The sequence below is a fragment of the Dendropsophus ebraccatus genome, chromosome 1, assembly GCF_027789765.1.
Source record: "Dendropsophus ebraccatus isolate aDenEbr1 chromosome 1, aDenEbr1.pat, whole genome shotgun sequence".
In the NCBI taxonomy this organism is placed as follows: Eukaryota; Metazoa; Chordata; class Amphibia; order Anura; family Hylidae; genus Dendropsophus; species Dendropsophus ebraccatus.
Genome location: NC_091454.1, coordinates 49,131,834 through 49,708,549, shown reverse-complemented (window position 1 = coordinate 49,708,549; position 576,716 = coordinate 49,131,834). Strand labels below are relative to the sequence as shown.

The following is a 576,716-nucleotide window of genomic DNA, read 5'->3' as shown; positions in this document are numbered from 1 at the left end:
CTAGACCTGAAAGTTACCTGAGAGGATCGCACTGCTGCAATCCACCTCTTTTCTCCTCAGTTCTGGAAACCGACATCCGCAGGGTTAAGGCCCCTCCCCAGGCCATATCACAGTGCCGTACTGACTGATTCTTTACTTGCCAGCTGTACAGGATTGCGATTTGGCCTGGGGGAGGGGCCTCAACCCTGCGGGTGCCGGTTTACAGTACTGAGGAGAAGAGAGGTGGATTGCAGGCGTGCGATCCACTCAGGTTTCTCTTAGTTGAGGCACCGCTGGCAGGGATAAGGCCCCTCCCAGAAGCCACAGCTTGACGCCGTGTAGATACGGTGATGGAACGCAGCGTGCACCTCCAGCACAATGACTGGAGGAGGGGGCCCTATCAATTACTGTCACCTGACTGGGTAAGAGGCCCAGTCAGATGACAGCACTTTTGCCAGCGGCGCACTCACTGACTGTCCCTCACTTCAAGGGCACGAGTCAGTGTGCATACAAGGTGCTGGGCTGGGGGCCCACCGGAGGATCCTCCGGTCCTCCAGCGGCCCAGTCCGACACTGGTTGGGTAAGGTAGTGGAAAGCTAACATCTCTGGCAGTGAACATTGAAAGGGTTGTCTGGGTAGGAATATAGTGCTGGAGGCAGCATGAAAAAAGACTTATCACCTACCTGGGACCCTTCTGGTCTCCACTTGCCACTTTTGGGACTGACTCACCTTACCAGTTCCAGCCCACTCCACCAGTCACTGACTATGACAGGACACATCTGCAGTAAGTCATTAACTGAAGGAGCGTCATTGTTAAAATGACTTGATCCCAGAAGTAAGAAGAGGAATAACAAATTGGGGATCAGAAGATGTTTCACAGGGAGCTTCGGGGAACCCAGTTAGGTTTATATGTATTTTTTATTTTCATGGCACTCTTACAAAATAACATTTATTTTGCTACCTGGATAACCACTAGCAGCTTCTCTCTGCCCCACCACCCTTGAATGATAGATCTCTCCCTATATCCAAACAGAAACAGAGCAACCAATCAAGGCTGGTAAGGACTGTAGAAGCAATTATGGCGTTTCCAGATGACTCATAGTTCAGGCAGCATGAAATAGATGTGAGTTTACCTTAAACTATGCAAAATATGTTGTTACTCAGGAAAAATAAAATGAAGTGACTATACCAACATATAACATGCATGCACAGGGACTCTGCAATGTCTGAAACCTGGGTTTTCCAGGCCTTTACAAAATCTGCAGTTTGCTTGGATATTTATTAACCCTTCAACTCTCAAGCCTTTTCTGTGCCAATGGATAAGTAGCCCTAAAACAGTGCCTATTTTTAGATTCCATGACTATAGTATTATATGATGACCTTATGGATGTCACCACGTTGATCAGTTGTACAAGATTGTACAAAAAAGTATTAAATTAGGAGGATCAAGAAAGACATAGCTAAAGTGTATTCACTAAAGCTATGTCCAGCTATGTTTCATATTCTCAGGCGTCTACAGCATTAGGCTAAGGTAGTGTTAGTGGCGGCACATTAAGGTGGTAAAGGGGAAGAATGAGGAAGGCCAAATAGCTGACTGTCCTATAACTCATTTCAATAAGGTTCCTGGAAAAAACTATAGTCTGAAATTTCTACTAACTGGGCCTTGGTGTTAAAACAAATAATGTCCGTCCAATAAAAACGGCCGTCATTTTAACGGTGTGTGAACATAGCCCAAGACTGCAGTTTTTATGAGCTGTGGCTTTCTCTCAAGGAACAAAGAAGCAAAAATAAAATATGGAAATTAAAGAAGGTGAAAGAAAACTGATAGATATTTCAGGCCTAGAATGATAGTAGCCAGAGACAGCGTACTTACTCTTTCCTTTAAAATTGGTCTCCTTACATTTATAAACTGTATATGTTACATATGAAGTATCAACTCATGAACTTCCTGGTATTTATTTGGACCTTTTGGAGTTTCCTTTCCTTAAGATAAGAAACACAGCAATTTAGGTTCAAATAAAGTTAATATTTTATAACCAACTGGCCAGTCAAAGTTCAAAGACTTCCTGGTTAGTTACTAAAATATATGTGCAGTAATACAGATTTGTCTTTTAAGGCTCTTTGTTCTTTAATTGGAAGTGGGTTTTTATCAAGTCTACAGTAGCAACAAATATATTTTTGTCTTGCCATGTTGTATTCCTGTAATTTACATGTGAGTTGTCTGCCTAAAGGAGTACTCCAGCGAGTTGTTTTTTTAAATCAACTGGTGTCAAAAGGTTACTGCAGGACATACAGTATAGCAGCAGAAAAGTACTGGATAACTTGAGATTTTTAAATAAAAATAAATTACAAATCTATATAACTTTTTGACACCAGTTGATTTTAAAGAAAATACATTTTGCCGGAGTGCCCCTTTCATCTTGAGTAATGTGCCATGAAAAATGCTTAAAACTCAAACAGTGTATTGCTTCATTTTACCATTTGTTTAGTGTATATTACACTAAGATTCACCTTACAGTACTTAAAGCGTAACTGTCATATTTTTTTTTATTGCAGAAATCAGTAGTAAAAGCGATTTTAAGAAACTCTGTAATAGGTTTTATTAGCCAAAAAAGCATCTTTTTGTACTCAAGAAGCAATCTCCCAGCCTCCCCCCCGACTTCTTATCTGTGCATTATCAGGCAAACACGTCTTCATTACAGAGAAGCCAGTGAAGACAGGTTCTGCTCTCTCCATTCTATCCTTATGGAGAGGGGAGGGGCCGAGGGAGAAGAGGGAGCAGGAAGAGGTGACATGAAGGTCAGCTGTTTGTACACTGTCTGGGCACCTAAACCGCAGGATTCTGGGGTCAGAAAGGTCAGTGCTTATCTATGAACTTACTGAGAGAAGATTGCAGGGTGTTGTGCTTGCAAGACTGCTCCGTGCTCAGTCACTCCTAACAGCCCCTCCCCTCTCCATAGCCACATAATGGACACAGAAATCCTGCTTCTTCTGCAGTGAGGGGGGAGGCTGGGAGATTGCTTTTTCAGTCCAGAAGGAAACTCTTGGTTTATAAAACCTATTACAAAGTTTCTTAAAATCGCTTGTACTGTTTATATTTAATGTTTTAAAAAAAATTACCCTGAAATGACAGTTACGCTCTAATTTAGTAGAAAGTGAAGAATATCTTACACCATATAATAATAATAATAATTATCGTTATTATTATTATTATTATTATTATTCTAAAAAAGCAATACAGCAGGATGCTCAGTGCATTTATTATTGGTGGTTATAGCCTTACTTTTAAGTTGCTGGTTATACTATACTATATTCCCATGCCTCATCAATATTATTCAGGAGCAGAAATAAATTATAAAGTGTCAACATTTCCTTAATCTATACTATACCACCTGGAATGTAATAATTATCAGTACTCACGCAGGGCATAATCCATGCTGTACATTACCTTTATTCTGACCAGATGCCAAAACACTATTTAGGGGTTAGCAGGATAATACATGTTATGCTCATGACATAGAATTTACGTAATTTTAATTGTAATAGAGTAACCTATAATACATATTGAATATAAAATGACATCACAACCTTATGCACTGCAAAGATATTTTTTATTTTCAAAGAAACCTCTTTATTATTTAGCAATATTAACAGAAGGCATTCCTAAATATTTGCAACTGTTATTAATGGAAGAACAGATTTGAAAGGGCATTTCTAAGCTCACACAATGATGACATATCTCTCAGACCTCTTTACCTCCCATTACTGTATTCTCCAGACGCAGAGCAGGGTACGGCAGCCTAGCCCCATTCAAATGAGTGGGTCAGCTACAGTTCCCTCCACAGCCAGGTAGCTAGGAGGGCTGGTGTACAGGGGAAAACACAGAAGGCCATGTAGCCCTACACTAGTAATTTACCATCACTTTATGAGGAGGGAAACCCCCTTTGAGGCTTTATTCAAACACTTAAAATGACGGCTAGATATTAGAATTGAGCCAGTGCTTGACTTGAGTAACGAGCCCTATTGAAGTCAATGGGGGATTCAAGCATTTTACCAGGTGCCCCTTACTCGACAGGGTAGGCAGAAGCGATCTCCCCCACTAGACACCAGGGATGGGGCTGTAACGTTAGTTAGATGCAGCTGTCAGCTTTGACAGCTGCATCTAACTAGCTAATTATCTGGGTGTGGTGATCAGCCGCGGCAGCTAATGCGTGCGGTCCCTGGCTGTACATAACATATCAGCACACTGCAGAGAGTTACAGCGCCGTGAGCCCCCTCTGCACCTCCTTAACAGCGGCATGAAGAGTATACTCGGCATGTGCCATTAAGATTAAAGGGTTAAAGGGATACTCTGGCCAGGACCTCTTTTTCTGCAATGCCCAGGGAGGGGGTGGGTGAAAAAAATTACATCCACTTATCTCCCAGGCTCCAGTAATGTCACTTGCATTTTGCCACTCTGGTCCCTCAGTGTTTGGCTGCTTCCTGGTCTGAGATGGGACTTGAGATATGATGTGTCAGACCCAGCAGCCAAGGCTGCTACAGGGCATTGCAGAAAAAGGGGTCCTGGCTGGAATACCTTTTTAAGTAGAAGTACATGTGTGGGAAGCAAGGGATCAAGCAGTAGCAAAGTCCAGTACACAAGCCAGGGAGCAAATACTCTAGAGTAAAGTCTTCCACTGGACTTTTTCAACAGAGGCTGGTGCTGAATTCTGCATGAACGGATATTACAGTGATCATATGACCCCCACAGAGCCCTGATCTCAACATCTTTGAGTCTGTATGGGAAGGATATGAGCAGTCTACAGCTACATGCAGTGTCCCAGAACAGAGTTTCTCCTCTTGTTATTTTCCCAAAAGTGTATATTTATATCTGAGTCAGTCAGTATTTTATTGTCCTTGTTCTGGAAACTATGGTCCACTGCAAACTGTGTATATTATGTCACTTCATGTTATTTCATTTATTCCTTGTATATTTTCAGCTGTCAGTGCCTAATGGTGTGATGATGCAATGGCTTGATGTCACGTGACTGCCCCTGCTGCCATGGTAACTCCAATAGCCGTCGAGCTTTGCCTGGGGATACCATGTGACTTCCTGTCCTACATGAGTCCTGTCTTCTACCTTCAAGGGGACAGGTTGTGTGTGTGAGTCCTGTCTTCTACCTTCAAGAGGACAGGGTGTGTGTGTGTCCTATCTCCACTGTCAGGAGAGAGGCACGTCTGCTCTGCTGCTTCAGCGTTACCACAGATGTTCCGGTCTAGTCAGGACCTGGTTTCCTATCCTCAAGTCCTTCAAGATCCTCATCTCCACTAAAGATCTGGGTGCCGTCTTCATACACTACTCTCATCATCTCTCTCATCATCAATAGCAAGTATTCGTCTCAACTCAATTCCGCCCAGTATCATAACTCTAGTACTACTACTCTCATCATTCAGTTTCCTTATTCCAAGTAACACTACCATCACAGCCTATTGCAGCATCACCCATTACTCTGCCTTATCCAAGTCTGCCTTATTCCCGGTTGCATCCAGAGAGACTGTTGCTACTAGTTATCACCGTTTCAATAAATACACAACTATCGTTGTTTCTGAACCCTGGCATTGGTTTAATTATTGGTGCCTTGACTAGGGGCAACGAAGAATTGCTCAGCCTCTGTATGGTCAGGTCCCCGCTGGTTAGCTGCTACCCCTCGTGCCAAAACCGTGACCTAACATTAGGCAAGCGGCTACCCGGGTTCCTACCCAGTACTACCACCTATTACTACCCTCAGTGGAGTGGCCCAGTGCATACACATCAGTGCTTAGTTCCCCAAAATTTTTGGAACAACCTCCCTGCCAAGTCCCCTAAAAACAGTGTACGAATGTACCTAGAAGAACTGATGATCATGTGAAGGTAAAGGGTGATCACACCAAATACTTTCTGATTTAGTTTCCTCTTCTGTTCGTTCACTTTGGAGTCTGTCAATCGATAAGATTAAACCATTAACACTTTTATTTTTGAAGGAATTCTTTCCATACCTGCCTAAAATGTTTGCACAATATTGTGTATATGTAGTCAAAGCAACATTAGTCGAGTAAAAAGATTATTAGGATAGTAGACTTTACAGCCCAACTCTGATCATAGAGACAAGGACATCTATCTTGGTTACCAGACAACAACACAGCTTGTTTACATCCTCTGGTACAGTCCCAAAATACTTGAAGCATAAAGTTCATTGATAAGCTTTTCTGTTCTATTCACTATACAGAATTAACATTCACATTTGGCTACACATGGTTCAATAGTGTTTCAACCAGCTGGGGATCAAGTTAGTAACTACTATACGAGTAAAAAAGGTACCTACCATTCCAAAACCACGATAGGATACCTTTTAAAGCTTTCGCTTTAAAAGCAGTCCACTTCTAAAGCGAATGATGTAAGGACCTGCAGTTAGCTCCATGGACTGCATTGTGATACACTTACAATGCAGCCTATTGAGCTATACAACGCTCGCTTTAGAAGCAGATTGCAGAGCAGCGTTTAGAATGGTAGGTACCTTTTAACGACTGATATACATTTTATTAAGGCTCTTTGCAGGGAAGAATACACTTCTATAAAGTTGTTATTCGACACTAAATTGAGCTGTATATTACAAAGTTTATGGTCAGCACTGCTCATAGATCGCTCAGGTAAATATCACAGGTGGTCAATTACTTAGAGATGCCCAGATGCATAAAGTACACTCAAAGAGGAGTTTAAAGTGTCTCCGTCATTATAACTTTCAAAATCTAATTCAACAGAAGATGTGAAATAAAGCAAGTTTGCCATATACAGTCACTATTGTTTTGTTATTATGCTGTAAAACAAAGCTGAACTTACCAGAAATCCAGGTCCAGTCTCCTGAATGCAGGTTTTTAGTCTTGTGCTGGTTAAAAAAAAAGACTAAACACATTAGCAGTACACAGTGTCACAGCTCAATGTGCCCATCTCATGACTGCCTTCTCGTGAGCATGTGACCGTGGGAAATATATGACTTCCTATATTTAGACTCTTTGGGGGAAAAAAAAGAGTCAAAACACAGTAAGTGCGTGTTTTCTATGATGACAAAAAAAAATCTATGTAAATTGCAAACTTGTTTAATATCACATCTACTGTTGATTTAGGTTTTAAAAGTTATAACGACAGTGACACTTTAATCATCGGATCCTAATTTTGTCTAATGCAAAAAATACTTTTTGCATAAAATGAAATAAACCACTTTGATAATATCTGGTTTGGAACATATTTCTATGGAACGCTATTTCAGGTCAAAAGGTTGCGGTACAGTCCCTGGTAAGCTCCAAGGATTAAACACTGCTTTCAGTGTGCTCTCTCCGGGATCCACTGGCTTTGGACCCTGGTGATAATAAAAACTACGGCTGCTCTGCTAAGGTGAGCAAACCCATCGTTCTCTCCTTTCCCTTTATTTAGAAGGTTTTACCCAATGGTGCCTTGTATATTCTTTTAGTTTATATTGTAAATACATAAAGTATACTAGTGTTTATAATCCACATGTAAGCATGTGCAGCAGTCACACAGTAGTCTGTTTTTTTATTTTGCAAAAAATATAATTTTTTGCCGACCACCATTTTGAGATGAAAATACGGCCATATTTTGATAATTGCAGTTGTAAATAATGATCATGCACGGTATTCATGGCCATATTTTAACCTCATAACGGCCTTGCAAAAATACGGCTGACATAAACCGTATTGTGAACATAGCCTAAGGCTAAGCTTTCTGTGTTTTCAATCCACTCCTTGTTTTGGTTGAAAAATACTGACCAAAATAATGAGCAAAAATACTGTGTGGGAACATAGCCTAAATACTGAATTTTGTAAACAGGAACCAGGGTAGCACAAAACTTTTTTTTCTTCATTTGAGATTCCTTTGCAATTTTACTTTAAAAGGTAGACACAAGGTCACTGACTTAGCTCACAGCCTGAACGCTAAATAAGAATCATGAATCATCTTGGCTAATTCCACATGTTACCGTTCCCATTAAACACTGACGCTCTCTAGGGAGCTGAAGTGCATTTTACAAACACTTGGAGGAAATTACTAGTTAAATAACAGACACAACATTCCAATGGTTTCCTTTTGATTCCCAATTTGGAAAACCATAAATTTCCATAACTAACTGTTCCTATGCACTCTTTATTTTTGTCTTCTAGGTAACACCCTTTATGAAAGTTGATTGCTAGGTTTATAAAGTTCTTGTTTATATGGAGTGTGTTGTGTGTGTTTTATTTTTGGAACATTCTTTAGAAGATCCTTCAAAATAAAAACGTAACTTTAGACTGGAAAATGACTTTTATATGGTACATCATATGTAAATAAATAGAAGGGTCAAAACACAGGAAACATTATTTATATTTCTGAACACATACTGTCCTATGATTAGAGCCATAAATAATATCACTAGTATAGATAACTTAGATGGATACAAAAGAGTTCTTGGAAGGAACAGATTGTTCAGTAAATGCCCTGTGAACCAATTTACACTTGAAAAGAAACCGCATGGTCTATCTTCTATGCCCTTATATTATTTCCCTTTTATTTTTATAATAAGATATATAAAGTCGTGCTTAAACGTTTGTGAACCCTTCAGAAATTTCTGCATAAATAAACCTACATCCGATTTTCACAAAAATAAATTTAACTTGCCTCCAGCAGGCTGGGGCTATAGAACTAATGGATCAATGCAGTCTGTAGGTACTGCACTGATCTTTATGAGCAATGAAGGCAATGAGCGAGTTTATGAACGATAATCATTCCGTGAAATAGGGGTATAAGCTGTTAAGGCATTTCCTGCATGAACAAAATGTCAAAGGAACAAGAAAGAAGCAGAAAGCAGAGGGGACTTTTACCAAAACAACAGCAGTGGAGGCAAGTATTGGCAGTTAAGTATGGCTTCCTTTATTTTTTCACTGTGCCAATAAAAAAAAAATAATACATATATATGCAGGGGGAAGCTGCGCAGAAGGGATGTATATTTACATTCCTGGTGTGGAAGGGTTTTAATGTGTGCAGGGATGCATCAGTGCCAGGAGCAATGAGCCAGGCATAATGACAGACAGCAGCGAGCATGTTGCTGCCTGCTATTAATTCTTCAAATGCTGCAATCTATAGCAATCATGGTGTTTAAAGATATCAGTGACAAGAAAGAGGTATGGTACCTGTCACTGACTGATCAGAAACCCTGTAGTGTGACTGTGGAGGCCCCGATCAGTTTCCCTGACAGATGGAAGAATACAACTGCTTCAGGCAGACTTTACATACTGAGCATTGATCTCACTGATCAATGCCATGCAACAGCATAGCATTGACCTGCATAAGTAATCTAATGATTAATAGAAGGAAAGAAAACAGGGTGGGTCAGCTCACCTAGCTCCTGGGAAAGTTCTTAGTAATTGCTGAGAAGAGGGAGGGAGCACGGATCCCGAAGGCAGCCGAACGTGGGTTCACACAAGGAAATAGGTACGATAGTAGTTCTCATCCAGCACTCCAAAACATGTAGAGAGTATTGAGTTAAAACATAACTTTTAATATTTCATAAAACTTCTTAAAACCAACACGTTTTGCGCACCAGCGCTTAATCATGGTCACATAAAGAAAATGCATACAGAGACCTTCTTAAAAGCTTATCACAGCCAATCCTGGCCCTGCACGTCACCATGCAAATGTGTGGGCTGATTAATGAATCTACACGTGGGTAACATTCAAAGTCCATTGACTACAAAAAATACTTGTGTTTCTGTACATGATTGCACAACAACACAAACACAAATGAATAAATCATTAAGAACGGGATTGTTCATAGAAGATATTTTTAATCTAATGATTGTAAAAAAATAGTTAACAAACCCCCTCCCCCAATAAAAGTTAGAGTCACCCCCTTTTTATAGTTTACAAATAATAATAATAATAATAATAATAATAACAACATATTTGGTATCATGGCATGCAAATTATCCGATCTATGAAAAATGGAACAAAAAAGATTGCTGATTATTTTTATTATATATTAGAAAAAAATAAAATAAAAGTGACTTGAAATTATTCAGCCCGATAGGTGAAAAAATAAAAGTGTTATGGTTCCTAGAAGGCTTCAATGAGACCAGGACATACGTGACCAATGACGGGGTTAGGGTAAGGGGTTAATAGCAATGCTGGAATAAAAAAAAATGTTATGGCAAATATTTTTAATTTTGTTTCTTATAGTTAAACATAATAATAAATAAAGGCCTCTTTTTTTATCAAGATGAACACTTACGCTTATTAACTTGGTCTCTCACCTTTAAACTCCCTCTAGTTAGCCTATATGCTTTTTACATATTTAGGCTATGTTGACACACAGTATTTTTGCTCAGAATTTGGAACCAAAACCAGTAGTGGATTGAAAAAACAAAAAGGCTATGTTCACACACTGTTGACAAAGAGACTAAGCAGACAAAGAGGCCCAATTTGTTTTCTATGTAATTTTTTAAGTCTGGTCATTAGATTCTCATTGGGCTCATCTTGGCAAAGCTGGCACAGAAGGAAACCCACTGTAGCATTGTGTAAACGTTGAAGTAATCCCTTTAAATAACTTTGAAATTATTTTTGTTAAAAGGAAATACCAAAAAGTGTACTATGGCACCACTTTAACAATCACTTATGGCAGAAATAGAAGCACTTTTGGACATTGATATACATTTACTAGTTTTGTTATCAATGTTGATGGGAATGAGCATGAGTGGGTTATTCATTTTTGGTCTCAAGGTTGCAGGTTTGGATGGTGTTAACATATGGCTGCCAAATCACAGTTTAAAATGGGAAGTGAAACCATGATACATGTTTGCTCTTAAAATAGTGTGTAGGCAGGAAAGGGTGGAGGAAACACTGCTTGATGTGTTTTCCTGATCAGCCAAAGACCGACAAAAACTTTAGCTGATGGGGCAATGACCCTTGGAAGAGAAGGACTTGGTGCAGATTAGGAAACTATTACAAAACGATTTTCAAAGTTCCATTGCATGACACAGCTTCCTTCGTATTAAAAGTTCATTTGTTAGGGGTTCTATTTGTGATTTATTTGTTTTTTAATGTCCGAGGAATTGTGAACTATTTATACTCTGAATATGTACTGTATGTAATGGGTGTTGGATGTGGCTTCTGCATGGAAAGGGTTGTTAGTAAACTTAAATACAAAAATAGTTTTTTTTAAAAAACCCAGAAACTATTTTTGCAAGTTGCATGTCCCTGCCCGCCAGGGAGTGGACACTGCCATGCATCCCCGCCCCCCCGACTCTTGCCCGCTCCTCCTCTCTGACCTGACATGTCGGCGCTCGCTTGCTCTCCGCATTTCCGTGTGTAATAGGGGCTTAAGTCTAATCAGAGAAATCATCCATCATTCATAGGTAGTGGCAATCTAGGGAGTTTTATTTACATTGCTAAATGCCCCTAAATACTTTGAAACATGTTGCCCCTTATGGGCAGACCTTTTCATGCGCCCATTATGAAGCAGAACTTATAGTTTCAGCACCTGCTTAAAAACTTTGAATCCCAACATGTAGTCATTTCCCCTGTGCATAAATATCCCCAACCTTGCTTCTGTATCTTCACAATGAGCCAAGATCAATCACCTCAAGAGTTATTCTGAATCTTTTTAATAACTAAGCCAGCCTCTTGCAGCAATATGATGGGTGATGTGTCCACAAAGCTGGGAGGAGTCACGTGCGGCTGTTCCAATACATCACATCATAGGGAAACACTACACCGGTTCTGAAGCCCATGTAACCATGTAGTAAAGCAGAGAATCCTTGTAGCTTTGAGGACTCAACTTCATCAGTGAGAGTTTTCATTGTAAGCTATAAAATTAATGTGTATTATTTTTTGGCCTCTCAATAACCCCATTAATATTAAGACCTGTGGTCAAGCCAAGGTTGCAAGGATTAGGTGTTTTCTTCAGCAAGGATGGCTGGCACACCCACATTACTGCCCATATTACCAATGGGAAATAAACTGCAACTACTTTCTCATGGGATATTATGCAGTTACATACTGTAAGCTATTTTAATTTCTTTTTCTATCCATCTCTTTCTACATCTTTTGACGCTATATATATATATATATATATATATATATATATATATATATATAGAATGGGAATTTTTCCTACATAACACACAGGTCTTGAAATCAGATTATAAAGGACAGAAAGTACTTGACAGCCAAACCTTCCTGTCACTAACAAATATAAAGTGCTCAAGTACTAATTACATACAGTAAACTAAATGTTAACTGGTATAATTTGAAGGGATTTCCCCTATAAACATTTGGTTTTCATACCAGTAACTATTTTTCAAAGATTGTTTTGTTAGGAAAAAAATCATTTGTTGGGTTAAAGGGTTGTCTGAGAATAGCAAATGTTGCAAAATCATTAAGCATATGTATTTGTCTAATTTTCTAAAATAGTCTCCACTAAAGCTCATTTGCTAATCAGTTACATCAAGGACATTGCAGAGAGGAACGGGAGTCAAAACTCGAACATAACACGTAAAACAATCATCGGTTCAATCCATGGTTTGAAACGGAGAATTATTGAGATGATCAGACCAATAACATATTATTTACTGTTAGGTTTGTGCCTTGTCAGGCTATCTCTCTTTCTCTCACATTATATATATATATATATATATATATATCTGTGTATGCTTTCTGTTGTCTAGAATTATTAAGGACAATTGGGAAGTGTTGGTGTGGTTGTTAGCAGAGAATGAATGAATTTCTGTTCCGTATGAAGGACACAACACAGCACATCCAATATTTTACTATACATAACACACAGAAATGTAAAATATAGACTTTTGTTATCTCATATTTGATCACTTTTTCACATACATAAAGCAATTTTACAAGAAGTTAAAATTTGGCAAAACTTCAGACTCTTTACAGATCAAACAGAAGATCACTTGAAACTCTAAACTCTAAATCAAACAGAGAAAAGACACAAATGTGTGATATGGTATTCCACACATGCCTGCAATACTTCATTCTAAATAAATAATGTTTGTTCATTTCATAAAACATTTACTGTTGCTATGGGATTACATCAGAGTACAACAATCCCAGCTTCAGCCAATGGTAGTCATCTCTAGGTCGATGAGCAAATATTACTAAATTTGGGCGCTGCATAAGATGAAGAAATATTTTAATTGCTTCTTTTATTTCGATACTTGGTTTAATAGTATATACAAAAATGTAATACTTATCTAAGTTGGCACAGAGCAAATGTTTTATGAATTTAGAGCCAACTATCTTTGATACGTTTTAAATGATGGTGAACAGTATCTTCTTGCTATTTGTAAAATGTTCAAAACAGGTCAAACCTACACACCGAAATCAATAAAACGATTGATAAACAAGAAAGGAATGTATTGGCTTCTATCCAGTTGTGGTCAACATTATTGGCACCCTGAATATAAAATACACCATCTAAAATATTTTAAGAAAATATTTAAAAAGTCGGGACACAACTAGTCACACTGGGAAAGAAAAGAAAGATATTAGCATACCAGAAATGCTAATATCCATGCTATTATCACCAAGCAGTAAAGGGTACAAGACTATCTCCAAGACTTTGGTATCCCTCCAGCCTTAATGGTTAAAAACTAATATTTCCGAAATGTGGAAAGAAACTGATGTTTTAACCTGTGCAATATGTCACACTTTTTTGTTTAATTTTTTTCTCATTTACTTAACTTCATTATGGAAGAGGATGGGGCACAGGAGGGGTATTATCACTACTTGAGGGGCGTAGAAAAGATTACCACTGTTTGGTGGGCACAGAAAGAAAGAATTAGTAATATTAGGGGGGAAAAGAGGGAGAATATTGCTACTTGGGGGCATAAGGGAGGGAGATTATTGCTACTTGGGGCTCAGGAAGAAATTACTACTACTGGGGGTACAGGAGAAGGAAAAATTGCTATTTGAAGGCAAAGAAGGAGGGATTATTATACTTCGGTGGCAAAGAAGTGGGCATTTTAATAGTGTGGGCACAAAGAAAGGATCTTATTAAGTGTCACGACAAAAAGAGATGTATTTACAGAGTATGTAGCCCAAAATGGTGTGGGTCTTTATTAGGGGGCACTATTCCCATTTGGCACCCTATGGATGGGGAATTTGTATAGCAATGAGGAAGGTGCTGAAAAAGTGCTGAGCCTGAAATGTTTAACAATTCATGGTTAACAGAAGTCTTCATGATGACCTGGACCGTAGGGAGAAGAAAAGAGAAAGTGAATGACTCTGATGAGAGAAGCCATCACCTGTGAGTCACTGGATGTGACAGAACTGTAATCCCAATACAGCCACTAAGTGGAGGCAATGTCAGAGCACTGAGGGGTATTTTTTTTACTTTATGTAGACCCTGATGGATGCTTTTCTTCTTAAGCATTGGTAGACACATCCTCAGCCCAGTAAAGTATGTTGTACTGTATATAGATTGCCCTGCCTACTCTGGTGCTGGTAAAGGACACCAGCTGGCTACTGATCCCCACTCATAGGACAAGCTAGACGAGATGTTCAGCACAGCAGACTTTGCTGAACAAAGAATGTTGCTGCTAGTGGGTCCCAGTCTCATTGAGGGAGAGTGCAACATAGTTTGCACTTTTTTCACTCAATATTTATAGCTTGCATGTCAGTAAAAAGTACACCATGTTTATCATATTGTTGCACAATGCATAATGACTTTCCGTCCCGGTCACGGAATGGCCGGTCTCATACGCAGTCTGAACATAGCCATAGGCCATGATCACACTACGTAAGTTCCGTAATATTCACGTCCGTTGTTGCCGATTTGCAACAACGGCCATGATAACTACGGAACTTATGCAGATGCCGTACGCAGATTTATGTAGAGGCGCACTGCCTCTACATAAATCCTGAGTGCACAGAGGGAAACCTACGCCAGCTCAGAGCTGGCCTAGGTTTCCTTATCATTGTTCAGTGCACAAAATCATCAATTCAGCGGACTTAGAGTTCCATAAGGGCAAATATCGTAATCATAATCATTAATAACGGTCGTTGTTTTGCAATGACAGACGTTATTTGCCCCTATTTTTTACTTAGTGGAAACATAGCCTTACTGTACATCTTTACAGATTGCAGTCTTCTGGTATTATACAGATTCACGCTTACAATAATAAAGTAGAGACTAATGTGATTTTTGTTAAAAGGAACTTCAAATGTTATTTGCTCTAAGGCTTGCTCTTGTGGTATCTAAGGTTAGTGCGCCATCTAGAGACAAGAATATACTTTACAATTGTATGATGTGCACAGGACAATAATTCCTGCTTTTTAAAAAAAATTATTTTACCATTTTTTACCACTTTCTTTTTACTATTTTTCTCCCTAGCTCATTTAATTTAATAAATGTGTCCCATTGTGTTTACATGCTCTACGCGTGAAAGTTCATGTACAGAATCTTTCCTCTGACGCTTTTCAGCTTTGTGTCATCAAACAAGTGACACTTGATACGATGCTTGTATAGTTTGGCGGTGTTTAGTTACTATTAACATTTATTATAACCAGGGGGTTTACTTTAATTAAAACTGCAAGATCTGAATGCTGGGATTATCAAAATAGATACATTAACTAGGATTACAGAAGTACTATCCAGGATGTCATATATGTTCCATGGAGTGATATATCTCAAAACAATTGTATAAGCAAAGGTCAGGAAAGACATTCTAAGAGCAATAAACAATGACATAGCTTAGTTTACACATAGGAATAGGGTTACATAATGTTGAAAGGCCATGTGAGAATTGGGAAACAATGTTTAAAAAATGTTTATTGTCAGGGCTCACTACTTAGGGTCCTGTGACAATTTCTCAGGGGGTGCAAACGAATGCTGTTCAGCAAGATCCTGGAAACTGACCGCACAGATATGTATAGTAGTCTATACACACCATGCTGCTTGTGATACGGCATCCTGTCTTCCAGCTGTATCTTTATGCCCTGTCCCCTCCGACACTAAAATAGTATTAAGGGAACTAATATTGCATGGGCTACAGAAGGGGCATTATTACCATTCTATGCACTATGCAAGAAGAGCTTGTACATAGGTGGGTAGGAGATGCTATAAAGAGTGAACTATAGATATGGCATGGGGGGGCAAGTTAGGTGAACAGCCTGAGGCCCATGGTACACTTAATTCACCACTGGCGTCCACGTCACTGTCATACGTATCAGCCACAATGCTGGATGCTTCCTGCCATAGAGGAGCCAGCATACTAGGCTGTAGCCCAGCCTTCCTCATAGGATGGGGGCACATTGAGGCAGGGTTCACACAGGGTAAGACACTGGCCCTTCTGTGACTCGGCCGTGTCACAGAACGGCTGGTGTCAGTGAAGATCATCCCGTCCCAATTCAACATTACACACAATGGAGAGTGTGGTTGGAGCCACACTTTCCATTGTGTGAACTGATAGTTCTGTGCAGCTATTCAATGAATAGCGGTTGCACAAAACTGACATGTCAGTTTATCTTCCAGTCGCTCCCAGATCCCAGACAGAGTGTATACTTGATTTCAGCGTAATGCATATTTTGAATTAATCACGGCCATTTTTGCAAATCGCAACAACAGCCTTGATTAATTCAAAATATAAGTTGTGTGAAGTGCCAAGAATGCCACATGCTGCTCTGACAGTGCCAGAAATGGTACACACTGCTCTGAAAGTGCCACAAATGCCTCTCTGACAGTGCCAGGAACAACACACACACACTTCAATAAATATCAAGGTTGGCCTGTTACTTTGTCCAGTTTTTTTATTTTGGCCCACTGTGTATTTGAGTTTGACACCCTTGCCTTACACCAAAAAAGTAAGATATTGCTGAAGGTGCACTAAAGGTACAGAATGATTAAAATTTGCAGAGTGCGCTTTATCTCTGTTTTTAAAATAATGGGTATATTTCAATGTCGCAGATTACTGCAGCTCCTCTACCATTTACTTCAATGTGTTGTGTGGACACCACAGCTCTCCTGAACTGCTGACCAGCTGGGTGCTGAGTGTTGGCACCCTGATAATCAGTGATTGATCATTTCAGCACGGAAAACCTATTTAAGGCTATGTTCACGCTGCGTAAACTTACGGTCGTAATTTTCACGGCCGTGGATTTGCGTTCGCACATACGGTCGTATGTCCGATCGCACTTCCGACCGTAAGTGCTAGCCGTGAACATACAGCCGTTGTTTAATGTGGCTTCCTAGCATGATTTCAAGCGGGCTGACACAGGTCGTTTACTTTAAATATAGAGCCCAGCCCAAGAAACCACTCAAAATATATTTTAAATCAAAATCATTTTATATCAAAATCAAGTTTACTTTGGCAGATAACAGATGTACGTTCGCGTCCGCATTGAAACTCCGTAGGTGCAGCATTTCCGGCCGCAAATAATGGTCTTGTTCATTTTTCACGGGGCCATATAAAATCCGACCGTAAGTTCGTACGTAGTGTGCACTTCCCGCCCGTAGTTCCATTGCATTACATTCATATCAGTGAACCTCAAACTTACGTTAGTATTTTTCCGGTCGTAAATACGACCGTAAGTTTACGCAGTGTGAACATAGCCTAAGGGTGCCTACACACATACTGAGTTCCGGAGTGGAATCCGCTGCGATAGTAGGTGCTGTCAATTTCTATGGTCAGTTGTAGAAAAAATTGAAAGAGAATTCACACAGAAATTGATCTACAGGACAGTTTTCAAATCAGCAATACATCAAATTATGCTAGGGGTGTACTGTGGATTTATTGCAGATTTTCCACAATAAGGCTATGTTCCCACACCCAAAGATAGAGTGTAGTCAGCATTTTCATCTAGTTAAAAGCCAACTTTTTTTGGAAATTCATGGAGTGGACAAAGTGAGTAGAAGACACTAGGTGGACACAACCTACATGTTCAGGTAGTGTTCAGCGAACCTGTCAAAATGTTTGTTTTCTGCAACATTAGATGAACCTGAACGCTCTGCATTGGATTCCCTGTGGCTGCAGAAGTTGGATGCCACCCTACGGCTGCCAGTAAAACATGGATACACTCTGTGCCTGTATCCATGTTTTCCATGACTCTTTAGGGCCGCATCCAACTAATGCAGCTGTAAGGAATCAAACGCAGAGCGTTCAGGTTCATCTACTGTTGCCAAAAACAAACATTTAGACAGGTTCACACAACTATGTATAGTTTTGCTCAACTCAGGCGATGTATACCTAACAAACATACAGACTCTGCCTCTCTGGTAGCCATAGGACTAAATCATATAAGCAGGAAAAACAACCAAAACTATGTAGCAGCTGCTTTATATAGGAGAATATTTTAGTAATGAAGGATTACATCAGTCTTACAATATAGATCATATGGAGAAACGGTATTTCACACTAAGATCCATTATGTTTCTGTGCTCAACAGACTTCTGTTTTAGTTTTAGCCCCTCGTGTGTCTCAATACTGTGGAAGTGGAAATTGGACAGGTCCCCAGCAAGTACACTAGAGAAGTGCTGAGACATATTAGAGGCATTTACAACAAATGACTCTCTAAAGTCTTAAAGGTGGCCTTGCATGCATTGTTTAATCTTTTGACTCATACATCCTATATAAGATACATGACAGGCTCCACAGCAGGCTTCATGCACAAACCTTGTGGTTTATAACATATACTTGCAGTTCACTAGTTTTCACTTCTAAAGAATTGAAACATTCCCACTAGAGTTGAGCTAACCGGGTTCGGGTTCGAGTCGATCCGAATCTGAACGTTCGGCATTTGATTAGCGGGGGCTGCTGAAGTTGGAAAAAGCTGTAAGGTTGTCTGGAAAACATGGATACAGCCAATGACTATATCTATGATTTCCACATAGCCTTAGGGCTTTATCCAACTTCAGAAGCCACCGCTAATCAAATGCCGAAAGTTCGGGTTCGGATGGACTCGAGCATGCTCCAGGTTAGCTCATCTTTAATTCCCACTATTGTGAATCTGCACACTTATGAAAGCGTCTCTGAGTTAGCCACGTGCTCCCTCTGCTGGTTTCACTGGGGGATAACAGGCTAAACAGCATGGGGAAAAAATGTTTTCTATCAGATAACTTTTTGATTAAAATTTCGTTGCAGGTACAAAAGTAAAAGTTGCACAAAAGTTTTATTGATGTTTTTGTCTTATTTGCAAGTAAACTGTATCAAAGAAATAAACAGAAACAACAAAGGACTACTGTATGTTCAAAAAACATTGAAATGATGTCCATTTCTATTGGATGGCCGGTATTTATTTCAAATAAAAACTGTCATACAATGGCCGTAATTATACAAATAATGTCCGTTTATAAAATAAACAACAGTTGTTATTCACCGTTAAATAATAGCCGTCCAATAAAAACTGCCTTCATTTCAATAGTGTGTGGACATAGCCTAAAAAAACAACAGCAATGGTCTGGGTCATTTCTTACATTTCACAGGTTTCAATACTTCAGAGGTTAAAGTCTGTAATAATAGAAGATACTGTCATTAAGAAGGACACCAACAATGCAATGCACTGACTACCACACAAATTACACCAGTTTTTCTTTTTTATTTTTTTACACAGGTTATATTCTCACAAAGGCAAATCCGTTGTGACAGCTGTTATTAATAATGATGATCATTAATAACGACCCTTATGTTTACATTGTGGGAACATAACCACAGATAGATAAATCTGATTGATGAAAGAGAGGAACACGTTTTAGCTACATGAGCTGTAGTGGAAAGCCTTTAGATTGGCGGTAAAATAACTGCAAGGTCTGAATCCTGTTATAAAACAGGTACATACTTTTATTATGTTTCTGTCTCTATTGGTCTCATTTAGGTAGGAAATAGAACACAGGCACTGCAGGGTGACTGTTATCTTGATCATCCCTCTGATTAGAACCATATGTATAAATGTAATAGTTCTTTTAAAGAGGAAGTCCCACCAAAATGACAAATGGCAGGTGGGGAGAAAATAATAAGGACGTGAACTCACCCCACCTTGTGCCTCTGTTGAGCTACTCCCGAGGCCGACTGTTGGCTGTCATCTTCTGCTACAAATCGGGTACGTCCAGCTGCAACATCACGGGCCGGCTGAGCGATTACCCGCTCAGCCAGTCAGTGACTGGGGTGTGTCCTCCCTCAGTAACTAATTGGCTGAACGGGCAATCACTCAGCCAGGGACATGATGTTACAGAAGAGCGAAAAGCGCTGCAGGACACCGGCTGGTGTGAACGGCACTCGGGAGGGGCCCTACAGGGGCACAAGGAGGGGTAATATTACTTCTTATTTTCCTGCACCCCCCTCCCTCCCCCAATTTGTTATAACTCCAACGGACCTTCCTGAACAGACTTGTAACTTGTAAAAGACCAGTGGATGTGTGTAAGCAAGGTAAAAATGACATGTTTTAGACTCTGAAACAGAACAAGTAAAGTTATTCTCTTTCATGGATATAACCTAAAGTTGTTGCAAATCTTACTGTTTTATCTGTTTCATGGGAGACCACAAATCGGGAAAAACCTGTGTTCCCTCCCCATCAAAACTGAACAATGGAATCATCAGAAGCATTTAAGGAGTGCTTAATCTCTTACAAACATACAAACATATTGACATTGAGACTATGTTCCCACTACCTAATAACAATGCAGTCAATAAGACAGTGATGCTTTATATTATAGTCCCACTATAGTCCCGCTTTGATATACAGAACCATTCTTGGGCTATGTACCCACTACGCCGGAATTAATGATCATTAACATTAATTCCAGCTCTGCTTTTACAACGACCGTTGTTTGTGCTCATCTGTATGTACTGGGAACATAGCCCAAGAATGGGTCTGTATATGAAAGTGGTTATAGGGAATATAATATTAAGCATCACTGTCTTATTGATTGCAGTGGTGAGAGAGCGCAGCCCACCTGCCTGCCAATCAAATCTGACTCTGTGGCTATGTTCACTCATAGTATTTCTGGCAGCATTTGGTCAGTAGTGGTCAGAATTGGATCCAAAAGGCAAGGGAAGTACAAGTCCTCCCTTTTTATTTTTCGTCCCATTTGAATCTACTTCTGGCTTTGTCACAAAAACTGCAATGGCAGTTTTCAAAAAACTGCCGTGTGAGTGAAACTAGCTTAAGAACTGCCCTTTCATAATTGGTCCCTGATATATTTTCAGGAGAGGTCCCAACATATGAGGTGTGCGTCTCTAGAGGCACAAGTGGGGTGCAACATAGGGCCCACCTATAGAAGAATTGCAATTCTCACTTTGCACCATCTGATTTGCATCTGAGTTCGGGAAAACACCTAGGGGTGTGGGGTCAAAATCTTCACTATACTCCTAAATAAATACATGAATTTCTTGAAATTACAAAATGGGGTCCCACTGAGGTTCCCACTGTTTTGGTACTACAGGTGGTATAGCACCCTAAAACCATTACGGCAAAATCCATGCAATATGGCATTCCTCCCCTACTTGGCTCTCCTATATGCCCAAACAGCAGTTTCTGGTCACATGTGGGCAGGGCCGGCTCCAGGTTTTTGTGGGCCCTTGGATGCCAGAGCCTTGGTGGGCCCCTTTGAGGAGCAAATCATGAAGATACAGGCGAGGAAAGATTTGCGGCTGCTGAATATCTTTCTCCTCCTGTATCTCCTGATCTCTGCGGGTGTCACATTGCAGCAGCTATATACAGGAGAAAACTAGAAGCTGCAGCATGTCCACGTTGTATATATCACAGACAGGAGCTGCATACAGGAGAACTAGAAGCACCAGCATGTCCATGTTAAATTCACATAGCAGGAGCTGTATACTGGAGAACTAGAGGCTCTTGTTCTCCTGTATACAGCTCCTGCAGGGATATATATAACACATGGACATGCTGAGACCTTTTAGTTCTCCTGTATACAGCTCCTGCAGTGAGAGATATCTATCTATCTATCTACCTATCTATCACTGCAGGAGCTGTATACAGGAGAACTAGAAGTATCAGCATGTCCATGTGTTATATATATCACTGCAGGAGCTGTATACAGGAGAACTAGAGCCTCTAGTTCTAATGTATACAGCTCCTGCAATGTGTATTTAACATGGACATGCTGGGTCTTCTAGTTCTCCTGTATACAGCTCATGCAGTGATATATATAACACATGGGCATGCTGAGACCTCAAGTCTAGAGGTCTCAGCATGTTCTTGTTATATATATATCACTGCAGGAGCTGTACACAGAAAACAACTAGAAGCCCAGTAAATACAGAACACTATTAGTTTCCAGAGCCTACCTGCCCTCCATCAGGTGTCCAATCACATGACCAGAGACAACATGAAAGGTCCTTCATCCCCCATATGTGCAGCAGATACTCAGCAGCTGTAGGGAAGTTTTCTAGAGAGAAACATTTGCCTGGGACTCCAGTATGTACCAACGCCCCCTAGCTGTAATATGCGGGCCTCTAAGGGCTCAGTCTCCTCTATTACTACAGAAAAAAAAAAGTGTAGCATAAGACGGGACTGGGCCCCTAGAGGCGCTATGGGCCCTGGCACTTGCTCTAGTCAGCAAGGTGCTGACGCCGTCCCTGCATGTGGGGAACAGCCAAAATCAGGATTACTGCTGTAATTTTAAGGTAAAAGTACATATTATTAGAGAACATGTAAATGTTTGTTTTTACGGCACACTAAAATACAATCAACAAAAGGCCTAAAGTGGAATTGCTAAAAAGTCTATAAACACATGATTTATACTTTTTTTTTTTAAAGAGTGGACTATGTCAGTGACCATTACAAATATGGCTATGGAATATACCATACTCCCAGTATAGGTTTGCTAGAAATTGGTCTGATGATGAAACTTTTAAGAAGCCACATTTTTGCCATCTTATTTCTTTAGAAGAATGATATACTTCACACATGTTGAAGAACGCTTCAAGTCAAGTTTTCAAGGCTCATTTAGGAGCCAGACATCAATGACACTAGAGAGACAGTTTTCTTTCTGCTTAATGAGAGCATATGTGCACATTGTTTTCACTTGCAGCATTGCCTATAAAACTCCATACTGTCAGCTGGATCTCCTTAGAGGGGACCAATGGTCTTAGAGATGCATCAAAGGCTCCTCAACTAGCCAACCTGTACTCTGGTGAGGACCAAGTAACAGCTGTATAACAATTACTTATATCCTGAGACATGGGTTGACGTATGGGGTAACTATCTATAGGTGACACTATAGAGAAAGCATTTCCTTCCAGAAAACAACTAACTTACATATCATGTTTCAGAAAGTACTGTACTTAATATGTACGTTTTTTCAACAGCTTGTTAACATTATCTTTAGGCATTCTCTTGCCCCTTACTTTTACCTGTAGAGTAGTGGGTACCTAATACTGGCCAGATGCTGATATACAGTTTGGTGAGTGCAGTACTTTTTCAACAACCAAAAGGGAATGGAGCCCTTGCTTCTCCTTTCACTCTTATTTAGCTGCTAGGAAAGCATATTCTTCCTGTTCTAGCTTATACTAAGGAACAGCTGACTTGGACTACAAGCCAAATACTAAAAGCAGAAACTAGCGGGGTAAACAGCCAGCTATACCATAGGATTCCTTGATTTATAATAGATTTAGACGCTGCTAATCACTTTTTTTTACTGGGCTTACGGCACGTATTCACATATTCACGTATAGGGCTATGATAGCCTGCATAACCCAACTCCTGATTGGTGCTTACATTAAGGGGGGGGGGTTGTGTTGGAATTATGAGGGTATATTTAATCTGTTGTAGCTGTTATCTGGTGGGGCTACCTAGGGGCAGACCACTGCCACATCTGACTTGTCATACGTGACCATTAGCTAACCCTCCTAAATCTCACTGATAGAACTAGGAAACCCATCATTGAAAAAAATCTGGAAAATATAGTGGATGCATGGAGGGCTACTGTAAGGGTGGCTCAGGATATACAATATATATATATATATATATATATATATATATATATATATATCTACAGTGTTCCTCTTTTTCAGGACAGGAGCTCTGTAGAATGGTCAGTGTGGGGATCATATTGAGGGATAGTGTGTTTAACTGAACCCGGTTCCTCTATGGATCTCTCTTTGGATGGTCAGACCTGAGGTACAGTACAATGTCACACTAAATCCTAGTTGGCCACCATCATATTCTACACCTAATAAGTAAGTAGGTGATCGGAGCCCAGTTTTGTAGTACACAATAGGATGCGATCCCTTCCTTGTACGGCTATTGCACAGAAATGTAATAAGCTCCCGTATAACCCGCAGATTTGAAAACAGGGCCACTAAGTATGCAAGCAAACAGTGTGTATAAATTAACAAGCTCACAATTCTTCCAAAAGCAGAGTCAGTAGTATGCTTTAGTTAAGCCACTTGGTAATATACACAATTTTGACAAGGTTTGAATTCTCAGCAACTTGGCAGAACAGAGTCCAACTTTAACACATGACTTCGTCCGTGGTGTTACTTTGGTTTTGGAAAAAGAATAGTGCATACATTTTAAAATATGACAGATTTATACTTGAAATAAGATGTTTCACAGAAAGCCTGGGAGAGGTGGACTCCTATCCTTGGAGAGAACGTCTCTAACATTAGCCAGATGAAAATTACTGAGATGCTTAGCGCTACGTGGTTGTATTGATCTTTCTGACAGCAAAGTATAAACAAGCAAATCATTTAACCATTCAATTTTCCATGTAAGTTATTCCTTGATATGTGGCCATATGTGGCTTCACCTAAAATAATTTTACTGGATAAGGAATATGTTTATGCCTACAATTATTTCCTGAAAACACCAAAGATGTAATGATTTCCTTTACATATGATAGTGTGTCCAGTAATAGGAGTAAATTAGAGGCAGGCAGGCTTAGCACACTGTGGCATAGCACTAGCTAGGCCCTGCCCCACTTTTCTGTGTTCTTGCTCTCTGCTGCCAGTGATGGAATTTCCCCCACAAAAGGCAGGGTCAGCATGTTGCAGGAAAGTGAGACAACTAATGGTCAAGTTCTTCTTTTTTTTTTTTTTTTTAGGTAAATCAAATCCTGTAGGATCCTGTAGCAAAACCTCAGAGAATAAAGCAGCCAGGAAGACATTATAGAGCCGTATTGGAATCCAGCACTTTCTGTAAAAAAAGGCTTAGTCTGTCTCAAGCCTTGTTTATCTCTGCACTTCATCTCTTACTGACTTATCCCCCTGTCCCTATAGACTTCTATGGACAGTATGATATCAATAAAGATGAAAACCATTCCTCACTCTGGTGAAGACAAATTTCTCTTTATGATGACTAGCTACTAAGTTGGAGGGTGGAGTGTTGAGGAGAGGAGCTTTGGAAGTTGAGAAGGAAGCAATTTTATCTAGTAAGATATATAACAGAGGTTCTGAAGTTCAATTGGAGTTTGCAGGTTTGGTATAGTTGCTCCAAATGTGGGGAAGAACTATGCTGAGAGTGTATTGTAATAGCTTGCTAAACAATTGATTTTTCTGTTTTCTGTGATGTGAAATCACACTGCAAAGAATTATAACATTGGAGAAAGTCAAATTAAACTTTTCTATGTCAGTATTTTTTTTAATTTGTTAAATTATTTCAAAGGTGTCAATGGTGCTTTAGCTTGTTTATACAGCATATTTGCAGATGTGGTCCAATAATTGTGATGCAATTTATAAATATACTATATAAAAAATACACAGTTTTAAAACATGAACTAATCAAAATTGACATGAGTTTTCTTGCATGTAGATAATTCAATATCTTAGCAAAACAGGAAGTTGCAAATTGTGTGTATGTAGAGGGAACTTGCTAGTTATTTACATCCCAGACTTTAGACAGCATCAGCACTGTATGAAAGGATGACACTTAACAGATCCCTCCTGGCAGCTCACAGACCCCTCCCTATGCAACTCTATGTGTATACTGCTGCTGTTAAAAAAACAACTTGTGAACACAGCCTGAAGACTTCATGAAACACTTGCTGGTGATCATAAATCAAATCACTTTCTCCTCATGGCAGTATATTTTTGAAAATTAAAAAAAAAACAAAAAAACATGTTGAATGACATACATTAAAACTCTGTATAATGTGAACTGATACCAACCCACTCATGAATCCCCTCTGGCTGGACTTCAACAGCCTTATTAAATTGGTCTAATTAGCTTAACTGCAATGATGGGATCCAAGCAAAGCCAGAGACTTCATGGGAAATATAGGCAGCATTATAAAATCATTTCAGTGTGAAAGTATTATTCAGTTTGGCTAAAAACCCATGGTTATACCAGGGAAGCCCCAGGCATACACAATTTCTACATTATTCTCTATTGATTATATTCATATTTAAAGTTTCACTGTCGTTAAAAAATTTTTGCAGAAATCAATAGTACAGGCGATTTAAAGAAACTTTGTGATTGGGTTTATAAGCAGAAAAATGCTTTTTTTTTATAAATTCAAGTCTTTATTAAAGAGTTTTCAGAGTACAGAAAAACAGATTTCATAATATAAAGCAAACTAAAGGTACACAGAGCAGGAGTAGACTATAGAATGTAGATAGCCGGGCACAGCAAGCTGTACCACCGGCTAATATGTGGTAGAGCCTTAGGAGAGTTTAAGCTACCAATACCCGCAAAGGCGTAAGCTAAATGCTATCTAAAGTGATTGAACAACTAACCGAAAAATAAATAAGGCATTTGGCAACATCCTGCCATAGTGCAACAATCACTTTGAAAATGCTCAGTTTATCGGCATAAAGAGACAAAAAGAGGAGACAAGAAGAGGGGGAGGGGAGGAAGGGGAGAGAGGACAGGGGGGAAACGAGGAAAAAAGATACAGACAGAACTGAGGAAAGGAACTGGAAATATGTATAGGAGCCACACCTGCACAATCCGTAGCAATCAGAGACCAAAAAGTCCGGACGCCCCGGAACCTCGCACTCTACGTTCCGAGGAGGGAAAGAAAAAAAAAAGGGGGGGGGAATCTGGCTATTCAGCTATGAAAGGCTAACTGTCCTATAACGGGGCGATGCAAGGAAGTCCAGCCAAGCAAACCATGTAGAAGTATAGGAGGAGGCCTCTTTCGGAGTTACCGCCAGAAGGTCCTCCATGCGCTGAATGTGGGAAACTTCCTTGAACCATTCCTCCAGGGAAGGGACATCCGAGGATCTCCAATGCCTGGGGATTACAGTCTTAGCTGCTTGCAACAAGTGTCGGTTGAGGGACCTTTTGTACTTCTGCTGCGCCATAAGGAACATAAATAGCAAGACAGATTCAGGGGTGTTGGGGATGAGAGCGCCCGTTATCTCAGAGATGAGGGCCACTACTGTCCTCCAGAATGGCTGGAGGTGGGTTCAGCCCCACCAAATGTGTACCATGGTTCAGAAAAATGCATTTTTATCATGAAAAAGCAGTTTGAAGCTCTCCCCCCTGTCTTCATTGTTCTCTATAAAGAGGGGAGGGGTGTAGGCAGATGACAGGACAACAAATAGTTAGTTTACAGCTACATCACTGGGCTATGTCCTCTGACATCAGCACTGACCTCTCTGACCTCTGAATACATTTACCAAATGAAGACAATATAAAGTAGATATACTGTATTGTAATAATCTCAGAATTGCTTGGATAAGTAAAAGCATCCCACATAATGAGACACATGTCAAATATGAAAATATTGGATGTGTCAGAAAGGTCAAAATGAGTAAGGGCTTACGCCTAGTCAATGTCCCTGTGATCACAATTACTATATATGCGCCAAATCTAATTTCATATTTGTTCAATATATTTATCTATATCATCGATAAATACGTACTTAGCCTCTACTTTTACAATGACTGTTTTGGGAAAGATACTTTGGGAGATAAACTTTCCATGTCCTTCTTTCCAACCCTAAAGCAATGGTAAAAACAATCACAGTGTAAACATCAAAAGCATTCCTTCAGCTGGTATTCTTTGTTTCTTGTAAAAAGGTCTGACCTCAAGTATTTGTAGTGAGATGATTTCCATAGGAGGGAATTTTAGCATTCAAGAGCCACATGTTTTGTCCAGAGAAAAGGAAGAAGTGGAACCTTGATTTATGCCGTACATGTTGGGTCTTTTATATTGTTCCTGTATTATACTAAAAACATTATGTTAAATTACATTCAGCTTTAAGCTTGCACTTCTCATTTTACACAAGTGAAGTACAAAGTAATGGTATTATGACTAACCACATCAAAGTACAAGCCAGGGTTCAGCCTTCTGAAGTGTTTAGGGTCCTAAGCGCGTTATTGCTTTTTGAAAAGTTAAAACTCATTCAATGAGACCCTGTGATCTTTATTATTGAGATGTGATAAACTGTTGGCTCCTATTTATTTTATACTGGGGCAACCTACACACATGCTGTCCAATGCTATTATATTAAAACAAGATATAATAAATAAGGCTATGTTCACACTGCGTAAAAGTACGATGGCAACAACGGCCATACTTTGTACGGGTGAACACGTTGTTGCAACGGCTGTGATTAATTAAACAAATACGTTGTGTGAACATAGTCTAAAACAAATTGTTGGAATTGTTCTTCTATGGGGTTATATATATCTAACGATTGCATTTCAAATGATTGAAGTAGTCAAAAGGTCATATAGAGGAGGTTGAGGAGGTTATTGGGACAAGTTTTTGCTGAGAAAAGAAGCAGATTGGACATTCAGACTGGAAGCGGTTCAACCAAGCCAACTAAATGACTTTATAACGTACAGTAACCTCCTATGGGTATTATTGTCTAGCGATTAGCTAAAGCAAAGGCACGTTGTTAACAGTATATTAAATATCCACCTGGGCTGTAAGGCCTATAGTTTATTAGAAGTAAGCAGCATCTTAACATGCCAAAATAGGGGTTAAACCTTGGTTTGTGATCCACCAATATAGTATCTTGATATAGCAGAATAGGGGGTTAAACCTTCATTTCTGAGCAATTTAAACAGTCATGATTGTGGATGAGAATAAGGAAGAAGGGAGGTGGTTCTTATTGCAGAGATAATAGAGCAAGTTGGGGTCTCTTCATACACGGAATTTATTGCCGGCAGGCCGCAGAAAAAGAACGGGGGTCAATGAGATTGGGGCTTCTTTGCAGTGTCTTTACACTGCACAAAAATTGCGTGGTTGGGCTGCATGAACGATCCATCTATAGTTTGTGCAGCCATTGAAACTGACAGCATGGATATACATATATATATATATATATATATACATATATATATATATATATATATATATATATATATATATATATATATATATGCTGTCAGCTTGCCAAACACACAGCAGTGATCTGGCATCCTCTTCTCCAGCTCTCTTTCCAGCCACTGTTTTCAGGCCTCGCCTGCTTTGGCTGAAAATCATTTTGGAGGAAGCAGGGCTTGAATACAGCGGCTTGATGGGAGGCAGCAACACACTATGTAAGAATGCAACTGCTGTGTGACCTGCAAACTGACAACAGGGATATATGTATATCTGTGCTGTCATGTTGCCTTTATCATTATCGGCCTCACATATCCTCTAATGAGGGTAGTATTCACTAGGGAGGTGTGCCAGTTACATACCTGGCCGGACGGGCAGCAAAGAGAGACGTAAGTGGGGAAGGTATGGTTTACTGCATTAAACGCTGTGAATACAAGATTAGGATATGGCCGGCATCAGAGCCATGTAGGCAGACACAGGATTTCATGTGCAGGTCATCCAGAGCTGCTGTTAACTATACATTATAGATGGTATGTGGAAACCTAATGTATAATGCACTAAAGTAGAGACATATACATGTGAAAGAGTGAATAGTGGTGTATATCACAATGTTTAGGCGCTGGAATCTCAAGGAGTCTGGCATTATATTTAAGGGAGAACAAAATTCTTAGGGAGAACAATGAATTCTTAGTCATATCATAAGTAATACGTATCTTTGAATACTATTTCCTTAAGATTAACCCCACTTTTGGTATCTGAAGTCAGCAACTGCATTGCTATACATAATGTAAATACATGTTTGTCATTGTAAGTTTTTTTTATTTTGTCCTGAGCACTTAGTGGAGTGGAGTCGAGGCACGGTCAGCATCTGGGCATCGGTGTACCCCCAACATCCCTTACATCTCCTCTTTGTGCTGTCTGTGGTTGTTTTTGTTCGTATTTGGTTATAGAGATTGTCTGACCTAAGACTTTTCTTAACTGCATAAATACAGGTTATATTTTAGTTGTAGCTATCCATAGTCTTACTGTGGTCCCTAACCCTATACTGTACAGGAAACGTGATATGACCACAGGGACCTATCAGTGGACTGTGGACCCCTAATTAGTCCTTTGTTGTAATTTCCTGGGTATAAGTGTATAAACCCCTATTTATAAAAAAAAATCACATTTTCATTTAAGTCTTTCTATACAAAATCTGTATGAAATTGTGAAGGCTTCTACCTAGGGACATGATTGCAGGGTGATTATCTTTACTGAGAAAGTTGTGTAATTCATAATTCCATTTATATAATCACCGCATATATTAAATATTGCCTGAAATGTTACCCTAAAACAATAACATGATCCGTGATGTATAATCCCTGTTCACCCTCTTTCGTCAGTGCTGTTCGTATTCTAACACTCGCCTTGCGTTTATTTCATTTCACAGTCGTGGGAAAGTTTATAACATTGGACGTCACATCATTTAAAAAACTGCATTTCACAAAGTATAACCACATTTCCAGAAAATGTTCTGTGTTATCCTGGCTGTTTGTTGTTAGCAAGCATATGTTTCTTGACACAGCCTTCAAATAGTAAAAACAAATTGCTTAAACTTCCTTTAATTTAGAACAGATTTCCAAGATGCATTCTGTTTATTTGTAAAGATAATTGAAGATCTGAAATGGTAGACGCCTCGCTCTGTAAGGATATCTTCACATCCGTATATACAAGAATAGTCCCTGACATGTCCATAGGCCACCATGAACCTGGAGTGTCCTTTTTGGTGTCCACTGGGCTGTTAAGTATTGGAATACCTTTTTTTTTCACTGTATATGACAAGGGACCTATAACTTTTAGATAATAATGCTTTTATTTGTATTGCGCCAACTCATTCGGCAACACTTTACACAGTATTTGCCAATTTTGGTCCCTGTGCCCATTAGGGCTCACAATGCAGAAGGACAGAGTAAAAAAACATGCAGTATATGTATTTTACACATTCAGGCTATGTTCACACTAAGTTGACTTCCGCCATGCTGCATTTAGGGCGTTCCTGCAGCTGATACCTCTGTATTGGCTGCAGGGACATTCTTTTTTCACTATTTACGATGGTGCCCGCAAATCAATTAGCCCTTCACTTCAATGTAATGTGTGGCCACTGCTGCACATTACATTGTGTGAACAGCTGTTATTTCCAGACACTGTTCTGTGAACAGTGTCCGGAAATAATAGGCAGGTACATTATTTTAAAGCCTGTTCTAATGATATGTGAACACAGCGGGTGGCATTGCATTGACCTGCAGTAAAGAAGGGATGCTGATTCCATTACAGTCAGCGTCCGTTCTTTACTGCAAAATTATGTTGTGTTAACATAGCCATAGGCTCCGTTTACAGTACTGTGGGGGAGATTTATCAAAGGGTGTAAAATTTAGACTGGTGCAAACTGCCCACAGCAACCAATCACAGCTCAGCTTTAGGCAGTGCTGAAAGGAAAGAGGAACTGTGATTGGTTGCTGTGGGCAGTTTGCACCAGTCTAAATTTTACACCCTTTGATAAATCTCCCCCTGTATGTACAAATGATTGTCGTCCTACATAATAACTGCTGTCATTGTGCATTATTTTATTAATAACTAATGTTATTTGCATAATGACAGCTGTCATTATGAAAGACTGCCGTCATTTTTACTAGGGATGAGCGAACTTTTGAAAAGTTTGGTTCGGTTCGATCCGGCGAACTTTCGAATAGTGAAATATTCGAATATTCGATATACGTACGCATATCTCCTAATATTCGAATATTTTATCAAATATTCGATCCCATTAAAGTCTATGGGAACAAGTATTCAATTATTGAAAAACATCTATTGGACCACTTGGAGGTCACCAAGTCCACAATGACACCTCAGGAAATGATGCCAACACCACTGGAATGCAACTGGGAAAGCAGGGGAAGCATCTGACACCCCAAAATCGTTGGTAATAAAGTCACAAGTCGATGTTATACAGGTGAATTACCTGGTTATTAGAGATGAGTGAATAGTGAAATATTAGATTTGATTGGATTAGATTCAAATAGCTCCCGATATTCGACTATTCGAACGAATATCAAATCCCATTATAGTCTATGGGAGAAAAATCCTTGGGACCTGGAAATCAAGATTCGACGAATTGGAGGTCACCAAGTGCATAATAAAACCTCAGGAAATTATGCCAACACCTCTGGATGCATATGGGACAGAAGGGGAAGCATGCATGGATGCCTCTGAGGCTGCCTAATCGCACCATTACGCCAAATTCTGGGCAACAGCATGGCAGTGATCACACAGTGAACCATTAAAACAGAGGTAGCATATAAACCATTACAAAATTGGTGACAGCAAGCAAGGTTACTGTGTGTTTCCATTCAGTGACAGCAAACAAGGCTACTGGGTGTTTCCATTCATTGACAGTAAACAAGAGTACTGGGTGTTTCCATTCATTGCAGCAAACAAGGACACTGGATGTTTCCATTCATTGACAGCAAACAAGGTTACTGGGTGTTTCCATTCAAATATGTAGTAGCAAATCTACAAGGGGTAGTGCAAGCACTCTGCTGACCAAGTGCTTTGTGCTGCTGATATGTGCTAGACTGCTCGATCTAAAAAAAAAAGAGTAGTACATGTGTTCATCCAGTGCTACGTGCTGCTACGTCATACATAAATACACAGGGTGGTACAAGCAGGCTGTTGCGCTACCATAAGGCACTCTGTTTACCAAGTGCTACCTGCTACATAATAGAGCCGCCCAGCTTTAACTATAAAATATTCATACACCCTTTAATAACCAGGTAATTCACCTGTATAACATTGACTTGTGACTTTATTACCGGCGATTTTGGGGTGTCAGATGCTTACCCTGCTGTCCCAGTTGCATTCCAGTGGTGTTGGCATCATTTCCTGAGGTGTCATTGTGGACTTGGAGACCTCAAAGTGGTCGAATAGATGTTTTACAATAATCGAATACTTGTTCCCATAGACTTTAATGGGATCAAATATTCGATCAAATATTCAAATTTTAGGAGATATGCGTACGAATATCGAATATTCCAGATTCGTTACGAACTTTCTCAAAGTTCGGTTCGGTGACGAACCGAACTTTTTGCGAAGTTCGTAACGAATCTGGTTCGTTATGGTTCGGTTCGCTCATCCCTAATTTTTACTTAGTGTGAGCCTAGCCATAGAGTGGGATTTTTTTTTCCTTGCACTAGAGTTATTTAGTATATTAAGAGATCCTCTCAACTCAAAACAAGATTGTACAGAGTCTATCAGATGTGCTAAACATTAAAGGGGTTATTCGGCGAAAATCTTTTTCTTTCAAAAATGTCAAGTCTTCCCATACTTATCAGCTGCTGTATGTCCTGCAGGAAGTGGTGAATTCTTTTCAGTGCTCTCTGCTGACATCTCTGTTCGAGACAGGAACTGTCCAGAGCAGCAGTAAATCCCCATAGAAAACCTCTCCTGCTCTGGACAGTTCCTGTCTCGGACAGAGATGTCATCAGAGAGAACTGTGTCAGACTGAAAAGAATACAGTCATGGCCAAAAGTTTTGAGAATGATACAATTGATACAGTTTTTAAAATGGCAATTTGCATCTACTCCAGAATGTTATAAAGAGTGATCAGCTTAACAGCAATTACTTGCAAAGTCGATATTTGCCTAGGAAATGAATTTTATCCCCCAAAACACATTTCAATATCATTGCAGCCCTGCCTTAAAAGGACCAGCTAACATCATTTTAGTGATTGCTACTTTAACACAGGTGTGGGTGTTGATGAGGACAGGGCTAGAGATCAATCTGTCATGATTAAGTAAGAATGACACCACTGGACACTTTAAAAGGAGGCTGGTGCTTGGCATCATTGTTTCTCTTCTGTTAACCATGGTTATCTCTAAAGAAACACGTGCAGTCAACATTGCACTGCACAAAAATGGCCTAACAGGGAAGAGTATCGCAGCTAGAAAGATTGCATCTCAGTCAACAATCTATCGCATCATCAAGAACTTCAAGGAGAGAGGTTCCATTGTTGCCAAAACGGCTCCAGGGTGCCCAAGAAAGACCAGCAAGCGCCAGGACCATCTCTTCAGGCTGGGTTCACACTACGTATATTTCAGTCAGTACTGTGGTCCTCATATTGCAACCAAAACCAGGAGTGGATTGAAAACACAGAAAGGATCTGTTCACACAATGTTGAAATTGAGTGGATGGCCGCCATTTAATGGCAAATATTTGCTATTTTAAAACAACGGCTGTTATATTGAAATAATGGCAGTTATTTACTGTTATATGGCGGCCATCCACTCAATTTCAACATTGTGTGAACAGAGCCTTTCTGTGTTTTTAATCCACTCCTGGTTTTGGTTGCTATGAGGACCACAATACTGACTAAAATATACGCAGTGTGAACCAAGCCTCAAAGTGTTTTAGCTGCGGGATCGGGCTACCAGAACTGCAGAGCTTGCTCAGGAATGACATGTCAGTTTTCTGCAGCCGCAATTCAATGAATTGTGGCCGTAGGAAAAACTGTTAGTTTACACAATGAAGCAAGCGGCTCCGGCCGCTTGCTTCATTGTGTGCTGTGGAAGGTTCTGATGCGGGCGCGCGCTGTTGCGCCCGCATCAGTACACTGAGGCCAGGAAGATCACCCGGCTGGTACTTAAGTACGGAACGGCAGTCTCATTCATAGTGTGAACATAGCCTAATGGTGCGATTAAGCAGCCTCAGAGGCATCCATGCATGTTGCCCCTGCTGTTTCCTGTCCATTTCCATGGTGTTTCCATCATTTTCTGAGGTTGACAGGTTTTCACACGACCTTCCCTCTGCCGAACTTGGGTCCCCTGCAAAAATGCTTGAGTTTTCCGTTGACTTCAGTGGGGTTCAATACTCGAAATGAGCACCCGAGTATTGGGAACTATTCGTCTCGAGTAACGAGCACCCGAGCATTTTAGCACTCGCTCATCACTAACTATTATGTAATTTATGTCTATCTGTTAACGTCTGTAATGAGGCTCACAACAATGTGCCTATTTCCAGCTTACGCACACATTTCTATGGCCATTTTATATAAAGCTGAATAAGCATGTGTCTGGTGTGTGGAAGGAAAGCAGAAATCTCAGAAAAAATGTGTGCAAATATGGGAAGTACATACAAACTCCTTGTTCAGATGCAAACCCAAGGCTACATTGGCGCAAAACAACAAAGCAATGTTAACCCCCAACACTATTCCACTCATCTCAATCTCTTATCGGCAGGGTTTTACCACCCCTTTTTATCAGTTGTTTGGGGGAGCCACTGGATTGGCATCCATACCCAGTGTTGTGTATGGGTGCTGCTATAGATGCTCCCTTAAGAACCTGATCTTGTGGTTTGGCCAAACCTGGACAACCCCTTTAAAGTGTCACTGTTGTTATAACATTTTCAAAATCTAAAATCTAGATGTGAAATAAAGCAAGTTTGCAATATACATTCTTTTTTTTATCATGCTGTAAAACAAAGCTGTACTTACCAGAAATCTAGGTCCAATTTTCTGAAGACAGATATTCTGACTTGTGCTGGTTCAAAAAGGAGTCTAAACACAGGGATTCCAGCCAGTACAGAGAGTCCCAGCTGAATGTGTCCATCAGTCACATGACTGCCTTCTGTCTGTGAGCGCTCAAATTGACTGGGAAACACAAAACTTCCTGTTTTCTAAAGTTCCGTGTTCTCCATGTTAACAAAAAAAATAAAATAAGGAAAGTAAATTGCAAACTTGCTTTATATCAAATCTCCTTTTGGTTTAGGTTTTGAAAGTTATAACGAAAGGTACACTTTAAGTTTATTGATACATGCTTATAAGACTGTATTCAGGAACATAATATTCACATATGACGAGTCCCTACTTTGCTCATGTGACTATTTACACATTTATCATGCAAAACACAGCACTTTTCGTGTTTAGACTCTTTTTTTTTCAAGAGTCTAAACAAAGGAAGTCCCTTGTTTGCCAGGTCATCTGCGCTCACAGAGAAGGCAGTCCTTTGATTGATGGACACATTGAGCTATGACTCTCTGTACTGGCTGGGCCTTTATGTGTTAAGTCTCTTTTTTTCAACCAGCACAAGACTAAAATGCTTTATGAGACTGAACCTGGATTTCTGGTAAGTATAGCTTGGTTTACAGCATGATAAAAAAATTAATGTATAATGCAAACTCCATCGTGTACAGACACATCTAATGATTGCTGCTTGTCTCAAGTAACACAAGCTAGTGAATTTCTCCCACAAGGTCTATGTGCTATCAGACTCCAATGAAAAAAAGGATTCAGTCTAAGTACCTATAATAAGATATTCTCCCATAGGGTTTTTTTCTGTGGTAAATACCTCCATAATATGTTGCTGCATGAAAACACAAGTCATGGCAAGGACTTCATAGTAAACTGTGTGTTGTCCCACACTGTCCAAACATAGGGCTTTACAGCTATACAGCTCTGTTGATCTAAATTATTTATTTTTCATCATTGTAACTGTATGTTATTCCTAACACATTATATCAAGGGAACGGAACATTTTTGGCAGCAGACAGTTAACATGATACTTGTCAACAAATAAACTGTGGAAGTTTATCTTTCAATGTAATATAACTGAGACGCTGCAATATTTAGGATAGATGCTTAAAACTGATGTGTAAGTACAGAGCTCTGTTGCATTATTAAAATCACAGTCAATTGTGCTCCGTATGCGGTATTCAAACAGAAGGAGTCGAGTGTAATGAAAATACATAAAGAAAAAACATTTACTGTAGTAGGAAAGTCAGGAATAATATATAATATCTTAGGCTAAGATCACATAACAAATTGCAAATTGAAAATATACATTGCATTGAAGTCTATGGAATCATGTCCAGAGTGTATACACTCTATATACACTCCGACCAGGATTCTTTGTGGCCGCACAAAAAACTGATATGTGAGTTTTGTGCTGCCGGCACCAAACTGACTGTGCAGACAATGTAAAGTGCGGTTCTGGCCGCACTCTCAATTGTGTGCTATGGGTAATTGGAATGCGGGCACACCGGAATGCGCCCACATCCCAATTCAAAAGAAATGAAGTTCATCCAGCTGGTACTGCAGTACCGACCATGATGAACTCCACTGACACCGGCCGGTGTCTTACATTGTGTAAACCTGGCCAAAAATTTTAAAAATCCAGCGTTTTCTGTCACCACAAAGTCTGCACCACACCGGCTGCTTTTCTCTTCTTTCTGCTCACTCATTCCCCTCGACCCCTCCCCCTCCATAGACTATACCGGGTAGTGCAAACCATTCACTTTGCTTCTCTGTGATGTAAACAGCTTTTTTTTTTTTTTGTACAGATACAGATAAGAAGTGAGGGGGAGAGGTAGAAGGAAGTTCTTTTGCCTAATAAAACCTATTACACAATATATTATATTTGCTTGTACTATTGATTTTTAAAAAAAAAATGTTTTAAATGACAGTTACACTTTAACATATGTAGACATATTAATATTGGATTATCATTCATATTTATTTACATTGAATAAGTCGTTAGCCGGAAACCCACAAAAGAATAAGTATTTGTGAATGTATGTAAATCTGTAAGCTCCTTACCAGGTAAATAGCTGCAGATCCTGGTAGATAGGCGCTAGAAGGACATAACTGACAGGACCTTAGTGCTCCGCAGTTTGTAAACTTGTAAACTATAATCGTCCTTTTCTTTATCTGCAGAAGTGTCATTTCTTGTAGGGACTAAGTCACATAAATCTCAAGTATTTTAAAGGGAACCTTTCAGCATTTTTTTTCCCAAAGTGTTGTAGCCTGTTTAATACCCATTCTTTAGAGAATAATAATATTTGCGTGTCTGAGTAAGGCTGGGCTCACACAACGTTTTTGCAATCCGTTTTTTTCATCCGTCTTTTGCAAAAAACAGATGAAAAATAAATTGAAAAAACGGATGTATGTGTGTGCATCCGTTTTTCCATTGAATTCCATTATAAAAAAAGGATCAAAACAGATCAATTTTTTAACGGACACAAAAAGGTCGACTACATTTTTGTGTATGTAAAAAAAACGAATCCTTTTTTTTTTATAATGAAATTCAATGGAAATACGGATCAAAATGGATGCACACACATGCATCCATTTTTTCCATTCGTTTTTAATCCGAAAAACATTAGTTTTTCATCCATGATGAAAAAAAAATGGATTGCAAAAGCGTAGTGTAAATAGTAAACTTTGCTGCATGTAAATGAAGTTAACCAAAAGGCAGTGGGTGGTCAGCACTCGAATTCCATCCCTTCCATGTATCAAGTAGGGTTTACCCTGGCTGTATGCTGCTCTAGGAGCACGTGAGAGTTGACCCTGGACCCAAGGGTGACTGGAGGAGGGGATGAACACAAACGATTCTCTCCAGCTCGCTAAAATTCCTATTCTTTTTAAACCATTAAAAAGCTGACGCGTTTCGGGCTTGCTTGCCCTTAATCATGGCTCTGCTCTGTTGTGTCATATAAGGCTCTACAGACAAAAGGCCGTCACCTATGTCAGGGTGGAGAAGCAATCACTCGCTGTTCCCCACAGTGCTAAGCATAGTAGCAGCGTGTATGCGGCGTGGGCAGAATTGGAATTCTAGCGAGCTGGAGAGAATCCTTTATGTAAATGAAGTACCTGGAGTCTCTGGGGCATTATAAGGCAGCTTTGGCTCAAGGAGTCATCAGTCTGCATTCATCTTTCCCCCTGCTGCAGGCCTGATGAGTAAAGAAGCACTCTGCTTTTTTATTGGCTCCCCCCCCCCATATACTTTCTCGGAATGAACGCTCTTAGGGTATGTTCATATCTCGTTTTCAGCCGCACGTCGGGCTACACGGCAGAAATCAGTGAAAAAAGGATGCTGCCGTGCAGCCCGACGTGCGGCCGACGGCCACATGACGGCCACATTGACTTTAATGAGCAGGACGGAGTCATTATATGACTGTAATCTGCTCATTTGCGGGACGTACGCGGCTTTTGTGCAGGACTCAAAAGAGTGGTCGACTACGCTTTTGAGTTCTGCACAGAAGCCGTGTACGTCCCGCAAATGAGCAGAACTCAGTCACATATTGACTTCGTCCTGCTCATTAAAGTCAATGTGGCCATCATGTGGCCGTCGGCCGCACGTCGGGCTGCAGGGCCGGATCCTTTTTTCACTGATTTCTGCCGTGTAGCCCGACGTGCGGCTAAAAACGAGATATGAATTACATGGTGCCAGGGATATTCCACTGCACCTAAACTGTTCAAATCCCGTTTATGGCTTCTTCTCTGGCTGTCCTGAACCTAAAGAGGCCTGAAGTCAGTGAGAGTGCTCAGTGAAAGTCAGTGAAAGCGGTTCTTTAAAAGCCCAGAAGAGTCAAAGGAGACAGAAGAGACATGACGTAGGTGTCAACAGGATCTGAACAGCATCTGAGAATCGGAATAACGCAGCGCTGTGGGAAAGCAATCATCTTGGTTGAGTAAATGGGCGAGTCTGCGAGGAATTGTGTGGAGGTTTTTAGGCTGACTTTAGACTTCAGTTAATAATCTATTTAGACATTTGTATTTATTATAATCACAAACAATAGTAACAATGGCAACACCAACAATGGGTGCTACAATAACTACATAGCATCTTTTATACCAAGATTACTCAGGAATTATTTAATAAATTATTAAACGACAAGAGAATTTCTCCTGGAGCTTAACATGATCTGTAAGTGGATAGGAATGTTGCCAACTGGTATCCAAATCATTGTGTTGTATCAAATTTATATCCCCCCATAAATCTAGATTTATCTCTCAGCCATTATCCTATGAGGTAGGAGCTTCACTAGAGGCTTTCAAAGACTTGATTTTGAAATCCTTTTCTGAACCAAGAAATATAACAGAGATTTTTTGAGAGATGTTTCCCATTAAAAACTTGTGTTTATCATTTCCATGAGAAAGCGAAAGACTTCTTGGACTCATTACACTATTAGAACATGACCAGAGGGGAAGAGAAAACCAGGTCTCTTGAGAGAAGTGCTTGCTAAAGCAAACAGTGCGTGTGGTCATCAAAGGATAAACAGTGATTTTATTGTCATAGTATAAGGAGTATAAGGAGTGCTGGAAACCATAAGTTACAATTGCATCTGCAGCTGGGAAGTTTATTCTACATAATATAGGCTGATGATATGGTATTGGAAGATATTGCTCAACTGGGACTTTTGCGGAATGATGAATACTTAGATGCATTATATACTGATCAGCCGTAACATAAAAACATCATTTTTAGGCTTTCTTTGTGCTACTAAAACTGCTATAATCCCTTTGAGGAAACTAAAGGCTAAATTAACACCTTGAACTCTCTGTCATGTTCTTTAAACTATTCTTGAAGATTTTTTGCAGGTGTTAGGTTGCTTTATTCTGTGACCCCATGTTTAGGTAAGTGGTACTAAGTATTCCCAACAGAAAATTGTCCATGGCAATGTAATGTATTGGTATCTGCAGGTAAGTTGCACACATACACCCAGCCATTCACATGATGTAAATCAGACCAACCCTTCTTCCTACACTGCTTTGTTGCTCAATTCTGATGTTTACATGCCGATTGTAGGTTATTTTAGCAATGGACAAGGCTCTGCGTAGGTACTGTGGCTACACAGCAAATTAATGGAGTATTTCAGAAACCTTAAAATGGCTGTTTTACAGTTCAAAAGATTTGCTCAAAATACTGTATGAGCACATGATCTGATATTTACAATGACTACTATGCACTACTGACCTCATCATCTACCTTCAATACCCAACAGGTCCAATACTCTCCTCTTGGGTTGATGCTCATCAGCTTACGAGGAGTTAAAGGGGTACTCCAGCGTGGGGGCTATTTTGGGTTCTGGCCGGGGAGGAGGTGGCTGAGAGAAAATCCCGCTGCTGGATCCGGGGAGGGGAGAGGACGTCTTTTCTCTCAGCCACCTCCTCCCCGGCCAGATCCCAAAATAGCCCCCATGCTGGACCCCTTTAGTGAATAGCATGTAGGGTAAAGTTGGCTGCCCCGAGGCCTGTGGTCTGGTCTGTTTGGTTCAGTTCTGAGGCATAGCAGACTGAATTTGGTAGTGTGGTAGGCAGGATGGGCTAGTCAAAGGGGCCTTAAGGAAAGGCATAAATTGGTGTGCCACCTTCACTGTGTAAAGCCAGCGCGGTCCCTAAGTTATTATGGAGACATTACTGACAATCAACCGTTTCATTAATACAGTTTTATCTAATACAAGGTTATTCTGTAGATTTACTTTCAGGGACTATACACATTAATTTTGAAAAACAAGCTCTGCATTATGGGGGATCAGCTATGTGTTTTCTGGCAAGTTCTGGAGACCTTCCACGTGAATAGGACACACCTGGCTGCACTATACCTGACACCCCCAAAGGTTAAAAAAGTCCAGGAGACAGGGAACTAAAGAAAATTGTGCCAGCTTTACTAATGCAGAGGCTTGGAGGTTACACCTTCTGTCTTCATAGCGGCATGAACACTTTCACCAGTAAAACATTGCAGTGGCAGGAGTATGCTAACCTCCATACTGCTTGTTTAGAACTAGTTAACTCACTGGTTGCTGGTCTTGCGATCCTCTACAACGCTATGCTAAACTATCCATATCCACTGGATAAACCCACCTAGACTAGCCTAGCTGAACTAAGGAATTTAGCAAAATGTCCTATTCCTAGAGATGCCTAGGCCTTTGCTTCGGGAAATAATGGCATAATGTGCATAAGTGCGATGATATACTATGAAATATATGTTACCTAAGAATAGCATGGCATATAATAAAAACACCATTAAGGCATTATCAGGGATTGGGTCCGGTTCGCATGTTACCATAACCACAAGTGTGGTGCGTATAGAGTAATACCACATATGTACAGAATTGTTTAACATTTTATATAGATTATAGTTATATTAAATTGCGAAATGAAGTTCACAGGTAAACATACTTTTTAATGATGCTATTGATCATATAAAGTGATATCAGAGCAAGGTTAGCTTGAAGTTTATTTTATGAGAACCTAGCAGAACTTCAAGGTGCCTCCTTTTAACCTCTTACCCATATATTGATTTTTGGTGACAGTGTTTTTGTGTTTTCCTCCCTGCCCTCTAATAACCTTAACTTGTCTGTCAATTGACAGGTTGTCTGACGCCTTATCATTTGTAGAACAAGTTGTACGTTTGAAGAGCACCCTTTAATTTATCATATATTAATTGAGAATCAAAAAAATATATATATTTGTGGTAGGAGAAAAACACGCAGTTCTTCCATTTTGGGTGGATTTCATAGTTTTATCTTGTGTTTTCTCTGCTGTAAAAATGACATGTTAAAGGAGTTAAAGGACAACTCCGGCCCCAAAACTATTTTTTAATATGTTATTACTTATGGAAAGTTAGGCAAATTTCTAATGTACATTAATTATGGGAAATGCACATATAGGGCTATTTCCCTTAATTTAGTAGATCAGGGACACTTCAGATTCTCTAACAAAAAAGTGACGTCACGAACCGGGGGTGTAATTACAATGGAGTGTCCAGCAGGGAAGCACTATATATAGAAGTCAATGAGTACCATTGACTTATATTTATAGTGCGCCCCTGCTGGACACTCCATTGGAATTACAATGGATGTGTATGTAAATGTAAGTGTCCTTGCTTCCCAAAGTATTCCATAAATGTAATTAATCAGTACATTTGGATATCCATCACAGTAAGCCCGCCGAACCGCCGCCGCTCTGGACTACACTGAACTACTACTCCCATCACCTGCTCATAGCATGAGCAGGTAATGGGAGGTGTAGTAGCCTGGTTATCGCCATGAGATCGCCGCTGCCGCCGCCACTGATGCTGCTGGGCGCCGCTCATCACTGTGCAGCCATCATCCCCCTCCGCTCCCCCCTCCTGCTTCTTCCGGGATCCGGCAACTTTACACTATCTGATGGCTGACTCCCCGCCCGGCCGCCTCTCTCCTATCACACATACCTGCTCCCAAAGCTTCCTGGTGTCCCCGGCCGGGCGGGGAGTCAGCCATCAGATAGTGTAAAGTTGCCGGATCCCGGAAGAAGCAGGAGGGGGGAGCGGAGGGGGATGATGGCTGCACAGTGATGAGTGGCGCCCGGCAGCATCAGCGGCGGCGATCTCATTGCGATAACCAAGCTACTACACATCCCATCACCTGCTCATGCTATGAGCAGGTGATGGGAGTAGTAGTTCAGTGTAGTCCAGAGCGGCGGCAGCGGCGGGTGGCTGCAGTTCAGCGGGCTTACTGTGATGGATATCCAAATGTACTGATTAATTACAATAATGGAATACTTTGGGGAGCAAGGACACTTGCTCCCCAAAGTGTTCCATAAAAGTATTCAATAAAAAACATACTGTATATTACATTTACATACACATCCATTGTAATTCCAATGGAGTGTCCAGCAGGGGCGCACTATATATAGAAGTCAATGGTACTCATTGACTTCTATATATAGTGTGCCCCTGCTGGAAACTCCATTGTAATTACACCCCTGGTTCGTGACGTCACTTATTTTTAGAGAATCTGAAGTCTCCCTAATCTACTAAATTAGGCCCTATATGTGCATTTCCCATAATTAATGTACATTAGAAATGTGTCTAACTTTCCGTAAGTAATAACATATTAAAAAATAGTTTTGGCCGGACTTCTCCTTTAAAGTCTGGTCAGGGAGGATGAAAAAAATAATGTACACTTACCTGGCTGGCTTCAGCGCTGGTGACTGCAGTCTGCCGCTATGGTCTCCAGTTCTTAGCTGCTTCCTGATGTAGAAACAGGACCTGGGACATGACGTATGAGGCCACCATTCAGTGGCAGAGGCAAGATACTGCTATAGCTGCTGACTGACTGAGCAGACCTGAAAAGTCAAGCACCAAGTGCTGTCTCTACACCAGGAAGCACATAGGGACTGGGGACTAGAAATGAGCGGATTTCCCGAAGTATGAACCTGAACTATCGGCATCTGACTCCCGCTGTCTGCTGGCTCCGTGCAGCGGGTGGATACAGCCTAAGGAAAGCCTAGAAAACTGGGATACAGCCTATGCCAATGGCTGTATCCCAGTTTTCTAGGCGTTCCTTAGGCTGTATCCACGCGCTGCACGGAGGGAACAGACAGCGGGAGTCAGATGCCGATAGTTCAGGTTCTTACGAACCCGAACTTTGGGAAATCCGCTCATCTCTACTGGGGAGCAGAGTGGCGGGTGGCTGACGACCAGTACTGGAGTCGGGAGGTAAGTGCACGTTAAACTCCCCGGCAAGTTTGAAAAAAATGTCCCTGCTGGGACTTCTGCTTTAATTGTTTGTTCTCTTCAACTGTTTTTATATGACAGGAGATTTGTACAAAAGATTGCTTCTCAAATGTCTCACCTCCACTAATTCACACAGACATTGTGGGAGAGATTTATGAAAGGGTTTAAATATACACCTGGTGTAAACTGCCAACCAATCACAGCTCCTCTTATATTTTACCAGAGTTAAAAGCTGAGCTGTGATTGGTTACTGTCGGCAGTTTACAACAGGTGTATATTCACACCCTTTCATAAATCTCTCCCTATATGACTAGTATCTAAGTTCTATTTTATTGACTGTGTTGTTAAACTGCAACTTTGGACGGTGATTTGACTGTGTCAGTAACAATCTGTAGTCTATTTTATTCATACATCTCAGGAGAATAAGGAGGAAGAGGGGAAGGCTCAGCTCTGATTTTAGAGCAGGATTTCTAAGTGAAAAGCAAAATATATTGTGACAGGATTCATAGCAAAGACAGTGAGGGTCCTGCTTACTTGGCCGACATACAGTGATTGGTAGCTTTCTCTGTATATTATATGTGACAGGTTCACATTAACCATTATTAGTCATTTTGGGGCGATAAAGGTCTTGTCATCAGCAGTCAATTTGTTGGCGCCATCCTCCTCCTATCTTTTTCTCCTTGCATTGCCCTTTCCTCTCTCTTTTAGCATTTCTAGCCATGGAGTTGGGAACCAGAATTTGTACAGTACAGAAGAAGAACAGATGAAATTTTCCTCAGTGCTGCTACACAAGGACTCCAAGCTCATGCAGAGAATAATTCAGGGGGTTGGATACTTTATACTAAAATGACTCACTGTATTGCAACAGCAAATTTATGTCGCTCACGTATATGTCCATCTGGGAATGTACTCTCTAACGTGATCTGCTTCTTATTTATGATACATGAGTTAGTATTCTTAGTATCATAGTATTCATAGTATATAGTAATATTATCTTCATCAAAATTCTTTTATTTCCAAAGAGCACTAGTCAGATACAAAAGATAACAGCTCACAAAGATAGAAGCCTCACTTTCCAAAACACCCAGAGATGCCACTCCGCTGTGGACATTTCAGAGAAACACACCTCTTTCCTCATGCGCATGTTGTTCCTCAGAATCTTGAGTACTATCTCATGTATGGAACATTAAGAAGCAGATCAAGTCAGAGAGTACATTCCCAGATTTCTTTGAATATGGATTAGAGACTGAACACAGTGGAGTTCAGTAAATGGGTGTGCCGTTGTTGCTCTAGTTGGCCTCAGGAGCACTGGTTATATACCAGGGGCTGCTGATAAGACTTTGGCTTTGTGTTCTTTTTTTTCTTTCTATGGTAACAAAGGTTACATCACATGAAAGCCTTATGTGTCTCATATATGTTTTCCAAATTTGGTGTATGTAGCTTATGGCAACAGTGATCTAAGTATAAAGAAAAAGAGGGAAGGTGCCTAAAACGTAACTTTTAATTATGATGATTAATAAACACCACAAATTGTGTACCCATCACCTAGTTACAAATTTAACATAGTTGGTTGAATAGTCGCATATCCGGAGTGCGGACTCAACCAAAAATAGATATAAATATAAATATTTATTTATATCTATTTTTGGTTGAGTCCGCACTCCGGATATGCGACTATTCAACCAACTATGTTAAATTTGTAACTAGGTGATGGGTACACAATTTGTGGTGTTTATTAATCATCATAATTAAAAGTTACGTTTTAGGCACCTTCCCTCTTTTTCTTTATACATTTAATGCAGGGACATTGACTAAGGGACAGACACCCGACTTGTTAAGAAGCTTGAACAGTGATCTAAGCACACAGGAAAACAAAATGGCGGAGCCTAAGGCGATATTCACAGCAAATGAGGAATGATACATTTCTTGTTTCTGCAAGGAAAGTCCACAAAGCATATTCATGGTTTTATTGCAGACATTGGGGGATCAGTGCCCTTTATATTCTACAGTTAAGAGCTGGGTTGCCAAATTTAAAACAAGCTGCTTCAGCACCAATGATGAGTAACGTCCTGGACGACCGAGAGTAGTTGTTGTTCCGGAGATCGCCTCATACTGAAGAATCTGCAAATTTCAGCTAAAGGAATAGCAGACATCATGGGGATTTCTCGTGATTGTGTTTGTATCATTATCCATGAACATTTGAACATGAAGAAGCTATCTGCAAAGTGGGTCCCCAAATGTTTGACAACAGATCAGAAAAGCATGTGAGTGAAAACTTCTCGGTCCATTTTTCAATGTTTCCGGACAGATAAAAACTTCCTGGATCAACTGGTCACTATGGATGAGACCTGGATTTATTTGTATGTCCCTGAAACCAAGGAGCAGTCAGAAGAGAGGAGGATTAGTGGTTCTCCTGGTCCAAAGAAGTTCAGGGTGCAAAAATCAGTCACTAAGGTGATGGTGTCTGTGTTCTGGGATAAGGAGGGTATGCTGCTAGTGGACTAGCTTCAAAATGGTTCCACCATCAATGCAAGGTATTACCTTGAACTTTTGGACCAACTGAAGGCAGCTCTGAAGGCCAAACAGAGTGGCAAACTCTCCAAATCTTGTTCCTGCAAAACAACACCTCACACTCACACTGCATAAGCAACAATGGCAAAACTGGTGGAGCCAGGCTTCCAGCTGGTTGACCATCCACCTTATTCACCACATCTAGCTTCCTTCGACTATCGTCTGTTTCCAAACCTCAAGAGACACCTCAAGGGAACCAAATTTCACACCATTTTTGATGTCATGGTTGCTACAGATGACTAGTTTGAAGCACAACCGAAATCCTTCTTTTTGCAAGGCTCACAGAACTTGGAATACTGATGTAAGAAGTGTGATGACATCAGTGGAGAATATGCGAAATAAATGTAAAGTTTCATCCTTCTATCTCGTTTCTTTCTGGGTAAAGCCAAAGACTTATCAGCACCCCCTCATATATTGTTCTTTGACTCACATATATGTGCTCTGTACTGCAGATAGAAGCCGCCATGCCTCCTTTGCTGTGCTGTCCTTCCCAATGATATGGCCCTGCATGGAGGAGCATGACATGGACCTTGTTTAGCTTCCTCCACAGGCATATATAGGCACAGGGGTGGACACCGAGGGCTCCTTCATTCATGGCCATATCATTGACAGGATTGCCATTCACAGGGTTGGACTGATGGCACCATTTAAGGATAGTAACATCTTATTTTTTGGTTGGCTACGGGTCCTCTTAAATGCAGTTTTCCTACTTCTGGCAATGAGCTAACTGTGTAGCAAAATATGTTACCTGGGGTGATGCATTGTAAAGGTGATGAAAACCAATAAAAAACGCTGTTTGTGATACAAATGTATAGTGCTGACCTAAAGGTGCATTGATCTAAAATCAGTCTGCTGTGGTACACTGTGGTACTTTACAGTGTAAAGAATGTCCATGTAATGGGTCACAAAACCCAGGTGTTCCTTATGTAAATAAATGGAAAATTCCTATTGGTTTAAACTAATTTATCTTTCTCTCTCTGCAGGAGGAGCTGAGCAGACTGATATACAGTATAACTTGTCATTTATTAATTTAATTCCCTGCTCAGTCTGGACATAGGCATCCAGTGGGCAGCCCTATTAGTGATTGGCAGCCTTCTCTCTTTGAGTTGACATATAAAGAGAGGTGTTAACCACTGAGTACAGTTTCCTAGTGGACGTCTGCTTAATCTTTTCCCACAAAACCTTTATTAAACTGCTCAGCTACTGCTGCTCTATAACCAGCTGCCTACAGATCAGCCTACAGGTTAAATATGGCATGTTCACTTTAAGACTTTTAAATATGCCATTTTATGTATCCAGATTCTTTCACTCCGTCAGTAAAGTTTACAAATTAATGACTAAGGTGACTTGTCAGCCGGTAAAGGTAGGACTTTAACGAAAAAACTGTTTAAAATCACATAGCTAATCCTAGATATAAATCAATCATTGTGTTTAATACTGTAGATTGTAAGACTTATAACTCAATCGTGCAATGCTACAGAAATTGGTCGAAATTGTTGAAAATGTTAAAATTTGGCAAACTGAATATGCACATATTTCCTGAAGGATTAATCTATAGGGGAAGCCCTGCCTGGCTGATAGAGAGGAGATATATATTCTATAATGGTGATTGAGGAGTAACACTATAATGGTAATTGAGGGACATCCGTCAGTACTGGCCATATGCACATAAGACATGTGAGCAGGAGTTGCCTAACAGAAAAGCATCACTTTCCTAATCAGTTACCTTACCAACAGTTGTGGTAGACTTCTCCATAGAAGGTGTGACTAGGTGGCTAGGAAGCATTACATCATTTTGCCAATCCCTACAACCAAGAATGGATTACGTGTACAAATAGCCCTAGAACTATCAGGACATTGCTTTGGTTACAGTAGTGACACATGTATGAGGTGCCGCAGACTGATGTCTGTGTCATTATTTTTGGTGATATTGCTGAAGTAAACAATTTACCAAATTACTCTTCTTATTTTACACTTTCTGCCTAGTTTATTCTAATTGAAACATATCTGAAGTTCTGGACTAGTCAGGTCGGAATCAGCAGCAGTAGCCCAGCCTTTTTATATAACATATATCAGTTTACACAATATAGCATAGAGAGTAAGAAATAAGATCTCAAACTGCTGTCAAAACACTGAATGCTGTACACAATATTAGATGTACCCAGTTAGCATCACTTATTCTGTAAGGATAGACACAGGCATGCATTACTCTTATCATTCAGCCTAACCTGATAACCTTCTTTCTCTTGCACTCTTCCAGAACACATCCCAAGCTTTGTTAGTGGAATCCTTGATGTGTTCACTGAAGGATCTTTTCAGACGAGACTTCCCTGGGTATGCCATGATGTGTGCTGTAAAATCCAAAATCACTTTATCCCATTAAAATCCAGGCAGAACACTAATCCTTATAGCATTAAGCAGTGGTGTATAGGATAATGCAGGCTGAACCTTTTCCAGTGATCTGCTAGCCTTGTTCACACCCCTCTCTGTGTCTCTCTCACTGAAAACCTCCCTCTAAACTGTTTGGGGTCAGGCCAGGCTGGAAAGGAAATAGCAGCCCACTAGGGTCCCCCCTGCCTTGCAGCCCAGCACAGCTCTGCATCTCAGCTGACAGACATTCTAAACATATTCCAATCGGATCTGTAAATAAAAGTGTTAGGCAATCTGACAAAATAATGATGATATGGCACGCAGCAGCGGCCTGAAACTTCTGCTTTGTCAGTTTAAGCAGAAGAAAACAGAACAAAAATGAACTTCTTTTTTTTTTGTTTTTTATGCCATTAGTGCAGAATCAACTTTTAACTTTGCGGCTGTCTTCTGTCTAGAGGGCAATGCTCTAGATACCCTGAATTAGCAAGAGTCCATCATATATGTTTTCTATTATACACTTTCCCATATACTAATGTAAACATGCTTCAGTGCGGACATAAGCATGGGGTTGGATTCTTTATATGATTAGGGCGGCCACAAGTACAACTGATAAATCATGTACATAGAAATCACAAGCAATTTGTCAATAGTTAACCACTTCTTGTTGCAGCTATTTTTTTTTCCATCCCCAAATTTCGTGAGCTGTAGCTTTGTTATTTTTAATTTGACATAGCCATATGTGTGTTTGGGGGTATTTTTGTTTTTATTTATTTATGTCAGAAAAAAATGCATGTTTAGGTTATGTTACCGCAATTCCTTTTTTGGCCTGCCAGATCTGCATAATACAACCATATTTTGGCACCAAAATGATGGCCATCCAAAGACGTTGTAAAAGGAACGCCAATAGGAGACTCTATTTTGTTTAATGTGATAAATATACCTAGTATGCCTTTGCATGAAAAAGATAATATTTATTGCAAAAAAAAGATAATTTTTTTTATCATGAGACAGGAGTGAAGATCTAAGACCAATGTATATACAAATATTTGTCTATTATTAGAATATCAAAAAGATTAATTCAATTAAAAATACATAACGGGGGCTGGAGCTAATACAAATCCCCATTAAAGCGTTTCGCGAGACCCTCGATAAAGCAACACGCGAAACACGCGTCGGGTGAATGGTGAGGTGGACTCGTATACTAAGGACATGTATGGGTAACATTTATTATCTTTGGATGGTGTTTTCTTTCTTTGTACTCACTGTGAGGTTTATTTATTGTATGTAATACCAGCCCAGTGCCCAGTATATATGTATATATAGGCTCTCCATTAACTGTTATGTATTTTCTGATATAGCATTTTATGTACAGGAACCTAGTCAATCCACCGTTTTAATGGGGATTTGTATTAGCTCCAGCCCTCCTGTTATGTATTTTTAATTGAATTAATCTTTTTGATATTCTAATAAAAGACAAATATTTGTATATACATTGGTCTTGCATTCGTATTCTTTATTGGTTTTTATGTTTGACAGTTTGGGTGCGCATAGACCGCACTATTTGAGCCTTATAGAGGAGTGAAGATGTGAAGCAAATTCGCAGCAATTTGTTACCAAATTCGCTAAACATGGCGGCTGCATGTTAGCTTACAGTGTTGTCACTGGGAAGGAGAAAAGGATTATCCATAATCCCTTGCCCCCATCTAATCACCTGCAAGCCCCTCTGTGATGTCAGCACCCCCCCTCCCCCTTTATATAGGGTGAGCTACTTCCTGGAAGTGGGTAGTCGACTGTATATGAAGTGGAGAGTAGGTTGCAGCAGGCAGTTAGGAGAAATACAGAGATAGGGACAGAGAGGAGAGGATAGGCGGTTGGATTGTGGATTGATTGATTGTGGGTGGTTTTCTGTGGGAGCTGTGAGGCCAGTGTCCAGTATACAAAGATATTGGGTTCTGGTAGTGCATTATAGCAAGTAGCTGTGTGTACATTATACCAAGTCACTGGGTGTGGATAACAAGTGACTGGGTGCAGGTTGTGCATTAAAGCAAGTTGCTGGGTGTACATTATACCAAGTCACTGGCTGGGTGTGCATAACAAGAGACTGGGTGCTGGTTGTGCATTATTCCAAGTCACTGGGTGGTGTTAAGACATTTTGCATTCCAATAAAAAAATTTTTGGTTCAATTTAAAAATAAACAAAAGTTGTCCAAGCGTGCCAAAAAATCTGGCCCTTCTCAGGGTACAGTCAGCGACAAACTTGGCACAAAAAGTGGGAGTGTGCCTTTATATTGGTCTCATGTTACAGGTTGGCAAGCCCGATCACACACAAGCACAAGGAAGCTGGGCAGTGTATTCTATTTTATAGTTTTACACAGCAGTCATATAATTGCACCATTAGAATGAGTTTTTTTGGGAGTGACCAAAGCGAGGGTGGGAAGGTCACTCTCATACTCCTTCAGGGGTATCCTCCTTCTCTGTTCCTTTAAGCTGGAGACAGCTTAAACACCCCCTTGCACTTTGTTGAATCAATAACCTGATGTTGATACATATGCATGTCTTGGACAAAGCCTGAGGGCCAGATTCGGCAAGGTTTATGAACACATTATTTCTGTTATTTATTTATTTTAAATATAGTACAATGAGATTATCTTCTACAACTTAAGGTTGTTGGAAAATTTGACACTCTTTTATTTAATGGAATCAGTGTAAATCCTTCTTGAATCTTGGCTTCTCTCTATTCCATACTCCTCCATCAGATAGAACATGCTTTTGTGGGTGGCCAATTCCGGTCTATTTAAGTGTATCCCAATTGTCTAGGTGTTCATTTCCATTTTTTTGGTAGTTGGATGGCCCATTGAGCTCAACTGTCAGATTACAGTAACTTTACTTGACATGTTTAAAAAAAAATAGGTTCTATGGGGGAGATTTATCAAACACGATGTAAAGTGAAACTGGCTCAGTTGCCCTTAGCAACCAATCAGATTCCACCTTTCATTTTCCAAAGAGTCTGTGAGGACTGAAAGGTGGAATCTGATTGGTTGCTAGGGGCAACTGAGCCAGTTTCACATTACACCATGTTTGATAAATCTCCCCCTATGTGTCTATTCATTGGAGGCTTTTTTTTCTTTTCTCATATATAATTTTTTTTTAAAAGGTAAGTCCTGCTACATTCTGCTGCTGCCACCTCCCTGAGGTTGTTCTAGGTCCCTCAGGGTCGAAGTCCAAGTGCTGTCACTGCCAACTCCTGGTGTCTGTACTAAGCCCCACAGGGTTGAAAAGAGTCATAGTGCTGCCCCTGTCACCTCCTGGTGTCTGTTCTAGGCCCCTAAGGGTTCGAAGAGAGTCAGAGTGGTGCCGCTGCCACCACCTGATGTCTGTCCTAGACCCCTCAAGGTCGAAAACAGTCAGAGTGCTGACCCTTCCACCTCCTGGTATCTTTACTAGGCCCCTTAGGGTTGAAGAAAGTCAGAGTCCTGCCACTGCCACATCCCAGTGTCTGTCCTAGGCCCCTCAGGGTCGAAGAGAGTCCGAGTGCTGCTGCTGCTACCCACAGGGTCAAAAAAAGTTCTAGGCCCCTCAGGGTTCAAGACAGTCAGAGTGGTGCCGCTGCCACCACCTGGTGTCTGTCCTAGACCCCTCAAGGTCGACAACAGTCAGAGTGCTGCCCCTGCCACCTCCTGGTGTCTTTTCTAGGCCCCTCAGGGTTGAAGAGAGTCAAAGTGTTGCCACTTCCACCTCCCAGTGTCTGTCCTAGGCCCTTCAGGGTCGAAGAGAGTCAGAGTCCTGCCGCTGCTTCTCGGACTGAGACATGACCCCTAATAGGGCTGCCGCTTTAGAATGTCTACTGCTGTCCTGGGATAAAGTGTCATTTAATGTCGCTGATCCACCAGCATCCAATGATGTCCATGGAGAAAAGGCATAAAAGTATACAACGCTGATCAACCAACGTCCATTGCTGTCCAAGGAAAAAACTTAATTTGATACCACCGGGTTACCAATGTCCACTGCTGTCCTAAAAGAAAATTGATATTACGCTACTGATCCACCACAGCTGCATATGGCAGAAACGGAATGATTTACTGGCTGATTAACATTTTTTTTTATTGTAATTTTCCAATTTTTGACACACATCTGTTGCAAAAATTGTTACTCTGTAATAGTCCCACTATATTAGCTACCATAGTTTGGCTGTTTTAATAAGATTCATTATTATTATTGATATTATTATTATTATTATTATTATTATTATTATTATTATTATATTGCTGTGCTAGACTACCTGAACCTCCTGTATAAGTCTCATCTGGGCATAATGTAATACATGTGTGAGATGAGAATATTGTCCTGGAATTTTTTTTACTCAACTACATCAAATAAATCTTTATTCTTCAAGGTGAGGGAGTCCTTGAAAAAATACCCACTTGTAAGAAAACTTCAAAGCAGGGGGTGAAAAGAAAATATAAATGAGGTCAAAATAACTTAAGGATGTAACATTTTTCTGCTGTAGAATATGTGCAGCTGGGACTTGGTAGCCATTTCTTTTTTTTTTTTTTTTTTTTTTTTCTGTTTTAGATTTTGGCTGTTTTAGTGAAAGCGTAAATACATGTAAACATATTTGCACTTTGTGTATTTGTCTACTTGTATGTTGCATTAGTTGCATTTTCCTCTCTGAAAAGACAATTATAAGATTTCATTTTGTTTGCCAGTTACAATAACTAAAAAAGCTTAAATTTTAAGCTACATAAAAAACATGGTATTTTTTTTACATGTTTTCTTCAATTCTGTTAGAAGCTCAGCAGCCAGGAACAATGGTTTTCTACTCACACATGGCTTTTGTTACTAAGTACATTAACGTACTAAAGTTCCTTGGGCTCACAATCAGAAATTATTGTTATGACCTCCCTTCTATTTATAAACGTCTTGTTACACAGGGCGATTATTTGCCCAATCAGGTAGAATTGGGCAGCTATCGCCCCGTGCGTTCCTGTGTTTTCTATGGAGAGGGGTAAGCTGCAGCGAGAGTGCTCTTGCTGCAGATTTCTCTCTCTGAACAAAGGGGTCAGTCATTATTTTACATCACGGCCAACTCCTATCACCACCGACATCATCTAACAGTGGTTGTTCTTAAACGTCAACATAAGTCTCAGGTGTTTGGGGACCTTTACTATACTTCCACATTCTTCTGCACCTCAGTCCGGATCATATAGTTGCAAATAAAACCACACTTACCTTAAAGTGACACTGTCACCACCTTTGTGCATTCTGACATCTCTACACTGGTGTAAAAGGTAAATTTTACGTTTTTCATACCTTATTTCATATCATACGTCATGGTGCTTGTTCAGGTAAAAAGTTTCCTTTTATGAACTGCAGATTGCATTAAGTGGGCGTGGCCTCGCGGCATTAGCGCCACTTAGCGGGGCCAACTGTGGCATTGTGGACGGGGCTAAGTGGTGCTAATGCCGCGAGGCCCCGCCCACTTAACACAATCTACACATGATAAAAGAAGACTTTTTACTTAAACAAGCACCTTGACGTATGATATAAAATAAGGTATGAAAAACGCTAAATTTACCCTTTACACCTGTGTAGAGATGTCAGAATGCACAAAGGGGGGGGGACTGTGTCACTTTAAGGGTACGTTCACACCTACCGAATCCGCAGAGGATTTGACAGTCCAGTACTGTGAATTTGAATGGGTCCCATACACGCAGCGGATCCGCTGCGTGTATGAGACCCAGCCCCTTGAACCCCCACGCCGCCGGCCGAAAGCCTGCCTGCCCGCCCGCAGCCCTGGCCCCTCGTCCACCCGCCCGCACCGCCTGCCGCCCCGAGCATACATTACCAGCTCGGTGCCGTGTGAAGCTCCCGGCTCCCTTCACTCCTCTTCAGCCAATCAGTGCGCGGCAGCCTTGATTGTGTAAAGAGGAGTGAGGGGAGCCGGGAGCCTGAATCAAGCCACGGCACCGAGCTGGTAATGTATGCTCGGGGCGGCAGACGGTGCGGGCTGACGGGGGGCCGGGGCTGCGGGCGGGCAGGCTTTTGGCCGGTGGTGCAGGGGTTAAAGGGGGCCGGGCACATACACGCAGCGGATCCGCTGTGTGTATGGGACCCATTCAAATTCACAGTACTAGATCCGCAGCGGAACTTCAGCATCAAACCGGTAGGTGTGAACATACCCTTAAGCAAGTTACAATACCAGTTCCAAACTACATGCGCACAATCCACAATGCTAGATAAGGAAGGTGGTACAGATCTAAAAGACTGATGAACCTCTGCTTTCACGTGCACCATATGGCCAACACAATGTGGACAACAGACCATCAAACCTATATGAGCATGTTAGACATGCCTTTTACAAAACCATAGATAATAATATAGAGTTTAGACCCATTTTTCAACTAAGCCTACACTCTTCTGGGAAAGCTTTCCGGAAGGTTGGAATATCTGCAACCATACAGCAAAAAGACATTTGTGAGGTCAGGCACAGATACTGCACAACATGGTTTGGTTTACCATTTACCGTGACCATGGACCTTGCTTTGAAAGTATTCAACTTTTATACTAGGCACTATGGCCCATATTTATCAATCTGCCTGAATCCAAAACCGTGCCCATATCAACCATCTCATTGCCAAGGTTACCAACCACCACTTTCCGATCTGTAAGCGGTGGCTAGGCTGTGACGTCACTTAGGTGGTCAGGACCTCGGGAGCTGGTAAGTATGCTTTCCTACCATTCCATGTCTCCCTCTGAGATCACACACATCTCCAGCGCTTGTTGATTGTCCCTGAGAGACACAGTGATGCAGAACTGATTCAGTTCAGCATCGCTGCATCCTGTTCTCTCTTCCCTTGCTAAACCATGAAGTGGAGTGGGACAAGTTTGTGCCAAGCTGAATCAGCATGGTGAGAATATCAATTTAAGATAAACTGAGTTTGTTGTTTGCTGTGGGTAAGTCCATGACCTATATGTTCCAGGATGTCATCCCTTTGAGGTCCTTTGAGGAACTTGTAGATGGGTTCCATTCGTGTCTTTTTAAAAAAAAAATAATATATTTTATAAATCCGTACCGTTTTTTATGCTTTGCACTCTGATTACATTTGTACCTGGAGCTAAACCGTTAACTTTCCCACCCACACACAGGAACCCTTTTAGAGAGGTAGGGCCATCTTAAGCTTCTGTATTCCACAATTGGGAGATATACTGCCAGAGAGTCTGATGAACCTCTTATCCAATGCTGAGCTCTAAAAGCACCTACTTTAAGAAGGAAGAAGTGGACAAAATAATTTGCTCGGTAAAGATTATGCCTTATTCATCTACGACCAGAAGTCTAACTTTTAGCTTCTGGGCCCCAGTGCAGAATCTGTAACAGAGCCCAATGTCTACCATGTGTCAATTATAAAACTAGTATCTTTTATGGGACAGGGTTGCCTACAGGCCCCACATAGTTATGCCCCTGGCCACCATGGTGTTTGTCCTTCTGTTCTGCACTTCACCATGACTGGCAATTCAAAATACCAATAGGTCACTAACTAGATAGGGGGTGCTACAGGAGAACTAGGGAACCAGAACCTCTATCATCTGCTCAGTTCCTTTGTCACTGTGCAAGCCCACAGAGCATGGGAGGACCCTGGAGAAGACCATGTGCCAGTGTGACAACTGACAAATGCCCAATCACATACAGTAACATCTATGGATGGATAGAAATGGCTATGTCATCCCTCCACCCAGAATACATTTTAGCCTTTCATGGTAGATTTTCAACAAAAGAAAAGTGATTTATTAATGTCTATGTGCAATCTATTGCATTAAGTAAATCATGGCCTCCTCTTCTCATGTTCGTCTGGTTGTTTATACTTATTACATCTGTTAGTTTGCCATAGGGGCCATTACCCTTACAGATATCTCTGCGACAGGAAATTGCTAGAAACACTTTTACTTATACAATTACATCAACCCATAAAAGAGGATCACACATATGAAAAGGTCTACATAGCTGCAGGTTACTCTAAAGCATTGGGCAGAGCTATTCGTATTTTTCAAACACCACATAATTACGCAAGGCTAATAGATGTTGCAGGTTGAGTAATGGCAGCTGGAAACATTAATTGTATTCACATAAATGGGATTGGTTCATTTAAGTCATTTAGATCAAGTGGTCCTAGCACTTCATACTTTACTGTATTATTGGAGTATCAACTCTTTCTATGCCTCATACTTTACTTATTCTCTAAACCTCACAAACATTGGTCTTATAGTTTGACTGATTTAAAAAATCACATATACTACTCATGTTGTACTACATGTAAACTAATTAAAACAATCGAAAGGGAATATTAAATGAGAGGTGAACATTGGCTGCGGTGATGTTTGACGGCTAGAGGACAACATGTCACATTGGAGCAGTTCACTGCCAAAATAAACCAGGGGACAACAAGACATGCGTCTAAAACAGTTCAGTCAACCCTACTGTGTATGGGGCTCCAAAGCAGACAGATGGTTAATGGACCTCTACTTACAGTGTTGCACCAGAAAAAAAGGCTTAACTTTCCGGGGCAGTATTGAAATTGGACCTCTGCTGAATTAGCATGTGTGGTGACTGCTCTGCCGGTCAGCAGATGAAACAGCGTGACTCCACAGTGTAGTGGTTGGCCGAGGTATAGCCCAGCCCGGTGGTATTTTCTTGTGACGCCAGTGCCAGTTGGGCACACAGGTATGCTGGCACACCTGCTTTTATTTTGAGTGGGCTGGCGGGGTGTTTAGGGGTCTTTTGGGCAATTATCACGGTGGTCCAGAGTGGAGTAGTGACTCACCCGGACTATTGGCACTGCCACCCACAGAAAGGGGAGATAACCCAAGCAAAGTGTAATTATTGTGTCGGTGCTTGGTGAAGAACCACAGAGTCCCGTTAAAATAAATATACTCTTGTTTACTGTGAAGATACTTGATACAGAAGAGTACAGAATACTTTTGTCTTGATAAGTTACTTTTACACTTGAAACAGGAACAGATCTGTACTAAGAGTGAAGAGGATGATATGGCCGTGCTGGCTGGGTTGCGTGCTGAGGTATAGAAGAGGTTTAGAGGAGTAAAGAGGAGGATGTCGAGAGAGTCCCAACCCAAGTAGTACTGTGGAGGAACTTTAGAGGTAGAATAAGTAGAATACTTGAAAGGAGAGAGAATACTTGTGCCCGTGTTTTGACTCCTTGGTCTTTGCACCACCTATCGCCCACCAGTGTCAAGTGACCCGTCCTAGAGGGTGAAACAAGCCCCAGACCTTGTTATCTGGGGTGAGCAGAGTGATCAGAGTTCTCTGATTACATCTGCGCTGCAAGATAGAGTGCTTAGGCTTCTAGCAACTTTACACGTTTATGTACAGACTTTTGTGAAGGGTGTAACCAATAGCAACACCCATGGTGGGACACCAAACATCAGGCGAAACAAATAAACACTCCGCAACGATTGTGGTATGGTCTGGGGAATGTTTTCTGCTTTTCTCCGGGCCCATTTATCCATGTAGAAGATACTCTCAACTGATGCTAATGAATCCATCCATTGGGATACATTGGAGTCAGTATGGCTCCAGGTGTCTCCAAACCCAATTAGCTACTGTCAGTGCTGCACAGGGGAATGTTAGCTGGTGGTCATAATAATGTGACTTAACTGTGTATCTAGAAATATACTATCATCTAATGATAAAGCCTTTAAATCTATTTATCTACTAACACCTGGTTTTAATGATTCTAGTTGCATCAGTAAATTGAAATAATAATAATAACCAGTAAATTTCCTAATACCTAACTTCCTTCTATATTATTACTGATATCGTAAAATGAAACAGAAAACCCCTGGTTTAAAGTACATTGAGCTTTATTTATGTGGTTTCCAGGTTGTAACTATAAACATGGATCCTGAATATAATCATCTGCACAGTTTTAGGACCTTGGTTATAATACATAATGTTAGACATGTGTGCACATACTGTACAGGCTCTTCAGATGACATTTGCCATGAAGTACATATCTACCACTAGGAATCACGTACATGATTCAAAGAATCAATGTTAATAAAAAATAAATAAAAGTCTCTTCTAAGCAGTTACAGACCATCTCACCAGGCCTATTGTACATGGATTTATTGCATGATGCAAACTACAGCCTGTATAAAGAAACATGGACAAGAAGTCAGCATACTCGGCTCTAATGTTAGAGGTTATCTCCCCGTTTTAATCTTATTGTTAAAACCACTGTGTTTTGATCCTTAATCATGGCTCTGAGAGGATATTGCTGCCTAGAAGAACAATTGTTAGAGTTCGTTCCCTGTGTGTGAATTCGGCTAGCAGAATCAGCCCTATCCTCCTGACTAATGATGAGCAAGTACTAAAATGCTCGGGTGCTTGTTACTCGAGACGAGTATTTCCTGATACTCGAGTGCCCGTTTCGAGTAACAAACCCCATTGAAGTCAATGGGAGACTCGAGTATTTTTGCAGGAGACTCAAGTTCGGTAGAGGGAAGGTCGTGTGAAAACCTGTCAACCTCAGAAATTGAGGGAAACACAACGGAAATGGACAGGAAACAGCAGGGGCAGAATGTATGCATGCCTCTGAGGCTGCCTAATGCCACCATTATGCCTAATTCTGTGCAACAGCCTGGTTAAAACAGAGGGACAGCAATGCATTTTGGAACCTGTAGTACTGAGTACATCTGCTCAACCAGGAAATACAGAAACACAAAACAGAGCAAAAAACCACAAAGCAAATGGATTTTTGGTAGTTTCAAAACTGGGATAGATAGGTAATAAATAATGCTATATGCTTCTGCAGAAGTTTCATTTTTTCTTGCCTCAATCCGGAGTTCCCCTTTAAGAAAAAAAAAAAAAAAAAGAAAATATTAAATTAAGAAAAAAGTACAATATATCTATACATGGTGTCTTAGTAAGGGGTGGTGTGGTACATACATCCTTCTAAACTATCAAAGTGGTAAAAGTGAACTCAAACTGTGCAATCAAACAACAACAACCAATAAAAAGTGAGATAAGTGCAGAACTTTAAACTTTTAGGCTATGTTCACACTACGTAAGAGACCGGCCGTTCTGTGACCCGGCTGGGTCACGGAATGGCCAGTCTCTGGCTGGATCATCTCGGACGGTACTTAAGTACCGACCAGATGATCTTTCCGGCCGCAGAGCTCTGATGCGGGCGCATCAGTGCGCGCCCCCATCAGAGCTTCCCATAGCGCTTCCGGAGCCGCTCGCTTCACTGTGTGAACTGACAGGGTTTTCTGCGGCCGGAATTCACTGAATTCCGCCCGCAGAAAACTGACATGTCAGTTATTTGCGGCCCCGTATGGGATCCCGGACGGAGCGTGTACGATGTGTATACGTTCCGGCCGGGATCCCATTGAAACTAAGGCATTGTTCCACCGCCATCGGCAACAACAGCCGTACATTTACGTAGTGTAAACATAGCCTTACAATGTGAACTATGAACTGAAAACAGTCACCCAACAATAGTGACATCCCATTCCCTAGTTGACTAATGTGACAATTCTAAGTGCTAACTGGTTAAAGTGCTAACAAACAAGCATGAGCACAGCTAGATAGATTTCTCTTTCATACTGTGCAAACTTACAATATGTATATATCCCAACAAATTAAACTGAAGGGTAACCATCATTTCCAAATTTCTGACATGTCACCAAACTTGTTAGGGTCCAAGTGCTGACCCTAACCCTACTTGCTTAAAGGAAGGGGCAGAGGGCCCTCAGCAGAGTGCGGCATCTGTTCCTTCCTGATCATCACTTCCCGGATAGACAAACAGAAACAAAAAGGTTACGACCTGACCACCTCTGCTCGATTTTGGCAACTGTTGGGGGTAAGGAGGCTGACATGTCAATATGAAAGTTAAAGTCATGTCAATCATTCTATGAAGTGATAGTTACCCTCCCCTTTAAGGCACAAGCAGCATTAACAAACTATTAACTGTGGTGGTGTGTATCCTAAACGTCATTATTGTCAACTCCATTTCCTCACTCTCCTCCTCACTTTGAGTTACATCCATGACAACAACCTCACTGTCTGACAACCGGGTCTCATCGTCATCATCAGACACCTCTTCCAACCCCGCTTGCAAGTCCCCACTCTCATCACCCACTGACTGCGTGAGCTGCATAGTTTGGGCATGAGGACAGATCGACTGCTCCGGTTGCTCTAAGTCAGAGAAGGGTCCAGAAAAAAGTTCCTGGGAGCATGGTGGTGGATCTGAATCCCAGGTTGTGGGAAGAAGGAGGATGAGCTAATGGCTGGACCTAGATACACGCTGTCATAGCCCCTTACAATGAGCAGTGAAGTTTTATAAAGATGCACTACAAATCCCAGCAATACAGTGTAGTACCCACTAGTTTAGGGGGGCTGTACGGTATTATCTGGTACTGGCTGGACCTAGATACACTCTGAGATACCCCCGTCCAATGAGCAGTGAAGTTTTATAAAGGTGTACTACAAATCCCAGCAATACAGTGTAGTACCCACTAGTTTAGGGGGGGGGGGCTGTACGGTACTATCTGGTACTGGCTGGACCTAGATACACGCTGTGATACCCCCTTACAATGAGCAGTGAAATTTTATAAAGGTGAACTACAAATCCCAGCAATACAGTGTAGTACCCACTAGTTTAGGGGGGGCTGTACGGTACTATCTGGTACAGGCTGGACCTAGATACACGCTGTGATACCCCCGTCCAATGAGCAGTGAAGTTTTATAAAGGTGTACTACAAATCCCAGCAATCCAATGTAGTACAGCAGGACCACCAGCCCCAAAATCAAAAAAGTGCACTGAGCACTTCTTAGGGGTCTGTATGCAACACCTAATGTCCCCTTTCTGCACACAGTGTGCTCGTGAAATTGTGGTAGCAGCACTGCAAGTCCCAGCCAGCAGTCTGTAGTAATACTATTAAAAAACGATTTGAAGCCCTGAAAAGGTCTCTTTGTTTGTATTGCTAATATTCCCTGCCTAGTGGAACACTAAATCCTACACTGACACTCTCCCTGACCAGCAGCAGCTCTGTCCCTGATCTCTCACAGCATGCGTCTGAAGCGAGCACTGCCGGCTGCACGTTTTATATGGCAGGGTCATCTGATCTGGCCAACCAATCGCTGCTATCAACATATATGGGTCCCACGTGATCGCAGGATGTACCAAAGAGTATCCTGCATGTTTATTGGGTGAGAAATTGCGCCCAAACTTTCTCGAGTATCGCAAGATGCTTGTCCGAGTAACGAGTACCCTAATACTCGGTCGAGGACCAAGCATGCTTGCTCATCACTACTCCTGACCTGATTCACACACTTCATACTGTGCTGCCAGGGAGCCGGCACCTGGCTTCATGTTTCTCCTGACTCCTCTCTGGTGCTCGTGGGGTTAAGCCTTCGGTGTTTCATTCTCCTGAGGCTTACTCCTGTCTGAGTACAGGGGAGGTCTCCCTGGCTGCTATTGGTGTCTCATGCTGCTGTCAGACTCCTTGCTCCTATTAGAGGCTGGGGCGGGAGCTCTGGTAGCATTTAAGCTGGTGATTTACACCTTGTAGTTGCCAGTGTATGTTTGGTCTCCAGCTACATCAGTGTATCTTATTGTTCTGCTTGGTATTTGACTCTTGGACTTCGACTTGCCTCATCCTCTGTACTGCGTAACCTCTTGTGCTTGACCTTGGACCGGACTCTTTTAACCCTTTGCTTGCTGATTTGGATTTTGACGTGACCTCCTGTTGCTGACTCGGACTGCCTGACCTGTTTGTTTATTGTGTGTCTGTGTGTTCTGCCTTCCGCCCTGTGTCCCCAGTTAGGCTAGGGACTGTCGTCCAGTTGCTGCCCTAGGGGTTAGCCTAGCGGGGCAAATAGGCAGGGACAGGGGTTGCGGGTTGAGAGAAGGGACTGCCATCTTCCCGGACCCCAGGACTCCCTGACAACAATAAGGGAAAACATGTTAGGCCCCAATGTGTCAAAACTTGGACCAAATATGACCATCCATTAGTATAGGGCTCATGCGGCAGCCTGTAACGTGATGTTTGTATGCTCATCTATCTCACTAACGTCTCATTAACATTTCTTTTGTCAAGTGCTTGAGGCTCAAGCCACGCCCAAAGTACAGGGCTTGCACAGAAGTCTGGTACACAGCCCTGCCATGTGACAGCTGTGCAAAATAAGAGCCGTGGAGCGATGTGCTTCTCATATGACAGCTGTGTCTGTACAGTAGCATGGAGCTTTATGATGCAGGGAGTTAAGACAATTCAGTCAGTGCTATACAGTCCACTTATGGACGATAAATATGGAACATGGAAATGCAGTCTTAGAGTATGTTTGCACAGGGTGGATATATGATACTTTCCATATTTAGGCTATGTTCACAAAACGTATTTTTTTGTATTCCTACGGCCGTTGATGTAAATACGAGAAAATACGTTGGCTGGGTGTCTATGCGATCCAAGCCGGAGCGTATACACATAGTATGCGCTCCGGACGGGACCACAAGCAGCGCTGCAAACAACTGACATGTCAGTTTTCTGCGGCCACTATTCAGTGAATCGTGGCTGTAGAAAACCATGTCAGTGCACACTATGAAGCGAGCGGCTTCATAGCGTGCAGTGGGGAGTTTTGATTCAAGCGCACAGCAATACGCCCGCATCAGAACTCTGCGGCCCGAAAGAACATCTTTTCAGAGACCGGACGCTCTATGACGGAACGGCCGGTCTCTTATGCCATGTGAACATGGCCTTAGGGTTTAAATACCCCAACCAGAATTCAACATTGATAGGATATATATGACTAAAGGGGAATATCATAAATATGATATCATATTTACTGATCTTTATTCTACATTTACTTAAGTTATAATGCAGCAAAGTTTGAGGGATGACATCACTGACATCAGTCCCTCTGAGGCTCAGTATCTGATTTCTCAACATCACATAAACACACAAGGGCCAAATAACCTAGCACTGTGGCTTTTGGAGTGTTTGAGGAAACCAGAGTGCCCGGAGAAAACAAAAGCAAACACTTAGAGGATATAAACTTAATGCAGATGTTGTACTTGGTTGTTCTTCAGTCAAGGAGACCATTGCTAAAAGCTAACAATGTGACATATGGCCTCTAGGACTTGATGCAGATTTTGGTGCAAATTAAAAAGGTAACTTTAATTGACGACCAACCTTTTCGCACTTTAAAAAAAAGTCTATAAAACAAACAAACAAAAAAACATAATTGGCATTGCAGCGTGTGGAACACAAACTATTAAATTATAATGTTAATGATTCTTCATGGTACAGATAAAAACTACAGATTATCACACAAAAATGATCCCCCTAGAGCCCCATAAAGGAGAAGTAAAGAAGTTACAGTCAGAAAAATTTTTCATTTCATTTAAAAGTTTGAAAACATTTTTTCAGCTGTTTTTGGGGTGTTTTTTTCAGCTGTTTTACAACCCAAGACAGCCCAAAATGATGTATATGAATGTTCCTCAAGGTGTAGGGGTCAGTTGAACGGGAACACCATTTTTTTTCATAAATTTTTTAGGGGGAATTACAGGGAAACAGCACAATACGGAGTCCTAAGGAATGATGCTTCAGAATAATTTCTAAAATAAAAAAAAAAGAATAGACGTTAGTTTACAGGGTAAAATACTTTTATTATTATGAATTATTTTATGTTGGATTCAAAGATTTACTAAAAACAGACCTTAGAAAAGAGTGAACAGATCCTTTAGGCTATGCTCACACTACGTAAGAGACCGGACGTTCCGTGACCCCGGCCGGGTCACGGAACAGCCGGTCTGTGCCCGGATCATCGCTGCCGATACTTAAGTATCGGCCGGATGATCCGTCCGGCCCCAGAGCTCTGATGCGGGCACATCAGCACACGCCCGCATCAGAGCTTCCTATAGGCCACAGTGAAGCATGCAGCCGGAGCCGCTTGCTTCACTGTGGGAACTGACAGGTCTTTCTGCGGCCGGAATTCACTGAATTCCGGACGCAGAAAACTGACATGTCAGTTTTTTCCGGCGCCGCATGGGATCCCGGCTGGAGCGCATACGATGTGTGTACGCTCTGGCCGGGATCCCATTGCACATAAGGCTATGTTCAACTCCTCAAAACTACAGCCGTAGTTCTGCGGCGAGAACTACGGCCGTAGTTTTACGCAGTGTGAACATTGCCTTAAAGTTATGAATCCTGCCTGTGACTGCACCTGGTCATTGCTGTGTTCTCTTCTATAATAGTTATGTATCCTGCCTGTGACTACATCCAGTCATTGCTGTCTTTTATTCTAAAATAGCTAGGCATCCTGTCTGTGACTAGTCCCCATCACTGCTGTGTTCTCTTTTATATTGCCATATTTTGTGGCGTATAAGACAAATTTTTTAACCCCAAAAAATCTGCCCAGAAGTCGGGGGTCGTCTTGTACGCTGGAAATGGTCAGAGAGCTTCAGGAGAGTGGAAGAAGCTTTGTAGACTTCCTGCGTCTCTGCCATTCTCCCGGCAGCCAGGTGTCTCCGAGCTTCTCCGACGCGAAGCTCTTTCTAGTCAGTGCTGTGTTCTCTTATCCTGCTGGTGACTGCAACTGGTTTGTGCTGTGTTCTCTCTATAGTTGTTATGTATTTAGCCTGTGGCTGCAGCGGTCAGTGCTTTGTTCTCTGGGTGACTGTTCTCTGTGTATTGCCTGTGCACACTTATGCTACTATGTTATGACTATATAACAGAATTACTGTTTTTATTTTGTGTTTTTACATTGATAGCATATACTTGTCCCTGACTGTATAATCAATGTTTTTCTTACAGTGCTAATTATTTAACCCTTTCAGTATCAGGCTAATTTTGGCCTTAAAGCGACTCTGTACCCACAATCTGACCCCCCCCCCCCAAACCACTTGTATCTTTGGATAGCTGCTTTTAATCCAAGATCTGTCCTGGGGTCCGTTTGGCAGGTGATGCAGTTATTGCCCTAAAACAACTTTTAAACTTGCAGCCCCGTGCCCAACTTTGCCCTAACTTTGCACCACCCCTCGTCCCTCCTGCCCACCTTCTTCATCATTAGGAATGCCACTGGAACATTTTCTCCTGTCTGAACATTGCACAGGTGCCTTAACGATCCAGCCCTTTTGCCAAGCTGACACAGGTGGGGAATAGGAGACAATCTGCCTGGAGCATTCCTAATGAAGAGGAGGGCGGGGAGGAGGGACAGAGAGGTTGTGCCAGCCTAATGCATACACAATCTAGGCCACGCCCGTTGGACACAGAGCTGCAAGTTTAAAAGTTGTTTTTTAGGACAATAACTGCATCACCTGCCGAATGGACCCCAGGACAGATATTGGATTAAAAGCAGCTATCCAAAGGTACAAGCAGTTTGCAGGGGTCAGATTGTGGGTACAGAGTTGCTTTAAGGACTGGCTCTGGCATTTTTCAAATCTGACCTTTCTCATTTTATGTGGTTATAGGTATGTGATTTAATTCAACAGAAAAAAAATTAAAAAATGTCAGCACCTTTATGCTGTTGCACTTTCAGTTTTTTGTCTGTGATTTAACTCATCCATTTAATTCTAACCATTGTTTTTAGAGCAGGGTGGTAGTTGGTAAACCAGAAAGTGAGCTGTCAAGGGCTTATCAGGAGAAGGTGAGTTTTCAAAATGAATTTATTTGCAAAAATACTTAAAGTGAATGTACCACCAGGCCCAGGCTGAAGTACTGGAGGCGGTCCAACCCACCCTTAGTGGGAGGAAACCCCCAGCCCCCTATGATAGGGTTCCATTGATTCTAATGGAGTCATGTCATGGAGGGGCTGGGGTTTCTTCCCACTGGGGGTGGGTCGGCCCCCTCCAGTGGTTCAGCCTGGGCCTGGTGGTACAGTCACTTTAACTTGACATATCCTACAAGTATAATTTTATTGGTTAAAACAGGAATACCAATTTAGGACCAGCATATGAAACACTGGTCTTATTAAATTATGGTTATCTGTTTCTAAATCTTGGACCACAAACCAATGCCAGACCAATATGGTATTTGGGATTACTAAATTAATCTGGCTTCTGGCACACTTTATAATTGAGTTGGTTAATACTATCTTACACAAGTCATAAGTACCCTGTGGAACTCACTCTTTTTAACAATTATTTTCTCTAAATTTATATTAAAATCTGTTTTTCATTATATTTTACTGCTAAAATTGCTGTTCTGAAGCAATCCTGTCTCTGTCAATTAGGCTGGAGACACAGTTTGCCCAGTCTGCAGACTGTAGCTACAAAAACAGCATTTTGTTTACAATTATAAACAAGTGAGTTGGCATCCAATGCTTTATACGTCAATGTTGTCTGGGAAAAGTCTGTTGCTTTTTTAGTTATTTAACTTTTTAAGTTATGCAACTTGTAGCAGATTTGAAGTCTGTAAAAGCAAAAATTATGAGGTCTTCTAATAGATGTCCTTTCTTTACAGCTCAATTGATGGTCATTACAATTTAGTAAATTAATTCTAATACGAGCTATTAATTTACTAGGTACACTAGCTTACAAAGACCGTCAGATGAGTACCTTTGGAAGGCTGGTGCCACCTCCCCTACGACTTCTTTCTGTGCAAAGCCAGCCTGTTTAGCTCCTTTTCTCTGATGTCATGCAGTCTCTAGGTGTCAGTTAAGGGCAGGGCAGGGAGGTGGGATCTTGCTATGTGACTACTGTTATGATTAGCCATACTGCCTAGTGCAGTGCTTCTCAAACTTTTTCTACTGGAGCCTCACCCAACAAACCAAGGCAATGCCTGGGCCTCACCAGACTGACCAAGAGGGTGTCTGGGCCTTAATATCTGTGGTGAAAGTTCATTTAAAAGCTGAAAGTAATTCTAGGACTACATTTCACTTATCTCTTAAGCTTTATATACTAATAGAGCAAGTACAAAATAAATTACTAATGTTGCTAAAATGGACTGTGCAGATCATAGTTACTTTTGTGAAATCTGGCTCCACAGCTGGGCCTCACCAACACAGTTTGAGAAGCACCGGCCTAGTGTATTGCCCTTTGCCCACTTGTAGTTTTTGTCTACATACTTTCAGCAATTGCTAATCTCTTTATTAACCCTACGTTCGTGATTGCGGGTGGCCCAATGATGACCATTTTCTGGTTTTGTGGTCTGTCAAAAAAAAAGTTTGTGTGCAGGAGGCTTTACTGTTTTTCCTGCTTTTGGCATTTTGTCTGGCAGTTTTGTCATTTTAGTGCAAATTACTATAGAAGTTTTATCCCTTGCATTTTTTTCCCAGTAAAAGTCATGTGATTCTATATAATATGATTCCAGTTTTTTTATTTAGTTTCTATTACAGAATTGGGGGAAAAACACTAGAAAAAAAGCCAATATGCATATAGAGAAGATGTCTTTTCTGGACTTTTTATGCCCCTATAGAAGTCTAGGGGGAAAAACATCAATGTGTTTGTGGAAAATGCAGAACACAGAGTTTGCTGCAATTTAACTGCAAACTCAAACTCAAGACTGCAGATGCAACTGAAAAAATAACAGCAAAAAACATCAGTATTGCAAATTGTTTTTCCCCATTGACATTAACATCTGTGCACAATTTTGTCCTCAACACATTCTGGCATACCACCTTGATAAACTCTTCCCTGTATATTTAGTTTTTTTTTTTTTTTTTTAATCAGATTGTTTTTATTAACAGTATTTTACACACACAAAAAGCGTGCCTTTTTTTGTTAAACATACAAACAAAACAGACCCCCCCATCATCCCCCCACCCATCTTAAAGTACCAACCCCCCTCCCCCCCCCTCCCCTGAACCAACTTCCCTATCACAAAGTGATAAGAATAATTGTATGAAGGCAACAACATTGGTCAGGCTATACAAAGAAAAACTATCATCATAAAAATGAGATCATAAAGTGCAACTCTCCGCAGTGTCATCCATTAAAGAACAATAAGGCACAGTATCATGTTCAAAGACCTGGGTATGAGCCTCCCTAACTTGAGCCCAGCAGTCCAGTCAAGGCACCCACCATCAGGAGAACCCAGTCATCTACCGTATAGTACCTCTTCTACCTCCCCTTGTCCCATCACGGCGAACAGTTGACGCAGCCTGGTCTGACAATGATAAGAGAGCTTCCATTGGGTTGCGTCTAAGATTTCTAGACGGTATACCAGGTGCATCGAGCCAGGGGCCCCATATACTTTAAAATTTCTTGGATGCCTTTCTTTTCTGATACACCCCTTTTTCCAAATGTATAACCTCATTAAGTCTGGCTACGAGTTCCGTGATGGTGGGCGCACTCGCCTGTATCCAGTGACGGGCAATTAATTTACGTGCCTGGTATAGAATTCTGCATATAGCTAACTCAATACCAGTAGGCTCATCTTCCTCAGGTATCAGACCCAGTATACATTTTAGGGGTTCCACTGGCACAGCAACTGCATACACCCTTCGTATGAGGGCTATAACCTCCCTCCAATAACCCTCCAGCTCAGTGCAACTCCACATCAGATGGATAATATGTGCGTCAGCTAAGCCACACCTAGGGCAATTGGAATCAGCACGCACACCAATTCTATGCAGAAACTTGGGTGTCCTATACACTCGGTGTAGTAAGAACAATTGAGAGGATCTGTGTGTCTCTGATACAGCCAATTTGGGAGTTAGGGCAAGTATATTTGTCCATTGTTCGTCAGTTATTGGGCCTATGTCTACTTCCCATTGTTCCTTAACCACCAGGGGTCGTCGTAAGAGGTAGGCCTCTAACAGCTCCTGATATATTAGAGATATCAGACCTGTTGAGTCTGACGCAGTGAGAACTGTGTCTAATATTGGCGGTGTGGATATGGTGACTGGAGTCCCACCAAACTGTGCCTCCAAGGCATGTCGTAGTTGCAAGTACCTGTAGAAGGCAGAGTGTGGTAGATCATAGTCGACCTGGAGCTGGGCATATGTTTTTAGGGTTCCCTCACTATACAGTTGTGAAAGTGTATGCACCCCTTTTGTATCCCAGAAGGTAAACCCATCTAGAGTACACAGATGAGGAAAATCTGCATTATGCCACAGTGGGGTATATTTAGTATAAGACGTACAGCTTAAGAAAGATTGAGCCTGCGACCAGAACTTTTTAAGCATAGGCAACAGGACAGGCACATCCGGCGGCCTTGTTTGGTATATTTAGTTTTTAGAACGGTTTGTTTAAATAAAATGTATTCAAAAACAAAAAGGACAAAAGGACAAAAATGTTGCAATTCCCTGTGGAAAGTAAACATCTGCTATTTACTGTATGTGCAATAAAGTCTTTCTTGGGTTTTATGTTTCAGAATGAAGAACAACCTTCTCATCATCTCAGGACAGATGAAGACAGTGAATTCCAGAATAAAACAAATCAGATTAAGTTCTGGAAATAGTATTGTGATAGAGCCCACATGAAGTGATTGAAGCCCACACATAGATATTTGAATAACTTTCTTAGTGGTCTTATCTTTCCACTCCATGTCTTTTATTTTATTCATGGGAACGTGGAATAGGCAGCTTTTACAGCTTTTGGCTGGGTTCACACTACGTACAGTATATTTCAGTCAGTATTGTGGTCCTCATATTGCAATCAAAACCAGGAGTGGATTAAAAACCCAGAAAGGATCTGTTCACACAATGTTGAAATTGAGTGGATGGCTGCCATATAACAGTAAATAACTGCCATTATTTCAATACAACAGACGTTGTTTAAAAATAACAGCAAATATTTGCCATTAAATGGCGGCCATCCACTCAATTTCAACATTGTGGAAACAGATCCTTTCTGTGTTTTTAATCCACTCCTGGTTTTGGTTGCAATATGAGGACCACAATACTGACTGAAATATATGTAGTGTGAACCTAGCCTGAAAGTGTTCTACTCTGCAAAGTGGCTTTCTTGGAAGGACTTTAAAAAGCCCTTTGTGGGTAGGCTCCTTTTCTGTGATTAGTGATCCGGCTGCTGGCCTGTGCTCTGTGGTTCTGTGCTTTGCTCATGTACACCAACTCTCCTGCCTCTATCTTCCACTCCACAGAGCTGTCAGTGTGATAGGTTACTGTAGATGAGGTAGTTGCAGGGGAACCAGTAAGCACAGTGTGCTTGCTCTGGCCAGGAAATGAGTAGAGATGATCGAACAGGGCCAAGGTTGAGGTTCGTACAAACCCAAACCATTGGCATTTGACTCCAGCTGCCTTTCTGTTCCGTTGGGAAGGTGGAGACAGCCGAGTACCACCTGGAAAACAGAAATGATTTGGGTTCGTACGAACCTGAACCTCGGCCCTTTTTGATCATCTCTAGAAATGAGTCATCAGGCCACTGCTGATAACATGGATCAGGAATCTAGACAACCAGCTGTCAACACATTTCATAATGTGCTACTTGAAAGGTTGGTCCATAAAATGAGGATGCTGGAACTAGGGGAAATATATGTAAATGGTTAGGTGATTGGCTGAGTGATACGGAACAGAGGATGGTGATTGATGGAACAGACTAAGCTTGGGTTACAGTTACTAGTGGTGTACTGCAGGACTCAGTATTGGGTCTACTTCTTTTTAATATGTTTATTAATGACGTTGTGGAGGGGTTACAGAGTAGAATCTCCATTTTTGCAGATGACACTACATTGGGTAAGGTAATCACCGCAGAGGAGGATAATATAATATTACAGAGGGACTTGGGGAAGCTGGAGGCTTGGCAGAGAAATGGCAAATAAAGTTTAATGTGGATAAATGCAAGGGTAATGCACGTGGGCTGTAGTAATAATAAGTACAATTGTGTGCTAAATAATAAAACACAGTAAAACTGCTTCTGAAAAAGACCTAGGGGTATTGGTGGACAGTAAACTCAACTTTAGAGACCAGCGCCAGGCAGCGGCTGCCAAGGCTAATAAAATAATGAGATGCATCAAAAGAAGCTTCGATGTTAAAGATGAGAACATCACACACATCAAAGGGCCTAGCAGGGAGCCAGAGCTATAAAAAAGGTAATGCGAACCATTTGCAAAGTTTCTTACCTTAAAGAGTCACTGTTGTATTTTTTTTTTTTTTGCAGAAATCAATAGTCCAGGCGATTTTAAGAAACTTTGTAATTGGGTTTATTAGCCAAATCTGCCATTATCTGCATGTAAAAAGCCTTTTCCCAGGTCCCCCCCTCCTTCCTCTTTTTCATCCACTCTGAAAAATCTGAAAATTGTGACTTGTTGCAGGAGACGTACCCTGTCTGTTCTAGGGAGAGGGGAGGGGGGAGGAGGAAGGAGGGAGTTAGCCGGCAGCAGAAAGCAGATAACAGAGGATTACAGGCACGGAGCTGGGTGACAGCTGTAATCCGAGCTCAGACAGGTCACTGGTGACTGTCCCAGGAGATAACGGATGAGGTATTTGTAGATTAACTCTTTGTTGTCCTGTTTTGGTCTTTTCTTTAGTTCTCTCCATAGGAGAACAATGAAGACAGGGAGGAGAGCTTCAAACTGCTTTTTCATGATAAAAATGCATTTTTCGGATAATAAACCCAATTACAAAGTTTTTTAAAATCGCCTGGACTATTGATTTCTGCAAAAAAAAAAATTCACGACAGTGACACTTTAAAGATGAACGATAGGAGATGGGAATACCCCTTTAAGCATTATAACATCATGGCCTTGTTTGGGTTTGAAAATCTAATGAACGTTTTTGTTAATATTTGTATTATGTTTCATAAATTTTAAAGAAACTCTTTAATGAAAAGTCACATATTCATGTGTTTATTTTCTTCATATTTCAGATTTTTTTTCAACATGTTAATGGGTTCTACATTAACCTAAGAATGCAGAATTACTAAATATGGAAAATACTATTTGTTTTTATGCAAAAGGCTACAGCTGCAGTAACCACATTTCTTACAAGGATGTTAGCAGATAAAAATAAACCAATAAGCTATGAAAAGATAACAAAGTAAGTACAAATGAAAAGAAAATATCATAAAACAGACAAAGTAGTCCTAATTTACATTGAAGTGTGATTTACAGTCCTCATGGGTTAGGCTGTGAGCCAGATCAGAACTAGTGGAAATCCCACCTGCCTCAGTGTGCCATAGCTTGTCTATGAAAGAGCTCAGGCACCTCCGCTGCCACCGTTCTCCGCTCAAAGAATTGACAATTCCTCGAGCGGAGAGTGGCGGCAGAGGAGGCACATGAGCTCTCCCATAGACAGGCTATGGCACACTGAGGCAGGCGGGTATCTTTGGGGAAAGTTCCGCCAGGGAATTCTGCCTGATTTACTCAGTGTGAACATACCCAAATACTGTAAGATGCTATAAGTGAATGTGTGGAAGACACGTAGGGCTGCCAAATAGAGTATTTATATCTGTGTTTAACTTTAATCTCTTCATAGATCACAATTCTATTGACAGGCTGTAACTATTTGGACCAATAAGTCTATGACAAATCTACTCCATTCGAAATCTATTTCCATTATTTTCATAATGATCCCATAGCTGATGTCCTCTATGTCTGCCCCGTCTCCGCTGTCCCCTGTCACTGTCCCCTGTCACTGTCATAATCTTGTGACAGCGGCAGGGGAGAGAGGGAAATGGGCAGAGCGCACGGCCTCGCACCCACCGCGCGTCCTGCCTTCCCTCCTGTCCCTCACCGGCCTTCGTAGCTAGAAACTCTGTAGAGGGAGAATTGTCTCTCCGGAGCCCTATAGAAACTGCGGTCTTGCTGACCGCAGTATCCAGGGCCGGCCTTAGGGTAAATGGCGCCTTGTGCGAAACCCTTTTTCGGCGCCCCCCCCCCCCCCCACACACACACACACACCTTTAAGGTAACATGAAGCTCCTTCAGCCTCCAAGCCCTCCAGACAACACCCATCACCTGGGCCCCCCGCCATACACACAACTACCCCCGCCAAACACACAACTACCCTACCCCCCCCCAGCCATACATGCAACTACCCCTCCACCATTCACACATCTACCCCGCCAGCCATACACACAACAACAAACCCCCCGGCCATTCACACAACTACCCCCCAACCATACACACAGCTACAACCCCCAGCCCTCCACACAACTACCACACCCAGCCCCCTAAACAACTACCACACCCAGCCCCCCACACATACATACACACATAGCACAGCACAGATAGACAGACACACACACACACACACACACACACAGCACACATACATATGCACAGCACATGCAGACCCACACATAAGCCTCCACACCAAGGGTCTATTCATACAAGGGCAGATACATTAAAGTGACTGTACCACCAGGCCCAGGCTGAAGCACTGGAGGCGGGCCGACCCACCCCTAGTGGGAGGAAACCCTAGCCCCTTTATGATAGGGTTCCATTGATTCTAATGGAGTCACATCATGGAGGGGCTGGAGTTTCTTCCCAGTAAGGGTGGGTCGGCCCGCCTCCAGTGCTTCAGCCTGGGCCTGGTGGTACAGCCCAATTGGGCTGATATGGTTCCCAGAAGCACTGTATAAAGCTCCTGCAGCATCCATGGCATGTACCGGCCGTGGCTGCTGCAGAAGCTTTATACCAGACACATGACAGAGCTATACCAGAAGCTTTATACACACACACAGACAGACACATGACAGAGCTATACCAGAAGCTTTATACACACACACAGACAGACAGACAGACACATGACAGAGCTATACCAGAAGCTTTATACACACACACAGACAGACACATGACAGAGCTATACCAGAAGCTTTATACACACACACAGACAGACAGACAGACAGACAGACACATGACAGAGCTATATACACACACACACGACAGAGATAGGCACATCACACGGGCAGACACATGACAGAGCTATGTGTACACACACACACACACACACACACACGACAGAGATAGGCACATCACACAGACAAACACATGACAGAGCTATGTACACACTAGTTATGTCACAATACCAGAATTTTATTTCAAAATTCGATACCAGTTTAATACTTAATAAAGTTTTTTTGGGAGGGAATGCTAAAAAATACAAATGTAATGACCCGTGCCCAGACTGCGGATATGATGCTGGGCTGTTTGTGCACAAGACTGTATGCTGGGAGTTGTTGTGGTGTCAGGAGGCTGCTGCTGGACAACTCCAACTCCCAGCATACCTCCTTGTGCACAACAAATCCCAGCATACCTGTTGGGAGTTGTGCACAAGGAGGTATGCTGGGAGTTGCATGTGTGCAGCAGACCCCTGCCCCCCCTAAGTCCTGGCTCCTCATCACACACTATGGCAGCCTTCAGTGTATACAGGGCTCCTCATCACACACTATGGCAGCCTCCAGTGTTTACAGGGCTTCTCATCACACACTATGGCAGCCTCCAGTGTATACAGGGCTCCTCATCACACACTATGGCAGCCTTCAGTGTATACAGGGCTCCTCATCACACACTATGGCAGCCTCCAGTGTATACAGGGCTCCTCTTCACACACTATGGCAGCCTCCTCAGTGTATACAGGGCTCCTCATCACACACTATGGCAGCCTCCTCAGTGTATACAGGGCTCCTCATCACACACTATGGCAGCCTCCAGTGTATACAGGGCTCCTCATCACACACTATGGCAGCCTCCAGTGTATACAGGGCTCCTCATCACACACTATGGCAGCCTCCAGTGTATACAGGGCTCCTCATCACACACTATGGCAGCCTCCTCAGTGTATACAGGGCTCCTCATCACACACTATGGCAGCCTCCAGTGTATACAGGGCTCCTCATCACACACTATGGCAGCCTCCTCAGTGTATACAGGGCTCCTCATCACACACTATGGCAGCCTCCAGTGTATACAGGGCTCCTCATCACACACTATGGCAGCCTCCAGTGTATACAGGGCTCCTCATCACACACTATGGCAGCCTCCAGTGTATACAGGGCTCCTCATCACACACTATGGCAGCCTCCAGTGTATACAGGGCTCCTCATCACACACTATGGCAGCCTCCAGTGTATACAGGGCTCCTCATCACACACTATGGCAGCCTCCTCAGTGTATACAGGGCTCCTCATCACACACTATGGCAGCCTCCTCAGTGTATACAGGGCTCCTCATCACACACTATGGCAGCCTCCAGTGTATACAGGGCTCCTCATCACACACTATGACAGCCTCCAGTGTATACAGGGCTCCTCATCACACACTATGGCAGCCTCCAGTGTATACAGGGCTCCTCATCACACACTATGGCAGCCTCCAGTGTATACAGGGCTCCTCATCACACACTATGGCAGCCTCGAGTGTATACAGAGCTCCTCATCACACACTATGGCAGCCTCCAGTGTATACAGGGCCCCTCATCACACATCATGGCAGCCTCCAGTGTATACAGGGCTCCTCATCACACATCATGGCAGCCTCTAGTGTATAGTGCCTGTCACTGTTATGACGCTGCCCTGCAGCAGGCACAGGGGAAGGAGCTATGGGGAGAGTGTAACCCCGGCCATGGGGTTATCAGTCTTTCAATAACACAGCAGGCCATTTCAGGCCATCCCCTGCAGCCTGTGGAGAGCGGTACCGCAGACATGCCTGTGTGTGGTGTGTACAGGTGCAGTCATTCTTTATGTACAGGAAGCACAGCGCTCACCTTTCCCCCCCAGCTAAGAGCAGCATTCCCGGGTTACAGCCCTTCTCCTCTCCTCAGTGCTGATGATTGTGTTCTGTACCAGCGGCACCACAGCTCTCACCTGCCTGTTCCCGGGAGGGCCGTGTCTCCTGCAGCACTTCCTGTGTGTCTGCCCTCCCCCGTGCAGCTGCTGTCTCTCCCACCTGTCTCGCCCCGGCAGACAGGCAGCACATCTAACTTCCATTTCTAAGTTAGATGTGCAGTGCAGCACTCTGTCTGCCAGAGCGCCCCCTAGCTGGCCGGGAGTGAGGCGCCCTGTGCAAGCGCACAGGTCGCACACCCCAAAGGCCGGCCCTGGCAGTATCTATAGGGCTAACTCTCAGCACCGGAGTTCTGGCAGGTCCCCGGCTATCAGTAGGATAGGAGCTATGCCTGTGTCATCCTCTGCAGTAAATTAACGTCGCTGCAGCACCAGGCATAGGCTGCAGTGACTTGGGAATTTCGAATACTTACCTACCGGGAAATTCCTGTTCCTGGCGTCTGAAGGCAGTACACGATGGGTTAAGTCTAGGCTCCCTAGAACAAGGCAGAAGAGACATGCAAAGCAGTAACCAATAAGAATTGGTCACACCATATATAAGGCAGGAAGGACCACCCACAGTCAGAGTTCATATGCAGCAAAACATATTTTAATAGGGAGGGTGTGTTGTGCTGCCTTCGGACACCAGGAACAGGAATTTCCTGGTAGGTAAGTATTAGAAATTCCCAAGTTCCTGGGTCCTACGGCAGCACACAATGGGAATATGTAGCAGTGAAAATTAAAGGGGGGGGGGGGGGTACAAAACCAATACTCAGTACTCCAGCACCTTTCTGCCCAGGGCTGCTTCGCCAGTGACATCCAACCTGTAGTAGGTTGTGAACGTTGATGTACTTGACCACGCAGCTGCCCTGCAGATCTCATGAAGTGGTACATTCGCAGCTTCAGCCCATGAGGATGACATGGTATTGTTTGAATGGGTTCTGATTCCTGCCGGAGCTTGATGGTCCTGAAGTGAGTAGGCCAATGTAATGGCATTACGAATCCAGTTGGAGATAATTCGTTTAGAAGCATTGAAGCCTTCCATCTTGCCATTTTTTTGTTACTTAAACGATATTTTATTAGTGGCTTATGTAATATTTGAACATACATATTGAAAATTCATTACATATTCAAAAAGAAAGTTGCTCACAGGCAACAAAGGATTGTATATTTACAATATCATACAGATACAATGAGCCTTTGTAATAACCTTAAAAGATATATTATCATATACAATACAACGTAGTCTTACCAAAAACATAAGTAGAAAAACAGTAATTTATAATATCACCTTAAAACATGGTATAGATGTCAGATATTCAAATATGCTACCAATAGAATGGAGAGAATTGTCTTTAACAGAGAAAGGGAAAAGCTTAAGATATTTGGAGTGCTCCCAGAGTTCCCTTTTGGGCGGCCATGCAATACCAATCAGTGTCCTTAAATTGATTAATGACAGAGTCTCTCTCTTCTATAGTAAAATCATGAATTAGAAATTGTGTCCATTTGGACATAAATGTTTTTGTTGATTTTTCTTTGGTGCGCAATACATCCAAAAGTTCCCAATGAAAGATCTCCTTCAGAGCGGAGATTACCTCAGAAATGTCTGGTAGAGTATCCAGTATCCAGTGTCTTAATAAACATTTCAGGGAAACTAATAGAGTTAAATGAATTCCTTTAGAAGTAAGTAATTTAGGAGAGGGAGTAGTAGAGTCTATATCAATAAAATGAAAAAGATAACTAAGAGGGAGAAGTGGTATGGCATGGCCCCAAGTGGACAAAAGATAGAGCCGCACAGAGTCCCAAAATTCCTGCACTCGCGTTCAGGCCCAGGCACAATGAAACAAGTCTGCTTTAGGAAGTGAACATTTCGGGCAACTGTTTATCTGAGAAGTGTGGGAGTTGGAAAAAGGAACATTAAAGGCATATATAGCCTTGTGTATAAAGCGGAAATGTATTTCACGTAGAACCACATTGGGAGTGGCAGAATGCACTAGTTGAGATCCTCTCAATATTTGTTGGGTCAGATCCTTTGAAAAAATTTTGGGAAAAAAACATGTCTAGATAAATTCTTTTGAGAGCGTGATCTAAGTTCTCCATATGTATGTGATAAAGAATTATGAACCGGTGGTGTTGGGAATAGATTATCAAATTCTATATCACTTTCTGCTTCTGCTATGTCTCGCACTCTGGAAGTAAGAAATTCAATTATAGAATCGTATTGAGGTAAATTAAATGAAGACAATTTAAATCGTGTTCTGACGATATCCCATGATAAGAAAGTGTTGGAATTAGTATCCAGCACATCCCCAACAGAAGAAACATGTGCACTCTGCCACTCTGAGTAATCTAATTTGTCTGAGTCAGGTGGGTAAAGTGGTGAATGCCACAGAGGAAATCTTTTCGATAGGCAAAAGGGTAAACCATATAATTTTCGTATCGCCTTCCATGTGGCAATGGTGTCCTTAAAGATAACACTTCTCTTTATTTCTGGGGGTAGTTCTGGTAATTTAGCATGTAGCAGGGTGGGTAAAGGCCAAGGTGCTGCTAAAGCTTTCTCAATTAAAATATTGGAGAAATATGACATGTCCATAATCCAATCTTTAGCATGGCGAAAGAGAGCGGCTAAATTATATAATCTAATATCTGGGCATTGAGCGCCACCTTTAGAAGTAGGGAGACAGAGAGTGGAATAGGCAATACGAGGTCTCTTTGATTGCCAAATTATTTTTAGTGAAATATGATTGGAGTAGGGAAACGTCAGAATGTTTGAGTAAAAGGGGTATTGTTTGCATTGGATATAACAGTTTTCCAAAACATATCATTTTGATTAAGTGGGTACGTCCTAGAATTGACAATGGTAGAGATTCCCATCTCTGGAGATCTTGTTTTATTCTCTTAATTATAGGGCGATAGTTCAGGGAATATAGTGAGGAGGGAGTTCTGCCAATCTGGATTCCAAGATAAGTAATATAGGATTTAGCGATGGAGACCCCCGCAGGACCCGAAGTAGACCTCTTATGTGGAGTTAGGTAAAGAAGTTGACTTTTATGTATATTGATTATATACCCAGAGAAGGAACCAAAAAATTTTAAGGCATCTAATACTGCCGGAACATGTAGATCTGGGTTATCTAAATATATTAAAGTATCATCAGCAAAGCATGTAACTTTGATGATTTGGGAACCAACCCGTATGCCTGAGAAAAAGTCAGAAGAAATAAGATATCTAGCAAGAGGCTCCATCGCCAAATTGAACAATAGAGGGGATAGGGGGCAACCCTGTCTGGTACCTTTTTGTAAGGGAAAGCTATCTGAAAGGAAACCCGGGGTATGAATTCTAGCTTTCGGAGATGTGTATATTGTGGAAATAAAATCTTTGAATTGACCTGTGATACCAAATTTTGTTAAGGTCATGTCCAGCCACTCCCAGCTGATATTATCAAAAGCCTTTTCGGCGTCAATTGCCAACAGACCTGGAGAGTGGCTGGAACGACCCCCAGATTGGACACCAGACTGGGCCATCTTGCCATTTTAGTGAATGAACAGATTCTCCGCAAACCTAAAAGAGCTTACTCTATTGAGGTATTCTAGAACAGATCTTCTTACAACCAGAGGGTTGCCTGTGGCGTCTGATGAGGGGAGACTTGAAAGCACGATCTCCTGATTTAGAGCTGATTGGGTAGCCATTTTGGGTAGGAACCCTGGCATAGTCTTCAGAAATAAAGAGTCTCCCAGGTCTCTGAGATAAGGTTCTCTGCACGAGAGGGCTGCAATTCACTAACTCTTCGAGCTGAGGCCATGGCTACCAGAAAAGCAGTTTTCCATGATGGATGATGTAGTTCTGCCCAGGCTATTGGCTCGAATGGTGCCTTCTTGAAGGCTTTTAGCACCAGATGTAAATCCCAGGCTGAAGCGGGAGAGCCTACTGGGGGTCTCAAGTTCCTTGCTCCCTTAAGGAATCTGGTGATAAGGGGATTCCCCGAGAATTTCCCGGACAAGAGTTAATAGCTGCAAACTGAACACGGATAGTGCTAAACTTCAGACCCTGGTTCAGACCTTTCTGGAGGAAATTCAATACACTGGAAATTGAGCAATCCGTAGAGGAAGCTTTGAAAGTCTTCCAGACTCCGGCGTACTTCAGTCTAGTGCTTCACCTCCTGGCATTCAACAGCGTATTCTGGACGTCCTCCGAGAAGTTTTGATTGTCTAGATCATTCAGTTCATCCTCCAAGCTGTGAGCTTGAGACATTCCAGGTTCTGATGTAGAAAACCTTTTTGAGAGAGGAGATCTGGAAGTAAGGGAAGACTCCATACCCTGCCCTCGGCAAGGGTGTTCGCCAGCGAGAACCATGGCCTGCGTGGCCAATAGGGTAGGATGAGGATACACTTTGCTCGTTCTGTCTTCACCTTGGAGAGAATTTTGGGAATCAGGGCTAGAGGAGGGAAGGCGTAGACGAAATTCCCTTTCCATGGAGTTGCCGGACCGTCCACAAATGTCGGGTGATGAGATGGATCTCTTGAGCAGAACCTGGGGAGCTTGGCGTTTTGCTGAGACGCAAAGGCGTCTAGGTCCGGGACTCCAAACCTCTGAGTCACTAGATGAAAGACCTCTGGTGACAGAGACCACTCGCCCGGAAGTAGTGTATGTCTGCTGAGGAAATCTGCCGTATGATTCAGGGTTCCCTTGAGATGGACTGCTGACACCTGAACCACGTTCCGTTCTGCCCAGTGAAAGATTGACTGGCTCTCTTCCAGGAGAGATGGGCACCTCGTGCCCCCCTGCTTGTTTAGGTAAAATACAGCAGAAAGATTGTCTGATTGTGTCAGTACACTTTGATTCTTCAGACTGGACTGGAAATGAAAGAGGGCTAACTTAATTGCCCGTAGCTCCCTCCTGTTTGAAGACATCAACCTCTCCTGGGAAGACCATTTTCTTTGAATCCAGGAGTTCTGGACATGAGCTCCCCATCCAAACCGTGAGGCATCTGTAGTCAGGATGATTCTCTCCTGTGGAATTAGGGACACACCTCAAGACAGATGAAGGGGCTTGAGCAACCATTGAAGATCTTCCTGAGTTCCTTTCGAGATCCTCATGTAATTCTCCAAGGAGCGATGATCCCTGTTCCAAGCTGTCAGCACATCTCTTTGCAATTGACGAATATGTGCCCTGGCCCACGGAACTGCGTCCAGGGTTGATGACAAGGTACCCAGTACCCGCATGGCCACATGTAGTGTTCTTCAGCAGGAGAGAAATATGTTTCTTCAGTCTCTGAATCCGATCCTGCGACAGATACAACCTCATTTGTTGAGTGTGGATAGTGAAACCCAGGAAGGTCAAAGACTGAGTAGGAGTCAGATGAGACTTGCCAAAATTCACCAGGAAACCGTGTTGCTGAAGCAGATGGATCAATTCTGCAACTTGGTGGGACAGTTGGCATGCTGAACTGGCGATGAGTAGCCAGTCGTCCAAATAGGGTACAATGCGGACTCCCTTGATCCTCAGAATCGCTGCTAGAACTATGCAGACCTTTGTAAATACTCTGGGAGCTGATGAGAGCCCGAAGGGGAGACAGTAGAACTTTAGATGGTAAATCCTTCCTTCCCAGAGTAAAGCTACTCGAAGAAATCTCCAATGCGCTTAAGCTATCGGAATATGGAGATAAGCATCTGTAAGATCCAGTAATGCTAGAAAGTCCCCTTTGCCCAGAAGCAGTATCACTGATCTGATATTGTCCATTTTGAAAGGAATCCTTTTCATGAACTTGTTCAGATGAAACAGGTCTATGAACAATCTGTACTTCCCGTTGGACTTGGGAACAGTGAATATTCTTGAGTAGAAAACCCCTGCTCCTCTGGGGGTTGGGAACAGGCTCTAGTGCATTCTTGGAGATGAATTCCCTGACTAGAGGAAGTAGTTGAGGATCCGAGACTTGGTTGAGGAAGTAATGGTCTGGAGGCGCTGTTCTTAGTTCCAGAAAATAGCAGTTTTCGATAAGAGACAGTACCCACTTGTCTGTTGTAGACTCTGTCCAGGTTGGTAAGAAATGCCCAAGTCTCCCGCCTACTCATGAGCCTGGTAAATTGGCGTCATTATTGCGAATCTTTTTTCGCCGGGGTTTTCTTGGATGATGAGGCTGAGCCCGATTGTCTTGGCCTGAAGTTTTTGAACCTATTTGTTCTATAGTCCCTGCGTCCCTTTGGAGGAGACCTAGCCTGTCTCCTAGGCTTGAAAGCTGGCTTCTTGGGGAAGGGAAACGTAGTACCTTTTTCCTCGTGTAAATCTTTCAAAATATCCCTAAGCTGGGGGCCAAAGAGGGATTCCGGCTGGAACGGCAAAGATCAGAAATGCTGTTTTGATGATAAATCCCCTGGCCATTGTTCCAGCCAAAGATATCTCCTGGTGGAGTTGAACGAGGTTAAGATTTTTGAAGCCAAAGCCAGAGAATCCACAGGTGCGTCACAGAGATATTCCGCAGCGGCCTTCATAGTAGGTAATTTCTCCAGAATTTCCTTACGTGATACTGTACCTGAGAAGAGAAATCCTTAGTGATGGCACTAAGCCAAACACATAGAGCCCGTGCCACCGGAACTGTGGCCAAGGCGACCTTGGATATCGCTGCAGCAGCAGAATAGGACTTCTTAGCAAGGCCATCTGCCTTCCTATCCCGCCGGTCAGGGCCGGCCTTAAGGTAATCGGCGCCCTGTGCAAAACTTTTTTCGGCGCCCCCCCCCCCCCACGGGGTCTGCTGAGACCCCCTCAAGGTGTTATAAAGCTCCTACTCCTCCAGACAATATCCAGCACCCATCACCCGACCCTCCCAAATATTACCGCCACACCACAACCACTACCATCACTATCATATTGTTACTGACCAAATCAGTATACTAAATCCAATAAAACACAGTACCAGATTACAAGTAACAAATATTACCACCGCATACTGACTAATACCACCGCATACTGACTAATACCACTGCATACTGACTAATACCACCACATACTAACTAACACCACCACATACTGACTAACACCGCAGCTGCTATTGACTAACACCACCATTGATACTGAATAACACCACCACATACTGACTAACACCACCACTGATACTGAACAACACCACCACATACTGACTAAGACCACCGCCACTACTGAATAAAATCCTCTGTACACAGATCACTATAGAGGTAGAGCCAGCCCTACACAGGTTCTATACACCATATACATTACACTGAAGTTATATCCAGTGACTAGCAGGGGACGTCTTCTCTGATCGGAGTTCTTCCCTTTTCATCTTCTTCTCCATCTGCCCTGGACCATCATGAGAACTTCTCCGAGCCACAAATCCACAGAATCTGCCAGACAGACATATTAGACTCCTCACTCTGGCATCATCCTCATCTCTATACTAACTGCACATCTGTATTGGCCCCTTTACATTCTCATTTAGTGGGTAGGCTGACTATGTGACCCCCTTATAGTATATGCCCCCCCCTGTGTAGCCTCCTTACAGATGGCCCCTTGTTTAGACTTTCCTATATAGGGCCCTATGTTGATCTCCTTAAGAACCACCCTTTGTGTAGTCCCCCTATTGTATATGGCCCCCCTCTCTGTAGCCCTCCCTTATAAATGGCCCCCTCTTTGTAGTCTCCCTCACAGATGTTGTCCCCTCTGCCCCTCTTACAGATGGCCCCCCTGTGTTGTCCCCTCTGCCCCTTTTACAGATTCCCCCCATGTTGTCCCCTCTGCCCCTCCCCTTATAGATGGCCCCTGTATTGTCACCCTTATAGATGGCCCCCCTGTGTTTTCCATCCCCCTTAAAGATGCCTTCCTTATGTTGTATCTTCCTATAGATTGCCCCCTTATAGATCGCCCCCCCCTTGTTGTCGTCCTTATAGATAGCCCCCTTATGTTGTCCCCCCTTATAGATTGCCCCCTTATGTTGTCTCCCCCCTTACAGATTGCCCCCTTATGTTGTCTCCCCCCTTACATATTGCCCCGTATGTTGTCTCCCCCCTTATAGATGCCTTCCCTATTGATTGCCCCCTTATGTTGTCTCCCCCACTTACAGATGCCTCCCTTATAGATTGCACCCTTGTTGTCTCCCCCCTATAGATTGCCCGTTGTTGTATCCCCCCTAATAGATGCCCCCCTATAGAATGCCCCTTTGTTGTCTCCCCCCTTATAGATGCCCCCCTATAGATTGCCCCCTTGTTGTCTCACACCTTATAGATGCCTCCCCTATTGATTGCCCCCTTATGTTGTCTACCCCCTTACAGATTTCCCTTGTTGTCTCCCCCTTATAGATGCCCCCTTATTGTTTCCCCCCTATAGATTGCCCCCTTCTCTACCCTCTTATAAATTCCCCCTATATATTGCCCCCTTGTCTCCCCCCCCTTATAGATGCCTCCCCTATAGATTGCCCCCTTGTTGTGTACCCCCTTATAGATTGGCCCCTTGTTGTCTCCCCCTATAGATTGCCCCCTTGTTGTGTACCCCCTTATAGATTTCCCCCTTGTTGTCTCCCCCTATAGATTGCCCCTTGTCTCCCCCTATAGATTGCTCCCTTATAGATGCCCCCCTTATAGATTGCCCCCTTGTTGTTTTCCCCTTTATAGATGCCCCCCTATTGATTGTCCCCTTATGTTGTCTCCCCCCTTTTAGCACTTTGTGCAAATTAAAAAACACACACACACACACACACAACTCACCTATTCCTTGTTCCCCTGCCGCGGCTCTTGTCTATGCATCGTCGCCCTGGCCGATGCATGCTCTCTGGGCAAGTCACCGGCACCGCACACACCAGTGACTTCAGCGCGCACTGGGGCCGGTACTTCCTCCCTGTGCCGGAAGTACAAGGCCGACGGCTGACGCAGAGGTCACTCATGCGTGCTCTGCTGGGGAATTCCCAGGGAGCGCACATCAGCCAGGGGCGTAGTGTCCTATCAATCTTGTGACCGCAGCCAGCTAGGGAAGCGCTTGGGCAGAAAGACAGCTGCACAGCTGTCTCTCTGCCTCAGCACCCCCGCCAGCTAGACAAGAGTGATGCGCCCCGTGGCAAGCGCACAGGTCGCACACCCCAAAGGCCGGCCCTGCCGCCGGTCCTTGAGCAGGGAAGCTTCTTCCTGTGGAAAGATAGATTTTTTGGACAATTTTGCCACTGCTAAGTCCAATTTAGGAAGAGCCTCCCAAGTTGAGGTATGTGCCTCCTGCAATTTGTACACAGATTTAAATCTAGAGCCGACATCGAGACGTTTGTCTGGCTTTCCTCAGTCTTTTTGCATCCAGGATTCTAATGAGGGATGGGATGGAAAAGTTTTATCATCATTTTTAGGGAAATAATACAGATCATCTTTAGGTGCTTTATCCCGAACAGATTTATCAGACTCTAAGGTCCCTTTGACTGCTTTTAAGAGTCTTGAGAGGAGTGAGCAGGCAACTTATTTGCTTTAGATAGTCTCCTGCGCTTAGCTCCTGGTCCCCCATCACCAAACATATTAGACAGTTCATCCCTGATAATATCACAAATAGATTCTGCTAGGGAGACATTGGATGTTTGTACTGCAGAACTACACAGTGTGCAAGTGTCAGATGTGTGCTCCTCCGGGAGAGGCTGCTGGCAAGATACACATAATCTATGCTTAGATTTGCTTGTATTATTTTTAGCAGGAGAATCCATGTTGGATCTAAAATATAAAATAACATCCCTTGGAACCCAAAAACTCTTGGCTTAGCTAAGGCCCAATAGATACAACAAAAATGAAATGGCGTTAAGTTTAGCTGAGGTAGTAGAGACAAAAATAATTGTTACCATTCTCTTTAAGGCACTTATGTTCTCCTATAGGCCATAAATACAAAAATTCAATTCCGTAACCTAGATACAGGTATCATGTTCATCCAAATCATGTTTGTCATTCTACAGTACAGGGCATAAACAATGCCATCAATCTTACCCAGTTCACACAATGTGTCACAGATTGTGCTAGTTCTTGTGGGAACATTTGCATAAATGGGCACTGCCACTTTAAAAACTTTGGAGATATCCTATCTTTTTCTTCTATCTGTAGGAAATGATCTCCACTGTAAGTCTATGGACTTAAATATATGTAAGTATATCAACATATAACACTGAAGGATCAAAAGGGGAGTACTTGAGCTGCTTCTTATAGAGAGTCTTTGTACTAACCAACAAAGAAAGCTGTGCCTTGTGCAGTGTCCCAGAGATAGGTCCACTGTCCTTTTTTTAGCAGGTATAGGTCAATACCCTGTATATGTGTTTGCACTGAAATAGGTAACTGTAGTATGCAACTCCCGCCACTTGGTGTCACTGCTCCACAATACTTCTCAGGTTCAGCTGAAGGTAAAAGCTCTATAATGGGTTAACTGTTTATGATTGATTCTGTGCTTTGGCCAATCATATCAATTTGTAAGTGATCCAAGATCCAATTTTTGTTGAGTGGGGATGTAAGTGAAGAAGTAGTTTCAGTTTTCAGTATGTCTGTAGTCTGTAGCCCGGCGGCAATTCTGCCTAGTCTGAGGAGGAGAGAGTGTAGACTATCCAGAGAGTAAGTTATTTAGAGATTCCAGAACTAGCCATGGCTGGTGACAATACCTTAAGGGGAGTGAAAGAGATAGAGACAACTTATCCACACAGTGGGACTGTCAGAGAAGGAAAGGAGGATTTGTCTACAATCAAGTCATGTCTAACAGCAGCTAGCTAAGTGCAGAGCCAAGACTCCTCTGCAAGTCACTAGTATTCCTAGAGGGTCTCCCCGATAACTATCAAACCCAAGTTTGGGGCCTGCATTCCCTGATCATGTGTCACTCCGTGCCCACAAGATAGCCAAGACAGACGTTCATCCCTGTGGAAGCAGGTACTGTTCTATCACCACCCCCAAAGTGGTTAGAGTCCCTCTTGTTGAGAGCTTTGGGGTCTGGATAAACCGCTTCCCTTAAGTTACCACCCTACACCAACTCAAGTTACCCTTACCACTTACTGTACACCTAACAGCGTTTAGCTTCACCCTATGTAAATTACCTATTCAAACACACTACAGATCAACCTCGTACAAAGGGATCTTGGAGAACAAGTTGCTTAACTGCTCGTTTGTTCACACTACTGTGTAAGAACCGTATAATTTGTACAACCTATACCTAGTCCCATTATTGGATTCATGAGTGCACAAAATGTCAGGAATAGGTCTGGATAGCATCTGGGAAAGCTGTCTGTTGTCCTTTTTATTATGTCTCAACAATGTCAGGGACCAGGACTACTGCTATATTGCTGTAAAACGGCACTAAAGATAGCTTAGAAGCCATGACTGCCACAGAGCTCAATTTTTCATGTTTCCTATACTGTGAGCTGCATACAAACTCCCTGTACTTTATTATTTAATGTGGAGAAAATCACTTTGAGTGAATGTGTGACCAATGCAAAAGTAAAGAATGGTCTCAGACTTTGAGAAACATCAAGGCCACACAGGAAGAATCATTTCTAAGTGTAATGTTAAAATGGTCACTGGAAAAGCAAAACATGAATATCCTGTGGCTCTGTGTGATTCATCTGTGCATGACTAAACAGTGTAGGCTTGCAGCTGTAGTCCCTTGATGCTTACAGTCTCAAGAAAATAAATGCCATTTTTACTGATTTAGAAATGAAACAGTTGGTATACCATATGCAACCACGTTTTATGGATCAATGTGCTTAACAGTCGAAAGTCAAATGAAAACAAATTACAACCTCTAAAACCTGCAGAGAATCATTGCAAATTCAGTTAAGGGTGCCTTCACACCTACCGGATCCACAGCAGATCTCACTTCTGCGGATTTGAAGCGAGAACAGCTGTGGATCCGGTATCAATTCACCCCTATGATAGCACATATTTGCAGCGGGATTGACATCCCGCTGTGAATATGTGCTTTAACCCCGCAGCCCCGCCATCGCATCCCCCATTCCCGGCGGCGGCACATTCCCCCCATTCCGGCCACATCTCCCATCAGCCCATCTCCGGCCCGCCGCGAGCATACAGTACCTGCTCGGCAGCGCGGCTGCAGTGAGGCTCCCGGCTCCGGTCCCGCTCAGCTGATCTGAGGGGCTGGGGGTGGGCTGATTGGGGGAAATGCGCCGGGGATGCGACGGCGGGGCTGCGGGCACCAGGGATGTCAATCCCGCTGCGAATATGTGCTATCATAGGGGTGAATTGATACCGGATCCGCATCGGTTCTCGCTTCGAATCAGCAGAAGTGAGATTCGCTGTGGATTCGGTAGGTGTGAAGGCACCCTATAGCTAATTTTTTTTTTTTTTTTTTTAATTTAGAACGGATCTAAGGAAGGGTTCACACAGTGTTTTTTGTTCTTTTTTTAAATCTTTTCTTAGTCTTCGTTTTTTGCGAACGATCAACGACGATTTGAGAACATGTTTAAAGATCAAAATGAATGATTTCTCGCTTGTCGTTTGACCGTTCGCTGCGTTTACACGTACGATTATCGTGCAAATTCGATTGTTATCATGCAAATTCGTACGATAATCGTTACGTGTAAATGCAGCATTAATTATTCACAATCAGTTCTTTAAAGGAAAACTAGAAGCAGGTGCAGGTTTGTGCATATGGAACTGCTGATAGTTAACGATAGCCGCTTACCTCTTCTTACCTCTCCTTACTTGTAAGTCCAACAGTTTTCAAGTGCAAGTAAGTGCATGGCAGGAGGAGGAATGCAGACCACACAACATCGAGCAACTGTATTGTAGCAGCTGTGCCCACCAAAAAAACGAGAAGTATACCAGCAGCAGGCCACTGCTAATAAAGCAACCCATTCTTTCACAAATCTAATGACAGACTGCATTGGTAGCTGCTTGATTCTATACACCTACGGCAATGAAACTGAATAGAACCTTTATTCAGTGATTAGGAAGTGTGTACCGTATAGTGTATGTTATCAAGAGATAACAAGCCTCTCTAAGGGGTGGCCTAGGAAACACAATATAATGCTGATTGCTGGTTTAGGCTGCATTCACACGTCCGTAGATTTGGTGGACCTATGGTACGGTGAACGCCTGTAATGGATTGTTTCCCCTGTAATCATGTCATTACAGTGCCGCAGCAATTCAAAGACTTTCCCCGCTGCCGGCATGATATTGATACATCATGCCAGGTAGGAGAACAAACAAAGCTTTGGATTTATTGTTCTCCCCTTTAATGTTAATGTATTCTTTCTGTGTTCTTAATACTTATGTTTTTAATTTTCTGTAATAAAATAAAAGCAATTTAATAAAGGCTGTGACCATTCATCTTTGAATGACAAAATGAAAATAGTTGGTGTCTGTGTTTTTTATAGTTGAGTGGGTGATAAGGTAGCCAATGTTTTATCTTTGCAGTGTTGTGTAACAATAATCGGGTACTTTCTATTGACTCAGTGTAAATATCATTCCGTAACGTGAAAAAAAGGCTAGTTTTATCACTAAGGATAGGTGTTTGGGACCTGATTTAGGGGCAGTACTGTCAGATTGCCTTTATTGGGAGGCAGTTACTCGATGGGCTATAAGTGCAAGTGCATTCAGTTAAAGAAGTTTTCCTTGGTAACAGCTGGCTGCAGTCTCTACACTCAGGGCCGCTTTAACCTGGGTGCATATGGTGCACGTGCACCAGGCCCCCTGGTTCAGATCACGTGACAGGGGCCCCCCGGCTGAGTCGCCGCAAATTTTTACCCACCAACCACCTAATTAGCTGCCCGCGGCCTCTAGTGATCTCTCTGAACTTTACCACCTCCCCACCGGAAGCCCTGGGACGCGTGACTGCGTGTGTCGGCACCCAGCACCTGATTGGATGCAAAGCGCCTGCTCGTATGTACAGCCTGCCCCCAGTTACCGCCGCGGCGCACGCATCCAATGAACAGGTGCCGGATGATGTCACTGCGTGCGTCGCGGCCAGCCGCAGCGGCGCCCAGCTCCCGCCCAGCCTCTCTCCTGCCTCCAGATGATCTTGACATCTTCTTCAGCTTGGCCTCCTAGACCCGCATGACCTGGACTGCTGCATACAGACGGCTGAGTGAGCGGTGTCCGTTACGTTGACAGCTGATGATCTCCCCCAGAGGGCTCCCCAGTGACATGTGTGACAGGTACCGGCCCAACTCCCCGGGCTCCCTCCTCACTGCTCCCGCGCTGCTGTAGGCATTGGCATAGTGGGCACTGCGCAGTCTTCCCCTGGTCATGTGTCTGTCCTCATTTACTGCACTGTTGCCACAACCTGTAGTGCCTGGTGGTGGTGGGGTGGTAAGGTGAGGCAGTGTGTGTGGGTGTGGGTGGGGGGTTCAGGGGGTAGTGTGTGTGTGTATGTGTAAGGAGGGAGTGTCAGGTGGGGTAGTGTGGGGGGGGTCAGGTGGGGTAGTGTGTGTGCGCATGTGGGAGGGGGCTCAGTTGGGGTAGTGTGTGTGTGGGGTTCAGGTGGGGTAGTGTGTAAGGGGGGTCAGGTTGGGTAGTGTGTGTGTAGGGGGGTGTCAGGTGGGGTAGTGTGTGTGTGGGGGGGTCGTGTCAGGTGGGGTATTGTGTAAGGGGGGTGTCAGGTGGGGTAGTGTGTGTGGGGGGGTCAGGTGGGGTAGGGTGTGTGTGTGGGGGGTCAGGTCTGGTAGTGTGTGTGTGTGTGTGGGGGGGGGGAGCAGGTGGGGTAGTTTGTGCGTGGGGGGTGTCAGCTTAATTCCAGACAGATGGGGGAACTTTATTACTATGGTGGGTACAGCAGGCACATTGTTACTATATAGAGGGCACAGCGGGGGCTGCTATTGCTATATGGGCTTACAGAAGGGGGCATTATTACTATATGGAGGGCACAGCAGGGGACATTATATTTATATGAAGGTACAGCAAGAGGCATTATTACTATATGGGGGCACAGCTGGGGCATTATTACTATATGGGGTACGACGGGATCCGACATACAGGGGGCAACCCACTTACCTACTCAATTAAATGCCCATGACCAAACAGTGGCGTTTCTACTGTATAGGAGCCTATAGGAGTGGAAAAAGAAAAGAAGTTGCTAGGAATGTGTCTGGCAGGTTATGAAGAAATAAATTGTAGCTGGAAGAAATCATCATGGTGGTCCGGGCCGGATGGAAAGGAAAAGGGAAAGAGAACATCTCAGATCAAAGAAGACGTCACCTGTGAGTCACTGAATGAGGTTTTTGCATTTTTTATAATGTTTTCTGGTTAGAGTTCCCCAGAGGCCACTGACACACTAACTTACAGACTACTAGGAGGAGGACTGGGGGGACACTGACACACTAACTTACAGACTACTAGGAGGAGGACTGGGGGACCCAGGAGCTTACAGACTAGGAGGACTGGGGGACATAGGAGCTTACAGACTAGGAGGAGGACTGGGGGGACATAGGAGCTTACAGACTAGGAGGAGGACTGGGGGACACAGGAGCTCACAGACTAGGAGGACTGGGGGACATAGGAGCTTACAGACTAGGAGGACGACTGGGGGGACATAGGAGCTTACAGACTAGGAGGAGGACTGGGGGACACAGGAGCTAGTCTGTAAGCTCCTTTGTCCCCCAGTCCACCTCCTAGTCTGTAAGCTCCTGTGTCCCCCAGTCCTCCTAGTCTGTAAGCTCCTGTGTCCCCAGTCCTCCTCCTAGTCTGTAAGCTCCTGTGTCCCCCAGTCCACCTCCTAGTCTGTAAGCTCCTGTGTCCCCCCAGTCCTCCTCCTAGTCTGTAAGCTCCTGGGTCCCCCCCAGCCCTCCTAGTCTGTAAGCTCCTGGGTTCCCCCCAGCCCTCCTAGTCTGTAAGCTCCTGTGTCCCCCCCAGTCCTCCTGCTAGTCTGTAAGCTCTTGTGTCCCCCCAGTCCTCCTCCTCCTACAGAATAGGAGGAGGACTGGGGGGACACAAGAGCTTACACACCCATACTCCCGGGGGGTTTCCCTATTAGTTCACCAATCCCTACAGTGGGAACCTGTCATAGTTAGAAACTGTTCCAGTGGTGATATTAGGTCTGTACGTGCCCCTACTAGCTTTTCTCGCCATTATTCATAAAGATTTAGGGGTTATGCTGTAATGCCTAAGACTCTCTGCATGGATGTGCCTTCATCATTAAAATGTGACTAGCTTGGAATGTCCTACATGCCCTGACGTTCTCATACCGACTTTCTTCCCTATCTTGATGACTTGTTGTTGTTTCTGTTATGCTTATAACTTGCGTCTTGAAGTATATGATTCTGTGTAATGTTTTATTTTGTACATGTCTATTTGTAAGAAATAAAACACATTCTCAATAAAATGAGTTAAAAAAAAAAGAAAGATTTAGGGGTATTGTACCTGACATAGGAATGTCCCCTGACCATACTCCCTTTTTAGAACTTGTGATAAAACCTGATGCACTGAGTATAATGCACTGAGTATATCACCGGTGATAATACCTGATAAATATAATTCCGTTAACCTTTATAAGGAAAGGGGGCCCACTCTTGAGGTCTGTGCACTGGGCCCACCAGTGTATTAAAACGGCCCTGTCTACACTGCACTGTTTTTTTTAAAACTTTTGTTTTCCAACTTTCAGTTTTTCTTTACCAACTTGCCTTCATGATGAAACTTCCACTAAAGTCAGTGCTTCTTGTATGAATCTGCATACAATTAGAATCTAGTGGCAGTTGCTGGTTGAGAGAGGCATAATGTAAAGGGGTTCATTGGATAGTAATGGTTTTTCGCTTTTTTTTTTTTTTTTTTATTTAATACATGGCTTTAATAAAGTTATAATATTTGGTAATACCACTTCATTAATTTTTCTAACGACTCAGCAAATTTCCATGCTTGTGTTTTCGTTTTCTCTTTGTTACCTTTAACCCCTTAAGGACAGAGCCTGAAATGGCCTTAATGACAGAGACAAATTTTATGAATATGACCAGTGTCACTTTAGTCATTAGCGAAATCCAAAAGGCAAAAAAGGATATAATGTCCTCGCGCAGACCATAAGTATAATTTCAGGTTTTATTGGTACATAAAAATCCCCAGGTAACGCGTTTCGAGAGCCCTATGCTCTCTTTATCAAACCTCCAGGATGCTTCAGATAAGGCACAAAAACATGGTCTATATATACCTCCACATGTATACACATGGCCCGCCCACATACTTAAAACGGAAGTCAGGCTAGAATCGGTAACAAAATAGTACCTTTCAAACAGTCCTCGAATCATATGACATCTCTCAAAATCCATAAATACATAGATGAACGTGCAGGAGTGTAATGTAAACTTCATATAATCATCATTATCTCACCGCATCATCATGTGTTGTCCCGCGGCGTCCTTCCGAGTTGCCGCATGGAAACAGGACCTTCGCACATGCGCACTCCGATCACGCTCCCGGGCAACCGGAGACGCCACAGGTCCTACATGCATCAATCGTGAGAGGAGGGGAGGGGAGGTATAGATAACCCCTCCTATCTCTCAGGGCAAATGGGGAAGTGGGAATGCCTACCTATCGGCTGCCAATACAGGTAAAATATTATTTAAGAACTAGCATTATTACAGTATAGGTATAGGTATAGGAGGTATATATAGACCATGTTTTTGTGCCTTATCTGAAGCATCCTGGAGGTTTGATAAAGAGAGCATAGGGCTCTCGAAACGCGTTACCTGGGGATTTTTATGTACCAATAAAACCTGAAATTATACTTATGGTCTGCGCGAGGACATTATATCCTTTTTTGCCTTTTGGATTTTGCTTATGTTAACGCACACCTCGAGTCTGCGGGTGAGAGTCCTCAGCAGCGACCATCTTTTCCCAGTCTCCTTAACACGCTGTATAGTAGTTGTGGCTCATCACAACTACATCAGGTGAGCCTAAACCTGTGTGTTTGCTATTAGGCCTATCGCCACTTTTTTGTATGGTGTCACGCTATGAGGCGCTCTGCCTTGTGCTTTTTTTCTATCCATACTTTAGTCATTAATAACTTCGGGATGCTTTTACCTATCCGGCTGATTCTGAGATTGTTTTCTCGTGACATATTGTACTTTACATTTCTGGTAAATTGGAGTTGATACTCATAACAAATCTTTATGGAAAAAAACCAAATAATGTGAAAAAATGTGAAAAAATGCATTTTTCCAACTTTGAAACTTTTTTGCGTATACAGAAAGTGGTTATACCACATAAATTATATATTAAATAGCATTAGCAACATGTCTACTTTATGTTGGCGGCATTTATTAAACGATCTTTCATTTTTTTTAGACGATAGGAAGCTTAAAACATTAGCAGCAAATTTCCAAATTTTCAGTAAAATTTCAAAATCAGATATTTTTAGGGACCTGTTCAGGTTTAAAGTGTATTTGAGGGGCCTGTATGTTAGAAAGCCCCACAAAGCACCTTATTTCAGAAACTGCACCCCCCAAACTCTGCAAAAGCACATCCAGAAAGTGTTTTAACCCTTTAGGGGAGTCACAGAAATAAAAGCTAAGTGTGTAAGGAATTTGAAAATTTAAATTTTCTGTGCAGAGATTTTATAATTATAAACCTATTACCAGAGAAATGCACCCCAATAATTATTGCCCCGTTTCTGCAGTTTATAGAAATACCCCATATGTGGCCCTATTGCGCTATTTGACGCAACCACAAGCCTCAGATATAAGGGAGCGCCTAGTGAATTTCAACGCCTCCGTTATATTTGGTCATTTTTGACTGTACCACTTCAGGTTGGCAGAGGCTCTGGGGTGTCAAAACCTAAAAAACACCCCTAAAGGGACACCATTTAGAAAACTACACCCCTCAAGGAATGTAACAAGGGGTGCGGTGAGCATCTGCACCCCACAGGTGCTTCACAGATTTTCCGAACAATATGGCGTGAAAAAAGAAAAATTTATTTTTTACACTAAAACGTTGTTCTAGCCTTCAATTTTTCATTTTCTTAAAGGGATAAGAGGCAAAAAAAGACAAAAAATGTGTAGCGCAGTTTCTCCCGAGTACAGAAATACCCCACATGTGGCGATAGAGTGCCAAGGGGGCGCAGGACGAGCCTCCAAAGGGAAGGAGCGCCAATTGGCTTTTGGAAGCTGAATTTCACTGAAAAGGATTTCAAGGGCCATGTCGCATTTACAGAGCCCTCGTGCTGCCAAGACACTGGAAACCCCCCACAAGTGATTCCATTCTGGAAACTACACCCCTCAAGTAATCTAACAAGGGGTGCAGTGAGCATATGGACCCCACTGGTGACGGGCACAAATGTGGAACAATGTGACGTGAAAGGGAAAAATTTCATTTTTTCACTTTCATGGCACAAATGTGCCCGTCATCAAGGGGTCCATATCCTCACTGCACCCCTTTTTAGATTCCCTGAGGGCTGCAGTTTCAAGAATGGGGTCACTTGTGGGGGGTTTCCAGTGTTTTGGCAGCACGAGGGCTCTGTAAATGCGACATGGCGTTCATCATCCATTCTAGCCAAATCCAACCTCCAAAATCCAAATGGCGCTCCTTCCCTTCGGAGGCTTGCCCTGCGCCCACATGGCGCTTTATGTCCACATGTGGGGTATTTACGGACTCGGGGGAAATTGCTCTACACATATTGTGTGTTTTTTTCTCTTTTAACCGCTTGTGAAAATGATAAATTCAAGGCTAAACCAACATTATAGTGTAAAAAATGTAATATTTCATTTTCACGCCACATTGTTCCACATTTGTGTCCGTCACCAGTGGGGTCCATATGCTCACTACACCCCTTGTTACATTCCTTGAGGGGTGCAGTTTCCATAATGGGGTCACTTGTGGGGGGTTTCAACTGTCTTGGCAACACAGGGGCCTTTTGAATGCAACATGGCCCCTCGAAATCCATTCCATCCAAATCCAGCCTTCAAAAACCAAATGGCGCTCCGTCCCTTCGGAGGCTTACCCTGCACCCGCATGGCGCTTTATGTCCACATGTGGGGTATTTCCGTACTCAGGGGAAATTGCTCTACACATTAAATGTTTTTTTTTATCTTTTAACCCCTTGTGAAAATGAAAAAACATGACAAGATTAATGATTTAGAGTAAAAATTTTACAAAAATTACACTAAATGTTGGTCTAGCCTTGATTTTTTTCCATTTCCACAAGGGGTTAAAAAAGAAAATGAACGCAAAACGTGTAGGGTAGTGTCCCCTGAGTACGAAAATACCCCACATGTGGGCATAATGTGCCATATGGGCACAGGGCAAGTCACCAAAGGGACAGAGCGCCATTTAGAGGCTGGAATGGAGGATGGAGGCCATGTCGCAATTACAAAGCTCCTGTGCTGCCAGGACAGTAGAAACCCCCGACAAGTGACCCCATTCTGGAAACTACACCCCATAAGGAATCTAACAAGGGGTGCAGTGAGCATATGGACCCCACTGGTGACGGGCACTTACGTAGAACATGTGCCGAGAAAATAAAAAATAAAATTTTTTTCATTTTCACGTCCCAAATGTGGCCGTCACCAGGGGGCCATATCCCCGCTGCCCCCCTTCTTAGATTCCTTATGGGGTGTAGTTTCCAGAATGGGGTCACTTGTGGGGGGTTTCTACTGTCCTGGCCGCACAGAGGCTTTGTAATTGCATCATGGCCTCCTCTAATGGGAATGGCGGCCATACCTACTTAGCTGGGGAAAAGGGACAATTCTAATTTATTTGGGGGTATTAGGCCAATTATTAGTTTATAAGGTTGGAAATGACAGGTGTCCATAAAATTCAACCTGTGTTGATCCAGAGGAAGGCAAAAAAAAACCCTCGTAAGGCAGACGACAGTAGCCTCATCACAGGGAAAAATTCCTTCCCGACTCCATATTGGCGATCAGAATAATCCCCGGATCAACGTGACCCCTGAAATAGGAATAAGGGACAGAATTTAGATAATGTAGAACCCCGATGACGTGTGGTGCGCCTTGGAGCGATCCAGTATGCAGAGGCCGGGGGGATCAGGACAGGTGTCACACTGGAAAATGGCGTCCTTCCTGATCCCCCTGTTACCCCACACTCTGCACTTCTTCTGGGGTCTCCCTTTCTCCAGTGTGGGGGACGTCACCTGGAAAATGTTGTCCTGGTGCGATACGGGGTCCTTCATATCCAGAAGCGCTGGGTCCGCTCCATGGCTGCTAAATATTAGGGCGCTATTACTACTTCTGATATGTTCGGATCGTGCCGCAAGCTACAGGGCAGCGCGGGACTGGAAGAGGGGGGTGCTGGTATAAAAGTTATCCCCGTACAGGTGGTAACCTTTATCCAGCAGTGGGAAGATCAGTTCCCGGACGATCTTCCCACTAACTCCGAGGATGGGGGGGGCATCTGGGGCTGGATTCGGGTGTCCCTTCCTACATACACTCTAAGGGTACATGCACACTGCGGAATCGCGACAGATAACCCTTCGTGCATTCCGCAGCTGGCACCCACCGGCGGACTGATGCAGGCGCATGTCTCCACACGTGTCATAGACTCCATTCTATGCACGGACGGATTCCGCTCTCCGTCCAACGTGTTCATTCTTTGGATGGACGACGGATTCCGCCCGTGCATAGAATGGAGTCTATGACACGGATGGAGACGCGCGCCCGCATCAGTCCGCCGGCGGGTGCCAGCTGGGAATGCACAAAGGGTTATCCTTCGCCATTCCGCAGTGTGCACGTACCCTAAGTCTGTAAGTGTACCCTGAGGTACTCTCACAGAGTGTGTAGAATTTCACACCATACCGTCATCTCTTATTGGGACGGTACTGGCGGAAAAGACGTGTCTGGGGGGCAGCGTACGCTACGCTACCCCCCAGACACGTCACTGGATGATGAGGATGATGAGGATGAATGGAGGAAAGAAGGATCCCCCATTCATCCTCACTGGCTGTTTCGGTGTCGGAGACAATAAGGTATGCGTCTGACGCCGAAAACACTCTGGGGGCCATCTTTATACGGGGACTAGTATATGGGGTATGTAGTGGTGTAGTGTCAAACTTTATTCAATGTAGTGTGGTGTAATGTAGTGTTTTTTACGTGTTTTTTTACAGTAAGTATAAAAAAAAAACCTACGCCAACAAAGGAGTTGCTGATAAATGCCGCACTTATGTGCGGCACTTATTAGCAGACTGTGGCAGTAGAATATAGAAAAAAAACACCCTACGCCAAAAAGGAGGAGTTGCTGATTAGCAGCGCACTTTCGTGCGATGCTGATCAACACTCAGCGGCGATAGGGTGCGGAAAATAGAAAAAAAAAAATTTGAAAAAAAAAAAAAAAATTCTACATTCTGAACATCCCTGTAGCTGCTGATAAGTGTATTACACATATCAGCCGCTAGAGGGCAGCAGAGCGCAAAATACGGAAAGAGCCGACGCTGGAGCCGAAAATAGCCGAGAGAAGCCGAACGTGACGTCACGGAAGAAGCCGAAGACCCGAACGAAGACGAGGATGCCGCGAACCCGGAAGACGCCGATCAGGAGCCCGGGACAGGTGAGTAATGTACAAATACCTGCTCTGGACCCCTCGGCTACCTAGCTGAGGGGTCCAGGGCAGGTATTTACTATTTTGTGGGACTCTGATCGCCGTGCCACCGGCCCGATCGCCGTGAACGGCCAGCCGGCCGTTCACGGCGATCGGGCCGGTGGCACGGCGATCACCATTACTTTTTACAGTAATGGCGGTCGGTGCCGTCCTCGGACAGCACCGACCGCCATTTTTTTCCGGGTCATCGGGTCGCCGATGACCCGGAAAGGTTCCGATCGCCGCTATTGGCTGATCTGAATTGATCAGCCTATAGCGGCGATCGTAAGCACGGGGGGTGTTAAACCACCCCCCGTGCCGAGAAGCTATGATGGCCTGCTATGATTTATAGCAGGCCGTCTTCCCCGACCGCTGTGTGTGAACACGCAGCGATCGGGGAAACATCGGGCGTAAATTTACGCCCTGATGCGCCAAGTACCAGGGCGCGAGGGCGTAAGTTTACGCCCGATGTCGTTAAGGGGTTAAAAAACCTTTGAAATGTTTGTGTATTCCGCATGTGGCGATACCAAATATGTTTATTTTTTTCTTCTACATTTTTTATTTAAAATATAGGAAAAGGGGGGTGATTTAGACTTTTATTACTGGATGTATTTATCCTAGGGGTCTTCTATGAGCAATACTTTGATTGCTTACAGTGGGGGAAAAAAGTATTTAGTCAGTCACCAATAGTGCAAGTTCTCCCACTTAAAAAGATGAGAGGCGTCTGTAATTTACATCATAGGTAGACCTCAACTATGAGAGACAAAATAAGAAAACAAATCCTGAAAATCACATTGTCTGATATTGTAAGAATTTATTTGCAAATTATGGTGGAAAATAAGTATTTGATCACCTACAAACAATCAAGATTTCTGGCTCTCACAGACGTGTAACTTCTTCTTTAAGAGTCTCCTCTTTCCTCCACTCATTACCTGTAGTAATGACACCTGTTTAAACTTGTTATCAGTATAAAAAGACACCTGTGCACACCCTCAAACAGTCAGACTCCAAACTCCACTATGGTAAAGACCAAAGAGCTGTCAAAGGAAACCAGAAACAAAATTGTAGCCCCGCACCAGGCTGGGAAGACTGAATCTGCACTAGGCAACCAGCTTGGAGTGAAGAAATCAACTGTGGGAGCAATAATTAGAAAATGGAAGACATACAAGACCACTGATAATCTCCCTCGATCTGGGGCTCCACGCAAAATCTCACCCCGTGGGGTCAAAACGATCACAAGAACGGTGAGCAAAAATCCCAGAACCACGCGGGGGGACCTAGTGAATGAACTGCAGATAGCTGGGACCAATGTAACAAAGCCTACCATCAGTAACACACTACGCCGCCAGGGACTCAGATCCTGCAGTGCCAGACGTGTCCCACTGCTTAAGCCAGTACATGTCCGGGCCCGTCTGAAGTTTGCTAGAGAGCATTTGGATGATCCAGAAGAGTATTGGGAGAATGTCCTATGGTCTGATGAAACCAAAGTGGTACTGATTGGTAGAAACACAACTTTTCGTGTTTGGAGGAAAAAGAATACTGGAGTTGCATCCATCAAACACCATATCTACTGTAAAGCATGGGGGTGGAAACATCATGCCTTGGGGCTGTATCTCTGCAAAGGGGCCAGGACAACTGATCCGGGTACATGAAAGAATGAATGGGGCCATGTATTGTGAGATTTTGAGTGCAAACCTCCTTCCATCAGCAAGGGCATTGAAGATGAAACGTGGCTGGGTCTTTCAACATAACAATGATCCAAAGCACACCGCCAGGGCAACGAAGGAGTGGCTTCGTAAGAAGCATTTCAAGGTCCTGGAGTGGCCTAGCAGTCTCCAGATCTCAATCCTATAGAAAACCTTTGGAGGGAGTTGAAAGTCCGTGTTGCCAAGCGACAGCCCAAAACATCAGTGCTCTAGTGGAGATCTGCATGGAGGAATGGGCCAATATACCAACAACAGTGTGTGCCAACCTTGTGAAAACTTACAGAAAACATTTGACCTCTGTCATTGCCAACAAAGGATATACAACAAAGTGTTGAGATGAAATTTTGTTACTGACCAAATACTTATTTTCCGCCATAATTTGCAAATAAATTCTTACAAAATCAGATGTGATTTTCTGGATTTGTTTTCTCATTTTGTCTCCCATAGTTGAGGTCTACATATGGTGTCAATTACAGGCCTTTATCATCTTTTTAAGTGGTGAACTTGCACTATTGGTGACTGACTAAATACTTTTTTCCCCACTGTATATCTAGGTATTGCATTGATGCATTAACTCGGCATTCTAGTGCTTCAGCCTGCTGGAGCCAGACTAAATCAAACGCTGAGTCAGGCAATAGAGGTCTCAGGCTGCAGTGACAATGGAGACAATGGCGAGCCGAACCAATGGGCCACTAATGAGGTACGTAAAGGCTGTTTAAATGCCACTGTCAGTTTGGAGGTATCTAAATGGTTAAATAGACGGCAAGGGCGATTGTTCTGTGCTGGCTTTGGTGCAAACTAGAAAGGAGAGAGACGGGGGCGCCTTCTGGTGTAGTAAGTGTCAATAAATAATGGACATTCACCTAGTATAGTCGTGCTAGATTATAGGCACAATTTTATAGAGCGCATATGGACACCTCCTCCACCGCAGCATACCATGGACTCTCAGAAGAAGACTGGAGTGAACAAAGTAGAACAAATATCCCAGCAGAGAACATCTGGGACCAGGACCCTCTTGTATGGATTTAGCACAGGTGTAAAGGTGTCATAAGTAATAGTTGTCTCACAACGGGCTGATAACCATATAAAAAGGGCTTTAGCCCCAAAAACAGGACTTGACTCCAGTTATCCAAAATAAATGTTTATTACAGCAATGCGTTTCAGCGCTATATTACAGGAAGGCACTAATAACTTTGGAGTTAAGTCCCATAATCGGGGCTGTAGCCTGTCTCATATGGTTATGGGCCCATTGTGAGACGACTATTATCTACAACACCTTTACACCTGCGCTAAGTCCATACAAGAGGGTCATAGTCCCAGATGGTCTCTGCGGGGATATTCATTCTACAATGTACAGAATAGCAGTAGCGGATTATAATCGGTCTGTTTTGGGTGGTAGCCCGGGGCCCTGAGCTCCGGGGCGGCCCATGGGCACCCAAAAATACTTTCAGTGGTGTACTGTGTCCTGGCTATAGTTCTACCATGATTAACAAATATTACTGCTTTTTTACCACAATTTTGCACAAATCAGGACATCATAACAATCTCTTTCCTGTACTATAAACACCATGCTAGTGCTGCCATAGTTACAGTGGGGTGGGGGGTCCAGGGTTGGTGAACAGCCTAGGGCCTATGGTAAAGTTACTCCGCCCCTGCAGAATAGCCAATGCGGCAAGATTTTAGCCCCCCCAAAAAAATATTGAACATAGTTTCATTCACTACAAAGCCAGAAAAATGCTGCCATTATCCAAGCCTTTTTTTTCTGCAAAAAATAAAAAATTTGAAATGTGTGAAGGAGCCCTAGGTTAGTGAAAGCCCAGCTATGATCAGTGTTGGCAGGTAGGCTTAATAGTAGTCTAAACTGCAAAGAAAAGAGCCTGATCAGTGGTTAAGGCTTCTGTGTCATGTCTAGAAATAATTTATTTACAGTGCAATGCGGTGTGCTCATATTAGGTGGCTTATATCAGATTTGTCATCAGCAGCATTTTCAAGCTCTGTCTTGCATCACCCAGAGATTTCACGGCTTTGCAGAGTCATTAGTATGAAAAAATATTTAAAGTACTGCCTCATGTTACCCGAGTACTTTTCTTCTAATCACTATATAAGGATGAAAACCTACATGGACTGGAGGCTGAACATACAGTAATTACATTTTGAAAAGAACTACTTTTTTAAAACAGTAATTAATGATGTAATGAATGATGAAATTAATACATAACAGAATGAGAGTTCAATGGACTCATTTCCAAAAAGTGGACGTGGTAATTTTATCGTGGGGCCTAATATACATATGTCATCTGCTCTCAGTATTATGGGTTCTAATTCCAACAGGAGCAAAAAAAAAACTAACTGGTTGAACTTGATAGACATACACTATATTGATAAAAAAAAATACGAAGTTTACTCCTAATTATTAAAGCAGAAATTCAGCAGATTTTTTTTCTTTCAAATCAACTGGTGCCAGAAAGTTCCAGAGATTTGTAATTTACTTTTAATACAAAAAAAAAAAAAAATCTCACATTTTCCAGTACTGTATGTCCTAAAAGAAGTGGTGTATTTTTTACAGTCTGACACAGTGCTCTCTGCTGCCACCTCTGTCCATATCAGGAACTGTCCAGAGCAGTAGCAAATACCCATAGAAAACCTCTCCTGCAACCAAACACATACCTATGGAGAAGTAGCCCATTTCTTATGTCTCATACACAATACAGCGAAGAAATAGCATCTAACCTCAGAGAATTCTTTATGTTTAACCAAGTAGTAGATAGTGACCCACATATAGTCTGGAATGCCCATAAGGCATATATCAGAGGCCATTTTATTAAATTAGGCTCCATGGTCAAAAAAGCTAGGGATAAACAGATCACTGATATAATAGCCACAATTAACCTGTTAGAGTCACAAAATAAACAATCCCCAAATGCCACTCAGGCGAACAAGTTAAGAGAATCACGTCTGCAGTTACGCAATCTCCTATTATCTTATTATGAATTTTTTTTCTTAAAGTGAAAGCTTCCTATTATGCGCAGGATAATAAATCCGGCAAACTATTAGCTGCCCGGATTAAATCGAGGCAACTAAAATCTAAACTGCCATTTGTGCATCACCACCAGACAGGAGCCAAATTATATGCACCTAATGATATAGCTAACGCTTTCCAGGCGTTTTATTCCAACCTATATAACCTCAGAGATAATACACCTAATATTCCCTCTCTAAAAGAGGATATTTAATCTTTCTTAGCTACACTTAATTTACCCAAACTCTCTGCAGAACAACTAAGCAGCCTCAATGCAGAAATTACAGTACCAGAGTTGTTGTCATTGATCAGGTCCATGCAGTCAGGTAAAGCCCCGGGCCCAGATGGCTTTGCAAGTGAATACTATAAGGTTTTGGTTTGATTTTAGCCTCTCCCATCCGAGATTTTTGCCAACATGCCATCACTAAGGGTAATTTCCCACAAGAAAACTTGCAAGCACACATAGTGACAATCCCGAAACCAGGGAAGGCCCCTACCCATCCTCAGAATTTCAGGCCCATATCATTATTGAATAATGATATCAAGCTATTTGCCAGATTAATAGCACAGCGACTAGCTCCACTGCTACCTAGCCTGATAAGCGATGATTGCGACGTTTTGTCCCAGGCCGTCAGGCATCTGACAATACACGTAGGCTGCTGAACATCTTGCACATAGTGAAGCAGAGGGGTACCCCCGTCTTGGTGTTGGCGCTTGATGCCGAGAAGGCATTCGACCGACTTCGCTGGTCCTTTGCCTTCTCGGTACTCGAAAGGATGGGATTTGCTGGCAACATAATATCTGCCATAGCAGCATTATACTCTAATCCTTCGGCAAAAGTGTTTGTAAATGGAGCTTTGTCACAAGATCTCATAATAACTAATGGAAGCAGGCAGGGGTGCCCACTGTCTCCTTTAATCTTTATACTTACTATGGAGCCTTTGGCCCAAGCCATACGCAGCAGCGGAGATATTACAGGGGTTATGATCGGTGATAAGGAGCATACTATAACTCTTTATGCAGATGATGTCATACTGACACTATCAAATCCAACTGGGTCTTTGCCAGCGGTTATGGACCTCATCAATAAATATGGTATTCTATCATACTATCACCTCAATACATCTAAAACTCAGGCACTACAACTTAATTTACCCCAGAAGGTATATACTAACATAAAAGAGACATTTTCCTTTGACTGGAAAGCAGAGGGAATAGATTATTTAGGAATCACACTGACAGCCCCACATGATAAGCTATACGCAGCTAACTATGAACCTTTGTTGAAAAAGGTGACTGAAGAAGCCCAGATACTGTCTAAATACGATATTTCCTGGATTGGTAGGGTGGCCTCCTGTGAAATGTTTCTATTGTCCCGATTCCTATATGTGTTTCATACTGTCCCAATAGCTCTACCTGCCCACTTTTTTACTAAGGCCCAAAAAATTATTAATTCCTTTGTTTGGGCAAATAAGAGATCAAGAGTTGCCACAAAAATTTTGTTCAAACATAGAGGAGTTGGAGGGCTGGGTGTCCCCGAATTAAAAAGTTACTATATTGCCTCTATGGTAGCGGGAATTAGAAAGTGGTGGCAAGCAGACTCGCCCGCTCCGTGGATACAAATAGAATCTAATGAAGTAGCCCCACTTAGCCTTAAAGGACAACTCCCGCGGGACCCCCCCCCCCAAAAAAAAAAACACAGACACACACAGACACCATACTCACCATCCCTCCGGTGATGATCGCCACTCCATTCGCCCGCCTCACCGTCACCGCCGTCCGCCGTCCAGCGATGTCTCTGTCTTCCGGGTCCTGGGGATGGAAAAGGCTGCCAGTGCGCTTGCGCACCGGCAGCCTTTTCATTGGCTGGAGCGCATCACATGGCTTCCAGCAACCTCAGCCAATCAGGGCTGAGCAAGCTGGAAGCCATGTGATGCGCTCCAGCCAATGAAAAGGCTGCTGGTGCGCATGTGCACCAGCAGCCTTTTCCGTCCCATTCACTCTCTATGAAGACGCCGAGGAGGAAGAAGACCCGGACCGCCCCCCGGCTCTGACGTCGTCGTCACCAGATGCCGCCCGGGAGAAGAGGACCGTGACGATCGTAATAGGTAATGTATATATTCTTTAACTTCCGGGCGGGGGGGGTCGGGGGTCCGAAAGTGGGGGAAGGGGGCCAGACCGGGTATTTAATCACATTACAAAGTTATATAACTTTGTAATGTGTGTTAAATAAGCTAAAAAATTTTTTTGTGGGAGTTGTCCTTTAACCATGTTATGTTCCTCCCTTTCTGGAAGGGACTACGCTTTGCCTGTTCTAACCCTTTAGTCCTAGCATCTCTCCAAGCTTGGAAACAGTACCACATTTCCTCAGACTCCAACGCTGAACTCCACCCCTCTGTAACCCCTCTGTCATTTATTAAAGCAAATGTGCCAAATCTTTCACTTTCCGAATGGAAAGTGTGCTAAGGGTCTAACCACCACAGCACAATTCTATGAGGCTGATCTTCTCCGCCCTTATCAAAGTCTGCAGGATGAATTTAATATACCAAAAGAAGACTTCTACAAATTTTTACAAGTAAGACATTTTTTGCAAAAGCTGAGACCTTCAGGAATAAGGGCGGAGAAATCTGTATTTTTATTCTTATTTTCTAACAAAAAAGGCCTGCGTGCTATATATGAGCAACTAAATAACCTGACGTCCTTTACAAAAATGTCGCCCTTGTGTATTTGGGAGCGGGAGCTGGGCCGGCAATTTAGTGACAAAGATTGGCAAGCAGCCTTCTCTGTTATACATAAAACCTTCACATGTAGCACCCATATAGAATCTGCTATAAAACCATCTTGCAATGGTACTACACACCCACAAAACTGGCTCATATCTACCCCGGAACATCAGACAAATGCTGGAGGAATTGTGGCGACCGGGGCACGCTCTTCCATCTACTTTGGCAGTGCCCTGTAGTGAAACCGTATTGGAACTCATGTATTACAATCATTAATAGAGTACTACAGGTGCAGCTGCCCCTGGGGCCCCACATGATCCTTCTTTTCTTGGATACCCACTCTATTCCTCCCACAATCAGACCATTAGCTTGTCTACTATTCATACATGCAAAAATAATGTTAGCCAGATACTGGAAAACTTGTAACCTCCCTACGGAAAATGAGTATATAACAGCTGTAAACTCATCTTTCCCATTTTGAAAAGGTTTTAGCATATGGCGCTGGCTCAGCTCAACCTATTCTACGCAAATGGGGTTTATGGATGGAATCATCATCCTGTACACACACAATAAGCAGCTCACATATGGGCTTTGAGGAAATGTACATTATATTATAATATATTATTTTTCTCTCTTTACCTTGTATATTATCTTTACTGACAAACCAGTATACTTTACACCAATTTTCTCAGGAGGTGCTACACCTTATGTCATTCTACCATGCTGAATGTATGTTACCACAATTTTATATCTATATAATATACCGAATGTTATTCCTGTTGTTTCTAAACGTTAACTATACTGTTGGCACTAAAATCAGTGCTTATAGATTTTCTCTTTTGTAATTTGTTCTTAAAAAACCTAATAAAAACATTGAACCAGAAAACCTCTCCTGCTCTCCAGAATGGAAAGAATGCCCCTTCCTGTAGGGAATACAGCCGCTAATAAGTACTGAAAGACTTGAGATTTTTTAATAAAAGTAATCTAAAAATCTCTGGCACTTTCTGACACCAGCTAATTTAAAGACATTTTTTGGGAGGTGAACTACCCCTTTAGGGTCAGGTGTTTCGGCCACAAGCACAGAGCCATGCCATCACCATAGACAACCATTTGTAGCATAATGGTTCACACAGATGTTCACACATAAATACAGCTGTAAAATAAAGGCTCTATTTGATTGGGACCATCAAAACAATAGACATGCTTATTATTTACCATCTGCTTTTGCAAAATACGCCCATTTTTTTCACCTGTTCACACATTTTACTTACTTATTTTGACTCACGTGCAATTTAGGTTCAAAACTGCTGACACTGATAGATAACTGTTAGAACAAGAAGACGTGTACACATCAGTCTGGGCCTCTATAACATAGAAAACGGCTTTTTATTCTCCAGTGTAAAGTATCAAGCATGCTGGGAGATGTAGTCCTGTATATTACCCCACACATCCTGCTGGAAGATGTAGTCCTGTATATTACCACACACCATGCTGGGAGATGTAGTCCTGCATCTTACCACACAGCATGTTGGGAGATGTAGTCCTGTATGTTACCACACACCATGCTGGGAGATGTAGTCCTGTATATTACCACACAGCATGCTGGGAGATGTAGTCCTGCATCTTACCACACAGCATGCTGGGAGATGTAGTCCTGCATCTTACCACACACCATGCTGGGAGATGTAGTCCTGCATCTTACCACACAGCATGCTGGTAGATGTAGTCCTGTATATTACCACACGTCATGCTGGGAGATATAGTCCTGTATATTACCACACACCATGCTGGGAGATGTAGTCCTGTATATTACCACACACCATGCTGGGAGATGTAGTCCTGTATATTACCACACAGCATGCTGGGAGATGTAGTCCTGTATATTACCACATAACATGCTGGGAGGTGTAGTCCTGTATATTACCACACATCATGCTGGGTGATGTAGTCCTGTATATTACCACACACCATGCTGGAAGATGTAGTCCTGTATATTACCACACACCATGCTGGGAGATGTAGTCCTGTATATTACCACACACCATGCTGGGAGATGTAGTCCTGTATATTACCACACAGCATGCTGGGAGATGTAGTCCTGTATATTACGACATAACATGCTGGGAGGTGTAGTCCTGTATATTACCACACATCATGCTGGGTGATGTAGTCCTGTATATTACCACACACCATGCTGGAAGATGTAGTCCTGTATATTACCACACACCATGCTGGGAGATGTAGTCCTGTATATTACCACACACCATGCTGGGAGATGTAGTCCTGTAAATTACACAGGCAAATTATTTAAAAAGTTTCATAAATGTTTTATTTTTCAAAAATGTGTACTTCTTGTTATAGGAAAATAGACATAGGGGGGGATTTATTATAGACTAGAAGTTTATATGTCACAACACATTAGAGTAAGGTGTCTCAAGGGTGTAAGTGTGTAAAAACGATAATGTGGAACATGATAAACACCGTACACCACCTCTCTTACACTGTACCCATCAGCTCTGCTCCCCCAAAGATGGACACTCTGCAGTACACACCGTTATTGTGTGAGGTGAGGAGGAAAAGGGAACTACAGTGGTACCTCGGTTCTCAAACTTAATTGGTTCCGGAAGGCAGTTTGAGAACCAAGCAGTTTGAAAACCGAGCAGTGTCTTCTCATAGGAAATAATGTAAATGTGATTAATTGGTTCCAGCAGCCACCAATAATTACCTACAATACTCATTTATTACACTGATAAGTGCTCAGTATAATCACTACAGTACAGTACAGAACAGCACTATACTGTACAGGACATTAAACATAAGAAATGTTCATCAGAACCAGCAATTATAATACAGTAGTCACCAACTCCTCACCCATCCTTTACTGTATAGCGTCCCCCCCATCCAAGCACTGTAATGTATGGGAGATGGTGGTGCACTGCCTGTACTACTACTGCACTGTATATGCACTCCAGCAGTCTTATACAGCACTGTACTGTATGTGGAGCCTTACCATTGCTTAACTCGCCAGTTACAACCCACCATCCACGGTCGCAAAAACGTTCAAAAACGTTCGAAAACCGAGCAAAGTTCAAATTCCAAACACTACTTCTTGGTAAATTTTCGTTCGAATACCAAGCAGTTTGAGTTCCAAAGCGTTCGAAAACCGAGGTATTACTGTATAACGAATGTGGAAGGCACACAGGAGCGCCCCCTGCTGGTCACTCTCCTTCTCTTCTCTCTCCCACTGGCTATAGGAGTATACTCTGCCCAGACAAAAACACCCGGTGGGCAGAGGTCTCGGTAGATTTATCACACAGTGTCCTTGTTTGCACATAGTAACCAATCACCGCTCAGCTTTCACATATTATTTGCTCTGGTAAAGTGAAAGGGGAGCTCTGATTGGTTGCTATGGGCTACTAAGGGAAATTTATTGTGCAGTCACAATACGGATTCGGTGCAGAGGTTTCTCTGGGAACCTTAACTTTCCCTCCTGCTATGTCATTGAACAGGAGGCCTCACGCGCCTCCACTCTCCACTCAAAGAATTGACACGAGAGAGCAGAGGCGCACAAGCCCTCCCATTCAAAGACATAGCAGGAGGGATACTATAAGGGCCCTTTCACACTACGGATTCGGCGCGCAGATTCCACCGGGAACCTTTGCCCACAGTCTATGCGCCTTTGCCCACAGTCTATTCCATAGTGTGAAAGGGCCCTTAAAGTAAGAGACCCATAGCAACCAATCACAGCCCAGCTTTTAACATATTATTTGCCCTGGTAAAGTAAAAGGGAAGCTCCATAGTTGCCAACATTTGAATTTTTTTTCCAGGGACACTTTAGCATTAAGAAGGGATGTGGCTTATTGTGGCTGTGGTCTTGGTGGGGTGTGGCCTATCATGGGTGTGGGTTAAAAATTTTCCAGTTAGAATTTACAGTCAGAACAACACAAAAGGAGCATTATACACCCCAGTTTTAGGTCCCCAGTATATTATACCCCCCATTATTAGGTCCCCAGTATATTACACACCCCAGAGCAGGCTGAGACTCAGAAATAGAACTCTACTGACTGACTGTACATACTGGTAGTTTGTACCCATATGATGCAGCTGCACCCCATATTATCATACTACTACCCCCTTCATCCTACTGTTCCTCCATCATCATACTACTACTACCCCCTTCATCCTCCTGCCGCTCCATCAACATACTATTACCTCTTTCATCCTCCTGCCCTTCCATCATCATACTACTACCCCTCTAATCCTCCTTCCCCCTCTATCATCATACTACTACCCACTTCCTCCTCTTGCCCTTCCATCATCATACTACTTCCCCCTTCATCCTCCTCCTGTCCCTTAATCATTATACCAGTACCCCCTTCAGCATCCTCTTGTCCCTTCATCTGTATTTAAAACAAAAAAAAGCTATACTTACCTCACCAGTATGGTTCCTCTAGTCCCCCAGGGACTCCTCTTCCTGCTCTACATGAGTGACATCACTTGCGCTGGAAGGGGGTGGGGGCGTGTCGGGGGTGGAGCTTTTTTTTGCCATTTTCTTTAGTATTCCTTTAGCTTTAGGGCCCGTTCACACCGTGGAAAACAGGCGGAAATTCCAAGCGGAATCCCCGCCATGGTCTTCGCCTGCCTCAGTGTCTCAATGTTATGTATAGGGTGCCGGGTACAGAGCGTCAGAAAGCGGCTAAGGTCCTTCAGTGTGTTCTCTAATGTTACTGAATTGTCTTCTGGTTGTGGTTTTGCCCTTATTTGTGTAAAATCACTGTAAAAAGCAGTGGATTTTTTTGAAAATCATGGCAAAACTGTAGCCAGGAGACAATACACCAGTGAAAGTATGATTCTGTTTGGGGGGCCATGGGCCCCCAAGGAGCTCAGGCCCCCGAGCTGCTGCCCAAAACGGACCTATTATATCCGCTACTGGTTGTTTCTAATGGAAGTATTTTAACTTGAAAAATCTTCTCTGTATTACAAACTACTTAATATCTACTTATCTCTCTCTCTCTCTCTCTCTCTCTCTCTCTCTATATATATATATATATATATAGAATATATATATATATAGATATATATATATATATAGAAAACATCCATTTTGCTATCTGGAAATTTTATGTGGAAACTTCATTTTCTTATCCGCACAGATACCTATTGCAGGCCACTAGAGGGAGACAACCAGTTACAAATTTAATTTTAGGCTTGGAGACATCTGCAACAATTTTAGTTACTTTTTATAATGTAATGTAATGCATTGAAATTAAAATAGGAAGCATTCTGTAATGTTACAAAGAACAGGTTACAATTAGTGATGAGCAACAGTAAAATGTTTGAGTTCGAGTCAAACCTCGAACAGTAGTGGTGTTCGGTTCAATGTTCGACTTGAACTGGAACCCCATTAAAGTCAATGGGAGATGTTCGAGTTATTTTTCATACCTAGACAGGTGAGGAGAAGCTGGAATTACCATCCAGAAGAATAAGCTGCAAACATGGAACAACTTAGTGAAGAAAATTTGGCTCTAAGAATGACAGAAAAAAAAATTAAGAGGGTAAAATATTTCATTCCTTTCAATGGATAACTGGGTAGCAGAGTTGAGAGAGTGACATAGCAGAGTTGGGGTAGCAGAGTTGAGGCAGCAGTGACATAGCACAGTTGAGGTAGTAAGGTATTTACATAGCAGAGTCAAGGTAGAAAGTTAGTGATGTAGCAGAGATGACGTAGCAGAGTTGAGTCGGCAGTGATGTAGCACAGTTGAGCACCAACTTACATCCACCAATTGGATCAACCTTACAGCCTTGGTGCAGGAATAAGGACTCTTGTTGCTAATAAAAGCACCACTTTATTGCACACTCCGATAAAATGTACAGTAGAAAAGAGCAACGCATTTCAGCAACGATCTGGCGTCTTTATCAAGCACATAAAAACTTCTGCTGTTTTCCACATCCTTATATACATCCATTAAAAGGTTGTAGATAAAAACTGGCATAAGATCACAATCAAAATCCGGCATGGATCAAACACTATTCATAAAATTGCTAAAAATCAACAAACATACTCAAAGTTCTTATATTACAGCTGGTCAGACCTTCCCAAGTACTGTATCACAACAAGAGCTCCCCCGTGCTCAAATGGATATTCCCATAGTAGCTTTGTTTGCTGTCACTGAATGAAAAACCCCTGTGAATGGGAACACCCAGTAACCTTGCTTGCTGTCACTGAACGGAAACATCCAGTAACCTTGTTTGCTGTCAATGAATGGAAACACCCATTTTTTTAATCCGCATGCTATTCTGCCCTATTATTTCTGTTCAGTGACAGCAAACAAGGTTATTGGGTGTTTGCATTCAGTGACAACAAACTAGGTTACTGGGTGTTTCAATTCATTGACAGCAAACAAGAGTACTGGGTGTTTCCACTCATTGACAGCAAACAAGGTCACGGGGTGTTTCCATTCAGTGACAGCATGCAAGTTTACTGGGTGTTTCCATTCAGTAACAGCAAACAAGGCTACTGGGTGTCTTTAATCTGTGACAGCAAACAAGGTTACTGGGTGTTTCCACTCAGTGACAGCAAACAAGGACACTGGATGTTTCCATTTATTGACAGAAAACAAGGCTTCTGGATGTTTCCATTCATTGACAGCAAACAAGAGTACTGGGTGTTTCCATTCAGTGACAGCAAACAAGGTTACTGGGTGTTTCCACTCAGTGACAGCAAACAAGGTCACTGGGTGTTTCCACTCAGTGACAGCAAACAGGGCTACTGGGTGTTTTCAGTCAGTGACATCAAACAAGGTTACTGGGTGTTCCTATTCACAGGGTGTTTGCATTCAGTGACAGCAAACTAGGTTACTGGGTGTTGCATTCAGTGACAGTAAACAAGGTCGCTGGGTGTTTCCACTCAGTGACAGCAAACAAGGTCACTGGGTGTTTCCACTCAGTGACAGCAAACAAGGACACTGGGTGTTTCCATTTATTGACAGCAAACAAGGCTACTAGGTGTTTCCATTCATTGACAGCAAACAAGGCTACTGAGTGTTTCCATTCATTGACAGCAAGCAAGGTTACTTTGTGTTTCCATTCAGTGACAGCAAACAGGGTTACTGGGTGTTTTCAATTAGTGACAGCAAACAAGGTTACTATGGGAATATCCATTTGAGCCATGGGGGAGCTCTTGTTGTGATACAAGAACCTTGAGTATATTTGTTGATTTTTAGCAATATTATTAATAATGTTTGATCCATGTCGGATTTTGATTGTGATCTTATGCCAGTTTTTAGCTACAACCTTTTAATGGATGTATATAAGGATGTGGAAGATGTGGATGTGGTATGAGCTTGATAAAGACGCCAGATTGGTGTTAAAACGCGTCGCCCTTTTCTACTGTACATTTTATCGGAGTGTGCAATAAAGTGGTGCTTTTAATAGCAACAAAAGTCCCTATTCCTGCGCCAAGGCTGTAAGGTTGATCCAATTGGTGGATGTAAGTTGGTGTACTTTAGGCAATCGCACAGTAACGGATGACCATTGCGGGATCACAAGCCGGGCTGCGGTACTTCTGCTCAATACAAATGCTTTATAGAGTTGTGCCTAGTTCAGCACAACCTAACCAGGTTAGTTTCCATTTAATGAATGTCACCTGTTGCTTGACCCACTAAAGATACTACAGTATAGTGCACCTCTGTTATTTGCATGTTTGTCTATCTGTAGCACAGTTGAGGTAGTAAGATAGTGATGTAGCAGAATTGAGTCAGCAGTGATGTAGCAGAGTTGAGGCAACAGTGACGCCAGTTGTAGGTCACTCAGCTTTCCTAGCATGTTGTATAGTAGTCAGTATAATGGAGGTCACCCAGCATTCCAAGCATCATGTATAGTAGTCAGTATAATGGAGGTCACCCAGCTTTCCTAGCATCTTGTATAGTATTCAGTATAACAGAGGTCTCTCAGCTTTCCCAGCATCTTGTATAATGGAGGTCACCCAGCTTTCCCAACATCTTGTATAATGGACTTCACCCAGCTTTCCTAGCATCTTGTATAGTAGTCAGTATAATTGAGGTCACCCAGCTTTCCTAGCATCTTGTAGTCAGTATAATGGTGGCCACCCAGCTTTCCCAGCATCTTGTATAGTAGGCAGTATAATGGCGATTACCCAGCTTTCCTAGCATCTTGTATAGTAGTCAGTATAATGTCAGTCACCCAGCTTTCCAGCATCTTGTAGTGAGTAAAATGGAGGTCACCCAGCTTTCCTAGCATCTTGTATAGTAGGCAATATAATGGAGGTCACCCAGCTTTCCTAGCATCTTGTATAATGGAGGTCACCATATAAAAAATATATATTTTTAATATCGCTTGTGACTAAAAAGTTATCAACACAGAAAGTTATAACAAATCAGGGAACACTGCCTGTCATGCACAGCTATTTGATGTGTTTAATGTGTTGTCCATAATGCTAAACAGAGAGCTGAAGATGAACACATGTTCCTGTGTTCATAACTTTTGAACCATATATCACCAGATATTGCAAATCTGATGGCAGCAATGAATCCCTGACAATGCCGATTGTCTGTGATATGACCACCTTTCCATTAGAAAAACTTGCCCTTGATCCAATATGGTAGCTTTTAAGATGGCAGCCAAGTTCCAGAAATAGTCTAAAAGATAAGCCCCTTCACCAATTACTTGCTGGGGTATTCAACTGTCATCCTCCCTTTTGTTTATGAAATAAGGGGTCTTTTGACTCCCCCTTGTACGATAATAAAAATGCTCAGCTGAGGATTAAGCATTAAAAAAACTGCTAAGGCTGTACTACACAGAGATTTATCTGACAGATTTTTGAAGCCAAAGCCAGGAATGGATTTGAAAAGAGGAGAAATCGCAGTCTTTCCTTTCTGACCTGTTCTCTGTTTATAGTTTGTTCCTGGCTTTGGCTTCTAAGATTTGTCAGATACATTTTTGGGTCATTACAGACATGATGAGGCGATACCAAATGTATAATTTTTATTTTAATGTTTTATGTAACTGTTTATTTCATATGGAGAATACAATGTAATTTTTATTTTTTATTTTTTTTTGGGGGGGGGGGGGTAATGTACACTAGTGTACATTAACCAATGATCTTGTGATCACTGTTCCACTGTAGTTGTGTATTGTATATGTCAGCATTATGTTGACAGGCCATCTACACAGCCATGCCTCCAGAAGGGCCCCAGGGTAGCCATGGAGACGATCGAAAGCTGGGACTCCGACACTGGACTTTCAATTGGTAAATATAGCAGGCTTACACCACTAGATCTGACAGCTGCATGTAACGACGAGTTACAGCAGGAGATCCCCTCGACGCAGGAACGTAACACCCACTTATTCTGATCCCATCGGCTTTCTACAGCGGGATCAGAAGACGACCCTGGTCATTAAAGGATTTAATATGTTAAAAGACCAAGAACAGCCTTGCAAAAACATGATTGAAAAAAAAAATGTTTAAAAATACAATTTGCGCACAAAATGGCACCTATAAAAATAAGTGTAAAACAGAAAAATATTAGTGGTGGTTAAAATAGGATAATGCAAAAACATTATCTTCAAAAAGCTAAAAGTAGTTTTGGCTCTAGTTTTTAAACTAATGGTGTTGTCTAGGCTTAAAAAAACACTGTTTTTACAAGAAAGAAGCTGTATTTTCTCTAATCCTCGATAACCCCTTTAACCCCTAGACGACCCAGGACGTAGAGCTACGTCATGAAAGTCTGTCACCAGACGACCCTGGACGTAACTCTACGTCCTGGGTGTTTCTCCCGCTATGAAGCGCGCTTCACAGCAGGTGGGGGAGCGGCTGCAATCAGCAGCCGGGACCTCACCAGTAATGACACGCTGCAGCGATCGCGCTGCCGCATGTCATTAACCCCTTAAACGCCACAATCGTGACGCGGCCACGGCATTTAAGTGTGAGTGACAGGGGGAGTCCCCTGTCACTTACCGATCAGGACCCCCGATCGTTAAAACGGACCGCCGGAGGTCTCTCACCTGCCTCCGCGCGGTCCGATCGGCAACCTGCTACACTAAGCCTGCACAGGCAGGCTCAGTGAGCAGATCGCCGATAACACTGATCAATGCTATGCCTATGGCATAGCAATGGTCAGTGTAGAAATCACACTAGTGTATGTACAAGTCCCCCAAAGGGACTTCAAATGTGTAAAAAAAAAAAAAAGTTAAAATCACCAACACACTACCCCAAAACCCCTCCCCCAATAAAAGTTGAAATCACCCCCCTTTCCCATTATATAAATAAAACATATAAAAATAAATAAACATATAATATACCGTAGCGTGCGTAATTGTCCGATCTATTAAAATATAACAAGCGTCAAGACGAAAAGAGGGAAAAAAGTGCGCGGATTACCCATTATATATATATATAAAAAAATTCATAAAAAGTGATCAAAAAGTCCGATCTTCACAAATATGGTATTAATAAAAACTAGAGATCATGGCGGAAAAAATGACACCCCATAGGTGAAAAAATAAAACCGTTATAAGCGTCACAATAGGGCAATTATATTATTAACTAATTGCCCAAAAAAAAAGGATTTCATAAAAAAAAAAATATATATATATATATATATATATATATATATATAAAACATTAGAGAATCTGTGTAACCTGCATATGGTTGTGTTCGGACTGACCTATAGAATAATGGTATCATGTCGCTTTTACCATATAGTGCATTACGTAGACACAGGAACCCCCCAAATGTTACCATATTGCATTCTTTTTTACGATTTCACCAATTTATATCTTCATAAATAATATATTTGGAATTCCATCATACATGTTATGGTAAAATGAAAGACGCCATTACAAAGTACAACTATTCTTGTAACAAATAAACCATTACATGGCCTTGTAGATAGAAAACTGAAAGTGCTGGAGCTCTTAGAAGGGGAGGAGGGAAAAACGAAAGCGCAATGATCAAAATTTGCACTGTCCACTGGGTCATTTTGGGCCTGGTCCTCAAAGGGTTAAGGGTACACACACACGACTGATCCGCAGCAAGATTTGCTGCAGATCCCTGCCCTGTACATGGCCTAGACGTCCCGCTTAGCTAATCAGTGTGCTGTGTCGGGGCAGCACACTGACTGGCTGAGCAGGACATCTGGCCGGGAACCCACGAAGCAAGCCGGATCGCGGAGCATGTAATGTACAAGCTTCGTCTGGTGGGGGGTAAACGGAGCAGTCTCCTGACATACTCGCAGTGGGATGTCAACCCCGCTGCGACTATTTCTGCCCATATATATTACAGGGCAGAGAGCTGCAGGGGATCTTGCTGTGAATTTGCATTGAGAAATCCGCTAAGGATGCGTAGTGTGTTTTTGTACCCTAAGAGAAATAATCTATAAATGACAAACAGTGGCAAGATCCCCATTTACCTAAATAATTAGGACATGCAGGCTGTCACTTCTTATTCAGACTAATATTTGAAGTATACTGTATATTTATATTGTATATGGCGTAAGAAGATAAGGAAAAGAAAACAACAAGAATAAAAAAGTATTTATTTTTTGAAGGCAACTTAAAGGCAACATAAGATAATAATGGAATAAAACAATCACTCATGCAAACAGTTTTTATTATTGTATACAGGCTTGATCAATATAAACCTATAGGTTAGCCCTGAAATTAAATAAATCTTCTCTGTACATTCAGTAAACTTGTATCGTAACTGAAATAAATTAGAAAATGTACATTATCAGTATTACACATTTATTTCGCTATAGTATACCATATTTTTTGCATGTAAAATCCTGTCCCACATTACCAAGTCTTCACAACATGGTCAGATTCCCAACAGTAATAAAACAAGCGCAGAACATTTTACACTAAAGAACAAAGCAGCAGGTTAAGTCCATACAAACAGATTCCATTTCCTCTGTCTAGTGTTAACACACAAAAAAGGCAAAAATTATACCAGAACACGTTGTATTAGATAAACAAAATACGCAAATGGAATGATTGCTGCAAAAAGGAAGAATAAACACACAGCAATGGAGTTCTGCAGAGCACTGACTAGTAGAAACCGATCTAAAACCCGATCTAAAATTGTCAACTGAACATTTCTAAACTTCGCAAAGGCGTTAAACAGAAAAAAAAATGACATTTGTAAGAAACAGACAATTGAGGCTCCAAACAGACTAAAATATTATATTTAAAATAAAAGTCTGTCCTTTTTTCTGTGAACTAGAAACCCTGTTGCTCAAATTTAAAGGCTTGGAAAACCATAGTTGCTTTCTTCCAGAAACAGCACCATTCCTGTTCTCAGGTGAAGTGAAGCTGAATTGTAACCTGTAAGACCTGAGAGGTGCTATTCCTGCAAGAAAGTAGCTCTCCTGGTTAAGCCCTTTAAAGCAAATGTACCATCAGGTACATCAGTTTAAGTTTTTCACATCAACAGACCGATGCAGGGATGCCAATGCCGCTTTTTTTTTAATCGTGTCTCGTTTCCTGCACACGCCCCCCAGTGGGACGAAACCCCCTCCAGTCTGTGATGCGGCTCCATTCATTCTGATAGAGCCATGGACCATGGCACCGGTATCCCAGCACAAGTCTAATCATGTAAAAAGCTTAAGGAATGTACCTGATGGTACATTTGCTTTAATGTCTGGTATGGCAGGTGGTCAGAATGAGTGACAGGGACTTCAATACAGTACACACGGACCATGGACTGAAATGGCTAAGCCCCTGGTATGGAGGTGAACAGAGTAATATTTTAGGAAATAACATAACCGAATATTCTGCAGTGAGAAAGGGAAAGACCCCCATATTTTTTTTCTTGTTTTGATAACGTCTGCAAATGTTTGTGAACGTTATTTGTGGATATTGTTTATTAAAAGATGGCCCCTCTGTTGTGTGAACATAGCCCAGACAGAACAGAAAACTGTAACAGTACCATGTTACAGCTGCTCATAAAAGTCTATGGCCAGGGTAGTGGCTTTAGCTAGACCCCAGTGCTTTATTTAGTTTATACTGCTCTATAATGTAATCTCAACCACTGTTGAGGCTTTGCTATACAGAAATAGGAGAATAGGATCTCCTCTTCCGTGTGAAGCTTGCAAAGGGGGAAAATTAAGAAAATGCTACACAGAAGTTATATAATGGCCAGAATAAGTGATACCCCATGTTGGAAGATTAAAGACAGTTTAAAAAAGATGTATTGGACCACAACAACAAAATCAGTTGATCCACAAGGTAGAGTAGGGAAAGGCTTCTGAAAAATGATACGTTTGTAGATGCGGGAAAGTTATCCTGTACTCTTTGTAACCATTCACATAAGTGGCCTCATTTATTTCCAGTTATATGGGTGTAAGACCTGAACGCACCAAAGATCAAGACGACTGATCAGAGTTTGGCTGGCTTGAACCAGAAGGAGTTCCAGTCTTGCATCTGTATTTTAGCAGTCTCAGTGCTGCCATGGGCCATATGGGCATTACTTGCTATAACCACCCCCCACAAGGACACCATCAGTGCCTCAACAACATTAAATATTTTCAAGTATTTTACTTGCTAATTTTAAATCGCATATACAAAAAACCGCTGACATTTTAAAGAGCTGAATCTCTGTAAAAAGGTCCTTAGTGCTTATTACTAAAAACTTAGAAAGTCTGATCTTCATAAAAAATGCATGACATAGACAGAACATTACATTTATCACACAAACGTATTTACAAAAAGGCAACTAGAAACTTGCAAAAAAAAAAAAAGAAAAGAGCTTGTGGGAATGAGAATGTAAGCAGTTTCCTCCTGTCGCTGTTACGCATCTTCAAAGGTGTCCAAACTTAGAAGACAAACCACAATGCAATGCTGCTGCAGCACAATGGACACTAAAGGCTTCTAACAGATCCCTCTGACTTACAATGTGGTCCACTTTAATCTGCAAGGTTGTTGCTATTTTGACAGGAAATATAGCACCTCCTAAAAGAGCCCCAATACCCATGTGAATCTAGCATAATAGAGTGCAGAACCAAATAGCCATAATAAACATAGATACGAGGATTTGTTATTGATTCAGTCAGCCTTCATTTGATATACTTGAAAAGTCTAACTAATAGGAAACCTCCAAAAACAACACAAAAACAATTCAAATACATATTTAGTCACTATACATGTTAAGATGGGCATTGAGCCCCAGCACCTGACTTGTCTACCGAGAGATGCAGCCATTGGTATTACTACAATGCAACGTAAAACAAAAAAAAGGAGCATATGGCCAGAGATGTAGATATGCAAGTACCTGTTTATGTCTATGGACCCTACGCACGCGGCGATACCAAACATGTTTGATTAATTATTTATAACATGGGAAAAGGGGGGTGATTCTGACTTTTATTAGGGGAGGGGACTTTTTATTGATAACACTTTTTTTTTTTTTTTTTACACTTATACTAGAAGCCCCCCCTGGGGTACTTCTAGTATAAGTGCACTGATCTCTCATACAGATCTTTGCTGCATAGATATTCAGCATAGATCGATAATATAGGCACTTTGATTGCTTCCGGCTGCTACAGCCGGAGGCAATCGAGTGCCGAGCCGGGATCAGCGCCATTACGGCGCTGATCCCGGACCGAAGAGGATGTGTGGATCGCTCCTCCTACGTCCAGGGTCGCCTAAGGGTTAACTGTAGAGAAAACCATGATTAACCGAAACAAAATATATAATTGCAACATGAACCATTTTATAAATTCTTTGATGAAACTGAAATATTCCTTTACATGGCCATCTGTATACTTTTATAATTTGGTTGTCTGAAATAATGGCACTATGAAAATTGCAAGTGAACCTGTCAGGTGATTTATGCGGCCCTATCTCAGAGCAGGATATGGCAGAATAGAAGAAACTGGTCCTATTACATAGAACAACTTCAGGACGAACAGGCAGATTCATGTGACTCCCCCTACATCAGGGAAGGGGAACCTTCGGCCCTCCAGCTATTATAAAACTACAATTCCCATCATGCCTGGACAGTCAAAGCTAAAGCTTTAGCTGTCCAGGCATGATGGGAATTGTAGTTCTGCAACAGCTGGAGGGCCCAAGTTTGACACTCCTGAACTATAGAATGCAAGATTGCCACGGTTATATACTTGGCCGCCTCTGTAAATGAACTTGTACAGCGCATTTACAGAAATGGGAGAATCTGTATATACATGTGAAAGACAACGAGAGCAGTCACATGGAAAAATTGCATCATTGCCACGATACTGCATCCTACAGATGCCAAGACTAACGCTATAACCCTCTATTGTTTACAAAGCTTATACATGGAAAGTGGGGTGAGACTTGGTGAGGCACCAATATAAAGTATGGCTATGGGGACGACTGCTTATTTATGGGCCACAACAAACAGTTTAGGACTAGAGATGAGCGAACCGGGTTCGGGTTCGAGTCGCTCCGAACCCGAACGTTCGGTATTTGATTAGCTGCTGGACTTGGATAAAGCTCTAAGGTTGTCTGGAAAACATGGATACAGCCAATGACTATATCCATGTTTTCCACATAGCCTTAGGGTTTTATCCAAGTTCAGCAGCCACCGCTGATCAAATGCCGAACAATCGGGTTCGGATCGACTGAGCATGCTCGAGGTTCGCTCATCTCTATTTAGGACCCTTTAGAAATTATAAGTGGTCAACCCCTTTTAAGCTGTTAAGCCCCGATACCAGTCGCAGAAATTCCAAAGTTTTACATGGTGCTTATACCCTTCCACCTATATAATGGAGAATCTAAAAAAACAGAAAGGAAAATCACTGAACAACATGTGATTTACAACCTGTACCAACATTGCAATATACTTAGAACACCTTCATACCATACTAAAGCTGGGCAATAACAAGTCCCGCCATAGGTAGTAAAGGATATAGGCGTCTAGAACGAATACAGACGTAACTTGTTAAAAAATGAGGACAGAAAACATACATAAGCGCTAATATACACAACGTAAAACACAAGTGCAATGGAAAAAGACTTTGGAACATTACATGGATGTTATGCTTTGTACACGTCACTGTGTAACCTTTAATACGGGTACCATACCAAACTTTCACACATTTGACAGCACTGTTACTTGGAAACAGACAAGGAAAAACACACACATTACAAATACAGCATGTATATCTGCCTTTAGGACACAGTGCACTTAAAATGCCTTTAGGCAACGGTTTTGGAATACAAGAAACGATTGCCCAAAAAGCGTAATCACAGCCTATGCTTCCCCCCCTCCCGCCTTTATATGTCTGGGTATTAGTTTTGAAACGTATTAAGGGTGCCTTCACACACACACCGGATCCGCAGCAGATTTGATGCTGTGTTCAGTTATTTAGATTAAATCTGCTGCAGATCCACAGCAGAAAATCTGCAGCGATACAGTGTTTGTGAAGCTACCCTTAAACAGGATGCCTGACATTAAAATTTTTTTCCCTTTAAGGGCTCAGATTGTGTTGAAAAAAATCTATATATATCACCTGCCCATTTCCCCACTGGCGCATCAGCTTCCTGGTTCATATGTGAACACACAGAATTGACTGGCTAAGAGACAGCAATCTGTTTTGCAGAGAGAACCAGGGAGTACTATTCAGTGAGGATCGGGCATCAATGGAACAGGAGAAGACCATTATCTCCCCTTCCTTCTTCCTTTTTTCCCCCACAGCTAGACTGAGCCCATATAAAATAATTTTTGGGTGCCAGACAAGCCCTTTAACACATGAGCCACAACACCCAGTCTTTCATTTTGTTTTTTACAAGTGCCACAAAAAAAATGTTAAGTGCAAACATTTATGGTCTTCATCTTATCACTGCTTTGGCACAAAGCTAGACCTGTTCCAAAGTTTCTATGGGACAGAGGGGAAAATGCAGTTTCATGAATACAGCACAACCTACTTTTCAGTCCATCAATAAAACACGGCATGGATTTCTTCAATGTAATATGGCAGAATAAGCATCCTGAAAACTGTAAGAGAGGATGTTTTCTGCTTGTAGAATCGGAAATATTTAACATTTTTACAAATGTTTATATGTTTCACATAATGCCCCTTCAGTTTTTGGTTGCACCCAGCCTGCGATCCCCAATAAGAAGCTATTCATGCAGCAGCTGCTGACACATGCAGGAGCATCCACAAATATTGGCACCAAATTTTCCATACCTTGTAAAGAACGTAAATGTCTTACTATACTGATGCTAAAACAGTATCCATATATATTCACATACGTAGAGTGGGACAGTTGCTTATTGGTACAAGTTCCAGTTTACATGCACAAAAATATCTTTGGATTCACAGTAAATTTGTTAGCAGCAATGGTTTGTGCCAGTTCTAATGATCTATTCATAATGCACTGCTAGTGAAAATGTTACCAATATATGGCACACATCCAGTCAAGTACAGTACCTTGGAACTTACATGACAGCTACGGCATTAGACGATGCCCACAATTCTGAGAAATGGGAACTGGTTCTTTTAACAGCAATTGCTGGAAGACAAGCACTAGGTGAAGGCATTATTCAGTGCAGTAGAAGATGGAAGGTTGTCAAGTAAAGGATGTTAGATGGTAAAAAAAAAAAAGTGTAACTTTCTTAAGATTTTTACTGTTTGGTGAACTATTGGGCAATTTCTAATGGGTGCTACCAATTAATAAACTGTTGGGAATGTTTAATCTACAACCTCCGGATATGTAATGCCCCCCCACTCATACAGTTTCAGCATGCTGTTATATTCCTACCACCATTCTTTTAAAGGAGAGCGGTCATTAAAAAAAAAAATTGATTGGTCAGGGGCCTCTGCGTTGAGATGCTAGAACTAGTGGGGAGAAGCGATCACCAAGCAAGTTCTTTCTCTACTCTATCCTCATGGCTGAAGAGAGACTTCCATAGTAAGTCTATGGGCCCATCTCCTATAGCTAAGAGGAAGTACAGTGTTCAACTGCGCACTTCTGTCCACTGGTTCTAGTGATCAGTGAGAAACAGAGATGAGCAAACTTACAGTAAATTGTGAAAAACTCAGAAACCAGGACCAATCAAAACTTTTGACACAGCTCAAGTCTTTTTTGAATGACAGGTACACTTCTATACGTAGTCAAATGAGGAGAGGTAAAGTGTGCAACCTCTAACTCTGAGCATATCATAAGGCAACAGGTAACACAGAAGAACATTTTAAATTTACACCAAATCCATGATCCACAGTCCAGTGTAGTGGAACATGACATGTCATTAAGTGTACAATTACCCACTGCTGAACATGCCCACAGTTTAAACATCAGCAAAAACACTGAATAAAAAACACTTCAACAAAGATTTGCCATGTAGTTGCCGCCTGATGAGACTATGAGGCAAACAGCACTTGTAATACTGGCTGTAAATCAAAGGGTTTATCCAGGATTAGAAAAACATGGCTGCTTTCTTCCAAAAACAGCATCATTCTTAGTTTGTATGAGGTATTGCAGCTGGTTCCACCAAAGTAAATGGAGCTGAGCTGTAATACCACACACAACCTGAGGGCAAGAGTGGTGTATTTTTCTTGTTTTGAAGAAAGCAGCTATGTTTTTTCTAATCCTAAGAACCCCCTTTAAAGGAATGGACAGATCTAAGGACAATTTAAGCATCCACTAATATACAGGTAAATGCAGCAATGGCTCTCTGAATGTATCAAGAACAGACTAAGTTTTGAAGCAGTGTTGGCTACCACGATGTTGGTCAACATTATTAAGGCAAAACAACTCCATTGCAAATATACATGGACTTGTTTGACTTGGTAGAAAACGAAGAGCTTTATATTTACAAAAATAAAAACTACATACAATCAGAAAAAAAAACTAAAGGAAAAAAGCTGCATTTTGAGTACACAATGCTGCCCCTTACACTGGAAAACTCAGAGATGAGGAATGACCGCATGAACATGTGCGTTGTGCTAGAGTAAGAACAGTAAATGCCTCTGATGCAAAAAAAAAAATAAAAATAAAACTAAATGGCATCCATAATACGGGCCAAATGTAATGTCAGATGCAGAACAAACTGTTTGGATAGACCAAATGGCTGCCAGTAACTTATAGAGTTTATGCAGTACAATATGTGCTCTTTTTAATCCCCTTGCTTACATAATACTGGCTCTATATACAGGGTGGTTTACTGCTGCAAGGGCCATATGTGCAACATCCCTAGCACGAGGGTCCTCAACAAGATCATGGCTTCCAAATTGGTCTAAATATTCACATATTTACTAACAAAAGAAAGATCGATATTGTCAAAATTTTCTTCAGTTATGCCCACTCTTTAAACTGTATACAACTTTCCAGCGAACCGATTCCAGGATAAAAAATTACAGGAGAACTCAGGAGAAATTCAGCAAACCTAGAAGGGCACCAACTGCACCAAAATAGCCCTGGAAGAAACAAAGAGAAAAATAATTTAGTGGCTGTAAATAAGGGAAGGCCTTCAAAGTATAACTTTTGCAATGACAGAAACAGAGACTTCTGTGTACTCCCTTTAAACTTTATAGAGTCCTAAGGCCCTCTGCGATCGTAAGTTAGTTGAAGTGAGTGTCCTGGCCTGGCCGTATGATCAGAAAGATTATAGAAGCCATACTCCATAAGCTTATAATACAGCCCATCCTCTTGGATTGGGAAGCCATTCAGCCATGGAGTGAAATGCACAGCTATAAGCTTCACAAAGCTATAACTTTCAATTGCACACTAACATTTTAAAGGGGTTTCTAATGAAATACAATGAGATTCCCACCTGCTGTAATATAATAAATAAATTTACTTTCATAACAACTAAGAGCTATTACCACAAAGAAAAGTTGTTTATTTGTCTTATAGGTAATATTGGATGTTTGGTTTAATAAGGAATGAAAGTGTACACATCACTGTACTGTAAAATGTGACTATATACCTCAGCAACACATAATCCAATATCGGGATTAACATACATATACTTTTTCAAAGGCTTGTTTTTTTTACTTGGGCACATACCTCGTGTTCCAGAAAGAGCGCTTTAAGTTGACCATTCGACCAATAATCCAATGCATACGCCAGCAATTTCATTGAAAGGGTATTTACCCGGAGAAAATTACCAACAAAGATAACTCTGTTTATTTTCTAAAACAAAAAGTGAAAAAATAATGTATCATTTCCTATATAGTTCTTAAATAAAAAGTAACCAAGAGTTCCTAAAAGATAAGAAGCCAGCATACCACAACTTTTAGGGGCAACTTCCATTGGTAAAAAGTGAGAATGCTAACGCTACGGTCACCACACAATGTACGAACCTGTCTGCTCTAAATATGCAGGCATGTGATGAATGGAAGTGCCAGGTCTCAGACCCCCACTGATCTGTGGGACTGAACTACTGATGTACTACTAGATATATTAGGTGGACATTCTAAGAGGGAGTCAAAAGAAAACCAACTACTTGGGGCACTATAACAACAATAATACAATAGGAAAATGTAAAGACAAGAGCATTTTCCAATAGCTGTGTCTGTGGGTTCTGTTATAGGGGCTGTATTATGTTTATTGGGTCAGTAAAAGCCTTTTTGGCTTCATCTGCAACACACCTTTATTATCTCACATCCTGCTTCTCTTTAGTATTAAACACTTCCTGTTTGGCTTGTTGTATTCTCTTACAGCCTTCATAGCCCTGTACAATGCTGCTTGATACATATGCCACAAGGCAGCACTATAAAGAAGCCGAAGGATGGAAGCAATAGACAAACTAAATAGTTCAAAGAGATGGCAAAAACATTGTGGATGTCTGCTTGGGGTTCTACATGTAAAACCACACCAGCAGTCAATAATACAATTCAGGCTGGGTACACACTGTGTTTTTTTTTTTAAATAAAAAAATTAAAAAGATCAAAACGCATCTGTTTTTTTTTTTTTTTATGCACACACAAACTTGGTTATCCACATTTCTGTGTTCGCTAAAAAACACAAAACGATTGCATTTTGATCCTTTTTTTTTTATAAAAAAATAGTCAAATGGAAAAACGGATCAAAACAGATGCACAGAAATGCATCTGTTTTTCTATCTTTTTTTTTTTTTTTTTAGCCTTACATAAAACTATACTGCAGTCAACAGAACATTAAAGCGACTCTGTACCCACAATCTGACCCCCCCCCCCCCCCAAACCACTTGCACCTTCAGATAGCTGCTTTTAATCCAAGATCTTTCCTGAGGTCCGTTCGGCAGGTAATGCAGGTTTTGTCCTAAAAAACAACTTTTAAACTTGCAGCCCCGTGCCCAACATCCGGGGCTTAGATTGTGTATGCATTAGGCTGGCAAAACCTCTCTGTCCCTCCTCCCCGCCCTCCTCATCATTAGGAATGCTCCAGGTAGATTGTCTCCTATTAATCAGCTGTGTGAATACTGAACATTGTAAGGCTGGATTGTAAGGGAACCTGTGCAATGTTCAGACAGAAAAAAATTTCCAGTGGCATTCCTAATGATGAAGAGGGTGGGGAGGAGGGATGGAGGGGTGGTACAAAGTTAGGGCACAGATATTTTAGGCCAAGGCCGTTGGGCAAGTTTAAATGTTGTTTTTTATGACAATAACTGCATCACCTGCCAAACGGAGCAGCTATCCGAAGGTACAAGCGGTTTAGAAGGGTCAAATTATGGGCACAGAGTCGCTTTAAAAGGAGCATCCAGATATTATTTTTTATATAGGTCAATGTGTGGGTTGTCTTATACAGCCTACATTTCCCATGATGCCTCTGCTTTGCAGAGGGGGTACAGTCTTGAACACAATATACAGGATCATATGAGAGGCACCTTTAGCTTATCTCCTGGCTATCTCGTTTGCACACAGAAGAGACAGACAATGTGACTTAGGGGAGCTGTATAACTCTGCAGCTAATCATAACATGGACTAACCTATTTCACTGTATGCCTGCTCCCTTAAAGCTAGGAAGAAAATTACATCTTCAGAAGCACTCTGTTCAAGGAGGGACATACAGACGAACAGACTGGGTATCTCATGACTAAGGGATCAAGGTGTATGGATGCAACTTGGCTAGAATGAAATACAGGAAATACTGGTAATATGTGGGCAATGGTATTCACTGTATAATATATGGGTAAATCTGGAATACTTCTTAGGGTGCCTTCACACGTACCGTATCGCTGCGAGTTTCTCGCACATAAATCCATAGTGATACTGATAGCTATCAAGCCAATGTATATGTATTCTCACTGCGTGTTTGGTGCGATTTTTAAATGCGAGTTTTGATTTTCATATGATCTTCACAGGCAAGTTCAACACCACAAAAAACGCAGCTACTTTCATGCGAGTTTGATGCAAGTTTTATGCGAGAAATAAGCAGCGATATGGTACGTGTGAAGGCACCCTTTAAGAGAAAACAGAGCCACCTGTAGCAGGGCTCCAGATGGCGACCAAAATGGTCGCCAATGCGACTGATATTTTGCAAATGGCGCCCAGATTTATTAATCTGGGCGCCATTTGCGACTGGCCCCGGCGGCGGCGCGCTGTCTCTTTAAGATGCGCGGCTGATGCGCGGCTGCCGGGGGTGTCCCATCCTATCCCCGGCAGCGCGGCGCATCAGTGAGCTGCCTGGGGCCCTGACTTCCGGCACAGGAAGCGCGCGTCAGAGACGCTTCCTGTGTCAGAAGTCACAGCCCCGGCGTACAGGGAGCTCACTGACGCGCCGCACTGCCGGGGATAGGACGGGACACCCCCGGCAGCCGCGCATCAGCCGGGGACAGCGTCCGAAGAAGAAGAGGATCGCCGGGGGATCGGGTTGTCAGGTGAGTTTGTGTGTTTGTTTTTTTTAAATATTGCTTAGCATAGAGGAAAGGGGGGGGGGCATCTATAATGGGGGGAGAAGAGAGTGCCATCTATAATGGGGGGAAGAGAAGGGGGGGCATCTATAATGGGGGGAGAAGAGGGGCCATCTATAATGGGGGGAGAAGAGGGGCCATCTTCAAGGGGGGGAGAGGGGGCTAGCTATAAGGGGAGGGGGTATCTATAAGGGGGGGAGAAGAGGGCATCTATAATGGGGGGGAGGAGGGGGCATCTATAATGGGGGGGGAGGAGGGGGCATCTATAATGGGGGGAGGAGGGGGCATCTATAATGGGGGTAGAGGGGGTCATCTATAAGGGGAGGGGGTATCTATAAGGGGGGAGAAGAGGGGGCATCTATAATGGGGGGGGAGGAGGGGGCATCTATAATGGGGGGGGAGGAGGGGGCATCTATAATGGGGGTAGAGGGGGTCATCTATAAGGGGAGGGGGCCATCTATAAGTGTAGGGCAAACTGGCTGCAGACACTGGGAGATATATGCACAATTATTATTATCAGGGCCCCTCAGGTGTCTGTATTGTAGGGGGTCACTTGCATTAGTCACTAGGTGAGAGATATATCTATCTATATACACATCTTGTGGGGGGTCACTATGGCTGCAGTCATAAGTCTAGCTCAGTATGTATAGACTGTTGCAAGCTTTTAAAGGGAACCTGTCACCCCCGGTGCCGGGGTGACAGGCTCCCAACCCCCCGTTAGAACCCCCTATACTCACCTCATCGCGCCGGGTCCCGCTTCTGGAGATGGTCGGGTCACGGAGATCTCAGCCGCTGCAGTCCGGCGCGCACACTGAGAGATGAGTCCAACACTCATAGAGAATGACGGAGCGCTGGACTCTCCCGTCATTCTCTATGAGCGTTGGACTCATCTCTCAGCGCACGCCGGGCTGCAGCGGCTGAGATCTCCGTCACCCGACCATCTTCAGAAGCGGGACCCGGCGCGATGAGGTGAGTATAGGGGGGTTGGGAGCCTGTCACCCCGTCACCGGGGGTGACAGGTTCCCTTTAAGTTCAAGTTCAGAAGAGTAAGCCTCATTAAAAGGCTAGCCAAGTGAAGCTGAAGTACTGAGTCAGACTGGATATGGTTGTCAAGTTGCAAGTTTCCATGTTGAACATTTTCAAACTAAGAAAAGAAAGGATCTAAAGGAGGAGGATGCTGCCGTGGCCTCTGCACACAGTAAGTCCCATGTAACATAACATTAATTTTACATGGTTTAAAATGTTGGCGACCAAATATTATATTTGGCGCCTAAATTTTTCATGTTAGGAGCCAATGGCTCCTAGGTAAATTTTTTAGTCTGGAGCCCTGTGTAGTCAGTAATTGCCCACAGCTGTGAGTAAAATGGAATTCTACTATGTAAAATCCCCCCCCCCCCAATAGCTTATAGCTGTCAGGCATACCATTTGGATGCTGTGATGGTAGTCTGCTGCAAAACAGCATGTTAAAATTAATGATCCCATGTCCTGGTATGTAGAAGTGGGGGTGGTGACACAAAAGCAGCAGAATGAATGCACCTTCCGTCCTCCTCCCAGCCACTAAGGCTTCATTACCACCTTGACTCTCCAGGAATATACTGGACCCACTAGAGAGTCAGTGAGCTTCAATCTGTGGCTCTCTAGCTACTTTGACACTACAACTCCCACCTTGCCCACTATATGAGTGTTTAATACCAATCTTACCTCATTGACAGCACACATCCGGGCTATTGAGCCAATATTATTGGTAATGGTCACCAATGTAGCACGAGCCAGATCTTCTTTACTTACAGATTCTCGTTTATCTTTGTAAATCATGTTTCCAAAACTGAGAAGAATGAAGCAAACATTTTCAGGTAACTTGCCATAAGGGAATAACCAAGTTGGCGTATATAACACTGTATTATACTACTTTTAAGCATAAGAAATTTAAATGTATATTAAAATGGTTTTCCAGCAGCTGAAAGTTATCTACAAAATGTAAGATAGGGCATAACTAGTTCATCGGTAGAGGTGTGAGCGCTAGTCATTATGGTGCAATCTATGTTTAGAATGTGTCAAACAGATATATAATAATCAAAGGATCACGGATCATCCGGGCAGCCCATAGCATATAGCAGCGGTCTGCTGCTGCCACTCCTATTCCACAGAGCAGCGGCAACAAATCGCTGCTATATGGATTGTTCTTCAACAACGTTGAAAGACAAACGACTGCAATGATCAGCCGATATCGTTCATGACGGCTGATTGCTGCCTTCTATTACACAGAACGATTAACGGACGATAATCGTTCTGTGTAATAGGGCCTTAAGAACAATGGATTGATGGCAGGGCTGGACCTATTTCTATCATACTCTAGGCAAGTTTTTCTTGAAGTATAAATTTTAACCACAGTTATTAGAAAATAAGAATATTAGATAAAAAGGCTATTACTTTACCTTGATGCTACTGCCCATCCAGGAAGCCCAAATCTTTCGTAGTCTCCTCCATATATGTCCCTTACTAATTTATCAGCATTAGTACTGTCACCGGTGGCTGCCATTTCCAGAGCTTCTTCAAAGCTTTCACATCCTGTCAGTAAACTGCAGAGACCAAGGAAAGTGCCTCCACCTAGGCTAAATGAGTAGAGTTGGCACATTACTAACAGCCAGCGTATACCATTCTGACTACCCCAAAGATTCAACTAACACTGTGGCTCATAGCAGTGCCGACACAAACATAACCCATTTGCACTGGTTTCCACTACCTGGAAGCAGCCAAGAGAATAGACTTGTATTTCTTGTAATTTGATAACTAAAGCTAGTTTAAGGCCATAGCCAATAAACAGTGCTCAGATGATTTTGACAACAGGACCTTGCTTCATACCAGGATGAGGTATTTTTGTCTGATAAGATATATTACAATGTTTCTTATATTCACTAGTACTATGAAGAGTTTGTTGAATGTACTATGATCTATGCAGAGTTTGTTGAAAGGACAGTGGCTGCTTAGAGGGGTTGGCCACTTTATAGTAAAATTGTTCAGTGTACAGTATTAGTGTATAAGTGTACTCACTGACAGCAGCTGCCTGTGTACCACATAGGGCTAAGATCAGGCTCCCCTCCTTCAAGCTATGCTGCCCTGCTTTATGTTAAATCTGCCCATAAGATGGCCGACATGGAGGAGCATGTGACCATGCCCCGCCTCCAGTGTCCTCCTCAGGCATATACAGGCTTAGTGGTGGACACTGGGGGGTGGGGCATGGTCACATGCTTCTACATGTCAGCCATCTTATAGACCAAAACACCACAGATCAGGACAGCACAGCCTGGAGGAGGGGAGTCTGATATTAGCTCTATGAGGTACACAGGGAGCTGCTGTCCATATATACAGTGAGTACACTTACTAATACTGTACACTTAATTTTACTATAAAGTAGCCAACACCTTTGAGATTTATTGTCACTTTTATAAGCACAAGAATCAAAGTGCATTACCTTGTACCACACACTCTTTTATAGCTGTCCTTGGAATGGACTGCGAGAATGCTGACTCCAGAACCAATGTTCACCACCAGTAAAGGATAAGGGTCATCGAGATTAAATGGAATTTTCTGGCACTGTTCTGGGTGTGAAGCATTCTCAAAATAATAGCACTCAGCCTGGCCATTAAAACTGACTGAGTCTATGTACAACAAGCCTTTAACAAGGGAATCCAGTTCATCCACCTTGTGCAGTTCTAGGTTACCAATCTGTTTAGAAGAAACAAAAATATGCACATATAAGGTTCTTATTTCCTATATCTAAAGAGTATTCTCACTTGTGTAAGAATACATAAAGAATTAAAAATGCTAATTGTTTTATAGAGTACAAGACCAAAAGTGTACAAATACCATCCTAACATGGCAAAGGCCGGTGCCAGTGCCCAATAGTTTAGTACCTACCGTCCTAAACTCTTCTTCAAATTTATAAGCACCACCGCCTGTTGCGCACAGGACAGTATGTAGTGTTGAAAAATTCTTATCTCTTGCCATGTGAATAAATGTTGGCAGATCTTGTGTGGGGAATCGGATGAAGTGCAGGTTTCCTTTTCTGCCAAAGAGGGTCAGGTTTTTCAGCTCCAAGTGGACATCTCGAATGCCTGTAGAACCATAGGCTACATTGGAAGTCAGATATTTACGGATGCTCTTTAGGCTCTCAACTTCTTCTTGCTCCTCCTCTGCTGTTATATCAATTGGCTCAAAATAAGCCAGTTTTACTAAGGTACCACCAATGTCCATACCAAACCAAGGGAATGCTGATGAAAAAGAATATACACATTAATAACATCATATGTTTTTCCGTATTCATGCTGCATGAGACAATGTAATTTTAACTAGTCACAAAGGGGCTTTATTAGAGGGATTAACAATATAAAGTAGATTTTGTGGGCCAGTTAGACAACTCCAGGAGGCGCCAATAACAGACCAAATTTTAGAGTGAGTTCACATGTTCAGGTTTTAAGTTGCAATTTCTGAATCTAAAGAACCTGAAGTGGATCCGAGATTACGTAAATTTTTCTCCCTTATAATACTCTTTTTGAATTCACTCCTGGCTTTGGTGCCAAACACGTGCCTGTGTGATTTCACCCTTATGGCTATAATAGACAACAACCCAAACTAGATGCCAGTATCTAAATTCTCAGCACACTCTCAGGCCACTTTCAGAGGCGTATTTAGGTCAGTATTTGCATCAGCATTTGTAAGCCAAAGCCAGGACTTGATTCAAAACACAGAAACAAAACTCTTTCCATTCTAGTTTTCCTCTATTTTCGATCCCTAGTTCTTGCTCACAAACACGGATATAAAATACTGACCTAAATACCGCCCTGTGACTTCATCCCAGCCACCCGACCCCTAGGACTTCCTCACTTTGTGTAAACGATCAAAGTAAACAATTCTTTATGCCGGGTATTTACTGGATAATACTGAGCTTAACCTAACTATTGCATGTTATTTATTACGCTACCAACCAGATAATCTCATAAGAAACAGGAGCGCTGCATAAGCGACATTCCTCTGCTGGAAAGAATTTCTCTTCATATGGATGAAGCGACAGGAGACATTAGACACATCCATGTAAATAACAGTGTATGAAATATGGAGCACTATGGAAATCAGGTCACATAAAGACTGAGTCCTGTGATGTGGTCAGAGCTTCTATAGTCGCACATGGAATGGAAAGACTATCACACTTCTGAATAGACTTATCCATTACCTGTCCAAGTACTGTCTGTCATACGTGTATATCACTATATGATGTTTCTATGTTTGATAAAGCTTAATAGCAACAGTATTGTTTAAATTAAAACATTTTTTGTACTGATCACTTTTCACTCCAGGAGTGTCCGCTTTATTATAACAGACAGGATTACAGTTAAAGGTGACAGCAGTACATAGATGATACAATAGGTGATATTCACAGCTCAGCCTCCATCTCCCTATGACCTATGAGAGCATGCCCTGAAACCTGCCCGTTTATGTCAATGGGCCAACTCCTGTCTATTGTTGCTTATGTCCATGAGGCTTCCAGTGAAGCATAATAATGCCCCCATAAATATGTACAAAAAAAAAAATGAAATAAAAAAATTAAAAAAATCAGTAAAACCAGATTAGAAGCAAGGAGTGTGTTACAATATCTGGGTCCAAATGATAAAAAAAAATCTAGGCAATTCATTCCTCTTAGTAGTTGGGTGATGTAGTGTTTTGGGTGGAAAACCAGCCTTAAGAGCCATTACTGGTCACTAGTGGTGAGGGGCTGAGTGTTACATAGATGGAATTCCAGTGGTCTTCAGGCAAGTGCAGGGAACATGATAATAATAAAACGTTTACTAAGTAATACCATATTAGCATGGAGCATTACATGTCACAGAAGATCACTATTCTTCTGCTACAGAGGAAACAATTGTGGCTTAAGAAATTCTTAATCCGAGTCATCCTACACCACATGGGTATTACAGATGGTCACCCACTCCAACAGAAAGATTAGTAACAGATATACAGCAACACAAGGATCCATTATGACACTTCTCTCAAGGACCTTGTGACTTATAAATTTCCCTAAATTGTGTAACAGAGCAGCTTTCCAAAAGCAGCTATGGCTGGAAAACCACCCTGTATAGCCGCCTAACTACAGATATTTGAAGCAGGATACATTTATGGACAGATGTCATTCGGCTAGAAACTGGCTGCATTGTAAATATGCGGACAGAAACAGAAAAAGACATAGTTGTGTGTGATGTAAGGGTGTGTTTATACAGACAGATTTATATGGCAGATTTTTTTAAGCCAGAGCCAGAAACAGACTATGAACAGGTCAAAAAGGAAAGACTGAGATTTCTCCTCTCCTCAAATACTTTCCTGGCTTTGGCTTCAAAAATCTGATAAATCTCTGTGTAAACGCACCATTAGTGTATACATATACCTATCTATCAGAGCCGGTGGAGAAGGGGCACTGGGACCACCCCAAAGACACGGAGCCTCATGACTTCCCTGAAATATCATACACTATTGTAAAAAGGGAGCTGGTATCTTTCTTATATGCTCTGTTATTTGCATTGGCAGCATAAAAACAGGTTCTGTATACAGAAGCCAGCAGCCCCCGCTAAAGAACCCACTGAGATGTTAACTAGAGATGGGCGGACCGTTAGCCGCCAAACCCCAATGCTCTGCATTTGATTACCAATGGCTGAAAAAGTTGGATGCAGCCTGGAAAACATGGATACAGCCATAAGCGCTGAATGTAACATTTTGGAACAGCAAAAAAAAAAAAAGAGAAAAACAAATGCAGTATTGCATAACAAAATATTTCTACCAGACATTGACAAGGTGCTGATCCGACAAGTGGCTGTGAACAGCCTGGGCAATGTCCAAAGATGATAACATGCATTGCAACCCACATGCCAAGAACATGATCAGCACTGTCTGAGTGGGCGTTCTCAAAGTACAGTCACCCTGGAGATGTTTTAGTGATACCAGAAATATCCCCTAAAATGTGCAATGGTTACAGGGTGTACCTGTCGACATACAAACTTTTGACATGCCACAGAAACATGCAAAAAGTTTTTATTGGTTCTGTTCAGACCTGTACCCATTGTGAGAACGAGTCGGGAGAGGAGCTTGCTGCATCGTGTCCCCTCTTGGCACTCTGTGTCAGTCTGGCTCCATTGACTTGCATTAGGAGCTCGACCTGTCACATGACACAGAGCTGGGAGTGGACTGTACTTAGTGTGATCTTCTCCCAGCTTGTTCTCACAATAGGTAAGCATCTGAACAGGACCAATCAAAACGTTTGAGACACCAAAAGTTTTTTTTATTACGACAGATACGTTTTAACCCTTTAAGGACATGGCCCATTTTCGTTTTTACGTTTTCGGTTTTTCCTCCTTGTGTTTAAAAGGTCATAGCACTTGCATTTTTCCACCTAGAAACCCACATGACCCCTTATTTTTTGCGTCAATAATTGTACTTTGCAATTACAGGCTTAATTTTTGCATAAAGTACACTGCGAAACCAGAAAAAAATTCAAAGTGTGGTGAAATTGAAAAAAAAAACGCATTTCTTTTATTTGGGGGAAATGTGGTTTTACGCCATTCGCCCTGGGGTAAAACTGACTTGTTATGCATGTTCCTCAAGTCGTTACGATTAAAACGATATTTAACATGTATAACTTATATTGTATCTGATGGCCTGTAAAAAATTCAAACCGTTGTTAACCAATATACGTTCCTTAAAATCGCTCCATTCCCAGGCTTATAGCGCTTTTATCCTTTGGTCTATGGGGCTGTGCGAGGTGTCATTTTTTGCGCCATGATGTGATCTTTCTATCGGTACCTTGATTGCGCATATACGACTTTTTGATCGCTTTAGATTACATTTTTTCTGGATTTGATGCGACCAAAAATGCGCAATTTTGCACTTTGGGATTTTTTTGCGCTGACGCCGTTTACCGTACGAGATCAGGAATGTGATTAATTAATAGTTCGGGCGATTACGCACGCGGCGATAGCAAACATGTTTATTTATTTATTTATTTGTTTACTTTTATTTAAAACCTGGGAAAAGGGGGGTGATTCAGACTTTTATTAGGGGAGGGGGCTTTTTACTATTAACAACACTTTTTTTTTTTTTTTTTTACACATATACTAGAAGTCCCCCATGGGGGCTTCTAGTATATACACTGTGATCTCTCATTGAGATCTCTGCAGCATAGATATGCTGCAGAGATCCATGAGATCGGCACTCGTTTGCTTTCGGCTGCTGCAGCCGAAAACAAACGAGTGCCGAGCCGAGGACGGCGCCATCTTGGACGTGTCCCCGGCCGGCATCAGTAACGGAGATCGCTCCTCCCGGACAAAGTCCCGGAGGAGCGATCTCCCCCACTAGACACCAGGGAAACGTTGCCTCCGGTAATCGGAGGCAGCTGTCAACTTTGACAGCTGCCTCCGATTATCTAATTAGCAGGCACGGCGATCCGACCGTGCCCGCTAATAGCAGCGGTCCCGGGCTACTCGCGGCACCCGGGATCGCGGCACTTCAAAGCGGGGCCGCCGCGCGGCCCCGCTTTGAAGTGCAAGTGAGGACATATGACGTAGGGGTACGTCATATGTCCTTAAGAGGTTAAAATGTGCAAAAGTTCTATGTACCTAAAAGGACTTGTGTAATTAACAAAACTAGGTACATGCTGATGCATTATGTGGAAATAATGTAGAAGTCCAGAAAGTGAGTTTTTTTCCCCAAGTGCCAGGGAGGTGGGAGGATGAAAAAAAATAAGACATGCACTTACCTCCCTGGCTCTGGCACTGGTGGCCACATATCACCGTTTTGGTCCCCAGCCACCTTCGGGTTAGAGAGGGGAAACGTTACATGCCTAGTCCCCTCTCTAACAAGGAAGCTGCTGGGGACCTGAGCAGCGGTATGCGGCCACCAGTGCCAGGGAGGTAAGCGCATGTCTTATTTTTTCAGTTTTTGTGAAAGAAAAAAAAAAAAACTCTCTCTCTGGACTTCTCCTTAACATAACTAAAATGTAGAAGCATCTCTGAACCTGTTTTGTATGAGAGATATGGACTAACTAAATCCCATGTGACTGCATTGTTCCGATAAACTGCTGCCCTTGGTTACAACCCACTAAGGTGGGCCAGGCTCTGTACAACTGCAACCTACACAAAGTACTGGCAGTAGTCTGCAAGCAAGGGGGGTGGGTTGGAAAGGTGTCTGCACTGTTGCATGGCAACAGCAGGGTCAGGGTTCAGAAAGGAAACCAGGAAGTGAACAAATCCATGGAGGGAGAAAAGAGTAGTGATTTAAGTTACTGCACTAAAACACATTTGTACATCTTTATATGTATGTACGTAGGCGGTGCACATCTGATTTTACCAACTTTGCTTCATGACATCCCTTTAAAAAGAGACAATGGATGCCCATAGACTGCAGGTGACCCTACTGTATCGGGGCGAGGTGGTGATATGGGGAAGACTAAGGGATAAGTCACACTCTATGTGACCAAGAATTCAGCCATACTTGTCACTACTAGGGTAATGGACTGGGGAAAGAGGAGACAATGATGCTTAGTCACAGACCCTTGTGATGGCCTCAGTGGTCACATGGTATAGTAGCTGGCACCATGGTCATGTGACCGATGACTGTCAGAGATCACTGAGGCTTCTCTGGATATTATAACATGTGTAGCTATTACTGGGCAGCTCCTTTATAGTAGATCTCAGGTGACCTACATAGAAGAATACTGACCACACTGCAGGTTCCTCCACTGCTCCCTATTAAGTAATGACGTCACCCGGTGACATCACTGCTGCAGTCACATGACATGTTATTACACAGCATATGCATGGGGAAGTTTCTTCTATCAGCAGGGCAGGCACAGCGCCCTCTTGCGGCAGGCACAAAGCACTTACACGGCTTTTTCGCATCCTTGATCTTCATGTCTGTAGGCGGAATGGTCTCCTCCCTGCGGATACAAGAAGCACAGTGACAGTCAGCAGGACACCACATCCACACATCCGGCTGTCCGCAGCGGCTCCGGCTCTACCTGCTCCCCTGCCCGTTGGTGCCGCCTCCTCCTCCTCCTCTCACCACCGCTATTCACACACAGGCCCCGCCTTCTAGCTCCAGTCATGCAAACATTCACAACATCCGGGCAATGGCCCGCCCGGACGTGGGACGTCACTGCACGCTAGCGCAGGGTTCGCCGGGAATTGTAGTTTTCCGCTCCCTTCGCTTAACTGCTGCGAAGACAGCGAACTACAAATCCCTAGGAGCACAGCGCCGTGGCTCTTACCTGCTCTGGCTATGTGTGGTTATGGTAACTGGAGCGGAGCTGCGGCTGTGAGGTGACACTTGAGCTAATGGCGTCTCCTTCCTGCGAGCCGGAGGGAGCGGCTGCCCGGGCGGTACAGGGAAGTTCTGGCAGTCATATCCGCGCTGTACGCAGCTGGTGGAGGGGGAGAGCGGCTCACGCCAGGCGGCCTGCAGCCAATAGGGGGAGGCCGAGAGGCGGCGACCAATGAGGAGCGGAGCGGCCGTGGGATGATGCTCGCTGACGCGCCTATTGTGTGGGGAGGAGGGGGCGGCCATGGCGGCTGTGGTGTCCTGAGCCCTCACTCCGTACTGTACGCTGCCTCTCACTCGTTATTAAAATGGTGTCTGGCTGTAGGTGACCGCTTACACAGCGCGATAGTCACACAGGCCGCAGTATAGATGGCGGACAGTATATCCGAATCCTGACAGCCCAGGTGACCACAGTGTGAACACAGTTCTAGGGACACGGTGCTGTACTCTGGCGCCTCCTAGTGTTCTTCTTGGACAATGGCAGGTCAGATCCAGGAGCAGCCTGACAATGGGCATGTGTCATAGGAGCTTAGCAAGTAGTGCGCCACCTTTTGAGCTTGGTGTGTCAGTATTCGGCGAAAAACGAGTATAACTGGAATGGTGTCTCACTTCGAGAAAAAGTGACACAAATTAACAAAAATACTTAATTGTAATAACTGTACTTAATATACCAAAAAATAATTATTGTGTGAAGTAAACTAAAACCACACACACACTACCCACCTGACCCCCATCCCTCCCCATACACTACCCCACCTGACCCCCATCCCTCCCCATATACTACCCCATCTGACCCCCATCCCTCCCCATACACTACCCTACCTAACCCCCATCCCTCCCCATACACTACCCCACCTGACCCCCATCCCTCCCCATACACTACCCCACCTGACCCCCATCCCTCCCCATACATTACCCTACCTGACGCTTCCACAAACACTACCCAAACCCGATCCCCCACACTACCTTACCTGACCCCCCTCCCCACACACACCACCCCACCTGACCTCCTTACCCACATACACACTTCACAACCTGACCCCATCCCTTCCACACACACACACACACACACACACACACACTACCCCACCCCCATCCCTCCCCACACACACTTACAATACTGCTGCGGTCAAGGATGAGGGCTGTGGCACCAGGAGACTACGCTGGAGGTGGGGCTGGAAACAGGAGCAAGACAGGGCTGGAGAGTGGCACCGCTACGACCGGCCGTATGCAGCTATTGTGCCGGGTGGCGTCACCGTAGCTGCGTCCGGGCAGTACGTGGGGTGGGGAATATGTGGGGGCGGGCCGCAATGTAAGGACGCTGGAGCTTTTCTGTATTGAACTTTTCTGTATTATGCATGGTGGCTGCGTGTCAGCAACTATGGCTACGCGTGTCAATGGTTCGCCATCAGCGCTATAGGAAGTCACACCTGTGGGCCTGTAAGACTGGTCTTAATTGCAGATTCATGTCAATTCTTTGGGCGGATTGTGGGGGAGGCGTCCTATTGGATGAATGGGACAGGTGGAACTGCAAGCGGAGTCCCCATTGTGGACTTATTCCATAGTGTGAGCGGACCCTAACACTTGTCTGTGCCTTCTTTCTGCTCTAAAATTGCTTCATTTTATTGATGGACAGTGTCACCTAGGTGGAGGCTTCATGGCAGTTGGGCCATCTCTCCTATATAGACAGTGGCACCTAGGCCGGGCTTCATGGCAGTTGGGCCCCCTCTCCTATATAGACAGTGGCAGTTGGGCCCCCTCTCCTAAATAGACAGTGGCACCTAGGCCGGGCTTCATGGCAGTTGGGCCCCCTCTCCTATATAGACAGTGGCAGTTGGGCCCCCTCTCCTAAATAGACAGTGGCACCTAGGCCGGGCTTCATGGCAGTTGGGCCCCGTCTCCTATATGGACAGTGGCAGTCAGGCTTTATCTCCCAGGTGGGTAGAGGGCCTAACTGCCATGAAGCCTTCGCCTAGGTGACACTGCTCACTGATAAAATGAAGCAATCTTAGAGCAGAAAGAAGACACAGACAAGTTTTATACAGGTATATATTGAATGTGCAGCATCTAAGCTTGTGGATGGTGTTGAGAACCACACACAGAGTAAGGGAGGGTGGCAATCACTTTGAAGGCAGCATTAACTAGTTACAGAAATTCCGAACAGATCAGTGTATTATTTAATTTTGTTTACCCGTTCTCTTGATGTGCAGGAGAATAGGATTCTTGCCACACAGCTTGAATAGATAACTGCCAATCAGCTGCTGGTGGACGGAGTTCTCTGCTGCTCATGAATATGCAGGACTACTGGGCTCATGCATATAATGGAGAGGACTTCTTATTGTGCGTGTTATTCAGGAGGAGATCTCCCAATCAGCTGCACAGAACAATGTAAGTGATATATCATTCTGTCCAGCTTCTCTGTCACTAGTTTATGCTACCCTGAGATGGGACACCATAATGCTACTGACAATGTCACTTCATAAGTCATATAGTCACTTTATAAGTCCCGTAACACCTATGGGGCCACAGCTATTAATGGGTCCTTAGTATGTTAGCATTTTCAGTGCACCAATATGCCTGTCCCTCATGCATGTCTCCGGAGAAAAGCATATGCTGTTTTTATATTTTGTGTTTTGCTATTGTGATATTAGACAAAACAGAAGCAAAACAATAATAAAAACACTGTGAATACACAAAGTTTTGTCTGCTGTTCTTTTTATTTGTGTGGATGACATTTTGGGGATCTTTTAAAGTATGGTATTACGTGCTATATGGCACTATGTGTGTACAGCTCACTACTGTCAGCACTGTATGGCACTATGTAGGGCTAGGCGGTATACCGTGAAAATACTGATACCGTCACTGGCGTCAGTTAACCGACCTCAACTTTGCCAGGACGGTATCTGCGGTATTTTCACTTTTCTCCCCGTCTGAGCCCTGAGCTGTACAGGTTTAAGGAGGTCTCCTATGTGCTGTGTGTGCAGGGACGCCCAGACAGCACATAGGAGACTGGCACTGTGTGTCTGAGCGCCCCTGCCACCCCCTAACCCCCGCCCGGCGTGTCAGAGCGGCCCGGTCGTCTCAGCCTGTCCCAGCGCCCACCCGGCACAGCGGAGCGCCCGCCCTTCTCAGCACAACCTCCCGGCGTGTCAGAGCGCCCCGCATCGCCCGGCACGGCACTGCGCCCCTGCCTGTCTCAGCCTGTTCTAGCGGCCTGCACCTGCCTCTGTCATCCACCCAGCACAGCGGAGCCGCCACCCGCCCGTCCCAGCGCCACCCCCCACTTGCCCGGTGTGAGAGCGGCACAACAGTCACTGCTGGCACGAATATCACGGCAGTCAGTAAAACAGTCAGCAACCCATGTGAAAAACAGCCACGTTTCTGACCACAACGGCTGTGGTCAGAAATATGGCTGTTTTTCACATGGATTGTGAATAAATCTACACGTTTTTCCTTACAGTTGGACTAGATAGATAGATGGATAGATAGGAGATAGATAGAGATAGATAGATTGATGGAGAGATAGGAGATCTATAGATAGAAAGATAGATAGAAAGATAGGAGATAAATAGAGAGAGAGAGATAGGAGATAGACAGACAGGAAATAGAGAGGGATAGATAGATGGATAGAGAGAGATAGGGGATAGATAGACAGATAGAGAGATGATATATAGATATCTTCACGGCGTGTCAGAGCGCAGTGCAATCTACAGCCCCCCCCCCCCTTATAATGTGCCACTCATTATGTCCCCATAATAGTGCCTTTTTACTGTCACCTATACATAACATACTATATACCCATCGTATATACTGTATGTCTCTGTACTGTCACCTGTATATACTATATACCCATCATATATACTCTAGGTCCCTATAGTACATAGCTATATACCTGTATATACACGTCTTGTAGTGTACACATAGCTGTATACCTGTATATACACGTCCTGTAGTGTGTACATAGTTTGGGTTGCTGCTCATTGAGTTACTGTACTTTTTTAACTTTATTGAAACAAAATATCCCCAGTTTGGCATGCCCAAGTGGGTGTGGCTTGTAAAAAGGGGTGTGGCTTACAAAGGGTGTGTGTCATAGTTATCATCCAATTATCGTTACCGCAGCTACTTATGCGATAAACCGCGATATTGATTTAGGCCAATATCGCCCAGCCCTAGCACTATGTATGGCACTAGGTGCCCCCTTAACCTCTGTGGCAGATCTCAGGAGAGCGAGTAAAGGCTATATCACATTGCCTGATTTTCTGAAGAAGCAAGCACCTACCTGTCAGCTCAGCGCTCGTTTCCTTCTTGTTTCCCACCTGTTGCACATTGCTATTACACGCACTGATGGTGCGTTTACACAGAGAGATTTATCTGACAGATCTTTGAAGCCAAAGTCAGGAACAGACTGAACAGAGAACAGATCATAAAGGAAAGACTGAGATTTCTCCTCTTAAATCCATTTCTTTTTTTGGCTTCAAAAATCTGTCAGATAAATCTCTCTGTGTAAACGCACCAAAACAGCGATCGGTGAGCAGCAGCAGGGGCCGCCCAAATAATCCTTTGATCGTTCAGGTGGCCCGTTGAAGTTAGCGGCGGTCTGCTGCCACCGCTCCTGTCTCTCAGACCACGGTGCTGCAGACTGTGTCTTTCAACATGTTTAAAGACTACGAACAGCCGACATTGTGCATGTTGGCTGATCATTGCCTTTTTAACATGTGCTATTACATTGAACGATTATTAACTTTACTTGGCGGATTAGTGACCGTTCAGGCCAATAATCATTCTGTGTAATAGTGTCTTTATCGGAACCGACCTCTGACAAGGCTATATTATCACTCCATCATTCTCTCATATCTGGTCTGCTACAACACTGTGTATAGTTTTTAATGTCCTGCACATCCAATGGTAGTTGGTGCCTAGTAATTTGGGGTTCCTCAACCCCAACTTACAGAATCCAATAAATCATGGCACTCAGGAAACAATGTGAATATTAAAGGATATTTATTCCAGACAGTAATTAGACATACTCCAACCAGACATGGAAGATAATGTCAGAAGATCATTGAGAATATATGCAATGGCTACGGATGGCGATATTTTGGTCGAACCTCGAGCTTTATCAAGCCTGTGTAGCTCTTATACAGTAGCTTGGTAGAGGCAAGGCGGTATTACCAGATGCCACCTTACCTTTACCAACTATCAGAGCTAGGCTATGTGCACACTGAGGAAAAGGCGAGGAATTAGGTGAGGAATTTCAGCTTGAAATTCCTCCCGTAAAATATGTACAGAGCAAAGTCCCATTGTGTTCAATGGGTTTTCTGCTCTGTTGTTCAAACTGCAGAATTTCTCAGCAGAATTTTCTGCTGCAGATGTGCTAGAGCAGTGATTTTCAACCTTTTTTGAGCCGCGGCACACTTTTTATACTTAAAAAATCCCGGGGCACACCACCAACCAAAATGGCACAAAATGACACTAAAACAGTACATATTATTCATATAGTTAATAATATAGATTCTAAATGTATTTATACTCACTCAGTGTGAAACCTGGACCTGTTTTCTTCTCCCCCCCTGTGCTTCTCTCCACCATACTTCTCCCCCCTACTTCTCTCCTGTGCTTCTCTCCACCATACTTCTCCCCCCTGCTTTTCTCCTGTGCTTTTCTCTACCATACTTCTCCCCCCTGCTTCTCTCCTGTGCTTCTCTCCACCATACCTTTCCCCTGCTTCTCTCCAGTGCTTCTCTCCACCATACTTCTCCCCCCTGCTTCTCTCCTTTGCTTCTCTCCACCATACTTCTCCCCCCTGCTTCTCTCCTGTGCTTCTCTCCCCCCTGCTTCTCTCCTGTGCTTCTCTCCACCATACTTCTCTCCCCCCTGCTTCTCTCCACCAAACTTCTCTCCCCCCTGCTTCTCTCTGCTGTTTCTCTCCTCCCTGCTTCTCTCCCCTGTTTCTCCCCCATCCCCAGGTTTCTCTCCCCCATTGTTTTCTCCTGTTTCACAGGAGCACCATAGTTTGGGGAACTTTCCCCACGGCACACCCGACCATGTGTCGCGGCACACTAATGTGCCACGGCACACTGGTTGAAAATCACTGTGCTAGAGGAATCCTATAAAAGTCAATGGGGGGCTTAAATTCTGCTTGAATTCTGCCTGAAAACTTTCTGCTTCAATTCCTCGAGAATTGCTCAGTGGGCACATACCCCTACACAGACTTCATAAAGGTTGATGCGTCAATTTTAGGTTGTCATGCTGTTGGATGTGTCTGTTTTTTCTTTGTATCAAATTCATTAATGTGGTGCATGCCCTTAGTATATTCACACAGTGTTTTACAGGAAAAAACTAAAATTCAACCATCCAGTCACATTATAGTAGAAAACCCATCAAAAGATGAGGGTTTGCTTAATAAATCTGTTGGTTGTGGCGCATTTTAAAGGACACACTCTCAACGCCACCACTTGGCGGGTTTTCGGACAAAAATGATGGATTTGTCAGGGTTTTGGAAAGACTGTGTGTTAGTAAATGTGTCGGAACACTAAACCAACAGGGAAAATAGACAAAAACCTGAACATTTGCTGGTGGGAACATGTTAGTAAATCAGCACATTGTGTGTTTATATCCATGGAGACCCAAACTTCTGGATTAGGGGCCAGTTCGCACGGTGCAAAAGGGAATTTTTTTTTGCAATAGCCGGGGAGAGGGTGGATGAAGGCAACCACATCCACTTTCCTGGTTTCAGCGCTGCTCCATTTTGTGGTGTTCCCAGACTCTTCCTTGTCTGTGACATAGCTTGAGACGTGACGTTTCCAGCCCACATGGCCATTCAGCGGCACAGGCAAGATCCCACTACAGACGCTAAATGACGGAGCGTGCTGGAAACTTCATGTTTTAAGCCATGTCACACCAGGAAACTGCGGGGCACCGCAGACTGGAGCAGCGCCATGCGAGACCCGCAGCTGAAACCAGGGAGGTAAGTGGACGTCATTGCCTTCATCCACCCCCTCCCCTCCGGCCATAGTGAAAAAAGCCCTCCCACCCAGAGTATCCCTTTAAGGTAGCTTCACACATACTGAATTCGCAGCGGATAGTGGTACTGTGATCTTCAATTAGGTTACATACCCGCAGCAGAATTTTCATTCCGCTGCGAGTATGTAATAGAGCCGGCTGCAGGTATGTAACCCTATTGAAAATCACAGTACCAGGATAAGCAGCGGATTTTGCTAAAAACTTGCAGTGTGAAATCCGCTGTGAATCTGGTACGTGTAAAGCAACCCTTAAAGGGGTTGTCCGGCGATAAAAAATTATTCACAGAATAACACACATTACAAAGTTATACAACTTTGTAATGTATGTTATGTCTGTGAATGGCCCCCTTCCCCGTGTCCCACCACCCCCACCCGTGTACCCGGAAGTGTGGTGCGCTATACATTACCTGTCACGTGCCGACCACGGTCTCCGATCCTCAGCAGTGACGTCTTCTTCGGGAGGCCAGCGGATCTTCCCGAGTGCCGGCCGTCCTCTGCAGCGTCATCCGAAGCTCAGCCGCGATTGGCTGAGCATAACTGTGCTCAGCCAATCGCGGCTGAGCAGCTGATGACATCGCCGCGTCATCAGCCGCTCAGCCGCGATTGGCTGAGCTCAGTTATGCTCAGCCAATCGCGGCTGAGCTTCGGATGACGCTGCAGAGGGCGGCCGGCACTCGGGAAGATCCGCTGGCCTCCCGAAGAAGACGTCACTGCTGACGATCGGAGACCGTGGACGACACGAGATGCGGTGAGTATAATGCACCACACTTCCGGGTCTAGCGTGGGTGGGGGGAAACACGGGGAAGGGGGCCATTCACAGACATAACATACATTACAAAGTTGTATAACTTTGTAATGTGTGTTATTCTGTGAATAATTTTTTATCGCCGGACAACCCCTTTAAGCATTATTTATACAAACGCAGATAACTGTTTTACCTTAGGGTACTATTACACGGAACGATAATCGGCCGAATTGGCCCGATTCGGCCGATTATCGCTCCGTGTAATAAATGCAACGATCAGCCGATGACAACGATCATCGGCTGATCGTTGATATAGGTTAGACCCTATTTTTGTCGGGCGCCAACCGCGCACCGCTGCGTGTAATAGCGGTGCGTGGCCAGCGACTAACGATATACATTACCCATCCATGTTCCAGGGCTGCTCCTGCCGTCCGCTTCTTCCGGGGTCCCGCGCGCGCTCTAGCTTCACAGCTACCTGTCAGCTGATAGGCCACTCAGCCAATCACAGGCCGCGGCGGTCCCGGCCTCTGATTGGCTGAGCGGCCTACCAGCTGACAGGCCGCTGTGAAGCTAGAGACCGGGAGAAGCGGACAGCAGGAGCAGCCCTGGAACGTGGATGAGTAATGTATGCCAGTTTAGCAAGGGCCTGCAAGGACATTGGTAACAATGTCCTTGCAGCTCTTGTCAAACGATTATCGGGCCGTGTAATAGGCCCAGTAAACCAGCAACGATCTAGCAGATCGCTGCTCGTTTACAGGTATTATCGGGCCCTGCTCGGCCCGTGTAATACCACCCTTAGAGTCCATTTACACAGAAAGATTATCTGACAGATTATCTGCCAAAGATTTGAAGCCAAAACCGAGAACGGATTTGAAAAGAGGAGAAATCTCAGTCTTTCCTTTATGACCTGATCTCTGTTTATAGTCTGTTCCTGGCTTTGGCTTCAAATCTTTGGCAGATAATCTGTCTGTGTAAATGCACCCTTAGCGGTCCACCAACAAGGTTTCTCTCATTTAAATTTATGTCATTTTAAAGTTGTTACAGCTATCCTTCACTCTCTTCTGCAAAGCCACCCTGCAGCTGACATAAGCAAGGAAGAAATAAATGGCTCCATCAATTCAAGATCTACTTAGTATGCCTCATAACTGCTTTAAAGGGGTTATCCATCGAATTTTTTTCTTCTTTCAAATCAACTGGTGTCAGAAAGTTATATACATTTGTAATTTACTTCTATTTAAACATCTCAAGCCTTCCCATACTTATCAGCTACTAAATATCGTACAGGAAGTGTTGTTTTATTTACAAACACAGTGCTCTCTGCAGAAATTTTTTTTGCTGGACAACCCCTGTGACTCCTCTACGTCCCTCCTCATCATTAGGAATGCCCCTGGGCAGGAATTCTCCTAGTCATCACGTCTGAACACTTCACATGTGCTTGATCATAAGGCCCCTGTGCAGTGTTCAGACGTGATGAATAGGTAAATACCTGCCTGGGGCATTCCTAATGCCTATCATTGCCTTTCTGTAAAGCCACCCTGCGGGTGACATCAGAAGGAGGAAGTGAAGGGCTGCGGAGATTCTTGCCTGATTCGAGTATACAGTCCGCACTATTTTTTATGTACTCACTTAGTCATATTCTAGTAGGTTTTAAGTAAATCTCTGGAGGTATGTGTTAACTAAAGCGACAAACATATACAGTGGTGCCTTGAAATACGAGCATAATTAGTTCTGGGACTGTGCTTGTAATCCAAATCCACTCTTCAACCAAAGCAAAACTTCCCATAAGAAATCATAGAAATGCAGACAATTGGTTCCACACCCCAAAAATCTTGATTTTTTATTCTGAACTTACATGTTAAACAAAGATTTAGGAACAGCTGAATATGTTATATATATAACTTATATATAAGTTACTGTACAGTATAGCAATCAGCATGTGGAGTATAATGTATAGTAACTGCATAAGGGTGGATTCACATTGAGGAATTCTCACGGATAAACTCAGCGGAATTCTGCCGGCTGTACGCACTCACGGACGCGCACCTTTCCGCCGGCTCCATAGACACCATTCTATAGGCCGGTTGATTCCGCATTCCACCGAAAGAACTGACATGTCAATTCTTTCGGCAGAATGCGGAATCAGCCGGCCCATAGAATGGTGTCTATGGAGCCAGTGGAAAGGCACGCGTCCGTGAGTGCGTACAGCTGGTGGAATTCCGCTGAGTTTATCCACGAGAATTTCTCAATGTGAACCCACCCTTAAATCTGAAAAACAGCAGCAGTTTGTAGCTACAGGATGGAACTGCAGAAGACTGCAGGGAGTATGAAGGAATAAGCAGGACATATGTGGGCACAGTAGAGCAACAGATATTCTCTGTCTGGGGAGAGAGGGATTACAGCTATGAAGAGATTACCTCCACAGTCTTGTCCCCTGATGCAAGCCCCAGCCTGAAGTGTATCTGCTATGATTTGGAAGGTGAGGGAGACTTCCTGGGTTAGAGTACAGTGCTGTAGACGCCGCTATGCAGACCATGCCCCTCCCCCACTCGCCCTCCCACCCAGTACAAGGAGCTCTTAAACCAAAGCAATGCTCTTAAACCAAGTCACAATTTTGAAAAACTGTGATATCTTAAACCAAAACGCTCTTAATCCAAGTTACTCTTAAACCAAGGTACCACTGTAGTTACATAGTAACATGTAACTAAAGCAACATACATCACATGACTGTGTGGATTACAACTATTTATGGTGGGGTTTTTGTAAGCAAAAGTCATCAATTCAAATTCAGTAATGCCAAAAAAGCAAAAATTAAGACAACAATAAAAACTCTTTTGCTCAAAAGAGTGGTTTATATCTGGAAAAAGATCCAAACATAGTCACTACCTGACTAAGGGCCCTATTACACCAACAGATATCTGACAGCTTTTTGCAGCCAAAGCCGGGAACAGACTATAAACAGAGAACAGGTCATAAAGGAAAGACTGAGATTTCTCCTCATTTCAAATGTATGGATTTAATGCATGTCCATTTATAAAGTTGGTGCACCTGTTTTTTTTACATATGCAGATCTGTTACCCCCTATTTGCCTAATGAGCTGGCGGTTCTGCTGAATAGGCATTGATAAAGGCATCTGTTGCTTGTGTCTGTGTTTTTATTTTCATAAAACACTTTTGTTTGGACTGTAAAAAAAAGTCAAGAAGGCGGGGCCTAGTGTTCCCTGGGGCCTAGCACTGCTACAGTTGTACACAGTCACTGTTCTGTTTGGGATGTTTGATAATCAGCAACGCATATTAACACGGTGAGGTGGAACAGTGCTTGGCAAATCAAGGCCCCTTTTCCGTGATACTATTCACTGCCTGGATAAAGGTGTTGTTTTTGTACGTAAGTATACAGACACAGTAAACAAAGGTATGCTCTGATGGCTTGTATTAATATCTATCCATCGTAGTCACCAGCTCTGTAGGTGGTCGGGGTGTGTGTGACAGATTTGTTTTAAATATAGTCCTTGTGGTGTATAGAAATGAAGTGTGTTGAGTGTGGTATATTATTATTCTTTATAGCACAAATGTCTTAATAAATGTGTCATCGTGAATAGTTAATGTAGGCCTTTGCTTTTGTAGTTTTGCTCAGTAGATAAATGTCATAGAGGTTGGTCAGGTTACACTAAGGCCACATCTGTAGTTCTGCCTGTATAGGCGGAACCGCAACTATGGACGAACTATGGATGTGCACCCACAACCATCTGCAACCTGTCCACGGTTGCACAGACCCCTTCATTAACAATAGGCACTCTGCATATATGGGCCACAATATGGCTTGCCCATTTTCGTTTTGGGGCAGATCACAGCCTTAACGCACCTCTGTAACATTTACAAATGTGTGTATGGGACCATAGCAATGAATGGGTCTGCATTCTGTCTGCATTTGAGGGTCGGCAAACGTGGACACATAATACATGTATGTGTGAAAGACACCTAAGTAGTGAGTACCTGTGTTCCGTGTACCACTCCACACAGGGTTACAATACGTATAAAATTTTATTTCTTAAGTTTAGAAACTCAGCCCACAGCTTTGAAAACACAATATGGCCTTTTTAATTGTTAAATTTTGATTTATAAATCACAAATTTTTTTTATCAATAATGTCCAAACTTCTGCTTTTTTTTTTTACCAAAATATTTGCATTGACAGGAAACATTGAGCACACTTGTATAAATAAATGTTTCATTTTTACGTTGCTAACATCTACAGGATGACATGTATCACTGGATACAAATCTGTCTTTGTAACAAATAAATTCACAGTTAAGAAAATACTCTTTCAGAAAAAAATATCCAGGGGCACATTGTTAAAAACCAAACTTTATAAATTTACCCATTAGTTTTTTTTTGTTAGGCTATGATTTATTAATTATTTTTTGTAGTATTAAAAAAATAGCAGTAGAAATAACTCACTATATGATACATATATCCAAGTGGTGCGATATTTTATATAATAAAGAATGAAAATAGTCACTTTCCATAATAAAAATAAGTTCTATTTTTGTTTATTTTACAATATAGTTAATATTCTTATCTTCTTGAGCGTCACTCTGAAGGTACAGTTCTTTTAGAAATTGCAGCATTACACTTGCGGGATTCTTTACTTTGTCATTCTTTCTTTGGGTTTTTGGAGATCATATTATAAGCAATTTGAGCAGCCGCATTCCATGTGTCTTTCCAGTTCTTCTACAAAAGATGTGTCATCTGTGCAATGAAAGACATATTTCCGTTTCCTGCTCCTTATTGGCACACAGCATTGGCCGCTGCTGCACTTCCCATTGCATTCTACACGCGGTACTTTTTGAGTTGTTGTGCAGGTGGCATAACCTTGATGTTTCCGAACAATCTCACGGACAATCTCTCCTTGGCAGTGGTTCTCTAAAAAAAAATCGTGTTAGTTTTAAAATTAAACATTTACATGAAACAGTAATGTTTCACTTTTTAAAGAGGTACTATGTCCCTTTACATTTTTTATATACTGCTGCCCTTATATAGAACTTAGTAAAGATTTACTCCTATACACGGTTTGTTACTGCGGCATATCTGGGTCCCCCGCTAAGCACTCCTGACACCAATTCCAAAAAGGACTCATCTCAGCAATGAAGCGGGAAAGCGCGGTGGCCAGTGATTGGCTAAATGAGATGTCACTGCCAAAAGACTGTCTGTCTTGGAAGTGGCAGCAGAAGCATTTAGCGGGGTGCCCAAAGATCCCACAGGAGGACACCAGGGGGGGCATGGATAAGTGTGAAAAGGCTCTTTAGTTTCTATATTAGTGCATCAATACATAAAAAAGTTTTAAGGGCCGGAGCACCCCTTTATTCACTCCTTATTTTCTATACTGTATTCCCTATGAATTGGCTGGTTTCCTATGTTTAAGGACAGGACCAGGAAGTGTGCAACGGATTTATGTGTAGGAGCAGCAGCCACTGGGGAACCCACCACTCTTCATGAATATTGATAAGGGGCTCTGCAGATGGTGCGCTGAGGACTGTATTCCCGCCCCTAGTTACTGACCACCACTATGGCCCAGATTTATCAAAACATGTTTATCTATAACGACACAATGGTGCAGCAGATTAGAATGAAAAGAATATCTGTGTAATCTGCATCACATTACCTACAGGTACATAACAGCAGGTTCATATGTATGAACCTGCTGTTGGTTTTTCTTTAAGTTGACTATGTAAGTTTAACTATGTTAATTAAGATGGAAATATCCTTTTAAAAAGACTGCAGCTGCTGGTACGCTGTCCTCTAGTTATGTGGATGGTAGACGGAATTTCCAGAAGCACCGTAGACTACATTATAAATGTATTACAATGGAGTCTATGGCATTTCTGTCCCCCGCTCGCATCAGAAGAGGACAAAGTACCTGCCACAGTCTCTAAGTGACTTTAAATAAATTAGGCAAAGGTCCCCTTATCTGTTTTCATACTCCATATATTTATAGCTCACCTCTGTCACAATGCTCTCCAGTAAAGTTGGGATCACATTCACAGTATGGCTGCCCACTATCGGAGAATCTGCACTGTCCATGATGACACTTAAGGTTCCGGCAGGTGATGGACGACTCATTTTTCTTGTCACAGTACAGGCCAGTGTAGCCTTCTGTACACATGCATATGTAACCATTTTCAGTGCCAACACAAGATCCATGCACACACCTGAAACCCAACAAAGATTATCTTTAAGGATCATTGGTATTTGTATCATGTAAACATTAAAATGAAGAATGCCCAAATATCACTGTTAGTATATGTATATATATAAGCAAACTGTAAGGAGATCATTGGATGCTGGTAGAATGACACTTCTGGGAGCAAAACCGAAAACCTTTATATTCTCTTGTACACTTTTGGTGGTTTCTGTCACTTTCAATGGAACACAGACATAATGGATACAGTCTCTAGTAAAGGTATACAGCTTGTTGGTTTCTCTCACACATAGTGATCACAGTCTGTTAAACAGCAGAACAATTTCTTGTAAAGTTACTTAAAGTTCGGCGTTGGACATTTTTTTCAAAGGAGCCGGGGAGGAGGTGGCTGAACATAACAACATGTACCTCCAAAACTCCAGTGCAGGGGTCCACTGGCCACTTCCTGGTCTGAGTGGGGACCCGGGTCATGACGTGTAAGCCCTGCTCAGCCAGTCAGCAGCCGCAACATGGTCCCGCCTTGGCCACTGACTGGCTGAATGGGGCTGAGACATCAAAACCCAGGTCCCTGATCAGACCAGTGGACCCCTGCACTGGAGCTGGGGAGGAGGTGGCTGAACATAACAACATGCACCTATCTCCTCATGTCCGGCGCGCTCTTTTGAAAAAAAACGACAAACTTCCCCTATAAAGCCTTACACCAGGTTGCACACAAGGTTGGCTGATGGCTTTTTTCTAAACTTCTTGTGTCACTACAAGTCTTAAGGAGTCTACCCACTACCTAAGAATATTACACTTAGGCATTGTATATATAGTGCGCTGGTGCCTTCATAGGTGTCTCTGACAGCTAAGTTACCACCTATTTCCAGGGTCACCTTGACCACCGCAGTTGCTTGCCTGTAGTGGAAACTCCAATAAAAGTTTCAGATACACAGAATGTGCTCCCCTACTACAATGTTCAAATCCACAGTTCCCGTATAAGTACCATTTTCACTTTACAGTTACTTGCCATTCACATAACCGTAAAGTAGGATTACTACAGACTAAGCTTCCATATTAGCCTCTCATTAGTGTGACCACTTGTAAAACACAGTCCCTTCTTCCATTGCTTAAAGCACATGCCCTATCAGTCTCCTTGTCACAATGTAGGTCTGCATAGAATGGCTAGTCCTTTTACTATCTTGTAGCTTGAATGATGCCTCAAACAATAAATGTCCATTGGCTCCCATGCGATAGACACACCAGCTCTCTGTGGCTTTCCTACAATCTCCAAGTGACTGTCTCTAAGGTCCTCAGGGACCTATCTCATACTCCAGCATACACTGTCCCCACACAGCAAGTCTATAAGCTCCACTCCCTCAAACTCCCTCCCTTCTCTCTCTTGTAGCCCACTGATGTGCTTCTTGGTAACTGTCTAGGCCCAGACCTCTATCCAGTCTTGCAGAAGTCTTAGTGAGAATACTGCCCGGGTAAGCACACAGTGCCTGGGGTGCCAAGATCACAGGGTAATATGGATGCACTTAAACTTAAAGTCATCACAGTGCAGTGCTTCTAGCACCAGGTAATGGTGCTTTCTGATTGGCACCTCTCCTCCTGCAAGATTTTAGTAAGGAAACACTAGTCTTTTGCCAGAACCCTGGCACATTTCTAGTGCACAATGTCTGTAAGGGGCAGAACTGGTAATCCCATCAACACAAAGCTCTGGCAACATCAAAACAAAGGTGCTATGCAGCACGGCAAGGAGCGGGGCAAGATAAATAAATATAACTACCGTACTTCTGATCTATAGTGGCATCCGCTGATGGGAATTCACATACATATATAGGTATCTTTCTATATTTTTCTTAGCCTAGAACATCATTTTAAATGTAATTTGTCAGTGAAGTCGTCTTCCCCAGAACAGAGGAAATGAATGGCTTACTATGGTTTGGTCAATTCCAGCGCAGTGGGAGTAGCCTTGCCTCATAGAGGGTAGACCATTTCAAAGTTTAACTGTCATTACAGAAAATTTTGACATGTCATAGTTTCTTTTTAACTTTCTTTTTATCTTAGACTTACTTGTTGTTCTCACACAGGTTTCCAACTTCTTGATCACACAAGGGTCCAGTCCATCCTGGATTGCATTCACATATAACACTATCTTTTTCCATCGGGTGACAGGAGCCATGTTTACATATATTGCATGACTTGCATCCAGGGAACACCCCAATCGACACCGGAGACAGGTCTCTAAAGTCTTGTAGTTCATTGTTAATTCGTACATCATGTATACATCCATTAAAACCATTGGGGATGCGGTCAGTCCTTTGACGTACAGATGATATTCCTGAAGTGGGTGGAATTCCTGTAGGAAGATAAATCACAAATTTTTTTTTATTAAAAAAAAAAAAAAAGAAAATTCTAACATTCATGATAAAAATTTGGCTTGTTGACAGAACTATTAAAGATAGTATTACAAGTTAATCTTGCAGATTAGCAAAATTACTTCATTAATAAAAAAGGAAACATCTTTTACAAAAAAATGAGCAGATTCAATGAATGAAAAAAAAAATAATTCAAGAGAATTGGGCTGTCTCCATATCCCGCACAATGACTGACCAAAAGCGCTACTGTCCAAGGAAAAACAGTTTAAGGACTAAAAGCAAAGGAAGCCCGATGGAACAAGAGTGTGAGCAAAGCCTTCTCGATACTGTACATTCGTTCATCTAAATATAACCTAGAAACAAAATTCTTAGTGATTCTGCACAGCAAGAAGTACCCTACCTCCAAGATAAAGGGGGGTGTTCAGGTTCAGGGAAGGCTGCTTCTGGAGTTTGCCAAGGCTTTTAGGAGCTCCTTTGTCAACCACAAGGTTTAGAGTTTGATTCAGTATCACAAGTTCTACAGTATGAAATAGGCCATCGTTGACAGTTTCCACACTGAAAGCAAAGTACAAGATCATTAGATTTTGCATAATGTAAAAATGCAAACCATCTGCTAGGAAATACTATTCTTCTTGGAATCATTGCCATTCATATTTTTTAATGATACCTTAATAAATGAAAATTAAAAGTTATTGTCAACACTTTTTCCCCAGAAGAATTGAGCAGCAGTGCAAATGCTTGAATGTGGCTTTATTTATTCTCTATAAGTAACTTTACAAGGATAGCAGAGTATGGCTCCAAGTTAAAGAAGTCCAGCACAAATTTTTATTAAAGTATTGTATTGCCTCCCAAAAGTTATACAAATCACCAATATACACTTATTAGGGGAAATGCTTATAAAGTGATTTTTTTCCCTGCACTTACTACTGCATCAAAGCTTCACTTCCTGGATAACATGGTGATGTCACGACCCGACTCCCAGGGCTGTGGCTGCTGGAGAGGATGATGGCAGGGGGATGCTCAGTGTCCCTCCAGTGCCCTGTGTCCCTCAATGTCCCCCTTCCATCATCCTCTCTAGCAGCCACAGCCCGCACAGCTCTGGGAGTCGGGTCGTGGCATCACCATGTTATCCAGGAAGTGACATCACCATGTTATCCAGGAAGTGAAGCCTTGATGCAGTAGTAAGTGCAGGTAAAAAAGCACTTTATAAGCATTTCCCGTAATAATTGTATAATGGTGATTTGTATAACTTTTGGGGGGCACTACAATACTCACAATAAAAAAAAATTCACCTGACTTCTTGTTTAAATTCGGAAGGTGCAAAGAAAGTGACTAGAAAGGCACACAATATGTTCACCCATGGGGTAAGGGACCTTCATTTTGAGTCATCAGTAGGGTCTCAGTTACTGCATTAGGCTAGATCCCCACCGTGTGGAAATGACGACCGTATTTCATAACAACGGCTGTCATTGTGCAAATAATGTCTATATTTTTGAAATATCGGACATTATTTGCGCAATGATGGACGTTGTAATGAAAGACGGCTGTCATTTTTACATAGTTCGAACCTAGCCGTACAGTTAATAGGGACTGATTAATTTACTGCTTGTAGTCGTTTTTTATATACAGATGTGGAATTCTGAACTATTCCACTAGGTGGTGCTGCTGGTTTAGTAAATATCTATTAGGTTTCCTTTACCATTACAACTTTCCAGTAGTACTGTAACTACTTGATATACAATGCAGCTATAAGTATCCTGCCACTTAAATAGGTACCTGAAATGTTTACATTTTCCCCATACATCTTCTTCTTAATATCACCATAGGAGGCCCATTTCCTGCTGGCTAATGTCCCTTACCAGTCAATAATCATCTGAACTCTCATTTTTGGTAAGACAACATTTAGGCCTCTTGGGCGCATTGTTTTAGGAGGTTTTTTTTGTGTGTGTGTGAAAAAGCCTCAAAAAACAACAGTGATTTTTTTAATGTAGGTTATGCTGCACTTTTTCAGGATAGTGTGTTTTGTATTTCCATAAAAAAAATTTCGGAAGCATTTTTTCTATTAATTAGATGATTTAAGGATTTCTTGTAAAGAGACAGCACAGAACTATGGATTCTGATGCAAATATTTTTTCTGTGTTTGGTTTGTACGTCAGGATCATTTCGGCATACACCCAAAATGTAAAGTAAAAAGGAATGTGACCAGCCCCTTAAACACAGTCTGTTAGCACATTGTGTCTGATTTGTGAAATATAAACTGTCCAAATTGCCTGAGTAATGATCTGAACGCATACCTTAGATAGTATCAGTAAAAACTGGGCACATGATGTCATGTCTCCTACTGACTTTCTCGCTCTAAACTAACTATACTAGGGTGATAAACCAAGCTTCCAAACCCCCTACCTGACTAGCACAGGAAAAATTTCACTGAACAGTTTTATTTCCCCTGCAATATGCTTTGTTTCTGGAATATGTGTTTGGTTGGAGCTAAAATCATTAAATGTAGTTAATAGCTTTCATTAGGAGTAATTACTGTTGGCTCGGTTAGAAGAAACATTACACAGTTGGATTTGTGTTGTTAGAATCAATATTTCCGCAAATAAGTATATGTCCATTAACATGATAGGCTGTCAGAAAGTCTTCTAAAGCAGAACTTATCAGGAAAATTAACTTTTTTTTCAATAGAAAAAAAAGGTGGAAATTGATTCTGTGTACTGTAAGGAGACCAGAAATATATGAGAGTGCTAATTTTTTACTTAAGAACATTACTAGTATTGGCATTCTCCAAGCAGAGTGAAAGCCATAAAGAACAACTGCAGCGTGGGGTCAAACGGAATGAAACTGGGACTGGAAAGAACTGGAATTGGAGTCTTCAGCACTTAGGGGTTGTCCCTGATACAAACCTGTACAGATCTCCACTCTGTCCTGGCACCCCTTAGTCTCAGCTGAGCAGTGCTTTCATTTCAAATTGACCAGCAGGAAGTGCCTGCACAGCCAATCAAAAACTTTGTTCAGTTTCTCTTCTACAGCCTTTTTGTCTTCCCTGACCGGGTGTTTCCTGATCACTGTGATGTCTATCAGAGAACTGCTGTAACAAGTCTGTTTCTTACCTTTATCTCTCCTCTGCAGAACAAGCTTTTCAGCTCATTAATGACCAATGGTCATAAATCAGCTGAGAAGTTCATTCAAGAATAAGGGCTGGAAACTGACCATGTTAAGATAGCTTCTCTGATAAACAGCTTGATTTCTGTTATCATACATATGCAACAAGATCAGTCATGCTACTGTAGTGCAGACATTAAAAAATTAGGACATTAATACTATTATAAAATATGGTTATAGAGGAGCCATCTGTACCTATTTGCTGTGACTAATAGGTACAGCGTGTGATTATGACATGACATGAGTATTCTGGCCGGGTATGTTATTGCTGGGGGTCCTCCTGTTGTTGTGCAAAGCTGTATACGATGCAGGGGCTGGCTGGCAAATTTTAGCCTGGGGGGCAAGTACACAGCACTGGCCCATGAGTAGCAGGCTGGCAGCCCATCCTTTAAGGACCACCCTGGCCCTTACCTATAACATCTTCAGTCCTTCCAGTCATTTGTGACCAAATATCCTACTGTACAGAAGTTAATTTCCTGTATAAGTCTGTGGGTCGGCTGGAAAGCTGGGTGACCTCCATCATACTGAGTATAAGATGCTGTGAAAGCTGGGTGACCTCCATCATACAGAGTATAAGATGGTGGGAAAGCTGGCTGACCTCCATGATACTGAGTATAAGATGCTGTGAAAGCTGGGTGACCTCCATTATACTGAGTATAGGATGGTGGGAAAGCTGTGTGACCTCCATCACACTGACTACGAGATACTGGGAAAGCTGTGTGACCTCCATCATACTTAGTATTATGGGGGTCACCAGCTTTTCCACCATTTTATACTGTGTACAAGATGCTGGAAAGCTGGGTGACCTCCATTATACTGAGTATAAGATGGTGGGAAAGCTGGGTGACCTCCATCATACTGAGTATAAGATGGTGGGAAAGCTGGGTGACCTCCATTATACTGAGTATAGGATGGTGGGAAAGCTGGGTGACCTCCATTATACTGACTACAAATACAAGATGCTGGGAAAGCGGGGGTTTCTGTATTTTTACAATAGTTTATACCACTCTATGTACTCCTGTATATATGTCTCCTCTATGTACTCCAGTATATATGTATACTCTATGTACTCCAGTATATATGTATATGTATCCTTTATGTACTACTGTATATATGTCTCCTATTGTATATATGTATCCTCTATGTAGCAGGGACACATTTCTGGAATAAGCGAGGGGGTGGGGGGGATAGCAGGACACATGGTGCCTCCATCTAGGTAGAGTGTAGTAGTGGAGGTATGGTGGTTAAGGGGTGTAGTAGTACAGGTAAAGATGACGGGTGAGGTAGCACAGGTATAAATATGGGGTGTATTAGTAATACAGATGAGGGGGATTAGTAGTAGTAGTACAGGTAAAGATGAGGGGTATGGCAATACAGGTATAGATGAGAAGTATGGCAGTACAGGTATAAATGAGGGGTGTATTAGTAGTACAGATGAGAGGGATTAGTAGTACAGGTAAAGATGAGGGGTGTAGTAGTAATAAAGGTATACATGAGAGGTGACTGGGGCAGACTGGGGGAAACTGGGACAGCTGGGGGTAACTGGGAGAGCTGGGGATGTACGGGGCAAACTGGGGGTGACTGAGGGGGACTGGGGCAAACTGGGGTTGACTGAAGGGGGACTGGGACAGTTGGAGTTGACTGAAGGAAGACTGGGGGTGACTGGGGCAGCTGGGGGTGACTAAGGGGGACTGGGGAAGCTAGGGGTAACTGAGGGGGGACTGGGGGTGACTGAGGGGGACTGGGGCAGCTGGGGGTGACTGAGGGGGACTGGGGCAGCAGTAGAGTGTAGTAGGTATGGTGGTTAAGGGGTGTAGTTATACAGGTGAAGATGAGGGGTGAGGTAGTACAGGTATAGATATGGGGTGTATTAGTAGTACAGATGAGGGGGATTAGTAGAAGTAGTACAGGTAAAGATGAGGGGTTTGGTAGTACAGGTATAAATGAGGGGTTTATTAGTAGTACAGATGAGGGGGATTAGTAGTACAGGTATAGATGAGGGGTGTAGTAGTACAGGTAAAAATGAGGGGTGTAGTAGTAATACAGGTATAGATGGGGTGACTGGGGTGTACGGGGCAAACTGGGGATGACTAAGGGGGACTTGGGCAAACGGGTTGACTGAAGGGGGACTTGGGCAAACTGGGGGTTGACTGAAGGGGGACTGGGACAGTTGGAGTTGACTAAAGGACTGGGGCAGACTGGGGGTGACTGAAGGGGACTGGGGCAGCTGGGGGTGACTGAGGGGAACTGGGGAAGATAGGGGTAACTGAGGGGGACTGGGGGTGACTCAGAGGGGCTGGGGATGACTGAGGAAGACTGGGGCAGCTGGGGGTGACTGAGAGGGACTGGGGCAACTGGGGGTGACTGAGGAGGACTGGGGAAGCTGTGGGTGACCGAGGGGGACTGGGGGTGACTCTAGGGGGACTGGGGCAGCTGGGGATGACTGAGGGGGTCTGGGGCAGCTGGGGGTGATGGAGGGGGACTGGGGCAGCTGGGGGTGATTGGGGCAGGAGTGCACATAGCCCTCCTCCTCCTCCTCTCATCCCAGCACACAGGTTCCCCTCCCGCCCACACATGCAGGTCCCCGGTCTCTGGCGGAGGCTGCAGGGACTGTAGTGGTGATAGCGTCACTGCCATTACTGGAGCTGTACAGCGGGATCGGGAGTTCAGATCCCGCTGTACAGCTCCAGGACCCGAAGCGACGCTATCACCACTACAGTCCCTGCAGCCTCCTCCAGAGACCGGGGACCTGCATGTGTGGCCAGGAGGGGAACTGGACGTGATATGTATAGCTGGGGCAGGTCAGTCGCGGCTCTATTAGGTGGACTTCCCGACCACCCTGCACCTCACCTCCGGCCCGACACTCCACTCACCGCCGCCCGCCATGCACCTCACCTCTGCGCCTTCCAATTGACTTGCACCTCCAGCCCAGCCGCCAACCCGTCACTCTACGCTGCTCCGCTTGCAATGATTTTTTGTGAAAATTGAATTTACGATTTTAATCTAAATCGATTCTAACCTTCTGGACGAATTAATTTAATTAATCGCCCAGCCCTAACTCCTCTGTATGTCTCCTCCTGTATATATGTATCCTCTATGTACCCCTGTATTTATGTCTCCTCCTGTATATATGTATCCTCTATATACTCCTCTGTATGTCTCCTCCTATATATATGTATCCTCCTGTGTAGGCCTCCTGTATATATGTATCCTCTATATACTCCTCTGCATGTCTCCTCCGTATGTCTCCTCCTGTATATATGTATCCTCTATGTACTACTGTATATGTGTCTTCTCCTGTATATATGTATCCACTATGTACTGCTGTGTATGTCTCCTCCTGTATTTGCCTCCTCTATGTACTGCTGTGTATGTCTCCTCCTGTATATATGTCTCCTCTATGTACTCCTGTATATATGTATCCTCTATGTACCCCTGTATATATGTCTCCTCCTGTATATATGTATCCTTCATATACTCCTGTGTATGTCTCCTCCTGTATATATGTATCCTCTATATACTCCTCTATATGTCTCCTCCTGTATATATGTATCCTCCTGAGTAGGTCTCCTGTATATATGTATCCTATATGTCAGGGGTAGGGAACCTTAGCTCTTCAGCTGTTGCAAAACTACAACTCCCATCATGCATGGACAGCCTATGGCTGCCCAGGTATTATGGGAGTTGTAGTTTTGCAACAGCTGGAGGTCCTTGGTTCCCAATCCCTGCTCTATGTCCTGCTGTGTAGATCTCCTCCTGTACAGGTACCTTGCTTCCTGCTGACATCTTCCATCTTCTCTGTCTTCAGGCTCTTCTAGCCCAGACGCAGGAGAACCAGCTGGGAGGAGAGAGCGGCCTCTAGTGGCCGGAAGATACTGCATACAGCAGTTTGCTTTTTACCATAAGCCTCATAGGCTTAGGCCCCGTTCCCACTGAGCAAAACTAGCGGAATTGTCCGCTGCGGAATGCCGTTAGCCTCCCGCTCATATTGGGCGTCTATGGGAGGTGCGCGCTCCTGCCCTGTCCGCGCTGAAGAATGAACATGTTCATTCTTCAGCGCGGACAGAGCAGGAGCGCGCACCTCCCATAGACTCCTATTATGAGCGGGAGGCTAACGGCATTCCGCGGTGGGCAATTCCGCCGCGGAATTCCGCTAGTTTTGCTCAGTGGGAATGGGGCCTTATAGTTAAAAGCATAATGGCCATACATGGGGCGGGGCTTACCTCATGGGGGGTGGGGCTTCAGCGGCCGCTTCCAGCGCAGACCGTCTCCACAGGTAAATAACACTGAAAAGGGCCGGGGCTGTAAGCAGGAGAGGACTCCAACCAGCTGTCAGCAGCCATGCGGCCCTGACAGCTGGGGGAAGACCGGCACGGAGGGCATATGCCCCCCCGGCCCAGCCCGCCCCTGATACGATGTGTAAATCACAACCAGCTTCTTCTACACGGCACTGATCTCATAGAGATTAGGAGAGGCCTATACAGCTATGAATGGCTGAACAGAACAGTTCTGGATGCCTCCTATGTAATCCAAAGATATATATGTATATATATATATATATATATATATATATATATATATATATATATATTTATTTATTTTTTTATTTATTTTCCTTTAATCCACTCTAGTGACAATGATAGTTTAGAATGTAAAAATTGGGATGTTATAATTGCCATATATTTTCTGTCCATGCCATACTAACTTCTCATTTATGATCCTTATTTTATTCAACAAAGAACATTGTAGAAAATGGTACTTAATGGCATTTAATATTTGCACATGATGTTGCTATTGCTATGTAATTATTATTTTCCTCTGTATTTAGACACTCGCTAATCCTTCCCTTTTTACACCTATTAAAGATTTGTGTGACTTTTTTTTTAAAAGCCAAAGAATTACTTAGCGGTTTTCCAAATCTCAGCAAATTGTATAGTGCAAAGGTAGCTGGCTAGCCATAAATCTTATTTTAATGAGATGTCACTTCAGATGGAGACCTCCCCCTTGATCAATATGAAGGGCAGAGAAATCATTAGCACTGTGTGGCTTTAGGAAGCAGATCTATAATGCCATATGATGAGGACAATGTCTGCTGTCACACCGGTATTGTTTAATCAACATTTTCTGAGCAACAGAGACTATGGTACTTGGCTCAGCTCCTCATTGTCTCCCCAGGCTAACTCCGATAATTAAATGGATGTAAGAGGCTAATGTTATTCGGACAACACCTCAAAGAAAGACTTCAGTAAGGACTTCTAATACTGAAAGCAACATTGTACCAGTTATGAAAAAAACAATTATACTGATCTTGAAAAATTACAGCATAGCCATTAAAACAAGATATAAACCACAAAAGAAAACAGACAGAGAGTTTTTGGCCATAGCTCTTGAAACAATAGACATGTGAAGAAAAAAATTCTCACTGTGTAACTAACCCAGGAGTCTTAAGGGGTAATATTTCTCTTAGGATAGTGAGTCAAAAAGTCCCCCATAGGTGTAAGGTGTATGGGGCCAGAACAAAAACTGATAGATATTGTTGGTGGCGACAGGGGTCAGCCACCAAATCACAGAAAATCACAGCCAACCCCTTTGTTCAGAGAGAAATAAGCCGGAGTGAGAGTGCTTTCCCCTCCCCTCTCCATAAAGAACACAGGAACGCTCAGCCACGCAATGTCGTGTATATTTAATAACTGGAGTTGTTCTTTCGCACAGCTGATCCTTGTGGGGAGATTGATGTGATATCTGTATTTGTAATCATGAATAAATCTGAATGATTAAGTTCTGTGTTAAGTGTAACTTAATGGGTGGTGGTTGTATGATATAAATAACTTACTTAATGTGACATTAAGCAGAAAAGTCATCAAATCACTGCTTGCTTTGGCATAACATTCTGTAATTTTGCATCATTAGTTACTTTGCGCTACATTTCATCCTAATTAGTTTTTATCGACTCATCTCATGGTCACAACTGGATAAACGATTTGCATGTAACCTGAAATGATCCACATGGAAGTCCTAGCTTCCAGCACTCTGCACTATGATTATTGGTTATTTGGTCTGCTTGCATCCTTTCCCTTCTCAGAAATATAGAGAACTACACTCCAAAACAAACACAGCAAAGGGATCATTTCAACCCATGAAAATCAACTATGACAGCTTAAATAGAAAGACTCATGCAGCTTAATCTATAACGACAAGATAACTGACTAATATAATCACAACTTGTATGAACACATATCCTATTACATATTAGCCTTAATAAAATATGACTAAGCAATAACATATTATTACAGAGGGACATATAAGTGGCATGGAATACTCATGGAATACTCATTCATTTCCTTTAGGACCATTGTAAAAATGACTGATAATGCTCTCATTATTATCCCTGCTGCCGGGCATGGGGGGCTGCACTTCTACAGGGGGATCCGTTTCGTGATTCTTCTCCGGTCTTAGAGGTGTGGGGGATTGCGGCACGGATCATGTGAATGAGGCCTAACTTTATATTGATGTAAAGCACTACTCATTTTTTGTTAAGTAGTCAACTGGGCGGTCCTACTCAGTAATTGACAGCTCTCTCTACATGTATATGTATACACACCTGTCAACTGCTAAGTAGGCTCGCCCACATGGCTGCTTAGTAGAGAATAAGCAGAGGATTTCATGAACCATTTACCTGTTCTTCTGAAACTTTTCTCATAAAACCTTATCAGTATGTACAGCTTATCCTAATATAACATGATGCCTTCACACTGGACTGCATTTTTACCGTAGGTACCTTATGAAGAAGACCTCTGGTAAGTCCAAAAATTACCTTTCAACCTTAGGTTTTCAAATGGTGTTTCTACCTTTTTGCAACCCACACTTTTTTGCTCTGGTTCCTGAGATATAGGGATTGAACAATTTGGTTGACCCTCTGTAGATTTCACTGACTATTCAGATAGGTGGGAACCTTATGCAAAAAGGGGAGTAAATGTTGAGCTTGGGGGGGGGGGGGATTATGTGGTTGACGGGACATGGATCATGTCTTAATCACATCCCATAAAACAGTTACGCCCCTTTTTGTTTTTGCCCATCTGACTATTCTTTGAAAAGTACTTTGTCATAGGATTTTACTGTCTCGCACAAGACTCTCTCAAGACCCTTCACTGGGCCAGAATAACACTTTCCACTGGCAGCAAGCATTGTCCTACACATTCATAGCCACAATAAGTCAAATGACTGTTCACTGGTGATTGGAAAATTATGGTGTGAAAATATTGGTGCAGATGATAAAACATTTAGTGGACAAACCACTTTCACTGTGTACATTTCTTTCTAGATTATATATTTGGTGGCACATTTATCAATGTGTTTGCCAGTAGCAGGCTGCCAAAAGTCATAAAATTGTAAAGTTTAGCCAAAATCTATGCCAGCATTCAGCTGTTGTCGATTTCCAAGGCTGTTGCATGAACCACCTTGGATGAGCCTGGATTTATGTAGAGCCATGGACCTCTACATTAATAAGACATGAACGTGTACTGGTGGGGGTTACATAAGATGCCGATCTTAGAAAATCCCCCCTCTGTGCCATTGTTTTCTATTTGCCTACAAACTATACTGCAGAAAAGGCATTATATTATTGACTCCCTGAATGTTTTGTTGAGTAGTAGAGACCTTAGCTTCCCAATCTTACCTGTAGACTGTAGTCGGCGGAGAGCTGTAGGTGTCATAGATTAACCGAACATGCCCTTGGTACAGTTCCAAAGCTAAGGGATCATTATCACCTTTGTATAGTAAAATGCCATTGTCTTTACTTGTAGCAACCTGCAGAGACAGTAAAAGACATTGATATGCTTATATAAGTCATACAGAATGAACGTGCCTACAGATTATCCTACAACAATCTCAAGATTGCTGGAAAGCCCAACAACTCTATACTGTAAAGTCATACCATTTTACTATAATTTCATTTGATGCATTGAGAGCAGTGTTGGCAAGCACAATACATAGACATGTCTAAGATGTCGCTGGAGCTTGCTTGTTTATTCACATCCGGAATATAAAACTAGAAATCAGAGTACGTTTCTAAGCTGCGGAAGGAGCGCACAATGAAATTGTTAAAATCCTTGGGACACACTATGGGGTGATGAAAGATGAAGTGGGAAATATGGCAACTGGAAAACTGAGTGTAAACAGAGAATGTACTCCAAAGTACATCCACATGTCTAACACCAGTTAACCAAACATGTTTTAGCCAGAAGTGCACAGACGACACACATTCTCATTGTGGGTACAGGCTTTTGTGATGTCTGTCTTGTAACCTCCACTGCCTGTTTCATATTGCACAGCCGGCAGCCAAGCTTAAAGTGACAAGCCCGGAACGAAGAATGAGCTGTTTGTGATTATGTGTTTTGGCTCCTCGCTGTGGATCAGCCTCTCAATATAGTGCCGCTCGTGACTCTATATACATGAGAATTAACAGTCCTTTCCAGTTTAGGTTTATTGAGCAGATAATACAGATATATTTAGAATGGTAACCCCATATAAGTACCAATTCCTTGTAGGTGTGACTTTCTGAATCATTACGTTTATTGACAGATATACTCCATGAAAACAGTGTATAAGTTACCTCAATAAAGGATTGTTTAATGTATTAATTTAGCAAACTTGCCTCCGTCTCCTAATATGTTTCTTTTTTCCTCTGTTTGTTCACAGCTCATTGTCAGTGGTCTAGCTAGTGTATATATAGCTATAGTGTATATATTTATATATTATATCTCTATAAATCTGTGCTCTATCTATCTCATCTGACAGTGTCTTTTTGAGCAGTGGTTGGTAAGCTAGACCAAGAGTTGTCGATGATTGAAGGAAAAATTCAGTCATATGAAGAGAAGGAGGCAAGTTTCCTAAGGCTACGTGGTAAGTACCCCCTCTTTCTCCCAGTCTATCTGGGAGCATAGAGTTTTCAGACCTGTTCACATTGGTGTTGGTTGGTGGGCATTGCCTCTGCTTGCTGTGTCTGCGGGGTGGTGCGGCCCTGGCCCTGGGGGCTTGGTCCTGCAACATTGGGGTTGCGCTGTGGGCACTGGCTTTGCAGTGGTGGTGGTTGCCGACCAACACTGTGCCATTGTTAGAGTAGGAACTCATGTATATCAGAAGACCCGCACATGGTACATGAGGCAATATTGTTTGATCAAATGACATACTAACTTCTGATGTTGGTTTTAGTGTAGCTGAGAAGCTTTAGGGTTAGATGTGCAGCCATTTTCATGTTCTCCAGACTTGTGCATTAGCTAAGGCTATGTTCATATTTTGTATTCTTTTTAGTGTTAATTGTGTGACTTTGCTGCTATTGTGCAATCACTGTAAAATAGCACTATTTTTGCTGCAGTTTTATTAACATAGCCTTGATAAATATATTTGTAAAACAAGCCCAGTGGGTTTACCTATATAAGCTGAGATGAGAATTTTCCCTGGAATTCTCCTTTAAAGGGGTTATCCAGTGCTACAAAAACATGGCCACTTTGTTTCAGAGACAGCAACACTCTTGTGTCCAGTTTGGGTGGAGTTTTATAATTCAGCTCCATTGAAGTGAATGGAGCCTAATTGCAAACCACACCTGAACTGGAGACAAGAGCAGTGCTGTCTCTAAAACAAGGTGGCCATGTTTTCAAAGGAGAATTCCAGGGAAAATGAAAATTTTCCAGCAGCCCGAGGGGAACATAATAAACAAGCGCTACTTACCTCTCCCTGAAGAACTGCATCACAGGCTCCTGGACTCCTGGCGGAACTCATTTTTTTCTGATGTTGTCACGACTTGGGGGAAAATACCCGATCCACTTGATGGATTGCTCGCTCGGTGACTGCAGCGGTGTCCCACCCCAATCACTGTCTGGCTGAGAGGGCAATCCATCAGCCGATGTCCATCATGATGTCTCTTGAGAAGGAGATCCAGGAGCCCGGAGAAAGTACTGGAGCAGTTAGTTGTTTATTATGTTCCTTCCTGCCTGCTGGAAATTTTTCATTTTCCCCAGACTTAATTAAAAATATTAGGAAACCAGGACTTAACCTTTAGGCGTACACCAAACACAGCTGTAAGCAATACTGTATGCTAGGTTTTTCTTATGTTGATCATTTATGGCATTCTTGAAAAAGGCTTATTACAAAGGCATCAAATTCTTTAAGATTTTATGCTATTTGAAGTACTTTTAATTGATACTGTCAAGGGAAATACAGTTCATAAGGTAATACCGTGGCAGAGCTAAATGGATCTTGTATGAACACTGACTCGTCAGGGGAATAATTAGTTGGGATCTTAAAATGTTTTTAGAGAACTGATGGCTGTATACTACAAAGGAAGGGGCATACAGGTTGAGAACGAATACTGAGAAGCATTGATTAACGGGTACTTTGACTTGTGTAAAATCTTATAAAGTATAACCTTTTTCAGGAAAAGCATCTGCTGTCACATAGACCCCGCTATTGTAGCGGCCTGTCAGAAATTGGCGAGATGATGTGCCCTATCTGTTCTTTAGTAAACTCAAAGAAACAGGAAGCATGATAATATCTTTCTTTAGAGACGGGAGTCACAGTACAGAGGCTGTACTTGCATGTTGCTTTGCATGTTTCAATATAGACACAGCAGGCCTACTGATCTGCACACTGCCACTAGCCCAAGGGCATATTCAGCTTTGTGCCTTTACCCCACACACATTCCAGAATTGTAATTCCACATAGAGCAAAGCTGCTTCTGTCCACTACCAAAAAGAAAAGCTGAATAAGAGTATAGCTTTGTCATCAATAAACCAACTGTGAACAACCATTATGCATTGTGCATTTGTTATTTACTGATGACTTATGATTGCAATACTATTTATGCCGCTTGAGTGAATGCCCCTTTGTAAACCATTTGGGTACACTGGCTGGATCAGGGGCAAAGGTCTGCATATGACCAGGTTATCTTCACACGTTTGTCGGGTCTTTAATTTCGTTATTTGGCCACTTTATAGTAAAATTGTTTTGTGTGTAGAATAAGTGTATTCACATTACTTACTGATAGCTGTGTGCCCCATACAGCTAAAATCAGATTTCCCTTCTCCAGGCTGTACTGCCCTGCTCTGTGGTGTTTCTGTCCATAAGATGGTCGACATTGAGGAACATGTGACCATGCCCTGCCCCCAGTGTCCTCCGTAGGCATATACAGGCGGGGTATGGACACATGCTCCTTCATGTCGGCCATCCTATGGACAGACTAACCACAGAGCAGGGCAGCACAGCCTGGAGGAGGGGAGTCTATTATTAGCTCTGTGAGGTACACAGGAAGCTGCTGTCAGTAAATGCAGTGAGTACACTTACTTAGGCTGGGTTCACACTACGTATATTTCAGTCAGTATTGTGGTCCTCATATTGCAACCAAAACCAGGAATAGATTTAAAACACAGAAAGGATCTGTTCACACAATGTTGAAATTGAGTGGATGGCCGCCATTTAATGGCAAATATTTGCTGTTATATTAAAACAACAGGTGTTATATTGAAATAATGGCAGTTATTTACTGTTATATGGCGGCCATCCACTCAATTTCACTATTGTGTGAACAGATCCTTTCTGTGTTTTCAATCCACTCCTGGTTTTGGTTGCAATATGAGGACCACAATACTGACTGAAATATACGTAGTGTGAACATAGCCTAATACTGTACAATGACCTATTTTACTATAAAGTGGCCAACCCCTTTAAACTAGACATTAAAGAGACGTCAAATTACAAATGTTATTTCTCTAAAGGCCGTATTACGCGTAGCGATTATTGTGTAAAGATTTGTTATAATGATTGATAGTGAAAACTAGTGAATAGTGAATTTAGGTCATTACATTCACAGATTGCTGTTACTATAATTTTTGCGTCGTTGTGCACAGCACATCACCCTGCAATCTTCTCTCAGTAAGTTCATAGATAAGCACTGACCTTTCTGACTCCTAAATCCGGTGTTTTAGGTGCCCAGACAGTCTACAAACAGCTGACCTTCATGTCTCTTCTTCCTGCTCCCTCATCTCCCTCGGCCCCTCCCCCCTCCATAGGGATATAGTGGAGATATCAGAACACGTCTTCACTTTACTTCTCTGTAGTGAAGAAGGCTTATCCTGATAATGCACAGATAAGAAGTGAGGGGAGGAGGTTGGGAGATTGCTTTTTGAGTACAGAAAGAGGCTTTTTTGCCTAATAAAACCTATTATAGAGTTTCTTAAAATCACCTATAATACTGTTTTCTGCAACCCAAAAAAATGTGTGTGAACATGACCTTATTCTGTAAAAGTCTGTTAAAACATTCCAGATCCAGTTAATACTATGTTAAAATACATTTGTCTCAATATCCATATAAATCTGTCACTTACCTGCAGAGATATGTTTGCTTGAGGGCGTATTTTGGAACCAGTCAGTTCTACATAGGAGTCCTTGCCAACAAAGTTGACAGTAATGAGCTTTTCACATCTTTGACCTGCAAAACCAGCTAGGCAGCGACAGACTGGTTCCTGCTCTACCACAATGCACTGGGCTCCATTCTGACATTCATAATCATCACAAGGGCTTGTCTGGAGTAGAACCATGGGAGGGGAAATTTCACAGAAGAGGCCACTATATAAAAAAAATAAAATATTTAATATTTTAATACCATTTTACAATGTAGAAGATATTCCAATTAAACACATTAGACATTAATAGGGATCCCTGCAATTGACTCTTCTCACATGACAATCAAACATGATATAAGTTAGAATGAAAGCTGGGCCCATACAGTTCTCAATACTGAACAAGTCTTAGTCCCTTGTTTTATGTATAAATGCCAGCGATGCAGTTCCTTGCCATAAGAATAAATGTCAGTAACACCGGATTCACAAAAAATACAATATTACTATACATTAAAAATTACTGTATGTTGTAAGCAAGTTTGTCCAAGTCCAAGTCTGGAATTCTGTAATGATATAACAGAACACTGTCTGTCCACTCAGACATTAGAAGAATTATCTTTTGTGGTACTTTTAATAGTACCACCATCTTAGTGACCACCCAGCTCCAGCCATTTAGTCTGCTAGTGACATCTGTAAGCAATTCCTTCAAGGCTTGGTAAATTATTTATTAATAGGTTTACCCTATAGTAAATAGAAGTCACTGGCCGCATTACTGGTTACACTCATCCTATTTCCCATATTCAATTTCGGCTATAGGGCCAACTTTGGCGACCCACATCAATCAGACTAAATATTCATCTGACTTGAGCTTCAGAGTCTCAGCTTTGTTCTGGTTGAGGAGTCATCGTAGGTGTCATTTATTCAGTTCTCTACAGGGGTCTTTACAACTTTTTAAATTCCTTATTATATAGTCTACCATGTGCCACATATTCACAAATCACATCATATTCTACTTTTCATCTTGTATCATAATTTGGCAAATTATGACCATATTATTAGACTGTAACTGTAATATAAAGTCATTGCAGTGATTTTTGTCACATCTTTAGTATCAACTTCAGAATTTTTCTATTGATTTCAAGTTTAATAATCAAACCATCTCCCACAGAGAAAATCACTCAAAGGAGCAACAAATAGTCCTAGAATGTGGGGATAAAATAGCAGGACTCCCGAGATGCTCAGCAGCTCACAGTATGCAATTCACAGTAGGTGCTCTAAAACATTTGGAAAAGATATAAACCTGCAATAAGAATCAGTCGTCATCCCTGTAGCACCAGCCAGCAATCCAATTTACAAAATATCAACCTACAATATCCCAAAGGTAACCCACAATAATTCACAACATGATATTTAAATGTATCAAAAAAACTTTTTTAAAGTCAAAAGCACAGTTAACCCAAAAAACAAACCACCTATGAACCCAAGTAAGAACAGTGTATGTGGCCATGACTGTAACTAATATAATAGTAAACTATTACTAATACAATGAAATCATGCTCACAGTAACTCATATAACAATAATGCTAAGTTAATAAAAAAGAAAAAAATTAAAACATGAAACAAGCGATTGATAGGTTAGGATTTTTGCTGGTAAATGTACAATAAAGCTATGTTTAGGCAATGCGAAACAACGGCCATTGTTTGACACAGACGTTGTTTGCAGTGTCAACATGGTCATCCGTCTGATACTGCATTATCAGCTGGATGAACATTATTTTAAAATCATTATAATCCATACGCCCTATGGGCACACTACAGCCGCAAGACAGCCACACGCTGTGTAAACTGTCAATTCTTTTTGGACGATGTTTGAAAACGGCCAGAAATAATTGACAGGTAAATTATTTGTGTGAACGTCTGTTGTTTCAGTGGAATTCAATGATGTCCTTTTTTAAAAGACAAGAATAGCCGTTGCTTTAATCGGCAACAACGGCCGAATAAAAAACCCTTATGTTTTATTGACACTTGTGTATCAATTTTCAACTGCAAATGTGGTTGCAAAATTCTAAACTTAAATGGCAAAAGTTGGAAGCATCCTGTATTATCAGTTGGACACAGAGAGGTAAGAAAAGTGTTAAATAATTAAATAGATCCTTCAGGCAAATGTAGCTTAAAAGTTATTTCAAGTACCAATTGCACTGGGTCTCACTATAGATGCAGTATATGCAGTATATTTATATGGGACAAGTCTACATTTGTTTGATGAGGATGAGTCACATGCAGGCTCGGACTGGGCCACCGGGGGGCCGGGGAAACCCCCGGTGGGCCCCGAGCTGGAGTGGGCCCCCCCGGGGGCCGCGCCTCCCTTTTTAACTGGAAGCGATCGCAACAATCGCTTCCAGTTAAATGTAAGGAAGTGTTCTGATTGACAAAGCGGGAAGCCGTAGGCTTCCCGCCCTGTCAATCACTCTTGTGACCGCAAACAGAGATTTGCTTGCGATCACAAGAGTGTCGCAAGCTTCGTTGCGAAGTGCCGCCAGCGCCATCACTGACCTCAGTGTGCGCCGCGGCGGCTAGGACTTCCGGGTCATGGAGCGAATACCGGAAGTCCCAGCCACCGCGGCGCACACTGAGGTCAGTGATGGCGCTGGCGGCACTTCGCAACGGAGCTGCTCACCTGTCAGGAGAAGAGAGAAGAGGAGGCCGGCGTCCGACGGGGGAGCGTGTGGTTAGGTGAGTAGTCTTGTGTTTTGTTTTTTTTATCAGAGGGGGTAAGATAAGGGGGGGGGGCTGTATACAGGGGGAGGACAACATAGGGGGGGTATATACAGGGGGAGGACAACATAAGGGGGGCTATATACAGGGGAGGACAACATAAGGGGGGCTGTATACAGGGAGGACAACATAAGGGGCTATATACAGGGGGAGGACAACAGAAGGGGGGCTATATACAGGGGAGGACAACATAAGGGGGGCTATATACAGGGGGAGGACAACATAAGGGGGTATATACAGGGGGAGGACAACAGAAGGGGGGCTATATACAGGGGGGGGGGACAACAGAAGGGGGGCTATATACAGGGGAGGACAACATAAGGGGGGCTTTATACAGGGGGGGACAACATAAGGGGGGCTATATACAGGGGAGGACAACATAAGGGGGCTTTATACAGGGGGGGACAACATAAGGGGGGCTTTATACAGGGGGGACAACATAAGGGGGGCTTTATACAGGGGGGGACAACATAAGGTGGGCTGTATACAGGGGGAGGACAACATAAGGTGGGCTGTATACAGGGGGAGGACAACATAAGGGGGGCTGTATACAGGTGAGGACAACATAAGGGGGGCTGTATACAGGGTGGAGGACAACATAAGGGGCTGTATACAGGGGAGGACAACATAAGGGGGGCTGTATACAGGGGGAGGACAACATAAGGGGGGCTATATACAGGGGAGGACAACATAAGGGGGGCTGTATACAGGGTGGAGGACAACATAAGGGGCTGTATACAGGGGAGGACAACATAAGGGGGGCTGTATACAGGGGGAGGACAACATAAGGGGGGCTGTATACAGGGGAGGACAACATAAGGGGGGCTGTATACAGGGTGGAGGACAACATAAGGGGCTGTATACAGGGGAGGACAACATAAGGGGGGCTGTATACAGGGGGAGGACAACATAGGGGGGCTATATACAGGGGGAGGACAACATTAGGGGGGCTGTATACAGGGTGGAGGACAACATAAGGGGCTGTATACAGGGGAGGACAACATAAGGGGGCTGTATACAGGGGGAGAACAACATAAGGGGGGCTGTATACAGGGTGGAGGACAACATAAGGGGCTGTATACAGGGGAGGACAACATAAGGGGGGCTGTATACAGGGGAGGACAACATAAGGGGGGCTGTATACAGGGGAGGACAACATAAGGGGGGCTGTATACAGGGTGGAGGACAACATAAGGGGGGCTGTATACAGGGGAGGACAACATAAGGGGGGCTGTATACAGGTGGAGGACAACATAGGGGGGCTATATACAGGGGGAGGACAACATAAGGGGGGCTATATACTGGGGGAGGACAACATAAGGGGGGCTGTATACAGGGGAGGACAACATAAGGGGGTATATACAGGGAAGGAAAACATAAGGGGGGCTGTATACAGGGGGAGGAGGACAACATAAGGGGGGCTATATACAGGGGGAGGACAACATAAGGGGGGCTGTATACAGGGGAGGACAACATAAGGGGGGCTATATACAGGGGGAGGACAACATTAGGGGGGGCTGTATACAGGGGGAGGACAACATAAGGGGGGCTATATACAGGGGGAGGACAACAGAAGGGGGTCTGTATACAGGGGGAGGACAACAGAAGGGGGGCTATATACAGGGGGAGGACAACATAAGGGGGGCTATATACAGGGGGAGGACAACATAAGGGGGTCTGTATACAGGGGGAGGACAACATAAGGGGGGGGCTGTATACAGGGGGAGGACAACAGAAGGGGGTCTGTATACAGGGGGAGGACAACATAAGGGGGGTATATACAGGGGAAGGACAACATAAGGGGGCTATATACAGGGGAAGGAAAACATAAGGGGCTATATACAGGAAAGGACAATATAAGGGGGGCTGTATACAGGAAAGGACAACATAAGGGGGGCTATATACAGGGGAAGGACAACATAAGGGGCTATATACAGGGGAAGGAAAACATAAGGGGCTATATGGGGCAAGGACAACCTAAGGGGGCTATACGGGGGAATAGACAACATAAGGAGCTATATGGGGGGTAGGGATGGCCAACATAAGGGGGCTATCTATATGGGGGGATGGATAACACAAGCGGGCCATTTATAAGGGGGATAACACAGGGAGCCATCTATAAGGGACACTGGTTGGGGGCAATTTATAAGGAGGACAACACTGAGGAGGCATCTATAAAGGGCACTACACAGAGGGGGACAACAATGGGGGGCATCTATAAGGTTAACTATACTGGGTGTGGTGTGTATACAATAGGCTATAGGGGGCATCTACTTTAGTGGACTACACAGAGGGGTCATCTATAAAGGGCACTACACAGAGGGGGACAACAATGTATAAGGGTAACTATACTGGGTGCGGTGTGTATACAATAGGGCATGCACAGAGAGGGGCATCTACTTTAGTGGACTACACAGAGGGGGCTATATACTATAGGGCAGGAATAGGGAACCTTGGCTCTCCAGCTGTTGCAAAACTACAGCTTTAGCTGTGGCTGTCCAGGCATGATGGGAGTTGTAGTTTTGCAACAGCTGGAGAAGTTCCCTACCCCTGATATAGGGAATGCACAGAGGTTGTCATCTACTGTAATGGGATTACACAGAGGGGGATCTCTACTATAGTAGAGGCACACAGGGCCATCTATATGGAGAACTGAACAAGGGGCCATCTACAAGGTGTGTACACTATATATATATATATATATATATATATATATATATATATACACACACACACATACACACGCTACAAATAGTCAGGGCTAATCACTGAGAGAAGGTGTAAAGGGGCCAGTACAGATGTGCAGTGTGTAGAGAGATGAGGATGGTGACAGAGTGAGGAGCCTAATATATTTCTCTGGCAGATTCTGTGGATTCGTGGCTCGGAGAAGTTCTCATAAGGGCCCTGGACAGATGGAGAAGAAGATGAAAAGGGAAGAACTCCGATCAGAGAAGACGCCCCCTGTGAGTCACTAAATCTATGTGCACTGTAACGTATATAGTGTAGAGCTGGGGCCACCTCTATATGACTGTATGAGGGGATATTGATCTTTTGTTCAGAGGATTTTATTCAGTAGCAGCGGTGGTGTTAGTCAGTATTTGGTGGTGTTAGTCAGTATGTGGGGGTATTATTTGTTACTTGTAATCTGGTGCGGTGTTCATTGGTCTTAGTATACCAGATTTGGTCAGTAACAATATGGTAGCAATGGTTGTGGTGTTGCGGTAATATTTCCCCCTTGTATACTGGTAATATTGGTCTCAGTATACAGGATTTGGTCAGTAACAGTATAGCGGTAATATGTATGGTGATACTATTTCCCTCCTGTATACTGGTTTATTGGTAATATCGGTCTTGATAGACAGGATTTGGTCAGTTACTATATAGCGGTAATATGTGTGGGGATATTTGCTCTTTGTATACTGGTGTTATTGGTAGCTGTATGACTTGTATCTAAGTATACAGCGTTATCATACAAAAAAATTGTCTTATAGCCGAATTACACCGGCCAATAATTGGTAACAAGCGCTCCTAGGAAGTCTATTCAGCCGATGATCGGCCCATGTAAAAGTGCCAGAGATCTGCTGACATGCAAGCAAATATCCCATAGTCGACTGATTTGATCTTTTGTGCGGCTAAGATCATTGCTGTCGGCTGCACATCACCTGCCCTGCTGATTAGCAATCATTTGCAGCCCTATGCTGCCCCATATCACGCCGTGTTAATGGACCCTTATTAATGTTACCATAGATAAGTGCGGTGGCAGAAGGGTGGGCCCCAAGAATGATTTCCCCTGGTGGGCCAAGGCACTCCAGTCCGACACTGGTCACATGTCTGCTGTATATCTGTGTAGTATTATTACCTGAAGCCTTGTGGGCACACACAGGTGTATCCTCCAACATCATCCACACACTGAGCTCCATGCTGGCATTTATGGTTAATGCAGTCATCTTCATTTATATCACAATACTGCCCTACAAAGCCAGGGGAACATTCGCACCTGAAAATATAAGAATAAAACATTAAATACGTCAGAAAACATTCACTACACTACAGTAAATAGGTGAAAACAGCAATGAAGCCAAAGAACCAAATAATTGTGATATTTCTTTATCTCTAAAGTAGGTCTGATGTATAACGAAATCTAGCTGTGATTCCTGTTTGTTCAGCTAAGGCTGGTTATACACCCAAGACTCTGATTAGCAAAGAAAGTCTCTGCGGATTGTTCAGACAAATAAATCTCAATGATCAGGACAAAACCATTCCAGACTAAACCTGCAGATCACTGTTGGTTTTTCAAAGAAAATCGGACAGTGAGCATGCGCAGAGTTGGGCATAATCAGTCAGATCACAGGCTGAGACAGGACAGTGTTGTGGCCAGTGATTGGCTGAGCAGCCTGTGCCACTTCAGAGATGGGTTTGGATGTGTCAGTGCAGTTAATCATGCTAAACACTGGCTTATTCAGCTACAGCCAAAAAATAAATCCAGCACAGCAGATCATATTTTGGACAGAGGGAAGTCTGCCATTGGCCACTGCAAATGATTGTTCATGCATGCCTTATAGATGATGGTTTGTGGAAATGGAAAAAAAATTGCCATTAAATGGCGAGCATGGGCTAGCTTCTCCTAATCACCAGGGCTTCTACACTCACCAGCTCAGCTCTGAATATACAATTTTATTTCAGACTTTAAATTAGCCTAATAAGACTGAAACAGTCTTATTACAGTTCCTAAAACAGACTCTGTCAGCAGGTTCAGGCTGTCCTATCTCAAGGTAGCATAAACGAGAGACAGAGAAGCTGAACAGAATGATATATCACTTACATTGTTCTGTGCAGCTGATCCAGACATATCCTCTTGAATAACATGGACAGTAAGTCGTCCTCTCCATTATGTGCATGAACCCAGTAGTTCTTAATATTGGTGAGAAGCAGAAAACTCCGCCCACCAGCAACTGATTGCCAGTTATCTATCCATGCTGTGTATAGGCAGTCACCCCTCAATCAGCAGCTGGAGGGCGGGGAGTGGGGGTGGCAAGAATCCAATTCTCCTGCCTATTAGGAGAATGGCTAATAAAATGGTGTAAGTAATACACCAATCTGTTCAGCATTGCTGTCACTAGGTTATGCTGCCCTCATTTAAGGCGGCATAAACCTAGTGACAGATTCCCTTTAATGTTTTCTAAGTGATAACCCTCACACATGATAGTCTTTTCTATAACTGCATAGCTATCTCCTTGACTCATATTAGGTCGCTGACTGGGTTCATCTATCAGCCGGTATGATTACAGTTAACATGATCTATGTAAAGTAGCACCATATTTGCCGAATGGCTCTATATTAGTACTATGTATTTTTGTTCTATAAATCACCAGACTTTATACATTTTTTAGAAAAGCAGCACAATGTTTCTATCCGCTTCATGGGAGAATTACACATCATGCTGAACTAATAAGAGTTTGGTGGCACACTCTGGAACGCACCATTTGGCAGAAGTGAGTATTCTCTGAAGAGCACTTGAGTTACAGGTAGCAAATAATGCTAAATGAGGTGAAAGCCGATTAGTCTGCTGCAGCCAAAACCCACAGATGTCAGTGAGGCTTTTTATATAAGAGAATACACATCTATAATATAATTTGTTTAAGATGATTTAAGTGGAAATAAGTATTTTTATTCAGACAGTTTTTGTACATTAGCTTTTTAAGGAATATATATATTACATTAGGTACAGTATGATGACCTCCTATGTGGCTTTGGAAAACATTGGTTACTTGTGTCAGCGGTAATTTCTAAAAACATCCCATGTGCACATTACAATGCACTCTTTGACCAGGATACCCCGCAGCTGGCAAAGTGGCACTGTCTTTAGAAAAAACTTTTGACATTTCAGAGAAACATTAAAAAAACAAAAAACAGTCAGCACTCCAATACCATTGTTCACACTATACAGGTTTCACGCTGCTGTGGCTAATATTGAATAAAAAAAAAGAACCTGCAAGTGTTAGGGCTAACTGTATATACTTCCATCATCGTAAACACAATAAAAAACTGCTCTAAAGACTTTCATTATGAGGCCATCTTATCACGTGACACGGAGCTGGGAGAGAACCGCGCTGAGCACAGACGGCTCGTTGTCATGATTGGCCAGGCTCTGAACACTCAGACCTAAACTGATCAAAACTACTGACATGTCTCTCTCAATGAAGTAATCCATCAGCTTTTAGAAGTGTAAATCCTCTGTAAAGTGTACCTATCAAGCAACATACACAAAAGCAATGTTTCAAACCCAGCAGGGTCTATGTCGAGTCTTTCTACTTGAGAATGTTGCTTTCCTGTATGTTGCTTGATAAATAAACTTCACTGAAGATTTATATTACTGGATGCTGTTGGATTACTTCATTGTTATATCTCGTGGTCCCTAATCAGGATTGGAGGCCCTCTGGCATGTATCCACCTTTTATCTTGAAAGGTGCATTGGACTATTTACTGGTGCTGTTGGACCTTCATCCTATGGCTCTCTGACATATCAAAAGATGTGACAGTGCCTCTTTAAAGGGTTTTTCTAATTATGAAACCAATTTTCAACAGTTCAATAAATGAACATTGGTGAATTACAGTTATTTTACTACCTTTCTGTGGTCTTTCATGCTTTCCTTCTGCTACTTTCTACGGTTGTCTTAACTGCCCCACTTCCTGTCTAATGCACACCTTGTAACAGACAGCCTTTTCCTACTGTAAAGTCTAGCTGTAAATTCAACCAACTCTAACTCCCTCTCAGTACATAAGACGCTCCTGTGGCTGTAGTGGTCAGGCTTATAGTCAAGAGGGCATAGTAGAAGAACAATAAATGTGGCTGAATTCTAAACTAGAGTGTACAGCAGGAACATGAAGTCTGTTAAAGGATGTACACTAGACAGGAAATAAGGCAATCAAGACAGTTTGCATAAAAGCAAAGGGAAAGCATGAAAACCCACAGAAAGGTAGTAACTTTACCAATAAATGTTTATTAATAGAGATGAGCGAACTTCAAGCATGCTCGAGTCCATCTGAACCCGAGCGTTCGGCATTTGATTAGCGATGGCTGCTGAAGTTGGATAAAGCCCTCAGGCTATGTGGATAACATGGATATAGTCATTGGCTGTATCCATGTTTTCCAGACAACCTTAGAGCTTTATCCAACTTCAGCAGCCACCGCTAATCAAATGCCGGACGTTTGGGTTCGGATGGACTCGAGCACGCTCCAGGTTCGCTCATCTCTATTTATTAAACATTTTTAAGACACTTCAAAATGGATTTCATCACTGGAAAATCCTTTAGGGCCAAGACCAATATCTGGTGGATTACAATGAAACAGCACAGCAACATGAGGGTTATTTATTATATATTCCTAGTTTTGATAATATTTTTGGATGAGATATAGTGTGCGATATAGTTTAAGCTAATAAAGTCTACAAAGCCTCTATACTGGAAAGAATTCTTCATGATATTAGGTAGGTGGAAAAATAACAGTACATTTTCACACACAGTCCTTAAAAGAGGTCTAGATCTCCGATTGCTCTTCAAAGCTTTTACTTACCTGTATCCTTTGTCAGTAGAAATACATTTAGAGTCATGCTGACACAGGTTCTGGTCAGAAATACACTGGTCAATAACTTCATCACACAGTTCACCTTCAAACAGAATGTAGAAATAACATACATATAACTAAAGTGAACAGGTTTGGAGTTGGAGAGATAATTTTTTTTTAAAGTGCTTATCTTTGTAGTACGGGTCATGACACTTGAAAGGTTTTTATACTTTAGCCACCTGTCAGCATTAAATTTTAACCAATGGCAAGGAAATTGGAAAAAAGTTAGCGCTGTATTACAGGGTATAACTCCGCACTGTAAGCGTGCGTCAATCGCTTGCTTACAAAGCCCAAACATGCAGCAGGGCTGCATGGATGTCATTAGCAAGGTCTGTGAAGCCCTTGCATGGGATGTACTTACCTTACCTGTCCAGGTTCACCCGTGTCCTCAAGCCTTATTCCTGTGTTCCCCGCTCCCTACAGCCACCTTGGGGACTATTGATCCTGCCTCTGCAGTGACAAGACACTCAGCTGATCACTGGCTGAGACAGGACAGGGCCATGGCCAGTGAATGGCTCAGCAGCCTGTATCTTCAGAGACGGGTTCAGAAGTGCTGGAAGCAACTGCAGTTAGCAAAGAACACAGGGACAAGGCAGAAGGACTCTGGGGAGCCTGGACAGGTAAGTATAATCTTTATTTTTTTCTTTACCCTAGTATGAGCCGTTGGCCAAGCATCACAGTTAAACATAGCGGTGCAAGGCCGGCAGCTGAAGATTTTGTTAAAGGACAATGATCAATTGATGATAGTTTCTTCGGCTCACTGGCGGCTTTATTACAGAAAAATATATTTGCCCGAATGGGCCTGATTTGGCAGATTATCGCTTATATGGCCCTTAGGAGATGCTATTGTCCTTGGTAGCCAGGACCTCCGAAGCTGGTGAGTCTACCTTTACAGCTTCTTTGTCTCCCTCTCAGATCAATAACAGCTCAAGGAAACAGCACAGGCCAAAGTCCTAAATAGAAACAGTAGATATAGAGTGCTCGTCTCACCAGACAGGACCCCTCCGTCCAGATGCAACTGCTCAAAAATCTAAAAATTTGCGGAAGTAGGATGTGAATAAAAGCATCACGTTTTTTCACTTTGAAGTGCTGTCTCCGGTTGATTTTTGAGCAGTTCCCTCTCAGATCAGCCGTCTGTGATCTCAGTGGGAGACATGAAGATGCAGAGACGATTCAGCTCGGCATTGCTTTGTCCTGCTCTCCCTGCTCTCCCTACAGGAAAGCATTAAAGAGGACCTGTCACCCCCCCATGCCGGGGCAGAGCCGGCTGACCCCCCCGCTAGAGCCCCTTATACTTACCTTGTTCCCAAAGTCCCACTTCTTCAGGGATGGAGGGATGGAGATATCACCGTGGGAAGTCTGGCGCGCACGCTGCTGAGGTGAGTCCGACACTGCTGAGATGAGTCCAATGCCCATAGAGAATGATGGCTCCATTCATTCTCTATGAGCGTTGGACTCATCTCAGCAGCGCACGCATCGGTCCTCCCACGGTGATATCTCCGTCCTGGGATCGGCTCCAGGAACGGGACTTCGGGAATGGGGTGAGTATAAGGGGCTTTAGCGGGGAGTCGGCCGGGCTCTGACCCGGCACGGTGGGTGACAGGTTCCCTTTAAACTCTTTCTACAACCTCAGTTAGAACTGCCTACATATGTATTCTCTGTCATTTTGAAAACAGTTTCCAGCTATGTTAACACAAAGTTTTTTCCTCTCTGCTGGTACATTATTGTAGACTGATTGACCTATAGATGTGTCTTTAATTGAAAAGTTCATTGAATGTTACAGTAAAAACGGTGAAAGGACGTTAAAAAAAAAGAAAAACAGTTGGAACAATAAAAAAATAACGTCCGTTGTTTGCAAAAGACTTCCGAAAATAATTGACATGATCATTATTTTGACGTCCGCGCAGACAACGTCCATCATTTTTTACACTGTGTGCATTTGACGTCTGTCATTCCATTGACTTCAATGCATTGCATTGAAGTCAATGAAATTGCGGCAATAACGGGAGTCTTTTTAAATAGAAAACACGGACGTTGTGTGAACAAAGCCCCCAAGTAACAGTGTACAAATGCAGGTTGTATGTGTCAAGACACGCTAGCTGTAATAGCCTCACTACATATATATATATATATATATATATATATATATATATATATATATATATAATAAAGCCCAAAGATGTGAAAAGTAAATTGACCTTCAACCATCTGGTCAACATTTCCATTTCAAGAAAACATATTTCTAAATTGCCAAGCAGACATTTGCTGCCTCCTGGCACTCCGTGACTCTCACCTGCATCATTTCTGCACTATTCATCAGTAAAGTATTTGTACAATACAAAATGGATGTATAGTATGTATAGTAGTATGTAGGATGTATAGTACATATAGTTCATAAGTCTGATTACCCAGCAAATAATATGCGCATGCATTGAATCAGAGCATTTCACAGTACATGTATAAATACGTAAAGGGAAAATGACAAATTTCTAATTTTAGGTCCCTGTTTCACTATCTTTTTAAAATAGGGAACTATACCAGACTTGGATATAAAGAGGATTGATTGGTTAATATGTTTAATGCTTTTTCCTTTTCCCCCTACTAGTCATCCCATACTAGTGGTAAAACTTGGTAACCAGGTTTCCTTTCTTTAAAACAAAACAAAAATTAGCTATGTGTAATGTAGGATAAATATTCTAGTTTGGGCTCAAGGGGTTTTGATAATTGTCATATTTTTTCTTTGCAGAACTTTTAACAGAGGAAGTACCCATTCATTGAATTATTACTTTCCTGTATGGGATCCAAATACTCGGAAACTAACTATCAGCAGGTTAGAAGTATTTAACCTGCTGATATCTCCCCATATCGCTCAGGGCGATGAGGATGGAGGTAAGTTTAGTTCTCTTGCTATTAGCATTTTAACTATTATGCTAGTTAGCCATTACAGTGTACTGGGGTGGGACTACAGCCCCCAGTGTATTGGTCCACTCTCGGCTGGCCCATCCCTTCCACCTTCCTTCATCATTAGTGCCTGTGCACCATAGGGAGATATCCTTTAAAGTTCAGGCCAAACACAGTATATGTCCAAGGAATGGACTGAATATAGTCACAATATGACCAATTTACGCCCATTCAAATCAATGGGCACAATGACAATATAGCTGGTTAAGCGTCATCATCCCGTTTGAGTCTTGAAAGTATTGGCCTATTATTAGGCCTATTATCTAAGTCTTCTTTATTAAATTACCATGTTAGGAACCTTCTAGACTAAACTGCCATTAAGTAAAAATTCGGTAATGTTAGTTGTTTAAGGCAGTTCATAAAATAGATAAGTGGTAAATAAGCTGAGTATTACAATATTACTAAGTCATAGTACTTCTATACCTGTATAGTTAGGCGGACAAAGGCAGGCATAATTGTTGATTCCATCTATGCAGGTAGCATTGTTCTCACAGTCATTATCTTCACAGTCATCTGGATTTATCTCACATTTATCACCTTCAAATCCCAATGGACAAGAACAACTATAGAATAGAATTTAAAAAATCAATGACGCTATAAAGAAACATACTAATACAAAACGTAACTCTGAAAAACAATGGGGAGCGGTCATGATGAACAATATCCTTTCTTTTGTCTACAGATAAGATGTACTATTACTATTTCCACCATCTCATCGCCTATGTACTGGAATGATACCATACTTAAGAAACACAGAGAGGAAGAAGTAAACGAATATCAGTGATCATGGGTTTTAGACTTTGAATTCAGACTTTGTTGGTAGCATTAGTTTGTACCATACAAAGAATAAATAACTTTTTCATGCTTCCATTCTTGTTAAGGCTATTGAGGTTATGGCCCTTTAAAGATAAGAGGGTAGGCTTGCTTTTCTTTATAAAGCAGTATCTCGGGCTTCTCAGTTGAGAAGGTGTGACGTGTGATTTATTTCTTCTATTAGTGCTGTTGTTACTATCAGTTGTTGCTAAATAATCTCATTTACTTTCTGGTAAATAGAAAAGTCTGCATAGATTTCCTTGTGAATTTCTCTGGTGTCCAGGAATGATTAACAGCTACAAGCCTCATTCAATTGCTCTGTGCGTGTTACACAAACTTCTAAATGTTCTACAAGATTTTTTTTTTAACTTTAGAGGAATTACCCAATGAATCATGTTCATACATAAAGTCCTGCACGTCTGTTAATCGCAGTTTCAAAGTAATTTCAAGAACTTCCAGTATTGAATTACTTTCTCATTTATTCTGCTTCTCTCTGCCCCCTTTGGTGCCACCTCTGAGTCCCACAGCTTTCGTTACAATAAAGGCTTCCCGACCCCCTCAGACATGTTAAAAAGAGCTGAGTCAGCTATTTTACACAATTTGCCTACTCCCATTGATGCTAATGAGAATTGCATAAATAACCTTGCACCACAAGACTGGAGTTATGGAAACAGTGTAGCTAATGCAGCTACCCTGTCTATGCATCTCCCATTACATTCAATGGAAGTAACACAAACTGTGTAAAACAGCTGATTAAGCTGTTTTTGGCTTCCTGACCAGCTCTGGTGGCTGCAAGCAGGCAGGTGAGGGCAAGGAGCCCTCAGTCTAAGGGCTCTATTACACAAAGCGATACTCGCCCGAATCGGACAACGATCATCGGCTGATAGTTGATCTAGATTTGGACCTAAAATTGTCAGGCACCAACCACGCATTGCTACGTGTAATAGAGATGCGCAGCCGACGGCTGACGATTTCCCAAACGCCTGTTGCCTTACCATTCCCCGCTTCTGGTCTTCTTTCATGTGCTCTGTAGCTTCCCATTCTCAGCAGCTGCAGAGTGGCCTGTCAGCTGACAGGTTGCTCAGCCAATCACAGGCCATGGCAGTCCTGGCAGGACCGAGAAACTGCAGAGTACAGGAGAGAAGACTGGGAACTGAGAGAGATAAGGCGTCAGGTGTTTGGGCGCTAACAATGTCCATGCGGTCCTTACTGCCCGATTATGAGGTAATAGATCAAGTAAATGAGCGCCGATCTAGCAGATTGGTGCTCGTTTACTAAAATAATTGGGCCATAGTCGGCCTGTGTAATAGTGCCCTAAAGATAGGTGTGGGTTCCAGAGGTGGGGCCTGCCTCTATGGGACATGTTTGGCATATCCTGTGGATTTGATGACAATACCGATTTATGGCCCTGTCCACACTTCTGTTTGTCAGGTTGTAAAAAAATACCCTGCTGTACTACTCAACTAGGTAAAAAAGATGAAAAATTCTAAACTCATATAGTAAATAGAGTAAATGTAGAAGTTTTTTTTATATGTGTTTTCAGCATCAATATCAGGTTTGCTATATTCTTAAATTACCAGGTAAAACTTTATACTGCCAAATGGAGAAATACAAATGAACCTTAATACCAAAACCAGGAAAATTTCTGCTGTGTCCCATTAACAATGTCTAGACATGAACCCAGAGGAATTTAGATTCTTTTTTGTTAGCATTTTGGACACATTACATATTCAGAAATACAGGGAAAGAGATATTTCTAATTGTTCTATTCACTCTGGTGTCCTAATAATAATGGGATATGTTGGGTATATGGCCTATAACCTGTTATGACCAGGGACAAGAAATCCAGTCTTACCTGTATACACAGAAATGTGAGTCTGAGACAACAAATCAAATTGAATTCATTTTACTAATGAACCACAAGGAAGAGAGAATGTTTTACAATGCGAGCTCTAGAAATCCCGCTGTGTGTTATCACACATAGGTATGCTTAAAGCTATTAGACAGTACACATTCATTTCTACAGGTCACATAGACACTTGGATTGGAAATGTCAGAAAAATAATGAATCAGGGCTTTAGAGACACTCTGCCTGGTTATGAAGGGCAATTGGCTTATTTCCAGGACAACCAGAGGCTATGTCTAATGATACAAGGCGCTAAGTGGCACTACTGAACTCACTAATGTCTATCTGTTAACTAATGATCCGTTAATGAGGCAAATTTGAGTTTATAACTGACATGGGAATATATTCTCCGAAGCACTTTACTATTCATACACATCGTGTACATAAGGCAGATGATCAAATCCAAACAATCCAGACACGGCCAAATTACCTGAATCCATCTTTATTGGCGTCACTGGTATGGCAGGTTCCCCCGTTCTGGCATGGGTTCTGAATGCAACCATTGATGGGGATGTCACAGTCTCGGCCCTATAAATGGAAAAAGTGGACTGTAATTTGAAATGTGTATAATGATGGTAACTCTTAGTAATGGAAGAACAGATGTGTGTGCGTACACCTAGGTTTCCTGGTAATTGTTTCTTATTAGCCATTCTTTTTATTAGCAGCAAAAGAATATCGACAAGATATTTTATCCACAGGATAGGGGACAGGTAAGAGATTACAGGGAGTCTAGCCTCCATTACCCCTGGATATTTCCAGATCGCCCACAGCACATTTGTTTTAAAAACAGCCACGGGTTGGCACATGACCTGTGGCTCTATTTATTCTCTATGGAGCTGCTGGAGAGAGCCAACTACATTCCTAACTCTTTCCGTCAGCATAGAGAATGAACAGAGCTGCAGGTTGCCGGCACGGAGATCAGACCCCCTGTAATCTCTTACTTGCCCCCTATCATGTGGATAGGGGACAAGTAAGTATTAATTGGAAAACCCCTTTAACTATGGTATTGTTACTATTTTGGGCATGCTGCATATATTTTTGTGATTTTTTTGTGATAATTATTATACAACCACAATTTACATAAGTATTTACCTTTAGTTTATATTCTATGGGTTGATGAATAAGGTACCATGGTTTTTGTGCGGTTCCATTACCTGGCATACTGGTACATACTTATTGTGGTCTACTGTGTTGCCAGCCTCTTCAAGGGAACCAATTGTGGTTGTACTGATATGGCTCCCAGCTACATCCTACAGATCTAGGATGCAGCTCCCCTAGCATACCAGCAGCAGCTGCCAGAGTATCTTTATATCATGGAAAAAAGTCTTTTCCTGTGCAGTGCGTGGTCAGGAGAGGGGCAGCAACTAGTCATCTGGGCAGGGAGCCATCCGTGACTAGTCAGGGCATTCTGCCTGTCAGCGTGCTCTGCGGGAAAGAGTGACAGGCAGAGACATCCGTTAGGGGACCTTTCTGTCTGTTAATCATCCCCGCAGAGCACACTGACAGGCAGAGAGCCGTGACTAGTCACAGACAGCTCCCCACCCAGATGACTGGCTGACCTCGCACTCCACAGTAAAACGCTTTATTCAACTATATAAAGATACCCGGGCAGACACTGCTCGTATGCTGGTGGCGCTGAATCCTAGATCAGCACAATCGTACTGATTGGTTCCCTTTAACTACAGCATTGTCTTATTTACATGTGCAGTATGTTTCTGATGAAGCGTTACATGCTTCACTGTGCACTGCTGGCTGGAGATTTAATGCTCACTTGGGCATTGATCAAGGAAATGTATCCAAGATAGAAGCCTCTAGTTTGTAATAAATTACATATAAATCTACATCTATAATATTGTTTAAGGAAAACCTAGAGGGAAATATTAGATTTCTTTTGACAAACTGCTTCAGGTTGAGACTTTCCAGCACACTGGATGTAATGTATTATACAAAACCCAATTATCCATTTGTTCGAGGCCTAAAAAAGGCATTTGGTGCTTGTAGTACAGTAGATGTATTTCTGCCAGACACTCTGAGACATTATCTGCTATTATCATTTCTGCCAGGCTGACTCTATCTGGCACGCAATCAAATAAGAACCTGGAAAGCCAGCTGCACTTTTTAGTGACTTTCTTGTCCCTGTTAATAAATCATGAGTTTCTGCTTGGTAGTAATTTAGACCTACTTGGCACTCTTAAGCCTCATTTTTATTTGTAGCACAATGATTTATGGTCACCATGAGTATAATACATTGTCCTTTATCGTTTTATCCTGTAAGACACATCTTGGCTGGAGAAGACAGACTTTTGCGGAAAGATGTCAATTATTATTAAACACACTCTAGGATAACTTGCTGTGATCACAAAGTTGATGGCCATATATGAAGTTTAAATATGGAAAATGTCTACCTTCCTCTAACGTATTGTGGTTGTAAAGTGAGAGGAAAGAGATTCCTCATCCATTTATCTTTAGAAACCAATACAAATTTTAGGTAAAAAGTATATGTCTTTTGGGAGATGCACTTCCAGGATTAAGGCCTGTCCTTAAAGGGGTTATCCAGCATTAAAAAAACATGGTTGCTTTCGTCCAGAAACAGCAAGACTCTTGTCTTCAGTTTGTGTGGGGGTTTGCAATTAAAGGGGTTATCCAGAGAGCACATAAGGTCCTACCTCTTCTGCTCTCAATAATTCTACTTCCTCCCTCTGCCCGTCTGTGCTGACAACTTTGGCAGACAAGAGGGGGGCGGGACCAAGATGCAGGCAATTATCAATAGCTGCACGATGTTACCGATGTCACTGCGATTGGGCAGCTATCGGACATTGTGTGTGGGGATTGTTTCACCTGCTTACAATGCCTGCAGCATCGACAACATGCTTCAGCCCCCCTCTCTTCTGCAGAAATTACCAGCACCGTTGGGAAGGGGGGGGGGAGAGGTAGGACCTATTCTGCTCTCCAGATTACCCCTTGAGGCGTCATTCACTTCAATAGAACTGATTTGTAAAACCACTCCAAAACTGGAGACAAGAGTCCTGCTGTTTCTTGGAAGAAAGCGACCATTTTTGCAGCACTTTTATTGTGTACAATGCAAAGTTCCTTGCTGTTTATAGAGAGTCGTGGTTATGTGAGGGCATGCACACACACAGCAAACCCCCTCTGGATGGCCCGAACAGACCACAAGTTAGGAGGATTGCATGATCCACCAACAAGCCATAGCTGCTCCTACAGTTTCTCTGTCCACCACCAGACATAGGTGGCACCTACATTACACAGCCCTGTTTCTGCTCAGACCATTTTCAGCACTTAACAGATAGAAATTTGGCCATTGCATATCCTGCCATTGACAAACAACCACCATTACCTTTCTTTGCATTGGTGTTGTGAACAAGAAAACTGAACTGGTAAGGACTGGAACCATATTGTCTTTAGTGATCTCTTTAGCATCCAACAATGATTAGGTTTGTGTATAGAGGCCTCACAGTGAGTGCCTCAATTCTGCCTTTGCCCCAACTGCTGGTGTGATGATTTAGGGAGCCATCATATATGACATTCAGGGGCGGCACTAAGAGCTCATCGATGTGTGCTGCCGACCACGTATGTTGTCTCTAATGGCAGGACTTCTAGCTCCAATTTTTCAGCAAAATAATGCTCACACACACACAGCAAGGGCTTCCTAGAAATCTCTCCACCAGAACGCAACACACAGAGGTCTGACTCAAAACATTTATAACCTAAGAACCTAGTGATGTGAGTGTCCCAAAGAGCTTTTCTTTCCTACATTATGGTCTTTTTTCAACTTGGGACTCATTGTGATACATATGCACTAGTTAGGGACATGTCAACAAACAATCAAGAGAGCCAGTCAGTATGATTGTGCTGACATGGTTCCCAGCTGCACTGTGCAGCTCCCCGAGGAGACCAGCGGCATCTGCACCAGTAGCTTTACAGGAGGAAAAGGGAGTTTTATTCCGGCACACAAGGTCGGGAGAGGGGCAGCAACTAGTCATCTGGGGGGGAAGCCGCCTGTGACTAGTCATGGCTCTCTGCCTGTCAGCACGCAGTGTGGGGAAGATTGACAGACAGAGAGACCCCTTTCCCCCATGTAAAGCTACCACTGCAGATGCGGCTTGTAGCCTCAGGGAGCTGCACAGTAGATCTATACTGTGCAGCTAGCAACCATATCAGTATAGCTTTACTGTAAAGCTCCCCGAGGCTACCAGCTGCATCTGCACCGGTAGCTTTATATCAGCAAAAAGGAGTTTTATTATGTCACACAAGGCTGGGAGAGGGGCAGCATTTAGTCACTTGGGCAGGGAGACGCCTGTGATTAGACACAGCTCTCTTCCTGTCAGCGCACAGTGCGGGGATGATTGACTGGCCCTTTTTCCCCCATGTAAAGCTATCACTGCAGACCTGGCTCATGGCCCCAGGGAGTAGCACAGTAGATCTATACTGTGCAGCTGGTAACCATATCATAAAAATCGTGCTGACTGGTTCCCTTTAAAATACCAGTTGTCTGAACATAACAATGAGACAGATAGGGCTAGGTTCACATGTGTCTTTACATTCCTGGTTTTCTGCTCAGTCATAGGGGTAGTGCCAGCATAGACACCAAAGGTGCCTGATGGAACCCACTTATAATGGATTTTACTGAAGAAAAAAAAACAAAAACAGCTCTGCGTTCTGTGCTACTTTTTCTTCCAAAAATTATGAAATCTGCAACAAAGGCAGATGTGAACCTCGCCTAAAGCCCAAACTGTCTAGTTTATGTGTTCTCTGATATTTCTGTCTGGCAGATGCCATAGACATCAAATCCTTCTGAATCCTCAAGGTCTGCCAACTTAAATTGATTTTTTTACGGCCAGCTTAGCGGTAGACAGAAGCATGAGTGGCAGGATTTAGTTGATTTTGAAATGATCTAATTATTATTTTAAAGATTTTTTTTAACATACTGTCAGTGAAGATTAACCACCCGTGTTGTACAACTGAAGCCATTGTAACAGATTGGTCTATGCAAATGAATAAACAAATTGTTAAAAATCTAAAAAAAAAGTTTTACAACCATCAAATATAAGTAGGTTTTGTGTAGAATTATAATACTGGTAGTATGAAGAGCCATGACATGTGCTTATTTTTCAACCCATGGGTGGATTTCATTGTCTGGGATATTGTTTTTCATGTGTTTATCTAAATTGCCATTCATTCTCAGTACAAGGAACTTAATGGAAAGTAACATAACAAAATCAGCAGTGTAAATCAGATACCCATTGGCAAATGCTGGGGACTGTTACTCAGATTCCCGTGCTGGCACATGCGTTAGGGTGAGGCTGTGTGCCAAAGACATTCTTAGCAGTTTGGGGCAGCTTCTGTTTTAGCTTGTTGGCTCTCTGTTGAACATGCTGGCCAGCAAGCTGTGGTAGTGCATAGTTTACATTCAGAATGTACTTAGGCCATTTCTCTGAACAGCCATATAAGAAGCCCCCCCACAGGAGGCTTTCTGTAGGTAAGCTGCTGCATGAGAACTTCTAAATGATCAGAAGTAAAGGTCTACAACCAGATCATGACAATTTATTGGAACAATGCGAATCTCAAAGCTTAGACGTGCTCTGAGGTCTGTAAGTCATTCACTGTAGGAGATGAACAGGATGAAGTTTCAAAGACTGAGACTCAGTCCAGATGTCATCTGGTTGGGTATAAAATTTAATTATCAATTCTCGGTACACATTTTGCAAAACATATTGTCACTTATCTTTTCCTATAGTATATGTATCTTCCCGGCATTCTGGATGTAGTATAATTAAGTTACAAATAGTATAGATCCAGGATAATAAGATTATGTAGTGTTCTATGTACAACCTGTAATTCTTTGGCCCTTATTTACTAACATGTTTCCCTCATCCGTCATGTTTTTTTTTAAATTGTTTTTCCCTTTTGGTTTCTTGTTTTTCCCACATCTACTAACTATTTTTTTTTTCTTACATCTACTAACTAATCTCTGAAAACATTTTGTGCTTTCAAACTGAAAAGTGTTAATAAATCTGGCGGTTTGGGAAACTAAAACTAAAAACTTGACAATTTTAGTAAATGAGGAACATTGGGGGAGATTTATCAAACTGGTATAAAGTAGAATCGTCTTAGTTGCTGCTAACAACCAATCAGATTCGACTTTTCATTCTTCACAGATTCTTAGAAAAATGAAAGATGGAATCTGATTGGTTGTTAGGGACAACTAAGACGATTGTACTTTAGGGTGCGTTCACACGTACGGGATTTGCAGCAGATCTGCAGCAGATTTTATGGCTGAGAGTTACTTTGCATTGAATCTGCAACTTCAAATCTGCGCCATCAAATCTGCTGCAGATCTGCTGCAGATCCTGTACATGTGAACACACCCTTACACCGTGTTTGATAAATTAAAACACATTGCTTATCCAGCTAAACTTCCTTTTACTTTAGGCGGTGCTGAACATCGGACATTGTCCATATTTCATCCACAACTTTACGACAAGAGAAAATGTGGCAATCAACCGCAATGTCTTTGATAAACAAGCTTTATTCCATGTATTAGTTGTGAGGTAGAGACCTGTGAGCCCACTGGTCTCTACCTCACGACTAGTGTATGTCATTAAGCTTGTTTTTCAAAGACATTGCGGTTGAGTGCCACATTTTCTCTTGTCGTAAAGTTGTGGATGAAATATGGACAATGTCCGATGTTCAGCACCGCCTAAAGTAAAAGGAAGTTTAGCTGGATAAGCAATGTGTTTGCTTCCTGGTGTTGGAGTGGAGGGTGCTCTTCTGTGTTCTCAGCTGGATTGGTGCTGAGGTCGCATTTCTTTTTTGGCGCTCAGTAAATGAGGGCCTATGTAATTTTTATATTTTCAGTTGGATAAGTTTTCATTAATATTTAACATATACCTAGTGAAACGTTATATAAAGGACATTGAGACAAAATATTCTACATAACTAACAACATGGGATGCAATGACCACAAAAAGTTTTATGAATGATGCCTATACTACTCTGTTAACATCTGCAATCCTCTTGATGATATTATTTTATCATCACCATACTGAGATTTATTCCACTAGGGATATGGTTCACAATAAATACATAAAAGCAAACTTAAATCATCTAGCAACTTGGCCTAATTATTAAATTGGTATTCTCATCTCCAATCCCCTGTCCACAGTATTGGGAATAACAAACGGATAAGTGGGACCCCCAGTTATTATAACCCCTAAACAGAATGAATGAAGCGCTGACCACACACATGTTGTATTCAGAAGCCCCATAGAGAATGAACAAAGCACTGTCCAGACACTCTTTCAGCTACGCCATATCACAACATCTCTGTGCGATGGATTCACATGCAGTCAGACACCCTAACGTAGTAAAACAAACCTTAGGTGGAAACCAATCCAATGGAAATGCCAATAAACCATCAAAAATATAATAGATAATTGGAAAACCCCCCATACTTTATTGTAATTATTCTTCTTTACCTGCTCAAAATGCCAAGTACAGTACATAAGTGTGACATTAATCACCCATAGGTGGCGCTATTACACTTCATAATGCATAGGTCTTACAATACAAATGTTTTAACAATACATTATTTCATATATCTAAAAATGTATTAAGGTATGATTCCAGTACAAACATAAAAAGAACACGACTATTAAATTATGCATAGTAATTTAGTTAATGATATCAGATACCCTTAGAAGTTTCTTGAAGGTGCAAAATAAAACAAGGTAAAAACAAGTAAACTATTACACTGCAATATAGCAGAAGTAGTAAGGCAAGTGTATAAAAATTATTCAGTGTATATAAGTGTATAACAATTATTCAGGTTAAAAAAAAATCTCTGCAGCCACCTGGACCATTCATCATATAAGGTGTCTATACTTATGAATTTATGCATTTCTCTTCCCTAAAACTATGTTGAATGAAGAGTAAAGAAGAGTGCAAGAAATTATGACAAAGCATGGGAAGCACTTTGCATTGATAAACCTCAGCTGCAAGAAGGGACAATCTGCCAATTGTTATCAATACAACACAGCATTTATTTAATTCTGTTATCTAACCTGATGACCAAATCAACACAAAAATAGGAAATTATAGATGCATTCCTGGTTAATAAAGAGTACTTCAATGCCATATACTCAGTTTCTTCATTTCTGCAACAGGATGTAATAAAGTCCAGAGATCCCATAACGCTATAGGTTAGGTATTTTCTATTTTACTTCATTGATGTAGTGCTCTACGCAGAATTTCCCCAAACTGACATCAAACAAGTAAAAACAAATGCTCAGAGAGCAGATTTCGGACAATTTATAAAGGGCCTGGAATCGCTTCCATATGGGCAGACATGTGTGGGGCGGCTTGGTGAGTAGGAAGCAAGACATTCTTATTTAATTAACCTGGTTCCTTAAAAGAGCAGCATGGTACACCTCATATGGTTCCCATCTAAATCTGACAACTGTAGTTTCCCTCAAACCCTGGTGGTTATGAATCATGAGCCAATCCAGTTTATAATAAATAGTATATGAGATGGTCGCTAATGTGCTCTGTTCCTTTTAGTTATGGTACTTACAGTCTAGGTACGTGAAACTGGCAAGCTGAAAAATGCTTATATACATATCATGCCTTGTAGGAAGAGTTGAATTTGGAAATTAGACTGGGTTCACATACTGTAAAATGAAAACGGAATCTGATGCAAAAAAGGTAAAAATAAGCAGCCTTTTTTAAATCTAATAATGTGTTCTATTAAAGGAGAACTATCAGCAAGTTAGACGAATCTAACCTGCTGATAGCCCCTTACAGCGAGGAGGAAGGCATGTGTCTTACCTTCTTCCTCAGTGCTGGTCCCGCACTGTTAGTCGGGGGGTACACTCTGCTCTGGAGCACTGTTAGAAGCACTGCCGTGTCAAACAGACCCCCCCTTCATTGATTATCATTAGAAAGGGTGGGCCGAATGATATGGCAGTGCTCCTAACGGTGCTCCGGAGCAGGGTGTACCACGATTAACAGTGCGGGATCAGAACCAAGAAGGAAGGTAAGACACAATCCTTCCTGGTCAGCGTCCCAGGTGCTATAGGGGGCTATCAGCAGGTTAGATTCTTCTAACTTGCTGATAGTTCCCCTTTAAAGTACAAAGGAAAGTGGCTCTCAATGCTCATTATCTATAATAAAAGGTTATAAATTCAGCATTAGAATTAAAGATGTTATTTTATACAATATTTGCACTGACAGCAGCTTTTCCATAGACTTTAATAGAAAAAAATATTAGATTAACAAAGGACGCTTTTTATATTTATTTTACAGATTTATTTCTGTATTTATTTTTACAGTACGTGAACCCAACCTTTAACATAATATATGATTATAGTCATAAAACTCATATATCTTGATCATTGCTAAAAAAAAAATCTGTCTTCTAACAGACCAGCTTTAGGTTATGATCACATGCCGGACTTCGCTCCAGTTTTTCCGGACAGCTGTCAAAAAGACGGCCGCGAATAATGTGCATGATCATTATTTTCAGATGTCAGACTCAAAACCAAAAGATGACCGCCTGGAAAGACGACTGTGATATCTGGATGGATATATTTACTGGAGATATTATAATAATTATAATATTCATTCAAGCTGCCTTAAAGGCCATTAAAATTAGGAAACCTTTCACATTGAAGATGCAGGCAGCATGTTGCTGAGCAGACTGATATACAGACTGATGTAAAGTATTATAACTTGTCATTAATTTGTGTAATTCTCTGCTTATTCTGGGTAAGTAGTCGGCCCACCTACTTTGTGACTGTAAGCTATGTATGTATATCTGTGCATATAAAGAGAGATGTCAATCACTGTGTAGGACCGCCCACATGACAATAGGCAGAGATTTACATGAATAACAAGTTATCCTGAAACTTTTTCTACAAAACTCTATATCAATCTGCTCAGCTCCTGCTCTATAATATTCTGCCAGAAGACTGGACTGCATTTTTAATATGACAAGTTACCTTTAAGCTATTCCCTATCCACAGGTCAGAGTTAACAAGCTGATTGATGGGTGGAGAAGTTCAGCCCTTGTAAATGTACGGTAGCTAGAGAATGGATGGAGCGGTGGCCCTGGACATAGCCAAAGGCATCTCTATACAAAGGTTGCTATCGCTTACATCGGTCCCTGTCACCATCAGGGCTTACAATCTAAATTCCAAATTAAGTTATCTGTTCGTTTTTTCTGTGTGAGAGGAAGTTAAAGTATCCAGAGAAAACCCAGAGAAACATGACAAGAACATCTAAACTCCATGCAGATGTTGTCCTTTTTTTTTTTTTTACCCAGTGTGTAAATGCAGGTAGTCCCATTAAGCACAAAGTTGTCTCTATACAATGAAATGTGCCGTATCTGAGCATGTGGATACAATGTTACAGCATCTATTTTGCATAAAATGTTTCCATAAGGAAATGTGGTCTGTTCACACGTCATAGATAGTTTCGCTGTTTCCTCACTTCTGCATCAGAAGATTTATTTGCATGACCTTGTTGTTAATTCCTTTGAGTACATATGTACAGTACTGCATAGGAAAGGAAGGAGCAAAAGTTTACAGCTAAAATTGATGGACAACTAATGACCAGTGCCTTACTGTGAACTACTAGAATTAACCCACTAGCTACAGTACATTACAATGTGTATGTTCTTTGCATATATGGACAGTTATAACTCAGTTATTTGATATAAATTGGAAGCTAAATGGAGAATTTCCTTCCATCTTATTAACTAACCACACTACTGTGATTTATATTATTTTAGCTTAAAATTTCTGGCGTAAATTCTCAGAATGATTGGTAGGCTAGTCATTATAATCAGAAGACAATGCTCAAGCCCAGCGTGAAACAGATCAATTTTCATTTAGGCATCCAAGTAACACATTGTGAACATAAAAATGAACTACCTTGAATCCATAGGGGCAAGTGCAACGATAGATTTCCAAAGGCTCACTGGTGCACGTCCCATTATTCTTGCAGGGGTTAGAAAAACAGGGGTTGCATTTTGACACAATGTTGATGTCTACTGGACCTGAAATGTAAATTAAAATGAATCGAAGAGAAATACAAAACCTAGTGAAAACCCCATGTACAAATACCCTGCACAGCCGTAAATAGTAAAAGGTATTTATATATCAAATAGTTATCTACTACCCATATGATAAGGTATAACATACTGATCATGGGGGGTCTTACAGCTGGGACCTCCATTGATCCTGAGAGCAAAGAGAATTTGCACCCTACAATAAATAAAGCCCAAGCACGGCAATGTTAGAAGCCCCATGGGGTGCGATTTCTCTTCGTTCTCTGGATTAGTGGGATCAGACCCCAACTATTTGAGATGAATACTCTTTTAAGACCTCAAGCACCACATAAAGCCCGGACTATACTACTAATAATCTACATAATATAATATCATATTTGATGGTGGGTCCATATCTGAAGCTACCCATATGTTGGTGGTATGCCTGGGAAAATCAACCAAACAATAGGGGATGTGTATATACCACAGTGTACACATGGCAGGTTGATATCAGTTGACCGAACATGTATGCTCAGTCAGTTTCTAAGCATATACTGATTTTTGTGGGACTCACAGAGAGTGATCCACTGCTTTACATTGTAGAAAGTTACCATCTAACAACTTACCAGGCAATTATTACAGCTGGTGTAACACATAAACATAAAATACAAACATAGGCCAATCAGTGGTGGAACTACCGCTGTAGCAGTTGCTATGGGGCCCACTACATCAAGGGGCCCGGTGGCTGATCAGCCTGTGTGATGTTTCCTGGCTAGCTATTTAGTACATTTGTCCTGGCACTAGCTAACTACCGGAGATTGGTGTTTGTACCGAAGCAGGGCCCACATCCACCCACCCTGCCCATAGCAACCAATCACACCTCGGCTTTCAGATATTACAGACCTCTAATAAAATAAAAGCTGAGCACTGATTGGTTACTGTGGACAATTCAGACACATATTTGGTTCTTGGACATTGGTAAATCTAGTTATTAATAGTCACTTTGTAAGAAATTTGTGTAATAATAGTGGGGGCATACCCACAGAAAGGAAAGCAAGTTGTCTGTGATGATTTGCACAGCTCACTTCTTGGCTATGTTCTGATTAAAGTTGGCTGAGACTGGCTAACATCCATGACAGTGCTTTCATTCCAATACCGTACACAAAGCACATTGTAGTCATGTCAGCACAATAATTGCCGCCTAATAATCATTGACCTTTCCTTACTTCCCTATTTTAAAATTACAGAGCAGATTACGAGATACACAGTACACATGCTTTTTATTAGCTCTGATTTTTCAAGTTGGAACAAAGGCTTTAAAATACTTGTTGTAAATTTCCACCTAGGAAAAACCAATTAATATTTGCTTTAATCGTGAACACATGGTTTAAAAATGCATTGACAATACTTGAAATGTGAGCCACAATATATAAAAGAAATAGAATAAATACAGACTGGTTTCTAAAGTTCAGCAATTAACTTAATAGAGCTGAACCGGCTAAAATATTGTTCGGGGTCAATCAGTATGTTTGGCAGGTTTTGAATTGCGGACTCTGGTGCCAAACAATTTACGCAGTGTAGAATATCAAGTCAACTTTTACATCTTTAAGATGTTGAAATAACCTGTATTATTTACAGTTCAGCATCATCGGCTGCCAAGCTGTAAACAGACTTTTTATGTCATTTGTTACATTATACCTTAATTGCTAATGACACCCCATACAACCCATACAATAACAGCAGAATTAACACGTAGACGGCTATGCTAAACTCAATGCTTCCATGCTCTCTTCTACTTGGTTACGAGATGTTTGGGCTCCTACTTAAGTGTACCTTCGGATAGCTACTTTTAATCCAAGATCTGTCCTGGGGTCCGTACGGCAGGTGATGCAGTTATTGTCTTAAAAAACAACTTTTAGGCTATGTTCACACTGCGTATGAGTCCGTCCGCATTTCGCACGCCGCCGTACATGTGCGGCTGAAACTACGGGCGTGGGAAAAATCGACATGCGGCCGGATGCGTGCGAACCGCTAACATACGCCCGTAGTACACTTATGCTTCCCTAGCTTGTTTCGAAGCAATTTGAAACAGGTCATTTACTTGGAAATCTTCGCTCAGCCCAATAAAACTCACAGAACCTTTTGGATCGAAAAATCAAGTTCAATTTGGCTGAAATAAGTACTCCGTACGGGACCGCACTGAAATCCACGGCCGTGAGTTTCAACATTTCCGTCCTCAAACAATGGTCTTGTTCATTTTTCACAGCGCCGTATACGATCCGGCCGTACGTAGTGTGCATTGTGCGGGCGTACATCGTATACTTCCCAGCGAACGCATCAACCTCAAAACTACGTGCGTATATTCGCGGTTCGCACTACGTCCGGAAACATACGCAGTGTGAACATAGCCTAAAACTGGCAGCCCTGTGCCAAACGGCCGTGGCCTAGATTGTGTATGCATTAGGCTGGCACAACCTCTCTGTCCCTCCTCCCTGCCCTTTTCATCAGCTGACTCATGGTTTAAGCAACCTGACATGTTACTTTACACAGTTCAAGCCTATATGGCAGGGAAATTTCTCTCTACAGTTATTGTTACATTTGAATAATAGAAACAATGGTCTGTATTACAGGATATGCTTGTAATGCCTTGATACAACTGGCTTTACTTATGTAACAACATGGTATGATAAAGTGATAGCAGTTAGGAATATATGTTTGGAATAGCAGGGTGCAATGATTCCTGTAACTAGAGTACTTTTTATTGTTTGAAAGGAAATCGACACAAATTTAACCCTTAAAATAATTTGCATGATTTACTCAAGTTCTGATGCATCTGAAAAGTTTATTAATTAATGAATTGGTGATTTTCCTTTCCCAAAAAAAAGACAGCAAACAATGCTTCTGTTAACTACGTGTCTGCTGTTGAATTCTAATGCCATCCATTGTGTGGATGAAGACCATTAAGCTGTTGGACTACATGATGCAGGTAACACAGCGCTGCAGACAACAGATCAATAGCAATTTCCTGGGGCAGCGAGGTGAGGAAGCATGACCTGAATCATTATACATTCTAAGTCTTTATCTGCAATCACATTAAAACAACACCGGCGTGTCTACAAAGTCACAGCTCCACTGACCTCCGTCATGTCTTCTAACCGGATAAAAGAAACCCAAGAGACTCTCTCGGATCAATTGTGTGTTTGGTCATGCATGTATGCATAGCAGCGGATGCACCGAGCGATTGTCCATCCATTCATCCGTATGTCTTTTATTTTAGCCAATTTTTTTTAGTTCATAGAGTCAAATGAAGGCATGGTTATCACCCAGCTTCCAGGCCACTGGGTTCTCTGTTTGTAAAATCATTCCAAAATGCTGTTTTATGTATTCCATTAAGACAGGCAGCATTTCCCCCCTTGATAATAAAAAGCACTGCAACGCTTTGCTTTATAGAGTATTTTATATAACACTATTAAGTCAGGGATGTACACTTGCAATACTAATGAGGAAAAAGTTACATAGCAATAAAGCCTAGTTAAACTATAATAAATATCAGGATATTCTTAGGGAGTTCTGTTGACTGTACATCTACAGCTTAATAATAATAACCACATACCTAAAATAATGAAGCCTATAAAAGTAATAGAAAGGCGCTGTCTGATTTATATGTCTTTTATTATTGCTTCATTAGAACACTTGTGTCCTGGTATCTGCTGTGTAAAGCAGATTTTTTTTTTCTTTTCGGGATTGGGATGTCTGACTAGTTATGTGTTAAAATAGGTTCTTAAGTGTTAATTCCATAGAGATGCTCTTTCTACAGACACAATTTTAATTTCCTCTGCTGGCTATGGAGTTGGATATCATAAAATATAAATGAAGTAATTGCAATTTTCTCTTAGGCAAACAACTAAATGAGTCGATATGAATAGTGATTTATGGTGCATGTCAGAAAGCACGGTGGACAGGGTTTCCATGTGCAGGCATCAACTTCTCGGGAAGCACTTTGCGCTACAAAAGGTTCACCTGTGTCTCCTGACGTGCGGTATTAAGAATTCAGCCTTCCACCTCTATCAAAAGAGAAAGGCAGCTCCATTTCCTCTAGATCATTGAAATACCATGTGCATGCCGCTCATTTCATATGTCACTGTCAAAGCAAATTCAGTGGGCACCAGGCTGAATTAATAAAGAAATCCTAATAAACCATGTCTGGTTCCATTGGAATAATAAAGCAGAAGCACTAGCTGTAAGGCATACTTTACAGGCAAAAGAGTTTGCAATAAATCTGCCATACAGTAAAACAGAAGAACATGGCAGCTTGATGGCCTTTAAAGTTTTTCTACTACATTAAGATCTAAGTATTGTGTAGGATATTCCAATAAATCATTATAAACTCATAAGTGATGATATGATAGATATATATATATATATATATATATATATATATATGGGGAGGTACACATATGCATATAATACTTTTGGGTAGACCCTGGGAAAGGGTTAGGGTATAATCAGTATACACCCACTATGGATATCAATGAAGAAAGAAAAGTTACCTTTGCACTGGAATTTCTGTGTTGGAGTAGTTAGTAAGAGTCGGTCTGTCATCTCCTCAGGTCCGCTACACCGCGCTATACCAGGCTCTTTATAACCTGCTTTTACCCATTCCGACAACCAGCGCAAGTTACAGTCGCAGTACAAAGGGTTGGTTCCCAGAGCCCTAAAATAGGAGAAGAGTATAACTTCCATTATACCATATGAAATACAATTAGGCTCTAAGAAATGACATAAGGAAAGAAGATGACAATACTGGTGAAACTATTACTTTATTCTATGTAATGTAATAAGAGTATGAATGTCTAGTAGACAGTATTACAGTATTAGGTAACCATTACTGCTTTTCTATTTTTGGACACACAGCAGGGATGCTTCCAATTATCTCCACAATCGATGAAAAAAACGTGACAGTCGAGAAAACATGATAAGTAGCAAATTTAGCCCAATATATCACAGCAATACAAGTATGTACAGAGGCAGAAATATGTGCGTGATAGAAAAGATGGGTCTGCTCTAATATATTGCTATACAATGAAATGACATGGTTACTTACTGGCTACAGTATGATTATTATGTATAATATGAGCTATTTTTTCTGCAGTCAACAAACCTACTGGTGATAGCTTGTAGAAATCTCTTTGAGTAACCCTCCATTCTTAATATAGGGGAGGATTTATCAAGACTGGCGTACAGATCTACTGAGAGGCGCACAGCAGTCAAACCCAAAGCTGCGTCAGCCTCAGAAGTCTTCACATAATGACAGTGCCCATTTAAAGGGGATTTACACACAAAACATAAAATTGGTTCATCAAATTAGTACATATGAAATTGAGTAAAATGAGTAAAATTCAAAGCTTATCACATCAGGAAGTGCAGCGCTACTAGTTGTCACCCTTTTACTTCTCCGATACTATATGGCTGTACTCTCCGTGTCAATATAGAAAAATGAGCACAGTAACTGAAGAAAAATAAATTACCAAATGTTCCTGTACGTAAACATTATTACCAAACTTATGATTCTAACGTCTGATTTACCAATATGTGAATCCTCTTAAAGTTTTTATTTTTTCTATTTGATATTTGACTTAAATTACAACTTCCAATGAATGGAAAATGTCCGCATGAAATGTTTGTATGAGGTTAGCAGAAAGAACAGACTTTATATTTTTATTCATTATTATTATTATTGTTTATGTGTGTTGGTTGCAATTAAATCTGAATTCACAATTTTTAGGGCATTAAGTTAAATAAGCACTCTGCCACCTACATCTCATGTAAGGAAAGACTACTTTGGAAAAAGGGGTTAAAGGACAACTCCCGCGGGATCTGCAAAAAAAAACAAAACAGACACACACTCACACCATACTCACCATCCCTCCGTTGATGATCGCCACTTAAATCGCCCACCGTCCGCATCTCCATCACCTCCGGCCACCGTCCTGCGATCTCCCTCACTTCTGGGTCCATGGGAGAGAAAAGTGCACTTGCGCTGGAAGCCATGTGATGTGCTCCAGCCAATGAAAAGGCTGCTGGTGTGCAAGTGCACCAGCAGCCTTTTCCTCTCCCATTCAATTCAGCAGAAGACGCCGAGGAGGAAAAAGACTTGGCCCGCCCCCCCGGCTCTGACGTTATCGTCACAAGATGGCGCCCGGGAGAAGGGGACAGTGTCGACAGTAATTGGTAATGTATACCTTATTTAACTACCAGGGAGGGGGGTCGGGGTCGTAAAGTGGGGGAAGGGGGCCAGACTGCTTATTTACACACATTACAAAGTTATATAACTTTGTAATGTGTGTTAAATAAGCAAAAAACATTTTTTTGTGGGAGTTGTCCTTTAACTGCATTGTAATGAACAAAGAGGAAAACCACACAAGCAGCAAAAATAAACATTTGTCAAAAGTGCCAAAATATTACAGTGGAATATAACATAAAACATGCCAATTTCATCCTTCATACTATTCTCCCAAATGTGCTGGATTCCTTTGTGTTCATTTACATTGTAATAAAAAAAAAAGAAAAGAAAAACAGACAAACTGCTGACTTCTCTACTGTACAAATAACGCAAATGCTTAAATGCGAGACTACTAGAAATGATATCATAGATGGTTTATAAAGGCTGTCATTCATAACATATCATATATCGTGTGTACTTACAGATGTGATAATGACGTCAGGTCATTAAATGATCCTTCAGGAACTGTTGAAATGTCATTCCCATGAAGAGTACTAAATAGATAAAAGTACAAACAAACATTCATATTAACCAAAGTAAAGGCCTATAACATTTTGCTTGACGAAATACAATAGTTGCTGTGGAGTCAGACACAATATTAAAATAGAGAATATCTATTAAAGAGGTGACCCTGTAACATGGCTTGTACCTAGGTGTTACCTGCTAGCGGTGTTGTTTGGCCCAAGCCCTGATAATATTAGTACCACTAGTGTATATTACTTTTGGTGGCAGCAAACAAGTGGTGATTACATGCAGCGGGGGCCTAGGTGACACATGCGGCTTCTGAGCCATTGCATAGGAAACTTTTTTTGCCTGTTATCTAGTGAGATATCATTTACAGTATGTGGAGTTAAAGGGAACCTGTCAACCTCATGCTGCCTGAGCTATAAGTCATCAGAGTAGTTCCCAGTGGTTTCTTGGTTGCCCCATTTCTTCCTAGACCGAAATGACAAGAGAACTGTCAATTAAGGCTGGAGGGTGAGGAGAAGGAGCTGAGCACCGCCCCGATGACTTAGGCTCTGGCACCTTGGTAGTGTGCAACTACTTGGGGAAATAATCAAAATTGACTGCACCAAAAATCTAGGGCAATTTGCCCTGCCCCCCCAAAAAGGCAATAGGCTGATTGACATGTTCCTGTAGCCGATACTGCCATATCACCCGCAGGAACATCATTTTATTTTATTTAAATGCGGGCACATTTGGGTGTGTGTGCCTGCACTCCAATTAACCATTGAAATCTATGGAATGTACGGTCGTCAGAAAGGCCATACATTGTGTAAACAAAGCAGGAACAATGGCCGTTGTTTGCCTTCTAGTGGCCAGATATAATTGACATGTCAAATATTTGAATAACGGACGTTCAATGCAGTATGTAAACAACAACCCTTGTTCTCCATAGACTTCAATGCATTCAAAATTTTATTGCCAACAACGGCCGTTCTTGTCTTAAAAAATACAATATTTTCACGGAACGGCCGGTCTCTGCCTGGATCATCTCGGCCAAGACTTTGGTAGCGGCCTGGATGATCTTTCCGGCCACAGAGCTCTGATGCGGGCGCATCAGCGCGCACCTGCATCAGAGCTTCCCATAGCACACAGCTCACTGTGTGAACTGACAGGGTTTCCTACGGCCGCAATTCATTGAATTGAATTGATAAGTCAGTTATTTGCGGCCCCGTATGGGATCCCGGCCGGAGCGTATACGATGTCGATGCCGATGGCAACAACGGCCGTACTTTTACATAGTGTGAACATAGCCTGAATATGTTTTCAGAGTCTTTAAGGAGTTATTTAGGTATAAAAACAGCAGCATCACTCCTGTCCTCAGTTTGGGTGTGGGTTTTGCAGCTCATTTCCATTTAAGTGAATGGAGCTGAATTGTAATACCACATGCAGCCTGAGGACAGGTGTGGTGCTATTTTTTCAAGAAAGTAGCTGTACTTAGTCTAATTCTGGATTACCTCTTTTTAAACAGTTAAGTCTAAGAATCTCCCTAACACTAGTTATGTGCATTGTGTACAAATCAATATAATAGCTCAGTAAAAGTAACTTTAAAAACATACAAACTTTACATGGTTATGTAAAAAAGTATTCTCATTGTACACCAAGGACAAGCTCAGCAACCATTCATTCCAGGTTTTTGTGACAGTATGCTAGTACTAGTGAAGCTAACAGTTTTGTATCTTTTTTTTATTTCTGCATAAAACTGAAGGTTTTGCATTATTTATCAAACTCTGGATCTGGAATATTAGCTTTTGCTATATTACCAAATGGTGGCACTACTGCCTATAACAATCTTCAGAATGCTAATATGTGAGGATAAATTTGCACATATGTGCGCTGTATGACAGAAAAAGCTCAAATTGTTTTGCTGATCCTCTCATTTCGCAGGTCCCTTGAGAGGCCAGATAATGAATAAATGACAACAACAGATTGCACACTGTCACTCTGAAGCATTTTTCTTTCCTCCAGAGAATTGATTTTTAATAACAGTATAGATGACGTGCGGTGAGACTTGTAGCTGACACCATGCTCTCCTGGACTGGTAGGAATCTACTCATTCCTGTGCATTGTAAATGTAAAGTGAAAGCACACATCCTCATTCAGCTTTCTCCCAGCAGAAACTGACAGGGTCTTGGGATCCTAATACTGGGAGCTTGTTTGCTCATCCTCAAGAGACAGGTGTAAGATGTAATAAATATTATGTGAATTCAGGTCATTGGATTTCTATATCCATTTGCCCTCAGTCCTCATCTCATTTTGAACTGATGAACCTTAACATGGATTAAGCCTAAGCCGGAAAACCTAGGGTGACCCTGTAATAAGGACAATTAAATATCATTTTATTTTAGATGAAAGGGAAAAGTCAGCTGTCACCAAGGATCTGCAATGCATGGATTACACTGACCAACATGATATTAGGCAGCTCAATTGTATCAACATATCTGATTTACCACAATATACACCGACCAGCCTTAACATTAAAGGGGTTACTTATCAGCTGCTGTATGTCATGCAGGAAATGTTTTTTTTTCAGTCTGACACAGTGATTTCTGCTGACATCTCTGTCCCAGACAGGAACTGTCCAGAGCAGGAGAGGTTTTCTATGGGAATTTGCTGCTGCTCTGGAAAGTTCTTGTCTCAGAGAGAGATGGCAGTAGAGAGCACTGTGTCAGACTGGAAAGAAAACATCTAGAGATGAGCGAACCTCGAGCATGCTCAAGTCCATCCGAACCTGAGCATTCGGCATTTGATTAGTGGTGGCTGCTGAAGTTGGATAAAGCTCCAAGGTTGTCTGGAAAACATGGATACAGCCAATGACTATATCCATGTTTTCCACATAGCCTTATGGCTTTATGCAACTTCAGCAGCCACCGCTGATCAAATGCCGAACGATCGGGTTCGGATGGACTCAAGCATGCTCGAGGTTCTAAAAACATTTCCTGCAGGACATACAGCAGCTGATAAGTATGGAAAGACTTGAGATTTTTAAATAGAAGCCGCTGCTGATATGGCAAACAATGGACCATAGAGGAATAGTAGAAGGCAGAGTAGTCTGGAAAATCATACTTCACTTTGCATAATATGGTTGGCCAGGTGTATGTGCTCACCTGGGAAAGAGATGGCACCAAGATACACTATGGTAGGTAGGCAAGCTGGCAGAAGCTTTGAGGATGTGGGCAACATTCTGCTGGGAAACCTTGAATCTTACTTTAAGATACCTACTACCTATCTTTACACTGTTGCACTCTAAGTACACACCTTATTTGCAAGAACATGATAACAAGTTAAAGGTGTTGACTTGGCCTCCAAATTTCCCAGATGTCAGTCTGATCAAGCATCTGTGTGCTGTAGAAACCCATGTGGAGTCTTTAACCAATGCTTTAACCAATTAGAGCTGTTTTGGCAGTACGAAGGAGACATACACAATATTAGGGCAATGGGGAGTAAGTAGTTGGCACCCTCTTTGTCTGGACAGTTTATCACCATCATTGATGTGTTCCTCTTTCGGGGTGGAGTAGACAGCATACACAAAATTTATTTTTGCAACAGTACAAAAAGCAGACATAATATGTCTGTCATGTTAATATTATCCTTGACTAAGGCATATATGGTCTCTTGGTAAGATGCAGGGCCATAAATGCCGAATTGACCAATTACACCAAAGGATGCCTGCTTAAGAAATGCCATAGACAAGAAATAAGAGGCCCAGAGCACACTGTGTTACCTTGTGTGTGCTCAGATCAAAGTTTTTGTTTTGTTTGTTTGGCTTAATCAAATTCTGGATGGATCTAACTACAGTACAGTGCAGTTCGACAAGTTGTATAAACCAACGGCTGGATGATGAAGCTAACTGGAAGCCATCTGTTCATTTAGGTGCCTGCTCTTAATGGAATATCTCAATAACTTGGAACCCAGACAAGATGAACAAGTGATACTTACAGTACTCGTAGAGACTTCAAACCATTAAAAGCATGGACTGGGATGCACCTCAGACGGTTGTAGCTCAAAATCCTGCAAGAATTATCAGGCATATTCAAACTAAGGTTTACTACTTCATTTACACTATAAGAGATGTAATGACATAACAAACTATATGAATCCCTCCTCACATCACTCTGTATAATGCAGACACCCCATTTGGAGACCAGAGGAGGAGAGTGGCTCTGTTTGTTGTAGGTTTGGCCACCAAGGTCAATGCAATTTCCATTGGACCTGTGGAATACTTTTTTCCCACTCCACCAGCCTTGATCCCTAAATTCAAACGGGAAAGGATCTATCAATCATGGCTTGTGGGGCAGGGAGAGGCCACCAGGGACCACCTTCAATGACTTGTGGTTCAGGCAGTATGAAAAATATTATTGCAGCATCAACAGGACAGTGGCTGGGACAACCCATTCTGGAGATGGTGTGGGACACAGGTGGGATGCCGATCTAGCACACATTTATGGCATATCCTGTCTAGTTGGTAAAAATATTTAAGGTGGTAATAATCACATAACATATTATCATCTATGGGCTGGTTTATATATAATTATCCATTTTGCTTGGTAAACACAAAGGACACGAATTCAGGTAAATAAAGGCTTAATATGTGAATACTCACAGTGTAGATAAGTGAGTCATGTTGCTGAAGGTGTAGTTGGACAGTACGCTGATGCTGTTGTTGCTTAAATCTCTGAATGATATAAATATGACATATATACCGGTATATGGTTAGACAAGGCGAGTAAAACATCATTAACAAAGTAAAAAAAACAGACTATTTTTTTTACTCATTATATATAAATATAATATAATATAAATATATAATAATTCAGATTTAAGCTGACCATGCATTTTAGATTACTTTCAGCCAATTACCTGACAGCTATCTCTCCTGATTCCCCTATATACAAGCACACTGGGTTATCTCCACCAGCTCCATCACAATGAATTGAGCAGCGGGGTGCATGCTGTTGCTTTCTAAATACACATGCAGTTCCCATTCTCAAGATTGTGGGGGGTCCCAGTGGTGCCCCCCAATGATCTGACACTTATCCCCTATCCTGTGGATAAGGGGATAGTGATTTAACATGAAATATCGTGTATGGCCAGCTCTAGGCCTTATCCACATAGCAGAGGCATGCTGTGCACAGAGACTGTAAGGCTTTCTGGTATGGAAGCTATTATCTTCTAGAAGCATTGCCTCCGGGGTAGAGAAGCTCTGTACATAATGTATGATGCATTACTATTTTTGTTGACTTAGTAGAGAAATTGACTGAAAAACCTCTTTTGTCATATTAAATCTGACACATTTGGAGATACAATAAATGTCAAATCCGAGTGCCTGGCAGACCTATTAGAGCTCTGTGCAAAATGAAGCTTAGTATGGTTATGGACATCCAGTATGCCCCTATATAAGAAATGCTATGAAAGAAATTTTTCATAAAAGGAAACTTAAAAGAAAAAAAAATGCACATACTATATATGTGTCTTTTGCCATAAAATACACATAATTGTGTGGAGACATCCACCTAAAAAAAACATTAGACATGTATACAAAGCATGGCACTTCTGACAAGCTACAAATAGCATAACTTGAACCTTGTAACTTGCAAAATGTACCTAGTCATTAAAAGGTTAAGCATTAGAGGACAGGCTACTCAGATATGCACATGTATAAGTCCAACATAAAGAAGTAATACTTACATTAATGTTAGGTGCTTGAAACTAGAGATTTCTTTTGGCACTGATGTTAAATGGTTTCCTTCCAAATATCTAAACATAAATGGATTGGACATGAGAGTGGGTCTTACTTTACAAAGAATATGAATGTAAAAAACAAAACCAACTAAAAGAAAGTAACGACAGGTACTGAAATTTTTTTTTTCTATATTATTTGAATTGGTGAAAGAGTTAGTACAACGTCCAGGACTTAGAGCAGGGATAGCTTATAATTACTGTTTAAGTAAGGGAGCACGTTCTCTGTCCTACATTGCTCAATGTGTCTTGCATTTGGCCAATGAGAGCACCAAGGGGATAATGGTTTTGACATGGTGCCGGGACTGTAATTTTTGTTTTGGCACCGAAATGTTTTGGACATCTCATATTCAAAAATTCAAAGCGGAACCATTATACTGCGGTTATACGCAGGCTCCATTTCAGCTCAAGTAAATGGAGAGTTCAGGTTCCCTCTCCTACAGCCAACGCCTTAAGATGCTTAGAGGTGGAAAACATGCTTTATATGCAGAATGTAGGATTTTATTATGGTGATTTTATTCTTTTTTTTCCCCTTATTATGAATCTTTAAGGCTTTTCAGATGAAGTGTACATATATACATTGAAGGATGCTGCTACTGTAGGCTGCGTATGCGTGAAACTAGCAATGGTGCACTACAATAAACACATACAGTCACATATAACATACAGTATGCAAGTGACACAAAACACATCAAACATGAAAGCATTTTGATATCATAGCAAATAATAAATATATAAATAACATCCAGATTCACACATTCACTTCACACATTTTTCTCTTTTATCACCACTTTCTGTACCTCTCATTCATGCATCCAAAAATGCTGAAATTAATATGATCACGCTCTAAGCACGCACATAGCATAAGGGTCACACCAGCTAACCTTTAATAACACCTGCCATTTTATATTCTGTTATGGCCCTCCTGAAATTCTTTTAATTCGCTCACAGAACATCCACCTAATGTGGGCTGGTGATCACACATGTTCAGTCCCACCCTACAGAAAAGACGTTCTAGTATTATAAAACTTTAAAGGGTATTCCCCAGGATATACCATTACTGTCTTATCATGGGAATTGGACAGCAGGCTCTCTTACAATTCAGAAAAAGAGGGGATGCAACAATGGATTAGAATAATGATCCCTTTGCAGATGTTGCCTGCAAAGCAAGAGGCCGACAGCACTATTATAGTGCAGGGAAAAACTTTGAAAGAGGTGCACTGTTTGGATTTATTGACATATGCGTTAGAGGCGAGTATCCATTGTAGATTCTGTCAATGGTTTACAGTAAAATGAAGGACATCATGACAGAAACCTGATGAGCCTCATCATCAATCCATTGGTCTGGGCATCATGTCAAAAGTTTAGGAAACGGGCATAGTTTAGGAAAACAAATTGACCTGATGCCACAAACGAGCGTGGATCAGCAAGATCAGTGCTTATTTGCAGAGCCTTCTTAATGCTCAATCATACCAACAATCATTTAATAGTTCGCCGCACATTTTTATTTACACAGGAAGACGTGTGGCCGACTAGCGATAATTTTAATGGCAGCTTAAAAGGTGTGATCAGCCGACGAATTAGCGTGTTCTTTTTTCACTTTACTGTTCGCTAGCCCTTTTAGATGGGCCATTTATCGGCAATGAGTGTCCCTGACAGATGGTGATTAGCCAATGCAAAATGGCCTGAAGAATGCGACAGATTTATCAAACATCATAAGCCTCTAGCACTTTCTTACACTTTATACTCTAAGGGTAACACTAAGCAAAATCGGCGGGATTGCCCCAGTATCAAACAGCGTGTCTATAGGAGGGCTCACAGCTCTCTGGAGGCACGCGAGCCCTCCCATAGACACGCTGTTTGAGGCAGATTTTTCTCAGTGTAAATGCACCCTACGAGGGACATTTATTAAGTCCAGCATTTTTTGTGGCGGGCTTAAAAATGCCCCTGTTTTGCAGCTTTGCTGATTTATGTAGAGGCGCACTGCCTCTACATGAATTGTGTGCGCACTAAATGAAACCTATGCCAGTGCAGACCTGGCGTAGGTTTCCTTATAACTTTTCTGTGAAAAAAATTCAGCAGACCCTAACCCCCCCTTAGCCTCTAGCGCAGTGGGCCAGATGCAATATGTTATTAGCATCTGGCCCTTTTACAACCAAAAAATAAAATTTTCAGCTTGATAAATGTCCCCCTAAGTTTATACTATCTAAGAAATGTACAGTTTTAGTAAATCTGACCCACTGTGCTGAAATTTTATAAGAAATTGGAAAACTCCTTTAATAATTCATTTTACCTTCTGCGCCAGCATGAATTAATTATAATCTCAATACAGTTAAAGAAAATTATTATTTCTGCTAAGTGGAATTTTGTTAAGTTAAAATTAGGAAAAAATTTTTGAAGTTTAGTTTTCGCCCTTGTATACTGTATTTAATTGAATTTGAGGAAACAGCTCAACTTAGTAAATCTGATCTTGCTACAGTCTTAAAGTATCCATAACACATTTTTATTCTTCCATCCCTTATTATTTTCTAACACAAGAATAAAAATGGAGAGTGAACCAAATCTAATTAAACCTGCGAGATTATTCCTATTTGCTTATTCAAGAAAATGAAAGATACTGATCTAACTGAATGGCTTCAAACAAGAGAACCTCTGGATAGCATTAGTGGAGAATCCCATGGGACAAGGAGGCAAGAAGGTAAACTTTATATTCATATATTCACTGAGGTGAAGACTCTGCAGGAAATTGGAAAATCTATTTTGCTGCTGTTAGAGCGCATGTGATCTTAATTTCCCCGTGTGCACAGAATGGCATCAGATCTGCTAGGATTTTAAGCAACTGTTTTTATCAGCATTTTATAAACGGGGTTAAAGTCCTGTCCTCACCATTCTCTGATACTATCAACAAACAATATTACAGAAGCTAAGGATATATATATATATATAAATAGAAAGAGAGAGAGAAAGAGAGAGAGGGCATTTTCCAATGGTTTTAAACATGCAGAACAGTAAAATGACCGATGGCTATAATTACCAGTGGCACAGCGATTCAGCTATCAATAAAAATTGATTGCAATTTGGTGGTCCAAGGGTAACTCACAAAATGCCACACACCATACATTCTCTTTAGAACACAAAAACTGATTAAAAAAAATGGAAAAATTATAAAAAAAATTGTATTCAGAGCAGGGGTGTAGGTAGGATTTACAGGGCCTCATAGCAAAAAAATTTTAAAGGCCACCCTCCCCTACGCACAACACAAAGCTTACTTGATTGCCAGCTGGAGAACAGAGGTCAGAGGTTATCAGTGCAGTGAAGCAGAGATCTGTCTTCTGCTTGTTAACCATTTTTTTGTGTTGCAGCATGTAAGCCAACATTGGGTCACTTACACACTGCGGTACATAAGGGGTTAAGCAGAAGGACACACGCTCTTACCTTCTCCCTCAGGCCCCCCTCCTGCACTGGCCCCATAGCAACTGCCTACACTGCCTCTTTGGTAGCTACGCCACTGATTCAGAGTAAGAAAAACATCATATTCAAGACTGTCTATTGCTGTGTGTCTCTGTATAATTAAGGATTTTCAGAGCTAAATTGACCCGTATAAACAGGTTCAACTAAGTGAGTATTTTCCAGCCTGTTATCTGTTGAGTGCTGAAGACTTCCCATACAAGGAAATTGCATCTGACATCTCATTACTGTGTGCAATTTATATAATGATCTGTTTCCACACCATACTCTGTTATTACAACACACAATGTTTTCCTATTTGAAAATGCTACATAATAATAAAACCTGGTAACGTCATTCTTCTTACAAAATATAGATGTGTCTTGTTCACCATTGCTATTTTATTCCATACCAGGAAATGTTCATTTTAGAATATCTAAGAGCCCAGCATATCCATAGGACCTCAGTTACCCACAGATGGGCAACAAAGTGTGTTTTTCACCTCCACTGGGGCAGTATATATTGATATACCCTTTTTTAAAATTTAATAGTAAAATGGCTGCTGTTTGCAAAAGATGTCCGAAAATAATGATCATATTCATTATTTTGACGTCAGTGGCAAAAACGTCTGTTATTCAATACACTGTGTGCATTGGACGTTTGTCTTCCCATTGAAATCAACCAGTCTGCAGTCTGGAGCCCCATTCCAGAGTCCTGGGTGATATACTATGCAATAGATATTCTTTCAGCAATTGATTCTCTGAAATTAGGGTGCCGTAGCACATGGTCTTTTTTTGGATGGGTTGATGAATTTTTTCACTGATTATTGTACTTAGTATTTACTTATTGATGCGTTGATTAATTTTTTCACTGATCATTGTACTTACTCATTTATTTATTTCTGTATTAATGAGAGCATGGGCACTTTAGCAGATATCCACTATGAGTGTCAATGTCTGAGACATTCTTGGTTATACAATATACAGTTGGAGCTGCGGTGGGAGCGACATATATACTTTCTTTCTTTTTTCCTGTTATGGTTCACCCTTATTGGGTTTTTAGGTGTTTTTAAAGGGGTAGTGCGGCGGTAAAAAAATTTTCACAGAATAACACACATTACAAAGTTATACAACTTTGTAATGTATGTTATGTCTGTGAACGGCCCCCTTCCCCGTGTCCCACCACCCCCACCCGTGTACCCGGAAGTGTAGTGCATTATACATTACCTGATCCGTGTCGCGCCCGTCCGCCATCTTGTGCCAAACGTCATCTTCGGCCGGCTGGCCCAAACACCTCCGAGAGCCAATCGCGGCTCAGCGGCTGATGACGCGGCAGAGGGCGGCCGGCTCTCGGGAAGATCGGAGGTGTTCGGGCCAGCCGGCCGAAGATGACGTTTGGCACAAGATGGCAGACGCGTGTCGACAAGGATCAGGTATGTATAATGCACTACACTTCCGGGTATACGGGTGGGGGTGGTGGGACACGGGGAAGGGGGCCATTCACAGACATAACATACATTACAAAGTTGTATAACTTTGTAATGTGTGTTATTCTGTGAATAATTTTTTACCGCCACACTACCCCTTTAAGTGTTTGTCCATTTGCTTTGTTTGTCATTGTATTTTTTGATAATAAAGATGCTATTGAGATATTGATCTATTTGTCATATGTTTGTGGGTGCGCCATATACCGTTTCTCTGTGCCTATTTATAGTATGTTCAATGCAATGCATGACATCAATGGAATGACAGACGTCTAATGCACACAGTGTATAAAATGACGGACGTTGTCTGCGCAGACACCAGAAAAAAAAAATCATCATGCCAATTATTTTTGGACGTCTTTTGCAAACAGCAGACATTATTTTCTAGTTGTTCATTTTTCACCGTCCTTTCACTGTCATTTCTATTAAATCCAATGGACTTTTTAATTAACGACACATACAAAGGCCAATTAGCCCACGGAACGTTTATCATTCGAATTTTTGCGATAACGATCACATTTGAGCGATAATCGGCTCGTGTAAACACAGCGAACGATCAAGCGATGAGTGAGAAATCGTTCATTTAATTTCCGGCATACTCATATTCAACAGGACTGGTGTAGTCACCTTGTGCTTCCTTCTCCTGGCTCCCTAATGCACAAGTGACATCACTCGCACATCCAGGAGTCAGGAAAACAGTCGCCAGGGGAATACCAATTCTGGTGAGTATGAGTATTCTATTAGGGGATCCGTGCTGTGATTCCGCTCCGCACTATGACCTGTCCTATTTTTTCACAGATCGCGGCAAGGATGGTATAAATAGACTCATTGGATTTGATGTCCCCTAAAATTGTCTGTGGTCGCAGATCCGCGATAACAGGGACATGTGAATAAGGCCTTAGGCTACATATATTGATTAAAATGTATATAAAGTCCCGAAAAGAATACCGTCCCTGATAGACCACTGGCAATATTGTCATCACCATGTGGCAATAGTGTAGCCCTTGGGCACTGGGCCTGTAAAGTTAAATCATTACAGGCTTTGTTTCCACAATGTAAAAACAAGGGCAAATAACGGCCACTGTAGCAAAACAACAGCAGTTATTAATGATTATGACCATTTATAACGACCGTACCTCAATGTGCCTTGACACAATACATTATTCATAATTTTGCATGGGGTTCCTGGTTTCCAAACAAAATGTGTTCCATGTGTTACTACTTGTGCTATACTTACAGCTCAGTCACATCTTTGGGGATGTTTTTAGGAAGGGCTTTCAATCCTTTGTTACCGCAACGAACCACAGAGTCCACACAGGTGCACTGTTCCGGGCAGCGGAGCGTAGGAAGACAGCTGCTTTCCTCATTGCCTAGTGGAAAAGGTAAAGATAATTATTTATTGTATTCATTTATATAGCAATGACATACAAGTTTCATGTTGAGGTTGCCCTGGATCGATTTGAACCCAGGAATCCCGATGCTACAAGACAATTGTGCTGCCTTGCATGGTTAATACATGTATTATGTTTCTTGTTTTATAAAAGACTAATGCAGACTAAAAAGACGTGCAGCTTGTGCGCTGCTATTACAAATGCTTTTGTTACCTAATGAATACTAAATTAGTAAAAAAAAAAATAAATAGAATAAATAATGCGATGAATGGGAAACGTACTCAAGGTTAACTATAATAGCACTAATAACTAGTGTATGTAGAGGTTTTCAGGACCTTTGCTATTGTAATGAAACATCCAATGGTAAGAGGTTTGCCTCCGAAAGGAACCACAAACCATAAAACCATATAAGACAGCGCTAAATATTCTGTGTTGTTAGAAAGCGATGAGCGCCATCATTTATTTGACATTTTTCTAATCCATTGACCTCCTCTGGAAGCATAATGTCTGCAGCTTGTGAGGGAGCATGTTAACAAGCTATTTAAAAAGAGTGTCCAATCATCTCATAACTATATGATCTAGGCTTAACCCTTAAACCAACACGGTTTGTGGACACTTTTTTCCTCTGTTCAGTCCCCAAATAAAGACTATTAAGATACTATGGTTTGTTTTTAAATGATAACACAGCAAGTTTTTAATGGATATCATTAAAAGGTATATGTTACACCATTTTTTACAGTGATGCATAGTATTTCACAGTAAACTCAAATTAGTATTTTTATTTTGTACCTCTGGAACCCAGAATAATTTTCACACTTTTTATAAATAAACGTAGGTAAACAATTTAGATAAAAAAAATCATAAAAATATACAAACCCTTAGCACTTTTTACACACAGCCACCTTCATTCAATTTTGTGTCAAAGTGTCATTTTTAACTGTTACCCAAATTACAGTATATGCACCACACCTCCTTAGGCTATGTTCACACAATGTCAAAATAAGAGAAAAGACAGCTGCCTTTTCTATTTTAAAAGACGTCCGCTATTGCCACAATGTATTTGTAATGTCAGGAGGGGTAGAGGGTGAGTGCAGCCCTGGAACTAAACCCCCCTGCTGTCCCTACCTAATTGACGACCACCCTAAACAGTGGCCCCCAACTGGGCGACAGTCCCTTCCTAAGATATTGTGAGGGATAGGGAAAAGGACAGAACTAACAAAGTCAGACTAGCCAGGTCAAACCAGGAGAACACGCCAGGAACAAAATCACAAAACAGAGACAAAGTCAGATATCAAGCCGAGGTCAGAGAGTCCAGGAGAAGCACGTCAAAAACCAAATCACAGAGACAAAGGGAAATCCAAGGTACAGGCAGAGGTCAGTAGAACAACAGGTATCAGCAGGTAGATAAATGCTAGTGAGGCTTTGAAACCAATTCACAGGCAACTCCCATAAGCAGCTGAAGCCTTATATAGAGCCTCTCAGGGAGACCAGATCAAGGAGATCTGAAAGACTGGGACCGGATTTGACTGACCCGGGGCCTCAATCTCCTGACAGCATTCACACTCTGCACAGCATGTGGATAAATGGACCAGGGTTTCCCTATGCCTGCTACCCTCGCCGCCCGGGGAAGCAGCGCTGATATGTCAGGTGAGGGTGGCGCTGCCACGGGCGAAGGCAAGTTTGTTACATTACCCCCCCTTTTACGAGGGGCCACCGGACCCTTACTAAATGTACCTGGTTTGGAAGGGTTGAGTCTATGAAACCTTTTTATCAGGGCGTCAGCATGAATAGACCTGGCTGAAACCCACGACCTCTCCTCAGGTCCATAACCCTTCCAATGAACCAAGTATTGAAGTACTCCCCGAGACCTTCTAGAATCTAAAATCTTGGAGACCTCATATTCCAGTTCCCCTAGAACTTCTATTGGAACAGGAGGGCTCCGGGAAGACACAGGAGAAGGAACATATTTTTTTAGCAGAGACTTATGAAACACATCATGAATCTTGAATGAGTCAGGCAATTTCAAACGGAAGGAGACAGGATTAATAATGTCAGCAATTTCATAAGGACCAATAAACCTCGGAGCCAACTTCCCAGAGGGTACCTTAAGATGTATATTCCTGGTTGACAACCAGACCTTGTCTCCTATAACATAACTGAGACCAGCAGACCTTTTCTTATCAGCGACTAGTTTCTGTTTATTCTGGGATTTTTGCAGGTTCTTCTGAACCTGAGCCCAGGCTGTGCACAGCTCATTAGTTTTTATCTCAACTTCTGGATTTTCTGATAAAGAAGAAGAGAAGGAGGAGTTACGAGGATGATACCCATAGTTGCAGAAAAAGGGTGAAGTACCGATTGACGAGTGAAAATGATTATTTAAGGCAAATTCAGCAAGTGGCAGAAATGACACCCATTTTTCTTGGTTATCTGCCACAAAACACCTTAAATACTGTTCCAGGTTCTGGTTTTGTCTCTCAGTTTGTCCGTTGCTCTCAGGATGGAAAGCAGAGGAGAAAGAGAGCTGGGTACCCAATTTAGAACAAAAGGCCTTCCAAAACCGAGAGACAAATTGGACCCCACGATCTGACACAATATTCTCAGGTATACCATGCAGTTTAACAATATGCAGAATAAACAGTTCAGACAATTTCTTGGCATTAGGTAGTTGTGACAAAGGAATAAAGTGTGTCATTTTACTAAACCTATCCACTACTACCCAAACCACTGACTTGCCTTCAGACAGGGGCAAATCAGTGATAAAATCCATGGATAGATGTGTCCATGGTCTTTTGGGTATAGGTAGTGAACAGAGTCTTCCAGCAGGAAGAGTACGAGGAGTCTTGGATCTAGCACAGGTTTCACAAGAAGTAACATATGAAGTGATGTCTCGAGCTATAGTAGGCCACCAATAGTAACGAGACACAAGTTTTTTGGTACCAACCACCCCTGGATGACCACTAAGGACAGAGTCATGGTATTCACTCAGAAGTTGCAATCTTAAGTTTGGAGGCACAAACAATTTCCCCTGAGGAAGAGATAATGGAGCCATATCTTGTCTTAATGAAATACTAGATGCCAGGTCAGGGGAAACAGCAGAGATAATAACCCCAGGGGGTAAAATAGGCTCAGGATCAGGATCAGAGGGGTGGTTGCCCAGGAAGCTTCGCGACAAGGCATCAGCCTTCACATTCTTGGAACCTGGCCTGAAAGTAACAACAAAATCAAAACGAGTGAAAAATAGTGCCCATCTGGCCTGGCGTGGATTCAATCGCTTTGCAGATTCCAGGTATGTTAAATTCTTATGATCAGTTAAGACAGTTACCTGGTGACATGCACCTTCTAAGAAGTGGCGCCATTCCTCGAATGCCCACTTAATCGCGAGTAACTCTCTATTACCCACATCATAATTTCGTTCAGCAACAGAGAATTTTCTAGAAAAGAAAGCACAAGGACGCAAATTTGTGAAAGTAGTGGGGCCTTGGGACAGGACTGCCCCAACACCAGATTCTGATGCATCAACCTCTACAATAAAAGGCTTGGATTGATCTGGTTGGACCAAGACAGGAGCCTGTATAAAACACTGTTTCAGTGTCTCAAAGGCAGAAACAGCAACCTGGCTCCAATTTTCAACATCTGCCCCTTTTCTGGTTAAATCTGTCAATGGCTTGGCAATTACAGAAAAGTTTTTAATAAACTTACGATAATAATTTGCAAACCCTAAAAATCGCTGTAGGGCTTTTAACGATGTGGGTCTTACCCAGTCGGTAATAGCCCTGACTTTTTCGGGGTCCATGCAAAACTTATCAGGGGTCAGAACATACCCAAGGAATTGAATCTCCTGGACCCCAAACACACATTTCTCTAGTTTAGCATACAAATGGTTCTCTCTGAGGACCTGAAGAACATGCCTGAGATGTTGAATATGGGAGGATTTATCTTTAGAAAAAATCAGTATGTCATCCAAGTAGACAACCATAAACTGACCAACGCAGTCTCTGAACAGGTCATTCACAAAATTTTGAAAAACAGCAGGAGCATTACTGAGACCAAATGGCATAACTAAATACTCATAATGTCCTTCTGGGGTATTAAAGGCCGTTTTCCACTCATCCCCTTCTCTTATTCGGATGAGATTGTAGGCACCTCTCAAATCTAGTTTAGAGAACCACTTGGCTCCCAAGATCTGATTGAACAAGTCTGGAATCAAAGGAAGAGGATACTGGTTCTTAACTGTAATTTTATTTAAACCACGATAATCTATGCATGGACGAAGACCACCATCTTTCTTTTTAACAAAGAAGAAACCAGCTCCTAGAGGTGAGACAGAGGGCCGGATATGCCCCTTTTCAAGACTTTCATTAACATAATCTTTTAGGGATTGCCTCTCTGGCCCAGAAAGATTATATATTCTTCCCTTTGGGACCTGGTGCCAGGAAGCAGTTCAATTGCACAATCGTAAGGACGGTGAGGGGGAAGAACATTAACTCCAGTTTCTGAAAAAACATCAGCAAAATCAACAATGTAATCAGGTATTTCCTTCTCTCCATTGCAGAGATTGGTTAGACATACAGAAAAGCATTGGTCAAAACATCCAGACCCCCACTTAATCAATTCTCCAGTGGTCCAGTTAAATTCCGGATTATGCAGTTCTAACCAGGGTAACCCCAGAATAATTTCAGAGGAAAGACCTTCCATAACATAAAACGAACAATATTCATAATGCAGTAACCCCACCTGTAACAAGATCTTAGGGGTACAGTGGCGGACTGAACCAGTCCCTAAAGGAGTACCATCTACCCCTCTCAACTTTAAAGGGTTAAGCAAGGACACCAAGGGCAACCCCAATTGTTGAGCTACCTTTAAATCAAGAAAATTAGCTGCAGCACCACTGTCAACTAATGCAGACCCACAAACAGAGTTATTTTCAAAACTAAGCGAAACTGGCAACAGAATTTTTTTTGATACAGTGGGAAATACCTCTTTGCCTATATGGCCTTCCCTGTGACCACCTAGGCGTTGAAGTTCTTCAGCTTGCTGACGTTTGGGACATTCTTGTATGTAGTGACAAGCAGATCTACAGTAATAGCAAAGCCCTTTCTCTCTGCGGATTTCTCGCCGGGCAGCAGGAGACAGAACCATTCCAACTTGCATGGGTTCCACCTCCACTGGTGGCACAGTCTCAGAGCTGAAAAATGAGGCTATTGTGGACTGCTTTTCTCTCCTGCGTTGCTGCAAGCGTCGGTCCAGTCTAACAGCTAAAGTCATGGCTGCTTCTAATGTCTCAGGATGAGGGTAACACGCCAACATATCTTTCAACTGGTCAGACAATCCTTGGTTAAACTGCCACCTAAGTGCTGGATCATTCCAACCAGAAGCTACACACCACTTTCTAAATTCTGCACAATACTCTTCAACAGGTCTGAAGCCCTGACGCAAAAACTGAAGCTTAGATTCTGCTAAAGCTGCCCGATCTGGTTCATCATACAGTATCCCTAGGGCTGAAAAGAACTCATCCACCGTACGTAACTCCAGTGCCTCAGGGGGAAGGGAAAATGCCCACTCTTGAGGGTCTCCTCTGAGCAGGGACATAATGATCCCTACTTTCTGACTTTCTGAACCAGATGATAGGGGTCTGAGTCTGAAGTAAAGCTTGCAACTCTCTCTAAAGACAATAAAAAGCTTTCTGTCTCCAGAAAAAGTGTCTGGCATCTTAATCTTTGGCTCAGTAAAGCCTGAGGCCACTGCCTGAACTGGAGTAGTCTCCTTTAAATGCACTCTTTCCACCAGGTCCTGCACTGACTGAGTCAAGTGTTGCATCTGAGCTTCCATGCAGTCCATGGTGGAAATATATAGGGCCTGTGAATCTGTAATGTCAGGAGGGGTAGAGGGTGAGTGCAGCCCTGGAACTAAACCCCCCTGCTGTCCCTACCTAATTGACGACCACCCTAAACAGTGGCCCCCAACTGGGCGACAGTCCCTTCCTAAGATATTGTGAGGGATAGGGAAAAGGACAGAACTAACAAAGTCAGACTAGCCAGGTCAAACCAGGAGAACACGCCAGGAACAAAATCACAAAACAGAGACAAAGTCAGATATCAAGCCGAGGTCAGAGAGTCCAGGAGAAGCACGTCAAAAACCAAATCACAGAGACAAAGGGAAATCCAAGGTACAGGCAGAGGTCAGTAGAACAACAGGTATCAGCAGGTAGATAAATGCTAGTGAGGCTTTAAAACCAATTCACAGGCAACTCCCATAAGCAGCTGAAGCCTTATATAGAGCCTCTCAGGGAGACCAGATCAAGGAGATCTGAAAGACTGGGACCGGATTTGACTGACCCGGGGCCTCAATCTCCTGACAGCATTCACACTCTGCACAGCATGTGGATAAATGGACCGGCGTTTCCCTATGCCCGCTACCCTCGCCGCCCGGGGAAGCAGCGCTGATATGTCAGGTGAGGGTGGCGCTGCCACGGGCGAAGGCAAGTTTGTTACAGTATTTGACTTCAATGCAGTGCTTTGACGTCAATGGAATGATGGACGTCAAGTGCACACAGTGTATAAAATGACGGACGTTGTCTCCACAGACGCCAAAATAATGATTGTGCCAATTATTTTTGGACGTTTTTTAAAAACAGCAGACGTTATTTTCTAGCTGTTCATTTTTCACCGTCCTTTCACTGTCATCCTATTAAATTCAATGGACTTTTTAATTAAAGACACATACAAAGGCCAATCAGTCCACCTAATGGTGCGTTTACACGGAACGATTATCTTTAAAATTTTCGCGATAACGAGCACATTTGAGCGATAATCGTTCCATGTAAACACAGCAAACGATCAAGCGATGAGCAATAAATCGTTCATTTTGATCTTTCAACATGTTCTCAAATGGTCGTTGGTCGTTCGCTAAAAATTCGCAGACCGCTGATCGTTATAAAAAAAACAAAAAGTTGCTTAAAAATCGTTAAACGATCAATTGGGTGAATTATCACTCCGTGTAAACGTAGCATAAACTAGATTAATGTACCAACAGCCGTAATTTCACTGATGAGCGGACAAACAGCGAAATGGTAGACGTCATTTTAACCTCAAAATGGCGCACATAATTTTTTCTTTTAAAGAACGGAGAGGAAAAAACGTTGCGTGAACATACCCTAAAAGTGAAATTTCAATGCGTGCATAGTTATACCTATTTAGCCTTTACTCAGACCTGAAAAGACAGAAAATCTGATTTTGAGGGTCTGCCACCAGGAGTGACGATAATAAAAGCATTTATATGAATAGGGGAGGTTAGTGAAAGGAAGGTTCCTTTTAGTATCTTGATCAGCCGCTTTGTTGGAAAATTACTTTTATTCAATATACAAATTATTCAATATACAAATTAGCTCTCGGTGCACCTTGCCTTCTCTTACATCCTCCTTTAACCAGCCTTGACAAAGAAAAGGCTTCAGCAGTAGACATCAGGGGTCCTGGCAGGTAGAACACTGCATTGAGAGAAAGTCATGCCCCTCCCCCCAGTACACATAACTGCTCATTTGCATATTAAATAGGCATTTTCCCAAACAAAATAGTGGCGGATCAAAATAAATAAGGGGTATTCCTTAGGGCTGTATTAAGAGCCTAATATGCCAGATAAGCGAGTGACAATATTGTAGAGCCTATGATGCAGCAAGGGCTGCACAGACATCATTGATGAAGTCCGTGCAGTCCTTGCTTTATATTGTTAATAATAAACATGTATACTTACCTGTCCATTCTCCCTAGTGTCTTCCTGCCTCTTCCCAGCTGATTGGAGCTGCTGCTGAAACTTCAACACCTGTTTCTGATGTGAAGGCTCAGCCAATCACTGACCAAGACGGGACAGCGATGCAGCCAGTGATTGACTGAGTGGCCTGTCTCTTCAGAGACGGGTATAGAAGCTTCAGCAGCAGCTCTGGTCAGTTTGGAAGAGGCAGGAGCACACAGAGGAGCTTGGACAGGTCGCTATAAATGTTTATTATACACTTTCATCAGCCGCCGACATCACACCTCCTATTACACAGAGCGATGCACGGCCAATGATTTTTAAACCTGCTGAAAGATGATTGGCTCCTCGGCTGATGATTGTCTGTATTACACAGGGCCATATCTGCCCAAATTGGCCAGATATTTGTCCTGTGTAATATGACCCTTACACACTTACCTCCTCTATTACACAATCCAAGCTGATTATTATTGTCAAATTTTGAGGTAGACTCTCTTTAAGTTGAAAATTTATTGTAACAACCTATATTCTATGGTTTTCTGGGCATAGACAACTGTTCAATGTGAAATATAAATGGTAAAACTAAAACGCCCACTATAACTAATGTCTGGTAATTGAGTTCTTTAGTGTAATTTTATCCCATTTTGTTGTTTCTCTTTTTAATACAGATGTATTAGCATATGTGCAATGTAAACAATACCACCCAATCTCCTGGGATGCTTTAGTTTTAGTATGTATATATTCAGAAGAATTAGATACCATGACAGTAGCAGTAAAATTGAAATAACAGGGTGAATCAGCTTAACCAGCGCACACAACACATGTTCTAGCTGTGAAGACACATTGAAAAAATTATAGTGTTAAATGTTGTTAAGATTCTTTAGATATATATCATATGTTTCCTAGTGTTAGAATTCAGATTTCTGTAAAATGATCTAATGGGTTTTGTTTTTTCTAGTCAATTTTCATCACTTTAAGGTCACCTGTGTTGTGCTTAAGATTGACTACTCTTGTTCCAAGGGGCTATGTCAAAGCATTTCAGTTTCCCACTTACACAACCTTTTGTTAGTTTCATGTTCTGAACACATGGTAGCAATTTGTTATGTGTCAAAGGACAGAAGCATCTAGTAGTACTGGTAGTATTATCTCTGCTCTATTTCTATTGAAGTAAGTAACACTGATAATGAAAATGGTACCATGGAAACTTCTAAGAATCCCTGTTCAGAGTCTGGTCACCTGTCAAGAGACTGCTAAGCAGAAATGAATGGCTGTATACAGTTTTCACTTCTAGGCAATGTTGTTTTTTTTTTTTTTTTTTTTTGGCTGTAAGCTTGGATGGCTGTCATTTTGACAGGAAAAAGACAGGCATCTTTTGATAATTAAGGCCACAAATAATGATCACGATTCAGGACCATTAAAATATGAGGAAAAGCTACATCAATGTATTGTGGGGCAATAACTTCATTATCTTGGATAAGTAAACAAAAACAGGGGGAAAAAAACATCAAGTGACAGATTCTCCTTGCTATTGGAAAACAGGGAGGAAGGCAGCCGGGTCCTGCTTTGTGGCTGGATTCTGGGTATGTCACATACCCGGCTTTTCCAGCTGCAACATCATGGCCCAGCTGATCGATTACTAGTTAGTGACTGGGCGGTGTTCTCTGATTGACTGAGCAGGCAATTGATCACCCTGGTCTGCAGGTTGCCAGCAGCTGTCAATGGGACCTGGGAGTGGCGCTATGATGCACAGGGATGGTTAAGAATACTTTATTATTTTCTCACACCTTCTGCCTTCCTCCCTTTTTTCAATTTAAGGGACTTCTCCTTTAAGTAGACTGTGGCTTGACTAAACACAGCTCTATTTCTAGTGCACTGTCAATAGCTGAAGACAAACCACATGCATGTAACACAGTGTGACCAATGTGTTCAGTTCCTATAAAATCTAATATGCCCTGATAATACCTCACGTTCTTGGAAACGGTTGTTAGCAGCCACCCAGCATAAACAAACTGCAGCTCCAAGAAGAAAAGACCTGACCAAGACATCCTGTTTATTCCAGACAAATAGGAACATCAGTGTTTTCTTCTGCAGGTCACAAACTTAATTTTCAGGCTACTGTGTGGTTAAAAGCATTCCACGAAAAATACAGGCTCTTTATTGACTTACTATTGTATTGGATATGCGGCACAACATTGCCCTCACCTCTTGCATATATGCTTATATGTTAGGTTTATTTCTGATTTATCTTACCGTCACATGTGAAGTCCTGGATAGCCACATCCTGAATAGGAATTTCTTTTAAAAAATAGGGTTTTTGACAACGAGGATTTCCGCTCACAACTCTCTTCTTTCTAAGCCACTTTCCAAGCCATGCCAGGTGGCAATTACAGTTGAAAGGATTGGACAGCAGATTACTGAATTAGGGAAAGTACAGAAATAATTATATGAAAGTACTGGTGTCTTCCAGGATCATTGATGTAAGGCATGACCAATAAGCTTCACAATGTTCATATCAAAGTTCTATGGAATAAAGGGTAACTGAAGTAAAAATCCTGCAATGCCTCTCTGTTCTTCTTCCCCATCTTTCATCTTTGTAGCTACCCCCCTGGAACGGGTTTCTTCTTTGGGAGCATAAAGCTTGGCTGTGTCAGTGTGCCTGCTCTGCTCCATGTTGCGATGGCACGTGTACAGAATTCTTCAGCAATGACGAAGAAAACCTAGAGAAGCGTTAAAGGCCGGGGGCACAGCAGCTCTAGGCCCTATCTCCAAGACCCTGCTCCTCGCAGATAGTGATTTGGACCCCATGGCAGGACATGGTCTAATACAAACTACAAAACAGTACCTGAGGTTTTGGGGGGGTCCAGTGGGTAGGGATTTGCTTTACGAGATTAGGATTCTCATTAAGTAGAGTGCCTTAAAGGTGTTCACAGACTTTTTGGCCATTCTTGCTCCATTGGAACTTTGGGGGAAAATATGCAAAGTAGCTCTCTCTCTTTCTCTGGTGCCACTGAATGTTGCCTTCCTTTAAGTTAGTGTTTGTTTTCATTCAAAAACTTTTTTTTAAATTATCAGGGGTTCTAGTAAGCCAAGCCAGATTTCTTTCCAGTAGGATGATTGTTCATCTGTAAACAGCTGTTTTATATGTTCCTACCTCTTAGGCTCACAGATACGTCACATTATTGGTAGCATTCCTGCATTCCCTGTTCTGTCCAATTATAATAGACACGTGTCCTACACTTATAAATATGTACGTGTTTGTAATAATCTAGCATCTACTATCATCAGTGTTCTGCTTCTCCGAGCAGTATTTGTCAGAGGTAATCTCATTACAGTCAAATACTTTAACTTGACCTTATTTTTGTATATAGCTTTGAAAGCAGTTGTCATGGAAACTGCATGTCAGGAGACATTTCTTTTTGTGGTCAACAGCATCGACAATCACAAGAGACACAGAATCCATCTGTGAAACGTTTCAAATGATAACTAATTTATAGACTGAAAATACCTTGAGCGGAGAGTAGGTAAAATACAGCTTCAAAGGTCACTACCATTATCAATTGAAACAATTGTAGGCTGTATTTATGGTGACCGTCATTTGATAAAAAGGTCAAGGAACTTCAACAACACATAGTCCTGCTTGTGGGATTTTCAATATGAATGGATCCTTTTGGCATCCATTAAAAGAAATAGTTAATGTGTAACTATCATTTAAACAAACCGGACATGTCATAGGTCTGTATCTGTGGGGGTCCGCATGAACCCCCGCCAATTGCTAGAATTAAGGGGTAGACATGATCAGCAGTGCGCGCTCCAACCCTTGTTTTCTGCTATAAACTGCTTATACCGCTTGTATTAGCAATTTATAGCAGAGAACAAGGGGCAAAGCATGCACTGCCGGGCGTGTGTGACCCTTCATTCGGTGGGGGGCTAAACACCCTGACCCCTATTGATACACACTTTTGACATGTTACTATGACATGTCAGAAGCTTGTTTAAAGGATAGTTAGGCTAGGGCGACACTGCGTATTTGCAATCCGTTTTTTTTTATCCATTTTTGCAAAAAACAGATGCATATCCGTTTTTTTAATGTACACAAAAAACATAGTTGACCTAATTTTAGTGTCTTATAAAAAAAACACATCCTTTTTGATCCTTTTTTATAATGGAAGTCAATGGAAAAAAGGATCAAAACGGATGCACACAAAGGCATACGTTTTTTTCATTCGTTTTTCATCTGTTTTTTTCTGTCCAAAAACGGATGAAAAAAAAAAAAAGGATTACAAAAACGTAGTGTGAACCCTGCCTTACACTTTAAGAGCTTGGTTATCCTGAATCCATTTTTGACACTTATTTTAAAATACAAAAACAAATAAAACTATTTGGTTTCTAGCGTCATTTATGGGAATTTTTGTGACTCTGATTATCAATTATTATTATTATATTGGTGAAAGTCTGTCTCTGCACTTCCCGATTCATTGGGTTAGAAGAGCATTAAAGCCTCTTTATTGTTTTGTAGTTGCTGTGCCTGATCCAGCAAATTATTTTATTGTCATTGTTATTAAGTCAGTGACAGACGCTATAACATGTACAGAGCAATGAAAAGGCCAGAAAACTCATCCAAGAAATGGGGGCCCTTTAATCAAATGACCAGTGAGGATGCTGGGAGTCAAACTCTCATCAGTTTAATACTGCTGGCCTGTCCTAAAGATATACCATCAATATAAAAGTTCTTTTTATAACCCATTTTTAACCCATTTAAAGAACAGATTATTTTCTATTAGATTTGTAAAGTGTTTATATCTATTTATCCATATATGTATAATTTTTCATAGTGACAAAGATAGTGTAATTCCATGAAAGTCATGTTTGGATTTCTATCATCTATTGTATGTGCCTTTCTAACTAAATGTATGATAACTGACCCAAATGGTTGAGAAACTGACGAAACAAGTGGTAACGGCTAAAAATTGGGTCAGTTATTAACATTCATATTGATATAGGAAGTTTTTGGGGCATATACTATATTAAAAAACACAACTGACAAATGACCTACAAGAGTTCTAATAACATGTTTATTATCACTGGTGAATGGCCAGGACAGATACACACCATCCTGTAACCACAGACTGTTACAGCTGTGAGTGTGGCTTTGGCCATTATGCTCTAAAAGACTTTGCTGCTGTTTTTTTCTATGGGTCCTTTTTACACTGGCTCATATGGGGCCATGCAAGAATGCAAGTGAGTGCCGATCAGCAAGATTAACCCTTATTTGCACTGCCTTTAGAAGGCACAACTAATCACGTGGCCAGGCTGCACAATCACTGTATCATTTGTGCAGCCATTTAAATGTATTACTATGCAATAGTGATACATTTTGAAGCCGCACAAAACGTGACCAGCCAAGGAGCAAACCTTTTCCATGCTCCTCGACACGATTGCTGACAATTTTACATAGACCTGATGCTTTATATTACTTAAGAAAAATTGTATTCGTTTTAAGAACTTACATTGTGGACAAGGAAACTAAAGTATTAAATGCTCCTGGTGTGATAGTTGTAATGCGATTATCATACAGTGAAAGGAGTCTGACGGAGCTCAGTCCGGTGAATGTGTCATTATTAATGCAGGTCATCAAGTTGCTCCTTAGCATCCTATGAAAAAGATACAATTTATCATTATATTACATAAAGATCTTTTATTCACATAATAAATCTTGAAACGTACCAGTTTTCACACTGGCAGACACAATATAGCAGCCTCAATAATCTGATGCTTCTCGATTCATATAGTCAACTTTAACATAAGGGAACAGTCTGAGCACTTCTCTCCTTGGCTTCCTGTATTCTCCATCTTGTTGAAGGATATGGGCTCCATTGTAAGTCTATAGACCTCATCTTGTACATCAAGATGTAGATTGCTGCAATCCAGGCAGGAAAGCGCCTAACTATGGTCTTATACCAGCTATATCAAAAGATTGATATGGGGTCTGAACGCTCAGGCACCAACCAATCAAAAATTTTTAAATGACAAAAATGCTTCAAATTCCACTTATTTCAACTACCATAAAGCACATATAGGCATATTTAATTGTTATGAAGCACATATAAGGCTATGTTCTTACAAAGTATGTTTGCTCAGTATGTGGACACACTGGAGTGGATTGCAAACACAGAAAGGCTATGCGCACACACTGTTGAAATCTAGTGCTTGGCAAATTTAGTGTTTGACAAATATCAGCTGTTGTTATAAAATTACAGCAATTATTTACTATTAAAAGGAGACCATCCACTCAATTTCAAACATATGAACATATCCTTTACTGTCTATATAGGCAGCATTGGAAACTGCAAAGCAATTGCAGTGCACCCTAATCATGTGTTTTCACCCTTACCCTTTAAATATATGGAGTCCAGGTCTTTTTGATGGTGGCTCTGCTGAGAGCAGACACAGAAGAGAAGTGCCAGCATGCAAAGGCAAGCAAGTAAAAGGTAAGGCCTCCCTCAATTTATCAAAAATTATTTTAAAAAATGGCACATTCTGCAGCATGTATAATTCTTTGCCACAGCAATAGAAAAATCACTCCAAAAACTCAAGAAAAACAAGGCACACTTCACTGTAGACACAGCATTACGTGCAGAGTAGAGACATACTGAAGTAATGCTTCATGTATGTACAAAGAGGGTTATAGAAGTGTTGGTGCAATAATCCCAAGAGTTTACTTCTCTCTTATTTTATAATCAGACCTATGATAATAAGCAACACCCGTACCCTGCAGATTGCAGGGGTTCTCCATCATGAATAACCGTTAATGTTTGTTTTACTGTCTCATAATTCATGTGTTATCTCAACCACTTCTAGCCAACTATCTTCACATGTGTTTGTACTGCATACCTTTAGAAACAAAAGCTCTCCTGAGTATATCCACATGTTTTGTGTAGGTTCCCAAAGACCTTTTCCAGATTTTCCCAAACATGTTGGGGAAACATTATACTTGTCTTATTTATTACATGAAGAATGTTTACCATAAAACTAACACAAGCCTTCTCACATACATCAACACTTCTTCAACAGCTCCTTGCATATTCGGCATACTCACAGCGTCTTGAGGCCTACTAGACCCTTAAACATTCGTCCTTGTACAGATTCCAACAGATTTCCTGTCAGCATCAGCTCCTGCACCCCGGCAGCACCATCAAAGACGCCTTCACGAATATCTTTAATCTTATTATTGCTTAAATTTCTGAAAAAGAAAACGGGAATTTATCTGAAGGAAAACAAAAGCTTAATAAACAAACATGGCAAGTTATGGTACTCTCACACAGGATTTCCAGTAAACTGGTCATTTGCTGAATACCTCTGGAAGCACAGATTTCAGATGTATCTATAGGCCACCATTCACCTGACAGAGGCCACCTGAATATCCTTTTGGCTTCCACCTGTATATGTCAGTATACCTTTCTATGCTGTAAGGAATAGGCCAGCAGATTGTGCATCCAGTACTGTGGCAGCCAGTGAGTACAACCAGTGAGTACAATCCAGCCAGTGGCAGCCAGCCAGTACAACACGTGGTAGCCTTTTTTGAATCAGAGAAGTTTTGGGCCATTAAAGACTTTTTCTTGGGCAAAAATGATTGATGGCCTATTCATGTATGACTGATCAGCAGGATGCCAACACCCTCACCACCACTGCAGTGGGAAATGAGTGGCAGTAACCAGTCTCAGCCACAGCTCACAGCATACATCTGGGTACAGCAGCCCGGCAGAACAGCTGATCGTGGGGGTGCCACGTGTTGGCGCTCTTACTATAAGGGATTCATGGCTTATTCTGAGAATAAGCCATTAGAGAGTGAGTGAACCTAGAACATGCCTGGGTTCATCTGACTCTGAGCATGTGGCATTTGACTGCCAGTGGCTGAATAAGTTGGATGCAGCCCTATGTAGTCCTGGAAACCAAGGCTGCATCCATTTTTTTAGACTTAGGAGCCTGAAAGTGCTCAAAGTTCATTTATCTCTATAAGCCATCAATTAATTTTGCCCTGAAACTCCTCTATGCATGCATTCATACACCAATTAAGCTATCATTAAAGAGCAAAGTTAAAAGGGAACCAATCAGCCCAATCCGGCTGATATGGTTCCCTAAACCGCTGTATACAGCTCCTGCAGCAGCCGCAGCATGCACCACTTATAGCACTTTAATCCTCCGGATGCGTGACAGGCAGAGGCGGGGAGGTAGTCATTTGGGCAGCCCCCCGTCCGTGTCTAGTCACCGCGCTCTGTCTGTCAGCACGCTCCAAGTGGATGAATGACCGGCAGAGAGGTCCATAACTGGTCTTTCTGCTTGTCAATCATCCCTCCAAGCGCGCTGACAGGTAGAGCGCGGTGACTAGACACAGGTGGGGAGCTGCCCAGATGACTACCTCCCCGTCTCTGCCTGTCACGCGTCCGGGGGATTAAAGTGCTTTTTTCCGGGTATACAGCTCCTGCTGCAGACGCGAACGGTACGCGCCGCGGCTTCTGCAGGAGCTGTAAACAGTGGTTCAGGGAACCATATCAGCCCGAATGGGCTGGTTGGTTCCCTTTAAGAGGAGATATGACCAATAAGAAAATCCTACATCCTGCCAGCTACTAATCAACTTAATATAGACTGCCTATAGTCTGCATCCAATTCTCTAAGTACATTTACATGCAGCCAATGGTCTGCTGACAGATTTCCACCAAGTATCTCTAAATCACTGACTCAGCATTACTGCACAACAGAAGTACTGCAAACATATAGAGAGAATGAATAAGAAGAGGGAAAAGTGGGCTACAACAAACGCAGCACTTCCTAGCATCTGGAAGGAAGCAGAAAGCTAGTAAATTAGCTAACACAGCTCTGCTTACATTTTCCGCAGGTTTGGCAACTTCTTGAATATTCCTGTAGCTTCCAGGACAGAGATTTCATTGTCATTCAAACGCCTAATAAATAGAAACAGAGAGCTCATAAACTTACATGCATTATTCAATATGTACATTCACTCTTAATTCATCTTAGTATTTTGATAGCTTTGCCTTTTTCAAAAAGCTGTGGGTGGATGGAAGAGATAGTGTGATGGCACCAAGCAGACAGATAATGGCGTTTAAGGAAAGAGTGACTAATGTAACATTACTCTGTAAATATGAGACATTTGCATGGTGCCCTGGGACTGTTCACTAAACAACAACAACAACAACAATAAGACGTCAGGATGAGTTGGTTTTTGCTTGGAAATTAACCAGTTCCTGGCTGGTCCAGTATTTCCCATTTATAACCAGACACATTTTTTTTTTTTTGCAGATTTAAAAACTATAAAGTTTCTTATTTCCTTTTTTTGTCTTATATAATACATATGACTTTGGTTTATGTTATTCTTGTATGAGCATTTGTTTGGTGATTTCAGGAAAATTTTTGAAACAAAGAAAAATGTAAATTTTTCACTTTTTGTATGGAAGTCATTAGGGCTGTGGCTGGCACAGACCTTGCAAAAGTGTAATCTTTTTGTGCAAACAAGGTGTTTTTAAAAAAAAAAATGTGATTGGGGCAGGAAGGGAGGTGACCTGTACTGATCGTCAGAACAAGCTGGGTGAAGACCGCACTAAGCACAGTCTTCACCTGGCTCTGTGTCACGTGATGATTCACGCTCCTAATGTAAGTCTATGGAGCCAGACTCTTTCACTGACACAGCTGCAGCATGTTCCCCCTACCCCCACACACTCGCTCGTTCTCAAAAATGTTCAGACCCGGACTGATCAAAACTTTTGACATGTCTCTATGGCATAAACAGGAAAGTGCAACAGTGTAGTGCAAGTGCCAGGGCTTACCGCACATGCTCCCTCCAGTGTACACACGATAAAAACCTGTTCTGAAAATATTTTTTTAATGAGGTTCTTAGCAAACTATTCGATCAAACAGAATGTGCCATCTCATCACACCAAGGTGAACCCCAGAGGGATGTTCCTACTCTAGCAATTCCCTCTCTTGGCCTCACATTAAGCCTACAAACTGGACATGAAGGATCCAACTAATCTGGTTGGAGTGCAAGCCAACAAGAGGTAGCCACCTCCCCACACATGTAACACAAAATGCAAAAACTGGCCAACATCTCAGTTCATACTATGCAGTTTGCATGCTGTCGTGACTAAAGTACAGACAATTTCGCCATGGCAGCGTACAAACTGCATAGTGTGAACTGAGGTGTTGGTGTGTTGGCCAATTTCTGCATTTTGTGTTACATGTCTCTATGACATGTCAAAAGCTTTTCAAACCACAGTGGCACTTTAAGACCAATGTATGAGTACCGTTGGGACCACTGTGTTGATCCCATGAATGGTATTAAATGGCAGTCCCATATTAATAGAATGCGCCATACATGTCCACACACTTTATTGTATGCAGCACATTGCACAGATCTATACCATTTAAACTAAGCCCTCATCCATCCATAATTTTACAGATTTGTGATTTGCCTGGGATGCGTACCAAAAAAGAAACTGACATGCTCCAGAACGGACCGTAATTGTGGTATGCACACACTAATAAAGGTCCATTAGGCCACATTCACACGTCAGTATATTTTCCTGGATGAAAAATATTGATGTGTGAATTAGGCCTGAGAGTGTCTGTAATTTGCAGATGTTAGGGAAAGACTTTTCCCGGACCAGGAAATACGGAATCCATTACAACCCATTATTTTCAATGGTGCTATTCATACATCCAGTTTTTTTGTGGATCCGTAATCCGTGACAAAAAAACCCCAGACATGTTGTAATACAGTCCGTAATTACGGAACGGAAACCCCAATAGAAGTCTATGGAGAACACAAAATTTGCAGAGAGTACATTGCAATCCGCAAAAACATCCGCAAAACCATCCGTATCACGGATGCGTTTTTTTTGTGACATCACCAAGCTCCTCCTGCCAGAAATATCCTGCCTGATAGAAATGACTGTAAAATGGCCCCCGGACAACCAGGTGACCTTTTATGGGGGGGTGGGACAGCAAATGACATCCTTTCTGTTTTCTTCACTACACCTTTTTTTTGCGGATTCGCAAAAAACTGATAAAAATACGGAACACAACACGGATGCAAAACGGATGATTTTTTTGGATTGCAGATGAAAAATAGAGGATCCTGATTTTCATCCAGGAAAATATACTGTCGTGTGAATGTGGCCTTACAAACAGAGAGTATGTATTGTAGACCTTCTGTGTGCCTTTTTTTTACCACCTCCAAGGTGGAGTAACATTACACAAAAATTATGACCTTTTAAAAGTTGCACATCATAAATCCACCCAACTCGAAGGCTAACTACAGTAATGGCAAAGTATAGCAAACAAAAAAAGTGCATACAGCTGAAAAACACTTGAAAAACATTTGATCAATGCTCCAAACAACAGAACCACCTATTTTTGTGCTCACACTGCATTGTTTTTTTTTCTTGCAAACAAAATTTTTTCAGTTAGCCAATTACGGCCTTACTCCTAGTTCACCTCATCTTTTTATTGTCTTCTCTGTGCTATTATAATTTAGTTGATCGTGTAGCGAAAAGAAAACTTTTGCTTTCCAGATTCACCGATCAGCCATAAAATCAGGGAATTGAATAAGAGAGATTACTCTCGCAGCCCCCATTCTGCATTCGTATGGACCGTTATTAGAGATTCAAATGAGCGCGCGCTCTACACCATGCGGACACAGTGACAGCCTTCTGTAAGATCCTATACACGCCGACAAGTGAGAACAGCGGAGACCGGAGAGCGGCACGCTCCAGAGCCCGACCGACCCTCCTCCTATGCGGCTGCTGATCACTGGATGTCTGGTCAGAGGTGGAATATCCACCAACACAGTTTGTCTATACAACCAATTTATTTATACAAGCATTTACCATATGTTGGATACAAAACAATCACCACTCGGATATGTGCACACAAACCGAGCTCTATTGAACTAAGCTCTATATACCAATATATGTTGGATACAGTGTAACTACTAATCGGACAAGTGCATACAAATCAAGTTCTATCTATATACTGAAACAACATTGCAATATCATAACCATTACCATCTATACATATCTCTATCCTGTTCTAAGAAAGAATGAGGCAAGAGGCTAGAGAGTTTTGGAAAACTCAGTGTAATATCAAACAATTCAAAATATCATAAGGATATTTATTTTATTACATGTGAGCCACGATGGATTAGTCAACGCAAGGGACCTGCGCAGACGGTCTACTTCGGCAAATTATGCTACACGATTTTAGATTTTAACTTAGCGTTGGTCTTATGATCTTAGCTATTTGTTTTTTACGATTATGTTTATGATGCATGAATTTATATTGTTTTTAAGAAGATAAAGATTTTGCATGTTCTTAAATGTTAAATTACCTCTCTGAAATTATTAGCCTTCCACAGTCGTTAGACATCAAATATATTGGACCTACTCCTTGAGAGCCTACTTACTATTATACTACTTCTCATTATTCTCGGGCGTCAGAATAGTAGTGCACTCGGAGTATACACCTTTTATCATATTTATTACCCATTATCCAGAGTGGGGTGTAGCAAACATATATTACATATTCCTCCTTTAACATATGACTTCACTGAAAAAGCAAAGCACTGTGCCCATTTTTTTCTATCATGTTAGTTTAAATTGTTTAGACAGAAAACCCTGTCAGCATTCTCCTCCATCACATTACATTATTTGCTTTGAAAACCTGGATTAGAAGAAGAGATTTGCAGTGGTCTACGGATATTGGTATTTAGATAAGTCATCATTGCAAAGCACAAAGCCTAATAAGTAAGGTATTCAGACTACATTAGGGCACATGTTATTGTGGTGAATCATAAGATCTTTATTGCCAAATTGTTAGATTGCTGATCTGTAAATTCGGGTTATATGTATTTAATGACAGATTGGTCTGTCTAATGGGATGAAATTCTTACTCCATTCAGTGCTCGAAGAATAACCAACTGACAGGTCCTATCATTCCTTCATGTTCTTATAATAGTATGTGCAAAGAACACAACAGTTACCCATCCCATGCTCTACTAGTACGCACTACTTTGTAACAAATGAAAGTAATCCATGTTATAATAAGGTATGGGCTGCTTTACAGGAAAGAAAAAAAAGTAAAATTTTATAAACGTACAGATGCTGTGAGCGAACTAAGAAGTAACAAAACATCATATTAAAGTGAAGGGTAGCAGTTTGGAAAGCAGTTTTTAAAACAAGTCAGTATGAGAGGTATTTCTGTAAAAGCACATGCTGTCAATTTGTATGATATGTTAGTTTAGCCACTTTAAGCAAATGTACCATTAGGTACATTTTTTTTTACAGTAGCAGGTGGTGCTCGGTGGCATGGTCCTTTTTTTTTAAATACCACCCTGTTCCGGCGCTTTCTTTGGCCAAGCGTCAACCCGGCTCTATGTACTGGGGGCCTCACTGTCTCCTCACTTCCCAGATGTTTACAGAGTGTTAATAAAAGAAGAGAGGATGCTATACAATGGAAGACATGGCCTGTTCTCAGCTCTTTTTTTTATAATTAGGAGATAAAAATAGTGTGTTTCTTTAAACTTACAGATCTGTGGTGTACTCTGGCAGATAGCTGGGTATTCGGGTGAGTTTTTGATTAGCGCAGTCAACAATTGTTCCTTCGCAACGACATTTCTCTGGACAAACAAGATCCATGAAACAATCCCCACTGAACTTGCTTCTGTAATCTTCCGAGCCTGTGGGAAACATTAATTTGTCAAATAAAGCTATTAGTCTGCACCTTGAAGACAGCTGAACATCAGCAGGTAACCAACAGAAATCTTTGCTAAAGAAAATAAGTATTAAAGGAGAAGTCCCATGAAACTAATAAATCACTGGCAGGCAGGGGGGTGCAGGAACATATTAAGGAAAGTTTACATACCAGTACCTGTGCCTTCGTAGTGCTACCTTACTGATCCGTGACAGCTGCTGGCCTCCTGCAGCTCCTCCAGCTGCAATGTCACATACAGGGCTGATGGATTGCCCACTCAGCCAACCGGTGACAAGGGGGGTGGGGGCACCACCCCAGTAACAGACTGGCTGAGCGGGCAATCGATTAGCTAATCCGTGATGTTGCAGCTGCAGTCGAGAGTCGAGGCTGTGACGTACCCGAAACCCAGCCAAACAGACTTCTGGCAGTGGTCGGAGAGTGGCGCTATGGGGAATGGTAAATATATATTGCTTATTATGTTTCAGCACCCCTTGCCTGCCTTTTATTTTTTACTTTCACAAGGCTTCTCAACTAGGAGGTAACTAAAACTACAGCAAATATATAGGAACCATTTGGAGATGTTGCCAAGATGAGCCAAGATGTTGAGAATATGAAGCTGCAGTTATGGGTCAATCTAGTACATGTATGTATCAGTACCTAGTCACCATGTACAAGAAATAAAGACCTCTGTAATATTCTGCAGTAAGTAGAGAGTATATTATATAATGTAATAGGGAAAATAATAATAGTTATGAAACAACTTGCATTACATCTGTGCATTATTGCCAAACTCCTTGCTAACATTTTCTATGTATGAAAAGTATCATAATCATTCCAGTATTACCATTATCGCCATTCCTGAGCTATATAATATGTTTAGCATCTATGTGCCTGTTGAGAATGAGCACATTTTGGCTCACCATTTTCTGACCACATTTCTTAAACATCGCTTAACATAACTAAGTAGAACATTAATAAATCATAAGGCTTTCTTATTAGACATACCCAACTGGAAATCATTCTTCTTGTATATTATAGTGGCATAAGCAGAGATGGAAAATATAAGATACTGACCAGATACTACTATGGCTCATGCATCAATAGAGTGAAATATAGGCATGTGACTGATAAATAGAAAATAATGCTATATAGACAAGAACTGTATACAAGATAGAACTGTTATTTCTCTGCAATTTTCAAGACACAGCCTTTCTATATCTCTTGAAGGTATTAAATCTATCGCAAAAAGGCTAAGGGCCCTATTCCACCGGACGATTAACATTCAGATTATCGTTAAATCTATAAACTATAAACTATAATCCTTCTGTTGAAATGCAGTTAACAAATAACAACCGAACGAGAAATCGTTGATTGCTTTATAAGACCTGGACCTATTCGTTTGCAAAACGTTCGCAAATCATTTGCATTGAATAAGACGTTGTTCGGTCGTTCGCAGTAGATACGAACGCAATAGCGAAGAAATAGCGAAAACAATCGCAAATACGATCATGAGTAACGATTATCGTTCCATGGAAATGAGTGAACGTTTTCAGGTCTTTCGCAATAGCGGTCGTTTGAGAGCGTTAATCATTAACGATTATGCGAACGATAATCGTCCGGTGGAATAGGGCCCTAAGGACACCAGGTGTGTTGAGGGGCTTTCACTGAAAAAAGGAGAAGGAGATAAGCAGAAAAAAAATTTTTGCTATTTGTTTGGTCTGACTGGTAAGTACATGGCTAGTGGGGGGTGTAAGAAAGGCTTACAGTGAATGTGTCAATTCACATTTCAAACCTCTGACACTGTTAGGACAAGGGCACACATGGTACCTTTCATATGTCTGCCTGTGCTTCCATGATGTAAAAGATGATTTTATTCTGCTATGCAAAGAGGCTTTCCCAAGCCCCTAAAATGCTGAGGCCTGGAAGGCCTTCTCGCTTCACCTCCTATCCTTACCCATGCCCGACTGCCAGTAATCTTCCAGTGCAATTTGTATGCGAGGTGCAAGAATACTATTTAGAAGCAGTAACAAGCTTCCAGCTGACTATAAATCAAACAGGGATAGGGATGGGACGGGGAAAGAGGAGGCCATCAGCTATTCAGGAGCTTGACACTTTGCTCTAGACAATAAAAGCATTTTTAACATGGATGCACAGGCAGATATGGATATATGACTTGGTAATTAATTGGCTAGGAAACAGAAGGTGGTTATTGATGGAATGCACCCCAAATGGGTCAAAACTAAAAGTGGAGTACTCCGTATAAATCATTAATAGAAATGACTATAAGGGTATGTTCACATTACGAAATAGGCAAGGAATTTCAAGTAGAATCTGCACTGCGGATTCTGCTTGAAATTCTTCCTTACCCACTCATTCAGTGGGATTTCTCAAGCGCAAACCACAATCCGCCCGAAGAATTGACACGTCGATTCTTTGTGTGGATTGTGGATTGCGCTTGGGAAATTCCATTGAATCAATGGGACATGGGGAACTTCAATGAAATCCGCAGCACATTTTCGAAAAGTGCTTTCAGAATGCAATCCAAACACTGTGGAAACCATTCAGGCAGTTCTCCCCCAGTAGCCGTGGAACATTGCTGATAATCTCAACAACGTTGTGCAATTGTGGGGGAAAACTGGGGGCTTGATTTACACAGTTTTGAGATGGTATTCCAAATTACCATTCCCTTTCCCCTCCTTCATTTACTCTGAAAAACTGCTAAAAATCCATATTGAGCGATACAATGGACCTAAAGGATCAGGTTGTTGGCATACAATATAGTTCCTTGATTTATACCTCGAACACAGATGCAGTGAGAAAATAGCTTACACTGCTCACTGCTATCTATAATGTCTTTTTTTGCTGTATACTATATTTAAAAGGTTTTTGGGTTTATTTAACCCGATACTGCATATTTTGGCATTAGGGATGTTTTGTTCTATTTAGTTTTTTTTGCCATCAGAGATTTGTAACTTTTTTTTATTTCATCAACATAGCCAAATGCTTGTATTTTCACACAAGTTTTACTTTTCATTGGAACCATTCTTAGGTACAGTTATCATTGATTAACTATCATTCTTCTAATTTTTGGGGGTAGGATAAAAGAAAAAAAAACCCTGCTACATTACATATACAATGCACTACTGCACCCAGCAAGCACTGCGCTATACCACGTGTCACACCACTGGTCAGACAAACACATCACATCAATGATCAAATTGCATCCTAAATATGCTTCTATGTGCATACAGTGATGTAAACTGTGACTAAAACCCGCATAATACCCTATGACAAAAAAAAAGATAATTTATGATAAAAGATCACAAGCATAAAAAAATTATAAACACAGAAAAATCAGCCTTTACTACATTGGACTGCAAAAATCAGCTGCCAAAATGAAGATAAAATTTACTATGTGAACATGAGCCTTGAAATCAATGACAGGTGGCTGGTCTATTAAGTTATTCCCATAAGGGGAACTAATGTGAAATCCAGCCATCTGCTTACAGGACTAGTTGAATGCGTGCGTCCATCAGCCTGTGCAATATTTTATCTGTGTTTTACAACAGAGAATTAAGCAGTTCATAGGATTCAAGGACCCAATTAAACAATATATTTTGAAATATTTTTGAGCCCATCAGGAAGAATCAGTATTAATGAGACATAGGGAAGGTGATATTGAAGGTTAACATTCTGCTTCCTATCTTAACACCTTAAAATAGTAAAATGCAAAATCTTAATTTTCAGGTATCACCAAAATGCGCCCAGTGCTTTAGTATATAATACATATTCTATTGAATAATGATGCTACCTATATACATATATATGTTTATACTGTATGTGTACAACAATAATTAAATCATACTCCTGTCTTTTATACTTTTGTAGCTTCCATCATATATATTAGTAAATTCACTATTCTGTGGGCTTTGGGACTTTATACTTAGTACTTCTATTATGCTTAGCTTGCTTTTTGATTGTTCTGTTGATTGGCATTCTGGAAAGTGTAGTATTTATATACACTAGAAACAGAACAAATACTATGGTGGGGTGAGACTGACCACAAGCTGGTCGTGTATATAGTACATTCACACTTGCCACTATTCCCATTTGAACAATTTGCCCCCAAAAACTGCACTTTTGATCATGATGACATTTTTGTTAAAACTGCTGTGTGATGTATCGGGTGTGGTTTTAATAAGATTTTCCATTTTTTTCTTCACTATACGAACAATAAAGGGAAACTAACAGTTCAGAATCTATAATAAAACTGCTCACAAGCAAAAATAGTAATATTCACATATAGTAGGAGGCTATGTTCCCACTCCAGGAAAATAGCGGGGAAAGTGGATCCAGCAGGTTCGAAGTAATATACATTATTCCTTTTATTTATTTATTTCCATAAAAAACAATAGGGGAGGTAATGAAGACTGTCTTGTTGTGTAAGATTGTGTAAACAGTCTAGGATTTTTGACTAATGCTGATTGAAAATGCTACACATGTAGGTTTAGTCTACATTTGCACTATGTTTTAGTTGGCTTACATTTAGTTGGCAATGTTTTGGTGCAATCACATACAATCAGAAGGGGAACTATGTCAATTATGTAACTTGCCCTAACCCAAACAGAACCGAGTTAGTCAATGCAGAATTAGTAAGTGCGTCATCTGGTATTATATTCCGTAATATATAGATGCAAAGTGTGTTTACTAAGTCTTACTAACTCAATGCTCAAACAATAATAGTTAATGAGATATATATATATATATATATATATATATATATATATATATATAGCTCTGCTTCATCTGTATTGTCCCTTTTATTTAATGTTGTTGATTGGGAAAAATGACAACTTAAAAGGTGTACTCTGGCCAAATAGAAAAAAACAGGGAGGGCAACAGGTGGTGGGAACATAATGAAGTGATACTTACCCATCCTGGTGCCCCTGCAGTCACATCGCCACCACTCACTGTCCCGCCTCAGTCACTGATTGGCTGAGCAGGCATTTTTGAGAGGGGACATGACTTTACAGGGCTTGATACAGGAGACCGGTGGGGGATGGTGAGTGATGATGTTGCACTGCGGGGGCCTGGGTACAGGTCATTATAATTTCATTATTATGTTCCGACAAACCCCTGCCCTCCCTGGATTTTTACGTTTGCCTAGACTACGTCTTATCTTAAAAGGAACCTGTCACCAAGACGATGCTATCTAATCTATCACCATGATGTTATAGAGCAGGAAGAACTGAGCAGATTGATATATATCTTTGTGGGAACAGATTCAGTATAACTTGTAACATGTTGCTTGAAATCCCTGATGATCTGGTGTTAAGGAGTCCTGTGGATAGTGTCACTCAATGGACTGGACTCTTTAGCATCTAAACATCAGAGATTTCAACCAATAAATTTAAATTTATATCTTTTCCCATAAAGATATATATATATATCAATCTGCTCATTTCCTTCTGCTTTAAAACATGATGCTGATAACTTAGGTAGCATTTTCAAGGTGAAGGGGTCCCTTTAAAATAGGACTGATAATGAACACAAATATGAGCAAGCAAGCTTTTCAGCTATGAAATCAAGACAACACAACTCAGATATTATTTTATATTTGTATCACTTTGTATTTTTCAGTTAAATTACTCCTTAAATCAAATAGAAATATTTTTAGAGGTTATAATAAAATGTTTTTATTATAATTTACGTCCTCTTAAAATGCATTTCTCACCTTTTAAAAGTAGAAGAATCCCAGCATGCCATGCGGCAGGAAAGTATGTGGCCTTCCATGGTGCTTGACAGAACCATGTTCAGTTTGTATTGTTCTACCACATGGTTAGATCAAGCACAAAGGAAAACCTCATTAAGAGTCATAGCCAGTGTTAAGCAGCACTAGAGAGAGAAAGATGTGAAGAGAAGCATGGAAGAGTACAAGCTGTAGACCTAAGACAGCTGACCCCTTCCGCTATAAAGAAACAGCTCCTATGGATCATCATTTAGGAAACAGCCTGGTTGTGGATCTGTTAGTTGTAGATGCAGTGGAGTAATACTGTCAGTATACAAATTTGCTTTTGCTGGACATGTAAGCCTTAAAAATAAAATGATATATCGTCACAAACAAAAATAACATTCAAGCCTTGTATTCTGTACATTTGACACATATTATACTTAACGCGAATATTCACCTATGAACAGACCTAAAAATTATTACAGTAAAAAATCTCCCATCTGCCACCTCTTTGAGAAGACCATGCCCTTATCTAGGTACAAGAAGGAAAACTCATGGAATTCTGGGAATTACAGGATCCACAGAAATGTTGATAATAAGCAAACCATATACAATGAAAACAAAATATTCCAAATAATTCCATTTATTCAGAATCACATATGCGCGCCTCGCACAAGAATATATGCCTTGACGTGCTATCGATGAGGTTAATAATGGTTATTTGAGGAATGTTGTGGCATGCTGACTGCTTCTTTCGCAATTGCTGACCATTGACATCCCAGATGGAAACAAGCCCAGGAAAGCTGCAGGCCATGGTGGCACATTTAGGCCACGCATGCTGCTTACAGTAGTACAACGGTATTGTTGTGCTGAAAAATGGTTCCTGGGGCACTTCAGAGAAATGGCTGTACAACCGGCTTCACAAACAATTCAGTGTGTCACATTGATCTGTTAGTGTATATAGAAGGAAAACTAGAGGGGTCCAGCAGCTGTAAGTTATGGCAAACCACACATCATAATCCTGGAAGTTGGACTAGTGTGACATTTCTTTGTTAAGGTATATTTATGATGTTGCCTACGTGGTACCCAGGCCAATCTCCGGCTATCATTGTGTCTGAGAAAAAAGTGGGACTCATCACTGAAGAGGATAGACCTCCATTCTAGCCTACACTGCGGTCTTGCTGTGCACCATAATAGCCTTTGAGAGTGGTAGCATGAGGTCAACAGAACTGGACATCTGGCTTATAGCTTAGTGTTGTGCAAGTGCCTGCTGATGTGTGTGCAGAGACTGTTCAATTGCCTAGGATTGGCATATGACATCTAATTTCACTGGCAGTACAGAATTGGTCACTATGTGCCATTCCTCTAATCTGATGATTCGTCCATACAGAGGTTCTCCTTAGTGCATCTCTTGATGTCATTCTAGTTCATTTTTACTCCTCAATGCTGACACCTTGGCCTATCTGCTGGAGTCATAAACCAAGGTCTCTCAATTCGATCATTCTGTTCTTCTCAGATTGCAACAAGTGACGATAACAGGCCTTATCACAGAAGGCAACAAACAATCAGACTGTATTTGCCCGATCTGAATTCTAAGCTTGCATGTACAGTAGCTAAAGAAGTGTGCTGCCAATCTTGAAGCCCGTACCATATGTCACAGTTCAAAGTTAGGTGCTTAAAAAGCAGTTCATACTAATAGTGGTCTTCTCAAAGAGGTTTCACTGTATTTTTTAAAATGTATCTCTATAAAATGGTTAGAGCTTGGTACAGTAAATAGCAAGCTTAGTAAATCCCCTGTCCTGATCCCCTATACGTATGTTCCTCCCAACAGTGCCCATCTGAGGCTGAGCAGCGCTTCCTACTTTCATCTTGCCATGGTAGCATCTGCTCAGCCAATCACTGGACGAAGAAAGTCATTGCTATGGCCCATAATTGGCTGACCAAAATCAAAGCAGGAAGCGCTGCTTAGCTAGTACCAGGCAGTCGGGATAGATGGAGTAAAGAATCAGGGCAGGTAAGTTTTATTTTTTATTTTTTATGCCAGCCTGAGCCCTTACAGAAAAAATTTGTGAGCCAGGCAACCCATTTATTGCATTAGATTCAATAATAAAACAGAATGCAGTGAGCTTTAATGTTCCTCTTACAGCGGCCATGAGATGTAGATCAGTTAATCAGAACTCCAATTGTTAAATATGTTAATAATACATGAATGAGTGCAGAATGTGGGGCCACGGCGTTACCAGACATACACTTGCTCGAGGCTATCTTCCCACATCTTTTTAGGTGAAAAAATGGCTGTTGTTTAATAATAATGGCCGCTAATAATGATCATAATCTCTATGAATGAATAAATGAATGAATGAATGAATGAATAAATAAATAAATAAATAAATAATTTATTATTATTATACATTATTTCACCCACAAGATGTAGTGGGAACATAGCCTAAAGCATAAATGACAGTTTGTAATTGATATGGTTTAAAACTTTTGGTGCACTCAATGGTTGTTTGAAGCATAATCTATTTTAAGACATGGATTTACTGGTTTTATTAATGTAAAGCTTAATACCTTGTAAAATAAAAGGTAAACTTAGCATGCTTCAATTCGTCAGAGTTTTGTGAGACCGCTGCTTTATGCCACAGAAACTGTGTGGTGTAATGGACTGTTCACACAATTGCAGAAGACATTTCAATGTATCAGAGAAACTCTGTAACTGTGCGTGGAATTAATTCCAGGGTGTAATTTCAGCTACAGAATATAAATAATGAGCATCTCTCCTTACAGATTTCAAGCAGCTGGATGCTAACCTGTAAAGTATTGCTAAACAGTGGACATTATTAGCTGACTCGGAAGAACAGGCCATTGTGCTATCAGCCCTGATCATAAGAATAAGCAGAAAATGTAAAAAAAGGTGATTCCACTGCTGATCGTGACACTAAAGAATCTATAAAAATCCCCAAATGTCTTATACCGACTGCTTTCTTATTCTGGTTTCAGATGGTATTTTCTTTATTTTAAGACGGACCACCTTTTCATTGCAGATAACAGTGGTTCATATGCTGCTACTTTATAGGTAGACTACACCCTGACACACCTTTATTTCTCCATTAATATACAGTGATACCTTGGTTTAAGAGTAACTTGGTTTAAGAGCGTTTTGATTTAGGAGCTCACAGTTTTTCCAAATTGTGACTTGGTTTAAGAGCATTGCTTTGGTTTAAGAGTTCCCTGTTCTGGGTGGGAGCGCGAGTGGAGGAGGGGCATGGTCTGCTTAGCATGGTCTACAGCACTGTACTCTGACCCAGGAAGTCTCCCTCACCTTCGAAATCATGGCAGATCAACTTCAGGCTGGGGCTTACATCAGGGGACAGGACTGTGGAGGTAATCTCTTCATAGCTGTAACCCCTCTCTCCCCGGACAGAGAGTGCTTCTATACTGTACCCACATCTGTACTGCTCATTCCTTCATGCTCCCTGCAGTCTCTGTCAGTCCTTGTGTTTCCTATCCTGTCCATTTGGATTACAAGCATGGTCCCGGAACGAATTATGCTCGTAATCCAAGGCACCACTGTATGTATATATATATATATCACATGCTGTATTTATTTAGCTACATCATGCTGAAGACCTTAATACATATGGTGAACAACACGAGAATACTCTAACCTGCTGTAATGTTCCCATAGAGTAGGGGATGCTGAGAGCGGAAGGTAGTCTTGTAGTGTTTAGGTTCTGGGATCAAATGTCACTAAGAACACCATCTGCAAAGAGTTTGTATGTTCTCTCCGTGTTTTTGTGGGTTTCCTCCCGCACCCAAAACATACAGATAGGTGAATTTAGATTGTGAGTCCTTATGGGGACAGGAACCAAAACTGACAAACTATGTAAAGTGCTGTGGAATCAGTTGGCGCTATACAAATAAAAACATTATTATTATTATTATTATCATCATTATTATTTAGCTGAATTAATTAGCAAATTAGATGGTTTGGTGCAGAGACATCACCAACTACTATATGACTCCAGTGCTGTACACTGTAAAAAAAACCCCAAAAAAACCTGTACACAGTTTCATTGTTGACATACCATACCGTCACAATGTCTTGCCTTCAAAGAACCAGCGTCAATTTCCGCCACCCTCAATGAGCAAGTTAGTTAAAGCCGTTAACTGCACAGTATAATGAAACCTGATTAACTCTGTTCCTATTCAATGATCTAGCATCTTTCATTAAATGTGTTTGTGTACGCAGTGTTCTCACACACATAGAAGGTGTGATGGGATTTACCTTGCTGTTCTACTTTCGGGATAATGATGTCTATGACACGGAGTGCAGTATCCTCATACCACTCACTATCTCCTCATACCATTCTACACTTCAGGTATCATTTACCAAGCAAAGCCTCGGAAGATACACATCACATCAACCTTACTCATAGCAGAACAATAGTGTTTATGTCCAACTGTGCTAGGCTTGAAATATCCACGCTACATTAATTTTTTTCTTATATTTTTGCTTATATTACACTACATATTGGCACAGAGGAGTTTGTTCCTCCAGCGTTTAAATGACCTTTAACAACACAATGTAATAGTCAAAACTAAATACCCGTGACAAGTATGATACCAGATGTGTCTAGTATTGTTACATGAAAGTCCATACACTACATGTAAGAAACTCATTGTGACCCCTGTTGGCAATGTATGTTGTCAGTGTAAAAGTTCAGAAGCTTGCTCTATACCTGATAAAGTAGGCTTATATGTGCTGATTTTCAGACTGTGTTTTCAACAAGGGAGAAGCCATTGTTAATAAACATGCTGGTGCATTGATTTTCATTGTTTTGGCTCGAAGGCAAAAATGGCTTTCGGAAGCAATTACTGAAGATATGTGCTTAGTACAGGTGGGATGGGAGTCGAGTGTTCATTCCGTATCACAAACATTTATTTAAGCGGATTCAATAAACAGTAGTCTAGGGTCCACAATAAGACAGATAAAACAGGAGTGCATTGTTTTCAAAGGAAAGGCTCCCCATCTTAAAAGCTATGTAGCTATCACTATGTAATAAAATGTACTGCAATTAAATCTTAACTGTATACGTGTATATTGCTGCCCTGTCATAAATATTTTCTCAGCTAGCCAAATGTTTAAATGTTCAAGTAAAAAAAAAAAATGCAATAGGATTATCTATGTCATGACAACCTTACTTCTTATGAAGGTATGGGTATATGCTTTAAATAACTGTCAGCAAGGCAAGTGTAATAAATGTGATCAATGTCCAAACATCTGCTGAAATACACACACATTTAAAATATACTGTACACACTGAAAGATGGCCACATTGATATCATGGCTTCACTCTAAATGGTGTGATCAGAGCCTTACTGCCTTAACCACTGTGTACATTAAGGCTATGTTCACACTACGTAAAACTATGGCCGTAGTCCTAGTTTTACGGTGTGTGACATAGCTTTATGTTGAATTGGATCCCGGCCGGAGCGTACACACATCGTACACGCTCCGGCCAGGATCCCATGTGGCGCCAGTGAATTCCGGCCGCAGAAAGACCTGTCAGTGTACACAGTGAAGCGAGCGGCTCTGGCCACTCTATTCACTGTGGGCTATGGGAAGCTCTGATGCAGATGCGTGCTGATGCGCCCGCATCAGAGCTTCGCGGCCGGACGGATTATCCGGCCGCGATGATCCGGGCACGAGACCAGCCGTTCTATAAACAGTTTTTATCTTTTGATATGAGAAGAATAAAGACACAGTAAATGGATTGGTGAGTGCCCTCCTCTATTTCTTTCAATTGCGTTGTACACTGTATTCTTGGGTCAAGAATTAAGGAGCATTCCTGGGCGCCTGTTCATTTGAATATCCTCAAGTGAACTGTGTATGTTCCTTCTATCCCTTTTCCTAGTGTCATATGCATGCCCATTGTGCCAATCGCTCTTTGCACTGGCTATATCTTAATTGCACATATATTGTATTAGTAAATGAGAATTTAGAACTTTAGAGAGTTATTGGCAGTGTTCTTTTTAGTCGTGGTGACCATTTATTTTACAAATGTGACAACAGGAAGTTACTGAAAGAGTAGTAAATGCCTGGAGCAAACTTCCAGCAGATGTGGTTGGTAAATCTATGATAACAAAATATAAACCTGCCTGGGATAAACATATATCTATCCAAAGATAATAAGAATGGAAATACTAAAGGGCAGATTAGATTTTTAGATTTTCTGCTGACAACCTTCTATGTTTCTATGATCACTTTGCTCATAATAGATTCCATAATACTCAGCATCTGCCCACCATCTGATCACCCTAAAAGTCTAAATTACTTTAGTGCAATTAGGTAATATACCTGAAAAGACTGAATATATGTTCACAAAGTTAGAAAATAAGGTTACAAATGAAAAAAGAAGCTATTTTCCTACTTATTCTTTTCTTTTTTAAAACTTATCAGTATAATTGATTTTGTGGAAGCCCTAACCAAATTTGCCAAATGTAATTGAAAAAGCTGCTCAGTAATATCCATTACAGAAAACACTGTTTCTGCTGATTTGATTAGGAGCCTATCTGGAAACGCTCATATCTTAGTAGAAGAGGCAGGCCTGTAAATTAATTACCTGTACAACGGAACTTCTTGCTCTTGATCTGGCTGATGCGCTTGTTGGCCAGGCGGCGTGGGCTGGTGCATCGGGCGCCGCTGGTTTCTATTGGATTATCTTGCAGGTAATCGGCTAGCCACTTCAAATGGCAGTCACACACGAATGGGTTCTGTGCTAAATGTCTAGTAATGGAACAGGAAGTTTAATCAGAAGTGACCGCCTCATGCTTTCATGAAGATATATATTATCTATCATAATGGACCTTCAAAATATTTAATATTTGAGACCATACATTATTTGTTATAAGTGAAGGTGCAAAATTAAGACTAAAATCTCATATAATGATTTATTTTCTCATCACTGATCTAAAAATAAGTCTTAAATAATACTATAAATAAATAACAAGTGCTATTTAAGGTAAACTGTCACCAGGAAATCACTATGAAACTGTTTTATTGTGGTGGTAGCAGAAGTCAGAAAGGCGTGGCATGGGCACTGAAGTGCCCCAGGCTGTAGCGCCTCTCCCCCAACTCACTTTTACTGCCCTCACCATCTATTATAGACAGACAGGGCTTCCTAAGGCGCTGCTCATCCTGATTGTGACAGTGATCCAGTGAAGTTGGCAAGCACCACTATCCAGATAAATGACACCTGCACAGGATTTCAGCAGAGCTTTGAGAACCCTGCTTGTCAATCAAAGATGGAGGGGCGGAGAAAGATCATCCAGTTCCCAGACTACGTAATTTTGACTCTCACAGGGCCTGACAAAAGCATTGTTTAAATTATTGCAGCAAGTAAAAGTACCATTCCCACTTTGCTACCATCTGCGCTACTACCCTGCCAACACCATTTTATAGTGATTTCCCTGGTGACAGCTTACCTAAATATACAACAAAATAAAAACAGCGTACATCTCAGAAGCAGTGGTGGAGCTACCATAGAGGCAGGGTAGGCAGTTGCTATGGGGCCCGTGGGGTCCTTAAGGTTAAATACAGTGGACTGACAGAGCAAGCAGCCATTTCCTCTCTGCTCTGCCAGTCACTTTTGTAGCTGCAGGCAGGATCCTGCCTCTGGTCACAAGAGATTTTAGTTTTTGGCCACATATATATGCTGTACTTTGTGTTGGAGTAGGGGAGGGGGGCCCTGTACAGTTTTTTTGCTTTGGGGCCGCATGAATCCTAGCTACGCCCCTGCTCAGAAGGCTTATGATGTCACATAGCTGCACAATGTAAGCAAAACATCAGTGACATCATACAGCTATTGGACATTGCATGATGATGATCTGCCCCTTCTATATCTGTGAAGGCTTGAAACTTGGAATGGAGGGAGGGAAGTGAGTGCCCATTGCAGAAGGTTTCAGCCATCTTCTGCTTCCCAGACAACCCCTTTAATAACTCAGTTTTATTGTTTTACCTCACACACACACCAATGCTCCCAGCTCCCAATGCTCAATGAACTACAGTACAGCTCCGTTTACTTAAATGTAGTTGTGTTGCTGTTCTCTCTATAGTGGGGTGGCCAGGAACATTGCTTTGCAGGACAAAAGCTGGAGGGACCTTTTGCTGTTTACTAGCACCAGATAGGAAGCATGCAAGAAATCGGGGCTCTGCCAAAAGTTGTTCTCCCATCAATTGTTCTCTCTTTAATGGAGTGTTCCAAAGAACTTTGTGTTTTGGCACTTAATCTTCTAAAACATACAAATAGGACATTGCTGGAAGCATTTGGTGAATGAAGTTGATGTATAAAAATAAACTTTTTGCAATACTTTCCTCAGGAACAAATTGAATTTATCATCGGTGCAGCCTTGATCAGTACACTAGAAATAGGTTAATACACAATGGATGGTATTGAAAGCTATTTTATTGTTATTTGCCTCTAAAGAAAGTGTATTTCTTAGGAAATAAGTAAAAAGTTCCAAATATGTAGGGGGATATACAAAAGCACCTCAATATTTAAAGAACCTGCATACTCCATCCTATTAAAGTCCTTTAAGTTGAAGTACAGTAGAGTTCATGTATAAAAATAGAAGATTTTAAAACTTTAATAGAATAAACAGTTGTGATTTGTATATACTCACAGGGTTTGAATTGATTTTAGAGGTGCAAATAGACCCTTGCTGATCGTCTGGAGTTTGTTGTCATACAGGGAGAGTAAATTTAAACTTTGGAGATCCTGAAATGTGTTTACCCGCAGGCAGTTGATTTTGTTAGCATTCAATAGTCTGAAAAGTAAAGGGGAAAAAAATCATATTGTAAACCTGCTTATATAATAAACTAGGCCACAAGACAAAAGGAAAGATAACCTGGCTAATAACATTCAACCAAATACATTTCAATGTGATAGTCTCCGTAAACCACTTGTCTTGCTCTGTGCTAATCTTGGATCGGTTCTCTACCATACTGCCAACATGTCACAAAAATGAGGGATTCAAGGCACTATAATTTGAATGAATTAATAATTTAAATGAATGCATCCGGGATCTATTTAAACTCTTTTAGCGAGTTCACCATGACACCTTCTTATGGCAGAGATTTCCATAATCTCACTGCTCTTACTGTAGCGAATCCCTGTGTTCTGTGTTGGTACAGAACAATGTTCCTCGAGATTTAAAGGATGCCTCTATATATAATTTAGTGTATACATGGATAGTTATTAGTTATTAAGGGACTCCTCAGCTGTCTTTTTTCTAAACTAAATAACCCTAATTTTGATATTTTTTGGTACAATAGTTAACCCATTCTATTTATGTATTATTTGCCCACCTGTGTACCGACTACAAGGCTCTGCAAGCCTTTCTTGTATACTGGTGCCCAATACTGTTCAAAATATTCAATGTATGGTATGACTTGTGATTTGTAAAGTGGTAAAACTATGTATATCTATGCCCCTTCTAATGCACGTCATGATCCTATGGTGACTTAGCACCAAAGTTCCTTACCATGTCAGAGCATGATCAGGGCCGAACAGTCGTTGTTTATACAGTATGTGAACATAGCCTCACATAGTTTTCCTATTTATTAACTAATCCCAGCATCAATTTTTTTATTCCTAGTTAAGTTCAGTTTAGTCAAACCAATAAGCTGTGGGCAAAACACTGCAAAAATGTGAAGTACACCAAGAAATTTCTATACTTTGTCCCAAATGGAATAATCATCAAAATCCTATTTTCAGGTGTAATTTCACTTAGAATATGAAGCCATATTTTCATCTCGAATGCTGCAGCCTTTCAATACCACTATTACTACAATATTCTCCTTCAGAATGGGAAAGTGTTTTACATTCATTTACCCGATTTGTGCATTAGTTTATTCTTCAAAACCAATTTTCTAAGAAGTGATTTGAGCTCGCAATCTATGGTTTTAGTTTGGCACAATAATAAAAGCTGGCTTAGTCATTTAATCTTTTATCAAACATAAGTTATTCCCCTTTAGTCAACCAAAGAATAATGCTCTTTATATTAACTATTCCACAAAATAAAAGATACTGAAAAAAACTAGCAGGGATTGGAGGCCTAGTCACATAGCATGTACTTTACTACATTATACTTAAGAATTTCATTTATCCTATTATCCAAGGGGCTCACAGCGTTGCCTCTTCTACAGGCTTCACAATGGCCATAGATAATATCATTAAAAATCCTTCTATCCCTAAAGACAGGGCAGAATACATTTTTATAATGCACGACACACAGATACTGTACCTAAATATATGTGGTTTGGGAAATTATCCCCCCCCCCATCTAGCAATGTTTACAAGTTTATAATAAAGTAGATGTTACATGCTCTTACTTAAACTTTTAATAATCTGTACCTAAAATTTAGTGTTTGAAAATAATATTTCCTCCGATGAACTTATTTTTTTTAATCTTTAGTGGACTAAAAGGGGTACTCCGACGGGGGGGCATTTTTTTCCTGGGACCGGGGATGAGGTGGCTGAGGGAAACGAAGTCCACTCACCTCCCTGGTTCCAGCGGCGGGTCCCGCATCGCGGCACTCTGGTCCCCGGTTCCTGGCCGCTTCCTGGTGTTTGAAATGGGAGACGAGACGAGACGTCTCGGGCAGGATCTGAGCGGACTTGAAACGGATCCCGCCTCCGTCACTGACTGGCTGAGCAGACCTGAGACGTCACGTCTTGGGGCCACGTCGGACACCAGGAAGCTGCCGGGCACCGGGGACCGGAGTGCCGCTATGCGGCACCCGCCGCTGGAACCGGGGAGGTGAGTGGACGACGTTTCCCTCAGCCACCTCATCCCCGGTCCCAGGAAAAAAATGCCCCCCCCCCGCCGGAGTACCCCTTTAAACCCCTGTATCGATGAAACAACATACTGGAATATTCTTTTTCCACATAATCAAGGAGTGTATTGCCGGTTAACACTTTATTCCTCCCATAGTATGAAATTTTAGGTTTAAACCCAATGTGACTAACATATTACAAGGGGGCTAAAAGCTGGGATCTATGGTGCTGTATGTTGGGTCACCCTTGAAAGTTTTCAGTTTTTCTGGGGAGCTTTTTTTTAAAGTTTATATATGATATGATTCAGCTGCCACGGCCATTCCAACAGTTTCCTGCTTGGTATGTGCCACCTCTTCCTACCTCCCATGAAATCCTCTTCATGCCTGATCAGCCAATCACTGGCCACAGCAGGGACTTGCCTCTGTTAGTGACTGGCTGATCAGGCAGTTCCTGCATGAATGGGACTTCAAATGAAGCAACAAAAAGTAGAGAGTACCAGGGATAAGGGGTCTTCCAAACCGCAGCAGCAGCAAAGGATCAGAGTTAGTGTAGTTTATTTTTATAGTACCTGAAAAAAATCAATTTAACTAGTTTATGATGTCATGTATGTGTAAGCTTCCAGTTTCAGGAAAGTTCCCAAAATCTGAAAAATAATAATAACCTTCTTTGTTGAACTCCTGTGTTCATAAGGCTAAGGCTGGGTTCACACATAGTATTTTGGTTAGTATTGTGCGCCGTATTTTTAGCAAACACCAAGAGAGGAAATGACACAGAAATACTATAATGGAAAAATCTGCCTTTCTCTGTGTTTCGGACCCACTCCTAGTTTTTAACTAAAATACTGATCTAGAACCTGTGTGTGAACCCAGTCTAATAAAAGACTGCAAATAGCAACACCATAATGTTACAGGTTTAGCATAACTCTTGGCCTACATGTTAGTTTAGTAGAGTATGTAGAGGCTGCGGGAAACACCTGATGCCATTTATCCCAAAAACTTTCTAACCCATATTTGCCTCGATATTATTGCATCAGGCGCCAAGCAGTCACTACAGACTACAGACTAAATTTTTAGAGGTAGATTAGCTCATAAAAAACAATATCCTGAATCTATAATAGTTATTCTAATCAATGGCTTCCTATCAGTAAGACTCCCACTATGAACAAATCTAATCTGTAATGTTAGGAAGACTCAATTAACTGTAATCTGTGCGTGCAACTTTCCAGTGTTTACCAGCAAGTCAACAACAAAAGAGCCTAAGCTATTTACATCCCTAACATCTGGTCACTTCTTCTTTATATATGTTGTGGGAAGGAGAAGTTGACGTTGGGGATTCAGGATTGTGAACAAAATCAAATGTCATTACAGACATTAAGAGCTCCATTTCATTACACAAGTCAATCACAACTCTCTGACCTTGTCAATGACATATGCAGAGGGAACATTTTGTAATCATCCAGCGAGATCTCGCACAGTGGGAGATAATATCTGCCGTTTACAGATAGAATGGTTTGTCATTAAACAGAACATAGGTCACATAAAAGTGTTTGTGTAGACATAAATAAAACAGCCGCAGCATTTTATATCATACACACAGCCATTTTAATTCTAATGGGCATAAGGAAGTCATTGGTCCGCACAAAGCATGTAATAAACACTTAAGAAAAAGAACAAAAAAACAGGTACCATTGTAAATGCTAAGCTTATTATTCATGATTCCATTACATACAACTAGGGATGGTCGCAACCTGCCGAGGTTCAGGTTCGTATGAACCCGGATTCCCGGCAATGATTGCCGCTGAAAACTGGGTGCAGAGGGTGGATACAGGGGGAGGACTGCCTGGAAAACCAAGATACAGCCATATCCACCCTCTGCACAGAGGTTTAAGACAGCAGGAATCATTGCCGAGAGTCAGGGTTCGTACAAACCTGAACCTCGGCACGTTTGGACCATCCCTAGTTGTATGTAATGAAGTCATGAATAATAAGCTTAGCATTTACAATGTTCGGACCATCCCTACATACAACCCATTCAACAATTGTACCATAAAAGACTGCACATGTGAAATATATTTGGGGGAGCTTTATCAAACTGGTGTAAAGTAGAATTGTCTTAGTTGCCCCTAGCAACCAATCAGATTCCACTTTTCATTCCTCACAATTAAAAAAAAATGAAAAGGTGGAATCTGATTGGTTGCTAGGGGCAACTAAGATAATTCTACTTTACACCAGTTTGATACATCTCCCCCATTGTCTTTATATACGGTAATTCTAGATACATTCAATACCAGATGACCTGAGGAATCTTAGACCCGCCTAACTCTTGTAAAAAGGCCTTTTCTCAACATACAATCTTGTAGCAGGCACCAATGTGTAAGAGATTTATTACTTCAGCATTGATATATTCAGCCCTCTGTAAGATAAGATCAATAGTTTCCTTTTCTCCTGTAGTTCAGCTTTAAATGGCTATGAATTCCATAAACCTGCTGCTGTAGAAGCGTAAAACTAAATAAAATGATGTAGAATCATAACAACACTCACAACAACTGAAGAGATACAAGGCCATCAAAAAGTCCTTTGGGGATTTCTGTGATCTTATTTCCATACAGCACTCTGTAACATAAAACATAAGTGTTAGGCAACGTATGTTTTTCTTCTGATCATTTTCCTTAGTTCAGTATCAGAATTTCTATTGATTTTTTTGTAACGGTGCTTCAGATCCGTGGTGAGACAAGCAACCTTTCATTTAACAAGCAATCTAAGCAAATTCAATCTAAGTCATGTTAAATGAAATCTTAGGATTCTGCTCAGTCCGATGCCGAGCTTCCAGCTTAAACAATGCAACTAATTCACAGACTTGACCCTGGTTGAATATACACCTAGCAGGGCTACAGTTATAAAATGCATCAATCTCAAGTCTCAGATGTGACCATTACACATGTATTTCTGCCTGTGATGCCCTGCAATTTTAAAAGGCTTTCACCATGCACAGCTATTGATCACAGTTACTGACAACACAGGGGTTGAAAAAGCATCTTTTTTTTTTTAACCTTTCATACTTACACACAAATGGTCGTTTTATCATGAAAAAGGCAAAAACAACATGGCGTTCATTCATTTGGCATATAGTGTAGAAATTCCTTTCTTATTCTACATTATTCTTCTCCACATTCTACATTAAAGCATTCCTCCAGTAAAAAAAATATAAACTTTGTGGTATTTTAGATCCCCAAGTACTGTATCTTTGTAAAGCCTTTTTCTTCAAAAAGCTCAGATATTTGTGCTTCAGATCTCTCCTTCAATAACAGAGGGTTGTTATCATTGACTATCATGTTATACATACAATGGAGCTGCAGTCCAGTCACTCTAACAGTTTGCTAGCTCCTCCCACTTCACTATTAGTGTACTCTTCAGGGTTTCAATCCCTGCCAAGGCTGCTGGAATCACAGGACCTTAATTACTAACAAGTTCTTTACAAGCACCTCAAGAGCTTATAAGTCCTTGTCTGAGGAAGAATTCAAGTTAGTCTATCTGTCTCATCTACTGCAGCTAACATAAGCCAGATGGAGATAAGTTTCTGCAATAATTCAACTCTCCTGCTATTTTGCCAGATTGCCAAAGAATGGACTGAATGAAGATAATAAACAACACAGTGCAATCCATTTGTACTACACTGGAATTTAGTTAACACATTGAGATTCATATCTAAGGAATTTGCACTGAATTTCAAGCGGAGTCCGTACTGCAGACCCCACTTGAAGTTCCGCCTGTCCCATAGATTGAATAGGATGTTTGATGCGCACTCCGCCGTCCACCCAAAGAATTGCCAAGTCAATTCTTTTGGTGGATGGCGGATTGCGTGTTAAACATCCTATTCAATCAATGAGACAGGCTGAACTTCAAGCGGGGTAAGCAGCATGGACTCCGCTTGAAATTCCACACAAATTCCTTAATGTGAACAGGCCCTTACAAAGTTTTCAACTGGACAAAGGTAGTTGAAATTTAACTTTCCAGTGGTTAGTAGAAGTGAGCACAACTTGAGTATGCTCAAGTCCAATCATTTGACATTTGTATACCAGTGGTTGAAAAAGTTGGATGCAGCCCAAGGGAGTCTGGGAAAACATGGATACAGCCTATGGCATGTATTAAAGCACATATCATTTGCAAGAGTTTTTTTTCCTTATATATATGTGAATTATTTTCCCCTCCAATTTTTCAATGTCTAAATCCACTTTCAATCCCAATGACTAGTGGTACCGATAATAATATTGGAAGTGAGAGCCGCTTCTTGAGAAATTCCATGACATTGTCTGCAAAGTATCTCCAAGCAGAGTTTATACTTAAATGATGTTCTCTTCAGTAAAGCGGTAAAACAGTCGCTGTCATGAACAGTGAATACTTTATAAAACCACATTTGCTGGCCAGCACGGCTGCATTCAGCTTTCATTCATGTTATGCCTATTATTGCTGCTGACCCCAGTTCACATATTTTGGATTGTCACCTCACATAAAATTACTTCCAGTAAGCTAGAAGCAGCTTCTCAAAACCCTTTACATAATGTGTGAAGAGTGACTGAAGAGCACAGTGCTCTTGAGTGCTTGACACTGTGTTCAGTAAAACTGATTTTGATCTTCTCGTTCGATCCCTTCCCAGATATTAAAACCAGATGTTCTTAAAACTCAAAGGAGAAAAGAAATCTGTTATATCATTCATCAGCTTATAAAACATATCTGTTCCTAGAAGGAACAACCCTGAGCTCGAAATTTGTCTCAACTTATTTGCAATTTGTTGCCGAATCTATCATGTCACCAAAGACAATCCTAAAATCTAATAAAGCACATAGGCAAATATGGAGAAATTCTGGTCACCCTTATATTGATTCATTGCCTTCTTTTTTGTGTTGTATAATCTGCCAGGTTTCCAGTTAATTCACATGAGGATGCAAACAGCCCTGTTCAGACCCGCATGTTGAGATGGTAGGTTCTTTCACTTGAATCAGATACCAAATCATCCATGATGTCCATTACTTATATTGTATACCTGTCTGCTCACCATTATACCTGTCAGCATCAAGTTTTTTAGTGGATGAATAAATAACAAATACAAATTAAGTTCCCACTATGGAAACAGGCCTTCATGTATCGGGGAAAGGCGGCCTTCTCTAAATATTGACGTCCACAAATAATGATTCTAATAATTATTGGCGGCCGTTAATATTAGCGGATTGCCGCCTTTTCCTGCTATGATCTCGTAGTGTAAACATAGCCATATACTGTTGTGCTCATGTGCGCTACTTTTTTTTATATATTAGCAATACACATTGGGGGACATTTATCATGGTGTTTGCGCCTAATTTTTGGTAAATGTATTTTTCACCCATTTTTGGTCTAAGTTCTATTTATGAACCAGTATTAAACAGGTGAATATGTTTAGATGCGACTTTTTTTTAATCTGCCTGTTTTAAGTGTTCACCCAAAAGTTCGTATAATCCGGGATTACTCTATGGTTATCCTCAACATAATGTCCAGTGTTATACTAGATGGGCTTAAATGCAGATACTTACCTGCCCATAAACTTTATTAAAATGTAAAGCATGTGGTATACAAAATGTAGATTTAATGACCACATGGTCACAATTTTAATGGCCGCAGTAAGTAACAAGGTAAGACCTAAATCTGTCAAACTATTTTGACCTGTCAGGAATGGATTTCTTTTGGATGGTTGACTTACTTTACTGTTAGGAAAATAAACTTCAACATGCAGAGAAATGCTCAGCATCCCCCGGTGTCAGATTGTCTGATGACTTGGAATTATAATCAAGATGTGACATTAAGTGTCTGAAATGAGGATGTTAGATTGCTCCAAATACCAGAGAGCAGAGACGAGAAAAACAGACACCAGAGCCCCAGTTGATGTACTGGCTCCAGAGAAGTCTTTAATCACCAAACAATTTCTAGGTTACTCATGTAGAAAGGACTTTAATAGGGTTATGTAGAGTTCTATTTTCAGAGTCTGCAGTCTACATGAGCAATTGCTAATTTAAGAGAGATTAGTTTGTCTTTAGTGACTTGATAGTTGTCTGCCTAACTGTGGGCCTGCTCGGGAGGCAATTTAACATCTTTATAGTTATTTCCTTGTATTGCCTTAATAATATATTGCAAGAACACCTTAGAAAACCGTTTGACATACATAAATCAGTGTGCATCCACTGGAGAGCGCTTACCCACATTATAAGATGTAATTATTTTCCTGTATTTAAGGTCATTTCAGCACAGTAGCATTTCTATATGATTTAAAAAAAAATAAACAAAACAAAAACAGTCTCTTCTGTCCTTGCACAACTTTGTCAATATTCAGTTCTGAAAACTGAAGCCAAGAGTAAAGATCCAATTGTTTACCCTTAGTATGGCCAGCAATGAAGAGGTTTGATAGACTGTGAAAGCTGTAGGGAATTGGAAAAAAGGACATAATAGAATCCTCTACTATCTAAGCTCAGGTAGCTCTAAAACGGAGGTACTTTTTTTTAATGCATATTATCATCTTGTATAACTTTGTGAAGTTAGCCTCGGTCTGAGTGAAGAGACAATGCTTGTATTTAATTGGATCTTCCTCTTACAATTTTAGGCTGCGTTCACACTACGTATATTTCAGTCAGTATATGTATATTTCAGTCAGTATATTTCAGTCAGTATTGCAACCAAAACCAGGAGTGGATTAAAAACACAGAAAGGATCTGTTCACACAATGTTGAAATTGAGTGGATGGCTGCCATTTAATGGCAAATATTTGCTGTTATTTTAGAACAACGGCTGTTGTATTGAAATAATGGCCGTTATTTATGGTTATATGGCGGCCATCCACTCAATTTCACCATTGTGTGAACAGATCCTTTCTGTGTTTTTAATCCACTCCTGGTTTTGGTTGCAATACTGACTAACTATACTGACTGAAATATACTTAGTGTGAACTCAGCCCCCTACTGTATTATTCCCTTTTCTCTTTTGTTTTAATGGTTGGATATAAATTATGAAATTCAATGAAGATGAAAAGAAAAAAAACCAAACTTTGTGACGTTACTTACAGTGAAGTGAGAGATTTTAATCCGCTAAAAGCATCTGGTGCAATCTCAGATATATGGTTCTTGCTGAGGTCTCTAAAATAATTAGAATTGGATTTTATAACAATACATATAGTCTAAAAGATAAAATTATACCAACGTAAAAGCTAAGACGGCATACAAGATAAAGAATTGTGTAAAATATTTAACATTCAAGAAAATCTGTAATCTCTATTTGTTGCTAAGAGCTGCAGACAGCATTAACATATAAAATTGCCTTTTTATAAGGAGGTGGGCCAAAGCTGCTCATGTGCTAGCCTCCTCACTTTCCAGCCCCTGCTTGATTAATGTATACAGCCCAGTACATCAGTGAAGGAGGGGCTTAGAGGCGAGAGCAAATGAGGAAACTTGCCAGGCCCTGCCTCCTTGACCCTTGCTTGAGAAGTAAAAAGTAGATCTTGAAGGTTTGGCAACAGTCATCAGCTCTAGGAAAGGCAGCTTACTAGGTAGTTTATAACTCTTCCAATAATGTCTGCAGCAAAAAAATCTGACAGATTCACTTTAATGATGTATATTCAACTGTTCATATTATCACAAAATAAGTAGCTTGAAAATTTCTATCCAACATAGACCATTTTTCTTTGTGCACACTGCTCTGTCCTAAAAAAAAACAAAACTTGTAGCCAGAATTTAAAAAAACACTAGGCCTCATTTATTTAAGGAGAAGTCTGGCAAATTTTATTTTATTAAAGTATTGTATTGCCCCTCAAAAGTTATACAAATCCCCAATATACACTTATTATGGGAAATGCACATAAAGTGCTTTTTCCCTGCACTTACTACTGCATCAAGGCTTCACTTTCTGGATAACATGGTGATGTCACGACCCAACTCCCAGAGCTGTGTGGGCTGTGGCTGCTGGGGAGGATGATGGCAGAGGGATTCTCAGTGTCCACTCAGTGCCCTGTGTCCCTCATTGTCCCCCTGCCATCATCCTCTCCAACAGCCACAGGCCGCACAGCTCTGGGAGTCGGGTCGTGACATCATCATTTTATCCAGGAAGTGAAGCCTTGATGCAGAAGTAAGTGCAGGGGAAAAAACACTTTATAGGCATTTCCCGTAATAAGTGCATATTGGTAATTTATATAACTTTTTGGGTCAAGACAATACTTTAACAACATCTCCTTTAAGATGTCAACCTCTGCAACATGGAATAAGAAAATAGTATAGAATACAGAAAGTGGTCTGACACTGCCTAATATTGAAAGTCAATAGTTTGATTTCATCTTCTTATAAGGCAATACGTAGAGTTATAAAAGGTCCAGCATTACCATGCAGAGTTATCTCCATAGTACCAACAAGTTTTGAATCCCACCATTCTTAATTATAGTAATGGTTAAGATTGAAACGCATTTGTAGCAATAACTCTGCATGGTATCTGTACTTGCTCCTGGTGGCTTGCTACTAAGTGGCTGAGAATTGTGAGAAGTGAGGAGTTAAAGAAGAGTTCCTTAGGATTTTGTGGGCTTGGAGTGGCTGAATATACTGTTTGTGCAATTGTTTGGTGTGCATTGCTGTAGCAATAGTGCTAGAGCAGACAGAGTTTAAACAGGTTAAAACAGTTTTTCCCCCTGGTCTAGTATGCACCTAGGGGCGGGGTTAGTTGATCACAGGTGCTTAATTCAGGCTTCAGTACTCCCTTAGCTTGCTCCTGCTGGTTTGTTAGTAAGTGGCTGAGAAGTGTGGATTTAAACGTAGGAGTTAAAAGTTTTGGAAAGTGCTAAATTTCTTCCTTTTTCACTTTTTTTTTGCATAAATGATAATGGCTAGCGAGCTGGGAAGTTTTCTTCAATGCACAGTTTGCCATATGTATGCATGACTGGAGGAGGCGTTCCAGGGTGAATACCGCTGTGGCAAATGTGAACATGTTGCCCATATAGAAGCTCGAGTTAGAGATCTGGAGAAGCATATTACAATATTGAGTGAAATTGATAAGCTTACTAAGTAAAAAGGTAGTGGTGTAGAGATGGAGGGTGGTAAAATAAATCAGGAGAACCATACAAGTAGCTGGGTTAATGTAGTTCGAGGGATTGGAAAGGGTTCCAAGAAAAAGAAAGGCACTTCACCTACTTTATTCGCAAGCAAAATTGCAGAGTTTAGTGACTATGCAAGGACATCAGTGTCAGAAATGGCAACACTAGTGGATTCTGTTCTCCATAACAGCCGGTTGAACAGTATAACTAGTAGTTGAAGGGATGGTATTGTACAAGACAGCTAGTGGTTGTATGGGTTTCCATAATCAGGAATACGGACAGAATGATTTTCTGTCAAGACCGCCTCAACCGAATGGTTTGCTGTCAACCTGGTCCCAGGTAGAGATGATCGAACATCGGGAAATCTTAAGTTCGATCGACCCTTCTCGACCCTTCAGCATTTGATTCCTGATGCCTTTCCGTTCCGTTCTGACTGCACAAGTACTGCATGGAAAACAGGGATACAGCCTAGGTAATAGGCTGTATCCCTGTTTTCCAGGCGATACTCGGGCAGTCTCCACCTTCCCCACAGAACGGGAAGGCATAGGGAATCAAATGCTGAAGGGTCGAAAAGAGGGATCGAACCTTAGATTTCCGGATGTTCGATCATCTCTAGTCCCAGGATTCCGCATGTGGTGGAAAGGGTGGACAAATTACTTGAGGGACTGGGGATGACCCAGCTGTGGTGGTCCATGTGGGAACCAACAACAGAAAACAAATTAGATGGAGGTCCATTAAGAAGTATTCTCTGTATTATTCTTTGTATTCTCTGGAATACTGTTTGTGCCATGTGCATTGCAAGAGAGACAGCGGGAGCTTAGGGAATTAAATGCATGGCTTAAGTCATGGTGTAGGAGAGAAGGGTTTGGGTTTTTAGAGCACTGGGCTGATTTTTCATTGAGGTACAATCTGTTTTCCACAGATGCACATGAATGGAAGGGGGTCTGCTCTGCTGGGGGAGAGAATCCTAGAAAGGGTAGAAAAACTCACAGTTCAGCTAAAACCACAAAGGGGAAAGAATTTCTTAATCTATCTTCAGGATAATTTTCTGGGCCAGTTTGTGGAGCAGCCAAAAAACAAGTGATGCGCTGTTGGATCTGGTTATTTCTAACAATGCAGAGCTGGCTGGGGATGTCACTGTCCATGAACACCTGGGTAACAGGAACCACAATATAGTGACTTTTAGATCAAGTGAAAGCTGAGAATGGGTTATTTAGCTCTGTATACACAAAAGAAGAGGATGAAGGCAGGGTGGGCGTGGTCAGTGCTGAGGTAGGTGGGCCAGTCCTGCTAACATTTGTAATGTACTGAACTGGCTTACTATTGATATGTTCCAAGATAAATTAAATAAACTGAATGTAAGCAAACTTAAAGGGGAACTCCGGATAAAAAAAACTTGTTTTCTATTAAAAGTACATTAAAAATTAAATAGATGTGTCTATACAATGTATTACTGTATCTGTACAGTTCTGCCACACTGGATGCTGATAAAAATCCAGGAAGTGAAAAAAAAAAATAGCCCCTGTGCCAATTCACATTGTCTCCTGCTCCTGCTGCTATCCCCCCTAGGACACAAATCTTCCATGCCTCTGTCTCACATTGCGTCTGTTTGCTGATGATGCATACAGGGGGGAAGGGCATGATGTCACAGGAGGCTTCTCTGGATAACCCAATCCCCTGACTGATCCACCATCTCTAACCGGCCAGAAACAGCTGCTGCACTAATTTTACTGATTGTAATGGGTGGGGCTGTGATGATCACATGAGGGAAAGCATTGCATTCTGGGAAATGCTAAACCAGGAAGAACAGAAGCACAAAACAAAGCAACCCCCCCCCCCCCAAACAAATGGATTTTTGGTAGTTTCAAAACTGGGATAGACAGGTAAGTAAAGCATTATGTTTAAGTTTCAATTTTTTTTTAACCTCTACCTGGAGTTCCCCTTTAAGGGCCTGTTCTATTACACCCTTGCAATTTCTCTACCCTTGTATGAAATATTCAGTGATTCTTTGGTGACTGGTATTGTGCCAAGGGACTGGTGTAAGGCAAAAGTAGTGCCAACCTTCAAAAGGGGCTCTAGGATTTCACCAGGTAACTATAGACCCATAGACTTGTGGGGAAACGATTTGAGGGGCTTATAAGGGACTACATCCAGGAATATATAGGGGGTAATAGTATTATAAGTGATAACCAGCATGGTTTTACTAAGATAGAAGTTGTCCAACCTAATATGTTTTTATGAAGCGGTGAGTAATAGCCTGGATATGGGGCGGCTGTGGATATAGGGTACTTGGATTTTGCAAAAGCGTTTCACACTGTCCCTCATGGATGTCTAAGGGGTAAATTAAGGTCTATGGGTTTGGAAAGCTAATTTGTAACTGGATTGGGAACTGGCTTATTGATCGTACCCAGAGAGTGGCGGTCAATGATTCCTACTCCGAATGGTCCCCGGTTATAAGTTGTGTACCCCAAGTTTTGATTAACTTTTTATAACATTGAGGATGGAAATAATAGCATGTGTCTATCTTTGCAGATGACACCAAGCTTTGTAGTACAGTACAGTCTATGGAGGATGTGCAGATGTTACAGGATGACTTAGACACACTGAGTGTTTGGGCGTCCACTTGGTAAATGAGGTTCAATGTGGACAAATGTAAAGTTATGCACCTGGGTACTAATAACCCACATGCATCATATGTCCTAGGAGGAGAGTCACTGGTAAAAGAAGGATCTGGGTGTATTCTCACATAATAAAATACAGAACAGCATGCAGTGTGAATCTGCTACTTCTACGGCCAGCAGGATATTGTCATGCATTAAAACAGGCATGGACTCTCGGGACAGGGATATAATATTACCGCTTTATAAAGCTTTGGTGCAGCCTCATTTGGAGTATGCCGTCCAGTTGTGGAATCTGATTCATAGAAATGATGTACTAGAGCTGGAGAGGGTACAAAGACGGGCAACTAAACTAATAAGGGGAATGGAGCATCTCAGTTGTGAGGAGAGATTAAAAGAATTACATTTGTTTAGTCTGGGGAAGAGACGTTTAGAGGGAGATTTGATAAACTTATCTAAATATATAAATGGCCCCTACAAGATATGGGGAAAAGATGTTCCAGGTAAAACCCCCTCAAAGGACAAGTGGGCACTGCCTCCGACTGGAGAAAAAAAAGGTCAACCTTCGGAGGCGACAAGCCTTCTTTACCATGAGAACAGTGAATTGTGGAACAGTCTACCCCAGGATCTGGTCACAGTAAAAACATGAGAGGGTTTTAAAACCGGCCTAGACAAGTTCTTAGACCAAAATTACATAAATGCATATGTATAGAACCTACCCATCATCCATCCCCCTTTCCTTCTATCCATCTCCTCCTTGGTTGAACTTGATGGGGACGTGTCTTTTTTCAACCTAACTATGTAACTATGTAACTTATTGCCTTTTTAAGAAGAAGAAATAAAATTATAGACTTTATGTTTTCTACGTTGTATTCAACAATAAAACCATTAAGGATCTGTGGTGCTCTATATACCCGTCACAGAATTGTTTAATTGCATGTGAATTCATGCATGCCGGTGAGAACTCTGTTTTCCAGAGGAGGAAAATGCTTTTGGGTATACTTAACATCTGTTAAAGTCTGTATACTGCTTCGCAGTGGCAAACAGTGACATAGAATTAACAGTATAGATACATGCCAACTCCTTCTCCTTTGAAGCTTTGTTATACAACATGTAACAGGTGACACATATAATGCAATATCCAATAAAGTAGCATCCATTGCGATCCAAGGAAAATTTTTGCTTTTTAGGTTTCAACTTGTGCAGCTGTGCCTCACACCAATAACAATAGTATACATAGCTGAGGTAAACAACAGGCACTGCCTGCAGATTTATGGTGGACTTTATACAATACCCTGTAAATAGATCAATCAATATCCTGTCCGATATTCTCACAGTATATTACACTTACATTCTCTTGAGCTTCTTGTACTGAGTAAAAGCTCCAGCTGGAATACTCTTGATAGAATTCTGTTCCAGCCGTCTAAGAACAAAACACAAGTAAAAGACAGAAAAATATTATTTGTACTGTCTGCTTACCATCTCGGTCTGAGATGACCACATATCTGCGTCATACACTTATTATGCAGCTTGAGAATAAAATAAATGGTTATACTAAAATAGTTTGAAGCTTGTTTGTCCAACTTGTTGAACTGGTACTGGAAGATATTGCTGGTCTTCATGAATCAGACCTCTGGATATTGTTCTGTGAGCTTTGCAGAATCACACACATGAATTTAATACAGCCACATCTATTGAAGTTGTTCCACTTGCCTTAACAAATAACACACTGCAAACAAATGGATACGCTGTATGGTTTGTCATTTGTGTACAAAACATAAAGATACATACAATTTAATACATTAAGCTATTCTTGGCCTCTTCACTCCGCTGTCATGAATTACTAAGTGATGCCTGCCAATGGGGGTTTTGTTGTTGGATGAAGAGAAGTTTTACCATAGTAAGTAAGAAAGAAAAGAACAACTGAACAGGAATAAAGGACGAATACCAGATGGTGTGAATTGTAACCACCATAATTTAGCTTATAGAATAATTTGTGACCCACTCCTAATACATCATCTATTGAGTAGAAATCCAAGAAAACAAGTAAAATATGTTTTCTTGGCTGAGACATATTAAAATAAGAAGTTCCAATACATCACATCGACTTATGCTTCTTCCAGGCCCAAAAAGCACCATAGTGTTCAATTGCCAAAACTCTTATTTTTCTCATCTCACATTCTCTTTACTATGATACCTGTCAGGACTGTGCCTTGGTGCTCCTCGGTTTGGGCTGTGCAGCTGAGAAGACACTGAGTTTGGTGTTTCTGTGCAGTGTCCCGAACACTGATGTATCTTAGGTTTGTTCAGCCCCACCCGTCTTGCTTGCTATGCTTTTGGCAGCTTCAGAGTTAACCCTGCTGCTGTGCAGGTGATCTGTGTAGAGGATCAGGGCCCGGTCCAGTCAGCCGCTGGACTGAATCCCTGATCCTTTATTAGTAGTATTCAGCTCCAGCAATCCTAGCTGGCTATTGAGTTATACTCTGCTACAGCTTATACCTCTGCTATCGTCTGTGTATTTCTGACCTTTGTTTGCTGACTTTCCTGTTTGTAGCCTGGCCTGACCTTACCGTCTGACTCTGATTACTCTTTTGGATCTTGATTCTGTACTTTTGCCACCCAGCGTTGAGACCTACGATTGTCTACTCTGGCCCATTGTGTTTGTTTTGTCTTTCACTGTTTTGTGATACACTTTATCAGTGCAGGGACCATCCTTGTGGTTTTCCGCAGCTGCCTAGGGCTGTCAGTGGCAAGAAGGCATGAACAGTGGGCAGGTAGAGAGCAGGGTTCACTGTCCATGTCTTTATTATTTGTTGACATGATTGACAGAGAGAGAGAGGCCGGTATTGGGCCTCTCTGCCTGTCAATCATCCCCTTTGAGCGCGCTGACAGGCAGAGAGTGGTGACTACACACAGGCCGCCCAGATGAGTACCTCCATGCCTCTGCCTGCAGCGTGCTCAGGTAATAAAACTTGTTTTTCTGCCATATAAAGCTGATGCAGCCACGGCCAGTACGTGTCGCGGGCTGCTCAGGAGCCTTATACAGCGTTCCAGGGAACCATATCACCCTAATTGGGCTGATTGGTTTCCTTTCAGTGTCTGAGGAATAATGGTGATAAAATGACAGGAGTTATCAGCCCAGTTGGGCTGATTGGTTCCCTTTAATTCCTTTCTTCAATAGTATTACTCACATTCTTTGCACTCCAATGCACGGCCTTTAACAAAGTCATGTTTTGTCAACATGTCCGCTACTGAATAGTGTCTGCTTATGTTATATACAGTATGGGGGAGATTTATCGAAGGGTGTAAAACTTAGACTGGTGCCAACTGCCCACAGCAACCAATCACAGCTCAGCTTTAGGCTCTGCTGAAAGGAAAGAGGAGCTGTGATTGGTTGCTGTGGGCAGTTTGCACCAGTCTAAATTTTACACCCTTTGATAAATCTCCTCCTATGTGTTTGCAAATTGTATTTATATTACATGTTTGTATTGCCTTAGAAAAAGGTGTGTAATGATCGTGGTCACCAGGAGGGTTCACAATGACCCTAGCCTGGACAGCAAGGAGCGCCCACCATTGTTGGCGCCCTGACCTTATTTGTTTCCTCAGTTTACAATGTCTAAGGATGTTATGCTAGTTCCCAATTTTATCCTTTCTGCACAATCAACCTTTATTTGATAGCAGAATGCACGCTGCTAGATTTACAACAAAATTCCTCTTTGCAGTAATGTGTCAATAAGTTACATCTTATTGTTTAGATACACTATAATGTAGGCAATAAAAATACTATTTAACAAGGTCTGAGCTTCGATGAGAGTAAAGTGAGTAGCTGGAATAGTTGCTGGAATTCACTATTAATGAACATAGTATAAGCATAATAGAGATCAAGTTGTTTAGCTGTGAAAACACTTATTTCTATTCCAAACGCTTAAAGCCATCAAACATGAACGACTCATAATACTCTGAAGAATCCTGTTTCTGGCTTACAACAAGCTGGTTCACCAGTCACTGGTAGCAGCAGAATTCGAAATGAACATGTTCTAGTGACTCAAGACAGACTACGTGCCTTTTCAAGTCAATTTATGTGGATAGCAATCACAAGAGCTTATTTCTACCGACTAATGCAGGACAGAAATTGAATTGTTGTGCTTAGCAACCAACCAGATTGTAGTTGTTTATCTGAAGCAGGTTAGGAAATAAACCCTTTAGCCTAAGCAGACTGCAAACTGATGAATGCCAGAGCAGTCACAAAAATGGTTACGTTTTTAGTTAATACAATCCATGAACATATGTATCTATGTCGTAGGTGAGCCGAACTCTCTATGTAACTAGCATGTGAATAAGAATTTGTGTCTGGTGACTGTAGAGGAGGCCACGGTTGTTATCCTTATCCTTTCATCTGTATCTGACGTAGCAGGCGAGTATGACTTTTTTTCTTGTTTAACAAAATTCCAGTCAGATATATATAAAAAAAATCCTCTGTCCCTGAACTACCCTTTTAAGGATGACATTACAAAGTCTAAGCAAAAATATGGTCATAATCATTAAAGAGGTACTGTCATTAAAAAAAAAAAATTGTTGCACGGACTGGTTGGGATCTCAGTGCTGAGATCTCCGATGATCATTAGTTAAACCAAGCACAGGTGAAGAACACGGCAGTGCACCACAGGTCTATGAACCTCGACTCCTGCATATCAGATTGGTTTGTCATTTGGGGAGTAAAGCACACTGACATGTTTCACCCAACTATAACTAATAATAGGGGTTGGGGGGGGGGTGGACACTTTTTTAGCTTTGGCCGATATGTCAAAAGTAAATATAAATGACAGTAACACTTTAAGATTCAGAATTCATTATACAATGCTCTGAAACATTTGCTGTTTTTTTTTGTGTGGGGGGGGGGTTATAAAACATAAAAGACGGTTGGCAGAAAAAGACCACTTAGTCCATATAGTAAGCCCATATATTATTACCTTTATAATTACCTTAGAATTCATATACAGTATGTTTATAAGGCATGTTTACATTCGGTTACTCTTGGTATTTAAAAACCGCATGTGCTGAAAGACTACACAGATTTAGATCCTTAGGAATACTTTTTATATAGTTCCACCCTTAAATAAAACAAAATAAACATCTTACTGTTACCTTTCCACGCTCCCCAGATGTCCTCCTGTGGTGTCTCAGGGTCCCCCGATGGCCGTAGCTGCCGCCACCACTTCTGAGACTTGGCAATGATAGCCCACTAAGCTAATCACTGGCCATGGTGCTGGCCCATCTCAGTCAATCGATTGTCTGAACAGCCTGTTACTGAAAAGATCAGCTTGCCTCAGAACTGGTGGCGGCAGCATCGGTCAGCAGACCCAAAGACACCGCAGGAGGACATCGGGGGAGCATGTAAAGGTAATAATTAGATGTTTATTATGTTTTCTATAAGGGTGGCACTGTATAAAAAGTTTTTAAGTACCGATTTTAGTACCCCTTTTAGACCATCCGCCCATCTTTGTCGCCCATCTTTAAACCTGTTTTAATTTATAATTTTCGTAGACCTCCAGAACTGGACAGAGTATTTCAGATGTGATGTCACTAGAGCTGTATACAGCTGGATTACAATCTCCCTCTTTCTACTGGTTATATCTATAGCTATACATCTTAACATTTTCCTACCACACTGGTCAGAAATCAACTCCTCTAAATGCTTCTCTTTTGAAGTCACTAACACAGAACTGTCGATATGATAATTTTTTTTTTGTATTGTTCAAATCTTAATGCATGGATATAAAAAAGAGTGAGTTCTTTTACATCATTATGCCTTCCCTACATAGCTTTTTTGTTACTACAATAAATAAAATAGAGACTACCTTCACTACCGCTGCTGTGTTGAGAAGCATGTTCTCTTATGTATGGTAACATTTCTTTCACTTCCTTATACCCTACTAAACAAGTAGAATTTGATGTTACAAATTTAGGCTATGTTCCCACTAAGGTAACAGGCTGTCATTTATCAAGTTTATTGATAATGACGTCAATGATCATGATCATTATTTGCGGCCGTCATTAAATAAACAACTGCCTTTTCCCAATAATAAACGGTTTGTTAACATAGTGGGAACTTAGCCTAGAATTCTTATTTTTTATGTTTCCTTGTCCCAATAAACTATAACAATAGGAACAAGCATGAGACACTTCAGAATTTTTATTTTTAGACTTATCTGTTGACATGGCCATTTTTTCTAGGATTATAGCCTGAACATTATGGGATGAACTCTGTTGGGCAGCGAGCAAGATAAATTAAAGGGTAATGCCCGCAGCAAGGCCATAAATTTCATCCTGCAGCTTCAAATGACATTATAAACCATGAGTCCAAATGCTTGGAGGTTTATCAATGTCACACATCCCATAGCAGATATTACTGGTAGAGAGTTATTGTCGAATTGTAAATGATTATTCCGCAATCTTTATGTATAATAAGGATTTTTCTCTTTCACGGTGCTCAATGGAGGATGTATTCCCCTAATTTTGAAACTATCTTAAGATAAACCAAAATGTTTAAATGCTAAAATATACAGTACAAGATATACTTAAATTTTGAATTAAGGAGTTTTCCAAGCTTCCAATATTATTGGCCTACCCTATGGTCAGTATACAGACAAGGCTGGCACTATTGCTATTCAATGTATAGTGCCATGTAAATAGCAATGAGGTCACACCACTTGAGCTTGAGCTGTTTGGCATGGGTTCTAGAGGTCAATCCCCATGATCTGATATTGATGGTCTATGTGGTCAGATCATAAATCTGTGATCTCAAAAACCCCAAAATAAATTTCATCAATCATGTAAGAAGATAACTTTTTAACTAAATAAAAATAAATATTAATCTGGCACTTCAGCAGCTGCTGTGCACTGCGCATGGAAATGTGCATCGGTCAAGAACTGGTATGGAACTTATGCCAGCTCCCTAACTGTAGTAAGTAAGGTGGGTGCAGACAGCCACATCGCCTTTATGTTAAGACCACCAAGAGAAGGTGTGTAAATTGGCATTTTTTGCACAAACTGGTGGCTTCTGCAAGAATATGCTATTTTTATAAACCAAAAACACAGGCATATAACGTTAATAATTCCCCCTTATGTTTCAACAGTACATTGCTGTAAAACAACAATCCTACAAGTGAACTGCTGCTAATAGTACAGTGATGGTAGAAGGGGCCATGAAGCTTGTATGGGCTGAGCAAAGGGTGTACATAAGAGAGGCAGACCAGAGGCTGCTAGAGTGGAAAAATAATCACCAGGCTCTTCTGGTGCAAAATAGATGTCATGAGAGGAGGTCCATTTCCATCTTTATGAGATCCATTTCAATCCAAACTTAAAGCGACTCTGTACCCACAATCTGACCCCCCCTCCCAAACCACTTGTACCTTCAAATAGCTGCTTTTAATCCAAGATCTGTCCTGGGGTCTGTTCGGCAGGTGATGCAGTTATTGTCCTCAAAAACAACTTTTAAATCTGCAGCCCTGTGCCTAACGGGAGTATCTGTGCCCTAACTTTGCACCACCCCTCCGTTCCTCCTCCCCACCCTCTTCATCATTAGGAATGCCACTGGAACATTTTCTCCATGCTGAACACTGCACAGGTGCTTAACGATCCAGCCCATGTGCTGGGCTGCCACAGGTGGGGAATACGAGGCAATCTGCCTGGAGCATTCCTATTGACGAAGAGGGTGGGGAGGAGCTGCAAGTTTAAAAGTTGTTTTTTAGGACAATAACTGCATTACCTGCCGAACGGACCCCAGGACAGATCTTGGATTAAAAGCAGCTATCTGAAGGTACAAGTGGTTTGGAGGGGGGGGGGGTCAGATTGTGGGTGCAGAGTCGCTTTAGGTTTCCAAGACGGGAACTGTCCAGAGCAGGAAAGGTTTTCTATGGGGATTTGCTACTGCTCTGGACAGTTCCTGTCTCAGACAGAGATGGCAGCAGAGAGCATTGTGTCTTACTGGAAAGAACACACCACTTCCTGCAGGGCATACAGCAGCTTATAAGTATGGGAAGACTTGAGATTTTCAAATAGAAGTACATTACAAATCTATATAACTTTCTGAAATTGTTTGGTTTGAAAGAAAAAGATTTTCGCCAGTGTACCCCTTTAATATAAGGACTTTGACAAAGTTGCTTTAACCCCAATAACATGGCTGCTGTCAAATGAAAAATAAAGACTTTATAAAACACCTGCTAGAATAGCCTTCCCTGGGACCATGCATAAGGCAACTTTCTCCTTGTTCTCATCTGGCACAACAAGCATCTAGCCACTGTCCCATGGCCTAACGAAAAACATGTATGGCATATGGCGAAATTGCATCCAGTTTTGGGGCCTCTTTTTTCTTCATTTTATCTCGGCTATCTTTTATTATAGGAATGGGTTAGCATCCGTTACCCTGCGCGCTACAGGAACAGTTTTGTAGCAATTTTCTTACTTCAAACAACATCTAACGCATAATGGTTTGTCAGTCTTCTCCATAACGCAGATAAATCACAGGCAAGGAAAAAAGTGAAGCATCAGTACTGATAATTCTTGGCTGTCACACGAATAGAGTCTACAAATGAGATGGCCACGCTCTATTAACAATGCCTTTGTGCTCTGCTTGAAAGCTGTCATAAAATGTCCCTTCTGCATTTTTTGGCTGGGAAAATACTTACTGCAAAGGTTACAATATGTAAACTGAAAGTCCTCTTTATCTTTCAATGAATGGATTAAGATAGTAAATACAGAGGTGTGTTTTAGTGACGGGTGCCATACTGAGCGCACATTGTAACCTTTCTGGTCTTATATTGCGACCAGTATCCTGAAATGCACTGTATATGTATTATAGCTGTAGTATATAGTAGTGATTAAAATATCAGTATAAAATGAATCATGACTCAAGAGAACAATAAATGATGTACACAAAGCAACAAAGTGTTCTGTTGTATAGGCTTTGATATTTGTAGAACGGCTATAACAGAGGTGCAGTTGGCTCATGTGTAACTAAGCCATGCCAGAGCTAATGACATTACAATAAAATGATTACTTACATCTCAATAATGCCTTCTGGTAGATTGGCTGGGATTTCAGTAAGTCCTTTCCCTCGACAGTCCACCACATTGTTGCTGCAGGCACAGGCAGATGGGCAGCTCACTGCATTGGCATTACATGATGGAGGCTCATTTTGGGATCCTGTAAAATCACCCGACAATATTAGTAAGAAATAGTTCCTGTCTCTACTGAAAGAGATACACTTCATCTGAGACCAGGAAAAACATCACTATAACACAGAATTATAGTACTGTTATATGTATACTCACTGCTGAGCCTAGCTCTACTATCAGAAGGTGAACAAGCCCCAACCCCTTGAAACATTACAATTCTGAATTCAAAATTTTGGATTGATCAGCTTATATAGGGAAAATTCACTTCAAATAGTCACTTAGGCGGGGTTCACACTATGCTTTTGCAATCCATTTTTTTCCCCATCCGTTTTTGCGTTCGATCCGATGCGTTTGAGTGCATCCATTCTGATCCGTTTTTACATTGACTTCCATTGTTAAAAAAAGGCATCCGTTTTTCTAATGTACACAAAAACATAGTTGACCCAAGTTTTGTGTATGTTAAAAAAATGGATGCATTTTGATCCTTTTTTTATAATAGAAGTCAATGAAAAAATTGATCAAAACAGATGCACACAAATGCATCAGTTTTTCCATTAGTTTTTCCATCCATTTTATGCAAAAAAATAAATAAATTGCAAAAATGTAGTGTGAACCCAGCCTTATACTGCAGATTTTATGCTGTGTAAATCAATATAAATAATCTGAAGTGTACGCGCTACATGTGAATGTATCCTAATGTGTATGAGACTGCAGGGGACACAGGAGCATTCAGTTTAACCTGGTATATTCCCAAATAGGTTTATTATTCTATAATACAGAGGTGTCAGCAGCTCACGCTTTTATCCACAGGATGACACGATGACATTCATAGTTAGAAAGATAAGCCTGTCTTTGTGTTCAGCCTATTTCATGTAATTCACGGTTCCACTGGTAATTTAGGACAAACTGTAAGATCATGCATTACACCCATACATTATCTGGCATGGTTCTTCAATCAAGCAAAACTGCAACGGCCCAGACATAGCCATAAAACCAGATGTCAGTCAGGCTGAGCTGACAAAGCAGTTAACACCAAAATGAACATCATTGAATGCAACTCATTCCGAATTATTCAGCCCTTTGAACACTGAGGGGGAAGCTGTCATGTTGATCAAGAATATCAAGTTTGATATACAGTTTATTAAAGCAAAATCAGTACTTGTAATGTATTAGCTATAATCTTTGCTCAGATGGGGTTTAGGAGTCAAGTGGTTGGTCCTACTCACAAGCATGCATAAAGAGATAGCTGCCAGTCACTGATAAGGACTGCCCACTGGACTCCTAATCTCAGAATGAGTAGAGATTTCAAGCAATAAGTTACAAGTTGTACTGAATTTTACCCCAAACAACCCTTAAACAATCTATTCAGCAATCCCTGCTCCATAACATGATGCTGCTAGACTAGATGGCATTTTCATTATGACGTGTTTCCTTTAACTTTTAGGCTATGTTCACACAACGTAAGAGACCTGCCATTCCGTGACCCTGGCCGGGTCACGGAATGGCCGGTCTCTGCACGGATCATCCCAACCGGAGCTCTGATGCGGGTGCATCAGCGCCCGCCCGCATCAGAGCTTCCCATAGCAGACAGTGAAGCAAGCGGCCGGAGCCGCTAGCTTCACTGTGTGAATTCACTGAATTCCGTCCGCAGAAAACTAACATGTCAGTTTTTTCCGGCGCCGCATGGGATCCCGGCCGGAGCGCATACGATGTGTGTACGCTCCGGCCGGGATCCCACTCAAAATAAAGCTATGTTCCACCCCTGAAAACGTAGTGTGAATGTACGTAGTGTGAACATAGCCTTAAGCAGTTCTTACATTCTTACAGGGAATCTATCAGTTGCATTTCATGCTCCAGACTGCTGACACGGTTAGATAGCTGTTACGTCAATAAGAGACATGGTTCCTTCATATATGTGTCTGTGCTTCCATAACATCAAAATATGCTTTTATTCTCTGGTGCAAAGTATTAAGAAGGCTTTCCCTACTGACTACTGACATGCCTGTCTGGCTTTGCTTAGAAATCAGCTTTCGGCTATGTTCATACAAAGTCAAAAATAGAGAAAAGGCGTCCGATTTTGGTATTTAAAATAACGTCCGTTATTGCACTCAATGGGAAGACTGACGTCCAATACACACAATGCATTGAATAACGGACGTTTTTACAGCAAACGACTAAATAATGAACATGATCATTATTTTCGGACGTCTTTTGCAAACAGCGGACTTTTCTTATTAGTTGTTCACACACAGTTTTTCTTTTTCCATCTTTCTTTCTCCATTTTTACTATTAAACTCAATGGATTTTTCAATTAAGTCACACCCAAAGGGCAATTAGTAATCCCAAACTAGAATAATGTACAAACACCACTAAGGCCAGACAGCTAAATAATGTCCGTTATTTTAGACTTAAAATTATGGACATCATTATAAACAGAGCTGAAAAAACAAAGCTGTCCATCAAATGAGTGATAGGAATGGGAGGAGGAGCAAGGAAGCATTCCAACTTGTAGTACTTAAGGGGCTTGAAAAAGCCTCTTTGGCACTTTGCCCCAGAGAATAAAAGAATTTTTCTACATTATAGGAGCACAGATGAATATATTTAAAAATGTCTTGTCCTAACAGCTATCCAACAGTGTCAGCAGTTTGGAACGTGAATCACAGCTGACAGATTCCCTTTAAGACCTGTAACACCTAGTTTAATAAATTGCCAAGCCAGAAGCAGGGCCTGAAAGGTGGTAGACTCTATTCAGTGTATAAAATAGAACTACACACATGCACATACACTACAATAAAGAGGTGCACATTATATTGTAACCACAAGGCTCTCCATCTTTTATTAGCCGCCTTGTCTCACCTAGGTCTCTTCACACTGCAGTTTCAGAAAGGTGTTTAGATGCATTTAGTCTTAAATGTCAAGAGTCTGATATGCAGATACATTTTCCAAAAGAAGAAAGGAAAAATGAAAATCGCTAGTGGCTGGCTGTGTACATGAAGGGGCAAAGTCTCTTGACAAAAGAAAAAAAAATTACTGAAAGTCCTGTCCCTGTGTTTGAAAAATGTCAAGGATTCCGCTGAGAGCTGGTGTCTGTGTGTTTGAATTTCCATTAGCTCTAACAGATTGTAACCAATGGTCATCCCTCTTTTCATCTGTCAATATTATGTGGACTAGATGCAAACAAGAAAAGAGAGAATCTATTACATATTATTTGTTTTGGTTGGATTTCCAAAGCGAGTTAAAAAGGCTGCATTCAGTAAGTAGAGGAACTTGAGAAACACACATGAATAAATATGGCCTCTGAAATGTGCATTATCACTTCCTAAACTTATGAAATATAGCAGGAGAAGTGCTAAATGTATTTCATGTACAGTCATACATATGCAATTGGTTTCACTGCTGCAGATTGGCGTGGATGGAATAGCAATCATTACAATCGCACTATATTGCCAGACTTTTTGGGTAGACCACAATAAAGACAGATGGATAAAATGACAGGTACAGAAATGTATATTGCTGTACAGTATTTTTTATTAGCTGATCCAAACAGGACTGTAAAACCAAAATTTAGATGACAGCTTGAAAAGAACATTTTGGAATGGGCAAAAAAATAAATTATGTCTGGATGAAACCGAACTTGACGTATGAAGCATCTACAGAAAGTCTAGCAAGGGAAAATGACAGTGGATAAAAAGATTATTTATTGACTGTTTTCATCTATAAGTGGAAATAATTCTGCTAAAACTGGATCTTCAGCACTTGTGCTTGAAAGGGTAGTCTGGGAAAACAAAATAATAAACATGCTATACCCACCTCCAGTCCCCCACAGCTGCTGCATGAATGCTCTTCTGGGTTCTGTGCCGTCCAGATGCCACAGCACCTGCCCGCTCAGCCAATCAGTGACTAAGGCAGAAAACTGATGCAGCCACTGACTGAGCGAGCAGGTCCTGGGGTTAAGACAAAGAAACCGGAAGAAGCAGACACTATTGGAGGACCAGGAGTGTGAGCATGGCAGCTGTAAAGGACCAGGGAGGTGAGTATAGCATACGTATTATTTTAACCCCACCCCCTGCCATGGAGCATATTTTTTATTGCTTTCTTTCTATAGTTGTCTCTCTATTCACCAACTACTGACCAATCTAAAAAATCAAGATGTATCTCTACCAGCAACTCTTCAAGCACTTCAAAAGGGAAGATTGCCAGTGCTATAAACAAAAGTTTATTCATTTTACAATACAGTGGAATTAAAGTGTGTGTGTGTGTGTGTGTGTGCCACAATGAATCCTTTACAACTATCTGTGCCTAGTTAACACAAATGTATTCGTTACTCTAATAAACTCCTAAGCCAATAGAATCCAATGCACTCTATCAGATCAGACAGTACACTAACAGTGTTACAAAAGAACTGTCCAGCATATCCAATAGAACTATTATAACTGTGCATGTGCACACTGCTCAAAGGGACACCCCTAGACTATGGACATGTCTATAGTGTAGAGTCCATCCCCTTAAAGCAAATGTACCATCAGGTACATTCGCTTTAATTGTTTTATATGGATAGAACAGCGCGTGGAAGCCAATGCCGCGGTCCTTTTTTTTTAACCACGTCCCGTTTCCAGCGTACGGCGCTATTATACTCCCAGGCACCGGCTGGGGCTGAGGCACTAGGGGTGAGCCGGCCCCCAGTAGGAGGAAACCCCCGCCCCTCTGTGATGCAGCTCCATTGATTCTAAAGGACTTGCCACTGGGGGGCGCCTCTAGTGCTTCAGCCCGGGCCAGTGCCTGGGAATAAAACTGTGTGGTACACGGGAACCGAGCAGCGGTTCAAAAAAAGGACAGAAGCACTTGCTTCCCCTCGCTTCTATCCATATGAAACACTTAAAACAAATGCACCTTATGGTACATTCACTTTTAGGTCACCATATTGTGGTGGGATGGTACACACTGATAAAATGGTATGCTTTTTCTTCAGCAGTATTGCACGCTATATAATGCATATATCTTGGCATTTACATTTGCCGCTGTACTCTTTATTTTTGCGTCAGTACACTAACAGTGGAAGATTTTTTTCCTTTAAAAATAAAAAAATACAACCGATAATTATAGCAGAAATACAATTAGCTGCAATTTCACAGCATAATAAGACATATTGGAACAAATGAAGAAACCAGCAGCTCTCACTCCTGTACTGTAGTTTAATTAAAATACACCAAGTAGATTTTAAAGATGTCACTTGGCTTTGGCCTGAATGCTAATAGATGGTAATAATGATACTGTCCTTCACTACTCTTTTCTCCATTAATGAAGATGTTTTATTATGCTCCACAACAATTAGGAGCCTATCAATGTTAAGACTAATGCATGTTTTCATAAATGTTATCTTTAAAGTGACCTTCCTAACCCATAGCCATTTTCCCACTGAAATCTACACTTACCAATATGTGGGTACTAAATGTGACCAAAAGTGTACCTATCATTGGGAGTCTGCACTGCAATTTTTGTGGCAGTTTTTCCCATAGTTTTTATGTCGTTTTTTTTAATTCAGTTTTTTTTTAGCCAAAGCCAGAAGCTGATCCAGCAACAATTAGGCTGGGTTTACACTGCGTTTTTTGCAGTCTGTTTTTTCATCTGTTCTTTGCAAAATACGGATGAAAAACAGATGAAAAAAACTGTTGTATTTGTGTGCATCCGTTTTGATCCGTTTTTTCTTTGACTTACATTATAAAAAAACGGATAAAAATATGGATTAAAACGCCTCCATTTTTTCACATACACAAAAATGTGGTTGATCACGTTTTTGTGTACGCTAAAAATAAGGATTTGTTTTGATCAATTTTTCTTTTTAATAAAAGTTGATGGAAAAACTGATCAAAACGGATGCACACAAATGCATGTTTTTTTTTGTCCCTGTCCCTATATACATATGCTATTTATACAAAATCAGTACCAAGAATTCCCATGATATAATTACCAGTGCAAACAAAGTCCTTTTTTTGAACATCTGCTACATTGAAGCCTCTCAGGTGCACAGGAGACATGCAGAAGGTAAACTGGCCAATAGTTCGTCTCTGCCGCAACCAGTCCGACAACCAAGTAAGGTGACAGTCACAGTACAAGTAGTTGGAGTGAAGACGTCTGAAAAACATTGAAGTACAAATAATATGAATACTGTAGTATGTCAATACTTGTTGTGCTTAATATCCATAGATTTTTTTATCCATAAAATATGCCTCAGCCACCGGTATTCAAATGCCGAGCAATCGGACTCGAGCGTGCAATACCTACACAGCATGCCCTGCCCTATAAGAACATATCATACCCTAATTCCTCTAACCTGCTGTTAGTTCTTCTTTAAAAGTATTGCATCTAGTTCATCAGGTGGACCAGTCCCAAAGTATATTGTTTCTGGATACACTTATTATATCATGTGGAAAGCATTACTAAATTAACCACCTTAATGAGAATACAAGAGGGTATTAAAATAACAAAATACACTGTTCTTCTGTTTGCTGAGCTCAAGAAGTCACTCCAGTCCTCCCCACTGCATATGGCATGACATACTTCCCTGATGATGTACTGAACACACTGCAGCCAATCACTGGCCTCAGCCGTAGTCAGGAATCTGCTTGTAGGAGTGATCATTGATCAGTGGAGTGATCAGTGGACTGTGCTTTTCTCCCTCTACCCCCTCCTCTTTACCTTTCCCCTCCCCTAGCTTCTTTTTTGCTTTTTCTTTTTTCACATTTACCATGTTCTGTTCTTTTTGAGATACCGGTTAGATATCTTATTATATGGATATGTTCCCCTAGTGACGACGGGTAGTGTTTTCGGGGAAGGGGTATTCCAGGAAAAATTCACTTTTCCCTTTATCACAAGATAGGGGAAAAATAGCTATAGACTGGTCAGACCCCCGCGATCTCCTACTTTTCCCCTATCCTGTGGGTAGGAGAAAAGTGAATTTTTCTAGGAATACCCCTTAAATGAGTAACAGGCTGGTACAGAAGTAGAGAGGTGTCTGCCCACAAGGGCTTCCAATATACAAGTGAAAAATGACCAAAAATATTCAACATAAGTAATATGGTAATGAAAATCCATATAAAAGAAATCATGATGAACATTATAAGAAGAAAGTGGATGCTATGCCACTGCAGCCTTGTTCACTGAAATAAATACCCTGTTTCCAAACAGCAGTATTACACAGATGCAAAGACAGCAGGACATACTCTATTAACAAAATGGATACCGTGCAGTGTTTCGGATAAATAAAGCTGCTTCAACAATGAAAAAACAGGAAAGCAGATCAATGCAAACTAATTCCTGCCAGTTCTAATCACGGAGACAAGATCGATAGCAGCAAACAACATGAAATGGATTGAGCAGTGACAGACCTGTACTGCTAATTCACAGGAAATGCTCCTGGATCTTGCTGCATCAAGCTTCTTGTAACTAAACAGTGTATAGTATAGGAAGCTCCTGGTTGACCCTATATAGTATGTGATTTACTATTAAACTTAAGGCTGAAACACTTTAGTCATAATAGCATAATAAAAATGTAACTATTGCTTCAATTTACTCCTTGGATCAATATTACAGATGATGATGGAAATGGTTTTAATGCATCTTATAACATAGAAATGTGTCCTCGTCCACTTCATCAGAAGCATGTCCTTACACCCTGCACCCTCCTCCTGCACTGTTTTATCACTCTCAATTCACTGGTAAAACCAGAGGGGCAGAGATGGAGACAAGGATGAATTAGATTCATGTTACAGCTGTGGCCCATAGAGGTCTATGGAGATGGAATTGAGAATGGAGGGGGAAACAGTTGTAGAGAGATAGAGGCACAGACCTACATGATGCTTTTACTTCTATCTCATCCCACGAGCAGGTATAGAGCTACGCTGTTCAGTTCTGATGTGTAAAGTCCTCCATGCTGCTTCTTGATGTGAAAGGGTGGGGGGGACGGGGGACAGAAAGGGGGCAATGCTTTCCTATTATTTCTGTTTACGGTGTATAGGAGATATTATTGCAACTAAACTCTAGTCACTGTGTAGCTAAGTTCAGGGATACAGACATTTAGAGTCTGAAGAAGAGGCCTGAAGAGGGGAAAAACGGCTGATAAATACAGGATACAAATCATACAAAGGCCATGTGTGCCGATGCTAGCTTATTCTAAATCAGGGGTCCCCAAACTATGGCCTGCGGGCCACATGCGGCCCCCTGAGGCCATTTATCCGGCCCCTGCCTCATCACAGCAGCCTTAGACTGAGAGACAGCAAAGAGAAGCCTCCTCTTCCCCGGACAGGTCACTGCAGCCTGGCACCATCATCCACCCCCCTACAGCATCTCCCAGCCAACAAATGCTGACGACTCGTGTCAGACTGAAAATAACAGCCAGTGACTGTGGAAGTGCCCACCCTTCATCCAAAGTAAATTTGATTTTGTTTTGTGACTAAAATCTAGGGATTGTTATAGGTTTTATGTAGAAAAAAAACAGCAAGTTTGTGAAGAAGGAAGAAGAAAAGAAGAAGGAAGGATCGAAGAGAGGGAGGAAGGAAGGAAGCAAGTGAAAAAGGAAGGAAAGAAGGGAGTGAGGAAGCAAGAAATGAAAGGAAAGGAAGAAAAGAATTTTACAGCAATGAATTGGTCAGTTCCTTTTCTCCTCTACAAGCAACCTATTTCTGCAAGCTGGAGAAGTAGCCATTGACCTATACACTGATGGATGTGATCTGACTAAAAGTTTTTTTCTGCTTTTCTCCCCCCTAAAACAAGCAAAAATGGCAAATGTCATCGGTTTCCCAAACAGGAAATAACAATTGTACTTTGCTGGAAGTCACAGAACCATGGACCTGTGTTAAAAGGGGATATGAGAACCTTATATAAGAAAACACATTTTCAGCTTGGTATGGCCCTTATACACTGTGCAATTATTGATATGATTAACTTTCAGTAAGTTTCAATAATCAATCACAACAATGAGTGGTCAGTGTGTATAAGGAAGATCAAACATAAAACTATCATTTATTGTTCACCTTCATTGATCTTGCTGCCATGTTCCAAACTGTTCCATTTACAATGAAAGTCATTGCTAGACAATAGGGATGCTCCTGGTCCATTAGTGAGGATCATCATGTGGAAATGATCATCAGAAATGACTTTTCACATCTACCATCATTTGTCAGAGGTATAAAAAAAAGTCGTTCAGGGAACAGAGGCCTAAAACGTGTCAATAACTAAAAATGGAACCAGCTTCACATGGAAAAAAGTTATTATTTTGCTCACAAATAGAACAAAATCCTTGTAGCAATTTAACTTTTTTTTTTTTTTTAAAGTAAACTTCCTTAACCCCTTAATGACCCAACCTGTTTGGGCCTTGAGGACACATCTTTTTAGTATTTTGTTTTCTTTCCCTCCCTTAACCTTCTAAGAGCCATAACTTTTTTTCTATTTACAGAGCCATATGAGGGCTTGTTTTTTGTGGGTTCAGTTGTTCTTTATAGTGATTTTTCTGTTTATTTTACCATATTTGGCAGAACTGAAAAGATACTAGTTTTGGGAGGAAAGGAAAAATAAAAAATAACATTGTGCATTGTAAGTTATAGTAAAACTAATGTGTCAAGACAATTACCCAATTTACATATAAAACTTTTTTTAAAATTAAAATGCTTAAAATTGCCCTATTCTGAACGCTATATCTTTACTTCTCTGTTTACGGGGCTATATGAGAGTTTTCTTTTGTGCCACTTGTGTGTCATGTGAGCAGGGCCGGGACAAAGAGTAGGCAGGGGTAGGCGATGGCCTAGGGCGCCAAACGTCAGGGGGCGCCATCTGGATGGGTAAGTAAGTTATTTACCCATCCATCCTACCCCCCGCTCGCCCCCCTGCCTGTCTGCCGGCCCGCCCTGCACTGTAACTGTTACATACAGCAGCAGGAATAGAGTGTCCAGGAGGTGTAAAGGACCTTTGATGACATCATGCCCATGTGACCAGTGTGGGAGGAGCTATCTTCCTTTGCTAGGCTCTATGAGGCAGCTAGTTTCCTAGGCTGTTTATGAGGCAGTGAGGGCAGTGTATAAGATCAGCAGGAGGTAAGCCACACTGAGGGCACTGGTCAGCAGGGGGAGGGGGGGGGGATGTGCATAGATATGAGATGTTCTGCAGGAGTGTGTGTGTGTGCATAGATATGAGATGTTCTGCAGGGGTGTGTGTGTGCATAGATATGAGATGTTCTGCAGGGGTGTGTGTGTGTGCATAGATATGAGATGTTCTGCAGGGGTGTGTGTGTGCATAGATATGAGATGTTCTGCAGGGGTGTGTGGGTGCATAAATATGAGATGTTCTGCAGGGGTGTGTGGGTGCATAAATATGAGATGTTCTGTAGGGGTGTGTGGGTGCGAGATATGAGATGTTCTGCAGGTCAGGGGTGTGTGGGTGCGAGATATGAGATGTTCTGCAGGTCAGGGGTGTGTGGGTGCGAGATATGAGATGTTCTGCAGGTCAGGGGTGTGTGGTTGCATAGATATGAGATGTTCTGCAGGTCAGGGGTGTGTGGGTGCATAGATGTGAGATGTTCTGCAGGTCAGGGGTGTGTGGGTGCATAGATGTGAGATGTTCTGCAGGTCAGGGGTGTGTGGGTGCATAGATGTGAGATGTTCTGCAGGTCAGGGGTGTGTGGGTGCATAGATGTGAGATGTTCTGCAGGTCAGGGGTGTGTGGGTGCATAGATGTGAGATGTTCTGCAGGTCAGGGGTGTGTGGGTGCATAGATGTGAGATGTTCTGCAGGTCAGGGGTGTGTGGGTGCATAGATGTGAGATGTTCTGCAGGTCAGGGGTGTGTGGGTGCATAGATGTGAGATGTTCTGCAGGTCAGGGGTGTGTGGGTGCATAGATGTGAGATGTTCTGCAGGTCAGGGGTGTGTGGGTGCATAGATATGAGATGTTCTGCAGGTCAGGGGTGTGTGGGTGCATAGATATGAGATGTTCTGCAGGTCAGGGGTGTGTGGGTGCATAGATGTGAGATGTTCTGCAGGTCAGGGGTGTGTGGGTGCATAGATGTGAGATGTTCTGCAGGTCAGGGGTGTGTGGGTGCATAGATGTGAGATGTTCTGCAGGTCAGGGGTGTGTGGGTGCATAGATGTGAGATGTTCTGCAGGTCAGGGGTGTGTGGGTGGACTGTTATGTGATGCTCTGCAGGGTCAGGGGTGTGTGGGTGCATAGATATGAGATGTTCTGCAGGTCAGGGGTGTGTGGGTGCATAGATATGAGATGTTCTGCAGGTCAGGGGTGTGTGGGTGGACTGTTATGTGATGCTCTGCAGGGTCAGGGGTGTGTGGGTGCACTGTTATGCGATGGGGAGAGCGGCCTCTTGTGACCGCAGGTAACTCTGCCATGGCCCAGGTGAGTATAAGTGGGGGGTTTTTTGTCTGTTTTGGAGAATTACTGTTATATGGGAAGGGTTAGGGAGCACACAGGGGTCTATATATAACTGGAGGAGCACACAGGGGTCTATATATAACTGGAAGAGCACACAGGGGTCTATATATAACTGGAAGAGCACACAGGGGTCTATATATAACTGGAGGAGCACATAGGGGGTCTATGTATAACTGGGGGCAGCACACAGGGGGTCTATGTATAACTGGGGGCAGCACACAGGGGATTTATATATATAACTGGGGGAGCACACGGGGTCTATATACTTCTGGGAGAGCACACAGGGGTTCTATATACTTCTGGGGAGCACACGGGGTCTATATACTTCTGGGAGAGCACACAGGGGTTCTATATACTTCTGGGGAGCACACAGGGGGTCTATATACTTCTGGGAGAGCACACAGGGGTTCTATATACTTCTGGGGAGCACACGGGGTCTATATACTTCTGGGAGAGCACACAGGGGTTCTATATACTTCTGGGGAGCACACAGGGGGTCTATATACTTCTGGGGGAGCACACAGGAGATCTATATATTTCTGGGGGAGCACACAGCAGTCTATACTATATTGGGGCAGCACAGAGGGGCTTTACTACAATACTGGGGCACAGGGACACCTTAAAACTATGGGGGCACAGAGGAGTGTAACTACTATATAGGGGTACAGAGGGGGCTAACTACTGTATGTGTTGGAGCCTAAAATGTTTCTCTGACAGATTCTGGAGAGAAGATTCACAGCCAGAAGACGACTTCTAGGTGGCCCAGGCTGGATGGAGGGAAAAAGAAAAGGTGACAGATCGGAGAAGACGGCCCATGTGAGTCACTGGATGTAACTGCACAGTTATAGGGTTGTAGTGATAGGGGTCATGGTGTGGCGGTATTACGGAATGGTATCATTGGGGATATCTTTCTGTTCTGTTCAGTGCAGTTTTCATGTAATATGTAATCACTGTATGGTGGAAATAGTGTTATAAGGTAACTACTGTATGTATTGGGGCTCTTAATACAGTGTGGGGGCAAATTCAGTACATTATACTGTGCGAGGAGAACCAATTCTAATGTGTGTGTGTGTGTGGGGGGGGGGGGGGGGGGGGCGCCATTTGCCTTCTCTGCCTAGGGCACCAAAACTCCTTGTCCCGGCCCTGCATGTGAGGGAGTTTTTATTAATTTTTTTTTAACGAGTCCCAATTGTACTATTTTCACTCACTTTTAGCAGCCATCACTCACCATCTATGAAATGAGCTTGCTTTATATAACAATAGATGCTGCATGATGTTCATTTTCGTCCCATGCACCAAAGCACAGGCAGTCGTCAGGAAAATAAACATAATAGTTTGTTAATGTGTTAAAAGGATTTTCCTGACAAAATGTATTGATGGCTTTTCCTCAGGATAGGTCATCAACATCAGATTTTGGGAATGCCAACACCTCTTCATGGCCACTGATCAGCTACATGCTAGAAAAGCAGTGAAACAGAGCAGCTCTGTACATTGTGTAGTGGCCATGCTGGGTTACTGCAGATCAGTTTCCATTGAAGTGAAAGAGTGCTGAGCTGCAGTTACCCAGAATGGCCACTACATTATGTATGGAGCTGTCTGCTTCCAGCTCTGTTTCAGTAAGTATGCCTGCATCACAGGTCTAGCACAGAGTGCTTAGATCGTTAGGAATGTCAGGTGTTAGCACCCCAACAATCTGATATTTATGCCCTAGCCTGACAATAGGCCATCAACAAAATTTGCCCAAAAAACCTCTTTAACCAATTCCAATTCCAAAAATTTTATTACATGCAAAGGAATTTCCATTTTTTTTGTAAGTAAAAGCCCCTTCTTGGTTTCTCTTTTTTTCTTATACATTTTTTTTTTTTTTGCATTAGTGCATTGAACACTGTAGTTTTATGTACACCAATATAATGTATTCATGCACATAACATGGATGTGCAAGGGTACAGCCAAGGTTAGCTGTTTCAGTAATACAGCAGTGTTCATAATTTTGACAAAGCTCATATTAAATTTTACAGGAAATTACATTTTTAAGATTCAGAGATAACCGTTATTGCTTCAATCTCAATGACATTTATTTAGACTGGTATAAGAATGGCTTGGTGTAAATGTGTATCCTTGAATTCGATGGCAATGCTTTCCTTTAAAAAACCCATGCATGCCTTCCTGCTTTTGTTTTCTCCTTTAATTACCGCAAAGCAGGATTAGTCATTGAAAGTCTCAAGGGAACTATCTCCAAAAGCCGTCTTCAAAATTAAACTAAAGGAAGAATGGCAGCAGACACTCAGTACTGGAAAGGGACAGCTGTGATTGATGGATGCAAGGTGACTGGATGAATATTGCTGAACATTAATGAGAACAAAGGAAAAATCCTTCTACTTAATCACGGAGATTCATTCTGACTACAATTAATGTCCCACAAGAAAGAGGAACATGGAGGTAAATATGGAAGAATACAAATCACCTGCAAGGAACAAGAAAGTATATTTATGAGTGAAATGATCAACCACAAGAGGTGATCCCAAAGAACCGTTTACATTGGCCTATGAATGGGAATATTCTGTTACTGGAAATGATGCCTATTATTCTAGATTACAGCCGAAGGTGTGTGAATGATACAAGGCACTTGTCCTCACAGGGTAAGTATGGTTGGTATGTATTTATAGGAAATTAGATATTCTTTATTTTATAAACATCATGAAGTAAAAGAGTTAGAAATAAATGCAAAAAAAGGCATTATTACTGCTACATGGGAAGACCCACTGTAAATCAGTATGATAGAAACAAAGAATTTTCTAGTCCTCTGCCCACAAGAGATTACAATCTATGAGTTAAAAAATGGCCATATTTTACATCTGAAAAAATTACCAAAATGTCTGAAGAAATGTCTGAAATTTTGCTTAAAGGGGTTGTCCGGCCACGTCATCAGCTGCTCAGCCGCGATTGGCTGAGCACAGTTATGCTCAGCCAATCGCGGCTGAGCTTCGGATGACGCTGCAGAGGGCGGCCAGCACTCGGGAAGATCCGCTGGCCTCCCGAAGAAGACGTCACTGCTGAGGATCGGAGACCGTGGTCGGCACGTGACAGGTAATGTATAGCGCACCACACTTCCGGGTACACGGGTGGGGGTGGTGGGACACGGGGAAGGGGGCCATTCACAGACATAACATACATTACAAAGTTGTATAACTTTGTAATGTGTGTTATTCTGTGAATAATTTTTTTCGCCGGACAACCCCTTTAAGAAAAAAACTTAAGTTCTTTGAGCTGTAACAAACAGCCCCAAAAACATAAAGGGGTACTCCAGTGAAAAAAAGAATTAACTATTGTCAGAAACTTAGACAGATATGTAAATTACTTCTATTTAAAAAACTTCAAGTCTTCCAGTACTCTTCAGCTGCTGTATTTTCTGCAGGAAGTAAGGTATTCTTTTTTGTATGAAGTAGCCCTTTAATGAGGTATTTTTGAGGTATTGTTTTAATCAACAGACTGCATGTCAGGAACTGTCTAGAGAAGGAGAAGTTTTCTATAAGGAATTGCTTTTGCCTTGGACAGTTCCTCCCATTGACAGAGGTGGCAGCAGAGAGCAGGCAATGTCTGATGGACATACAACAGCTGATAAGTACTGGAAGGGTTAAGCTTTTTTTTATTGAAATAATTTATAACTCTGTATAACTTTTTTAAACCAGCTGATTGAACCTTTTGTTCCCCTAAGAATGCCCCTTTAGGCTAGTTCACACTACGTAAGTTTTCGGCCGTATCGCGCTCCGTGAATAAACGGCCAGAGATTTACATAGTTTGCATACAATGGAAAGTATAGGATCTACGGCTGCACAGTTCTCACTACGTAAGAACTTACGCCCTGTAAAAAATGAACCAGACCATTGTTTCGGGACATTGTTGCGGTCCCGTATGGAGTGGTGATTTCTTCATTTTTACACTTTGATTTGCCGATCCAAAAGGTTCTGTGGGGTGTCCGCAGCTAGCCGAAGATATCCAAGTAAAAGACCGCTGTCAGATCGCTACATACGCTGCTCGGGAAGCGTACGTAGATTACGGGCGTAAGTTCGCGGACCGTACATAGCCGGCCGCAACTTGCGTAAATCTCGGCCGGAGTTTTACACGTATATGTCCGGCCGCGAAAAATATGCGGCCAGACATATACGTAGTGTGAACATAGCCTTAATGTGCACATAGCTGGACTTCAAGTGTGTACCCAGTTTAGTGATAGATTATCCAATACAATGCATATGACTGTGTTTTGTGTCACCTTCAGGGCCTCAGGGGAAATGGTTTACATTCAGCTCTTATTTTAAGCGAATGTACCATCAGATTGCTTAAATAAAGTTTTTTAAACTACCTCATCAGCACTACCAAGCTAGTTCCACCATTGCCCTTTATTATCTTTGCTGCCGCCAGCATATGGTCATTTTTGAAAATATGCTAATTAGCTAGTCTTGTGCACTGGGGGCGTGGTTTACAGACATCAATAATAATTAAGGCAGTAAATGATGGGAGGATAAATAAGTGCACTGGTTGTGCTGGGCCCGCCTCCAGTAGCTAATTAGCATATATGCAAAAATGGAGATATCTTAAGAATCGGGCGGCGGTATGGATAATGAAGGGCACTGAGTGCTATTGTGCTGAGTAATCACAAGTTATTTTACCAAAACATTTTACAGGAATAAAAGAGACATTATCAATTTTAGACACTATTATGATATTACTAAAACAATAAAAAAAAATATAAAAAAGAATACTTACAACGTACGAATCTTGGGCATATGGTTGAAGCTTGTGAGCGGGATTCGTGTGATGTTGTTATTGTTGAGTGTACTGAAAAAAAGAAAAAAAAAATCAAAATTATTTACATATCCTTGTTTTTCTAAAATGAATAATTATGTGCTCAGCAACAACATGACTCATGAGTTAATAAATGTGTTCTATCACAGCAGAGGGCACGCAGAGTAACAAATATTCAAGGAACAATTTATGAATTGTCATGGGAGCCATTTTCATACAAAACAGCCACTTTCACACCTCAAGACTGGCACAGCTTTCATAAACCACTAGTCAGGAGGAAGCACAATTTTCATAACCTAGCTAAATAGTAGTATGCCTGTTTGGTATGTATGTATTGCACTGTTAGGCCTTAAAGTACCCAGTTATATATGAGAAAATGAGCATGTTACTAACATAGGAAACTGAATGTAGTGGAAAAATAAGTATTCTATATACAGAAAAAAAGACAAATTTGGTCAGCTCTCCTAAAACACCATTCACACTAGGCAGGAGCACGTTGCTTTTAAGTATTCTATATGTTGTTAGTAAATCAGTTCAATGAAACTGCAGGGGTAAAGGTGCTATACTTGAAATACAGATAAATAAACTTCGGTATTATTCTATATGTAGCCAAATAACCATAGAGAATAACAACCAATGTAAGGCTATGGTCACACTTTTTTTTCCAGTAAAAAACGGGCACATTGCAGTAAAGTCAGGGTCTATTCTTTACTGCAGGGACGGCATTGCATTGAAGTCAACGCAATGACGTCTGCTGTGTTCACACATCATTATGTTAACGCCCATTCTTTAGAACGGGCGTTAAAATAATGTACCTGCATATTATTTCCGGATGCTGTTTAATGAACAATGTCTGGAAATAACAGCTGTTTACACAATGTAAAGTCAGCCAGCGGCAGCCGCACATTAAATTGAAGTGAATGGTTAGTTGATTTGCTGGCATACCTGACGGTCAATGCTAAAAAGAGAATGTTCCTGCAGCTGATACAGAAGTATCGGCTGCAGGAACGTCCTGAATGCAGCCCGTCGGCCGGCAGTTTAACAGCGTCCGTTGCTATGCAATGGACGCTGTAAACCAAGTGTGAACATAGCCTAAAAGTAATAATGTAAATGTTATGGAACGTGCGCACAAAATGGGCCGTCGCTTTGTGCACCTTTGTTTGTCCTCCCTCACCTGCGTGTTACCTGTTATGGTTTTTAAAATTTTTGCACTACAATAAAGCTAGAAGAGAAGATCGGGTGAGTGCCGCTGATCTATTCATCTTGTATACCTGAATAACATGTTTCAGGCTATGTTCACACAGTTAAATAAAACCAAAATAGTGCTGTTATTCTGAGAGGAAATAATACAATGTGTAAACAGGTGGAAAAAAAACAGCAGTTTTTTTAATCATATGGTAAATAATGTGAATGTTAATTATTTTAATGGCTGTAATAAATTCCCCTTTTCCATACTGCCTGGCAATTTCTCATTGATTTTATGTACATTAAATATATGGCCCTATTTTACCTTAATTTTACTTTGTGTGATCATAGCTTAGAGTGTATTTGCATGCACTGGAAATGTAGTTATATAAAAAAAAAGACAAAATGTAAAAAGATCTTCACTCCCACAATGACAGTCAGCAAAATACAATTGTCTACTGGCAGCAATGTAATTGGAAGACAAGGCATATGCATTATATTTCCTGCGCTTGTACCAGCATTATTCACAATAGTGACAATTGTTGTAATGTCAGCATGTAATTCGGCAACTCAAGATCTCGCTCATTATGTTAATTCTCTATCGAGTTTTCTTGTAAAGTTTTTTCGCTAAAATTGTTCAAAATAAGTTATGTTGTTTATTCTTATCATTGCAACAAGGGTTCCACATCTCTAAAGAATGGCATGGTATATAGGATCTGAACACTTGTACCTTCTTTGTGTATACCTTGATCAGTCATACAATCAAATCTCAAAGGGGTTATCCAGTGCTCTAAAAACATGGCCACTTTCTTTCAGAGACAACACGATTCTTGTCTCCAGTTCAGGTGTGGTTTGCAATTACGCTCCATTCACTTCAATGGAACTGAGCAGCAAAACCTGCCCAAGCTGGAGACAAGAGTGGGGCTGTCTCTGGAAGAAAGTGGCCATGTTTTTGTAGCGCTTGATAACCCCTTTAAGTGTTGTGAAATATGTTAACAATATAGCAGAATGATATTATTCACCCCATATATACCCATCACATATTATTTATCAACCTGCAATTACATCGACAGTACAGTATATCTATAGCAAGTGCTGCGGTAGTTTTTACATACACATAGCTATAAAGGAGTTTGCACTAAACTGCTCAGTTTCTCATTGGAAATGTACAGGATGGAACAGCAGGAATCATGGACCATCTGTGATCACGCTTATTGTCTCTTCAAAGTGAAGAACCCCTTTAAGGCTGGTTTACACAGATTACAAGATATGAACATTGACAGCCGTTCTAGCATCTGTAACAATAGGTGTCCATTTTAATGAGCAAATTGAAAGAAAGGATAGTTCATGCATAAAATATTACAAATGATTGGCCATATAAGCAAGAATGATTTTTTTTTTTTTTTAAATCTCCATCCCTGGGTGTAAATGAGAGAACAATCCAACTAGTTGCTGACTTCTTGGCTTGGCGTATTCTGATATTATAGTGTTTTGCAGTGCTCTGCTAAATAAATGCTTATCAACTAAGTAAAATGAGGTCACATTTTTCTTTTACATGTTTTTCTATCATCTATTTTAGGTATTTTGTGTTCCTGCCAACAGTAATAAAAAAACACCTTAAATTGTTTCTGAAATAATTCAAATTACCCTCCTTTCCTAAATATGGCTTTCATATCACAGATAATATTTCAATGACAGCATTTGCCATGAAAAAATTTGTAAAACCTGACTTCACAAATGCTATTATGTACATATAGTAATCTAGTATACATATTTGATACAGTATATATACACTATAGCTCTATAAATCTTCATTATAGCTATATATACACCAGCCAGACCAGTGCTCTTAGAGGCCGTATTACAAAGCATGATTTTGAGGAGGAAGCGAGCGCCGACCTGTCAGGTCATCGCTCGCTTCCTGTGCTATTACACACAGAGACAACGAGCGGGAGGAGCAAGGGGGGGGGTGCACGGGGAGCAGCGGGAGGGGCTGCCCTTTTTAGTCAATGGACATGTCTGCTGGTTGTGGTCTGTTAACATGAGCTACTACACCAAGCGATTATCGGCCAGAACAGCCTGTGATCGACCAAGTACAGACGATTATCATTTAGTGTAATAGCGCCCTAACAAGCTGTCAACAATTGGAAATAAAGAGCCATTATATCAGGAGAAAAAGGCAAGTTTGCTAAATTGATGTATTTGTGAAAACATTTAACTTGACAAGCCCTTCTAGTATAACTATATTAGCTGAGATGGGAATACCCCTTTAAATAACAACTAAATACATAAATAATTCTGTAAGTTGTTTGGAGACAGGTCTCCTCTAAGGAATTTACCAAAAAATCATTTCTGTCAGTTCATTTAGTTGCATTTCTGGATGTGCTGGAATTGTTATATAGTACATCACACAGTATAATACAGCTACATAGTTACATTGATATCTTCATAGAAGACTAAGAATGTATGGAAATAGATCAATAGACCAGGTGGTCTTATGGTGCATTTACACAGAGAGATTTATCTGACAGATCTTTGAACAAGTCATAAAGCATAGGCTGAGATTTCTCCTCTTTTTAAATATATTCCTGGCTTTGGCTTAAAAAATCTGTCAGATAAATCTCTCTGGAAAACACACCATTACACATATCAATAATTTCCTTAATGAGCGATCATGTTGGGTGAAAGTGATCGGCATCAACTATTGCCCATACTTGATTTTTATTGTATTACAGCTTGCAGGCACTGTGTATGTTGTCTCTGTAGGGTACCATATTCACACTTGGGATTAATGGATTTATCTTAATAATAGGCAAGCAATGGAATTTGCCACAATCTATTCCATACAGAGACATCCGGTAGTTCATTCTCACCGATTCTTACGGAAAACTCTTAGTACTTCAATTTAAAATCAGAGACACATGGGCCAATACTTTTCTTGGAGTGATGCACAATGGTTCTGCAAAACACTAGTCATTGGATCCAAATTTTCATTGATCATTTTTATTGTCAGTAAACATGAGTTTAGTAATCCTTAACAATATATGATGGGTGACGGACATTGAACAAAATATTAGCTAATTTTGTGTAGATACAATGCAGACAGACATACAGTTCAATTTGTTCTCTGATAAAAGAGGGACTCTCTTGCATTACACAAATTTATATAAAAGTAAATTGAAGTGACACAAACCACTTTGCACATGAACATATCCCCCCCCCTAATTATTTACTACATGGTAGAAATTTAGTGCAAATATTTATTTCCCTTCCCATTTTAACTGTAATGGTCATTCAAGTAGTTCTTCGGCATCAATGATCTCTACAATGCTTTGTTGCAATTGTAATGCCTTTGTCTACTGAATATTTTATTACAGCGCAGTGGCATTAATGGCTGGAAATAGCCTCACCGCCAGCTTTTAGGCTTCCAAAGAGCGAATGGAGGAATGTGAGAAATATGATTTTCTTCTAAGCCCTGCTTCTCTTTCAGTAATATGGAATTAAATATAACTCAAGTACTATTCAAGAGCAGTGTGATCCCGGCTAGGGACTGTTATTTGTAATCTTGATGGATGGACAGGAACATCTAAAAAGTATATATACTGACATCTTCATCTATGAACCAAATATAGAGGCTAGTAAATAATATGTTCCTGTTAGTAGGTTTTGTCTATTACATTTTATATTTCTCAACCTTTAACAGCACAATAGAGAAAATGCATTCATCCACACTGGTCCTACCCGGAGGAGCGATTTTCTCTGTCACGCACCATATTATCCCTGAAACATGCTATATGCAGCCCTACTGCAGAGGCGAAATAACACATTGGTGTATTTATCACATAATCTTTATTATATACTGGAATATCTCTGTTCAATATGGCTGGTCTTTCCATAATACCGGTATGGTGGAAGGCTTGCTCTTAGTCTTTTTCTTAAGTGCCAATATAATTTTACTCTATGGAGGCCCCTTTTATAGCTGCCTCTACATGTAGAAATGCTTAGGGGCATTTAGGGCATTTTCTGCCTGACTATCATTCCACTATTGTATGATCATGTGAAATGTTCTGGAGAAATGTAAGCAAATATGGATGATATGGAATGCTAATGTTTAGTTGATTTGTTAAAAACCTAACATCACAATATTATTAAGCACAGTTACAATTTCTTTGGCAAAAATCTAAAGTAACATGTTGGAAATGATGAGTCCAGGGTCCCCTTTTTTTCCATATAAACAGGAGTGGGTGGTATATATGAGACCTTCTCTTATCCTTCCATAGCTACAGTAGATTTACTTTTAGCAACTAGCTATAATCTCAGAAAAACAGCCCGGTTCTACGGGCGCCACATCAGCTCCTGTAGCAATAAACTATTTGTTGTTATTTACTCCTTCCTTTCAAGGATATTGCAACACAGTTCTCTCGGGATCCATCCCGCACGCTGAGTAGAAAGTACAGAAAGGTATGCACTGTCTCTAAGGCTTCTACATCATGTCCAAAAGACTTTCTGCAATGCGTCTATTAATATGAATAGGGGCACTAAAGCAAAAAGTCCATCCCAAAGACTACGTGTGGCCCAGATGACAAAAAAACTGCTGCCATACTGTGACAATATATATTTGACTGTTACGTTTTCATTTTCCTACTGCAGCGCTGTAATTCCAGAATGTTCTGTCTTATGCCCTTTGCAGTTGTCTCTGCCTCTAGAGGGGTCTTATAAGAGGAGGTCCTGTTTATGTGAGATGCTTTTTATGTCTTTTAATAGACATACACATGTAGCACATAAAAAAGAATATTATGTACAATGATGGGAGAAAATCTGTATGATTCTCAGAATGTATATTCTTTATTTTACATATACTATTCTGAATCCTCTTATATGAGTTTTGGGAGGACATTTGTTTCTTTATAGATATATATACTGTATAAAGTAGTTTTAATGTCATTCTGCCACTACTTGGTATTGAGGCATTAAAGGGTAATGTGTATAGTATGATGCTGTGAATAAGGGCCAGATATAAGGGAAGGGAGGGACAGCCTAGTATATATGAGAAAGGTCACTGAAGTACTGCAGAGGGTGGAGTCATGACTACAACGCTAATCAATAGTAAAATACAAGCTTTTAACACTATGGTTTTCTACTGATCACAACACACAAAGGGAACTAAATACAAGGAAATCTGTATTCTAGACATTATATGTATTTTATACTCAAGAAATGTTGATAGAACAATATGAGCCAAGAAAGCTGCCAATCTATAATCAAAACTTCAAGCAGTACAGGTAAATTACAGAAAAATTAAGATGTGCATGCCTAAGCAGACTAGACCCTCCATTCAGACTCAATCCAAAAAGTAGTAGTGGAAACAGAACTTGATTGAAAAAATTTAACTGAGCCGAAATGTTGCATGTTGGTGCCTTTTTTTTGCTGTCCCCACTACTACTTTTTCTATTTTGTATGTTTTTAAGTGCATGAAACTGAGTTTAGTATCTAACAACAAGAGAACAACCATTCTTCATCTTTGTCACCTGGATTTACTAAAGTTATATAATGCCTTATGTATAGTAATGAATTGGGGAAACAAATATATAGACGTCCATTGATAGATGGCTGTCTTATTTCTCTCTCAATTCCCAAGTAAAAGTATTCAAAGCCAGTTTTGTTCTGTATTTCATTCCAACCATTCCAACATATGATAAATTGTTATTGTGTTACATTTTGTACATGTGATTGTGGTTTTGTCACACACATCACAACCATATTCTTTGGTTCTATGTATTTACATCTTCATGGTGAATACCTAGACACCACTTGGAAAACCAACTATAAAATTTAAAAACCTGTCAGGTACAAAAATGCTAGCATGGCCATACTCTTATTAGTTTTTTATATAGTAACTTGTTATATTTCATTCATCAAGTCAATTTCTTTTGCCAAAATATTTTTAGCTGTGACATGCTTTGGTTTTCCGCTATGTCCAAAATAAGCCTACCAACATTATGATTCGATCCAAAACTTGTATGTTTCTGTGTAAAACAATAAAGACAGTGACCTACAGTAAGTTCATAAACTATGGCTTAAATATATTAATTGTTTCCGGTCTAGGACAATCATTTATTCATAAGTGCTATCATTATACTATCGACAATATAGCAGCTAGTTCACAATTAGTATAAATATTGATTGTACGCATTCCATTTTATACTAAAATGCAGCTATACCATATACTTACTTCTCATAAATGCCATAAACAATCTATCTTCATATTTAAAAAAAATCCCTGTATTTGTCACAGTTATACAATAGATTATAGGAAAACAATAGTATGTAAAAATTAATTGAAATATTTAAACCTCCAACAAATAGGTATGAACTAACAATACTTTTCAAAATGAAATGTTAGGAAAATGTAGATGAATCCAGTCTACCAATAATACAAGTCATATGCATTTAAAGACATGAGGGTATGACAGAAATGTGGAGACTGGAAAAGTCCCCACTTGTAGTTACATATATTTTACTCACCAAAAGAGTTTCCCATTTCACAGACCTGCTATTTAGCGGTGATCATTAGATCTTTTTATCTTGGTGCAATACGAGCTATTTTAGTTACTAGACTGGTACTGGATAGGTCCATTGAGTATCACATGATGGTAAAAAATTTAAATACGGTTGGCGCATGACTGTATTTTTGCTGCATTATGACAATTTCTCGCAAACTGCTCTCTTTCGGGATTTTATGTGCTGAATTCCGAATAATCAGGAATCACAACCATTATATCTGACCAGAAGCAATAAACTCGACTTTACGGTTTGTTGAGTGTCAGTCAAAATTAAGAAAAAGTTATGTATGACCTATATCATGGCCTCCATACTGATGGTAAAGTTTTCAATAACTGTTTGTTCTGCCAAATTATTTTATGTTATCAAGACAAAAGAAACCTTTACCTAAAGATATTCGAGAATAATGGGCACAGTCACACCATTTCTTATGATTGCGATTGACACAGAACGTGATGACTCTTCTACAAAGTTGATTAAACATAAAATCCTAACACTGGATTATAGTATTTCATCTAGTTCACTCTGTATTTCTTTATTTGAGGAGCAGCACCTTAAAAACACAACAGTAATCCAGTAGACACAGCTTTAGTTCAATATCCGCAATGCAGCAAAACCAGTTCAAAGGGGGGGCGTCTACCAATCACATAGTCGATATAGGCAAAGGATATTCAAGGTCATTAGAGGACATAATTCTTTGAATTATCCTATTTCAACGTGTTTCATTGATCAACGATATGACCGTAATCCAACTGCAGACAGAATGAACCACACATGGTGCAAAATCTCCATACAACAGGTTTACAAGCGTGAACTAAACTGAACCTTGGAAACCTCTATCTCCTGATGTTGTGAAAACATGTCAAGTTACTTTGGTTACTATGTTATTTTTTCATAACTTGTTCTAAAAATACATGTTTTCTTTGTTCTCTAGTAATTAGAAAAAAGGCTGCCTTTGTGTCCTATCAGTGGTACCATCTAGTCCGTACAGTGCAGATTTGATCAAATTACAGTCTTAATGAAAACAAATGAAGCCCACAAAAAGCACCGCGATTTCTGCACACAGAATATGGAAATGGAACCGAAAATATCTGGTTTCACCATATTTTGACTGGAATCCCTTCTTTAAGCAGTGAAATTGTAAAGACACAACAGATGTAAAAGTACAAGCTATCCTGCCAGAGAACGCCAAGTTTAGTTTATTGGTATGTTACCTTATTTAGCTATGTGTTGTATAACCGGACTAAGTGTATGTAGTGGCTAGGTAGTATACTCGTACTTTATTACATGGATTATACAGTACATGACTTCTATGCTATGTTACCAATGCGTACTGACAAGCACAAACAATGGCCATTGTAAAACAAGGGCGGAATTACCGATCATCAACGTTAATTCCGGCCTTTGTTCTGTGCTAAACAACGGACGTTCACTAAAGAATTGCCATTGTTAGTATATAGTGGGAACATAGCCCTAACATGGCTAGGGTTTAAGTGTTACACCACGATACAGAGGAAGTAGAGTAGCTTATTTGATGTGTTCACACATTTAGGTTTTTAATAGCAATTATTCAATACAAAGAAAGAAATGGATTTAAAAAGAGGAGAAGTCTTAAGGTCTCCACACACCTTAGATGAGTGGTGGATTTGGCCACCACTATGAGGTGTATGGGGCCGTCTAGAACAACCATCGACAGATGATGTCGGTGGTCATAGGGATCAGCCATGATGGCTTACCTCTCCCTTCCCCATAGAGAACACACTAAAGCTTGGCTGTGCTGAACATTCCTGTGTATAGGAAGGGCGCGAGGTGGTCAGGAGACATAATGGATCACCAGGAAATCATTTGGTAGTCAGTTATTGAAGGTGTATGGGGACCTTTAGTCATTTCTTTCTATGTGTCCTCCATTTATGATCTATTCCTGGCTTTGTACTCAATGATTGCAAATAAACCCTGTACGAGTCACACCCATACCATAAGACCATAAGAGAATGACAATCACTAATTCTAGGCAATTTCCCTAATGTGTTCTGTAGTAAGCCAACAACCATAACTCTAGGTCTTGAACCGATAAATGTTTGCAATAAGAGGTAGATTTTTTTAAATGTAGAAACCTCCCATGGATACATAGCAACTGGGTGGATTTTTGTTAACTTTAGAGCTTTAGTAGTGGCATTTTTTACTGAAACACATAATTTCCTTTTCTAGTTTAAGTTATGCATTATTTCTAAATTACACTACAGTAGTAAACAGGGCATTGTATTGCTTGGTATCCATTAAAGAATTATTATTATTAACAAAAATAATAAAAATAATCTGGCAAAAAATCTGAAACATTTCTAATTTTACCAGGCTCCTTGAACTTCAATGAGTTAATTATATGGAAAATATATGGAAACATCAATTGACAGCTGCTAATTATTCTTTGATAAGTAATAACCCAAGAGACAGTGTTGTTTCTCTTGGCACATCGCCCATTATTTCTACATTGTACTAGGAAGGAAGTAATCTTTGTGCTATTAGACTGACTTGTGGCTGTAAAACTTAATTATTTCTCCTGCAGAAAGTATCTAGGTTTTAAGGAACCCCTCATCCTGTAAAGAAATAACAAGTCTTTGCTCCATGTGGGGATTCCATTGTGCGTTAGAGGAAAGTATCCTGTCAAGGACAGATGTGTAATTTCAATCATGGCTAATAAGGGTGTCACTATGTGGGTTAGGATGTACGCTAAGAGCAAATGTATGAGTACAAGCTGAGGGGATGATAATATAATATAGCAAATTCCTTCAATATTTTTTATATTTATTCATTGCAGTCCATTGTTACGCATAATGGTTGTATATGTATCTTTCATGCTTTGGTAAAGAAGAAAAAATGAGAATACTTCATTAGCACGGCAATGCTCCACATTACATCATTGCCATTGCGGAGGCTGTATACGTGACAGGTTTATAAAATCATTGGCCACACTCTTTTTTCTTCTTAGAGTTTTTTATTTTTGGCCAAAAAATTTCTGGGTTATTTTTGACTAACAAATGCTTTAACTGGGTTTTCCCCACTATTGAACTTTTTAGCATGTCAGCTAAACGCGACATAAAAGAATAATAGAGCTGATCCATGTCTTGGGACCCAAACTCTAGATAATACCCTAGTCCCTACCTTTTTACACTGTGAGGTACATGGTCCCTATATCGGACGCACAGGCAAAAAACAAGTAAAGGGGGTCTTATTGGCATACTATAAAAGAACTACTACTAAAGGCTCCTTACTTATTAAGCAATTTTAGAACAAATTTCACCTCTTCAATTTTTTTTAATTGTACAACACATTAACGTGTATTTTATAGGTATAAACTAAAAAACAGCAATTTGTTACTTTTTATGTTTATTCACCCTTTAGGCTATGTTCACACAACGTCAAAAATGGAGAAAAAACCACCGATTTCGCTATTTAAAAAAATGTCCGTTTTTGCAGCAACTCAACTGACTTCAATGCAATTGCATTGAAGTCAATAGGAAGACAGACGTCCTATGCACACAATGCATTGGAAAACTGACGTTTTTGCCACGGACGTCAAAATAATGAACATGAACATTATTTTTGGACGTTTCTTGCAAATAGCGAACGTTTTGTATCAGTTGTTCACACACAGTTCTTCTATTGTCACCGTTCTTTCTCTGTTTTTAATATTAAATTCATGAATTTTTCAATTAAGCCACAACCAAAGGGCAATTAGTAACCCCAAACTAAGATAATGTGCAAACACCCGTCATTGCCAAGGGGATGCCAGGCTTCAAAAAACGTTTTAAACGGAGCTGAAAAAAACGTGTGAACAAAGCCTCAGTGTATAACATTTGCTATTAGATATCATGTTACTATGAAACATTCTATGTTTAAGTATAGTTTCACACAAGCATAATTCATGTGCATTTCCGCTATATTGTAGGAACAGGTCATTAGATTGACAGTAGAGGCTGTAATATGCATGGAAATGTTTTATATTTATGAGAACCCAATTTACAGTATACACTTATTTACATAGACTCACATAATGTGTGCTGGTCAATCAAGAATTATGGGTAAGGCTATGTTACCGCTTCAGGAACATATCAGAGGTAGGGGGCCGTCTCAATAAATAAACGGCTGCTAATATAGAATATGATGTTTATTAGCGGCCATTTATTTAACAAGGTGGCCGCATTTACCTGATATATTCCCGGAAAGGAAACATAGCCTAAACATGGAAGATACTTTAGGTTTTCCAACAATCTCTACACCAAGTACATCATGGATGTATGTAGATCATTTGTGTAATTCTATAGCTTAAATACAAGGCTGGATTCTTAAATTGAAACAGAAAAAAATCACACACAAAAAGGCTGTAAACTAGGTACCCAATGCAGTTTTTTAAGATGTAATAAGCTATGTTTACACAATGTCTTTTATTTATTATGTTTATAAAACAATGGCCGTTATTTTGCCTAAAAAAGACATTGTGTGAACATTGCCTCAATGTGTTTTAGTAAAGTAAATGGAAACGCTGCGGTCAGTGCACACATTATATTAAAAAAAAGGGCAATTGCAATGGAATTACGATAATTTTTTTATACAATGTGTGCCCTAACTACTGCTTTTCCATAGTATTAGATTTATACATGCTTTTTCTTTTCATTTTCTATATATCTGTATTTTTTTACCCAGTTATGAATAATATGTTAAACATTGTGCTCACGTATACAGTTGACAATTAATAATACTAATGCATAATCCTATTTAGATTTTGCAACAAAAAAGTAAATTTTAAATGTTAAATAGGCAAGATCAGCCGAATGAAGACTAGATTTCTAGAGTTTTATTTGTTGATCTGGATGCCCTTACAGGAACATGATCAACCTTGGGCTTTGTGCTACCAAGGCCATAAGATAAGAACTGTATATTAATACTAAAATGTAATGAAGGGTGCTATAGCAATATTGATTGCACTTCTCTATGATGGTGGAACACTAAAAGAAATGTCATTATCAAGGACAGTAAGGGAAGTAATAAAGTTCGCTTAAGAACGTCTGACCATATATATTTATTTATATATATTTATACAAACTAATTCAAAATCCAAAAATTTATGCAGTTGACCTCAGTATATTAATGGTATTTTCAAGGATTTAGTAAGCAGACATTTGGGGAGTTTGGTGGATTTTTTTCCTGACCAATGAAATAATGGCTCTGAATAGTCAATACAAACCCATCTCTCTTCCTTTATCCTAGGGGATAGCCATGTTTTGTAAGTTGGGGAAACCAACATTTTGCTTTTCCGCGCCATAGGCAGGTACTTATTTCTTATACATAAACTTTCTGTAGTGTGACATAGAAGGCGGGGGAATATTAGGGATACCTGTGGTCACCATTGCAGCATTGCGCCCTGAACAGTTAAGCTTCCAAGCATTCCTACACAACCTGAACCTATTAATGGAAGCTCCAATCATCTGTAAAGTATCTGGATTTTCTTTCAGTAGCATACTATTCTGTTTGCACTGCGGTAGCTTTATTTTTATGGAAAACCACTAATGCCACATGATATCAAGTCACAAAGACCCATTTGAATAACTGTTTCTCCCGTTGCATCTACATATAACTATTACTTTATGATGTTTGGGCTCCTAACAATCCTGAGCCAAGACTTGAGAAAGGCTAAGGATTGTTGAGAGCCGAAACGTCGTCTTTTTATATGCAAATGGCAAAATAAAGTAACTTTTTTTACCTTACGGATGCTGTTTCCAAATCCCGTTTTTTGCTGAATTGAGAATCAGGTGGTGGCCGACCTGAACGGGGACTGTGCATCCACGTGGAAGTCCCGCTGTAATAGTATACTATTACTTTATGTTCAGAACTGATTCTGCTTATGCATAGAGGCTGCAGAGAGACTGAGGGTCCATATTATCATGCTATGGTGCTCAGTATTATATGACAAGATTATTCACACCTTGAACAATGACAGGTGCAATTGTCTTTGTCCTTTTGACATAAAATCAACTAAAGATATTTTTGGGCACCTGTTAAGCTCAAAGGCTGTATAGAGCCATAGTATGTGTGGGTCCTCCGGGCCTAAATGTGAATTACTCATGCAGTCATGTGGTTTGTGAAGTTTGTATACATTATTTTCTTTTAAAATACCCTGTAGGCTATGTTCCAACACAGTATTTCTGCTCAGTATTTTGGTCAGTATTTTTCAATCAAAACCAGGAGTGGATTGAAAACACAAGAAAGGCTATGTTCGCACATTGTTGAAATTTAATGGATGGCCATCATTTAATGGCAAAAACCAGCCATTATTTCAAAACAACGCCTGTTGTTTTGGGATAATGGCAATTATTTTCTATTAAATGATGGCCATCCACTAAATTTCCACAGTGTGTGAACATAGCCTTTCTTGTGTTTTCAATCCACTCCTGGTTTTGGTTGAAAAATACCGATTAAATACTGAGCCAAAATACTGCGTGGCAACATGGCTTTATTCAATTTTTTTCCTCATATAACCTAATAAAAAGTAAGAATATATTATATAATCCTGTAATACAGTGTTTCAGTAACATTTCCCGAATAAAACTAATCATGTCTAGGTAAAATGGATACATATAAATAGATATATGCATTAAAACTGAGGTTTATACTAAGAAAAATGAAGCTGGGTGGGTTTCTAATAAGAAGTCTAGTCTATTAAGGCCTTGCTGAATATGTTATTTGAATATCAATTGAATTACATACAGCACCTGGATACAGTTGGCCTTGAACTACAGTAAGATGTAGATGCAAAGATTTTTTTCAGTCCAACAATTTGCAACATTTATGCACATTCATCCTAATGAATATACTCTGCATATGCATATTCGATTATTTTTTAACATATTTTCGAAGTATTAGAATACTTTGCCCTTGATCTATACCAGCTGTAACTGACTCCCAGTCACCTATCTAAATGGCCTCCATATAGGCCTATAATTTTACTTGTATTTCCATTATCTATTAAGCTTCATTATATTTTGCTTCATTCTTGCCTTTACTACTGTATTAGTAGTCAGGCTTCTCAGTAGTATCAGTCTGTTGTATTTCCTTTGATTTCTGTTGTAGTTTGAAGCTCAAACTATTGGCATTGGCTTCAGAGGGCACTATGCCACCTCCATGTTTTATTTCCCCATACTACTACTACTACAGCATACTATCCAGCACTCAGCAACTTAGATCAATTAGTTTATTACCACATGCCTATACTAGAGATTGTATTGGCAATCCGCCTGCTTTGAATTTTCTAAGACTTGCAATTGATTTTCTCTGCATGGATGTGTTAAATGTTTATTTTTATGTTTTTTTTTTCCATAGGAAAACAACCTGATGTGTTACAGCAATGTCTGTGTTTCTTTACTGCAATTATGATTATGCTGTCACACTCCACTGGTAAAGTGCATTTTATTTCTACCCGACTTGTATTATCAACATTATAGTCCGTTTCTGACAGTGAATTGTAAAGCAGTCTGCAAGTCTATTAAAGCATATGGGGTATATTTTTGTAAAGCTATATGCATATAAAATCTACCACATCAGGACTTGAAATTAAAGGCAATGGGAACTCACAAAATTGGACTTTTTTTAGGGGATTCTATTCCATTACTGTGAATTGGCACTAAAACTATTAACCCTTTGTGAATAGGTATAATAACAATATAAATTTAATACGTTAGTAATAAAAAACCATAAAATAAACAAGACATGTATGCAATATATAAGAAAGTAAGAATAAGTATAGCTTACTTACAATATATATACTTTTGTATCTGCTGACAATATATCTCTGTGCCACATGCTTGGCATCATGGCCTCTATATAACCTCTTCACGTGTCTCAGCGAGGCCTTGCCAGTTCATTTGTACTACAGAGTTCACTAGGCATTCTAATCTTGCACATGCTCACTACCACATACATCATATACAAAAACACTGGAAAAAAAATAAACCAAAAACCAAAAATAGTTGAATAGACAAAAATGGATTTCTGGCTTTTGGTGATTTTGCCCCTGTATAAATGGCGACCTTTTCTTAGATGACAAATGAAGTGGAAAGGTTACATGATGAACCCTATAGAAGGATCAGACACATGTATATTACTGCACCAATGCCTATAGTCCAAATACAGTAGAGAATGAAGATATGCCCGTACAAGTGTATGGCATACAAGGTGATTGTGGTGTGAATGCATGCAGGCTGATATTCGTTCCATTGATTTAAGCCATGCATTGTGATAAAACCTTAACCATGTGCTGTTCTGTGCCACATCCTCAACTTGTGTATGTGTGCGAGCGATCTCAGACCTATTAACTCCTTCAGGGACCTGAGGAAAGGTTATCTGCATTACATGTGCTGCTCAGATGCATCAGCCCAGCACAACCTAGCCTCAATATGCCATAGTAAAGGCTCATTGAGAGCATCTGAAGAGAAATCCTCGATTGTGGCTTCATTAGCAGTAACCCCACTCTGTGGGAGGTGAGAAATTTCACTTTCACTGGTTGAAACACTTTCAGCAGGCTACAGGAACAGAAAGGAGGCACACAGGCAGGTTTTTTTTTTCTCTCTCTCTCTCTCTCTTTCTCGCTCTCTCTTAGCACTGCAGCATGAAAGGATGTGAACACACGGACATACAGACAAGACAAGAAATCACAAGAAGTCAACTCACAGAATCTCCAAGTCACGCAGAGCTCGAAAGACTCCATCTTCAATGCAGCTAATCTGGTTGTTGTCCAGTTGCCTGTAGGAAGGAAGGAAAAGTCAAAAGGATGGCTGGGTAACAAAGCTGCCTTAGAGAACCAGGGTCCAGGCTTTCTTGTCACTAAGGTGTCCCTCCACCCCCTTTGCAGTCTATGCTCGTCACCCAGGAGGAGACTCATTTGTAGAGTGCTGCTCTCTCTGTAGATACGGGCTGTCTGAAAGAGCCGCACACACTATAACACACTGAAGTCTGTCAGGTCTCAGTAAATATTAATTGAACATTTTTTTTTAAAGGCAGAAGGGAAGTAATTTCATTACATTATGGCATCCAATCCATTACAGGCTTTTACCATCATGTCACTGAAACAATTTCATTAAGCTAAAGGCCCGTAAATCATGTGAGGTCACTTTGCTGCCCTCAGCGACCTCCCACAATCCCTCTTTTCCCCCCTCTTTTACTGGAAGTTGCAGTCCTCTGTCCTGACACAGTAGTAAATTTCAGCCTTTATCTGCACAAGAGCTGCACTGGTGTCTGGGGAATAGACCAATACCAAATTAGACTCAACTAATCTAATTTTATAGTCTTTTATTATTCTAAGCACCACATGTCTGTGGTGGTTCAGAGCCTTCGTGAATTGTTGTCGGTCCCATCTGGGGAGTCAGTTCTTTTGAATCATGGTTGAATGAAATATTCTAAAGTGGATTTGGTGTAAGCAGCATTGACTGCTGCAACAGGCTCACCATTATGAAAATACAGACACGTCGAAAACTAGGAAGCAAGAGTCATTTCCATACTAAAGCAGCTTCATTGACATATTATATGCACCATCTTAATGCCTTAATGCCAGGGTGCACTTACACTAATGAAAAAGAAACTCGTGATGAATATTATATGACAACCTAAGTGAACTGTTGGAAGAGCTGAAATTATAGATTTACTGAATTGTTGAATTAAACTCATTTGAAATTCACACTCTACTATGAATGCAGTATCTTCTGTTACACAGGTACTAGAGGTAGGTGACAGGTAATAGCAATAGCCTAGTATAGAGATAAATGTCCCCTCATTTCAATCTAAGCTCTGTAATATATTATATAATTTATAGTCACAGGTAACCTAGTGTTATTAACCATTCATAGTAACAAATAAGTTTTGATTAGTTTAAATAAATGATAATGAATCATTTAACATAAATGTACATAGGTACACTGTGCAAGAAAGTTCCTTGTAGAGTTCCAAACCTGGAATTAAAATCAACACAAAAAAAAACGCTCCATGGCATAGATTTCCATGGTCAAGCAGAATTGTGAACAAAGCCAAGTGTTAAGCACACCGCCACTGGACTCGGGAGCAGTGAAGATACAAGTAGTGAAGAATCCAACTTATCTGTCTGGTGGTCTGAAGGATGAGTCTTGGTTTGCCAAATGCCAGGTGCACTTTACCTGTTTAACTGCATGGTGCAAATGTAAGGCTTGGTGCAGAAGTGCTAAGGCTATGGGGCTTTTTTTAGGGCTTAGCTTTTGTATAAATGAGCAAAAATCCCCCCAGACGCATTCCAACATCTTGTAGACAATCTTCCCAGAAGAGTATATAGGCATAGAAGAGACAAAAGACAACACACAAAAGGGGTGCTATATAGTCTAGTAGATTGGGTACCTTGAGATCAGTTGTAATAAATGAAGGTTGAACTAACCTGGCAGTGTTGTGCTAATGGGTAGGTGTAGGCGCATAATGGGAATTGTCCGCTGCCTGGCTTGTAGTCAAGACTTGAACTATCCATCACAATGTTACAGTCTTGTTATAGACACTTCCAAAAATGACCAAATGACCACTTGCAAAACCTTGGTGCAGGGCTCAATAGGAGGAAGAAAGCTGAAGGTCCACAGAATACATATGGATAGAGATAGATAGATAGATAGATAGATATGGTTGTTCGGTCGTTTTTAGAAGTTATAGAGAAAGAAAAGCTGTTATAGCTGCAAAGACGGGGCAAACTCCATATTAATGCCTATGGATTCAGAGTGAAATGTCCTAATACTTTTGTCCATATAGAGTGACTATAAGTCCCCAATGACCTAAGGTCAAAACAGTTTCCATTTGGTCATTGTGCAGCTGGAATGCATTGGTACACCTAATAATAACAATAGTAATTATATTATTAGTATAGAGCTAATTTATTCCGCAGTGCCTCACATCATTGCTTAAATTGGTACTTGTCCTCATTAGGGCTCTTAATCTAAATTGACCTAAATTTACCTATCTGCATGTTTTAGGCCTATTTTAGGGTATGTTCACACACTGTAATTTAAAAAAAAAAACGGCTGCTGTTTGCGATGAAAACAATAGCCATTCTTTTCAGCCTGGACAGCATTGCATTAAAATCAATGCAATGCCGCCTGTCCCGTGCGCATGCTACACCGACAACAGCTGTTGTTCCCCCATTGGCCGCACAATTAATTGACATATCAATTATTTGGGACTGCTAATGCAGGAACAACGGCCGTTGCTCCCACTCTGTCCACATAATGTATATCTGCACTGCCCCACTCCACTCCACCTTGCATGCTTGATAAGCTAATTTTCCAGCCCCATACATTATTCAGTAAAAGTTTTTTTTTTTTTTGGGGGGGGGGAGGTGTTGGGGAGATTGACTCAGAGTTCATTTTATTCCCCCAGCACTTTTCTGCCAGGATATACAGCTACATACATGGCATATTCACTTCAACTGTGAGGGTATGGGGCAGATTTATCAAACATGGTGTAAAGTGAAACTGGCTCAGTTGCTCCTAGCAACCAATCAGATTCTACCTTTCATTCCTTACAGACTCTTTGGAAAATGAAAGGTGGAATCTGATTGGTTGCTAGGGGCAACTGAGACAGTTTAACTTTACACCATGTTTGGTAAATCTCTCCCTGTATCCGCACATTGACGGTCATCTTTTGGACAGCCATTATTTTGACACCAAAACGCAGGTGTCTTTTGTTATTTACAGACACAGATAATGATTATGATCATAATTATTAATTTTTAAAAGGCCCCCCTCCCACTTACCCGCTCGCTGTCAGAGCATGTAATAGCACTGGCAGCAAGCGGGAAAAGGAGCAAGTAAGCGTTAACCCGCTTGGTCCTCTGAACCGGCCCGTGTAAAAAGGGGCTTAAGTAAAGAGTTTGGTTTAAAGTAGTTCTGTCTACTACTTTTAATGGATTTACTTGGCATTATGCACAGTGCCCAACCCTCGGAATGTTTTCCCTCTACACTACACAGCAAGTCAAAGCTGCTCTACTCAGCTTTGGTTCGCTGCCAACTAGTGCCTGCCTAGGGTTTCCTGGGCAAGAGCAGAAAGTTTTTAGCACACAATGCAAGAAATTATGGAGCCCTTTGTGCTAAAGAAAATTCTGCTTCTACCTAGGAAACCTAGTGGCAGTAAACTAATGCTACCTCCCGAAATTATTACCTTGGTACCCAGAGGTACTGGGAAGAGGTGAGTGCCATCACACCTGGGAAGTTGTATTATGCTGCCACCAGCCAAAATAAATGGCCCTTGCCACCCTGGTAATACCAGGCTGGCTTTGTATCTGGCTAATTATGGAAAGTAAGGGAAACCTCATTTTTTATTTTATTTTATGTATCTAAAAAAATGCCTGGGTCTTCCCATTTGGCAATTGCTAGCATAATAATACCAGCCTTCTTCAGTTCTGGACCATCATTTTTAATGCTCCAGCTCTGATAGTCCAGTACCTAGCTTTTTCAGAAACCCTGTGGCGGTGGGTACTGGGGAAATAATGGGGGTAGGGATGAAAGCATGATGGGAGTTCTGCAACAGCTGTGTACAGTGTGCTGTTTCCTAAAAAATATATATATTTTTTACAATGCGTGCACAGACTGAAAATTTTCTATACACTTAAAGTCTATGTTCACACTACATAAGAGACCGGCAGTTTCGTCACTCTGAAAAGATCATCCCGGCCGGTACTGCAGTACCAGACAGATGATCTTTAGCGGTGCATCCGCATCCGTGCGCGCCCGCATTAGAACTCCCTACTGCACACTGTGTCAGTGTGCACTGACAGGGTTTTCTGCGGCCGCTATTCAATGAAGAGTGGCCGCAGAAAACTGACATGTCAGTTTTCTACGGCACCACTAGGGATTCCCTCGGCCTGCAGCACTACGTAAGTACCGCAGAAATCACGGCCGTTGTAACAACCGCCGTGATTTCTGCGGAACTTATGTAGTGTGAGCATAGCCTAAGGCTATGTTTACACAACATCTTTTCTGTATTAATCACGGCCTTTGTTACAATGTGCAACAAAGGCCGTGATTAATGCAAAAAATACATTGCATTGAAAATTAATGGGATTCCAGCCGAAGTGCATACACATAGTATACCCTACGGCCAGGATCGCTAGCGGCCGCAGTAAAAACTGACATGTCAGATTTGTGCGACCGCTATTCATTGAATAGAGGCCGCACAAGCCTGACAGGTCACACAATGGAAAGTGCGGCTCTGGAGGCATTCTCCATTGTGTTCAAAGGTGAATTGAAGTTTATAAACTTCACTGAAACAGGCCGTTCTGTGACACGGCCAGGTCACAGAACAGTCAGTGTCATACGTAGTGAACCCGGCCTAATGTTGCAGATTATTAGATTCAAAGTACGACCATGTTTTATACCTATTTTACCATCGTATTTTGCTTTTATTTTACTGTGTGTGAAGCCTAAATGTCAAGATCTGTGATTTGTGTATTTGCTACAAGGTAAGAAAAAGCCACTGTTAAGACCATAATTTTTTTACAGTTGCTGTACTTTTTGATAGGCCAGTTTCACACAAGTGTATCACATGCACATTTTTTGCATCCATAATATAAGTCCTGGACTGACCACATTTTCGATGATCACAAGTGACAGCTGTCTGTTTGGGCCACCAGAAACACAGTCAGGCCGGGACTTGTACCTATAATATGGACATAAAAATGTGCAAGTAATACATTAAAAACTGGCCAAAGGGAAAGCACTTTGTGGGAGAACAGCAAACCAATAAATTCTAAGACTATTATATAGAACAAACCCAGCTTTAAACTACCTAAACAAAAAGAACAGATTGTGAGAGAAGGCATTCTAAGAAATCCGGCATAAATTGCACATTTCTATATTTTAAACCACAAACAGTCAATAATTCTACTATACTTGTGCAATGAAAAATACATGCATTACTTAAACCTTAAAACCCACATTTTCTTTTTTAGAAAATGTCCCTTGCTTGTCCTTTAAAGTCATTCTTCCCTAAGCAAATTAAAATAACTCATAGTGCCCTCTAATTCTCTTAAGAAAGATTTCCCTTTGTCCTTTTCATTGTGCTCTGACATTTGACTTGACATCAGCTGTACCATCAGTTCTTTTAAATCTAATTCCTCTAAAGCAAACTGCTTACCAAAGGATGCACCTGCTGCTGAATGGCTAAAATATGGTAACATCAACTTAAGAGTAAAAATAAATGTGCAAACTATCCCAAAAGACACAAAGCGAGCTGGAATGCCAGTACCAGGTGGGCTTTGACATGTAATATAATGTAAATAGGCACTCTTGTAACAAAAAAAAAAATCATATGTCATAGAGACTTATCAAAAGGTTTGATTAGTTAGGGTCTGAGTGTTCAGACCCCGACCAATCAGTCGAGCGAACATAGACATGTAAGCCTATGGGACCATCTCACATAGACCCAGTGTCCTGCTCATTCTATTGATCAGTCTAAACACTCAGACCTCAACTGATAAAATTTTTACATTACATTTTGGTAAATGTCAATCAATAGAAAAAAAACATGTACATGATTAGGAAATTACCTGAATATAGTTGCTACATTTGGATCATTTTTTGAGCACATACAGTAAATGTCATCCCAGTTTGACAGCTTACCAATGTATATCATAGAGGCAACATTCATGATGTGAGTCCTTACAATCATCTAGCCAGTTCTCTGCTCCAAATCTGGGAATCAGAACCTCTACTCTCCCTACTGGTAAAGGTCCTCGCAGTAAATGTGTCACTATTCACAAACTTATGGCACATTCGATATGCCATATATGTCAATAGTAGACAAACTCACTTATGGATTTATAGGTAACAAAGGTAATAGGTCACTTATGTAAGATAGGTAACAATAGCGGCACTCACCAGCTTGGTTTAAACGCTTTATTCCAGGCAGGTAACAGACAATACATAGTGCAATCCAATAAACAAAAATGCTACATCAATGCCCCTCAATGAGCCCATTAAGGCACATGTAGCTTGAAACAATCGTAGTTTTTTATTTTATTGGATTGAACTATGTATTGTCTGTTACCTGCCTGGAATAAAGTGGTTGAACCAAGCTGGTGAGTGCCGCTACTGTCTTAAGGATTTATCGTGTGTGGCTTTGGCTGAGCACCAACATTGGTGTTGTGAACTGTATGGTCCCAAGAGCAGAGCCTGTGACTGCGTAAAGAGGCTTGAGTGCCCGCATACAAACTCTCGTTGGCGTGACACACTTATGCATTCAGTATTTCAAATTAGAGGATAGACTACAAAACAGGTTGTGAATTTAATAGGTTTTAGCAAGGACATAGGGTAACAGCTTTACAAGTTACTGTCTACAGTATATTCATTTACTGTCTACATCCATTTACTAGTTAGTTCATTCACACAGTGTATTTAAATTTTCATCACACTTTTACATTTGCTGAGCTTACAAGGAATATGTAGTTTATGGCAGTTCTCAAGCGGTTCAGTTTATTTGACAAAACTTTAATATGAAGAACATTGCAGTTTTTGGGGCAATTGCATAACACTTTCTATCATGTGTCATTCATTCTTTCTGCTTTAGGTCAGGACTTTACTAAGTGTAGTACATCCTGTATATGGCGGATTGAATCTTTTGTGCAGACATATAAATGTTATGTGCCGCACTTCTCCCTCTCTCTATAGGGGGTGTTTGCCTGATAACAATGCATTTAAAAGGATGCACAGGTGATTCAGCTATTGTTCGTGTGGCTCAGTTGCACAATGCATACATCCTTGTGAAGGCTTAGCAAAGGAGCACTGATCTTGCTGATCAGCCCTTGTTTCCTGTCTTAGAAAGGCTGGCTGCCAGTAGTCCTGTGTGCTGCACAGGAGCCTCTGCAGAAAGAGAAGTAATTAATATTACCCCTCACTCTGCTAGGGCCACTAATAATAATATTATAACACATTAAGGTAATCTGCCACTAGGTGAATGCTTCCTTAAAGGAGAAGTCCGGCCAAAATTAATTTTTGATATGTTGTTACTTATGAAAAGTTATACAAATTTCTAATGTACATTAATTATGGGAAATGCACATATACTGCTATTTCCCTTAATTTAGTAGATCAGGAAGTGTTAGAATTCTCTCTGAAGAAGTGACGTCACGACCCAGGGTGTAATTCCTATGGAGTGTCCAGCAGGGGGCGCTCTCTATATAGAAGTCTATGGGACTTTATTGTTTCTATGGGTTTCTATGTAATGTAATGTAATGTTATGTACAGTGTGCTTTATTGAATGAATACATCTATGGAATACTTTGGGGAGCAAGTGTCCCTGCTCCCCAAAGTATTGCATAAATGTATTAATTCAATACATTCGGATATCACAGTAAGCCCGCCGATCCGCCGCATTTCCGCCGATCCGCCGCACGCCGATCCGCTGCATTCCCGCTGATCCGGACCATATACATTGAACTACAGCTCCCATCATCTGCTTATAGTATGAAAAGGTGATGGGAGCTGTAGCTGGGTAAGGGATATCACATGCCGCCGGGCGCAAGGGGGAGCCGCTCAGTACACAGCAGCTCTCCCCCCTCCTCCTCCTCCTTCCGTGATAACTTCCGCCTATACCAATGCTGACTCCCCGCCTGGCCGCCGCTCTCCGCTCACATATACCGGCTCCCGATGCATCCTGGTGTCCGCGCTGATGCCGGGAGCCGGTATATGTGAGCGGAGAGCGGCGGCCAGGCGGGGACTCAGCATTGGTATAGGCGGAAGTTATCACGGAAGGAGGAGGAGGGGGGAGAGCTGCTGTGTACTGAGCGGCTCCCCCTGCGCCCGGCGGCATGTCATATCCCTTACCCAGCTACAGCTCCCATCACCTATTCATACTATAAGCAGATGATGGGAGCTGTAGTTCAATGTATATGGTCCGGATCGGCGGGAATGCAGCGGATCGGCGTGCGGCGGATCGGCGGAAATGCGGCGGATCGGCGGGCTAACTGTGATATCCGAATGTATTGAATTAATACATTTATGCAATACTTTGGGTAGCAGGGACACTTGCTCCCCAAAGTATTCCATAGATGTATTCATTAAATAAAGCACACTGTACATAACATTACATTACATTACATAGAAACCCATAGAAACAATAAAGTCCCATAGACTTCTATATAGAGAGCGCCCCCTGCTGGACACTCCATAGGAATTACACCCTGGGTCGTGACGTCACTTCTTCAGAGAGAATTCTAACACTTCCTGATCTACTAAATTAAGGGAAATAGCAGTATATGTGCATTTCCCATAATTAATGTACATTAGAAATTTGTATAACTTTTCATAAGTAACAACATATCAAAAATTAATTTTGGCCGGACTTCTCCTTTAAATGAGGGCAGCATAAACTAGTGACAGAAATTCTAAACAGATCAGTGTATTACTTACATCATTCTGTTCAGCCGTTCTCCTACTATGCATGAGAATAGGATTGTTGCAACACCCCTCCCCCCACCCTCCAGCCGCTGATTGACTGCCTATACACAGCATGGATAGATAACTGCCAATCAGCATCTGGTGGGCGGAGTTTTCATGAATATTGAGGACTACCAGGCTCATGCTTAAATGGCTACTTATTGTCCATGTTATTCAGAAAGATATTTAAATTATAAATTGATTTCAACCCCTAGATGACCTAGGACGTTTCTATACGCACTGGCCGCCTGTCACCAGAAAACCTTGGACTTAAGGGTAGGTCCTGTGTTATGAAGCGTGCTCCGGAGTGGAGCGCGCTTCATAGCAGGTGGGGGCCGGCTGCAATCAGGGCCCTTACCCTTAATGACAGACTGCACCAATCGCGCTGCAATCTGTCATTAACCCCTTCAACGCTGCAGCGTTTAAGTGTAACTGACAGGAGCAGCTCCTGTCCCTTAACAATGGGGACCCCCGCAGTTACACTGCGTGGGTTCCCATTGCTGTCAGACCGCTGTAGGTCTCTCTCCTCCCTCCGTGCGGTCCGATCGGCGATCTGCTCATTGAGTCTGCCACAGGCAGGCTCATTGAGCAGAGCGCCTATTGCTCTGATCAATGCTATGCCATAAGCATAGCAATGATCAGTGTATGCAATCTATTGATTGCATGTAAAAATCTCCCAGGGGGACTTAAAATGTGTAGAAAAAAAAGTAAAAATGTTTTTTAAAATACCCCAAAGCCCCTCCCCCAATAAAGTTTATAATCAACCCCTATCCCATAATATAAATAAAACATATAAAAATTTAATAAATAAACATATAATATACCATAGCGTGCGTAATTTTCCACTATAATAAAATATAACAATGACCATCCCGTATGGTAACCAGCATAAACAAAAAGAGGGAAAAAAGTGCCAGGATTACTGATTTTTAAAAAATATTATATATATAAAAAATGTATAAAACATGATCAAAACATCCGAGCTACACAAATGTGGTATTAATAAAAAGTAGAGATTATGGAGCAAAAACTGACACCCCATTCAGCCCCATAGGTGAAAAAACTAAAACCGTTATGAGTCACAATAGGGCCATTTTATTAATAATTAATTGCAAAAAATAAAGGATTTCATTAAAAAATTAAATATAACATTAGAGAATCTGTGTAAACCTGCATATGGCTGTGTTAGGACTGATCTAAAGAATAATGGTATCATGTCACTTAAACCGTATAGTTCATTACGTAGCCACAAGAACCCTCCAAAAGTTACAATATTGCATTCTTTTTTCCAATTTCAACAATTAATATTTTCTTAAATAATATTTTGGGGGTTCCATCATACATGTTATGGTAGAATGAAAGGCGCCATTACAAAGTACACCTAGTCTTGAAAAAAAAAAAAACAAGCCCTTACAAGGCCCTGCAGATAGAAAAATGAAAGTGCTGGAGCTCTTAGAAGGGGAGGAGAAAAAAAAAATGAAAATTTGTGCAGTCCACTGGGTCATTTTGGGCTTGGTCCTCAAAGGGTTTGTGAAGTTATATTACAAAGTGATGCGTACATTTTAATAATGGAGGATGAATAAGATCTCAGTCCCTGTGACTATTTGTGTCCATTCATTTTTTAGACAGGCCAAACTGTCTTATTCTCTGTCCCAATAAATAAACTGATCTGTTTTTATTTTGTACTTTTAAGTTTATGGCAACAGCATGCAATATGATAGACATTCTGCTGAATCCTGTTGCACTAGCCTAACATCTGTTTTATTTCAACAAAACTTGTTTTGGATAATAAACCTCTAAAAAAGGAAAAAGAATGGATTTAACAGATCTGTCAAAAAAATTGATCGGTCAGAATTGTTGCCATAAGGCTCAATGTTTGTTTACTGTAAACAAATTTTCAAAACTTAAACAAAAAAAAATATTTCCGCAGGATACAAAAATATGGTATGAACTTAGCTAAGTTTTTTTTAAAGCGTTTCCAGGACTTTGCATTGATTGTCTATTGTTGGGATAGGCGTGACATCCTCCTCACCAATCCACTATTTGCCGGAGCTGCAGTGCCTACATACATAGTACATTGTACATTAAGCTGAAGTTACCTAGCACCACCACTACACAATGTATGGAGCTGCGGAAAGACCATCAATGAAAAGGTCCTAGAAATCCCCTTTATAGGAATACAAAATATACCCTTCGACAATTGTAGGAATGTTTCCATTTCTGTCATTAACCAATTCTGTATGCCATAATGATTTCCCCTTAAGTAACTGAGGTATATACAATATGAGACAATTATACTAATCTTTAATTAGCAGTTAAATGCTTCAGTGATTTAGATTACATTAATACCGACCTCGTCTGGTGATACATATTCAGAGCAGACATTACGTTTTTTCAATTGACCCTACAGGTGAGTGGAAGGCAGTTTCCATAAGAGAACCTAAATTATATTATGGAAATTATTCTTACAGCAAATACATTTAGAGACAATGTAAAATGTATCCACTGTAAAACGTTCTTCTTTTCTGACCTTTAACTTACAATAGTCTTAAGTTATCTTTTTATTCACTGAAGGACACAGCCTAGTTTGATGTTTTTATCTCAATTTTTATTATTATTTTGGGGTACATATAATTTACTAAATAACTTTTATTAAAGGAGAAGTTTAGTCAGAGCCATTGTTTTAGCAAGTGCTGGGGAGGGGGAGAATAGAAGAAATGCTGTTACCTCCTCTGCTCCAACGCTGGTCGCTGCATCCTGCTGCTCTGGTCTTCCGGTCCCCGGCCGCTTCCTGGTCTGAGCGGGGATCCGGGTCGTGACATGTGAGGTCCGCTCAGCCATTCAGTGGCAGAGGCGGGACCCCACTATGGCCGCTTACTGGCTGAGCAGACCTCACACATCACGACCTGAGTCTCCACTCAGAGCACAAAGTGGTCGGGACCAGGGACTGTATAGGAGGTATGTGGCCACCAGTACTGGAACAGGGGAGGTAAGAGCATGTTATCTCTTTTATTTCCCCCACCCAACACTTGTTAAAAAACGGGTCTGGCTGGACTTCTCCAGTAATTTTTTAAGGTTGGGGCAATAGAAAAAAGCCAACTATTATATCAATGTTTTTCAGGATTTTCTTTTACAGCATTTCAAAATCCATAACATACCCCCCTGCCTCTGTAAAACCATGCAGGTGTTGTGGGCACTATTGACCGCAATATCTAAGGGAAGAAGTGGCTGGGATCACAGTTATCAATTGAGCAGGGTCTTGGCTGTATAATATAGTACCCCCATAGTCCCTATGCCTGCTAAATTTTTGCATTATAATACTACAGCAGTTTGCAGGAATGATCCCCCTTTCATCAATGTAATTTTAACAGGAAGAAGTTAAAAAGTTTGTGTGCTTGCATTCTGTACAAACAATCCCCGGGTTAAGGTTGTGCTATAAATATGTATGAATGAGCAACTGTGTCACCACAAGTATTATAAAGTAGAAGTTGCATGGTACTTTATAAACACAATAAATAAGAGCAAGCACAAGACTGTAACATAGAAAAGGTCACTGCGACTGGAATTTGCAGTTGGACCAAGGAAGATGAAATTGCGCTTTAGAACCCACATGGATTACCTGTACTGATCAGAACTGAACTTTATTCATCTGTTAACCATCATAAGAGCTGCAAGTCATTTTAGATTATACTGAATGATTTATGTAGAATTCCATTTATGTTGATGTATTAGGGTATACACAGGGTAATATAACAAAACTGTAAGCTGAAGTACGTAAGAAAACATAAAATTACATTACTTCTAAATTGTATTTTATGGTTTAGACTTCTGTTTGAAAAGGGTCAAATGAAAGCTTCCTAACCATAGTGATTCTTATACCGCTGAAAATAGACCTTCACTAGGTCCTGGGTTCTAAAATTATAAATCTGTGTTTTTATGATTTTAATATAAAGATTTTGGGATAAAACACAGGCCTTATACTTATACTTCTTTTATTCGCATTGCTCACAGTACACATCCTGTAGTGCTAATGTACAGTATCTAGCAGGGAATCCATTTCCTACTGAGCATATTCTTTAATAAATGGTTTATTTGTTCATTGTATTTTCTTATTTTCTCTTGTTTTACTCTCTAATGGAGCAGAAAAAAGGTGCTGTTGTATCCCTTAAAGTGTAAAGATGGGTTCACACTACGTTTCTGCAATTTGCTTTTTACATCCATTTGTGCAAAAATAATTGTGAAAAAACGGATGCATTTGTGTGCATCCATTTTGATCTGTTTTTCTATTGACTTCCATTGTAAAAAAAAAGTATCAAAACGCATCCGTTTAATTTAACCCAGACAAAAATGTAGCGGATCTTATTTTTGTGTACATTACAAAAATGGATGTGTTTTAACCCTTAGACGACCCAGGGCGTATAGTTACGCCATGGAAGTCTGTCCCCAGACGACCTAGGGCGTAACTGTACGCCCTGGGTGTTATTCCCGCTATGAAGCGCGCTCCGGAGCGGAGCGCGCTTCATAGGAGGTGGGGGCCGGCTGCAGTGAGCAGCCGGGACCTCACCGGCAATGACACGCTGCAGCGATCGCGCTGCCGCGTGTCATTAACCCCTTAAACGCCGCGATCACGGCGCGACCGCGGCGTTTAGGTGTAAGTGACAGGGGGAGTCCCCTGTCACTTACCGATCGGGACCCCCGCAATGTGACTGCGGGGGTCCCGATCGGTAAAACGGACTGCTGGAGGTCTCTTACCTGCCTCCATGCGGTCCGATCGGCGCTCTGCTACTCTAAGCCTGCACAGGCAGGCTCAATGAGCAGAGCGCCGATAACACTGATCAATGCTATGCCTATGGCATAGCATTCATCAGTGTAGAAATCAAACTAATGTATGTAAAAGTCCCCCAAAGGGACTTCAAATGTGTAAAAAAAAAAAGTTATAAACACTAATACACTACCCCAAAACCCCTCCCCCAATAAAAGTTGAAATCACCCCCCTATCCTATTATATAAATAAAACATATAAAAATAAATAAATAGATAAACATATAATATACCGTAGCGTGCGTAATTGTCCGATCTATTAAAATATAACAAGTGTCATTGCGAACGGTAAACGGCGTACACGAAAAGAGGGGAAAAAGTGCGCGGATTACCGATTTTATGTTACATTATATATATAAAAAAATTAATAAAAAGTGATCAAAACGTCCGATCTTCACAAATATGGTATTAATAAAAACTAGAGATCATGGCGGAAAAAATGACACCCCATACAGCCCCGTAGGTGAAAAAATAAAACCGTTATAAGCGTCACAATAGTCCCATTTTATTTATAATTAATTGCCAAAAAAAAGGATTTCATAAAAAAATACATATATAACATTAGAGAATCTGTGTAACCTGCATATGGTTGTGTTCGGACTGACCTATAGAATAATAGTGTCATGTCGCTGTTACCATATAGTGCATTACGTAGACACAGGAGCCCCCCAAACGTTACCATATTGCATTCTTTTTTACGATTTCACCAATTTATATCTTCATAAATAATATATTTGGAATTCCATCATACGTGTTATGGTAAAATGAAAGACGCCATTACAAAGTACAACTATTCCTGTAACAAATAAGCCCTTACATGGCCTGTAGATAAAAAACTGAAAGTGCTGGAGCTCTTAGAAGGGGAGGAGGGAAAAACGGAAACACTAAGATCAAAATTTGCGCGGTCCACTGGGTCATTTTGGGCCTGGTCCTCAAAGGGTTAATCCTTTTTTTTTATAATTGAAGTCAATGGAAAAACGGATCAAAACGGATGCACACAAATTCAAGAAACCCAGCCTTACTGTCATTTAATTTTTTTTATTTTTCTGCAGAAATCAATAGTACAAGCGATTTTAAGAAATTCTGATATAGGTTTTTTTTAGGCAAAAAAGTCTCTTTCTGTACTCATAAAGCTGTTTTGAAGCCCCCCCTCCCCTCACTTTATCTGTGCATTATCAGGCAAGATGGGTCTGCCGAGTTCCATTATAACCTATGGAGGGAGGAGGGTTTTGAGGGGCATGAGTGAGCAGGAAGAGCAAACAAGCAGCTGTACAGTTTGGAGACTGTCTGGGCACATGAAACAAGGGATTCACAGGTCGGAAAGGTCACTGCTTATCTGGGAGCTTGGTGAGATAAGATTCTCCTCTCTGTGCTCATTCATCCCCTCTCGACCCCCCCCTTTCCATAAAGAATAATGGACATATAAATCCTGTATCTCCTGAAGTGACGATGGAGGTAGGAAAACAGCTTTTTGAGTACAGAAGGAAACTCTTATGTTTAATAAAACCTATCAGAGAGCTTCTTAAAATTGCTTTTACTATTGCTATTTATTTCTGAAAAATGACATTTAAATGACAGTTATGCTTTAAGGCCCATTTACATGGGCCAATTATCACTAATAAGCTCCCCTAGGAATGCTCATTCACCCAATAATCTTCCTGTGTAAAGGGACAGCGATAAGCTGACGGGTGGCAAATGATCAATGATCAATCATCAGATGATTTGATCTTTTATGTGGCTGATAAAATCATCGGTAATGGCAGCACCTCACTCTGTCTAAACAGCAGATGTGCAGCACAAACGATACAGCAATTGCTTGTGTGGCCTGGTTGCTTGATCAGTCATGCAATGTAAAGCCACTGCAATCGAAAGCCAATCTTATTGATCGGCACTCATTTGTGGCCGTACATGGCTGCATATCAGGCTGTGTAAAAGGGACCTTACATACTGAACACAAATGTCAATGAAATACAGTGGGGTCTATCATGATTTTTGGCAATCTGCTGAAAAATACTCCAGCATGTTACTCTATGTTGTATGGTATTTATGGCAGAAATACACCGTGGAACCTCCAACAAAGGGGTGAGCCCAGTATAATTCACTAGTACACATGCAGGAGGTACAATGGGAGCGATGTATCAATGATTTAATCATAGAAAAAACATTGAACAACACTTTGTCACAAATTGTGACTTTTTTGCAGTTTTAGGCTAGGTTCACACTACATATATGTCCGGCCGCATATTTTTCGCGGCCGGACATATACGTATGAAACTCCGGCCTGGACTTTACACAAGTTGCGGCCGGATACGTACGGACTGCGAACTCACGCCCATAGCGTACTTACGCTTCCCGAGCGCTCTTCGTAGCGATCTAACAGCGGTCTTTTACTTGGAAATCTTCGCCTAGTCCCGGACACCCCACAGAACCTTTTGGATCGGAACAAAAAGCTGGCAAAAGGAAGAAATCACCACTACGTACGGGACCGCATGTTACGCTACAGGCGTAAGTTACGGCATTTCCGTCCGGAAACAATAGTCTGGTTCATTTTTACGGCGCCGCATACGATCCGGGCGTAAGTTCGTATGTAGTGTGAACTGTGCGCCCGTAGATCGTATACTTTCCATTGTACGCAAACTACGTAAGTTTCCGGCCGCTTATTCACGGAACGCGCTAAGGCCGGAAACTTACATAGTGTGAACGTAGCCTTATGTTGCGATTCCCAGCAAATTCACATTGGTTTATACCAGTAAACTTGCATAAATCCTAGTTGTAAATGTACAGCAGCTTGGAGCTGACATAGATTTCAATGTGCGGCTCTGAGGCTACACTTGTCTGCCAGGTTTGTTAAAACACGTATGCCTTTTAACAAAACCAGCAGGATTTCACTTATGACTGAAATTTCTGAAATGAACCTAGGGACTTAGAAGGAAAATAATTCCTTAAAATAAATTCTCTTCTACCTGTGTGAAACTACTTTTCAGTACTTGCACAGGTTTTACTCTGACCTCTGTCTTACAATTATTCTGGTTCTTTTTTCCTGGTTACTAAACTTTTCCTTATAATGGTCCCTAATATTTTATATGTAAAGCTAGGCAGCTGCATGCCATAAGACATGGATAGAGGCTGGTGTTCATGGACAACTAGTTTCTGCGGCTCGGTGTCTTTACTTCCCAGTATGACTCATCTAAATCTGGCACTGGGTATAATTGATAAAGATACATTACCATTCGCAGACAACCATAGGTTGCATCATTCATGTCATCCTGTATTCGGAGCTTGCATATTGTATGTTGCCACCAGACTATTGCATCCTATAATTCTTTCTATTCTACCACACGCCTTCCAGGAAGACAATTAAACATGTAAGATAACATTGTCCCTGTCAGCCACCTGGACATTTTACATCTTGTTCAGTGATACACATAGACGACGCCTGGCACAGGCACATCTGAACCATGTGTCTTACATCTTAGACTGGTAAAACAGGCCCTTGAATCATGAAAACATGAGCATTTTAATTCCTTTCTATGTAGACGTTTTTAGACATAACATATATATATATATATATATATATATATATATATATATATATTATTTGTGAAGACTGATAATTACATGTCTACTTCTTTGTATGCTGCAAACATTTTCGAGCTCCTTTTCATGACAGAGCAAGCTGATGTAATGAGCAATAGAAGAGTGAACAGATATATGACTGTCTCCATAGCAATTTGGGCAGCTTTCCTGGTTTCCCTAGTTACTCTTTTGACCGATAACCATCTGTTATTCTTCTGGGCTTCAGGCCCAAGAGAAACAATAGACAGAAATGAAAGAAGTCATATTTTTTTACTGGAAATTATTAAACATTAGAGCCAAATATGATAAGGAAACGGACATCTACAAGCCGGATTACATGTATATTTCTGCAACCTTTTCCGAAGATTCCTTTGTTCCTTGCACTTAGCCTCTCTCAAAGGGATTCTGAAAGTGTTGAAACTTGGGAATGTGCTCTCCGTCTCAGGGACCAGGGCTGAATGGACATTGTATGTTCCTTTATACAACCACGTCTGAGTACACAATCTTGTAAAATAGATGTGCAGTTGTAAACAGACTCCATACAGCTCACAGACTATATTAAGAGAGGAAAGTAGTTGGACCATTTTCTGTATACCATAATCAGCCAAAAGAGCGTAATATATACATGTCGCCCCAAGCCACTAAAAAAGATGACTTTAACTGCAATTAACGTGAATCAATGTCAAAAAACAGGTTTTCTTGTTTATTTTTTTTTTATCTTTTTTCTACAATCATTTGGCATTTTCAAAATGGCCACAATTTGGCACCAAAATGGCAGCTGTTAAAAAAAAAAAAGGCTGTTAAACGGGCAAAAAAGACATTGTATGAACATAGCCTAATTGTGTTTCGTCACTCCCTGTGGCATGTATTAATTACATTGCTCAGTATTTTGGTCAGCATTTTTCAACCAAAACAAGGAGTGAATTAAAAACACAGAAAGGCTATGTTCACACTACGTTTAACAGCGTCCGCTGCATAGTTGTTAAACTGCCGGCCGGCTGGGTTTCATTCAGGATATTCGTATCGGCTGCTGAAACGTTCTTTTTTTAACATTGACTTGCAGGCACTGTCGAGTGTGCCCGCAAATCAATTAGCCCTTCACTTCAATGTAATGTGTGGCCGCCGCTGCACTTTACATTGTGTGAACAGTTATTAGTTACGGACATTGTTCACTGATTAGCATCCGGAAATAATAGGCAGGTACATTATTTTAACGCCAAAGTCTATGTTCACAAACTATTGAAATTTAGTGGATGGTAGCCATTTAATGAGAAATAATTTCCAATATTTTTAAACAACGTCCGTTTAAAAAAGAATTGTGTGCTATTCAGTAAAATAATAATAAGAATATTTGTACTAATTGAGTATGAGGCAATGTTCCTGCTACCACAATTTAGTGTGCAATTCCGAACTTTTTATTGGGGACATTTTGAGAGTTTACTCCGCCTAAAATAGTTTTTATAAAATCCCTTTCTCTTTTTCATTGTCATAGAAAGCATTGGAACCTGGCCAACTCTAGAGAGGAAAGTGCATTAATGAAGATCACGTCTAATGGCAGACTTCCACCAAGAAGTAGTAGAAGTTTGTTTAAACCCTCCATTCCCCTTCCTCAGTCAGGATAAAATTATAATGTTCAAGTCTTGGCAAAGCTGTTTTTTGCTGACCTCTGATTTCAGATCAGAGCCAGAATTATTCTGTATAAAAGGTTTGTATTTAATTTATTGTAATGAACCAAATGAGAAAATCAATAAACTGGGGAGAGAGTGACTGTCATAAAAATGATGTAGATTCTAGAGTTCACTATGGTCATGAAGCTATTTAGGAGTTTAATTAAAATCTCCACACTTCTCGAAGGATAAAAGCCCTTTGACAGCCTCCAATCCACGACCTGGAAGCACTTTCAACAAGTGAATTTACTATGGTGCTATGTCATATGAAAGGAAATCAAATGTTCATGACAAATGAGAACGGACAACTGCAAATTCTGCCCTTTTGTCGAGCTATCAGTATTTTATATTACAATAAGTGTAATAGAGAAAGGAGAAGCGCTTCATGTGCAAATCTTTTGAAGTGTCTTCCAGATGTTTGCTCACCCAGACGGGCTATGTAAGTTGCCACACCTGTCATCCCCTTTTATTAAGTCCGGCTGCTGTCTGAGCTCCGACGTACTGATGCATATGGCTGTTCAGCATCTTCTGCAAGCTGAGTGCTTTAGTTCATGTGGGATTTAGAAAGTCTGAGTCTACGATGTTCTGCATGGTTTCTTTGATTCTTGTCCCAATAGGTTCATGCAAAGGAATGGACAAGGAGCTAGGTAATGTTCCAAAACTTTTATTGCAATAGTAATAATCCCTTAAAAGGAATCACGCGTTTTGAAGACTCTGTGCCTTCTTCTTCAGGTTCATATAAATTAACACAGTTACATACGCATATATGTTGCAAACTTGACAGGACTGTATATGACCCAGGAAATTAACAGAAACATGATGCCAACGGTCTTGATCTACTAACCTGGTGTACTGCAGTCATAATTAGAATCTGTTTAATAAAAACTTGTGTTGTGGTATTTTGATTCTTCACTGGAGGTATAGAAGTTTTGGAAAACATGGATAAGGATTGGCAGAAATGAGACAACATCTGGGAACTGAACAATGAATCGTAAAATATCACTTTGGGGTTCCTGGTAAGGAAGCAAGTTTCATAGTACATCACTTAGAAAAAGGGCCCATTGATAACAGCCGTAGCCTATAGGCTGGTGGTTAGGGCTGACGACTACTAGCAGCTGGGATACACTGAGGACCAAGGTAAGTTTTTTTTTTTAACTAATTAAAATTTTGATTGCAATAAACTATGCAATATATATATAATTATTAATGTGTATAACTCTTGTATTTTATTACAACTGTCAGAACTGTCAATGAAAACGTCTAGAAACATGTTTCTGTTCCCTTCTGGGGTCATTTACAGTCCCACAAAGTATGAAACACACACACAAACATATAAATATATATGTGTGTGAGTGTGTGTGAGTGTAACATGAATTGTGCTAATATATATGGATCCAAAAAGTAAAGGCACAGAGAGTTCAAAATGCATTGTTCATTATTAACGGTTTTGGACTATTATCTACTTTCTAGGCCATTCCATTGCCCCTACTTATTGGGACAAAGAAACCATTAGGAAGATTTAGCGGCAGCACTACACCTGGACTTGCAAAACCCTACATCATCTAAAGCACTCAGCTTTCCAAAAATTTTATGCACCGAAGATCCTATAGTACAATAACTGGAACTAAAGGCCGTATTCTACGGCCCGACTCTGAGGAGCAAACGAGCGCTATTAGCCTCGTTCCCCTCTTGCTGCCGCCGCTGTTACCCGCAGCGGCAGCGAGTGGGTGAGTCAAGGAGGGCTGCGGGGAGGTGCGGGGGGACTGCCTGGACTGGACTACAATGCTGGGAGAAGAAGGCAGCGGAGTCCAGGCCACTTCTGTTGAACATGTACGCCAGTCAGCACGGGGGAGTAAGTGAGCGCTCCTGTCGTCTCTGCAGCTGGCTGGCAGTGTGGGGGTGGAATGAGGTGATCTGTGCCGCGATCCGCAGGTACATGTCCTAATTTTTTACGGTGAGGGTCGCGGCACAGATCATGCCACATTCACTTCAATGGTACCTAAAACAGTTTTACGGGACGTGTGAATGCAGCCTAATGGAAGTGGTAAGAGAAGTATCCTATATTGCAAAGTTTGCTAGTCAGAAAAGTCAGCTGCGTGTAATTTACAGATGATAGCTACAGTATTTTGGCAGACCATTATCTTATGTGTAGTGTCAAACTGAACTTACCTACAGAAGAATCAAATACAAGGTATTTACTCTACCTCAAATACCATCCTTAAGGCCCTATTACAATGAACGATTATCAGCCATACCTAGCCGATTACAGAGCGGTCAGGCTGATAGCCCTTTAATGTGTAATAGCACACATTGAAAGATCACAATAAACCTGTTGTGCGTCGCTCTGCACAAAAGGAGCTTCAGTAGTTGACCGCTCACAGTCTGTGCAAGTAATAGCACAATGCAGCGAGTGGGGAATGGGGGGGGGGGGTGTGAGCGCTGAGCTGACAGGTCGGCCCTTGCTTCCCCAGTGCATCGGGCCATGTAATACAGCCTTAATACTCTTAACATTGGTTGAACTGACCATATAATGTATTAAACATGAGGGCATTTCAGCCAAATAAATAAATAAATAGTATTCAGAAAATCACAGGATTTACTGTACATATTATATTCTGTATATATGACTGTTACCATCATGTATTGTAAAATATGATAGAATGGACCTTTTCTACCTTGTATCTACCTTGTACCTGTATTCTGTATAAATAGAATGAAGAGTAAAACAGAGAACAGCCATATTTACCATTTAGCATATTTACCTCAGATATTTTTTTTTATCTAAGTTGTGTCTTTGAAATCTTATTCTGATCAATAACTAAATTCTAGTTTTATTAAAAATGATGGGATTTGGAATGCTCAATGTAATTTTTATGTGATCCAATTAGGACCCTTTGTTCTCAAATGGCAGATTATGCAATGAAATGGATTCTGACAGGGCAGAGAATGTCACAGCGCAAATAATGTTTTTGTAAAAACCACAGTGACATTTATATGACTCATGCATTCCTTGTTGTGGCCCACATTTGCTTATGTGTAACAAGAACTAAAGAAACCTCTTCTTGCTGGTGGTATAGCTGCTTGCCGCTTAAAATCATCCTATGGGAATAAGCTCTAAAGGCCAAGACTATTGTGTGTGCTTGTGCCTATATACAGCAATGTTATGGGGGAGCAGGCAGAGCAGCATTCTAGGACTCTACAGGTGGGCTATCTTCTCTGTCCTCCCCATGTCCTCTATATACACCGGAACGTTCAGCCGGTGCCGTGGCCCTTATTTTGATCCACAACCCGGTTCCTGCACATTGCGCTGGTCTATTAATGAGCACCGACTCGGGCCAAAGCACTGGAGGCAGGCTGGCCTGCCCCCAGTGGGAGGAAACCCACTGTAACGCGGCTCCATTAGAATCAATGGAGCCACGTCATTAAGGGGCTTCCCCCCATTGGGGGTGTGATGGCCTGCCTCCAATTCTTCAGCCTGGGACGGTGCTCGGTAATAGACCAGTACAGTAATAGGCCCACGCTGGCGCTGTTCTATTCATGTGCAACACTTACCTGATGCTTTAAAAGGCCATGTTCACATATCGTAAGAGACCGACGGTTCTGTGACCCGACCGGGTCACGGAACGGCCGGTGTCAGGGAAGATCATCCTGCAGTACCGGCCGGATGATTTTTACTGCCGCTGAATTTGGATCCGTGCACGCCCGCATCCGAATTCCCAGACGCCCACAATGGAGCATCCGGCTGCAGCTGCACGCTCCATTGTGTGCACTGACAGGTTTTCTGCGTGCACAATTCAATGAATAGCGGCCGCAGAAAAGTGACAGTTTTTTGCTGCGCTGCCAGGAATCCCGACCGGAGTGTATACCATGTGTAAACACTCCGGCCTGGATTCCATAGAAGGCAGCACTGCGTAAGCTACATAGTAAGCATTGCTGTTGTTGCAAATCGGCAACAACGGCCGTGATCATTACATAACTTATGTAGTGTGAACACAGCCAAAGGTGGGATAACCCCACTAAGATTAAGTATTTAAAACTGTAACAAATACAGATTAATCATATCAGAGTTATCATACAGATCATCAATACTTACAGATTCTTTACATCGGTTATTCCACGGAAGGCTTTTCTAGGAAGACCTTGTATTTGGTTTTCACTTAAATCTCTGAAAAATACAAAATATGACAAAGAAATATTATAACAACTGCAAGTCCACTGTAATTTCTAAGCAGCCTTACACCTGTCCTGATCTTGGGCGGATGCAGCAGGCGCAGGGCTTGTTAAATGTATCAAACTTTGCCTTTGTAAGAAACCATGAAGCTGCGTCACCTTGACATGAAAATGGGTTCTTAATCTCAGGCTGCAAACTGAGATCCTCAACATTTATTTACATAAAAACCACTCCAAAATGAAAACCCATTGCCCAAATATGAATAAATTATTTACTTTAACGTTTCAAACCCTTAATTTATATTTTGTCATTTATAATATTAACCCCTAGGCGACCCTGGACGTACCCGTACGTCCAGGGCCGCCTCCATGTGTTCAGAGCGGGGCCGCGCTCTGAACCGCCACGGTCCCGGGTGCCGCTCATAGCCCAGGACCGCGGCTATTAGCGCGCATGGTCTGATTGCCGTGCTCGCTAATACAGTAATCGGATGCAGCTGTCAAAGTTAACAGCTGCATCTGATTTCTTGATGCAGCCCGTTCCCTGGTGTATAGTGGGGAGGATCGCTCCTCCGGGACAGCGATCCACACATCTTACCCTGTCCGGGGTCAGCGCCGTAATGACGCTGATGCCGGCTCGGCACTCGATTGCTTCCGGCTGCAGCAGCCGGAAGCAATCGATGTGCCTATCTCATCGATCTATGCTGCATATCTATGCAGCATAGATCTGTATGAGAGATCAGTGCACTTATACTAGAAGTCCCCCAGGGGGGCTTCTAGTATAAGTGTAAAAAAAAAAAAGTGTTATCAATAAAAAGCCCCCTCCCCTAATAAAGTCAGAATCACCCCCCTTTTCCCATGTTATAAATAAAAATAAATAAATAAATAAACGTGTTTGGTATCTTCGCATGCGTAATCGCCCAAACTATTAATTACTCACATTCCTGATCTCGCATGGTAAATGGCGTAAGCGGAAAAAAATCCCAAAGTGCAAAATTGCGCATTTTTGGTCGCATCAAATCCAGAAAAATTGTAATAAAAAGCGATCAAAAAGTTGCATATGCGCAATCAAGATACCTATAGAAAGAACACTCCATGGCGCAAAAAATGACACCTGACACAGCCCCATAGACCAAAGGATAAAAGCGCTATAAGCCTGGGAATGGAGCGATTTTTAGGAACATATATTTGTTAACAATGGTTTGAATTTTTTACAGGCCATCAGATACAATGAAAGTTATACATGTTACATATCGTTTTAATCATAACGACTTGAGGAACATACATAACAAGTCAGTTTTACCCCATGGTGAACGGCGTAAAAACGAAAAAAAAACAAATAAAAGAAATGCTTTTTTTTTCCAATTTCACCACACTTTTTTTATGGTTTCGCAGTGTACTTTATGAAAAAATTCAGTCTGTCATTGCAAAGTACAATTAGTGGTGCAAAAAATAAGGGCTCATGTGGGTTTCTAGGTGAACAAAATGCAAGCGCTATGGCCTTTTAAGCACAAGGAGGAAAAAACGAAAACACAAAAATTGAAATTGGTTAAATGTTCCTGTCACTAAAAAATTTTTGAGACACAAAAAAAATTTGATCAGATGGCATCTGGGTGTTTAGACCCCAACCAATTGTTAGATTAAGCCAAGAATTACTCGGATAAGTGCATCTCTCCCCATGTTGCTGCAGGAGGATCCTATAGAACATCTATAAATTGGTCTTGACAAGAAATGTCCAACCTTTATGGATCTTATGCAGTCTTTATGGTAACGGACTACAAAAAAACTGTATATTATTATGCTACTGAAAAAAAGAGGAAAATACTTTGAGGTTAGACTTTCATTAAACCCAAAACTTTGCGACAGAAAAGTAGTAGCATCGACAATCATGAAGTCACAAGGTTGGATGTTGTTGGCTAAAACTAGACCTGAGGCAGGATTTTTCTAGCCTTACAAAATTAATGGCTTATCCCGAGGATAGGTAATCAATATTATATTGCAAGTGGGTTGATTTCTGTCTTCCTTGGTGATCAGCAGTTTGAAGTGGCCACAGTACTTATGCAAGCATCACAGACTCTTTAAGGGAACCAATCGGCACCCAGCTCCCAGCTACATCCTACAGATCTAGGATGCAGCTCCCCTAGCATACCAGCCGCATCTGCAGGGGTAACTTTATACCTGGGAAAAAGGCGGCAACTATCTGGGCGGAGAGACCCTCATGACTAGTCACAGCTCTCTGCCTGTCAGAGCGCTCTGCGGGGAGGACTGACAGGCAAGGAGACCACTAACAGGTGTCTCTGCCTGTCAATCATCCCCGCAGAGCACACTAACATAAAGTTCTGTGCAACATATGCTTTGTAATGAAAGGATTTTTAAATGGTCTATGAAGCCTATGTAATAAAAAGTAGGTTAAAAATAATGTCTCCTGTCTTAAGTATTATGTCACTTAGAAATAGAAGACCAAAGCATCTATTTGATATGACACTTTGCTTGTAAATGTTATTAATTCTGGTTTCTACCGAGACAATGTCCCCTGGCTTACAAGACTTTGCCCATAAATCTCTAGGACTGTATATTGATTTCATAAATACCTCTAGTAGGCTGACAAATGACAGCTTTAATAGCATTACTGATGCAACAAAGACAAAAGTTCAGGGAGTTCAGGGATGGGTGCTTTATTTTATGTCACTGTATTTCTCATGATTAAAATGGCTTTTGTTTCTCTAGCCTCCCATTGTTTGTGCTGTGCCACTTTGCTCATTCACAATAAATCACTGACTGTGATAATCTAAATACATCTGTAAAGGGTGGATTGTTGGTAGTGCAATAAATAACAAGTGAATGCTACATATTGAGAGATCCTAGAACACTTCAACCAATGTGCTATTTGTAATAACAATGTAAAAGATATATACTTTAGTTTCTGTGACGTTAGATAAACATTATCTACAGTACATAATGAACTGATTTTGACCGGATGCCTCCTTTCTACCGATTCTAGACTGTTGCTTCCTCCCCCGATTTATGGCTTGTGCTTCCTCTCCCTGATTCTAGTCTGGTGTTTCCTCCTCTGATTCTGGGCTTGTGCTTCCTCTTCCTAATTCTGGGTTTGTGCTTCTTCCCCCGATTCTGGGCTTGTGCTTCCTCTCCCTGATTCTAGTCTGGTGTTTCCTCCTCTGATTCTGGGCTTGTGCTACCTCTCCCTGATTCTGGGCTTGTGATTCTTCCCCTGATTCTGGGCTTGTGCTTCCTCTCCCTGATTCTGGGCTTGTGCTTCCTCCCCGATTCTGGGCTTGTGCTTCCTCTCCCTAGATCTAGTCTGGTGTTTCCTCCTCTGATTCTGGGCTTGTGCTTCATCTCCCTGATTCTGGCCTAGTGCTTTCTCCCCCCATTCTGGGCTTGTGCTTCATCTCCCTGATTCTGGCCTAGTGCTTTCTCCCCCCATTCTGGGCTTGTACTTCATCTCCCTGATTCTGGCCTAGTGCTTTCTCCCCCCATTCTGGGCTTGTACTTCCTCTCCCTGATTCTGGCCTAGTGCTTTCTCCCCCCATTCTGGGCTTGTACTTCCCCTCCCTCATTCTGGGCTTGTGCTTCCACCCCAGATTCTGGGCTTGTGCTTCCTCCCCCAATTCTGGGCTTGCGCTTCCTCCCCTGATTCTGGCCTAGTGCTTTCTCCCCCCATTCTGGGCTTGTACTTCCTCTCCCTGATTCTGGCCTAGTGCTTTCTCCCCCGATTCTGGGCTTGTACTTCCTCTTCCTCATTCTGGGCTTGTGCTTCCACCCCAGATTCTGGGCTTGTGCTTCCTCCCCCAATTCTGGGCTTGTGCTTCCTCCCCTGATTCTGGCCTAGTGCATCCTTCCTCCTGATTCTGTCCTGACGCTTGTCTTTCCCTGATTCTGCTGCGGCGCTTCCTTAGCCCTGATTCTGGCCTGGTTACTCCCTTTTCCAATTCTGGCCTGGTGCTTCCATTATGTTTTATTCTGTGTGATGCAGTAATGGTGTCATACTAAATAGTACTGCGATCAGTTATAGGCTGGGTTCACACTACGTATATTTCAGTCAGTATTGTGGTCCTCATATTGCAACCAAAACCAGGAGTGGATTAAAAACACAGAAAGGATGTGTTCACACAATGGTGAAATTGAGTGGATGGCCGCCATTTAATGGCAAATATTTGCTGTTATTATAAAACAACGGCTGTTATATTGAAATAATGGCAGTTATTTACTGTTATATGGCGGCCATCCACTTAATTTCACCATTGTGTGAACAGATCCTTTCTGTGTTTTTAATCCACTCCTGGTTTTGGTTGCAATATGAGGACCACAATACTGACTGAAATATACGTAGTGTGAACCCAGCCTAAAACTGCAATAATCCTTTTGTTGGTAGGACATATCATCACATGCAAAAAAATGTAAACCAACACTGGAATGGTAGAGGATTTAAAAGAAGTTCTAGGCTCCCATTATATTGCAGGGCGCTTGTATTACATGTTTATAGCAGAGAAGAAGGGCAGAGCATGCATTACGAGATCCACTTTAAACTAAAAGCACTGTGCAATAGGTACCTATTACATAAATACCATGTTTATTAAGATCCAGCACTCCTGCAAATAATACATATGCAAAATAGGAGATCAAGCCCTGTAGGCCTCCCTCTGAGTTCAGAAAACACACAAGGTCAGGCCCAGTCATGCTGTGGAAACACCACTTTGCCTATCAAATACACCTTTTTGTGCTGTAAACTGAACTCTGCACATCAGTAATGCAGGAAAAGGAAAGGAAGCAGGGAGACAAGTGATGCTTTGGCACTTAAGCAGTTATTTTAAATAGGCTGGATCATCAGAAATAGATAAAAACTGGTAAGAGGCAAATATATATTTTTATTTTCAAAGCACTTTATTATACCAGTTGGAAAACCCCCCTCTTGGGTTAGTAAATTACATCTCATATTTAACGTTCCAGAAGACTTTATTCAATTTATGTACATGTGCAATGCTCACTTTACACCGCTCACAGAAACATCTGCTTCAGATCAATACTAGTTAGTAGGTTCAGGTACATCAGAAATTCTGCTGCAGACAACATGCATTTTTAAAGACCTTCTCTAACAGGGTCTCCGAGTAAAGCACTAAACAGAATTAAAAACCTCTAATAAAATCTCATTACAACATGAAAATGATCCTTAAAAAAAATAACATTAAGTAAAAAATACACAGCTAGAGGCTAAAAGGATTCTTTCAGCAATGTAATCCACATTTTCCATTCACATTTAATATTTTTTTCAGGCTTCCTGTAACGGATGAGTCAATCCAAATACCACAAGCACTGGTGCAGTCAAAAAGTAAAAATGATAGGAATCTGTATCTTTTTAGAGATGTATTTTTGAAGCCAAAACCAAGGGCAGATTGAAGTTATTTTTTCTCCATTTATGGTACACACCTGTTTTTGGCTTTAAAATGTACATCAAAATACCTGCTAAAAACCTCAATATGATTGGGCCCCCATACACATTTCAGATGTGTCACACTATTGATCATTGCAGCCAGTGAGCTGCATACTCTCTTTGTAATAATAAAAATAAAAAAAACACAAAACTGAATCTCGTGCTTAAAATACAAAATATTTGTAAAAAAATTAAATGTAAAATGTATCTGCGCTAACACAAACTGGGGAAAAGTTGCAAATTTTTGTTCAAAGCTTAGGGTTATGCAAAAATAGACTGAAATGTGCTGCTTGGTTCCCCCATAAACTTAGTTACTTGCTCACCTGCACACAGGTGTAAACTGTAAAGTGTAAAATGTATGCCATGTCGAAGCTGTCATTGATGTCTAGGGCTGATGCATGGCAGCCTCGGATGTGATGTATTTAGGGAGATGATTGTGCCTCTCGATAAATCCAGTGCAGAAGACATGGGTGGAATTTTAGATAACAGCAGTGTATGAAAAACATCTTCTATTGATTAATTCCCTTCCAAATGCTTAACCCCTTCATGACTGAGTTCACTGGTGCCTAGATGTCCGGGTAAAATGAATGCAATGTTCTTCCCCACCTTCTAAGACCCACAGCACCTACAGGGCTGGTTGGGGTGTAATTTTTTTGCGTCACGATCTCTACTTTTTATCGGTATCATATTGGTGAAAGAGAAAAATTTTGTTTTTTATTATTCTTTTTCTAAATACAATTTTAGACACTGTTCACCGTGTGGGAAAAATACTGTTACATTTTAATAGTTCGGACAATTCCGGACACTATGATATGTAATATGTTTAATTCTTATATTTTTTTTATATTTTTATTTGAATAATGGGAAAGGGGGTAAAATCATTATTGGGGCATTTTAATTTGTGGGTCTTTTTAAATAAGTTTTAAAACCTTTTTTTTTTTTTTTTTACAAATTTTGTATTGCATAGGGACTTATATATGTAATGCTCTGATTGTATATATTGATGAATTCTTGTATTCTGCTGGTACATGTGATCGAGCCATACTGCAGGGGTCCTGATCAGTCAGTGACAGGTCCTTGTCCTGTCACTGACTACCTTAAACGCCGCGAACCGCAGCCGCGGTCGCGGTCTCGCAGCAGGAGTCTCAGGTCTGTGGACAGTAATGAAAGGCATGGTAACGGCCCTGCATGTATTAAAACCCCTTCACATGCAGGAATGCTTATATACGTTCCTTCTGCACGGGGTGTGTGCAACAGGAACGTGTATAGCCATATAGATGACTTAAATGGGTTAATGATATGTTACAAAAATGGTGGATAGTCTGAAGCATAAAACCTATAAGGATTTACATCTGTATATTCTGAAGAATAGAAGGAAAATGGGGGGGACATGATCAAACGACACAGTAAGAGGCTAGTTGGGGGAGAGATCAGAATTAACCAGAGAAAATATTACGTTACTGAAAGAGCAGTAGATGCTTGGAACAAACTTCCAGCAGACTTGGTTGGTAAATATACACTAACAGAATGTACACCTGCTTAGGATAAACATATATCTATCCTAATATAATAACAAGGGAAATACTAAAAGGTCAGACTAGATGAACCAGGTGGTCTTTTTCTCCTGACAAACTTCTAATGTTTCTATGTTTCAGATTATGGCTATAGCTATGCTCACGCAGCTGCTAAAGGCTTGCAGCCTCCACCAGCATTCACAGCAGATTTGACTGAAATGCAGCAATTTTCTGTCCAAATTGAAATCAACAGCTCCATTGTAAGTCAACTGAAGTCTGTCGGGTGCTGGTGGTATCACTGATCCAGATAGGAAACTTCATCAGAGCCCAAAACATATGTATGTCTGGGGCCAGGATGTGTGCTATGCAGCAACCCCCCCTTCACTTGTGTGTTTACTGTCCATTTGTGGCACATTTTGCTCCTAGGATCATAAAGCTTGAATGAATTAAAGGTCAAAGATGTCTAATGAGATTAGTAACCTTCATAATTATACCCATGACGTCATTTTACTTCTCTGCTCCATAGTTAGAAAAAATATAATTTGCAAGAAACAAAATGAATAACAAAGCACTGAAAAGATAGAGGAGAATGGGGACATATACATGAGTCATGGAAGAAAATGGGCTGTCAGCCCACTCTGGAAGGGCAAAGAGGCCGTCTGCACTTCAGAGAAACTGGGAGTGTGTTGTGAATTGTAATGGAGACTGACGCAATACTGCAAACAGTTCTTTTATTGTATTCTGAATGACAGGTATAGGCTGGCTTTAAGATAAACAGGAGGCAATGTCTTCTTTCAATACACAATTTAGAACTTCATGTGTATTACAGAATTGCAATGGTTATTAAAACATATGAGACAGAAGAGACAGAAATTTTTGGTCCATTACATACGAGACAGTAAAGTTTATGTTTAATTGACTAAAAATGGCCATAAAAGTCTAAAAACAAAACAAAAAGATGGCCGTAATATTCAACCTTTTTTTTTTAACCAAAGCAAATATAAAGAGAGGTGGTTGCTAAAAATGTGATGGTCAACCACTTGATCCTTATACATAGCTATTAATTCCTTACCCTACCACAAAAGCCTACGTCTCCTAAAAGTGACACCATGTTTTTGCTACATTTGGTGAAGGTTATAGAAAGACACGTCTATCAAGTTCAACCAAGGGTAAGTTCAACCAAGGAAACTGTTTCCAGGTTCTACAAATATATACAAACAATGATAAATCAATGCCAGCAGCAGTTGCCTATGTGTAATTATGCTATGTGTACATTTATCCACACACTGTGCTCCAATGCATACATTACCCTCATCCGTATTGGACATCTTACACTTCATACAGACCTCAAACTTACGATACATGTGCCACTTTGGGTCATTTCGATGATGGTTTTTAATACAACATCAAAACAGATTTATTCCTTACTGGACGCCAAGTGTCTTAAGTTTTCCCAGAAGACGTCTTCATTTAATTAGCGTAGTGCTTTATTAATATAAATATTCTGCTATTGATCATAGGAGAAGCTGACGCAAGTTTGAGTCAGGAATACATCAGATCCATTTAATGGATCTCCACTTAGAACACAAGCTGGCTCTAAATCAAGGTAAGTGGGAAGAAGTGCTCCTTGGGGATGACAAGGCTGAGCTGAATCCATAACATTTTTACGCAGACATTCTTTTTTTTTTTTTCCCTTCAACAGTCGGCTCATAGAATACAGTTATGAAAATGGCCTTGTCGTCTAGGTATCAATTAAACATGTCAATACCTTAATGAAATCGTCCATGCTCAATGAGATTTATGCTAGAAGAGGCCATTTCTAGCCATAAGAGGGTTTTTGGCTGACGTTCACAGTACTGAACGAAGTGAAGAGTGTACGGTGAGATACATAGGAATACCGAATATAGATTAACTATTTCCGTTACCAAAAATTACTGTCGATCTTCTTCTTATTTGTGCGATTAACCCATAGGTATTTATTAGAGACACAAATCCACTGATATCTAACTGCTCAAAATGCTGTCTATTCTTTTTGATGATGATTTCAACAACCACTTTATGAACTATAATCACAATTTCTTGTATCATCATTGCATTCCTATGTTCTTCTTTATCTATGTGCACTGTATGATTTGCATAGTTTTTCAAACAATGATATCAACGATCAAGCAATGATATTGACTCGATTATCAGAAATTATCACTACTTGAGAAAAGTGATTTGTTACATTGCATCTTGGTCAATTAAACTTTTCCTGACCGCTTGAATATAGTCATCGACAGTGGATTTGAAAATCGGGGATTAAGTAAACTTCACTACTTTATACTCAAGTCTTTGAGTACTGATACTGTATATCTAGAAATAGACAACCTTGTGCACACAAACTAAAAATGCATTAAAAAGCAAAGTTGCCGCTACATTGGATTATATATAAATCCCCTAAAACATGAAATATGAATATAACAAATAAGCAAACAGTATGAAATGTGAAGGTTTTATATAAACTAAGAAGCCACTACTACTGGCAAAATCAGAAACCCATCAGATATTCACCCAAACAAGAATGATGGCTTGACGTTATTTCTACTTTACATCTAGATCTGTCTCTGCGGATAAAGCCGTGTTGATGGATTTATCTCAATCACTTTCATTTCAGACACCGCTTTAAAGAAAATGCTCATTCCATTCAATAATAAAAAGGTAATTAAGGCTTATGAGAAACTCAGTCATAAATTTTACATTGCAATATTGCTGGAAGTCGGTGTGAAGGCAAATGCTGTATTACTGAATCCTGGAACAAAAGAGTCTGATAACAATTGTTATAGATCCTTCCTCTTGTCTCTGTAACAATAACTTTATGCCTTACCTATCCCCATTTACTAGCAGATTAATAAAAGGGAAGACTGAAAAAAAAATTATATTTGGATAACAATATTTGATAAAAGATACATTGAAGTCACTAATTGGATACTTTATGACACAAACATATATAATACATAGAAACACACACACACTAATGTACATGGTCCTGGAAATAATATAATATGAATGAATCTGGCCCCATAATAAGCTTTGTAATGTTTAATCTGCCTGGAGCCAAAATGCTCATTTCAGGCAATTTGTGGTAGAAGCATCATTTGAAATAATGTCAATTTGGCAGCTCTGGTTATTGTTCCAGTGTAGTTACAATGAACAAATGTAATCCAATTCTATCTGTGCAGTGAAAACATCCCCATAAAGCTTAAGCGCTGCTATCTAGTCCTGTTTCCTAAATGGTTTGTGCTTCATCATCTGGTTACAATAACGTCATTTCTGAGTGTGTGTACTATACTGCCCCATAGACTCTCTAGTCTGCCGCGAAAGCCTTTTATCAGAAAATAGAGATGTACAAACTTCAAGTACATCCAGGTTTTTCCAAACCTGAACTCTTGGCATTTGATTGAATGTACTGGTGGCTGAAGAAGATGGATGCAGCCCTAAGACTGCCTGTAAAACATGGATACAGTGACAGGCTATGTTTTATTCGACGGACGTGATTTAACCGCATTTATTTTAGCACGGTTATACAGATAACCGCCATTATTTAAAAATAACACATTATTTGTCATTGAATGACTGTCGTCCAATAAAAAATATTTCAAAGGTGTGTGAACATAGCCATAGGCTGTATCCATATTTTTCAGGACTCTCTGAGGTAAAATTACAACTGTTGTTTTTTAAATAAGGGTCGTTATTTTTATAATGGCCACTATAAATATTGACCATGATCATTAATTATTTCTTTCTTTGTAAAAAACAAACAAACTAATTTTCATCTAAAAAGGACATTATGAGAACATAGCCTAGGGCTGCATCCAACTTCTTCAGCCACCAGTAATCAATTGCAGAGAGTACGTGTTTCAAAGAGCCCAAACATACTCAAAGTTCCTTTATATATATATACCAGACTATAAGACATTTCTCTCTACCAAACAACTATAAGTCATTTTCCATCATTTTATATATAATGCCACAATATTCTGCAGCGTACTATACCCTAATCCGCCAGTTCTCAGCAGAATTAGTAATCTAGTGTAGTATTGTAAAAAATACACGTTCAGATTTCAGGCGCTTACCCCTAAGGTCATGCTTAAATACGGCCCTGGCTACACTGTAATGCTGTGTGCTGCACAAGGTCATGGAATGCAACATTTTTCTATAATACCATCAGAATTTACCCTAATATAAGTTAATGGATATATTAAAACCTGTCAAAATCCATAGATTTTTCAACAGTTTAACTGTTGCATGACCCTCAACAACTCCTTTCACAGTGTGATGCATTGGATTTTGTTACTTATTAATGCTCAGTAGAGGTATTTATATGGCTTTGCGTTTTTCTTTAGGATAATAAAATTTCTAAATACCAGTCAATTATACTAAATATTAAGCAAGGCATATAGTTAAAAATTGCATAATAAACATTCATAAGGCAAGTGAAAGTCTTTTCTTCCTGCATTTTCAATGTCTTTAGAAAATAAAAAAAAAACTTGTACTTAGAAAGAGCAATTTTTCTAAATCTACTGTAATAAGACTAAAATTAAAAATATAAAGATACATAATGTATCTGATGTAAAATAAACAATATATTTGGTTTTGGTTACTTTACAACTTACTCTCTAGGGCTCACTGGCTATCAAAGCTGCTGATCACCTTATGGAAGTCTAGCAGGCAGATGCCCAGCGATACAACCCGCTAAATCTACTGAATAGTGGGGGAGAAAATGTATATAGTGGGTTGCAAATGTAATCATGTAATGGACTAGGAGGACAAAACATCAATAATTCTATATAGCACTTAGTCCATCATGACTGATCCAGAGACTGATGCTGTATTGTTACGTTATAGGCTCAAGCAACATGCAACCAGTAATACAACCAGAACAGTGATCTGTAGCCAGTATTCATGAAATAATGTGCAGAGAAGGGAATTTATCAAGCATTTTGCATCATTTTTTGGGGCTTTTATAAAGTATTTGCAGCTTTTTTTTGTCCTATTTTTGTTTGTGGGTTTTGGACACAATGGGGGACATTTATGAAGTCCAGCGGGTTTTACGCCGGGCTTACAAATGTCCCCGCAGCTCCTGAGCTCAGGGGATTTATGTAGAGGCACGGCCCATCTGCACCTAAAAAAGGCATTTTTGCCTTTTCATACATGTCCCATATTAACTATATCTAAATTATCATAGAGTCAGAACTCCTGACAAACAAACACATTTCTCATATTAACCATCCCTCTGGAGACAACTGCCAATTGAATTTCCCGCTGGCCGCGGTCCCCGTCAACTCTGGTCGGCGTCTTCATTTCTTTGTGACTTCCAGGTACTGTCAAATGAATTGGGGAGAAAGGGCTACAGGTGCACATGCACATTGGCAGCCTTTTCATTGGCTGGATTGCATCACATGGCTTCCTGACAATCAGGGCTTAGCAAGCTCAAAGCCATATGACGCAATCCAGCCAATGAAAAGGCTGCTGGGGCACAAGTGCACCAGTAGCCTTTTCTCTCTTATTTATTTGTACCAGAAGATGCCGATGACGACATCAACAAAAGATGGTGAAGGGAGGAGAGGACGTGGTCAACAGTGATTAGATGTGTATGGCTTTCTTTTATTTCCGGCAGCGGGGTCGGTGGTGGGAGAGAGGGAGAACACAGCCAGATATGTAATAACATACATTACAAAGTTATATAACTTTTTTATGTGTGTTAAATAATGGAAAAAAGTTAAACGCTGGAGTTGTCCTTTAATCCTGGCCTTGGCACAAAAAAGTCAAACATTTTTTTAGCAAAGCTGCCCACACAAAAAATTGGATTGGTCATAATGTAAAAGGGAGTCAGTCTCTCATGACCCCGCAGATTTTGTTTAGTTCACATCGGTATCGAAACTCAGTCCCATTCAAGTGATCACAAAGAAGCATTTAAAGAGGACCTGTTAACTCTCCTGACCTGTCTCTGTCCGTAAATACTTGCACCTTCCATAAAATAGCCATTCTGTACCACCTTTTTGTAAAACTCTGCATTGTGTAATTTCCCTGTTGTCCATTCTGGAAGTATGCAAATTAATCCACAAGTATGTGTTTCCTTTCCTCTTGTCAAAGTAATGATTGCCAAAACACTGTCCAATCAGTGTCCTACTTGTCAGACCACTGGGTTTAGGAAGACACCTGTTTGTTTCCCCTTTGACCTTGTTTCAATGATCCTTGGGTCGGATCAACACTCATAACTAGGACCCATGTTTCCAACATGGTGTACCTCTTTGGGAAATATGCCCATACACATGGAACGACTCCATTATGTGACTGACAAATGGCTCAATATTTTTGGTCCTCGATTTCTTTTGTCATTTCCACAAATTGTAAAAAATATTCATTTTAACATCTAAATAAAAAAAAAAACTCCTGAGTAGAAGCTCTTACTTCCTCATGACCGGAGACTCACTCGTAAACTTTGTGGATGTATTCTCCCGAGATTGCATTTTTATGTTGTTTTATTTTAGGAAATGTGTTGAATCAAGACAATGCCAAATTCTATATTTGTGATATATATAGATGACTGGTTTAAAACCGCCTGGAGGCCTAAATCAAGAGACCCAGGCCGTCCTTACCTTATGTTGTTAATTCAACACCAGGAAGTTAAAGGTTATGTGCAATACGATACCGTGATATTGGTGTTTTTCTACCAGTGACGAATAACACATTTATCACACTGGTCTACAGTAATGTCTAGAGAGTACGCCAAGCATTCTGGCTCATTTTCAGGCTAATATTATTTGCCGGGGTTGATGGGATCTTACAAGTTTCCGCTTTCAAAGGTCTTTGACTCATAATTTTTAAATGTTAACTTTATATTAATTGGCAACTGAAATACGTGATTGCCCCTATAGGAGTTCCTTCTAATCTTTCATTTAGGAGAGATCATATGTTCTTAGGGTTTGCTTGACTAAGCACAAAACATGCACCGCACCACACGTGGCTACAGAAAAGTTACGAAATATGTTTCTCTTCCATTTATGACTGTCAGAATGAATGTTTTGTTAAAACTGACATGGTTCGAGGCACAACCTCCGACATCCAAAACTTGGTTGCTGTGAAACAAGACATGCTGGGTCTTATTAAACGTTTGTCTCACAAAAATCGACTGGAGAGGAAATGCAAAGGAAAGCTGACTGTGCTAGGAAATGCACTGGAACAAAGTATATTAAGATAGTGGATCATGATGTTATTGCTGGAGTAAAGCCATTTTCCTAATATTTGCTTTTAAACACTGACCTGACAGGTCCAATTTCTTCAAAGTAGGACCACCTTAAACCTGGCTATTTCCACCTCTAAACATGGTAAAACTGTAATTGGTAGAGCAAACAATATTACTTTTCAAAGATGGAGCTTTCACAGGTAAACGCATGAAACAGACTGATTGAGTGAGGTCAGTAGGGACCAACCTGGTAAGCATCAGCAGAAAAGCAGTGAATCAAGTAGGTGAGTAGGTTTTTTTTTATGTATGTCAGTCTGACCACGTCAATAGGGTTATCCAGGATTTAAAAATGTTTTAGCTGCTTTCAAAAAGCTATATATTTTTCTATTCCTGGATTTAATAACTAAACAAAGCTGGCAGACATCTCACCAAAAACTGCATGCACTACTTCATATAATGTTTTTTTCTGGTACTTTTTTTCCTTATTAATGTAACAACATTTTCTTGGTCTTTTTTGTGTCATTTAGTGCAAAAAATACACCGCTCCTGAAGCACAATATATTTTAAAATGTTGAAAAACTTTTAAGAAATTTAAACGACACAAAAAATTACGAATGAAACCTAAATTCAGTGTATGTAGTGCATATAACACTACCCTCAAGACTTTATAGCAACATCTATCCACGAAAAAAGCAACAAAAACACTTTTTATTTTTTAAATCCTGTATATGAAACCAGCCTTATGGAGACTATTTAAATCCAATGTCTGTTAGTAAGCCCTTATAATCTATAGTACTCCAAACCAATGTAGACCCTACTATTAAGCTGTCACTTTTGCAGATGAGCCAATGAATTGCATTGAGCTGGAGCTTGTTCCTGCTGTCCTCCACTGCCTTTTCCCTTACTATGTGCATACATCTATTTGTATAGAAGAAACTCCACAGCAGAGGTATTGTGCTCCCGCCGACAGAACCACAATCATTCTGCTTCCTAATCATTTCAATGACTAAGTCACTATTCCCGAGGGAATCGTCAGGCTCAGTATTATTACACTGGCACACAAGATGCTGCATCTGCTGAGTTCCCTGCTGCTTATTTCTCAGCTCTTCCCTGGACACTGTGGTCTTACATTAGGGACAGCAGGAGATTTCCATAGCAATAGACTTTCATTGCACATGGGTGCTTTTAGGTATCAATGAAAGTTGTCATTCTGTTGCTTTCTGATTTTAATATAAATGTAAAGACAGCAATATGATTATTGTATATTTATTGTAAGTTTATTTTTGGACACTATTGTTGTTTCTCTAATTAGCAAAGTTGCTAAAATTAGATGCATATCACACATCAAGGTTACACCAAGTTCACATTAAGTAAAAAAAAAAAGTGTCCCTTTTCCTTTTTAAAAAGATGTCCGTTATTACAGCATTTTAACTAACCTCAATGGAGTGCATTCAAGTCAATGGAATGACACACGTCCAATGCACACAGGGGGAGATTTATCAAACATGGTGTAAAGTGAAACTGGCTCAGTTGTCCCTAGCAACCAATCAGATTCCACCTTTCATTTTCCAAAGAGTCTGTGAGGAATGAAAAGTAGAATCTGATTGGTTGCTAGGGGCAACTGAGCCAATTTCACTTTACATCATGTTTGATAAATCTCCCTTTCAGTGTATTAATTAACGGAAATTGTTTGCACGACCATTAAAATAATGATCAATGACAAAACTATGCCCTCTTTATCCAGATAATAAAGTAGATAACATAAAATCACACTGCTCAAAAATAGCTTAAGTGCCCTGATAAATGTTGCCTAAAATTTTACACCATGTTGACAGCTGCCTCCGATTACCGGAGGCAACCGTTCCCTGGTGTCTAGTGGGGGAGATCGATCCTCCGGGAGAGCGATCTCCGTTACTGATGCCGGCCGGGGACTCGTCCAAGATGGTGCCGTCCCCGGCTCGGCAGTCATTTACTTCCGGCTGCAGCAGCCGGAAGTAAACGAGTGCCTATCTCATTGATCTCTGCAGCATATCTATGCGGCTGCGGCGTTTAAGTGTGAGTGACAGGGGGAGTCCCCTGTCACTTACCGATCGGGACCCCCGCAGTGTGACTGCGGGGGTCCCGATCGTTGAAACGGACCGCCGGAGGTCTTTCACCTGCCTCCGTGCGGTCCGATCGGCGATCTGCTACACTGAGCCTGCACAGGCAGGCTCAATGAGCAGATCGCCGATCACACTGATCAATGCTATGCCTATGGCATAGCATTGTACAGTGTGAGCAATCAAAGTAATGTATGTAAAAGTCCCCCAAAAGGACTTCAAATGTGTAAAAAAAAAGAATTAGATTTTTGAACAAAAGTAGACTGACAGGGATAGTACAAATATATCAATTCCTAATCACCTATTGATTTAATAGGTAAATGAAGCAATTCTGATCATATGGCTACATTAACCTCTTAAGGACATATGATGTACCCGTACGTCATATGTCCTCATTAGCACTTCAAAGCGGGGCAGCGCGGCGACCCCGCTTTGAAGCGCCGCGGTCCCGGGTGCCGCGTGTAGCCCGGGACCGCCGCTAATTAGCTAATCGGAGGCAGCTGTCAAAGTTGACAGCTGCCTCCGATTACCGGAGGCAACCGTTCCCTGGTGTCTAGTGGGGGAGATCGATCCTCCGGGACGTTGTCCCGGAGGAGCGATCTCCGTTACTGATGCCGGCCGGGGACTCGTCCAAGATGGTGCCGTCCCCGACTCGGCAGTCATTTACTTCCGGCTGCAGCAGCCGGAAGTAAACGAGTGCCTATCTCATTGATCTCTGCAGCATATCTATGCGGCCGCGGCGTTTAAGTGTGAGTGACAGGGGGAGTCCCCTGTCACTTACCGATCGGGACCCCCGCAGTGTGACTGCGGGGGTCCCGATCTTTGAAACGGACCGCCGGAGGTCTTTCACCTGCCTCCGTGCGGTCCGATCGGCGATCTGCTACACTGAGCCTGCACAGGCAGGCTCAATGAGCAGATCGCCGATCACACTGATCAATGCTATGCCTATGGCATAGCATTGTACAGTGTGAGCAATCAAAGTAATGTATGTAAAAGTCCCCCAAAGGGACTTCAAATGTGTAAAAAAAAAGAATTAGATTTTTGAACAAAAGTAGACTGACAGGGAAAGTACAAATATATCAATTCCTAATCACCTATTGATTTAATAGGTAAATGAAGCAATTCTGATCATATGGCTACATTAACCTCTTAAGGACATATGATGTACCCGTACGTCATATGTCCTCATTAGCACTTCAAAGCGGGGCAGCGCGGCGACCCCGCTTTGAAGTGCCGCGGTCCCGGGTGCCACGTGTAGCCCGGGACCGCCGCTAATTAGCTAATCGGAGGCAGCTGTCAAAGTTGACAGCTGCCTCCGATTACCGGAGGCAACCGTTCCCTGGTGTCTAGTGGGGGAGATCGATCCTCCGGGCGATCTCCGTTACTGATGCCGGCCGGGGACTCGTCCAAGATGGTGCCGTCCCCGGCTCGGCAGTCATTTACTTCCGGCTGCAGCAGCCGGAAGTAAACGAGTGCCTATCTCATTGATCTCTGCAGCATATCTATGCGGCCGCGGCGTTTAAGTGTGAGTGACAGGTGGAGTCCCCTGTCACTTACCGATCGGGACCCCCGCAGTGTGACTGCGGGGGTCCCGATCATTGAAACGGACCGCCGGAGGTCTTTCACCTGCCTCCGTGCGGTCCGATCGGCGATCTGCTACACTGAGCCTGCACAGGCAGGCTCAATGAGCAGATCGCCGATCACACTGATCAATGCTATGCCTATGGCATAGCATTGTACAGTGTGAGCAATCAAAGTAATGTATGTAAAAGCCCCCAAAGGGACTTCAAATGTGTAAAAAAAAAAAGTTAAAAATACTATTACACTACCCCAAAACCCCTCCCCCAATAAATAAAATATATAAAAAATAAATAAATAGATAAACATATAATATACCGTAGCCTGCGTAATTGTCCGATCTATTAAAATATAACAAGAGTCATTGCAAGGGGCGAACGGTGTACACGAAAAGAGGGAAAAAAGTGCGCGGATTACCGATTTTATGTTACATTATATATTCAAATTATGGAATTCCATGGAATGGAATATAATTTTGGAATTCCGTCATACATGTTATGGTAAAATGAATGACGCCATTACAAAGTAAAACTATTCCTGTAAAAAACAAGCACTTACATGGCTTGTAGATAGAAAACTGAGAGTGCTAGAGCTCTTAGAAGGGGAGGAGGGAAAAACGGAAACACTAAGATCAAAATTTGCGTGGTCCACTGGGTCATTTTGGGCCTGGTCCTCAAAGGGTTAAAGAAAAGTTACTTATGTATCGTACCAATTATATGTACCTATACCAAAAGTGAACCTAGTTTATGAGTCTAACAGTAGGTTAAAAGCACATCAGTATATGAATATAGGTCATATTTCTATCTATCTATACAGTAAAGGAGATTTAGGGTAACATCAATATTTTTAGGGGCAGGAGATATTGCTACCTGTAAAACTAAGGGTAAACTCTGCACAAAGACAGACATAAAGTATTCCTACGACAGTACCAGCATCAGTATTTGTAAACCAAAAAGTCAGACCTACTTGGAGAAAAAGTGTAAAAAAATAAATAAATAAATAAATAAATTATATATATATATATATATATATATATATATATATACACACACTTGATAGGTCCAATTTTGCTTAAACAAATGCTTTAAAAACTTCATTGTTGTTTCCAGCCTATTCCAGCAAATCATAAATCATGTAATGTCTTCAGGTACAATAATGTAACACTGCTTGAAATGAAACAGTCAAGAGCAGGGAAGGAAAGGGGGTACATTTAAAGTGGTTGCTAAATTCATTTAAAAAATAATATTTTCCCTTTGTTTTATTGTTGCTAAGTCCAGCACACAGTTCTGTCCTCAGTTCTGTTTATTCTTGGGTTCAGTTTTATTTTTCAAAAACACTTCCCTTCTGAACCTTATTTAGTCCTTTAACATATTTAAAGGGAAACAATCAGCCCAATCGGGCTGATATGGTTCCCTGAACCACTGTATACAGCTCCTGGAGCAGCCACAGCACGTACCAACCGCACCTGCAGCAGTAGCTGTATACCCGAAAAAAAGCAGTTTAATCCCTTGGGCGTGTGACAGGCAGCGGTGGAGAAATAGTCATCTGGGCAGCTCCCCGCCCGTATCAAGTCACCACGCTGTGCCTGTCAGTGCACTCGGAGGGGATGATTGACAGGCAGAGAGGTCCCTTACTGGCCTTTCTGCCTGTCAATCATCCTCTCTGAGTGCGCTGACAGGCAGAGAGCGATGACTAGATACAGGCGGGGAAACGCCCAGATGACTACTTTCCACAGCTTTTTTACAGGTATACAGCTCCTGCTGCAGCCAGCGGCTGCTGCAGCAGCTGTATACAGCGGTTCAGGAAACCATATCAGCCTAGCAGACTGAATTTTTTTTTATTTTGGACAACCCCTTTAAGTTAGTATGAGGATAAGACATGTTTTCTTTTAAAGGGGTTGTCCGGCGAAAAAAAATTATTCACAGAATAACACACATTACAAAGTTATACAACTTTGTAATGTATGTTATGTCTGTGAATGGCCCCCTTCCCCGTGTTTCCCCCCACCCACGCTAGACCCGGAAGTGTGGTGCATTATACTCACCGCATGTCGTGTCGTCCACGGTCTCCGATCGTCAGCAGTGACGTCTTCTTCGGGAGCTTGGCGGATCTTCCCGAGTGCCGGCCACCCTCTGCAGCGTCATCCGAAGCTCAGCCGCGATTGGCTGAGCATAACTGTGCTCAGCCAATCGCGGCTGAGCGGCTGATGACGCGGCCACGTCATCAGCTGCTCAGCCGCGATTGGCTGAGCACAGTTATGCTCAGCCAATCGCGGCTGAGCTTCGGATGACGCTGCAGAGGGCGGCCGGCTCTCGGGAAGATCCGCCAAGCTCCCGAAGAAGACGTCACTGCTGACGATCGGAGACCGTGGTCGGCACGCGACAGGTAATGTATAGCGCACCACACTTCCGGGTACACGGGTGGGGGTGGTGGGACACGGGGAAGGGGGCCATTCACAGACATAACATACATTACAAAGTTGTATAACTTTGTAATGTGTGTTATTCTGTGAATAATTTTTTTTCGCCGGACAACCCCTTTAAATGCTTTGCAGAGGACAAGCAATGCAGTATTATGAAGATTATTAAATCTAATGCGCCTTTCCCTATTAATAATTCATACATCTGTGTGCTATCAAACACAGTTTCGTGGATCTCAATGCTAATAAACAATACATCCTCTGCCTAAATTATTTCCTCACAGCATGTACTGTTCTAATGTGCGCCGTGCATCTTTTGTCTTTATCATAGCACTATTAAGACTGCAGAATATCATTAGATATTTCTTGCTATAAATGCTAGCCACATTTTTTAACTAGAGTGTACACAAACAAAATTCTCTGCTCCCAAGTAGGAAGAGGTTTCCACATTTTACAGCTTATTACTGACACTTCTATGTAATACAGTTATGAATAAAACATGTATTGCGTATAATTGTAATAGTCAGAACTGTTTGGAGTTAGTTACAGAAAGTTGTTTTTAGTTATGGTCAAAATTATACACAGCTATCAAAAATTAAGGGGAAGATCTATCATTTTCCTCTTTTGTATAGCTGTTCTTATGCCTGGAAGTAAGGTAAGGTATAATCAGTTTATCTAACGGTGACCCAATGGGGGGAATCTATACAGTATTCGTCAAATTGTCACAAATTCTTGGGTAATTGCTTTAAGGCTTAAAAGGTAACTCTCATTCTGCATGCACTTTATTTGAGAAAGGGAACCTGTTTGTTTCCGAAACGCGTCATATTAGTGCTTTTATGAATAAACCCTATGTTTTATTTATGTTGGTGTTTGTGGATGTTCCTTTGGGCAGCGCTGATTATTAGTACCAATTTTTTTTTTTTATTTCCTGTTTAAACACTTGCTATACAGGTCCATATATAGGAGTATCCCGTCCTGGTACTACCAGCTTTTAGCAGTCCTTGGACATCCTAGCCCTATCTCCAGCATTCATCTAGCTGATCAAAGCAATACTGGTACCCCCACGGACTGTGAGAGGTGATATGCACAAAGCCCAAGGGGCAATAAGGTGAGAAGCCTATTTTGTTCTAATAATAGTCCTTTCTCTGGAATCACATGAGGCGCCTGGCCTTTTTTCTTTATTTCCTATTCTGCATGCACGGCAGGTTATCTTTTCAAAATTGTGGCATCCCTGCACCCTGCTTTTTAAGTATACAGACCTGCTGAGAGCACTCTTTGGTGCTTCTGGCAGGTCCAGGGTTTTTAAAAAGCACCCTTCCACCCGAGGTGGCTGTTATTGTTCTCAAGCACCCTCTCCCTGACATTGCGGAAAAAGGTGTCCCGGAAGGAGTACCCATCTAATGCCAAAATGGAATGTAATACTTTATTTTATATCTTCTTTTATTTTATTTTTATTTAAATAAATATTTTCCCAACTTATTTGGGATCATTATGGGATTTAACTTTGCAATACCTAAGTGATAAATATACTAGTTCTTTTGCTGGGCTCTAAGGTAACAGATCTCCATCTGTTAAACCCCTTCTATGCTGCAGTTGTTATTGACCATGGCCTCTAAGGGGATAAACATGTCAAATCAACATTAGCTCAACCTGCACCATCAACCCAACATAAAAATATGTTGAGTTGTGGGAAAATACTTGAAAACCAAGATTTATATTTAGTATATATCATTCTATCCTTTATACTTTCTTTCTGTTTATGAACCACAAACCATTGGTTTGATTGGTATGATTGGTATGATTGGCAAGATTGCCTGGTTGGCTTTACATAGGAACATAAACATGGAAACCTGACGGTAGAAAAAGGCCACTTGGTCTAGTACTTTTATCTTAGGATAGATATATGCTTATCCAAGGTATGTCAACATTTAGTTAATGTAGATTTACCAATCACATCTGCTGGAAGTTGGTTCCATGCATCTACTACTCTTCCCATAGAGGTTAATAGAGATGATATTCTTCAGGTTTTGCTTCAGATGCTGGCTACATGGAAGACGGACAAGAAATGTGAACAAAAGCAAGATGAACTGTGTGTTTATAAAAATGTGGTCAGAGACTGCATTATGAAGATTACAATTAACCACATGTAGTTAAAAACTGACCACATCAGAACCTTGTGAACCACATGTGCTGTAAGACCCTACTTCAGACCTATTTCTAGCTTAAGAAATTAGTAACTGATTTATTAGACGGCTGCACCCTTGTGAACATCAAGCAATTTTTACCTTCTGGATCATCCCTATTTTCACTGCTTGCTTGCTACTATGCAATGTCTCATTTGGATTTCATGTTTGTCCTCTGTATTGTTATGTGCTGTGGAATCATGAATGATGATTATTCCTATTACAACATACTGTATACATATAATACAACCTGGATCTTAGAGCCACACAGTACACAAATTATTTGTGCATTAATTGAACACAATGCATGGCATATCTAGAAATATAAAAGAGAAAAAAAAGGAAAAGAAGAGGATTTAATCAATTCTTTGAGTATGCAGAGTTGTGTTACCTTGTACCCAGGTGAACTTAAAGGAGAAGTCGGGCGGATTATGAAATCTGGCAGCTGGCAGGGAGGAAATTGATTAAGGGTACAAACACACACACTGTATACGCAGCGTATTTACTGCTGCGATACGCAGCAAATATGCAGCAAATATGCAGCAGATACGCAGCAGATTAGATCTAAATAACTGAACACAGCATCAAGTCTTCACCATCAAATCTGCTGCAGATCTGCTGCGTATCTGCTGCATATACAGTGTGTGTTTGTACCCTTAAGGTACTAACTTACCTCTCCTCGTGCCTGTGGAGAGCGTCTGGAGCAGCAGCAGGACCCCCGCAAGAAAAAAATTTCCCCGAGTTGTGATGTTGTCACAACTCAGGGGAAAAAGCCTGTCCCGGATGATGGACTGGCAGCTTAGCCAATCAGTAACTGGCTGAGCTGCCATTCCATCAGCTAAGTCATGATGTGTCAGCTCTGGAGATCCAAGAGCCTGGCAGGGGTCCCGCGGCCTGTCCCGCCACTTCCCGTAGGCACGGGAAGAGGTTAGTTAGTACTTGTAATTAATTTCCAACCTGCCCTATTTTATAATCGACCAGACTTTTCCTTTAAAGAGTAACTATCATTTTTTTTTTTTTGCAGAAATCAGTAGTATAAGCGATTTTAAGAAATTCTATAATAAGGCAAAAAGCCTCTTTCTGTACTCAAAAAGCAGTATCCCAGCCTCCCCCCCTCACTTCTTATTTGTTCATTATCAGGCAAATCCGTCTTCACTACAGAGAAGTAAAGTGAAGACGGGTTCTGCTTTGTCCATTATATCCTATGGAGGGGGGAGGGGCCGAGGGAGATGAGTGAACGGGAAGAAGAGACATGAAGGTCAAATGTTTGTAGACTGTCTGGGCATCTAAAACGCTGGATTCAGAGGTTCAGAAAGGTCAGTGCTTATCTAGGAACTTACTGAGAGAAGATTGCAGGGTGTTGTGCTGTGCAGGACTGATATTTCTCTCCTCTTCATGCTCATTAACTCCTCTGGACCCCTCCCCTCTTCATAGAGCATAATGGACACAGAAATCCTACTTCTTTTGAAGTGAGGGGGGGGAGCTAGGAAAACAGCTTTTCCAGTACAGAAGGAAATTATTTTGCTAAATAAAACCTATTACAGAGTTTCTTAAAATCGCTTGTACTGTTGATATTTATTGTTTTCTGAAAAATGACCCTGAAATGACAGTTAAGTTGCACAAGGCTTACTATAAAGGCAGGTAGGGCAGTGTCCTATAGAAGTAGGTTTGCAGAAGATTTTACAAAGTAAGGTTCAAGTCCATAACATGTCACTGTCATTTGTCATGTCATGGAGACATTAAATGTGTTGATTGTTCAGGGTCTGAACACTTATGGTGCATTTACACAGACAGATTTATCTAACAGATTTCTAAAGCCAAAACCAGGAACAGACTATAAACAGGGAACAGGTCATGAAGGAAAGACTGATTTCTGCTCTTTTCAGATCCATTCCTGGCTTTGGCTTCAAGAATCTGTTAGATAAATCTGTCTGTGTAAATGCACCATTACACTTCTAAAGAGTCCATTTACACAGAAAGATTATCTGACAGATTATCTGCCAAAGATTTGAAGCCAAAACCATGAATGGATTTGAAAACAGGAGAAATCTGAGGCTTTCATTTATGGCCTGGTCTCTGTTTATTGTTTGTTTCTGGCTTTGGCTTCAAATCTTTGTCAGATAATCTGTCAGATAATCTTTCTGTGTAAATGGACCCTAAAAATCAGTGAAGGTTTAAACACCCAGACCCCAACTGATTAAACCTCTGACATTAAAATGACAGGTCTCTATGACATAAAAAAAATGTAAATGACAGTGCCATTTTATATTACATGTTGCTATAATTGTAGCCTGTTCGTGGTCAATAGTAAATGAAATGCTGTTTCTATTTAGCTGTTTTTTTTTTCTTTGTTCCAAACTGTTTGTACGCTGACTTGATCTGGAACACTTACTCTAATTACTAAATGCGATGACGGGAGCTTAAAATGGAAAGTAATTCCGACTTAAGAGCATGTTAATATTACATATTATATGCAGCACATGCTATCAATTTAGTGATCACAAGCTGTTCTTCAAAAACAAAATGTGATTTGTCAGATGGGATCTGCCAGATTCACTTACAGGTGTTGCAACTTTTATTAAATGTTATTTCAAGCTGTGAGCTGCTATTAAAACCCAAAATTATTCCTGTGGTGATGCGGCTCTGAATATTGCATTATCTGTCTGAGACAAAAGACGGGGAAAAACAACACAACAATAAAAAAAAAGTCAAATACTCAAGGTTTTCAATCACAGGATACATCAATATGGATACTGACATGATGCCCCTGAAGAGTTCAACTAGTGGAGCTAAGAGTTGAAGGGGTTGTCCGGCTTTTTTATGTTGACCCCAGGACTAGGAAGTGGAGTCCTTTGTGCCATCTTCCTCTCCCCACTAGCCAGGACCGAATGTGCTGACGTTTTATATATATATATATATATATATATATATATATATATACACCATCTGCCCCGTCTACTGAAATTGAAAGTCTTTGCTGGATCTACACATGCGGTTGTCTGCATCACCTTGTCACATAACCCAAATAATATTGTAAACCATCTGACACAAGAGCAGAGCTCAGCTATACTATGTTGAGCTTACAATAGAATGCAATGTCAGGGAAATATTCAGTGTTTTCTTTGTGGAACAATGGCCAGACCACTGTGGATTGGCTTGGATTCCACTTGTACGTAAAGCAAACTTATCCACAGGGCCATTCACCAAAAGCCTTTGACAAAGAAGATCCCCCAGCCAGGCAGAAAGCAGCGCTGAATGGTTACTTTGTTACGCTTTCCTCTTATTCTTGAACTAATCTTTTTATAATGAACGTAATCCAGTTAGCTGCAAAGAATGGCTAAATGTCACAGTAATTGGATAACAGCCTGACATTCTGTAATTATTTAATTCATTATTCAAGGAGCGACTGTTTAAGTCTGTGCTCCTCTTGCCTGACATCTCGGCAGACAATGCAGCAATTAGCAGCCCGGCCAGAGCCAGCATAGAGCGCCATTGTATGGGCCCGGAGGATGAAAGGCTGAACGACCTGCATTTAACTCTACACAGAGTCACCAACATATAATCTAACCTAACAGCCCTGGTAGCCATTCACATCTTATTGCCAAAAGATCACCAAGTTATATGTTGCTCATGTCTGTATATTATGATCACTTTTCAAGGGTGAAGACCATACACATAGTGCATATACTAATTGCTGTATCTGGCAATACTACTACTTCAGTTTTCCTCTCCTTCATGATCCAGACCATCCCCAGTAAAACAACCTGGTGTGCAATGGACATTCAACCATGGAGTGGATGGCAGTCAACTATGAGCTAGTCTGTAAGCTGACATGGAATGATGTGGGGATGTGGATTAAAATTACTGAAAAAATACAAAAAAAGGCCATAAAAATGCCACAAAAACTGCCAGAAGTTTTTACTGCTTTTTGATATGTTCTTTTTTTCTACCTATAGAAGTCTGTTAGCGGCAAAACAATTATTTCTTGAAAAAAACAAACAAACAAACAAAAAACACTGTTCCCTGAGCATGAAAAAAACACCATTGAGAAAAATGTATTGTGGATATGGCATTTTACATTTCCCAGTTGTCCCCAAATTAACATCTGGCCATTATTAGCACAATTTGCGCATGCTAGAGTCGCCCGCACTGAACAGCGGCTGTTGACGGTACGTCATGTGCATGCAACGGGTGGCTTTACATTGATTTTAATGCAATGCCGCCAAGTCTAAAAAGAATGGCCGCTGTTTTCATTGAAATCTGGACATGCTCCTCAGTTACGACTTATCCGTTGCAAAAAAAACGGCAATTGTTTTTCATCTGTTCACAGTGTTTCACTCAAACTTACGGCGATATTTTTCTTTTACTGCCTGTCTTCATTGTAATGTGTGCCTCAAGATGCATACTAGTAAGTGAATTAATATAGAGAGGCAGAAACTCTAGAATAAAAAGGCGAAGGTTTACTGTTCTCTTAAGTAAGGGAGGATTTCAATCTAGTTTGTTACCTCCTATATTCAGCAATGTGTTGCATCAGCAACCACTTACTACTTAGGGATCGCTACATTTTTCAGCCTTTGGAATCAGGTCAATACGATCAGAAGAAATACCCAATGTTTACCCTATTTTCTAATGTCTGGGAAAATTAAACAAAGTACAGTACGTCAATGAATCATCTTTAAAATATCACACCAATAATAATATCCCACAGTTGGAAAAAATTGACTGTTCACATTTTTCATGGTTATATATATGTCTCACAACTTTTCAGAAATAGAACAATTGAGTCTTTCATTTTTCTATTAACTTTGTTTTCCTTAAACAAAAATACTTTTTTTTTAAATAACTATACTTTCAATAGCTTCTAAAATGAATTTATTCTGAAGTGACACCGGAGAGGCCGGGAACGGGCAGTACAGTGGCGCAGTCACATGTAAAGGGTCTTGATAGACCCCAACTAATCACAGTGCCAGTTACAGGTTAAAAGCACTTTTATATGCTTCCCTTTAGATCTAAGAGCTTCTGCTTCTAAGCCAAGTAGCTTACAATTTTTTATATATATATACAAATGAATAGTAAAGGCCACAGTAGACGGCCGATTGTCTCTAGTGCCCATAGGGTGGAGATGTTCAACTGAGGTACCTAGCTCCTCCATCCCCTATTGCTGCTTGCCTCCTCCTTCTGCATTTGATTGACAGCCTTAGTGCTGTAAATTGTAAAGGGTGGAAATGTTGGGCACCTGAGGCGATTAGCCCTGCCCCGTGGGCACTTGCTGATTATTTGAATTTATGGAAAACACAAATGGCTTGGCACAAATTCTCAAATCTAAAGGTAGGATTGTGCACCTCTTCCTGGTACTGGCATTAGTTATACTATATAAAACCATTTCACAGATTCCTTTAAATACTGAATCAGAATATCATAAGATCTGTTTATCTGAATGGGAAAAACATCTGGTTACTTCACCAAGTACTGTGCAATTACATTTATATGGGGAAAAGAAAAAGAACTGAGGAGGGAAATAGGAAAAATATAAGCATCAATCATAAAGCAATATTTAAATTATAGTAAAATCAATAATCCAGTTTCACCTTCGTTATGCCAGATTAATGATGCTATATCAATTAATGGGGAATGCTGTGAATAGTCACAGGAGAAAATTCCTCTATATTTCACGACTGTGTAAAAAATTCAACCTTTAACACCAGCTTCACAATTAAATGATTTCTCAGAACTTCTAGACAATGTCATGGAACATATGGGCAATGTCTTAAACATACAAAGCTGCTATACGCCTGCTTAGTTTGAGTATTTGCATTTCTGTAACACTCTTGGAAGGAAGACAAATGATATTTTAGCAAAGGCGTTTAAGTGATATTTGAATATTGCACCTGTGCACAGCGATTCAAGGATTTGTTAATGAAAGTGTCCCATTACCCTCAAACCACAGGATGCACTGACTGGAAACTGCCGCACTTGTTGCACTGCGGAAAAACTTGCCAAATTACTCCTCGAGGAGAAGAGCCTCATTAATCCATTAGCAGCCAAGGTAAATCATTTAAGGAAAATTATCGGTCACACTTGGATTGTGTTTAGTAAGGGCGGCCATGCTAACATATTTCCCAGACATACAGAGAACTCCAAGTTTATTTCATAATGGCAATCATTGCTCAACCTTGTGTCATATCCAGAGTCTTAACTGTTATAGAAATAAGGAATTGTTACAATGCTGATGGATTGCGATTGCTAGACCAGGCTTTTCCTTTAGCAGTCATCTTTACTAGGTCCTTATAATGACACCCAGTAACCACAACCCCCCCTCCCCACCTCACAACACAAGAAAAGGTGGAAGTAGGAAGGTGGGTGTTCAGTCAACTGGGTTACCGCACTATTTGATCTCTATATGGGAAATTGATCCTTATTAGCTATGAGTAAACCTACAGAACATTTGGGTTCAGCCAAGTCCCAACACTTGGCAATCGACTCACGGTGGCTGGAGTCCTGGAAAACATGGATACAGCCATAGGTTATATCCATGTTTTCCTGGTAGCCCTAGGGCTGCATGCAACTTCTTCAGCCACCAGGTGTCAAATGCTAAGTGCTCGAATTTGGCCAAAGCCAAATGTTCGCTCATCGCTACTCCTTATGCTACTGAAAGCAAGCAGCCAATCTGAGAATAGTAAAATGCTGATTTTAATAGAACTGTTGTATGATAAAATCTTGAAAAGAGATACAAATAGACACAGGAGGCCATTCATTTATAATAAAACAGAGAACAAATTTTGGGCAGATGGTCAACAGATTCAGAAGGAACAAGGAATAAGCCCATCTGGCTGCCCGAGAGAAACTGGCAAATAACCTTACTTTGGGGTAATCAACAATCACATCACAAAGTAATCCAATTGTTCAGCCGTCTCTGGAGTTGCTCAGTGTTTGTGCTCTATGTGCTGAAACCACTACACAGGGGATTGATCATACAATGGATTGCCCTTTTTTCTTTAGCTTCTTGTGTCTCCGTATTTCTTTTCAATATGCTGCAAAATGCTTTATATCACTGGCCTCAGAAAACTTCAACTTTATCTTCCTGTGACAATGTTTTATAGTCTTTGTTGTGTCTGAGCAGGAACAGTTTTATAATGTCCGAAGACATAAGAAACAGGTGCAAAGCAGGAGGAATAGAGATATTATACTGCCTGACATAAATCTGGACTCCCAAAACAGATATTTGTTGCACCAAATAGCAATGCATTTTCCCACTTTCGCCAAACATTTGACATTCCTCCCACGAGACAGAGATAAGTAGAGAGCAGAGCGTGTAATGCCTGGTTACAATAGCACAATGGTGATTTAGGACACAAAACAGATTTTCATACACTGCTTTGACATGGATATGAATTAAAGGAATCATCTGTCTTTCCTCATTGATGGCATTCGAAGACATTTTTAAGCAGATAGAGGCTATACGGTTGTTCTTTTGTAATTGATCCTGTTGCTACCCTGGAGTACACCGATTTTTTTCCTTTTACATCATTGCATTATTAAAAATAACGCTCAAAAAAAGACGTTGTATGGTCATGGCCATGCAATTATTGCCATAATGGTAACACATAACAAAGCACATATAGGATCACTGCTTTATAAATCTGAAACAAATACACATATTTTTGCAATAAAATAGTTCTGTATACACACTGGCAAATGAACAATCGACTATAACAGATGCTTTTATTCATGGAGCTTCTAAGTTGGAGAAAATGGAGACTCATATTCCTGCCCCTCCTAATTAGTAAAATCATGTAGGTGCTATGCCACCCTCCTACTACTAATATGATGCCAATTACGGCTCAATAGTTAAACATCTATCACCCCCACACCAGGTAGAGAGAAGACTCTTAGAAAGTGCCCAATGCAGGTCCAAATGCATTGCTTTCTAAAATATATTTTGTACTACAGAAGAATCATAATGTAGAAGAAGACTTTAAAAGTGCTTTATTACAAGTGTTCCATGACAATGAACCTTTGGAAGCTACCTGAAAAGAAACCTTTTTTTGTAAATTGGTGAAAGGGGAAATTCCCTGGCATCACTGACTGTATTGATATAAGATTGGTTTGGGTCATGAAAGAGGTCAAGGCAGCTTCAGAATTCTCTGCTTTCCTGATATCATGAAAAATAAGTTTGGTGTTGTGGGTGAAATGCGTAGGAATACTGTATGTCCCATCATGTTTGATCCATATTTCATACGTATTGAAAATTTTACTGGTATCAACCCTTTAGAAATGAACATCAGTCTGTCTTAGTTTGAAGGTATAGATAAAGGGGGATATTTATCAAGGCTGGTATACTTATATGCCAATGTTAGATAAAGCCCCGACCCCTTTCCCCGGACCGATTTACTAAGAGGCGAATGTTTGTCAAGCACAGAGATCTACACCTGCTCCTGAGCTGGTATAGATTTCTGCTATGATTTACGCCTGCTAGCCGTCATAAATCATTGCAAAATGCAGTAGAGAGCTTGAGTTTGCATGATACCATGACATGTAAAAAGCACAAAGCCTATCTGTAAGAAACCAAAGACTAAACAGGATTTAAAAAAAAAAAAATCTTCTCGTAAATGAAGTATATATATATATATATATATATATATATATATATATATATATATAATTGGCACTGTCACCTTAGCAGACATTTAATGAGACTTCTGTATCAAAAAAATACAAGTACCATCTGTTACATGTTTTAATACAAACCTTCTCAATAAATTATAAAAATGACAGAAAAAACTGAAAGGTAAAAATTCTGCGCAAACCCATACTAGTGAATGGGCCTTTGCAGTGGACTAGGTAGGTGGGCAGGTGAGCAAAAGAGATATAATGAGAAGTAATTGTAACGCCTGGAGTAGTGGATCCACTGGACCGTCACTAGCGATGGCACTAACCTCACCAGGGAGCGGAGTCTAAGGGGCTGCTGGTTTTCACCAGAGCCCGCCGCAAGGCGGGATGGACTTGCTGCGGCAGGCGACCCCCAGGTCGCTACCCCTGGCTTGGTTGCTAGTGACGGCAGGCGAGGCGTGGCAGGAGCAGTAGGCAGGAGATGGTGATAGCAGAGGTCTGTAGGCGTAACCGCAGGTGACAGGCTGAACACAGGAGCAATAGTGTAACAGAGGAGCAGGAACCAGGAACAAGGACTAGGGACCAGGTAGCGGACAGGATTCAGGAACAAGGGCTAGGGACCAGGTAGCGGACAGGAATCAGGAACAACAGGGAGCTGGGCCAAACGCTATGGGAAGCATGTAGAGGCTCCAACACCTGGGAGGGGGCAGGGCTGGAACTTATAGGAGAGTGTGATGTGCAGCAACCAATTAGGGGCGGAACTGGCCCTTTAAATCTGAGACAGCCGGCGCGCGCGCGCCCTAGGAGGCGGGGACGCGCACGCCGGCCGGCACAGTGAGAGACAGGAGCGGAGGAAGGTGAAGCGCCCCCAGGGGCCGAACTAGCAGCAGCGCCGGGTCCCTGCACAAGGACCCCGGCGGCTGCATGGGGCAGGAGGAGGTTGCGGCGGCGGGCCGGAACACGCGACGCCGCCGCGGCCGTGACAGTAATGAAGCAATGCTAAATAACCTGAGCCAACATCTTTTTTTAATAGACCGTTACCTATTTAATTTAGGTAATATATAATGTCCAATAATATTTCTTCTCACTCCTAAGCTTTGAGATCCTCCGCTCCGGGTTCTGATGTCATCCACATTAAGACATATTGTGCGCCAACTCACACAACCTCCTGATGCTATAAGCATCAAGAGACCTTGTGTATGGTGGTGCCTGGAGAAAAAGTCAAGAGCAAGGAAAGTAAGTATGATTTTGGTCTGGGGTCTGAACAATTTTCTTATCAAACACTGGGTATTTTATATTACAATCATACAAATTCCTAAAGATAAAAATACACCCTTGCTGTTTCTCGTTGATCTGAATGATAAATCGTGAAAGTGCCTGACTATGAATTATATGACAGGATTATAGGTTCTGAAAGGATTCCCATACTGGTCTTTCACGCAATTTGCTTCAAACCCCTGAATACACCGCTAATTGGTGAAACATGATCAAGATGTGTCATAGTTCTTAACAGCTTTTAATATTCAGCATATTAGCTCACTATTAGGTATGTTCACACAACATAACTGTTTTGCAAAGAACGGCCACTGTTTTTAATGAAAACAGCAGCCGATCATTTCAACCAAGGTGGCACTGCATTGAAAGCAATGCAATGCCGTCCGTTCCATTCTCACACCGCACTGAACAATAGCTGTTGTTTGGTACGGCTGTGAGAATAATTGTCGTGTCAATTAACAACAGCCGCTGTTGCACTAACAGCAACCGTTAAGTTTCCATGTACACACATACTGCCTTTCCCGTCAATGTTAATTGACTTCCATGCACACCTGGATGGGGTTGTACGGAAAACAATGTTCCTGCGGCCATCAGCGCTCTAATGGCCGCAGGAACATGCCAAACACCAAGCGGTGTTCGCCCAGTTTACCAGTGGCCGTTGTTTAGCAATGGCCATTGTTATACTGTGTGTGAATACAGCCTTAGGCTATGTTCACACACTGTCACACGGTCACGGAACGGCCGATGTCTGAAAAGATCATCCCGGTCGGTACTGCAGTACCGGCCAGATGACGTTAAGGGCAGCAGAGTTCTGATGCGGGCGCATCCGTGCGCACCCGCATTAGAACTCCCCACTGCACACTATGGAGCGAACGGCTGGAGCTGCTTGCTCCATAGTGTGCACTGACAGGGTTTTCTGTGGCCGCTATTCACTAAATAGCGGCTGCAGAAAACTGACATGCCGCAAGAGATCCCGGCAAGAGTGTATACTATGTATATATGCTCCATCCAGGAGGCCAGGTAACGTATATTTTTGTATTAATCATGGCCGTTGTTGCAATTGGCAACATTGTCAGTACTTTTACGAAAATATACGTTGTGTGAACATAGCCTTATATTAGATAGACAACAGCTGGCCAGTTTTAGCAATAGCACTTGGGACTGTGCTATGACAGACACAGCATATGAAGTAAAGACAACAGGGAACCATGAAAAAGTCCACATAACATTGCTAAATTGATTTGGATCGTTTCACGTATGAAACTATACTCTGCTGATGTACAGCAAATGAACTGAATAATTACAGAACAAAGTAAGGTTTTTGAACTTACTCTTATAAATAGCTAGATGAAAGTCACAGCAAAGGCTCATTTTTACTTTTAAGACAGTTGGGGTCTGAATCTAGAGGTCTTGTCTGGGAGCCTAAAAAGGTAAGTATAACTTTATTATTAAAGGAGAAGTTCAGTGAAAATGTTTATTGAAGTATTGTATTGCCCCCCAAAAGTTATACAAATCCCCAATATACACCTATTACAGGAAATGCTTATAAAGTGCTTTTTTCCCTGAACTTACTACTGCATCAAGGCTTGACTTGATGTGCATTTTCTGTAATAGGAGTATATTGGTAATTTGTATAACTTTTGGGGGGCAATACAATACTTTAATAAAGTTTTTTGCTAGACTTCTCCTTTAATGATGAGCTTGCAGCCCTTGCTGCCTGATCATCATAATAAGCTCTGTAACCAAGCACCTCTCTAGTGGATTGACACTCGCTTACATCTGGCCGTTTAATACGGTCCTAAGGCCTAGCCTACATGGTGACATGGTGATACTTGTGACACAACTGATTTTAACAATGGTACTAAAGATCCAGAAGAAAGCAATACACTGAGCTACATGCATACTTGTGGACTACTTTCTGTAGCATCAGAGTCTTGTGTGGCCCAGGCCTAATTAAAACTGGATGTTACCATTTCTTTTTCAATAAACTGTTCCTCTACACAGACTGATACTGTCAGCGATGATTAGATAGTGCTAGACTGTGCAGGGACCCATTGCTTGACAAGGAGAATGTAACAGTCAGTTCTCAATTATTCATTCTTTTACAGGAGAAATAACAAGGGAAAGGTACAAAGCAGAGTTCTAAGAAAAGATGTTTGTTAACTAATTATTTCATGGGAAATATTAATAGGTATAAAACCGACATGTCAGAGCTGACAGTTCCCTTTTAATATATATATATTATTATTATTATTACAAACAAAGGAAAAGGTTGCAGGATGGCACTGTGCAGGCTCAAGGCTCAGGTGGGTGCACAATCTCAGGTAATCAGACCCAGACTTCCGAATCCACAATAAAGTTGATTGGCAGCACTCCGGTATAAAGTGAATGAAAAGGTTTTTATCCACCCATTAATGTGCGACATTTCGATCTCTCATTGAGATATTTTTCAAGCAACCTATTATAAAGCAACATATTATAATTATTATTATATGTAAATTAAAAGGGACCTGTCAGCTCTGACGTGTATATATATTCTGTATAGACATGGTATCAAGACTGCTAACTAGATACTCTATGGTGGTAATACTGGTTATATTGGTGCTTATATAGTGTTGGCATACACCTGTCTGATTGATTTTTCTTCTTCTTGCATTTTGCATTGCTGCTTTTTCCGCATGTTTCAATATTTGTTATGCTAGTTTTGCTTCTCATATGATTCATTTTACATTAATCATAAATAATGTGCAAAAATGTCCCTGTAATTTGAAAAAAAAAAATAAAAATGTTACAGAGGAATACAAAAATAGAAACAGTGGCAGAGATTTATCTAACATGGTGTAAAGTGAAACTGTCTCAGTTGCCCCTAGCAACCAATCAGATTCCACCTTGCATTTCCAAAGAGTCTGTGAGGAATGAAAAGCGGAATCGGATTGGTTGCTAGGGGCAACTGAGACAGTTTCACTTTACACCATGTTTGATAAATCTCCCCCAGTGTGAACAAATGTTAGTGGAGTGCTGGCTATTTGTTTGCTTTTTATGTTACAGAGGCATGTCAAAAGTTTTGATCGCTGGGAGTCTGGGTGTAAGGACCCCCCACTGATGTTTATATAACAAGCTGGCAGAAGCATTTGGATGAGAACTTCTCTCCCCAGCTTTCGGCAGCTTGCTGCAGAAGACAGACTCAATAGATTTACTATGAAATCTGTCTCCTGCTATATAATGGGGGAGATTTATCAAACTGGTGTAAAGTAGAACTAACTGAGTTGCCCCTTGCAACCAATCAGATTCCACCTTTCATTCCTCATAGACTCTTTGGAAAATCAAAAGTGGAATCTGATTGGTTGCTAGGGGCCACTGAGTTTCACTTTACACCATGTTTGAGAAATCTCCCCCAATGTGTTCCTAAAACCCAGACCATGACTGATCAAAACTTTTGACAGTCTAGTTTTTTCAAATGACAGGGACATGTTAATAGTTTGTAGTGTTAGTTAGGGCAATCTGACTGGTGCCTTGAGCCCCATCTTTCTGTATGATTGGGGAATCTTCAGTTTACAGCTAGTGGGGGAACAATATTGTATGTGGGCTGGTGGGATGTGTGTGCCAGGACTACTCTTTAGTCCCAGTACGGCGCTGCTCCGCAGCCTGTCCACGTATCAACATACCATAAACACCTAAGGCAAATGGGATTTATCATCTGTTGCAACACAAGTGATAAATATTTAACAGGTGCAGCATGTTGGAAGTTTCTCAAAATATTATTCATGGCAGTTCATAACAGCGAGCGAGACAAAGTCTGTGCAAACAGCCGTGATAGGAAAGTGAAAGCACTGCATACACCGGGCTGAGCAGGAAAAAAAATCTTCTTTATGAAATACATAAAGTTGTAAGGGACATGGATAAGCCATAGGTGTTGCATAATTTTTTTAAGCGACAATGGCAAAACTGTCAATTTTTTTTTTTTCATGAGGTAAACAACAAAAATCAGACATTTGTGACTACATCTTTAGGACATTCCCCCATCTTTAGGGGAATGAAAATGTGTCAATACATGCCTATATGAATATGCAGATTTTCAGCCACAATACATTTAAGAGGTGGAAATTAGTGTACCATATAGTGTAGGATCACAACCAGACAATGCCTTTTTCTGGCCCTATGACGTCCATTATACACCCAAATACTGGACGTTGTTTAAAACGACCTTCATTATTTGTGTTGTTGTTTGTGTTATTGTGTTGTTTTGAAATAGTGTGAAGTGACGGCCATTCAGAAACGACTGTCAATTGGCCAAAAAAAAACATTGGCCCATATTTACTCATTTGTCTCTGCCACAATTTTGGCTGAAAAAGTGGTGCACAGGAGTTTTCTACACATTTATTATGAAATTTTAGACACTTTTCTGCCCGGTACGAAAAGGGGCAAGATTTATGCAAAAATGGGACATGGTCTATTTAGTCACAAAAATGGACCTGGATCTGTCTGAAACATTCTGATGGACTTCAAGCCAAGTAATAGATGATGTAAACTTTGCAACAAAAAACTGTCTTTAAGTGTGACAGATTTATCAAACAGCCTGTTAAATCTGGCACATTTAAAAATTGTCTAGTTTAAGTTTACACTTAGTTTTAGTGAATGTGGGCCATTGTGCATTCATGGCCCAGGACTTTAAAAACCAAGGATACCTTTAAGGTGTTACAGTATAATCAATATAAAGCTTTATTAGTTACATAGCAACATGTTTTAGTAAACCTGGGTCCCCGTCATCAGATATAAAAGGGTCCCGGTGGTTGAAGCCCCACTAATCAGCTTCAAATGCCCCAGCCTATTAGCAGGGGATATCATATTCAGATGGGAATACACCTTGCAGGGACAAACAACTCTGATAACATCTCATATCCAATGCATAAGAATCATTAGACACATTAGGTGGACATTTTGAGAAAGAATCAAAATAACACCAGGGGGCGCCAGATATGTACCAGACATATCTAAATATAGGGGACTTGTTTTGATCATGATTCCAACTAAACATTTTTCAAGAATGAGCTGCCCTTTTAGGCACCTGAATCAGGGGGTCTCCATCTGCTTAATTGTTTTACCTAATATATTCTTATTGTGAATAACACTACAATCTGCATTTATTAGTATATAAATTGGGTTCCTGTGTTGGGAGGCGGCCGGCTTCACTGGCTTTGAAGTCAAAACTTGGCTTTATTAAATGCAATATAAAAACTGGCAGCACAGTTATTCAGGAACTTTAATCATATAACACTTGCACTAAAGAAAAAATAAACTACTGCCCATTTGGGCTCTAAGAAAACTTAAGAAGGTTTACTGACTTATACATGAACTCAAATTGTACAGTATCCAAATGGTCAGACATCCGACACCAGCCTCACGTACACTGACTCTATATAGTCCAGCAGCTTCACCTGAACTGAATGAGGACCCTACACAAACCGGGAGAGAAAATAGTGGGCTACAGGCCACCATCTCAAAGGTGTTTAGACCAACCTCCCTTAGGAGTTCCTTCAAAACCTCTGTACCTAGAAAAATTGATGCTGTTCAGAAGGTCACACCAAGTAGTCATTAGATTCAGATTATATATATATATATATATATATATATATATATATATATATATATATATATATAATGCTGTCATATTACTATGCTTCATATCACAACCATAAAACACCACAATCCATGCTGCTAGTTCACACAATAGCACAAATCCTTTATTGTCCAGTGATTAGAAAGACAGAGACAAGAATACATTTGATTAGCACAATCTTGCAAGAAATACATAAAGGAATATCATATGCTGCCCTCTACTGGCTGAAGAATAACTTACACCTCATAAATATGTGGCTCAAGGCATAGACAGTGGATGTAGTAAGTAATTTGAGAAATCAGCTGGCGGCTAACCACATTAGTATAGTGTTGATCATCATTAATCCTTCGACTTTGTCAGAAGCACAGATTATACAATGTGGGACAGCAATGTATATGTACATCAGCCATACAATGACACACACACATATATACTCACAAACTGTAGATTTTTGTAGTTTTTGTATTTCAATGCAAACATATTAGCGTGACATAATGTTGTAATCTTCCTTGGTAAAATTATTTGTAGATTAGAAATCAATTAAGATATGAAGGACTGCACTGTCCATGCAAGTACTAATGGAATGATATAATGCTGCATTTACACGGAACGATTATCGTTTGAATTTTCTTGATAATGATCGCATTTGAGCAATAATCGGCTCGTGTAAACACAGCGAACAATCAAGTGACAGGCGAGAAATCTTTAATTTTGATCTTTCAACATGTTCTCAAATCATCGTTGGTCGTTCGCTAAAAATTCACAGATCGTTCGTGTAAACAGTCTTTCACTGACTCACCCTATCTGTGAGATGGGCTTAAGCGATCTTAAAATGATCGCAAAAATGAATTTTCTAAACGATATATCGTTCCGCCTAAACGCTGATCGTTATAAAAAACACATTGTTACTTCGAAATCATTAATCGTTCGATTGGGCGAATTATCGTTCCGTGTAAACGCAGCATTAGTGTTACAACTATTACACTAAACTTGAACTAGTCTATATAAGCAAATGGCCACGTTTAGTGTACATTATGGCTTACACTCAGTCAAACATCATATGTAACAGTAATGTAAGTATATATTACATTATTGTATTATTTATCGTTTGCAGTGTATGTATCCCACAGCCGTATATTTCAACTGAAAACTTGCTCAGAGCAGCTTGTGTAGATTTTCCCCAAAAAATTCCCCCAAAAAAGAAATAACGCATAAATAAACAACAATAAACAATAAATAACAATAAACAACATAAACCTAAGATTTTTTTTTAAAGATGTGCAGAAAAAAATGACTTAATGACATACAACCCCAAGAGTAAGCGGAAATAAATCTAGCCTTTTCTTTTCTATATGTTACATTTGATGGTTCATGGCCTTTAAGAGAAATCAATGGGCACGTTCTTTCTAGTTTTCTCTACTAATGGCTCTGCTTTTAATGGACACATTTGTCTCCAGCACCTTGTGATCTAGATACACAGATGAAGTATAAATGCAAATTGCGTGCTGAGTTATACTCATGATGAATGTGCGTTGTAAAATGTGCTTACAACTATACAGAACATTAGTAATTATGAAGTAAATAACAAGTGCTAAGAAGTGCACCGAGAAAAAATATATAATTGGAATTTTACATGATGCCGTTATTTTTATAGCTCAGCATTGTAATCTAGTGGTTGTAGTTTCTGCAGGGGATAATAAATGTCTCCATTATGTATGCATGTGTACAGACTCTAATACACATTATTATCATTTATTTAGAACTTGCCATCAAACTGTGCATCACTGTAGTAGAACTAAACAGACACATGCACAGGGACGTCTTTAGGAAAATATAGAGAGGTAGTTATGATTCCAACACTAGCAACCAGTCATCGTACAGCCCATTGTGAACTATATCAGAAGTAGTTGTAATATGACAATGATCTAACCTGAGGAAGATTGGGCTGAAAATATGATATGGGTATGGAATCAGGTGTAGGATAGCACATCATTAAATTATATATAGGGCCGCATTTATTGTTCACTTTAACAGATTTTGATGTGCTGTTTTTTAAGGTCACTCTGTCCCCCGTTGTGGCATTCTTGCCATCTTATTTCTCTAAATACAGAAAAAAAAGAGGTAATATTGACTGGCATATTGAACACTGGTCCTATGTAAAATTCTGTCTACGTTCACTGTGGTGTATGGATCTGAATCAGGCTGCTTATACAGTCATAATAAATGTGGTGTATACTATCCACTAGCTGCAGTTGTAGGTCCACAATTTCAGATAGTATAGGACCCATTCCATTCTATGGGCCAATGTGCCATCTGTGCCAACAGATCAGTTGCGGTCAGTAAAACCACCATGCTGGTGTGCAGGAAGCCTAAATCCCATGTGCCGGCCTCAGAAATCTACTCCAGCTCTGATCTGGCATAGATCCTAACTACAATCTACTCCTGCTTTCAGGCATAAAAGATAATAAATTAGGTGCATGGGGAGGTGATGCCCTTGTTTTGCAAAAACATGATACCTTCCAGACAATTTTGCAAGTGTAGCACTAAGTGAGAAAAAGTTGATAATTTTTGTACAAACCAAGGAGTCTGTGCAAGGAGTTTGTGCCAAATTCCCCCTAATGGATTCACACCCATTTAAATCTATGTATTATGCAATGGATTTTTACAGAGGCCCTATGATTTGGCTAATAGAAGGATAGGAGTCCCCCACTAGGGACCCTCCTATACCAGGAAAATATATATATAGTATACACAATATAAGACGACCCCCTACATTTCCAGTTAAAATATAGAGTTTGGGATATAGTCCTGTATAAGACTACCCCTCCTCCAACACACACCAAATGAAAATTTATAAAAAAAACATCACACAGCAGTGAGATGAGAGGCAGAGAAGGAGGGACAGTAATACCGGTAGGATATCAGGGCGGGCCAGACAGGGGAAAGAGGTGTGTTTTTCTGCACACAGCGCCACTCTACTGTATCTCTTTTTTCTTTACCCCGGACGCCTGCAGCTTGTTCTGCCCTTCATACAGTTGCCACAAATGTTGGGAATGCAGCTGTTTTTGAGCTCCCCCCACCATATGCGGCAACCACAGATTCTCCAGTTTGATTCCGCAGTTTTTGAGCACTTGCTTTATAAGCTGTATTCATGTTATTTCAACTGCACAATCTTTTAGTAATAATACAAGTCTATTACTACTATCATCAATATTATCATATGATATCTATATAATAAAAATGAAAATCTGTCTGTCTGTCTGTCCTCTATAGACTTCCAAACGCCTGAACCGTTTGACCCCAAATTTGACACATAGATACATTGGGTGCCCGGGAAGGTTATTGCGAAGGTCCCGTCCCCGCCAGATGTACAAGAGGGGAGGGGGAGGGGGAAGAGCTTCGCCCCATAGAGATGAATGGGAAAATCTCCTCACTGCAAACACAGGTGATATAATTAGTTGCAGCTGCCCAGAGAAAACGGCAGTTTGGAGCCTTAGCAACCAATAGGATTACTACTTTCATTTTCACAGGGAGCTGGAATGTAAATGGTTGCTAGGAAAGCTGCCTCACAACATCCACAGAGATAACTGGTAGACCCCCTACTCCAACTATACAGTACATGTATACAGGACCCCCGACTCCATCTATACAGTACATGTATACAGGACCCCCTATTCCACCTATACAGTACATGTATACAGGACCCCCTACTCCATCTATACAGTACATGTATACAGGGCCCCCTACTCCATCTATACAGTACATGTATACAGGACCCCCTACTCCATCTATACAGTACATGTATACAGGGCACTCTACTACATCTATACAGTACATGTATACAGGACCCCCTACTCCATCTATACAGTACATGTATACAGGACCCCCTACTCCATCTATACAGTACATGTATATACAGGACCCCCTACTCCATCTATACAGTACATGTATACAGGAGCCCCTACTCCATCTATACAGTACATGTATACAGGACCCCCTACTCCATCTATACAGTACATGTATAAAGGACCCCTTACTCCATCTATACAGGAACACAGGGCAGTATTACCAGCTGCTGCTGCCCTAAGCACTAAACCTGAGGATGGCCCATCCTCACTCACCAATTAGCATCAGGATAGGTAGGTGATAGCTCCAGGTGTCACATTTAACACCGCCACACCAAGCCTGACCAATACCGCCATACTGTGACTGGATAACACCACTATACCAGACCTGACCAATACCGACACACTGTGACTGAATAACACTGCCATACCAGACCTGACCAATACCGCCATACTGTGACTGGATAACACTGCCATACCAGACCTGACCAATACCGCTATACTGTGACTGGATAACACCGCTATACCAGACCTGACCAATACTGCCATACCCCCTCGAAAAGACACCAGATTTTCTGAACGGGAGGGTACAGCCCCTCTGCAAGGTGCTACCCTAGGCACCAGACCATGGATGCCTAATGGTAAATACGACCCTGCAGGTATACAGGACACTACAGGTATAGAGGACCCCAAAATTTTACACTACAGGTATACCGGACCTCCACCAACTATATACTACAGGTATACACAGGGCCGTTTCTATGACCGGGCGGGCCGGGTCACCGCACGGGGCGCCGACAGCTAGGGGGCGCCCGGCGGTGCCCGACAGCGCCCGGCCACCCGGCATCACAGGCCTGCGGCATCCGCCACAGCGCCCGGACGCACAGCATCGGCAGCCCCCCTTCCCGGCGGAAGGCAGCGCAGGGCCGGCCTTAGGGGTGTGCGTCCTGTGCTACCGCACAGGACGCATCACCCCATCAATCACAAGGTGCCGCGCCGCCCCCTTTAGCTATAAGGCTGCCTAATGGCAGGCTTATAGTTACAGAGGGCGCCCTGATTGACAGCGCGAGGTGCCACTGGCTCCTCACGCTGTCAATCACTCTTGTGACCACAGGCAACGTAATGCCTGCAGTCACAAGAGGCCGCTCTGTACCCCTGCTCCGGCGCTCTGACGTCACTGTGCGACGCAGCAGAGAGGTACAGAGCAGGGAAGAGAAGAACAGGGGATGCAGCAAGTGTCTGGAGGAAGCGGAAGCTAGGTGAGTAAAGTGTTTATTATTTTTGTACAGGGGGCACTGGAGACTATTGGGGCTGCTGGGGAGGGGACAGACATACACCTGAGGCTATAAGGTGATTGCAGGAGGGGGGCTGATGCTACAGGAAGGGGGTTAATAATAAAAAGGGGGGCTGATAACCTATATGGTGACAGGAGGGGGGCTGATACTACTATATGGGGGGCTGATACTATATGGTGACTGGAGGGGGGCTGATACTACTATATGGGGGGGCTGATACTACTATATGGTGACTGGAGGGGGGCTGATACTATATGGTGACTGGAGGGGGGCTGATACTACTATATGGGGGGGGGGCTGATACTACTATATGGTGACAGGAGGGGGGCTGATACTACTATATGGGGGGATGATACTATATGGTGACTGGAGGGGGGCTGATACTACTATATGGGGGGCTGATACTATATGGTGACTGGAGGGGGGCTGATACTACTATATGGGGGGGCTGATACTACTATATGGTGACTGGAGGGGGGCTGATACTATATGGTGACTGGAGCCTAAAATGTTTCTCTGGCAGATTCTGGTAAGAAGATTCATGGCCAGGAGTGGACTTTAAGATGGCCCAGGCTGGATGGAGAGAAAAAGGAAAAGTGAACAACAATCAGAGAAGACACCACCTGTGAGTCACTGGATGTAACTGTTCTTTCTAATAGTCTGTAGTGATAGTGGTCATGGTGTGGCGGTATTATTTAGACATGCAGTGGTATTATTTGTAAGGTCTTTCTCACTTTCAGGGCATTATATTGTATGCAGAAGAGACTTAGAGTATGTCCTTCAAGGGTTTATGTGAGCGATAGAAATGAAGCTTTTCAGGGGTGCAACACTGCTCTATGCCGCAATACACACAATGCTTCTTCCTAGTAACCCGAATCTTGATAAAAGCCCCTGTTCCTTTACCAGAGCTGAACTGAGTGAGGTCGGGGGGGGGCGCTTTTATCAAGGTTCGCCCTGTTGCCAAGATGCCCTAGAAACTGCCCTGGGTATACAGGACCCCAAACTATACACTACAGGTTTACAGAAACTCAAAACTATACACTACAGGTATACAGGACCTTCACCAACTTTATAATACAGGTATACAGCACCCCCCACCAACTCTATACTACAGGTATACAGGACCCCAAACTATACACTACAGGTATACAGGACCCCAAAACTATACACTACAGGTATATAGGAACTCCACCAACTATATACTACAGGTATATAGGACCCCAAACTTTACACTACAGGTATACAGGACCTCCACCAACTACATACTACAGATATACAGGACCCTCAAACTATACACTACAGGTATACAGTACCCCCGAACTATATAATACAGGTATACAAGACATCCACCAACTATACACTACAGGTATCCAGGACCCTCAAACTATAAACTACAGGTATACAAAACCTCCACCAACTATACATTACAGGTATACAGCACCCACTATTTACTACAGGTATACAGGACCCGCGAACTATACAGTACAAGTATACAGGACCTTCACCAACTATACACTGCAGGTATACAGGACTTCCCAAACTATACAGTACAGGTATACAGCCCCCAACTATACACTACTGGTATACAGGACCTTCCTCAACTATACACTACAGGTATACAGCCCCCCCAACTACACACTACAGGTATACAGGACTACCCCAACTATGCACTATAGGTATACAGCCCCCCCACCCCCCAACTATGCACTACAGATATGCGGGACTCCTAAAAACTATACACTGTAGGTATACAGAACCCCTCCAACTATGCACTACAGGTATACACTAATTCCACTGATTAAACAATACCTTTAGATTGGGCTCCTGGGCACCTTAGAACAAATCTAATTAACACACTGACACTTTATACCCAGGCAGCGCCGGGTACATTTTCTATTATTCCATATAATAATAATAATAATAATAATAATAATAATAATAACAACAACAATAGTAATATCCTTTCTGAAGATTAGTGCATGAAGCCATAATAACAGGAATATACCGCTCTACAGATGTTGTGTTTATGAAACAACTTGCTATGTATGAGAAAAGTCAAGACAGGCCGTGCAACTGATAGAAATGTATTCTGACCGGAGAGCTAAACACTCTTTTAAAGTGGAAGAGGGCAACTTGATGGTAATAACATAGAATCCCCTTCGTATTGTCAGTGTTTACATTCAGGAAAGCATGAATTTCAAGTGTTTGAAGTTACCAAAATTAAGGGATTTACTTCTAGGTGTGCGCACTCTTAGTTTATCTAATGCGGCTTTCATGTCTTCCTGCCTCAGTTAACATCAAGCTTTCTTAGATACATCTTATCTGTGGTAGATTCTTTGTGTATATAGAGAGAAATATCATAAGGGGGGAGGTTTCATAAGATAGAATTTCAACATCAAAAGGAATCAGTAGGATTGTGGGAATTTGTTCATGCTCAGAATATCACAGACCAAAGGTCCCCATACACACGAGAGAAAAGTTGGCCAAACATGCCAATATTGGATGACTGTCTAAAATGCATATTGGAGCCTCCCTGGCAGGGGAGAGAAGTATTCTCAGGTTATTCCGGGCATTCATGTGTGTATGGGGATTGAAGGAAATAGCCCACTAAGCTATTAGAGGTATATTGCCACCTAAAGGCTGTTTTATATCAAACTATATCAATAGCTGGCAGATTCACACTGATCCAGCACTTAACAAGTAAAACAATCTTCTTTACTGAACCTACAGCAAAAATGATCTATCAGTATATGGAGGAAAAGCATGTAAAACACCAATGCATTTTTAGCTTTAAAGTGTCACTGTCTTTATAACTTTCAAAATCTAAATCAACAGTAGATGTAAAATAAAGCAAGTTTACAATTTACATTTATTATTTTTGTTGTTGTTATCATGCTTTAAAACAAAGCTGAACTTACCAGAAATCCAGGTCCAGTCTCCTGAAGGCAGATTTTTAGACTTGTGCTGATTGAAAAAAAAAACAGACTAAACACAGGAATCCCGGCCAGTACAGAGAGTCACAGCTCAATGTGTCCATCAGTCACCTGACTGCCTTCAGCACTCAGATGGCCTGGGATACACAGGACTTCCTGTATTCTGACTCTTTGAGAAAAAAAAGTCAGAAAACAGGAAGTGCTGTGTTTTCCTTGATAACTTAAAAAATGTTTTTTTCTTAAATGTATATTGCAAACTTGCTTTATATCACATCTACTGTTGATTTAGATTTTTAAAGTTATAACGACAGGGAGACTTTAAGGGAAACTGACAGTACGGATATGCATATCAAAGTGGCACCAGTTTCCAGTCCCCTACTTAACAGGGAGTGAGTATGTACCTTTTTCCCCTCTGATCCAGCCATTTTTGAAAAAGCATCTTTAATTCCTGGCAACAGTTTCACAGAGGTGGGTCTGGGACAATGTTTACACCCACAGTGCTCTTAGACCATGGCTTTGCCATCACGTGGTCCCGCCTCCTCAGAGAATGATTGACAGCTGGCTCATCTTTAGCTGTGTGGGATTTAAACATAGTTGTTGATGAGCTGGAGGTCTCCGGATGATGACAGGACCGTGGTCTATGAGCAGGGTGGGAACAAACAGTGTCACAAACCCACTTCTGTGACTGTCACTGGGAATTAAAGGGGTAGTTCAGCAAACAACTGTTTCTTTCAAATCAACTGGTGCCAGAAAGTGCCAGAGATTTGTAATTTACTTCTATTAAAAAAAAAAAAAAAAAAAATCTCAAGTTTTCCAGTACCTATCAGCTGCTGTATGTCCTGCAGGGAAGGGTATATTCTGCAGTCAGGAGATCAGGTGAGGTTTTCTATGGGGATTTGCCAATGCTGTGGACAGTTCCTTTCATAGGCACAGGTGTTAGCAGAGAGCACTGTGTCAGACAGAAAAGAATACACCACTTCCTGCAGGACATATGGCAGCTGATACTTCTTAGTCATGGCACAATATATGGCACAATGTCTCACAAATCAATATGATTGTCATTTCCTCACTTCTGCTCTCCTAAAGAATCACACATAGTTGTAAAACGTGGAAATGAATGTTAATTCCCCGGCGGTAAATTTAACCATGGTAGAGGTTTTCCAACCATCAGGTTCTATAAAGTATTCGTAGGTTATAAATTAATTTGGTGATTTTGGAAAATGAAAATACAACTGATCCTAAGAGTGGGACAGTTTTAATCTAGTTTGCCATGGGGAAACAACACAGGCCAGGAATGTGTGGTCCTTACATGAAAACTGCTGAGTACTCTGCAGAACTCTTGCTCTCTTTCATACGCAGAAATCACACCGGTTCGGCCTGCTCAGGACTACAACTGACCCCTTCCAGGATTAATAGAGACCCAATGACTGATAATGTATCAGCCGTGTATACAAAGCTGTTGATGCTCCTTAAATCTTGAAAATTGTCAGCGATGTTGTGTAACCTCAACTGACCTTCTCTTGCAGGTGTGTAATATTTTGAGAAGCCGTCCATCCACACATATGCCCTGGATAAGGTTTACACATATGGCATTAACCACACTTAAATGCTGCGTCAACAGACATCATAGATCCCTATGACAGCCGCTCCTTCCGCTGGCCAGTCTAGATAATGGGAACTTAAAATTAAATCTCATTAGGATTTCAAAAAGGACCAAATTGCCCATCCATGTAAACACCGAAAGAATATTTGTAAAGCTATTCTAAACAGTTTATACGTCCTGTCCTCAGAATCTGTCCATGGCTTCTCTTAAACGGTCTAGTCTAAACAATGGAACCGTCCTGTCACAACACTTCAGCTAAGTTACAGATTCAGCTGGGTATTGCATAGGCAAAACTGGGGAATTTGAAGGAAATGACTGCATATGAATATACCATGTTGCCATGAGAGCCTCATGGATGTTTTAAAGGTTAGTCTCAAAGGAACTCCTAAATAAAAATAACTCCTTGGGGTAAACCTACCAGGGATACGTCTACAAATGTAAAAAGTGGCAAGTAAGTAAAAAACTAAAATGTAGGGGAAATGTAAGTAGAAAACTGAAGTATTGAGGGACAGAGAAGCTTGTCTGGACTGCGACCAACTCTCAGATGGCGGTGGTCTCTCTCCACCTTGCATCATCAGAGGGTTGGCTATATTTTGTCTAGCGGAAATGTACGATACTTGGACTTAAATGGTGGTGTTGTTCCTTGTCCCTTCATCACAATAGTCCTGGTGGTGTCTCTCATTGTTGCACTGCGCAGTCCAAGGGAATGACTGCAGGTACCAGTTTTTTTGTTCTAATATCTATGAGCATTATCCCGAAACACAACATTATGACAAGTGTACTCTAAAATATAGTTTATGTAGTTCATACTGCTCCATCTTATATTGAGCTTTTATTTGCATCATTGTGCTTGTTTGTCGGCACTGCCTCCTACATGCGTTGGTGCTAGGTCTTGTACTATAGAGTATAGGGACTGACTTTATTTTCCTGATAAACCCAGAATGAGGAGCTATGTGAGACATGTTGAACTATAATTTTTTTTTTTTTAATCATTTGTGGTGTTTTTGAATGATGTTATTATTCATTGGGACCAATTATGACCATTTGTTGGTGGTTCATCTGTACTGTTGAATGTAATCAAATGTACAGATGGTTTAAGGAACTATTCAGTTAGCTATGATGGTAATACATACCTTGTTCTAGCTAACCCTATACTATAGGCATCTCTCCCTTTCTCTCACTTAGGGCCTTTTTACACGGAACAATAATCTGCCAAATCAGGCTGAGTCGGCAGATTATCGCTCCGTGCAATAAAAACAATGATCAGCCGATGACAACAATCATTAGCTGATCATGTCTTTGGTCCTGACCTAAAATCATCGGCACCACACATATTGCTATGTGTAATAACGAGGGGTGGCCGCCGCTAATAAATGTATAAAGAAAATATTAACGTTTATACATTAACCCGCTGTCCACAGCCTCAGGTGGAACTTTAGAGTTGCTCAGCCAATCACTGGCCGGGACAGGACCACCACCTGAGTATGCCTGTGTATGTCCTATCAATGTATGTGGTCTGATGTTTTACAGGGTTTGTAAAGCTTTTACAATTCAATTTGATGAAACCTATCTAGGCATCTGAAAGTAAAAAGTGGAAGCCAAACAGCAGATCTGGATGACCATCTACATATTACTAGTCAAGTCCAAACAATCGCTCAGTACCCCACGCCGAGGTGATGCTCATCCAAAGAAGTTACACAAGAGAATTCTCAGCACTCACCAGCTGTGAATTAGTTACAGCAGTGACATGATTTTTATTGCATGCCCAACACGGAGTACACAGATTTTCTTTTTTTTATTACAATGTATAAAATGATGGCTAAAGGGACACTGAGGGGATCAGTTGTTAGAGTCTAGATCTGGTACATGGTAAATAGAGTATATAAAGCACAGCACAATTCACTTACAACACACACCATACACACCCTGCAACATTATGCAAAATTCTAGTTATAATAACCAATATCTGCCTTTTACCAAGTGCTGACTTTGTGATATTCAGGCTGTAAGGGATAACGTCCTAGCTGTCTACCTCCTCGAATCAACATTTTACTGTCAGCAATGTCCACTGAAAGGTTTTTTTCAGTCAGTTGCCTCTTTTTACAGTACACATCTGTTCAGGAGTGAACTAACTAGTTGGCAATGTACACTGTATTGCCATGCAAAAGCCACCACTTAAAGTTCAGAAAAGACTTCTGCTATTCTGAAGTGTGCATTGATGTTGCTTTATCCTCATATGGGTGTGAAGTTTATGAGGTGCTTGTAAATGTCAATGAAGAGAAGTGACTATGCTGGTGTTGACAAGTTTTCTGTGATATATAAAGTGTGCCTCATAAGAGTATCTGTCCATGTCTGGTGAGGTATAAGATTAGGTTATCACCTTGTTTTAATTTCAATAATTTTTTGATAAAATTTTTGATCATCAACTAAATACAATGCAAACTGAACAGAACATAAATTAGGATTGTCATATTCTGGGCAAATTTGTATATATGGAACTTCTAGTATGGAACTGCTTTTAGTTTTTTCAGGTCATATGGTACAATAAGGCTGTGTTCACACACCATAAAATAAAAATACGGCTATAATTTTGAGGTTAAAAGTCCAATGTTAGGCTATGTTCACATTTTGTAAGAGACCGGCTGGTCTCAGAAAAGGTACTGCAGCACTGTCCGGATGATCTTTATCACTGCAGAATTCCCCACTGCTCACAATGTAGCATGTGTCCAGAGCCGCACTCTCCATTGTGAGCACTGACAGGGTTTTCTGCGCCTGCTATTCAATGAATAGTGTCCGCAGAAAACTGACATGTCAGTTTCTCGCAGCGCCGCTAGGGATCCCAGACGGAGTGTATATCATGTGTATGCACTCCGGCTGGGATCCTATGCTTTCAATACAACGTGTGCTGTATAAACCACGGTCATTGTTGCAACATTGTGAACATGGCCTAATAATGTGTTCATTTCAAAATGAAATTGGCCAGCAATGCACCGCCGCTGTCAGGACAGGCCAGGGTACACACAGGTAACGCAGAGACAAGTGCAGCCCTGACACTGTCCCACACCCCCTGTCCCTGCCTACTTGCCTCAATGTCCTAGGGAAATCCAGGGAATGTATCTTGAATTCCCTGGAAGATCCTGCCCGCAGATTCCTGGGAGCGCAACTATGCACCCGGGATCGCAGGAATCGCAGGCATACTAATTGAGCGAAGATGCAGTCGGACCAAAAGTCTGACAGTTCGCTTATCCCTTCTCATATACCTACTCATATTTGTATAGCAATATTCTTTCGCTACACTATTACCACACTGTTCGTGCAACAGTTGGGTCCATGCACAAGTCCTATTGGATCAGAATGGGACTTCATCTTTTACTGGTTTTCTGATTTGGTAATGAAACGCATAAATGGGTTGTAATCAGCAGAGACTATTCCACAGCTGAGCTATCCTGCTATTAATAATGGTAGAATACCATGATGATCCAATTATTGGGATCTATCTGTGTATAATAAAGATAATATATGTTTTATACATGCTATCCTCCCTTTCGTCACAAGGAAATTAAGCTAAAAATCATAAACTGGAATAATCCCAAAACACTTTAGACCCTGGAACCAGACACTAGTCTATTTCCTATGGAGTTTATTGCTGTAAGCAAACTATTATATATAAACGATTATATACATAGAGCCACTAATGCCTGTTCCCATAGACAATACATGAGAAATGATCATGTAGCAATTTATTTTATTACTAATGAATGCATTGTAGATGTTTTGGCTTGGCTTATAAATAATGGCGGCGTGCACTATGAGACATAACCTGGCTTGTATTACATTGTATACCAGTGGGTCAAAGATTAAAAGTCTTCTGCCTCTTTCTATTAAACATGGGATGGCTGATTTAATCCAGAGGATGCAAAAAAATGTATTAACTACACAACAGGATATGAAGTTTAATCCCATTGCATTGTCCTCTATCCTGAAATGTACCCAGGTCTACAGGAACATTAAATCAATTTGTTTGCATTTCAGATACAAAGGAAAACATAGAAAAACCCATAAGAAATGCTTAGTGATACAAGACTGAGAACGTTGTGGGACAATAAAGCAGCGGATATAGAATAACTTGCAGATTGTTTCTATTATTTGTGGAGATAAGTATCTGGGAGATGAACCTGTCAGTTTATAATGTCCCTGTCATTAGAAATAAATACATGTGACATGTCATAGAAGTTACATGTCTAAAGTTTCGATTAATTAAGGTCAGGGCAGTAAGACCCCACCAATTGTTAAAATGAGAAGGGAGATGTACTTAGCTTATTCTTGTACAGAAAAACACGGCCGTGACGAAGTGCGCTTGCGCACGAAGTGGCTGTTGCTCTATGCACCTATGTACATCCTCCCTCAGCTGTGTTTCTGTCCGGTGTACTTTTATGTATCTGCTAACGTCGACAAAGCCTGAAGAGAATCACTGGTAAGTGCCGCAACTTTATTTCCTTCCGTACTCTCTCAATTTCTCTTCTCGCTGCAGGAGACAACTTCCATAGACTTCCTATAGAGCCCCTTTTCTGCAGCAAGTAAAGAGATGGGAAGAGGAGCACATAGCTGAACGCTTCTCTCCACAAGCGATCGATGTGGAGGCCATAGGCTGTATCAATGTTTTCCCTGACTCCCTGGGCGTGTCCAGCTTCTCCAGCCATCGGTAATGAAACATGGAATGATCAGACTCAAGCAAGTTTGAATTGCGCTCATATGTAGTTTCTAGATATATATATTTTTTTAAATTGACAGCAACACCTTAAATATCCTACTGCAGGGACACTTCCTAACATTCAGTGCTCTCACTCTCCAAAATGGCCTTTTGAAAACACAAGAAGCAATCTGACTGCTCACCATTCAATCTTCTTTAATGTAGATGATTTATTTAATGACTGACAGGGACCCTTGCATAATGTTGGGTATGTGATCATTGATAAGAGTGGCTGTCTATTGTACCGAAACTCACTCCATTTTTAATGTACATTAGCAAATTAAATAAATTTATATTCCCTGAATGTAAAAAAACAAAGGATATTATTTCTGTGAGTAAATTATATCTAACTGTACTTTGCCAGTATGATGCCTTCTGAGGTAGATATCTTGAAGATGTGGTCTCCAGGTCTACCATACTACAGACCAGCAGTCAGATTACACCAATGAATCCAACGGTCTCTCCTGAATGTCAGCAGCCATCAATGCAGGTATTCAAAATAAATTACTTATGGAGACGACAATGTGTGTACTTCCTCAAAAAAACAATATTGAAATTTATTGCTCCAATTATTCAAAAACATTTTTGTTTTCATTTGTAAAATTTTTTTTTTTAATAATATGAACTAAGTTGAAATGCTAAAAACAAACAAACACAGCAGATACAGACAATGTAAGACTAGGTTCATATCACAGTTGGGCATTATGTTAGATGGGGCAGTTTTAACCCCAAATAGAAGCAACTGTAAGTTAATATAGATATATATGTCTGTTATCAACTCCCATTAAAGGGGAACTATCAGCAGGTTAGACAAATCTAACCTGCTGATAACTCCCTAGTGGGTACGAAACGCTAAGGAACAAGGTATGTCTCCTACCTTTATCCTCAGCACTGCTCCTGTGCTGTTAGTTGTGCCCAGTAAGCCGTTTGGAGCAGTGGAAGAGTGGCTACCGCCCCTCCATAGCCCCCAATCTCCGCCCCCAACCGCCCCCTATATTAATATTTATTAGGCGGGCAGCCTGTCCGGGGGTGGATAGCAACCAGCCTGCCCCCTCTAATAATTATCAATGGAGGGGGCAATCCCCGGGGTGGGTAAGATCAGTGCTCAGAGGAGCATCGTCCCACAGTGCTCCTAATGGCTTACTGAGCACAACTAACAGCACTGGAATGGTGCTAAAAATAAAGGTAAGAGACATCCCTTCATCCTCGCACCCTGTGCCCTCTAGGGAGCCATCACCAGGTTAGATTCGTCTAAGTATTGATTTTTCATACAGTTGTATAAAGAAAGGAAGACAGCTAAGGTATACTGACATATGCTGATGAAAAGTACACTGCCGCCACGGTTTCTATTGTATCCATTCCAACAATAAAAAAGATAGGGGCAGACTTTATTAGAACAGTCTAGTAGTTAGAGAGCCTATACTAATAAGCCACACTCCCATGTCAAGCAAGGTGCTCAAAGTTTCTTAAATACAGAAAAGAGTAAAAACTAAATAAAATTGGTGCCAGACATGCATGCCAGTTTTTTTTTTTGTGTGATACAAAATTTGCTCCATTGTTGTAGAAGTCATTATTAGCACCTATGAATGGACTGTGCTTTCAAACCCATATAAATGATCCTCTTTTTTTTCTTGGCAATGAATTTTCTGAAGTAAACACAAAATTTCAGAGGCGCTGGTGTTGTACAACACTGTATGTCGAAAGTGACATAAAATTACACCAAAGAAAAATGAAGTCAGCATAATTCAGTAGTTTTGACAGGTCTCAGCTGGCCAACATTCAAACTTTTTATTGATATAAAATTCCCTTCCTTCTACAAATAAACATCGTCACACCTAGTAGAACTTCCTCTAAGCATTATGCACAGTGACAAATTGAGCAGCTGCATATTTTGTTTGAGGTTTTTAAATCCCTCTGGTCTCTGAGGCCATGTACAGATGTAGCCACATTTATTATTATTCCTCTTATAGATCTCCTGACTGCTTGGGTACCAAGCCAAAAAATAATAAAATAAAGTCAGCATAAGAGAGTGCAGGGAAATTAAATAAGCTATGGAGATGAACATATCTGGTGCTCACAGCGCCTCAAAAGTTCCTTCAATGGATAGACAGTCAAACTTTTGTCTGAAATCTTATTTCTGTAAGCACAAAATCCTCTCGGTTTGGTCTTTTGATATTGTTTAGAGTTTAGAGTAAAGACTAAATAATCCAACAGCAGAAGAAATCACAGTCAAAAAGTCTATCTCGATACAGGCCCCCCCCAAAAAATCACCTATCTAGGCGCAAAAGGTGCAAAAAATCTAGTCGTTCATCTTTATTAAAGAGCCCAACACAGAGCAAGGAGTACCCTTTACCTAACAAGCTTGATAAAAACCCCTTTGCAGGTTGGGTTCTTTAAAAAAGATTTATCTGACAGATCTTTGAAGGCAAAGACAGGAACAGACATCATTAAGAAGTGACCCTTAAAGGCATGTGGAGACTTGAAGGCCATTCATCCTCACTGGGAATCCTAGGAAGCCTTCCCCCTTTGACAAGAACCTCTCTGCAGCAAGCCAGCACCAGGCTCTGTACTGGTGAGGAACAACAAACCTGAAACAGCTGTCTATTGATAAGTAGCCTCTCTGTTGGTGGCATATAGTGATGAGCAAAGATCTTCGTAAATGTTCGTATGTTCATACGTACATGGCGCTAATGGTTCGTGTTCGATGTTCGCTCATCACTAATGGCATATTACCGTCATCATGTCTGAATTGTGGGCGATAACACTACTGTCTAATAAGGAGCATGAACATCCAGCATAGTTATCATACAGGCAAACACATATAAAACATAATGAGGTAAATAGATCTAAAGAAACATATATAAACTAAGGCCTCATTCACACGTCCAGTGTTTTTCACGGAGCGTGATTTTGTCCGCTCCGTGAAAAACAGTTCAAGTCTGTTCATTGCATCTGTGCCCTGGGTTGAGAGCGGGGGAGATGGGAACCGGTGACAGGGTAAGAGGAGAGAATAGTTTGTTGTCGCGGATCTGCGACCATGGACGATTTTATGGGATGTGTGATGGCCTAATACTTTATATTCAACACATACGAAGCTGCCTGTAAAAGTAGGTGGATTTTTAGTGATGATGAATCTGTCTTATTTAGCAAAATTTTCCAAAACTTTTCCAAGTAGAAAAGTATCTGAATACAATGACAGATAGAAAGGAACATTTTTAGGCCAACAGTACGAGCATAAATCTTCCACAATGTATGCAAAAGTACTCATTAAGGAATTTAAAGTGATAAAAATTAAAGATACCTGTATACAAAGCTCGGTCAGTCACAGAAGCACAAAACGGTGAAAGGATTTGTTTAGATTTTGGAGAATATTTCAGAATTATTTTTCGTCCCAGCAGGAAAAATCCATGCTAACAGCGTAATTGGGCTTCTAGTTAGTGGAAGGCCTAAAAAGGTGTGAGTAGATTCTACACATTCATTACCATAATTCTGCTGCTTTGATAAACAGCTGCACATTTTACAGGCATCCTACTCTGTACTGGAGAAATGACGACCTCGGAGGGAACATGGAAATGTGCTAGGGAAGATGTAAAGGTAAAAAGGGTAATAATATACCTAAAATCATTACTGCCATGCGTGGTTTCCTGCAGTAACACAGTATGATGCAGATTATGCTCTGACATAATCATAACCATATAACGTTTTATACAGCTGTATTACCTGAACCCCTATGAGCAGGATAATACAGTCTGTAAATTCTATATACTGTAGCTGCAGTGATTCTGTTCCAGACAAAGGCTTTAATTTTGTCTTTAAATGTTATTTAATATCACATTGAGCATTCATTGTATTACACCTGGGGTTGGTAACCTCTCGATCAAGGTCAAAAAGTTAATCACCAAAAGACCCCACACAGATCTTAGAGCCAGCATCACTTTCAACTATGTTCTTTGAGGAGCACATGGGGGCATTATTAAGCTCTTACCAAGCATCATGACAACTAGATAGTTTCTAGGAGCTGATGTACTATAAATATGCTGCAAGGGGCAGGCAGGCTGTAAATAAAGCATACACAAAGCCACAAATGCTTTATTTTTTTTCACTTAATGTAATAACATTAATAGGAGCTACATCTAATTCCACAAAAAACTCAGATCCTTTACACAGCTGGATATTTGAATAAAAAAAACCCTCTAAAATGGTGCAAAGAAAAAGAAAATTAAAAAAAGCCCTTACACAAAAAGTGGAGTTAAAAAAAAAAGAGGAAAAACTGCAGCATCATTAGGTTGCATGCCTATATAATAATAATAATAATAATAATAATTAGTTAATAGTAAATAATCTCTGTAACTTGATGTAACAAGACAAGCACTTGTTTAAGTTGCAATATTTGCATTTCTCCTCTTCCACCAGTAGGTGGCAGTTGGTTAAACAAATTGAGAAGCAGGAAAAGAAATCACTAATTTATCATGAGAGGAACAGTTTTCGCTGACTGTATAAAATATCATTGATTTCTATAGCTTCTTTAGTGACAGAGGCCGGTATACATATACATGTAAGCATTTGTTATACTGAGTTATATGTGCTGAAAAAAATCAGTTTTGTTAAATGGTCTTATTCTAGTGCAACAGGTTTTCATGGTGCTCGAGAATAATAGCTGCACATAATATTCTAGAAGTGTTGTAGAGGTGTCTAGTGTCTAGTTGTCAGACTCAGTATCATATCCACAAGAGGGCAAAACGCTTATTACTAATTCTGCTTTCTTTAATGCCAAATACACAATTGTCATGAACGACAACACCTCTGCTCCCCCTGTTGCAGCCGTTTCATGCATGTGCACATTTCTTCAGACGTCTGAAGAAGTGTGTATGCACACAAAACAGCTGTAATGGTGATTGTGGAGGTGTTGTCATTCGTGCCATCTGCAACAACTTCTTATGATTTTTTATCTATTGAAGTGATAAAAATAAAGGATCATTCTATATGGTGAGTGCCCTCTGTTTTCTCTCTACACATTGCTTACATATAGTGCAAGTACTGTTTTTTCATTGACAATGAGCACCCCATTTATATTGATCCGTGTGTTATTCCTGACACCCTATGCTCACACCATATATAGTGGTAATGCTGATCGCTCTTCCTATATTTCCACGGATTTGTTGAATATGAGAGATGGAGGCTGCAGTGAGTGCAAAATTACATAGTGCCAAGTTGTATATTTGTCAGAAATAGTGCAGTTCCTCATGTAAATGTACAGGACAACATATCCTAAAAAGCTACCTGAAGTGATATGTACACCAGACAAAATGAAAATGGATTGTTACAAAAAGAGTCAACATCAGATAATGGACCATAAACATATGAAAGCAGATGAAATTCTTTTAAATTCATATATTTACCATATGCAAAAAAAAGCTTAGTATGGCTTTTAACCTAAACACAAATTATAAACTTCATATAGTGTTGTGGTGGGTTTATAAGCTCAGCAGTGGTCTTCATTAGTTAAATGGCTATTATAAAACACAAAAAAAGGAAAAGAAAACCGTTTTAGGAACCTGATATGTCATCAAGATGTAAGGACATAGACCTGACTTTTACAGCCTGCTATTCTATACTAGAAGGTGCTTTAACTTTTATTATGCCAGTTCATGTGATAGAGTCTGTCTGCTTTCATTGCTAGAGAGATGAACTTTTAAGCAGAGAGTGAAATTTTCTCTCAAAAAAAAAAAAGAAAGAAAAAAAAAAAAAAACCTATGAATTACAGTTTTATTCTGGGAACTACTATAGGGTCTTCCAAGATCAAAAGGTTACATGCATCACATTCCATTTAGCATACATAAAGTCGGGATGATTTGCAACCTTTCTGGATTCCGGGTAGTAGCCTCATGTTGTGCTGCTGAAAGCGCGATACCTAATCTAGCAGAGAAGACCTTTTCACACAATACAGTACACCATAACAGGAAGCCAAAACTCCTCACCTCATTTCCCAACACCTTCACAATGTATGTCAGCCAACATGCACTTTCACAGCAAGCAATAATACAAGCACCTCATATTATCGATCACTTCATAAATTACCATTGTGTTACATGGAAACATTTAGATTATGGAACAGTGAGAAAGAAGCAGCACAACGTAAATTGTACCACTCATTAATAGACTACTAACTAATATGTAAAGAAGTAACAGTGGCCAGGAATGACAGTGACACTTGTATATCCTGCATACTATAGCACAGGTCTACTATCCATCCTGACCTACTTATGGATTAGCGGTCCTCACCTGATTATTGAATAAGGCTTGCTAACTAAGATCAATGAATACCAAGTGTCCTGTGTCAACAAATGGGTGACCGGACAAATGACAAGTCAGAAAAGGAGAAACAACTTCTGTTTCTACATCACAGAATGACATATTGAGCTAGGTAATAGAAGTCAATGAGCCGTGGCATGGGGTAGCATGCTTTACTCACAATTCCCTATGTGTTCAATTTGGGTTCAATGTTTCTCTTTCTAATGAATTTGACACGCATGGATTACTACCTTAATCCCATCAAATAAGAGATAAAGGTTTATGACCTTTATTGGTGTTTGCCATCAGTCCAAGATGGCGGAAGTTGACCACACATCAAAAGACTCTTCTGCCTAACAATGTCCCTGTCCAGTAAAGAAGATATTCCATTCTGCCCAAACCACAAGCAGTATGAAACAGTCATGGGCTCCATCATCCCAATGTGTTGTAATTTACACTGAACTACCACAATGTGTACCTGCTCTTGCCTGTCTGCAACAAGTGTGAACCAATCAGATACCTGTGCCCTCTGTATTACTTGCCCTGTTAAGCTGATGGTTAAAGGGGTACCCCGGTCGGGGGGTATTTTTTACCAATGGTTAAAGCGCCGGGTCCTGGATCGCGGTGCCCCGTACCCCCGTCCCACGGCCGCTTCCTGGTGTGAGCTGCCACATGAGATGTGGCGTCTCAAGGCAGCTCCGCCATTCGGCGGCAGTAGAGTCCTGGAGGAACGAATTATGCTTGTAATGCAAGGCACTACTGGGTAGAAGACAATTGCCATCACTAAGTCTGTGATCTACTATATTAACTGTCGGTCTATAAAAGTAATGATAGCATGCCTTTATATATTGTAGGCACTTGCACACCACAGCCTTGGGAACACTAATGACCATTAAGAGTACAGTAAAGCAATATTCTGTTAATGCCACAAAAAGTAAAATGTTCAGAGATTAAATTTAAATCTGATCGACACTAAATGAAACAAAAAACCCACAGGTTTAATGTGAATGTGCTGCCATAGCCCTTCCCTTCTGGGTTCTGGCTGTCCTGACTTTGCACAGGCTATTCTTACAGGAAACCTATAAAAGCAATCCCTTTACCAGTGCTTGTCATTTCAGTACCTGCGACTCTTTCAGTACAGGAGAAGCAATGGAAAGGTTAGGCCTAGTGTCTTGGTAAGTAGCCAAGTGAATAGCTTTGTCTGGCTCTAGGCCTGTAGTCTGTGATTTCTCTGTCAAATCAATCAAGCAAGCTATAAAGATATACGCGTCAAGTAAAAAACCATCAGGGAATTCTCTTGCATGCTATTGCCAGATACAACAGAAATATATATAACATTTCTTATTAGATTTATTTCCCAGGAAGATATAAAAGAATAATTCGGATTGTTACTGATAGAGACTGGGGGAAACCATTGGGCGTACTTTAAATAGAACAGATCACAGTATTGTATCCTTCAGGTGGTTACATTGCCTAATCTAGTTCTTTTACTACTTCATGTACAACACCACAGAGGATTCCCATACCGATAGGCAACAACGTAATAAGACAATCATGAAAAATCATTTAAACCAACTATATAACAATTCCATTGTGAGTCTAGGAAAATACAGATACAGCCTATGGCCATGTTCACGTTTAGTATAACACTGGCCATTCTGTGACCCGGCCGGATAACAGAACTGTACTGTCAGTACCAGCCAGAGGATCTTTATTTCTTCTGAATTCGGATGCGGGCACATTCATGCGTGCCCACATCCAAATTCCCCACTGCACACAATGGAACGTGTGGCCAGAGCCGTATGCTCCATTGTGTGAACTGACAGGTTCTCTTCGGCCACTATGTAATTACGTTTTCTGCGTATACACGCCGGACGGGATTCCCTCTCACTGCACTGCACATAGGTTGTATATTAATCACAGCCGTTGTTGCACATCATACACATACACATAATACACAACTTACATTGTGTCAACATAGCCTATGTCTGTATCCATGTTTTCCAGACTCTCTATGGCTGAATTTAACTTCTTCCACCACCGGAATGATCAGACACGAGCATGCTCCTGTTGTCCTCATCCCTATTAGCAGATTTGGTAAGCTTAAACTTCTCATAGATTCCCTTTAAGTCAGTGTGGTCCATCAGGTGCAGTTCATGTAAGGCAGATTTTAACACATCCATGACGAACATTCCATCAGATCTGTATGTAGCCTAGAGGAAGGTGTGAGCCAGGCTGAGCTAGTCACTGATTGATGAGGACCATTGTTTGGAACAACAGAGAGAATTGTTCGGAGAGCTAACCCTCTGGTCACACAATATGTCTACTTGTAATTACAATGTATGCTTTGCTGTTATTACTGCGCACACAGGACAGAACATCAATACAATTATATGCTACATTATTAGAAAAATACCTTATGTTCTAAGATGTTACCAGAAATATGTGGCCCCTTATTGCCCTTTCTCCACAGAAGCATACTCAGCTGATCCAAGCATGCATAGGTATGGGAAGATCGGCTGAGCCAGCTGTCAGTCTAAAAGGAAATTAAATCCAATTGAACAATATTTACAGTTCTCCAACCCATTCATTGTTTTTGTCATCTTGGGTGACAGAATATTACAGCTGCACCAATATGATGCACGGACTCTCTAAATACAGTACATTATGAATAAGAAAAGCATAATGTAGGTGTAATGGAATCACTGACTGAGATGGGATGGCACGGCGAGTGATTGGCTGAGCGGGTGGCGGCTGCTATGGTCAGCGGGGGGCCCAGAGACACCGGTGGAACACAGTGAGGTAAGAATAAGATGTTCTTTATATTTTATATAAGGGCAGCCCTATATCTAAAGTTTTAAGTGTTGAAGTACCCCTTTAAAGGGGTTATCCAGCGTTAGAAAAACATGGCCACTTTCTTCTAGAGACATCACCTCTCTTGTCTCCTGTTCAGGTGTGGTTTCCATTAAGCTCCATTCACTTTAATGGAACTGAGTTGTAAAACCTCACCCAAACTGGAGACAAGAGTGGTGCTGTCTCTGGGAGAGAGTGGCCATGTTTTTCTAATGCTGGATAACCCCTTTAAGGTTCTTACATGCAATTAACTAAACATTTTAACAATGGTCAATTTTAACCATAACAAACGTTTAGCAGGTAAAATTAAACAATGAATGACCGTTTTAGACTGATGACACATTATCACTGTCTGGATTATTACTGGCCATGTTTCAGATTGTCAGACAAAAGAGCTGTCATTCAGGAAACATATTTTGCCCAGAAATTATATTTCCTTAAAATAACATTCCCAGAACGAATGTTCATCATTTGCCTGGTGTCACTGATCATGTAGGGCTAGTCTAAATCCTTATCATGGCCAGCAAGGACAAAAATATGTATAGCTGTGTCAGCAAAACTCTAGATTACCATCAATCTATTTTTATTTAGTATGTATGATCTCCTGAAGGTTATCTCAAGAATAAAAGTTATCCGCTATTCACATTACTAGCTACTGTAATGGACTGGTGGAGATCCGACTGTTGGGACCGCGCTAATCACAAAGACATCAACTGGTCAACTGTCTCCAGAGTGTATGGAGTCGCAGGGCACTTGCTTGACCATTCCTTATGATCGCTCTATTAATTTTCTATCGGACTTCCAAGTTGCTGATTGCTCATCATGGCTATGTTCTATAGATAGTGAATGGTAGGGGAAGCATGTGCAATGCCAAACCATTCACTTACGGAACATGACTGGTGGGGGTCCTGGGAGTGCTAATTATACCCAATGCCCTATCCTGTGAATACACAAGGCCTATAAATCTGGACACAACCCCTGTATACAAATAAATTTTAGACCATTGTTTAAATCCAGTTACCAAAGGCTGTAAAAGTCAGTGTGTGACTGAAATATATCAGGCTTGTATATGTAACACTTAAAATCTTATTTCCAGTTCAGCTTGACATCTCTTAAGTCTTAATTGCAGGATGAAATTCCAGCGCTCGGCATACTGTGGAATAAATCCTCAAGAAGAGTCAGTTGATTGTTTACTTATGATTAACTTGACCTTGCTAAGAGGGCAACAGGGACTGTAATGTAATAAAATCTTTAGCTGCCCCGGGGCCATATTAACTTGGAGCCAGCACTAAATATGCTGATTTTATTAAGACGCTCATTAAAAATTAAAATGTTTTTAAAAGCAAGATTGGCATATGCTGGGCCCATTACACCGCTCTTTACTTATCACACTACTAGGTGAGGGCTAATTTAATATTGTGATAGAACGTGGTTGTAGGTTTCTAATATTGTCCATGCTTTTGCTGGATATTAAACATTAATAAACATATATGGTATAGGGCTGCCTGCAATTACAACACATAGAATGCATAGCCCACCAAATTCCCAGTTTGCCCAGAATAAGTACTATAAATCACAAATGTCTCTTTATTTGTGTTATTACAATCATGTGATGATCAAACTCGATTTTTATTGATTATTTCTAACAATAAACAGAGTTGCAATTAGATGACGATGTAATACTCGGCCATATTGCTTTATCTAAATATTCTAACATAGTATAATGCCTGTTGTCTGCTCTTGCCTATGTGCAGTCTTTGAAAGCTATTGACTGCTGCTCTACGTCCCCCTCTTCTCTGGTGATTGCTGCCATGTTCCTCTACACTTTCTTGTCTGGCCCATAGGGGCTGTGCATGAGCTCACCCTGCTACTTAAAAGTAAGGACCAGGCGTTGACCATCGATACCGATTTTAATACACTACTACTAGGAAGTATGGGATAAAAGCTCCTGCTCTGAATGGCACAGCCTCCCAACTTCCTGGTCAATATCCCCTGTATATCGCAGGGATGGGTTTTTAACAGGATACCCCTGTTAACCAGGGAACATCTCATTGAGTGCATAGCAGAGGATGAACATGGTGGAGAACCTGGGGTCAGGTAAGTTTCTGACAGGTATTTAATAAAGTTATTTTTTATAGAAATGCTACATTTTGTTACACCATAACCCATATAGAACAAGACTAGAAATGGTTAACAGCTGGTATTCCAGAAAATGTAGTCCCGATGAGTTGTTCATAGTTCCTTTTTAACAACCAGTCTACCTATGCTGAGATTTGCCACATGGCGTTCCAATTCTTTAAGCTGGAGCTCAGACTCTGATTCTACAACAGTCTCCACATTAGAACCTATGCTGAGAAAGTGGTGGTTTGTAGTCAGATATCAAGCTTCAGCCACCAGGATTCTGAATGTTTTTAACATGTACCAAATTGCAGAGAATCTGTCCTTATATTATAAAGTTATTTCAGTAGCTCCATAGCAACAGACTACAAACTAACACCTTGTCAGCTGTCAGGATGCTCACACCTTCATGTAATATTAAATGCAGATAGCAAAGTGGTCTGTTTATTGCATTAGCACTGAAAACTTGCAAACTGTGTTGCTTACAAGAATAAGCAGAATACTTCTATACCAAGAACTCTACACTCCAGCATGGTTTTTGGCTTTTGTTAGTAGCATAACAGAAACTAAGTCAGTTAAAACAAGCACTAAAAAGTAGGCAATACCTATTGCAATCATGCAGAATACATTATTACACAGTCTACAGCCTATGTAAGGCATGCACTGAACCAGAGCACCTCATGGCTTGTATAGCATTATGATTTAAACATCTGAACAGTGCCCTTCCCATCTGAAATGGTGACCTAGTGAAACATTAGTGATTAGGTCTTGGACACACTCAATGCTCTTTATAGACTGCCAAGTTTGTATTTAATGTACTGCTGCTGGGATTTTACTGTAGGATGGTGACTAGGCTAATGCTGCCAACACTCAACACAAAGAAAAATGATTATGTACATCTGTGGTTGACAGGTCTTTTAACTACACTTGTAATTTTCAGCATCCAAATAGGAATTGATGAACAGATCTAGTTACAGAAACACATACAGATATTTTGGCAGTCAATAAAGAAAAGACATGTAGATATCCATTGTCTGCTGATGTACAGGATTATTTTAGACCAACAGCAAAACATTATTTTATATCCACATTGGAGGTGGCCTTCACTACATTAAATGAGCACCTTGAATAGTTTATTATAGTTAATAAGGTTGAAAAAGATAAAAATCCATTAAGTTCAACCTACAACCCTCCTGTGTTGATCCAGAGGAAGGCAATTATCTAGTAGACTGGCACAATCAAGCAGACAGGGCTGGATGAATGATTGCTAGGTTGTTTGTGGAGCCCTTCAAATTGCCACTGTTATTTCTGATGGTCAGGGTACATAGGAGATCGTCTTTGTTCTCATTCTCTGGACTGATCTACGGACCCTTCGGAGTGTGAAGCTGCCCAATGGATGGGCTGCAAGTCATCTGCACAGCTTCACCGGCTAATATGTGGGCAACTGATCTTTTGTTTTTTTCCACTGGCTGGTCCTTCTACATGGAACAATTATTGAGAAGGAACATCCATAAAATCCATGAATTCCTGTAGAAGGCCCTTAACCTTCATCACAAGGAAGGCTTCTGCTTGTTTAGTCTCATCTACTAGATATCGTATCATAGGTTAACAAGATGGCATGACCCTTAGACCTGATTCCTTATCAGTGTTTACCATCACATCTAGAAATGTTCCCTATAGAGTTCCAACTACCTATTGCAAAAAAACTTGAATGATGCCCCTCCTCTCTGCAGAAGCTATGTTCACACATAGTTTTTGGAGCATATTTTAAGGCATCAAATGGACATTTTACATCTCAAAATACATCCATTTTACATCCATTGATACATTGAAATTAGAGATGAGCGAAGCGAATCCAACAAATTCCTATTTGCAGCGAATTGGCCATTTAATTCGCCTCATTGCCTTATTGCTAATCAAAGTGGCCGCAATAGTGACCGTACATGTTAGCTTATATTTACATAGTTGCGAATATTACGCAGTACATCACGAGATAGACATTTGTATGTTAGAAAATAATTGTTATAACCACTGCAATCATCGAACAAATTGTATTGGCGAACAAGAAAAATTTGCGGCACCTTCGCACGAACATTTACGAACATGTTCGCTTGACTCTATTTTTAATTAAATTCGTTTGAATCCAATTTGCGAATATTCGTGAATTTGTGTGAATATTCACGAACTTCGTGGAAAAAATTTCCAAGTGATCTCTAATTGAAATGCTTGATATAATAATGCGAGGTGCTTATTTTACAATGTATTTATTTTCTGTAAGGTTTTACCGCCATAAACTATGCAAAACGCAAGCAAAGATGATGTTCATGAAACACCAATAAAACATTCCAATACTTCCAATCACTCCAGTAAGAATACTTGGAAATGTGAAGCTCAGTTTAATAGGCATATTTCTTAGTCCCCAAATATATGGTGTGAACACGCCCTGAGGGAATCGTTTCAGGGACATTCATCAATATTGGAGTGCAACAGTAGTGCAAACAATGGCTTCAACACTATCCATCATTCTTCTGGGTGCAGGTTAGAAGTTATTCCCCAGAAGATGAGTTGCACCTTCCAAACTCACATGCCACCTTGGTGACCTATGCACTTTATAAAATGCTTTTTTTTCTTAACTTTTTGCATTTTACTTTTGCATTAAATAGAAGTAAATGTGTGTGTGAAAAATCCAAGGCAACAAACAAAACAGCCTGTAGGGATTTCCAAAACAAGGTCCACACATCACACATCAACTAAGAAACACATTTTTAACTATCCCCACTGGCAATGGCATAACATTTCTAAAGTGAACATTTATTTTACACAGAGAACCTGACAAAGATTGATATAAGCCAATGAAGGTGGAATTAACAAAGTAAGGCTTGCATGCAGAAACCAGCAGGCACGTTATTAAGTAACAAATGCCATATATCTTAAACAGCATTTTACCCGCAGCTATTACTATATATAAATTACGTCCAAAAGTAAAATGATATGTTCACAGACTTAAATAATACTTAAATATACTATAAATGCGAAGGTCAGTATTTCCTAGGTCAGTATTGATGTTAATATTCACCTCTGTGTTTAAAGAAATTTAATAAAATGCTAACTAGAACCAATAACATCTTTGTTTTATGGACATCTTAAGACATAAGTGTCTTATTTGTATCATAAGACATGGATTTAAAGGGGCTGTCCACTTCACAGTGAAGTTATTCATGTATACTATTAGTAAGGTTATGTAGTGCACTTAGTGACAATAGCTCTCCGTGTCCTCCGTAGTGCTGATATTAGAAGCCCCACCTCCAGGGGACCTCAATTTTCCCCATAGATATATACAGATTGAGGGTTGGACATCCATGCTCCTCCATGCTTGGCCATATTATGGATGGGATCACCATTGAGCGTACAGAGCTAGGCTGTACAGCATGCTCTGAGATTAGCACTATGGAGCACAGAGGGAGCTATTTTGAGTACTTGTAATAATACTGTTCACTGAATTATTTCACTACAAAGTGGCCAACCCGTTTACAGCAATCTGTGATATCGTGGGAGTTGATTGTCTATACACTCAGTTTTACCTTCACTTGGAGCTGTGCCACAAATCATGTGCACTGATTTCCTTCCTATTAGGGATGGTCCGAACCCAGCGAGGTTCGGGTTCGGCTGAACCCGAACGCTCGGCATCGGATTCCCGCTGTCTACCCGCTCCGTGCAGCGGGCGGATACAGCGGGAGGACCGCCTGGAAAACTGGGATACAGCCTATGGCTATGGCTGTATCCCAGTTTTCCAGGCGTTCCTCCTGCTGGATCCGCCCGCTGCACGGAGCGGGCAGACAGCGATAATCATTGTGGAGGGTTCGGGTTCATCCGAACCCCGCCCGAACCAGGTTCGGACCATCCCTACTTCCTATCTAAATATCATGAAATATACCGTAACACATATGAAGACAGGTAAATGCCATATTTGTTCAACATTATGTACGGCATCAATGTATACAGTATCTTTTACAGAATGCCATACAGTGTTTTGTGAAAAAGTTGTTGCCCCATGTTCCTGGTTATTAATATACTTCACAATGAAGGTTTTTTAATAGAAGCCAATGGTCTATTGTATTAGAGCAGTACCATTGGGCCTGCGGACAGTGTTTGTATTCCAACAATAGAAAGTTCTTCCTTTTCCAGAATATGCCCTGAACAGGGGCGTAGCTACAGTGGTCGCAAGGGTCGCAGTTGCGACCTGGCCCACCAGTCAGAGGGGCCCGGCCGCCCCCCTTTGCCACTTCACAATCTAACCAACCTTGTGCAGCTGCTTGCATCCCACAAACCCACGGATGCAGGCTGCTGCCGCTACACAGGAAGCGCTGGAGCCGATAGGGGGCCTGAGGTCCCTCCCCCTGTATGTCTGACAGTCTCCAGCGGCAGGCTGCAGAGCTGAGGACCCTCACCAGGACGAGTCAGAGATCACACATCCCCCTCCTCTCTCCACTGAAGCAGGGGGCTGGTCATGTGCAGCACTCACCTCCTCATAAGCAGCTGTCGGGACTGGAGGGAGGAGGAAGCATCACCAGAGTGAGTGGGTCGGGGGCTGTGTATCTGCTGTATCAGGCTGTCAGGTTTGTCTGGGCTCCTGCACACTGTCCTTATCAGGCTTCCTCCCCCTTACTGGAGGGGACACACACAGGGGCAGGAGCTCTTAAGGGGGATTTATTGTAAGTTTCCTCAGTAGTAGCTACAAGTACTGTACAGCTGCTAGTGAGTTCTCAGAATGAATCCACTTTTTTCCTGTCCCTTCCAGTTCCCTCCCTGCTGCACACAATCTCCATGTAGCCCTAACTTATGATCTCTTATTCTCTATAAACAGCTGCATCGGGGGTTTATTGATCACCACTTGTCCAGCACCAGAAAACTTGGAGATTCCTCTGTTCAATATTTCACACCACCTATACAAAGCCATACAGGTGGAAGTTAGCCTTTAAAAAGTGTTTTCCTATCATACAAAATATTGCTAGGAAAGCAATCACTTTCTGGTTACTATGACTGGTTACTGGAGAGGACTTCTCACCCTGGCTCCTGAATATAAGGACAGGTCAGCAGTATACACTGACACTGCACACTGTAGCTGCCATACACATTACAGTAACAGTTCCCATCATAGTAATTTGTGTCTTTCATTACAATTTTTTCTTCTATGAGGTCTCTTTATTGTGGGAGAAATTATACTTTTTGCCCCCTGCCCTCTCAAAACTGCAGTGTGTGACAGAACTGTGTGTGGCAGCAACCTAAAACAAAGACACAACTCTTTTTTGAAAGAAGCAATCACCTTACATCCCAATTCTCTGAGCCCTATAAATGTTGTATTCTACTGTGGACTGAGCTGTGTGAGGTGCATTTGTCGTGTGCTCATCTGTACTTATCTGTACTATTTTAGAGTATGTTCACACAGCGTATGAGACCAGCCGTTCCGTGATCCGGCCGGGTCACGGAATGGCCGGTCTCTGCACAGATCATCCTCATAGCACACAAAGAAGCAAGCGTCCGGAGCCGGTCACTTCATTGTGTGAACTGACAGGTCTTTCTGCGGCCGCAATTCACTGAATTTTGGCCACAGAAAACTGACATGTCAGTTGTTTGCAGCGCCGTACAGGATCCCGGCCGGAGCGTATACTATGTGTGTACACTCTGGCCGGGATCCCATAGAAAATAGGCAGTGTTCCACCCATACAAAGTACGACCGTTGTTGCCGATGGCAACAACGGCCATACTTTAACAGTGTGTGAACATAGCCTTAGGGTAAAGGGGACTTTTTTTTAGGGGGGCCCCAAGTTGACCTCTTGCACCTGGGCCCATGAGACATTAGCTACGCCCCTGGCCCTGAATACACTAGACATGAACGACTTGCACGACATTTATCATTCTTTTAGAAGCTGTAGCATTTTGCCCGATAGGAAGTGTGGCCTATCATCTGAAGTAGGTTAGGCAAAGGGTGGTCTAAACTTATACTAGACAGTCTAAGGATTCTCCCGGTACATCAAACAGCATGAGCCAATTTAAGTCTAGACAAATTTAGACTAGTCTAGTTTAAGCTTACAAAGTCTGAAAAAATAGTCAGTATTAGACAATTATACCCTTTCCTGTGGGTAAGGTATAACTTGGCATATCCTCTAACAAATTCATGTTGCAATTTTGTAAAAAGGTTCAGACTAGTAGAACCAATTGTCTATCTAATCATTATTAGATTATAATATATCACACTGTCGACTGACTGGATCTGGAAAAAAAAGGTATCACCTGAGCACACAACAGATTAAGGCAATGCTCTATGAATAATGATCAGAATCTTTATAACTAGAATATATAATGTGAATATAACAAGACAGCTGCCATTCCCTGCTACGTTTCCAAAATGGCAACATAGCCTAAGAGATGAAGACTTCACAAAAATAAAATCTGCATTATATGTAGTTTATTATATCTACCATTATAAATGTAGAAACATCCAAAATGTACAGCAATTCCTTGCTAGGGACCACCTGACAGTCTTATTTTCCTTAGGCGTAGGTAGGCGTCTTGCCTACCAGCATTAAAAGGTCTACTGACGACATGAAAAACAAAATGATCAGGTTCTCAAACATACTCCTGTGACTATTATGTGTTTAGTGTGGGTGCTTAGTAAGAGGTGAGGTCTCATAAATCATGCAGAAAGATGACAGATTTAGCAAGGCTGATGTTGTCAAATGCATTCATTTACACAATCTATCATGTAGAACACGGTATAAGGAACATAGCACAACCATTTACATTATTACCGACGAACATTTACATTGTTAACAATGACTTCTAATTGCTTAAAGATGTTTCCTGGCAAAACGTGCAAGGCTTTGAAATTCTTAGCGTTAGAATATTCACTCACAACTAAATACCATAAATTATGCTACTGATTTGAAGATAACCCACCCAACTTTACCAGAATACCAAAGACACTAACTGTTTGTACAGATTTCCTTATCACATGTACAGTATCCACAGAATGCTTTCCTGGGTCATTCCCTATGTGACAAAAGTGTTTTTTTTTTTTTTTTTTACCTCTGCATAACAAGGTTCATTTTAGCAAACTAACAAATTCTAAGATTAAAGCAGAAGTCTGGTGAAAATGTGCCCCCAAAAGTTGTAGAAATAACCATTATACATTTATTACAGGAAATGCTTATATAGTGTTTTTTCCCTGCACTTACTACTGCATCAAGGCTTCACTTCCTGGATAAAATGGTGATGTCACGACCCGACTCCCAGAGCTGTGCGGGCTGTGGCTGCTGGAGAGGATGATGGCAGGGGGATGCTCAGTGTCCTTCCAGTGCCCTGTGTCCCTCAGTGTCCTCCGGCCATCATCCTCTCCAGCAGACACAGCCCGCACAGCTCTGGGAGTCGGGTAATGTAAAAAAAAAAAAAAAAAAGAAATATTTAAAGGGGTTATCCAGCGCTAAAAAAACATGGCCACTTTCCCCCTACTGTTGTCTCCAGTTTGGGTGGGGTTTTGAAACTCAGTTCCATTGAAGTAAATAAAGTTTAATTGCAAACTGCACCTGAACTGAAGACAACAGTAGGGGGAAAAGTGGCCATGTTTTTGAAGCGCTGGATAACCCCTTTAAACCCCCCAATAAAAGTTTAAATCCATTTTCCCATTATACAAATAAAAATATGCACATCTGCTATCATAGCATGCAGAATTGTTCACTCTATTAGGCTATGTTCACAAAGCGTAAAAATACGGCCGTTGTTACCATCGGCAACAACGGCCGTAGTTTGTACGGTGTGGAACACTGCCTATTCTTCTATGGGATCCCGGCCGGAGTGTATACACATCGTATACGCTCCGGCCAGGATCCGATGCGGCGGCGCAAAGAACTGACATGACAATTTAGTGAATTGCGGCCGCAGAAAGACCTGTCAGTTTACACAATGAAGCGAGCGGCTCCGGCTGCTTGCTTTATTGTGTGCTATGAGAGTTCTGATGCGGGTGCGCGCTGATGCGCCCGCATCAGAACACTGCGGCCAGAAAGATCATCCGGCCGGGAATGTAACAGCCGGGATGATCTTTTCAGAGACCGGCCATTCCGTGACCTGGCCGGTCTCCTACGCCGTGTGAACATAGCCTTAAAATATACCACCAATGTTCCCACATAGTGAACAGTGTAAAAAAAAAGGGGCAAAAATTTTCTTTTATACACAAAAACAAAACAAAAAACATAGATCACGGCACAAAAAATAAGGCCCCAACCAGCCCTGTGGCTACGTTCACACTACGTAAGTTTCCGGCCGTAGCGCGTTTCGTGAATAAGCGGCTGGAAACTTACGTAGTTTGCGTACAATGGAAAGTATACGATCTACGCTATGGGCGTAAGTTCGCGGTCTGTACGTATCCGGCCGCAACTTGCGTAAAGTCCCGGCCGGAGTTTCATACGTATATGGCGGCCGGACATATACGTAGTGTGAACCTAGCCTGTAGGTGGAAAAATAAAAGTGTTCTGGCTCTAAGAAGGTGAGGAGGAACATTGCTTCAATGTGACCTGGACATCCGGCCATCTATAGGACTTTAGTTTTTTGATATCTCTTTGGGACCTAAAGGATACACTGTATACTATCTGTCTTTAATCTATGTTTATATAACACTGATTATTTATATTACCAGAAGTAGCCATGGAGAAGCTAAGGTTCTTACTGAAATACTCCGATTTATCATTATTATTTGCTTACATTAATAGAAATTCTTTGCAGATAAAGATAAATATACGGATACAAAATCAAGAGACTGAAACTATCTAATTTATAAGCTCAGTGAAACACTTTAAGGAACTCGTTGCCAAGACATAGGAGATATTTTCCAGAGCCAGCAATTCTGCTATAGGAAGAGTGTGACGAATAGGAGTTAAGAAGTCTTGTTGAAATGTGTCCAGCAGACGATGAAGCCATGCAAGACTCTGGTCAGCTGCTTCTCTGAGACCACCCTGACATTCCGGCAATCACTGGGTTTCCTTTAAGCCTGTGTGTATTTATTATGCTTGTGCTGCATTATTTATTCTTCAGCATAAATGTACATATTTCTATGTATACTTGTGTTGTGTGTGCTGCTGGTGTCTCTTAGCTTTATTGTTTATTCACTTCTTGTTGAAAACATGGTATACTATTTATTTCCAAGTAATAACTGAGGCAATATAAAATATACCATGAAGATACTAGTTTATATGAGGATAAACATGACTATCACCATGATGGGTGATAACATGAATGGCAAAGATAATAAATCTAGGAAATAAATCAGAGGTATAAAATGTCCGCTAAGTATTTCTAATCACTAACACACATACTGCTGGCAGCCCCAAGGTATTTATTATACAGGGCCTGGCAATGAAGCCATCCAAGCCATCCAACCCTACTGCTTTGATATCATAAGAAAAACAGGCTCTTGTGTAACATGCGCTGTAGTTATCAGGATAACATCTCCTGTGTAGTATCAACATACAATCTGGGTGGTAGGAGTCTTCTCTTGTTTATCCATCCACATTATAGTAGATAAAATGCCATTTGAAATAATCTGCCTACATTTCAGACTTTTGGCATCCCAAGAATGTATCAATCACATAGTAAGAATAGCCAAAACACTGAGGTCTTCCATATCACTTATGCAACAATGACTTCATACTGTACAGAAAATATTTGTTCCTAAAGTAACTACTGAAATCTGCAAAGTGTTGATACCATTAAGATAAAAAGACAGTGCCTCACATAGAAAATATCTTGTGTTTTTTTAAGCCAGACATGGCTTATGTCCCAGGAGCAAAAGGATGGGCAGTTGAAATTCAACATTGCCAATCCTCTTGTCCTACAACATACGGTATAAGGCTATGTTCACACTACGTAAAAGTACGGCTGTTGTTGCAATCGGCAACAAAGACCGTACTTTGTACCCCTGTGAACACTGCCTGTTCTTTTATGGGATCCCGTCCGGAGCGTATACACGTCGTATATGCTCCGGCCAGGATCCCGTGCGGTGCCGCAAAGAACTGACATGTCAGTTTTCTGTGGCCGCAATTCACTGAAACCCTGTCAGTTCACACAATGAAGCGAGCGTCTCCGACTGCTTGCTTTATTGTGTCCTATAGGGAGTTCTGATGCGGGCATATCAGAACACTAAGGCAATAAAGGTAATCCGGCCAGTACTGCAGTACCGGCCAGGATGATCTTTGCAGAGACCAGCCATTCCGTGACCCGGCCACGGAACGGCCGGTCTCTTACATAGTGTGAACATAGCCTAAAGGTAGAATCTGGATGCCCCATATAGATTAGATCGTCAGCCGGTCCTGCAGAGGCATCTATCAGCAGCTTTTACATTAGCAGCACAAAACACATCTGTAAACTGACCTGACCACAGCATATGGCAGTTTATGTTGCAGATACTGTATGCTGCAGATGTATTGTAGATTTTCCTCTTAGGCTTCAATGGGGAGGTCGAAATCTGCAACAAATCCTGTTGAAATGCTAAGGACCCACGGCAAATTCTGCTATGGCTTTCAAAGACCTAGAATTTGTCATAATGGATTTTACAGCTGAACTGCTGCTGATTTTTTAATAATCTGTAGAATTGACCTCCTATAAGCACCTACCCTATTTACACATTCATGAGAGTAGATGCTGCAGTAATCCATGTGCTTGCCGCTATAACAGCCCCATTCTAACTCATGGGACACATACTTGTCCCCTATCCACAGGAAAGGGCCCTCCCCCCACCCCAGCGATCTCCAAGTCGACCTTCGGCTCCTTTGTTTTGAATACAGCTGCGGGTTGGGAAATGACCCACGGCTTAAATCATTCTCTATGGAACCATAAGAGAGAGCTCCATAGTACAGCACTCGGCTCTTTCTGGTGGCTCCATAATGAATGAATAGAGCCGCAGGTCACAAAGGAGCTGGGAGGCGATCTAGAGATCACCGGGGGGCACGAAGGTCAGACCCCTGCTTGTCCCCTATCATGTGGATAGAGGACAAGTAAGTTTTGATTGGAGAACCCCTTTAAACAGGTAGCTGTGTTTCATTGACATGAAAAAGTGTGAGTTGTAATACCTCACACAACCTGAGGACAGGAATGGTAAAAGCAAGTATGTTTTTCTAGTCCTGGAAAACCCCTTTATACTGCGACTTTTGTCATCTGGAGACTCTATTTTAACTGCTGCATGACTTTTCATGAAGCTTCTGATTTTATATACAGTGGTGCCTTGGATTACGAGCATAATTTGTTCCGGGACTGTGCTTGTAATCTAAATGGGAAAATTTTCCCATAAGAAATCATAGAAATGCAGACAATTGGTTCCACACCCCAAAAATAATGATTTTTTATTCTGAATAACATGTAAAACAGATGAAACAAATATTACGAAACAGCAGAATATGTGATATTATAAGTTACTGTACAGTAATGGAGAGGATGGGAAACACAAGGGCGGACAGAGACGGCAGGGGGCATGAAGGAATGAGCAGGGCAGATGTGGGCACATACATGCAGCATCTCTGTCCAGGGAGGGAGGGGGTACAGCTATGGAGAGATTACCTCCACCCTCCTGTCCCCTGATGCAAGCCCCAGCCTGAAGTGTATCTGCTATGATTTGGAAGGTGAGGGAGACTTCCTGGGTCAAAGTACAGTGCTGCAGACCCCGCTATGCAGACCATGCCCCTTCCCCACTTCGCTCCCACCCAGTACAGGGAGCTCTTAAACCAAAGCAATGCTCTTAAACCAAGTCACAATTTTGATAAACTGTGAGCTCATAAACCAAAACGCTCTTAAACCAAGTTACTCTTAAACCAAGGTACCACTGTACTTCTATACAGACATATATACATACATATACACTAACTGCTGACATGTATTAGTATATGCACTAATCTTAAACACGCAGCATCTTGGAGCTTATTGTCTCCATTCTGAAGAGACAGAAACTTGGATCAAGCAAAGAAAGTAAAAATTTATGTATAGCACATTTCACGTTTGCGGTTTCATGCATGTGTTCCCCTTGGAGTGAGCATAAACACATCAACACATATGTAATAGCCATCCCTGAATGGAACAAATGAATATATATATTATTTTAAATTAACCCCATATTTACTGGCACTTTCTAAGCCAATGTATTTAAGATTTTGCAGCTATACCAAATAAATATAAGACTTTGTTCACACTACACATAAAACGTCAGTAAAAAACAAACACTGCAACAGTTTTATTAGCATATCGCTAATAAAGTATTTATTAGCAATAAGCTAAAAATATTTATAATGCTGCATTTACACAGAAAGATTTATCTGACAGATATTAGCAGCCAAAGCCAGGAACAAACTATAAACATGGAACAGGTCATATAGGAAAGACTGAGATTTCTCCTCTTCTCAAATCCATTTCTGGCTTTGGCTTCAAAAATCTGTCAGATAAATCTGTGTAAACGCACCATTAGCAATATCGCTTATAATGTGGGAACTGGACCACAGATTTTAGTAAGTGGATTCGATTCTGTGAGGATTCCCATACTAAAATCGTAACATGGGCAACTAATAGATGGTGAAAACTTAGAGTAGTCAGTCTGATTGAGATTATGATTTTCAAACTGCATATATATGATAATATATCTGTGCCCTGCGATATATCTGCTGCTTCCTTACACTGTCAGCAGGAACACAGGAGTGTAAATAAGATGGGTTGTTCCCAGCACGGAAACAGCCTATGTTCTCTAGATCTAGTGGCTGTCAGTTGGATGGGGTAGTCAATGCAAGGGCGTACAGAGACAATGAATATAAGCACGGGCTGGACCTTTGCTGTCCTGGCGAACGCCGCTTGGCTTTTTAGCCTTATTTACATATTAATAAAATGACTCATATCTCTACCCTAAACTATGGAGTAAAAAAAAAAGGGATGCACCAGATCGTGATGACTAGCCCTATCCATTCAGGTGCTTATTTATACTCCTGATGGCTGGAAGACTTCTTTAAATGGGCACTGTCCCTAGAAACATGTTAAAGGTTTTTAGATATAGCTGGGAGAAGTCCTCAACTAGGTGATCTGTAGACCAGGATGCCAGCACTCTGTGTTCAGCGGTGCTCATGGAATAGGGGTTATGTAAAACAGGAAAACTGCCGGCACTCAACAATTTACTGCAAGTGGTTTACTCAGTCATACAAGGAATATATACAGACTCAAGAACAAGAACTGGATGCGTTTCTGCCATAATAGCAGCAAAGGAAGGCGATTACAGCCAAAATGAGTCCTGTTCTTGTGTGGAGTTTATAAATATTCCTTGTATGTCTGAACTAGCCCCTTGCAGAGAATTGGTGAGTGATGGGATTTTTCCTGTTTTACATATAACTTGTCACAACTGAGGTCACAGAGAGATGAAGGAGAAACACGGACAGTGTACCACAAGCTCAGCCCCGCCCACTGTCCCTGCCTACTTGCCGCAATCTGGCCTAAAATGACAGCGGGAAACTGGGCAGCGGTCCCTGGCCTGGATACAATCTGGGTCACAACAGTCAGGCAGCAAAAGTACAAAATCGGATCCAAAAGCGTAGTCAAATAACAGGCAATAAGGTCAGGGGCAGGCGGCAAGCAAGGTGGGTCAAAGATACAAAGCAGGATTCAGAAGATACAAGGAAACAGAACCCAAAAGCAGGCAGAGACTAACTCAATAACCGACAAGGCACAGGCAGAAACAGAGAACTTAAATAGGAGACCAGGAACCTGGTTCAGAAGGTGATTGGAGGGACCAGCTGTCAATCACTGAGAAAAAAACAGGTTAACCATAGCTTGACCAGAGGAAACTAGCAGAACAGACACGGGTGGGGCATGGAAAACAATTAGCAGAAGGCATAAGTTCAGACTGGGCACAAACAAAGGCAAACAAAACCCAGAATAAATGTAAGGTTATGGCCAAAAGCGCAGTCTCGGTCCGTACCTTACGCACGGAGGACTGCGCCAAAGTTTCATCACATGCATTCATAACATAACTAGGTGATTCCCTCCCTAGCTTACTATCTTTTCTGCTTCGTTGTAGGAGACAAGCTCTATAGTAGTAGTTTCCTACAGCAAAACAGAAATGACTTGGAAGTTAATAGCTTAGCCAAGTGCTTTTCCCATTTCTAGTGACAGATATACTTTGAAGAAACGAAATAAATGCTGTCATTTTAAAAACACTGCGTGAAAGAGCCCTAAAACTGGTTTTGAAAGACTTTTCCTAACATTAAAAGTGATGACATTTTGCTAGGATACCCCTTACTGAGACTCCTTTACAGTTTTTCCCCAAAGAGTGGCCCTTCCATTCATTAATCCCAAGAGGACTTTGGACGTACCGGTACGCCATGGGTCACTGTCCCCAGACGACACTGGACGTACCGGTACGTCCTTTCCTATGAAGCGTGCTCCGGAGCGCGCTTCATAGGGGGTGGGGCCGGCTGCAGTGAGCAGCTGGGCCCTCACCGTTAATGAAAGGCTGCAGCGATCGCGCTGCAGGGTGTCATTAACCCCTTAAACGCAGCAGCGTTTAAGTGTAAGTGACAGAGGTAGTCCCCTGTCAAATATAAAAATAAATAAATAAACAAACATATAATATACCGTAGCGTGCGTAACTGTCCGAAATATTACAAACATCATTGCGAACGGCGTAAATAAAAAAAGAGGGGAAAAAGTGCCAGGATTACCAACTTTTTGTTACAATATATATATATATATATATATATATATATATATATATATATATATAAAAAAATATATAAAAAGTGATCATAACGTCCGATCTTCACAAATATGGTATTAATAAAAACTAGAGATCATGGCAGAAAAAAATGACACCCCATACAGAAAAACTAAAACCGTTATAAGGGTCACAATAGACTCATTTTATTAATAATTAATTGCAAAAAATAAAAAAAAGGATTTCATTAAAAAATAAAGTATAACATTAGAAAATCTGTGTAAACCTGCATATGGCTGTGTTTAAGCTGACCTATAGAATAATGGTATCATGTCGCTTTTACCATATAGTGCATTACATAGACACAGGAACCCCCCAAAAGTTACCATATTGTATTCTTTTTTACGATTTCACCAATCTTCATTAATAATATTTTGGGGTTCCAGTATACCTGTTATGGTAAAATGAAAGACGCCATTACAAAGTACAACCATTCCTGTAACAAACAAGCACTTACATGGCCCTGTAGATAGAAAACTAAAAGTGCTAGAGTTCTTAGAAGGGGAGGAGGAAAAACGAAAACACAAAAATGAAAATTTGCGCGGTCCACTGGGTCATTTTGGGCCTGGTCCTCAAAGACTCAAAATCGCTTCCTAGTAACTATGTCAACCTCCTACAAAAAATGAATGAATGATTGTATACCGGACAGTGCATGCTACAGTGTTAAGGACTGGAATTCATAAGCTTCTATGGGATACAGGAGAGGCACATGCCTACGCTAAATAGCATGCTGTGTGTGCATACTGCATTTCCTATTCGTGATTGTCACTGCTTATCACATAGGCTTGTAGACGGCGTTAAATGAACATCTCCCACCATACATATGAGCATAATACATAAATCAAAGTAGAAATAGACAAAAAGACAAAGCAAAGTCCTTCACCCTCTACTAACTTCCCATTCAAGCCCCTAAGGTCAATTCTCTAAAGTTTGTTTAAAGGCTATGTGCGGGGACTATATAACCCCTTCCTGAACAGGGTCTCCACTTAATAGCAGAACATTTTCCTGTCAGTTCTCCAAGAAACACAAACATAAAATTAAGTAACATGAAGCAGTGTAAAAAGCACAAATTTAGAAAATGGCTTGTGAAACAGATCCAATGTAAAATACCATTACTATTATTAAGATAAGGCAAGACTCAGATGGAAACCTAATCATGTGAGAATGAAATCCACGCTGCATTGGTGAATTATACTATTTATTTTCAATTCAAAACTAATTTTAAATGTCTTTTAGAGTAATGTTTAACATAATAAGACTGGGGATGACAGTCCTCCTCGCCTGCGCATGAAGCCAGGTAAGGCATTAGCTGACCTGAATGATGGATTTACAGATTTCACATAATGTGTATTGTTGAAATGAGATCAAAATCAGACAAGACAAAACACATTGACCCCTCTAGGTTTTATCAAATCTGCACAGGTCACTGTCTTCTGGCATTAGATTCAAAGACTTTAACATGGATACATGAAGCATTTGTATCTTGTTTAATAATGTGATCAATCCACAGATTATTATGTACATGTATCTGAAGACATAAAAAATTGCAATTGCTTAAAGCTGGCCATACAAAGCAAATAGCTGATGGCTGACATCTATTTCTCCTTTCTCCGCTATGTACATACTTGCCTGGCTTGACTGCATATACTCTAAAAGGGAGCAGGGGGGTAGAATGCTGTCAGACACATCTGGTGGTGAGTTATATCCATATCTATATCTATTTATGTATATCAAGTAGGAAGACCCCCACACACACACCAGACGGTCTGCTGTGAATGTAATGTATGTGGCCAGCCAACAGGCAGGTTTTGCCAGCATTGGTCTAATGTGTGTAAAGAGTTTAGAAGGGTAATCCAGGGAGCTTAAAAAGTGTTACACCTCTGGGTTTGTGCAGGTTGGGCTGTGATAGTGCAGTAGGTAATAATATGTTATGACAGCCAAACATGGGCTAAACCACCAATGTATGCACAATTTTGGCAAAGCATTGCATGGCCATTGACCACCAAATGTGGGTGTGGTTTCTTGCACATCCGTCTTTTACAACATTGTACCTGCCCCACTGTCACAACCCAATCCCTTCAAGCCAGGGAGAAATTATTGATATAAAACAGCAAGAGGCAGGGAGTAAGCCACCAGCATGTGCAATACAGTATCTGGCCATAAATTATTCTACTCTGCCTCTGATGCTGCATCTTGCCAAAAAAATTGTATTGCATTGTAAGTGTATTGCCAGGTTAGCATAGAAACTGAGATTTCTTAAAATATTTTCCATTACTAGAAAATAAATACATAATTACATCACAAAGTAGTGCTCTACATGCAGCCATCTAGAAGGTACCAGCTTAGCGGAGGGGTGGTTTACAAAAGGGCTGACTACCTTAAGCTCCCATTCACAAGTTTTCCAAAGGGACTTTAGAAGTGGCAAATAGATTTCCAGTTTGACATCTATGATATTTATCCTTCATTAATGAACACCCCCCCGTAAAGTGATGGATGGACCACAATATGGCAATATGATTGTCAGCTTCAAGAAATTGTTCCTACAGATTGTACTGGATATCAATCTTCTTATATAGCTCATCTACTGGAGTGGTTGTCAGGATTATTCACATATTAGAGCAGGTAGGGCAGCAGTTTCTCAGTAAGACAGGAAACCAAGGGCACTTTATATAACAGTCTTTACTCTGCAAATTGCATTGCAGTAGCCCCTAGCTGAGCAGTGGTTCCATTATGATTTTAAATAAAGTGAGAGGCTACCTATCATGACTTATATTGGGCTTGGTCCCCTCACCAAACATACACATAGGGGCATATGATGCTTAAAGGGGTTGTCCAGCGAAAAAAAAAAAAAATTCAAATCAACTGGTTTCAGAAAGTTAAATAGATTTGTAATTTACTTCTATTTAAAAATCTCAAGTCTTTCCATACTTATTAGCTACTATATATCCTGCATGAAGTGTTGTTTGTTTACATTCAGAAACATTGCTCTCTACTGACATCTCTGGCGGAGTCAGGAACTGTCCAGAGCAGCAGCAAGTCCCCATAGAAAACCTCTCCTGTTCAGGACAGTTCCTGACTCCGCCAGAGATATCAGCAGAGAGCACTGTTTCTGAATGTAAACAAACAACACTTCCTGCAGGATATATAGTAGCTTATAAGTATGGGAAGACTTGAGATTTTTAAATAGAAGTAAATTACAAATCTATTTAACTTTCTGATACCAGTTGATTTGAAAGAAAACATTTTTTCGCTGGACAACCCCTTTAAATAGTAAAGAAAACTAGAAATTCTGATTTTCCATTGACAATTTTTAGTAAAGCATACAAGTATATTACATTATTTAAATGAGTCCAGTGGAGGCTGTTTCATCTAGAGATCACAGCATACTTTAGGTATTATATTTTCCTGGCAATTTTGCCAAGAGTTCTGAAAAATTGCAGGTTTAAAATGAGTTTTTTTGCTATTTGATATTATGTGCTGAATTCTGCACATATAAGAGTACTGCAGCACTATCACAGTTCAGCAGTTTTAAGTTTTGACATAACCTTATTTTTTTACTCTTTGTCCGGATTCTACCTAGCTATTTCCCCCCCCCCCCCCGTGTATATAGCAGCGCAGGGTTATGGCACACACATACAGGCTGGGCCTCTAGCGCTCACCTTTGATGATCTTTGCTTGTCCTCATAGCGACAAGCACTCTTTCAGTTAACAGCTGGATTTCATTTATAGCTGTTCATTCAGGGTCCAGACTATACGTATGTGCAGGGATCCTGCTCTACTAAATGAAAAGGTGGAACATTTTATATAACTGTTTAAACCAAGGGATTTACTGTGGCTTATTTGTCACTATAAGAACATATCTCAGATAGGGAAGATAGAAGAAAACTATTATCATTAAGAGGATACAAATACTGTGATATTATTAAACTTCTTCCTTGTTTTACAGACACGTTGTCTTTGGTTGGATTACAATAGAAGATCCAAAAACACACAGGTTTTCTAGTTCCATGGCTTCCTTCAAAGGTTAAGCTCTAGGACATCATCGGAAAGATTAAGAAAAGTTGTGGCCAGGATTAAGACAAAGTGTCAGATGACAAATACCAGCAGTAGTGAGCAGCAACTCAGGAACAGCTGTAAGAATATAACATATCCCGGTGAAATTAAATAGTACTTGACTATAAATTTATTAAGAGGTGTCCTCCTCTTAAAGTGAACCTGTACTCACTTCCATGTGCTTGAATGACAAGTCACTGGGATGAGCCCTGGTGGGCTTCTTGCCCTTCTTGCTGGCCTTAATATATCTCCTTATACCCCAACAGGTGGAGATCCATTAGTCAAGGCGATTGTGGTAAAAGAAGCCACCAGAGTCAGTCCCATTCCATTAATACATTAGCCCCATCTTTTGACCGCCCATGTGCCTCTGACTGAAGTAGGCATAGGTTTCAGATTCAATTTATCCTTGTTTGTAGGCAGTAGCGGCCCATAATAATTTTTGCCCTACATCACTAGCGGTATCCTGACTATGGACTATGTTCCCAGATTTGGCTTCTTTTCCTGACTATTATCCTTATTTTGTACCTTATGTGTTTGACCTTGGCTCGATTTATGAGTATTGTCTCTATTACTGATTTTTTTTCTCTGGTTTTGCACTCTTGGTTCTGGTTCCCAACTTGTTACCAGACTTCCCTTATTTAATCTTTTGAGGCCTATCCATACCCGGCTAGTTTTGATGCGGACTCTTGGCCATTTGGAACATGACCAAGTTAGTGCGGATTATTCAAGTAGGAAGGGACAGCTGCCTGAATTCAATACAGGGCTCACTGTTCCCCTACAGACATGACAGAAATAATTGAATGAAGAGTATTTTGAAGAGGGGGCACAGATGTTACACCTCCATCTTACCAAATGAAGTCTTTGCATGGTTAAAATACACAATGGAGAAAAAAAATTGGGGGGTAGGCAGATGTCAATGGATGAAAGTAGCATCAGGAAGTATGATCCTACAGAGGTCTCGGATTAGAATGATAAAGAACAGGAAATGTAAAACAGAGACGACACAAGATAAATGAGTTGATAGGTTACAGAAACAAGAGATAGGAATCCTGCAAGTAGTTATCTGCAAGACATGAAAGATATCATTCTTCACAATAATATATATTCCTAGAAACGAATAAAATGTTGTTGGTGATCAATCTGCTACATTGTAATAGAACTATTTTACCTTCTCTATGCTTATCAGTGTAAATGGCCACTTGGTCTGGTAAATACAACACCTCCCTAAACATAAGAGCTATAAAAAAAAAAGCAGATAAGAGGGGAAAGCAGCTAAAACGTAGATCAGTGACTTGGGAGGTGTGTCCATTAGAGATGAGCCAACCTGACGGATTTCTGGTTCGTATGAACCAGAAATCTTGGCATCTGACTCCCACCGTCTGCCGGCTCTGGATAGGCTGTATCCCAGTTTTCTAGGCGTTCCTTACGCTGTATCCACCTGCTGCACGGAGACGGCAGACAGCGGGAGTCAGATGCCGAGATTTCTGGTTCGTACGAACCAGAAATCCGGCAGGTTCGCTCATCTCAAGTGTCCATATATCCCACGGTCAGAACATTACTTTCCACCTCAAAATGTAGGTACCTCAATTTTGGCTAAAGACTTTTTTTTTTTTACTCTATGGTGCATAATTTTAGTTTTGCTGTTAGTTAAGGAACAGACAACATTCACATACAGACTGCAGGTGATGTTTAGGACATTGCTACAACAACATATCAACTAAACAAAGTGATAAAAACAAATGCCGGCACACAGAATTCACATATAATGTACAACCTCCCCCCTCCGCATACAGCTTGTGCCATATCTGGTTTCCATCAATTAATGCATAACAAGCTAAGAATATATCCAGACCTCTCACCAAAAGAAGTCACATAGTTCAGCCATTACCTGACAAATTGCATGAAATTGCTTTCTGAGCTCGGTTTTCAGCACCATTTCATTCAAAGTCAAAACACTATTAAAATATTCAAGTGGCCGGTAGCTTTCAGTAGATGCATAGACATGTATGTCTGCGAAAATGTAATCAACGTAAATGATGCCACAAGGAAAACCCCTAAGGAAGAATCCATTGACGCCCCACAGTTCATGAAACTTAATTGAGTATTTTATACCCCTATTTTATACCCCATTCCAATGCAGTGGAAAAAATGCATGCAGAATAATGAACACCCTGCAGATTTTAAAATCCATATCATGTATATTATTGTCTTATTATTGTCTACACTGTTCACCCTGTGGTAAAACATGTTTTCTATTTTTCCCAAGTCAGTACCATTACAACTATACCAAATGGACATAACAAATATTTTATTTTACTACTTTGAAAAATTAAAAATAATAAATAAATGTGTAAAATTGCTCTATTCTGTTCCTAATAATGCTTTTATTTTTCAGTCTGTAGGGCTGCTGTGGGAGATTTGATCTGACATTTTATTGGTACCATACTTCCATTTATGTGACTTTTTTATCACTTCTTATTACATTTTTTTCTGGAATGTGATGTGACCAAAAATCCACAATTTGGCGGTCCTTAGATAGTCTAGGTATCCCATAGAAGATGCTGCCGCCGGTCCCATTGCACAATGTGATGGCCCACAGACCGTCACTTTCAATATCGGGATTTTGGGTCATACAGAAAGGCAATGATCAGCTAACATCATGGCTATTGGCTGATAGTTCTGCATGAGCTAGTACACAAAACGATTATTGGCCAGGAACAGCCAATAATCGCTTTGTGTGATAGTATCCTTACTCTGTATTGCACCAGATAGCTCAGACAATTAGGCTAATTTCTGACAACTTAGGTGTGTCCTAAAGACATCTTTATAGGCAGGCCTTCAGTATTCCCTAATGATCTTTAATGCTTTTTCCTTGTCTTACATCTTTCATTCAGCAGTGTCTCGCTATGCTCCATGCACATTGTATGTATACATGCTGACATTTTATGTGCACCAGCTTATATTATATGGCTTGGCCATTATACAAATAATACCCTTTCTGCTTTTTCTCTCAACCCTACTTTGTAATGGGTTATAGGCTCTTGTGAGCCGGGCCCCTTATTTGAATAGATAATGTGTAATTCTGTAAAGTCTGATTTTGTTTATATATCTTCCCTCTTAACTGTAATGTGCTACAGGAAATGTTGGTGCTATATAAGTAAATACTATTAATATATATATATATATATATATATATATATATATATATATATATATCTATCTGTGGCATTAGGTATGCAAAGCACTTTGATCCATAGAATTGACATTTTTTACTTAGCCTCATTCTCCTAAGATATATCTAGGCCAGTTGACATTTTCTCTTTATATGTTCCTAGACTGTTGAAACCAAGAAATTTGAATAACCTCCTTGTTCATTTCCTCTAGTAAAACCCTTAATAAAAACCTTTGAAACTAAAAATATCCAGTTCCTTTTCTAACAATATTGACCTCAGAGTCTAAACAGAACCTCACCCCTTTGATGCTATACTTCAACAATGTTAATTATGTTTAAGATAGAAACCTAAAATTTCATGCTCAATAACAAGTACTTAGCCCACCTAGTCTGGTCAGGGAGTTCAACAAACTAGTTTTTTATAGTATAGAAATTTTGTTCACATTAACTCAAAACATTTCATAATTCCCTGGTGGAATTAACCTTTGCCACCTTGGTTAATTTAATCTTTACATCAATATCTGTATATACTGGACACCACCATGCTTACTGCCATGTAAAAATAAATATTTGCAGTGTTAAATACACAGGGTCCATTCTGGACAAGCAATTTGTCACCTAAAAACTCATGGCTTGTAATAAAATAACAGTGACTGGGCAATTACTTTTTCCCAGTACCATAAATCAATGCTGTTCAGTTTGCTCACAAGCCCTGACCAAAATGTTTAATCCATGAAATATAAAGGACAAATACTTCCAAGATTTATCAGATAAGTCTGAATTTTAATAAATAACTCAGCTGCCCTATGCACTGCATACATTGAAAGCACACATAAAATTTTACAGAACAAATATCAAAAACATATGACATTTTTCATATTTTTCTTAACAGAATCTTTGTGTTTCCAACACAAACATGAACAACTAATGGATGAGAAATGCCCCCTGAAAAACTGACATATTTTGTTGCATACTAAATTTGTAACAAATGACATTGAATGGAAAAAAAATCACTTTCTATACATTTTTTTGCCGTAAAATTAGGTGCCAGATTAAGTGTCAAAATGTGGCTAAAATCTATGGTGTGCACCTCACAAAAACATCCTAGTTGAAAAGTATTGATTCTTGGGGTACAGATTTTTTTATATGGATAGAAAATTAAAAAAATAAATAAAAAAGGTAGAAAAAAAAAGCAAAAGACATTCTGTATAAAAAAAAACTGTCCACAATTTTCCACTTTATATATCTTAAAGAATAACCCTCTTGACTATTCTGTTTTGGGACACCAATCTCCACTCCATGTGCTATGTAAGTGTGGAGAAGAGTAAACATTGTCCCATGCCAATAGCCGCACTGTGCAATGTATATCCAGTCAGTACCGAGTTGCCCACCTCGGCTCCACAATACAGAAATGGGAGAAAGGGGAGGTCCCCGAAATGTAGCAGCAGCGTGTTACGTCACTGTCTTGCTCTCCAGGAGAGTAAGAGTCTTCAATGGACTAAGGGAACTGAAGAGCGATGTGGCGTCAAGACCAGACCCCTATTGTCAACAGCACTGTGGTGATGTGTTCATTTATATATGTAATGGAACTTATTTTTGCATTATTTTTAACAAAGAGACATTTGGGAAAAAAAAAAGAAACAGTGCGTATTAAAGCAGTAGTGCGGCGTTTAAAGATTATTCACTAAATAACACACATTACAAAGTTATACAACTTTGTAAAGTGTGTTATGTAAGTGAAGGCCCCCTTCCCCATGTCCCCCAACCCCTAGAAGTGTGGTGCAGTATACTCACCAGATTAGTCGACCCCAGCCCTCATCTTTGGTCAAACGACGTCATCTTCGTGAGACCGTCAGGACAGCTCCAGCTGTCCCTCATGCCGCCCCCCCTCAGCCGTGATTGGCTGAGCACAGTTATGCTATTTGCCATTTATGCCATTCACTTACATAACACCCATTACAAAGTTGTATAACTTTGTAATGTGTGTTATTTAGTGAATCATTTTTAAACACCGCACTACCCCTTTAAGTCTTTTTTCTATGTACTGTAAGTGTAGACACAGCAGGTACAGTACATGCATCATCTCCCCTAGAGGCAGAAAATGACACATTGTTGGGCTTGTGGTTCCTCTTCTCCGCCACCCTATAACTTCTTGAAATTATCAATTTTTTTGTGCTAAACTTAGGAGGTGGTCTTGGTAGTTTTGCAAATGAATTTCATCTGCCTTCATTAAGAAATAATAATTGATTGGGGTCAGGACAAATTTGGTAGAACATTTGGAGATTTTTAAACCTGTATCATCCTGTATTACTTAATACATCAATAAGCCAGTATCTCTAGGGATGTAGCTGGAGGAGTAATTGAGATGCTACACCAGCTGGGATCCAGATGAAGAATGCATTACAGAGCTTAATCACAATCATGTTGACCACTTAATATTCATCTTTCTTCCTTCCAGCATGCAGGAAATGAAATTATCAAGAAGTGGGAGGAGTTGGGAGCGACAGACACAGTTCTGATTAGCGTTGAGTCTTTCACAATCTACAGCGGCGGGTCAGACTGGCTTACAGTGTTTATTTTATAAGTCCTGAGTAAATATCAGTGTTTAACATCTAGTAAACATACCGCAAACAGCGGGAGAAATACGGCTTCCTTAAGAAACAAGGAGTCTTTCCAAGCTTTACTGTAAATCACATTTTAGGCATATTATCCATTAGGAGTTCAAACATTGTAAAGACACAGGCTGGAATGGTTAACATCTGTAAACTCTGCTGACAGATCAAGTCCATAGTCTTTGTGGCTATTTAACATTATATAAACAGTCATAGAATCTAAGCAGCTTAAATTACACATCAAATACAATACACTACAGACAAAACCCACAGACACAAAGCTATAAGATTTTATGGTATCACAAGCATCTGTTATTAAAGGATTGACCAATAGACACTAAGGCCCAGATTTTTAGATCTGTCAGACGTATCTTGTCTCAGAAAGATAACAACCAATCACAAGTCAATCTGAGAAATGAAAGCTGAGCTGTGATTGGTTGCTACAGTATTTGTCGGCGACACAAAATGTGTCTGATTTTTGTTTCAAATATGTAAATGTTCTATCAGGTCTATGTATTCACTTAATATCATAGCTATCATAGCAATGTAGACTATTATTAGTGACACAATTAAAAGGATTACATTGGTCACTAGGGTGCACCACAAGGCAGGGAGGAGACGTGGTATTCTCCTAATTTATCATGAGTTACTCCTGCTAGCAGGCCTTAATCACAGTGAACGTCTGGTACAAAGAGCTGAGATTGGCCAAAAATACTGGGGGAAGAACTGGCAGCAGAAAACAAAGAAAAAGAATCAAAGACTGGAGGCTGACTACCAGACGACATTGGGAGCCTGAGCATTTTTTTTTTTACATCTATAAGGTTAGTAAACAGCCAGCACCAGCAATGTACATGTATGTCAAACGTCAGTAAAGGAATTACTATACAAGGAGTAAGTTACCTTCAGAAAGATACAATATATCAGAGAAAAGAGTAGTGCATAAAAAATTAAGGTAAAAAATACCCAAAACTATAGTTATATCAGCAGGGGGGTAAGGGGGGGGGGGGTTGTACACAGAAGCTCAAAGCATGTACAGAGGGGGGGGGCATACATGGAACACAGCTCACACAGGCTGTAGATAGGGAGGAAGGCACACAAGGGCTGTGTACAAGTGTAGATAGAAAGCAGATTACTATTATTATTACTGAAAACAATGAAGTTTTGCAAGTGGTAACGTAATAAACTATTAAATGCTCATGAAATAAACCCATTAACACAATTTAAAGTGAGCATGACTGAGCTGGGTACTGAATGCAAAACAAATCTCCAAGACATTGGCTGTTGAAATGTAAAATCACCACTCATAGTTATATTTCACTGGACTTGAGAGCTGTATCCCAAATTCCACTAGTCTCTGATCATGACAGCATCTCTAACATACCCTGCATAGGAAAAGGACCCGCTTCAAATTACTGACTGCAGGTAGTTTAACATCTGCTTTCAGCACATACATTAACTAACATAATTTAGGCATTTTGCAACAATGAAGTATCGCCCCGAAGAGGAAATGATTACTAATTCATATCCCTTCTGAACAGCTTCAACTTGAGGAAACTCCCAGCTTATGAGAAAATTATGCTGTAAAAACAGGAAATTTCAAAAAATTTCATGATCTCTCCCAGTGCAAGATGAATACATTTCAAAGGCTCCAGTCCAAATCTTTGTCGTTTCATTGTGGACTACAGCAGATTTAGATGAATCTGGTTCAGGTTGCTTTTTTTCAGTAGATAAATTCCAGTAACATGCTAATAGGAACATGTTCTTTGTCAAAAATCTATTTTAGATTAATGACTTGTAAAGTCAAATAACCTAAATTTGGATTTTTTTTCTTTTTTTTTTTTTTTTACAACAATGAGAAAGATCATAGTTCTTGTTACAAGTGCTAAGTAGTTAAAGTAGGTACAGTAAATGCTCGTCCATATGTATGCCAATAACAAAGAAAGAGACATTATGTATTGCATGGATAAAGAAGACTGATACCAGTATTAACATTTATTTGTCTCTTTAAAAAATATTTGACATATCACAGAGATGTGTTAAAACTTTTGACTGGTTGGGGTCTGAATGTTTAGCCCCGAACAATCATTAGAACCAGCGGGAGACAAGCACTCGGCTAAACCCTTCTCTCCTTACTCTCTGTGCATGATTAAGATGGTTCCCTAAACCGTCTGGGTCGTAAGGCTAGCAGAGAACCAGCTTAGTGTGCACTTCTCCCAGCTTTCTTTAGCAATCACTTAGGGACTGTTACCAAGTCCATATGTTTACATTTTCTTAGAAGAATAAAAATGACGCACCTTTAGGCTATGTTCACACTGCGTACGAGTCCGGACGCATTTCGTACTACGCCGTACATGTGCGGCTGAAACTACAGGCGTGGGAAAAATAGACATGCGGCCGGATGTGTACGACCCGTGAACATACGCCCGTAGTACAGTTCTGCTTCCCTAGCTTGTTTCGAAGCGATCTGAAACAGGTCATTTACTTGGAAATCTTCGCCCAGCCCAATAAAACACACAGAACCTTTTGGATCGAAAAATCAAGTTCGATTTGGCTGAAATAAGTACTCCGTACGGGTCCGCATGGAAATCCACGGCCGTGAGTTTTAACATTTCGGTCCTCAAACAATGGTCTTGTTCATTTTTCACGGCGCCGTATACAATCCGGCCATTAGCTCATACGTAGTGTGCATTGTGGGGGCGTATATCGTATACTTTCAAGCAAACGCATCAACCTCAAAACTACGTGTGTATATTCGCGGTTCGCACTACGGCCGGAAACATACGCAGTGTGAATACATTCATTGCAACATTACTGAATAAACGAAAAACTTCTTTGCAAGTGCTGGACTGTTGAACTTTTCCTTCAGTGTTGCATATCCACGCATCGAGCCATATGTGAGTCCGGGCACCAGAGAGGTTGCAATCTGTGAGCTGACACTACTCTCTACATGTTCATGCAGTGTGAACATAGCCTTAAACATTTCAAGATAAGGATCAATTTTAAAATACAGAAAAGTTTCCTGTTAAACAATGCAAATTCCTTTTTTTGGTGTAAGCTATTTTTTACATATTAGATATGTTTTTCTAAAATAAATAATTGAAAACTCTGACCCTGTCTCCTCCATAAACTTGTCACACAACACACAGGGTTCCCTCACAGGCACTGATCGGGCATCAAATCCTTGTAAAAACCTCACAAAGAGAACAACTGAGAAGCTTTATGTGAGTGAGAGGGAAGGTTATGATGCCCGGCTATTTGCATCTTCTTAGTTTTATAACAGTCTCAATACCATTCCTATTAATATGACATTAGGGACTTCATTCACAGTTTCTGCTGAATTGTATATGAGCGGTTTTAGCCTCAGAGCTATTGGTCACATATAGTAGCTGAATATATGTATCAGCTCTGTAGTCCTGTAGTCCTGAAAAAAAAGCCTTTCACTTGACAGATATCTTTCTTGTGTTACACGGTGGCCACTTTGGAAAACTGCAACTCCTTTCAAAATCCAAGTACTGAAACCCCTTTTTAGGGTGCCTTCACACCTACCGACTGGCAGCGTTAATAACGCTGCGAGTCGGCTAGGTCCTGGCAGATCACTGTCAGTACATACACGCAGAGGTCTGAACGACCGCTGCTTGTATGTAAATCTGCCGGTCACTTAAACCCTTTTAATGCCGTCCGCCTCCCGCTCTGCTCTGTATACATACCTCCTCGCTCCACGGGGTCCCGGCGTCCTGCTCTCCCGCCCCGGCCAATCAGTGGCTGATTGGCCGGGCGCGAGAGCAGGACGCCGGGACCCCGTGGAGCGAGGAGGTATGTATACAGAGCAGAGCGGAAGGCAGCCGGCATTAGAAGGGGTTAAGCGTCCGGCAGATTTACAGAATGACCGCTGCGTGTATGTACTGACAGGTGTGAAGGCACCCTTACAATATATCCAGTGCTGCTTTTCTGATGGATAAATGCTCTGTAGCCTACATCCACTGAGCTCTTAGGCCCTTAGCCAGAACGTTTGCCTATATATTGTTCTATATAGGTATTTCTAATCCATGATTACCATTGGCATATAATATAACTGACCAAACCCCAATGTTCAAAATATCTCTATTTTAATTCTGTTTTTTCTTTTTATTTACCATTTGATTAGGCTAGGTTCCACTGCGTTTTTACAATCCATTTTTTCATCCATTTTATGCAAAAAAAAACTAATGAAAAAATGAAAGCATTTGTGTGGATTTTATAAATCAGTTTATTTCCGTTGACTTTCATTATGAAAAAAACGAATCAGTTTTGATCTATTTTTTGAGTCTTAGGGTGCATGCACACTGCGGAATGGCGACGGATAATCCACCTTGCATTCCGCAGCTCGTACAGTGTTCATTCTTTGTGAAGGCGGAATCCACCCGTGGATAGAATGGAGTCTATGACACGGACGGAGACGCGCGCTTCCGCATCAGTACGCAGGCGGGTGCGAGCTGCGGAATGCAAGGTGTCATTCTGCAGTGTACATGCACCCTTACTATTAATTAAAAGGGAAAATGTTTTTCACAGCTGTAAATACTACAGCTATAAAAGGTACATGATATTTATTTTGTATGCGACATGGCGGTTTTAAAATATTAAAAGCCTTTTTGGGGTTAAAAAGTCGTCTTATAAGACAGAAAATACGGTACATAAGGCTGGGGGCACAAACACAAATTATAAATTCCCCCTATAAGGAATTCAAGTTTCTGAATTTTACAGAAACTAGAAGAAAAAACATGCTGAACGCCAATAGATGCTGGATGTATTCCGGACTAGAAACACTGATTCACATGACTGTCACCAGCGTCTAGAAATTTACACAGGGACTTTGAGTTTACCCCCAGTTCAGCACAATGCTATATCGGGTGCATTGTAATAAACAGACATCGGTCTCATAAATGTGTCTCCGTTTTAGAACTGCCTTGAGCTGTTTACATAACTCACAGCCCATTTGCTATTGCCTATAATTATTTCCCCCTTGACAAATCATCAGCTTGTGCATAATAAAAGCGAGTGAAATATGTCCCCTAAAGGATGCAGTGCGATATTAGAGACATCCTGTACTAGTGGTCATTTGTCTAATAATGTCCACCAATTCTTATCAAGTCACAGTCATAGCTTTTAACTTTGACAGATGAGGACGTGCAACAAACCAAATTATTTATGTCTCTTGGAGGTAGGGAAAGTTAGCCCATTAACCCGCAAAGAAGGTTAAAAGGGGCCAAGAGCAAGTGCTGACCCACAGCGACACTGAAATACTCTTAGGGCCCTATTCCACCGGACGATTATCGTTTGCATAATCGTTAACAATTAACTATCTCAAACGACCACTATTTCGAAAGACCTGAAAACGTTCACTCATTTCCATGGAACGATAATCGTTACTTATGATCGTAATTGGGTTTTTCTTCGCTATTTATTCGCTATTGTGTTCGTATCTATTGCAAACGACCGAACAATGTCTTATTCAATGCGAACGATTTGCGAACGTTTTGCGAATGAGCAACAATAAAAATAGGTCCAGGTCTTATAAAGCGATCAACGATTTCTCGTTCGGTTGTTAATCGTTAACTGCATTTCAACCGAACGATTATCATTTAGATTTGAACGATTTAACGATAATCTGAACGATAATTGTCCAGTGGAATAGGGCCCTTACTGTCAGAGAAGGAGCAGGGTTTAAGGGTAGCTTCACACGGGCGGGCTCGCAGCGAGAATCTCGCTGCGAGCCCGGCAGGTCCTGTCAGTTTCCATAAACTACATACTTGCTGCGGACCGCAGCGAGTATGTAATTGTACCGCGCTTAACTCCTTCTACTCCCGCCCGGCTCCCCCGCTGTAAGCAGCATACATTACCTGTCCTTGCTGCACGGGTCCGGCGTCCTGCTCTCCCGCCCGGCCAATCAGTGGCTGCGGCTGGGCAACACACTAATTGGCCGGACGGGAGAGCAGGACGCCGGACCCGAGCAGCAAGGACAGGTAATGTATGCTGCTTACAGCGGGGGAGCCGGGCGGGAGTAGAAGGGGTTAAGCGCGGTACAATTACATACTCGCTGCGGTCCGCAGCAAGTATGTAGTTTATGGAAACTGACAGGACCTGCCGGGCTCGCAGCGAGAATCTCGCTGCGAGCCCGCCCGTGTGAAGCTACCCTAAAAGAAAAGACAGCAAGTTGGAAACTTTACTTTATGGTCTGACTGCACATTTATATATACGGTGTTTGTTATATAATAGCACACCTAGACAGATAGGTATGAGAACCTGTCACTATGTACAGTAAGACCTATGTCTGTAAAAGGCAGGCAATTTACCTTGCACATATTCCTCCTCTAAAGGCCCTATTGAATGGGCAGATCTTGAGGAGCAAGAGAGCGCCGCCCTTTCAGATCAGGGCTCGTCTGCACCTAGTTCCCCACTAGCTGCTTGTAGCCCCTGGCTTGCTGTGTCTATTGAGCCCATCTTCTGCCCCAAGATGGAGATGGCAGGGAGCTTGGAAGAGAAGTGCTCAGCCGCTTGCTTATCTGATGTTTGGTTGAGGTCTGAATACCCAGCCACTGAATAATTAAAAGCTTTGACGTCTTGGTGACATATATCGAAAGGTTTTTTGTAAATGACATTAGGATCACTGATATCCTAAACACAATGCAAAAAAAACATGTCACTGATAATGCAAACAGCGTCCAGCGTGTGATATCCTGGGTCCTCTGCTGGCTCACCGAGATCCTACTACTCTCACATTTCACTATATCAAAGCAAGTCACACTTCTGGAAATGCAGGGTCTTCAATTAAACCTCTATTTAAAAGCTGTGATTTAGCTGTCAAAGCTTATAAATGAAATTGACACTCATTGGCCTTATCTAATGGCCTTTAACCCCCTTTGTAGCCTCAAGGACATGGAGGCTATGAACAACACCGGCTCAAATGTTAGAGTTTGCTAATATCCTCACTGATGACATTTCATAACATTAGAAGATGTTGTGAGAACTTTGCCTTAAGGTTATTATTATTATTATTATTATTATTATTATTATTATTATTATTATAATATAGCTATAGGAACAAGACTTTTTTTTAAGGTAAAGTATATGTTTGCTTAAGGCTCTATTCATACGTCCTGTTCATGTCCTTAATTGCGGATCCGCAATAATATAGGACCAATGTATTTCAATGGACCTATACACACATCCGTGTTGTGTACTGGGCTGCAATCCGTTCCGCAAAAAAAAAAGGACAGACCCTAGTACGGACAGTAACTGACACATCCAATACAACTCTATGGGGTCTGTATTTTACTGAAGCAATACGGATGCAATACGGATGCAATACGGACTGAATTTGCGGATTGTATACTGACTGAAATTTGCGGATTGGAAAAATATACTGACGTGTGAATAGACCCTAAGGTGACTTATGTATTATGAACTTTTTTTTATTTTACCATTTAGTATTTTTTCAACATTTAAAACAAAATTTTATTATTCCAGATTTCACAGTGCTTGCTGGAGCAGATACAGGCTGAGCTGATTTCTATACCTTGCTTGGCGGCTTTAGACTATGTTCACACTATGTAAGCTTTATATTAATCATGGCAGTTGTTGCCGATTTGCAACAACGGGCATGGTTAATTTAAAACTTACATTTTGGTGTCGTCTATGGAATCACAGCGGAGTGTATAAACATAGTATACACTACGGCCGGGATCGCTAGCAGGCACGCAAAAACCTGACATATCAGTTTTCTGCGGCCGCTATTCATTGAATAGAGAACATCTGCGTTGGTGGCCCAAGCTGTGTCCTAGCTTCTTCTCTGCCTCTGCTCTGCCCCTTGTCACTTCTACAGGTGACCAACTTAAGATGCTGCTGAAGTGCCCCCCCCCCATGATGGTGGACTGCTAGACCTGGGTAAGCATGTGTATATATATATATATATATATATATATACAGTATATATATGCAATAGCTACCTATTTGGGGGGAGGGGGCAACTCCCAGCATTTACAGACAGTCTCGGGATATGCTGGGAGATGTAGTACATAAGAACAGAAAATCTTCTGATAACCAATTAGAAATTGGCTCCTTACCCATACACAGCAGCCAGACCTAAGCAGAGGAGGACAGAGCCCCAAAGAAGAGCAGGAACCTCGTCAAGTGAGATAATGCCTACAACTACAACCCTCATCATGCCCTGTTAACAGCTCATGTTGGGAGTTGTAGTTGTGCAGTCTTTGGCTCCCCAGGTTGCAAAAGTACAACCCCCATTGTGCCCTGCTGACAGTTTATGAGAGTTGTAGTTTTGCAGCATGTGGCTCTTCAGGTTGCAGCACTAAACCCCCCATCATATCTTTCTGGCAGTTCATGATGAGAGTTGTAGTTTTTCAGCTGGAGAGTCAAAGATTGGAAAACAATGATTAGAGAATGACAGTACAGTCCATTAATTATAGGGGGCAGTAGTGCAGTACATGAGGTGGAGGCAATGACAGTTCATTAGAACAAGGTGGCACATTAGAGTAATTGGATATAACGTTGGATATGACTTTGCCTGACCGGGTGAGAGGAGGGAAAGGGGGGGGGGGGCATCAGCCTTTAGCTACGCCTCTGAGCGCTTGGCTCTCTTTTACAGCTCCTTAGACAATGAATGAAATAGCAGTGTGCTTGTGCAAGTCATCACTTCATTTATAAGCAACAGAACTATTAATTTGGAGTAGTGCTGAGCAAGCACTAAAATGCTTCAGGGCTCATTACTTCAGGCAAGCGTTTTTCAATGTTCGAGTATACTCAACTTGAGTATGCCCGACTTGAGTATAGAAAGAATCCCACTGACATCAATGGGAGACTCAAGTAATTAACCAGGTGTCCCCTGCTCGACAGAGTGGAGAGTGCTTGGTTTATCTTCAAGTAACCTATTGCATTTTTTCATTCAAATGATATATTATGATATGTATTGTATATTTTATCCCTTGAAGGGTTTAGTAAATAAAATGAATTTACAATGAAACCAAATGAATATACAAAACTTTTAACAAAAAAATGCAATAGGTTCCTGCAAGACACCTTAAATCTCCAGCTGTATGCCTGCAATTGATAGCATACTGCCATTGTTCTAATGTGTCTTGCAGAAACCTATTGCATTTTTTCCTCCTAATTCTTGTATATTTAATTTATGCATGCCTTCAAGGGATGAAATATACAAAAATCGGGCACAGGATCATTAGCTATTGAAAGTGTATGCCCACCTTTACCCGGCCACAGTAGGGCTGGTTTCACACCTTTGTGTTACCGCCACAAAACCTGACCTTCCATGATTCTCCTGAAAGCGACTATTAGCTCACTGTACAATTTAGTGCTAAAATGTGGCCACATGATGGTGAAACAGACCCGCCACTTTGGATTCACTACAAAAGTAAGAGAAGGCCTAGTCAAAGCTTTTTGTGTGAGATGTCTGCACTGTAAATCTGATTTCCTGTCACTGAGTAAACCTGTGAAACGTAAAGGGAATTTCAATGCAGATCCGGCTCTAGACACAGGTGGTCACTGCACTGCAGACGCTTCATCCTGCTGTTAACAGCTTGCATATGTATTACAGAAACTGCCAGGAATTTTGGGTAAGAGTAAGAGGTGTTAACAACTGCCACAATTTATTTCTCAAATGCTGTATAGTGTATTTCTTCTGTACCTATCACAAATGTTACGGACATAACTCTAGTTATAGTCATAGTGGGCTGTGGCAACATTTAGACTTCATCAATTACAATGCAGTAAACTTTATAAATTTTGTGATGACTATAAAATAAGTCTCACATACAAAATCATCACTAAGAGACTCGCTTCTTTTATGTGAAATACACCAGAAAAAGCAACATGGCAACATACTAGTATTTAGTGTAGTAACACCTTATGTACTTGTGGTAGTACAGCCAGTACAAAATATTGCAATGACTAGCAGTGGCCTTTAGTTGATTATATAGAGTAGTTATCAGTTTAGATTAGGTGAATTAATCTATAGGAGGTATCGCCTGCAGGAACATTCTGAATTCAGCCCAGCGGTCAGCTGTTTAACAGCGTCTATTGCTATGCAACGGACGCTGTTAACCCTTAGAGGACCCGGCCAATTTCAATTTTTGCCTTTTCGTTTTTTCCTCCTTGTGTTTAAAAGGCCATAGCACTTGCATTTTTTTTACCTAGAAACCCACATGAGACCTTATTTTTTGCGCAACTAATTGTACTTTGCAATGACAGGCTGAATTTTTGCATAAAGTACACTGCGAAACCAGAAAAAAAATTCAAAGTGTGGTGAAATTGAAAAAAACCCAACGCATTTTTTTTATTTGTGTTTTTACGCCATTCACCCTGGGGTAAAACTGACTTGTTATATATGTTCCTCAAGTTGTTTCGATTAGAACAATATACAACATGTATAACTTTTATTGTATCTGATGGCCTGTAAAAAATTCAAACAATTGTTAACAAATATGTGTCACATAAAATCGCTCCATTCCCAGGCTTATAGCGCTTTTATCCTTTGGTCTATGGGGCTGTTTGGGGGTGTAATTTTTTGCGCCATGATGTGTTCTTTCTATCGGTACCTAGATTGCGCATATGTGACTTTTTGATCGCTTTTATTACAATTTTTCTGGATTTGAATGCGACCAAAAATGCACAATTTTGCACTTTGGGATTTTTTTGCCCTTACGCCATTTACCGTGCGAGATCAGGAATGTGATTAATTAATAGTTTGGGCGATTACGGACGCGGCGATAGCAAACATGTTAATTTATTTATTTGTTTATTTTTATTTATAACATGGGAAAAGGGGGGTGATTCTGACTTTTATTAGGGGAGGGGGCTTTTTACTTATAACATCACTTTTATTTTTACTTTTACACATATACTAGAAGCCCCCCTGGGGAACTTCTAGTATATACACTCAGATCTCTCATTGAGATCTTTGCTGTATAGTTATTCAGCAAAGATCAATGAGATCGGCACTCGTTTGCTTTCGGCTGCTGCCAGCTGCTGCCGTGCCGGGGACAGCGCCATCTTGGAGAGGTCCCCAGCCGGCACCAGGGAAGTGCTGCAGCCGGTAATCGGAGGCAGCTGTTATCTTTGACAGCTGCCTCCGATTACCTGATTAGCGGGACCGGCGATCACACTGTGCCCACTAATAGCCGCGATCCCGGGCTACATGCGGCACCCGGGATCTGAACGTGGGGAGGCGGCTCTGGACGTACGGGTACGTCCAGGGTTGCCTAAGGGTTAAACGTGTGAACATAGCCTATATGTGACAATGTGGCTAGCCTTTATACACATCTAGAACAAGACATATATGAAAGAAATGAGAGGGTCAACCTCAGATTTTTGCCATAGAAATGCATATCCAGATATTAGCTGATATGCCAGCACTCCAGTGAAGCAATGAAGCAAGCTTATTTATTTTTTAACTCATTTTCTGAATTAGAAACTCTACCCGGAAAATGATGATGTAACTTTTGTGTATTTTCTGAAGCATAGTTTATATTAACAAATACAGTAAATCCAGTCATAAAACAACACTTCCATTTCCCTTGTGCTGTGAAGTGCCGCCGGCTATTCCCATCATCGGTCAGTAAACTGTGCTGAAATATTTAAGTGGGATAATTATTTAGTTCTAATCATTGCTGGCCGCATTTAATCACTATAATGAACTAACGCCGAACTACTTAACCGTGTGCAAGAGACGAGAATCCATTAAGATTCTAATTAAAGCCCTGAAGAAGAGTCAAGGCTTATTTATCTTTCTATTAAGCAATATAAATAAGTGAGCTGTGACGCTAGGACAGGCACTGCTAGTCTATAGTCATGGTTGTAAATAGAAAGGATAGGCTGAGGAGCTAAGGACAAACGCTTTACATTTTTTTTAAGTGTCAGACTGTGTATCAATGTACTGATTTTATTAAATAGCCACAATTTTCTATCTATTTAACCTGTATCTATTTGGTAATGGAATGGTGTAATAATGGCCAAGGGGTGCAGGCCCACTGTTCTACCCTACCGATCTGGCTTTTGGCCATACTCAAGAGCAGGTTTTAATTACATTCTAGGTCTTTTATCCAGCTTTGGGGTGTGGATGCTGTTTGCTTCCCAGTATGGGGATCACATGGTTCCTGTACATGGGGTTAGGTAGGAAGAAGGCCAAGTGCGCCCACCTAAGGGCACTTGCAGAAGTACCTGGGACAGCCGTATGATAATGGTAGGAGGGGGAGCAGGGTACAAGATGGAGACCAGTGGAGAGTGACAGGACACTTTTAAAAGGGACAGGCTGATTTGCGTTGATCAGCGAGATCAGCACTCATTTACATTGCACAACTAATTGAGTGGCTAGGCCGCATGAATGATCCTTGTATCGTTCATGTGGTCAATTAAATACATTTCTATCGGCGACACATCTCCTGTTTTCACAGAGACGTACAAAAGATGCGATCAGCCAACAAGCAAGTATTTTCCTGCTCCTCGGGCTAATCGCTGACACTTTTATACAGACTGATTGGCCAAATGAGTGTTTCTAGCAGCAAATGTAAAAGGGCCCTTGGACAGTGGTCACAAGATAGTAGGGCCCTGGAGCAGGGCATTAGTAAGAAGCACCCTCCGCCGACTGGCTTTTCCTACTTTAAAATACCAGAGGTCCTGACTTTGTTAACTGTGGGAATACAAAGTTCAACAATAAAGAAAAAAATAGCTCCAAACTGAAAAAAATTCTCAGTAAGGGCCCTATTACATGAGCGATAATCTGCTGAATCAAACCGATAGGGCGATGTAATAGCGATGTGCGCTTAACAGCTGATGTCAGGATAAAGTAAAACAATAAACATACTTACCTGTCCAGGCTCCCCAGTGTCCTCCTTCCTGTTCCAATTATTCCCCATAGACCAACGAGGCTAAAGCCATCTGTGAAGGGACAAGCCACTCAAATGCTGTCCTGTCTTGGCTAGTGCTTGGCTGAGCAGCCTGCCACTCCACAGACAACTTCAGAAGTGCCAGCGGCAGTTCTGATGAGTTGGGAACACTCAGAACTGGTGGGAGGACACCAGGAGAATCTGGAGGGGCAAAAATAATGTTTATAGTTTTACAATAAACTTTAATTAGCAAGGGCTGCACAGACATCGCTAACAATGTCCATGCAGCCCTTGCTGTCCGATCATGAAGCCATGTAATAGGCTACGTGTCGGACTATGTGATACGGCCGAACACATATTAAATTTCTATTATGCAATGGAACTGGGCTAAAATCTGTGCTAAAACTACAATATAATTTGCATTAGTATTTAGATGTAGTTTTTTTTTTGTTTTTTTTTTTACCATGGACATCACCCGTTACATAGCACTTAATGAAATTCACAGGGAAAATAAACAGAATTTTCACAACACAGAGAGCATGCTGCAGATTTGAAAATTTGATATGGTTCTTTATTAAAGTCCCATTGTACTGTACTTCATTGCAGAACCTACATTAAATCCTTTCTTACACTGATTTGCCTGAAAATGTACAAAACCATGGTCCTATATAAGAACAAGAATAGCTGGACTGCATCCAAGCTGCTCCTCTCCGTCACTGTATTCAACATAGTGCCAAAAAGGTTTTGAGCTCAGCAGCTGAAACCTGACTGACTAGGCAGATTCTAGGCATACGGTGCCTAACAACTACAGTCTTTTCAAAAGAGCTGTCAAGCAACACATCCCAAATAACTCAGATCATTCTAGATCAAGGTAAAACTAATATTAGACTGAGGGGAGGTAAAGCAATATAACATCTGACAGGTTTTTATCACGCTTTTAGTCACAATGGGCTAAGTTTATCAAAGTGTGTAAAATAAAGACTGGTATAAACTGCCCGCAGCAACCAATCACAGCTTGACTTTCAGCTCTGTTAAAATGAAAGCTGAGTTGTGATTGGTTGCTGAAGGCACTTTACAACAGTTCTTGTTTTATAGTTTGGTAAATCTGGGCCAATATATTTTAAATGATAAATTACATTATATGCACACCTTTACAATCTGCTGGTTTAGGGGCCCCTTGCCATAAATGCAAACAGAAGTCTGCACTGAATTGCTGGTTCAATGGTCCCATGCTACTGCTAGATGCAAGCCCAAAAGTCCAGTAACTCTGCACTACGCTTTGAAAGTGAGCTTTGTACGGGCCTGCAGGAAGTGCTGCAGACTGCATTATTAGGCTATATTCACACTGCGTATGATTCCGGCCGTAGTGTGAACCGCGAACATACGCACGTAGTTTTGAGGTTGATGCGTTCGCTTGAAAGTATACGATATACGCCCGCACAATGCACACTACGTATGAGCTTACGGCCGGATCGTATACGGTGCCGTGAAAAATGAACAAGACCATTGTTTGAGGACGGAAATGTTCCAACTCACGGCCGTGTATTTCCATGCGGTCCCGTACGGAGTACTTATTTCAGCCAAATTGAACTTGATTTTTCAATCCAAAAGGTTCTGTGAGTTTTATTGGGCTGGACGAAGATTTCCAAGTAAATGACCTGTTTCAGATCGCTTCGAAACAAGCTAGGGAAGCATAACTGTACTGCGGGCGTATGTTCGCGGTTTGTACGCCTCAGGCCACATGTCTATTTTCCCACGCCCATAGTTTCAGCCGCACATGTACGGCGGTGTACGAAATGCGGCCGGAATCATACGCAGTGTGAACATAGGGTATTAGGTTATATTCACACTGAGCAAATACGGCAGAATTCCACCGTGCTCAGTGTCCTGATGTGAGTGAATGAGAGGGCGCGCTCCTCTGCTGCCGCCGCTCGGAGAGGTGACATGTCGCTTCTTTGAGCGGAGAGCGGCGGCTGTGGAGGAGCGCATGCTCTTCCATACACGGGCTATGGCACACTGAGACAGGCGGGATTTCGTGGCAGAAAGCTCCGCTGCAGAATTCTGCCTGTTTTACTCAGTGTGAACATAAATAACATAAGTGTACGACGCTTCTAGAAGGTTTGTACAACACTCACTTTAGAAGCGTAGTGCAGAGTTGCTAGACTTTTGAAAAGGTATCCTGCCATGCAACTGAAATGGTAGGTACTAGAGATGAGTGAAGAGGGGGCTTTGTTTAGCTTTGTACAAAAGCTAAACGATTGTCTTTTGACTTTCATTGTCTGCCCGCTTCGTGGAGAAGGTGGAGACAACCTAAGGACCACATGGAAAATATGGATACAGCCATAGGCTATGTTTGCACAATATATAATTTCATGAAACCACGACCATTAATTAATAAAATAAACAATCACATTAAAGTCTATCTGTATACACTCCGGCTGGGATTCCAAGCGCCACACACAAAACTGACATTTCAGTTTTGTGCGGCCGCTATTCATTGAATAGCGGAGACACTAGACTGACAGAGCACAAAATTGAATTCCGTCTCCGTCCGCACTTTACATTACATTAATTTGAAATGTGAGCACACCGGAATGTGCCCGCATTCCAAATATAAAGAAATGAGGTTCAGTACCAGCCGGGATGAACTTCACTGACACCGGCCGTTCTGTGACACTGCTGGGTCACAGAATGGCCACTGTCATACGTAGTGTGAAGGCTGTATCCGTTTTTTCCAGGGCGGTATCCATGTTTTCCCTGGCGAGGATAGACAGAGGGATTCAAAAGACGATGGTTTAGCTTAATATAAAGCTAACCAAAGCACTCTCTTCCCTCATATCTAGTACGGAGGGACCTTTTAAGGTTAGTTGCTTCCCTTTATTCTTTCCCCCCCCTTCATACTCAGTAATGAAGACATTTTGAAAAATGTTACTTCTGTGTGAATTTATAGCAGGAATGACGTATTAGGGTGGTTATCCATTTACTTGTAAAGTGTCTAAGATAGAAGAAAACCTTTCTGTATGATTAGCAAAATGGAAACATTAAGAAACTATAAACATCCTCTCCTCTGAACAACGAAAACATACAGCCATATGTTCAGATGCATACCTATTGGTTTTATGAAAACAAACTAGATTTGAACATACTCAGTGGTAATCCAAAGCAGATTTTTCCCTAATTGCCTAAATGTCTGTGCCAAATATCTCTATTTACGATATACAATGAATATCCAATACATATTAAGTGACAATACAAATATATATATATATATATATATATATATATATATATATATATATATATATCTATCTTAAATTTCAAGTTTTACATCTGACACACACCATCCCCACTACACAGTGAACAGGGCTGGAAACAGTTGTTACCTGGTTACTGCAGCTCAGCTGCCGATCAATTGAGTGGAGCTGGGCTGCAGTTACATATTGCCACCACTACACATTGAATGGAGCCAGACCCATTCATTGAGTAGTGTGAATGCAAAAAACAGATTGACAGGGATGCCGGTAATCAGTGACTGATGAGCTATTCTGTGGATAGCTCATTGGTATGGTTTTTTTTTTCTGGAAAACACTCTTTAGGCTATATTTGCACAATGCCTTTTTTGGCTGTATTTTTTAGATAGCTGTCATTCTAAAACGAAAATTCAGCGTATTATGCAAATGATGACCATATTACTATAGATATAACTATACAAATTACAGTTGCATGATTTGTTGTTTAGAGGCAAGCAATAAACTGCTCATATACCGTAAGAGGAAAAGTAAGAAAGACACTTACATGGGGAACTAAATCTCACTGTAGTAATATTAAGATAACAAAAATAATTACAAAGCCCTGAAATTTTACAAAATTACAATATTCTAAGAGAAAGAATACAAAAAAAACCTTGTGACAGAGTTAAAGGGGTAGTCCACCACACACTTTTTATATTAAATCAACTGGTCCCAGAAAGTGCCAGAGATTTGTAATTTAATTTTATTAAAAATTCTCATGTCTTACGGTACTTATCAGCTGCTGTATGTCCTGCAGGAAGTGGGGTATTCTTTCTGTTTTGGAGGACAGAAAAGGTTTTTTTTATGGGGATTTGCTACTGCTCTGGACAGTTCCTGTCACAGACAGAGGTGGCAGCAGAAAGCACTGTGTCAGACTGGAAAGAATACACCACTTCCTGTAGGACATACAGAAATTGGCACTTGCTGGGACAAGTTGATCTGAAAGATTTCTTTTTTTTTTTGTTGTGAACTAATACTTTAAATTTGCTGACCAAACACAATTTTATTTTATATGTGTTTAAAATCATAGTAAGCCACGGTTCAGGATTTATCTTCACTAACTGAGAATCAGCAAAGTTCCTAACTAACCAAACTGAGACATGGCCGAGACAAAGTCCTCTTGGTTCCTACATTACTTCAAAATGTCAAGTGTTTGCTGATACAAATGGCAATGTTCCAGTTCATTTTTAATTCACGTCCACTTTGCACAATATTTAAAACAACGTCTACATGCAGTCATTGACAGGGATAAAGATGGAGGGGGGCAATGAGAAATATGCAGTCAAATTGGAGCCAACAATCTCTTTGCACACAGGCTTTGGACTATAAATTCTTTATTGTTGTTATAATGGTTTGCCCTTGGAATTTGTACAGCCCACACAGCGGCAGAGCTGGCATTATTCTTTAAAAAATGTAATTCACTGCCTCTTCATTTCCTTCTCTGACCTTGTTCACTTGACCCTTTTGATCACTTTCTCTACCACTTCAAAGTAATGATATGTCGAGCAATGTACTTAAGGGGATTTAACCCCTCCCAAAAATAAGTCACACTAGCCAAAGAAGATTAAATGACTACAGTGACTTCTGGCCATAGCATAAGTGGAGGCTGCATGGTTTTTAGAAACAATTTCCTCACTAAATATGGGTGTGCCATGTTCCATTTTGTAAATTAAGCCGGCAGTTTTCTATTTAGTAGTGGGCAGGGGGAGACTTTAAGTATACTTGGTTAGAATTGACAATCACATTTTACTGGAGTAGTCATTACTTTAAATGTGTAATAGAAACACAGTAGTGATTGGATTATCTGCAGGTTAGATTGTCATTTAGTTTCTTTTCATTTAAAAAGGGATGTGCTGGGTAATTTCTTAATATATCTTTATAGTGGCTGGTAATCTTTTTTAATACACAATTCCTGACCTACCATATAGGGAGTCAGCTTTAGGGGAAGCTTAAGGGTTCAAACCCACTTGCCGGATCTGCAGCGAGACTCCTTGCTGCGTTTTTGCAGCGAGACTCGCTGCAGATCCCAGCCCTATACTTTCATTAGCAGAGAAACTCGCAGCAGGGATGTACATCCCTGCTGCGATTTTGTCTGCAGCCCGCCCCATTAACCCCCCGGCCGCCGGACATTATACATTACCGGGTCCCCGTTCCTGCTTGCTTCGGGGCTCCCGGTGTCTTCACGGCCCGCCCGACCAATCAGTGCGCTGCGGCGGGGCAGCGCACTGATTGGCCGGGCGGAATGTGCCGGGAGCCGCCGGGGGGGCTGCGGGGGGCGATCGTGCAGCCGGGGGCTGCGGGGGGCGATCGTGCGGCCAGGGGCTGCGGGGGGCGATCGTACGGCCGGGGGGTGCGGGGGGCTATCGTACGGCCGGGGGGTGCGGGGGGCGATCATGCAGCCGGGGGTTGCGGGGGGCTATCATACGGCCGGGGGGTGCGGGGGGCGATCGTGCGGCCGGAGGGTGCAGGTGGCGATCGTGCGGCCGGGGGGTGCGGGGGGCGATCATGCGGCCGGGGGCTGGGGGCGATCGGGGATGCAGGGAGGGCAGGCAGGATATACATTACCAGGTCCCCGCTCCTGCTTGCTTCGGCGGCTCCCGGTACGTTCCGCCCGGCCAATCAGTGCGCTGCCCCGCCGCAGCGCACTGATTGGCCGGGCGGGCCGTGAAGACACCGGGAGCCCTGAAGCAAGCAGGTACAGGGACCCGGTAATGTACAATGTCCAGCGGCCGGGGGGTTAATGGGGAGGGCTGCAGACAAAATCGCAGCAGGGATGTACATCCCTGCTGCGAGTTTCTCTGCTAATGAAAGTATAGGGCTGGGATCTGCAGCGAGTCTCGCTGCAAAAACGCAGCAAGGAGACTCGCTGCAGATCCGGCAAGTGGGTTTGTACCCTAAAGGAGAAGTCTGGCGAATTTACACTTATTACTGGAAATGCTTATAAAATGCTTTTTTTCCCTGCACTTACTACTGCATCAAGGCTTTACTTCCTGGATAAAATGGTGATGTCACGACCCGACTCAAAGAGCTGTGCGGGCTGTGGCTGCTGGAGAGGATGATGGCAGAGGGATGCTCAGTGTCCTTCCAGTGCCCTGTGTCCCTCAGTGTCCCCCTGCCATCATCCTCTCCAGCAGCCACGGCCCGCACAGCTCTGGGAGTCGGGTTGTGACATCAACATGTTATCCAGGAAGTGAAGCCTTGATGCAGTAGTAAGTGCAGGGGAAAAAACACTCTAAGCATTTCCCATAATAAGTGTATATTGGTGATTTGTATAACTTTTGGGGGGCAATACAATATAATACTTTAATAAAAATTTTCACTTCTCCCTTAAATGGGCAATGACACTGATATGTCTCTGCCCACTCATTCCACTGATCAGATACTGAACAATCAGACCCTGACCAACAGATTTTAACATGGTTCTGTGACATTTTTAAAGTTTTTGCGGCATATTCATGTTAAAGGGAATTTGTCAATTGTAATTCTTGTTCCAAACTGCTTACACAGATAGGACATTAGATACTCCATAGGATTATCCCCTGACAAGCAGCAGTGGTCTCTTCTAGCAGAATAGACCTTTGCAAGCAGCCATGTTCTCCTCCAGCAGATTAACCCTTTACAGGCAGCTGTATACACCTCCTTTAGCTAGTCTGCATAATACACAGAAAAATCCTACTCCATGGCTAATAAATAATATTAAGGAAAATCAATACCTCGACTTGCATTTCATTGATTTGCTGCCCACTGGTGAATTATTTAATTGGGTTTATGATTTGCATGTGGTGAATAAGTGAGAAAAGGGGTAAATAGATTCTCCCACTGCATTCTATGTAAAAGCAACATGGTTAAATGCAAAACAAGCAAACTGATTTTCTTTAATCTTGGCCAGATTTGAGCACAAGACTGAACTTTGTCACTGAGATGCCACATAGAATTAGCTTCTCCTTACAGTTGATACCTTCTAGAGAAGAATATTTAGAATGTCACCTTTCAAAGAAGAATCTCATTTTATTGACTACTGACTGATATTCAAAAGAAGTTTTCAACTGGCCCCTGTATACAGTATATTGAAACATGCAATTGTCTTTTAACAGTTGTCATATTCTGACTGCAATAACTTACAAACGTACAAACAAAACATAAACCCAAACACATAAAAGACCCTGAAGGGCTTCACCAAACATCCTGTCAATATTTACATGAGTGACATTGCCAGTACATAGCCTGCAGGTAGCATATGATAGTTTACAAGATGGGCAAGATGTTAGAGAAGCTTTACGTCTCAGACAATCAGGACCAACTAACCAAACTAGGGTGAGGAAAAATGTGTAAGTGGCTTGGTTTACTGAGAAACTATTGACCAAAAGTGTTGCTGTCTGGAAATAAAAGAGAATTGGAAGGAGTACAAAACCAACATGTTTTATCAAGATCCAAGTTTTGTAACAACAGCTATGCATGGCTGACAATTGTTTTACATTAGAGTTTGCTACACTCCCTGGAGCATGCAAGTTGGTGGTAATAAAATTTTTAGAGATATTTTTCAGCTAAGCTGTTCTTGTTTACAGGGAAGCTTATGTATTCAAATGCGATGTGTGAGCCAAACAAAAAATCTAAAGCGAAATGGGAAGAAATGGGAAAATGTTTATTCTGTATATGGTTCGTCTATAAATTCTCTGTCCTGTCATTTTAATGTGAAATTGCCCCAGTCTGGAAGTGTGAGGGATGGTAAGGCTGAGTTGTTTAACTATAACTTTCTTATAAGTTTGTGTGCCCATAAGGAAAGAGATCTTTGTGGCAAAAAAATCTAATTTTATTTTTGCATCTAAATTGATTTTTACCAAATTCTTTATTGGACTATTTAGTCTAAATACTATTAAATGTAATATTACTATCAAAATTAACAAATGTCCACAGTTAATAACAAATAAATATTAAGGGTATATGGTCACTTATAATATTAATAATATATGGGGCACTGCTATGTTGGTAAGCCTATAATATACTGTTTATCATACTACCCTATCAATATGCACTGTATATGTGTTCGAAAACCTGTAAGAAAAGCTATAAATCGTGTCCAATGAGCTGACCTTAAATGGACCTCAGGCTTGTTTTCAAGCGCTATTAGTAAAACTTCAAACACAGAGCCTGCTTAGTTTATGGCACAAGGGTACTGATCTCTAGATAGGTGTTGACTTGTCAATTGCCATAAGGCAAGAAAGGTATGAAAGCAAAATCATAAAGAATGGTCAGTAGTATAACAAGAGGGGGTCAGCCAGGTGTTGTTCTTGACATGAATACAATTCAAGTCTTTGCTGAAGTATGCAAAACATGTTGAAGGCCGGTGTCACACATCCATTGGTATAATTTCCTGCTTAAAAAACAAATTTTCAAGAGGAATCCTTTAATCACATGATCTAAGAGTACAATACAATACAATTTGTAATAGAAAAGACACCACAGGAAAAAATGTAATAAAAACAATCGCATGTACGCTGTACTAACATGATAGCCTGGAAAAACACAATAAAATAAAACCTGCATTGGAAGAAATGCATTAAACATTTAAAAAAAATGGCTCAAAATTAAAGTTTTACTTTAAGAAAAAAAAAATACAAGACAAAGGTTTTTATAAATGTGTATGGATTATTACAATAGATGATATACAATTATAGTATAGTATCTAGCACATGTATGTCACCTTCTGTAATTATTAATATGTTAAAAAACAGGGAATAACAATCAACTTTAACCTAAATATGTATAAGCCTTAAAGGAGTTGGACCCTCTAAAGTAAAATTTTTAAAATGCCATAAATTCTTGTGTCTGCAGTATAGATACACCAGCAGAGGTCTCAGGTTCTGGTTAACAGGCGCTGATACGTCACAGATCAGATGCTCACGCCGCAAGGAGGATGTAAGTTGAAGTACAAATAGTTAACTAATTTAACGAACAACGCGTTTCAAGGTTATACCTCGTCGTCAGATCCATCACGAAGAGTTATCACCATGAAACGCGTTGCCCGTATAATTATTTGCCTACTTATACTACGACTCACATTCTCCCTGCGAAGTGACCATCTAATCCGTGATGTACCAGTGCCCGTTAACCCAAACGTTTGACATCAGTGGACTTCCGCTGGTGTATCTATACTGTAATCTTCCTCTCTGGTAACCTGGTGATTCGGAGGGCTGTGGACGGCTTACAACCCCATACCTGATGCGCTTGTTGGTGTCATGCTTGGGGCACAACCTCACCAGGTCAGCGTTTCCCTATTATACTACTGCACATGCACAGAAATAAGCAGGGACACGTTCGCAATTTTAATAGACTGTGCCACAGAGACCCCTAATAGAACCTCAGTCACACAAGTTATTTTGTCTATTGTAATGCATGAGTTTCATTGTAAGATGTAAGAGTGTGTATTATTTTGGGTACAAGGTTCGGTACACGTAACAAATGTCTTAAATTTCTTCTCTTTGTCAGCTTTTCCTGTCATCTCCACACTGGTGACAGGTACACAAATTATTTGTAAATGGCTTCATCTTGGTAACAGAATGTGTTGACATAATCTCCAGACATGATTAGACGTTACAAGTGATGCCTCAGGCTTCATACAAGACACCTCATTCAGAAGCTAGTGAATAATTGCTTATTTGCCGCTATTTCTGCACAGCTGAAAAACTGTAATTCACTTTGACAATACGTGAGCCAGCATTTATTTGGAAACGTTAATTCTTCCCAAATGTTTTGTGAGCTTGAAATTGTTAAATGGGTAATAAGATCTTAAAACACAAGTAAGCCTTAGTTTTTATGGACACATGTGGAAGGTCTACAGCTGGACAAGAACCACTTTGTGTCAAGAGCCAAAACATGGACACTTTCCTACGTCAGAGGCTAGGATTAAAATAAATAAGGAGGCCGAACGTGCAAATAATATGACATTCCTTGGGTGTTATAAGTAAAACAGAACAGTCAAACAAAGCAGAACCATAAACATAGAGTGGTGGTTACTCGGTAGATCAATCAATTCTATTGCTTTTTATAAAATACTTAATACTTCCATCTACAGAACCAAATGAGGACTCTTTTTTCTGGGGCAACCAGAATAAGGCTATGTTCACACAACGTCTTTTCCGTCATCTCCGTTTAAAATGACATCCGTCATTTTGAGTCTAAAATAACGGACGTTATTTAGCAGCCTGACCTCCCCTTAGTGCACTGACGGGTGTTTGGAGTTACTAATTGTACTTTGGCTGTGACTTAATTAAAAATTCCATTGAATTTAATAGTAAAAATGGAGACAGAACGGTGACAAAAGGAAATCTGTGTGTGAACAACTAATAAAAACCGTCCACTGTTTGCAAAAGACGCCCGAAAATAATGATCATGTTCCTTTTTTTGACTCCCACGACAAAAACGTCCGTTATTCAATACACGTGTGCATTGGATGTCCGTCTTCCCATTTACTTCAATGCATTGCATTGCAGTCAGTTAAATCCCCGTAGCGCCGGAGTTAAAATTTGCATTTTTGCTGGGTTCACACTACGTATATTTCAGTCAGTATTGTGGTCCTCATATTGCAACCAAAACCAGGAGTGGATTGAAAACACAGAAAGGATCTGTTCACACAATGTTGAAATTGAGTGGATGGCCGCCATATAATGGCAAATATTTGCTGTTATTTTAAAACAACGGCTGTTATAATGAAATAATGGCAGTTATTTACTGTTATATGGCGGCCATCCACTCAATTTCAACATTGTGTGGACAGAGCCTTTCTGTGTTTTCCATCCACTCCTTGTTTTGGTTGCAATATGAGGACCACAATACTGACTGAAATATACGTAGTGTGAACCCAGCCTTGGGGTGAGAGATTATGTAGTTCATTTTAAGGTGAAACTGATGTGTTATGTTTATTCTGTGGGTCATGCCATTTACAACCATACCTCAATTTACATACCTTTTGTATTATTTTGCTAGAGCTGAACTTTTCATTTTGTTTACATGGTATTCTTTTTTTTATCACTTTTTAGTACACATATAGGCTATGTTCACACAACGTCCAAAATAGAGATTTTGATATTTAAAATAACATCCGTTCTTGCCGCGATTAAATTGACTGCAATGGAAATGTATTGAAGTCAATGGGAAGCTGGACGTCCAATGCACACATAGGGGGACATTTATTAAGTCCGACGTTTTTTACGCTGGACTTAAAAATGTCCCCGCATCTCCGGCGCTAGGGGGATTTATGTAGAAGCGGACTGCCTCTACATAAATCCCGTGCGCTCCGGTACGCACGGCCGAAAACCTACGCCAGCTGAGGACTGGAGTAGGTTTTCGGCGTATCTTTTGGCGGAACGGATGGTGAATCGTACGGACTCTGAGTCCGCGCCCTCCGTTCCGCCCCCTTCACACCCCCTCACCGCCCTCCCCCCCCCCCCCCCCCCGGCGTACCCGGCGGAAAGTGCCAATGTGCAAATATTTTATTCGCAAATCGGCCATTTGCGAATAAAATAATGCGCAAATCAGCACTTTCCGCCAAAAAAACCCTGTACGCCCGTTGATACATGTCCCCCAATGTCTTAATGCACACGTTTTTACCGCGTATGTCAAAATAATGAACGTGATCATTATTTTCAGACGTCTTTTGCAAACAGCGGAAGTTTTTTATTAGTTGTTAACACATAGTTTATCTTTTTTCACCGTTCTTTCTCCTATTTTACTATTAAATTCAATGGACTTTATTTGGATGGATTTTATTTTTTTACATTTTTCAAATTGATTCACTGCGATATGGTGTGTGTGAAGCTACCCTAAAGAAAGAAACATGTGAAAAGCTATCTATACCGATCTACAACTCAATGCACAAGACAAACTACAATATAAGGGCGGGTTCACACTACAGAATTCTCGCGGACAATGTCCGCGGAATTCCGTCAGCAGTCCGCCCGCACGGGCACACGCTTTTCCGCCGGCTCCATAGACACCATTCTATGGGCTGGTTCTTTCAGCGTATAGCGGAATACGCCGGCCCATAGAATGATGTCTATGGGTCCGGTGGAAAGGTGCCCAGATGTGCGGGCGGACAGCTGAACCCTAGTGTGAACCCTAAGGCCACGTTAATACTTTGTAAGGCTATGTTCACACTACGTAAAAGTATGGCCGTTATTGCCATTGGCAACAATGGAGGTACTTTTCACGTTGTGAAACATTGCCTCTGCTTCTATGGGATCCCGGCCGGAGCGTATATACATCATATACGCTCCAGCTGGGATTCCGTGCGGCGCCGCAAATAACTGACATGTCAGTTTTCTGAGGCCGCAATTAAATGAATTGCGGCAGTAGGAAACCCTGTCAGTTCACACAATGAAGCGAGGGGCTCCGGACGCTTGCTTCATTGTGTAGTGTGGAAGGTTCTGATGCGCCTGCATCAGAACCCTGCGGCCAAAAGATCATCCGACCAGTACTGCAGTAATGGTCGGGATGATCCGTGCAGAGACCGGCCATTCCGTGACCAATAGACGACTATGGAGTTTTTAAAACCCTATCCACATGTAGTGGAGATAATGCAGATTTATTTTCTTAATGCATATGTAAAGAGAATGTAAGCTATTTACCATGGACTGACATCTCAAGTGCCACCTAGCTAACTGGTGACTAAGTGCACATTCTGTCTTTCCATGCCAATGAAACTTTTAACAGAATCAAAAGGAAAGCAGATTAATAACTATGATCTGATGCTTTCTTGACATGAAAAATGATTTGACAATGGGACAAATTGGATAAGACATGTTTTCCTAGCTCTTACTGTTCTCCATTGTTTATAGGCCTAGTGGGCCTGAACTGTAGTGGGATTACCAAGTGACAGCCATTCCTCTCATACTTTCCGAGCAGCTCACAGAATGAGCAAAAGATTTCTCTGCAGTTGGAAATCTGACAGTTTAGTGATCTTTACAAATTGCCTCCTGGCTCACGGGTTACATGGAACATTTCATCCGACACTAGGTTAGATTAGAGACCAGTTTTCTTTTGTCTTTGTTGTTTGAAAACTGCCAACTGGCCACCTTCCCTGCAGACCCTGATCCAAGGAAGCAGCTATTGCTTCAATGAGATTTTCCACCATTTTTTATTTTATTACAAAGATTCTATTTATTTTTACAATTGTTAACCTCACACTTTTGAAGAAAAATTACCCGATTTTAAATGTGTTTATTTTGCCACGTTAAAATGTGTCCTAATGAATTGCTATGTTATCTGACAAAAAGGCCCACGCTGTCATTTTTACAGATGTTTTTAACATCCTTGCCAAGAGCAACTGAAGACTATAAGCCCCCTGATAATAAATACCTCTGTAGTAAAGCCACCTGTGACAGAATAGCAATCATGTGTTTTATGGTCACATGCTTTTCCATTGCTGTTTTTGAATCTTTTCTATGTTTTTTTTTATTATTATTATTATGAATGCCAGTCTTTCTGCATTACTTATGTTGTTGTTTTTTTATTATCATCTGTTCAGAAAAGGTACTCGTTCATAAGGAACATTATGATGAGCTTTTGTTTAGTAATCAGAATGCTTGTTGGGTAAAGGATTTGCACAAATACATGTTTTCTCTTTGGGACACAGCCACCAAGCGATTTGCCTCCAAAATGCAGTCTGACAAGTACTGTACAGTGTTAAATTGGTGCTACATATATTTATATTTTTTAGAACGCAGCCCTATGCACACCCAGGGATACTTAAATGCTCATCCAGCCTATAAATATTCCTGCTCATTGACCCTTCCTCTACAATATTCCATCCCGTGCCTCACTCTTAAAAGAGATAATCTTTTCCCTATGAGAGAAAGGCCCAAGACTAGATATCCTAAGTATTTCTAGGAAGCAAGAAGGGGGGAGGTGGAAGTGGAATAATAATATTAATAACAGTTAAATAATTAAACAATTAAACAAAAAACAATTAGAACCAATAAAATAAAATAAAGATTTTCCGGCGTATAAGGCGACTGGGCTTGTAAGACGACCCCTGACTTTTAAGCAGATTGTCAGGATTTCGCCTTATACGCCAGAAAATGCGGTCAGGCAGGGGTTAACTGCAGCTAAATTTAAAAAACCAAACAAACATTTAACTCACCTACGGCCCGTTCCCGGCCTTTGCGCGCCTCCAGTACCGTTCCCGGCGCACTCGGCTGACGGCAGAGCTTCGGGAGAATGACAGAGTCTTCGGCAACTTCTGTTTCCTCTCTCATTCTCCCGAAGCTCTCCCGGCAGCCAAGCGTCTCTGAGCCTCTCCGATGAGACGCTCGGCTGCTAGGGAGAGGTTCGGCTATTTCTGTCTCCAGCGCAGGTAGTGTATGTCACACTGCCTACGCCGGGAATGGTACCGGAGGCGCGTGGAGGCCAGGAATGGGCCCTAGGTGAGTTAAATGTTTTTTTTTTTATAGTGGTCGTCCCATACGGTGGGGATGGGGCCATTTTTGAGCCCCCCCACCGTATGGGGCGACCATACCCGGCGTATAAGACGACCCCCGACTTTAACCCTGATTTTTCAGGGTTAAAAAGTCGTCTTATATGCCGGAAAATATGGTAAATATATTGAAATATTTTCTACGTTCCTACTACAAACCACCAGCTTTCTTTTTAACGTACTTAAAATATTGGTGCTATATCAAGTATTTATTTTTACAAAGCAATATTCTAAAAAACTTATTCCCAGCTAAAGCACATTCTGACGATTTTTGATAGAGAACCACATAAAACCTTTCCCAAATGACTACATATTGTCAGTAAGCAGGAAGGTATATTTTTAGTCAGTGGTTTTTTTTTCCCATTATCCTGGGAAAACTGCATTTCTAGTCAGAAAATAGTCTTTGGGTCCTGTTACACGGCTCCATATGGCATTGGACCCAATCAAGTGCCAATCATCGAGAATATGCGAGCATTTGCAGTACCTTTAGTATTTAGTGTTTGGGCATCCATGGAAACTGTATATACAGTATATCCGTGCTGTCAGTTTCCAGATCACACAGGCAGAGTATACATACCTTTTGCACCGCTGTGTGATGCTGCATCAGGCTTTCCGGCATTCCTGTCCCGCTGCTGTATCTTCAGGCCTCCTCCAGCTGGAGCATTCCTAGCAATGCTCCTGGCCGATAATCAGCCTGTGTAAAAAGCCTTTTAGAATTGCCTAGACAATGAATTAGGAGCTTCTCTTCGAATATATTATATATCCCAGCCATGACTTGGTTTTATTTGTGTTATCAGATATACATAGAAAGAGATTTATATTCTATACATACTGCACCAGAATTTGCACCACTGAACATGGTGCACACAAATTTGCTGATATGTCACTTTAGTGTACCTTCATCCTCAACATTCATCCTATCTTCAATGCATTTTATGCTCAACTAGTTCAGAGTCCCTTTAATTTACCATTTACTCAAGGGCTCATAAGAAATAATGGAACATTATGCTCTTTAACCTCAGGAGTAGATTTGGTGAGGTCCTGCACTAGGACATCCTAAAGGCAATGTGCGGCTAGAGTCCTAATACAAAGAAGCTGGCAGCTTGGTGACCTTCCTCAGACATTGACATATGGATTACTGCACTAGGTCTCTTTGCACTGGGCCTACAATTTATCCTGGTAGACTATACACCTGCCAACACATACTCCGTTTCTATATTTTTGGATGGTTCCCTACTGAAACAATTTTAAATTGCTATGATGGAAGCCCTGTCTCTAAAGTTGAGTTTATATAATAAATAAATATGTTAAATGAAATCCAGATGGCTTTGTATGAGATAATGTGATGTATGCGGTGCAATCCTAGATCCTCATACTATTACACCTGTGAGTGCCTGAGATTTGATATGTGGGAAAGATAAGTCTATGTTACAGGTACCAAGTTCACACTGCACTGTTGTGAAAACGTGTATCATCTGGGGAATACTGTGGAGGTAATGTTCCTAAAAACACATCAGATCAGACATCAAAATATATGGAAATGGACAAGAAAGAGAAATATTATTCCTGGGGCACAGTGCATCCGTCCTTTCTTCATTTCTGTGTTATAGGCTTTTTTACTATACAGAATTTGGCTGATAAGATCTGCCGAGCAGTTCTGGACCCTTCCACCTGCATAGTTTCCCTGTGGCTGTGGAAGCCAGAAATTTGCAATGTTAACCGCCTACAACAAAGGTTACACTGTTTTGGCCTTTAACACCTATTATCCAAGTATGCAAACACTGTTCCACACACATTAGGTCAAAGGGTAAGTGGTTTAAAGAAAGAAAGAAAACAATACATTTTACTTTCAAGCATGTTTTCTGTCAGAACCTCTTAAATCTGACCATTTCACTGTGAGAATATGGAACATTGTGGTTGCCTTCGTAAAATCAGATTCAGGCTAGTTTCCCATGAGGGAACGCCCCAGCCCCACTGCACATCTAATGACTTTTGGCCATAATGACCAATGACTTTAGGCCATCAGATTTGACTTTAATGTCTATAGCAAACTACTGAAGAGCCTTCAGCCAATTACTCAGGTCTACAAACATACCATAGTTGTTCTAGTTGTTTTCTTGTGCTTTTATAGTTTTAGCTTAATTTTTTTTAACCATGCACTGGTTATGGCGTCTTTTTTCCATGCAGGAATACAAAGTTATACGTGTCCAGTTTCTGCATTAGGGCCAGTTCACATTAAGGAATCAGCGCTAAATTTCAGTGCTGATTTCTCACTGAAAATTCTGACCAAAAATGTATTGCAGAGCCAAATTCCATTGAGTTCAATTGAATTTGCGCTCTGCAGTTTACAGAGTGGAATTTCTGCACACAATTTTCCACGGCGGATCTGTTTCTCACCAGAAGAATTGACTTGTCAATGGCGGAATCCTATTGAAATAAATTGAGCAGTGAGTTTCTGCTCTGAAATTTTTCAGCACAGATTCCGCATGGAATGCGAAAGAATAATTTGATTAAATTAAAGATGAATTTGCGCAGAATTCCGCCAGAGGTGATTCCGGATTCCGTACGGAATTCTGTGGGAGAACATTTTATGCCTGGAACACTTTTCTTGCTGATTCAGAGCTGCTTCCTCAGTGTGAACTGGCCCTTACAGTTTTGTATCCATACACGGTAAGTTCATGTGTTTTTACTATCATATTTTTACCTTCTTTGTTACCTAAATTTTGTGTCAGTATGATACTTTCACTATTATGTGGAGTTCTTTTGATTAGTGTAATGGCTGTCCACTTTTATCTAAGGAGGAAACATCAAAAAACCTTTAATATGGGATCTTCCGTTGTTGTTGTTTTTTTATTCTTTATATATTTCATCTGAGATATTACAGGGATCTTTCAAATACAAATGGATACCACATGAAATTAAAGATGATATGCCCACTGCAGTTGTGCACATGTGAAGCCGTCTCTGGATAAAGTCTATTTGTGATTTTTGTCCCATGTAATCTGAACCAGCATCATGATGGGTCTGGTAATAGCTATTGTGCGAAAAACATTTGTTTCTAAAGGTCCCCATACACCTTTGACTTCTATTTTGTCACTCTAAGGTGTATGGGGCTCTCCCAACTCCCCACACACAAATGATGTCGGTGTAAAACAAGATGGAAACTTTTGTCTGACCCCTTTGTTTCAGGATTGAAGAGCCGCAGCAAGAGCTCTCTTGCTGCGGACTACCCCTTCCCACAGAGAACACAAAAAGACTTGGCATTGCCGAACATTCCTGGGTATGGGGAGGAAGGGGGCTGATCAGGAGAGATAACAATCGTTCGGCCATCAGTTATTAAAGGTGTATGGCCAGCTTTAGTGTAAATGGTCATCTTCTGGTTTTAACAATAGAGGCAATGTAACATATTACATGCACAATATCCAAATAGTAAAAACTATGGACTGTGCTGTAACACCTAAACAATGGTTTTTCCACAAAGAATGGCTAAATACTTCTATGTTTATATAAATGTATTGGCAGTGCCATGTTCCCTTAAAGGGGTTATCCAGCGAAAATCTTTTTCTTTCAAATCAACTAAAAACAACATTTTATACAGGACATATAGCAGCTGATAAGTATAGGAAGACTTGAGATTTTTAAATAGAAGTAAATTACAAATCTATATAACTTTTTTGAAACCAGTTAATTTGAAAGATACTTTTGTTTGCTGGGTAACCCCTTTAATTTGTTTACCAGGCACAGTATTTCATAGTACTGATGCCTGGTATTGAAACCCAGTCCCATTCACTTAAATAGGAAAGGCCTGCAGAGAGTTTTAGCACCATGCAAAGTCATTAGTAAATGTATGGCACTATGCAATAACAGTATAGAGGATGCAGTGCTTGCTAACCATGGCCCCTTCAGGGAGTTGAGAAGCAAAAGTGCCTGAAATTGGTCCCTGGCTGATCAGATATTTATGGACTATCCAAAGGATTACCGGAAAACTCCATTAAACGTTCACAGTGCTTGGTCTGTTAAACTGTACTTAGAAAGAGAATGTTCCTTTAATATGCTCTCAAGGAGGCTCATAGCAGTAAAGGGTTTCCCTGCCACAGAGGAAATCTTGCAGCAGCCAAAAAACTGAATATAACCTAAAAGAGGGCTTTAATATGGGCAAAGCAACAATTTAGAGCTGCGTAATCGCTTAGAAAAAAGGCTCCACACTAAGTTCACTTGTGAGTTCTAAGCGATGGTGTGCCAGCAGCATGACGGTATATTTCACTTTAGTCATGCTCGGATTAGGAGTACACCCAGCACTGCTACTGTATCCAGGTAATTACTGGCTCATCTCCCAGGCAGATCCTGCAGGGTCCTTCAGTTCTTTCCCACTACTGGGATTCTGATAAAGTTGTAGATTATCTAAAATTATATTTTGTTTCCCTGCATGCAAAAAAGCCTAGCAACCAAACAGAAACAAAAATCTTTCAGAAGTATAATTTTATTTTGTGCACCATCGGATCCTGTTACATGACTGCTCTCCTGACCACAAGCCTGCAGGCTGAACTCAGAGTGCCTATTTTGCTGCTCTTTAAGCTATTATTACTCCAACCTCTAAAACTAAAACAAGGAAGACAAAGTCCCATAAGATATTTTTGGATGCTGAAACATTTGCGAGCAGAGCGAACCACACTTGTTTCTTTGTCCAGCACAATCCTAAATGGTTGTGTACAGAGCAAGGGTCTCAAACACATGGGGGGCATTATTACTGAATGGAGGCACGGGAAGGGGGGGATTATACCTATAATAAGGAAGAAGGGGACATTGTTACCATATACTGTAGGACACATGGGGACATTATTAATATATGTGAAGGGGGACATTATACCTATACTGAGGAAGACAGGGACATTGTTACCATATACTGTAGGACACATGGGAACATTATTACTATATAGGACGGAGGGGGGGGGGACATTATACCTATACTGAGGAAATAAAGGGACACTGTTACCATATACTGTAGGGCACATGGGGACATTATTCCTATATCGGGGACATAGGACTTTATTATTATTATTATTATTATTATTATTATTATTATTATTATTATTATTGAAGAGAGGTACAGGGGGCATTATTACTGAATGCAGGTACACGGGGACATTATTACAATAAGGAGGAACAAGGGGACATAAGTTCTATAAAGGGCACATGGGGACATTATTACTATATGGCACACAGAGAGGCATTATGGTTGTAGAGAGGCACAGGGGGCCTCTATTACTAAATAGAAGAACAGGGTACATAATTACTATATAGAGGAAATATGAGGACATTACTATGTGGAGGAACATTATTACTTTGTGTGAGAGAATAACTAATAATAACCCTGGAGAAGCATGTGACCACGCCCTGTCCCCCAGTGTCCACCATAGGCATATACAGGCTCAGTGTTGGACACTGGGGCATGGTCACATGCTCCTCCATGTCGGCCATCTTATGGACAGACTCACCACAGAGCAGAGCAGCACAGCCTGGAGGAGGGGAGTCTGATATTAGCTCTATGAGGTACACAGGGAGCTGCTGTCAGTATATACAGTAAGTACACTTACTAATACTGTACACTGAACTATTTTACTATAAAGTGGCCAACTCCTTTAAACTGAGCTTAATACATGGTTTGTAATTATGGTACAAAGTGTAACCATATAATCCACAATTAATCCCTAAGGGCCAGTGTAGTGTCATATATCTATATTATACATTGTGATTGCTGTATTGTCCTATTAGAAAGGCGTACAGTAGTTAGATATATCAGTATGCACCTGAACCAGTGTAAACATAAGTGATGTAAGCAAAATGTAAATTTTGGAAACAGTTGGAGGACTTGCACAATGGTTACACTCATAGTAACCCCTCAGACATTCCATCCATACCACTCTGTCATCTGCAGTAATTAGCCCAAATCCTGCAGCCTTGCATCGTCTCCAAGCATTGCCCAGTAAGAGTAACACCGAGTAAGGTGTCTCTCATTACAGAACACATGCAAAAGCCTTCTGAAAATAGCTCATTACTAAGTGACTTTCACAACTAGAAAACTGTATTCATTCTTAAACCTGTCTCAGGAATGCTGAGTCTCTATACAAATGATATTTGACAGCATGGGTATGTCACACAGCTTCTGCACATCCATCTAATATTATATCACACACAAGATATGGGGTGCCATGATTATATAGGAATTAATGCGATGTATGTCCCATTAATCCCATCTAATTGGTCAATTGAAATGCACCAGTACTTTGGCACAGATAGGGTCACAAGAGATGGTGCATAATAAACTGTGTTATAACTAGTGATCTGCAAACATGTTAGTATGTTCGTATAAACATGATGTTAATTGTTTGTGTTCGGCTATCACAAACAATTTGCTCAATAATGGAAATGGGTTCAACGATCATTTCAAACATATTCAAACTTGCAAACATACGCGACTGCATAATTTATGCTTTGCAACTGATATAATCTGTACGCATGTGCGTAACTCTAGACCCAAGCGTATGCAATATGCACGCAGTGTGAACGCAAATGAATGGAATTTAAATGTGTATGCAAATGTGTACGCAACTGTGTAATTTACGCTTTGCACCTGATAATCTGTACACATGTGCGTAGACCGAAATGATTGGCGAACACGAACCGATCACAATAATTTTTTTTATGTTCTTGTTCGGGATCCGAACTGAACATTGGGATGTTCGCTCATCACTAGTTGTAACATGAAGATTTTACTCCTTTTTAAAAGTAGGAAATAAATTAGGACGGCACTGTCAGGAGGGGACATTCTAAAAGATCTACCATTTCAACAACGGAGGATGTTTGCTACGGCCGACATGTCAATTATTTCTGTCCATTGTGCATTCATTTCAATTCAATTTTCAATGGCACAACGGTCATTCTTTGACGTACACTACAACAGTTGTTTTTGACTACCAAACAACGGCGGTTGTCCGTACCTTGTGTGAACATAGCTTAAAAGGTGCTAAATCTAATAAGAAGTGTGTGCCTCCTAATAATACTGGTGCAGCGGAATTTACTTTCATGTATTTTACGTAATTTGCATCACAAAGTCATAAAAGAGCAAGAAATGGTCCGTATTCCACCAGTTGAATATTTAAAGGAACAAACACTTTCAATAACTAAAACTAAAAGGGAACCTGTGACATGGGGGCTGTTTATACACTGTTGAGATGATGAAAGTTTTTACTGAATGGCCATCATTTAAAGGGAACCTGTCACCCCCCGTGCCGGGGTGACAGGCTCCCGACCCCCGCTACAGCCCCCTTTACTCACCTGATCCCGCCGGGTCCCGCTTCTGTGACGGAGAGTCCAGCGCTCCGTCATTCTCTATGAGCGTTGGACTCATCTCTCAGCGCGCGCCGGGCTGCAGCGGCTGATATCTCCGTGACCCGACCGGATCCAGAAGTGGGACCCGGCGGGATCAGGTGAGTATAGGGGGCTGTAGCGGGGGGTCGGGAGCCTGTCACCCCGGCACGGGGAGTGACAGGTTTCCTTTAACAATAAATAGAGGCCATTATTTTATAAAACGCCAATTATTATACGAGTAAAGGCCGTTACTTGTCGTTAAATGACTGCCGTCCAATAAAAATATCTGTCAGTTTGACAGTTTGTGAACATAGCCTGAAAATGCAGTCCAATCTACACGCATCATATTATATGGCAGGATGAGCTAAGAAGATTGGTATATAGTTTTGTGGGAAAAGTTATAGGATAAGGTGTCATTTTATATGTAAATCTCTGTTAATACTGGGCTAAGTAGTCATGTAGGCGGTCCTACCCAGTACTATAAAGGCCCTATTACATGAGGTGATTATCTGCCAAATCAGAGAGATATCACCCTGTGTAATAAAGCAAGCGATGAGCCAACGAGCTGTGGCTGATCTTGTGGTTTCTTAGTAATTATAATAGTATAGAATACTTGGAGACATGTGGGGTACCCATGGGATCACAGTGACAAATATATCCATCGCTGTTCAGAACTCAGCACCTATCTGCAAGGAATATGTAGGTCACTCCTCATCAAATGGTGAAACAACATTAATACTTCTTGTAAGTTTACTGGGAATCCAAGATCACACAAAGAAATCTATATTATTGTCATACAATGTACACATTTCTGAGATTTACTGCTGCACAACATACTATTAAAGATGAAATATTTCTCTTGCATGTGTTTCCTCTTGAGTTAATGTAACCACACATTTCACTTTACCTTCTTTGCTAAAAATGACATTTTAATTTGTGCCAATATAGCAAACTTCCACAGAAACCCAATCCATTTGTCATCATTAACCATGAAATCTGCCGCCCATTCAGGGCTGCCTTTTTACAAGAGTGGACAGCATCTCCTGGAAATGTAATTACTTAGCAGTCTCAAATGACAGCATCAAGAAGCCTGTGTCATGTAAGAGCGCACTAATCCTTTTGTGACAAAAGAGGGGCCATTATTTGTAGACATCGGAAGCCGAAATTAACCCCTCAATGGGGACGCATTGAAATGAAACCTAGAAATTGTGTAATTTGTCTCCACATATGGCTTCTTTTCAACTTTATTACTGAACACAAGTCTACGCTCTGCCAGCATTGTGCCAAGTTAAAAATAAATGAAGCCTGCAATTTTGTTTTGTTTTCTAACATGGAATAAAGTTGTACAGTTGAAAAAAACACATGCCTAGAACTATAAGCAAGATTAAATTAACAAAATGAGAAGAAAGTTTAAAACTTCTGAAATAATATTATTTTTAAACTTTTTTTTTTATAATAACTGATTTACTCCAGGAAAAAAAAAGTTTCCCGCCCAAGCAGTCACAGGCAGCCTATCTATTTTACTATGTTATACCTTTTTGGTCCTCCTTTGTGCCCCCTGACTCAATGCATCCCACAGCTCCTGCTGTTCTCACCAGAACTTACTGTCTATGTAACTCTATGGGACTTGTATAAAATGCCTCATAGTGATGGCGCCCTAGCCAGAGTTAAGGCCCGTTCACACAACGGAATCGTCGTCAATTCCACCGATTCCGTAGTGTGAATGGGCCTTAACTCTGGCTAGGATGCCATGTCAATTCGTTGAGCAGAGAGGCGCACGAGCTGTCCTATTTAAACAGATAACAGGCAGGATTCAGTGCTGATTCCATGCGCAGGTGGTTCCGCATGGAATTTCGACGACAATCCCATAGTGTGAGCATGCCCTAAAGGTGGCCCAATGAGAGACAAATCAACCTTTACAATGGTATATTACTGCTGTGCAGTATTTTTTCCCCTTGAGTGGTCCTTTAACAAAGTAGTATAGAAGTTACAATAAAAGTTGCATGTACAAATATGAGGTATACTTTTCTTTGGAAAAAAAAAAAAAAAGAACTTGAGTTAAAATCAAAGTTTATTGTGACTTCTACCTTATGCTTCATTAGGCTATGTTCACACAACATATGTGTTGTAGAAATTACGGGTTTTATACAGCACACATGTTGTATGTGTAAGCATTGAATTCCGGCCAGAGTGTATACACATGGCAAACATTCCGTCCAGGATCCCTAGCAGCGCCTCAAAAAACTGACATGTCAGTTTTCTGCAGCGCTATTCAATGAATAATGGCCACAGAAAACCTGTCAGTGCTCTATTGTGAGCAGAGGGGAATTCACATGCGGGCGCGCACTGATGCGCCCGCATCCAAATTCAGTGGCAGTAAAGATCATCCAGCCGGTACTGCAGTACCAACAGGGATAATCTTGTCTGACAACGGCCTTTCACAACAACAATCACGGGTTAATAATATCTGCACAGCATTTGCTTCTCTCTAATTTATTATGACTATATATATAGCGTATATGTAAATATATATATATATATATATATACAGTGGGGAAAAAAAGTATTTAGTCAGTCACCAATAGTGCAAGTTCCACCACTTAAAAAGATGAGAGAGGCCTGTAATTGACACCATATTTAGACCTCAACTATGGAAGACAAAATGAAAAAACAAATCCAGAAAATCACATTGTCTGATTTTGTTAGAATTTATTTGCAAATTATGGTGGAAAATAAGTATTTGGTCAGTAATAAAATTTCATCTCAATACTTTGTTATATATCCTTTGTTGGCAATGACAGAGGTCAAACGTTTTCTGTAAGTTTTCACAAGGTTGGCACACACTGTTGTTGGTATGTTGGCCCATTCCTCCATGCAGATCTCCTCTAGAACAGTGAAGTTTTGGGGCTGTCACTTGGCAACATGAACTTTCAACTCCCTCCAAAGGTTTTCTATAGGGTTGAGATCTGGAGACTGGCTAGGCCACTCCAGGACCTTGAAATGCTTCTTACGAAGCCACTCCTTCGTTGCCCTGGCGGTGTGCTTTGGATCATTGTCATGTTGAAAGACCCAGCCACGTTTCATCTTCAATGCCCTTGCTGATGGAAGGAGGTTTGCACTCAAAATCTCACGATACATGGCCCCATTCATTCTTTCATGTACCTGGATCAGTCGCCCTGGCCCCTTTGCAGAGAAACAGCCCCAAAGCATGATGTTTCCACCCCCATGCTTTACAGTAGGTATGGTGTTTGATGGATGCAACTCTGTATTCTTTTTCCTCCAAACACGACAAGTTGTGTTTCCACCAAACTGTTCCACTTTGGTTTCATCAGACCATAGGACATTCTCCCAATACTCTTCTGGATCATCCAAATGCTCTCTAGCCATGTACTGGCTTAAGCAGTGGGACACACCTGGCACTGCAGGATCTGAGTCCCTGGCGGCGTAGTGTGTTACTGATGGTAGGCTTTGTTACATTGGTCCCAGCTCTCTGCAGTTCATTCACTAAGTCCCCCCGCGTGGTTCTGGGATTTTTGCTCACTTGTGATCATTTTGACCCCACAGGGTGAGATTTTACGTGGAGCCCCAAATCGAGGGAGATTATCAGTGGTCTTGTGTGTCTTCCATTTTCTAATTATTGCTCCCACAGTTGATTTCTTCACTCCAAGCTGGTTGCCTATTACAAATTCAGTCTTTTCAGCCTGGTGCAGGGCTACAATTTTGTTTCTGGCGTCCTTTGACAGCTCTTTGGTCTTCCCCATAGTGGAGTTTGGAGTCTGACTGTTTGAGGGTGTGCACAGGTGTCTTTTTATACTGCTAACAAGTTTAAACAGGTGCCATTACTACAGGTAATGAGTGGAGGAAAGAGGAGACTCTTAAAGAAGAAGTTACAGGTCTGTGAGAGCCAGAAATCTTGATTGTTTGTAGGTGACCAAATACTTATTTTCCACCATAATTTGCAAATAAATTCTTACAAAATCAGACAATGTGATTTTCTGGATTTGTTTTCTCATTTTGTCTCTCATAGTTGAGGTTTACCTCTGATGTAAATTACAGACGCCTCTCATCTTTTTAAGTGGGAGAACTTGCACTATTGGTGACTGACTAATTACTTTTTTTCCCCACTGTATATGTATAGTGGTGCCTTGGATTACGAGCGTAATTCGTTCTATGTTTGTAATCCAAATCCACTCTTAAACAAAACAAATATTCCCATAAGAAATCATTGAAATGCTGACAATTGGTCCCCCCCCCCCAAAAAAATAAATAAATAAATGATTTTTTATTCTGAACAGATGAAACAAACATTTAGAAACAGCTGAATATGTGATATTATAAGTTACTGTACAGTATAGCAATCAGCATGTGCAGTATAATGTATAATAAGTGCATAAACCTGAAAAAACAGCAGCAGTTTGTAGATACAGGATGGAACTGCAGATCCCTATAATGCAGTAGAGTAGTACAACAGGCTAGAATAGAGAAGCAGGGCTGCTGTCAGAGGTCTGTGTGATCCCATGACAGCAATGGGGAAGGGGTATGTGTTCAGCGTGGACCAATCAGGAAGTGAAAATCACAGAGCTGTGCAGGAGGACAGTGGCAGACATTTCTATACAGCAGTGTGACTGGCTTAGTGCAAGTGCAGGCACATTATAGTAGCAGTGTGTATATCTGAGTGTGAGTGCAGGCAGATTATAGTAGGAATGGAGACAATGGGAAACACAAGGGCTGAGACTGCAAGGAGCATGAAGCAATGAGCAGGACATGTGCGGGCAAAGTATAGCAGTACTTTCTGTCCAGGGAGAGAGGGGTTACAGCTATGATGGGATTACCTCCACAGTCCTGTCCCCTGATGCAATCCCCAGCCTAAAGTGGATTGGCTATGATTTGGAAGGTAAGGGAGACTTCCTGGGTCAGAGTACAGTGCTGCAGACTACCATGCATGTACAATATGTAAAAATCACTAAACATTAAAAATCTCACACAGTGCTGACAAAAAAAAAACTTTAGTTCTTCCCACAAAGAAAACAAATCATGTAGAGCCGCTGTACAGTCTATGTGATGTAATATTGCAGATATGAGATGATACAGCCGCCATTCCTGGCAATATCCAGTTTAATGCTCTACTTCCCGTGAGCCAGCATGCCTTCTTCTCCCACATAAGACAACATTCCAAAAAATGACAGAAGGCAGCATTGTCAGAGTGTGAACTCCAGCCAACAGCCTTCTCGTTCTACATATTGACCAGCACTCTTCCAGCTGTTCTAATATTTTACATATATTAAGCCAGTGAATCCTTTAAAAGCTATTTAGCATGTGTTTTTGGAATAGTCCGTATCATATGACATTTTTAAAAAACATATTCCTATTAAGAAGTATTTGTATTTCAAAACATTACAAAACCTAAAAAGGACCTAGCAATTTTTATATATTGGTGAAAAGAGTTAATTTTTATGTACATTAAGTTACTAATACAGGTATTTTCCTTTTTTGGACATTTTTTAACTTTTTTTCTATGTGCAGAATGTGGGGTCGAAACACATCCGTAGGTCCACAAATCATGCAGCTTACGTTCCCAATATCACCCTAATATGTTCTACACAGGTGCTCTGCAGACCATTAAAGTCATTACAGTACAGTTACAAGTAGTGAGTACAGGAATCATCTTTTCTGAATCAAGTCATAAATTTCATCTTTCGTCTGTATCCGGTCTAGACTTACCTCTTTAGGGTTTGCTGGCCAGATATCTAACGTTTCCAGCACCATCCCTAAGTTTCCCTATCTACACAAATCTCTCGAAATCCACACCAATCAGCTGTTTGGTGGCGTAATACACAGTAAATTGAGTTTGTCCATTGTGTAGTGGCGGTGATGTGTTACTGCAGCTCAGCTCCTATTTACTTAAACGAGAGCTGAGCTGCAATTACATGTCGCCACCACTACACAATGCACACAGACAAACTCTGTTTACTGTGTAATGCAGAGCCAAACAGCTGATTGGTGCGGGTGTCTAGAGAATAGAAAAAAAAGGTACGGACGGTGCTGGAAATGTTGTTGGATATACGTGCCGTAAGAAGTATCATGTCAGCGTAGACCGGATAGAGACGCAAAGGCAAAATTTATGACTCAATTCAGAGAAGATGACTCATGTACTCACTGTACTGTATTAACTTTAATGGTCTGCAGAGCCCCTGTGTAGAACAAATTAGGGTGATACTGTAAACCCCATCCTCAGTAAGGCTGCGTTCACACTACGTATATTTCAGTCAGTATATGTATATTTCAGTCAGTATTGCAACCAAAACCAGGAGTGGATTAAAAACACAGAAAGGATCTGTTCACACAATGTTGAAATTGAGTGGATGGCCGCCATATAATGGCAAATATTTGCTGTTATTTTAGAACAATGGCTGTTATATTGAAATAATGACAGTTATTTACTGTTATAAGGCTGCCATCCACTCAATTTCAACATTGTGTGAACAGATCCTTTCTGTGTTTTTAATCCACTCCTGGTTTTGGTTGCAATACTGACTGAAATATACTGACTGAAATATACATAGTGTGAACGCAGCCTAAGGCTGGGTTCACACACAGTATATTTCAGGCAGTATTTGGTCCTCATGTCAGGTACTTATAGCAACCAAAACCAGGAGTGGATTAAAAACACAGAAAGGTTCTGTTCACACGATGTTGAAATTGAGTGGATGGCCGCCATATAATGGTAAATAACTGCCATTATTTCAATATAACGGCTGTTGTATTGAAATAATGGCAGTTATTTACTGTTATATGGCGGCCATCCGCTCAATTACAACATTATGTGAACAGATCCTTTCTGTGCTTTCAATCCACTCCTGGTTTTGGTTGCTATGAAGACCTGACATAAGGACCAAATACTGCCTGAAATATACTGTGAACCCAGCCTAATAGTGCTTGCACCTCTTTCCAGAACAGGGTGTCCATGAATTAATAGTCACCATAGAAGTAATTACATATCGTAGGAAAGTCCACTTAGATGCATTTGTAATCCCAGCCACTTCTGTTTGATTGAAACAGGCTGGATGGCATCAGGTATTTATGACATATCCACAGGATATGCCATAAATGCTAAGATGGGACTGCACAGGATATGCCATAAATGCTAAGATGGGACTGCACAGGATGTGCCATAAATGCTAAGATGGGACTGCACAGGATATGCCATAAATGCTAAGATGGGACTGCACAGGATATGCCATAAATGCTAAGATGGGACTGCACAGGATGTGCCATAAATGCTAAGATGGGACTGCACAGGATATGCCATAAATGCTAAGATGGGACTGCACAGGATATGCCATAAATGCTAAGATAGAAATGCACAGGATATGCCATAAATGCTAAGATGGGAATGCACAGGATATGCCATAACTGCTAAGATGGGAATGCATAGCATATGCCATAACTGCCAAGATGGGGATGCATAGGATATGCCATAAATGCTAAGATGGGGGTGCACATGATATGCCATAACTGCTAAGATGGGAATGCATAGGATATGCCATAACTGCTAAGATGGGAATGCATAGCATATGCCATAACTGCCAAGATGGGGATGCATAGGATATGCCATAAATGCTAAGATGGGGATGCATAGGATATGCCATAACTGCTAAAATGAGAATGCATAGGATATGCCATAACTGCTAAAATGAGAATGCATAGGATATGCCATAACTGCTAAAATGAGAATGCATAGGACATGCCATAACTGCCAAGATGGGGATGCATAGGATATGCCATAAATGATAAGATGGGGATGCAAAGGATATGCCATAAATACTAAGATGGGAATGCATGCATTTATCATCAGGTTTATTTATCAGGTTTTTATCATGTGTACACCAGGGGGAGTATATACGGTAAGCACTTGCAGCTGTGGGTTGCTGTTGCACTTTCTGTTTTTTTATCCTGTATTTTAGATATGTCTGCTCAATCTTGGACAGCCATGGAGGAAATCAGAACCTCAGATGCTGAGAAGCAGACATTGGCTTAAGTACAGAGAAAGCACTGCATAGACAGCTATCAGGTCATGGCATGCTGTTAAAGAGCCTACAGACTGATGTGTGGTGTGTCCTCCTCCCTCTTTCACACACCTGCAGAAAGTTATCAAGATAAAGATATAAATTGTTAGTAATCCTGCACATCCTCCATTCTTCTGAGTTGTTACACAGCTCAGGTGTACTGGTCTCCTAACACCAAGGGCCCTGTGGTTACGGTTTGAACACTCAGACCCCTTCTGATAAAAACTTTATTTGGTGACAGATACATTTTAATGTAAACTTAAATGTGACAAAAAGTTAAATGTGGAGCTGATCACAAATCTGTGTGTTTTGGCTGTGAATTTGCCACATCTCACTCTTTACATTTACATGTATTGTAACTGTACCATAAAACTGTATGCAAGCCTCCAATGACTGCACTTTGACTCCACAAACTCCATGAATAACTCTTAGGTGTCATGCCATATTCTGCAGTCAGCACTTGATAGTACAAACTAAAACCTTGTGAAGAAGCATTAAGCTGGAGTACTGTCTTTGATGTTTTGTGGGTTAAGATTAACTGTAAGGTCAAGTCAAAAATGCCCTACAAGCTAGTCAAACCTCTGTAAAGACCTACAAATGTCGAAGATTGATACAGTATGTCCCCTGAGTATTTTCAAAAACTGACATCTAGAATGCCCAATGTCTGCACATCTGTTAATTCCGCAAAAAGAGGATTCTTTGAATCATCAAAGATCTATGAAATTAGAAACAAATGTTTTGGTAATTCCACATTTTTTTCTCCTAATGTACATAACAGACCAGAGTTAAGATAATATTGCCTTTGGTATCATTTTCTTTATGATATCACACTCTTAAAGGAATTGTCCTAGGCTGGGGGTTATATATAAATACTAAACATACTATATTCAGCTCTACCAGTCTCCCGCAGTATGCTTCTTTGGGGTCATGTGCCATCCCTACAGGACCTGCCTTCTCGGCTTATCCATAACTTAGCTTAGATGGACCAAGCAATGCTGTAGATGAGCAGCAATCTCCTAGATCAACACTAGTTTACAGAGCCCATTATGTAAAAATGATGGTAGCCTAAAAATTATGGTATCAGGGCTAGATTTATGTCTGTGTTATGTGGCTGATGGCTGGTTACCACTAGGACAAATGTTTTAAACAAGTTATAATATCTTAAAGCAAATGTACCATCAGGTATATTGCTGGTATTTTTACTTTTTTTTTACCTTAAATTGATTGGCCAGTTCCCGCGCTCAGTGACATTCTTTTCCCTCACACCGGCCTGCCTGCCACCCCCAGTGTTCCAATTTCCCTCCCATTAGAATCAATGGAGCTGAGTCACAGAGAGGGAGGGGCCTGCCCCCAGTTCACAAGAGCGGATTGGTGTCCAGAAAAAGACTTGCACAGAGCATTGGAATTACAATAATTAAAGGAGTTGTTCCCCAGGATCCACAGGACAGCGGACAAGTATCAGAAAGCTGGGGGTTCTGGCCTCTGGGCCCCCCGGAGATCCTTAGAATGGGGCCTGGCAACCCCTGTAAATGTAAATCCACTAAACAAATTACAGATATCATCGACTTGCAGAGCATGTTACATGCTGTAAAAGCTAAGCTTAGGCAATGTTCACACATCTTTAGAGCTCTGGCGGCCGATTTTCATATTTAAAATAACGTCCGTTTTTGCCGAAATTTGACTGACTGCAATGCAATGCATTGAAGTCAATGGGTAGACGGACGTCCAATGCACACAGCGTATTGAATAACGGACGTTTTTGCCATGGGGCGTCAAAATAATGAACATGGTCATTATTTTCGGACGTCTTTTGCAAACAGCGGATGTTTTTTATTTGTAGTTCACACACAGTTTTCCTTTTGTCACCGTTCTGTCTCTATTTTTACTATTAAATTTAATGGACTTTTTAATTAAGCCACATCCAAAGTCCAATTAGTAACTAAAACTAGAATAATGTATAACACTCGCCAGTGGACTAAGGGGAGGTCAGGCTGCTAAATGATGTCTGTTATTTTAGACTCAAAATAACGGACGTCATTTTAAACGGAGCTGATAAAACGTTGTGTGAACATAGCCAAAGGATGGAAACTTCAAAGAACACAAACTGAATCAAGGTTGAGACCAGTAAATGGACAAAATTTCTTACTGTAAAGAAAGGAGGTGGCTGTTGTCTTTTACCACAGAAAAAAAGAGAACCAATACTATGTACTGTATAGAAAGAAATGAACAATGGCATTAAATTTATGCAAAAATGTGGCAAGTTATAATTTATAATCCAGATGGAAGTTAGCAAATGCCAAGTAAATTGGACAAAGTGTAGAGCAAGCTGTTAGAACTTGCTTTTTGATTTCCAGAGTTGAAGCATAATGTTTCACTAATGATACAGTCAATTTAGCACCATGCTGAACGTCTGTCACGATGTCTGTGTATTTTGGAGATGTGCAATGTTATTATACTATGCTCATTATGTGGATTTATCTGGATCGCTGGCATTCTTCACTCTTATTTATTTTGCAATGTAAATTACATTGACTAATTTTAATTAAAAAATTAATGCTTATTTAATGCGAATGCTTTGGACGATGGATCTTACGTTTCAATTTTATAGTACGAATTTAAAGTTTTGCTCGATTTTACAAATCTACAAGATTTGGAAACAGACGTGACATTTCAATCAGTCTTATGCATGTACAGTATGTATACCGTAAGATTGATACATAAAGTAGAACATATTAAATATTATAAAGTAGAACATATTAAATCTAAAGTATAATAATAAAGAAATGAATGATTGCTTTAATTTACAAACCTGCAATGTTAGTATTTACAGTCATTATAAATCTCCCTTACCGTGAAATAAAAAGTAATCCGGTGTGAGAACTCTACAGTGAAGTACGGTAATCCTTAAAAAACATAAAAGCCTCGATTAACTGTTATTCAACAGTCCATTTTGTAGTGAGCCACGAAAAAATAAAACCTGCTTCCTCGCAATTTGTTAAATTCAGCAGTGAAATAAAGCAATATTTTATGCGTGACTTAATGTTAGTAATTTTAAGCAACCAGCTCTTGAGAGGATTGTAAGTGCTCCACCCGAACAGTGAAGGATTTAAAAAGAGCGTAAATCATCTCATCTGGGAGGTCTGGTTGTAGGATATGGATTATGACAGAGGACTGCAAGACGAGTGTTCGGAAAAGTACAAGACGACATAATCAAGAGTTAGCCTGCATCTATACCATGGCTATGTTCTCTGCCAAGTATTTTTCTAGGCAAATATTGATATTTCAACCACAGCTCAAGTGCTCTCAGTGCAGTAAATATGCCTTGTAGCAAATTGTTATTTCTGGCTCATTGCCACGGCAGGCATTAACCTTATTATAGTAAAAATAGTACTTGTCCATGTCAGGGTGAATGGCTACAAATGATAGGCTTCTGTTATAATAATCTTGGTCAAGTGCTTCAGCTAGAACATTAGGAGGAGCAGATTAGGCATTAAGTATTTCATTCAGATCCGCATGTAAGTGTGCTATAAACAAACTCCCATGGTGTTTTATTGTTGACCCTGTCCAGATCATTACATAATTATGTGTGTGTGCCTGTCTTTGTAACAGGGGAATGTTAGCAAAGTTTTCATGTCTTTATAGGATTTTTTTTAACAGTATACTGAAATTTACTGGTTAGATGGGGGTCAATAAGAGAGAAGAAATAGCACTCCATAGAGTAGGAGATTTCCATAACTCTATCACAATGCACAGCTGTTATGGTAATGTAACTAGCATAGGATTATCAGCACTACAGGTTACAAAGAAGGCAGGACACTATTGTCTGTCTAATGGCGAGGTATCTTGTGGTGCTCACTGAATCTGTACTTCCATATAAGTAATCGCAAAGATGTCGAAAAAAAACTGTTGCACTCACCAATCTTGATACATGTATCTAGTATCAAGATCAGTGAGTGCAACTGTCTTTTTCTACATCTTTGTAAAGTAATGTGTTCACCTGAGCACATTACTAATGAATTTTTTTGGGTCAATCTTGACCTTCTATGTAACGCTTCTATGCATTTGAACTTCTCCATTGGACCCAAAACCGAGGACCTTCATAGCTGCAGGAATTCCAAGAAAAGTGTGTTTCTATTTTCCTTATTTCCTCTTTTAGAGAAATGTTTTACAATTGTTCATCATAGATTGTAAATCCCCCCAAAAAATATGGAAAAGTGGAGTATATTATTTATAAGTCGTGGCATCCCTGTGCAGAAGCGTCAATAAAAGTCTCTGCTTTTCTGTGTTGTCATCCATCTGGTAATGGAGGTTTATGAACATGAGAAGCTGTCCCAACATACCAGTTAAAATTATGGCACACATGCAGTGTGATCCCCATTATTAGTTGGGCTTCCATAATAAAGCAGTAGTTAGTTTTCCCTACATCCTAAACTGTTACAATGACTACACTTCCCACAATGCAAATCACTAGAGCAAGCTTAGTAAAGATATTGAGCTGATAAGACATTTTGGAAGAGACTGTAAATCAGGATCAGCACAATCTGTATGTACGTGGAAAGTGACTCACTTAAACTACTTCTCTATGTAAACTTGGTGTTGAACAGGTTTGAGAAGTAATGCTTTAATGCTTTCATGGCTGTGAATGAACAGAGGCTACTGTATGTGTTCTATGGAGGAGACAGTCATTGTGCAATAAGTGGCCACACCTGTACACAGACAGTGTCTGAAAACAATACAGCTATAGTGTCTTTATCTATACAGTGTTTTTTATGTCAACCACAAATTGACAAAACATTCCTAACAGGTTGTGGCGAGTTAAGTGTTACAGCTTGATGTCTAACATGCACAAATAGCTTTCACGATGTAATGTGCATTATCTGCGTATCTGAGACTCTCATGCCAAGTCTATTCAGTTAAGGAAACCCAAAAAAAAGGAACTTAGTCAACATTTAAAAAATAATATACTGTATTTGTGTTTTAAAAAAAGGCCCATCGCCATGCTTAAGGTTGGCAGTAGTAGAGATCAGTTTTGACAGCATTGTCTCTAACCCATCCATAAGAAACATTCTCCGTATTGTCAGTCATATGCTATCATTTCACAAACTCAATCTGAAATTGCTTTGTTGGAAAGGTCAGCGTCTGCAACCGGAGACACGGCAATAAATGAGCAGCTTCAATTCAATATATCTCCTTTAATAAAAAATATGTAAGGCTACACATTAAAAGGTTTTTAGATGAAAGGTTTTGAAAACAATGGCTTGCATCATTAAAGGGGTTGGCCACTTTATAGTAAAATAGTTCAGTATACAGTATTAGTAAGTGTACTCACTGTATATACTGACAGCAGCTCCCTGTGTACCTCATAGAGCTAATATCAGACTCCCCTCCTCCAGGCTGGGCTGCCCTGCTCTGTGGTGTTTTGGTCCATAAGATTGCCGACATGGAGGAGCATGTGACCATGCCCCGCCCCCCAGTGTCCACCACTGAGCCTGTATATGTCTATGGAGAACACAGGGGACAGGGCATGGTCACATGCTCCTCCATGTCGGCCATTTTTTGGACAGAAACAAAACAGAGCAGGGCAGTACAGGCTGGTGAAGGTGAGTCTAATTTTAGCTCTAAGAGGTACACAGGGAGCTGCTGTCAGTATATACAGTGAGTACACTTACTAATACTTTATACTGACCTATTTTACTATAAAGTGGCCAACCCCTTTAATCATTGGTTAGATGCCAGAGTACCCCTCGCTTTCTAAGGCTATGTTCACACAACGTCAAAAATAGAGAAAAGGCGGACGATTTTCATATTTAAAATAACGGCCGTTTTTGCCGCGAATTAACTGACTGCAATGGCAATGCATTGAAGTCATGGAAAGACGGGCGTCCAATGCACACAGTGTATTGAATAACGGACGTTTTTGCTACGGACGTCAAAGTAATGAAAATGATCATTATTTTTGGATGTCTTTTGCAAACAGCGGACATTTTTTATTAGAAGTTCACACACAGTTTGTCTTTTTCCATCATTCTTTCTCCATCTTTACTATTAAATTCAATGTACTTTTCAATTAAGACACACCCAAAGGCAAATTAGTAATCCCAAACTAAAATAATGTGCAAACACCAGTCATTGCACTAAGGGGAGGCCAGGCTGCTAAATAACGTCCCTTATTTTAAACCAACAACGTCCAGACAGTGGCTTTGCAAGGCTGTCCCTGAATGTCCTTGCAGAGTCTGCAGCTGCAGTAGAGGAGAGCAGCCATGAGATAGCCTGACTCTCTAGAATGGAGGCAGAGATGCTTTACTACAGTCCCTACCTTCCTGCTTGGCATATACATAACACTCAATAAAGCCTTAGACATGCTTTAAGGGCCAGTTCAAACTGAGTACAATCGGCTGAATTCTGCGACGGAGAGTTCCTCAGTATCCCGCAGTGTCGGTATGGGAGGTCCCGTGCGCCTCCGTTCCTACCGCTCTCTGTACAAAGAATTGACATTTCTATTCTGTGAGTAGAGAGGGGAGGAAGCGGAGGCGTACGCACTCTCCCATACAGACACTGCGGGACACTGAGGCTGGCAGGAAATCCTGGTGGCCTCAGTGTCCCGCAGTGTCTGTATGGGATGGCGCGTGCACGCAGAATTTTCTCAAGTATGAACTGGTCCTAATAATGTAAATGGTCTGCTAATGACAACAGTGGCAGTCATAAGGGGTTGTTAGCTAGGACACCGCCTTTTTATGTAAGCACCCTAACCATGTACTTTGAACTAGATTGGTAAGTAGTTACTTTAAATGCCCCACCTACTATCCTAACAAGTGATTCAACACTGCAAGTCTTTTTATATTTTGGGCAATCAAAACCTGCAAGCATTTATGCTACGCAGGACCTAAAGCAGTCAAGAAATGCATCAAAAAGCACACCTTAGCTGCTATGTGAATTCACAGCTGCACTGTTAACATGATTCTCTGCCATTAGTTACAAGCACACTCAATGTACTTTGATGATTTGGTAAATTACAGCCTTTGTCAGTAAGATACAATTATCACTTCTCCACTGGGCAATCTGTATTTAATTACTTGTAATGAAAATGCCCTGTAATTACTAAGTACAATGGGAGTGACACCAGTAAAAGTAAAACTATCACTCCAGAGTGCACAGAACTGTTACTGATCATAATATGCAATAAAAATGTTTATGGTTTATGTTGTTGTATTAAAATATTCAACAATACAGAAACAGATAATCACATTTGGGTATATTAAACGTTATCAGCAGGTTAGTCGAATCTAATCTGCTGATAGCCCCCTACAGCACCAGGGAGGCTAAGGAGGAAGATATGTGTCTAACCTTCCTCCTCAGTGCTGACCCTGCGCTGTTAGTCGGGGTAAACTCCACTCAAGAGCACTGTTACATCATATGATCCGCCCCCTCCATTGATTATCATTAGAAGGGACAGGTCAGATGATGCAGCAGTGCTCCTAACAGTGCTCCGGAGCAGAGTCTAACAGCGCGGGACCAGTGCCGAGGAAGAAGGTAAGACACATACCTTCCTCCTCAGCATCCCCAGCATTATAGGGGGCTATCAGCAGGTTAGATTCATAGGTTTAGAGCAAAGATGTTGTAAAGGTTATCTGATTACAATGTACAAATATTAGACTAAACAGCCTATGCATGAGAAGAGTTTTGCTCATTTCTAATATAAATAACTGGACCTAGGCCTGTAACCATGATAAGGGAGCACATGTGAAGGAAAATAAGTCAGACCATCATAGACATGGATTCTTATTTTAAGAGCAGTGAGATTGTGGAAAACTCTGGTACAGGATGTTGTGTTGGTTGATATAGTGATCAAATTCAAGAAGAGCCTCGATGTATTTCTTAAAAATAATAGTTATGGGTGTCAGAGTTAATTTGAGGATCCTCACTTTAAAAGGCTATTCCCATCTAAATAGGAATAACATCTAAAGGGATAACAAGCTGATCGATGGGGGTCTGACTGATGAGACCCCCACTAAAAAAGTGGGGACAAAATTATCCCCAGAAAAAATTGTGTGCACCACATGTGCGCACCCTGCACTCAATTTATTCTTTATGGGACAGGTAAAAAAAAATCCTAGTTCAGCACAATGTTTTGTGGTACACATTATTATTCTGGGGACAACTTTGGCCCCATTCTCAGGATAGAAGAGTTACAAGTGTTAAGAGCCCCACGATGATCTTGCTATTCCCTATCCCGTGGATAGAGAAAAACTTCTTCAGATGACAATGCCCTTTTAAGTTTCTATATTATGCACAACCAGATTCATAAAACAAAGATTATTTTGTATTGTTAAACTATTATGTATTTTACTCATTGTTTTGTTTGTACCAGACAATTCTGAAGCAAATTTCTATTTATATAGGTATATAAGGAAAGTATGGAAATATAGTATGAAGTTTTGTGGAAAGAACCTAATGACAAATCTCTGCCAAAAACTGTAGTTATTTGTGATATTATCTCAGGTTCATATTGCATATACCATAAAAGGCACATGGCAAATGTAAAAGTGAGGTCAGAGGCAAGCTGAAAAAGCAATTCAAGGACACATGAAGTCTGAATCAGCAATCAGCTCTGGGACCAGTGGTGCACACGTTACACACAAGGAGCAGACAGAAAAAAAAAAGCAAAACAGACGTATTAGCCAAGAGTCAACGTCTAATGTAAAACGAGCAGCAGAGGGTACTACGAGAACTGCATAGACGGCTATGTTCAAAGATGACCGGATAAATTTCCAGGCAATCACAACAGCTAGAAAAAGGGTTTCTCTTTTATGGCGCACCTGACATCTGTGCCTATATGAGTGAATGTTGATATTACTATGCCACTACGATGACTTCAAATCTCCTGACATCTTTATGCTTCAGAGAAGCCTTTAAGGACGTCTAGCATTAGCATTGATAGATGAAGCTCCAGAAGGAAGAAGTTGGAAATGAAACAATACTATTCCTGTACCAGTTAATCAAAGCAGCCTAGCCAGGGAGGGGTCTGAAGATTAAAGGGATTACGCTCAGAAGACTGTATCTACTGGACAAAATCAATATCACTTAAGTGATTTTAAATTATTACCAGATTTAACCTTGGCAACTACTTGGGGTCTTGGAAAGAATCAGAGTCACATATGCTTTATAAAAATATTACAAATGAGCAATAACCGTATATATATAGAATTCCAATGTACTGTAAGCAAACCAATAATAATAATAATAATAATAATAATAATAATAATAATAATACAGAAAAGTTTATGCAATGGGATAATACACAGACTGATCTACATTTATTTATTTGTCTTCACCCAACAGTAACAGTAACATGTTTATTATACTTCACATGATCTTAATACATGATACATATGCTCATTTTTAATATCAATTCCCCTTAATTGATGTTATTTTCAAGACAGGTGAGGCCCTTACACTGGCACCCACCCCGCTGTCCCTGCCTGCTTACCGCAACTCCCCTAAATAGCGGTCGATAACTGGGCGACAGTCCCTAGCCTGAGCAGGTGAGAACAGAAAATGCGGAAAAGACGAACAAACACAATAAATCATGGTCAGCTAGCAGTGTCTGTATCAGTCGGTCATTGCGGTAAAAAAACGAAAGACGAGGGGGAAGTCAGAAAGCCAAAACCAGAATCAGGAAACCAGGGAATACAATCAGAATAAACGCTAGCTTAGTCACTTTCACAAGAAGGCTCTATCACAAGGAGGATGAGTCCCGGCCCCAGGGCATGATTGGAAAAAGACTACAGTCCCTGGCCCCTAACCAAAGCTGACTGGTGGTGATAGCCGTCAGTCAGCATTACTTTAATAAGCCCCAGCCACGGCAATAACCAGGGACGCTGTTGGCAAGCCCCTGACAATCAGCCGAGGCGGTCATCAGCAATGCTGTGGGCGTGCTCCTAACAACCGTATGGGCCGGTTGCCAGCTACGCTGTCGGCGCCTGCAGAAAGCTGGCTGCATGCTCCGGCAGTGCAGGGAGTGGTGCGCGCCGGCCAACTCCTAACAAACTCCTAACAATCAATGGTAACGCATCTTTAATTAGGATGATGGTGGTGAATAATGCAAAACTTCATTAATTTACAATTATTTGATGGAAATAGTTTCTTATGTGATTCACATCAATGATCACAATTATGAAACTTACCTTGGGTTATGATTTTGCTGTTGCTGGAGACTTCAATAATAAAACGAACTACAAATCTGTTCTGCATTCACGTGAAATAAAACTAAAGTCTATCCGGCATATTTTTAATAAAGAAAACGTATTCTTTAAACCCAGAAACATTATCCCATATGACAAATGTGGCTCCCTATTCACCAGGCAATTTCAATGTTATCACATATAATGATCTGCCTTAACCATGGGTTATGAATGTTTTGTTTCAGGTACAAATCCCTCAAAGATGTTGCGGAATATCAAGTAACACCATTCGAGTGTTATCCATCATTTTAACACAACATAATTTCTGAAAATGATTCCAAAACACATGCTAATTGACTCGTCCAGATCAACACACATTAAATAAATAGAGCGCCGAATTACTAGCGGCAACCATAGCGTAGAAGAAACCTTTTAAATCGCTTGGGTTAAAATAGTGCATTTAGGGAGGGACAAGAAAAATAAAGGCAAGAATAACAGCTTATTGATTTATCACAGAACATGTCAACACAGAAGAAAGTGTCACGTAGTTTTGTTTCTCCATTGTCCACTTGTACAAGTGTTTATAAAGTTAGACAGTCAAATGAAGATCAAGAGACCACAAGTAAAGCCTGGCTTTAAAGAACAATACAATATGGCAACAATTTGGGATAACACCAAAGGTTTGCTCTCCTGAACCCTGGCACTGACTCAGGGGATTTGCACTCTGCTGCTAATCAAATTCTTGGCTATAGCCATTTCCCATGACATAGCTGAAATTCTCCTACTGCTCACCCTCTTGGCTTTAGTTACCAAGCCATACTGAAACTATTTGCTCTGTCTCTAAACTGTCAATCACTGTACCCTTTATTGAGACACTCCCCTGCCGTCCAGTGCACTCATAAATGCCACTCTGGGGGTCCCTTGTCCTTACATACTTTTATTGCTGACCCATGACCTGTAGTGAAAACTCTCAAAACCAAGAGATTAGAGTTTCGGATTTCTCGGATTAAAATGCTAACATGCAAAGCCAATGAAAATAAGGATTTCTATATGGATGCTGGAGCTTTCAGCGGTAACTGCACCGGCACAACTTCATCCAGGCGAAATTAAAGTTACATAACATTTACTTTTGGATTTCCTTTATAAAAAGAAACGTCAAACATCAAGAGCTACAAACTGCAAAAAAATAAACGCAATTTGAGTTCAATGGCTTATTCTTGTTTAGCGGACTGGGCACACTGTGGGTGCTTTTAAAGGGTCCTATTCCACAAAGCGTTTTTCGATGATTAACGATAAACAATCTCAAACAACCGCTATGGCAACCGACCTGAGATCGTTCACCCAATTACACTGTACTATGATCCTTACTTATGGTTGTTCTTGCGGTCGACCTAACGTTGCTACTACGAACAACTGAATGACGTCTTATTACACCGAGGGATGCATGAACGATTTGCAATGATCAATGATAAAATTAGGTCCAAATTTTATCAAGCGATCAACGATCTCTCGTTGGACGTTTAATCGTTGTCTGCTGTTACCCGAAATGCTCTAACGATTTTTCGAATGATAATCGTCCCGTGGAATAGGGCCTTAAGATGAACTGTGCCTACTGTAATAAGCGCTGTAGATACTGTAGATACTGTTTATATATATATATATATATATATATATATATATATTCCTTTCACTTCCATGTCTATACTTTCCATAACCAATTCAGTTGTCACATACTAATGACATTTTTTGCCATTCTTGCTCACCAATTGTTCACAGTCTCCTCCATATTGCCTGTATAGTTGTGTACCACAGTCTCTGACCATTGCTGCCTCCCCCCGCTTTCCTTTTTTTCTGTTCTTCAATTTTTGCAATTTTTGTGAGTATCCACAGAGACAAAGTTACCTTAGCTGCTCCACTAGCCGCTGGAATGAGTTTGTTTTGGTCATTACTATACTGAATAGAAGTGAAACTAGAAAAACATTTATTCATAGCACACTAATGAGACCCCTAATCCCACCCTGATATGCCTAAGACTGATACTTGTACTTACGCACCTGCTGTAGAAGCTGCAGTTGTCATGAAAACTATGTAAACAAATTCCTCCCATAGTGGCACAGTTCCGCTAAGTGACTTAGGTGACTTTCATTGCTAACTCTACAGCTAAGGGCTCTATTATATGGAGCCATAATAAGCTGAATCAGGCTGATTTGGCCGATTATCGTTCTGTGTAATAGAGATAATGATCAGCTGATGACAATGATCATCGGCTGATTGTGTCAAATGGCCTGACAGCGAAATAATCAGCCCCGACCGTGCATCGCTACGTACTAATGATTGAATAAACTGTTAATATATTACCTTTCCACGCTCCAGATCTTCTCCTGCCCTCTGCTTGCTTCCTGGCATCGTGGCTGTAGCTTCAGTATCTCTGAGCTGGCGGCCCACTCAGCGGTCCCGGACAGTGATTGGCTGAGTGGTCTGTCAGCTCAGAGACAGCTCTGAAGCTGCTGCAGCTCTGATGCCAGGAAGCAAGCAGAGTGCAGAAAAAGACTGGAAGCGTGGAATGCTATTGTATTAAACAGGGCAAAAGCTGTATGGACATCGATATTGCTTAGTAAACGAGCACCGATCTAGCATATCGGTGCTCGTTTACATTATTGGTTGGGCTCTCATTGGCCCATCTAATAGTACCCAAACTCTATGTAACTTAAGGTTGTCTGAAAACAAAGACCCAGGACCCACATTTACCAGACATTTATAGCATATGGTGGATAATGGTGGAGATGTGAATATTCCATTGTGCTTCTTTTAACTCTTTATTGGTTCTTGTAGCTAGAGGCTGAGACAGCTGTAGCCACTCTATATAATAAGAAGGCTTTTATTAGTTATGTCTACTTGGTAAACCCTAAGGCCATGTTCACATGGCGTATGAGACCGGCCTTTCCGTGACCCGACCGGGTCACGGAACGGCCGGTCTCTGCAAAGATCATGCCGGATGGCACATCAGTACCGGCAGGATGATCATTCCGGCCGCAGAGTTCTGATACGGGTGAATCCCGCGTCGGGTGCCGAAGCCGTTCGCTTGTTTTATGTGAACAGGGTTTCCTACGCCACAATTCACTGAACTGACATGTCAGTTTTTTGCGGCGCCGTGAGGGATACCGGCCGGAGCATATACAATGTGTATACGCTCCGGCCGGGATCCCATAGATGAATCTGCAGTGCGTCTAGGCATACAAAGTACAGCCGTTGTTGCAGATGACAACATCGGCCTTACTTTTACGCAGTGTGAACTTAGCCTAAGATAAGGAAATTTCTTCTACATCTCAGCCCTATCCAGCTTTGTGGTTTTGACAGTATATTTTTGCACATGTTGACGCTTTATTGCATTTCTTCGTGTTAATTAAATGATGAATTACTGCAACAAAATGATGCAGTAATGCAATGAAAAGACAATGAGAATACATGTGGGAATACAGCGTCTTATGAAGAATGACCCTGTTCTTATCATCTTTTATAGGGGATAAAGGCACGTGGTCTTCCAATGGAGACTCTCTATGAACCTAAATGTTACGCACAGTGGTTTTGCAAATGGGCCAAACCTTTTAAGTTAAGGCTATGTTCATACAATGTCTTTTTTGGGTGAAAAATGCTGTTTTTTCTAATGATAATCACAATGATGATTGTTGGAAAGTGTGTGCACTGATGTATTGCAACAGTAGGGTCGCAATTCTGAGAGGAAACCAGGAAATAACCAAGAAGAATGCAATGATATAGGTAATTTTCCCTAGAAATAGCATATATTCCTTTACTTATGTGTATGCGGCACACATTTGATTTTACTAACTGTGAAAAAATTCTAGCTTGGATTGTATTTGCACTGTTACTCACATATTGGCAAGTTATGCACTATCCACAGTATCCACAAGATAGGGCATAAGGCGGAGATCACAGGGGGTGGGGGCCCGTACATTGAGACTGCTGAGGTTGGATGGAGCTGTGGGCCATACAGCCACTATGGTGATTCTTTATGAATCCGGGGAAGATAGACAATTTTATCTTTCATGAATCAAGCGGCAGTGCGCAGGGTCGGCTAGATGCTCAGATTTCGGGTTCCCCGTTCTCAAGATCATAGGGGATGCCCCAAAATCTTTTAGTTATGCCCTATCTTGTGGACACTGTGGACAGGGTATAATTCATCAAAACAGGAATACTTCTTTAATTTGAAATGTAAGTTATCCCTATAAATAAGAATAAAAAATGGTAATGCTTATAAAAGTCACTGCATCAAACATTAAAAGAAGACACAATTGGTGAAGAGCTGAATCTGAGCAGCTAATGTGATATATGATATTATGTTTATTCCATTTCAGACTATGCTTCTTCCCAAATATAAAAAAAGGAAATACACAAATGGGAGTTTCTTCTCCATTGAGAATTTTCACGATCTCCCTGACAGGAAGTTAATGTCAACATTCATTGTGCGGCCAGTTATCATATACACACTATACATCAGGTGTCAGTAAAACATGTCACAATTAATCAGGAATGCAAACAAAGGACAGAAAAACTGGAACAATCTGACAGCATGTTAAAAGATAGAATCTTTGTGGAAATCTTTCGCAATGCTAGTAACACTACTGCCAAGTATAAAAAATGCACATTGCTGATAGTATTAGATAGGCCATATACAATTCTGTATGGTACCATTATCTAATTACTCTTCAAAGATAACTTAATAACATTGCACCCAATAGATATAAGAATCATATAACATACTTAAGGAACTTATTATATTATTATATATTATGGGTTGCGTCTATAACGTACATGTAACATGTATGTTATGAGTTTTGTCTATAATTCACATATTACTTGTAACCCTGGACTAAAATGCTCCATAAAAGGTGAGAAAAGCTTTCCAGGTCATTTCAAATGGTTATAAGAATCTGTGCAGTCATTTCTCAACACGTAAAAAAGGCCTCTCCATAGGAGATTTCCCTTTCTCAGTGGCTAGAAGAATAAGTGCATATGTTATCATGTGTACTCTTGCAATGACCCTATTAAGCACAGTGCGGCTGCTTCCTGCAGCGCTCAAGTATTTGCCAACTGAGCCACTGGAGAAGAGGCTCCAAACTTCTAACAAAACAATTTCCTCTTTTTATGAACAGTTTTAGCCAGAGGTGTACAGCTAAGCCTGATCACGGAGAGCACCATACGTTCCTTTCCAACTAAGTAGGCTGTTTTCCCACCCAGATCTAACTTGTCCTGTTTCCTTGGACTTCGGCCAGAGGGATTATAAATTCTTGCAAGATCTTTGCTTTTAAGACTTTGCCATGGAAGAGGCTAGACTACAAAACAGAAGCTCGTAACATCAATAGAAAACCCCTTCCTCTATGCAGAATGCGTTTAGATTGGAGTAATCCATCATTCTTGCTGAAATGTATGACATGGTTGTTACATTAAATTAAGGCTGACACAATCTCAACGCTGATGTATTAATATAGGATGTGGAAAAGACTTGTAGAAAAGTTACAGGCATAGAAAGGGTTAGGAAAGTCATATTTTTTGTGAAAAGGAGGAACATATTGGAAATAAAGAGGACCTGTTGTCAGTCCAAGACTATAGATTTTTTAAAATATAATTTTTTTACCCACAGTGCTCACCCCTCCAAACAAGTTTTACGTCCCACGGCCTCCTAACCACACCCTCTTAGCCTAACATCCACCCTGTTTTTCAATAAGGTTCAACTCATCTGACCATTTAGTAAAAAATACAGATAGTCAACCAAACATAGTTTAACCTGCAATTGTGGACAGATTATGGACCCATTCTTCTCTATGGCCCCGTTCACTCTACTGCAGGTGTTAGGAGTGTTACGAACCATCATCCCTATTCATCTATTAATATGTCCGTGCATTGTGGCCAATTACAAATGCACTTCTATAGTGCCGTCCATAACTGTGGGTCTGTGGCCATGGACTACGGATGTGTTATGCAGCTTAAATCAGGACTATAAAACGATATAAAACACAAACGGACTGACCATAAGTCTTCTTTAACAATACCTAGTAAAATTATTTATATACATATGAGTTTTAGAGAGGAATAAGTAACTATCTGAGGCTTTGTTCCCACATAATACACAAAGCTATATTTTGGGACACAAAGTGGCTCAAAAACCAGCAGTATTGATCCAGTTCTAAATTTCCAGTCATAAAATTACAGATTGGGCCTTATATACAGCCATATTTTGGTATGTATTTTGGGCTATAAAGGCTATGGGGGAGATTCATCAAATATACACTGTTTTAAACTGCCCACACCAACCAATCACAGCTCAGCTTTCAGCTCTGATAACATGAAAGAGGAACTGTGATTGGTTGCTGTGAGCAGTTTACACCAGTGTATATTTTGCACCTTTTGATAAATCTGGGCCTGTAAGTATAAAAGTATACAACTAGAACCTTCTTTTTTACCTTTTTCATGGCCAAAAAGTGGCCATTAAAAGTGGAAAAAAGGGCTGATTACCAATTGTGTGAACACAGCCAAACAGCTTAAGGCTATGTTCACACTACGTAAAAGTACGGCCGTTGTTTCCTATGGCAACAACGGCCGTACTTTTACCGCGGTGGAACAATGCCTGTTGTTCTATGGGATCCCGGCCGGAGCGTACACACATCGTACACGCTCCGGCCGGGATCCCATACGGCGCCGTAAACGTAAACGTATTCAGTGAATTCGGGCCGCAGAAAGACCTGTCAGTTCACACAGTGAAGCGAGCGGCTCCGGCCGCTTGCTTCACTGTGGGCTATGGGAAGCTCTGATGCGGGCACGCGCTGATGAGCCCGCATCAGAGCTCTGAGGCCGAAAGATCACTTAAGTACCGGCCAAGATGATCCTGCCAGTGATCGGCCAGGGTCACGGAACGGCCGGTCTCTTACGTAGTGTGAACATAGCCTCAGACTGCGTTCACACAATGTTTTTTCCTTCCAGTTTATTATTTTTTTAAATGACGTGCGTCAAATCAACGTCAGTCATTTCACGTACTTTGTGCCTGTCATTACAATGACTGCTGTTGGTACATTGCGCTAGTTCAGGTGGACTAATTGGCTTTTGCCGTGTGTCTTTAATTGAAAAGTCCATTGAATTTAATAGTAAAGACAGCAAAAGGACAGCAAAAAAGAAAAACTGTGTCATGAACATTATTTTGATTTCTATGCTAATTATTGTGTGCATTGGGCGGTTGTCATTCCACTGATTTCAAAGCATTCCATTGGCTTTAGTTATAATTAGGCAATAATGGACATCATTTTGAAAAGGAAAAGCGGACACCACTTAGTTAGTATGAATATAGCCAAAGAGTGGTGGTCCTTGTAAATAAGAGAGCTATTGTACATTAGATATTAGGTGAATTAAAATCAATAAATAATCTTGAAGCATTTTCATATATTTTTATAAGGAATAAAATAATGAGCAGAAACAGAATATGAGCAGAATGAATACTACTACTAAAACAGCTCAGCCTCCTATGCCTTCTAGGCTTTCGCCAGCTATCTTTATTAGTACTACATAAAGGATTTCAAATGTTTTTTACAATTGACAGCTTTATTGAACACCCATAGTAATTTCTGATCAGAGAAATACCATGCAGTTCTACAGAATGACACTATGATTTACCTTCATATTAAGAAGCAATACTATATATTACAGTTAGAGACGTAGCAAGAAAATGTTTCCCCATACTGAACATATTAGCATTCGGTGTGATGTGACGCCATTTTGGTGATGACATTTATTATACAGGAAGTTCCAAGCTTTATAGACGATGAGGCAATTCTAAATAACTTTCAGATGTACTTTAGAAGTTAAAATGCATTTAAACTATCTTGCCATGGAGATAAGTCTAAAATTGATGACACCTTTTACTAAAATGACTGGGGCCACCCTATTCAACTTAAGCTCTTAAAGCCAAACAGCTGTTCATCTGTTACCAAACGATTCATTTGGCACAAACATAACATGGGAGGACACAAAAGTAAACAAAACAACAAGCGAGACACACGAACAAGCAAATATAACCAACATATTTTATAACCTCAACTGCAAAATTATAAACTTACTGTCCTGCAAAGGGACTATTAGGGAGAAGACAGGTTTTTGGAAAAACAGCGAGTAGATCAACCTATACTTGGAGTGTTTTTTGAAGAAAAAGTCTATTCTACTGTCTCATACAATGGATTCCAGGGACTCACCAGTGGACAAACACTACTGTCTAGCACCCCATATTACATGTATAGAAGCATTACTGTGAAGTACTCACATTATCCCAGACTAACTCCAAACTGACTGAACCAACTTCAGAGAATGACATTTACAAAGAGCAGGAATATCCAACATCTTATCTAAATCCAAATTTCCAACATTTCTTGCATGGCATTAAAAATACAAGATTATACAGTTGGAAACAAGTCTTTGGTCATTGCTTTTAATGCAGCGCAAAAAAAAAACACCTTCCACCTATGAAATAAATACCACAGTGATGGTTGATGAATGACGTTTATGATACATAAAATCTTGTGCACATGGTAGATTTGTGGTTGACTTTCGGTTTGGACTGCACATAGAAAATCTGCAGGAATTTCATTAGGCCAATGATACACAACACAAGACTTCTTAGGCAGAATAAGGAACCATAATAAGTCTGTATGTAAGGACTATATTGCATTTGCATTTCCATTTGGCATAATATAATTAGTGGATTCTGTCCTAAGGATCTCTAGAAAACAGAATACAAAGGACATGAGAATAAATTTTGAACCCATCTGCATTATTTTACACATATTTTATACACCCATTAAAAGATATGAGCTTCTGCTCCATAATTGAACAGGAATAAAAGAAGCAAAAAAGAACTTGTTTGGCCCTGTACACATCTGCACCATGATCTAATCGGAAAAAAGTCATCCTAAGTTAAGGCTGCAATCTTTATTCAATTCATTCACTTTCAGAACCCATCATATATAGTTGGCAACTGGCTCCTAGTGTCCAACTAGGTTCCTCCTATTAATATATGCTAGAAATTTCACCTCTGAAGATTCAGACATGAGTTTTCTCCATTCACTTTGTATTGCTATAGACTGTGTGATTCCCAGAGTGTTAAAGAAGGGAAAAATTATGGACAAAAAACTAATGAGTAATAACAAAGGAGTCTATGGCCTTTAAATGAAAGTGCAAGCTATTACAATAAAAGATTGCTCCTATAGGGGATGTCTGTTTTTTGACAATAAGTTTTTATTCGTAGGGTTCCTGCAAAATAGCCATTGAATGGTTATCTTCAGTAGCTTACTTTTTAATAGTTAACTGAAAATATATCAAACAACAAGCTTTTGAGATTACCTTGGTCTTCTTACTAAGCATAGGTAACTGGTGGTGGTCCCAAATTGGGGACTCCATTCCTTAAACCTTATAGCCCTATTAAAGTATTTAAAGGGGTTATTTAGGATTAGATAAACATGGCCACTTTCTTCCAGAAACAGCTCAACTACTGTCTCCAGTTTGAGTGTGGTTTTGCAGTTAAAGCGAGTGTACCACTGGTACCTCACTTTTCTGAGATTTACATGGATAGAGCATCGCCGGATCGGGGATGCCAATGGCACGCTCCTTTTTTGAACCACAGCCCATTTTTTTGGACCGGTGGCTGTAGTAGAGTGTCATTCTATTCCTGGGCACCATTCTTTTGGAGCCACATCATAGAGGGAAGAGAGTTTCCACCCACTAGGGGCGGGCCAGCCCACCTCCAGTGCTTCACCCTCTGCAACAGCACCGCTCCATGTAAATATCAGAAAAGCGATGTACTGGTGGCACATTCGTTTTAAGCTCCGTTTCAATGGAACTGAGTTGCAAAACCAACCCAAACTAGGTACAAGAGTCATGATTTTTAAGTTTTCATAACCCCTTTAAATAAGGTTTCTAAACCAAACACCCTTTTATGGCAAATTCAGTTCAAAAACCCAAGTGGTTGTTCTTTTCAAGCATCTGCTTCGTACTCTGCTCTGTATCAACTATAATTTAACCTTTCTCCTTTTTGCCTTGTACTTTTCCATGTGGAAAAAATCCAGTAGTATATATAACGTTTGTATTTGGTTGGGATCAGACCCAGAATAAGTATCTGGTAATTCTGGCAATATTCCATAACTCTGTGTGCAAATATAAGTGGCCTGTCTAGGCTCTGAAAAGTTTACAGCACGCTCTGTTACATCTATTACAATATAAATATTGGGTGTTCAAGCTGCTCGACATTTTGCCACTTCTGTTCATAGCCATAGTATTGCTAAAATATGGCTTTGAAAGCCATTAAACATTGACGAACTGAAGCAGGAAGCATAATGGGTCAAATGTGAAATACAGAAAGTATTGAAGTTATTGCTAAAGGAGATTCTAAATGTTACGGTGTTATAGAGTGAGAGCAAAGATACTTAAATCGGTTGTGTTTATTGAGGTCATTTGTCTGTTTAGAGAAGTTAATGAGGACTACGCAATTGTTATTTAGGGCCTGATAAATAAAACCATAGACATCAGATGCAGTTTTTTTCCCTATGGCAGTAAAGGATAAAAGTTAAACAATGGAGCTGAACATATACTCATAAGATATCTATATAGACATGCACATGCATACAGTTATAGCTATGCCCTTTTGCCACCTAAGAAGCTCATGTTGGGAGATAATCAAACAAGCGATCGCTATACAAATCAGATTTGTTGCATCAAAAGACACTCATAAAGTGTCGTAGACAGTGGGGAAAATTTTTAGGGTTTTAGGGAATATCTGAAAATGGTCAGGCTTGAATTATTAATATACGGCATGGATAGCTTAACCCCTTAAGGACAGAGCCTGAAATAGCCTTAAGGACAGAGACAAATTTTATGAATATGACCTGTGTTACTTTATTCATTAATAACTTGGGAATGCTTTTACTTATCCGGCTGATTCTGAGACTGTTTTCTCATGACATTAGGTACTTTACATTTCTGGTAAATTGGAGTCGATACTTATAACGAATCTTTATGAAAAAAAAACAAAATAACGTGAAAAATTGTGAAAAATGCATTTTTCCAACTTTGAAACTTTTCTGCTTATACAGAAAATGGCTATGCCACATAAATGATATAATAAATAGCATTATCAACATGTCTACTTTATGTTGGCAGTATTAATAAAACTATCTTTCATTTTTTTAGACAATAGAAAGCTTAAAACATTAGCAGCAATTTTCCAAATTTTCAGTAAAATTTCAAAATCAGATATTTTTAGGGACCTGTTCAGGTTTAGGCTATGTTCACACAACGTAAAACCACGGCCGTAGTTCTCGCCGCAGAACTACGGCCGTAGTTTTGCGTTGTGGAACAATTCCTTATGTGGTATCCCGGCCGGAGCGTACACACATCGTACACGCTCCGGCAGGGATCCCATACGGCGCCGGAACAAAACTGACAGGTCCGGCCAGGGATCCCACAGGTCCAGAATTCCGGCCGCAGAAAGACCTGTCAGTGCACACAGTGAAGCAAGCGGCTCCGGCTGCTTGCTTCACTGTGGGCTATGGGAAGCTCTGATGCGGGTGCGCGCTGATGTGCCGGTACGGGGTCACGGAACGGCCGGTCTGATACGCTGTGTGAACATAGCCTTAAAGTGTATTTGAGGGGACTGTATGTTAGAAAGCCCCACAAAGCACCCCATTTCAGAAACTGCACCCCCCAAACTCTGCAAAAGCACATCCAGAAAGTTTTTTTAACCCTTTAGGGGAGTCACAGAAATAAAAGCTAAGTGTGTAAGAAATTTGAAAATTGAAATTTTCTGTGCAGAGATTTTATTGTAATCCAATATTTTTCATAATTGTAAACCTACCTATTACCAGAGAAATGCACCCCAATATTGATTGCCCCATTTCTGCAGTTTATAGAAATACCCCATATGTGGCCCTATTGCGTTGACACAACCACAAGCCTCAGATATAAGGGAGCGCCTAGTGAATTTCAACGCCTCCGTTATATTTGGTCATTTTTGACTGTACCACTTCAGGTTGGCAGAGGCATTGAGGTGCAAAAACCTAAAAAACACCCCTAAAGTGACACCATTTAGAAAACTAGACCCCTCGAGGAATGTAACAAGGGGTGCTGTGAGCATTTGGACCACACAGGTGCTTCACAGATCTTCAGAACAATGTGGTGTAAAAAAGGAAAAATTCTATTTGTTCTAGCCTTCATTTTTCATTTTTACAAGGGGATAAAAGAAAAAAAAAAACACCAACCATGTAGCGCAGATTCTCCCGAGTACGGAAATACCCCACATGTGGACATAAAGTGCCAAGCGGGCGCAGGACGAGCCTCCAAAGGGAAGGAGCGCCAATTGCCCTTTGGAAGCTGAATTTCACTGGAATGGATTTCAAGGGCCATGTCGCATTTACAGAGCCCTCGTGCTGCCAAAACACTGGAAACCCCCCACAAGTGACCCCATTCTGGAAACTACACCCCTCAAGGAATCTAACAAGGGGTGCATTGAGCATGTGGACCCCACTGGTGACGGTCGCGGTCGTGGGGGTGTTATCGGCGGCATCTTTCCCTAGGACACTGATGGCGATTGGTGCTGTCTCGGACAGCACCAATCGCCATTGCTTTCCGGGTCACTGGCACTTAAAGAGCATACAAGCATGGACTGCACTACGCCAATACTGTCTGCTTGGTTCTATCACAAAGGAATCCCACTCTACTGTATACAATTAAAAAGAAGGTTCCCCGGGAAACTTTAGTCCTTTTCTGTCAAACTTTTTCAAATCCATAGATATATAAAGTGCACTCTTCAACAATCCTGCCCTTTGTACGCTTACGGAATTACAATAAAATGAATTCTGGAATAGAATGAAGTTTGCTAGAGCATCTTCTTTGAATGCCTCTATGACACGTCAAAAGTTTTTTTTTTTAATTATGGTACAGTATACAGCATCTTCCATCTTCGTACTTTCAGCTTGACAGTAAAGTATATTTGAAAAAGGTTAAACACAAATCTTAAACGTAGTCATTTAGTATTAACTAAAATCTCTACAGCACTACACTGTGAAACAAAAAGGTCACAAAGGAGAAGTCTCAAAGGGTAGTAACATTTTTACAGGCATATTTTATTGGTCAAATGTGAAATTTTAAGATTCACGGACTGAGAAAGATTTGTCCCTAAAGAAAAATAAAAAATGCTTATATTGTATGTTAATAGGCACCTGTTGGATGATGGTGCTAGTATGTGCAAATATAAAAATGATCACAAAGGATTAACCTAACTGATTAAACAACAGACCAAAGTGAAGGCTTGTTCATTAAACCTTAAACCTTTCACTGGCCCATATGTACGAGTGCAATATTATAATTGGTTACATATTGAAATTACAGGTATGGCATACAGTATATCTTCTTTCAGAGATTCTCTAACTCTGGCTTGTCCTGAACATATTGCTCACTCCTAGAGAGGTGGTCCCTTCTAATGCAGAGCCAAACCTCACCATAAACAGAGCTTTCTGTCTCTGGTTACACTCCCATTAAAGGAAAAGTCCGTCCATAGGATGTTTTTTCCTAAATGCAGGGGGAGTGACGAAAATAAATAAACTTCACCAGCTCACCTCTCCCTGTGCCTCTGCAGCAATGGATCACCAGGATATCCGCCTGAGCAGATGTCACAACCTGATTGATGGACAGCCCGCTTGGCCAATCAGTGACTGAGGCAAAACACCACTCCAGTCACTAATTGGCTGAAGAGGTTGTACATCAGCTGGGACAGGCAATTTCCCCCGAGTCCTGATGTCATCATAACTCAGGAGAAAATACCTTTCTGGCGGGGGTCCTGGGGTCGGTTCAACGTGGACACAGGGAGATCTGTAGGATCTGTGGGATCTCTCACACGGCCAGACTTCTCCTTTAACTGCACTTAGTCTACTCCTTAGCTGTTTCTCGACTATAGAAGACAACTCTGAAATAAGCAATCAGCTCTATTCCATGAACAATTTTGCCATTACTGTGACTATGCATGTGCCTCATATGTAAATCTACACCAACTACAAGCCTGCTTAGATTTCAACTTTAATTTTGTCAATTTTAGGTGTACTATTATAAACGATAAGCCCCATCCACTTTATAATAATACCAAAAAGTCGATAATGTTTGCACTCACGACTCTTGCATAAAATATTGCAACATAATTTCATAAATCCCCCCCCATACTTTTTTTTTATGCACATTTATTATAGCTATTCTCTTTTAAATAATAGGTGGAGGCCCTGTTCAAGTATTTGCACTAGGACTCCGGAGCTTTAAGATATGCTTTTGCCACAAAGTAAGAAACCATAATAACCTATTATTAAATGATATCTTAACTAAAGTTGTCACAAAAAGTAATATTCCTAATAGTAACCACATGGAATATTAAACATTAATCTAAATACAAGAAGGGAAATCGGGCCTATTAATTGGACAAGGAAACCCAAGCTCCCTGGAGTGTCTTTTTTTGTGCTGTATGATTTTATTATTTTATAAACACAAGAAAAAGAAAATATTTATGAGCTGATATTTCTCCCATAAACTGGCTTTACTGAATTACTGTTTTAATAATTATATGACTTCATGTAATTGACTGTTATGTTCTGAACCTGAGCAGCCACAATAAGCAGTTTTCCAGTTCAAGTAGAGAGAATCTCGCTCTGCAACTGTAGCTGCAGGCCCTGATAATCTCATCATCATGTAAAGCATTCTGCACCTTGTCCATGCAAAAGATTAGTTTAAAAGTACTTAAAATTACAACATTCGCAAAAATATCAAAGTCTGCAGTGTGCAGAAAAGAGATTTAGATTCAGAAAACAGAGCCTAACCTAAATGCATATCTTTCCTCTAAATCTCTCAACACGAAGGACTTCTCTTCACCTAAAGGAAGTGTTTTTAAGTTGTATTTCACCTTAGTTGGGACGCTGCTAGCCGTGTGTGTTTATTTTTTTTCAATAAACTGTGCCAAAAAAAAATAAATAAATCACATGTAGACCATGTTACAGAAAAATGTGGGGGAAATTCATTAAGACCAGCATTTCTATTACATGATATGTCAAATGTTTTCTTAAATGACTATTGCAGTTTAAAGGTTATGGACACCTTACATATTTTATTTTTATATATTTTTTTAAAATTATTTTTATTATTGCATATACTATATTTCATACATTTATTTTTTCAATAAGGCTTTATTAAAAATTCAACTCAGTTTCTTATGTACAGTCTGCATGTTTTCACATACATTGAAGACTTCTCTACCTTATTCAGAGCTAAAGGAACTTTCTGAAGGCCCAGTCTCCAGACCTTATCTGCCCTCTCCTGAATGATAGCCTAATTGGATCTTCATAGGTCAAATTTAATTTTGTAATAAATCAGCTAAATAAAATTAAAGCACTTGTTCCATACTTGTTTCTGCAACTGCCTCATTAAATTTGTGAGGCTATATTTTTGGAGAGTTCACATCTAGATAACAATTGGTATGAGTTATAATATGACACATCGTTTGGTATTTACATGTACAACAGACAAACATGTAGCATCTCCTATTCTTTTAACCTTTCACATGATGTAATAGCTAAAGAATGTGCATAAACAGTGTGGAAATTCTGTCCATTTTTTATTATCCTGATAATTGAAGTAGGATGTGGAATGTGCATTTTGTTTTATTCAACATCAAAGAACATCAAGAGGTTTTATTCCAGATGTGAATTTACATGTTTAGCGACCTTATATTAGATTTTGTGATAAGACTAAGTATAAACTGAATTGGAACGGATGTTTATGGAATAAAAAAATTAAAAACATACTCACCTGCCCAATTCCCCACCACTAGAACTCTGTTTTTGCCCAGTTCCCCACAGCTCACAGATTCCTAACATACCAACATACAGGAAACGTGCACTCGTAATGTGTATTGGCACGTCATCAGGAAGTAGTGAGCAGTGGGGTCCCTGGCACCGTTGTAACATATTTTTATTTTACTGACCCACTAAAACCTCTCCCCTGACAAAACCACTTTAGTTCACAATTAGAAGGACAACATTTCTTTACCCTGTAAAATGTGGAAGTGCTTACTTTCAGGGGATAAAAATCTGTCCATAGTCATGTAATGGAAACAAGTGTTGGACCTTAGCAGATTCTATAAGGCGGACCTAACCAGAGGTAAAAGGTTGCCCAAACAAATCAACAAACAAGTATATGCATGTATGGATAGATAGATAGATAGATAGATAGATAGGAGATAGATAGTAGTGATGAGCGAATACTGTTCGATCGAAAAGATATTCGATCGAATAGTGAGATATTTGAATATTCGATGTTCGTACGAATATCCCTCGAATATTCGATAAATATTCGATAAGCGTTCAAATCCCCCAGCTTCCGGTTTCACCCTCCAAATGGTCAAATAGATGTTTTTCACTAATCCAATACTTGTTCCCATAGACTTTAATGGGATCGAATATTCGATCGAATATTCGAATATTCACGGGATATTCGTACGAATATCGAATATTCGAATATCTCACTATTCGCTCATCACTAATAGATAGATAGATAGATAAGGAATATAGGAGCAGCACTACCTTATAGCGAATGTTGGTGCCAGCAGATTCCCCGCCCAGGGGTACAAATGTCCATATACAACGAATAGTCCGCAGCACTCCAAGGTTGTGAAGCAAACTTGAGATTTATTCCATTAGTTCATAACATAAAATAGTGGTAACATGCAGCAATAGACGCAACGTTTCTATAGCCTCTACGCTTGAAAATGATAGCGTAGAGGCTATCGAAACGTTGCGTCTATTGCTGCATGTTATCACTTTTTTATGTTATGAACTAATGGAATAAATCTCATGTTTGCTTCACAACCTTGGAAAGCTGCAGACTATTCGTTGTAGATAGATAGATAGATAGATAGATTACAGACTTGTAAAAGCTTGTAAAAGCTGTTCATGTGGTACTTCCCTATTCCCTACTTCCTTGATCCAGACAGGCCATGGATATAAGAAAACACTGCAGGAGATCAACTTTTACCAAAAGTCTTCTCCACTTTGTTCTGTAATGTTACAAAATGCATCAGTGTAGACTTGATGTCACATGAAGTGCCATATGAAAACAAGTTAATAAAAGCAGTCCGAGTACCTCAGTCCTAATTGAAACAAGCCCCCTGCATCTGCATCTCGTAATTAGCTTTGTAGCTCTAAACTGATTGGCTGAAAGGGATCAAATGAAAAACTACTTTAGTAAAGGCCCTATTATACAAAACAGTTACGGGGGGGAGGGGGAGCAAAAAATCATTATGGGCAGGGGGTGGGGGCTATTAAAAAAGACAATATGCTCTCCTTTCCCCGAGCCTGCGCGGAGGGGCATCACTGGGCCCCCATATCCCACCGCATGTCCTCTTCTCCCGGTTTCCAGGTCACAGCCCGGTTTGAATGTCAAGTGGGTGGTATTTAGCACGCTCAGCCAATTAGTGACTGTAGCGGTGACTGACTGACTGACTGGCTGTGCGGTGCATCCATCAACCGAATCTTGACATAGCCAGGGAGAGCTAAGAAGAAAGCCAGCTGGGGTCCAAGAGCGGGGCATGTCTCTGTGCGGGCACTGGGTCAGGTGAATATAACTTCTTTTTTATGTTCCCCCACCCTCAGCCTGGAATAATATTTTTGCCCCGTGCCTGACTTCTCGTTTAATCTATGGACAATTGACGTAGTAGTAGGTAAGTCCCAAAGGACATAATCATACATTCTTCTACTGTACATGAAGGGATTAAACAATGTTTTGAGGTATATTTCTGATTTAGAATTGTAACACCAGCTGTGCATTACCTCTGTGTAGAATAATTTCTCATAAATACAAGATTTCAAGCCATCCAAAAGTAAATCAATTGCATCAGAAGAATTTGAAGTTGGCTATTTCTGCACACTGAATTGGTGCCCAAAACAGAAAAAAAAAATGTTTTAAGTGTTTTATAAGGGAAACTGCAACTGGTATAGAAAAACAAAACAAACCATTATAACTATAAAAAAAATTGGCAATAGAGAATCAGTTCATTATTAAAGGCTTAAAGGGTTAATGGATTGCCTGAGCAAGGATTTTTACTCCCAAGGATACTAGTAGAGGACACTTTTCTAAGAACACTCAGCAAGTGTTGGCTTGTGCCTGTGGAAACACAACTAAAAACTCACTTGACCTGAATTCAGAAAAAAATGGTCTGCAATGGAGCCAGAATGCCCCAAGTCAGATGCAAGGTGGTCTGGATCTCACACAGTAAAACTAAGCTGAGCCAACCATGAAGCAGGGAAAGGCTTAACTTTAACACAAGCTGGTTTTCTCATAATGAAAAGAAATTTAAACAAAATTTAAACTGCAATTCAGTCAATGAAATGTTCCGACTAAGGTTGTGTAGCTTGTTGTGTACACATATGTGGTGCTGACTGCTGAAGGCCTTAAAGTCTTCATGCTAAAATTGTTCATTTATCAGAACTTATTTCTAATCCAGTCATCCTTTGCCTTAAGGCCCAGAAATGAAACATTAAAGTCAGACCACACTGGTCAGATGTGCTCTGTAGAATTTCAAATAGAAGATCTCCAATCTGCAGGGAATTCTGCAAGACAAATCTGCTCCAATTTGGGTGGATTTACTGCTCTGGAAACGGGGAAAAATTCATGTTGAGGATAAGGCTGCCGATCCACAAGTAACTTGCAGTCATCACTGTGTGTTTTCTCTACCAGGTGAAGTCACTGAGGAAATGCTGTCATAAATTTGTCCTCATTTGCAGAATTTTTTTTTATTAAATCACCATAGGTGAATTTCCTAGCAGAATTTATAAAATTGTATTTAGTTACTTTGTACTATATTTTTTTCTGCAGGTTTTACCACTGCAATCTGTAGTGGTTCCTGGTAAAGTCTTGGTCCTGTGACCAACAGCGGAACGAGTGGAACCCTTACATTTCATTGGGCCCTTTGGCCTTCACAGTGGGATTGCTACATTCACTTTGCTCTAATTTACATCTCCCTACCCTGACTACTTTATGGATTCTGCCCAGTGAGTGGATGGTGCATTTATTCTTGTTTTAACTGTTTGTAACTTACACCTGTTTTTCTAGTCCATTGAATGATTTTCATGGTTTTTGTTTCATGTTTACCATTTGAGCTTCCACCCATTGGCAGGTGGTGCCCACCCTAATTTTTGTTTCCTAAAAACTTTTTTCTAATGACAAGGACACTAACCGTAACACAAAACAAGGAAGATTCATTGATTAATTTAGGAGAAATAAAATGTTTAAGGGTTGGTTCAAACGTACAGCAACCACAGCAGATTTCACGCTGCAAGTTCCACAGCAAAATCCGCTGAGATTCTCTGTACTGTCATTTTGTATAGGTTTTCATACTTGCAGTGGAATTTTTATTCCGCTGAGAGTATGTAAGGCCTCATCCCCCTCTACCCGCCACCTGAATACTTTACCCATCTGTGCTCCAGCCTGCTTCTGTGACTCTCAGCTCCCTGATGTCCCGTTCATCCAATCAGTGCGCTGTCCAGCCACACCAACTGATTGGCTGAGCAGGACGTCAGGATGCCGGGAGCCCACGAAGCAAGCCGAAGTGTAGCCAGGGTAAAGTATTTAGGGGGCCGTGGTGGTTAAGAGGGAATGGGGCTTTACATACATGTGAACCTATTCAAAATGACAGTGCCAGGAATCGCAGCGGATTTTGCTGCAGAACTCGCAGAGTAAAATTAGCTGAGATCTGGTACGTGTAAACTCACCCTCAATCTATTCTGATCATACATTCCAGTCTCTTTACACTGTATGATAAATTTTTATCTATTTTATTCCAGAACAATTTTTGCATTTTGGCACACATAAAACATAAAGTATATTCCCAGATCTATTTAATTTTCTTCTAACCAACTCTGTAAATACTACCAACTGTATACACGTGGTCCTATAAGCAAATTCACATTAAAATGTAAAAATTTGTTTGATCCAGAGCTGGACGTTTAGCAATTAAAAGCCTGAACGTGTGAACACACCCTAAAAGTTAGTCCGTGGAACGCAAATTAATTTTTTCTATTTCCATTTCCATTCTATTTCTATTTGTACATAAAATATAAAGGGAAATAAACGACCTTAGACAGCATCATAAGGGTACGATAAAAGCAGTACAAATTATTCTTTGGCTATTAATATGACCAATAATGGTAAGACAAACGATATTATATAGAGCAATATGATGACAAACAACAACCAGTTAAAAAGCCAAAATAAGGAAAATATGCAAATATAAAATGACTTACAGCCTGGTCAATTTTACAGTACTTTGGAACAGCAATTCTGGAAGGACTTGCAACTTATTCTTGTTGAGTCGCCTGGAAAAAAGATGAAACAAGAAAATATTATCCACACCACTAGTTGACATTTCTATACTGGGATCTGTTAAGTTTCCAGTAGGTTTCCTTGATCTGTATACTATGTTTCTCTGCATCATTATACCAAGGCCCAAAAGATCACATCAGCCGACATGACAGAAACCTTTTTTTTTTTTTTTTTTCACATTTGCACATTTTGAGGGTGATCTTGGATCAGTTGCCCAATATATATATCATAGGCTAGTGAACAGGGAATCTTTCTGAAGGCTCAGGAGGAAATTAACAGCAAGTTAGAAGCCTCTGAGGCTATGTTCTATTCAGGAACATATCAAGATTATTAGGGAATTATTAGTGGACATTTATGTAACAAGATGGCCCCCTTTTCCAGATATGTTCACAAAGTGAGAACATAGCCTAATGCTGTTAAAGAATGAAGGTGATTTTCTTACCCTTAAATAAGCACCGCTTTCCTCAAATCTTGTTTTTTATTAACTAGTAAATTAGGCAGTTTGGTGCTCTGGGGGCAGTACTACAATCCTTAAAGCACCAATCCATGGAATGGATCATGCAATGCACCATGGAATATTACATAACACATCACCAAAAATGTAAAAAAATAAAAACAGGATTTAACCCTTAGGCGACCCTGGACGTACCCGTATGTCCAGGGCCGCCTCACCGTGTTCAGAGCGGGGCCGCGCGGAAGCCGCGCTCTAAACCGCCGCGGTCCCGGGTGTCGCTTGTAGCCCGGAACCGCAGGTATTAGCGGGCACGGTCCGATCGCCGTGCCCGCTAATAAAGTAATACAGTAATGCGATTACCGAATGCAGTTGTTCCCTGGTGTCTAGTGAAGAGGTTCGCTCCTCCGGGACATTGTCCCGAAGGAGCGACCGAAACATCATACCCCTTCCAGGGTCAGCGCCGTAATGGCGCTGATCCCCGCTCGGCACTCGATTGCTTCCGGCTGCAGCAGCCGGAAGCAATCAATGTGCCTATCTCATGGATCTGTGCTGCAAGTCTATGCAGCACAGATCTCAATGAGAGATCAGTGCACTTATACTAGAAGTCCCCCAGGGGGGCTTCTAGTATAAGTGTAAAAGTTAAAATAAAAGTGTGGTTATTAGTAAAAAGCCCCCTCCCCTAATAAAAGTCAGAATCACCCCCCTTTTCCCATGTTATAAATAAAAATAAACAAATAAATAAACATGTTTGCTATCGCCGCGTGCGCAATCGCCCGAACTATTAATTAATCCCATTCCTGATCTCGCACGGTAAATGGCGTAAGCGCCCAAAAATCCCAAAGTGCAAAATTGCGCATTTTTGGTCATTTCAAATCCAGAAAAATTGTAATAAAAAGTGATCAAAAAGTCGTGTATGCGCAATCAAGGTACCTATAGAAAGAACACATCATTGCGCAAAAAAGAACACCTCACACAGCCCCATAGACCAAAGGATAAAAGCGCAATTTTGTTAACAATGGTTTGGATGTTTTACAGGCCATCAGATAAAAGAAAAGTTATACATGTTACATATCGTCATAATCGTAACGACTTGAGGAACATATATTACAAGTCATTTTTACCACAGGGTGAACGGCGTAAAAAATGAAAACCCCCCAAATAAAAGAAATGCGTTTTTTTTTTCAATTTCACCACACTTTGATTTTTTTTCTGGTTTCGCAATGTACTTTATGCAAAAATTCAGCCTGTCATTGCATAGTTCAATTAGTGATGCAAAAAATAAGGGTTCATGTGGGTTTCCAGGTGACAAAATGCAAGTGCTATGGCCTTTTAAGCACAAGGAGGGAAAAATGAAAACGCAAAAATTTAAATTGGCAGGGTCCTCTAAGGGTTAAATAATAGCTCACTTTCTGATGCCACATTGCCTTTAGGCTTTTAAAGCATACATATCACAGAGACAGCTCCAAAATGTTTAACAGTTAGGGTCTGAGTGTATAGACACCCACTCCCCCCCCCCCACACAAACACACACACACACTGATCACTAAGCCAAGCTGGCAGGAGCACTTTATTAAGTTATCGTGTCCCCGTCTCATCGAAGGAGACAGGCTCTATAAATTACTATAGACTCTATCTCCCATAGCAAGACAGGAGAGCAAAAACCCAATAAGAGTACTACCCAATACCTCTTCCAGCTCATCCTAGTCATTTCTGGGGATCTGGGCTCCCAGACCCTACCTATCAAAACGTTTTAATGTCACTAACAATCTAAGGTTGTGTTTACACACAGTGAAATCATACCAAAATAGGGCCATAAGTTTGAGGTAAAAATACTGGCAAATTTTCAATGTAATAATGCACTCCATTGAAGGCAAAAAGAACAGTTCTGGTCATGTACACACAGTGCAGAACAGCTGTAATTGACTATGACCCTGTTTATTATTTACATTATTTACGACCTGCTTTTACAAAAAAAACAAACAAAAAACAAACAAACAGTCCTTTTTGTCAGGATTAATAGGTCACTTACGCTGGGTTCACACTACGTATATTTCAGTCAGTATTGTGGTCCTCATATTGCAACCAAAACCAGGAGTGGATTAAAAACACAGAAAGGCTATGAGCACACAATGCTGAAATTGAGTGGATGGCCGCCATTTAATGGCAAATATTTGCTGTTATTTTAAAACAACGGCTGTTGTACTGAAATATTGGCCGTTATTTACCGTTATATGGCGACCATCCACTCAATTTCACCATTGTGTGAACAGAGCCTTTCTGTGTTTTTAATCCACTCATGGTTTTGGTTGCAATATGAGGACCACAATACTGACTGAAATATACATAGTGTGAACCCAGCTGTAAGGTGATTGGTAATATAAGTACTGTCAGTGTTTAGCCAGTGAGTTACTTCTATCATGCTATAAATTTGTTGTATGCTAGAATCCATAGGAAAGCCACACATACTTTTCCCTCTCATCACTTACAAGAGAGATTATGAAAATCTGAAAAATGATCTACCATATATTATATTTTATATACCAAGCAAACCACAGTGACTAATCCAATGACTCAGCTAGATTTGAGGTTAAAGTTTCTCTTCTGAGTTATACTTTTTATTTTCTATAAACATCTTAGGCAAAAACTATGGTCTCTTGTAAGACTTTGAGCTACTCAACAAAACAAAGATTTACTTTAGGTCACTATTCTATATAAAATGCATTAAGGCCTTTAATTCTTGCAATGTCTCTATCGGGCAAGGGAAATTTCTGTGCTGTAAAAAATATACAGGGATACATGTGAAACCACAAGAAACATACACATAAACATACATGATTGCATATGGTTTCCATTGACTTGTCTTCCGTGCTTTAAAGAATTCTTTCCACAACATATCTGTTTTCCATCATCCCTTCACAGCATGGAGTGCATGGCCAACAGTCCACTTAAAGAAAGCAACATCCTGAAATAATTTTCTGCATTTATCCTCGTGTGCGCATTAATATATGATTATGGGAGTGTTGCCTCCATTTATGTTAACCAACACACTTAGAATTAAAGGGGTAGGGTACAGTCTATTTATTGAAACACACGGTGAAGCAATGACTATTACTCTGAATATTTTCTCCAACGGAGAGGAAATTGTAACTGTACAGTCTTAAGAAGATACAGCAGACACTACAATTACCACAGAGGTAACATGATACTGTTTGCACAGGGATCATATAGTGTGATCAAGGGAAAAGTACAGTGTGCTAGCACAAACACCATAAACCTAATGAAAACAAAGAATAGAGTGCGGCGCACCTGATTACAGCCTCTTTTATTAGCTGATTGGCAGGAGTACTGTGAGTCAGACAGCCCTCTGGTCCAATAGTAATGGCTAGAGATGAGCGAATTTACAGTAATAACAAACCGAATCACTTTGTTATCTCTGCAATCTGCTCATCAGCCTGCTGTATTTTAACTCACTGCTGCTCTGTGCCACTCCTCCAGGGAAAAGCTGGATCCAGTCCTGAGAAACTTTTCCCAGTTTTCCAGGACTGGATCCAGTTTTTTCCAGCACCCTGGGAGGAGCGGCAGTGAGTTAGAAAGGAAGCAGACTGATTAGCGGATTGCAAAGATCACAAAGTGCTTCGCTTCATTGTTACTGTAAATTTGCTCATCTCTAGTAATGGCCTTTCCTGATATTTATGGGTATAAAGTATATAAAAAAAACAACTGTACAGTCTAGACCTTAATTTACAACTCTTTCTATTCCCTTTATCTTAAAATGGACTGGTATTACTGGGCTCCAATTTTGCCACTAAGGCAGGTTAAAGAAGCGAATCCCAAAAATTTTTTATCAGCCCCCCAGCTGCGCGGTGGTGTGGCTACTCACCAGATGAGATCGGTGTCTCCCAGCGAGGCTTAATTCCGGTCCCGTGCTGCTGTTCAAATATGGCGCACATTCACGTTATCCGCTTCAGTGACCCCCTCTTCTGTCTCCTGTGTTTGAGAGACAGAAGTCACGATCTCCCATAGAGAATGCATTGGAAAGGGTAACTTCCGGTCTTCAATCAAAGGAGACAGAAGAGGGGTCACAGAAGCGGGTGACGTGAGTGTGCACCGGATTTGAACGGTGCTGTGGGACCAAAACTAAGCTGTGCTGCGCCACACTGATCTAGTGACTATTTGCGCGGGAAGGGGGGGGGGCAGATAAAAAAAAAAATGTGAACTGCTTCTTTAAATCTTATTTTCCATATTGCAGAGATTTATTGTCAAAAGGGCTCTATTCATACCTCAAAGGATGGACATATACTACTGGAGCTTAAGTTATCATGTATTTTAAGCAACAGCTTCCTTGTGCCCTCTGTATGTCTTTAATTTGTGTTATACATGTTGAGGTTCAAAATTTGTGTTCAAGCAAAGTTATGCCATTTTTGCAGAGTTAATAAAAAATGCGTCTTAAGGCTATGTTCACACTACGTAAAAGTGCGGCCGTTGTTGTCATCGGCAACAACGGCCGTACTTAATGCAGTGTGGAAAATTGCCTTTTGTTCTATGGGGTCCCAGCCGGAGCGTTTACACATCCTATACGCTCCGACCGGGATCCCACGCCAGGCTACAAAGAACTGACATGTCAGTTTTCTGCGGCCGCAATTCAGTGAATTGCGGCCGTAGGAAACCCTGTCAGTTCACACAATGGAGCGAGTGGCTCCGGCTCCGGAGTTCTGATGCAGATGCGCGCTGATGCGCCTGCATAAGAACACTACGGCCATAAAGATCATCCGGCCGGTACTGCAGTACCGGCCGGGATGATCTTTGCAGTACTGGCCGGGATGATCTTTGCAGAGGTCTCTTACATAGTGTGAACATAGCCTAAAACAGATTAAATAATATCATGGAACCGTCCTTGTGTCCCAGAGCCCCCCCAATCTGCTAGTATTCCCTTTCCAAAGGATAGGAGGTTTTGATTGTGGCATAACCTCTTTACACTAACCACAGCACTACATACCATAATCTAAGAAAAGACCAAATATGTGCTTCATAATAGAATGATGGGCTACTAACTGTAGAATTGTTGTGGTAACACAATTTTTTTTTATAAACAACTAGAATTTAACATTAATTAAATTAGTTTTCTATATTTTGTCCTTGGAACAACTGGCTACTATTTACATGCAACTAAAGGAGAGTGTGGAGTCTGACAGGACATGAAATCTTCCACTGGGAAAAAATAAGTAGCCCTCCTGCAAACCAATGGAAAAACTCTACTCCTTCAACAAAGTTGAAGTTCTTGTGAAATATTCTGGTTTGATTTAGAATCCCCAGACATAATTCAAGGAGCTTAAAGGGTTATCAAAGATTAGAAAAAGCTCAACCCCTTTTTTGTAATATATATATATATATATATATATATATATATATATAGCACCACCAACACAATGTGAAAAAAGGGAAAAGGTGTCCTCCATTTATATTTAAAAAAAAGAAAAAAAATTATTGTAATGCATTGAAATCAATGGAATGACGGATGTCCAGTGCATAAAATGACAAACGTTATCTGTCCAGATGTCAAAATAATGATCATGTCAATAATTTTGGACGTCTAATGCAAACATCGGAGGTTATTTTAAACAGAGAGGAAAAAATGTTGTGTCAACAAAGCCTAAAGGAGCCAGGATCACTGACTTGTAGGAAAGCTGCTTCCATTGTGTAGCACTAGAAAGCAAGCTCTCTTCTTTTTGGAGGAGGGCTACTTTGCATACAATTACATGGGAAAAATAGTGGTTATAAAAGAGTAAACGAACATCATTTTATATATATTGCATATAAATGTGTGTGTGTGTGTGTGTATTTAAACCATCATGGGAAGATGAGTCTGTCATGTTTCCCATTATTCCTACTAGCTAGAATTTTTTTCTGTGAACTGCTTTGTGTTGTTGTAACTATGGTGTTAGTTCCTAATAAATCTACAAAGCTTTTACACAGTCAAAATAGTAATAATCACAATCACACAAAGTTTTATAAGTTAACTGGTTAAGATGTGGTGCTTGCGTCGTCTTGCAGCATTATTATAGCACAAGGAAAATATAATTAGAAGTTTTCAGATCTGCACTTGACTGCAAATTCCCAATTACTGCTAATTAGTGAAGAACATTCTCTGATGATTTAGAAAGTCATGCCAAAAAAGTTCTACCACAAATAACATTGAAGTAGAAACATTCCACAAAATATTCATTCGGGGAGCAGCTGAATTCAATTAGAGAAAATCCATACAGACTGAAATACCATTAACACTGCTGGTTGCTTCTATCTGTGACGGCGCATTACATCTGTAGCTCCTGCTGTCATCCAGCAATTAGGTGACAAGAGAGATAGTGTTAATGGGCAATCCCAGTAAGCAAACACTGGCAGGGGAATGTCACTGATGAGTATGGCCCTGTGTGTTTGTTTTACTTACATAGATGCAGACTATCACACCGCTGCCTAGACAGAAGTTTGCATTTTGGCTTTTGCTTTCTGTTCTTTACACATTTCTGGATGTTTCATGCCAAGGGAATTTAGCAGCTGAGCCGACATCTTTATTTACCAGAAAGATTTGTTTTTCACTTAGTTGATTCATTCCATTTGTTACCCTCGTCCATGTTAAACATGTCCTCTAATCATAACTGCATACTAATTGTTTGCGTAGGTTTCCTCTGGGTACTTCACTTTCCTCCCACATTCCCAAAACACACTGCTAGATTAATTGGCCACCAAAGAAATTGTCCCTTGTGTGTGAGATAGGAAAAATAGTCAGGGATTACTATAAAGAGCTGCGGAATGTGAGCAACACTATGTAGAATGAAGAATTATGCATTTATTTTACTTCTAAAAATGACCATAATCACTAAATCACTTCCCATACTTTTTGCTTATTTACGGAAGTAAAAATGTTAGTAAATGTCTTAGTAATACTGTAAGAAGTAACTTGTTGCCTTCATGTTGCCCCTTTTTTTTAAATTTTTATATGGCTTTGAAATTTTAGCGGTCAGTTCCTTTCATTGAAATATTTTACAATATTACCCCCCCCCCCCCCATGCTGTGTGATCACTGTCTCATTATTGTGGCAAAACTCAAACACGCTCCACCCCACACGATTTTTCCTCTTATTAAAATGCCATAAAATTTAAGCATGTGAATACAGACTGTTTGCACTCACTATCCACTGGTTAACCACAGGATTCTGTAAACTAGCAATAACTATTCATGATTGAAAAGGGGCTAAGGTGGAAGAAAGGGTAATTAAGAAATCTTGCCAAGTGGTATAAATCATTCAGTCATAACACCTGTACAATACTGTGTAGGTCTCCTTCAAAGATCAAAAACACATTTGCCCCTTTGAAGCATGGATTCCAACAAACCTCAGAAGGCAATCTGTGGTATTTGACACCAAAATGGCATCAGCAAATACTTTAAAGTGTTACAATTTCAAATTGTGCTACTATCATGTCTGTAGGGTAACAGTGGGAAACGTACTGGACCCAGACCACTGTCCCTACCTACTTGGACAATGGGCTCTAAGCAGCAGCCCCCCAACTAGGCAATGCTCCCTAGGATGACTAGGTTTAGGGCCCATCAGGGGTATAGAACAGTCCCCAGTCCAAGTCAAACAACCAGCTGGGTGTGGATTAGCCACTTAAAAAGTCTACAAACAAGCTAGGGGGTGAAAACCAAGAGAGCAAAAACTGTGACAATATCAGAGGAAGAGTCAAAACCAATAAACAGGTGGAGGTCAAACACATACAGTAACAAGGTACAAATTCCGAATCCAGTGACATAGTGAGGGTACAAAAGCTAAAGTCAGGAATGCAGTAGTCAAACAAGTTTACACTGGTGATAAAGCAAGTGACCAAACATTCATAGGCAGCTATAGTGAGTAGCTGCCTCTTTTTTTACCTCCCTTCCCCCCACACCTGGCAATCTGGAGACCCCTGGCATTCCTGATTGGTCTAGTGCTCCAGTGTTTCAAATACGCTGCCAGGCTACCAAATAAACGCATCCTCAAACTGTCGTTGGTTGACTGGTCGCCACCAGTGATGGCCGGTCAACCATGGCATCAGACTCCCACCTTCCTTGCTGTGCAGGAGAAGAACAGAGCAGCACAGGGGTATGGTTAGGTAAGTTCCTGACTGCTACAGTGAATTTCCTGTGGGATCAGACCAACCATATCATAGAGCTGTGGGCATCCATAATTCTGTTTCCAGTTGTCTTTTCTTGGACCATTTTTGGTAGGTCTAAATCACTGCCAACTGGGAAAAAACATACAAATCCTAACATTTTGGAGATGCTATGACCCAGTCATCAAGGTATTGTAAGCAAGTCCTTATCATAGTTGTTCAGAATCATACACTTGCCTATTTTGTTTCCAGCATATCGACTTAAAGTGTACATTATGTTCCTCTCCAAAGTTTGGCATTGAGGCTGATACCAGAAGATCAGGCTGCCAAGATAGCTGTCCACACCAGGCAAGTTCCATGTATGAGCCCTATTGATTAGAACTCCAGCATCACCTGCATATTCATGCTGAACTGTTTAGAGGAACATATTGATATGTACCTTTTAAAATACTGACTTTCTGCCTAATATTTGTAACCCCAACCCACTATGGCAGCTAAGATGTAACTGCACTTTATCTGGGAGTAAAAGAAGTTTTTTTGCATGTCAAACGAGTTGAGTGTTCCTCAACTCTGAGGTTGAGTTCTCCATCATTGTGCTTGAGAGACCTGCTCCTATTTTATCTATTGCTTAAAGGGGTAGTGCGGCGGTAAACAATTATTCACAGAATAACACACATTACAAAGTTATACAACTTTGTAATGTATGTTATGTCTGTGAATGGCCCCCTTCCCCGTGTCCCACCACCCCCACCCGTGTACCCGGAAGTGTGGTGCGCTATACATACCTGTCACGTGCCGACTCGTCTCCGAACTTCAGTCAGCGATGTCGTCTTCGGACGAATCCCTCCGTCCGTCCTGAGTGCCGGCGGCCCTCTGCCGTGTCATCGGCTGCTCAGCCGCGATTGGCTGAGCCACACTGTGCTCAGCCAATCGCGGCTGAGCATCTGATTACCCTGAAGAGGGCGGCCGGCACTCAGGATGCTCGGAGGGATTCGGCCCGGCCATCCAAAGTCGACATCGCTGACTGAAGATCGGAGACGAGTCGGCAGGTGACAGTTATGTATAGCGCACCACACTTCCGGGTACACGGGTGGGGGTGGTGGGACACGGGGAAGGGGGCCATTCACAGACATAACATACATTACAAAGTTGTATAACTTTGTAATGTGTGTTATTCTGTGAATAATTGTTCACCGCACTACCCCTTTAAAGCGACTCTGTATCCACCAAACCACTAGTAAAATCTGTTTGATATTAAAATGCGCCTGGTGCCTTGGCTAGAGCAAATAAATTATCTTTTAATTGCTGTGTCAAACTGGCATGGCCTAGAGCAGGGGTCCTCAACTGGCAGACCGCGGTCCGAACCCGGACCGCGGAGGCCAGCTCACCGGACCCCTGGTCAGACCTCCTAACCGCCCCGGATCCGTTCCCGGCTGATACGCGCTGTCTGGGGACGTCCCGGGGATTCCCCAGCAGAGCGCGCACCAGTGTACGCCGCCGGCCTGCTCTACCGGAAGGGGGGCTATATACTACAGGCGGAGAGCACAGGGGGGCTATATACTACTGGGGGGAGCTCACAGGGGTGCTATATACTACTGGGGGAGCAACAGGGGGCAATACACTACTGGGGGAGAGCGCACAGGAGGGCTATACACTACTGGGGGAGCAACAGGGGGCAATACACTACTGGGGGAGAGCGCACAGGGGGGGCTATACACTACTGGGGGAGCAACAGGGGGGGCTATATACTACCAGGGCAGTCACCCCCTTTGTACCTTATATCAAAGGGCTGGTAAGAGAGAAAACATGCCAGTTTTCCCGCTAATAAGCAGCAATTCTGTATGTAAAATAGTTGAACGTTTGTGAAAAGTAACAAAGCACATTTCCTACTGATGTTCAGCTCGGACCTTCACCTGACAATAGACCCCGGTAAGTGGACCCTCACTAAAAGTTGTTGAGTACCCCTGGCCTAGAGTATCTGTTCCCCAGGTCTGTGATGCCTATTCATTGTTCGTCTAAACTGCAGTGTTTCGCAACAGCCTAGATGCAGCTTAGGTAAGTGATGAATAGGAAAAATCCTGCCAGGGGGTGTTCCTAATGATGAGGAGGGTGGGGAAGAAGGAATGAGAGGCATCATAGACATGGGACAAAGACACACCAGTTTGGCACAGAGCTGCAGATTAAAAGATAATTTTTTGCTCTTACCAAGGCACTTACCAAAAAAACAAAGGTGTCACCATCAGGTGATATTACAATTACGTAATATTCTGTTATGTTATATAAGCTTAGAAAACTCTTTTAGGCTGTGGTTACACGTGTTGTAGCTTATTGCCGTACCGTCGCAGTTCTGCAACGTTTTCACTGAAATGACCCGGTGCAATAAAACTGCAATCTATGAACTACTTAATTTTCCATTTATTTTTTGTTGCTTCGTGCCCTAATTTGTTCCCTAAAATTCATAAACATCTTCACTTACCAAAATATAAAATGTGCTGAATTATGCAACATTTTTAGAAGTGTGCAGCCAGGAAAAATAGAAAGATATGCAACTGCCAAAATGCTAACATATTAATTTCCAATAAAGAGTCTCTTTTAGGAGGATCACAGTGCAGCAGGCTACTCTTATGTGCAATTCAGCTTTCTATTAGAGTTCATGGACTCCTATCCACCATGACAATTATACACAATCCTAACTAAATAAAATATCAAAATGTTCATGGTTTTGAGTCCAACATTCCCATTCTTGAGATCTGTTTTAAGATATGTTCCATGCTTCTGGAAGACATGTCTGTTTTTAGAAGCTAGGTGCATTTTCAGCTTCTCATTATCCAAGTAATCTCAGAGTTGTAGGTCATTGTTCTGAGAACTCCAGCAGCTTCTTTGCTTGATAACTTAGTGTATATCCACACAGAAGTGGTCTTAGGGACCATTATCGGGAGGATTTTTCTCCTAGCCAAGCATATCCCCCCAAAAATGTTTCTAATATAGGACAGAAAAGCATATGAATACTATTATTATTATTATTATTATTATTATTATTATTATTATTATTATTTATTTTTATTTTTTTATTTATTTTAACTCCAGTCTTGGAACTTGTTTTGGGACCTCCGTACGTATTTTTTCACATGAATGTCTAATATCAGCATTTTAAATGCACAAGAAAGGAAGCTGCAAGACAGCAAAGGTGTGTTTGGGTAGGTGCTTGTGTAAATGTTATTGTCTGCTTAAGAAATAACACGTCAAAAACGCATGTGGGAGGACACAGCTGAAACCTGTTGGTTTTCAGACAGAATACAGACTCTTTCTTTCAAATGATTATAACGCATACACCTTAATGCCATGTTAACACGCTGTCTGAGACCGGCCGTTCCGCGGGACGGCCGGTCTCAGAAAAGATCATCCCGGACGGGACTGCAGATCTTTAGCGCTGCGAAATTCTGATGCGGGCGCATCAGTGCGCGCCTGCATCAGAACTCCCCACTGCACATTATGGACCATGCGGCCAGAGCCACTCACTTCATAGTGTGCCCCAACAGGGTTTTCTGCGTCCGCTATTCACTGACATTAACTGCAGCACTACGTAAGTTCCGTAGAAATCACGGCTGTTCCATTGGAAATCCATGGAACTTACGTAGTGTGAACATAGCCTAACTATCCATAGACATCTATGGACTCAATGCTAAAATAATGGGTGAAATTTACTACCACACACCTGTCTTAGGTAAAATTCCCACTGCTGTGCATTTTACACCAAAAACAAAAACCTGACATATATAAATAATAATCCCCCCCCCTTTTTTAACTTTTCATTCAGTTTTCTCAAATATAGAACATATTAACATTTGTGGAGACTAGTAATGAGCGAATACTGTTCGATTGAATATTATCGAATAGTGTGCTGGATATTCAATAAATATTCGATAAGCGTTCAAATTCTCTTTCCCTGAGGCGTCATTGTGGACTTGGTGAACCTCCAAGTGGTCGAATAGATGTTTTTCAATAATCGAATACTTGTTCCCATAGACTTTAATGGGATTGAATATTTGATCGAATAGTCGAATATCAGGGAGATATTCGTATGAATATCGAATATTCGAATATTTCACTATTCGCTCATCACTAGTGGAGATAAGAAAAAGTGTACAACAACAAAGGCCGTGATCAATTCCAATGTTTTTTGTGTAGCCAAGATCCGTAAACCACAGTGTTCGGCCAGAAATACATGACCCCCACTAAATCACTTCCCCCACCCCCTGCTTGCAGTTTCACCAGTGGGTTTAGGCACTCCACCTTCAAGTGAAGAGGTACGAAAGAGCAACTCCACGGAGTATGGCAAATAACACCTTAAGCCGTCCCAGTGTCCCTACTACCTCTTTGGTTACATACCATTTGGTGTCTTTGAAAGGCAAAACTACCTATTTATGCTTGAGTGAGAAAGTTACATGTAAACGTCTTCCACTTCTTAAAGAACCCCTTTGTGGATTTCTCTTTCGTACAAGCCACTTCTAACTGATCATAAAGTATGTATTTCTTAACTTGGCCTTGATGTTTTTTTTAATAATACTGGAAAGTGGAGTTGATTGTGCTTACCCCACAAACAAGAAAAAAAATAAAAAAAAAAAAATAAAAAAAAAAAAAAATATATATATATATATATATATATATATATATATATATATATCTATATCCACCCTGTGTATATTGCATTCTTATCGGTTTTATTCTTTGTGTAGGGTCCTTCTCTATTATTCAGATGTCCTATCCCAAAGCTGCTGGGTATATAGCAGCTGTCATGATGTCTACAACTACACACTGCACATAAAAAAGAGGAGATTTAGCAGAGGCATCAGCAGCTTGGATAACTTAGCATTAGGTATAATACTAAGTAATGCAAGCTGTGACTATGAGAGTAAGATGTAATACTAGAGCTGTGTCTTTATGTCTATATATACTGCACCTCTGTGTCACTCTGCAGACGATGCTACCCCCCTACACGCACATACATTTCCATTGAAGTGTATGGAATTATATAAATGCAATATGTCAGGTATCTTGACATCACTTGATGTAGTAACTTGTTTTGCAAGCTCTTCTTAGAGTATACCTGGCCAGATGTCAATCTGTAGAGCTGTACATTTGTAAGAACAAGATGATAAATGTAACCATTTGTTGGGCAAAAACAACATCTGCATGTAATTCTTAGGGGACATAGTCAGTTTGGATAAGACCTGTGGGGCTTGTATTTGTTTAGATTTCACATTAACTTTCAAAAAGTGACTGTGAGAGAAAGAAATGTGTTGTGTAAACTGTTGTGGATGTGCAGATAGGAGTTCAGCAGTATGATGACATTTTCGGGTCGTGCCATGTGTCCCCTGAAAGGACACAAATCAAAAATAAAAGAACAAGAAAAATTTTTCATGTATATGTTGCTCATGCATCACCAGACCTGGTCCTCAGGTCACAGCAAACTGAATACAATGGAAAGGGGCAGCACTTAATCTCCAACGTTAGTTACAACACTTCATTTTTTCACTTATAGCAATAAATTATACCTCATAAATCAAACTACATATATACAAGGAGATCAAAAATATTGAAAGGGAGAGTCAAACAATTCATTATAAATGCATCATCCATAAAACATCCATATAAATTTTAGGTCCACAACGGGCAAAGACCCTCATCCAGTTCCGACTTACACTCCAACTGGTCTTCCATGAACTGGACGAAGGTCTCTGCTCGTAAGTGGAACTTAGCGTGTCCATATGCGAAGATGGAGTCTATGTGAATTGCTGCACTCAGTGTTACACTAATATGTACAAGATTAGGAATATTTGTAATGGCCACGTGTTTTGGGTGCCCGTCACTACAATGACGGCTGTTGGTACATTATTCTAGTTCTTTGGGTATGTCTTTAATTTTAAAAATCCATTGACTTTAATAGTAATGACAGTGTAAAAATAAAGAAAAAAAAATGTGTGTGAACAACTAAAAAATAACGTCTGTTCTTAGCAAAAGATACCTACCAATAATTGTCAAGATTGTTATTTTGACGCCCGCACAAACAATGTCTGTTATTTAATACACTGTGTGCACTGCGTGGCCATCATTCCATTGATGTCAATGCATTCCAATAAAAATACGGTAATAAAAAAGGATGTCATTTTTAAAAGAAAAAGTAGACGCCTTTTTCTTTTTTTTTTTTTACTCAATGTGAACATAGCCTATGACTATGACTTGAATAAGTTTCAGTAAACAAGTAAAAAAAACCTAAATTTGTGTCAGTGTATAAATATTCATGTACCTAACTATATAACCATACTTTTAGCCTTGTCCATTTATATCAAAGGGGTACTCTAACATTTTAAATTTTTAAGATATGTTGCTGAAAAATAAAAAGTTTACATACCCTGGACCTCTGTGGTTCTCCTTCTAGTAACTACCGTTAGCCCATTTGTACCTGTATCTGAGATGACACATCAGAGCAGGACCGGTGCTGTCAGCCAACCACTGGCTAAGGTGGAACACCGGTGTGACCAATGATTAGCTAAGAAGACAATCCTACACTTTAGAAGCAGGTACAATAAGAAAGCAGAGGGGAACCAGAAGTTGCTTGGTGGGCAATTGTGGGGGACCAGGGTAGGCATTACTTTTTATTTTTAGAATGCTCCCAGCAACATACATCTTTTTAAGGTTCAAAATTATTTTTATTAAACAGGATTTTTCAAATTTTTATAACATACAAACAATACATGTACGTCTTGAAGGTGCAGATATGAGCTGTTTCAGTTATTAGATGTATGCATAAAACATAAAACATGTATCACTGAGCAAGCCGTCTGGCTGTTGCTGTCCTTGTGAGCGGCGTATGGCTAGAGAGTCCATTGGGGTGGATCATGCCACTGGTAATGGTGCTCATCGGTACAAACATAGGAAAAATTATATGGTAACAAGAAAACTGGAATGTGAGTTACCTACAAGACCAACATGTCTAAACAGTAACATACATCTTTTAATGCGTGCGCAGATTATACCCTGATATTACTTTTACTATTTAGTACCGAGATGTGAATACATATACATAATACTTCAGTACTCATGATATCAAATATTAAAGGGGTTATCCAGTGCTACAAAAACATGGCCACTTTCCCTCTACTGTTGTCTCCAGGTTGGGGGGTATTTTGAAACTCAGTTCCATTGAAGTAAATGGAGCTTAATTGCAAACTGCACCTGAACTGGAGACAACAGTAGGGTGAAAAGTGGCCATGTTTTTGTAGCTCTGCATAACCCCTTTAATAACACTTTGGTGCCTGTGATGATAAAATACACAGCATATCATTCTACTACTACTACGTCTGCCATGCCAGCTGGTTCTTGGCATCCTTTTTTTTTTTAATTTACATTTTTATTGAAAAAATATTTTTTATCTTTACATTATACACAAACATTCGCCGATTAAACATTCGGCTCCACATCTATACACAACATAAACATAAATTTGCACATTCCATTAATCAATACAAAAAGAAAAATTACAAATAGGGTAATTAAACCCTATAGTCACAGTGAACATACATGGGCTCCTGAAATTATAATGCTGTAAACATAGCCAAGCTCATAATAGTATCCTGCTTTAACACAGTCAACCACCATTACATTCCATCGTTAAACACTTATTGAAACCCATTTAAACTTTCCATGATACAAAGCGATCTTATTTATAAAACTCCTTCCATTTGTCCCAACATTTGTCAAATTTTGACATCTTATTAATTCTGATGGCAATCGCACGCTCCATATTGAAATTATATCTTGGCATCCTTGACTCTATACTGTGCATGCCTGAAGTGTCGGGATTTGGTGTGTGAATACTATTTTGTGACCCCTGGGCATGCGCACTAGTAATAAAAGAGGCCAAACACTATCTTTAAGCTGAATTGTTGCAATGATGTATAAATAGGACCTTGGAATTTGAATGCTCAATTGTATGTATCTAAAGGAGCACAAACTCAACAATGGTGCACATTTGGCTGTCTAGTTATGTATAATTGTTTAGAAATAATGACACTAGAAATGTTCTCAATATTTCGATACTACAACAATATTGTAGAGCTGATCATTCTTAGCTTCTCATTTGGAAGTATAAAATTCATAATAAAAAAGGGTTTCATTCACCCCACACATGCAGCCAATGGCCCCAGAGAACACAGAGCAAAGATTCCTAAACAAGAATAAACCAACCCCAAACTCCTATCTGGTCAGCATCCTGCCATTATGGATAGATGTGGGATGAAAATGACTATTTAAAAGTGAAATAATATGCTTCTTCATGCATGTGATAAAATTCCTTACAGCTAAATTGCATGTGTTATTTTGCCTTGGCTGCCTGTTGCTTCTCTTAATTCATTCATTCATTGAAATCCTTCAAAGCTGAACTGTTGACAGAGCAGCTAATAGTTTCCTTTCCAGAGGTGGAAGCGAAAGACAGAGGGCAAGTCAGCAATGCTTTAAAAGGGAAATCCAGGCTCTAAAAAGTAAGAAACTCAATATTTGCATTCACCTTCACTGGAATAAAAAAATATTACCGTAAATGTTTGATTTATATATATATATATATATATATATATATATATATATATATATATATATATGTATATATATATATATATATATATATATATATACAAAAAAATAAAATTCTATATATTCCTATTCCTAATCAACCATATGTTATCTGCTGTGATGAAGTTTTGGATCATTTATCATAGGCTATTAAAAGTTAACAAAAGAGAATTTAATTGTCAGTGATTAAAATAATTGGTAGATACAATTGAAACGTCTCACCTGGAGTTACTCTTAACCCCTTAACTAACATAGTTAAACTTGTAAGACTTGTCAAGATATTTGTTTTACCCACTGTATAAATATACACTACCGTTCAAAAGTTTGGGGTCACCCAAACAATTTTGTGTTTTCCATGAAAAGTCACACTTATTCCCCACCATACATTGTGAAATGAATAGAAAATAGAGTCAAGACATTGACAAGGTTAGAAATAATGATTTGTATTTGAAATAACATTGTTTTTACATCAAACTTTGCTTTCGTCAAAGAATCCTCCTTTTGCAGCAATTACAGCATTGCACACCTTTGGCATTCTAGCTATTAATCTGTTGAGGTAAGCTGGAGAAATTGCACCCCACGCTTCTAGAAGCAGCTCCCACAAGTTGGATTGGTTGGATGGGCACTTCTGACGTACCATACGGTCAAGCTGCTCCCACAACAGCTCAATGGGGTTCAGATCTGGTGACTACGCTGGCCACTCCATTACCGATAGAATACCAGCTGCCTGCTCCTGCTGTAAATAGTTCTTGCACAATTTGGAGGTGTGTTTAGGGCCATTGTCCTGTTGTAGGATGAAACTGGCTCCAATCAAGCGCTGTCCACTGGGTATGGCATGGCGTTGCAAAATTGAGTGATAGCCCTCCTTATTCAGAATCCCTTTTACCCTTTACAAATCTCCTACCTTACCAGCACCAAAGCAACCCCAGACCATTACATTACCTCCACCATGCTTAACAGATGGCGCCAGGCATTCTTCCAGCATCTTTTCATTTGTTCTGCGTCTCACAAACATTCTTCTTTGTGATCCAAAAACCTCAAACTTGCATTCATCCGTCCACAACACTTTTTTCCAGTCTTCCTCTGTCCAATGTCTGTGTTCTTTTGCCCATCTTAATCTTTTTCTTAAATTGGCCAGTCTCAGATATGGCTTTTTCTTTGCCACTCTGCTCTGAAGGCCAAAATCCCGCAGCCGCTTCTTCACTGTAGATGTTGACACTGGTGTTTTGCGGGTACTATTTAATGAAGATGCCAGTCGGGGACCTGTGAGGCGTCTGTTTCTCAAACTAGAGACTCTAATGTGCTTATCCTCTTGCTTAGTTGTGCAACGCGGCCTCCCACTTCTTTTTCTACTCTGGTTAGAGCCTGTTTGTGCTGTCCTCTGAAGGGAGAAGTATACACCCTTGTAGGAAATCTTCAATTTCTTAGCTATTTCTCGCATGGAATAGCCTTCATTTCTAAGAACAAGAATAGACTGTCGAGTTTTAGATGAAAGTTCTCTTTTTCTGGTCATTTTGAGTGTTTAATTGACCCCACAAATGTGAAGCTCCAGAAACACAATCTGCTCAAAGGAAGGTCAGTTTTGTAGCTTCTGTAATGAGCTAGATTGTTTTCAGATGTGTAAACATGATTGCACAAGGGTTTTCTAATCATCAATTAGCCTTCTCACCCAATGAGCAAACACATTGTACAATTAGAACACTGGAGTGATAGTTGCTGGAAATGGGCCTCTATACACCTGTGTAGATATTGCACCAAAAACAGACATTTGCAGTTAGAATAGTCATTTACCACATTAGCAATGTATAGAGTGTATTTGTTTAAAGTTAGGACTAGTTTAAAGTTATCTTCATTGAAACGTATAGTGCTTTTCCTTCAAAAATAAGGACATTTCAATGTGACCCCAAACTTTTGAACGGTAGTGTACATATGCATAACTATATATACACAAGCCAGACCACTGCTTTTAGAGCAGAGTGGTGGTCTGTAACCTTAACAAGGAGTCGTCATGGGAGGGAAAGATCAGCATATCAGGGGAAGAAGGCAAGTTCGCTAAACCAATGTATTTGCAAAAATATGTGATTTACTATACAAGTTAAGAGAATACCCCTTATGTGCTGTCGTGTGGTGTTTTATGGGCATTTCATGGTGTCTCTTCATAAGGAGACTGTACCACTACAGGCACTGTACCCAGTCTGTTATCAACAAGCTTAGCTATCAGGACATTGATTGGGAACCAATAAAAGTTGGCGTCTAAATCATTCCACACTTAGATGCCACAGTCAATAGCAACTATGGCATCTAAGGATCTAAGGGGTTTAACAGAGGTAGGAAGCTCCCTCCCTCTGCCCACTTGTGTCCAGTGATGTGATAACAAGAGACCAATGTTTTACTATGGCAGTTTAGCGGCTAAATAAGGCTAGGTCAGCTGTAAGCTTCTGCCTAACGCTGGCACGCAATAATGCTTTGAAATACTATGTATATCTACTCTAAAAGAGTGTGACATAAAATATTACTTTTCTTTACAAAAAAACATACTAAATTTACGGAAAAAGAAATTTTTTGAAATTTTTGGAGTTGCAAGAGGGGGTATTTAGGGGTTAAAAGCTTTTCACTCCAAGTTTCTTTACTGTATGATGATTATTATTATTTATAGTTTAATACTACTTTATGTTATTCTCTTGTATTAGACCTATTTTCATTGTGTATACATAGAGTTCATAGAAAGAAGACATTCTCTCTACTGCTGATAGCTTGGCATACTTACAGACCACCCTATAAGTGTAGAGTGCACTGTAGACACAACATACGTTCTAATAATGGGGCTATAATCATTAAAAATAAGGATAATGAATGAAATTTTAACTATATGAATTTAAGAATTCATTGTGGGTGTGTTGATCGGTTCCTAGCATCAGTGTTTGGAAATATAGGAACACAATGTAGTACTGTTCAATACTGCCAATATTAAAACATAAAGACCACTTAGTTCAAATTAGAGTCATAAGTCCATATTTAGCTACTGATTATAAGATGCAAAGAAACAGACCCTATTCACTACATCAGACGGCAGGACACATGCCCACTGCCACGAACAATCAAACACACTGTAGATTAAACTTCTACACATACGTCCAGTGCTTGTTGCTTACCAATTATTGCTTCACATCAGGAAAAACTGTCAGCACTTACGTTACTAAAGTTTGGATCATAATTTAGAAAAATTGTAAAAAGATGTAAAAGACCTCAATTAACATTGTAACTGTAGACATCATGACTCAAGGCTTCACCCAGTCTACATAACACTGCCGCATTGTATGAGGACCTCTGCTTGATGCTGAACTTCAGCAAATTAAATTAACAGGATTATCATAAATAAACAGAAATGTCATTACCTCGGTAATAATTTTATACCTACTGCAGTTCTCAACTAAGAGGTCTTTTACTGTGCGCATTTCTGCATAAAGTCAGTAGTTGAGTTTTGTGAAACAGAAACAGCTGTTAGTCGATTTGACTGTAGTTAATCAAATTAGTAGAAATATCCCTTTAAAACGATTGCAAGGCTCAACGCGGCATACGTAGAAAGGTGTTTCCCTGTGAATTGTCAGTACTTTTAGGTAATGGCTTGTATGGATTGTTAGCATGTCTAAATCTGAATTTAAACCTATAAAATAAAGAAAGGAGTCTGAATTAAAGGACAAGTCCGGTAATTTTGAAAATCCATAAGCTGGCAGGGACAGGGGGGATGTGATAACAAGTATTAACTTACCATTCCTCGTGCCCGCATTGAGTGGCAGGACCAACCTCTAGACCCCTGCCGGAAGGCCTTTTCCCCCAAGTTGTGATGACCTTATGACTCTGGGGAAAATGCCTGTCCAGGCTAATCAGTGACTGGAGTGGCGTCCCGACCCAGTCACGACTGGCTGAGCGGCCAGTCTATCAACCAGGTTGTGACGTGTGCTGCTCACCGCAGGCATGGAAAGATGTGAATTCGTACTTGTTATCAAATTCCCCCCTGCAATGCCGACTGCCAGATTTTCAAAATGGCCGGACTTCTCCTTTAAATGAGCACTCTAAAAGTTCAAATTTCATTAAGGTAAATAAGAAGAAAAAGTCATATGGAATAAAAACAACTAACCCAAAATCATAGATGGATCTTAGTTTTCTAAAGACACATTCATAAGTCTGTGGCTCTGTAGTCTTTTTCCTCCCAGCACAGTATATAAAAGACAGAAAGCAGAAGAAAAAACTGATCCCGTAGTCTTCTGTTAGGGTCAGTTTTGTGTCTACTGGCATCATTTCTGATCTCTGTTGCCTCCAAGAGCTGGGTAGAAATATACTGCATGTCTCTTAGTTTTGCAAACCGATATTACAAATGATCTCGATATATCAGTCCATTATTCTATAATCCACACATAAAGCATGTCTTAGAGATGTATGCGGAAAGTTACTTCTGGTCCACTTAGCAATAGGACATTGACAATCGCAAAGACAGCCATGTGGGCAAGCAGCAAGACCAGAAGAGCATCATAGAGGGGAACTAAGAGAAACATCATCTCTGCTATTAAACTATAGATGCATTATTTTTTTAAATAATTTTTTATGCTTTTTTTCTACCAACCAAAGATTAGCTTTGTGGACTATTTGGTGGCTGAACACTACAAGGCCGCATTTTCTTTCATGAAAGTCTGACACAGCAGACTAAGTAGGTGCAATCTGTCAACTTCAATCAGACATCATAAAGAATAAAGAATGGCAATCGTGTGCCCTGCATCGCTGTTCCCCTATTATACCATATGTTCTGGATAAAATGACATTTCTATTCATACAAAATACCAGATATAATTAAATTCTTTCCATTTCCACAAGAGAGCAATGAAACAAATGAAAAATGTAATTTTCTTATGTCATTTGAATTAGCGGCCATATTTGGATTGCTGAATGGTTGAAAAAAATGAAAATTAAATGTTTTTACATTACATTTACAGTAATAAAGCAAAGGTCATGCACACAATCTCCAGCTCAGGTACTTGTAGTAAGGTACCACTGTTTAAGTCATTTAACTTGGTAAACCAGAGAAGCAATAACTACCCCAAAATGTCTGCTCGAAATGTCATACATTAACCCTTTGGTGTCATGGAATACCCATACTAAATTAGTCACTTCAAAGGGTTATTTACATTTTATTAAAGAGATTCTCAAGGCAAAATTAACTCGTCCCCTTGTCCACAGGATAGGGGACAAGTAAGAGATTGTGGGGGGCTTGGAGGTTAGACCCCCTGCCAATATTTATTCCTATGCAGCCGCTGGAAAGAGCCAAATAAGCCAGAAAGTGCTCACTCGTCTCTTTCCAGTGGCTCCATAGGATTGAACAGAGCCACGGGTAATATGCCGTGGGTCTTGTTAGGTTGTACGACCAACACCCACCTAAGCAGAGATCATTTCACACAGAGAACTAAAATATTTTTTTAACTTTTACTTTTGTATCTTTTTACTTTTTTTTATCTGTACCTTCTGTCACTGTAATGCCTTTACCTTGGAGCTTTTTGTATGTGTATTATCTATGTTACATGAATAGACCGGCAGCGGCGCAGGGATGCCTGTGCCACGGTTCTTTTTTTGAATGGTGTCCCAGCATTCCTGTGCCGGTCTATTCATGTTAAAAACATAAAGTCATGTACCTGATGGTACATTCGCTCTAAGGTATAAGGGTCAGAATACTATTTTTTGTTTTTATAAGTGGTAAATAAAACCACTTATGTGGTTCTGTCAATGGAAAAATAAAAAACGCAAGGAGGAAAAATCAAAAATGTAAAATTGACTGTGTCCTTAAGGGGTTAAGCAGTCTAGACATTTTATGCAAGGTGCCTTGATGATTATAGGCTACTTCCTTGGCAGCAAAATCTGCTCCAAATATAAAAGATAAGCCCAGTATAATAAAGATATATCTCAATTTGCTAATTAAAAAAATCTTGACTTACAACTGACCTGGTTTCCCTCTCACTTGTCACAAAAGGTACAAAAAAGCACTAAAGTAAATGACAGTGTGACACAGAAATTGTGCAAATAACGTAATTTAACACTCATTTACACAAAAGACCCTTTTTCTCTAATTCCTTACATTTGCTAAAATCTGCAGCCTCGACCAACTACTGCAGCTTCCCGCATAACACCTAACAGTGGGGTTATTCCTTCCTGTGAATTACTAAAAGTGTGGTTTTATAATCTAATAGGATGAGAAGGAAAGTAACACTGTTCAAAGACCATGAGACTTCTGTCGATATGAAAACAATTCTTTCTTTATCTTCATGCTAGAAAAGTCCGGCTGCATTCTTTACATAGTTTAAGACAAATCTGATGCATTACTGTTTCATAGCAAATAAGTGAAATACATACAGACTGATTTACCAACATAAGAATTGTGAATGCTAGTGGAAATGATGTGAGATGCTGCTGGTAACAAAGCTGAAGTACAGACAATCTATTTAACAACAGAACAGTGCTACATGACTCTCCTTTTTTTCTGTTAACAAATTTATTGCTACAGTACCTTTCCCTTCAAATTTTTCCAAATGACTCTCATTGATCACCGATCACATATATTTCTCTAATCCACTTTGCTCTGTGGAACATAACATTGACTTCATATTCCCTTACTTTTCCAATTATTTATTAAGCACTGACTTGCAGGGACACTTACCTCCAATAGGTGGCACCAAAGAGCACGCTGTATTCCTTTTGGAGGAGGGCTACTTTTCATGTAAAAGTGTTTTCCTTGTTTGTGAATCATCCTGATTCAATCACCCTAAAGAGTCTTTCAATACTTCATGATATGAATGTTTAATCCTGATTACCCTATCCTTTCAGACATTTAAGCTTGTTTGGGGATAGCTAGTATACCTTTTGCAATCTGCAAATATTTTTAACATTCTTTTCCCTATACTTTTTACCCTTCCACTTCTATTTACTAGGTCTCTCTACTAGGTCACCTCTAAAGGAGGCAGGCCAATGCTTCTCTAAAGGAGGGATATTCTGATCCCTAGAATATGCTTCATATTTGTTTACCACATGGTGGACATATACAGATGAAGTATATGGACCAGTCAAAGAATGATGCAAGAATAGTGCAAGCCCATGCTATATTCCCTGGTTAAGTTTACAGGATTGTCTGGTATGCAGGTGGTGAATGAAGAATGCAATCTACTTAATTTATGGGAATAAGAATAATTACATACTGTCTGGTACCAACACAGTCATTTTTGTCATGTGGGACAAAGTGGTTAAGATGAACTTAAAAGGGAACCATTCACCTCCCAGATGGAGAGTAAAAAGGCCCCAGTGACTTATAGCTGCCAGGCTGTTCCCGGCAGTCTTTTGCGGGGCTGCAATTTATAAAAATCTACGGTTAATGCTCGGTCCTGGCTCCCGGTAACATGAGGGCGGAGCAGCATGTAGTCACGCTCTGCCCTCTTCCCAGTTACTCATGCTCGATTGGCAGCCTGAGCCTTTTTATTGGCGCTGACCTTTTCATTAAAGGGATTATCCAGTGCTACATAAATATGCCCACTTTCTTCCATAGACAGCCCCACTCTTGTCTCCAGTTTGGGTGGGGTTTTGCTGCTCAGTTCCATTGAAGTGAATGGAGCTTAATTGCAAACCGCACCTGAACTGGAGACAAGAGTCTTCTCTGAAAGAAAGTGGGCATGTTTTTGTAGCACTGGATAACCCCTTTAAGTTCCCAGTGCTCAGGCTGCCAATCAAGCGTCAGTGGCTAGGAGTAGGGCTGAGGTGGTGTTACTCATGCCGCTGTGGCTCCACCCTCATGCCTAGTTACCATGAGCCCGGACGAGCATTAAACATTTTTTTTTTGTTTTCTTAAATTGCTTCCTTTTTTTTTTTTTTTTTTTTAATGAAATCTTTTTTTTTATTGAAATGAAAAAAACAACAACAATTTATCCCCCAGTACAAACAAAACCCCTCAGGCCCCCCCCACCTCCCAACCCTTCCATTCCTTATAGCGGGATAAGCCTATGTTCACACTACGTATGAGACCGGCCATTTCGTGACCCCAGCCGGATCATCTCGGCGGTACTTAATCTGATCTTTCCGCCCGTGGAGCTCTGATGCAGGCGCAGCAGCGTGCGCCCGCATCAGAGCTTCCCATAGCACACAGTGAAGCAAGCGGCCGGAGCCGCTCGCTTCACTGTGTGAACTGTGAGGTCTTTCTGCGGCCGGAATTCACTGAATTCCGGCCGCAGAAAACTGATCTGTCAGTTATTTGCGGCGCCGCATAGATCCCGGCCGAAGCGTATACGATGTGTGTACGCTCCGGACAGGATCCCTTTGAAAGTAAGGTTACGTTTCACCCAGCAAAACTACAGCCGTAGTTCTGCGGCAAGAACTACGGCCGTAGTTTTACGTAGTGTGAACACAGCCTAAAAATACATATGTAGCAACACTCTAATTACAATGAAATATCATAAATTATAGAGGTGTTTTCAAATTGCTTCCTTGCTGGAAACTGAGGGGCAAAGCATCAGAGAGCTGTGATTGGTTCCCTTTAAAAATTCAATATGAATTGTGTTTTGGTCTGTGCTGTAAAAGATACATCAATTATCTTCTATGTAAGAGACATCAGGTATCTTCTATGTAAGAGACATATTTCTTGGAATTGGCTTTGTTCACATAGCTACAAACCTGGTTCCAACAATATTTCTTTTGCAACTTACTTTCAAATTATTCCTTTAAGAAATGCTTCCCAAAACTTCTCCATGTTAAAAAAGGCTGTCCTAACTTATCCCAACAACATATGAATATATACTGTATATATATATATATATATATATATATATATATATATATATATATATATATGTGTATATGTATATATATATATATATATTTATATATATATATATGTTCTTGCACAGAAGTAGCCATTGTTTGGGAAACAACAATAAATATAATCCATGTACAGGGTGAGTCAAAACACTTAGGACACCTTTTATTTCTGAAATGAAAAGGCACATGACATAGTGAAACCCCCCCTAGCAAGTGAGGGGGCCAATCAATTTGGCTATGTCCGGAACATGGCTGCGCCCATATTTTTTCAAATGTTTCCAATAGAAAGGTGGTCATGTAGCATATCAAAGATTTTACCAGGTGACAGGAATTTGTGCAGGTAAGATACAGTCAATGGGGTTCTGACTAGTACTGCCCCTGATTTCTAGAAGAGGAAACCATTTGTGGTTAGGAGGAGTTGTATTAAATTAAAATTTTTATTAGATTTTGCAGAATTTTAACAAGGCCTACAATTGGCCTGAACAAAAACCATAAAATTGCGAAAACAAAAACAATAAGATACACATAAGTACTTCTGCCAATATTGAATTTCGCGGACTTAATATTTCTCCAGATGGAAGATAAGTAAGTAGCCGAATAGGCAGATTATTTCGCAAAGGGTGAGGAAATCCAATGTTTCCAACGTTTTATCAACTTCCTATTGTGAAAAAAAACAGGAGATAAAAGGGTTTCATGTGAACATTGTGAGTTTACTCTATTGATAACTTCTGAGATTGTGGGAGGTTTATGTGCCAATGATAGTCTGGCTGCTATTAGAATATGGTGTATGATCATTCTAGAATGGGCGGGAAATGAAGACAGGTTGATATCCAGTATAACAAGTGCTGAATCTTTTTTTATGAGTGTTGGGGAAACATTTTGAGATCAGATCAAACACTTCATTCCAATAATGTGCTATGATAGGACATGACCACCACATATGTGTTTGATTGGCAATTTGATTACAACCTCTCCATGATTTATGCATTTGGTGTTTTGAGAGATTTGTCTAATGGCCGAAAACCATTGTTGTAAAGGAAGTGCCCATTTCCTCTTCCCATTTCTGCATGTAAGGCAGCTTTTTATCAGATTCAGTTTCTGTGTTGTCTGTTAAGATGTCATATATATGTGTATAAACTTTACGGAAGCCATTCCAGTGAAAGAAAAATTTATGTGCATTCGTCAATTTTGTGGGTTTTGTAAACCAATTGTGTTTTTTAATGAATTGTATAATCTTTTTATAGTGTGATAGAAAAATTGAAGTGTGAGGGATAGGAAGGGGTAAATCAGATAAGGAAAGGGTATGAGCAGTTTCACGAAAGTCTGCTAGTGTGCGGTAACCAGCTTCGAGCCAGATATCCAGTTGTAAGTCTGGTATAATCAATTCTAATAGATTTAATGGAATTTCTTCCTTTGTTAGGTATAGCCAATATTTTTTTAACATATATTTATTCCACAGCAATAATGAGTCGGACATAGATTTTAGAGAAATTTCAGGAGAGGATATTTTAAAAACGTAGGATAACATGAGGTGTTTCATTTTGTAATCCGTTATAATATTATCTTCAGTAGCTGACCACCTATGTATATTTGGAAAGTTCCAACAGGTAGTAAGTTGGTCTAATATTGCCGCTATGTTGCATGCTGAAGAGGAGTTGTATTAAACTACAGTCAACCCTGTCTCCTCCATGCTGTGAAATATGATAATGAAAAGATACAGAAAGCGTACTTAGAATAGAACAAATATGCATAGACAATTGGAACAACCAGAGCATGTCTGCTTCAATGATCTCACAGAAAAAGACTCCTAGATAACATATACTACATTTGCAAGTATTTTTCATACACATACCAGTAGACATGGCTGATATGATGTATTTCTAAAAACTGGCAAAAGGCCTGAAATTCTACATGGGAGTGACTCTGGAATGTATATGTGTTGTCTACACCAAGGCTTAAAAAGTCGCAGTGTGTGCTCGAGAAAAAAAAGATATATGTCTTTTACCCCATATATGTCTTGGGGTAAAAGTTAGGATTCCTCCTCCCCCATTGATACAGAGAAAGCAAAATAAACATAGGGTATGAGGAAGTAGGCCCTAAGAGCTGAATTAGACAGCCTGATCTGCTAGATCAGTCCATTGCAGACGGTCTCCACAGACATTGTTAGCGATGTCCAAGCATCCCTTGCTTTAAAAGGGTTCTGTGGCATTGGTATATAGAAAATAAAAGATGTTATGCTTACCTCTCCATGCTCCCTCTTGCCATGTCTGTAGGTCCCCTGTTGACCACAGCCACCACTGCCACTTTCACAGATGAACCAGTCTCTGCAGCCACAGCACTGTCCAGTCTCAGACAGTGATTGGCTGAGCGGGCTGTCACTGCAGAGATGGGTTCCTCTGCGGTGGTGACTCCAGTCAGTGGGAGACCCAGAAATACAGCAGGAGGACACAGGGGGAGCATGGGGAGTTAAGCATAGCATCTTTATTATTTTCTATATACTGATGCCAAAGTACCCCTTTATTCAGCAGGCAGCCAAACATCAGCTATTAAATGGAGTTATGCATGGATGGTGGCCGATGATCTTAAAACTTATTTTAAGACCATGGTCAGCCGACAAGCGAATGATAGCTTGCTCTTCGGCTTATCACTGTCTTTATTATACAGGGCAATATTTGCCTGATTCACCCTGATTTTGCAATTGATCACTCCATGTAATAGGGCCTTTAAAAGGGGGACATTTTCTTCCCGATTTTAAATGACGATCAGACTGGATAATAATTTCAGCAATAATTTGCATGAGCAATTATGTTACATCAACTAAGCCTTTATTCTATGAATGGCTAGTTCCACACATATACAGCTCCTGTGTTTCTTTGACTAGGTGGAGGGAGCTCCCTGTTATCAATTCAAAGGGATTTTATATGAAGACTGACTTTTACTGCATTTTAAGTAGGCACAACTGCTCAACTTTACATTTATTCACAGATATTTGCCAAGGGAATACCTAAAGTGACACTTTAAGTAAGCTTGTAACTGATGAACCTCATCCATAGAGTGCACTATAATATAATAATAATAATAATAATAATAATAATAATAATAATAATAATAATAATAATAATAATAACAACAGCTAATAATAAAAATAAAAGAATAAAAAAATAAAACAGTGCTACGTATTCCATTCTCTATCATTAATATTTACATCCATCCTCTATAATTACATCCATCCTCTATAATTCTACTTGCCCACTTGGTTCCACATGCTCAATGACTGCTTCTCTTTTTATTGTGGCCTCACCCACTAGAGGTCAGTAATATGTAGAATTAGCAATGTCCATGTCAAAATTAAGGCTATGTTCACACAACGTATTTTTTCGTATCTCTACAACCGCTGTTGCCGATTGCAACAACGGCCGTAGTTAATACGAAAAAATACGCTGGCTTGCTGTCTATGGGGTCCAGGCCAGAGCGTATACTCATAGTATACGCTCCTGCTGGGACCCCTAGTGGCGCCGCAAACAACTGACATGTCAGTTTTTTGCGCCCACTTGCTTCATAGTGTGCTGTGGTGAGTTCTGATGTGGGCGCACGCTGATGCGCCCACATCAGAACTCTGCGGGTAAAAGATGATCTCTGCGGGATGATCTTTTCAGAGACCGGCCTGGTCATGGAACGGCCAGTCCCTTACGCCATGTGAACATGGCCTAAAAATGTATGTCATTTTATTTCCTCAACCTGGTGAAACAAGACTATCTTAAGGTGGTAATTAAGACATTAAATCCAGGACTGCTTTAACAATAAAGAAAGACTAGTGTCTAGTGTAGTATCACTTCCTTGCTATCTACCTTACCTGCAACTGGGTGTTGTTCACCAGTGAGGCCTGCCTCAATGTAAAGATACTGATCTAGCTTAGTCTATTTGTACATATGGTGAGAACAGACTGTAAAGTATCAAATCCAAGGACCTTGAAAATAAGGACAGTTGGGGCTATATGTCATTAATGTTTTACACATCTTTGATGCAACAACCCAAAATATGGTTTATTGTGGCCATAAAGCATTTACAGATTTTTAACTCTAAAATGTAGACTGTTACCAGTGACTACAATACTATCTATGAATATAATGAATGGTTGGACAATATACTCTCAGTTTCAGATAATTCAATGCCTGAGTTCATATTCTATGGTCTCACACTTAGAGATGGAATTTCTTGATTCTCCACATATATTGAGTAAGAAACAGATTGAGAGTTGGAATCCTTAAAAAATAACCTGAACGGCCACACATCTGTATCTGTTCACACCAGCATTTTATTTGTTTACATGCAAAATCTGCGCCCCAAACCAGAAGAAAAAAGCTTCTAAAATGTGGCTGCTGCCTCAATATACTTACTGCTACCACTGAAAACAGGCAGACTGTGCTCTGAACAAAACATCTTGAAGCACTGACAATATTATTGCACATTTATAGAAAGCTGTGGGGGGCCCTGAAATACCTGAGCAGCTAATCATTGGTTTATGTTGTTTTCTTCTTATTTGTCAGGATACATTTTACATGTTATCAACACTTAGGAATTTCCTGCATCTTAACAGAAGATATTGGCAAGGAGAAAATACATTTTTGTATTCCTGTACTTCTGCTATCACTCACTGTTGCCAGAAAGCACCTTTAGGCTGGGTTCACACAACATATATTTCAGTCAGTATTGTGGTCCTCATATTGCAACCAAAACCAGGAGTGGATTAAAAACACAGAAAGGATCTGTTCACACAATGTTGAAATTTAGTGGATGGCCGCCATATAACAGTAAATAACTGCCATTATTTCAATATAACAGCCGTTGTTTTAAAATAACAGCAAATATTTGTCATTAAATGGCGGTTATCCACTCAATTTCAACATTGTGTGAACAGATCCTTTCTGTGCTTTTAATCCACTCCTGGTTTTGGTTGCAATATGAGGACCACAATACTGACTGAAATATATGTAGTGTGAACCCAGCCTTAACATCATGGCTATGTTCCTATGATGTCTTTTTTATGCGAAAAATGTCCGTCTTTTGATAAAGACAGATGTCATTAATTATCATGAACATTAAAGGGGTTGGCACTTTATAGTACAATTGTTCGGTATACCGTATTCGTAACTGTACTCGCAGTACTTACTGACAGCAGCTCCCTGTGTACCTCATAGAGCTAAAATCAGACTCCCCTCCTCAAAGTTGTGCTGTCCTGCTCTGTGGTGAGTCTGACCATGCCTCTCACCCCCAGTGCCCTTCATAAGCATATACAGGCTCTGTGGTGGACACTGGGGGGACGGGGCATGGTCACATGCTCCTCCTTGTTAGCCACTTTTTGGAAAGACCCATCACAGAGCAGGGGAATCTGATTTTAGCTCTGTAAGGTACACAGGGAGCTGCTGTCATTAAGTGCTGTGATTACAGTTACTAATACTGTATATTGGACAATTTTACTATAAAGTGGCCAACCCCTTCAATGACGTCAGTCTTTATCAAAAGATGGGCGTTTTTCACGTAAAAAAAGACGTGGAAACATAGCCATTTTATTATTTTTTTTAAATGAGAAAATAACTCCAGGTGTTAGTAAAATAACTGCCTTTCTGCCTCAGCAAGTGACTAACTGAGGAGGCATTTCCTGCAGGACCAGCGCATCATACACCTAAGACTATAGAAACAGCAGCAGCACCCAGGGTCATTTCTAAAGACAACAAAAAATTATCATCCCTGTGCAACCCCTTTAATATGGTCAGATGAGCTTGGGTTAGACAAATCAGATTCCATGTAAAATTAAGAAAAGTGTTTCGTCATACTTAAATGATGGGAAAAGACAGCACAGAACAGGAACAACCTGAAACTTAAGGGATTTGTCCAGCTTACTTGGGCATGGTGTTCAAGGCTATAGTCATGTGTGGCATATTTGCTGCACACTTTTTTATTGATTTCAATAGGATTTGTTAAATCTATGCATACCCTGCAGATTGTAACTCACATTTTGCCTTGAAGGTAATGTATAAGTTTAAGATAGATATAGTCTAACTTTCAGCTGCTCATTTGAGATCATGCTAGAGGTGTCTTAATTCCTTACTGAACGTATGGATGTTAGGGCTCGGTTCACACGTTGTAACAGTGCGGCTGTATTTGCGGCTGTAATAGTGCGGCGGTATTTTTGGTGGTTCGTGTGTATGCTTGGAAGTATAGGATATGCGGCTGCACAGTGCACACTATGTCTGAAGACCATTGTTTGCGGCTGAACATGCGGCCGAGGATTGACAGGCGGTCCGTACGGAGTACTTCAAAAATAGCCGGCAATGATGCCGAATGCCGATGCCTCTAATAGTTAATATATTAAATTACTAAAACACATTTTCTTTGTAATCAAGACACTTTCGTTGGTCAATAATTTATTTCTAACGAATCCATCATTTTGCAATTAAATATACTGTTAAAAAAAATAGATATATAAATAAATGTATATTTATCTATATATTTATTTTTTTAGCCTACGACAATGAACAGTGCTTTTCCTATTTCCGCTTTTATTCAGCTAGACTTTTTCACTCCATCTTGTTTTTTTTTTTCAGCATCCGTTACTAAAAGCCTGTACATCTGTAGTTATATAATTAGTAAGTACTTACATCCGTTCTAATTGCTTTAAGTCTTGAAATGCTCCCCGCTCAATGATGCTGATTTGGTTATCCTCCAAGTGCCTAGAAAATAAAGCATTTCAGTCATCCAGTAAATGGGAATCTTACACCTGAACACAAGATATGTATTTGAGAATTTACACCTTAAGGCTATGTTCACACTATGTTATCGGCTGCAGGAACATTCTTTTTTTTTACAAAAAAGATTTGCGGGTGTGCCTACAAATCAATTAACCATTCACTTCATTATAAAGTGTGGCCGTCGGCCGACTTTATATTGTGTGAACAGCCATTATTTCTTCACGCTGTCCACCAAATAAATAATAGGCATGTACATTATTTTAATGCTCGTTCTAATGAAGGGCATTAAAATAACAATGTGTGCATACAGCGGACGGCATTGCATTGACTTCCTTGCAATGCCGCCCCTGCAGTAAAGAACAGACGCTGATTCCATTGCAATCAGCGTCCGTTCTTTATTTAAAAATAATGTTGTGTGAACATAGCCTAATGATGGTCAGCACTGGGGCTGTGTAGGTTCACATGTGCAAGTAAAAAATGTGTCTGATTTATGTCCCAGATAGGAACTAATCACAGACCAGCTATCATTTCACAAAATGAGCTGTGATTAGTTGGACAAAAATCAGAGAAGCACCAAATTTAACACAAAGCATAATCCATTATATTTGCTATGCAGTATTGTTTGGGGTATCATGTAGTTGTCAATTCTATTGCTTATTGATGCTTTAGATGTTTTGCCCTAGCACTTATAGACTATAGATTAAGCACTATATAGCAATTAATGCATGTCTTGTGATACTTTCGTGCTAAGCTGCACAAGTTTAAAGCAGCGTTAAATCTTTAAACTTTATCCTCAAATATCTGAACAATGCTATGACCAAAAACTTCCTATTTATTGTTCTGAATTATTTGAGTGGTCTGCTAAAAATACTTATGAATTTATGTCCATGCCTGTTCGGACTTCGATGCAGTCTTCGGATCGTGATATATGGCGAGACTGCATTCTTAGTCATCATTGAATTTGTATTCTATGTATTCTATAGTATTTATATTCTATGTCTGAACACAGCTCTACTCCTGCTCTGCTAATTGAATTCTTACCATACCTATCTCTTCCATGCTAGTTCCCTTTGGCCACTTAGCAGCTGGTATAATTGTTTAGTGGTAAAGCGTTACTTCAGCTGCAAATCAAGTTTATTTATTTTATTTATTTTATTATAAAAAACAACAGTGTAGCACAGTAAGACTACACTATAGGAATAAACAGACTAGTAAATCTGTAGTGTATTTGCTTATGGGAACAGTCTGTGGAATGTCAAAGCAAACTGCAATGTCAATACTATGGTCCCCATGCAATTAGCACTGTCCCGAGGTTTGTATATTCAGAGATAGAAAATTCTTGCATTTATGTCAACACAATATTAATAACACTTTCATTGTTAACTTCTAGAAGTCATATGAATAAGGTTTCTTTGTAAATACTTTGGACAAACAGGATTGAATATCGGATACACACAAGTCTTTTGAATGGGTATGTGATATTTCAAAAGGTCAACACCATATGACAACTGTGAATTAATAAAAAGATAAAATAAAAGAGTGTATATCAATAGTAGTGGTATAGGTAACAGTATAGGTGTAGTAAACTATACATTAACTTTTTTTGTTCCTTCTTTAGGCAAAATCATATGTAGATAAAAAGAATGGCATATCGGCAAGGTTACACAGGGAGTCATTATTTGAAGCTTCTTTTTTTTTGCAACCTACAATACGCGAAGATTTTTCAGGCCAGCGAAATCCGTCTTGGTAATCCTTGTAATATTATTTTTATCCAAGTCTCTGAAATAAGAAAAGAAAATACAATACTAAATAAATGCATAAAGTAATAACAGCTGTTAAGTAAAAGTGGAAAAAAATAAATAAAAGGAATAGCACATATTCTGTGGCATTCTGTATAGAGCTACAAACACGCAAAATCTACAGATCTGGAACCAAGAATGAGGTGAACAATTATGTTATTAGAATGGTCGGGCAGCTGTCCTTCCCATTATGCTGGAATAATATTACACACAGTCTGTGATTATTATGTTTATCACTAATATACTGACTCACAACTCCGATATTACAGTAACTGACAATACTATAATATTACCATCTGTAACTATTGCCTTATAATTCAATATTCAAGGATATGAGCTCAGTTTCAAATAGGCTTCATTGTCCCTTGTGACTTATTTTGTATCCCATTCATTTCTCCTACTGAATGAGATTTGACTGTTTTGGTAACACTGCACCAAAAAGTAGTCATAAGCCAACAGTAAAAAGTTACACAAGAATGAAGTTGCACAGTTATGGGCTAATATTACTAGTTTTAGACTTTTAGACACTTTTGCACTGTGCTTAATGGGGTGTGGCTTCATGAATGTGAGCGCATAGTTGTGCCAGGTTTTAAAACTGTCTAGTCGAAGACTGACCATATGTCTGGGATAATGGTTGGCTGGAATGCCTGATTTTGGCCCCTTTGGTCACCCATTATCTGTAAATTATGGACAATCATTTGTGATGGCCAAGTGTAATCACCGTAGTTAATATAAACCGTGTTCGGCCCAATAAGCCTCATTTGGCTTAACCATTTGCTACACTGCGCAAGTTCACTGAGGGTTTAAAAAAAAAACAGAGTCATCTGCTAGTTATGTCTACCAGGGTTTTTCCATTATCATTCGTACAAAAGGTCCTATAGGGCTGCCAGAGACCTTTGGCTCAGTAGACTATAGTGTGACAATTTCAGAACCCTTTAGAATATTTTAATGTATACTCTACTTAAACATTAGTGTACTGACAAAAAAAGGTCAAATAATTTCAAGGATTTTATTTTAATTCTGTAATTTCCAGACTAGAAACTCATATGGGTGTAAAAAAGATTTTGTGACAGACTCTAGGAACATACAGAATGAAGAATAAAAAGCCATAAACCTATGATTACTGCCTTAGGATAGCAGCCGGCAGGAGTCCAGTTCCCGCAAATCTCCCTAACTTGGCGTAATATATTTTGTTCAGGATACATTTCAAAAAATAATTGATGAGTTGAAATACAACATTTCCACAAAATGAGTGAGTTCTGCACTACGTATGCTACGTATGGTCCAGCGCCACTCTAAAGCTTCTAGAGAAGTACAGCTCTGTAATACACATTCTGGCATATGAAATCAAGGGTATACAGAGGTACAATAGAGCCCTACAAAAGTAACAGACAGACTTTAACATTTATAAACTTGGCTATATAAAGCTGCACAAAAACTAATTACTAAAGCTTCTCTTTTTGTCATTGTCATGGAATTGGCAACTGTATGATTTCCCATATGTTTGTATTGCTTACTGTACAATATATCAGATATTTACTAGAAAATCACACTAACCAACGTAAATTAAGGGCATTTCGTCTATGTTCATAATGTACATTTACTGTTATCCTTATACAACCATATTCATATATTTTCTTTATAAATCTACATCTTTTATACTTCTCTTCCAGTGGAGAAACAATCTTACTACCCTCGCTAACAATAAGCACTTTTACTTTAGGCTGGCTTCACACGGTGTATGACATCGGCCATTCTGTGACCCGGTCGTGTCACAGAACGGCCTGTCTCAGTGAAGATTATCTCCGCCGATACTGCAGTGATCTTCATTTGTGCTGAATTGGGATGCGAGTGCATCCGTTTGTGCCTGCATCCCAATTCACCATAGCCGGAGCCGCACTCTCCATTGTGTGACCTGTCAGGCTTGTGCATCCGCTATTCAATGAATACTATGGGGAAGATATATTAAAGGGTATAAAATTTAGACTGGTACAAACTGCCCACAGCAACCAATCACAGCTCAGCTTTCAGCTCTGGTAAAATGAAAGAGGAGCTGTGATTGGTTGCTATGGGCAGTTTGCACCAGTCTAAATTTTAAACCCTTTGATAAATCTCCCCCTATGTGTATACACCTTGGCCGTGATTTCCTCAAAATGCAGTGCACGTGAGTTTTGTAATAATCTCAGCCGTTGTTGCAAATCTTTTCAGAGACCGGCCGTTCCGTGACCCACAATGAAAAAACAAGGGCAAATAAAGTCCATTGTTGCAAAACAATGGCTAATGCAACAACAGCCGTTATTTGCCTTTTTTTTTACATTGTGGGGACATAGCCTAAAAGAGAAAAGGAAGCACAACAAATAAGTAATCAAGAAAGAATGGGTCCCTAAAAGTCTGAGTTTAGCCTTTATTGGACAAAATCAGCTAGAGGACTAGTTTTATTGCACCTAACAAGGGAATTCCCACTTCATATATTTATAAGACAATAACGTACAAGAAGTGCAATTGCCGTCTGTGTTTATAAAATAAAAAAACAAAAAGAATTCTTCACCGTAGAGCTGTTACGAACCTTTACCTGCCTAAAACATATGTCAGTCTTATGTATCCGGAGCCAATTACCACATTACACTAAAGGAAATTCATCTGAATGCTATGAGAAAAATCCCACAATGAATCACAAGAATGGCAGGATTTAAAGGAGGATTTAAACTGAGGAATGCACGCTGCAAATGTCGGAGACTAGGTAGGATTAAGCATTCAAGATGCAAATATGACAAGGTAATTTCTAGCAGAGTACTACTTAACATGCTCAATTTTCTGTTCAGTGTGAAGTCTGATATGAAACTGGTCAGATTACTCTGATGTCCTGGATAGATAGAACATTCGTGTATGTGCCTAGAGTATCATATTATCGCCTCCTTCTATTGTCATATTATAGTTATGTGCCAGTAAAAGACACTCTGTGCTCTCTTTTTTTTTAACCAGAGGAATCCCCAGTGGCTTAACAATGAGGAAATGACATAGGACACTATGTGGATAATGACAAGGCCTCTGTATTTTGTTCATTTACTGTGTGTGTGTGTGTGTGTGTGTGTGTAATGAGACAACTTACAAAAGTGATTGCTTAAATGTTATTTAATAATTTAAACCATAACTTATGGCATATGGACCTCACAGTGGTCAATGACCCTTTCACAACTCCCACTATTAGGGTCTGAAAAATTGGTAATAAAGCCTTATAAACCAATGCTGTGATGGATGACCTTGAATGACCTTCAATATAAAAACATCATCCTGATAAGAAAATTCTCTCTTTTTTTGTGAAAAATATAGATACATTTTTACTTAAAATATTTTGGATAATCATTTTTCTAGGCTTCCTCCCTAAAAGGTAGGTTGTGTCTGCCCTACTCAGTACCAGGCACAGTCCATAGATGGAAGTGTTTAAAACAACTCAGGGTCTTCTTATGTCTAGCAACCCTTTTAAAATACATAGTAGAAATTCTGAGAATTACAGTGTAATGTGCAATAAAATATGAAGAAAAGAACCCTCACAAATGTTGAAGATATATCATTATACAGCAATTTGTGCATTTTAGTGACAGATGCCCTTAAATTCTCCGCACAGATCAATTCTCTGCATATGATACAGGCCTTGTCTTAAAGTTATTGTTCATGCAGAATTTTAATGACATTTTATGATCCCAAATATTTCACATAAATATGCATACAATAAGCTATATTTTCCATAAAAAGGACCATTCATATAATAATGACATTTTTCTTTTATAGCGCAGGGTCATCCAGGAAGCAAACCGAGCTCTTTCCAATAGCGTAATGCATCAAAAGAATAGTTTCAGGAACGCCCTTATATTAAAAAGAACTATAGTGTGCATAAAATTTAATGAAGTTGGATGATCTGCAGTTAATGCTGGTAAATGTCTGGCCATAATATTGGATGAATTAATAATTTTGCCAAAGTAACTTTATAACTGTAGTATAAGAACTTTCTTGGCTCACTGAGACCAATGACCCATATATTCTCTGAATTAATTTTTTTTATTCTATTTTGCAAATTTAGATTTATTTTGTCACCTTTTATGAAATAAAACTGAAGTTGTGAAAGCAGCGGAGATTTAGCAATCCTATGGTAAGAATGGTCTTTTTTGCCCATCACAGATAAGCCTTTTTTTTTCAAGAGGTCATAAATATTTAAAAGCTAAGCTGTAATTGGTGTGTATGGGCATCAAAGGAGACTGCCACTGTAAGACTGCTTGATAAATTTCCCCCAGTTTCATCTTCAGCCACACACAGGCTATGTTCACACAATGTCAAAAATAAAGAAAAGGCGTCCGAATTTGATATTTAAAATAACGTCAGTTTTTGCCGCGATTAAAGTGCATTGAAGTCAATGGAAAGACGGAAGTACAATGCCCACAATGTACTTAATAATAGACGTTTTTGCCGCAGACGTCAAAATAATGAACATGATCATTATTTTTGCCGTCTTTTGCAAACAGCGGACGTTTTTTATTAGTTGTTCACATACAGTTTTTCTTTTGTCACCACTCTCTCTCCGTTTTGACTATTAAATTCTATGGACTTTTCAATTAAGACGCAATCAAAGGGCAATTAGTAATCCAAACTAGAATAATGTACATATACCAGTCATTGCACTAAGGGGAGGCCAGAAAGCTAAATGACATCTGTTATTTTAGACTCAAAAGAACGGATGTCATTTTGAACAGAGCTGAAAAACGTTGTGTGAACATAGCCTTAAACTGACTGAAGTATAGAGACGCAAAAAGCTAACAAACTTACAGGGATGTAATGACTATACAGGGAGATGCAGATAAATTGGTAAAGAAGCAGAAGGACGATGCAAAATACACCCGAAACTGGTGTAGAGAGAGGGGCAGAGAAATAAAGTAAGAAACAGAGAGGGGGATTGAAAAAAAAAACGGGGTCAGTGGTGGAGTGGGTGAAAGAAATAGAGTAAGAAATGAGGGAGAAAAACTAAGAAAGAGAGAGAGGGAGGAGAGAAAGGAAAAGAGGAGGGGGAGAGAAGGAAGGCAAGAGGAAGGAAAGGGAAAGGGTGGAAAGAGAGAGTAGGGGACAGAAAAAAGGGAAAGGAGAAAGGGGAGAGCAGAAAAGAAAAAGAAAACAGGGAACAGAAAGAGAGAGAGAGAGGCAAACTGTAAATGCAGATCACCAATGCGACAGGATGGAGATATTATTCCTCTGTCTGTCAGGGAAACAAATTGGGACCCGGGGATTCCAATCAATCATTGACAGGTACTGCTCTAGTAATCAACTCCCTTAAACGCTATAGAGCGTAGTTTATAAGGGTTTAATGGCAGACAGCAGCACAGTGTTGCCGGCTCCTGATACATTCATGTGTGCGGTGCTGTTGCTCACACTGAAGCAGCCCCACACACATTAAAGCTCCTCTGTATGAGGTATGTTTATAGATGTTGCAAGTGCATAAGGCATCGGCACTTACAATGTATATAAACCTATTGCTGACGCAAAGAGGTTAAATAACTACCAGTCCTTCCCCAGATCCATTTGGTAAAATATGGATAATCACAACTCTTCATATGTGATATGAATTTTTAGGACTATAGGAAGGAATGACACTGAGGAATATCAGTGTATAATTATAAGACACTATTTAGAAATAGACCCAGATGACATCTATGGTAACAGAAGATTAATTAAAATGATCAAGTTTTAGTTTTCCTAGGACAATGGATGATATTGAAAACTATACATGCATGTTTCTGGCTTTTGTATAAACAGTGTTGTTCCTGCACACAATGTATCTCGATTCTCCACTGTACTTACATTTGGCAAAGGATGTTATTTTAACCAATGGCTTATGAATAAGTGTTGTTCAATAACTCTTTGTACTTCAGAAACAGCTCTGACAAGTCAACCAGAGAAATTCTCAAGAAAGTCAACTTTTGTTTAGAAGCAAATCAATGCTTCAAAGAAAATCACTATAATCTGGGCACATTCAATAAACTACTCAGCGCAATGTGAAGAGTGACAAAACAATGTTTATAAAATGCTTCTTAAATAAGGTCGTTGTTCCATGCGCAGATAAACATGGCTCTAATAAAATACAGAGCTCGCTTAGTGCTCGCCAACCAGACTTCACCAATCTATCTGTTCAGATGTCAGAGATCTCCCTGGACGCGTACTCACTACAGTGAAATTCATAAAGAAATTAGAGTTGAAATATTATATTAAATAAATTGAATTATTATTATCACCTGCAGAAATTACATTTTCCAGGCAGCCTTATGGCTGAATCCAACTTCTTCAGCCACCAGTATTTAAATGTTGCATGATCGGGTTTAGATGAACATGAGCGGGTTCAAGATTCACTCATTTCTAGATACTATTATTTTTGGTCTAATTGTGCAACGGTAGGACCTTGCCAGAGGTCTTTGGGTTATTAGTTACGAAAAGGATGTATATGCTGTTACGAAAAGGATGTGTATGCTGTTACGAAAAGGATGTATATGCTAGTAGTGTGGTGCAGTCTTTTGGATATGTGCTCAAGAAACAGAATAGAGTACGTTTTTGACAGTTCAATAAAACAGACTTTGAATTGACTTGATGAAATATTGTAAGCAGTGATTTTTTTGTATGCTTAAATCCTGCAAAATGAATGTACACCAGATGGAAATCCAGTAGACCCCACTAAAGTCAATAGGACTCTCAGGTATCAGTCTGCATATGTTAACATCTATTATTGAATATACTGTTCAGCTTTTTTCTGAGGCACTGAACGGACCGACGTAGACTTGAATATAATCTTCTTGAATATTTTACACTCATTTCATGTATGAGGGTTTGCAAAACCCAGAGGGCTCACTAATTACTTTCTGAATGGACTCTTACACTTAACACATGGCAGGGATGACCAAGAACCCAACTTCAGTGTACAGTTCTTTTTTAAAAACTTTAGGTATTCTTAATAGTGCAAAATTACTAAATATCAGAGCAACCTTTTAAATAATCTCCATTGGGATGATGAATACACAAAACAGCATTTAAGATGAAAAGCTTATTTGTTAGCAGGCGAAAAGTCATCATGGATATGCTACTTAACACAAGGAATGTAACCTGCAGGAAAAATAGACTGTGTCTAGGATTCATGTTACTGGCACTAAATTGACCACACAGATTTACCTTAGCAGTGGCGTCTCCTAGAGCAGTGTATCATATACTGTAATATCTGATGTACAACATTTACAATCATATGTATTTCTGTGTAATTTATTAAGGATTTTGCTATATGGATTTCAGTGCAAAATATGCAAAAAAAATAAAATAAATAATAAAAATAATAATAAATAAAAATAAATAAAAAAAATGTTGGATGGTGGATTTTGATGAGAATTCATGTGGAACAAACTCACTGCTATTCATGATGTATTTCATTAAACCTGCTGGATCTCACAGAAACAGGCTGGCACTGTTTCCCCTACTGCTCTTTCCCACATGGGTTTACATATTTCTCATACCCCAGACCTGAGAACAGGAAGGGAAGATGAGCTGGCATACTTCTTCTTCTCCTGCACTGCACTATGTAACATTTCTTACATTCCCCTCATTTGAGGTCTACATCCTTAGATTCTTTCACTTGTTCTTCCTGAGAGTGGAGGATTGTCAAATATCCTGGGGCCCATCCCACCAGCTTCTCAATCACTCCAGGCAAATACATTGTAATATTTTGAAATAATTATTTTGCATTTTATTGCATGAAATAAATATTTGATACAATAGAAAAACTTAAAGGGGTATTCCCCCCAAAATAATTTTTGCATTAATACGTTGCCCACCCCTAGCTTTCCATCTTTCCAATATCAATTTATTATAAATTCTGCACAGTTTTGCTGTTATCTAGGTACATCCACCCCCACCAAACGCATGAAATCATCAAATCCCAGTCCAACCCGTCACCACTCCCTGCACCTGGCTCCCACCCTCCGAGATGGCATCACTGTCCTCCTTCTCTTCAATGGCCGGGTTAGCACTTCTAACCCAGTACACTGAAGTGAAGGAGGACACTGACAGCGGTGGCTGCTGTTAGATAGGGAGACAGTGATCAGTGCAGCTGTCTCAGCAGCCACCCCCATCACCCACACCGTGTGCCCCCCCCAGCCCCAGAGCTCACCCCCTGACTGTGCCATCTTACTCACAGCGGCGCTTACCAGGCTAATTCGCGGCACCCCTGTCACCCCTGCCACCCACGGCTCACAAGCACCGCTCACCCGCAGCACCCCCATCACCCGTGGCTCACAAGCGCCGCTCACCCGTGGCACCTCCGTCACCCCTGTCACCCGTGGCTCACAAGCACCGCTCACCCGCGGCACCCCTGTCACCCGTGGCTCACAAGCGCCGATCACCCGCGGCACCCCTGCGGGTCACTCGCAGCTACGTTTACCGCACGCCCCCTGGGCCCATTTGCGCTTGCGGCACCCGCGGCTCACATGCGCCGCTCACCCGTGACACCCAATACCCGCCGCTCGCCCCCCCTCTCACCCTGCTTACCGGGCTTATTCCCGGCACCCCCCATCACCCCTGGCTCACAAGTGCCGCTCACCCGCGGCACCTCCGTCACCCTCGGCTCAAACGCGGCGGCGCTTACCAGCAAGCCCACATCCCCCCCCCTGCTGGCATTATTTGCGACACCTCCTGCGGCATCCACAGGACACCCTCCCCCCCTCGCGTCACCTACCAGGCGCTAACCCGCGGAACCAACAAACCCCCCCTCCTTCTCACCCGCGGCCCTCCAACACCCCCCGCAGCTCACCCGTGCATGGCGCTCGTCTAAGCTCTGCTACACCATGTTACCGTCTCAGCTCTGCTACACCATGTTACCGTCTCAGCTCTGCTACACCATCTCACTGTCTCAGCTCTGCTACACCATCTCAGCTCTGCTACACCATCTCACCATCTCAGCTCTGCTACACCAGCTCACCTTCTCAGCTCTGCTACACCAGCTCACTGTCTTGGCTCTGCTACACCAGCTCACCGTCTCGGCTCTGCTACACCAGTTCACCGTCTCAGCTCTGCTACACCAGCTCACCATCTCAGCTCTGCTATGCCATCATCACCGTCTCAGCTCTGCTACGCCATCATTATCATCACCATCTCAGCTCTGCTCCTTCACTATCATCAGGCATAAGCACTGAATGATGGGAAATGTAGTTTCCTATCTTGATAATAGACCATCTTTTAGAAAAACTTGTAACTCAGGAACTGCAACAGCTAGAAAGATGGGAGATGGCTCAAAATACTCAGAGGGACTTGGTGAGTAAGACCAGCGAGGTTTGAGATTACCTTTGTTTGCAATTACAGAGGTCAGACGTTTACTATAGTTTTTGACCAAGTTTGCACAGACTGCAGGAAGAGTTATGTTCCTCTCCTTCATGCACATCTTCTCTAGATCTTTTAGGTTTCAGGGCTGTTGCTGGGCAACATTTAATTTTGGCCTCCTCCAAATGATTTCTACTGGGATCAGGTCTAGAGACTGTCTAGGACAATCCAAGAGCTTGAAATGCTTATTACGAAGCCACTCCTTAGTTACTTTGTCTATGTTTTAGGTCATTGTCATGTTGTAAAACCCAGCCGCGACCCATCTTCAATGCTCTTACTGAATGAAGGTAGGAAGTTGTTTGCCAAAACCTTGTATTACATGTCCCCATCCATGCTCCCTTCATTATGGTGTAGTCATCCTTTCCCCTTTGCAGAAAACCACCCCCAAAGTATGACATTTCCACCGTTTGGACTGTTTTTTTGAGGTTGCACTCTTCCTTCTTCTTCCTACAAACACGGCGAGTCAAGTTGATACCAAAAAGTTCTATTTTGGTCTCATCTAAACATATGCCCTTCTACAAAGCTTCCTTTGGATCATCCAGATGGTCATTGGCGAACTTCAAACAGGCCTAGACATGTGCTGTCGTGAGCAGGGTTCTGTAGTTCTGTTCTGATTCCTGACCCTTTTTGAATCATCCATCATCCATACTCCTTGAGGTGAGATCTTGCATAGAGTCCCAAATCAATTGAAACTGACAGTCATCTTGTGTTTCTTCTATTTTCTAATAATTGTGCCAACAGTGCCTTCTCACCAAGTTGCTTATCTATTGTCCTGTTGCCCATCCCCGCCCTTGTGCAGGTCTAAAATTTTGTCCCATCGTGTCCTTAGTGAACACATATTGTTTTTATATAGGTAACAAGTTCAAACAGGTGCAATTAATACAGCTAATAATAATAATAATAAGTAGGAGGGCTTCTTAAAGAAAAAACAGGTCAGTAAGAGACAGAATTCTTGATAAATGGTTGGTGATCAAATATGTATTTCATGCAATAAAATACAAATTAGTTACTTAGAAATCATACAATGTGATTTTCTGGATTTTTTTCTGTCTCTCACAGTTGAAGTGTACAAATGATAAAGATTACAGATCTCTCCATTCATTGTAGGTAGGAAAACTTACTAAAACGGCAAGCTCTTGCCTTTTACAACAAAATGTATAGAACTAAAGGCTAGTTTTGTAAGTTATTAATTATTTTTTTTATTTATTTATTTATTTTTGACAGGAGTTAGCTGCCCATTGTCATTGCTGCAAGATTAATAGATAACTATAAATTTACGTATAGTCAGATAAGTAGATAACTACAAATCTCTATACACTCACATTGGTAGATAACTATAAATTGCTGTACATTCAATGTCATCACTATCAGATTAGTAGATAAGTATAAATCTATGTACCATATAAAGACTTGCTGTGCAGTTAATTCTGGCCAATTAGTCCTAATCAAACTATAATCCTGTACTTTCTGCTGGAAATTCCTACTTCACATTGGAATGTTAGAGCACTGCTAAGTGAATGACCTACAAACAGGATTATACATAAAGCATAAGCAATGCAATGCTGAAAAGGTTATGTCTATATAGAAGTGGACTTCAATTAAAGGGGTTTACAAGGGATTTAAAAAAAAATTGGGTATAGGCTGGAACTAGCCTTAACATTTCTTTTTTGCTCTTCCTTTAATCCTTTCAGGACTGGGCTAATTTTGGTCTTAAGGACCAGAGCCCATTTTACAAATCTGACCTGTCTCACTTCATATGGTTATAGTTCCTTGATGCTTTCATTTATCCAAGCGATTCTGAAACAATTTTTTTGGGACAAATTGTGCTTTAGGTTAGTGGTAAATTTTGGACGATATCCGTGAAATGTCTTGCCCCCTGTTTTAATAAAAAAAATTGCAAAATTAGCTTTTTTCTAACGTTGACTATTCTGCGATCACTATGCATGTTATATAGGATAACTTTACTGCCAGCATTGTTACAAATGCAGTGATACCAAATGTATACTTTTTCCCTACTTTTAGCATTTGCATTGGGGGAAATGGGGATTTTGTTTATTATACTTTATTTTTAGTGTCCTATCTAGGGGTAACATAAACTAGTGATGGGGAAGCTGGACAGAGTGACGTATCACTTACATTGTTCTGTGAAGCTGATCCAGAGATATCTTCCTGAACAACATGGGCAATAAGAAGTCACCTCCATTATGTGCATGAGCCCAGTAGTTCTAACTATTCATGAAAAGCAGAAAACTCCGCCCATCAGCTGCTGATTGGCAGTTATCTATCCATGCTGTGCATAGGCAGTCATCTGTCAATCAGCTGAAGGGCGGGGGAGGGGTGTGGCAAAAATCCTATTCTCCTATTCTCAGATTATTGTATTCTGCATGGCTGATCAGACTCTGCCTTGGATTTTGGAAGCAGTCCTACATGGACTGGAAAAAGCTTGAAATATGCGGCAAATGCAAATGTTTTTTCAGTGGAAAAAAAAATGAAAAAAATTTGTTCAAAATATAACTGCAAATTTGGTAGCAAACTTCTGTTCTGGGTAAGAAAACTAGCAAAGAACTGTGATCCTAGGAACTCTGGTATATTCAGGAGACTTTTTTCGCACTGTAGACATATTTATGTAAAGGCACTGCTACCTAATGGAGCATGAGAAGTATGTGTGCTCTCCTGAAGTAGTGAGTGCACTTGCCAAACCTCTCACTTCTAAGGTGGCGAGTAGTGATGAGCGAATACTATTCAATCGAATAGTACGCTATTTGAGCTGTTCGAATATTCGAAATGCCAGCACAGTAAAAATTCAATTCGCCCTCCCACCCCCCCTGGTGTTTTTTTCCAGCCAATAAACATGGGGGGAGGGACAAGCACTAGGAATAGGCAGGATTAAAAAAAAAAAAAACCTCTAACTGTGATTGACTCTAAACTACGTCACCTACTGAATATAAGAATAGTGATATCAGATTTGTGTCACTTGCTGGATGGAGCTAGAGAGGGATATGCTGTTCACCAGGGAGAGTAAGCTTTTAGGTGAAATTAGGTAGGAAGGGACCCCCAAAAGCCCTTGTTAGGGCTAAAAGTATCCATACTGTATATTAAGAAGCTGTTGTGAGACAGTGTGTTCAGACATCTACTGATAGTGTATACGGCTGTATACTGTGAGTGTGGGATAATAGCTGTTATCTTGCTACTACTGATTTGCGCTGTCTGCGTCCTGTAAAGGAGTTGACCAGTTCTTTAATTTTATTGTGTTAAAAAAACAATTATATATCTGGTATATGGCTGTATACTGTGAGTGTGGGATAATAGCTGTAATCTTGCTACTACTGATCTGCGCAGTCTGCATCCCGTGAAGCCGTTGACCAGCCCTTTAATTTTATTATTTTAAAAAACAATTATATATCTGGTATTCGGCTGTATACTATGAGTGTGGGATAATACCTGTTATCTTGCTACTACTGATTTGTAGTTATTGTTAGTTTTCGCTATTACGTATTTTACACTGCACCCGACCTGATACGTACGCAAGTGCATACTGCTAGACCACTATTTTGCTAGACCAATATTTCACTATTCGCTTATCTCTAGTGGAGAGCAAAGCTTTAGAGAAACCCTGAAAATCAGGATATATTTTATAGCTACAACATCACAAATAATAAGATTCACTGGTACCCAGATGTGAGCTCTTCATTTATAGGACTAGAATAAATAGTCTGTCTGTCTTGCACATTTGGGACATTTCGGTATACTTTTACTAGCCTTATGAGCAAACGCAGTAGTCAGCTGACAAAAGATATTGTTTATTCTATAGAACACATCACCTCGGTGTGTGCATTATGTACTGTAAACACAGACAATGTAAACATGAATTGGCCTTGTTACAAACAAATGCTCATCTATTCTCACTTTGCATTCATTCATAATTCCTGGTATTACAGGAACAACAACTCCAGCCACTTTTAGCAGGCAGATTAATATGTGGCTGAACAAAATGCTTTCTCAGCATTGTGTATTGTCTAGCATGAAGACAGATACTGTTCTGTTTGCAGACTAAGGCTGGAGGTGTAGCAACTTTTTTTTCCCACATTTTCTAACCCCCCCCCCCCCCCAATTTGTTACAATTAAAAAAAACTGAAAATATTCCATAACTAGGGACCCTTTTGCCATGAAGGACGAAATAAGTATATGAAATCTAGTGAAAATTCACTGAAGATAAAAATGCAGATATGTAAATGATTACAGGTATGGTCTGAGCCTTGCCACAAGAGGCTGTAAAAGTGCTTCCTTTCCTACCTTATAAAAAAGAATCTCAGAGGCCACTTTTGGGTAATGGACCTCTTTGTGAGAAATTGACTACTAGACTTGTCTCTCCAATTTACTGAACACAATTTGCCCAGTTGAAAGACTTTCAGATGGGGCAAATGACTGGGCTAAGAGAAGCAGGATGGTCGTTTAATGAACCATGAATCATCTAGGCCGCTCTGATCACGCTGCTAGGAGGTATTGGGAGAAGTCGTTATGTAAGGGCAAATATATGGAGAACAGGCTTCACATGGCCCAGACAGACTACCAGTAGAGGATCGTTTGCCCACTATCAAGACATAGGTGGCACTTTCAATACAACCCCTGTCTATGCCTGGAATATTTCCACAAGCTTTGCAGAAGGAAATTTGGTATCATGCTGCCCATTGTATGTCCTACCATTTAATTTCAGATTCCATAAAAATAAGTGTCATGTATAGGTTTGCACATCCACACAACATGGCTTCGCAAAAAGCTGTGTGCATAAGCCCTAAATTAGTAACCAATTCTTAGCTTCCTGCAGTTATGTAGTGGGAAATATAATGGAGATTTACCCTTTATACTTTATAGATCTTTTTGGCTTTTCTGTTTAACAAGTTATTGTCTGTTATGTGTGCCTAGTATTAAAAGAATTAGTGCTCATGCATTTGGTTATATTATGGTTCAGTTTTGTTCCCACTAGGTAAAATTGATGGACATTTTTCTTGGACGTCCAATATTTCATGACAAAAAACAGGGGCCATTATCATAGAAATAACAACCATTATTTGCTGTGAAATGACATTTTACATTTTTACCTAACGTGTAATTGGGGAAAAAGGGTAAAACACACAACTAGGTTGCATTGCAATTACGTTGTACTATCCAATACTTTAACAAAATTCTTCTGTTACTTAATATTGAAAACTGAGGTGCAACTGGATCTCAACCTGATTGCTTGTTTGCACCCTAAGACTTCACTGTTTTTCTGTATACCTCTTAGTTGTTGGATTTCTATGGCATGCTCTATGAGGCTGGGTTCACACTACGTATATTTCAGTCAGTAACCAAAACCAGAAGTGGATTAAAAACACAGAAAGGATCTGTTCACATAATGGTGAAATTGAGTGGATGGTCGCCATTTAATGGCAAATATTTGCTGTTATTTTAAAACAACGGCTATTATATTGAAATAATGGCCGTTATTTACTGTTATATGGCGGCCATCCACTCAATTTCATCATTGTGTGAACAGATCCTTTCTGTGTTTTTAATCCACTCCTGGTTTTGGTTGCAATATGAGGACCACAATACTGACTGAAATATACGTAGTGTAAACCCAGCCTCAGACTGTATGCACAAAGGTATAAAGTGTTGCTTGTAGTTGAGGATATCTTCCTTTACAGCAGCACACTGAGGCTATAGGCTGCATACTAAGAAGCTTTCCAGCCTCTATGCACGTCTTGGAAGGCACTGTACTTTAGGTACAGTACTACTATTTGCCCTACTAACCAAGACATCTTATCTTGGACTTGTGTCTCCCCGATAAAGATTTGAAGGAAAACTATTTAATTTTTCTCAGGCTAAAGAGCTGGACTGAAATTCTTTTTTTAATAGTTCATTCCGAAAATGAAAAAAAAAGAGACTGTCTCCATACATTCTAAATAGATGAACAGGAAACTCTGTGGCTTTAGCAATGAAATGACTTGAAACATCTGGCATGGATGCTGGAACAATAAACACATGGCTCACCTTCAGACATATAATGATCATGTAATCTGTTTACACTCAGCCATTCTAAAGAGCATTAACCACAGTGAACGTTTTCCCCACACCAGAGGCATCCAGTTTCATCCGCTGCCATTGCCTGTTCCTGAAATTAAGGGGGTTTCACACCATGCCCGTGGTGCTTTTCAGCAAATATGCCAGGGAAAATCTTCCTAAATACCAAAGGTGCTCACAGATACAATAGCCAAATGTATGCCAGGAAAGTGCACTTGTGCTATGTGTTTGGCCAGTTGAGTTGTCTCAACTCTGTTATAAAGTGCAGAGGACTAGAGATAAGCGAAGCAGCTGAACGTTCGTTTCACAAGGTTTGCGATTTTGGGGAAATTTGTGAATTGAATGCAAATGAATCTCAAGAAAACAGCCAAACTATAGCAGCTACAACAGTGGGAGTATTACAGAGTTGCTATTTTTTAACAGATGTTGTTACAGTGTTAAAAATTGGAAAATGTCAATTTAAAAAAATGTAAATCAGCCAATCATTCAAATTAAGTTGCTCCCCCCGAGTGACTGTATTGTAAGTTATCATGAGCGGCCGCCATGTTTAGACAGTTTTTAAACAAATCGCTATAAATTTGCTTCACTTCGCTTATCTCTACAGAGATTTGCAATCTTTACAAAATCATGGGAATATAGCCTAAAATAAAGGTAACATACGGCCATAATTTTAAGGTAAAAATATTTTCAAAATATGCCTGTATGTGCACCATTGTGGTCAATTAGAAATAGTCTGGCAGTGCACACAACTTATAGAATAAAGACCATAAATAATTACAATTGTCCAAAAAATTAACATACTTATTTCTACCTGCTTTTTTTAACTGTCCACATAAGTTTTAATTTCACTGTTTTCACTGTAATATCACTGTAATTTTGGGTGTATTTTGCTTTTCTTTTACTATTTGTGAACATAGCCTAAGGCTTTGTTCACACATAGTATTTTTTCAACCACAACTAGAAGTGGGTTGAAAACACACAAAAGAAGCTATACACATATTATAATTTTGCACTGCCAGTTCCCCTCCTGATGTTGGTCGAAAGATTACTGACCAAAAGACCGATGGAAATACTATGTGTGAATAGGGCCTTAGGTTATGTGCACACTATGTATAACACTGGCCGTTCTGTGACCCGGCCCTAACACAGAACGGCCGGTGTTACTAAACATTATTCTAGCCGGCACTGCAGTACCAGCCAGATGATCTTAATTTCTGCTGAATTTGGATGCGGGCGTACCCTTAAGCCCCCCGTATCCGAAGTCACCGCTGCACACAGTGCAGCCGGAGCCTCATGCTCCATTGTGTGAACTGACAGGTTCTCTGTGGTTGCTATTTTATGAATAGCAGCCACAGAAAACTTATATCAGTTTTTTTTGCGCAGGATGGAATCTTCACTAAAATGAAGTATACTACCCGCATGCAATATATAAAAATCACTGTAAATGGCAAGAACAGGAAGTCAGTGTTGCATAATAAATAAAATAAGTCACCCCAGGAAGTCTACCATATTCCATACTAATCTGGTCATAAATGACAACTCTGTTAGCAATTCTTAGAAATCTTTAAGGCCACAGAAACATTCCAGGAAGTGGATAGCTGTGGAAAAAAAGATTCCACCGCATCACTTTAAAGGGAAACGCTAGTAAAAAACTAGAGTTTTAGCTCATTTACTTATTAGAGGCCTCTGTAATTATCAACAAATATATGAGGTTACTTCACGTCTGTCCATCAGTTGCACATACCACATATCCTGGAGTCAGTAATATAAATGATTGCCCAGATTTTTTTGCCCAAAAGACTTCCGTACCCTTATTCACAGCATATGTGGTTGTTGAAGCGTTTGGAACAAGCTTGACTATATGTGCAGGCCCCATAATCACTGTCTGCAATGCACATCCACAATTATAGTAGGTTAGACCGCTAAGCCTTGCACACAATGAATATAGTATGATCAATGACATTAGAGCAGTTTATACGCCTCACAGCCAACACAATCCAATCCAATTTCAGGTAATTTAACTCTTCAGAATTTAAAGCTCTTTTTGCTGAACACAACTAAGAGCAGATGAGTGCAGGTAAGAAATGGGAACTGCTCCCACTAAATATACAGTACGTACAGTTACAGTTACTTCACTCATAATGCACTTATTCCATAGTATCATAAATATCAGCATAACACTAACCCTACATGCTTAATATATGCTTTGGCTAATTTATGCATTGGACAGCCTCCTTTTTAGACGGACGTCCTTTTCAAGGCAAATACCGGCCATTATTATCACACAACGCCCAATATTTGCTTTTAAAATGACAGCCGTCTAGTGTCCTCAGCACAAAAAGTGTGAGTGGGGCTTGAGGCCTAAATGATAACTGGCCATTCAGGCTGATAATGTTTTAGTGTAATAGCACGTGTTGAAAGCCAATGATCAGCCCACATGCACAATGTCATCTGATTCTGGTCTCTCAACATGCTGAAAGAGCATGGATTGTGCAGCAACAGTCTGCTGTGTGAAGCTCTGCGTAATTGGCAGCGGTAGCAGTAAAATGCCACTGACTTCAATAGACAGCCCGAACAGTCTAGGGATCATTCGGGTGGCCCCTCCCGCTGCTCCCCACTTGATGTCTATGAGTTTAATAGCACAATCAGCGAGCAAGGTACAAGATGGAAGCAGGCGCTAAAAAGAGAGGACGGCGCTCGCTTCCTCTAGAGTATCATGCTGTGTAATACGCCCTTGGTTAGCAGACCTATTCCTTATATTTACTACAGTCTGTTCTCCCCCTGTATTCCTCTTGCTGCAGTCTACACCATTTTTGTGCAGTTCATATTCTGCTCCCTCACTGCTGAACCTCTCACATTAGTTCTTTATTCTCCCTCACAGTTTCATAGACAAACAGCTCAATCTAATATACTGTAGCTTCTAGTCCTGCAACTAAGCATGTGTGACCAGCAAGCTGAGACTGAAGTATAGGTCGTAACCCCAAGACAACAAGCTATAAGGACCACATTTTGGGCTAGAAGGATTATGTGGAAACTACAGAAAAAAATGTAATTATTATATATTGAGGATTTTAACTTTATGTTGCATACTTTAAAAAACTTGGAAATTAAAATTTTTGATTTTAATTTATCTCTTTTTTCTTCTAATGATCATAACTGTTTAACTTCTCCATCCACAAGGCCATTGTCAGGGACCATCAAGGGAGGAATGGAGGACACCAGACGAGTGCTGCCCGCAGCCACCCCAGCTGTCCCTACCCACTTGCCCCAACTGCCCTAGGCAGCAGTAGACAACTGGGCAGCGTTCCCTAACTTAGGTAAAATGTAGCACAAAACGAAGACTAGACGTAGAAACACAATAATGGATAATGGTCAGCGAAGTACAGGAACAGGATCAAGAGAATAGTCAAAGTCTAAGCCAAAAATCAAGTTACCAAGAGTATCAGTTAGAACAAGTGCTAGGTCAAGAAAAACTCACAAGTGAGGCTCTATCGCAGGCAAGATACTGAGACAGAGGAGGATACTTATGGGACCTGTAGTCCCAGTCCCTAAAAGTGATTGAGGCTGAGGCTTTAGTTCCTGCCCAGATACAGACAGCTGACTAGTGAGTCAGTTATCAGTCCACAATCAGTGAACTCACCACACCTATGCTGATCAGCCAAGGAGTGAATACTCGCTGCTATGGACGCCGAGCCGAACGCATGGTCCAAGTCCTAACAGCCATGTAAGGGCTTGTTTTTTTCCCAGGACCATAACATCCTTCAGTTTCAAATTTGGTTGGTTATTTTTATGCTGTTAAATGTGCTGTAAAACTGATATGTTATCCGTAATGCTCAGGTTGGTGGGACCTGTCTTTGGACCTGGATAGGGGTTAATTTGTTTTGTGGGATATGATTGGACCAGCAAATTTCAATTCTGGCATTTGGTATTCTAATTTTACATTTACACCATTCATCTTGTGCTTTTGATTGCATTTCCATAGATTGAAAATTTACAAGTTTATGTTTGTTTTTTTACCCTTGAAGAACATTCTTCTACTGAAAAACCGAGTTTGGTGCAAAAAAACTGAATCAATCCAACAACAGTAAACAACCCTACGACGATGCTGTAAGAGGTACGAAAGTGTCTATATCCGTGTGTCAACTGTATCAACATGACCTGAAAGGCTTCTCAGCAAGAAAGAATCCACTGGTCCAAAGATTATGATTTGCAACTGCACACAGAGACAAAAATGGAGAAATGTTCTCTGGCTTCCAGGCTAAAGAACACCATTCCAACTAGGAAACACAGGCGTTTAGACATCATACTGTCGGGGTGCTTTACTCCAGGGGCAACTGGAGCACTTTAATAAAGAGATGGTATAATAAAAAGATGGAAAAGACATTAAAAATCATGATTTCAAGGTGAGGTAGGAAACCACAACTCTGTTACACCAGTATTTTCAGAATAATTCCATCTACACTACCCAAGACATTTCACCAAGGTTAAAAAAGTGTCACATGTCTAATATTTGATAGCTGAGGTGCTGAGACAATAACGAGAAAGAGTAAGATGATGCACTCAATCACTGCAGAAGACAAACTGTATAGAAAGCTCAAGGAGTCCATCTCCTACAGAAATAGGTGGGAAGAACAAACACATTCAGGGGAACACTTCTCCCCCCTGTTCCTAGCAAATGGTGGGAGTCTCAGCACCCAACATTGAAAGACTCTGCTACTAAACACAACCCCCGTGTATGTAATCTTCTAAACCATGTGAGATGTGATGAAAGAAAGAAAAGCCATTAGGGGACATTTATCAAAGGGTGTAAAATTTAGACTGGTGCAAACTGCCCACAGCAACCAATCACAGCTCAGCTTTCCTTCCACTGAAAGTGCGGCACTACCCAAAGGGTAAGTTGTTACAGTAAGGATGCCAAAAAACAGCTGCATATATTGAACAATGACCTGCAAAATGTTGCTTATCATTTCTGCATAAGAAGGTACATGGCAGACTATAATTACGTGCTTTTGACAAACGGCAAGCCTTCCTTAGTGTCCCATATTGGTGCATAATGTTGGTGTGAAGATACACCGGCAATGAGCTCTTGTAGCATTGGGAGGAGAAATATGTCTAATATGCTTAGTGGATCACAAATATTATGCCACCTGGGCAATTTTGACCAATTTGGTGTACTTTATCCCATTTTTGACATCTCCAAAATGCACGTCTCTCCATCACCAGAATGAGTTCAGTCAGAATCTACTGACAGGGCAGTGGCACTGTATAACTCAGACTTTCCTAATTCAACATCATCCCCTCTCTATCTCTGCTCAATCTGGCTCGCTGCATGGAGGGCTACGATCCAGTGCATGAACCCTAATGAATATCAACCTTTGACCTCTAATTAGATCCAAATTGTGCATTGACTCATTTGATTGCATACTATTATAGGGGATGAAGCTCTGTCTCTACAGTTATAGAATTAACAGGATACAGATTCAGCAAAAAATCTTATTTATTCCATAATAGAGCATGCACAATTTTACAATAAGGGTACTGTATTCAATGGGTTTTCAAGGGAAAAGTTGTTATTGGCCTGTCTTAACCCCTTCATGACTTAAAGCTGTTGATGCACGGATGCCCAGGTAACATTGAAGCAGTGTTCCTCATCGCGTTGTAAGAGCTGTAACATTTTTATTTTTCCACCTACAGGGCTGGCTGTTTTTTTGTGCCATAATCTGAAGTTTGTATCAGTTTTATATTGGTGTAAAAGAAAATTTTTGATCCCTTTTATAAGGCCTGATGGCAGACTCTATAAGAAGATTGCCAATCCAACAGGACGGAGGTATTATACCCCCACCTGACAGGGAAAGTGATTGGGACTCCCGCAGTCATGTATTTATCCTGTCACTGACTCCCTTGAATGATGTGTGGGCTATAGATCACGGCGTTTCTGGTGACACTAATGTGGTGTAAATAATGTGTGCATGGGTGATAACTTTGAAGTGGACCCACACACATTAAAACCCCTTTACAGCAGAAACAGATATATTCGTTCAGAATGGACGGGACATCGTCAGTAGGAATGCATACATATGTATAGCTGACCTAAAGGGGTTAAAGAAAGGCCATCAATATCAGATGGTTAATGTCTCACACCCAGCACCCCCACACATGAGCTGTTTGCCAGTTGGTACACACAGTGACACTGACAATCTTTCCACTGGTTAGTGGCCAAGAAACTTTATTTCAAATGGAGCAAAGCTGCAGTAACCAATTTTTTTCAATTTTGGCCACTACCCAGTAGTGGCAAACAGCTGATTGGTGGGCAATCTTATACTTACAAATCTGGTATTAGGAACCTTTATGAAAGATAGGTCAACAATAGATTTTACCTTAAAAACCGCTTTAAATTCTTGCAGGTTTTTAAAGGGGTTGTCCAGCGTTAGAAAATTCCTTATATAATGGTGCGCTCTGTGCTCCCCTGGTGTTCTGTTTCAGCCGCTGCCACTTTCAAGGGTAGCATTATATTAAAAAAATTATATATATTATATATATAAAAAAAAAAAATTGCTGCATTTTTTTTTATATAATGCTACCTTCAGAAGTTATATTCGGAAGCTCCACTGACAATTATGCTTGTATTGGGTTATTTGTTCACATATTAAAGTGTTTTTCTGGGCAAAATATCGACACAAGTTATTCACAGGACAGCTTATCAGTATGTTTTTTTTTTCCTGGAAGATCCCTTTAAGACTCTTCCTGCCTAAATATATTATTAAAATTATCCATAAAGGGTATTCTCATCTCAAATAAATGGTATATTAGTGGGAAGGTATCCCACCAGATCCTAAATGAACCCCAAAGAATGGACCACTGCACTGCTTTACACAGGCCTGCTTCTGCCATGAGGCGGAATGAGCCTTCCGCCTCAGGCGGCAGATTTTGCGGTCCGGCAGGGGGCGGCATTATGTCCCCCCGCTGTCATTTTAGTTAAATATCACTTAACAAAAATGACAGCGGCCGCTCAACTATCCTGTCACCCGCGCTATCCACATCCCGTCAGGTCCCGCGACGTCACCCTGCAGCTGTCATGGACCTTCAGGCTGTGGTGAGTGAGTGGGGCGATCGGGTCGCACGGGGCCGCCGGGGGTTGATGCGGTTTGATGCGGTGTGGGTGGCGCATCAAACCAAATCACAACACCCCCCCCCCGGCGGCCCCGCGCGACCCGATCGCCCCTTTCACTCACCACAGCCTGGAGGTCCATGACAGCTGCAGGGTGACGTCACGGGACCTGACGGGATGTGGAGACAGCGGAGAGCGCAAGCCGGCTGCGGCGTGGGACAGGTGAGCAGCTGACTGGGGGGGGGGGGCGATGCTGGCCATCACTGAGGGGGCGGCCGCCTGAGGTTTGCCTCAGGCGGCAGAGACCCCAGAATCGGCCCTGGCTTTACAATAATGCTCTCTGCCACCAGGCCATACAGGGGACGGCAGCCTGCCTGATACTCTTCAATGGCGTTGTGCAGTAAATCAACACTGAAATCCTTCATTCTTGGAATCTCAAACTAGGCTATTTGGCCAAATTCCCCTTTCCGGTTATAATAGAAAAGATAAAATATAGAGTAGGCATAGAGGACAGAGGGCTGAAATACTTTCTGCAGATATTGGCCTAATCCTTTCTGGCAAATAGGCCTAATCCTCACCTGGACAATGAGAATAGATTGTAGCTCTGTAGAAGAAATACAGAGCTCTGAAGGTACAATAATATGAATAAGGAGACTCAAGTTTACTGTAAAAATGCTATTCCTTTGTGTGAGGAATATCTGTGGTTATGAGAATTTGTGGAAATTGAGGATGCAAGTTTTACCCAATGGTTTTTAATAGTATAACATAGTAATGAAGTATACACTAAAATTCTGGCTATTTAAGATGATTTTTCCACCACAGTTATAAAATGTTTAATACAGATTAACCTTTTCATGACCGGGAGTCTTGGCACATTTATTTGCACATACCAAGTGTTTTTTTATGTATTTGGCTGCTTCATTTATTTTTGTATATGACTTGAAGGCTTTTAAAAGGGAAAAGTAAGCAGAAATAGGTTTAACCTCAAGCGATTTGTGTCTGTGTCAGTCACAATGTTGTCGTGCCTGGGATGTGCTCCATTAAGTACAGGTTTAATTATTAATAGTCAGGTTTCCATTTTATAGCTGCAGGTACATTCATAGCATTTTATTCATGTTTAGCTTTTTATACTTTGTGGGGGGGGTTTCATATGCCAGGAAAAATGTGATCTATGTATTCCCACACATTACTGGTAATAGTGATCTAATAGTACTGTAACTGTCTAATAATTCACTGTTACCAGTGATATGTATATTTGGATATGCTGGGAAGACTGACTGTCTTCTCAGCTTCTTTAGCAAACCCCCTCTGTCTTAGGAAATCTGTGACATTAGTACTGACATCACCATTGCAACATGCTGAACATGGAAGCAGCCACGTTCACATATAGAGACACAGCACTCAGTCCTTTGAAGCTTTTCTGACAGATTGCTTGTCACGATCCAAAGATCAGGCTGTCACTGTGGCAGCTCAATCTGCTTACTATCAATGCATTACTTGTCATTCACCCAGCAATGTACAGGACCCTTCCTTGCCAACATGATTTAAAAATAGGGAACAATATAACATACTTCATTGATATTAAAAGTATTAAAAGCTTGTAGCCTTGAACTGGTTGTAAAATGCAATCATGGAAAATGTTTCCTCTAAACAGGGGTGTATGAGGATCGCTGGCAAAGGGTTAAAGCTTTAATATTAAACAAGGGACAATGCTGACTTTGAAGGTTACCCGACTTTCATGCTGCCTGAACTATGAGTCCAAAAGGGCTTCTCCTCCCACCAGCCTTAAGTGATAGATCCCTTCCTGATTGGGCGTAAGACCAAAACTTTTAATTAAGTGGCAACAAGACAAACAGCCACCACCAGGGACCCTCCTGATGACTTCTGCTTCAGGCAGCATGATAGTGATCATAGGTTCCCTTTAATTCATTATATAATATCAGTAGTTTTAAATGTTAAAGCGAATGTACCATCTTGTAATTCAAAATAAAATTTTCATTACCCCGTAGGAACAGTGATCCCTGTGGCGCGGTCTATTTTTCCAAACACCACCCAGCTCCTGCGTTCTGCTCCATTTTCTTTTTGTCCAGGCGGACCTGGCGCCTCCTTGTCTAATGATATCCCCTCCCCTCAGTGATGTGCCATTAGAATCAAGCCTGTGTCAAGAGTGGATATTGTTACACTGGGGATGCTAGGCCCGCCTCCAGTGCATAGAGTATGCCAGTGCACAAAAAGAAAATGTCGCTGAGTGACACATTTTGGAAAATAGACCACGCCCCCATGATCACTATGCCGGCATTGACAGGGTTATATGAAGAAAAAAAAATTAATTACGAGATGGTAAATTTGCTTAAAGGTTTTGGTGACCAAATCCTGTATTACTCCTGGCCAATTAGTAATTCATGTCCATTCTCTCCACTTTTACATACTGACATGAATGAATACTTACTTCAAATGGTTAATACATATCACACAGCAGATAAGACACTGTTTTAGAGTAAATTGCACAAAAGGGGATAACTACTCTGATAATGGTGGGCCACTGTCTTTCCTGGAGGTGACCACATGCTTCCATTGAAGGCTTCTTGTGAGCTGTTAAAATAATTAAGCTTACCACAAAACCATTTCTGCTTGCCAGAAGATCACAAGAACAGGCCAAACCAGGTCAGTATGTGGCATAAATAATGGAATTGTTCATGCTTCTGGAATTCCTCGCTCAGCAATTCCAGGTGCCAAAATCTCTAACTAAATATAATGGCTCTTCACATTATTTTATCACATTCAAGACACATAGCACATAAAGATTATATTCACAGAATACAGAACTGTTGACAAATACACATAATTTAGAATTTTTGGCAACAAATCTATTTTATAATCCTTAGTTTACTCTCAGAGAATGCTTCAATGGCTTTAAGAGGGTTTGTACTCTCTGAGAAGAGAGGCTGGAAGATTTTTCGGAGCCTCAAAATAAATACAGAAATAAATACAATTAACCTCTTAAGGCGCCCTCAGCTTCTGCGTTGTCTTGTCTGCTGCACAATGCTCATTGAGTGCTAAGGAAAGAACAGAAGCAGAGACACCATCCAGCACAGTAAATAATAGTCCCATAGTAAGTTGTTTCTAATAAAAAAAAAATGAAATAAATACACAACCCTCCCCAAAATAACTCCTTGAATACCTGCCATAAAGGGTCTTTGTCACTACTTTCATGGTGCCTGAACCACCAGTCTTTGGGGCCGTCCAAGGCAGCTTCTCCCCCCACTGACCTTGATTGAAAGATCTCTCCTTATACCCCAAAAGTGGAAGATCTACAGGCAGAATTGTCGCAATGTAATCTTGTGCTATAATTTTTTGTATGGTCAGTTTACTACTTACAGCCAGTGTAAAGCCAACATGCATTCTATTATGCTGTGCCATCATCACAGTTTTCCAATCCAGTCGGTTGAGGCAGGTTCCTAGCTATGTAGTACAGCCATAGTTCTGCTGCTAATCACAAATGCATCATCTGATCATCTAAACACTTATTCAACCAATTATCAACCTTTGTAAAAGATCCCTTAGATTCTGATGTTGTGTTGTGTTGTGCGACTACTACAAACCAATTACCCTAATGTAATACATCAAAAATTACATTAGACAGTGATAAACAATATTAAAAAAAAAAAAAATACGTCTAGTAACAAAGAAAAATAAATCCCTTGTGGGCACCGCTATAACCTGCAAGCATTTGGTTTACTTAAAAATAATAATGATTTTTCTTTTATTTTAAATGCATTAAGTGCACATAAAGAACAAAAAATTTAACCCAGAATTAGTGTATTTCATTATTTTTGTTAAAAAGAGTACTTGAAAATAATTTTTGATACATGAAAAGTTATTGATCCCACCAGTTCTCACTAGGGAGACTTGCTGGGATCAGGAGATAAAGCCAGACAGAGACCGTAGCAGCTACGCCATTCACTCCCTGGTCGTATCCCACTCCAGCCGAGCCCATCAATATTAAACTACCTAGAAAAACAGAGCAGGTGGCTGGGCAGAGGATCGCACTGCTGCCACATGCTCTTCCTGGCTATACTGTATCTCCTGATCCCAGTAGGTTTCAGCAGTGATCCCAGCAGGTCTTGACCCAGTGGGATCAATAACTTTTGACATGTCTGATGTCATGTAAAAAATTATTTTTAGCGTTAGGTACTCTTTAACAAATCTCTGGACAAATTTTTACAATTAGTAAAATGTACCTTCTAGGGTCACTTAAAGCAATTGATGGCCCATTGCGGTTGGAATCCCTCCATCAGAAAGGAGGGATAGTAGTGCTGGTAGTGTAGAGCACCTGGACCTATGTTAATATCAGTGTTTTAGCATACATGTATAATAGGAAAAATTTGCATAGACATACACTAAATAGAAAACACAAAAAATGCAGACACTAGCAGCAACTTTCTATTAGAACTGGCTATACAGCTTGTTTTATACTTTTACTGCTCTGCATACCTATATACTATATGCTATATATTGTGTAATTATTGTGCTGTAATTATGGAAGGTTTGTACCCACCAAGGAAAGCTGGATCCATCTAGGCCAAACACTACACCAGGAACTTGTCCAAAGTGGTTGTATTTAAAAATAGAACATAAAGGGAATGTGACACCAATACATAGTTAAGACATCTAGGCCTCCCCTCTCTGTGGTATGACCTCTGCACAGGTCATAGAGCGTGCCTTGTAAACTATGCCTTTAAAATGAATAGGGCCGCCCATGAATCTTGGTCATTCCATTGTGACTGTCTTTAGGGATTGCTGTAAAGCATATCTAAATAGCTCAAGCAAAATGGCTGATACTAATGTACAAAAAAACTGAAATAAACAAATTACAATCAGAAAACATTTTGCAGTCAGACAGCAGGTATCACATACCTTCTCATTTGTCATAAATAAATAAATAAAGTTTAGGTTGATTATTTTTATAAAGAAAATTCTACGTAACAATCTTTCATTCTAAAAGCTGTCATACTTTATGTTTACTTAACCACTTAATTCCCCTCTGGATCTAAAAGACCAGGTGTGAAAACTACATAGAGATAGACAGTGACATTTCAAAGAACACATTTCTGAATCACTCAAGCAGCAGATACGGCCTGCAAATCCTTTACGTCTAGTCAGTGAACCTTTCATACAAGCATTTTGGATCATTTTTAGTCTCCAATTTCTATACATTAAATAGTTTCCACACTATTTTTAAATGAAATCTGCCTGGATAATTATTAACGCCCTGCAGCTGACCGTGTTTCTAAATAGTTTCTTGATGCACCAGCAGTCCATAGCAAACTACAGATCACGTCATACTGTATTATAATTAATTGAGCAAAATCCGCCCTGCCACATCTGGAAATAAATAAGTAAAATACAGCACATTGGCATTAAGGAATTTTGCTTTTCCTACCCACCATTCTAATATACCTGCTAAGTTAAGTGCTGCAAAGTAGGACTAGGAGCACCATGAGAACTGCGGGAAAGTGAGGGACGTAAGTATGTGTTACATATCAATTCTTTACCTGTCTGGCATTGTTCTTAAAGGGAACCTGTGAAAGGGGACGCGGGCACAGAGCCCGTCTGACCCCCCGATGCAGCCCCCGGATACTTACCCTTTCCGACGAGTCCCATTCCTGGAGCCGGTCCGTGGAAGAAGATATCAGCGCCTGAAGCCGTGCGCGCGTGCCACTGAGATGAGTCTGACGCCCATAGAGAATGGCGATTCCATTTATTCTCTATGGGCGTTGGACTCATCTCAGCAGCGCGCACCCACGGCTTCGGGCGCTGATATCTTCATCCCGGGACCGACTCCAGGAATGGGACTCGTCAGAAAGGCTAAGTATCCAGGGGTGGTCAAGAGGCTGAAAGTAACCTACGCGGGGAAACAACATAGCCCAATGAGGTATGTTGTGTACATAAACAACATAGCTTGCAGTGATACTCAAATTGCACAACTCTTACTAACATGAATAAGATATTAGCAAATAGCTTAAAGATGTCCAGCATTTTCTAAAACCCAGTACCCTGCAGGGGGAGGGGGGAAATTGACCATAAGTACTAACTTATGAACTTTCGTTCATCAAGGGCACAAGTAGAGGTAAGTTAGTAATTGTGATCAATTTCCCTCCTCCCTCTGCAGGATGCCGTTTTTTAGAAAACGCCTGACTTCTTCTTTATCTCCCCCACATAAAGTGATTGCACAATGCCACTGATCAGTGGAGACTGACTGTGAACTGCTGTGTGGGCCTATTCAAGCGCATGGAGTCGCCTAGATTATATTTTTTTATTATTATATCACTAAAAAAGTATTGCTCCAAATGCATAGCAAAACAGCATGTTTGTGATAAATGCATAAATATGACTTATAAACACCGCATACTGCAGAATCGATGTGCTCTTGAAGCATTATAAATCCTTACTATTTATTAGTGTTAAACTTTGTCTGTAAACTCCAGCCGTACGTTCTCTGCTAATACAATCCCACTTTTCCAAACACTACAGTGGCACGCCATTCATCTTCGCATTCACATAGTAATTAGATACAAGGGATGGCTATTAAAAAGCCAAACAAATACACATGATGGATTTCAGCATTCACATTACTTGTTACTGCTTAGACTTCCGATTACTACTTTTTCTTTTTGTAAACATTTTGGTTCTGGTTTCCATACACTACAAATGTTATACAGAGAGGAAACACAAATAAGCAAGGAATGCAGCCAGACATAAAGAAAAATACAAGCTAAATCAATGATGCTAAATGTTCTAGCATATCAATCCTCTGTACATGGTTAGCACTGGTAACATGAGGTAAGAGAGACGGGATAAGAACACATCCAATGTACCATGTGAGAAATAGTTTGTAAAATATGATATATAAACTAATTCAACTAAAAGCCATATGTGAACAGTACAGAACATAAACACCAGCAGAAAACACAGACACAAAGGAAAATTCTACAAAACACCAGCAATGGCAAAAGTATCAACAATCCTTCAGTCTGTAAGTGTCCCCAGAGGCTTTACATGGGAACTTCTGAAAGATAAACCATGACATATAGCAATCATGATCAAGAGGCACTGTGGCACACCAGAGGTGGAGAAAAAAAGAAAATATCAGTCTTTAAAAGACTAGAACTAGGGTAATTTGTGTCCTAAATGTAAAAAAAAGCTAACAGCTAAAGACCAATGTACCAGCAATTACATTGCTTTAAGATTTATACATCAATAGACCAGCGCTGGCACTGGAATGCCGTGGTCCTTTTCTTGAACTGCAGCCTGTTTCCTGCACACGGTGGCAGTCTATTACCAGTCACCAACCTGCGCTAAATCACGGGAGGCAGGGGCCGGCCCACCCCCAGTGGGCAGAGACCCCCACCCCTTAATAGCACAGCTCCATTAGAATCAATGGAGTCACATCAAAGAGGCGAAGGTATTTCCTCCCACTGGGGGCGGGCTGGCCCACCTCCAGTGCTTACAGCCTGACTGCTGTTCCAAAAAGGAATGCGGCACTAGCAATATGTATAAATTTTAAAGCGATGTACCTGCTGGTACATTAGCTTTAAAAGGGTACCCCTTTTTCAAATTTACTGGTGTCATAAAGTTATACAGATTTGTAAATTACTTCTAGTTAAAAAACTCAATTTCTAAGTATTTATCAGCTGCTGTATGTCCTGCAGGAAGTTATGCATTCTTTCCAGTCTGACACAGTGCTCTTACCTCTGTCCCTGACAGAAACTGTCCAGAGTAGTAGCAAATCCCCTATAAAAAAAACTCTCCTGCTTTGGACAGTCTCTGTCACAGACAGAGATGTCAGCAGAGAGCAATGTCAGATTAGAAAGAATACACCACTTCCTGCAGGACATACAGCGGCTGATAAGTACTGTAATGCTTTATTTTTTATTTAAATAGAACTCATTTACAAATCTTGAAAAGACTAGGGCCATTTGTGCCATGCATGTCACTTTAAAAGTAAGAATTAGGCATAGCTTAAAGTCTGGCCACAAAAAGGCACAAATAAGATAAATGGATTCTATACATTTCATATGCCAATCTGAAGAAAAAGTATGCTGGCATAAAAAGTGCCAAGCTTTTTAAAAGGTACTTACTGCTAACATATATTCGCTACATCCTTTGGCTATGTATACCACAAAATTGACACCAATTTCTAGTGTACTTTGATCCATAGGAGGTCATGACCTCACCTGCTAGACCGCACCCAGTGACTACATTCTAGGCCCTTTAAAAAGTGAAAAGCGCAAGACATCAAAACGTCTTTAATAAGCCTGTTCCCTTTGACCCCTGTGTAGACTGTCTTATTTTTATCCACTGTAAAAGATAAAGGGGTTATCCAGCCTTACAAAACTGGTGGTGTATACTGAGGATAAGTCATCAATGTAGCAATGGGTGTCTGTTTGAAGCAGCGGTGATGTGAGGTGATGGTGATATATGGGATAAAGCTGCACTACCTCACATCACTGCTACCGACACTGTGGCCCAAGCACTGTAGCCCCTTCATGTAGCCCCACACACACTTCCAATACTGACCATCAATTTTAGAGGGCTGGATAACCTCTTTAATAACAATGATGTATGTTGTGACAGATTTATCGAAGGCGGAAAATATGGCCATAAATATATCACAAAGAAGCCACATCAGTTTGGTTATAAATGACACATTGGCTTAATGATATATGATACAGCGGAGCAAGGTTTTATTTGGCTCTGTTTACACTATTCCTCATGATCTTAATAATTCAAAAAGAAATACATGTATACTTCTACTGCCTCCATGCCAAAAGGACAAAAACAAACTGGAGTAAAGTAGAACTGTCTTAGTTGCCCCTAGCAACCAATCAGATTCCATCTTTCATTCCACACCGATTCTTCAAAAAATGAAAGGTGAAATCTGATTGGTTACTAGGGGCAACTAAGCCAGTTCTACTTTACACCAGTTTGATAAATCTCCCCCAATGTCTTTCATGTTGCCCTTTTCATTCAGGATGGTGGCAATAAATCCAATAGTTTTTTACAGACAGTCACAACCTAAATGCATAAAAAATCATTGTAGCAGATATGCGACAAGTCTGTGGTAAAGTCTGTGACCCCTCTGTACTGTTAGGTGTGTAACAGCTTGTTCATGTCAGAAAAAAAAACCCTGTGGCTTTATGAGAAGTTTCTTTGGAGATACGGAGCCCATCTTCACATGATTTATGGAGTGTTTGAATGCAGCATGACTGAAGTGGAAGAGTCTGTATATTGCATTTCCACACCTCATTCAAGGCCTTTTATTACCCAAAGCCTGAGTGGTTCTCTGCCCAAACCTCTGGCTCAACGATAATGATAAAACAAAATATATATCACTTTTACCAGTCCAAAAACATTAAAACATTTCCATTATTCTGCGTATCAGAAAGCAGACGTCCGTATATTGAGAAAAACAATAGGAGAAAACATTCCTTAGTTATTTTTCCAGCACTGTGGCCTGCGTCTTCCAATGTGACATTTCCTGGAGAGATGCCTACTTGTAAGGGACCGCTGCCATTTATTTATGGCATAGGGCACAACCACTAACTACCGCTCTCATTCCTGAAACGTCTTATCCAGGACTAAAATATACAAGACACTCGCTAGAAAACCACGTTATATCACATCCAACCCTTTTATACAGGAACTTGTGTTTCCAATAAAGTCCTGGGTAATGGATGTGCAGCAATGCCATTCAGTGATGGAGACCAGGGACAGAGACATGATAAGAGGTTGGCAGACGAAGGGCAGAGATCTCTGACAGCATGATAACCTTAACGCTGGCCTCACAACATATTCTCTCTTCTTACGACATTAAAGATTTAGCGCTTTATCTTTTCCATATGAAAGTCTGGATCTGCTCTTCCACAGCCAGATAGTTATATCAGTTTTATATCAATGCCCCCCCCCCATGCACTCTTTATGAAAAACATTACATTATAATTATATCCAGTGAGGCCTAGGTGCCATGTGATCCTCTAAGCGCTGCTGTCATGCCAAGCATGGCTGAGAGAGAAAGCTAGAAGGAACAACGTCAGATGGGAAGGGTCAGGGACCCTAAACTTCATGACAGTATTGCTATAAGGCTGCATTCACACACAATAGGCAGGATTTTTACTACAAATTATAATTATATATTATTTTTTTTTTACCTTTTTCAGTGTCTTAGACCTCTTCCTGATTTTGGATAAAAATACCGGCCTTAATATTATGTGTAAACCAAGCATACAGTTAGGCTGGGTTCACATTGTGACTTTGCTAGGTTCTTACTGTATCCGTTTTGGTTGGAAAATTTACAGAAAAATGTGGCTAACCTCTTTTTTGTGTACTCTACAAAGTGTAAAAAAAAAAAAAAAAAAAAAAAAAAAAAAAAAGGGGGGGGGGGACAGATGCATTATAATTTGTGGTGTTTTTTCAATGGAGAGTGGGTCAAAATGGATGGCATACAACAGCATCCATTTTTACCATCCGTTTTTTCTTCCATGGAAAAAATACATTCAATAGATAGCAAAATTGTGATGTGAACCAGGCCTTAGTGTGACAAGATTAGGGGTGCATGTAAAAGTGTATGGGAGATTGCTGAAAAAGAATGGTGAAAAGTAAAACAAAACCTTGCCATAAAGTGAAGTGCTTAAGGCATTAAAGTAGTACGGCCATGAGCAGCAATACATTCTACAGATCGTTTCTAAAGGGATACATTTTATGCAACCCCTAATGGATTACATGATGTATATTATAATACAAGAATCATCTGGATGAAGTAAAGTATAATGGGCCCTGAACTTGTATTATGTATTGCAATGATAGCACTCAGCATCCCATGGATCAGGCTGCAGCCGGTGACTGGAGTCACTTGCACTTTCCAGGCTCTTACCCACTCTCGTCTTTGTCAGTATCAGTGACTCTTGTAATACACCACTCAGTGTCTCCCAGAAAGATAAATCTTGTATCTTAGTGGCTAAGCCGACAATGATGTATGGCACTTTGGGGATTACCCTCCTATGTGATGATCATGTCAGCTATGCAGAATAAAAAGAATAAAAGTCATTGTGATTGTAATAATATAAAACCCTGCCATTCATATTAATGGCGTTCAGTCCCGGATCAGGTTTACAGACTCATTGCAGCAATAGCAGTTATAAAGCAGGTGATACAAATCTGTCACCTTGTCTGATGCAGGTACTTCCCTGTTTCATTCCCTGCAAAAGTTAAATACTAATAAAAAAATGACCTAAAAAACAATAAAGTTTCTGTCACTTTATCAAAGTTAGAGACAGGCAGGACAGCAGGGGCGAGGAATTCTCCATGGCACACAGAGGAGCCTGGTAGTATGTAGGTCACCTTGCAGTAGTCCTGTCAGTAAGGACACTTATATAAGCAGTCTGTATATAATAATAGAATATAGTCAATGACACTAATGCTACGTTTACACGGAACGATAATTCGCCCGATCGTGCGATTAACGATGTCGGAGTAACGTTTTTTTTTTCATAACGATCAGCGTTTAGACGGTACGATATATCGTACGGAAATTCGTTTTGCGATCGCTTAAAGCCTATATAACACATTGGTTAAATCGGCGAACGACTGTTCACATGGAACGATCTGCGATTTTTTTCAACGACGATTTGAGAACCTGTTGAAAGATCAATCGTTGATCGTTCGCTGCGTTTACACGTACGATTATCGTTCGAATTCGACCATTATCGTGCGAATTTGCACGATAATCGTTCCGTGTAAACGCAGCATAACACTACAGCATGATCAATACTACTAAACAATATAATATGAACAATAACACCAATACTACAACACTATAACATAATCAATATCATGAACACTGTAATATGAACAATAACACCAACATGATCACTAACTATATATAACAATATAACTTTATCGTTATCACTGACAGTGATCAAGAATGATCAATAACACTATGATAACAGTATAAACTCAGAACAAAAACAGTATAAAGTTTGATCAATAAAACTATACCTATAGTCTGATCTGATCAATAACACTATGATGACAATATAAAGTCTGATCAATAAAAGTATACAGTTTGATCGATAAAACTATGATAAAATATATAAAGTCTGATCAATGACATGATGATAATAGTGTAAAGGCTAAACAATGACACTATACCAGTATAAACTTTGATCAATGACACCATGATAACTATAAAGTTTGATCAATGAAACTATGATAACTATGAAGTCTGATCAATGACTCTATGATAAGTTTAAGCTCTGATCAATGACACCATGATAACTATAGTGTGATCAATGAAACTATAATAACAGTACAAGCTCTGATCAATGACAATATGATAATAGTATAAAGTCTAAGCAATGACACTATAACAGTATAAACTCTGATCAATGACACCATGATAACTATAATGTTTGATCAATGACATTATGATAACAGTATAAACTCTGATCAATGACACCATAACAGTATAAAGTTTGATCACTATGATAACTATAAAGTCTGATCACTATGATAACTATAAAGTCTGATCAATGACACCATGCTAGCAGTATAAGGATCGGTCAGTGACACAATGATAGCAGTATAAGGATCGGTCAGTGACACCATGCTAGCAGTATAAGGATCGGGCAGTAACACTATGATAGCAGTATAAGGATCGGGCAGTGACACTATGATAGCAGTATAAGGATCGAGCAGTGACACTATGATAGCAGTATAAGGATCGGTCAGTGACACCATGCTAGCAGTATAAGGATCGGGCAGTGACACTATGATAGCAGTATAAGGATCGGGCAGTAACACTATGATAGCAGTATAAGGATCGAGCAGTGACACTATGATAGCAGTATAAGGATCGGTCAGTGACACCATGCTAGCAGTATAAGGATCGGTCAGTGACACCATGCTAGCAGTATAAGGATCGGGCAGTGACACTATGATAGCAGTATAAGGATCGAGCAGTGACACTGTGGAGATACTCACAGCCTCTCAGCATTCCTGGGGATCCCCTTGGGCACAGTCTTCAGTCCCAGTCCATGACAATCCACATTGAGTCCGGAGCAGGTACACTTGCCAGGACAACTATCAACCAGGGTAAAAGTGATAAAACTCCAGACGCCCAGGAAGAAGACCAGGGGCAGGTATCCTCCCCGGAGCTGGGGCAGCAGCATGCTGGTAAGTCTTCTCCAAGGATCCCTTTCACTGATACAGATTAGATGGAGTCTCCTGCGCTCAGCACTCTCCGCACTCACCACCATCTAGGGATGACTCCAAGTTCATCCTTGCACCCAGCCCAGGGTCACAGGACTCCACTAGGTAAGAGGAGTTCTATCCCAGATCCAGGTGAGAAGCTGCCCCCCTCCAGACAAAACCTCAGAGAGAGACACAAGACGTTGTCAACTATTCTTCCCTTCCTGATGAGAGAAACAAAAAAAAACAACGTGATTCTGAGGAGCACAGAAGGAAGTAATGCCTGAGAACCAAGACGGGGCTGTAAACTGATCTCCTACAACCAGCAAGTTTCAGAAATTCTCCTCACTTGTGCTTCCCCCTAGTGGCCGTACCTTGTAACTGCACACTAACCAAACTATATAAAAAAAAAACTGCTCACGTTCTCCTACATTCAGGCACTCCACTACACAAGGTAGAACAAGAAAGGAGTGATCTATCAATTGTTTATCCAGTTAAATAAATAAATAAAATTTTATTTGTCCCCATTAGAAGTGGAACGTCAGTAAAAATTATTACATATTCCAGGAAGTATAAACTGACTGATGTCCTTAAGAGTGCTAATTACTAATAGTCTGAATACATCCATACAGGCTCTTAAGTGTACAACCGGAGTTTCTGCGCCACAAGCGCTGTACAATTAACCATAGAGAGACACTGCTCATGCAGGGCTATTGACCCAACCATATGAAGGTCAGCATGTTCAGTCTATGACAGTGGTGTCAAGCTCAAATACACAGTGGGTCAAAATTAAAAAAACTGGACAAAGTCGTGGGCCAACCTTGATAATTAATAAAGCGTGAATGAGGCGGTCCTGGCATTGTCAGTGGTGTGCCTCTTCCAGCACTGTGCACTATGATAAATGACATGATAAATGCCCCATGTAGATGCCCCATCTAGTAGCCAACCCAACCAAAATTGCCCCACATAGTAGCCAGCCCTCCCAGTAGTGACCAAATAGTAGCCAGCCCCCCAAGTGTCCTATATAGTAGCCAGCCCTCCAAAATAGTCTCCTATAGTAGCCAGCCCTCCCTAATAGTCTCATATAGTAGCCAGCTCTCCCCTGTAGTCTCATAAAGTAGCCAGCCCTCCCCCATAGTCTCATATAGTAGCCAGGCCTCCCCCATAGTCTCTTATAAAGTAGCCAGCCCTCCCCTGTAGTCTCATATAGTAGCCAACCCCCATAGTCTCTTATATAGTAGCCAGCCCTCCCCAGTAGTCTTATATAGTAGCCACTCACACACACAGCGGGTGAAGTAAGTATTGAACACTTGAACCCATCACCAATTTTCTATGTGAATATCTTTTTAAAGGTGCTATTGACATACAATGTTCACCAAATGTTGGTAACAACCCTTCCAATACACACAGGCAAAGAAATTAAACCCTATATGTGAAAAAATTAAAGGGGTTATCCAGCGCTACAAAAACATTGCCATTTCCCCCACTCTTGTCTCCAGGTCAGGTGTGGTTTGCAATTAAGCTCCATTTACTTCAATGGAATTGAGTTTGAAACCCCACCCAATCTGGAGACAAGAGAGGGGGGAAAAGTGGCCATGTTTTTGTAGCACTGGATAACCCCTTTAAGTTATGTGTGATGAGAAATGACAGCGAAAAAGCCAAGGAAAGTAATGTCACCACCTGAACTCTATCAACAATTACAATGCAATTCTGCCACTTAATGAAAAATAATATAAGCTGCATTTCCACCCAGTAAACATGATCTACTTCCATAAATGCAAATTGTAATACACAGAAATAGAATTACAGCTGCAGCTAAACATTGTCCATATACATAATGGTAATACTGACATTTCTCGTATCACCGATGAGAAGGTGTCTAAATTTTTACAAGGAATAACTGAAATGCAGACAAATGGTTCCAAACCCCCCAAATAATTATTTTTTTACTCTGAATAACCGGTAAAATAAGCATTTAGAAAGCTGGATATGTCATATTATAAGTTTTGGAGGTGATTATAAGTGATGGAGGTGCAGATCCCCATAATGCAGGAGCGTAGTACAACAGGCTAGAATAGAAAAGAAGGGCTGCTGTCAGAGGTCTGTGTGGTCACATGATCACAATGAGGAAGAGGTGTGTGTTCAGCATGGGCCAATCAGGAAGTGAGAATCACAGAGCTGTGCAGGAGGACAGTGACAGAAACTTTTCTATACAGCAGTGTGAATGGCTGAGTGTAAGTGCAGGCACATTATAGCAGCAGCGTGCATACTCCCCAACTTTTTGGGCAGTCAAAGACGGACACTTGCGGTTCACTATAGGAAAATTTTACAGACATTTGTATACTTATTAATTCAAGGATGCATCACGCATACAGGATCTGCTGCAGATTGATGCATTCCTGTATGAAGCAGATCCTGTATGTGTGACTGCATCCTTAGGTCCCATTCACACACCAGTAACTCCTGTCTGTAACTATGGACCCACAACTGCAGACAGGATTGCAAATGTGTTTCAGTAACTGTCCGCATTTGCAGGCACCCACTGACATATAGGTGACACGGACGCACAATGGCTTCATCATTTTTTGTGGCATGAAACATGGCCCCAAAACGGATCTGTAAAACCTACAGACGATTGTATGGGGCCATATGAACTGCATGTGTGAAAGGGGCCATAATGTCACATGATTCATCTGATTATAACAATTTTTAGGATCCAACTTGCACCACAAGATAGAAAAAAATGCAAGTTTGGGTCTATTATACTGTAAGAAACCGGACACTTTCTAGAGTAATATAGAAAGTTTATTATTAATGGAAATCTGAACCTTAGGTCAAAAAGAGGGGCAAAGAGGAACAGAGAGGCATGGGTGTAAAGTAGGGACTGTCCATCCAAAAAAGGGACACTTGGGAGGTATGGCAGTGTGTATAGATGAGTGTGAGTGCGGGCACATTATAGCAGCAGTGTGTATAGCTGAGTGTAAGTGCAGGCACATTATAGCAGCTGTGTGTATAGCTGAATGTAAGTGCAGGCACATTATAGCAGAAATGGAGAGGATGGGAAACACAAGGAATGAAGGAATGAGCAGGGCAGATGTGGGCTCATAAATGCAGCACTCTCTGTCCTGGGAGAGAGGGGTTACAGCTATGGAGAGATTATCTCCTTAGTCCTGTCGCCTGATGTAATCCCCAGCCTGAAATGGATCTGTTATGATTTGGAAGGTGAGGGAGACTTCATGGGTCAGAGTACCGGGCTGTATACTACATTATGGTTCAGGGAAGAAAAAGAGTGCTGCACCTCACACCTATGGCTGATACTAGTACCTTTTGGCTACATAAAAAACATCAGAATTCTGTATGTGAATTGATCAAGCCACACTGCCCCATGTACCTCGTGCAGGTATCTGATACACATGGGTCCCTACACTAAGTCCACACTGTGCCAGTCAGCGACCACCACCCCCGCAGGCGTGCACAGTGAGAGAAGGGTGGCCATGGAACGGCCCTGCAACCCCCATGCCACAGGAACAGACCCAAAAATGCCACACCAAAACCCAGCCAGCACCACCGGCGGAGGAAGCTGCCCCCAAACAGCACAAGTCTGGATAAGGTATTGCACTCACCATAGCTATCAAAGATAGAATGGGACAGACAGGAGGGATTAAAACCATGAGCACTCCGGTGTCTCCTGCTAATTGCGGTCATGTGGGTCTCACCAGGAGGAGTGCAAAACACGGAGAAAAGAGAGAAACAAAATACGGTTCAGGGAAGAAAAAGAGTGCTGCACCTCACACCTATGGCTGATACTAGTACCTCTCGGCTTCATAAAAAACATCAGAATTCTGTATGTGAATTGATCAAGCCACACTGCCCCATGTACCTAGTGCAGGTATCTGATACACATGGGTCCCTACACTAAGTCCACACTGTGCCAGTCAGCGACCACCACCCCCGCAGGCGTGCACAGTGAGGGAAGGGTGGCCATGGAACGACCCTGCAACCCCCATGCCACAGGACCAGACCCAAAAATGCCACACCAAAACCCAGCCAGCACCGCCGGCGGAGGAAGCTGCCCCCAAACAGCACAAGTCTGGATAAGGTATTGCACTCACCATAGCTATCAAAGATAGAATGGGACAGACAGGAGGGATTAAAACCATGAGCACTCCGGTGTCTCCTGCTAATTGCGGTCATGTGGGTCTCACCAGGAGGAGTGCAAAACACGGAGAAAAGAGAGAAACAAAATACGGTTCAGGGAGGAAAAAGAGTGCTGCACCTCACACCTATGGCTGATACTAGTACCTCTCGGCTACATAAAAAACATCAGAATTCTGTATGTGAATTGATCAAGCCACACTGCCCCATACTACGTTATGCAGACCCTCCCCCTCCCCGATTTTCCCTCCCACCCAGTACAGGGAGCTTCTAAACCAAAGCAATGCTCTTACACCAAGTTATGATTTTTAAAAACTGTGAGCTCTTCTTGCAAAACGCTCTCAAACCAAGTTACTTAGAATTTGATGGTTAGGCTCTTACAATTTGTTGTCTAAACAACAATGAATATTGGTCAATAATGTATATTATTTCATTCTTTGCTCTCACTTTGACACAGACGCTGGGTTCCATTTGTTCTGTTCAGTTTACTCCTCCTCCTGTCCCTGTCCCTGTCAAACACCATGTATATTAGACAAATTCACAAAGCACAACTTGGCTGAGAAATGTGGTTCCTAGATTGCTAGTACCAGCCAAGGTGTTCTATTGTATGCTGATCTGTTATTCATCTTGTTATGTGACCTCATCTCTGCGCACCGTACTCTACTATATACCCATATCTGACCCCAGCCTATTTATGATCACTGACCCTGTGTTACCTGCCCTATTGGGTGAACAATAACTCTCTGCCAGCCCTGACCTCGCTCTGTTTTTTTTTTTTTTTCTTTCAATGCTTTGCACCAGTGTTTCTTCATCATATGGTCAGCACCACCAGGACAACTCCTAGAGGTAGCAACCTGATGGTCCCCTGCAGTAAAGTTTCAGATCCCTGTATTGGGTTAAAGTGTGAAAATCGGGGGTCCCTCAGGAATGGCGCAAAGTCAAACCATTATGGAGACAGGGTGTCATTTTTTATTTTCTGCATGTGGACTTTTAAACCTGTGGCATAAATTACAACATGGTTTTTAATTAAGTATAACAGATATTTTTGAAGAGGAATCCACATTGATTTTGGCGCAGAACGTGCACTGATTATAAGCAGAAATCTGTGTACAATTCCATAATGTGCCTTATAACGGATGGAAAAAAAAGATGAAAAAAACTGATGCATTTGTGTGCATTCTTTTTTTATCTGTTTTTTTTCACTGTCATTATTATTAAAAATTATTATTATTACTGACAATATTATTAAAAATTATTATTACTACTGATAGTGATGAGCTAACATGTTAATAAATGTTCGTATGAACATGACGATAATTGTTCATGTTCACCAAACGAACAATTTGTTTGATGATCGAAAAGGTTATAACAATCCTTTTTAAACATATTCGAACTAGTGAGCGTACGCAACAGCGTAATTTACACTTTGCACTTGATAATCTGTTCACATTTGCGTAGGCCGAAACATACGCTTCTACTGTAGGTTATTTGTTCGGTAATGTTCGGTGAACACAAATCACAATCATTTTTTTTTATGTTCGGGATCCGAACCAAACATTGGGATGTTCGCTCATCACTAATTACTGACATTTTTATTAAAAAAAATATCTAAATAAAGAATAAAAACGCATTAAAAAGCGGTTTGCTAAAACGCAGTGTAAACCCAGCCTTACTGTCTTACACCCCTCCTTATTTCACAGCAACATTTTTTTTTATATCCTTCTGCAGTAACTTATTTAATTTTTTCTATGACATAGTCATGTATATGAGGGCTATTTTTGCCAGAAGTATTTCTAATAGGACTACGTAATGTGATTCATAAGATGTATTATAAAAAAAATTATATAGAGCAGGCTTAAAGCTTAAATCATGGTAAATCATGATAAATCTGCCTTGCTGTGGAAACCCAACCCCCCCCCCATCTGTTCATCAGGCAGCAGGTGGCAGCAGAGAGCACTGTGTCAGACCGGAAAGAATTTATCACTTCCTGTAGGGCATACAGCAGCTGATAATTATGGAAAGACTTGTGATTAGTGATGAGCGAACATGCTCATTCGAGCTTGATACTTGTTCGAGTATTAGGGTACTCGATGGTACTAGTTACTCGGACGAGCATGTCGCAATACTCGAGAAAATCTCATCATCCGTTTCCTGTAAGTTGCGGCGCAATTTCTCAGCCAATCAACATGCAGGAGAGTCTTTAGTACATACTGCGACCACGTGGGCCCATACATGTCAATAGCAGCAATTGGTAGGCCAGATCAGATGACCCTGCCATATAAAAATCTCGCCCGCGGACGCTCGGCTCACATGCATGCTGGAAGAGATTAGGGACAGAGCTGCTGCTTGTCAGGGAGAACGTTAGGGAGGGAATTGGTGTTCCAGTAGGCAGGGAATACTAGCAAAAGAACCAAACAGCCCTTGTAAGGGCTTAAAATTGTCTTTTATTTGTATTACTCCAGACTGCTGGCTGGGACTTGCAGGCAGCTACCAGGATTTCAGCAGCACACTGTGGTGATCGGCTGCTGACAGAAAGAGGACATTAGGTGTTGCATACAGACCCCTAAGAAGTGCTCAGTACTAATATATTATTTTTTGGCTGGTGCTGCTGCTGTCGTAGATTCTATTGCTGTGATTTGCAGTACAGCTGCATAGAACCTCACTGCTCATTGTCCAGTGTGACAGGTGCCATAGACCACAGACCACCACTTACTCACAGACTCTATACGACAGCCCCCAAATACTAGTGTGACACTGACCACCAGTATATTTACTTATTTCTGTATTTCTTACTGAAGCCATACCCAAGTTCACTGCAAATTACCCTGTGTTAGGGGGTGTCACACAGTGTATAGGTGCAGCCACCAACAGATTGTATACCACAGCCTCCAAAGAACTAGTGGGACCACTAGTATATTTTCTGATTTCTGTATTTCTTACTCAAGGAATCACTCCTGATTGCCCAGTGTAAGGGGGCAATGCAGTGGGCAGAGGCCGTGTTTCAGGGCAGGGTGACACAGCAGCACCCGTTGAGGAGGGAGCAGTGGCACACAGCAGACATTCACTCCCTAGCATCTTCGCGCAACTTACGGGGTCTCATGGTAGACTGATATTGAAACCGCAGCAGTGTGAACAGGTAATCACATGGATAGCGGATAATGTGTCTAGTAACTTATCCACCACCCAGTCTTCCACGCAGTCCACCCACGCTACCCAAGGGAGTGGAACCCTTGCTCCAGCAGCTCAGCCTCCTTCCCCATAGCCTGGCCCCTCCAGGGAAATGAGGGATTTCTATCCACCACTATGCTCCCAGGAACTATTTTCTGCACCTTTACCTGAGTCTGAGCAACCACAGCAGTCGATCTGTCCCGATGCCCAAACTATGCAACTCACGCAGTCAGTGGATGATGAGAGTGGGGACTTGCACACAGGGTTTGAAGAGGTGTGTGATGATGACGATGAGACCCGGTTGACAGACAGTGAGGTTGTTGTCATGGATGTAACTCAAAGTGGGAAGCAGAGTGAGGAATTGGAGGAAGAGCTAGTGGATGAGGATAAGGTGAATGACCCGGGCTGGGTGGATAAGCCTAGTGAAGACAGTGCTTCTGAGGGGGAGGCAAGTTCACCCGCAGGACCTTTTGGAAGAGGAAGAGGGGTGGGCAGAGGGAAAAGCAGGGCCAGAGCAAGTAGATCAGCAACTCTTTCACGGAGTCAAACTCCCTTGGCCAGGCCTAGATGTTCGCAAGTCTGGAGGTTCTTTAAAGAAACTGCGGATGACCGATGGACTGTAGTGTGCAACACTTGCCACTCCAGGATCAGCAGGGTAGCCACCATTTCCAGCCTAACCACTACCAGCATGCGCAGGCATATGAGTGCTAAACACACCACTCAGGGGAACCAAGGCCATTCAGTTACTGCAAGTCACACCCCTGCTCCTTCCCCTGTGTCACGTGCTGGCTCTGGCTCCACTATACTCCACACCCTCCAGCACAAGCCCATAGGCATGCACATAGGCAAACTGTTGAGCCTGGAGATGCTGCCCTATTGGCTGGTAGAGACAGAGGCTTTTAGGAACCTCATGGCGGTGGCTGTCCCTACTTTTTCTCCAGCCACCACTACTTTTCTAGGTGTGCCGTCCCAGCCCTACACCAGCTTGTGTCAGATAACATCATCCGTGCCCTGACCAACGTGGTTAGTGACAAGGTCCACCTAACCACGGACACGTGGAAAAGTGCTGGCGGGATATAGTATCTCCCTGACGGCACATTGGGTCAACTTGGTGGAGGCTGGGACAGATTCTGACCCTGGGTCCGCTCATGTGCTGCCCACACCGAGGAGTGCGGGGCCTACCTCGGTCACGGTCTCTCATGATTTATTTACCTCTTTCTCCTCCTCTTCTTCCTCCTCCCCTCTATTACCCTCCCCGAGCACGTCGCCTCTATTTCGTAGTGCTAGCTGCATCAGCACTGCGGTGGGTAACCGCCAACAGGTGGTGTTGAAACTGCTGAGCTTAGGTGACAAGAGGCACATGGCCCAGAAGTTGTTGCAGGGCATCACGGCGCAGACAGATATTTGGCTCTCGCTATGGAACCTCAAACCAGGCATGGTTGTGTGTGACAACGGGCAGAACCTGGTGGCGGGTCTGCAACTCGGCAGCCTCACACATGTACCATGCCTGGCCTACGTGTTCAACCTAGTGGTGCAGCGGTTACTTTAGACCTACCCCAATTTGGCTGACTTGCTCACCAAGGTGTGGTGCATTCCGCAAGTCAATCAAGGATGCTGCCACACTTAGGGCAACTGCCTGCTCACTGACTGCTGTGCGATGTGCCCACATGGGGGAATTCCACCTTCCAGATGGTAGCCATGGTTTACCAGCAATGCAGAACAGGGAATTCTTGCGTGTTGGGACCCTGGCGCACATGGCTGACTTTATGTTAGGTTGTCTTTCCCGTGACCCTCAGGTTAAAAAATTTTTTGACAACACCGATTACTGTTCACCCTCCTGGACCCTCAATACAAACAGAACCTTTCAACTCTGATTCCTGCCGAGGAACGCAGTAGAGAGTGAATCAATATTAACAGGCCCTGGTGCAGAAGCTGAAAATTTACTTCCCATCTGACACCACTAGCGCCAGAGGACGGAGTTCTGTGGTCCTAAAAGCAGGGGAGAGGAGGGGTGGAGCAGATAGCTTGTCAAGGGGCAGGGGAACACTCTCCAAGGCCTTTGACAGTTTCATGGCACCCCAGCAAGACTATGAGGGAGGGAGTACCTTGCTGACCATACCAATGTCCTTCCCCATCACTCTGCTACATACAACTACTGTGTTGCAAAGCTGGATACGTGGCCCGAAATGGCGCTTTACGCCTTGGAGGTGCTGGGCTGCCCTGTCGCTAGCGTGTTGTCAGAGCGGGTCTTCAGTGCAGCTGGTGCCATCATCACTGGTAAGCGCACCCGCCTATCAACTGACAGCACTGACAGGCTGACGTTTTTAAAAATGAACAAAGCCCAGATTTCACCTAAATTCAACTGTGCAACCGGGAAAAGCAGCTCAACATGAAGATTCTTGGTATCTCCTCTCCTCCTCCTCCTTCAGTTCTCAGCCAACAGCCATTTCTTCTGCCATGCTGTGTGTGGCATAATTTTTGGGAGGCTCACCTGCTACCGCTTCTACCTTGGTCACTCTGTCATCACTGCCATGCTTTGTGTGGCATAATTTTTGGAAGGCTTACCTGCTACCGCTTCTACCTTGGTCACTCTGTCATCATCGCCATGCTGTATCTGGCATAATTTTTTGGAGGCTCATTTGCTTCCTCACTCACTTTTATTGGTTCTCTTTGTTCTCACTGCCATGCTGTGTCAGGCCTAATTTTTGGGAGGCTCAGTTGCAACCTCACTCACTTTTATTGGTTCTCTGTGTCCTCACTGCCATGCTGTGTCAGGCCTAATTTTTGGGAGGCTCACTAGCTACCTCACTCACTTTTTTTGGTTCTCTATGTCCTCAATGCCATGCTGTGTCAGACTAAGTTTTTGGAGTGGTTCATATGCTACCTCTGTTTTAATGGTTCCCTGTGTTCTCACCACCATGCTGTGTCAGGCTAAATTTTGGGTTGCTTCATATGCTACCTCTGTTTTAATGTTTCCCTGTGTTCTCAACGTCATGCTGTGTCAGGCTAAATTTTGGGGTGCTTTGTATGCTAACTCTGTTTTAATGGTTCCCTGTCTTTTCACTGCCATGCTGTGACAGGCTAAGTTTTTGGGTGGTTCATATGCCTACCTCTGTTTTAACCAGGCTGTTGCCCAGTATTTGGCATAATGGTGCGATTAGGCAGCCTCAGAGGCATCCAAACATGCTGCCCCTGCTGTTTCCTGTCCATTTCCGTGGTGTTTCCATCATTTTCTGAGGTTGACAGGTTTTCACACGGACTTCCCTCTACCGAACTTGGGTCCCCTGCAAAAATGCTCGAGCTTTCCATCGACATCGACTGGTGTTAGTTACTCGAAACGAGCACTCGAGTATCGGGAAATATTTGTCTCAAGTAAGGAGCACCTGAACATTTTAGTACTCGCTCATCACTACTTGTGATTTTTAAAAAGAAGTAAACTACAAATCTATATAACTTTCTGAAACCAGTTGATCTGAAAGAAAAAGATTTTCACCGTAGTACCCCTTTAACTTTCCTACAGGTCACAATGATACCAGCTATACAAGTAATTTTACTACTTTTAGAAAAAAAGGTTTATTTATTTAACCTCTTAGGGACATATGACGTTCCGTACGTCATATGTCCCCAAGAGGTGTTCAGAGCGGGGCCGCGTGGCGACCACGCTCTGAACCGCCACGGTCCCGGGTGCTGCGTGTAGCCGCACGGCCCCGCTCTGAACACCTCTTGGGGACATATGACTTACAGGTACGTCATATGTCCCTAAGAGGTTAAATAAAAGTAAATAAATAAATAAACATGTTTGGTATCGCCGCGTACGTAATTGCCCAAACTATTAATTAATCACATTCCTGATCTCGCACGGTAAACAGCGTAAGCAAAAAATAAATCCCAAAGTGCAAAATTGCGCATTTTTGGTCGCATCAAATCCAGAAAAAATGTAATAAAAAACGATCAAAAAGTCGTTTATGCGCAATCAAGGTACCTATAGAAAGAACACATCATGGCGCAAAAAATGACACCTCACACAGCCCCATAGACCAAATGATAAAAGCGTTATAAACCTGGGAATAGAGCGATTTTAAGGGACATATATTTGTTAACAATGGTTTGAATTTTTTACAGGCCATCAGATACAATAAAAGTTATACATTTTATATATCGTTGTATATCGTAACGACTT

The 576,716-nt window shown here is 40.9% G+C and overlaps 3 protein-coding genes across 4 annotated transcripts in view; all 3 read right to left on the bottom strand.

Annotated features, from left to right (window-relative positions):
• The window catches only part of LOC138792766 (rho GTPase-activating protein 7-like), a 161,540-nt gene extending 112,073 nt beyond the window's left edge, over nucleotides 1-49,467 (bottom strand). Inside the window, exon 1 of the mRNA XM_069970641.1 lies at nucleotides 49,335-49,467. Within this exon, the coding sequence (XP_069826742.1) occupies nucleotides 49,335-49,449 (115 nt within the window). The 5' untranslated portion in view covers nucleotides 49,450-49,467. The remainder of the gene's footprint in view (nucleotides 1-49,334) is intronic.
• Nucleotides 49,468-126,299: 76,832 nt separating this feature from the next.
• Nucleotides 126,300-140,519, bottom strand: PANK3 (pantothenate kinase 3). 2 transcript variants are annotated; one of them, XM_069970587.1, is made up of 8 exons: nucleotides 140,211-140,519; nucleotides 139,828-139,880; nucleotides 133,823-134,175; nucleotides 133,377-133,630; nucleotides 132,340-132,516; nucleotides 131,606-131,729; nucleotides 127,078-127,203; nucleotides 126,300-126,485 (listed from the first exon to the last, which is right to left on the bottom strand). In XM_069970587.1, the coding sequence occupies exons 1-8, from the start codon at nucleotides 140,504-140,506 to the stop codon at nucleotides 126,435-126,437; spliced, it is 1,434 nt and encodes a 477-aa protein (XP_069826688.1). In that variant the 5' UTR covers nucleotides 140,507-140,519; the 3' UTR covers nucleotides 126,300-126,434. The 2 variants fall into 2 exon arrangements, with proteins under 2 accessions (XP_069826688.1, XP_069826698.1); XM_069970597.1 differs by lacking the exon at nucleotides 140,211-140,519 and adding an exon at nucleotides 139,962-140,003.
• Nucleotides 140,520-152,105: 11,586 nt separating this feature from the next.
• SLIT3 (slit guidance ligand 3) lies at nucleotides 152,106-565,215 on the bottom strand. Its single transcript, XM_069970656.1, has 36 exons — nucleotides 565,007-565,215; nucleotides 529,310-529,381; nucleotides 527,513-527,584; nucleotides 494,708-494,779; nucleotides 332,709-332,780; nucleotides 309,790-309,861; nucleotides 293,284-293,355; nucleotides 283,058-283,221; nucleotides 276,976-277,117; nucleotides 269,265-269,336; nucleotides 263,287-263,358; nucleotides 258,746-258,817; nucleotides 254,050-254,193; nucleotides 251,991-252,154; nucleotides 239,469-239,619; nucleotides 234,755-234,829; nucleotides 232,969-233,112; nucleotides 231,380-231,523; nucleotides 228,123-228,286; nucleotides 217,976-218,108; nucleotides 211,758-211,826; nucleotides 210,673-210,744; nucleotides 210,009-210,080; nucleotides 205,988-206,059; nucleotides 203,833-203,996; nucleotides 199,167-199,291; nucleotides 188,648-188,745; nucleotides 185,922-186,061; nucleotides 182,487-182,580; nucleotides 178,773-178,910; nucleotides 172,124-172,364; nucleotides 167,422-167,552; nucleotides 156,985-157,139; nucleotides 156,280-156,565; nucleotides 154,023-154,231; nucleotides 152,106-152,945 (listed from the first exon to the last, which is right to left on the bottom strand). The coding sequence occupies exons 1-36, from the start codon at nucleotides 565,192-565,194 to the stop codon at nucleotides 152,707-152,709; spliced, it is 4,566 nt and encodes a 1,521-aa protein (XP_069826757.1). The 5' UTR covers nucleotides 565,195-565,215; the 3' UTR covers nucleotides 152,106-152,706.
• Nucleotides 565,216-576,716: the final 11,501 nt, after the last annotated feature.

What these genes read in the sequence shown, in the direction of transcription:
- SLIT3 (XM_069970656.1), bottom strand. Translation starts at nt 565,194, where the DNA reads ATGCTGCTGCCCCAGCTCCGGGGAGGATACCTGCCCCTGGTCTTCTTC. An exon ending in CTGACGTCATTATCACATCT is followed by an intron (nt 203,997 to 205,987) that starts GTAAGTACACAC and finishes CTCCTATTTTAG; the next exon opens with GGCTCTGGGAACCAACCCTT. An exon ending in TGGAGAGCATTGTGACAGAG is followed by an intron (nt 152,946 to 154,022) that starts GTGAGCTATAAA and finishes ATTTTTTTTTAG; the next exon opens with AGAACCACTGCCAAGGAGAG.
- PANK3 (XM_069970587.1), bottom strand. Translation starts at nt 140,506, where the DNA reads ATGGCCGCCCCCTCCTCCCCACACAATAGGCGCGTCAGCGAGCATCAT. An exon ending in ACCACACATAGCCAGAGCAG is followed by an intron (nt 139,881 to 140,210) that starts GTAAGAGCCACG and finishes TTGTATCCGCAG; the next exon opens with GGAGGAGACCATTCCGCCTA. An exon ending in CGCTCTTTCTGGAACACGAG is followed by an intron (nt 126,486 to 127,077) that starts GTATGTGCCCAA and finishes TGTTTCTTCCAG; the next exon opens with GGCTATTTTGGTGCAGTTGG.